The 540433-nt window shown below is 39.0% G+C and overlaps 5 protein-coding genes, 2 long non-coding RNA genes and 1 other non-coding gene across 19 annotated transcripts; 4 read left to right on the top strand and 4 right to left on the bottom strand.

The window, feature by feature from the left end:
• Window positions 1-85011: 85011 nt before the first annotated feature.
• On the top strand, window positions 85012-242139 carry WNK3 (WNK lysine deficient protein kinase 3). Its single transcript, XM_064574104.1, has 22 exons — window positions 85012-85639; window positions 110313-110485; window positions 111255-111475; window positions 112152-112309; window positions 116217-116305; window positions 119986-120205; window positions 124426-124720; window positions 125922-126115; window positions 126212-126361; window positions 177317-177378; window positions 191276-191423; window positions 202690-202806; window positions 211583-211738; window positions 211851-211902; window positions 213156-213293; window positions 213669-214612; window positions 220751-220841; window positions 221391-221521; window positions 222066-222688; window positions 225271-225482; window positions 236604-236806; window positions 241083-242139. The coding sequence occupies exons 1-22, from the start codon at window positions 85103-85105 to the stop codon at window positions 241410-241412; spliced, it is 5244 nt and encodes a 1747-aa protein (XP_064430174.1). The 5' UTR covers window positions 85012-85102; the 3' UTR covers window positions 241413-242139.
• A 7368-nt stretch (window positions 242140-249507) lies between these two features.
• Window positions 249508-254396, bottom strand: LOC123846735 (uncharacterized). The gene is made up of 3 exons (XR_010406133.1): window positions 254258-254396; window positions 253931-253985; window positions 249508-249726 (listed from the first exon to the last, which is right to left on the bottom strand). It is a non-coding gene; the product is annotated as an uncharacterized LOC123846735 (long non-coding RNA).
• Window positions 254299-360886, top strand: FAM120C (family with sequence similarity 120 member C). Of its 4 annotated transcripts, XM_045878531.3 has the most exons (16): window positions 254299-254994; window positions 276246-276492; window positions 277964-278046; window positions 282780-282908; window positions 296785-296887; window positions 297429-297505; window positions 297949-298229; window positions 299082-299355; window positions 300434-300605; window positions 316394-316643; window positions 344826-344940; window positions 346599-346808; window positions 348158-348359; window positions 351396-351534; window positions 351941-351998; window positions 355994-360886. In XM_045878531.3, the coding sequence occupies exons 1-16, from the start codon at window positions 254299-254301 to the stop codon at window positions 356246-356248; spliced, it is 3291 nt and encodes a 1096-aa protein (XP_045734487.1). In that variant the 3' UTR covers window positions 356249-360886. The 4 variants fall into 4 exon arrangements, with proteins under 4 accessions (XP_045734487.1, XP_045734496.1, XP_045734504.1 ...); XM_045878540.3 differs by lacking the exon at window positions 346599-346808; XM_045878548.3 differs by lacking the exons at window positions 346599-346808; window positions 348158-348359 and having other exon boundaries at window positions 355994-356244.
• Window positions 316654-339549, top strand: LOC123846729 (beta-galactoside alpha-2,6-sialyltransferase 1-like). The gene is given in 2 exon segments (XM_054508153.2): window positions 316654-330059; window positions 330062-339549. Coding segments are annotated over 2 exon segments (1068 nt in total). The 5' UTR covers window positions 316654-329455; the 3' UTR covers window positions 330526-339549.
• A 38429-nt stretch (window positions 360887-399315) lies between the features above and the next one.
• On the bottom strand, window positions 399316-402849 carry LOC129045885 (uncharacterized). Its single transcript, XR_008506322.2, has 3 exons — window positions 402433-402849; window positions 399706-399804; window positions 399316-399542 (listed from the first exon to the last, which is right to left on the bottom strand). It is a non-coding gene; the product is annotated as an uncharacterized LOC129045885 (long non-coding RNA).
• LOC123851471 (U6 spliceosomal RNA) lies at window positions 401071-401179 on the bottom strand. The gene has a single exon (XR_006792611.1). It is a non-coding gene; the product is annotated as a U6 spliceosomal RNA (small nuclear RNA).
• A 175-nt stretch (window positions 402850-403024) lies between the features above and the next one.
• On the top strand, window positions 403025-495035 carry PHF8 (PHD finger protein 8). Of its 9 annotated transcripts, none has more exons than XM_045878507.2 (23): window positions 403025-403623; window positions 404687-404876; window positions 423915-424000; window positions 424369-424477; window positions 428703-428863; window positions 429480-429621; window positions 430965-431151; window positions 433343-433505; window positions 437981-438068; window positions 438438-438544; window positions 440316-440407; window positions 442861-442950; window positions 444790-445092; window positions 445852-445955; window positions 450676-450854; window positions 451143-451228; window positions 451783-451916; window positions 452525-452838; window positions 477100-477195; window positions 486613-486722; window positions 489990-490013; window positions 490961-491297; window positions 492387-495035. In XM_045878507.2, the coding sequence occupies exons 2-23, from the start codon at window positions 404779-404781 to the stop codon at window positions 492473-492475; spliced, it is 3099 nt and encodes a 1032-aa protein (XP_045734463.1). In that variant the 5' UTR covers window positions 403025-403623; window positions 404687-404778; the 3' UTR covers window positions 492476-495035. The 9 variants fall into 9 exon arrangements, 8 of the variants coding, with proteins under 8 accessions (XP_045734463.1, XP_045734425.1, XP_045734417.1 ...); XM_045878469.3 differs by having other exon boundaries at window positions 403025-403656; XM_045878461.3 differs by having other exon boundaries at window positions 403025-403744.
• A 32970-nt stretch (window positions 495036-528005) lies between these two features.
• Window positions 528006-529446, bottom strand: LOC123843873 (mitochondrial genome maintenance exonuclease 1-like). The gene has a single exon (XM_045873697.3). It carries the CDS (start codon window positions 529317-529319, stop codon window positions 528294-528296), a length of 1026 nt encoding a protein of 341 aa, XP_045729653.2. The 5' UTR covers window positions 529320-529446; the 3' UTR covers window positions 528006-528293.
• Between the last annotated feature and the right edge of the window lie 10987 nt (window positions 529447-540433).

The following is a 540433-nucleotide window of genomic DNA, read 5'->3' as shown; positions in this document are numbered from 1 at the left end:
TGTGACCATGAAAGTGGGAGGCTGAGGTGGCTGGAGAGGAAGGTTGGAAAGGAGGAGGTCAGAGATAGGCCAGTATGGTGGATTGCTCATCTACATCTAGGACCTAGCCATCCAGGAGAGCCTCATAAATTGAGCCCCCCCTAAATGGAGCCCTCAAATTGAGATCCTAAGGTAGAGCCCCATAGATTTGATGCCCCCTAAATCAAGCCCCTTGATTGAATGAAGAAGCTCACATAGGCCTGAGTAAATTCCCATGGAGAGGATATGCCCCTAACTTGTCCTTTTCCATACATAATCTCCTACCCTGAGTATCTATCTGGGTATCCTGCAAGGTTTCATCTTGTTTCCCTCAGTCTCTCTCAAGCTAACAGCCTTTTATCCTATGTTGTCTCATCCTTCCCAGCCACCCCTACCCATCCCCTCCACAACCTACCCCAGGGAGATGCAGCAGGTAAGGCTGCTACTAGCCCATACAGTAATGTTCTCTGAATGTAGTGAAAGAGGCACTCCCGGGGCTGGACAAATTACAAAAATGAGCCCCTTCCACTGGATAGGCACAAGTTTATAAAGGGGTAGCTGCCTTGTTGAGTGCATCACAGGTTAGATTTCAGCCCAGTCCCCACTGAGCCTCTAGATTGGGTATTCTTGTAAATGCATAAACTACACAACCATATACAGCAGCCAAGGCAGCATGTGTAGGGGAAATAACCACTTTGAGGGAGCCTTAGCTCTGCCATCTCCTAGCTAAACAACCTAATGCCAGCTACCTCCCTTCTCTGAGCCTCAGTTTCCTCATTGGACGAATGAGACATAATCATACTTATATTACAGGGCTGTCCTGAGGATTAAAAGGACTACTTAATGCAAAGCATTTGATGGGGAGCCCTCGAGAGGGGCATGGGACCTGGGCCATGCCCTAGGAGGCACAACCTGATAGTGTATGTATGTGACCTCATGTGGGTAGGGACCACCTCTGGTCATCTAATGTCTCACAGTGTACTCTCACACTCATTTCTGCACCATATTTCCTTATCTGTGAATGGTCTGTTCATATCCCTTGCTTATTTTTATGTTGGGATGTTGGGGCTTTGTATCCAGCAATGCAAAGATGGGGAAAATGATTGGTGCTCATTCACTTCTTCCAGGAGTCGTGCCTGGGGGAACCTGTTAATAATTTTATGCTATTGTCAAGTTCCCTGATGGGCTTTTGTCTGTCCAACCTTCCTTTCAATCCTGTGAGTTTCTCTTACTTTCTGTTACTTGCAGCCAAAGAATTCTGATCAAAATCCACATTTATAAGTGGAGAGATGAAATTGGGCTGGCCTTCTGCTAACTTTATAAGAATGATTTTGAGGGGAGACCCTCAAATAGCATTCTGAATACTAATGAATGAAGTCTTACAGATTCAAGTTTTGCTCTTTATGGGTGGACTCTAATAAATTACTATGTGATATGGAGTAGTAAGCCTATTGTAAACCAAAGTTTGAGTCAACATAATACTTTATACCATTCACTGTCAGAAAATTACTGGAGCCTTGGTGACAGAGTCATTTGGGCAAAATATTGGGCAAGCTGGAACTAACAATTGTGAGAACAGTTCAGACAAGCAGAACTCACCCATATTTTTGCTTCCTCCACTATGGAATCTGCTCCATACCAAATATGGCCCTAGATGGAAATCCCATAAGAGTGTCCTGTTACCTTGCCAGGGAGAAACCAGAGCTGAACAGTTCCTGGAATTCCCAGCTGCTGGGCCTCATCCACAATAATGCCTATGTCCTTAGGCATTCATTCTATCTCTGGGTACCAGGGCTTCATTTGAAGGTTTTATTCAAAGATTAACCCTCATGGAGAAGTTAAGGCTGTTTTTATTTTTATTTATTTTTTTAAGGAAGAACTTTCTGAATTGTCCTTATCACCTGGTAGCAATATCTTGGGTACACACTGAGAAACTTGTACTTTGTCTTGTAGCTGTGTATCTGAATTGTGAGAACGGTGAGTTTGGGACACGGAGTTCAGATCACCCCTTAACCATATCTCCCTTCTGCCACATACCCTTTAATAAGCTACTGCATTTTGTAATGCCAAATCTTTTAAACATGGCCTTCCAGCAACTTAATGAACCAAAACAATTATTAATGGAGACTCTGACATCAATGCGAAGAATCTTAGTGATGTGCAGACCTTCTTTCTTTACCAAAGCAGTAAAACTAGATGAACAGTCATGCATCTATGCACATAGTTTCCCAAAGTTTTCTTCCAGCTGTTGCTGGACAAAGAAATGTTCAACCCCACCTTGAAGATGCCCAAGAGCCTTTATAGTCCCCCAAAGGGGCTCACAAAATAGAATGTCTTTGATGACATCAGCAACACATAAAGGCTGAAAACTAGGTGCTGGCTATAGGGACAGACAATGGCACTTTGACCCAGTTGCGTGTTGAAAGGAAATTGCTCCTCACTCTCCCTCCTTACTGCCCTCCCTTTCTACTTCCCTCCCTCCAGCTTTCCTTCTTCCTTCCTCTAGAAAGGAGGACCAGATCCAGAGCAGCTCTCGACTGATAATCTTTTAAGGTTTGCTGCATCTGGATGAAGGTATTCCAGCTGTTTGCCCACTCTGCTCTCTTTTTGCTCAAAGGGCGACCTGTTGGCATCATCTGGGAGTTTTTTAGAAATGCAGGATTTCAGGCCTCACTGACTCAGAACCTGCCAGACTCCCAAGTGATTCATATGCATATTAGATTTCAGAGAAGCCTGTCTCAGTCAAGATCCAGCTGGTCTAGTTTGGGCCTTCTGCCCATCCCTTGACGGAGGAGGGCATATACGATGGTTGAACTTCCTGCCAAACTATATCCAGTAGGGGAAGTGATCATTTAAATTTCCCAAGTCAAGGTGCTATTACCAAAAGAATGGGGAATAAATGCTGCGTAGCCAAGAACCAAATAAATATCCATTTCACCTTTGGTCTTCTTTGGGAGGGTGAGGTTTGGAAGGTATTTTTTCCCTCCAGGAAGGGTTAATAAAGCTTTGTGTGTTCATTAGCTCTGGTTCTTCCTTGTAAGCAACGGAAGTTACTTTGCCTATAAAAGGGAATTTCAGGGGCTTGAAAAGGAAAGCCTCACAAGGCCTGGGATAAATCCCTAGGGAATGGAAAGAAGAGGAGTCTGTGATGGGCAAATACCCAATTCATTCTGAATCCTGTGCCTCTGAGGCAGTGAGGTCTCCGAGAAGAGCTAAGTGTAAGCTCAGAAACACTGGTTATTTAGAGTTGCAGTTTGGGGAATATTTGAAGGACCATAGTGACCTATGCTGGAAGGTGGAATCAGCAAAGCTTTGCTCTAGAGTAGACCAGAAGTGCCAGATGGAAACAGACCAGTGTTCAGGAGTGTTACATTGTGGCATTGAGGCACAATGTCAGTGGAGATTTTTCTCTGCTGAGGCATAGACAACAAGTCAACCTCCTTTGTGGACTGTGGTCTAGTCCTTTGTGGACTTACCGTTCTGGATAAGCCAGAGGAAGAGAAGAGCCAAAGCGGGTGGTATTAAATTTGTTGCTAATCTGGCCCATGAAGGTTCAAGCCTGTTTTCATTTATTTTGGAGAAATACAAAAGATATGACTCTACTTGCACCTCAAGAGTTCTAAAGCTATTCATAGAGTCTACATGTGTTTGTATGTAATTGTTAGTTTGGTGTCTTTCTTCCCAACCAGAAAATACCAAGAAGGGCAGGGATTTTGCCTGTCTTATTCATGCCTGCATCCCCAGAACCTAGCACATGGTAGATGCTCAACAAACATTTACTGAATGAATGAATGAATATGATGGAGTATCAGTGTTGTGGGGCTTCAAGACAGGTAATGATACTGGCCAAATCCAAAAGTCATTTAAATGCCTTCTGCCTAGATGTACCCAAAAAGTACAGCCTGATATGGTTTCCTAGTTCTTTAACATTCTCATAAAATGGCTGAAATCCTAGCCACTTAGAAAATCCAGTATCTCCCCTGAAATCTCTGAAGATTCTTGGCAGAATCTCATTTATTCTGGCCGGATTTCCTACTTCTTCTGGGCCCATCTGCTACTTTGCACTGCCCTGCGAGGTGCCATAGCCACTCCCGTTGTTACATACACCAGGAGCAGTCCTTTTCACTGAGGCTTCCCTGAGCTGCCACCAACAGTTCTTGGCATTGTTTTTACCCTGTACCTACTTTTCTTCATAGTCCCCCTCCCATTCAATCCTTTCTTCTTAGACCTTTTAACCTCCTCTAAGGTCACTGCCACTACTCTTTCCTCCCCAGACCAGATTAAGTGACTGTCAAGTAATATCTGGCAGTAGGGGGAGAGCCCCACAAGATGGCCTCTATTTTCCTCTCTTCTCTTTCCATTCTTTATTATAATATGTTCTGCTCTAATTAAGGATTTCTCTTTTGCAGAGTCAAAGTGCATTATCTTTGCACAAAAGCCTAAGTTAAGAGCAAAACAAAACAAAAAACTGAACATTATCTACCTCTTCCTCTTTATGTTTCTTCTCTAACAATTCTAATTCCAAATTCCATTTGGGGCAATAATGTACTGCATTGAGCTGTCCTCTCTGCAAAATCATGTGCACTCAGAACCTACAAATATGACCTCATTTGAAAATACTATTTTTGCAGATATAATCAAGTTAAGATGAGGTCATACTGGATTAAGTTGGGCCTTAAATCCAGTGATTGGTGGCCTTATTAGAAGAGGGAATTTTGAACACAGAGACACAGAAGACAGACACACAGGGAGAAGGCCATGTGAAGATGGAGGCAGAGATTGGAATGATGGATCTATGAAATAAGGAACACCAAGGATTGCCAGCAACCACCAGAAACTAGGAGAGAGGCATGGATCAGATTCTTCCTCAGAGCCTCCCAAAGGAACTAACCTTGCCAATACCTTGACTTTGAACTTCTGTCCTCCTGAGCTGTGAGAGGATGAAATATCTGTTGTTTTAAGCCATTCAGTAAGTATCATTTTGTTATGGCAGCCCTAGGAAACCAATACAAACGTGGATGCTCTTGTCTCCTGGTAGAAGAGCTAGGAAAGGTAAGACAAAAAAAGAAAAGCACAAAGATTAAGATTTCAAGATTGTATCCTGAGATTTTTAATATGATCTACAACCTTGCTAATCAAAGTAGGTCCAAAGAGCAGCAGAATTACAGTTTAAGAAGGGCTGACCCAAGGAAATTCTGGCACATGCTGCAACATGGATGAACCTTGAGGACATTATGCTAAGTGAGATAAGCCAGTCATAAAAAGACAAATGCTGTATGGTTCCTCTTCTATGGGGTACCTAAAGCAGGCAAATTCATAGAGACAGAAGGTAGAATGGTGGTTGCTCAGGACTGCAGAGCGGGGGGAAATGAGAATTTATTGTTTAATGGGTACAGAGTTTCAGCTTTGCAAGAGGAAAAGAGTTCTGGAGATGGATGGTGGTGATGGGTGCACAACAATGTGAATGTTAATGCCACTAAACCATACACTTAAAAATGGCTAAGATGGTACATTTTTTTAAAAGAGTTTTTATTTTATTTTTTTTTAGTAATTTCTATGTCCAACGTGGGGCTTGAACTCACAGCCCCAAGATCAACAGCTATTTGCTCTTCCAACTGAGCCAGCCGGGTGCCCCTAAGATGGTAAATTTTATGTTATATGCATTTTACCACAATTAAAAATAAAAAAAGAAGGGCTGGCCTATAAAGTCACTTCTGGCTTCTGCCACCTCTCTAGACTCATTTGGCCCATTGTCCCCTTACTTTGTGCCCCAAACAACCTGGAGTTTCTTCTATTCCCCACATGTACCACCTGTGGACTTTGACAAGATGTGGTTCTCTCTGCCTGGTGCACTTCCCCTATCATATTGCCTAATGTCAAATGTCCCTTTCTCGGGGCAAACCTTTCCTGACACTATAGACCAACTCAACCTCCAACTGGACATTCTAAAGACACCCTGTACTTTTCCTTCCTTATGTGGATTGCATCAAATACTTATACAACCCATTGTTTAAAGTCTGTGTCTCCAACTAGAATGTCAGCTCCACAAGGACAGGGATTGTGTCTATTTTGTTTACTGCTGTATCCCTCTCCTAGAACAGTTAGATATTCAGTAAACATTTGCTGACTGAATGAATGACCTACTCATTGATGGGTTCAAGCTCCTTACCTCCTATAATCCAAGGCCTAGGAACTTCAGTTATGTGGATCCAGAAACCTGACTTTGAAGGAACACACAGAGATGATCCAACTCAGAGCTGGGTGACACAAGCAAACAGTACAATCAATTACTCCACAAAACAGATCCCATTTAATTAATTTATGGAGTGGTTGCTTGTTGAGCAGAGAACCAGTGCCAAGAGAGATCAAGAGTCTTGATGATACTTGCCTGATGAAACAAAATGAAACAGAGAGTACCTCCTAGTGATTGGTATATTTCTGTCTCTGGGCCTGCATCTCTGTTAAGGTTGTTGGTTGTGAACAATAGAAATCATGTCTGTGCTTGTAGAATCCATGCTCTCCTGGAGGACCAGGCTGAGAAGGGGGACGGGGACTACAGGAATGCTAAAGGAAATGAACAACTTCACACTCTTCCCTCCATCCTTGTATTCTTTGCTCATGATTCAAAGATAGCATCTGGTTGGCTAAGTTTAGTTTATAAGCCCACTCCCCTCAACATACTAGGGAAAAAGAGGTAATGTATTATTTCGCAAAACAAGAAGTCTTAAGGTGACTGGGGGACACCTCTGGGTTGGTTAATTCAGTACCTCAAGGACCCAGTCCTTTCTACCTCACCATTATGTGAAACTCAGTGCATTGACTTTGTTCTTAGAGGCTACCTTGCCTTGCTAGCTGCTAAGTCCCTGCATCACTTCCAGACAGGACAATATTAAAAGACAAACAAAGGAATGGTTGCTTCTTCATGTGTTTCCTTTTCAGATCAAGGAAACCTTTCTTATAATACCACCCCATAGAGGACCACCCTTTCTGTCCCATGAGTCAGGACAGTGTCACATTCTCCTTCTTTAACCAATTTCTGGGACAAGGAATGGGAACCCTATGATTGGCTTAAACCAACTGTTCTCAAAGTTCTTGGCTTCAGGACATCTGTATACCCTTAAAAATTATTGAGGACCTCAAAAAGCTTTTGTTTATATGAGCAATAGTTGACAACTTTTATAATATTAAAAATTCAGACTGAGAAATTTTAAAAATATGGTTGCAAAACAAAACAACAAAATGTACTAACTTCTTGTGTGTTTCTATGTAGATGCATGAAAAACTTTGGGATTTAAAAGTAATGATGGGTGCCTGGCTGGCTCAGTTGGAAGAGCATGTGACTCTTGATCTCAGGGTTGTAAGTTTGAGCCCCACTTGGGTGTAGAGATTACTTAAAAAAAAAAACTTTAAAAAAGAAAAAAAGTATATGCTAAAAAATTTTAAAAAATAAAAGTAGTGATGTATTGGATGATAATAAGGTTGCAGAGATTATAGCTAGTAACAGCACAGAAGTACTGATATTAAACTGAGTTAATCTGTAAAAACACATATATTTATGTTAAATCTTAAAAAATTCTAGAAAATACAAGAATACACAAAGACACATTCTATTCTCTGTCAGAGTGATGACATCATATGTCATGTAACCTCTAGAAAACTCCTTCATATACTTGTAATTAGAGTGAAAAAGGAAAAGAACATCATGAAAAGGGTTAAGTAATGGGAGTGAAAAAGGAAAAGAACATCATGAAAAATGTTTTGACCTTGCAGTATGAAAAGGTCTTGGGGATCCCCAGGAGTCTCACGTACACCTTCAGAACCAGTGGCTTAAATCAATCAGGACTTAGTCCTGAGTCACACAGGGGAAGAGTGGGCCCTGGAACCAAAGCAGGGTCCTGACAGCCTGGAAAAGGAAGGTAATTGACAGGGCCTGCTACAGTGGGTCAGAGAGAATTCCCCAAAGACAACAAAGGAAGGGGAAGAAGTGCATCTGAGCAAACATAAATCAACAAGCAGTATCCCCACTCTCTCTCCCCCGGACAGGACTACTGTCCATTGGACACACTCTTCTAATTTCTGCATCTCTCCTTTTCATGGCTGGGCATGGTTGTCCATGGAACCATTTTTCCTTCAGATGTGTTCATAGCCCTGATGAATTTGTTTAGGCACTTGGCTGCCTCCCATTATATATTGCTTTCATTAGATCGGTGTTTGCTAAACAGCAGCTGCTGGAGAAGAACCTTAGAATGTTTGCCAAGATCAAGCACCACCTTGGCTATTATTTATGTAATCTTCATCTTTAATTCAACTCAATTTATTTCAAAAAGAACATCTTATTCACTATCCACACCATTGATTGAAAGTCTCTTTAAGCCTCTCCAAGGAGTCGCAGGAAAAATGATCCACTAGACTATTGATTCTTCCTTAGAATTACATTTGTGTGGGGGTTAAATTGGTTTTAAAAGCCTTTTCTGTTTTTATTTTCTCATCAGATGATGTGGTCCAGGCAAACCTAGCATTTCAATGATGTGGTTTCTTAGAGGAGTTTTTTTTTTTTCCTAGAAAGTCAAACCAAACTCTGACCATCATTAATTGTACCGGGACAAGACAAAAGGAGAGTTTTAAATTCCTCATTCGTTTCACTTTTCCCCTCCAAAATGAATGGTAAAAAAGAAGACTACAAGTGTAATAACACCCCCTTTTTCCTGCTTCTCCTCCCCCTCCACCCCTCCTGAGGGTCAGCTTCATTCAGGCCTGGGAGGTGGGAGGCCCCAGTGGCTTTGAACAGCTGCAGAAGCTTCAGAATCTTGGAAGTTGCTCATCCTTAAACCTGGGAGGAGGGAGGAGTGTAGAGAGGGGGTGGGGTGGTCACAAGAAAGATTGCTGAGGGGTGGGTGGGGCATTAGATTGACCCAAAGGCCAACAACCCATTGAAGGGAAGGAGAAGAGAGAGACAAAGAAACAGAAAAGCAGAAATCTGAATCACAGAGAAGAGAAAGGGCAACACATAGAGGGGCCAAGAAGGAGAAAAAGTCAGAGAAAGACTAAGGGAAGGAAAGACAAAAATAGAGGAAGACAAGAAAGAGGAAAGAAAAGTAGCAGGAACTAGATCCTCTAACCTCCCTGACGGAATGATCACCATTTTCTGAGTACCACTCCACTCAACTTTCTTAGGGTAATCTAATTTCTCCCACATCCTAGTCCTTGCAGGGCTTGCGGGGCACCTAGCTGTCATCTCTCTGTTCAAATCTGGTGGACTTTAGGGATCCAATGCAAGTCTGGGAACAAGGGCAGACATACCTAGAGCTGAGATTCAGGAAAACAGGATCAGACAGCAAGGAGACCAAAGTTGAGGTAACTAGCGGGAAAGCTTTTTCAGAAGTTCTGGCAAAGGGATAAGAACTGCACTAGTGGGATAGTGAGGAGGGAAAGAAGGGCTGCAATATCATGATGTCACCAGTTACCTCAAGGCCAGCCTTCTAAGAGCTTTCTTCACATCCAGGATTTCATTTTATCTGCTCCAACAATTTTTTCTTTACAGGGAATATTATATCAATTGTACAAATGAGGAAACTGAGTCTCAGAAAGTGAAAGAGATTTGTCTAAGATCTCTTAGTGTGTCTGTGGAGGAACTAGGACTAGGGCCAAGGTCTTCCGAGTGTCTGTTAAGTACCAGGCCCAGTCTTGCTGCTTTGAACATATATTTGATCCTCACAGCAACCTTATAACATTAAGGAGGTATTAATATCCTCATTTCTCACAATTTGCACAAATGTACAGCTGCTCCTGGATTCCTTTGGGAGGGCGACCTATTGGCTATTATTCTTTCTGGGGGTCAAAGCTTCCTAGGGGCTACAGCTTCTTTCCATGAGGAGAGAAACCCCTCATAACCACCCCTACCCCTCCCTTGGGGTAGTTGTTCAGGGCTGGAATGAGTCTGAGCCTACATATTTGGTAGACCTTAGAGCTGCTCTTAGAAAAGCAATAATATTCCATTCTTCCAAGGGCTAGGGCTGGGACCCAGGGCTAGGATTTCCTCAGCATATCCCTTGTGCATTTTCCTCCCTCTACCCTGCTTCCACCCTCATCCAAACCATCACCGTCTCTCACAGGATTACTGCAACAACCTCCTACTAGTCTCTTTGATGAGGACTGTAGACAGTAGTTGTGCAGTTCATGCACTGCACAAGGGCATCTGGTTGAGGGGCCGAGTAAGGGCTGAAATCCAGCCTGTATTCTGGTGCTAAGTCGTGCATGCTGGTGTGGGACTGCATCTGCAGGAAGAAGGGGCATATTTCTCTTTAGACAAAGGCCCTCTTCCCCAAGCCAAGTGCCATAACGCTATGTCCACTTGGAGATGGCACCTTTTATAAAGTCATACATTGACAGGCAAATAACACCTAAACAGCAACCTTGTACTTGCTTTCACCCTTGCCTCCTTCAGTCTATTCTCACAACAACCAAAGGGGCCCTGTGAAAACTTAAGTGAATCCCATCTCTCCTTTGTTCACAATCCTCATGTGGCTTCTACCTTACTCTGAGTCAAAATCAAAGTCCTTACAGTGGCCTACAAGGCCCTACATGATCTCACCTCCCAATACCTCTATAATCTTAACTCTCACCTTTCTCTCCCTCATCACTCTATCCTAGCCACACTGGACTTCTCACTGTTTTCTAAACACACCAAGTCCATCTCATCTCAGGATCTCTGTACTTGCTTTTCTCTCTGCCTGGATTCCTTTTCCTCCAGATATCTGCATCACTGATTCCTCATCACAGACAACATACCCTCAGTTCTACAAGATCCAAAGTAGTAAGAGCACATGTTTCTTTGATTATTGATCCTGAGGAGTGGGAAGAAAAAAAGGTTTGTGACAGGGGTGCTTGGCTGGCTCAGTTGGAAGAGCGTGCAAGTCTTGATCTTAGGGTCATGAGTTTGAGCCCCATGTTGGATGTAGAGATTACTAAAAATAAATTAATAAATAAACTATTTAAAAAAAGGTTTGTGACATCATTGGAATTGCAGCGAATGTTCTCACTTTCAAACTTTCCTCCATCATTGCATTACTCACTCAGGATTCAGTCTTAAAAGAGAGCCAAATTTGGTATAGTGTCTATACCAGGGGGAGGTAAAAAAAGGATCTGGCCCCATTGGCTTTTGTAATGGGAGCCAGTAGTGGGGAGCAGGTGTTGGGAATTCCCCTCCTGCCAGGACTACATGCAGTGGAAAGTATGAAACTGGATAGCCCAAAAAACAACAACTGTCATGTTTTTAGGCAATGAAGTAGGAGGCTTCATTGACAATAGAAGCAAGTCTCAATAATGCAAATGTGAAAGCTATTGGGATGAAGATGGGACCACATCCCCCCACTTTAAAAAACAAACAAAAACCCTAAAAACTTTCATATATGTGCCAGAAGTGTCCTAAGCCCTTTATACAATTAAAATTAAGACCACATCCGCCACTTTAAAAAACAAACAAAAACCCTAAATACATATATATGTGCCTAGAACTGTTCTAAGTCCTTTATAAAATTAAACTCCTACTATCACAGACAGAACCATCTTGTATTCTGGCTTAGAGGACAATATATTTAATTTAGCTGTTTTGACAAGATCTCTTCATTTTTCTCTTTTTTGGTCATTTTTTATTGTGGTAAAATACACATAACATAAAATTTACCATTTTAACCATTTTAAAGTGCACAGTTCGTTGGCATTAAGTGCAGCCATCACCAGTATCTATTTCCAGAACATTTTTATTACTCCAAATAGAAACCCCATGTCCATCAATCAGTCACTCCCTATCCCCCATCCCTAATTGCTGAAACCACAAATATGTTTTCTGTCTCTATGAATTCGCCTATTCTAAGTATTTCATATAAATGGAATTGTTGTCCAAAACCAACCTCTGTGCTCTGGAGCCAAAATATAACATAAAGACAGAGTTTGGGAATAAAGAGGAACAATAGTTTTATTACTTTGTCAGGCAAAGGAGGCTGCAGGAGTCTAATGCCTTCAAAACTGCAGGCCCACCAGGGGTAAAAGGCTGAGGGGTTTTATAGGAAAATACAGGACCTAGGCAGTTGCAATAGAAATCTGTTATGTGTTGCCGGCCGCGTTTGTCATGTCCTCAGTATGGTCTCATGATTAGTGCTGGTGCCGGCAGGCCAAGGTTCGTTACTAACTATACATTGAGGTCAGCAAGATGTCAATATCGATACTGAGTTCCTGGAACAAAGGATTCTACAGAAAAAAAAAAAAAGTGAAGGGGAGGAGGAGGCTTCAAGAATGAGGAAGAGAAAAATTGGTTCAGTTTAAAGTCAAGCCTTGCTAAAGCATTAGTATGTCTATCTTAATTTCCATTCATCTTTATGTTTCTATAATGGTTTCAGAATCATATGATATGTGGCCTTTTACGTCTGGCTTCTTTCACTTAGTGTAATGTTTTCAAGGTTCATTCACGTTATGGCATGTATCAGTTGTTCAATTTTAATGGCTGAATAATATTCCATTGAATGGATATACTACATTTTGTTTATCTACTCATCAGTTCATGGACATTTGGGGTGTTACCACCTTTTGGCACTTGTGAATAGTCTTGCTCTAAATGTTCATGTACAGGGATTTATTTGAAAACAAATTTTCTTTTTTTTTTTAAAGATTTTATTTATTTGTCAGAGAGAGAGAGAGCGTTCACAAGCGGGAGAGCGGCAGGCAGAGGGAGAAGCAGGCTCCCTGCCGAGCAAGGAGCCCGATGCGGGGCTCGATCCTAGGACCCTGAGATCATGACCTGAGCCGAAGACAGACGCTTAACTGACTGAACCACCCAGGCGTCCCTGAAAACCAATTTTCAATTATTTTGGGGATGTACCGAGGAGTAGAATTTCTACTATGTGGTAATTCTATGTTTAACTTGTTGAGAAACCATCAAACAATACAGCATGGCTACACCATTTTACATTGACACCAGAAATGTTAGAGGGTTCTAATTTCTCTATATCCTTGCCAAAACTTGTTAATTTACTATTATTCTTCTTCTTCTTATTATTATTATTATTGCCATCCTGGTAGGTGTGAAGTAGAGTAGTATCTTGTGTTTTTTTAATTTTTTAAATTTAAATTCAATTTAATTAATATATACTATATTAGTTTCAGAGGTAGAATTTAGATTCAATGCAGCTGAATTTAGATGTATGCAACAGATTCATCAGTTGCATACAACATCCAGTGCTCATCACTTCAAGTGCCTTGCTTAATGCCCATCACCCAATTACCCCAGCCCCCCACCCACCTCCCCTCCAGCAACCCTCCGTTTGTTTCATATATTTAACAGTCTCTTATGATTTGCCTCCGTCTCTATTTTCATCGAATTTTATTTTTCCTTCCCTTCCCCAATGTTCATCTGATTTGTTTCTTAAATTCCACATATGAGTGAAACCATATGGTATTTGGCTTTCTCTGACGGACTTACTTTCCTTAGTGTAATACCATCTATTTCCATCTACGTCTTTGCAAATGGCAAGATTTCATTCTTTTTGATGGCTGAATAATATTCCATAGTGTGTATGTATACACACACACACACACACACACACACACCACATCTTCTTTATCCATTCATCTGTCAATGGACATCTGGGCTGTTTCCATAGTTTGGTTATTGTGGACATTGCTACTATAAACATTAGGGTGCATGTGCCCTTTCCAATCACTATGTTTGTATCCTTTGGATAAATACCTAGAAGTGCAACTTCTGGGTCATAGGGTAGCTCTATTTTTAACTTTTTGAGGAACCTCCATACTGTTTTCCAGAGTGGCTGCACCAGCTTGCATTCCCACCAAGAGTGTAGGAGGGTTCCCCTTTCTCTGCATCCTCACCAACATCTGTTGTTTCCTGACTTGTTTACTTTAGCCAATTCTGACTGGTGTGAGGTGATATCTCATTGTAGTTTTGATTTGTATTTCCCTGAGGCCCAGTGATGTGGAGCATTTTTCAATGTGTCTGTTAGCCATCTGTATGACTTCTTTATAGAAATGTCAGTTCATGTCTTTTGCCCATTTCTTGACTGTTTTTTTGTTGTTGTTGGTTGGTTTTTTGGGTGCTGAGTTTTGTAAGTTCTTTATAGGTTTTGGATACTAGCCCTCTATCTGATAAGACATTTGCAAATATCTTCTCCCATTCCATAGGCTGCCTTTTAGTTTTGTTGACTGTTTCCTTTGCTGTGAAGAAGTTTTTATCTTGATGAAGTCCCAATCATTTTGCTTTTGTTTCTCTTGCCTCGGGAGACATGTCTAGCAGTTGCTGTGACCGAGGTCAAAGAGGTTGCTGCCTGTGTTCTCCTCTAGGATTTTGATGGATTCCTGTCTTACATTTAGGTTTTTTATCCATTTTGATTTATTTTTGTGTATGGTGTGAAAAAGTGATCCAGTTTCATTCTTCTGCATCTGGCTGTCCAATTGTCCCAGCACCATTTGTTGAAGAGCCTTTTTTCCATTGGATATTCTTTCCTGCTCTGTCAAAGGTTAAATGACCATAGAGTTGAGGGTCCATTTCTAGGTTTTCTATTCTGTTCCATTGATCTGTGTGTCTGTTTTTGTACTAGTAACTTACTGTCTTGATGATTACAGCTTTGTAATAGACCTTGAAGTCCAGAATTGTGATGCCTCCAGCTTTGGTTTTCTTTTTCAACATTCCTTTGGCTATTCAGGGTCTTTTCTGGTTTCATACAAATTTTAGGATTGTTTTTCCAGCTCTGTGAAAAAAGTTGATGGTATTTTGATAGTGATTACTTTGAATGTATAAATTGATCTAGGTACTGTAGACATTTAAGCAATATTTCTTCTTCCAATCCATGAGCATGGAACGTTTTTCCATTTCTTTGTGTCTTCCTCAATTTCTTTCATGAGTGTTCTATAGTTTTCAGAGTACAGATCCTTTACCTCTTTGGTTAGGTTTATTCCTAGATATCTTATGTTTTGGGGTGCAATTGTAAATGGGAACAATTATTTGATTTCTCTTTCTTCTGCCTCATTGTTAGTATATAGAAATGCAACTGACTTCTGTGCATTGATTTTATATCCTGAGACTGCTGAATTCCTGTGTCAGTTCTAGCAATTTTTTTGCTGGAGTCTTTTGGGTTTTCTACATAGAATATCATGTTGTGTGTAAAGAGTGAAAGTTTGAATTCTTCTTTGCTGATTTGGATGCTTTTTATTTCTTTTTGTTGTGTGATAACTGAGGTTAGGACTTCCAGTACTATGTTGAACAACAGTGGTGAGAGTGGACATCCTTGTCATGTTTCTGACCTCAGAAGGGAAAAGCTCTCAGTTTTTTCCCATTGAGGATATTTTCTGTGTGTTTTTTGTATGTGGCTTTTATAATATTGAGGTATGTTCCCTTTATCCCTACAAGGTAGAGAGTTTTTATCAAGAAAGGATGCTATATTTTGTCAAATGATTTTTCTGCATCTATTGAGAGGATCATGTAGTTCTTGTCCTTTCTTTTCTTTTTTAAATTTATTTTATTTTATTTTTTTAATGATTTTTTAAAATATTTTATTCACTTGAGAGAAAGAGTGAGAGAGAGAGAGCATGCACACAAGCAGGGGGAGGGGCAAAGGGAGAAGCAGGCTCCCTGCCGAGCAAGGAGCCCAACATGGGACCCGATCCCAGGATCCCGGGATCATGACCCGAGCTGAAGGCAGATGCTCAACTGACTGAGCCACCCAGGCGTCCCTCTTTTTTTTTTTTATTATGTTAGGTTAGTCACCATACAGTACTTCATTAGTTTTTGATGTAGTGTTCCAAGATTCATTGTTTGTGTATAACACCCAGTGCTCATTGATTGATTTGCCGATGTTTAACCATCCTTGCAGTCCAGGAATAAATCCCACTTGGTCATGGTGAATAATCTTTTTTTTTTAATTTTTTATTGTTATGTTAATCACCATACATTACATCATTAGTTTTAGATAAAGTGTTCCATGATTCATTGTTTGTGCATAACACCCACTACTCCATGCAGAACGTGCCCTCCTCAATACCCACCACCAGGCTAACCCATCCTCCCACCCCCCTCCCCTCTAGAACCCTCAGTTTGTTTTTCAGAGGCCATCGTCTCTCATGGTTCGTCTACCCCTCCGATTTCCCCCCCTTCATTCTTCCCCTCCTGCTACCTTCTTCTTTTTTTTTTTCTTAACATATATTGCATTATTTGTTTCAGAGGTACAGATCTGAGATTCAACAGTCTTGCACAATTCACATCACTTACCAGAGCACATACCCTCCCCAGTGTCTATCACCCAGTCACCCCATCCCTCCCACCCCACCCCGACTCCAGCAACCCTCAGTTTGTTTACAGAGATTAAGAATTCCTCATATCAGTGAGGTCATATGATACATGTCTTTCTCTGTTTGACTTATTTCGCTCAGCATAATACCCTCCAGTTCCAACCACATAGTTGCAAAAGGCAAGATTTCATTCCTTTTGATGGCTGCATAATATACCATTGTATATATGTATATATATACCACATCTTCTTTATCCATTCATCTGTCGATGGACATCTTGGCTCTTTCCACAGTTTGGCTATGGTGGACATTGCTGCTACAAACATCAGGGTGCACGTACCCTTTCGGATCCCTACTTTTGTATCTTTGGGGTAAATACCCAGTAGTGCAATTGCTGGATCATATGGTAGCTCTATTTTCAACTTTTTGAGGAACCTCCATACTGTTTTCCAGAGTGGCTGCGCCAGCTTGCATTCCCACCAACAGTGTAGGAGGGTTCCCCTTTCTCCGCATCCCCGCCAACATCTGTCATTTCCTGACCTGTTAATTTTAGCCATTCTGACTGGTGTGAGGTGGTATCTCATTGAGGTTTTGATTTGGATTTCCCTGATGCCGAGTGATATTGAACACTTTTTCATGTGTCTGTTGGCCATTTGGATGTCTTCTTTGGAAAAATGTCTGTTCATGTCTTCTGCCCATTTCTTGATCAGATCATTTGTTCTTTGGGTGTTGAGTTTGATGAGTTCTTTATAGATTTTGGATACTAGCCCTTTATCTGATATGTCATTTGCAAATATCTTCTCCCATTCTGTTGGTTGTCTTTTGGTTTTGTTGACTGTTTCCTTTGCTTTGCAAAAGCTTTTTATCTTGTCCCAATAGTTCATTTTTGCCCTTGCTTCCCTTGCCTTTGGCAATGTTTCTAGGAAGAAGTTGCTGCAGCTGAGGTCGAAGAGGTTGCTGCCTGTGTTCTCCTTTAGGATTTTGATGGACTCCTGTCTCACACTGAGGTCTTTCAACCATTTGGAGTCTATTTTTGTGTGTGGTGTAAGGAAATGGTCCAGTTTCATTCTTCTGCATGTGGCTGTCCAATTTTCCCAACACCATTTGTTGAAGAGACTGTCTTTGTTCCATTGGACATTCTTTCCTGCTTTGTCAAAGATTAGTTGACCATAGAGTTGAGGGTCCATTTCTGGGCTCTCTATTCTGTTCCATTGATCTATGTGCCTGTTTTTGTGCCAGTACCATACTGTCTTGATGATGACAGCTTTGTAATAGAGCTGGAAGTCTGGAATTGTGATGCCACCAGCTTTGCTTTTCTTTTTCAACATTCCTCTGGCTATGCGGGGTCTTTTCTGGTTCCATACAAATTTTAGGATTATTTGTTCCATTTCTTTGAAAAAAGTGGATGGTATTTTGATGGGGATTGCATTGAATGTGTAGATTGCTCTAGGTAGCATTGACATCTTCACAATATTTGTTCTTCCAATCCATGAGCATGGAACGTTTTTCCATTTCTTTGTGTCTTCCTCAATTTCCTTCATGAGTATTTTATAGTTTTGTGAGTACAGATGCTTTGCCTCTTTGGTTAGATTTATTCCTAGGTATCTTATGGTTTTGGGTGCAATTGTAAATGGGATCGACTCCTTAATTTCTCTTTCTTCTGTCTTGTTGTTGGTGTATAGGAATGCCACTGACTTCTGTGCATTGATTTTATATCCTGCCACTTTACTGAATTCCTGTATGAGTTCTAGCAGTTTTGGGGTGGAGTCTTTGGGGTTTTCCACATAAAGTATCATATCATCTGCAAAGAGTGAGAGTTTGACTTCTTCTTTGCCGATTTGGATGCCTTTTATTTCTTTTTGTTGTCTGATTGCTGTGGCTAGGACTTCCAATACTATGTTGAATAGCAGTGGTGATAGTGGACATTTCTGCCGTGTTCCTGACCTTAGGGGGAAAGCTCTCAGGTTTTCCCCATTGAGAATGATATTCGCTGTGGGTTTTTCATAGATGGCTTTTATGATATTGAGGTATGTACCCTCTATGCCTATACTCTGAAGAGTTTTGATCAAGAAAGGATGCTGTACGTTGTCAAATGCTTTTTCTGCATCTATTGAGAGGATCATATGATTCTTGTTCTTTCTTTTGTTAATGTATTGTATCACGTTGATTGATTTGTGGATGTTGAACCAACCTTGCAGCCCAGGGATAAATCCCACTTGGTCATGGTGAATAATCCTTTTAATGTACTGTTGGATCCTATTGGCTAGTATTTTGGTGAGAATTTTTGCATCCATGTTCATCAGGGATATTGGTCTATAATTCTCCTTTTTGATGGGGTCTTTGTCTGGTTTTGGGAACAAGGTAATGCTGGCCTCATAAAATGAGTTTGGAAGTTTTCCTTCCATTTCAATTTTTTGGAACAGTTTCAGAAGAATAGGTATTAATTCTTCTTGAAATGTTTGGTAGAGTTCCCCTGGGAAGCCATCTGGCCCTGGGCTTTTTTGGGGGCGGGGGGACATTTTTGATGACTGCTTCAATTTCCTTAGTGGTTATAGGTCTGTTCAAGTTTTCTATTTCTTCCGGGTTCAGTTTTGGTAGTTGATACATCTCTAGGAATGCATCCATTTCTTCCAGGTTATCTAATTTGCTGGCACAGAGTTGCTCATAATATGTTCTTATAATTGTATTTCTTTGGTGTTGGGTGTGATCTCTCCTCTTTCATTCATGATTTTGTTGATTTGGGTCCTTTCTCTTTTCTTTTTGATAAGTCTGGGCAGGGGTTTATCAATCTTGTTAATTCTTTCAAAGAACAAGCTCCTAGTTTCCTTGATCTGATCTACTGTTCTTTTAGTTTCTATTTCATTGATTTCTGCTCTGATCTTTATTATTTCTCTTCTCTTGCTGGGTTTAGGCTTTATTTGCTGTTCTTTCTCCAGCTCCTTTAGGTGTAGGGTTAGGTTGTATACTTGAGACCTTTCTTGTTTCTTGAGAAAGGCTTGTATTGCTATATACTTTCCTCTTAGGACTGCCTTTGCTGCATCCCAAAGATTTTGAATAGTTGTGTTTTCATTTTCATTGGTTTCCGTGAATTTTTTAAATTCTTCTTTAATTTCCTGGTTGACCCATTCATTCTTCAGTAGGATGCTCTTTAGCCTCCATGTATTTGAGCTCTTTCCGACTTTTCTCTTGTGATTGAGTTCTAGTATCAAAGCATTGTGGTCTGAAAATAGGCAGGGAATGATCCCAATCTTTTGGTACGGGTTGAGACCTGATTTATGACCTAGGATGTGGTCTATTCTGGAGAATGTTCCATGGGCACTACAGAAGAATGTGTATTCCGTTGCTTTAAGATGGAATGTTCTGAATATGTCTGTGAAGTCCATTTGGTCCAGTGTGTCATTTAAAGTCTTTATTTCCGGGCGCCTGGGTGGCTCAGTTGGTTAAGCGACTGCCTTCGGCTCAGGTCATGATCCTGGAGTCCCGGGATCGAGTCCCACGTCGGGCTCCCTGCTCAGCAGGGAGTTCTGCCTCTCTCTCTGACCCTCCCCCCTCTCATGCTCTCTATCTCATTCTCTCTCTCAAATAAATAAATAAAATCTTAAAAAAAAATAAAGTCTTTATTTCCTTTGTGATCTTTTCCTTAGACAATCTGTCCATTTCAGTCAGGGGGGTGTTAAAGTGCCCCACTATCATTGTATTGTTGTCAATGTGTTTCTTTGCTTTTGTTATTAATTGCCTTATATAATTGGCTGCTCCCATGTTGGGGGCATAGATATTTACAATTGTTAGATCTTCTTATTGGATAGATCCTTTAAGTATGATATAGTGTCCTTCCTCATCTCTTATTACAGTCTTTGGTTTAAAATCTAATTTGTCTGATCTAAGGATTGCCACCCCAGCTTTCTTTTGGTGTCCATTAGCAGGGTAAATGGTTTTCCACCCCCTCACGTTCAATCTGGGGGTATCTTTGGTTCTAAAATGAGTCTCTTGCAGACAGCATATCGATGGGTCTTGTTTTTTAATCCAAACTGATAGCCTCTGTCTTTTGATTGGGGCATTTAGTCCATTTACATTCAGGGTAACTATTGAAAGATACTAATTTAGTGCCATTGTATTGCCTGTAAGGTGACTGTTACTGTATATTGTCTCTGTTCCTTTCTGGTCTATGTTACTTTTAGGCTCTCTCTTTGCTTAAAGGACCCCTTTCAAGATTTCTTGTAGGGCTGGTTTTGTGTTTGCAAATTCCTTTAGTTTTTGTTTGTCCTGGAAGCTTTTTATCTCTCCTTCAATTTTCAATGACAGCCTCGCTGGATATAGTGTTCTTGGCTGCATATTTTTCTCATTTAGTGCTCTGAATATATCCTGCCAGTCCTTTCTGGCCTGCCAGGTCTCTGTGGATAGGCCTGTTGCCAATCTAATGTTTCTACCATTGTAGGTTACATATCTCTTCTCCTGAGCTGCTTTCAGGATTTTCTCTTTGTCTCTGAGACTCGTAAGTTTTACTATTAGATGTCAGGGTGTTGACCTATTTTTATTGATTTTGAGAGGGGTTCTCTGTGCTTCCTGGATTTTCATGCCTGTTTCCTTCCCCAAATTAGGGAAGTTCTCTGCTATAATTTGCTCCATTATACATTCTGTCCCTCTCTCTCTTTCTTCTTCTGGGATCCCAATTATTCTAATGTTGTTTCGTCGTATGGTATTGCTTATCTCTCGAATTCTGCCCTCGTGATCCAGTAGTTGTTTATCTCTCTTTTTCTCAGCTTCTTTATTTTCCATCATTTCATCTTCTGTATTACTGATTCTCTCTTCTGCCTCATTTATCCTAGCAGTTAGTGCCCCCATATTTGATTGCACCTCATTAATAGCCTTTTTGATTTCAACTTGTTAGATTTTAGTTCTTTTACTTCTCCAGAAAGGGTTTCTCTAATAACATCCATGCTTTTTTCAAGCCCAGCTAGTATCTTTAAAGTGATGATTCTGAACTCTAGATCTGACATCGTACTAATGTCCGTATTGAGTAGGCCCCTAGCAGTCGGTACTACCTCTTGTTCTTTTTGTTGAGGTGATTTTTTCTGTCTTGTCATTTTGTGCAGAGGAGAATAGATTAATGAGAGAACAAAATGCTAGCAGGATAACAACGTCCCCAGAAAATATACTCTAAACAAATCAGAAAAGACCTTCCAGAAAGTGGTTGCTTTTCTGTTCAGAGAGTTGTTGCTATTCTTTTCTTCGATCTCCTGTTGAGTTTGTAGGTGTTCAGAATGGTTTGATCCCTATCCAGCTGAATTCCTGAGAGGAGATGAAATCCAGGTCTCCTACTCCTCCGCCATCTTGCCCCAACAGTCGTGAATAATCTTTTTAATGTACTGTTGAATCCTATTAGCTAGTATTTTGGTGAGAATTTTTGCATCCATGTTCATCAGGGATATTGGTCTGTAATTCTCCTTTGTAGTGGGGTATTTGTCTAGTTTTGGGATCAAGGTAATGCTGGCCTCATACATTGAGTTTGGAAGTTTTCCTTCCATTTCTATTTTTTGGAACAGTTTCAGAAGAATAGGTATTAAGTCTTCTTTAAATGTTTGGTAGAATTCCCCTGGGAAGCCATCCAGCCCTAGACTCTTGTTTGTTAGGAGATTTTTGATTACTGATTCAATTTCTTTGCTGGTTATTGGTCTGTTCAGCTTCTCTATTTCTTCCTGTTTCAATTTTGGTAGTTTATATATTTCTAGGAATGCATCCATTTCTTCCAGATTGCCTAATTTGTTGACATAGAATTACTCATAATATTCTCTTATAATTCTTTGTATTTCTTTGGTGTTGGTTGTGATCTCTCCTCTTCCATTCATGATTTTATTTATTTTGGTCCTTTCTGTTTTCTCTTTGATAAGTCTGGCTAGGGTTTTATCAATCTTATTAATTCTTTCAAAGAACCAACTCCTAATTTCATTGATCTGTTCTATTGGTTTTTTTTTTTTTTATTTCTATCATTGATTTCTGCTCTATTCTTTATTATATCTCTTCTCCTGCTGGATTTAAGTTTTATTTTGTTTATTTATTTTATTTGCTGTTCTTTTTCCAGCTCCTCTAGGTGTAAGGTTAGGTTGTGTATTTGAGACTTTTCTTGTTTCTTGAGAAAGGCCTGTATTGCTATATACTTCCCTCTTAGAACCACCTTTGCTGCATCCCAAAGGTTCTGAAATTTCGTGTTTTCATTTTCACTTGCTTCCATGTATTTTTAAATTTGTCTTTAATTTCCTGGTTGACCCATTCATTCTTTAGTAAGATGCTCTTTAACCTCCACATATTTGTGGCCTTTCTAAATTTTTTCTTGAAGTTGACTTCACGTTTTACAGGACTGTGGTCTGGGGGGGCCTGGGTGTCTCAGTCAGTTAAGCATCTGCCTTTGCCTTGGGTCATGATCCCAGGGTCCTGGAATTGAGCCCCACATTGAGCTCTCTACTTAGTGGAGAGCCTGATTCTCTCTCTCCCTCTGCTGCTCCCCCTGTTTGTGTGCTCTCTCTCTCTATCTCTTTCTGTCTAATAAATAAATAAAATCTTAAAAAAAATAAAGGATTGTTGTCTGAAAATATGCATAAAATTTTTGTACCAGTTCAGACCTAATTTGCAACCCAGTATGTGATCTATTCTGGAGAATATTCCATGTGCACATGAGAAGAATGTGTATTCTGCTGCTTTAGGATGAAATGCTCTGAATATATCTGTGAAGTTCATCTGTTCCAGTGTGTCACTCAGAGCCCTTGTTTCCTTGTTGATCTTCTGCTTAGATGATCTGTCCATTGCTGTGAGTGGGGTGTTAAAGTTGCTTATTATTATTGCATTATTATCAATGAAGTCTCTTTAACTTTTTTATTAATTGGCTTATATATTTGGCTGCTCCCAAGTTGGGAGCATAAATATTTACAATTCCCTTTTATGATGATATAGTGTCCTTCATCTCTTATTACAGTCTTTACTTTAAAATCTAGTTTGTCTGATATGAGAATTGCTACTCCAGCTTTCTTTTGATGTCCATTAGCAAGATAAATGGTTCTCCACCCCCTCACTTTCAATCTGGAGGTGTCTTTGGATCTAAAATGACTCTCATGTAAACAGCATATTGGTGGGTCTTGTTTTCTTATCCATTCTGATATCCTATGTGTTTTGATTGGAGCATTTAGTCCCCTTACATTCAGAGTAATTATTGAAAGATATGAAGTTAGTGCCTTTGTATTACCTGTAAAGTTGCTGTTCCTGTAGATCGTCTCTGTTCATTTCTGGTCTTTGTTACTTTTGGGCTCTGCCTTCACTCAAAGGATCCCTGTTAATATTTCTTGCAGTGCTTGTTTAGTGTCTACAAACTCCTTTAGCTTCTGTTTGTCCTGGAAACTCTTTATCTCTCCTTCTGTTCTGAATGACAACCTTGCTGGATAAAGTATTTTTGGCTGCATATTTTTCTCATTTAGCACATTGAATATATCATGCTAGTCCTTTCTGGTTTTCCAGGGCTCTTTGGACAGGTCTGCTGCCAGCCTTATGTTTCCACCCTTGTATGTTAGGGACCTCTTGTGCTGAGCTGCTTTCAGGATTTTCTCTTTATCTCTGAAATTTCCAAGCTTCACTATTCTGTGCCTCTTGGACTTGAAAGTCTGTTTCCTTCCCCAGATTAGGGAAGTTCTATAATTTTAATCATAGAAGAAATTGTCACTGTTTTAATTTTAAACATTCTGATAGGTATGCAGTGAAATATCATTTTGATTTTAATTTGCATTCCCCTAATGGCTACTGGAGTTGAGCATCTTTTCACATGCTTCTTTGCCACCTTTATATCCTCTTAAGTGAAATGCTTCCACATCTTTTGTCCATTTTCTAGCTGAATTTTTTTATTTTTTATTTTATTTATTTATTTGAGAGAGAGAAAGCATGTGCACAAGTGGGGGGTGGGAGAGAGGGAGAGGGAGAAGCAGACTCCCCACTGAGCAGGGAGCCCGATGTGGGGCTTGCTTGATCCCAGGACCCCAGGATCATGACCTGAACCAACTGCAGAAACCCAACAAACTGAGCCACCCAGGTGCCCCTGAATTTTTTTTTTACTATTGAGTTTTGAGAGCTCCTTATTATATTCTACATACTAGTGTATCAGTTCTAGCAGTTTTTTCATGGAGTCTTTAGTGTTTTCTATATACAGTGTCATGTCATCTGTAAATAGTGAAAAGTTTAATTTTCCTTGCTGATTTGGATACCTTTTATTTATTTTTGTTGTCTGATTGTTGAGCTAGGACTTCCAGTACTATATTAAATAAAAATGGTGAGAGTGGACATCCCTGTCTCTTTCTTGACTATAGAGGAAAAGCTCTCAGTTTTTCCCCACTGACTATGATGTTCACTGTGGATTTTTCACCTATGGCCTTTATTATGTTGAGGTATTTCCTTCTAAACCTACTTTGTTGAGGGTTTTTATCAAGAACGGATGTTGTACATTGTCAGATGCTTTCTCTGCATCTATTAAAATGATCATATAGTTCTTATCCTTTCTTTTATTAATGTGATGTATTGTGTTGATTGATTTGCAAAGATTGAACCACCCTAGCATCCCAGGAATAAATCCCATTTTATTGTGCTAAATGATTGTTTAAATATATTGTTGGATTCAGGTTGCTAGTATTTTGTGGATAATTTTTGCATCCATGTTCATCAAGGATATTGCCCTGTAGTTCTCTTTTTTAGTGGTGTCTTTATTTGGTTTTGGTATCAGGGTAATGCTGGCCTTATAGAATGAATTTTCCTTCCTTTTCTATTTTTTTGGAATAGTTTGAGAACAATAGGTATTAACTTTTCTTTAGATGTTTGGTACAATTCTGCTGTGAAGCCATTTGGCCCTGGATTTTTGTTTGTTGGGAGTTTTTTTTTTTTATTATTGATTCAATTTCTTTGCTGGTTAATAGTCTGTTCAATTTTTCTATTTCTTCCTGTTTCTGTTTTGGTAGTTTATATGTTTCTAGGAATTTATCCACTTCTAGTTTGTCCAATTTGTTGGTATATAGTTTTTCATAATATTCTCTTATAATTCTTTGTATTTCTTGGTATTGGTTGTTATTTCTCCCCTCTCATTTGTGATTTTATTTATTTGGATACTTTCTCTTTTCTTTTGGTAAGTCTGGCTGGAGTTTTGTCAATATTCTTAAGTTTTTCAATGAACCAGCTCCCTATTTCATTGATCTGTTCTATTGTTTTTTTAGTTTCTAGATCATTAATTTCTGCTCTCATCTTTATTATTTCCTTCCATATGCTGGCTTTAAGTTTTGTTTGTTCTTTTTCTACCTCCTTTAGATGTTAGGTTTGGTTGTTTATTTCAGATTTTTCTTGCTTCTTGAGGTAGGCCTGTATTGCTGTGCACTTACCTTCTTGGACCACTTTTGCTTCATCCCGGAAGTTTTGGACCATTGTGTTTTCTTTTTCATTTGTTTTGGTGTGCTTTTTAATTTTTTCTTTGATTCCCTGGTTGACCCATTCATTGTTTAATAGAATGTTGTTTCACCTCCATGTAATTGTGGTCTTTCCAGAATTTTTCTTGTGGTTGACTTCTAGTTTCAGAGCATTGTGGTCAGTAAAAGTGCATGGTATGACTTCAATGTTTTTGTGTTTGTTGAGGCCTGTTTTGTGACCCAGTATGTGATGCAGAATGTCCCTTGTGCATTTGAAAAGCATGTGTATCCTGCTATTTTAGGGTGAAATGTTCTGAACATTTAAGTCCATCTTGTCCAGCGTGTCATTCAAGGTCATTGTTTCCTTGTTCATTTTCTGTTTAGATGATCTGCCCACTGATGTAAGCAGAGTGTTAAAATCCCCTACTATTATTGTATGATTATCAATTAGTTCGTTTATTTTTGTTATTGTTTCATATATTTGGGTGCTCCCATGTTGCATGCATAAATGTTTAAAATTGTTATATCTTCTTGTTTGGTCTTCCACTTTCCTATGATATACTGCCCTTCCTTTTCTCTTGTTATGTCATTTTTTAACGATTTTATTTATTTATTTGTTTGTTTATTTATTTATTTATTTTGAGAGAGAGAGAGAGCACATGTTGGGTGAGGGGCTGAGGGGGAGGAAGAGGGAGAGAATCTCTCAAGAAGACTCCATGCTGAGCATGGACCCCAATGTGGGGCTCAATTCCACATCCCTGAGATTATGAACTAAGCTGAAACCAAGAGTTGAACACTCAACCAACTGAGTTACCAAGGTACCCCATTGTTCAGTCTTTTTGTAAAGTCTAGTTTGTCTGATATAAGTATTGCTACTCTGGCTTTCTTTTGACCTCCATTTGTGTGATAAATGTTTCCCCATCCCCTCACTTTCAATCTGCAGGTGTCTTTCGGTCTCTACTGAGTCTCTTGTAGGTAGCATATAGATAGGTCTTTTTTTTTTTTTTTGTCCATTCTGTCACTCTATGTCTTTTGATTGGAATGTTTAATCCATTTACATTCAAAGTGACTATTGATAGATATATATTTATTGCCATTTTATTACTTTTTTGTCATTGTTTCTGGAGATTTCCTGTTCTTTTCTTGTCCTTGTCGCTTTTGGTCTCTACTTGCCACTCCTCTTAATATTTTTTGCAGGGCCTGTTCAGAGGTCATGAACTCCTTTTGCTTTTTGTTTGTCTGGGAAACTCTTTATCTCTCCTTGAATTCTGAATGATAGTCTTGCTGGATAGCGTATTTTTGGCTGCAGATTTTTCCATTCAGCTCTTTGAATATATCATGGCACTGCCTTCTGGCTTGCCAAGTTTCTATTGTGAAATCTCCAGCTAGCCTTATGGGCTTTCCTTTGTAAGTTAAGGACTCTTTTTGTCTTGCTGCTTTAAAAAAATTTTTTATTGCTATATTTTGCAAAATTAACTATAATATGTCTTGTTGTTGGCCTGCTTTTATTGATTTTGATGAGAGTTCTCTTTGCTTCTTTGATCTGGATATCTTTTTCCTTCCCCAGATTAGTGAAGTTTTCAGCTGTTATTTCTTCAAATAAATTTTCTGTCCCATTTCTCTCTCTTCTTCTTCTGAGACTCCTATAATACAAATGTTATTACATTTGATGGAGTCACTGAGTTCCCTAAGTCTATTCTCATGTTGCATAATTCTTTCTCTCTTTTGTTGAGCTTCATTGCTTTCTATTACTTAGTCTTCTAGGTCATTAATTTGTTCCTCTGCTTCTTCCAGCCTGGTGTTCATTGCATCAAGCCTGTTTCTAATCTTATTTATTGCATTTTTAATCTCTGATTAAATCATTTTTAAAAAAGATTTTATTTATTTACTTGAGAGAGAGAGAGAGACAGAAACAGAGACAGAGCACGAGCAGGGGGGAGGAGGCAGAGGGAGAAGCAGACTCCCTGCGAGCAGGGAGACTGATGGGGGGCTGGATCCCAGGATCTGGAGATCATGACCTGAGCCAAAAGTAGTTGCTTAACTGACTGAGCCACCCAGGCGCCCCTCTGATTAAATCATTTTTAAGTCTTTTATCTCTGTGATGCGGGTCTCACTGATGTCTTGTATTCTTTTCTCAAGCCCAGTGTGTATCCTTATGATTGTCACTTTAAATTCTCCATTAGGCATGTTTCTTATATCTGTTTCACTTTGATTTCTGACCATGGTCTTTTTAAAAAGATTTTATTTATTTATTTATTTATTTGAGAGAGAGAGAGAGTACAAGTGGGGTGAGGGGCAGAGGGAGAAGCAGAGTCTCTGCTCAGTAGGGAGCCCAATGTGGGGCTTGATCCCGGGACTCTGGGATCATGACCTGAGCCAAAGGCAGATGCTCAACCAACTAAGCCACCCAGGCACCCCTCTGACCATGGTCTTATATTGTTCTTTCGTTTGGGATAAATTCTTCTATCTTCACATTTTGTCTGTCTCTGCCTTCTTCTCTGTGTTAGAAAAGCCAGTTATGTCTCCTGCTTCTGAAAGTAATGGCTTTATGATGAAGAGATCATGTAATGCCCAGGGCCTGGTGCTTCAGGGAATATCTCTGGTGTGTGCTGCATGTGCTGTGCTGTTGTGTTTTGGCCACTCCATCCTTCAGGCCAGTCATCTGCATAGGCTCTCCTTGCCTACTATGGGCAGTGTTTGGTCCCTGGCCTGTATGTGGCAAGTTTTAACTACCTGTTCTCTGGTCTGCTTGTGAAATAATACTGTTACCACCTCCAGCAGAACTGAGGCCCTGCAAAAGTCTCCTGTCAGGAGATGTGTGAGCAGAGTTTTGTGCTAGTCTTCTGAAGTAAGTGTGACTGAGAAGGGCAGTCCTTTAAGAGTGCATGGGGATGGGGCTTGTAAGCAAGTTAGGCAGCCAGTGTTGGTGCTGTGCTGCTTCCCCTAGGTGGCTCTGTGTTTATGCTGAGGGGCAGGGGAGGGAAATGGTGCCAGGCAGCTCCTTTGTTCCTGAAGAGTTGTCTCCTTGAACGCTGCTTCCCAGGGATGTGCTCTGAGAAGAGCAAATAATCTCCCTACTGCATGCCCCAGGTGCTCTTCAGATTGCTGTTTTCTTGCTGTCTGCCCCTGAGTTGTTTGCCTGCCTTCTCTCTAGGAGCAATTCAGTGCCCTCTGGGTTCTATCCCAGCCAAGCCCACTGACCTTTAAAACTCCACACTTTAAGCCCTGCTGGCTGCAAGAACTCGTGAAATTCAACTCCTCTCATTTTCCAAGCCAATGGCTTTGGGAAATGTTCTTTTTGTGTGTTCCCCTGTGTGCTCCAGTCTCTCTCACCCTTCTCCACAGCCAAGGCTCCCTCCTCTCCACAGCATGTGTGATCCTTTCCTCCTCTAAATTTCATCTCTGCACTCCCTACTTTCTTCGATGTGGCATCTTCTCTCCATTTAGTTGTGGAGTTTGTTCTGTCAGTCTTCAGGTTGATTTCTGGGATATTTAGGATGATTTTGTAATTATCTAGTTTTGTTCATAGGATGAGGCTCCTACTCTGCTGCCATCGTCCTCTCCCTGAATAGATTTATTGTATTTGCTATTCTCAATGCAATTAAATACATTATCAATCGGGTTGATGTGCATTTTCCTAAGATCCAGAGCTGGTGTGAAATTCTTAAATAAATCAGTGAACCAAATAAACCCATGGGTCATAGCTGTTTATGCAGATGATGCTCAATCTTTATTTCCAGCCCAGATTTCTTCCCTGAGCTCCAGACCCAGGTCTCCAATTACCTACTGGATATCTCCCTGTGAATGCCCCATAAGCACCTCAAATTCAACAAATATTACTAAACTCATCATCTTCTTTTTTAAAAATTTTATTTATCTATTTGAGAGAGAGCAAGCACGAGTGGGTGGGGGGGCAGAGGGAGAGGGAGAAGCAGATTCCCTGCTGAGTGGGGAGCCTGATGTGGGGCTCAATCCCAGGACCCTGAGACCATGACCTGAGCTGAAGGCAGATGCTTAACTGACTGAGGCACCCAGGCGGCCTAAACTCGCCATCTTCTTACCCAAACTTGTTTCTTTTCCTATGTTTCCTACCTTAATTGGTGGCATTACCATGTGCACAATGACCTAAGTCAGGAACTAAGCAACAATCTCTCCTTTCCCTGCTAAATTCCTCCAATTGACTTGACTCTACAACTAAAGGTCTATCAAATCAGTACTCTCTTTTCCATCCCCATGGCCATCTCCTTAATTCTGGCCTCAACATCACTCTTCCTGATTATTCCATTTGCCTCTTTCAGTCAAATTTTCATCCTTCAGTCTACTTGCCACAGTGGCCCCTGGCAATTGTGTCCTGGTAAATGTTTAACAACAGGTTCTCTAGGGGGAAAAAAAGCTTTAATTTGTAGCATTTGTTGACATCCATTATGTAAATATCCCCATTGTGACTGATTTCAAGCTACTAGCATGTCAGTTAGCTTGCAAAATTCCTGAAATTTTAAGAATCATCTGTCTTTGAGCTGGTTGGAGGCAGCTGCAGGAAACCACTGGTATAAATGAATCTTTGTAACATGCAAATTTTACCAAGTTACTCCCTTGATTAAAACTTCAATGACTCTCCCTTACCCAGAGGATAAAACCCAAATTCTTCAGCTCATCATTCACATTCCTTTGTGATTTAGCCACTATAGACATTACCAGCTTCATTTCTCAAACCACCCAAACTACTAGCCTAATGTCCCATCCATTTTGAATTGGATTCACCAGGCTGTTTCACACCTTTGTATCTTTTTTCTTGCTTCTCTCTGCACCTGGTGAACACCTATTTATTTTTCCAGACTCATTTGATGCCCTCAGGTAGAACTGGACATGCTCATATCAAAATCCATTCAGACTTCTGTCATAGTACCTGTAACTTTTTGTTTTATCTGTTCCTTTATGTTTCTTTCTCTGATACCAACCTGTGAAGTTACTTGAAAATGGACAGAGTATCATTCATCCTTATCTCTCTAACACCTAAAGCCATAGCCTGGTCTATAGATACAATTTAATAAATAGCTATTAAAGGGAAAGTTGATTTAGACTAAGACTTGAAGGAGTTAAGTGGTGGCTGGACAGACAAGTATGAAGAGGGAATTGCAGGTGAGAGAAAGTGTACATATATACAAGGTATAATAAGAACACTCTCTAACTCCTTAGAAGGCAAGGTGTGTGATGCTCCTGAGGAGTTTTTTTAATATTCCTCTGAACAAGTAAATAAAGAGGCTATTAGTGAGCCTATCACACTGTGGACTTCAATTATGATTAATGGCAACAGTCACTATGATTTTTACACTCCCCACCCCTGGCTCATCTGCCATGGGTACAAAAAATGTGCTGTACTCTGATTATGGAAAATACAAATGCTCCTTCTTTTCCTACTTTTCTTATGAATGATTTTTAAGACTTCTCAGTGTTGATGGTGAGAAGCAGACAGATTTAGGATACATTTTGGAGATTGGGCTTGAGAGGACTTGGTAGATTTGATGTAGAATGTGAAGGAAGGGGAGATATCAAGGATAATTCTTAGGTTATCTAGGTTAACTGGAAAGATGAAATTGTCATTAAGATGAGGAAGACTGCAGGAGGAGCAGGTTTGTTGTGGTGGGAAGATCAAGATTCTATTTTGGACATGCTAAATTAGAGAAGCCTATGAGACAGCCAAGTGGAAAGTTCAGGTAGGCAGTTGAGGACACAAGTATGGAGTTCAGGATAGGGTTGACTATTTGGGAGTAATTAGTATATAAATGGGTGGTAGTTAAAGTGCAAGGACTGGATGAGATTGTCTGGAGAAATATCTGAGGACTGAGTTCTGAATACTCTAAAGTTTGGGGGCCGGGGGAAAAACACTGGAGTCAGCATAAGACAATGTGAAGGAGCAGCCAGTGCGATAAGAGGAACACTATAAGGTTTCAGTGTTATAAAGACTAAGAGAAGAAAGTATTGTAAGAATGAAATTATTAACTCTATTGAATGTTGGTGTCATAGTCAGTTTGGGCTGCTAAAATAAAATACCATAGACTGCATGGTTTATAAACAGTAGAAATTTATTTCTCACAGTTCTGGGGGTGGAAAGCCAAGATCAGGTTGCCAGTATGGTTGGGTTCTGGTGATAACCCTCTTCCTTGTTGCACACAGCCATTTTCTCCACTTATCTTTACATGGTGGAAAGGGCAAGAGGGTTCTCAAGGACCTCTTTTATAAGGGCACCAGTCTCATTCATGAGGGCTTCACCCTCATGACCTAATCATCTCCCAAAGATCCTACCTCCTAATACCATCACATTGGGGATTAGGATTTCAACATATGAATTTTGAGGAGACACATCCAGCCCATAAAAGTTGGAAGTTGTTGAGTAAAATGAGGATGAAGAAGTACTGAATACAGTTGGCAACCTAGAGCTCACTTGTGGCCTTGCCAAGGACAATTTTACTGGAGGAGTAGGGACCAATACCTACTTACAATGAGTTAAGAAGAGAAAAGAATGTGACAATAGCTCTACAGTCTCACCTGGCACCATCTGAGGTCAGTGAATATTAACCAAGATCTTTATTTCTTCTTGGGAGACAGTGTATGATACCATACAGATTAAGACAGAGTTTAGAGTCAGACTGCCTGGTTCTAGTTCTGATTTAGCCACTTGCTGGTAGTGTGACGTTGACTTCCCTTAGTCCTCAGGGAGGCTCAGTTCTTAGATATTTCTCCAGACAATCTCATCCAGTCCTTGAACTTTAACTACCACACACTAAGGGAGCAAATGACTTCCCTCCTCTGTGCCTCAGTTTTCTCATTTGTAAAGTGAAAATAGGTTGTTGTGAGATATATAAAAATTAATCTGTGTGACATAGAATAGTGCCTGGCTCCTAATAAGTGCTAAAGAAATGGTAGATCTGATTAATATTTCATTTTTAGCCTTCAGAGAGATCTCTGGATTGGAATCCTGGAGGGCAGGCCTCCAGTCCTATTTCTGCCACAGATGAATGACCATGAGTAATTCACTTAAAAATAAAGAAGCTAAAACAAAATATTTCTAGAAATTCAAGGACCTAGAATAAGTTCTAACCTATGTGGATAGCAACTTACTCAAATTTGAAATGGGTGAAATCATGGTATTTTATACACACACATCCACACTCACAGAAACCACTGGAATTTGAAGGGCCAGATATGAGATCACATTAGTTGCTGAATTTAATGTTATATCAAGTAGGAGGCAGCAGGTTTCAATGAAAAAAGAACCGAACTGGAATGCAAAGGGAAGAAAGAAACAATCAGAACTAACATGGCTCAGGTGTCTACACGGGCTAACCAGGCATTTCACAGCAACCCACCATGGTTAAGTATGATTCTCATTTCACAGGTGAGAAAACTGAGGCTCAGAGAGGGTAGGTAACTAGACCAGAGTGGCACAACTATTGAGTAGAAGAATCAGAATTTGAACTCTGCTATTTTGACTCAAAAGTGCCTGCTTTTTCTACCACTAAGGCAGCCATAATGCTCTGTGGTCAAGAGCATAGGCTTTGGAGGGAGAACACCTAGATTTGATTCTAGCTCCTGCCAGTTATCAGCTGTGTGACCCTATGCAAGCAACCTCTCTTGTTCATTCGTAAAACAGTGATGATAATAAGACTATTTAATTTTCACCGGCCCCCTGTGAGGATTAAACAGTACTATAAGTGAAGCAGTGAGCACATAGTAAGGGATCCATAAATGGTAGCTCACAGTAATACAGTATTATACTACTCAGGGTTTAGATTCAGGTTTAGCGATTAGTGCACCCAGATAAGTTACTTTACTTCCCTGGGCTCCAGTTTTTATCTCATCTCTAAGGTCCCTTTTATGTTTGTTAAAAACAACAACAAACAATTTGTATTGAGCTATTGGCTTTAAAGGATTTTAATAGGATTTAAATTAAATCCTAATTTTTTTAAGTAAGCTCTAGGCCCAATGTGGGCTTGAACTCACTCTGAGATCAAAAGTTGCATGCTCTACCAATTGAGTCAGACAGGCACCCATCAATCCTAATTTTAAGCATCTTGTGTGAACACTGGCTACTTCCGCTGAGCTGATTGGGGTCACAAAGAGTTTCCTTATATTTGACCTATATCCATCTAAAACTATTTTTTAAAAAATATTATTATAACCCCTTCTGTGATGTTCTGTCCCTATTTAGCCCTTCATTAGTTAAAAGTACCACATAAACATCTATTATGGAACTAGATATCTAGGTGATTCAATCATTTTGTTGCTTTCATTTCCCCTTTCTAAACACATTCCAGTTGACTAACCTCAGTAGGTTCTGGTGATTATTTCTTTCAGAGATCCCCTTTGAGGTAAACACAAAGGTACATGGAGTTTTTATCAGTAGAGGTCCTCAAAGAATCAAGTAAAACATTTCCTGCTCTGAGAAACACTACATGAACCACCCCCTCTTCAAAATTTGTTTAAAGAGAAAGAAAAAAGCCAAATATATATCACACTGAATATATCTGTAACACATCATACTCTCAAGTATTATTAAAACAATCAACTCATAACATTTACTAAAAGCTCTCAAAACTGGGAGTTAAAGACCAAAGATTTGGCAACAAATGATGGTAAAACAATTGGTTATACATAAGAAAAAACTGAAATTGGAGGCTAATACTATACCATATACAAAATCCAACTCCAGCCTTAATAGACTCTTAAAAATAAAGGCAATATTTTGAGAAAGAAAAAAAAAAGAATGGCCCTTGATTTTCAGAAGCTGGCCTGGCACTCACAGCTAAGCCATGTTATTCTCATATTTAGACATAAACACAGACCATCCACCTCAGACAAGGTTATGCTGAGACCATAATAAATTGAGACAAAGCAAGGTCATTTCATAATTTTGTCTAAACACTGTGCCAACTCACAAAGTACCAAATGCCCCCTCTCTAGGCCAAAATGAGTGACTTTTACTTTACCAATTATAACTTTAGCTTTACGCTATTTTTCCCTCCCCATAGATAAGATTTATTGAGATACCTGATCATAGAATTGCCCCCTCCCACTGTCTGTTGGCATCCAATTTAGAACAAACTCCCACTTTCTTAGGCCCTCCTCCAAATCACTCAACCAAAGTTCAATTCCAGTAAAAGGTTTTTTCTAATCCAATTTTACTGAGACACCCCTGGATTCCTCATGGTGTGTTTTTTTCCTTGTTTCAATTAATAATAAATTCAACTTGTTCAATTTCAGGTGGTCTTTGACTAGAGGGCATTGACAACTTAAAAACCTTGAGCAAAAAATATTGGAGAATATATTTTTACTTTGGGGTAGTGAAGTATTTCTTAAATAATATATAACATCATTAACAATATAGAATAAAATTGATAAATTTGAGTGTGTGTTAGGCAACCTCTTATATGGTCCCAATGATCCCCTCCTTCTGGTTTTCACACTCTTGTAATCCTTATTGTTGGCAGTGGGCTGGGTGTAGTAAATTGCTTTTGATGAATACAATAAGGCAGAAGTGATAGGATTTCACTTCTGAGATTAGGTCATAAAGACTGTGGCTTCTATCTTGGGTTCTCTTTCTTATTCACTCTCCCTCTTAGATTGCTCACCCTCAGAGAAGCCATTTGCCATGTCCTGAGAAAGCTCTACGGAGAAGCATCCATGACAAGCACCAATGTTCATTAACCACCACATAAGTGAGTTTGGAAGTGGTCCTCCCTCAGTCAAGCCTTCAGATGAGACCACAGTCTCAACCAACAGCTTGACTGCAACCTCATGATACACCTTGAGCTGGAGGCTAAGCCATTTTCAAATTCCTGACCCACAGAAAATGTGGAATAAATTTTGTTGTTTTAAGTTGCTAAGTTCCAAGGTAATTTATTACATATTGATAAGTAGCTAATATAGACCACAGTAAAATTAAGGATTTGGGTTCATCGAAAGACATGCTATTAAAGTGAGAAACTACAAAGCTATAAATTGTGAGGAGAATATTTGAAATACACATGCTTGTCAAAGGACTGATAACCAGAATATAAATCAAGAACTTCCACAGATGAGAATGGGAAAAAAAATGCTCAATAGACAAATGGGCAAAAGACAAAGATAGGCATTTCACAGAGTGAGAAAGAGGAATGTCAAATAAGTATATGAAAGGACACTCAACCTCATTAATAATCAGACCAAGGCAAAATAAGATCTCATTTTACTCATTAAACTGCCAAAAGTTAAGAAGTCTGCCAATACAAAGTAATAGAAAGGGGAATGTTTATACACTACTAGTGGGAATGTAAACTGAGACAACCATTTCAGAAATATTTTGGTATTACCTAATAAAGCTGAGCATGCCCATATTCTACAATCTGGACACTTCAATCTTAGGTATATGCCCTGGTAAAAGTCTTTCATGAGTGCCCCATGAAACATGTTCACAGCAACACTATTGGTCATAGTGAAAATATGGAAAAAAATTTAAATGTTTGTTGAGAGAAAATTAAATTGTGGTAAGTGCATACAGTGTAATATTATATATTTTTGGAAATGAATTAATTACATCTACATATAACAAAATGAATCTTTTAGAAACATAATACTGAATGAAAAGAGCAAGATGCAGACGACTATGGAGAGCATATTATATTTATAGTTAGATATAAGGAAAAATTAAGCAATATATTGATTATGCATACATACATAGGCAACAGAATTTTTTAAACAAATGATAAATATAAAATTCAAAATAGTGGTTAGTTATGTGGAGAGGTAGGGGTGGAATAGAGAGAATCATATAGATAAATATAAGTTATTGGTAATTTCCAGTTTTTAGGCTGAGTGGTAGATTCATGGGTGTTTTATTATTAAGATTTATAACTTAGACCTAGTTACAAATATTCTTTTAAATGCATCAAATATTACTTCATTTAAAACATTTTAAAGAACAAATTAGGAGCATTTTTATTTTTTATTATGGAAAATTAAGAGCATTTTTTTACATCTAAAGAAAGCAACCAAGTTCATTTTTTAAATGGAAAGGAAAAATACAGAAGGGAGAAAAGTTTGGTGAGCTCCTAAGAGGATCAAGAAAAGGAATACAATTCAGGGAAAAAGAAAAAATCTTCCATTCTAAACTACGTTATTATTTTAATCCTAGATCATTCAGGAAGCTATTCTGGCTAAAACAGGAATTTATTAAGAAGATTATACATTCACCTGCAGTTCACATCAAGTAATTTCCATCCATGTTCCACGTCTACATCTTTAAATAGTTTTTAATGCTCTCCCTTCTCAAATCAATCTCAAACTTCAGAAACTGCCACATAAGGAAGTAGATAGAGCTACTTCTACTGGTGCTAGAGGGGAACCAGTCTCAGTTACATTCTTGGGGTTTTCCTAACTGGTTCTGGGGTCTTATGCAATGCCAAATCTTGAATAGGTGTTGAGGAGGATCATTTGTCTTTACAGGTTATTACTGAGGGACATTGTCCACTTGGCATCTTCAGATTGGCAGTCTCTCTGTGGCTTCTGTGCTTGCCTTAAGACACAGAAATCATTATAATATTTGTAACACCAGGCCTTACATTCCTGTCCCTCAAGTTTATTAAAGCAGACATTCCTTTCTGGGGCCTCATGGGGTGGCTATGGAAAGAAAGGCCCAGCTGCCAGCTGACTTCTCCCACCTTCCTGCCCCCCAGCCCATGGGACATTGCTTTTGAATCTGATGGAAGTCCCATTCTCCCTCAAACACAATTCTCCTATGTGCTTGTGTTTTTAGAAAAGAAAGCTCAAATATCTTGCCAGCTGCCCTGTTTTTAGCTCAACCACATGCTTTCTAGAAGGCGAAGAAGTACAGAATCTGCATCTTCCAGAAAAGGAGAAAAGGAAAAGGTGAAATACAGGAAGAAAAACCCCCGATATTTCAAAATGCTATCTGGAGATAAGCAAAAGTTTTCCAAATAGGACTCAAAAAAACACTAACTGGGGCACCTGGGTGGTTCAGTCAGTTAAGTGTCTGACTCTTGGTTTCAGCTCAGGTCATGATCTCAGGATCCTGGGATCCAGCCCCATGTCAGGCTCCCCACTCAGCAGGGAGTCTGCTTGTCTCCTTTTCTCTCTGCCCCTCTGCCCCCCACCACTAAAATAAATAAATAAATCTTTTAAAAAACTGCACTAACTGTAGAGGGGAAAAATTGGACTCCTTAAAATAAAGAACTGTTGTTTATCAAAATACACTGTTAAGAGAGTAAAAAGGCAAGGCAAAAAAAAAAGAAGAAGATATTTGAAATACATACATCAAATAAAGGGTTCATGTTAAGAATATATAACAAAGTCTTATAAATCAATAAAAAAATGCAGACAATCCAATTGAAAAATTACTTAAAACCAGCACTTCACAAGAGAAGTTATCCTAATGGCCAGTAAACATGAAAAATTGTTCAACTTCCTGTCATCATGAAAATGCAAATTAAAATCATAATGCAATTCCACTCTACATCTACCAGTATGGTTAAAGTGGGACAGACTGACAATACCAAATGTTAGCAAAGATGTGGAACATCTTGATGGAAAACATAAAATGGTACAACCACTTTGGAAAACTGGCATTAACCATTAAAGCTGAACAACTGTAGCAATTCCACTTAGCTATATACCCAAAAGAAATAAATATATATGTTTAACAATAGACATATCTAAGAATGTTTATGGAGGCACTATTTATGATAGCCCCACATGGAAACTAGCCAGATGCTCATCAGCAGTAATCAGATAAAGAGTAGTATATTCATACAAAGGAATAACATACAGCAATGAAAATGAAGAAACTATTTCTACATAAAATATGGAGGAATCTCACCAACCCAACATTAAGTGTAAAAAGACAGACATAAGAGTACATGTTGTATGATTCAATTTATATGAAGTTTTAAAAGAAGTAAAATTAATTTTTGGTGTTAGAAATCAGAATAGTGGTTTTCTTTGAGATGAATAGTGACTGGGAGTGCATATGAGGAGAGTTCTAGGGGACTGGCCATTTACTATTTTGGGATCTGGATGCTGGTTCCACAGCTGTGTTCTCTTTATGAAACTTCATTAAACTCTCCACTTAAGATTTGTTCATTTTTCCATATATATGTAATACTTCACTAAAAATTTACCTATAAAATTTTCACCTGAAATTTATCCAGCCACATTGCACCTGCAAATCTGAGGGCCAGACTCTGAAATGTGATTCACCAAAATAACCAATGACTCTTTAAAGCTTTTTAAGTACTGCCCTTCCACTTTTCCTGGTTATACCCCTATGCAGACTTTCCTGGAACACAGAGGACTCAGCAAAATTTCTTTTATAGGTCCTTTTACTGAAACTGAATAAAGTAATCTAGGCACATATGTAGGTTTTCATTAAATATGGTAGGCTGTCACAAATTGGAAAACTTGGTAGTCTATACCTACCTCAGCTGGAAATGAGGGACAGCAATTCATTTGAACCTACTTGCCCAACTTCACTTGATGCCCGAACTCATCCATCTTCTGACAAATTGCAATTATCTTTCTTCTTTTCCTTTTTTTCCTTTTCCAGATTCTCAATTCACACCTTCAACTAACAGAAGATGCCAAACTTTATTGCTCTTACAAAAAAAAGTATGCTTTTTATAGAAAAATTCAGCAATAGAAAAAAAGAACAAAGAAACAGGCAACAGATACCCCCAAATCCCACCACCCAAGTATAACCAGAGTTAGCAATTGGTGAGGTCTCTCTGTAGAATGTATTCAAACAGCAAGAAGGATATATAGAAGAAAGATGGATCATGGATGGATAGAGATGAATATGAATATTTAAGCCACAAATTGGGAGAAGACAAATTGCCATAAATATAGCAGCAAAGGATTAATATCCAGTATATGTAAAAACTCCTATAAACAAAAAAGATGCACAACTCAATTAAAAAGTGGGAAAATGATATGAAGACAATTTACACAGTATGACACACAAAAGAACTGATAAACATATGAAAAGATGGTAAATCTTACATGTAATCAACAAATTAAAAGTAGAGGGGAACCTGGGTGGCTCAGTTGGTTAAGCATCTACCTTCAGCTTGGGTCAGGATCCCGGGGTCCTGGGATTGAGCCCCATGTTAGGTTCTCTGCTCAGAAGAGAGCCTGCTTCTCCCTCTCCCTCTGCCCCTCTCTCCCCACCCCACTCATGCTCTCTCTCTCTCTCTCTCGTTTACTCTCTATATATCTCAAATCAATAAATAAAATAAAATAAGTTAAAAGTAGGGTGACACAAAGTAAAAGGAATGGGACACATTCCCACATGTATGCAATCTTATTGCTAATATTTCACAACAATCATATTGGCAAAAATTAAGTGAATTTTAAAAAGTTAATTAGGTGGTAATATGAAATATTGGTAAAAATGTGAAGAAAAAGAAAAGGAAAAAGGAAAGAAAAAGGAAAAGTTTGCAGTATAAATCAGTACAACTACACTGGACATTAATTCAGAAATACCTAGTAATATTAAATATTGATGTCCAAGAGAAAGAAAGACACATGTTCACAAAAAGACTTCTACAATAATGTTTATAGCCACTGTATTAGTTATCCATTGCTACATAACAAATTACATCAGAATTTAGTGGCTTAAAACAACAAATATTATCTAACAGTCTCTGTAGTTTCAGGCATGGTTTAGTTGAATGCCTCTGCCTCAAGGTCTCTCACAGGGCTGCAATTAATGCATCATCTGGGGCTGTGCTCTTATCTGAAAGATCAATTAAAGGGAGCAGATCACAAAAGGTCATGCATACCAGGAGACAGAGATAGTTTGGGGCCATTTTTTTTTTTATTATTAAACCTTTAAAAATTTTAATCCCAGTAGAGTTAACATACAGTGTCATATACAGGTGTACAATATAGTAATTCAAATATTCTATATATTACTCAGTGCTCATCATGATAAGCGTTCTTTTAATCTCTTTCACCTATTTACCCATCCCTCCACCCATTTCCCCGCTGGTAACTATCAGTTTGTTTTCTATAGTTAAGAGTCTGTTTTTTGGTCTCTTTTTTTCCCTTTGTTTGGTTTCTTAAATTCCACATGTGAGTGAAATGATAAGGTTTTGTTTTTCTCTGACTGACTTATTTGGCTTAGCATCGCCCTCAAGATCCATCCACGTTGTTACAAATGGCAAGATTTCATTCTTTTTTATGGCTGAATAATGTTCCATTGCGTATATATGCCACTTCCTCTTTATCCATTCCTTAATCAATGGACACATGGGCTGCTTCCATAATTTGGCTGTTGTAAATAATGCTGCAACAAACATAGGGGTGCATGTATCTTTTCCAATTAGTGTTTTCATATCGTTTGGATAAATACCCAGTAGGGAAATTACTGGATCATATGGAATTTCTATTTTTAATTTTTCTGAGGAAACTCCATACTGTTTTCCACAGTGTTTGCACCAATTTGCATTACCACCAACAGTGTATGAAGGTTCCTTTTTCTCCACATCCTTGGCAACACTTGTTTCTTGTGTTTTTGATTTTACCCATTCTGACAGGTGTGAGGTGATATCTCATTGTGGTTTTGATTTGCATTACCCTGATGATGAGTGATGTTGATCTTTTCATGTGTCTGTTCGCCATCTGGATGTCTTCTTTGGAGACATGTCTGTTCATGTCTCTTGCCCATTTTTAATTGGATTATTTTTTAGGGAGTTGAGTTGTATAAGTGTTTATATATTTTGAATATTAACCCTTTATTGGATATATCATTTGCAAATATCTTGTCCCATTCAATAGGTTGTCTTTTAGTTTTGTTGATAGCTTCCTTTGCTGTGCAGAAGACTTTTATTTGGATGTAGTGTCAATACTTTATTTTTGCTTTTGTTTCCCTTGCCTCAGGAGACACAGCTAGAAAAAAAATGTTGCTATGGCAGATGTCAGAGAAATTATTGTCTGTGCACTCTTATAGGATTTTTGTGGTTTCAGGCCTCACATTGAGGTCCTTAATCCATTTTGAGTTTATTTTTATGTATGGTGTAAGAAAGTGGTCCAGTTTCATTATTTTGCATGTAGTTGTCCAGTTTTCCCAATACCAGTTGTTGAAGAGACTTTTTCCCATTTCATATTCTTGCCTCCTTTGTTGAAGACTAATTGACCATATAATCGTGGGTTTATTTCTGGGCTCTGTGCTGTTCAATTGATCTATGTGTCTATTTTTGTACCAGTACCATACTGTTTTGATTACTACAGCTTTATAGTGTATCTTGAAATCTGGGATTCTGATACCTCCAGCTTTGCTTTTCTTTCTCAAGATTGCTTTGGCTATTGGGGGTCTTTTGTGGTTCCATACAAATTTGAGGGTTGTTTGTTCTAGTTCTGTAAAAAATGCTGTTGTTGTTTTGATAGTGATTGCATTAAATCTGTAGATTGCTTTGGGTAGTATGGACATTTTAACAATATTGGTTCTTCCAACCCATGAGCATGGAATATTTTTCCATTTCTTTGTGTCCTCTTCAATTTCTTTCATGTGTGCTTTATACTTTTCAGAGTATGGGTCTTTCACCTCTTTGGTTAGGTTTAATCCTAGCTATTTTATTATTTTTGGTGCAATTGTAAATAGGATTGTTTTCTTAATTTCTCTTTGTGCTGCTTCATTATTGGTTTATAGAAATGCAATGGATTTCCGTACATTGATTTTGTATCCTGTGACCTTACTGAATTCATGTATCAGTTCTAGTAGTTTTTTTGGTGGTCTTTAGTGTTTTCTATATATAGTATCATGTTATCTGCAAGTGAAAGTGTATTTCTTCCTACCAGTTTGGGTGCTTTTTATTTCTTTCTGTTGTTTGATTGCTGAGGCTAGGATTTCCAGCACTATGTTAAATAAAAGTGGTGAGAGTGGACATCCCTGTCTTGTTCATGACCATAGAGAAAAAGCTCTCAGTGTTTCCCCATTGAGTATGATGTTTGCTGTGGGTTTTCAGATATGGCCTTTATGATGTTGAGTTATGTTCCCTCTAAACCTACTTTGTTGAGGGTTTTGGTTTGTTTTTTTTTAATCATGATTGGATGTTGTACTTTGTCAAATTCTTTTTCTATTGAAAGGATCACATGGCTTTTATCCTTCTCTTATTGATGTGATGTATCATGTTGATTGATTTGCAAATATTGAACCAATCTTGCATCCCAGGACTAAATCCCACTTTAATGTGGTGAATAATTTTTTAAATATATTGTTGGATTTGCTTTGCTAGTATTTTGTTGAGGATTTTTTACATCTATGTTCATTAGGGATATTGGCCTGTAGTTTTCTTTTCTTGTGGTGTCTTTATCTGGCTTTGGTGTTAGGGTAATGCTGGCTTCATAGAATGAATTTAGAAGTTTTCCTTCCTCTTCTATTTTTTGGAATAATTTGAGAAGAATAGGATATTAACTCTTCTTTAAATGTTTGGTAGAATTCACCTGTGAAGCCATCTGGCCCTGAACTTTTGTTTGTTGGGAGTTTTTTGATTACTGACTCAATTTCATTGTTGCTAATAGGTCTGTTCTAATTTTCTATTTCTTCCTGATTCAGTTTTGGGAGGTTATATGTTTCTAGGAATTTATCTGTTTCTTTTAGGTTGCCCAATTTGTTGGCATATACTTTTTTTTAATATTCTCTTATGATCCTTTGTATTTCTGTGGTATTGTTTGTTATTTCTCCTATTTTGTTTATTCATTTGAGAGGGAGAGAGACAGACAGAGCATGAGCAGGGGAGAGAGGCAGAGGCAGAAGGAGAAGCGGACTTCCTACCAAGCTGGGGGCCCAATGTGGGGCTCGACGTGGGGCTTGATCCCAGTACCCTGGTATCATGACCTGAGCCGAAGGTAGACACTTAACCATCTGAGCCACCCAGGCACCCTACTCTTATTTTGTTTATTTGAATCCTCTCTCTTTCTCTTTCTTTGATGAATCTAGCTAAAAGGTTTATCAATTTTGTTGATCTTTTCAGAGAAACTGCTCCTAGTTTCATTGATGTGTTCTATTGCTTTTTTGGTCTCTATTTTGTTTATCCCTATTCTACTCTTTATTATTTCCTTCCTTCTACTAGTTTGGGATTTTGTTTTTTCTTCTTTTTCTAGCTCCTTTAAGTGTATGGTTAGGTTGTGTATTTGAGATTTTTCTTGCTTCTTGAGTTAGTCCTCTATTGTTATAAACTTCCCTCTTAGAACACTTTTGCTGCATCAATTTGGGGCCATTTAGAGGTTGCCTACCACAGCATCTTTATTCATAACAGGCCCACCCAGTTTAGACATCCATCAATAAGAGAATGGATAAACAATCTATGATGCATTCATAAAATAGAATACACTCAGTAATAAAAAGGCTGAATGAAGGAAGCTTTACACAAAAGAATACATAGTGCAGGGGCGCCTGGGTGGCTCAGTTGGTTGAGCAGCTGCCTTTGGCTCGGCTCAGGTCGTGATCCCGGAGTCCTGGGACCGAGTCCCACATTGGGCTCCCCGCTCAGCAGGGAATCTGCTTCTCCCTCTGACCCTCTCCCCTCTCATGCTCTCTTTCACTCTCTCTCTCAAATAAATAAATATTGAAAAAAGAATACATAGTGCATAATTTAATTTATATGAAGTTTTATAACAAGCAAAACTGCCAGTCTATAGTGGAAATAAGCAGAACAGTGGTTGCCTGTGTGTGGGGGGTAATAGTTCGGGAAGAAGTATGAAGGAACTTTCTGGGTTGATGCTAAAGTTCTGTGTCTTTCCTTTTTTTTTTAAGATTTTATTTATTTGTTTGACAGAGAGAGACACAGGGAGAGAGGGAACATAAGCAGGGGGAGTGGGAGAGGGAGAAGCAGGCCTCCCGCTGAGCAGGGAGTCTGATGCGGTGCTCGATCCCAGGACCCTGGGATCATGACCTGAGCCGAAGGCAGATGCCCAACGACTGAGCCACCCAGGTGCCCCTAATGTTCTGTGTCTGGATAAGGGTTTTGACAATGCAAGTATGTGCGTTTGTCAAAATTTGTTAAATTACCACTTAAAATTATATTTAATTACATGTGCATTTTATTACATGTAAGTTTTTACCTCAAAAGAAAAAAAATATAAACAAATATTCAACTGTATTTAATGGGGTGTGTGCTGAAATATTTAGGAATGAAGTGTACTGATATCTGCAACTTTGAAATGCATCAAAAAAATAAAATGGATTAGGGGTGCCTAGGTGGCTCAGTCAGTTAAGTGTCTGATTCTTGGTTTCAGCTCAGGTCATGATCTCACACATATGAGATCAGGCCCCGCATCGGGCCCTGCATTGGGCTCCCTGCTCAGTGCACAGTCTGCTTCAGATTCTTCTCCCTCTGCCTCTCCCTACTCATGTGTGCTTTCTCTTTCTCTCTAAATATTTAATTAAAATCTTTTTTAAAACATAAGATGAACTGATGAGTTATCAGAGAAATGGGTAGATGGATAGTTATATATGATAAAACAAGTGTAGTAAATGTGGGTGGGAATGCAAACTGGGTACAGCCAGTTTCCTTAAGAAGTTAAAAATAGAACTACCCTATTATCCAGCAATTGCACTACTGGGTATTTACCCCAAAGATACAAATGTAGTGATCTGAAGGAGTACCTGCACCCCAATTTTTATAGCAGCAATGTCCACAATAGCCAAACTATGGAAAGAGCCTAGATGTCCATCGACAGGTGAATGGATAAAGAAGATGGTGTGTGTGTGTGTGTGTGTGTATAAATGGAATATTTATTGGAATATTACTCAGCCATCAAAAGGATGAAATCTTACCATTTACATCAACGTGGATGGAACTGGAAGGTATTATGCTGAGCAAAATAGGTCAATCAGAGAAAGGCAATTATCATATGGTTTCACTCATATGTGGAATATAAGAAATAATGCAGAGGATCATAGGGGAAGGGAGGGAAAACTGAATGGAAGAAATCAGAGGGGGAGAAAAACCATGAGAGACTCTTAATTATAGGAAACAAACTGAGGGTTGCTGGAGGGTAGGTGGGTGGGGGGTGGGGTAACTGGGTGAAAGGCATTAAGGAGGGCACGAGATGTGATGAGCCCTGGGTGTTATATGCAACTGATGAATTACTAAGCTCTACATCTGAAACTAATGATGTACTATATGTTGGTTAATTGAATTTAAATTAGAAAAAACAAGTATAGTAAAATATTAATTATAGAATTTAGGTGGTAGGTACATGTAAATTCACTGTACAATTTTTCAACTTTTCTGTATGCTTGGAATAAACAATAATAAATAATAAATGTTGGAGAAAAATTTAAGATGCATATCCCATATTACCCAGCAATCCAATTCTAGGTATTTGCCCTACAGAGAAATCTCAAACATGAGTATAGGTAGACATGTGCAAGGATGTTCACTACAGCGCTGTACGTAATAGTAAAAAAGTGGAACCAACTCACCTGTTCCTCAGTAAAGGAATGGATAGATCAATTGTGATTTATTCATGCAATGGAATATAACATACAATGGAACTAGATCTACATCAATCAACTTGAATAAATCTGAAAAACAATGTTGAGTTTAAAATACAAGCTGCAAAATCATGCATACACCATGAGACCATTTATGTAAAAACAAGGTAAGTATGGTTTATGGCTAGTGTCATATGAAAGAAACCTATAAAAACATCCATTGGAGGGGTGCCTTGCTGGCACAATCAGTAAAGAATGTGACTCTTGATCTCAGGGTTGTGAGTTTTAGCCCCACATTGGGTGTAGAGATTACTCAAAAAAAAAAAAATCTTTAAAAATATCCATTGGAGGCGCCTGGGTGGCTCAGGTGTTAAGCGTCTGCCTTTGGCTCAGGTCATGGTCCCAGAGTCCCTGGGATCGAGCCCTGCATCGGGCTCCCTGCTCAGCGGGAAGCCTGCTTCTCCCTCTCCCGCTCCCCCTGCTTATGTTCCGTCTCTCGCTGTGTCTCTCTCTGTCAAATAAATAAATAAAATATTTAAAAAATATATCCATTGGGGCGCCTGGGTGGCTCAGATGGTTAAGCGTCTGCCTTTGGCTCAGGTCATGATCCCGGGGTCCTGGGATCGAGTCCCGCATCGGGCTCCCTGCTCAGTGCAGAGCCTGCTTCTCCTCCTCCCTCTGCCATTCCCTCTGCTTGTGCTCTTCTATCTCTCTGTCAAATAAATAAATAAAATCTTTAAAAAAAAGAAAGAAGAAAAAAATATATATATCCATTGGAATAATATATACCAACCTCAGAATGACTGCCCCTCTGAGAGTAAAGGATGTGAGATAGGGCTCTAAAAGTATCTTTAATGCATTATGTCTTTCAAAAAAATATTTGCAGCAATTATGGAAATATATTAATATGTTTAATCTTAGTGGTGGATTTATACTCCTTTAAGCAATTACCATGTGCCAGAAACTTTGCTAAATGTTTTATATATTTTCTATCTCATTTAATCCTCAAATGAAGTGGATTACCATTCATATCCATTTTCCAAATAAGGAGCCTAAGGCTTAAGGAGATTAAATAATTTAACCAACATCTGGGGCTCCTGGCTGGCTCAGCTAGTGGAGCATGCAACTCTTGATCTTGGGGTTTTAAGTTCAAGCCCCACGTTGGGTGTAGAGATTACTTCAAAAAAATAATAAAATCTTTAAGAAAATAATTTATCCAACACCATACATGCTAGCAGATCCAGGAAATCTAACTGCAGAGTGTATATTTTTGACCACTCTATATTTGTCACCTGATTAACCCTGTGGATTGGTGTCTAAACCTCATGGAGAGAGAGGTTTCAAGCAGGATATGAGGGGCTGATTTTATAAGGGATGCCATGAGACACAGGGGGACAAAAGGTGACACAAGGTGGAGAAAATGGAACTTGTCTTTACTTCTACACAGAATACAATATATCTCTACCAATTCAAAGATTGGAAGAAGCAAGAGACACAACTCTTTATGCAGATATTGGTGTTCTCATGGTGGATGTTATCCTCTGCTGTGTGTTGAATTGTGTTCCCCCAAAAGATCTAAGTCCTAACCCCCAGTACCTGTACATGTGACCTTCTTTGGAAATAGGGTCTTTGCAGTTGTAATCAAGTTAAGATGAGGTCATATTGGATACTCCTCTCTCTTGCCCTTGCATGTTTTTAGGCACTTTAGAGAACAGTCAGAGCCCTGATGGCCCAAGTCCTTGGCGTACTACCTCTGCAGATTCCTGAGTTATGCTGAAAACACATTCCAGGTAACTGCACCTTTGTTTGTTCTTTTATAACTAGGTACCTAGTAAAGTGGAATTTAAAAAAATTATGTCATAAAGACTGTGACTCACTCTGGGCAGGTTTTTTATTACTCTTAGCTAAGGAATTACAAGATCTTTTTTTCTGTGTTTTAGCATTGTTATTCAGAGTTCTGAAGAGTCTTTGGGAGGGAGTAGACCCAATTAGCATAAGAAGGCAAGGTGCTTTCAGAGAGGAAAGGAGCAGAGAATTCAATCCCTTCTTGCTTAGATTTAAAGTTTAGAAATCTGTTGGAGTGGTAAGAAAGGAGCCAGTGGTCCCAAAGGAGAAATTACCTGGACGGCTAGCAAGAATCTAGGCTTTTTATCTAGGCCCTTAATCTCAACACCAGAACCTAAGGGTTCTTGAGGGTTGGACTGGTTCTAAAGTTCAAAGCCCCAGGACTGAACCTGGCAGGCACAATGGTATGTTTTCAGGGTCAACAGCTAAGAATGAAGGATTAACTCAAAGAGCTGTAACCTTGGCACTCCAAACTCTTGCACTGTGCAGGATAAGGGGGAGATGGCAAGAGAAGTAACAGAGCTAGTGGACTGAATGGACTTTCTAGATCTCTCTCTTTCTGCCTAGAGTTTAGAAATAGGACTCATCACCTTGGAATGAATAGGTACCTAGTTTCTTTACTAAGTTAGCAGGGACAGAGGTCTCAAAAGGGAGATGGCAACTTCTTATTAACAAAAGCAGATGAGTACTTAAACGGTTGATCAGAGACAAAAGACAAGTAACCATTATTTATACTCTTAAGTGGTAAAGTGGGTCGTAACTCCATTCAATGAGTATTTACTGTCTATTATACATGAGGCACAGTACCAGACTCTAAGACTACTGTAGTGTGCAAAAGAAATGTAGTTCCTGTGCTCTTAGCTTATGCTCTTGTAGAGGAGACAGACACTAAATGGACTGGATAAAATTCAGTTTCTCTGCCAGCTCATTGGTTCATGTAGCCCAAATGTGACCTCCAAAACTACAAATTTATATCCTTATCAGTTCAGCACCTGTAGTTAACTACAGGAGGGTCTGGGTCCCCTTCCAAACTCTTAGGGAAGAGAAGCTGATTAGCTTAGCTTAGATGAGGTGTCTATCCTGGTCCAATCAGCTGCAGTCTGGGAATGAGGTGATAATGGCACATTGCCCATTCAGTGGGGCAGTGGGAAGGCTCTATAAGAAGTGAGTATAGGGAGTAAGGCAATTGAAAACAATGAACCAGCTTTACATATTGGATTTCACAATATGTATCAAGTAATTACAATAACCTATACAATGCCTAATATAATTTAATAATATCAAGTCCTGGGGCACCTGGGTGGCACAGTTCGTTAAGCATCCAGCTCTTGGTTTCAGCTCAGATCATGATCTCAGGGTCATGGGATTGAGCCCCACATTGGGCTCCACACTCAGCATAGACTCTCCTTAGAGTTTCTCTCTCCCTCTGCCCTCCCCCTCCCCACTCTCAATCTCTCAAATAAATAAATAAATCTTTAAAAAAATAATATTAAGTCCTTCCAATAAGCAAGTGATTCTTTCTTCCCAAAGAAAAATTAAAGCCCCAAATATATCCAAAGCATCTTATCTCTCTCATTTTTTTAGTCAGAGGAATCTCACATGGGTGCCTGGTGGGAGCCCAAATTCCTAATTCTGTTGTCATGTCCTTGGCTGTCTTCTGCCTCTGTTTTGTTTTGTTTGGCTTTGGAAAGAAGTCCTCAAGAAGAGGAGAGGCCTAGCTCTTGCTGAGATGAACCTTAGAGCTGCCCTGGTCTTTCCTACTCTGTGTCAGATGCCAAGATCTACAAACTGGCCAGTGAGTGATCATCAGGCCCCTTCCTATGATCTCTGCCCACCCTCCAAACCTCCATAGGATATTGAGAGGCATCCACTACCATTCCCCAGATAGTAAGCAGAGGTACTGGCATCACCACATCATGTGTGTATATATCAACCACAGGTGACTGAGCCACACTAGATGTTAATTGTGCTCCATGAGAAGAAAATTTGCAATGCAGGATCAGGAAGATCTCTAGGTTTATTTATTTATTTATTTATTTATTTATTTATTTATTTATTTTAAGATTTTATTTATTTATTTGACAGAGAGAAAGAGAGCACAAGCGGGGGAGGGGTGTGGCAGGCAGAGGGAGAAGCAGGCTCCTCACTGAGCAAGGAGCCCAATGTAGGACTCGATCCCAGGGCCCTGGGATCATGACCTGAGCCGAAGGTAGGCGTTTAACCAACTGAGCCACCCAGGTGTCCCAGGAAGATTTCTAGGTCTTATCCCAGTAAGAGGAACTAGAACGTGTACGAGCCACAAGGAATCTAAAAGGGATGAATCTTTCCAGCTTAAGGTCTAAACTACAGACTGGCCAATTAAGCTCCTTTGTCACTTTCCCTCTGGGCTCATACCCTGGGTTCTGTTCCTCTCAGTCTTACTACCCTGACTATGGGCAGTAGGAGGCAGAGAAAACTTTTTTTTTTTTTAAGTAATTTCTATACCCAATGTGGGGCTTGAACTCATGATCCCAAGATCGAGAGTCAGATGCTCCTGACAGAGCTAGCCCCTAGAAAACTTTTTCATAAGGCTCAAAGTAGTGATTCTTAACCAGGGATGACTTTGTACCCTCCCCACCACCATGCCCAGAGGACATCTGGCAATGCCTGGAGACAGTTTTGGTAGTCACAAGTGTGTTGGGAGGAGGTACCACTGACATCTACTTGGTAAAGGTCAAGGATGCTACTAAACATTCTACAATATACAGAACAGCTCTCCAAACAAAGAATATCAATAGTACTGAAGTTGAGAAGCCTTGGCCTAGAGGGCTTAGAGCAGAATATGCCTCACTCCCATCAGGCCTCCGATCTTTTGGACTCCATTCAAGTTCCCTCTTAGCCTGCTCAGTGAAGGATAATGGTCTAGGGATGAACATTTCTACCCCACTACCTGCACAGGAAAAAAGGCACAGTCCAATAGGTTAACTAGAGAGAGAAAGATGTCCAAACAAGGACAAAGTCAAGACAGAGATATGCCAAAAGAGAGATCCCCATAGCAACAGCTTTTAACTTCTCAGCTCTTACCTCATAAAACTCCACCCCTAGAAGAGTGATTCAATTCTGTGTCCTTGAATATTATTACAAGAGCTCCATTTTGGGAGTAGATGGGAATAAGGAAAACTTGAACTCTTCCCATGAACCCAAGTAAGTTGTAAACTTCCAAAATCTAAGCCTTTGTCTCCAGCTAGAATGTCGTTTCCCACCATCTTGGCCTGTCTAAATCCTACTAAACTTTTAAGGCCCACATCAATGTTTCCTTACCTGATCCCCCATAACTCCCCAGCTCTTCAAAGTTGGATATCTTTTTATAGCACATATTACTTTCTACTTTGTATTAGGGTTATTTGATTCACAAGAGATTTTCAGCTTTTGCATTTGATTTTTATAACATCTGCATAGTCATATATATTAACACACCCACACCATATTTTTTGACTGAATTTGAACTTGAATCCATCAGACAACAAACATTTCAAGCTATTGCCTGCCATTCAACCCTCCAGTTCCTACAGTGAAACCATCTTGGTAGAGCAGATTTTGCACAGTGATCAAATGTTTTATTATATTTTCTCTTATTTTATAAAAATACAAATGGAAAGCCAAAAAAGTGAAAGGGCTAATACTACAATTTAGACAAAGACTAATATCATTAAACATGTCAAAAGCAATGACTTGAGGCAAACATATTAGAGCAGCTGGTCAACAGGGGATTCAACTGTGAAGGAAAAGAACAAGGTAAAAGAATATGGGCAGATGACTGAAAATACATCATTGAAAATTGAGTCAAAAAAGGTACAGTGTAATGATGAAGGAAATGGAGAATTTTTTAAGATTTTAGTCTGAGAATCAGTATAGATTTCTAATATATATATATGGGCTTCTAGAATCAAAGAAATTCACCATTCCACAGAGCTATCGATTAGGGCACAACTACTATGTATAGTGCTATCAAATGAAAAAAGAAGACTGGTGTTCAACTTCCTTTGAACAAATTTGTCAAGAGAGTTGAAAAGAAGGGCACCTGGGTGGCTCAGTTGTTTAAGCGGCTGCCTTTGGCTCAGGTCATCTCAGGGTCCTGGGATCAAGCCCTGCGTCCAGCTCCCTGCTCAGCTGGGAGCCTGCTTCTCCCTCTCCCTTTGCTCCTCCCCACTCATGCACTCTCTCTCTCTCTCAAATAAATAAATAAAATCTTAAAAAAAGAGAGAGTTGAAAAGATACCTCAAAGTCAACATGAAAGTTCCCTGCTTAATCCTTTGAAAGTCATTATCAAGTCCTTCTTCCCAACATTAAAACCAGAAATGCTTGAAGAACTAATGGCCAAATTTTTTCAAAATTTGTTGATTATAAAACCACAGACCTTTTTTTCAGCCCTTGACTAAATTGTAAGCTCAAGTGCTAGGACTTGGCCTAAGGGTTCTAGGACTATAGGTTCTCACCATAAATTAAGCATAAAGTATTAAATTAATGAATGTAATAAATAAATGAACCTCACTATTTTCCAACAAATATTTGCTGAGGTCCACAGAAGAGATAATACAGTTCTTGAAAGTAGAATGCTTTCAAGTGTAAGGCTTACTTGTGAAAGGAACTTCTGTTCCCAAAGATTATAGTGTTTCCAACAAGAAGTCTGCTATCATCCTTAACATTGTTCTGTACGTAAATTATCTTCTTTTAAAAACAAGCTTTTTTAAGATTTTCTCTTCATCATTGGTTTTAAGAAATTTCATTATTGACATGACTTAGTGTAGTTTTCTGCCTGTTTCTTCTGCTTGGGGTTTTGTTTTTGCTTTTGTTTTTTAGTTTCTTGGATCTGTGGTTTTCTAATTTTCAACAAATTTGGAAAAATTTCAGCCAATAGTTCTTCAAATATTTTTTTCTGACACCCTCCCCCTTTCTGGGACTCCAATGACATGTGTATTAAGGCCTCTTGAAGTTGTCTCACAGCTCACTAATGCTCTGTTCATTTTTTTTCAGTCTTTTTTCTCTGTGTGTTTAACTTTAGAGAGTTTCTTTTTTAAAAAAACTTTTTTTTCTCTCTTTTTCTAAAGATTTATTTTAGAGAGAGAGTGCATGTGAGTGGGCAGGGGGGCAGAAGGAGAGGGAGAGAGAGAATCCTCAAGCAGACTCCCCATGAATGCAGAGCCTGACTCAGGGCTCTATCCCAGGACCCTGAGATCATGACCTAAGCTGAAACCAAGAGCTGGCCACTTAACCAACTGAGCCACCCAGGCACCCCATAACTAGATAGTTTCTATTGTTATATTTTCAAGTTCATTAATCTTTTCTTCTGCAATGTCCAATGTCCAAAAAAATCTTAAAGCAACTTGTTTTTAAAAAGATACTTTATAGAGGTGCCTGGGTGGCTCAGTTGGTTAAGGGGTTGACTCCTGATTTTGGCTCAGGTCATGATCTTGGGGGTCCTGGGATCCAGCCCCGCATCGGGCTCTGTGCTCAGTAGGGAGTCTGCTTGAGGATCCTCTCTCTCCAAATAAAAGATACTTCATGTACAGAACAATGATAAGGATGATAGCAGACTTCTTGTTGGAAACAATATAATCTTTTAGAACAGAAGCTTCCTTACCAGGCAAGGTCTGACATCTTAGCTTATGCACTAAAACCCTATGAATGAATGAATGAATGAATGAATGAATGAATGAATGAATGAATGAATGCCTGACTGCCTATAGCACTTATTATAAAAATATGTACATGTTAATTTGTTCTTCAGTATCCTGTAACAATTCTTGAATTATTATTTTCATTTTTACTTGTTTATGCCGTCTCTCTTCTTCTGTAGTCTCTGTCCACCATAAGCAGGGACTATAATTGTGTATTTCTCTTTTTCCCAAGTAGCAGCATTAGTATAATTATTTTGCCCAGGTTTCCTGACTCTCAGTCCAATACTCTTGTTTAACTATTCCACTAACCAGCATCCTTAACATAAATAGTTTACCAAGGTAATTATAAGTATCCCTTGGCATATGCAAGGATGTATTCTTGAAAAGGCATGTATGGTTTTTTTCTTTTTAAAGATTTTTATTTATTTATTTGTCAAAGAGAGAGAGAGAGAGCACAAGCAGGGGGAGCAGCAGAGGGAGAGGGAGAAGCAGACTCCTCACTGAGAAAGGAGCCCGATGCAGGACTTGATCCCAGGACTCTGGGTTCATGACGTGAGCCGAAGGCAGATGCTTAACGACTGAGCCACCCAAGCATCCCAAAGGCATGCATGGTTTAAAATTGTGCAAATCAAAAGCAATTTTCTCTCAAGAAATTATGGTAAAAGATATTATTATGCCATTTCCATTTCAGCTAGGTAAAAGTTTTGCTATAGAAGTAACATGTGCTAACTATCCCTAAATGCACACACTCCCAAATGAGGTAATCATTATTAAAAATATGGTGTGGACTCTTTCACAATTTTCTCCAGGTCAATAGGAATAAATGTAACGCATTATTTTTAATAGCTGCATAATATACTTTAGTGTGGATATACCATACTTTATTCAACTATTCTTCTATTGATGGGCACGCAGGTTTCTTGGTGCTTTTATTTCTGTAGGATAGACTCCAAACAGCTTGGTCAAAGGGTAAGTGTATGTAGCAGACAAAATCAGTTGGCATTTTCCCGCCTCTTTCTTGCTAACAGAATGCTAATTTTGTTCAGGTATTAGGCAGAGAACCCTAACCTCAAGGAAGGTGGTCCTGCTCCCTGGTATGTATGTGACATGTGATTCAGTTATGGCAAAGGAGATGCATGGACAAGTTTTCTGGGGGATGTCTGGAAAAAACTGCCCTTCTTTCAAAAAAGGAGAATGGCACCTCCCTTGCTTCCCTGGCCACTGCCATTCTCCTTTTCTACCTTTGAATGCAGTTGTGATATTTAGATTCAACAGCCCATCTTACACACATGAAGTAAAAAGCCTAGGGATAAAAAGACAATATGTCAAAGATGGTGGATTAGAAGGAGGGAAAAAAGCCTATATTCTTGAGACCTTGTTGAGCAGCTGATCCAATGTGTGTCCCTCCATATTTCTTGATATGTGAGAAAGAAAAACAAACCGCTGTTTGTTTAAGCCACTATTAGTCAGATATCCTGTCACTTGCAGCCCAAACCATTCTGAACTAATACTGTAGATTTTTAATTTTATTAGATTCTTCAGATTACATTCAAAAAAGGTAGTGTGAGTCCTACTTCTATCAGCAATGGATGGAAGCAGGTAAATAGACATTCATCTGGAATTTATTTTTGTATATGGCATAAGGTAGAGATTTTTGTTTTCTTCTAGTTGGATGACCAATTTTGAAAGCACCGATTATTAAATAAACTATCCTTTTTGCACAGAATTGAAACAGATACTTTATTTTTATTTTTTAAAGTTTTTATTTTAATTCATTAATGTACACTGCTATATTAGTTTCAGGTGTATAATACAGTGACTCAACACTTCTATACATCACTCAGTGCTTATCACGACTATTGCACTCTTTAATCCCCATCACCTATTTAACCCATGCCCCCACCCCCTTCCCCTCTGGTAACGATCAGTTGGTTCTCTATAATTAAGAGTCTGTTTCTTGATTTGTTTCTCTCTCTCTTTCTCTTATTTTCCCCTTCACTCGTTTGTTTGTTTCTTACATTACACATATGAGTGAAATCATATGGTATTTGTCTTTCTCTAACTGGCTTATTTTGCTTAGCATCATACTCTCTAGCTTTATCCATGTTGTTGCAAATGGCAAGATTTCATTCTTTTTAATGGCTGAATAATATCCCATTGTATATATTTATACCATGTCTTCTTTATCCATTCATCAATTAATGGACACTTAAGCTGCTTCCATATTTTGGCTATTGTAAAAAATGCTGCAGTAAACATAAGGGTGGGGGTGCCTGGGGGGTTCAGTCTGTTAGGCGTCTGCCTTCGGCTCAGGTCATGATCTCAGGGTCCTGGGATTGAGCCTCATGTCAGGTTCCCTGCTCAGGAGGGCATCTGCTTCTCCCTCTCCCTCTGCCTCCTACCCCCTGCTCATGTTCTGTCTCTGTCTCTCACTCTCTCTGTAAAATAAACAAACAAACAAACATAAGGGTGCATATATCCCTTTGAATTAGTGTTTTTGTAGTGTGATTGCTGGATTGTAGGGTAGTTCTATTTTTAATTTTTTGAGGACCTTCCATACTGTTTTCCACAGTGGCCACACCAGTTTGCATTCCCACCAAAAGTGCATGAGTATTCCTTTTTCTCCACATCCTCACCAATACTTTTTATTTCTTGTATTTTTGATTTTACCCATTCTGACAGGTGTGAGGTGATATCTCATTGTCATTTTGATTTGTATTTCCTTGATGGTAAGTGATGATGATTATCTTCTCATGTGCCTGTTGGCCACCTGTATGTCTTCTTTGGGGAAATGTCTGTTCATGTATTCTGCCCATTTTTATTGGATTATTTGGTTTTTGGGTGTTGAGGTTTTTTTGGCATTGAGTTTTATAAATTCTTTATGTATTTTGGATACTAACCCATTTACAATTGCACCAAAAAATAATAAAATAGCTAGGATTAAACCTAACCAAAGAGGTGAAAGACCCGTACTCTGAAAACTATAAAACACTGATGAAAGAAATTGAAGAGGACACAAAGAAATGGAAAAATATTCCATGCTCATGGGTTGGAAGAACCAATATTGTTAAAATGTCCATACTACCCAAAGCAATCTACAGATTTAATGCAATCACTATCAAAACAACAACAGCATTTTTTACAGAACTAGAACAAACAACCCTCAAATTTGTATGGAACCACAAAAGACCCCCAATAGCCAAAGCAATCTTGAGAAAGAAAAGCAAAGCTGGAGGTATCAGAATCCCAGATTTCAAGATACACTATAAAGCTGTAGTAATCAAAACAGTATGGTACTGGTACAAAAATAGACACATAGATCAATTGAACAGCACAGAGCCCAGAAATAAACCCACGATTATATGGTCAATTAGTCTTCAACAAAGGAGGCAAGAATATGAAATGGGAAAAAGTCTCTTCAACAACTGGTATTGGGAAAACTGGACAACTACATGCAAAATAATGAAACTGGACCACTTTCTTACACCATACATAAAAATAAACTCAAAATGGATTAAGGACCTCAATGTGAGACCTGAAACCACAAAAACCCTACAAGAGAACATAGGCAGTAATGTCTTTGACATAGGCCCTAGTAACTTCTTTCTAGCCATGTCTCCTGAGGCAAGGGAAACAAAAGCAAAAATAAACTGTTGAGACTCCATCAAAATAAAAAGCTTCTGCACACTGAAGGAAACAATCAACAAAACTAAAAGTCATCCTACAGAATGGGAGAATATATTTGCAAATAACATATCTGAAACATATTTTAATGTTTCTGTAGTTACTGCTTTCAATTTCTGTATCTTCCTCTCACACCCTTTTTCCCCATACCCAGGTTTTATTGCCTCAGGGGAAGGGAATGTGGAAGGACAAAAAGCAGATTTCACTTGCCAATCTCTTTGTTTTTGTGTTTCAAAAGCCCATGTCCTTAGGGGAGGAGATTAGGGGCAAAGACAAAGTGTCTTGGTCAGAAAATATGAAGGGCAAAGGATTTTATCCAGCTTAGAGAGAGATTCTAGCACTTCCTGTCCTTAGGGCTGGGGATAACGTAATGCTATTAGGGAGACCCATGGGTCCTGGTAGGGGGACCCATGCTTCCTGGCACCATCTCTGGATAGACAGGAACACTTGAGAAAACAGGGGCTGTTCTATGCAGCCTTAACAAAAATTCCCAAGCCACTGGCAGGATCCCAATGTAACAAGGACCTGCCAGATAGTAAAGGAACACTGTGGACAGAGGTAATGGACCTCTGACTGCTAAGCTGTGTTGCTTGATGGCCAAGCACTTGACGGACTTCTGTTCCCAGGTCTTAGCACTGTGTAATAGCCCAGAACTGTGGCATAAGCCTAGGGTGGAGAAATGTCAAGAAGAATTGAGGTTAAGTCACATGGTGAAGGAAACAATCAATAAAACGAAAAAACAACCTATTGAATGGGAGAAAATATTTGCAAATGACATATGTGATAAAGGGTTAGTATCCAAAATATATAAAGAACTGATATAACTCAACACCCAAAAAACAAATAATCCAATTTGAAATGGGCAGAAGACATGAACAGACATTTCTCCAAAGAAGACATAAAGATGCCCAAAAGACACATGAAAAGATGATCAACACCACTCATCATCAGGGAAATGCAAATCAAAACCACAATGAGATATCACCTCACACCTGTCAGAATGGGTAAAATAAAAAAACACAAGAAACAACAAGTATTGGTGAGGATGTGGAGAAAAAGGAACCCTCTTGTACTGCTGGTGGGAATACAAATTGGTGCAGCCACTGTGGAAAAAAACCAGTATGGAGGGTCCTTAAAATATTAAAAATAGAACTACCTTATGATCCAGGAATCACACTACTGGGTATTTACCCCCAAAATACAAAAACAGTAATTCAAAGATACATGCACCCCTATGTTTATTGCAGCATTTTTTACAATAGCCAAACTATGGAAGCAGCCCAAGTGTCCATTGATTGATGAATGAATAAAGAAGATGTGGTATATATATATATATAATGTAATATTACTCAGCCATAGAAAGAATGAAATCTTGCCATTTGCAACACCATGGATAAGCTAGAGAATATAATGCTAAATGAATAAGCCAATCAGAGAAAGACAAATACCATGTGATTTCACTTGTATGTGGAATTTAAGAAACAAAAGAAACAAGCAAAGGAAAAAAAGAGAGGGAGAGACAGACCAAGAAACAGACTCTTAACTATAGAGAACAAGCTGATGGTTACCAGTGGGGAGGTGGGTGGGTGGATGGGGAAATAGGGAATGGGTATTAAAGAGTACACTTATCATGACGAAAAACAAATAAAATGAATAAAAGGAACCAAAATAAAAATGAAAATAAAAAAGAATTGAGGTTATTTTACCAGCCCCATAGAAAAGGGAGCTTGGAGTCTAAAGTTAAATGTAATTTTAGAAAGATACAACAAAATGATTGAGAGCATGGACTCTGAACTAAACTAACTGGGTTCTAATCTAGCTGTGCCATTTACTTGCTGTGTTACCCTGGCAAGTTATTTAACTTCTTTGTGATTTGGATTAACAATTTGAAAAATGGTGTTAATAATGGCACTTACCCCATAGGATTCAATGGGTTTGTATAAAGCACGTAGTAAATATTATTTTGTTATTATTATTACTAGTAGTAGTAGTGGTAGTGGTGGTATTAGGGGTAGACTTTCATTTGTTCCTGCTACATGAAGGATTTGTAACAGGACTGTTTTGTTAAAGATCTTTTTTTTTTTTTTTTTATTCATGAGAGAGCGAGAGAGAAAGGCAGAGGGAGAAACAGGCTCCCAAGGAGCAGGGAGCCCGATGCGGGACTCGATCTCAGGACCCTGAGATCATGACCTGAGCCGAAGGCAGACGCTTAACCATCTGAGCCACCCAGGTGCCCTGTAACAGGACTGTTTTGAAAGACTATGACAGAATGTTGGAACAGATATAGAGGGGTCCATGGAAGGGAAGGTGAAGGGAGGGAAGGAGAGAGGAAGGAAAGGCAGGCAGGCAAATGCAGACTTGTTAGTTAGCTCAGAAAATTGAATTCTCTGATTCCCAGAAAAGTATACTATGTTAGACTATACATTTCTCTAAAAAAAAAAAAATTATTTACTTATTTTGGAGAGAGAGAATGAGCAGGAGGGGCAGAAGGAGAGGGAGAGAGAATCCCAAGCAGACTCCACGTTGAGCGTGAAGCCCAACATGGGGCTTGATCTCATGACCCTGAGATCATGACCTGAGCTGAAACCAAGAGTCAGACCCCTAACTGACTGTGCCACCCAGGTGCCCCTAGACTGCACATTTCTAAAAGAATTGATCTTCTTCTGGAGAGAGAAAGGGCTGTTTCAGCACCCCTCTGTATCCTATCCACATGGGGAGTTAGCAGAAGAATTAAGATTCCAGATACTTAGCAAATTTCAGAGAAATTATGTAGGTTTACTCTTTTTTTAGGCTAAGTGGTCAAGGCAAATGTATTTACCTTAAATTTGCCCCCCTACCTGATATCTGGCCTGGGGCACATGAGGAAAGACTGTCTAGGAAGAGGAGATCAGACTCCACAGTAAATCTCCAGAAATTATACTGTTTAATCTGAAAGGTGGAGATAGCTGCTCATTTCTGAGCTAGGTGCTGTTTGTTCGTACTCAGGGGACACTCAACTTCTGCTGGAAGGAGAGAGCATCCTGGGATGACATTAACAGACCCTAGTTGATTCAGGTAAGAAATTCCCCAGTACCAAGGCTTGCCTGGAGAAAAGATCACCCAGGCATCCAAGTCCTGGGAATTACTGTCTTGAGCAGAGGGCATCTGGATGAGAAGTAAATTTTCTTTTTTTCTTCCTTTCAAATTTTTACTTAAATTCTAGGTAGTTAACATATAGTGTAATATTGGTTTCAGGAGTAGAATTTAGTGATCCATCACTTACATATGACACCCAGTGCTTATCATAACAAGTGCCCTCCTTAATACCCGTCACCCATTTAGCCCATCCCCTGCCCACCTCCTCTTCAGCAACCCTCAGTTTGTTCTCTATCATTAAAGTGTCTCCTATGGGTTGCTTTCCTCTCTCTCTCTTTTTCTTTTTTCCCCCACTTCCCATATGTTCATCTGTTTTGTTTCCTAAATTCCACATATGAGTAAAATCATATGGTATTTGTCTTTCTCTGACTGGCTTATTTTGATTAGCATAATACACTCTAGCTCCATGCACATCATTGCAAATGGCAAGATTTCATTCTTTTTGATGGCTGAGTAATATTCCATTGTGTATATATATATATATATATATATATATACACACACACACCACATCTTCTTTATCTGTTCATCAGTAGATGGACACTTGGGCTCTTTCCATAGTTTGGCCATTGTTGATAATGCTGCTATAAACATCGGGGTGCATGTACCCCTTTGAATCTGTGTTTTTGTATCCTTTCAGTAAGAGAAGTAAATTTTCTTTGCCCTAGGTGCTAAGATTTAAAAGAGGGAGAATGTGGCTGCAATATTTTGAGACATAAATGGATTTTTTTCTTTCCTGTATTTCTCGCCATTTTCTCTAACCCCTCCCCCTGAAAAAGTAGTCAGCTTTGTGGTATATCTCAGGGGCAGGAGGTGGTGAGGCAGGAAGCCAAATACTCTGTCAGTCTCTCTAGCTTTTGTGTTCCAAAAGTGGAAGCCCTAGGGAAGGGGGATTAATGTCCAGAGGCAAAGACAAAGTATCTGGGCCAGAAAACTAGAAGGAGGAAAGATTTGTATAAGGCTAAAAAAAAGATTCTTCTCTTCCTCACTCCCCTCTCCTTGGTGCTTGGGGTGGGGGTGGGGGGCAAAGAGAGCTCTTTGGGAGGTCAACCCACACAAACTGCCAGGAGCAACATTTGGTTGGCTGGAAGACTCAAGAGAGGAAGGGCTGTGTGGAATGTCTAGGTAGATGGACCAACAGGTGACCTTGACAATGAGTTCTGTGCTCCAAGTACGGCAGAAACATTGGAGAAAACTATAGCACCTGAAAGGACCCATGTGGGCAGAGGGCTGAGCAGTAACTGACAGGCCCTAAGGACTTGGAAGTATATAACTTTACTCCACCCCCCATGCCTGGGTACTGCATAAGATCCCGAACTGTAGCATCACCTGGGATGAGAGAAAAGTACATTAAGAATGACTTATATTGTTTTCCCAATAACCTGGTAAAAGGAGGTCTCAGGGTCAGAAATTGAGTTTCAGAAACAGTCACAACTCTACATATGGTTGTAGCAGTCGGATAACTGTCAGCTTTGAGGTTTATCTCTGTTCCATCTTGTTAATTGAAGGAGTTAAATTCTGTGTGGTAGGGAGGAGATCAACATCTAGTAGGGCTATGAAAATAACCCCCAGCCCCAGCCCTGTGGGATGCTGGGGTCTAAAAATGGTTCCAGCAAAAGCTTTTGTAATTCCTTGGCACCAGAGCCTTCACATAAGATGAACTAGATTACTGGAAGAATGTTTTCCTAGAATAATGTAAAGCCAAATTACAAGTAGTTAATATAAATCAAATTTTCTATTTGAATAGAAACCTCACAAATGCAACCTGAGAGTCATGGAAACCAGTGGGTTAGAAAGGAATATTCCCTGCCATACATTGTTGACTAGCTATAATTCCAATTCCCCTTTCTGCCTATAGTGAGTGGCATTTGTTCTGAGTTATGGACAGGTTGCTTCAAACAGAAGAGCATGTGTGTCAATAAAAGGTCTAAATTGAGAAGAGCCTGTGCTTGAATGGGGAACAGACTGATTTTCTAATTTCTGAAGTTTGTAAAAGTCACACTACTTTACATTTATTTAGCAAATGTTTGACTGTCAAAGAGGGACTTCTCAGAAGGGTTCATATCTGAGCAGGTTGAAGGGCTAACATTTCCAGGTATTGCTCTGTATTGATTACATCATGGCACCGCTCAGAGACTAAGGAAGAAGAGCAGGGCCACAACTGAGGGAGGTACCTGTTGATTTTCCTAAAGGTGGATGTGTGTAGTGATGGTGGGAGTATGGTAACACTGAGAAATAAAAATTGTGGTTCAATTAAAGAAAATGGTGGGCACAAGTTTCCAGTTACCATCTCAGTGGGAGTCAGGGGATACAAAGACTTGTAATAACTTGGTAACCTTTGAAACTGCCCTTTGGTGGTTGGTTGTTTCCTGTTTTCTCCACAGTAGTCAAGAGTTCAACAGGGAAAAGGGACTATCTTAGGGGCAGTGAGGAAAGGAGTTTAGTAGGAGACTCCATTCATTCTACAGCTAATTTGGAACACAGAGACCTTTTAAGGTAGGGTAGTGGCCCTATTTGGAGAAATCACACCTTGCTCTTCCAAATTTTGCCAGGATCTCCACAGGTGAAATTGTTGGACCTCCTAGCCCCGAATTTCATTCCTTTAGAGTCTCTTTCCATTGTCAAAAGTGGAAGATGGGGATTTGAATCTATTAAGGGCATAGTCTGGTTTTCTTACATGTTCTGGCAATCCTGGGATCAATAAGTGGCTTTCAAGAGGAAAGATGTAAAGACAACAAACAGGGCTACATAGCCACTCACCGTTCCACTCCATTTGGACTCTGGAAACCTCATATTTAACTTTATTGATGTTTTTTTAAAGAGCTGAAAAGGCTGAGGTTGTGAGCGCTACGGTAGGAAAAGAAAAAAAAAAAAAGTGGAGAGAGAAGATTGATATAACTCTGTAATAGGGCCCTGAGGCTGGTCAGTTGTAAATATTAGCCTGGCGTTTTCCACACAGCCTCCTACCCTCAAAGCATCCTGCTAAAGCTTGAGGGGCATTTGAAAGAAATCCTGCCCGTTAGGAGCTTTCATTCAGTGGCTCAGATACCAAATGCAGCCTGGGGGATTGAAAAATGCATGGGCTCTAGAGTGAGCACACTTGGGTTCAAGTTCTGACTCCTCCATACTTAGTTGTGTGAACTTGAGCAAGTCATGTCTGTTTTCCCCTCCTGAGCCTCAGTTTCCTCCTCTATGGAGCCAGGATTATTCATGAGAGAATGACAGAAACGATTCTGTACAGTGCATGATACAATGCAGGAAGCAGTTCTTAAATAAAGCCGCTGCGCTGAGGTTAACGTGTAGTGAAAGCTTGAAGGAGATAGCATTCACTACCAACTAAAGGAGAAGGGAGGTGAGCGGTAGGAGATGGTGAGAGCCTGCCTAAGAGGGAGGTGGCCTTTCCGCATGCGCGCAGTCTGGGCGACAAGCAGAGCAGAGAGGGGGCGGGGCTAGGTTTCTGAAGGGGTTGCTATGGCACCGAGGGGCCAGGGGAGGTTAACTGAACCCTTAAAACATTACTCCCTCCCCCACCCGTCACTGCCTAGGCCGAAGGCCATTGTTCCCAGCAAAATGGCGTCGGTAATTTCCCTCCCGGCCAGAGGCCTAAATAAGGCTGAGGATGGGAATGGGACTGGAGAGGAGAACAAAAACTACAATTCCCAGGGTACACCGCACCCGCCTGCGAGGCGCAAGGCACGTGCCCAGGCCTAGCGGTTACATGCCGTCAAAAATCCGTTTTCATAGCTTCCCTTTCCCATCCCCACTTTCGTTGTTGCCCAGCCCCCGCGCGCGCGCACTGCGGTCCTGAGGGGTGGGGGGGACATGCCGTGGCCGTTGCCCTCGCAACGTAACCGGGAGACCGGTATTTGTAAATCTGTGCTTCGATTTCTAATCCCGAAGCCGGCAGGTATGGGTCTCGCGAGAAAAGACGGGAGTTGGAAAAAGGGAGTAAGGGGTGGTGGGTGAAAAGGTGCCCGCGGGTACCACATCTCGGCAGAGCTGCTGCATTTAGAGGCTTGCGGATAACAGAGTGGATGGTGGGTGGCTGGGAAGTAGTGTGTGCTTGGACTTCTCTTTTTTGGAGGGGAAGAAGGTAAAGCAGCCGTGGAGACAGAGCTTTTGAACACACAGGAGGTGTCACGCGTGTCTTTTTGGAAAGGAGAGAAGCCTTTCTCCTGCTCGACGCGCATCCCTCTCTCCCGCTGCGCTGAAGAGGGCGGGGGAGGAGTGCGCACGCTCTAGTTGGCTAGCCACTCGGCACCTCGCAGCGATAGGGGCTGTTCGGAGTTGGGGCTGCTCCGTCGGCTTTCTCCGCCCCTCCCCCTCTTCTTTCCTCCCCTCCCTTCCCCGCCCCCCTCCACCCCCCTCTCCTCTCCAGAATTCCCTGGCTGGAGTACGCGTGCGCCTGCTCTGCTCCCGGGCGAGCGCGAGCTTGGGCTCGCACCCCGCTCCCCTAACCCCGCCCGCTCTTTACCTACCGGCTGTAGCTGGCCCGGTGGGCTCGCGGGAGACGCTCGCGCGCGCACGCGCACACAACGCGGAGCGGAGCTCGAGACATCGAGGAGGGGAGTAAGAAGCATCCGAGGAGGCGATAGAGGAGGAGGCGGTGTGTGTATGTGTGTGTGTTCTACGGTGTGGCTCGTCGAGGGGCGAGCGGAGGCTTGAAAGAGGGCGAGGGAGAAGCGAAAAGAGTCCGAGTGTCTGTCCGTGAGAGCTTCTAATCTGGTGAGGGTCCCGGGCCGGCCGGGGCTCTGGGAGAGAGGGAGGAGGCCGGGGGGCGTGTCTGGGATCCGGCTGAGAGATGAATGGGCCGGGGATGAATGGAGGGAGGCAGCGGCGGCCAAGAGTCTGTTCGGAGTAAGCGCCCTAGTGGGGGGCGGCTTGACCGAGGTAGGGTGATTGCTGTCGCCAAGAGGTATGGGACGAGGCCGGGCTTGGGTCTTCGGGGTTGTCGGAGCTGCTGTCCGTTTGAGCGAACCGGCGGAGAGGAAAATTCTAAGGGGGGAAGTGGAGAAGGGCAGGTTTGGGTTTGAGGTGCGTTTTTTGTCTTTTCTGTTTTTGTTGGGGGTGGCAACTTTGGGAGTTGATGGAAGACTAGGGGATGAGGAAGGTGAGGAGGATACATGGGGAGGCGGGAGATGGTTGACAAAGGACTGAGTGATCATTTAAGTGAGATTGAGGCTGCTGAAAGAGAAGATCGCTTCAGGTGTGGGAAGTTGAGTTTCAGTGGGTAATGGGGTGGGGGAAAGTGGATTTAATATAGAGATTCAGTTGATGTGTGAAAGTCAAGAGGACTGGATCGGGTGAGAGAATATTGCTGTGTGGTTGTGTAAGTGGGTTGGGTTCAAGGAGATTGAGAGGTGTTATTTGGGAACGGGTGGTGTTTTCTGTGACTGACAGCTTGGGGATGGGGAGGAAATGGTATGGTTTAGGATAAAAGTGGTGAGGTGGCTTCACTGTACTGAAAGAGGTTTTGTTGGACTAGTTAAGAGTGGTGAAACATTTATGGAGTGGGCTGTGGGTAGAAATCCTGCACGTGTGTATCTCCCTTTCTTGGGAGTTGATAGACCCTGTTAAAATGAAATCTAACCCTCAAAACAGATGCGAGCGGTATGGCTATTCCTTCTTAAGAATTACCTTTGACTAAAGCAATTATATGAATAATAGGCTTTAAGTTGTGAAAATCTTATGTGTAGTAGTGATTGCATCCAATTTGGGGAGGCATTGTTACCTGTTTTTCATTTATAGTAAGTTGTAATACCAAGATAACTTTTGAAGAGATCTCAGTATATGACACAAAGCAGCAGGTGTCTTCTAGACAGTGTCTAACCTTTAGATTGATGAGTCTAAAAATTGTTTAAAGTCAGCAGCCTAAGGGAAGGATACCCTGCATTAAAGGATAGCTAAAATGCACCAAAGCTGAGTTTGAATGCTAAAGTAATTATACGTGATTTTTTTTTTTTTTTTTTTTTTGGTCATTCTGAATTTACCTTGTTTGAAAATTGGCACTTTTTTTTGGTGTGAGTTCAAATTATAGCAGATTACTAGGACATTTTGTTCTCTGAATACATTACTTATCTTCTGGTAAAGATGCCTTGTGATGGTCTCATTCTGTTCTGGGTCAAGATTAATAGTTTATGGATTTGTAACTTTTCATGGTTACTTTTTACAAACTTTACTGACATATACTTATTATCTTGGAAATGTTGCAAATTTGAGAACATTCCCATGCCCTTTTTCTTTTATTCTGCTTTGATGTTGCAAAGAGTGTAATCCTTGTTTTGGCTACCCAGAGTTTAAATACAAAAGCTAATACTATGTTCATATTCTCTTAGATTAAGATGAATACTTAGTGTATTAAGTGGTAGAGTGGAAGTATAAAAGCAACATGAGAGCCTGGGAATGTTGCACCAATTTTGGCAGGCAAGGTAGCCTCCCCATTTTGAACTAGATGTTCTTCAAGTTTTGAGGCTGGGAAGTGTAATCTTGGTATATCTGGGGAGTGGAAAGAGATAAGGCTGGAATCTTAGATTGAGGCTGGGGTGAAGGACTACCCTGCAGAATTAGGAGCCTTTGACTGTTTAAGAAGGGGAACAACACAAGCAGATTTTTGATGTTCATCTCTCTTTTGCTTCTGATGCCCCTGCCCCCCCCCCATGCTCTCTCTTCCATTCCCTTTGAATTTGAGCTCATTCTTTTTAGACTAACCTCTGTCATTAGTTATTCCCAAAAGCCTTTCCTGCTCCCCCGCCTTTTTCCCTTTTCCCAGCATCCTCCACCAAGCTACATTAGGTGCCCCTCTTCAGTGGTCCCATCATACCTTGTACATATTTTTATTACCGTACTTCTGTTGGTAGGCAGGCAGGAAAGTTATTTGCCTTTTTATACTTAAGAGAGAAAATAAAGCCCAGAAAGATAAGACCTGCCCTAGTAAGTTAAGTGGTGGACCCTGGAATTTTGACTTTTAGACCAATGTTGAGTCTCATATCACAAGTCTACATTTGTTGATGTAATTATTCTATAGTGTTTTAGGAGTTAAATTTCTGTAATTTGGACTTTAACTTTCTTCCATAAAATACAGGAATTTTTCATTAAAGTGTACATTAGTTCGCCAGTAAGTGATAAAGCCAGTGGTTGCATAGAACCAGAGTAGTCAGAAATAAAGAAATGAGAATTGTTATATTATTATAAGATTTCTAGTCAGATAATTTACTTTAAAAAATTAACAGAAGGTCTAAATTTTTGTGTATATGTTTGTTGCGGGGGGGGAGATTGTGTGTAAGAAAAAAAAAAACCTTTTCTCAGTAACCCTTCTTAGTATAAGTAGACCAGTTCTATTTGCAGATATACTTGATTATTTCTTTTGGCTAAAACCCAGAATACTTTCAGAGAGGTGGGTTTTTTCCCATTTTTTGTTTGAGATCATAAAATTTATGTCACTGTTAGGAGATATTTGATGATTGTAAAGGACATCTATAAAACCATTCATTCAGAAATCCCCAAAACTTCAAGAGTAGAATTTGATGCCATTTTAAATTGTTTTCATAGAGCTTGTCATGAGGTACTTGGTTTAGAAAATGTTGAGGTTAAGTTACTGCAGTAGTGAGCCTTTAGTTCCCCTTCAGGGAAATAGTATTTTTTTTTCATTAACAGAAATGAAATAAGATTGTTTTCTGTGTTTTAACCTGGTAACTTTATTGTGATAAAATTCATATAACATAATGTACCATTTTAGAGTGTACAATTCAGTGTCATTAAGTACCTTCATGATTTTGCACATCTAGTTCCAAAACATTTTCATTACCCCAAAAGGAAACCCTGTACCCATTAAACTGTCGCTTCCCATTCCCCTTTCCTCCCAGCCCCTGGCAACCACTAATCTGCCCTCTCTATGGACTTGCCTATTTCATATAAATGAAATCATGCATTATATTACCTTATTGTCTGGCTTTTTTCACTTCACATGTTTTTGAGGTTCACTAGTATTGTGGCATGTATCAGTATTTCCTTCCTTTTTTAAAAAGTTTATTTTATTTAGTAATCTCTACATCCAAGATGGGTCTTAAACTCACAATCCCAAGATCAAGAGTTGCATGCTCTTCCGACTGAGCCAGCCAGGTGCCCCTATATTGCATTCCTTTTTTATGATTGAATAATATTCCCTTGTATGGATATACTACATTTTGTTTATTTATTCATCAGTTCATAGACATTTGGGATCTTTCTACCTTTTGGCTTTTGTGAATAATGCTGGTATGAATATTTGTGTACACGTTTTTGTTTGAGCACCTGTTTTCAGTTCTTTCAGGTATGTACCTAGAAGTGGAATTATTGGGTCATATGGTAATTCTGTTTAACTTGTTGAGGAACCACTAAACTGTTTTCCATAGTGATTGCACCATTTCACATTCCCACCAGCAATGTACAAGGGTTCCAGTTTCTTCACATCCTCACCAACATTTGTTACTTTCTGGGTTTTTTGTTTGTGTGCTTTATGACCATCCTAAGTGGGTGTGAAATGGGATCTCATTGTGGTTTTTATTTGTCTTTCTATAATGACTAATGACGTGTAGCATCTTTTCATGTGGTTGTTGGCTATTTGAATTTCTTCTTTGGAGAACTAAGTCTTCTGCCCATTTAAAAAAAATTTTTTTTAATGCTGACTTGAAGGAGTTTTAAAGAATATATTCTAAATACTAGACCCTGGTCAGACATATGATTTGCAAATATTTTCTTCCATTCTAAGTTGTTTTGTTTTTACTTTGTAGATAGTGTCTTTTGGTGCACAAAAATTTTGAAATTTGAAGTCCAACTTATCTATTTTTTTTTTAAAGATTTTATTTATTTATTTGACAGAGACACAGCGAGAGAGGGAACACAAGCAGGGGGAGTGGGAGAGGGAGAAGCAGGCTTCCCACTAAGTAGGGAGCCCGATGCGGGGATGGATCCCAGGATCCTGAGATCATGACCTGAGCCGAAGGCAGACGCTTAACGACTGAGCCACCCAGGTGCCCCAATTTATCTATTTTTGTTGTTGTTGTTGTTGCTTGTGCTTTCTGTGTTATATTTAAGAAACCACTGCCAAATCCAATACAATGAAGATTTACCCCCATCTCTTCTTTGAAGAGTTTTATTGTTTTAGCTTTAATATTGAGGTCTTTGATCCATTTTGAGTTAATTTTTGTATATAGTATGAGGTAAGGGTCCAGCTGTATTCTTTTGCACGTGGATTATCTTGAAGTTTTATAAACTATAAAGTAGATAAGGGGATGGGAGGTATAGGCTTCCAGTTATGGAAGTAATAAGTTACAAGGATAAAAGGTACAGCCTAGGGAACATAGTTAATGGTATTGTAATAGCGTTTTATGGTGATAGATGGTAGCTGTGCTTGTGGTGAGCATAGCATAATGTATAGACTTGTGGAAACACTATGTTGTTTGCCTGAAACTAATGTAACATTTTGTGTCAACTATACTTCAATAAAAAAATACATAATACACGATACTATACATGTATTTAAATGAAAGTATTTTGTGGCAATATCTAATTATTCTTTGGGCATTTGTGGAGGAGAAGTATTTCTAAATGCATTTTTGAAGGTCATGCTTTATATTTGAAGAGTGGGGATATTCTAAAGCTCTTTATGAGGCAGTGAGACTTTCGTGATCAGGAAACTTCAATATGGCAAGCTAGATAATCCTTATGGTAAAGTTACATAAGTGTTTTGTTTTCTTTTTTTATAAAGAGTATTATTTTTGTTTTCAGATTGTTTGTATAGGGTGAAATCTTTGCTTAAAACTAGGGGGGGGAAAGCAGATTTAGTTTATAATTAACAAGAAATTGGCATTGGATTTATCCTAAAAGCAGCCATATCTACGTGTTATTTGGTTTCTGATTGTGGGCCAGCTTCTTGACCAAAACATATATCAATCAGTACCTTGTGGAGACTCTTTATTTGTAGCTTAGGCTATAATCACCTGTACATTGTCCTATTCATTTAGGAATCGTGTAAGATTATTTTAGTTCCGTTACTTGTAAAAATGAGAATTAAAATTTAGCACAGCACAATTGGTTGGTAAATCTCAGCCTCTAGTTAAGTGTAATTAAAATAGGGACGTTATTTTGAATTGTTTTAAACACTGGGGGGTGTGTTTAATGGAAGAATGGGAAATTGGCTTGATCAGCCCCAAGACCTATGGGGTGCTAGTTCAGCTCTGATGATATCCAGTGCTGCCTAGAGAATAATTTTTGTCCTGATGAGCTACTATGGCATTTCCATTCAGAGTTAGCCTTTGAAGGTTTCTAGCAAGAGGAAAAAAAAAAAAAAAAAAAAAACCTTGAAGATATGCGGTTCATTTACTAAGGAAGCTTTCAAATGTCCTGATAACTTACTCTGAAGCTGTTAGTCCAAATGAATTTTGGAGTATGACTTACCCAACATATTTGTAAGGTTCTACCATTCATTCAACAAATATTTATTGTGTTCCTCCAGTGTGCAGGGTTGATGTGTTGGGAATAGATGAAAAGGAAGCAAAGCAGGCAACGACCCTGCTCTCTTTGAGGTAACGTTATAGTTGGAGGACAACAGACAGTCAACAAATATATCAGAACATAAATGCTGAGAAGAATGTGTTTTTTAAAAGATTTTATTTATTTTTTATTTTTTTAAGATTTTATTTATTTATTTGACAGAGAAAGACACAGCGACAGAGGGAACACAAGCAGGGGCAGTGGGAGAGGGAGAAGCAGGCCACCCGCCGAGCAAGGAGCCCGATGTGGGGCTCGATCCCAGGACCCCGGGATCATGACCTAAGCCGAAGGCAGACGCTTAACGACTGAGCCACCCAGGTGCCCCTAAAAGATTTTATTTTTAAGTAATCTCTACACCCAACATGGGGCTTAAACCCACAACCCTGAGATCAAGAGTCACATGCTTCACTGACTGAGCCAGCCAGGCACCCTGAAAAGAAATTTTTTTAAAGGGTGCTGGGATGTTAGAGAGAAGCCTCTTTAGCTCAGGTGGTTAGTTTGGAAAGTTTCTTTGAGATCTGAATGTTAAGAGACCAGCAATTCTTAGTATCCTTTCTGTTAATTGTTATTATTATTATTATTATTTTTTTAAAGATTTTATTTATTTATTTGACAGAGAGAGAGACAGCGAGAGCAGGAACACAAGAAGGGGGAGTGGGAGAGGGAGAGGCAGGCTTCCCACGGAGCAGGGAGCCCGATGCGGGGCTCGATCCCAGGACCCTGGGATCATGACCTGAGCCGAAGGCAGACGCTTAACGACTGAGCCACCCAGGCGCCCCTGTTAATTGTTATTTTGTTAAATTGTTAATTTATCTCTTCTAAACACTTTAGGTTTCTTAATATTTTCAATGTGTGAGTTACGTGCTTTTGTTTCTAAGGAAAAAAAAAACCCAGGTACATTCCTTATGAGAAGAGACCATGTTCCCAATTGAAAATGTCACTGGAGTAGGAGTCAGCCTGGGTTCTAGTCTTGCCCTCAGTGTAATCTTGTGTAAGTCTGTAAGCATCGATTTCCTCATTTGTTACTAAACAAAGCAAAAGCCCTACCTGTTTTGCAGGGTTTTTTTTTTTTTTGGCTAATTAAGTGAGAAAATATACTTTGTAAATTATACAACCATGTATGAAATACAGTGTATTCTGTTAACACATTTTTGGAGTCAAAGTTTCTTGATTGAGCAGTATTTTCCTACCAATTTAAAGCTTTCATGTTTCTAACCATCTGGTAAATTTTAGCACCAAATATCTAAACTCATTGATTAATCAGGAGGGGTTGGGTTCTTAGAAAGTGGTAGTGTGGTAGAAAGTATGTTGGATTTAGAACTAGAAAACTGGGGTTCCAGAATTCTCCTCTTCACTTACTAGCTTTTTGACTTGGGCAAGACACTAAACTTTTCTGAGCCTTCCTAATTTTCTGAATTTGGGGTAATGCCACATAGCTCTCAGGGTTGTTGTTAGGAGTAATTGAGTTAAATAGATGAAGTTCTTATGGAAACTATAAAGCAAGGTTTGATAAACTTTTCTGTAAAGGACCAGATTGTAAATATTTCAGGCTTTTCAGGCCATGAAGTCTGTTGCAACAACTCAGCTCTGCTGTTGTAGCAGCCATAGGCAATATGTAAATGAATGAGTGTGGCTGTGTTCCAATAAAACTATTTATGAACATTGAAATATGAATTTTGAATAATTTTTCTGTGTCATGAAATACTATTCTTTTGATTTTTTCCCCAACCATTTAAAAATATAAAAATTTTTCTCAGGTTACCTGCTGCACAAAAACTGGCAGTGGGGTGAAGTGAGTTTGGCTTGCGGGTTGTATGTAGTTTTGCCACCACTGTTGTAAAGTGTTAGGCAGAATAAAGTGTTAATTAGGGATTTGAGGGTAGGTGATTGGTAAATATAAAGCCAGGTGCCCCAATAAATATAAATTGTTTAATTTTGATAATGAAAGAAGATGGAGATGATCTCAACCCCTTTTCTAATTTGGACCCAGAAATTTCTTCACACAAAATGAGCATCTTTAATTGAGGAAATGATCTTGCCAAAGCAAAACTGGATGATGGCAGTGAGGAAGAAGATAGTTTTAGTGTTATAAACTCCCAAGGACTGTAATGTGGTTATGCATTGTATGTATCTGTGCCATACAGGACTGTGTATAGTGTTATGCATGTGGCTCCACGTCATATGTGGCCTCGTATTATGAATAAAGAGTGGACTTGGGAGTCCAGTGCCTGAGTTGAATTCTGGCCTTGGTTTACTGGCTATGTGATTGTAGACAATTAACTTGATTTTTTGAGCCTAGTTTCCTCATTTGTAAAATGGGAATAAAAATATTATCTACCTCAAGATTTTTGTGATATTTACATGAGAAAATGCATGAAGGGGCTTATGGTGCTTGGCAGAAAGCATTCAGTAAGTGTTCATTGATATTTATTTGGATTTATATTGTACATACCTTACTGGTTTTCTTCTTCCTTCAGTTATTTTGAGAAATGATAATATCCTTAACTGGTTCTTTTATGCAGGTTGTTGATGGACAATTCTGCTTTAAAGGATTAAAATAACATAGAGGTAGATTAAAACCTTAAGGTCCAGGGGCGCCTGGGTGGCTCAGTCATTAAGTGTCTGCCTTCGGCTCAGGTCATGGTCCCAGGGTCCTGGCATTGAGCCCCACATCAGGCTCCCTGCTCAGTGGGAAGCCTGCTTCTCCCTCTCCCACTCCCCCTGCTTGTGTTCCCTCTCTCGCTGTGTCTCTGTCAAAAAAATAAATAAAATCTTGAAAAAAAAAATAAAACCTTAAGGTCCACCTTTACATAATTTCTGCCCTCCAGTAGGTAACTATTATTAAGAGTTGACTGTAGGGGCACCAGGCTGGCTCAGTTGGTAGAGCATGCAACTCTTGATCTTGGGGTTATAAGTTCAAGCCCCATGGTGGGTGTAGAGATTACTTAAAAATAATAAAAAAAAAAATCTTAAAAAAGAATTGACTGTGAACTTGTACAGTCCTTTTTCTCTGTATTTACGTGTATATGCATATGCAAATAAAAAATAAATATGTTATGACTTGCTCTTTTCCCAAAGAATATGAATGACTTAGGGCTCTTTTCATGTCCATATATGTATGTTCACATCATTCTTTTTAGTGAATACATAGTGTTTAACCTGCAGGATAAATTAAGAGCATATCTTTCCAGGTTTTTTTATATGCATTTAGACATATGTGAGTACATTTAGAAACATAAGGTTTTGTGGGTTTTTTTCCACATAAATAATATGTTGTATATGCTACACTATAATTTGTTTTTTTTCACTTAATAGTATTTATGTGTAAGAGATTTTTATACACTAGTATATATCCATCTCTCATTTTTTAAACAGATGCATATTGTTACATAGTACAGATGTACCAAGGCTTACTTTACCATTCTCTTATACATGGATATTTAAGTTCTTCTCAGTATTTTTTGCTATTCCAAACGATGCTTCAGTAAAAGTCCTAATGCATGCATATTTGTATACATACAAGAATATTTCTCAGGTAGATACTAAAAAGTGTAATTACTGGTGATAAGTATGCATTAAGATATTTGGAATTTGTCAAATGTAAAGGCTATTCCAGTTTGTGTGCCAAGAGTGCATGAAGTGCTGAATTTCTCATATGCTTCTTGAAATGTAATATTAACAGATTTTTTGGCTCATCTGATGGATAAAAAATGATATTAAATTGTTTGAATTTGCATGTCCCTGCTTACTAAAGAGTTTGAGCCATCCTCCTATCATCCACGTATTGGCCATTTGCATTTCTTACTAATTTTTTAGTTCTTTATGTATTCTAGATATTAATGCTTTGCTATACATGTTGCAAATGTTTGCTCCCAGTCTGTTGCTTAGCTTTTAACCTTGCTCATGGTCAAATGGGCAAATGTGTTAGCTTTTTATTAATGGTCTTTGCATTTTGTTTTTTTATGAAAGCCTTTCTTCAGGTTAGAAATCTATTCAGCCATATTTTCTTTTAATAGTTGTATAGTTTTGCTTTTACGTTTAGCTCTTTAACCTACCTGGAATTTATTTTTGTGACTGGTTTTAAGTAGGGCTTTAACATTCCCTCACCCACCTTATAGACAGTTATTCTGACAATGTTTATTATAATGTCTGTTCTGTGCTGAAACTACATTATTTAACTTAATATAGCTGTATTATATTACAGCTTTCTTTATATAGGTATTGCATATTTCTTCTTGAGTTTATTCCTAGATGAGTATGTTATAGCTCTGTTGCTCTTATGTACAGGATAGTGTGTGTGTATTTAAAATCTCAGTGACCTGTCTTCCTCCAGACACCCAGCCTTTCCCTCCCCTTCCTAGTGCTGCCCCCACTTACAGGTCCCTCACCTTAGAATAGCTGTTTTTTAAATTACATTTTCTAGCTGATTATTGCCAATGTATAGCAAAGCTATTGATTTCTGTTTGTTGATTTCATCTTTGGCCTTTCTGTTGAGCTCTCTTATTAGTTCCTATTACAGTTTTTAGTTGATTTGCTTGGATTTTCTAGATAGATAATCATATAGCTTGCAAGTTTTGAATTTTGTGTCCTACTTTCCAATATTCATACATCTTGTTTTATTTCCTTAAGTGGTAGCAGCGATAATAAGAATTCTTGACTTATTCATGACTTTAATTATTGTTTATGTGAAAGATGCTTAACCTCACTCATAAGATAAATGCTAATTAAAACCACACTGAGATTCCTTTTTAAAATCTATCGGAGTGTTAAAAGTCAAAATGTTTGATAACACCTTTTTTGTTGTCAAGGCTGTGGGGTAAAGGACACTTTTACACGTTGTAGGTGGGAGTTTGAATTGGTACAATGCCCATGGAAGGCAGTTTGGCAGCATTATATATAGATACACATGTATTATGTGTATTATTCTGGATATATTAGCATACTTCAATAAAAGTTGAATATGCAAATTTCTTTTGCTCCAACAATCTCATTTCAGGAAATACATATATACACATACACCCACACACATATATGCAAAATGTGCAATGCTATTTGTCATAACAAGTAACATAGCAAATAATTGAATACTATATACTATATAGGTTTTAAAAAATAAGAATGAGGAACCTCTATATAGTGACAGGGAAAAAATATCAAGTTGTTGTGACTATAAACAAAAGTTTGATATATACTATGCTACTTTTTATGTAGGGAAGGAGAAAGAGAACATATATTTGCTTATTTGCCTAAAGAAACTCCAGAGGGCTACACAATAATCTAATGAGTGGTTACCTGTTGGGGGAGTGGTGGGAACTGAATGGATGGGAAACAGCGTTGGGAGGGAACCTGTTAATTATATACCTCTTTGATTTTTGAATTTTAGGACTGTATTTTTAAAAATTAAATTAAAAATGGTTTCTTGAATTATTTCAACTCCTCCAAGAACATTTTTGTTTCTCTTGATCTTTCTTTTCTTTGTTACAGGTTTTCTCCAAATGGCCGTCTCCTGATTCTGTCCATATTTAAGAATGAGCTAGTAGAAGGGCTGACTGGGAGTTCTGTGTACGGAGACAGGGTTGTCAACTGGTAGGCTTTATTTTGGGGTGAGTGGGTGGACAGCTGGCTATTAACACTTGGAGGACCCAAATACCAGAGGGCAAATGTCTTTGCTCTGGGGTGCCCTTGTTCATCTGGATTTGCTGAATTTGGTATTCTGTGTGCAAGGATTTTTCTCTTTGGTGGAATAGGGAGGAGAGTTCATCAACTGTGTCATAATTCAGACCTTCAATTAGTCCCTTTTTTTCGGCCTTTTTTTTTTTTAAGCTCTGGCGCTTTATGGGATCACTTATCTCTGGGGTTTGGTCCTGCATGTCTTCTCCATCCTGGGTTGGAACCATTTCTATTACATATTTTAGGTTGTAGTATCCTTTGATTTGTGTTACTAGGCAGTTCTTTCCTGTCTGCTGTCTGTTAGAAATTATTGAAATCTTGTATTTCCTATGCCATTTTCCATCTGTGTCCTTGGCTTGTGACATACTTTTGTACTTTTTTTTTTTTTACCATCACTTTTCCAGGGTCTTGGAAAGTATAAGAGATATAAGCGTTCAGTTCATCTTCTTGAACCAGAAGTCAACAGTAGTATATGTTAAACTTGAGTAAACTGTAGGCTCCTTGAGGATAGGACTTTTTTCCTTTTATTCCCAGATCCTGACAGTGCTTGGCACTTGGTAAATGTTTATTGATGTGACTATAGCTATATGAGAGAGAGAGGATTATTAATGGGGAATTTACTGTGTAATTTGGACAATTTATTAAAAATTTTTATTGAATTATACTTGACATACAACATTGTACTAATTTTAGGTGTGTACTACATAGTAATTTGACAATTCTATACATTATGCAGTGCTCACCACAGTAAGTGTAGTTACCATCTGTCACCATACAAAGTTATCACAATATAATTGACTATATTCCCTATGCTGTAGTTTTCATCTCTGTGACTTACTTATTTTAGAACTGGAAGTTTGTATGTCTTAATCACTTTCCCTATTTTGCCTATCCCCTCACTCCCCTCACATCCTTGTCAACACTGGTTATTTCTTGTCTTTTTGATACTAGCCATTCTGACAGGTGTGAGATGATACTGTGGTTTTGATTTGCATTTCCCTAATAATTCGTAATATTGAACTTTTTTTAAAGTAAGCTCTGTGCCTAACGTGGGGCTCAAATTCATGACCCTGAGATCAAGAGTTGCATGTTCTACCGACTGAGCCAGCTGGGTGCCCCATGTTGAGCATCTTTTCATGTTTCTCTTGGCCATCTCTTTGTCTTCTTTGGGAAAATGTCTATTCAGGTCTTCTGCCCATTTTTAAAAAAGATTTTATTTATTTATTTATTTATTTAGTTAGTTAGTTAGTACGAGAGGGGAGAGGGGCCCAGGGAGAGGGAGAGAATCTCAAGCAGACCCTGCCATGCTGAGCTCGGAGCTGGATCTCACAACCCTGAGATCATGACCTAAGCCAAAATCAAGAGCCGGACGGTTAACCAATTGAGCCACCCAGGCACCCCTGTCCATTTTTAATTGGATTATTTGTTTTTTGGGTGTTGAATTGTATGAGTTCTTGGTATATCTTGGATATTAATTCCTTATCAGATATGTCATTTGCAAATATTTTCTCCCATTAAGTAGGTTGACTTTATATGCATTCTTTCAATTGCTGGTTCCAAAAGTTGAAATTCTTGAGCCATTGATTAACAAAATACTGATTTTTATGCTGAATTTCTCATAGATAGGACCATAATAAGCTATGGGGGAATATTATTTCAAACTTTTCACTCAAATGCTCCAGGATTATATATCAAACAGGCTAAAGGAGTAGATATAGGGTACACATTTGTGAGATTTTTCCCTATAATTTCAATCTCTATGGAAGTGCATTTGTAGTTATCTTTATACCTATTCCCAGTTTGTTACCATTTTATGAAGGAAAAAATGGTCATGCAAAGGTTACGATATATAGCTGTTGAACTTAGTAAGAGGCTTCAGTTTTGAGGCCTGATTTTTGTGGACTATTTCACTGAGGTATGTTTCTGCATTGCTGAATGTAGAAGAGATATTTCCTGGTCACTGAAGCAGTGCCAACATGGTTTATTACTGGAAAGCTTTAAAAGAATGCATTATATACTTATCAGCCTTTCTAAGTGAGTCTACTGAAAATCATTTAATGTTTTTTAGAGTATTGTTGAATAGTGCTTTAATACAGCGCTGCCCCTAGGGGTCTTTAAGATGTAGAAAATAAAAGCTATTTATTGATTATTATATTGTGCCAGGCACCATGCTAAGTAGTTTATATGTATATTTTCATATCAGTCCTGTGAGATTTCACAAATGAAATCAAGAATGAATGAGGTAAAGTAATTGGCCTCAAATCTCCTTTGAGGAATGAGAGGCAGAACCAAGATTTGATTCGCACTCCAAAGCCTGTGTTCTGAACATCTGTTTTATGGACAAGAAGCTAATGGATCATGATGGAAAGGCCTTAGATAGTCTATGCTTAGTGAAGTTCTTGGCCTGGTTTTAAAAATTTGTTTTTCATTATTTATTGATGTCCAGTCTTTTCCCTTCAGAACAGTGATTCTCAACCCTGGAGGCCAGGCTGAAGATAAAGAGAATGGACAAAATTGGGGGGAGGAGGGGGGGAAGATAGAGAATATAATTTTAAAAAGGCATATTTGATATTATGGCTTTGATTTTAGTCAAAATGTTTTAAGATTCTTAAGAGAGACATCATATTTTATTGAGATATAATTTATATACCATAAAATTCACCAATATAAATGTAAATGATTTTTAGTAAATTTATAGAATTGTGTGATCTTGATTTCAATCTCATTTTAGAACATTGCTATCACCCCCAAAAGATCCCTTGTGCCAGTTTGCAGTCAGTCCTGTTCTTATATACTTCAGCCCCAGGTGACTACTAATCTATTTTCTGTTTCTATAGATTTACATATTCTAGACATTTCATATAAATGGAACCGTATAGCATGTTGTCTTTTCCTCTGGCTTCTTTCACTTAGCAAAATGTTTTCAAGGTTTATCCTTGTTGTAGCATGTATCCGTAGCTCATTCCTTTGCATTGCCAAATAGTATTCTATTGCATGGATTTAACACATTTTGTTTATCCATCAGTTGACAGACATTTGGATTGTTTCCACCTTTTGGCCATTGTGAATAATGTTGCTGTGGATACTTGTGTACAAGTTTTGTGTGGACATATGTTGTCATTTCTCTTGGGAAGATGGTGTCATATAGTAACTCAGTGCTTAATTTGTTGAGGAACTGCTAGGCTGTGTTCTGAAGCAGCTGCACCATTCTACATTCCCACCAGCAATGTATAAGGGGTCCATTTTTCCACATCTTTACCAATACTTGTTACTGTCTGTCTTTTTTGTCATAGCCATCTTCATGGGTATGAAGTAATATTTCACTGTGGTTTTGAGTTGCATTTCTCTAAAGAGTAATATGTAACATCTTTTCATGTGTTTATTGGCTATTTGTATATCTTATTTAGAGAAATGTCTATTCAGATCTTGAGCCCATTGGATTATTTATCTTTTCATTATTGAGTTGTAAGAATTCCTTATATAGGGACGCCTGGGTGGCTCAGTCAGTTAAGCATCTGCCTTCGGCTCAGGTCATGATCCCAGTGTCCTGGGATGGAGCCCCACATCAGGCTCCCTGCTCGGCGGGGAGCCTGCTTTTCCCTCTGCCTGCTGCTCCCCCTGCTTGTGCTCGCTCACTTGCTCTCTCTTTCTCTGTCCCTCTGACAAATAAAATCTTAAAAAAAAAAAAAAAAAGAATTCCTTATATATTCTGACTACCAGTCCCTTATCAGATATATGATTTGCACATATTTTTGGTCAGTCTTTTTGCTTTTCACCTTCTCGATGGCATCCTTTGAAGCACAAAAGTTTTAAATTTTGAATAGGTCTGTCTTCTCAATTTCTCTTTTATCACTTGTATTTTTGTTATTGTATCTGGGAAATCATTGCTTAACCCAAAGTCACTAAGATTCACTTCAATGTTTTTTTCTAAGAGCTTTATAGTTTTAGCTCTTACGTTAGGTCTATGATCCCCTTTGAGTTCATTTTTTTGTATGGTGTGAGGTAGGAGTCCAACTTTACTCTTTTCTTTGTGGATATATCCAACTGTCCCAGCACCTTTTGTTGAAAGACTGTTCTTTTCCCATTCAGTGGTCTTGGCCTCTTTTTTGAAAGTCAGTTGACCATAAATGTTCATGTTTACTTCTAGACTCTCAATTCTATTCCATTGATCTACAATTGACCCTTGAACAATGTGAGGGTTAGGGGCACCAACCCCTGTGCAGTTGAAAATCTGCTTATATAACTTTTGACTCTCTAAAAACTTAGTAATAATAGTGTACCAAAGCTTTACCAATAACATAAACAATTAACACATATTGTGTATGTTATATGTATTATATACTGTATTCTTACAATAAAGTAAGCTATGGAAAAAATGTTATTAAGAAAATCAAAAGAAGAGAAAGCAAATTCACAGTACTGTACTGTAAAATATCCACGTATAAGTGGACCTGCACAGTTCAAACCCATGTTATTTAAGGGTCAATTATATATATCTATCCTTATTCTGTTGTTCATTTCTAATTTAATTCTTTTGTGGTAGGAGAGCATAGTTTGTTTGATTTCAGTTCTTTTAAATTTATTGAGATTTATTGTATATGATTTGCTCTGGAGATTTTTGCATGTATGCTTGAAAAGAATGTATATTTTGCTCTTATCAGGGGTGTTCTATAGATGGCAGTTAGGTCAAGTTGGTTGGTTGTATTGGCCAAGTTTTCCAGATTCTTTTTGTTTTTCTGTCTAGTTCTCTCCATCACTGAGAATGGGATATTAAAATATTCTACTGTTATTATTGAATTGTTTATTTCTTTCCAGTTTTCTCATACTTACCAATGTCCCTCTTTGTCTCTAGGAACATTTTTGTCTTGGGTTTTTTTTTTTTTTTTTCAGAATTTAGAAGACTGGGGGAACACTCATTTCCCCATTCCTTTCAATTGTCTCTTCTTATCCTTATAGTTTGGGAAACCAGGTGATCAAATATGTTAGAATTATTATACCAGAGCAACACTGCTATTTTTATATTAGGATTCTGAGTAAGATTTATATTTTTCTTTTTCTTTTTTTTAAGAGTTTATTTATTTATTTGTCAGAGAGAGAGAACATGAGCACAAGCAGGGGGAGGGGCAGGCAGAAGAGACGATCACTCCTGCTGAGCAAGGAGCCTGATGCGGGACTTGATGCCAGGACTCCGGGATCATGACCTGAGCTGAAGGCAGTCGCTTAACAACTGAGCCACCCAGGCATCCCAACATTTAATTTTTAAAAAGAGGTTATGCAGTTAAAAATGTTTGAAGGTTTTTCCCAACTTAAATTCTCTAATTTTACCTATTTTTGTTTGCTTAGAAGTCTTTTTATCTTACATGTGGATCTCTGCTCTTGAGGTTTCTGGATAAGTGACCTTTAGTTAAGTGAAGTGAATAATATTATTCTTACTTAAGAATATCACACCTAAAATGTTTACATTTGGGAAATGTGAGTGAAGGGTATACTGGATTCTTTGTATATTCTTGCAGGGTTTTTTTTTTTCCAAGTCTAAAATTATGTTAGAATAAGTTAAAGAAAAAATCTCTACCTCAGTGAGGCATTGTTAGATACTTTTTCTCACTTGCAGGCAATACTAGTCTTATTAGATGACTTGTAAAGTGTATTGATTTGGCAGTGTAACCTCACAGAGCACTTCTTAGCTTTGGTATTAACACAGTTATTTTCTAGTCCTGTCATCTGATAGGCAAATTTCTGGGAGTTTTTATAGACACTTCTTTTGCCTCACAACCATACTCATTTTGATGGTAAATCTTGCATTTATTATTTGCTTAACATGTCTTGAATCTGTCCCTCTTGCCACTATTTTCAGTGAAACTCAACATCTGTTTCCTGGATTGTGGCAGTAGCTCTCTAATTGGTCTCCTTGTTTTACATTGTATGGCATAGAAATCCTTGGTGACTATCTGCCTCTCTGTCCTCAACTACCTGCTTCTAATATGTGAGTAAACTATTCATGGTACCATTCATATGCACTTACTTCATACTGTTTCATGACTTTGCTTGTGATCTTCTCTTTGCTTGGATCAGCTAATTTTCTTTCTTCAAGACTCAGTTTGGTTATCTTTTCCAGGAAACCTTAGAGTATCTGACTTCAGGTTTTTACATGTAGATATCCAGTAGCCCCAGCACCATTTGTTGAAAAGACTGTTCTTTATTAAATTTTCTTGGCACCCTTTTTGAAAATTAATCAACTATGAATATGTGGGTGTTTTTCTGGACTCTTTATTTTTACTCCATTTATCTATACATCCTTATGCCAGTATCACACTGTCTTAATACTATAGCTTTGTAGTAGGTTTTAAAATTGGGAAGGGTGACTCTTCCAACTTTGCTCTTTTTCAAGATGGTTTTGGTTTTGGCTCTTCTGAGTCTCTTGAAGTTCTATATGAATTTTAGGATCAGCTGGTTAATTTCTGCAATGAAACCAGCTGGAATTTTGATAGGAATTGTGTTAAATGTGTAGAACAATTTGGGGTGTTTCTCCTTTTTGTTTAGTTCAGGATTGGTTTTCTTCAGTTTTTCAAATTTGGTATTTCTGTGTATGCTTGGTTTGACATGACAAATTGTGTCTTTTGAGGCACATAACATGATAATAGGTATATAGGCTTAACTTTGTGATGCACGTTTGTGGTGGGAAGGGAAGAATTTTCTTATTGGTAGTTTGACCATTTGTGAAAAACTTTTCCTTATAGATTCCACATATTTCCACATGTTCATTGTGGAAAGTTTTAGAAAATACAAGAAAACAGAAAGAAAAAAAGTTCATAATTCCACCATTCAGAGTTAATATAGTGTGTACATGTGTGTATGGAAGCTTGTTGTATATATTTATTTCATTTAACCATATAACATATAGGGAATGTCTTTTCATCTCACTAAAAACTGCAGTTTTTTAAAAAAATTTTTTTGTTTTTTAGGTAGGCTCCATGCCCAACATGGGGCTTGCACTCATGACCCTGAGATCAAGAGTCACACGTTCTACCAGCTGAGCCAGCCAGACGCCCCAAAACTGCAGTGTTTCTTAATGCTGTGTCACATCTCATTTTGATATTTAACTAAACCCCTATTAGGCTTATGTTTAGGATCGTTTTTCCAAATTGTAAGTGCTATAGTTAAATCTTTGCCCAGATTCTTGACTATTTTCTGAGGCAAGTTCCTATAAGTAGAATTGCTGGTTCAAGAGGATGCATATTTTTAAGTCTTTCTTGCCATTTTTTTAGTGTAGTGTGTTACTATTTGACAGCAGTTTCTTTCTGTTAATATTTGAGGGTAAGCTCACTAACAAGTATTTACATTATTTGGAACTACCATCAGATATTCATAGCAACATTATTCACAATAGTTAAAAGGTAAAAAACAAAACAAAACAAAAACCAATCCATTGACAAGATGAATGGAGAAACAAAATGTGGTCTATCCACACAATGGAATATTGTTGAGCCTTAAAAAGGAATAAAATTCTGATACATGCTACAACATGAATGAACTTTAAGCATTACATGAAGTGAACTAAGCCAGACACAAAAGGACAAATATTGTATGATTCCACTTATATGAAGTACCTAGAATAAGCAAGTTCATAGGGACAGAAAGTAGAATAGAGATTACCAGAGGCTGGGGAGATAGGGAGTTTAATGGATATAGAATTTCAGTTTGGAATGATGAAAAAGTTCTGGAAATGGATAGTGGTAGTGATTGTACAACAGTGTGAATGTACTTAATGCCACTGAATTGTACGCCGAAAAATGGTTAAATGTTAATTTGATATTAAGTATATTTTACCACAATTAAAAAATACTACAATTGGATTAATTTCAGAATTTTAGATAAAAACCACTCACTGAGAAATTATGTACTTATTTTACTTATTGTGTGTTACCTTGTAGCTAAGTTCTGGATACTTGTTTTAAATATGATGGATTGATAGATGGTGCTGAGAACTAAGTTCTTAACCAACATTCATGCAATATGAAGATTTATTGGGCTATATATGCCAAGTAGTGTGCTAGGCACTGAGGACTGTGGTGGTAAACAAGATAAGACACAGTCCCTAGAGTCTCCTGGTTGCTAAGATTGAACAGAAAAAGAACAAACTTCTTAATAAGAAAAAAGGGATTAAACAATCAGGTGACTTGTTTTCTCCTTAATGATTTCCTTTGTGGGGTGATTTTAAAATATCCTTTCCCTCCCCTTCAGGTTGCTATGGAAACATGACTAAATAAACGGAAGTCCATTCTGATAATTCTGATACCTGAGATGTAACTGGACTAAAGAGTGGAACAGAAAAAATTTTAGTGCCAACCTCAATTACAATGGCTACTGATTCAGGAGAGCCAGCTAGCACAGAAGATTCTGAGAAACCTGATGGAGTTTCACTGGAAGACAGAGCTCCTCAGCTTGCAGCAACTTTGACAGTGGAAACTAGACTGAAAGAAAAAAATAGTACCTTCTCTGCTTCTGGGGAAACTATAGAAAGGAAGAGATTCTTCCGAAAGAGTGTTGAGATGATGGAAGATGATAAAGTTGCTGCATCTTCCTCCAAAGATGAGAGAATGAAGACCACAACAAATATTCCAAGAGTAGAAAAGCTTCCTACAAATGTGCTAGGAGGTGGACAAGAAGTTAAATATGAACAGTGTTCAAAGGCAACTTCAGAGTCCTCAAAAGATTGTCTCAAGGAGAAAAATGAAAAGGAAATGGAAGAAGAAGCAGAAATGAAGGCCGTAGCTACTTCTCCTAGTGGCAGGTTCCTGAAATTCGACATAGAGCTGGGAAGAGGAGCATTTAAAACAGTATATAAAGGATTGGACACTGAAACATGGGTTGAGGTTGCTTGGTGTGAGCTGCAGGTGGGTATATAATCTTCTTGGTTTTAATAAATTCCAGTTTTAGCAGGCCTGGCCTTCTGAGTGATCCAGAATTAATATATATCATGGATTAAAATAAAATGAAAGGCTTGTCCCCCAGCTCCCTGAAATTATGCTCTTTTCCTAGATCCTCTTAGGAGCTCATGGCAGCCTTTTTTTCCTCCTGTTGTTTTCCTTCCTGTTTTAAAGGGGGAAAAATCTATCAATGCTTTCTTTAAGAAAATGCTCTTAATTTATTAACATTGGGAAATCCCCCAAACTCTTGAGGTCTCATTTTGAAAACTTTTAGTAAGTTTTAGTTAGTTGCCTTATTAGTTAATTGTTGTACTAAGTATTTGGGAATGTGATATGTCAGGGATATATTTACTGTGATACCTCCCTTTTCTCTTTTTCTTTCAACAAATTTTTGGGTTCATATGGTGTTTTTCAGAACAGAAAATGTTATGCTTGATTCTTTGAGGATTTCTATAATACAAACTTGTCCATGCTTTAAATTTACCTCAAAGAGCATCTCTGGAAGAAATAATCACCAGAACCTACTGAGGTTAGTCAACTGGAATGTGTTTAGAAAGGAGAAATGAAAACAACAGAAGACTAGTTGAATTTCCTCGATATTTGGTTTCATAATATTTGTGTGGTACTTTTAACTAATGAAGGACTAAATGGGGACAGAACATCATAGAAGGGGTTATAATAAGAATAGTTTCAGACAGATATAGTTCAAATATAAAGAAAACTTTTGTGACCTCAGTCAGCCCATGGGAAATGTCAGTGTTCACATGAGATGCTTAAAATTAAGATTGAATAGAGCAAGTCACTAAGTACAGGTTTTTGTTGTTATTCAGATTCCAATGGTCTCTGTGCATGTGGATGTGTATGTAGGTGCTGCGATTTCACCCATTCTGAATTTGCTCTAGGTTGCCTTTTAGATAGCTTGAAATTTAGTCCAGGTCCCTGCATTTCTAGGGAGCTTTTTGTTGAACAACATGGTTTTGAAACTTCACTGTCTGTAAGAGTTAGTGTTTGCTTCATATGCGGATTCCAGAGCCTATTGTCAGAGATTCAGATTCAGTAAGTCTGGGGTGGGATATAAGACTGCAATTTAGCAAGCTTTCAAAAGTGCTTTGAATGTAGGAAGTCCCTTGGCTCTCTGGAATGCAAGTTACCTAGCAGTCAAGCCATTCTAGTAGTTCTTGGAAGGTGTATGCATCTGTGGGTTTGCTTGGTTTTCTTTTCACCCCCTTCTTCCCCTTTCAGAATTTTATAAGGTCTGTGTCATAGTAGAAATATTAGGTCATGTGAACAAATAAACTTCAAAATCACCTGAAATTCCACTATTTTGAGGATGCTTTTAAACAGTATATATCTTTTTGGACTCTCTCTTTTTTTTTTTTTAAATATGTGTATGACTATTTTTTCCCCACAAAGTGGGATCGTTACTATAAGGTTTTGAAAACCTTTTCTTTTTACTTATCATGAACATCTTTTCATTACCAGTAATTGTGAATTAAATTATTATTTTTAATAGACACCTTTATAAGTTATTTAATCAGTCCTCTTTTGATGGACATCTAGAATTTTCTCCAGTATTTCACTATTATAAATATGGTTGTGATCAACATTCTTGTATATATAGTGAAAATTATGTACATTTTAATTTCCTCTCTGCATTGTGACGTTGGTAACACTCATCTTTTAGTGATACTCTGTCTGTAAATGGGGGAAATCATTTCCATTCACTCGGTAGTAGGATAAAGAGTAAAGATATGTCAAATATTTTGCAAATTGTATACCCTAGCTATGCTAAAGGATGCTTAGGTAAAACTTAAAATATTCTAGTGGTAGGGACCGCTTTGGGGAGTGCCTTCTATCATTCATCTGTGAAAAGACTGAAAGAGCCCATAAAGTCTTACTACTCAAAGTGTGGTCCCTGGACCAGCAGCATAGACATCAGCTTGTTAGAACTACAGGTTCCTACGTCTCATCCCAGACCTACGAAATCAGAATCTGCTTCTTATGACATCCGCAGGTGATTTGTATGCACAGTAATGTTTGAAAAGCCGTGAAAGAAGGGACCCACCCGTCCAAGAGCTAGCTGAATCAGAGGAGGAATTCCCTTAATACACCAACATGAGCTTTATATTATATCGTAGATACTGATTCCTGCTATCTGCTCCAGACTTTCCAAATCAGAATCTCTAAGAGATGGGCCCCAGGAACTTATTTTTTGAAAGTTCCCCAGGTGATTGGACACATAGCCAGATTTGGTAATATCTAATGTGGAGCGAACATTGTAAATATATAAAATACATTTTAACTTACATCAAGAACAGTTGCACTTTTCTATTCTGAAAGGAATGTCAGAATTAGTGGAGTTAACTGACACAAATTTTGGACATAATTTTCTGCATATTTGGAATTAGGAAAAACTAACTTATGAGTATTATGCAGTTTGTAATGTATAATTTCTCATATTTTTTCACAAAGTCTTCTTCGTTATATAAACAATTTTGTAGAAAAACATCCCAGTCAATAATTTAAATGTTGAAAGTATTCCAAATTCTTCTTCAATCTTTGTTTATGTTTGTGTGTGTCTGTGTGTATAATATATAAAATTACTATGTCCATACTTTTGTTATCAATTAGATATGTATTTTCTATTTATTAACATCATTAAAATATTTAAATTATATTTTATTGCATTCATAACGCCTCTTGCTTAAATCTGCTTCCCTGAAATTAGGCAGTTCTTTTTTTAATTTTATTTTTGCATGTTTGACTTAACAGCTTGACAAAGGCTTTTATACCTTTTTCTCTTGATGGCATTTTCCCCCACTGTGGATATTTGAGCCTTGTGTAACAGTTGTTAAAAGCTCCATATCCATTTGTTTGGAATACATTGACCTTATGGCAGTGCAAAGAACCAGGAGAGATAGATTTTACTGCAGATATTTGACTTTGAGGATGTTAAACAAACAAACCTTTCGATGATGTAGGTCAGATTTAGGATTTGGCCATAAACATCTGCATTTCAACAGTTTGTCATATTTTATGGTTTCCATAACTTGATTTATGAATTAGTGGAAGGGCTGACCGATTGTTCTTTGTTGCTAAACTACTTGGTAAATTGGTAATTTACTGTGAGTGAGGGTTTTCAGTCATAAGTGCTGTTTGGAAGACTGTTTGTTTTAGTTCATGATGTTGAAAGACCTTGGTCAGATGTTACTGAAAGGCTTGTTTAGTAACTCTTAGAAGGAGTCAATCACAAAAAATTTGCAGTATTTTCCTCTTCCACTAACAACTTGAGAATCAACAGCACTCCTTTTACACATGGAAACATAACCAGTTTTTGCTTTACTATAATTTGGAAAAAATACTTCCACTAGTGCATTTGTCATTTGTTTTCTTGATGGAATTGAGTGTTCATATAATTTTCCAAATGAAGAAACATCATAGATATCTGAAAATTTTTTTGTTATTTAACTGTTTCTAAAATGTGTTTCTAAACATTTCTAAACTGTTTATAAAAAGTGTTCTTATAATAAGCTTCACTTGTGGGGTCAGATATGTGATTGTGTGCTTCTCAGCGTAATTAAATGGGCCTCCTTTTTAATTTTAATTAAAATATTTTAAAAATTTTAATTCCAATGTAGTTAACATACAGTGTAATATTAGTTTCAATATAATGTGCAGTACAGTGATTCAACAATTCCATACATCACCCAGTGCTCATCAGGACAAGTACACTCCTTAATTCCCATTGCCTATTTAACCCAGTCCCTTACCCACCTCCCCTCTAGTAGCCATCAGTTTGTTCTCTATAGTTAGTATCTGTTTCTTGGTTTTCCCCTCTCTCTTTTTTCCCTTTGCTTGTTTGTTTTGTTTCTTAAATTCCACATATGAGTGAGATCATATGGTATTTATTTTTCTCTGATTTATTTCACTTAGCATTATACTCTGTAGTTCTTAATGGGCCTCCATCTAACAACTAGACATCTAATGAGTCTAGCTATAGTTTCTGAACTGAACCAAAAATGGCACTGAAAAGAAAGATTTTTTTAAAAAGACACAGTTGACTGTAACAGGTTGACATGTTGAGTGAGCATTCTAATGCACTTTCATTATAGTAGTGAATATATTCAGAGCAATGCAATGGAAGTAGCAGTCTAAAAATCTACACTTCCACACCCAAAGCACCTATCACAATTGTGGAGAAACTTCTTTCCATTTTATTTTTATTCATCATCTAAAAGCACTTTGGGGAAGTATATTTTTCAATACCAGCCCTACATTTAATTGTAAAATTAGAATTAGATAATAATATGAAAACAGCTGAATTTCCAAAAGAAAAATTTTAAAAATACATGCTAGAATTTCTGTTTCTGAATAAATATTGTGGTTCAAAGTAGTCACTCTGGGATACTTTTGCTCTCAAAATATTTTTGTTATGGCCTTCTTGGAAATGTTTCCAGATTCTGTTTGAGCCACACAAGAAAATGCTTCGTTACATATAGGTACACCCAAAATATTGTTACTCAGTTTAATTTCCCTGTCTCTTCATCTGACCTAGCCCTCAAAGTGGAATACTCTCATGGACAAAGAAGATTACATTGAGGGGAGGAGGGATAAAGCTTGCTTAAATATATATGTTCTAGTCTCTTTGTTTAAAAACTAGTCACATAACTTTATCAAGTATAAACCAAAGGCAGATGTTTTCATAAAATGACAAAGGGTGAGAGTGGCAGGAGACAGACTTGATCTGGGAAATAGCGTTTATTTTCTCAATTCAGAGTTAGTTTTGAACTATCTGTTTGATAGCTAAAAGAACAAATTGATACATCTAGTAGGCTGAATAATTGCACTCCAAAGATGCCCATGTCCTAATCCCTGGAATTTATGGATATGTTACCTTACATTGTAAAAAGGACTTTGTAGATGCGATTAAAGATTTTTGTGGTGGGTAGATTATCCTGGATTATCTGGGCGGGCCAAAGGTAATCACAAAGGTCCTTAGAGAGAGGAAGGATGGTCATGGTCTGAAGATCTGATGATGGAAGCAGAGGTTGGAGTGATGTGATTGTTGGAAGTGGGCAGTGAGCCAAGGAATGTGGGAAAACTTTAAAAGCTAGAAGGAAACAGATTCTTCCCTAGAGCATGCAGAAGGAATGCAGCCTTGCCAATACCTTCATTTTAGTCTAGTGAGACTCGTTTTGAACTTCTGATCTCAAGTAGAAGATAATAAATTTGTGTTGTTTTAAACCACTAAATTTGTGGCAGTTTGTTACAACAGAAATAGGAAATGAATACAATACACACAGCTGCAATTCATTCATTTGTCCATTCATTCAACAAATAAATATTCAATTCTATATGTGTTAGAACTGTGCTAAGTGCTAGGGACATAATGGGGAGGAAGAGCAGACACAGGCCCTATTTTCATAAAACTTACAGTAGAGGGAATTTATAGTCAGAAGGCTTGGAGATTGGAATTAGTGAAAAGATCAAAGGGCTGTTAAGTATAGGTTTGTTTGAAGGAAGTGGTAGGGTTGGGAGTATCGGGCAATGGGGATACCACTCCTTTACTACTTAGTTTTCTTTTTTTAACTTTTTATTTTGAGATAATTTGCTACTAACTGAAGAGTTGCAAAGATAGTATAGAAAGTTCTGGTATGTCCTTCACTCAGTTTCCCCTTATGTTGATATCTTAACCAGAGAACATTTATCAAAACTTAAGAAATTGAGGGCGCCTGGGTGGCTCAGTTGGTTAAGTGACTGCCTTCAGCTCAGGTCATGATCCCAGGGTCCTGGGATCGAGTCCCGCGTCGGGCTCCCTGCTCTGCGGGGAGCCTGCTTCTCCCTCTCCCACTCCCCCTGCTTGTGTTCCCTCTCTCGCTGTGTCTCTCTCTGTCAAATAAATAAATAAAATCTTTAAAAAAAAAAAAACTTAAGAAATTGAAATTGACTAAACTCCAGAACTTACTTGGGTTTCACCAGTTTTTCTACTGATGTCCTTTTTCAATGTTATGATCCAATTTAGGATCCCACATTGCATTTAGTTGTTACATGCTCTTAGTCTCTTCCAAATTGTGACAAGTCTTCAGTCTTTCCTTCTTTTTCTTTTTCATGATCTTGAACTTTTAAAGATACTGCTCAGTTATTTTATAGAATGTCCCTTAATTTGGGTTTGTCATGTTTTCTCATGATTAGATTTAGGCTATGGATTTTGGGAAGAATACCACAGAAGTGATACACCCTTCTCAGTGCATCATAGCTGGGGGTACATGATGTTGGTTTAGATTACTGGTGATGATAACCTTGATCACTTGTTTAGGGTGGTGGCTAATAGATTTTTTCTACTGTAAAATTAATATTTTTCCCTTTGTAGATTAATAAATATCTTAGGAGTAGATACTTTGAGACTATGCAAGTATCTGTTTCTCCTCAAACTTTGCCCAGCTGTTTTGGCAAACATTGGTGTATCTTGCCTGTAATAAGTATTACTCTTGGTGTTCTAATGGTGATTTTCTATTTCCCACATTTCTTCTACAGTTATTTATTCTTTTTTAAAGATTTTATTTATTTAATTGAAAGAGAGAGAGAGAGAGAAACACAGCAAGAGAGGGAACACAAGCAGAGGGAGTGGGAGAGGGAGAAGCAGGCTTCCTGCTGAGCAGGGAACCCGATGTGGGGCTTAATCCCAGGACCCTGGGATCATGACCCAAGCTGAAGGCAGTCGCTTAACCAACTGAGCCACCCAGGCACCCCTCTTCTACAGTTATTAATTGGAATTGCCTCTTAGTTTTATGTGGTCTCTTCCAAAGTATGACTGTTATGTTTCTGAAAGCCCAACAATTGGGGAATTTGTGGTTGAAGAACTTTAATATATTTTAAATTATTAATAATGATATCATATACTTTCCATTTATCAAAATTAATGTTAATCATACACTTGTATGAGTACCTGGATAGGTACTTAATTTGAATATTTTATTTAATCTTCGCAGTAGTTGTATGAAGTAGAGATTTTTAGTTTTCAGATGGTGGAACTGAGGTTTAGATACATTGAGTAACTTGCCCAAAGTGATAGAGCAGGGATTTGTATCCATCAACTATATATATGAAACATTTGCGTAGATGATTTAAGAATTTTCCCCTCATTAGTTATTTGAGCAGATCATTTTGTTCTTAATCAATTTAGAACAAAGTTTCATAAATGGATCCTGTTTAAAATAAAGTTCTTAACATTAAACTCCTAAGGCTCAAGGGATACTTAATAGTGTCATTTAAGGACACTCCCTGGCCTGGGGCCTCTGAGGAATAATTTAATGGCTGGGTTGCCTCTGTTCAATATCTGGCCTTCATCTTCTGTCAGTGTCCAGAGGTGGTTGGAAATGTTGGGGAGACTGACTCGTGTTCATTCAAAAGCCTAAATCTAGGACACAAATTCATTAATTTAGAATGAGGAATACATTTGGTAGGTCAAATGTTCTAGTTGGTCTGTAGGCTAGATACATGGGACACTAAATTATAAACAGAAACTGGCTTGGTAAGAATAGAGTCAGAACAAAGGAACTGGAGTTCTTGTGTGTGTTCTTCTGCCAAGACAATAGACCAAGCAAATGAACTGTATGCTCAGGTCCTGCCTAGATGAGGACATCCTCTTTGTTCAACAGTACTGGAAGACAAGTAAACCTGGTTCTGTATTTGGTTCATTACCTTTTCCATGTGCTATCTTGACTACCATTGATGAGCACTTTTTAAAAAGGTATTGATACTATTGCTGTCTAAAAGCTTTAAAATGCCAATAGTGACCAGGCTATAACTATTATATGCTGATTTCTTGATTAGTACTTTGGTATTACCACTTACAAATTATCATTACCCTAAATGTGTGTTTATTTTATATAGCTTTAGTTCTGGGATGCTATACCGTCTCTCCAAGGAAAGTGGTTTGTGAATGAGGTATCTGCAGTCACTGCTGTGAAGACTGTTTCTGAAAATAGAGCGATGAACTAGAAAGTACTCAGGATTCAGAATATGGCAGGCCTGGGTTCCAGTGTTGCCTGTGCCAGTTGGGTATCTTGAGCAAGCTAAGCAGCTTAACATTTTGGAGCCTTAGTTTTTTACTTTTTCAAAAAGAACTATTCCTGATATGCAGAATAGAATAAAGAACAACATGATGGAAATTGTGTACCTCCTGTTCAGCTTGAGAAATAAAAATGTTGAGGATCAGAGATAATGATTATAAAACGTGGCACATGGTTGAGTGTTCAATAAATGATAGTGATAAAATACTGAGCGGCCTCATATTTATCCAAAATACTCATTGATGGATTGCTTTGTAAGTTAAGCACCATTTTGAAACCTTCATTGTGGTTTTCCTTACTTGAACAAGTTATAATACAGCTTTTATAACATTGTTGATGATTTCTTCCATTCATGTTTGCAGAAACAGAGCCACATAGCCACTGACCTGGTTATGTCGTTCATTGTTGGTGTTTGCATTGAGACATAGCTGATAAGGCTATAGTTTACATTTTGGAAATGAAATGCTTCTTTTTTTGTTTTGTTTTGTTTTTGTTTCTGTTTAAATTCCAGTTAGTTAACATATAGTGTGATATTAGTTTCAGGTGTGCAATGTAGTGATTCAACACTTCATATAACACCTGGTGCTCATCACAACAAGAGCACTCCTTAATACCCATCACCTATTTAACCCATCCCCCACCCACCTCCTCTCTGATAACCATCAGTTTGTTCTCTAGTTTGGAGTCTGTTTCTTGGTTTGCCTTTCTCTTTTTTTTTTCCCCCTTTGATCATTTGTTTTGTTTCTTAAATTCCACATATGAGTGAAATCATACAGTATTATTTGTCTTTCTCTGAGTGACTTATTTCTCTTAGCATAATACTTTCTACCTGCATTCATGTCATTGCAAATGGCAAGATTTCATTCTTTTTTATGGCTGAGTTATATTCCATTGTATATATATTCCATTGGCAGGTTTACTTTCCACTCACTGAATTAGAAGTGGACCTTGAAAGATCTTGGCCATCCCTTTTTGGTGGAGTTTACCTCCAGCAGTACATCTGGGGCAGCAGTTGTAATTTTGTAAAGTTGTTTACTCCTAATGCTGACTATTGATTCCTAGGATCAAAGGATAAGATGGAGTAGTTTAGTTTGGCACATGAAAGACTTGTATTCTACTAATTTAATCAGAGGGCATCAAAATTTATTCATCATTCTTCAAAACAGATCTGCTGATCTATCACAAGTGGATGACTTCCAGCTAATTATAGGGACAGTTAGGACTTAATTAGCCATCTTAGATTAGACAGAAAAGCATAAACACTTATTTCCAGGTCTCTTCTAAGTATAGTATTCTTTGCTCTTGTTCTTTAAGTTCCTTAACTCTTTCAGCATTTAAAAAAAAGTTCAGGGCGCCTGGGTGGCTCAGGTCGTTAAGCGACTGCCTTCGGCTCAGGTCAGGGTCCCGGAGTCGTGGGATCGAGTCCCACATTGGGCTCCCGGCTCGGCAGGGAGCCTGCTTCTCCCTCTGACCCTCTCCCCTCTCATGCTGTCTCTCTCTCTCTCTATCAAATAAATAAATAAATAAAATCTTAAAAAAATAAAATGAAAAAATAAATAAATAAAAGTTCAGATACAACTGACATATAACATTGTGTAAGTTTAAGGTGTACAGTATATTGGATTGATACACTTACATATTGCAATATGATTGCTACAGTAGCATTAGCAATTTATCATGTCACATGTTTATCATTTTTTTGTGTTGAAAACAGTTAAGATTTAGTTGCTTAGCAACTTTGAAATTTGTAACAGTATTGACTAATCACTATGTTGTCTATTAAATCTTCAGAACTTACTTATTTACTAGTTGTACATTTATATCCTTAAACAACATCTCTCAAATTCCCTCCCCCACTCCCTGGTAACCACTGTTCTACTCTCTATTTTTACAAATTCATTTTTTAGATTCCACATTTATTTATTTATTTTTAAAGATTTTATTTATTTGACAGAGAGAGAGAGTACAAGCAGGGGGAGCGGCAGGGAGAGTGAGAAGCAGACTCCCGCTGAGCAGAGCGTGGGGCTCAATCCCAGGACTCTGGGATCATGACCTGAGCCGAAGTCAGATGCTTAACCAACTGAGCCACCCAGGCACCCCGAGATTCCACATTTAAATGATATCACACAGTGTTTGTATCTCAGAGAGATATCTACATACCCGTGTTCATTGCAGCATTATTCACAATAGCCAAGATATGGAAACAACCTAGGTGTCTGTAGCAGATGAATGGATAAAGATATGAAGCATATATATACACAATGGAATATTATTTAGATATACACAATGGAATATTATTTTGCCATGAGAAAGAAGGAAACCCTGCCATTTATGACAACATGGATAGACCTTGAAGGCATTATGCTAAGTGAGATAAGTCAGAGAAAGGCAAATAATGTATGAGTTCCTTAACTCTTTTTTAAAATTTTATTTATTTATTTGAGAGAAAGAGAGTGAGAGAGCGTGCACGCACAAGCAGGGGGAGGGGCAGGGGAGAGGGAAAGGGAAAGGGAAAAGCAAACTACTTGCTGAGCAAGGACCCTGACGCAGGGCTTGATCCCAGGACCCCGAGATCACGACCTAAGCCAAAGTCAGATGCTCAGCCGAGCCACCCAGGCACCCCTTTACTCTTTCTTAAAATAATTTTTGTTGTGGCAAAATGTACATAACATTAAAATTTACCATTTTAGGGGCACTTGGGTAGCTCAGTCGGTTAAGTGTCCAACTCTTGATTTTTCAGCTCAGGCCATGATCTTAGGGTCCTGAGCTTGAGCCCCAAGTCGGGGCTGCTTGTCTCTCTCCGTCCTCCTCGCCTTACTTGCTCTTTCTCTCTCAAATAAATAATAAATGAAATATTTTAAAAATTTACCATTTTAACCATTTTAAGTGAATAATTCAGTGGCATTATGTATATTCACGTTGTTGTACAGCCATTACCACCTCCCATCTCCAGAACTTTTAATTATCCCAAACTGAAACTCTATACCCATTAATCAATAATTTCCCCTTCCCCACTCTCCCAGCCCCTGGTAACCACTATTCTACTTTTGGCCTCTGTGAATTAGCCTAGCCTATTCTAGGTACCTCGTAAAAGTGGAATCACACAATATTTCTCCTTTTGTGTTTGGGTTATTTCACCTAGCATAATGTTTTCAAGTTTCATCCATGTTGTAGCATGTATTAGAATTTCATTCCTTTTTAAGGCTGAATAGTATTTCATTGTATGTATATACCACATTTGTTTTATCCATTTATCCGTTGATGTACATTTGTGTTGTTTCTTCTGGCTGTTGTGAATAATGCTGTTATGAACACTGGTGTACAAATATCTGTTTAAGTCCCTGCTTTTAATTCTTTTTGGTATATATCTAGAAGTGGAATTGATGGATCATATAGTAATTCTATGTTTGTTTGTTTGTTTGTTTATTTTTAGTAATTCTATGTTTAATCTTTCAGGAACTGCTATACTGTTTTCCACAGTGGCTGCACCATTTTACATTCCTACCAGCAATGCACAAAGGTTCCAATTTCTTTACATCCTTGCCAATTCTTATTATTTTCTGTTTTTGTTTTGTTTTGTTTGTTTTTTTAAATAGCCATCCTAATGGATGTGAAGTGCTATCTCATTCTGGTTTTGATTTGCATTTCCCTAGTGACTAGTGATGTTGAGCCTCTTTTCATGTGCTTATTGTCAATTTATATTTCATTCTTTGGAGAAATAAATATTCAAGTCCTTTACCAATTTTTAAACTGGGTTGTTTGTCTTTTTGTTGTTGAGTTGTAGGAGTTCTTTATATGATCTGAGTATTAATCCCTTATCAGATATATGAATTGCAAATATTTTCTCCCATGCTGTGGATTATCTTTTCATTTCCTTTTTTTTTTTTTTAAAGATTTTATTTATTTATTTGACAGAGAGAGACATAGTGAGAGAGGGAACACAAGCAGGGGGAGTGGGAGAAGGAGAAGCAGGCTTCCCGCAGAGGAGAGAGCCCGATATGGGACTCGATCCCAGGACCCTGGGACCATGACCTGAGCCGAAGGCAGTTGCTTAACAACTGAGCCACCCAGACGCCCTATCTTTTCATTTTCTTAATAGTGCTTTTGATGTACAAAAGTTTTAAATTTTGAGTAAGTGCAGTTTATTTTTCTTTTGTTAACTCTATGCTTCGAGATTCCACATGAATTTTAGGATGGGTTTTTTTTTTTAATTTCTGCAGAAAATGTCATTGGGATTTTTTAAAAGATTTTATTTGTTTGAGAAAGAGAGCAAGAGAGCAGAGGGAGGGGCAGAGGGAGAAGCAGACTCCTCTCTGAGCAGGGAGTCCTTCGCAGGGCTCCATCCCAGGACCCCGAGATCACGACGTGAGCTGAAGGCAGCTGTTTAACTGACTGAGCCATCCAGGCACCCCTCACTGGGAATTTGATAGGGATTGCCTTGAATTTGCAGGTCTCCTTTGGCATTAACACTTAACAATATTAAGCCTTCCAGCCATTAAATTCCATTTATTTATGTCTTCTTTAATTTTAGCAATGTTTTGTAGTTTTCAGTGTTAAAGTCTTTTACCTCCATAGTTAAATTTCTTCCTACATATTTTATTCTTTTTGATGCTATTGTAAATGGATTGTTTTCTTAATTTCCTTTTTGGGTTATTAATTTTAGTGTATAGAAACACAACTGATTTTTGAATGTGATTTTGTATCCTGCAAATTTGCTGAATTAGTTTATTGGTGTTTTATTTTGAGTGTCAGGAAAAGGAAGCTAACCACTTGTGAAAATGAAAAAATGTAATATATTTCTAAGTTAATAGAAATAAAGGAAACAAAAAGTAAAATATATAAACAACCTAAAATAAGATAGAAGGAGTAAATTTAAGTATATCATGTGCTAAATCAAATATGTTCCTATTACATTTGTTTGTTAAAAAACTGAGACTGTCAGATTGGGTTAAAAGACAAAACCCACGTGTTGTTTACTAAGAAAACATACTTAAGACAGTGGTAAAGAAAGGTAAAATAAAGGTATGAACAAGAAAGAGAAAGCAGGAGTGGCAATATTAATATCTGTCACAGAAGGAAGGAAGTGAAGTTAAAGCATTGAACAGGATTTTATGAAATTATTTATTTCACAGTTTAAGAAGATACATAAAAGAGCCATAGGCACAAAAAATATTTTGGTTAGTAATTTAAAAAGAACCTGTAATAGATTCAAGGAAAATGGATAAATATGTGGCTATAGTAGGAGATTCCAGGCCCTATTATTTCAAAATAGGACTGATCTAGTAGACAAAAAGTGAAAAAACACAGAAGAACTAGATAATATAATTCACAAACTTCATTTGATGGATATATAGTACTTTACATCCTTCAAAGAAAGAATATACATTTTTATTAAAAAGTTGGTCAGGGGCGTCTGGGTGGCTCAGTCGGCTCAGGTCATGATCCCGGAATCCTAGGATTGAGCCCACATCTGGCTCCCTGCTCGGCGGGGGCCTGCTTTGCCCTCTGACGCTTCCCTGTCTCGTGCTTTCTCTCTCATGCTCTCTCAAATAAATAAATAGAATCTAGGGGCACCTGGGTGGCTCAGAGGGTTAAGCGTCTGCCTTCGGCTCAGGTCATGATCCCAGCGTCCTGGGATCAAGCCCCACATTGGGCTCCTGGCTCAGCAGGGAGCCTGCTCCTCCCTCTCCCTCTGTCTCTCCCCCTGCTCATGCTCGCTCTCTCTCTATCTCTGTGTCTCAAATAAATAAATAAAATCTAAAAAAAAAAGTTGGTCAAATTATGTGGCCTAAAAAAACATTAAAGAGAAGAAATTTTATATTCTGTATTACTCAGTAAAATTAAAAGTAATGAACAAATAACCAAAAGATTCTTAACTGGAAATCAGAAATCATACTTCTAGACAAATTTTGGATTGAGGAGAGACTCAAAACTGTAATTATAAACTACCCAGAAAGCAATGAAAAAGAGGACATTATGACAAAATTTGTGGGTCATTGCAAAAGCGATACCCAGAAGAAAATTTACCACCTAAAATGTCTTCATTATTAATGAATACTAACTAGAAGAGATATGGTACTCTTGAGACATTAGGGAGATAACAAAATAAAGCAAAATAAAGAAAGAGGGAATTAAAGATAACTGAAATTAATAAAAAATTATAAACCTAAAAATAGGATAAATAAATTCTACTCATTTTTGCTTTCTGAAAAGTAATTAATGAACCTGATGAAGAAAAATAAAGAGGGCAAAAATACATGAGCAAAGAAATGACAAATGAAATATAGCCATGCTCTGGAAAAGAGTCAAAGAAGTAGAAGAGAACATAATGTGCAACTTTGTCAACAAAATTTTCTCAACATTTTAGTATGAAACATTTCAAATATAGAGCAAATTTGAAAGAGTTGCCTAGAACATCCATTATATCCACCATCTAGATTCTACCTATATAACACTGTTACATTTTAAATCTTAACTAATGGATTGCTCCTAAACAAAATATAATCCAAAATGTACCCAAGAAAAAGTAGAAAAGTTGAATAGGCCAGTTATTATAGAAAGGTGATTTAAATTCTTTTTTGTTGTTAATACTGGGATAAGGAGGCATCCAATGCAATGCAGCATTGTTTATAATAGAAAACTTGAATCAACTCAAATGTCCATCAGTGGGTAAATGGATAACTTGTGGTAGAACTATATAATGAGATACTATGCAAGAGTTAAAATAAATAAACTGGAACTGTTATACATATCAAAGTAGATAAATACAAAAAATGTAATATCAAACAATTTGCAAAAGGAACATAACACATGATAACCACCTCTATGAAGCTTTAACACTTGTAAAACTATATTGCTTATGGATACAAACATATAATAAAAATATTTTTAAAACGTGCATGGATTAAAAACCTAATTCAGATAGTGGTTACTTCTGTGATGGGAAGGAAGGGGATAGAATCAAGAAGGGATATCTAGGGGACTTCAACTATGTCTCTAATGTTTTGTTTAAAATGGAAGTAAATTTGGCAAAATGTTAAAATTCAACAGAGCTGGTTATTATACATTATTCTTTATGCTTTAATTTTTTTATAATTTAAAAACAAAAAAACATTAGAAGCAAGTAAGTCCAGAGCCCAATTTCTAGGTAACCTTTAGATTTATTTTATTTTATTTATTTATTTGAGAGAGAGAATGAGAGAGAGAGACCATGAGAGGGGGGAGGGTCAGGGGGAGAAGCAGACTCCCCGCTGAGCAGGGAGCCCGATGCGGGACTCGATCCCGGGACTCCAGGATCATGACCTGAGCCGAAGGCAGTCGCTTAACCAACTGAGCCACCCAGGCGCCCTCTAGGTAACCTTTAAATGACAAGTGATTCCAATGTTAAAACTATTTAACCCCACTTAATTTCATTAAGCCAATGTAATCTGAATATGAATCCTTATATTGTACAAAGAAAGAAAACTATAGCCTAATCTCCGTATTAATATAGATGTTAAAATCCTTAGCAGAATATTAGCAAATAGGATTCACCAGTGGATCAAAAGAATAATGTGCTGGAACTAGGTAGGCCTTAAAGATTTTAAGAATAATTCTATATCAGGAACCTATCAAGAAATCATATGATCACATCAGTAGGTGCTGGGAAAACATTTGATAAAATTCAGCAGCCATTCCTAATTAAAAAATAAAAGTAACGTAGGAATGTAAGGGAATTACTTCAACATGTTAAACTACTTGCAAAAACAACAAAGCAATAGATGTTGTAAGCTGTGAGAATAAAACTTTTTATTAAAGTACAATAAAAGGCAGTGATAACTGTTACACCATTATTTTTTTCAATATTGTGGATGTCTTAGCAAAATCAATAAGAAAATAAACAGGTCCATCCATGTTGTCTCAAATGGCACTATCTCACCCTTTTTGTGGCTGCATAATATTCCATTGTAAATATATATACCACATCTTCCTTATCCATTCCTCTACTGACAGACACTTAGGTTGCTTCCATATCTTGGCTGTTGTAAATAATGTTGCAGTAAACATAGGGTTGCATATATAGTTTTGAATTAGTGTTTTAATTTTGGGGGGTAAATACCCAATGGTGGAATTATTGGATCATATGGTATTTCTATTTTTAATATTTTGAGGAACCCCCATACTGTTTTCCAGAGCGGCTGCATCAATTTACATTCCTTCCAACAGTGCATGAGGGTTCCTTTTTCTCCACATTCTCACCAGCACTTGTTATTTCTTGTCGTTTTTTCTATAGCTGTTCTGACAGGTTTACGGTGGTATCTCAGTGTGATTTTGATTTGCATTTCCCTGATAATGAGTGATATTGAGCATATTTTTATGTGTCTGTTGGCCATCTGTATGTCTTCTTTGGAAAAATGTTCAGATTCTCTAGCCATTTTTTTTAAAGATTTATTTATTTTAGAGAGAAAGAGCAAGCAAGGGGGGCAGAGGAAGAGGGAGAATCCCAAGCCGACTCCCTGCTGAGTGCGGAGCTGGACATGGGGCTGATCTCATGACCCTGAGATCATAACCGTATCTGAAATCAAAAGTTGGACGCTTGGGGCACCTGGGTAGCTCAGTCAGTTAAGCGGCTGCCTTCGGCTCAGGTCATGATCCCAGGGTCCTCGGATCGAGCCCCGCATCGGGCTCCCTGCTCAGGGGGAAGCCTGCTTCTCCCTCTGCCACTCCCCCTGCTTGTGCTCCCTCTCTCGCTGTCTCTCTCTCTGTCAAATAAATAAAATCTTTAAAAAAAAAAAAAAAAAAGTTGGACACTTAACTGACTGAGCCACCCAGGCACCCCTAGCCATTTTTTAAATCTGATTTTTTTTTGGTGTTCAGTTATATGAATTCTTTATATATTTCAGATATTAGCTACTTATTAGATATATCATTGAAAATATCTTCTCCCATTTAGTGGGTTGACTTTTTTATTGATGGTTTCCTTTGCTGTGCAGAAGCTTTTTATTTTGATGTTGCCCCAATAGTTTGTTTTTGTTTCTCTTGCATTAGGAGACATATCTAGAAAAATGTTGCTATGGCCAATGTCAGAGGAATTACTGCCAGTGCTCTCTTCTAGGATTTTTATGGTTTCAGGTTTCACACTTAGGTCCTTACTCCATTTTGAGTTTGTTTTTGTGTATGGTGTAAAAAAGGAGTCCAGTTTCATTCTTTTGCATGTAGCTGTCCAGTTTTTCCAATACCATTTATTGAAGAGACTTTTTCCCATTGTATATTCTTGCTTCCTTTGTCATAGATTATTTGACCATAGAAGTGTAGATTTATTTCTGGGCTCTCTATCTTGTTCTGTTGATCTATGTGTCTGTTTTTGTGCCAGTGCCATACTGTTTTGATTACAACAGTTTTGTGGTATATCTTGAAATCTGGAATTGTGATACCCCCAGCATTATTTTTCTTTCTCAAGATTTCTTTGGCTATTTAGGGTCTTTTATAGTTCCATAAAAATTTTAGGATTTTTTTTGCTCTCGTTCTGTGAAAAATGTTGGTGGTATTTTGGTAGAGATTGCATTGAATCTGTAGATCGCTTGGGTGGTATGAGCATTTTAACAATAGTAATTCTTCCAATCTGTGAGCATGGGGTAGTTTTCCATTTGTTTGTGTCATCTTCAATTTCTTTTGCCAATGTTTTATAGTTTTCAGTGTACAAGATCTTTCACTTCCTTGATTAAGTTTATTCCTGGGTCTTTTATTCTTTTGGTGCAATTACAAATAGAATTGTTTTCTTAATTTCTCTTTCTACTACTTTATTATTAGTGTATAGAAATGCTACCATGAAATTGTTATTTTTTAATTTTTTTTATTTTTTTAAAGATTTTATTCATTTGAGAGAGAGAGAATAAGAGACGGCATGAGAGGGAGGAGGGTCAGAGGGAGAAGCAGATTCCCCGCTGAGCAGGGAGCCCTATGTGGGACTCGATCCTGGAACTCCAGGATCCTGACCTGAGCCGAAGGCAGTCGCTTAACCACCTGAGCCACCCAGGCGCCCGAAATTGTTATTTTAAAAATACCATTTACAGTAGCACCAAAAAAATAATTAAGTATATATAAAGTATGTGCAGTATCTGTGTGCTGAAAAAAAAATTGATAAAAGAAATCAAAGAAGATCCAAAAATGGATTGGTTGATTGGAAGACTTAATATTAAGATGTCAGTTTTCTCCATATGACCTAGAAATTCAAGACAAATTACATCAAAATCCCAATGGGAATTTTTGTAGTTGTTGACAAACTGATTTTAAAATTAATATGGAAGAATGAAGGGGGGGAATCAGAGGGGGAGATGAACCATGGGAGACTATGGACTCTGAGAAACAAACTGAGGGTTCTAGAGGGGAGGGGGGCTGGGGGATGGGTTAACTCGGTGATGGGTATTAAAGAAGGCACGTACTGCATGGAGCACTAGGTGTTATACGCAAACAATGAATCATGGAACACTACATCAAAAACTAATGATGTAATGTATGGTGATTAACATAACATAATAAAAATAAAATTAATATGGAAAGGCAAAGAACTGGAATAGCTAAAACAAATTTGATAAAGAAGTGTAAAGAATTCATGTTACCTGATTTTCAGACTTACTCCAAGGGTATAGTAATTAAGACATGTTTGGTATTGGCAAAAAGACACACAGGTAAGTGGGACAGAACAGAGTTTAGAAATAGACCCAAACAGATATGGTCAAGTGATTTTTATTTTATTTTTTAAAGATTTTATTTATTGAGAGAGAGAGAGAGAGAGAGAAAGTGCGCACAAGCAGGGGGAGAGAGAGAGAGAGGGAGAAACAGGCCCCCCACTGAGCAGGGAGCCAGATGCAGAGCTCGATCCCAGGACCCCCGGGATCATAACCTGAGCCACCCAGGCACACCCAGTCAAGTGATTTTTAAAAAAGATACATTGGCAATTCAGCATAGAATGGATGGTCTTTTCAACAAAAGGTGCTTGAGTAATTACACATGCATACTAAAAAAAAAATGAGCCTTCACCTAATTTTCACGTGTTATACAAAATTTAACTCAAAATAGATCATAGACCTAAAAGTGTAAAACATAAAACTAAAACTTCTATAAGAAAACCTGAGAAAATCTTTTTGACTTTTGGTTAAGCAAAGAGTTCTTGGATATAACAGTGAAAGCATGATCTATAAAAGTAGAAAATCAATAAATTGGAGTTGAACAAACTTAAAATATTTTGCGCTATTAAAGACACTGTTAAGGGAATGAGAAGATAATCCAGAGCGGCAGAGAATATTTTTAAATCACATATGTGACAAAGGACTTGTATCCAGAATCTATAAAGAACTCTCAAAACTCAACAATAAGCTAAAACAACCTAATTAAAAAATGGATTAAGGATTGGAACAGACATTTCACCAAAGAAGATAGATGTATGGCAAGTAAGCCCACAGAAAGATGCTCACCCTCATTAATCATTAGGGAAATGAAAATTAAAACCATAATCTGATACCCCAATACACCTACTAGAATGGCTAAAAACCAACCAAATTAAAGAAAATCCTGGCAGGACCAACTGCTAGTGAGGATAATGCAGAGAAACTCTAATACATTGTTGGTGAGAATACAAAATGGTAGAACCATTTTGGCACTTTGTCAGTTTCTTACATAGTTAAACATACCATATAACCCTTCAGTCCCACTTGAGACATTTATCCAAGAAAACCTATGTTCACACAGTTGTACATGAATGTTTATAGTAGTTTTATTTGTAATTGTAATTGCCCCAAACTGGAAAATACCCAAATGTTTTTCATCTGGGAATAGATAAACATATGGTGATACATACATAGGTGGAATACTATTCAACAATTTAAAGCAACAGACTATTGATACAACAATATGGATCAATCTAAAAGATATTATGCTAAGTATAAGATGCCAGACTCAAAAGGCTATGTATAATTTCTTCCCATTTATAGGACTTTCCAGAAAAGGCAAAATTATAAGAATAATAAATAGATGAGTGGTTTCCAGAGTTTAAGGGTAAGAAGAGGGTTTGACTAGAAATGGATGGTGCAAGGGAATTTGTGTGTATGGGGGGAGGGCGGGTGGAATTGATGGAATCATTCTGTATTTAAATTGTGGCAGTGATTATACAAATTTATGCATTTGTCAAAACTCATGGAACTGTACACCAGAAAGAATCAGTTTTACTAAGTGAAAATTTTTAAATAAATTAAAATTAAATATGTGGTTCAGGAAAAAATAAGCTAGAGTATCAGCTCTTTCTCCTTACTCTCCCATTCCCCCAGAGCACCTTACTGGAACTCTGGACAAATGGAAAGATATATACTATGTTCTTAGATGGCTTTTTAGATGCCAATTTTCTCCAAATTAATGTCTATATATTTAATATAATTCCAGTTAGATTCCAAGTGAGTCTTTTATTTTAATTGGAAAAATGATCTTAATGTTTTTATATGGAACATAAAAAGATGAGAAAGCCAAGAAAATAATGAATAGGGAAGTGATTTGCCTTATCAGTCATTACACATACTGAAAGCCACTATCATAGGCATGGACAGATTAGTGAAAGGAAGCAGAACCCAGTATTACTAGAAACAATATACAACAAACATGTTCCTCAAGTCAGTGAGAAAAGAGTAGTTTAAGTGGTGCTAGTACAACCGATTAACCATCTAGATGAAAAGACTGCATGTACAGGAAACTCCAGATGGATTAGAAAGTTTAATATGAAAAAGTCTTAGGAGACTAAACTTTAGATATTCACATAAAAGATACTGAGTAAAGTAAAAGATATTGCTGAGTGACTATTGAGGTGTACCATATGGTCATCATCTGAAGAAAAGACCTGCATACCAGTCTTCTCCCTTCCAGATATAACTGTAGCTACTCATTTGTGTATCTGTCTCGTCTTTTATCTATGCATTTAAATATGTACTAGAAAATGTAGCATTGTTCAGGATGGTTCTTTTTTTATGTACAAATTATCATATTGTAATTTTTTCAGAGTGCCTTTTTTTTTTTTTTAATTCAGCAGTATGTCTTAGAGATCTATCCACATTAGATCTATACACATAGATCTACCTCATTCTTTTAATTGTTATTTGGCTGTTTGGCTATAACCCATGTTTAGCCCATTTGATCCTGGGCGTGTTACCTAACTATCTTAACCTCGGCTTCTTTATTTGCAAAATGGAGATGACAGTAGTAATGCCTATCTTAAAGGATTGTTGTGGGACTAAATGTATTAATATATTAAAAAAATTAGAGCAGTACCTGGCATATAATAAACTTTATTATTGACATTTTGGTTGTTTCTAATTTTCACAGTTACAAACCATGCTGCACTGAATATCTCTTTACATATTTCTTTATACACATCAAGGAATAATGTGTATAAAGTAACCAAAAATGAAATTGCCACAGCTCTGATGTGCTGCTTTATTAGGGTTATCATGAAGTCTTTAAAAAAAAAACAACCCTCTTTTTAAAAAGTTTTCCCTTTTCTTCTTCTTTTAAAAAATATGTATTTATTTAAGTAATCTCTACACCCAACATGGGGCTCAAACTCATGACCCCAAGATCAAGAGTCACATGCTCTTCTGACTGAGCCAGCCAGGAGCCCCTTCAAGTTTTTCTTTGTATTTCAGTTAGTTAGTGTACAGTATAATATTAGTTTCAGGGACACCTGGGTGGCTCAGTCAGTTGGGCGTCTGCCTTCGGCTCAGGTCATGATCCCAGCGTCCTGGGATCGAGTCCCGCATCGGGATCCCTGCTCAGTGGGAAGCCTGCTTCTCCCTCTCCCACTCCCCCTGCTTGTGTTCCCTCTCTTGCTGTCTCTCTCTCTGGCAAATAAATAAATAAAATCTTCAAAAAAAATTTTTTTAAATATTAGTTTCAGGTGTACAGTATAGTGATTCAACACTTTCATATAACACCAGGTGCTCATCACAACCAGTGCACTCCTTAACCCCCATCACCTATTTAACCCATCCCCTCACCCACCTCCCCTCTGGTAAACCATCAGTTTGTTCTCTATAGTTAAGAGTCTGTTTCTTGGTTTGCCTCTCTCTCTCTTTTTTCCCTTTGCTCATTTGCTTTCTTAAATTCCACATATGAGTGAAATCATATGGTATTTGTCTTTCTTTGACTGACTTATTTGTCTTAGCATAATACTCTCTAGCTCCATCCATATTGTTGCAAATGGCAAGATTTCATTCTTTTTAAGGCTGAATAATATTCTGTTGTGTATGTGTATATACACAATGTGTATGTATGTGTATATATATATATACACACACACACACACACACTACATCTTCTTTATCCATTCATCAATTGATGGGACACTTGGCTGTTTCCATAATTTGGCTACTGTAGATAATGTGCTATAAACATCAGGGTGCATGTATCCCTTTGAATTAGTATTTTTGGATGCTTTGGGTAAATACCTAGTAGTGTAATTGCTGGATCATAGGGTAGTCCTAGTTTTAACTTTCTGAGGAATCTCCATACTGTTTTCCAGAGTTGCTGCACCAGTTTGCATTTGCACCAACAGTGCAAGAGGGTTCCCCTTTCTCCACATCCTCACCAACATCTCTTGTTTCCTGTGTTGTTAATTTTAGCCATTCTGACAGGTGTGATATCTCATTGTAATTTGGACTTGTATTTCCCTGATGATCTGTGATGTTGAACATCTTTTCGTGTCTCTTGGCCATCTCTATGTCTTCTTTGGAAAAATGTCTAGTCATGTTTTCTGCCCAGTTTTTAACTGGATTATTTGTTTTTTGGGTGTTGAGTTTGATAAGTTCTTATACAGTTTTGATACTAACCCTTTATCAGATATGTCATTTGCAAATATCTTCTCCCATTCTGTAGTTTGCCTTTTAGTTTTGTTGATTGTTGCCTTTGCTGTGGAGATTTTTATTTTGATGAAGTCCAATAGTTTATTTTTGGTAAAAAAAAAAAAAAAAAAACAAAAAAAAAAAACCAACCTTTAATGGAAGTCTTTTGTGTCTATCAAGTTACCATTTCTTCTACTCTCTTGAGTTTCATAAAAGTATATTCTATCAATGCATATATTTTTTTATCTTTAAAAAATCTTTTGTTTGAACCCTTCTTATATTTCCAATACTACTGTGGATTTGTTTATATATTTATTTTGTCATTTTGGTGGGATTTAGGAAGAGAAGGTAATTAATTTAATATGTTGTCAGTCATCTTGAAATGAAAATCATACCTAAATTTTTAACTAGAATACTTGATTATTTCTCTGTCAGAATCAAAACTTAAAATAGTTCTGTCATTCCTTCCTTTCCTGCTCCTGCTTTCAGAAGACAAAAATTGCTTTTATTCTTCTTTTTCTCTTAGTTTTTTAAAAAAATTAATTTTTTGTAGTTTCAAAGTTTTATTTAAATTCTAGTTATGTAACATACAGTGTAATATTAGTTTCAGGTATAGAATTTAGTGATTCATCACTTACATATAACACCCAGTGATCATCTGGAGTTTTAATTGTACACTTTCCTTTTCCATTATATATCTTCTATTTTAATTATTGTTTAGAAAATTCATTCAATTTTAATAACCACATTAACCGTGATTACTTAGCCTTGACTCTAAGTAAGCATTATTGGAAATTTCATGCTGTTTATTGTATGCCACACTCTCCTTTTCTAATGATGTTATTTGGCCACATTTGTATTGAATTTCTTTGAGTAATATTTTCAGAAAGGGTGTGTGGTATGGTGTACTTTGGGTCCTTGTTTTCATGAAAATGTGTTTATTTTTCCCTTATAAATTTGATTGGTAGCTTGTCTGGATTCAGAGTTTTAGGGTTACAGTCCTCCCTCAGAATTCTGTAAACATTGCTCCTTTGACTTCTAGCATTTAATGTAGCAGATTAGCGGTCCAATTCCTGTTTAAAGGTGTTTTACTGGATGGTAATTTTGTATTTCTGTCTGGAAATATGTTGGCAATTCAGATATTTAGCCAGAATAAATGTCTGCATGTCTAACATTTTGATTATTCCTGCCCTGATGTTATAGATCCTATAGATGTGGAAATTCAGGGATTTAGGGAAACTTCCTATTTGTTTATTACTTTTTTCATTTTGATACATTGTTTTTCTTTTCCAGCAAAGGAAATTTTATTTATTTTTCCAGTTTTATTGAGATATAATTGACATATAACAATGTATAAGTTTAAGGTACACAACATAATGATTTGATATATGTATATATTATGAAATGATTACCATAGAAAGTTTAGTTATCATATGAGGTATTGATTTTAAGGTATTGATTTATTTTGCAGGTGGGTTTATAATATAGTTATGAACTATGACAGGTGCTGAATTGTTGAATGGGAGGAGTTAAAAGTATCCACCTAATAAAATATATCAGTGATTATATAGGTCCTGAGAAAAAAATTGACAGGTGAAAATAAATACATACATAAATGAAAACAACAGAATAAAGCACACATTTGAGTGATGTTACAAGTGTGCATGAGAATTTCTAGACTCTAATTTGGAATTTCTTATTCCATTTCAGGATCGGAAATTAACCAAAGCTGAGCAGCAAAGGTTCAAGGAAGAAGCAGAAATGTTAAAGGGTCTCCAACATCCCAATATAGTTCGATTTTATGATTCCTGGGAGTCTATATTAAAAGGAAAGAAATGTATTGTATTGGTGACTGAACTTATGACATCAGGAACTTTAAAGACGTAAGTTGACTCTGATAGTGCCAATGAAGTTTTTTTGGAAATAATTTTCAAGAGTAATAAAAGTTGTTTATAAAATAACACTACTTGATTAAAGAATTGGTAGCATCTGAATCTAGTGACTGCTTCAGGGCAGGTTAAAAAATTTAGGATGTTAATGAAGTTTGTTAGAAAATACAGTATTGAGAAATGAATATTTGTGGGATAGCATAAAATTTTAGAATTAGGAGTAATGTCATTTTGTAAAAATAATGGAAGATCAAGGGTGTAGCCACATTCATATATCTACTGAGCAGTACTATATAATTATAGTTTATTGTTTTATTTCTGACTACAGTTTTTCATTTGATGGTGTAATCACTTATTTATAAGTATTAAATGTGGAATATACTTTTTCTGTTTCCTAGCATCTTTGCACTAAAATTTTACATAGTTAAACCCTCTGATGACCTTATATAAGCAGTTATTAGAAAGTGTAGAAGGACTTTCTTTTTAAAATTGTGCTACCTTTCCACAAAAGGTTACTCTGATTAGAATGATTCTTGTTTTGAATTAAAAATGCTGAAAAATGCTAAACTTGGCAGGCTGTCTTCTCTAAGAATGAAGCCTTAGATTTAAAATTGCTTTTCTATAACAGAGAATAGAAAACAACTCAGTGATGGCAAGCATAGTACTTACAATACCAGCCAGCTTACATGATTTACCCTTAATAGTGCTCATATAATAAGCTAGGTATGTTTGTTTACATGTGGTCTTTTGTTTCTTTGTGTAGGTACTTAAAACGATTTAAAGTCATGAAACCAAAGGTCTTAAGGAGCTGGTGCAGGCAAATTTTAAAGGGGTTGCAGTTCTTGCACACTAGGACTCCTCCCATTATTCACCGGGATCTGAAGTGTGACAATATTTTCATCACGGGACCCACTGGATCTGTGAAGATTGGTGATCTAGGCCTAGCCACCTTAATGCGAACATCATTTGCTAAGAGTGTCATTGGTGATTAAACTTTTATAGTTTATTGGTTGGATAAAGAGAGATTTTGTTAACTGTGTATGTCTAGAATAGGGATCAGCAAACTATGGCCCATGAGCCAAATCTGGCCCCATTGCCTATTTTTGTAAATAAAGTTTTATGGGAACACAGCTATACCCACTCATTTATGTATTGTCTGTGGCTGCTTTTGCACTACAGTAGCAGAGTTGAGTAGTTGTGTCTGAAATACTGTCTGCTTCTTTACAGAGAAGTTTGCTGACTCCTGGACTAGAATGTGAATTTGCTTTGAAATATCTATTACATATTGACTTATTTCAGAGACATCCTAGTGTATTTCTTTTGTGGGATATATTAAAGATCATTAAAAAGTTCTGAAGATTTAAAGAGGATTTACTAATTTAGTTCAGAAAAATTTATAAAGAAGATAGAAATAAAAACAGATTTTAGTAATCGTTACCTAATCTTGAGCATTACAAATTGTACTTTATCAGTATAGAAAGTTAAGGAAATTCCTTAAGTACTTTATATAGGTGTAGCAAGTATTCTGCAAATTTTATATTTATAAATTTGGTTTAGGGAGCAGAAATTAACTCAGGTAATCCTTATGGCGAAGGGAATGTGATATTGGTGGATACATTTTTCTTTTTAATAAAGATGTGGATGTGGTGTTATTTTGTAGGGACTCCTGAGTTTATGGCCCCAGAGATGTATGAAGAGCACTACGATGAATCTGTAGATGTCTATGCTTTTGGAATGTGTATGCTGGAAATGGCTACTTCAGAGTACCCTTACTCTGAGTGCCAGAATGCAGCTCAAATATACCGTAAAGTAACTAGCGTAGGTATAACTTTATTCTTTTTACTTCCTAGATTGTCACATTTCATGTTGAAGTTGGTAAAGTCAGCTTAAAACTAATTTTGGTTTAGTGCTATATAACAGTGCTAAATTTAACATAATTGTAATGAAACAAGCTTTAGATTTATGCTATATACCTATACTTTATTGGGGTCACATAAAATGTTCTGTATTATTATCTTTGGGTAAATGTACAGACATATCATCTATATCCACTTGTGTGTAAATAATTTTTAGATTTATTAGGTGGATATTATTTTTTCAAAGCTGAATAATGAAGATTGACTAAATGGTTTGGAAGGTTTCTGGTTCTAAAAGAGCATTCAAAATATTGTTCCTCAGCTACAGTATTTGATTCCCTGTTATGGGTATTTTTTTGCATTACAAATTGCAAGGAATGTAAAGATGAATAAGAAGTGTTTGCTACCCACAAAGAGCTTGCATTTTTAGTATGGATAAATTCACAAATAGCTATAAACATAAGAGGATAGGAATAGAGTAAGGGATGTAAGGGAGATAAAAACAAAGTCTTAGGATAGTTCAAAATAGGTCTGTTTCATATCCAGTTGGGTGGCTCTAGAATAGGCCAAGAAAGAGATTGTCAAAGTGTTCAAAGTAACTGATATTAATAGGTACCCTTTTTAAATGCATGCTGTATACTGCATGCTTTCATATTTAAATCCCTAAAAGATGGCACTATCTTCAGTTTATGAGTGATGAGACTGAGAACCAGAGGTTGTGACTTGCCCAAGTTCACACAGCTACATGTGGATCCACAATGGTGGATTTTGACCCTAAATCTGACTCTGGAGATATTTGTGTAGGGAGACTAGAAATAAGGCTAATATTCAGAATGTGGGCCATTCTGTAGGACAAATGACCTAGTTTCTCCAACAAATCAATTTCATGAAAGCAAAAGGGGAGGGACTGTTAAAGAATACAAGAGACTTAAAGTAGTGGTGAGCAGGTAAATGTTTAATAACTGATTCTCTGAAAAAGAAAAAGCACTGATTTCTAGCATTTGCTGATTTCCTTGATGTTAAATATTCCCACAATGACTTTTAAGTTTAAGTTTTTTTTTTAAGTCACCAGTGTGACCTCACTGAATGCAGGGTTGGAAATGGTATACATAGTGGAATTTATATGATCTATCCACCATACAGATAGAATAAACAACCTCAAGAGCATAAATAATAGTAAAATGTAGTAAAATAATTAAGGACTGGTATTTTCAGTATTTATTACCTTGGTTGTTGATATAATTTAATTTTGAGCTTATGTAATTTAATTTTTGTAAATGACTGTGTTTAACAGCCAGCTTGCAAAATTCTTGAAAATGTAATAGTTGCCTCTTGTAAGCTGGTATGAGCCAGCTTTAATGCACCATACATGTACTGTGAGGACCTTGTTTGGATCCTGATTTGAACAAACCAAGTATAAGAAGACATCATTTAGACTATTTAGGAAATTTCAGTGTGGACTGGGTTTTAGATGATGTTAAGGAATTATTAGTAATTATTTTAGGTGGGATGATGACATGATATCTGTTAGAGATATAAACTAGAGACTTTATGGGTGAAATTACATGATGCCTAGGATTTGCTTTAAAATATTTTTGGATAAAAAAGGTGTGGAGGTAGATAGCTGAGACAAGGTTGACAAAATGTTGTATGTTAAAGCTGGTGATGGTTACATGGGGCTTTTACTATTCTACTTTTGAGTATGTTTGAAGCTTTCTGTAACAAAGAACTGAGAAAAAGAGATAAAGCTAGAAGTCTTTTTAGTCTTGGTCTGTACATTGTATGGCCACAAATAGAAAAACTTTGTACTCAATTTCGTAAGTTGCAGTTCCCCAATTATTTTCACCTAGGAGCAGAGAAAGGCAATAATTACCCAGGACTGGGGAATAGGTAAGAGATCAGTGGAGAGGTCAAAGAGGACTTTTTCTATAAGTAGAATGATGTAACTCCATTTTTTGAATGGTGACTTTATTATTTTATATTAAAGTCACAATAATGTTATATCACAATTCACATTTCCATCTATATTAAAACTTCTTTTTTTTTTTTTAAAGATTTTATTTATTTATTTGACAGAGAGAGACACAGCGAGAGAGGGAACATGAGTAGTGGGAGTGGGAGAGGGAGAAGCAGGCTTCCCACTGAGCAGGGAGCCCGATGCGGGGCTCGATCCCAGGACCCTGGGATCATGACCTGAGCCGAAGGCAGACGCTTAACGACTGAGCCACCCAGGTGCCCTATATTAAAGCTTCTTGAACTTGAGATCTAGACCTGTACCTCTGAAACAAATAATACATTATATGTTAAAAAAAAAAAAAGAAAGCAGGAACGGAAAAACTAAGGAGGGGAAATCGGAGGGGGAGACGAACCATGAGAGACTATGGACTCTGAGAAACAAACTGAGGGTTCTAGAAGGGAGGGGGGTTGGGAGATGCGTAAGCCTGGTGATGGGTATTAAAGAGGGCACGTACTGAATGGAGCACTGGGTGTTATACAAAAACGATGAAGCGTGGAACACTACATCAAAAACTAATGATGTAATGTATGGTGATTAACATAACATAATAAAAAAAAAACTTGAGATCCAAGTTAACTCCTAATCTCACCAAATTTGTCTAGTGTGTGATACTGGGTTTTCTGATTCAGCATCCTGTGAAGTAGTATGTCATACCCAGAACTAGGTTTTAGATTGCCTCATTCCATGACAATGATTCTATGGTATCTTTCTCCTTTTAGATTAATTTGGAGTTTTCTGTTAGATGACTGTAATGATTTTTTAAAAATTTATTTACTTATTTTAGAGAGAGGGAAAGAGCACGAGTGGGAGGGGTGGGGGGGGAAAGAATCTCAAGCAGACTCCATGCTGAGCGCAGAATCCAACTCAGGGCTTGATCCCAGGACCCCAAGATCATGATCTGAGTCGAAACCAAGAGTCGGATGCTCAACCAACTGTGCCACCCAGGCGCCCCTAATGATTATTTTTTTAAATCTAAAATTCACTATTTAAGGGTAATAGAATATAAAATAAGCAGATGTAGGCAGCTAACAGTTACAGAAACATTTTTAATTGTATGGACCTTACTAATTTATTTTTATTTATTTTTTTAAGATTTATTTATTTGACAGAGAGATAGAGAGAAGCACAAGTAGGCAGAGAGGCAGGCAGAGGGAGAGGGAGAAGAAGGCTCCCCGCTGAGCAGGAAGCCCGATGTGGGACTCGATCCCAGGACCCTGGGATCATGACCTGAGCTGAAGGCAGCCGCTTAACTGCCTGAGCCACCCAGGCGCCCTGACCTTACTAATTTATTATTGAACTCCTAGAACCTGATAATTAGCTTGAGTTTCTCTCAATATTTTACTATTGTTTAATGGTAAAAATAATACAGATTTCTCAAAAGTTTATATATATATATTTTTTCATGCATACATATATATTGATTGTTCATTGCTTCTAGCCATTCCGGAAGACTTGTTTATTATAGTTTGTTAATTGGGGTTATACTTGCATGTATATTTTGGGATCAAATATTTATTCCCTACTTAATGTTGCAATATGAGAATTATCCATGTTATTAAATACTGAGAATATTTTTGGTTTTTGTGTAAGATTAGCATATATGTAGATCACATAATTTATATCTCCGTTGTTGGAAATTTAGATTGTTCATAATTTTTCACTGTTAGTTGTAGACTATTAGAACTGTGACAATATCTTCATCAAAAAACTGTTAAACTTACACTGTATGTATATATTTATCTCATTTAAAGCTTGAATATGGTTTAGTGGTAAAAATTACATTAATAATGTTATGTTGACTTGAGCTTTCAGTTGCTTTATTTGTGACTAGAAACAATTTTTCTTCTCCCAGGGCATAAAACCAGCCAGTTTCAATAAAGTCACTGATCCTGAAGTGAAAGAAATCATTGAAGGATGTATTCGCCAAAACAAATCAGAAAGGTGGGCACAAATGTAGTGAAATGATATAACCGATGGATACATTAAACTCTTACCTTGGACTGGGTCATTTTTTGACCTTTGAATAATACTGGGTATTACTTTTGAATGGAACACAAACCATACTGTCTAGAGTGAAGTATATCAGTGCATGTTGTTTGCCATTTTGGACTTTGATATCATGTGCTGAATTTTTCTTGAACTGAAATTTGGGTTTTATTTGTGTGTGTTGTGACAAGTTTTCATCACCTTCACCCTTCAGTTTAACAGTCACTGAGGCCCCCCAGGTTAACTTGCTTCTAACAGTTGATAGTAGAGAGCTTCTGCAGTGTCACCTTCAGGTAAGTACTTAGAAAAAAATGATAGCTTAAAAAAATTGACCATCAACTTACCAGATGTTTCATATTTGACCAATGCCCTTGTGTCATGATAATGGTAAAGCAGATAGGGCTGTTTTTGTTCAAGAAGTAGTATTCTAAGTTTATTTGTAACCCAATTTGTGTTTTTCTTATGGATACATCCCTTTAGTCTTAGCTTATATTTCCTGTTAATTTGAGCTTTGGACAGTTGCCGAGTTAAATCAGTGGGTTAGTCTTTTGATTTTTTACCTCCTTTATGATTAATAAAGGTCCTTTACAGAAATTATTTTCGCCCACATTTTATTGACTGTCCCCCATTTTTACTAGTTTTCTAAGTTTAATGTTGTATATCTGAGAATATATAAAGCCACTAAGGTAAAGCCTGTTTAATTATAGCTTTATTACCGAACATTATTGTACCAACAGGCTATATCTAGGTAGTTATATATTTTAATTATGGTAAAATATACATAACCTAAGATTGACCATTTTAATCATATGTTAAGTGTACAATTCAGTGGCATTAAGCACATTCACATTGTTAAACAACCATCACTACTATCTATTTCCAGAACCTTTTCATCACCCCAACAGAGACTCTGTACCCATTACCTCTCCATTCCTCTTCCCCTCAACCCCTGGTAACCTTTATTCTACTTTCTGTCTCTATGAATTTGCTTCCTCTAAGTACCTCATGTAAGTGGAATCAATACAATATTTGTCCTTTTGTGTCTGGTTTATTTCACTTAGCATAGCGTTTTCAAGGTTGATTTCCATGTTGTAGCATGTATCAGAATTTCCTTCCTTTTTAAGGAAGAAACACATACACACACACAGCACATTTTGTGTATCCATCCATTTGTCTGTTAATGGACACTTGGGTTATTTTTTCCTTTTGGCTATATGGTGAATAATGCTGCATGAACATTGGTGAATAAGTATTTGCTTGAATCCCTGCTTTCAATTCTTTTCATTATATACCTAGGAATGGAATTACTGGATCATATGGTAATACTATGTTTAATTCCTTGAAGAACCGCCAAATTTTTTCCACAGTGGCTGCACCATTTTGTATTCCTCCCAGCAACATATGAAGGTTCCAGTGTGTCAACATCCTCACCAACACTTGTTATTTTCCATTTTTTGATAATAGCCATCCTGATGGCTATGAAGTGGTATCTTATTGTGGTTTTGATTTGCATTTCCCTAATGACTAATGATGTTGAGTATCTTTTCATGTGGTTATTGGTCATTTGTATATCTTCTTTGGAGATATGTCTGTTCAAGTCACTTGCCCTTTTTAAAATTAGGTCGTTTATTTTTTTGTTGTTGTTGTGGCTGTTTTTGAGTTGTAAGAGTTTAGGCATACTTTTTTTTAAGTGAGTCTAAAAATGCAGTTGACGCTTGAATAACATATTGTACAATACTGTAAATGTATTTTCTCTTCCTTATGGTTTTCTTAATATTTTCTTTACCTTTATTGTAAAAATACAGTATATAATACATAACATAATACAGTATATAACACATACAAAATATGTGTTAATCAACTGTTTATGTTATTGGTAAGGTTTCTGTTCAACAGTAGGCTATTAGTAGTTAAATTTTTGGGGAGTTAGGAGTTAGACACAGATTTTCAACTGAGGTCGACACCCCAGTCCCCTCCCAATGGTGTTTGAGGGTCAGTTGTATTAAGCGGAAGTAGCCATTTTAGTTTGGATTCTGATTATTGCTTTTGCAGCATTTTAACTGTAAATTTGTTACCAAAGAACATTGGGATATTCTAAAGGATTCATGGCATATTAGTGTATTAGAAAGAGCACAGACTTCTACATCAGACTAAGATTCAAATGTGGACTCACACTTAGCCAGTGTGATCTTGAGGAAGTTACTTAGATGTTTCTCAAAGCAGGTATTTATTTTGATGATTAAAAATATAATGCATATAAAATAAGAGTAATATTTAATGGTATCTTCTGCTATTACTGTAATTATTCGATAGTAAAAATACATAGGCAACATTTTCATTGAAAGGCAGAGGGCTTAACTTGGTTGTATCTTCTTCTTTTTAAGATTTTACCTATTTATTTGAGAGAGAGAGAGAGAGCGTGTGTGAGAGGAGGGGGAGGGGTAAAAGGAGAGGGAGAAGCAAGCTCCCTGCTGAGCAGAGCACCAGACACAGGGCTGGATCCCAGGACCCTGAGACCATGACCTGAGCCAAAGGCAGACGCTTAACTGACTGAGCCACTCAGGTGCCCCTTGGTTGTGTCACATCTCACCTTAGCCTTAAAACTAATTAGTCTGAGGAAGCTTATTCTTTTTATAATAGTCTCTTAATTATTTGTCCCTTGATCACTAAAAAATGATCAGGAGGGTTGAAAATCATCAACTTACAGTATACCATGCTATCAATATACTTTATCTATTTTAGATAGTATAAGAGAGATTTTCTATGTAGACATTATGAAATACATTAGTTTTAGCTCTCTCTGGCCTATAATATAGATAGATTAGATATTATGTATCTGTTTTTAGAAATTGGTCCAAGCAAGCAAAGGAAATTAACTCCCCCCATCTTGTAAAAGAATCTTTTGAACCCCTGTCCTTTTTTTTTTCTCTTCAGAGATGGTTAATCTCTAATATTAGGTAGAGGCGTTTCCATTGCATGTATACTTTGGCCTAAAACACTAGACTTAGATACTTGAGGAAAACCATGGGACTTTGCTGAACTAAATTAGTTTCATTCATGGCATTCTCTCAAGAATGAAGTACACTGACTACATTATTGTTAATGGAGTCAAGGGCTTCTATTTATAATGTTTGTAAAGAGTTTGAATTTCTGATTTCCTTTAGAGGTTATATATCCAGAGAGTTTTTAGTTTCCTTTTTTTAAAAAATTTTTTATTGTTATGTTAATCACCATACTAGTTTCCTTTGCTGACAATCTGTTGTTTGAGTTTTAGTAACTTAAGTCAGTGGCTTAGGGAAACTAGTCACTCCACCTAACATATACTGCAGCACTTCTCCAGTTCTCTAGGCATACTTATAGGTGTGTTAAACTTCAGTATCTAGATATGCTACTGGTAATAATCTTTAATTAAGGTGACTTTCAGTGCTTGTTAGTCGGAATTTCTTTGCATCCTTGGCAAATAATAAGTTGGATATAAGATTTGGTTTTTATAACAAGGCACATTAATGGTCTAATTAATAGGAAATTTAAAATAAGATTGTTACTTTGATATAATTGATGTTTACTAATTAAGAGTTCTATATCTTGTTTATGATTGGAAAAATTGATAATGAGATACGTATTTTGTTTATTAGGTTGTCTATCAGGGACCTACTAAACCACGCATTTTTTGCTGAGGATACAGGACTGAGGGTGGAGTTAGCAGAGGAAGATGACTGCTCAAATTCATCCCTGGCTTTAAGACTCTGGGTTGAAGACCCTAAAAAATTGAAAGGCAAGCACAAAGACAATGAAGCTATTGAGTTCAGTTTCAATTTAGAAACAGATACATCTGAGGAAGTAGCATATGAAATGGTAAGTGAATCCTACCACTTTTCTCTACCCCCTGACCACTGCTGCCCTTTATAATATTAGGGTTGATTGATTCCTTTCTCCTTATTGCTTTCTTTCCTCCCTATTTTCTCCTTTTCTTTATTTAAATTCTTTTATTGTGAAATGCATCTCTACAGCAGAGTATATTAAATTTGTACGTACAGTATAAAGAATAATAAAACACTACTCTTGTTAAGAAATAGAACATAACCAGTACCTTAGAAGCCACCTGTATGCCCCTCCCAGTTGTATTCCCTTCCCTAATCACCACAGGTAATATCTACCCTGACTTTTGTGTTACTCATTTCTTTGCTTTTTGTTATAGTTTATCTAAGTAATATATTGTTTTGTTTTAAAAATGTGAGTGACCGGTGCACATCTAGCTGGTTACTGAAGTTATTATTAGGTGAAGATGCTCAAGAGTGCATAAGCTGAACAGTCTCTCAGTCAAAATCTGGCTTCAGCTTCTCTAAGTGTTTATAAGAACCACTTTTGGGGATGTCAGCAGGTGAGGTCATGAGTGAGTTCAGGGAAGTACACATGTGGCTCACCAGTCAGGTCACCGGCAGACCATTGTGTGGACCAGAAATTAGTTGTCTGATAACAATATGGTTGGATGGGGAGTGGGCCCCTCTGACTTCTCTACTTCTAATCACCCCATGATCCCCCTCCTTACAGAGCAGATGACAGCAGATAACTTCTGTGGGTTTGAATGTGTGTCCACACCTGACTCAGGCTGCTGCAGCGCTTGGAGGAAAGGTGTGTAGGAGCTTTGGCAGCACATAGTCAAATTAGCCAAGTACAGAGAGTCTGAGCCAGGCTAGCCTGGGCATTTTGTCCTCAGGTTAAAAAGAAGGATGGAACATTGACATTGGGGATCTTGGAGATGATAGCCTTTAACATGTCTATTTTTATAGTCATACTGTTCTAAGCTGGAATGATTGTCTTGGACATCTGGTGCACAACTATTATCCTGATATTTCTCTTTACTATCTTTCTAGACTTCTCTTCCTCTCTTCTGTTGGGTTTCATGTATCCTAAATCCCATGTCTTTCTCTTCCTTGGCTTACCCTCTTGTTTTAGTGACACACTTCCTCTGCCTGCTTCTTAAAGAAAGGGTATGAGAGGTAAATTCTTCGAGACTTGCATGTATGAAAATATTTTTATTCTATATTCATATTTAATTGATTGCTTGGCTGGCTAAGGCATTTTAGGTTGCAGGTTTTTTTTTTTTTTTTAATTTAGACTCATTGTTCCATGCTTTTCTAGCTTTCAGTATTGATATTGAGAAGTACAAAGTTGTTCTATTTTCTGAATCTTTTGCATGTGATCCATTTTTTGCTCTCTGGAAGCTTGTAGTAGTTTCTATTTCTTCTTTAGTATTCTAAAATTTCACAGTGATGTGTCTTGATTTGGGTCTATTTTCATCCACCGTGTTGGATTCTCAGTGGACCCTTCCAATCTGTCAACTCATATCCTTTAGTTTCTGGGAAATATCTTGAAGTATTTTATTGATGATTTCTTCCCCATTGTTTTATTTCTGGAACTGTTATCATTTGGATGTTGGACCTCTTGGACTAATTCTCCAATGTTCTTAACTTTTCTAGTTTCCATCTTTTTGTCTTTTTATTCTCCTTTCTGGCAGATATTACCAACTTTACCTTCTAACCCTTCCAGTTGAGTTTTTCATTTCTGCTATCATGTTTTTAATTTTAAGCATTCCTTTTTATTTTTTGGTCTGTTCCTTCCTTAGAGTAAACGTCTTGTTCTTTGTTTTGTGGAGGCAATATTATCGTACCTCTCTGTAACGTAAGTAAAGAGAGTGTTTTTAACATTTTTTCTCTCTGTATAGTCTCTTTTCTTCAAATTGCTGTTTTGCTTTTGTTGGTTTTGTGCTCTGTCTTCTTGTTAGAGGTTTTTCTGATATTTCTGATAATTCTTGGCTAGTTGCTCATAATTAATAGGTTATAGGAGACTATATTTTTTTCTGTTGCTGTGTAATAAATTACCACAAATTTAGTGGCTTAAAGCAACACCCATTTATTATCTCAGTTCTGGAGATAAAAAATCCTAGTGGGCTTCACTGGATTCTCTGCTTCAGATCTCACAGGCTGAAATCAAGGCCTGGGCTTTTATGTGGAAGCTCTTGGTGGGGAGGGTGAGGGGAGTGGGGGTGGGGTGGGGACTGCTTTCGAGTTGTTGGCAGAATTCAATTCCTTATGGTTGTAAGACTGAGGCCCCTGTTTCCTTGGTGGCTATTAGCTGGTGGTCACTTTCTATTCCTAGAGGCTGCTTTTCAGTCCTTTCATGTATCCCCACTCCATCTTCAAAGTCAGCAATGTCATGTTGAATCCTAGAGTTACCAGCTGGTAAAAGGCTCACCCAGATAATTTCCCTATCTTAAGGTCAGCTGTTCATAGCAAAATAATGAGAGTGATATCTCATTATATTCACAAGTTTGAGGATTAGGATGGGACATCTTTGAGGGGCCATAATTTTGCTGACCACAGGGACTTACAGCCTATTGGATGATGTGTTTGCTTGTGTCAGACTTGTTAACTTTAACCTGTACCATAGGGTATCTGGGTGGTATCTTTAATTAGGGAATCTCTGGCATCAATATTTGTAGGTCTGTCTTCTTGGATTGGTCAGATTCCCCAGAGAATCATCTTTTGAAGTCCTTCCTGAAGGGTTAGGGTCTGGTTACTGGTATTTTGGTAGTCAAGTGGGGAAAAGGGCTAAAGGTTTCTGCATATGGCATTCAGCATACATATGCTCATTTAATCTTGTTTTCCACATGGTAGCCTTACCCTCGACTGTGCCTGGTGTTCCATAGTCCAGAGATCCTCTCTTTTACCCTCTCCAGAGAACAAAACTCCAGGCTTCTTGGGTAAGGGGAGAAAGGTGTGGAATGGAAGGTGGGGCACAGGGATCTAAACATTTAACTGCTTCTCACAACCCTTTCACTTAATTTTCCTTATTTTAGTCATCTCTTTTGACTTCACCCAGTTCTGGAAGTAACTGGTATTGCCAGTTTCTGTGCCTTATGAGTATTTTTCAGTATAAGTGATAATGCTTCTCAGCTTTCCCTAGTTCACCTTTTTCAGGACTGCTAGGTCACTTATTACTTAATCTGTTTTCCACATTCTGGAGTGTCCAAAATGTTGTTGCTGTTGTCTTTCTCTTATTCTCCCTATCCTTCTGGGTTTACAGCTTAAAAATCCATTTAGTGTGGGGTTTTTTTGGAGCTTCGGGAGGGAGTGAAATTAAATATATGGATTCCATCTAACATTTTAATCATCTTTCAACTACCACGAAATTTCCCTGAGTCTGCAGACCCCCAAGACATGCTTTAAAAAACAGATTGTAGGACTGAGAATGATATGCCATGACACCTCCTCAAGTCATCTTCTCTGCTACTCAGCCCTGCTCTTCTCAGACAGCAAGCCCTTAACTTCTCTTCTCTCACTCTTCTAATGCCTGGTAAGATGTAGTACTTTGCTGTGAGCATATTTCCCTTTGCCTAGAGTGTGGATCTCTAAACTTCGTCCACACCTCCCTTAATAGCCAGCAAGTTCCTTTTTTTGTTTTAATTCAAGTCAGAGTTTACCTTTCTCTGTGACGCTGTCTCTACTTTTTCCTTTAGGGCTTTTGCAGCAGCTCATTTCTACCTTATTTTAAGTTAAATTTGTACCATCTTACCACCAGATTGTGTGCTCATACAGGACAAAGGACCGACACAGTAACTTATATGTCTCTGGAGTCCAGTACTGGGCACATTGTAGGCACTTAATGTTGTTGAATAAGGAAACCTTTTTAATCTTTCACAAACCTTAATGACAGTCACAAATGATCTGTAATAAGACTGCATGTACTGAAACATCAAGTTATTTGTTTTTGTTTAAAGCCAGAATTATTTTAACAATGTTTGGTAATGGTATTGTTTTTCTTATGCTGATTAAAGGCTCTGAATTTATGTATGTCGATTAAGAAAGAACATAGATGTACATCCAAAATATTGAATCACTATGATGTACACCTGAAACTGTCAGTTATATTGAATTGAAAAAAAAGAAGGAACATGTAAACAAATTAACTGTTATTTAATAGCATTTGGATTTTGGGGGCACAAAATAACTCTGCTAGTAAAAAGTTAAAATCGTAAATGTTAAAGATGTAGTTTGCTTATGTTTTGTTTGTAGGTCAAGTCAGGATTCTTTCATGAAAGTGATTCCAAAGCTGTTGCTAAGTCCATTAGAGACCGGGTCACCCTGATAAAGAAGACGAGGGAGAAGAAGCCAGCTGGCTGTTTGGAAGAACGCAGGGAATCCCAGTGCAAGTCTGCAGGGAATGTACTCCCTCAGCCCCAGAATACAGCTTTGCCCCCTGCTCCTGCTCAGCACACTGGGGCTGAATGTGAAGAAACTGAAGTTGATCAACATGTTCGACAACAGCTTCTACAAAGAAAACCACAGCAGCACTGCTCCTCTGTTACAGGTAACAGTTAAAATTTATAAAAGCAAACAAATGTGTAATTGTATTCCCTTATCTCAAAATAGTACTTTTGTGTTTTTCTTTTTTTTTAAGATTTTATTTATTTATTTGACAGAGAGAGACACAGTGAGAGAGGGAACACAAGCAGGGGGAGTGGGAGAGGGAGAAGCAGGCTTCCCGCTGAGCAGGGAGCCCGATGCGGGGCTCGATCCCAGGACCCCCGGGATCATGACCTGAGCCGAAGGCAGATGCTTAATGACTGAGCCACCCAGGCGCCCCTACTTTTGTGTTTTTCAAAGCATTCTGTTATCTATCATTTCATCAGTCCTTTTACAAAATCCCTGAAATAGACAAGCCGGCTAGTTTCCTTATTTTAAAATTAAGAAACTTTTGTTATGTGACCTGTCCAAGGTGCTAATTGAGTAAGGATTATAATCTTTTTACTATTCTTAAAGGTCCAATGTAAATCCTTTAATAAAGAAAATTTGGAATTAAAGGGAAAATGTGTTCTTCAAGAAGGAATTTTCTAGATTTTAAGATCCTTTGTATTTTAGGCTCAAGTATAAAATTATCATAGTTCCTCTAATTTTTCTGCTGTAATGCATTCTCTTCTCTAGAAGGACAGAGTATTTTCATAGTAATAACTAATTGTTCTATAAAGACAGTATTATTTTCTAGCCAGGTTCTAGGAGAATGAGAATATGACACTTAGATTTTACTGAAATTAGTAAATGAGATTAGTTGGGTAGGGGAGAAGCAATCACCCAAAGGTGTGGAATGGAGGGTGAGGCACAGTGATCTAAATATTTAACTGCTTCTCACAATCCTTTCACTTAGTCTTCCTTATTTTAGTCGTCATCTCTTTTGACTTTACCCAGTTCTGGAAGTAACTGGTATTGCCAGTTCCTGTGACTTATGAGTATTTTTCAGTATAAATGATAATGGCCAGCAAAAGGAGTTGATTTTTATGTGATTCTTTGTTTTTAGGTTTGCTCTACTAAGACAATTTTAGTTGTACCACAGTTTCAGCATGGGAAGTTTACATAATGTTTTTTGGTTAACTGTGTAATGTACATGTTTTATTTCAAGTTGTCTCAGGTTGTCAGAATAAAAAAAAAACATAGAAAACACTTATTTTCTATGCCATTTGGACCTTGTGTTTCAAGATTTTCCTTCTACCTGTTGCTTATTTTCTTTGTCGTAGGTGACAATTTGTCCGAGGCAGGAGTTGGATCTGCTATACACTCAGATACTTCAAGTCAGCCCAGTATAGCCTATTCCTCAGACCAGATGATGGGCTCTCAAGTGGTTTCCAACATCCCACAGGCTGAAATAAATGTTCCAGGGATGATTTATCCATCCCAGCAGCTAGTAGGACATTACCAGCAGATTTCAGGGGTGAGGTGAACTGTTACAATTTTAAATATATAATACATATATATTTACTGTAAATGGGAGAGTTTATCTTTAATATATTTTTTTCTTATTTAACAGTTGCAACAGCAGCCAAAGCTGACTCAGCCCCACATTTTGCCTTTGGTTCAAGGTCAGTCCACTGTTTTGCCCGTACATGTCCTTGGACCTCCGGTTGTCTCACAACCCCAGGTTTCCCCATTAACTGTCCAGAAACTCTCACAGATAAAGGTAAGATATATTTTAGAGGCTCTGTATTCAGTTAAACATATTGAACACTGCCTAGATTTTCTGACAGGCAAAGGCTCTCTTTCATAAATTCATTATAGTTTGTATAAAACACACTGAAAGCCAAAAGTTGTTTATGCTTTCCTTCACCAGAGATGTTCTTGAGGATGTGCCTAACATTGTGAAACTAGAATCTTGAGACACTGCTTGTATAATTGGAAAAGAAAGTGAGAACTCCATAGATGGATAAACAAATTTATTTAGGACTCAAATCTCTTGCTCTTGGTGATGATGATTTGTTCTTTGTATTAGATTTTTCTAGCCCAGTGTGAATGTGGAGGGATTTCTTTCTTTTTTTTCCCAGATTTTATTTATTTATTTGAGAGAGAGAGAGAGAGTGCACACGAGCTTGGGGGGGGGGGGTGGGCGGGGCAGAGGGAGAGGGAGAGGCAGACTTCCCCATGAGCAGGGAGCCCAATGCGGGTCTCAATCCCAGGACCCTGGGATCATGACCTGAACCGAAGGCAGACGCTTAAGTGACTGAGCCACCCAGGCACCCCTGGAGGGATTTCTTTCATAGTTAATTAGAAATAATATTTTATAGACTTACAGTTTTTAGCACTTTCATCTAAATTTATGGAGGTTCCTCAAGATGTTAAAAATAGAGCTACCCTATGACTCAGCAATTGTACTACTAGGTATTTACCCCAAAGATACAGATGTAGGGAAAAGAAGGGGCACCTGCACCCCAATGTTCATAGCAGCAATGTCCACAATAGCCAAACTGTGGAAGGAGCTGAGATGCCCTTCAACAGATGAATGGATAAAGAAGATGTGGTCCATATTACTCAGCCTTTCCATCAGAAAGGATGAATACCCGGGCGCCTGGGTGGCTCAGTTGGTTAAGCGACTGCCTTCGGCTCAGGTCATGATCCTGGAGTCCTGGGATCGAGTCCCGCATCAGGCTCCCTGCTCAGCGGGGAGTCTGCTTCTCCCTCTGACCCTCTTCCCTCTCCTGCTCTCTGTCTCTCATTCTCTCTCTCTCAAATAAATAAATAAAATCTTTAAAAAAAAAAAAAAAAAAAAAGAAAGGATGAATACCCACCATTTGCATCGACATGCATGGAACTGGAACGGATCATACTAAGTGGAATAAGTCAAGCAGAAAAAGACAATTATCATATGGTTTCACTCATATGTGGAACATAAGGATTGGCACAGAAGACCATAGGGGAAGGGAGGGAAAACTAAAGGGGGAGAAATCAGAGAGGGAGAGGAACCATGAGAGACTATGGACTCCGGGAAACAAACAGGGTTGCTGGAGGGGAGGGGGTGTGGGGGGATGGGGTAGCTTGGTGATGGGTATTGAGGAGGGCACGTGTTGTGATGAGCACTGGGTGTTATATGCAACTAATGAATCCTTGAACACAACATCAAAAACTAATGAGGTACTATACAGTGGCTAACTGAACATAATAAAAAAAGGTTAATAAAAAACCTTTTGGCTTTTTAAAAAAATTCTTGGCTTTTTGAAAAATTTAAATTCCAGTGTAGTTAACATATAGTGTTCTAATAGGTTTCAGGTGTAGTGAAGGTGTAGTGATTCAACAATACTATACATTACTCAGTGTTCATCATGATAAGTGTACTCTTAACCCCAGTCAACTATTTCACCCATCCCCCCCCCTTTCTGGTAACCATTGGTTTGTTCTCTATAGTTAAGAGTCTGGTTTTTTGTTTTGTCTCTTTTTTTCTTTGTTTTGTTTCTTAAATTCCACATATGAGTGAAATCATATGGTATATGTCTTTCTTTGACTGACTTATTTCACCTAGTATTATACCCTCTAGATCCCTCCATGTTGTTGCAAATGGCACAATTTCATTCTTTTTTATGGCCAAATAATATTCCATTATATATGTATACACAATACTATATATATATACACACACTATATATATATATATATGCACACACACACATATATATACACACACGCACACACACACACATTCCCACACCCCACATCTTTATCCATTCGTCTATCAATGGACACTTGGGTTACTTCCATAATTTGGCTGTTGTAATTAGTGTTGCTATAAACATCAGGGTGCATATATCTTTTTGAATTAGTGTTTTTGTATTCTTTGGGGGGAGTACCCAGTAATGGAAGTGGCTGCACCAGTTTGCGTCCCCACCGGGGGATTCCCAAGCGGGTTCCTTTTTCTCCATGTGCTCGCCAATACTTGTTTCTTGTGGTTTGGGTTTTAGCCATTCTGACAGGTGTGAGGTGATAGCTCATTGTGGTTTTGATTTGCTTTTCCCTAATGATGAGTGATGTTGATCATCTTTTCATGTGTCTGTTGGCCATCTGGATGTCTTCTTTGGAGAAATGTCTGTTCGTGTCTTCTGCCCATTTTTAAATAGGATTATTTGTGCGTTTTGGTGTTGAATTATATAAATTCTTTATATATTTTGGATACTGATTCTGTTGGATCTTGGCTTTTTTTGATTCATGTTTATTTCTATAGGAGAGATAAATGTTTTTGTCTTTTTGACTCTCAAGGTCAGCATTATTCATTTCTGACAAGGAAGGAATAAACAGTCTTTATGAGAGCTCATATATTAAGACTATATTCTGGTTCCCAAGGTTATGAGGCCTGGACACATGGTTCAGCTTTTCTTTGCCATCACTGCATTTTCTTTTCTCAACCTCACCCTCCCCTGTGTGTGCCTTATTTCTTTGGGAATGAGATAGGGAGAGAGAGCATGAGGTGGGGAGGGTCAGAGGGAGAAGCAGACTCCCTGCTGAGCAGGGAGCCCGATGCGGTACTCAATCCTGGGACTCCAGGATCATGACCTGAGCCGAAGGCAGTTGCTTAACCAACTGAGCCACCCAGGCGCCCCTCACATGCTGTTTTTTAGACTTTTTCAGCACATATAGAAGCCATAAGCAAGCACTTTGACCGTTGGTGTCTTCTTATGAATGTGGTAGTTCAAGTTCTAGGAATTACTGCAGCCAACCTATATTTATTCAGCCAACTCTCTGCTCTCCTCTTTAGAGAGCTTCTGTGTTCATTTTAGCTATGATATTGAAATTCTTTTGAGCTTTTTCTTGGAACTTCCAGTGTCTGGTGTGTGAAAGTGTTAGATTCAGTTACTCTGAATCTCTGCCAGGGTTTGAATGAGTTATGTGGCATGTGAAATAAATGAGAAGCCATGAGCAGTATATTACTGGGACTGGTCTCAATCCCTTAATGTATTCAATTATCATTTATTCATGGTATTAAGGATTTTTGTAGTACTAAAACTATACCCCGCACCTTTTTAATAACTTGCTAAAATTTTTAGAACATAGCATTATTTTATCTGTCATTCTGTCTGGGACAGGCCCATTAAAATTGGCATGGTATATGCATTTACAATTTGAATTTTCTTTGCACCAAGAACCAGGAACTGCAGCTGACCTTGGAGCAGATGGACAAACTTCAGCCTAATCTATGACTTTAGACTTGCCAGTTACTGGAGTTCCACAACCAGTCTTTCTGCAGTTTCTCCTCAGACATTGCCTGCCTCACAAATGACTTCCGAGCATCTAACAGTTGGTCTTCAACTTGAGCCTGGCCCTAGAAATGGAAAGCAGGCGTTGACCATATCACCAGATGCTAATCAGACTTCTAGTTTCTTACTGGTTTATTGTCCTCAAGCTTTGTCAAGTCATTCTGCCCATTACCTGAGCAGTGCACAGAATGTTGCTGGTACAGCTCAGTTCCCTTCTAATTCCACTGGGGGGCATTCGGGGGCCAATCAGCCTCCACAAAAGATACATTCAGTACCCCACCCATATCCAGTCCTGCATCAGGAATCGATAGCTCTAGGTTCTTTAGCGCCACAAAGCCAGACTGTGCATTTGAAGAAACCTTGTTTCCAAGCCTCTATGCAGCAGCAGCCATTAATTTTACAACCTTAAGATTATGGCATCACTACAAAAAGTTTCAGCAGGATTGTATTCTACGAGTGTCTGAAGCTCATGCAAGTGAGCAGCAGCCAAGGGGTGGTATTGAAAGTGTGATTCAGTCCCTGGAATAGCCATCTTATTCTGTTGAACATGCTTATCCAGGACCACCGGCAGAACTGCCATCCTTCCCACTGAAGGCTCCTGGGCAGCTGCCGTTGCCCCCAGGAACAAGCTTCTTACCCATCACAGCTAATTTACCCAATCCAGGCTCCAGCACAGCCTGTTTATTCACTGCCAGCCCCACAGTATTCTCTTTACACTGTGCAACCACCAGGATCATAGTCAACCCATTCTATGCAGACTTCTTCTCCAGTCCCACCTGTGGTACAGCCCTCTTATTTGGCCCCAGGCCAAGGGCAACCTGCTTTTCCAGTACAGCCTCGGGTTTCATCACCTTTTCCAGACCAGCCAGCATATAAGATCCAAGGAGCATACTCTGTGCAATCTATAGAACAGTCTGCTTACCAGGTACTACCTCTTGAGCATGCCCATTATTTAGCACAAACTGTTTACACCATCCAGACAACTGAACAGGCAACCTTCATGACCCAGTAAGTATATACAGTAAGCTCTCCTGATAGCAAGCACGTACATATTACAGACTCTGCGGATCAGAAGTTACACCCAGTACCACCTTTATGGCACAGACTTCTGACCAACAAGCCTATTTAACACCACCCTAAGGTAGCAATTCTTCAAAGTTGGAGCAAAAGCCATTTTTAACATCACCCTTAGAAACACAGACACATTTTATGGAGCCTTTATTTATGTCCGGCACTCAGCAGCTCCATCACAAGCAGATGTCCATTTTAGACACCAGCAGCTAGAAGCCCAGTCAATTAGCATTACATCTCAGAGGGCCGTGGAAGGGCAGCTTCAACACCCTGCGCAGATGTCCTTCATTCAGTAGGCTTCCTCACAGACCCGGATCCAGCCCCCACACTTTTCTACACAGCTTTTGCAGTCACATCTAACACCAAGCCAGGTTTCTCATTCAGCTTTCATTCAGCATCAGCAGATGGACGACTTATTCATCTTATAGACAAGCACAGAAAAGCCATCAGTTGTCTATTCAAGAAGGTCCCATAAATCAGCAGCGGTCTTTGGGTAGCCACCATGCTGCTTTCTAGCAGCGGTTACCTCCTTCATAGGCACCTAACCAGGTTCAGCCATTACCAGGTATGTCAAAGGCCATTATAAACACAGTACAGATTATACCTCCTTTGCAGGAACCGTTGCAACCAGTGGCAATGGAACAACAATATGTAACACAGCCTTTAGAGCAGCCTCAAGTGCTTCAGGCATTAGACAGCAGTCTAACTTTTCTCCTGAAGAAAACCCTAGCGCAGGACCGGCCAACATGCATTCAGCAGCAGTCTGTCCAGCCATAGTGGCAGCCATCCTGGCTCACACTTGTTTTTGGGTCAGCAGAAACAATGACAACAGCAGACCCTCTATCAAAGCTCTGAGATAGCTCTTTCAAATCAGCCGTCTTCTTCTGTTCATCTGTCGTCAACACTTAGTATTCTGGTACAGGCTTCCACTGTCTTCCAGAGCATTTCTATGTCACAGACGCAACAGCATTTGCAAAGCCAAAAAATTCCGAAGGTAAATCCTTCTGGGGAAAAATCTAGACGATTGTGATTTTTCTATAATGTTCAAGGGTCAGGGAGATAGTGAGCTAGGTAGAAATAGCATTGGACAGGGAGTCATAGTCCCTATTTCGGGGTCTTTTCCTTATTCAGGGTGTGGCCTTGACTCAGGTCTCTTTGGAGTTTCCTCATCTGTAAAGTTGGAGGGGTTAAACCAGATGATGGTTTTTGATAACAAAAAAATATTTATATCAGTGAATAAAACATGAAAGTCCCTTCTGTCATTGACTTTTGTTTCTAAATGGGGGGAGACTATCAATAACCTTAATAGAAAGTAAATTTATAGTATAGTCCCAGGAGATTGGGGGAAATGTGGAGCAGGGTAAGGAGGAAAGTGGGTTATAATTTCAAATAAGGTGGTGATCAGGGTAGGCCTCATTGAAAAGGTGACATTCAAGCAAACATTTGAAGAAGGTGAGGCAGCCCACAGTGCACATTTCAGGCAGAGGGAATAACCAGCGCAAAGTCCCCGAGGAAGGAGAGTGTCTGGCCTGTTTGAAGAACAGCAAGGAGGCCAGTATTGCTGTTAGTGGTAAAATGTTAGGAGCCTGTGATTGTCTTATTCTACATTAATAATAAAGCATTTGCCTTTATGAGATGATAATAATGAACACTACTAAGTGATTCCTAGGTGCCAAATACTGTCTTACTGGTTTTACATGTACTATCCTCATAACAACTGTATGAATAGTAGCTATCATTACCCCTATTTTACAGGTAAGGAAACTGAGGTTCAGACAGGTTACAGGAGGGTCAGGATTTGAACCCAGACTACATGGCTGCAGAGGCTGTGCCCTCAATCATTACACTATCCAGCCTCTTTGTAAGATAGCATCCTGCCTGCCAGAATTGGAGAAAAAGGGCATGATAACTTCATTGAGATTTAGTTAACTTGGGATTGATTGAATTAATTATAGGAAGGAATTGACAATCCAGTTTATTCTTTTTTTCCCTCTCTTTTATTCGCTTTAGATAACTCTAAAGACTCTGAATTGATTTGAGTTTGGCTAATAAAATGCTTTGATAAGAGGTATGCTGTACTATAAGAGTTTTCTAGTGGTGGTATATTACTTTTCCAAAAGCTATTATCTCATTACTGTGTGTTTTATAAAATTCTCTCTTCATCAAGGGCATAAATTATAATGAATTCCAGTGTGTGCAAATTGACTCCTAACAGGGATGATGAAGGATTAATAAAGATCTTTGCAGTTGAAGTTTCTTCGGACAAAGCATGCTATTCTGGGATTTATTTCTTTAGAATAAAGTTCTTTACAAAGTATTTTGGGTTGGAATATTCATTTCTGTGGGCATGTGTTGGATACTTTCCTTACCTAATTAAAAAAAAAATTTCCCCAATATTTATTAAGAAAAATTTCAGAGATATGGAAAAGTTGAAAAATTGTAAACACCCATATACCTACCAACTAGAATCTACAGTTAACTTTTGCTTTATTTGCTCAATCACATATCCATCCCTTTATTCATTTATCAATCCATCTCATTTTTCTGGCACATCTCAAAACTAAAGTTGTTAACATCAGTATATTTCATAAAATACTTCAGCATTCATATCATTGGCTAGAACTCAGTATTTTTTTTTAGTTTAAATTTATACGCAGTAAAATGCATAGATTATAGTTCAGTGAGAATTGACAGATGCTTACACTTGTGTTACCCAAGCCATTATCGAAATACAGATGAGGTGTTGGCAAACATTTTCTGTAAAGGTCTAGGTAGTAACTATTTTAGGCTTTGTAGGCTATATAGTCTCTTGCAGCCACTCAATTTTACTATTACATGAAAATGGCCATAGGCAATATGAAAAAAAATGGACACGGCTGTGTTCCAGTACAACTTTATTCACAAAAATAGATGGTGCACCAGCTTTGGCCTGTAGTCTGTAGCTTACCCACTCAGTACAGAATACTGCCATTACTGCGGAAAGTTCCCTGTGCCCTTCCCCAGTTGGTAGCTCCCACATCCCACCAGAGTCGACTGCTGTTGAATTGTTTCACCTTAACTAGTTTATCCTGTTCTAGATCTTCATATAATTGGAATCATACGATGTGGACTCTTTTTTTTTTTTTTAAGATTTTATTTATTTGACAGAGAGAGACAGCGAGAGAGAGAACACAAACAGGGGGAGTGGGAGAGGGAGAAGCAGGCTTCCCGCCGAGCGGGGAGCCTGATGTGGGGCTCGATCCCAGGACCCTGGGATCATGATCTGAGCCAAAGGCAGACGCTTAACGACTGAGCCACCCAGGCACCCCACGATGTGTACGCTTGTATAAGGCTTCTCTCAGTATGTTTTTGAGATAGATCTGTGTTGTGTGTATCAATAATTTTTTTTTTACTGCAGAGCAATATTCTGTTGTATGAATATACCAAATCTGTTTATCCATTTTATTATTCATGAATATCTGAGTGGTTTCTAGTTTTGGTTTATTAGAAATGAAACTGCGATGAATATTCTTGTATAAGTCTTTTTGTTAACATACGTTTTTATTTCTCCTGGATAATACCTAGGAGTAGAATCACTAGGCCTTGGGATAGATATTTGTTTACTTTTTAAGAAATTGCCAGTTTTCCAAATTGGTTGCACTAACTTACACTAACACCAACAATATATGAGAGTGCCACACCCTCACCAACACTAATTTTAGATATTCTGGTGGGTGTGTAGTGGTATCTTGTGGTTTTAATCTGCATTTTCCTGGGCGCCTGGGTGGCTCAGTTGGTTAAGCGACTGCCTTCAGCTCGGGTCATGATCCTGGAGTCCCGGGATCGAGTCCCGCATCGGGCTCCCTGCTCTGCGGGGAGTCTGCTTCTCCCTCTGACCCTGCTCTCTCTCATTCTCTCTCTCAAATAAATAAATAAAATCTTTTAAAAAAAAAAATTTGCATTTCCCTGATGACTGTGTTGTTGAGCATCTTTTCATGTATTTACTGGTCTTTGTGTATTTTTCTTTATGAAGCATCTATTCAAGGCATTTGCCCATTTTATTTTGCCTGTTGTAGTTTTGCCTTGTCATTTTTGACTTGTTAGGAGTTCTTTTTTCTTTTTTTTTTTTTAAAGATTTTATTTATTTATTTGAGAGAGAGAGAATGAGAGACAGAGAGCACGAGAGGGAAGAGGGCAGAGGAAGAAGCAGACCCCCTGCTGAGCAGGGAGCCCGATGTGGGACTCCATCCCGGGACTCCAGGATCATGACCTGAGCCAAAGGCATTCGCTTAACCAACTGAGCCACCCAGGCGCCCGACCTGTTAGGAGTTCTTATATATGCTGGGTAATATTAGTCCTGTAGCAAATACATGTTCTATAGATATTTCTTCCAATCTGTGGATTGCCCATTAATTTTTGTAATGACTTCATTTGATGAAACAGTATTTTATCTTGATGAAATCTAATTCATCAAAATTTTCTGTTGTGGTTATTGTTTCTGTGGCCTCAGAAACCTTTGCTTACACCCAAGTTAAAAAAAATACTCTCCTCTTTTATGCTTTTATGTTATATGTTCAGGTTTATGGTCTATCTTAAATTAATTTTTATGAGCGGTGTGAAGTAGGAGGTCAAAGTTCTTTTTTTTCCCCCATATGAATACCCATTGTTTAAGCTTCATTTGTTGAAAAGATTTCCTTTTCCCATTGGATTTATAATATATTTTGAAGTTAGGTAGTACAAGTCTTTCTTTTTTTTTTTTTAATTTTATTATGTTATGTTAGTTACCATACATCATTAGTTTTTGATGTAGTGATCCACGATCCATTGTTTTCGTATAACACCCAGTGCTCCATGCAGTACATGCCCTCCTTAATACTCATCACCAGGCTAACCAATCCCCCCTCCCCCTCCCCTCTAAAACCCTGTTTGTTTCTCAGGTCCATAGTCTCTCATGGTTCATCTCTCCCTCCAATTCCCCCCGCCCATTTTTCCCTTCCTTCTCCTTATGTCCTCCATGCTATTCCTTATGTTCCACAAATAAGTGAAACCATATGATAATTGACTTTCTCTGCTTGACTTATTTCACTTAGCATAATCTCCTCCAGTCCCATCCATGTTGATGTAAAAGTTGGGTATTCATCTCTTCTGATGGCTAAGTAATATTCCATTGTATATATGGACCACATCTTTCTCCATTCATCTGTTGAAGGGCATCTCGGCTCTTTCCACAGTTTGGCTATTGCGGACATTGCTGCTATGAACATTGGGGTGCATATGGCCCTTCTTTTCACTACATCTGTGTCTTTGGGCTAAATACCCAGGAGTGCAATTGCTGGGTCATAGGGTAGCTCTATTTTTAATTTTTTGAGGCACCTCCACACTGTTTTCCAAAGTGGCTGTACCAACTTGCATTCCCACCAACAGTGTAAGAGGGTTCCCCTTTCTCCACAACCTCTCCAACATTTGTTGTTTCTTTCCTGTCCATTTTGGCCATTCTAACTGGTGTAAGGTGGTATCTCAGTGTGGTTTTGATTTGGATTTCTCTGATGGCTAATGATGATGAACATTTTTTCATGTGTCTGTTAGCCATTTGTATGTCTTCCTCAGAGAAGTGTCTGTTCATCTCTTCTGCCCACTTTTTGACTTGATTATTTGTTTTTTGGGTGTTGAGTTTGAGAAGTTCTTTATAGATTTTGGATACCAGCCCTTTATCTGTAGTGTCATTTGCAAATATCTTCTCCCATTCTGTGGGTTGCCTCTTTGTTTTGTTGACTGTTTCCTTGGCTGTGCAGAAGCTTTTTATCTTGATGAAGTCCCAAAAGTTCATTTTTGCTTTGTTTCACTAGCTTTTGGAGATGTATCTTGAAAGAAGTTGCTGTGGCTGATGTCAAAGAGGTGACTGCCTATGTTCTCCTCTAGGATTTGGATGGATTCCTGTCTCACATTGAGGTCTTTCATCCACTTTGAGTTTATCTTTGTGAATGGTGTTAGAGAATGGTCGAGTATCATTCTTCTGCATGTGGCTGTCCAATTTTCCCAGCACCATTTATTGAAGAGACTGTCTTTTTTCCATTGCATGTTTTTTCCTGCTTTGTCAAAGATTATTTGACCATAGAGTTGAGGGTCCATATCTGGGTTCTCTATTCTCTTCCATTGGTCTGTATGTCTGTTTTTGTGCCAGTACCATGCTGTCTTGGTGATCACTGCTTTGTAATATAGCTTGAAATCGGGCAAGGTGATGCCCCCACCTTTGTTTTTCTTTTTCGACATCTCCTTGGCGATTCGGGTCTTTTCTGATTCCATACAAATTTTAGGATTGTTTGTTTCAGCACTTGCAAAATGTCATTGGAATTTTGATCGGGATGGCATTGAAGGTATAGATTGCTCTGGGTAGCATAGACATTTTTTTTTTTTTAAAGATTTTATTTATTTGAGAGAGAGAATGAGATAGAGCATGAGAGGGGGGAGGGTCAGAGGGAGAAGCAGACTCCCCACCAAGCCGGGAGCCCAATGCGGGACTCGATCCTGGGACTCCAGCATCATGACCTGAGATGAAGGCAGTCGTTTAACCAACTGAGCCACCCAGGAGCCCTAGCGTAGACATTTTAACAATGTTTATTCTTCTGATCCATGAGCATGGAATATTTTTCCCTCCTTTTGTGTCTTCTTCAATTTCTTTCATGAGTGTTTTGTAGTTCCTAGAGTATAGATCCTTTACCTTTTTGGTTAGGTTTATTCCAAGGTATCTTATGGGTTTTGGTGCTATTGTAAATGGAATCGTTTCTTTAATTTCTCTTTCTACAGTTGTGTTGTTAGTGTATAAGAAAGCAACTGATTTCTGTGCATTGATTTTGTATCCTGCCACATTACTGAATTGCTGGATGAGTTCTAGTAATTTGGGGGTGGAGTCTTTTGGGTTTTCCACATAAAGTATCATGTCGTCTGCAAAAGGAGAGAGTTTGACTTCCTCTTTGCCAATTTAAATACCTTTTATTTCTTTTTGTTGTCTCATTGCTGTTGCTAGGACTTCTAGTACAATGTTGAACAACAGTGGTGAGAGTGGGCACCCTTGACGTGTTCCTGATCTTAAGGGAAAGGCTCTCAGCTTTTCCCCATTGAGGATGATATTCGCTGTGGGTTTTTCATAGATGGATTTTATGAGCTTGAGGAATGTTCCCTCTATCCCCATACTCTGGAGAGTTTTAAACAGGAAAGGATGTTGTATTTTGTCAAATGCTTTTTCTGCATCAATTGAGAGGACCATATGGTTCTTCTCCCTCCTCTTACTAATGTGTTCTATCACATTGATTGATTTGTGAATGTTGAACCACCCTTGCATCCCGGGGATAAATCTCACTTGGTCTGGTGGATGATCCTTTTAATGTATTGTTGGATCCTATTAGCTAGGATTTTGTTGAGGATTTTGGAATCCATATTCATCAGGAATATCGGTCTGAAATTGTCCTTTTTGATGGGGTCTTTGCCTGGTTTGGGGATTAAGGTAATGCTGGCCTCATAGAATGAGTTTGGAAGTTTTCCTTCTGTTTCTATTCTTTGAAACAGCTTCAGTGTTTCTTCTTTGAATGTTTGGTAGAATTCCCTAGGGAATCCATCAGGCCCTGGACTCTTGTTTTTTGGGAGGTTTTTGATCACTGCTTCAATCTCGTTACTGGTTATTGGCCTATTCAGGTTGTCAATTTCTTCCTCTTTCATTCTTGGCAGCTTATAGGTTTCCAGTAAGGCCTCCATTTCATCCAGATTGCTCAGTTTATTGGCATAGAGTTGTTGATAATAATTTCTAATAATTGTTTCTATTTCCTTGGTGTTAGTCGTAATCTCTCCCCTTTCATTCATAATTTTATTAATTTGGGTCCTTTCTCTCTTCTTTTGGATAAGTCTGGCCAGTGGTTTATCAATCTTGTTAATTCTTTCAAAGAACCAACTTCTAGTTTCATTGATCTGATCTACTGTGTTTCTGGTTTCTAATTCATTGATTTCTGCTCTAATTTTAATTATTTCTCTTCTAATGCGTGGCATAGGTGTCGTTTGTTGCTTTTTCTCTAGTTCTTTAAGGTGTAGAGTTAGTTGGTGAATTCGGGATTTTTCTATTTTTTGATTGAGGCTTGGATGGCTATGTATTTCCCCCTTAGGACCACCTTTGCAGTATCCCATAGGTTTTGGACCGATGTGTTTTCGTTCTCATTGATTTCCATGAATTGTTTAAGTTCTTCTTTGATTTCTTGGTTGACCCCAACATTCTGGAGCAGAGTGGTCTTTAGCTTCCAAGTGTTTGAATTTCTGCCAAATTTTTTCTTGTGATTGAGTTCCAGTTTTAGAGCATTGTGGTCTGAGAATATGCAGGGAATAATCTCAATCTTTTGGTATTGGTTGAGACCTGATTTGTGACCCAGTATGTGGTCTATTCCGGAGAAAGTTCCATGTGTGCTCGAGAAGAATGAGTATTCTGTTGTTTTAGGGTGGAATGTTCTGTAAGTATCTATGAGGTCCATCTGGTCCAATGTATCATTCAAAGCTCTTGATTCCTTGTTGATTTTCTGCTTAGATGATCTGCCCATTGCTGAGAGTGGAGTATTGAGGTCTCCTACAATTAACGTATTGTTATCAATATGACTCTTTTTTTTTTTTTTTTTTAAGAGAGAATGAGAGAGAGAGCACATGAGAGGGGGGAGGGTCAGAGGGAGAAGCAGACTCCCTGCCGAGCAGGGAGCCCGATGCGGGACTCGATCCAGGGACTCCGGGATCATGACCCGAGCTGAAGGCAGTCGCTTAACCAACTGAGCCACCCAGGCGCCCTCAATATGACTCTTTATTTTGGTTAACAGTTGGCTTATGTACATGGCTGCTCCCATGTTGGGGGCATAGATATTTACAATTGTTAGATCTTCTTGTTGGATAGACCCTTTAAGAATGATATAGTGTCCTTCTGTGTCTCTTATTACAGACTTTAGTTTAAAATCTAATTTGTCTGATATAAGAATTGCTACCCCAGCTTTCTTTTGAGGTCCACTGGCATGGAATATAGATCTCCATCCCTTCCCTTTCAGTCTGGATGTAACTTTAGGTTCAAAATGAGTCTCTTGTAGGCAGCGTATGGATGGGTCCTGTCTTTTTATCCAATCTGCAACCCTGTGCCATTTTATGGGAGCGATTAGGCCATTCACATTGAGAGTGATTATTGAAAGATATGAATTAATTGTCATCATGTTGCCTGTGAAGACGTTGTTTTTATAGATTGTCTCTGTCAATTTCTGTTGTATATCACTCTTGGGGTGTTTCTCCTTTTATAGAACCCCCCTTAATATTTCTTGCAGGGCCAGCTTAGTGGTCACATATTCTTTCAACTTCTGCCGGTCGTGGAAGCTCTGCTTCTCTCCATCCATTCTAAATGAAAGCCTTGTTGGATAAAGTATTCTTGGCTGCATGTTCTTCTCATTTAGTACCCTGAATATGTCTTGCCAGGCCTTTCTGGCTTGCCAGGTCTCTGTGGATAGGTCTGACGTTATTCTGATGTTCCTCCCTCTGTACGTAAGGAATCTCTTTCCCCTAACTGCCCTTAAGATGGTTTCCTTGGTTCTAAGATTTGTAAGTTTTACTATTACATGCCAGGGTGTTGGCCTGTTTTCCTTGATCTTAGGAGGGGTCCTCTCTGCCTCTAGGACGCGAATGTTTGTTTCATTCCCCAGATTAGGGAAGTTCTCAGCTACGATTTGCTCAAATACATCTTCTAGCCCTCTCTCTCTCTCCACTCCCTCCGGGATTCCAATGATTCTGACATTGGAATGCCTCATGGTGTCACTTATTTCTCCAATTCTATTTTCATGGATTCTGAGTTGTTTTTCCCTGGCCTCCTCTTTTCCCTTTTTATCTATTATACTGTCTTCCAGATCGCTTATTCTCTCTTCTGTCTCAGTTACCCTAGTTGTTAGATTATCTAGATTGGATTGGATCTCATTGATAGCATTTTTAAGTTCTGCCAATTCACCTTTTATTTCTGCCCTTAGAGACTCTATGTTGCCATTAATTGATTTCTGCATTCTAGCCATTGTCTTCACAATTGCTAGCCTGAATTCCATCTCTGACATCTTGGTTATATCTGCAGCCATTTGTAAATCTGCAGCATAAGTCATAATCTCTGAGTCTTCTCTGTTTTGGGGGCTCCTCCTCCTAGTCATTCTGTGGATGGGTGTTTGAGGGAATGTATAGAGTCAAAATTATTGACCAGAACCCAGGCAAGATGCACCTGTTTTCTTGGGACCTTAGGGTTGCTGGCCTCTTGTTTTCCCAGCCTGTCTTCTGCGGGAGGGGCCTGCCGCGCTGTTACTCAGTCAACCCTGTTTGGGCGGAGTTGCCCTGCACCCCTGTGGTGGGGGTGGGCTCAGTGGGAATCAGTCTTTGGGGCTTTTGTTCTCTGGCGCCTTTCCCTGGCGGCTTTCTGCATCTCTTTCGCAAGTCAGAGCAGAAGAGACCTTTTCCAACCCTCTGCCTCAGAGCAGAGACCTCAGTCTGTTCTTCAGTGGGCTCTCCAGGCCACACCGTCTCCGTTTCTGTCTGTGCTGCTATAAACTGCAGCGTCCTGGGTTGTGCGCCCCTCCGCAGCGCTCCCAGTCCTACCTCCAGGTCAGGGCACGTCTCTGCCCTTTGTGCTTCTAAAACCGCCAGCCACTCCCTGTTCGCGCATGCGCGCAGGCGACTCCGCAGCTTGGGGTTCTGTCCCGGGGACTGCAGTTCACGTGCACGCGACTCCACCGCGTGGGGTTTCTACCCCCGGTGTTGCAGTTCACTGTCAGGATCCTGGCGCACCGGGTTTCCATCTCGGAGGCTGCAGTTCGCATGCGCGCGACCGTCTCTCCGGTTTCTGTCCGGGGGGCTGCGGTTCGCTTGCGCGCAACCCCACCAGTCTGGTTTTCCACCCTGGGCCTGCCCTAAAGTTCTTTCCCGATGCTACCGGTCTGCGAGTCTATGCCTGTCTGCAGCGCACGAGGCTGTCACTCACCGGAGGTGTAGGTTCCCCACGGCCAGCCACCCTCCCGCCACCGTTTATCCTCCGATATCTGCCCGCAGAATCACGGCTCTCCACTTCGTACCTCAAAACCAACCTCCTGCGATATTCTGTTTGTAGAGATCCAGATCTTCTTACATCTCAGGCTGGTTTTGTGGGTGCTCAGAGTGGTCTGGTAGATATCCAGCTCAATTCCGGGGACCAGTTGAAATAGGGTCCCCTACTCCTCCGCCATCTTTCCCCCCTCCTGTAATAGGATTTCACCTGTAGCTACGAAAAGAGTACAAGTCTTTCTACTTCATTTTGCTTTTTCAAGATTTCTGTGGATATTCTAGGTCCTTTGCAATTCCAGGCCTCGGCCTCTAGTACAATGTCAAATACGAAGGAGATACTAGACATTTTGCTTTGTTCCTGATATAAGGGAGAAAGTGCTCAGTATTTCACCATTAAGTATGCTGTTAGCTGTAGGATTTTCTAGGTGGCCTTTATCAGATGAAGGATTTCCCTTTATTCCCAATTCACTAAAAATATTTTATCTTGAGTGGATGTTGGATTTTGTCAAATGCTTTTTCTCTGTCTGGTGATATGATGACATATGACTAATATGAGTAAATTTACATATACCATTTTACTCTTTTTTTGCTTTACTCCTCTTTTTTTTTTTATTCCTCATGGCCAGCCTTCTTTGGGTAAAAAAATTTTTTTTAGAATCCAGTTTTAATTTTTCTATTGTCTTTTCAGCTAAATATTCTTTCTGTGTTTTAACAATTTCTATCAATTTTATCCAGGCATTTTTTCATTCAGATATAATTCATACACCATAAAATTCACCCTTTTAAAGTATACAATTCAATGATTTTGAGTATATTCACAAGGTTGTGTAATCATCACCACTAATTCCAGAACATTTTTATCACCCAAAAAAGAAACTCCATATCTATTAGCAGTCATTCTTTATTCTCTACCCCACCTTCCCCTGCCCCTGCCATTCACTTATCTACTTTCTATTTAGTTGCTTATTCTAGGCATTTCATTTCATTTTTTAATTAAGTTTTTGTCTTTTCGTTGTTGAGTTGTAAGTGTTCTTCACATATATTTTGGATGCTACACCCTTATCAGATTTGTGATTTGCCAGTATTTTCTCCCATTCAGTTTCCTTTGCAGCTTAAAATTTTTTAATTTGATAAAGTCCAATTTATCTGTTTTCTTTGGTTGCTTTGTGCCTTTGATGTTTTATCTAAGAAACTATTGCCTACTCCAGTAGACTTTCTCCTATGTTTGTCTTCTAAAAGTTTTAAATTTTAGCTCTTTAATTAGGTCTTTGATCCATTTTGAGTTAATTTTTGTATATAGTTTGAGGTATGGGTCCAATTTTATTTTTTTATGTGGATATTCAAATTTCCTAGCATCATTTGTTGAAAGACTATTCTTTCCCTATTGACTTGTTACACTTGCTGAAAATCGGTTGGCCATAAAAATATGATTCCTCCAACTTTGTTTTCTTTCTTCGGGACCATTTTGGCTCTTCTGGATCCCCTGCATATGATTCTAGAATCAGCTTACTAAAGCTTATAAAAATTGTGCTAACTCTGAATGTTGCCTTCAGTATTATTGTCTTTTAATAATAGTAAGTCTTCCAATCCATGAATATGGGGTGTCTTTTCATTAAATTAAACATTCTTTAATTTCTTTCAGCAACATTTTTATAGTTTTCAGCATACATGTATTACATTTCCTTAAGTTTATTCCTAAGCATTTTTTTTGTGTTGTTATAAATGGAATTTTCTTAATTTCCTTTTTGGATTATTCATTGCTAATGTATAGAAATACAACTGATTTTCGTGTGTTGCTCTTATACTCTAACTTTGCTAAATAAGTTTATTCTAAAATTTTTTCTGTGTGTGGAATCTTCAGGATTTTCTGTATATGAGATCATGTCATCTAGGAATAGAGATAGTCATAATTTTTCCTTTCTAATTTGGATGCCCTTTATTTTTTTCTTTCTAATTGCTCTTTCTAGAACTTCTGGTGCCTTGTTGAACAGAAGTAGTGAAAGAGGACATCCGTGTATGGTTCCTGATCTTAGTGGGAAAGCTTTAGAGTCTTTCACCATTAAGTATGATGTTAGCTGTGGATCCTTCCATTTTTTTCTTTAAAGATTTTATTTATTTATTTGAGAGAAAGAGAGACAGTGAGAGAGGGAACACAAGCAGGGGGAGTGGGAGAGGGAGAAGCAGGCTCCCTGCTGAGCAGGGAGTCCAATGCAGGACTTGATCCCAGGACCCTGAGATCATGACCTGAGCCGAAGGCAGACAGTTAATGACTGAGCCACCCAGGCGCCCTGATCTTTCCATTTTTAAACAACTTTATACAGGTATAATTTATGAACAATAAACTGCATATCTTTTTATAGCACACAATTCAGTGACTTGACAGATATGTGCTATAGTTAAGATATTGAACATTTCCCAAATCCCCAAAACTTTCTCATGTTCCTTTTCAGTGTTTTTTTGTTTGTTTGTTTTTGTGGTTGCTCAAGGGATTTTATTTTACATTCTTTTTTTTTATTCTTATGTTAATCCCCATACATTACATCATTAGTTTTAGATAAAGTGTTCCATGATTCATTGTGCATAACACCCACTGCTCCATGCAGAATGTGCCCTCCTCAATACCCACCACCAGGCTAACCCATCCTCCCACCCCCCTCCCCTCTAGAACCCTCAGTTTGTTTTTCAGAGTCCATCGTCTCTCATGGTTTGTCTACCCCTCCGATTTCCCCCGGTTCATTCCTCCCCTCCCGCTACCTTCTTCTTCTTCTTCTTTTTTTTTTTTTCTTAACATATATTGCATTATTTGTTTCAGAGGTACAGATCTGAGATTCAACAGTCTTGCACAATTCACAGCGCTTACCAGAGCACATATCCTCCCCAGTGTCTATCACCCAGTAACCCCATCCCTCCCACCCCACCCCCTACTCCAGCAACCCTGTTTCATTCCTGCGATTAAGAATTCCTCATATCAGTGAGATCATATGATACATGTCTTTCTCTGTTTGACTTATTTCGCTCAACATAATACCCTCCAGTTCCATCCACGTCGTTGCAAATGGCAAGATCTCATTCCTTTTGATGGCTGCATAATATTCCATTGTATATATATACCTCATCTTCTTTATCCATTCATCTGTCAATGGACATCTTGGCTCTTTCCACAGGTTGGCTATTGTGGACATTGCTGCTATAAACATCAGGGTGCACGTACCCTTTCGGATCCCTACTTTTGTATCTTTTGGGTAAATACCCAGTAGTGCAATTGCTGGATCATATGGTAGCTCTATTGTCAACTCTTTGAGGAACCTCCATACTGTTTTCCAGAGTGGCTGCACCAGCTTGCATTCCCACCAACAGTGTAGGAGGGTTCCCCTTTCTCCGCATCCCCGCCAACATCTGTCGTTTCCTGACTTGTTCATTTTAGCCATTCTGACTGGTGTGAGGTGGTATCTCATTGAGGTTTTGATTTGGATTTCCCTGATGCCGAGCGATATTGAGCACTTTCTCATGTGTCTGTTGGCCATTTGGATGTCTTCTTTGGAAAAATGTCTGTTCATGTCTTCTGCCCATTTCTTGATCGGATCCTTTGTTCTTTGGGTGTTGAGTTTGATGAGTTCTTTATAGATTTTGGATACTAGCCCTTTATCAGATATGTCATTTGCAAATATCTTCTCCCATTCTGTCGGTTGTCTTTTGGTTTTGTTGACTGTTTCCTTTGCTTTGCAAAAGCTTTTTATCTTGATGAAGTCCCAATAGTTCATTTTTGCCCTTGCTTCCCTTGCCTTTGGCAATGTTTCTAGGAAGAAGTTGCTTCGGCTGAGGTCAAAGGGGTTGCTGCCTGTGTTCTCCTTTAGGATTTTGATGGACTCCTGTCTCACATTGAGGTCTTTCAACCATTTGGAGTCTATTTTTGTGTGTGGTGTAAGGAAATGGGCCAGTTTCATTCTTCTGCATGTGGTTATCCAATTTTCCCAACACCATTTGTTGAAGAGACTGTCTTTGTTCCATTGGACATTCTTTCCTGCTTTGTCAAAGATGAGTTGACCATAGAGTTGAGGGTCCATTTCTGGGCTCTCTATTCTGTTCCATTGATCTATGTGTCTGTTTTTGTGCCAGTACCATGCTGTCTTGATGATGACAGCTTTGTAATAGAGCTGGAAGTCCGGAATTGTGATGCTGCCAGCTTTGCTTTTCTTTTTCAACATTCCTCTGGCTATGCGGGGTCTTTTCTGGTTCCATACAAATTTTAGGATTATTTGTTCCATTTCTTTGAAAAAAGTGGATGGTATTTTGATGGGGATTGCATTGAATGTGTAGATTGCTCTAGGTAGCATTGACATCTTCACAATATTTGTTCTTCCAATCCATGAGCATGGAACGTTTTTCCATTTCTTTGTGTCTTCCTCAATTTCTTTCATGAGTAATTTATAGTTTTCTGAGTACAGATCCTTTGTCTCTTTGGTTAGATTTATTCCTAGGTATCTTATGGTTTTGTGTGCAATTGTAAATGGGATCGACTCCTTAATTTCTCTTTCTTCTGTCTTGTTGTTGGTGTATAGGAATGCCACTGACTTCTGTGCATTGATTTTATATCCTGCCACTTTACTGAATTCCTGTCTGAGTTCTAGCAGTTTTGGGGTGGAGTCTTTGGGGTTTTCCACATAAAATATCATATCATCTGCAAAGAGTGAGAGTTTGACTTTTCTTTGCTGATTTGGATGCCTTGTATTTCTTTCTGTTGTCTGATTGCTGTGTCTAGGACTTCCAATACTATGTTGAATAGCAGTGGTGATAGTGGACATCCCTGCTGCGTTCCTGACCTTAGGGGGAAAGCTCTCAGTTTTTCCCCCACTGAGAATGATATTCGCTGTAGGTTTTTCATAGATGGCTTTTATGATATTGAGGTATGTACCCTCTATGCCTATACTCTGAAGAGTTTTGATCAAGAAAGGATGCTGTACTTTGTCAAAAGCTTTTTCTGCATCTATTGAGAGGATCATATGATTCTTGTTATTTCTTTTGTTAATGTATTGTATCACATGGATTGATTTGTGGATGTTGAACCAACCTTGCAGCCCAGGGATAAATCCCACTTGGTCGTGGTGAATAATCCTTTTAATGTACTGTTGGATCCTATTGGCTAGTATTTTGGTGAGAATTTTTGCATCCATGTTCATCAGGGATATTGGTCTGTAATTCTCCTTTTTGATGGGGTCTTTGTCTGGTTTTGGGAACAAGGTAATGCTGGCCTCATAAAATGAGTTTGGAAGTTTTCCTTCCATTTCAATTTTTTGGAACAGTTTCAGAAGAATAGGTATTAATTCTTCTTGAAATGTTTGGTAGAATTCCCCTGGGAAGCCATCTGGCCCTGGGCTTTTGTTTTTGGGGAGATTTTTGATGACTGCTTTAATTTCCTTAGTGGTTATAGGTCTGTTCAGGTTTTCTATTTCTTCCGGGTTCAGTTTTGGTAGTTGATACATCTCTAGGAATGCATCCATTTCTTCCAGGTTATCTAATTTGCTGGCATTGGGTTGCTCATAATATGTTCTTATAATTGTTTGTATTTCTTTGGTGTTGGGTGTGATCTCTCCTCTTTCATTCATGATTTTGTTGATTTGGGTCCTTTCTCTTTTCTTTTTGATAAGTCTGGCCAGGGGTTTATCAATCTTGTTAATTCTTTCAGAGAAAAAGCTCCTAGTTTCGTTGATCTGTTCTACTGTTCTTTTAGTTTCTATTTCATTGATTTCTGCTCTGATCCTTATTATTTCTCTTCTCCTGCCGGGTTTAGGCTTTATTTGCTGTTCTTTCTCCAGTTCCTTTAGGTGGAGGGTTAGGTTGTGTACTTGAGACCTTTCTTGTTTCTTGAGAAAGGCTTGTATTGCTATATACTTTCCTCTTAGGACTGCCTTTGCTGCATCCCAAAGATTTTGAATAGTTGTGTTTTCATTTTCATTGGTTCCCTGTATTATTTTAATTCTTCTTTAATTTCCTGGTTGACCCATTCATTCTTCAGTAGGATGCTCTTTAGCCTTCATGTATTTGAGTTCTTTCCGACTTTCCTCTTGTGATTGAGTTCTAGTTCCATAGCATTGTGGTCTGAAAATAGGCAGGGAATGATCCCAATCTTTTGGTACCAGTTGAGACCTGATTTATGACCTAGGATGTGATCTATTCTGGAGAATGTTCCATGGGCACTAGAGAAGAATGTGTATTCCATTGCTTTGGGATGGAATGTTCTGAATATATCTGTGAAGTCCATTTGGTCCAGTGTGTCATTTAAAGTCTTTATTTCGTTGTTGATCTTTTGCTTAGACGATCTGTCCATTTCAGTGAGGGGGGTGTTAAAGTCCCCCACTATTATTGTATTGTTGTCGATGTGTTTCTTTGCTTTTGTTATTAATTGCCTTATATAATTGGCTGCTCCCATGTTAGGGGCATAGATATTTACAATTGTTAGATCTTCTTGTTGGATAGACCGTTTAAGTAGGATATAATGTCCTTCCTCATCTCTTATTACAGTCTTTGGTTTAAAATCTAATTTGTCTGATCTAAGGATTGCCACCCCAGCTTTCTTTTGGTGTCCATTAGCAGGGTAAATGGTTTTCCACCCCCTCACTTTCAATCTGGGGGTGTCCTTGGTTCTAAAATGAGTCTCTTGCAGACAGCATATCGATGGGTCTTGTTTTTTAATCCAATCTGATAGCCTGTGTCTTTTGATTGGGGCATTGAGCCCATTTACATTCAGGGTAACTATTGAAAGATAGGAATTTAGTGCCATTGTATTGCCTGTAAGGTGACTGTTACCGTATATTGTCTGTGTTCCTTTCTGGTCTATGTTGCTTTTAGGCTCTCTCTTTGCTTAGAGGACCCCTTTCAAGATTTCCTGTAGGGCTGGTTTTGTGTTTGCAAATTCCTTTAATTTTTGTTTGTCCTGGAAGCTTTTTATCTCTCCTTCAATTTTCAATGACAGCCTAGGTGGATATAGTATTCTTGGCTGCATATTTTTCTCATTTAGTGCTCTGAATATATCCTGCCAGTCCTTTCTGGCCTGCCAGGTCTGTGTGGATAGGTCTGTTGCCATTCTAATGTTTCTACCATTGTAGGTTACATATCTCTTCTCCTGAGCTGCTTTCAGGATTTTCTCTTTGTCTCTGAGACTCGTAAGTTTTACTATTAGATATCGGGGTGTTGACCTATTTTTATTGATTTTGAGAGGGGTTTTCTGTGCTTCCTCGATTTTGATGCCTGTTTCCTTCCCCAAATTATGGAAGTTCTCTGCTATAATTTGCTCCATTATACCTTCTGCCCCTCTCTCTCTTTCTTCTTCTTCTGGGATCCCAATTATTCTAATGTTGTTTCGTCTTATGGTATCGCTTATCTCTCGAATTCTGCCCTCGTGATCCAGTAGTTGTTTATCTCTCTTTTTCTCAGCTTCTTTATTTTCCATCATTTGGTCTTCTATAATACTGATTCTCTCTTCTGCCTCATTTATCCTAGCAGTTAGTGTCCCCATTTTTGATTGCACCTCATTAATAGCCTTTTTGATTTCTACTTGGTTAGATTTTAGTTCTTTTACTTCTCCAGAAAGGGTTTCTCTAATAACTTCCATATTTTTTTCAAGCCCAGTAGTATCTTTAAAGTGATGATTCTGAACTCTAGATCTGACATCGTACTAATGTCCATATTGAGTAGGTCTCTGGCAGTCGGTACTACCTCTTGTTCTTTTTGTTGAGGTGATTTTTTCTGTCTTGTCATTTTGTGCAGAGGAGAATAGATTAATGAGAGAACAAAATGCTAGCAGAGTAACAACGTCCCCAGAAATATACTCTAAACAAATCAGAAAAGACCTGAAGCAGTGGAACTAGAAATGGAAAGAGAGAAAAAAGAAAAAGAAAAAAAGAAAAAGAAAAAGATAAAGATAAAAGCAAACAAAAACAAACAAAACAAAACAACAACAACAAAAAAAACCAGAATGTTCAAATATGATCAGGCTGGTATATAGATCAGTGCCACACACTAGATTTGGGGTGTATTTTGGTCTTTTAGAAGAAAGAGACTCCCAAAATTTTAAAGAAAGAAAAACTTATATATGTACAAAAATAAGGGTTGATATGATGAAGGGATGGAATATGACTGTAAAGATGGAAATTATAAAAAATTTTATAAAAGGAATTGATAAGTTGTTTGAAAAAGAAAAGAGGATTTAGGGCACCTGGGTGGCTCAGATGGTTAAGCATCTGCCTTCGGCTCAGGTCATGATCCCAGGGTCCTCGGATCGAGTCCCACATTGGGCTCTCTGCTCCTTGGGAGCCTTCTTCTCCCTCTGCCTCTCTCTCTCTCTGTCTCTCATGAATAAATAAATAAAAATCTTTAAAAAAAAAAAAAGAGCATTTAAAAAAAGAAAAAAGAAAAAAAAAGGGAGAGAATGTGATCAGGCAGGGGAGTAGAAAAGACCATATACTAGAGATTTAGGGTATATTTTAATCTGTTAGAAGAAACTATCTCAAAATTTTAAAGAGAGAACAACTTATATATATATGCCAAAAGTACGGGTAACTACTATGAAGGGATAGAATATGAGTCTAAAAATGAAAAATAAAAGTTTTTTAAAAAAAGGAATTGATAAGATGTTGGTTGAAAAAGGGAAAAAGAAAAATTCAAAAAAAAGAATTAAAAAAACGACAGTTAAAAAAATTAACTTTGAAAGAATAAAGAATCATGGTAAAAAAGCCATGAATTCTATGTGCAGTATTCCCCTAGAGCTGGAGTTCTGCCGTTCTCATTGATCGGTAAACTGGGTCTTGGCTGGCTGTTCTCACTGATCTTCTGGTGAGGGGCCTGTTGCCGTGGTTTCCAAATGTCTCTGCTGGAGGCAGAATTGCTCCGCCCTTGCCCCCTCCCGGCTAAGTAATCTGCTCGGGTTTGCTCTCGGGAGCTTTTGTTCCCTGCAAGCTTTGGAGGCGGAGAGTGAAAATGGCGGCCTCCCAATCTCTGCCCCGGACAAGCCGAGAACTCGGGGCCCCACTCCTCAGTGAGCCCTCAGAGAAAAGCCGTCAGTCACTCCCGTCTCCCTGGTCTCCAGCCACACTCCGTGCTCACCCGGCCTGTGACCGTGCGTTTCTATCTCTGGCACCCGACCCCGGGTGGAGTCTCCAAACCCAGCAGATCCCTGCGGTGCACTCCCGCGTGGCTCCTCCCGGGGGAGGAAGGTGAGTCTCCCCGGATCTGCCGCTTGTTGGGTCCCTGCTGGAGGAGCAGGGGCCCGACGGTGCCGCGGATCACGGTTTATGGCAACCCCGAGCTGAGAGCCTGCGCCTGGGCTCCGCCTCTGCAGCCGGCTTCCCTGCTCTGTTACCTGGGAGCTCTGCCACACTCAGGCACCCCCGGTCTTTCTGTGACCCCGAGGGCCCTGAGACCACACTGTCCTGGAGGGTTCCACCCCCCCCGCTTAGCCACCAGAGTGACGTCCCTCAGCGGAGCAGACTTTTAAAAGTTCCGATTTTGTGCTCCGCGGCTCTATCACTTGCCAGAAGCGGCCAACGGAGGCCCCTCCCCCACCGTCTATCCTCCCGAATATCGCCTCGGATTCACTTCTCCACACGTCCTACCTTCCAGAAAGTGGTCGCTTTTCTGTTCAGAGAGTTGTTGCTATTCTTTTCTTCGATCTCCTGTTGAGTTTGTAGGTGTTCAGAATGGTTTGATCCCTCTCCAGCTGAATTCCTGAGAAGAGACAAAATCCAGGTCTCCTACTCCTCCGCCATCTTGCTCCCCATCTTTATTTTACATTCTTAATTCTCCAGTTTCTACATGGCTTTAATATTGTATTATGTAAAATATAAGAACCATGTAACCATTTATTCTCTCTAGGCTTTAAGATATAATGTTATATATATATTATATCTATGTATGTCATAAACCACACAGTGCAAGCTTATAATTTTTGCTTTATATAAACATAAACGTTTTTCAAGAAATTAAGAACAAATTTAAATTTTGATGAGGTCCCATTTTTTAATTTCTTTGGTATTGATTGTGTCTTTGATGTGAAATCTCTTTGCCTAGCCTTAGATCCTACAGATTTTCTCTTGTTTTTCAGTTTATGGTTTTCACTTATGATCTAGGTGATCTATGTTATTTTGTTGATTTTTGTGTAAGGTGTGAGGTTAATATTCAGGGTTTTTCTTTTTCTTTCTTTTTTTCTACCTGTAGATGTTTAGTTGCTCTAGTATCATTTGTTGAAAAGACTATTCTTTTTCCATTGAGTTGCTTTTTATGCCTTTGTCAAAAAGCAGTTGGGCGTATTTGTGTGGGTCTTTTTGGTTTTTTAAAGTATTTATTTATTTGAGAGAGAGTGAATGAGAGAAGGAGCAGGGGGAGGGGCAATGTGAGGAGGGGAAGCAGACTCCCTGCTGAGCAGGGAGCCTGACATGGAACTTGATCCCAGGACCCTGGGGTCATGACCTGAGCCGAAGGCAGACCCTTAACTGACCGAGCCACCCAGGCACTCTTGTGTAGGTCTTTTTCTGGGTTCTCTATTCTGTTTAACTCGTTTATGTCTCTGTCTCAAGATGTAGATCATTTATGTCTATGTCTCAAGATGTAGATCTTGATTACTGTAGTTATATAGAAAGACTTAACATTGAGTAAAGTGTTTTCTCCCACTGTCTTCTTTTTTTAATTATTTAAATTAAATTTAGTTCTTTTTTAAAGATTATTTTACCTATTATAGGATGTCTGACTTTCCATATAAATTTTAGAATCTTGTCTATATCTACAGCAAATCTTGCCAGGATTTTGATAGTAATTGCATTAATCCTATATGTAAATGTGGGGAAAATTGACATCTTTACTATATTGAGTCTCCCAGTGCATGAATGCAATGTCTCTCCATATATTTAAGTCTTCTTTGATTGCTTTCATTAGCATTTTGTAATTTTCAGTGTACATATCCTGAACATCTTTTGTTAAATTTTAGTATTTAATTAAGTATTTAATTTTCTTTGGAGAGATTATAAATGGTATTGCTTTTATTTCAGTTCCCACATGTTCACTGTTAGTACATAGAAATGCAATTGGTGGGTGTGGTGTGTGTGTGTGTGCGTGTGTGCATGTGTGAGTGCGTGTGTCTTGTGTCCCATGACCTTGCTGAGCTTAATTAGTTCTAGGAGTTTTTTGGGTAGAATCCTTGGGATTTTTTTTTTTTTTAAGATTTTATTTATTTATTTGACAGAGACAGCGAGAGCAGGAACACAAGCAGGGGGAGTGGGAGAGGGAGAAGCAGGCTTCCCACTGAGCAGGTAGCCCGATGTGGGACTCGATCCCAGGACTCTGGGATCATGACCTGGGCTGAAGGCAGCCGCTTAACGACTGAGCCACCCAGGCGCCCAGGATTTTTTTTTTATGTAGACAATCATGTAATCTCCAAAATGGAGACAGTTTAATCTCTTCTTTTCTACTCTATATGCCATTTAGTTCTTATTTTCCTTTTATTGTCCTGGTTAGAATTTTGAATATTGTGTTGAATAATAAGAGTGGTGGGAATAATTGTCCTTACCTTGTTCCCCAAGCTTAGAGGAAAACATTAAGTCTTTCCCTATTATGAGTGATGTAAGCTATAGATTTTTCATACATGTTCTTTATCAAGGTGAGGTAGTGCCTATTGGCTATTCCTGACTTACTGAGAAAATTTGCCTTTTCTGTGTTAATTAATGTAATTTTATGATTTTTTTCAACTATTGGTATTGTGGGTTACATTGATTTCAAATGTTGAAACATCACTGCCTCCTTGGAATAAATCCATTTAGTCATAATATGTAATTCTTTGTATACATTGTTGGATTTAATTTACTAATATTTTGTTGAGGATTTTTGAATCTGAAATTCATGGGAGATATTAGTCTGACATTTTTCTATATCTTTGCTAATTTTCTGTCTAGAGATCCCATCAGATGCTGAGAATAGGATGCTGAAGTTTCTTTTTTTAAGAGATTTTATTTATTTGAGAGAATGAGAGAGAGTGAGCATGAGTTGGGAGGGACAGAGGAAGAGGGAGAAGCAGACGCCCACTGAGCAGGTAGCCCAACGTGAGGCTGGCTCAATCCCTCAATTGCAAAATATCACCTGGACCCCGGGATCAGGACCTGAGCCGAAGGCAGACGCTTACCCGACTGAGCCACCCAGGCACCCTGAATGCTGAAGTTTCTAACATAATTGTAGATTTATATATTTCTCCTTTTAGCTCAGTCATTTTTTATCCCATTTGTCTTGAAGGTTTGTTTCATGCATTCACATTTAGGATGGCTATGTCTTCTCAGTGGATTTCTCTTATTATCATTATATTATATCCCTCTTCATCCCTAGTAATTTTTTCTGTGAAGTATGCATTATCTGATAGTACATATCCACTCCTGCTTTCTTTTGATTAATGTTAGCATGGTATATCTTTTTTTCCTTCCTTCTACTTTCAACCTATTTATCTTGTTGTGTTTAAAGTAAGCTTCTAGTAGAAAGCATCCAGCTTTTTTTTTTTTTAATCCACTCTGACAGTGTCTCCCTTTTATTTGGTGTATTTAGACCATTTACATTCAAAATAATTACGGATAACTTAGGACTTAAGTTTGCCATTTTAATATTTGCTTTTTGTTTCTTTCCTGTGTTTCTCTTTCCTCTGTTTCTTTGTTCTTGCCTTCCTGTGAGTTGCTTGCAAATTTTTTTTTGGATTCCTTGTTTTATTTATACTGTATTGAGTATATTGTGCTGTATAGTTTTCTTAGTGGTTGCTCTATGTATTTCTCTCTCTATGTAAGCTACACACTCTGCTGGTATGGACATTTTACCACTTCAAGTCAAGTATTGAAACCTTCCATTTAGGTCTCCTTACCCTTCCTACTTTTAAAATATAATTGTCCCAGGCACCTGGGTGGCTTGGCTGTTAAGCGTCTGCCTTCGGCTCAGCTTGTGACCCCAGGGTCCTGGGATCGAGTCCTGCATGGGGCTCCCTGCTCAGCGGGGAGCCTGTTTCTCCCTCTGCCTCTCTCCCTCTGTCTCTCTCTCTGTCTCTCATAAATAAATAAATAAAAATCCTTAAAAAAATAAAATATAACTGTCCCAAGTATATAAGTTTAATGATCTAGTAGTGAAAAATTCTCCTAGTTTTGTTTTGTCTGAGTATATCTTTTTTCTTTTTCATTTCTGAATATATATTTTGCTGGATGTAGAATTCATAGTTAATAATTATTTTCTTTCAGCACTTGAAAAATGTTATTCCCCTCCTTTTGGCCTCTGTGTTTTTAGAAGAGAAATATGCTGTCATTCATGTTGATGTTCCCCTAACAGTAATGTGTTGTTACTTCCTAGTTGCTGTTAAAATTTAATTTTTACAAGTATGATGTATCTTGGTATGGATTTCTTTGGGTTTGACCTCTTTGAAGTTCCCTCAGCTTCACATATCTGTTTTATGTCTTTGGCCAAATTTGGGAAGTTTTCAGCCATTGTTTCTTTAAAATATTTTTTTTTCCTGCTCCATGTTCTTTTTTGTTTCCTGCTAAGGCTCAAATTACATGAATTTTCAGTCTTTTTAAAAATTATTTTTCCACAGGTTTAGAGACCCTGTTCATTTCTTTCTCTTTTCTCTCTTATTCAAACTGAGTAAATTATATTAATCCATACTCAAGTTCACTGATTCTATTTTCTGTCCTTTCCAGGTTATTAATTAGCCTATTTAGTTTTTGTATTTTTTTATTTTTTTAAAAAGATTTTATTTATTTATTTATTTGACAGAGAGAGAGAGACAGCGAGAGAGGGAACACAAGCAGGGGGAGTGCAAGAGGGAGAAGCAGGCTTCCCGTGGAGCAGGGAGCCTGATGTGGAGCTCGATCCCAGGACTCTGGGATCACGACCTGAGCCGAAGGCAGACACTTAACGACTGAGCCACCCAGGCGTCCCTACTCAGTTTTGTTTTGTTTTGTTTTTTAATTTTTTTTTTTAAGATTTTATTTATTTGCGAGAGAGAGAATGAGAGACAGAGAGCATGAGAGGGAGAATGGTCAGAGGGAGAAGCAGACTCCCTGCTGAGCAGGGAGCCTGATGTGGGACTCGATCTTGGGACTCCAGGATCATGACCTGAGCCGAAGGCAGTCGCTTAACCAACTGAGCCACCCAGGCACCCAACCATACTCAGTTTTTTTAAATTGAGGTTATTATATTTTTCAATTCTATAATTTCTATATAGTTTTTATAAGTTCTTTTTTTCCCCTGAGGTTTTCTATTTCTTCATTTGTTTCCAGAGAAATTGTAATTACTCACTGAGGTTCTTTTTCTGATCGCTATTGTACAGTCCTTATAAGATAATTCCAACATCTGATTTATCTCGGTATTGGTATGAGTTGTTTTTTCCCATTTGAGTTATGATTTTTCTCACTCTTCATATAACAAATGTTTTTTTTGTTGTATATTAGACATTTTGGGTATTATGACTGGAGACTTGGTCATATTTAAATCTTCTAGTTTAGCAGGGACTTGCACTATTAAGTTTAGCCTGTAGACTCTATTCTTCTTTTGTGGGCTGTAGTTCCAAAGATAATTTAGTTTCCTGAGCTCTTGCAATACTATTCTGGACTACTTGGTCTTCTGGCTCTGGTTGAACTCTCGCTGGGTCCCTATTGCTGCTACGTGCAGTAATGGAAGGGGCTCTTCTGGGCTGCCAAGTGTTAGGTTTCGGGAATGGTGGATGCTGGGCCAAAGGTTGGAGAACATTTCCCCTGGCCTCTTTTCTGGCCACCTGATGCTGGTACCCTTCATATTAGAAGGGTCTAGTGCCACTAGGTTATGGAGGCACTTACCTGGTCACTGTCTACTGCTGGTCAGGAGTTAAGGGGTCTATATGGCTCTCTGCCACTGGATAGAGGGTGAGGACATAATGACTTGGGTTGCCTTCTGCTATTAGGTGAAGTGTTAGGAGACATCTAGCCTGGATCTTTTCTTGCTGTGTGGTAGAGCACCAGGAACTTTTCGGGTCTGGAAGGCTCTGTACTACCAGATTCCTTCCTCTCTTTCTTCAATCTTATAAGAATGTTGGGGTTTTCTTCTGATTTTTAGCTGCAATAGGGCTTGCTTTCAGGTGAAAAGCCATAAAAATGGCAACTCATCCACTGTCCTTCCTTTTCTCCTACTGTCACCTTCCTACCTATTTCTACCTGCTTTTGCTTGCTCTCTTATAACTTCAAGTGTTTTTTGTTTTGTTTTGTTTTGTTTTTTCCTTTGTCCAGCACTTTTCATTGGTAACTGCTAGGGATGGAGGAAGGTATTAGAAGTAGAACCTCACTTTCCTAATTTTTGTCATTGCAAAATATCACTTAAGTGAGGTAACCACTATAGTCCTGTCACTAAACCCTAGAGAGTTGATGACAAAGGGATGGAGTGAATTTCTGATATTTGGGATATTTTACCGCTGAGATAGAGAAAAGAGAGATCTTCAGTCTGGTCAAATATGCTTATATTTTGTGTCTGTCTCCCCAATAAAACTGAAATTTATACACTATTTACCTCTATATTCCTAGCACCTAGCACAGTGTTTGATACAAATAGTTTCTTGTTACATGTTTGTTGAATAAATTAATAAATAAGAATATCTGTAGATATCTCTGTCAGCTTGCTCTCGGTGGCAGAAGGATTCTTTGTTGATATTTATCATCCTTGTTGCCTCATCAGGACTTCCAAATTGATAATGAACTTGTGTTTGGTGGGCAACCTAATATCTGTTCTTATTTGTCCATTTTATTTTCCCATTTAGCAATGGACTAGGGGCATATAAGAGACAGGAAGTGAATCATAAGTTCAGATGTGCCAATTGTGGTTTTGATCATTTTATCCAAATGATATGGAAAACCACTTATTCTGATATTTATCTATTGCTAAGGTCAGCATTTCTTACCTCCTCTGGTGTGATGTGTTAGTACTAGTGAATTTGTACTTCTGGTGGTTAAGATGGATTTCTTTTCATTTGACATTGTGTTCTAATCAAACATCCATTTAGAATGGTTTCATTTTCAGCTGCTGGAGAGAAATTAAACCTCAGCATTTTGTATACAGTTGCATCCCTACTGACTATAATGTTTGAATATCACTTTGATTCTTTACCACAGTATTTGCATTCTTTTTCCTTTTTAAAAAATCTTTTTCCAATTACTTTAATTACATGAGTAATATGCCACTATATACTTTTGGTAAAAATTTAAAACAATGCTGAGAAGCCTCATTTGACCCACCCATGTCCTTGTCCCTTCTGTTGTCAATTCGGTATATGTCCTTCCAGACTTTTTTCAATGTAGTTACATACATAGATATGTATGCTTAGACCAGACATAGCATTGTTTTCTGGTTTCATTTTTGTCTTTAAGCATAAAAGAGATCCTACTGTATGTGTTAATTTGTACTTTTTTTTTTACTTAATTATATGTCTTGGAAATATATCTATGTTATTACATATGGTATATTGATTTAATTGCCCCATAGTATTCATTAGTAAGACCATACTGCAGTTTATTTAGCTGTTCCTCCTACTGATGGACACTGTGGCTATTTCCAGTTTTTCACTACTAATATTACAATGAACATAGATCATGCTAGAGGAGACACTGGGGCAGAATTACTAGACCACAGTTCTATACATTTTTTTATATTAATACATATTGCCAAATTGCTTTTCCAAGGGACTAGACCAATTTAAATTCTCATCAGCCAGTGGCACAATCTGTCAATATTTGATAACATCAGATTTTTTTTGCTAGGCTGATGTGTAAAAAATAACATTGTTTTAATTTACATTTCCTTGATTACTAGAGATGATAAGCATGTCTTCATATGTTTATTTTTGACTTTTTATTTTGAAATGATTTTAGACTTACATAGAGCTTGCCAAAATAGTGCAGAGAATTTCTGTGTACCCTTCATTCAGCTTTCCCCAATATTAACATTTAATCATAGTGCAATCATCAAAACCAGGAAATAGTGTATGATACTATTAATTAAACTAAAAACCTTATTTGGATTTTATCAGTTATCACATGCACTCATTTATTTTGTGTGTATCTGTAGTTCTATAAATTTATTTCATGTATAGATTTGTCTAGCAATCACCACAATCAGGTTGCAGAACAGTTCCATCACTCAAAAAAACTCCTTTGAGCTATCCATTAATAGTCACACCCTCTTCCACCTCTAACCCCCGGCAATCACTACTCTGTTCCCCCTCATGATCATTTTGTCCTTTGGAAAATAATCTATCAATGTATAACCTTTTGAAATTGACTTGAGATCCATTCAACTTGTTACATGTATCACTAGTTGCTTATTTTTTGTTGTTGAATTACTATTCATATCCCTTGGATATGGCTATACTGTAGTCTGTTTACTTCTTCATTTGTTTATTGCATATTCATTTTTTTCTTTGCAAATGTCACTCATATTCTTTGCCCATTTATCTATTGAGAGCTTCTACTATTTCTCTTTGATTTCTTAATATGTTCTGAAACTAATTCTTTGTTAAATATATTGCAATTACTTTCTTCTAGTGTGTCCCTAATTTGCTTATAGTGTCCTTTGTCACACAGAAGCTTTTTTTTAATTATAAGATCAAATCTATTCACTTTTTTTTTGCTTTTTTATTTTGTATCTTGCTTAGGAAGGCTCATGAGCATAAAATGTTCTATATTTTCTTCTAATACTTTAAAATTTTTTCTTCATTTAGCTCTATATTCCACTGGGATTTTGATTTTTGTGTGTGTGTATGTGTGTGTACTATCTGAAGTAAAGATCTAGTTGTGTTGTTTGTTTGTTTGTTTTTTTCAAAATGAATAGACATTTGTCCCAACACACATAGTCATATCATTTCCAACTGTTCTGAAATGGTATCTTTATCATATCTGAAATTACTATACATACTTGACTCATTTCTCAACTCTCTCTTTTGTTCCTTTGATTTTTATCTATTCTTATACCACCATTCCAGTGTTTTAGTGACTTTATTTGTAAGAAGTTTTGCTTTGAGGGGCACCTGGGTGGCTCAGTCGTTAAGCGTCTGCCTTCGGCTCAGGTCATGATCCCAGGGTCCTGGGATCGAGCCCTGCATCGGGCTCCCTGCTCAGCTGGGAGTCTGCTTTTCCCTCTCCCTCTCCCCCTGCTTGTGTTCCCTCTTTCGCTGTGTCTCTCTCTGTCAAATAAATAAATAAATAAAATTTAAAAAAAGAAGTTTTGCTTTGATTTCCTCTTAGATAAAACTTGTTTTAAATGATTGTTAATTTTGAATTGGATAATTTTTATTGTTAATTTCTATATTTATGGCATTGTAGTCAGACCATGCTTTTTACTTTCTGGAATTTGATTTTTTTTTTTTTTGCTTTATCTGCTAAAGATATATATTTTCCATTCTGGGAGGAGTATTCCAAGTTTTCTCTATATTTATTACATCATGCTTCTTAATTATAATATTCAAATTCTCTATATCCTTTTTTTGTCCAGTTATTCTTTTACTTTCTGGGAAAAAATGTGTGGCAGTATCCTACTACAATTGTAGACTTCTCCATTTCTTATTATAGGTCCTAATGTCTTAATTCTATAAGTTTTTGGATACTGAGAGGATTTTCCTATATTTGTTGCCAAAATTCATTTGGTGGCAAACCTGATCTGAACTGCTGAGACTATCAAAAATAGTTTGTTTTTTCTTTTTAAAAGCAGGCACATTCTGGGGCTCCTGGGGGGCTCAGCCAGTTAAGCATCTGCCTTTGAGGGATGCCTGGGTGGCTCAGTCGGTTAAGCGTTTGCCTTTGACTCAGGTCATGATCCCAGGGTTCTGGGATCGAGTCCTGAATCAGGCTCTTTGCTCAGCAGGGAGCCTGCTTCTCTTTCTGCCTGCCGTTCCCCCTGCTTGTGCTTGCTCTTTCTCTCTCTCTCTTTCTCTTTCTCTCTGACACATAAATAATAATAAATAAAATCTTAAAAAAAAAACAAACAAAACTGCCTTCGGCTCAGGTCATGATCTCAGGGTCCTGGGATTGAGCCCTGTGTCAAGCTCCCCGCTCAGCAGGGAGTCTGCTTCTCCTTCTCCCTCTCCCCTTCCCCACCCTCACTTGTGCTCTCTCTCAAACAAATAAAATCTTTTTTTAAAAGATTTTATTTATTTATTTGACAGAGAGAGACACAGCAAGAGAGGGAACACACAAGCAGGGTGAGTGTGAGTGGGAGAAGCAGGCTTCCCACAGAACAGGGAGCAGGGAGCCCGATGCGGGGCTCGATCCCAGGACCCTGGGATCATGACCTGAGCCAAAGGCAGAGGCTTAATGACTGAGCCACTCAGGCGCCCCTCAAATAAATAAAATCTTCAAAAAAATGAATAAAAGCAGGCACATTCTTTTATATTAAGGTATGTGTATGAACCTCTTGGAGAATAGGATTGGCTGTTGCTGAAATATTTCATTAATTAACCTATCTTCTTGACTTAAAACATTTACAATGAAATCTTTGTGATATATGCAAGGATATCAAGAATAAAACAAGGAATTCCCATATACCTATTACTCAACTTAAGAAATAAAAAATTATTAGCACATTTGCTGTTCCCTGGATACCTGTATTTTTTTGCAAGATTTAAAACTTCATGTAAATAGTATACTAGCATATACATTCTTTCACATTTTTAAAAAAACAATATTGTTTATGATTCACCCATGTTCATATATGTAGCTCAAGTTCATTCATCTTTCCTTTCTCCCACTGATGTACAATTGAGTTCTTTCCATTAATTTGCTTATTTTCATGTTCCTGAGTCATTCCTTTGGGTTTGAATACATATTATTAATTTTTATGGTTGCTAAATCTCCCATGTTTAGTCATTTTTTTGGGTGTTGCTTTATATTTAAAATGAAAGTTTATTGATTAACACTGGTAGCTGATTTGGGCTTCCTCAAAGTGTGTAAACTTTGTAACTTCTAGGTTAACATTGCCTCACCTTACATCTCGTGAATGCCTGCAGTAGCAGTGAGATCTTTTGTAGCTAGCTGTACTGAGTGGGATGTTTAATGGGTGTTCCAGAATTCTTTCAGATTCTTCATCTTTAACTGTTCTCCAAAGAAGATTTCTTCTAAATATGTGACTCCTTTTCATAATAGCAAAGAAAAAAAATTCTGTTTCAGGATACAATCTAGGATAACTGTTTTCATTTTATTGTCATGCTCCTTTAATAGTTTCTTCTAATCTGGAGCAATTGTTTTAGCCTTTCTTTGTCTTTCATGACCTTGATGATTTTGATGAGTATAGGCCAGTTATTTTGTAGATTAGTATTCAAAATGTATTGGCTTGATGTTTCCACATGATTAGATTCAGGTTATGCATTTGTGGCAGGAATACTGTAAAGGTGATGTTGGGTCCTTTCAGTGCATTATATCAGGAGGCACATGCTATCCATTATCTTATTACTGGTGATATTAATATTTTTAATTAATTTTTATTTAAATCCAATGAGCATATAATGTATTATTAGTTTCAGATGTAGAGGTCAGTGATTCATCAGTCTTATATAATACCCAGTGCTCTTTACATCACATGCCCTCCTTAATGTCCATCACCCAGTTACCCCATCTCCCTACCCCTCTCCCCTCCAGCCACCCTGTGATCTATTGTTTCCTATGCTTAAGAATCTCTTATGGTTTGTGTCCTTCTCTGATTTTGTCTTGTTTTATTTTTTCCTCTCTTCCCCTATGATCCTCTGTTTTGTTTCTTAAATTCCACATATCAGTGAGATCATATAATTGTCTTTCTCTGATTGATTTATTTCTCATAGCGTAACACACTAGTTCCATCCATGTCATTGCAAAGATGAAATTAATTTTGATCACTGGTTTAAGGTGGTGTCTACCAGGGTTTTCCACTGAAAAGTTATTTTTTATTTTATAATTAAGTAATTTGTGGGGAGTTACTTTGAGACTATGTTAATCATAAACCTTTACCCACAGTTTTGGTAGCCATTGAAGATTGTTGCCTACTATTTTACAATTACTATGGTGATTGCCATATGGTGGTTTTCAAATTTTATATTTATTACTTGGATTACAGCTTTCCATTCTTCCCCATTTATTAATTGATTTATTTAAATGTATAACAGTATAGATTTTATTTTATTCTATGGGTTATAACTCATTAGTATCATTATTTTTTTTGATGTACCAGCTATCTCAGATTAGGCTGGTGGGATCCTCTTCAAGCTTGTTCCTTTACACTTTTGATGTGTCCCCATCATTCTTTGAGCTTACATTTACACAACAAGATATTATAGACCTATTCTATTCTTCCCTGCCCCAGCTTCATAATTGGTCATATCTCAATGAGCTCTGATTGTGAGGGTTTGTTTTAATGGGGATACAATCTCATAAGAGGAACGATTTCAAAGGGAGGGAAAAATTGCCAATATAGGAAAGAGAAAGAGAAAGGAAAATTACTGGAGTGATGTTCCTGAGAAGGTGAGAGGAGATGGAAGTTTAGTTTCTAAATAGAGGGGTTGGCCTTAGCATAGGAGCCCAGACAGATTGTCCATAATAATATGGGTGAAGGTAGAGAGTATGGGCACAAATGATAATAGGTGAGTAGATGTGGTAGTGGGAGCTTATGGTAATTCTCTTCTTGTTTCTTTTTTATTTTCTCAGTGAAATAGAAGCTTGGTCATCATCAGAGTATGAGTTTGGGGGAGGAAGTATGTATTAAATTTTGAGGAGAGAGGAGAAGGTATAAATTAGTTTTCTTTTAAAAAATTTTTTATTGTTATGTTAATCACCATACATTACATCATTAGTTTTTGATGAAGTGTTCCATGATTCGTTGTTTATGTATAACATCCAGTGCTCCATGCAGAACGTGCCCTCTTTAATACCCATCACCAGGCTAACCCATCCTCCCACCCCCCTCCTCTCTAGAACCCTCATTTTGTTTTTCAGAGTCCATCGTCTCTCATGGTTCATCTCCCCTCCGAATCAGTTTTCTAAGAGAATGGTAAAATGAATGGTAGTAAGACTGTCAGGCAGCATTAAGTACCTACTTCAAGTTAATTGTTCTTTTTTTTTTATCTTTTAGGATTTTATTCAGTTTTGAGTGACATAAAATTCTCACAGCATGACCCACAAATTAGCAAGGTGCTTTTTTCTCTCTTGGAAGAGTCCAGAAACAGGCAGTACAGGGATAGTGTAGCCACTTAACAATGCAAAAGGGGAACAAAGTTACTCATTTGTTTATATTGCTTTTGAACTATGTGCTCACTACAGAAATTACGCTTTTCACAATGTGGAGAAAAGGGAGTCAGAGGATTGGAGAAAGTCTGTTATCATGGTATCCTGAAACAGCAGTGAAAATAGGCAGGTTTGAAATTGTTCTAAAGACTTTGTTGAGTTTGGTGCTTCTCTTTTTCTAAGCTTTGGTGTTTCTCAGGGTTTTGGTGATTTCCTGGTTTTCTGGTCCAGCTCCTGCTTGAGTTTTTGGGCAAACTTCATTGCTGCTTACTTCTTAGCACAACAGGGGTTTGGGTGTGGATAGGCTTTTCCAGTTGTTCCCCCTTTACCTTCCCATTTAATCTCTCAGATGAATTCCCCAAGGCCACTTCATGTTTCCAGTATCCACTGTGAGTAGGTTTGGTGCTTCCCAAATCAGTCCTAACTTTGTAATAGTTTTTTCCATATGTGTTTGAAGCTTTGGTTTCCATAGATTTTGTTTCCCTGTGGATGTGATCTATTGTTTTCTGTCCCTTTGGAGATTCCCCACCATTTATGATCTGTGGATGGCACTCTTTTTTAGTTTTTCTGGGATGTTATGACTTTATTCTAGTTTAGAGTAGTAGAGTGAATATATATGTTCACTGTTACTGTATTGATTCAGTCTCTTAGATTTTTTTTTGCATGAATGTGGATTAAAATAAGGAAAGGTAATTTAGTGTTTTGCTGTTGCAGACATTTAGCACTGACAGGGTATCTTTCAGGTTTTTGTTGATATTGTTGTTAGAAGCAGTAACAGGATTGGCCAGATTTCAGACTTTGAATGCATCAGGAGTCAATAAAATGTTTTTATCTATTGTTTTCACAGATAAATCTATATATTAGCATATCTGAAATATATATTTGTAAGATTACTCTGGAAATTGTTATTCTTACTAGCATTTCCTTTTTTTATAAAGATTTTATTTATTTGACAGAGAGACACACAGCGAGAGAGGGAACACAAGCAGGGGGAGTGGGAGAGGGAGAAGCAGGCTTCCCGCTGAGCAGGGAGCCCGATGCGGGGCTTGATCCCAGGACCCTGGGATCATGACCTGAGCCGAAGGCAGACGCTTAACAACTGAGCCACCCAGGCGCCCCTCTTACTAGCATTTCCTATTTCATTACTGTCTCATAGCTGATCTCAGTGGAATCATAATTTTCAGCTCCAGTTTCATAATCAGGAAAGTAATGTCTTTACAGTTCAGTCTTGGTGATTTTAATTATAACCATAGTATGTTTAAGACCCATAAAGATAGTTACTGAAGACACCAATGCCTTTGAGATGTTTACTTTGTCTCTGGTTACATTTGTTTGTCTAATGCTTTCAAGACAGTGCAGAAACTATATGAAGAATGGACTCTCTTGATGTGTATAATGCTGTTGTTAATTGACAAAAGATTCCCTATGCTCAGTTTGTTCAGAAACATCCATGGGTCTACTGTGTGTGTATGAATATGATTAAAACAATAAGTTTATTCTGGTAAAGACAATTTTAATATATTGAGACCAGTTTCCAAGGCATTCTAAAGGAATAAATCTTAGGGAGCTGACATTGAGGACTTTACTATGTATCAAGCAGCGTCATCTCATTTATTCTTCATTGTAACTTCCTCTATAAAGTAGTTAATTCCATTAAATGAAAATGTGTAAAAATTGAGAATTAAAGTTAGTCTGATTTCTCAAGAGAGAGAGATTCTGGATTGAGGCTATTAGACCATTTATGTAAAAATGCTATTTAGCACAATATTGTGTTTATTGTGAAATTACTTTAATTGGAGGGAAATTAGTCTAAACAGTTGGTGTGCTAACTGAACATTGTCAAAAAATGTTCTCAGAAGGCACATATTGCTTAGTATGTCTTCATAATGTAGAAACTGGTAATGATAAGGACATTAGTCATTTGGATTGATTTACAGGGACAGTATTTAGCCTTCTCCCTTTTGCAATATAAATTAGTTGGAATACTGAGGATGTTGAAAGGGTGGGAACCGTTTCAGGTTGCTCTCATTTTCCAGGAAGGAGCCAACCTCTGAAATAGCAGCACAGTTGAAATCTTCAATTTGGGAGGATGGTGGAATGAGCTAAAAGACTGATTATCAGTAGATTGCTAATATAAGTTATGTAAGGCAAACTATTGTTTTGTGGGGATAGCTATTATGAAATATATTTATCATACTATACATGTTAACATTCTCAGTTTTTATCTGCATTCAGTTTTGAAACATAGTTTTAACAATTTGGACTTAATACACACACACACACACACACATTTACTGTATCTTCTTTATCCGTTCATCAGTCAATAGACACTTGGGCTGTTTCCGTAATTTGGCTATTGTAAATAGTGTTGTTATAAACATAAGGGTGTATGTACCCCTTTGAATTAGTGTTTTTGTATTTTTTGGGTAAATACCTAGTAGTGTGATTACTGGATCCTAGGGTAGTTCTAGTTTTGACTTTTTGAGGAACCTCCACACTATTTTCCACAGTGGCTACACCAGTTTGCATTCCCACCAACATGCATTCCTTTTTTTCTACCTCCTCATCAACACTTGTTTCTCGTGTTTTTGATTTTAGCCATTCTGACAGATGTGAGGTGATATGTCATTATAGTTTTGATTTGCATTTCCCTGATGATGAGTGATGTTGAGCATCTTTTTTTTTTTTTTAAGACTTTATTTATTTGACAGAGAGAAATGGAACACAAGCAGGGGGAGTGGGAGAGGGAGAAGCAGGCTTCCTGCAAAGCGGGGAGCCCGATGCGGGGCTTGATCCCAGGACCCCAGGATCATGACCTGAGCTGAAGGCAGACGCTTAACGACTGAGCCACCCAGGCGCCCCGATGTTGAGCATCTTTACATGTGCCTGTTGGCAATCTGGATGTCTTCTTTGGAAAAATGTCTGTTCATGTCTTCTGTTCATTTTTTAATTGGATTATTTGTTTTTTTTGGGTGTTGAGTTTTATGAGTTCTTTATATATTTTGGATACTGACCCTTTATTGGATATGTCATTTGCAAATATCTTCTCCCATTCAGTAGGTTGCCTTTTAGTTGTGTTGATTGTTTCCTTCATTGTGTAGAAGCTTTTTATTTTGATGAAATCATGATAGTTTGGTTTTGCTTCCCTTGCCTCATGAGACGTATCTAGAAAAGTGTTGCTATAGCCAATGTCAAAGACATTATGGCCTATGCTCTCTTTCTAGGATTTTTATGGTTTCAGGTCTCACATATAGGTCTTTAATCTATTTTTGAATTTATATTTGTGTATGGTGAAACAAAGTGGTCCAGTTTCATTCTTTTACATGTAGTTGATTAGTTTTCCCAACACCATTTGTTAAAGAGACGTTCTTTTTCCCCATTGGATATTCTTTCCTGTTTTATTGACGATTAATTGACCGTATAGTTGTGGGTTCATTTCTGGGTTTTCTGTTCTATTCTGTTGACTTATATGTCTACTTTTTGTGCCAGTACCATACTGTTTTGGTTACTACAGCTTTGTAATATAACTTGAAGTCTGAAATTGTGATGCCTCCAGCTTTGCTTTTCTTTTTCAAAATTGCTTTGGCAATTCAGGGCCTTTTGTGGTTCCATATAAATTTTGGGATTTCTTTTTTTGTTCTAATCTGTGAAAAATGCTGGTGGTATTTTGATAGGGATTGCATTAAATGTGTAGATTGCTTTGGGTAGTATAGACATTTTAACAGTATTTGTTCTTCCAGTCCATGAGCATAGGATGTCTTTCCATTTCTTTGTGTCCTCTTCATTTTCTTTCATCAATGTTTTATAGTTTTCAGAGTACAAATCTTTATGCCTTTGGTTAGCTTTATTCCTAGGTATCTTATTTTTGGAGCAATTGTAAATGGGATTGTGTTCTTGATTTCTCTTTCTGCTGCTTCATAGTGATAGAAATGCAGCAGATCTCTTGCACATTGATTTTGTATTCTTTGACTTTATTGAATTCATTTATCAGTTCTAGTAGTTTTTGGTGGTCTTTAGGGTTTTCTATATATAGTAATATGTCATTTGCCAATAGTGAAAGTTTTATTTCTGAAAATAACTTTTAAAAAAAACTTTTCTTTTTATACTTTTTAGAAATTACAGAAAAATATAAAGTTTTAAAATTACTGGTTATCTCACCTCTCAGAAATGAAACCTTTGAAGTTTTCCAGAAATTTTTCTATACATACACATATACAAGACATTTTTTAGTATTTATTTTATCAGAATTGGGTCATACAGGCTTTTAAAAAGATTTCTTCTTTTTACCGAAGTATATAAGGCATATATGCATTAAAGTACCCTAATCTTAAATATACAGTTTAATGAGTTTTTACATATATATTCCTCCATTAAATGCAAATGAAGACAGAGAACGTTTTTATCCCCCTGGAAGGTTCACTGAGATCTGCCCACGTTGTTGCACGTATAGGTAGTTTGTTTTATTTTTTTTTGCTGTGAGTTGTTCTATTCTAGAATATGCCACAGTTCAGTTATCAGTTCTCCTGTTGATGTACATTAAGATTGGTTCTGTTTTTTTACTCTTATGAATAAAGCTGCTGTTAATGTTCCTGTATGTTTTATTGATGGACACATGCACTCATTTCTCTTGTGTGTATATGTGTAGAAGTAGGATTGCTGGGTCACAGGAAAAAGGTGTATTTAACTATACTAAGTAATGTTACACAGTTTTCCAAGTAGTTGTGTCAAAATACATTCCTACCAGCAATGTTTGGGTGTTCTAGTTATTTTACATCCTTATCAACATTTAGCATTACCTGTATTTTAAATTTTAGCCATTCTGGTCGATGCAATGTGGTATATATTGTGGTTTTAAGTTACATTTCTCTGATAAGTAACAATGTTGTGCATCTTTTCAGGTAATTCTTAGAGACTCAAGTATTTTCTTTTGTGAAGTGCCCTGTCAAGGTTTTTTGGGGGTGGTGGTTTGCCTTTTTCTTTAGTCTGCTTTAATCTCAAACATTTCTTCAGCCTTTCTTTGTTTTTCTTGACAGTTTTGAAAAGCACAGGCCAGTTTTTTGTAGATTATCCCTCAGTTTGTATTTGTTTGAAGTTTTCTCATGATTTGATTCAAATCATGGATTTTTGGCAGGAACACCATGTAAGTGACATACTGTTCTGCTCAGGGCATCATATTAAGGAGGCATGCCAGTTTGTCCCAATATTGATGATACTAACTTTTATTACTTGGTTCAAGTAGGGCCTGCCAGGCTTCTGTACTATAAGTTGCCATTTTTCCCTTTATAATTTATGAGTTATTTGCAGGGAACTGTTTGACACTATGTAAATATCCCTTTCATCATCAAAACTTTCACCTACTAGTGTAAGTATCTATTGATGATATTCTAATTTCATCATGCCTCTTTATATTTATCAGTTGGCTCTTCTCCTTTATTTATTTATTTATTTATTTATTTATTTATTTATTTATTTATTTATTTAGAGTGTGTACTTATAGGGCCTTATATTATTTAATAGGTTGTGATATAATATTATCATTATTTATTTGATGGTTAAAGTACCCCAGATTTGGCTAATAGGCACAATACTCAATGGCCTGAAAGCCCTCTAGGATCTGGGCTCACCTGCCTAACTCTCTGATTTCATGTAGATTTTCTTTGACTTCTGTTGTCCTTTTGCATGATGATTAAATCCTTCCACAGGTCTACAGTTTAAGGACAAGGAGATGTACACTGTGTATTAGTAGGCATTGATCTGTTATAGATCTATACTAAGGTGTGGTTTACTTTTACCCCCATAATGTGTTCTCCAAAGCTTGTAAAAATCAAATATATTAAGACTGCCATCTTGGGTGCCTGGGTGGCTCAGTTGGTTAAGCGACTGCCTTCAGCTCAGGTCATGATCCTGGAGTCCCGGGATCGAGTCCCGCATCGGGCTCCCTGCTCGGCAGGGAGTCTGCTTCTCCCTCTGACCCTCCTCCCTCTCATGCTCTCTGTCTCTCATTCTCTCTGTCTCAAATAAATAAAAATAAAAATCTTTAAAAAAAAAAAAAAAAAAGACTGCCATCTTAAACATGTATGGCTACCAGAATTTTTCCTTTCTGCATCCTTGCCGATTAGGCTTTACTTGTAGGGACTCTACCTCCCAGAATGCCAAATGGCTCAGTTAGTCCTCTTGTTTTTATCTCCAATATGCATTCTCACTCCTTCCATTAAAAAAACAAAACAAAACAAAACAGGGTTAGTCGCTCTCTCCAAATAGCTGTGGAAACCTTGGAGGGCTCAGATTCCTGGGTGGCTCAGTCAGTTAAGCGTCTGCCTTCAGTTAAGTGTCTGCCTTTGGCTCAGGTCATGATCCCAAAGTCCTGGGATCGAGTCCCACCCACATTGAGCTCCTTGCTCAGCGGGGAGCCTGCTTCTCCCTCTGCCTCCCGCTCCCCCTGCTTGCTCAGTCTCTCTCTCTCTCTCTGACAAATAAATAAATAAAATCTTAAAACAAAAAAAAGAAGGAATACTTGGAGGGCTGCAAGAAGAGCAGTGTCTGATCAATTTGATGATTGGTACAGACCTTTGATAACTCAACTGGGGACAGATAATAGGGAGAAAGTATGAGATATAAGTTGACGTTCAGTTAGTTCCCTTTCATAAGGTACTCCCTAGGGAGGCTCTGGAGTAAAGCCCAGGTAATTTCTTTTATCTACTTCTACCTGCCTTATAATTAATGAATCTTCCTCTGAGTTTCCGTCACTCGTGTCTGTCAGTTTTTGTGCGCTGATGTGTTTTCATCTTTTTTCCTTGCCTGTTTAGTAGCTTGGGTGTTATTATGTGAGTTTATCCATGGAACTGTGTTGTGGATCAGTTATTTCTTAGGGGAAATTTCATTATTCAGAATCTTGGCCAGGAAGTGGGCTTAGATAGACAATGACTTTATAGATGAAGGGTTCTTTATAAAAATATAGTGAACATATACAGTGATAATTTTTTAAAATTAAATAAAAATTTCACTGTTAAATAGGTATATACATCGTACATATAGTCTTGAGCAGTTTGTATCTTTAGTTAGACCTGAGTTTGAACAATGTCTCTTTGAATTATTTAGTCTATGATTTGAGGAAAGTTATTTATTTTAGTTCTGGTTCTTATCATTTGTGAAATGACATTTTAAAATGCCTGTCTTGCATTTGCAACTTACTCTGAAATGTAAAAAGTAAGATGGATTGATGGATATACATGTGATATGCAATTATAGTAAAGTGCTGTAGACTGTGAGTGGTGGTTATACAGGTTTTCACTGAACAAATATTCAACTTTTCTGTATGTTGGAAATTTTCGTGTCGGAAAAAATGCCTATCTTGCAGGCTCATTAGGATTAGATGAGATATATGTAAGAAGTGCCTGGCATGTAATAAGTGCTTAATAAATAGTGGTTGTTAAAAAAAAAAAGCACGTCATAGGAGAGACATGGTTTGTAGTGTTGAGAATACAATAAGGCAGTTTATGGGATGTTCAAAGGTTTCTTTTCTTGTTTTTTTGTTTCCTTTTTCTTTCTTCCCTCCTCTTCTCCTTCTCTTGAGATTATAAACTGCATCCAGGGCTGATAATCACTGGTGGGAGGAGGGCAAGTAATGATGAAGTAAGTAAAGGAGAAAGAGGGTTAGGAACCAACAAAAACTAACAGAAAAGCCTCTGTGGTGTGCACAAGGGGTCTTTGGTCCTCAGTACTCTTTGGAGTCATTTGTCTATTCATTAATTTCCATTTACTGACTCAATTTTTGCTTCCATCACTTATAGCTTCCGCTTGCTCATTTGTAAAATGAAGATAACAATACCTACTGCTCAGAGTTGTCATAAGGGTGGAATTTAGTAAAATAATGTATATGAAGTACTTAGCACTTAATAAATGCTTAATAGTGATTGGTTTGTTGCTATAATAAAAATAAAAATAATATGAGAATATTATAATAGTGAAAGACTATTATTGAGCATCTATTCCTATTTCAGGTGTTGGTTAGGCGCTGGGAATACTGTGATAAATTTTACAGATATAGTCTCTTCCCTCGAATAGCTCACAGCATCATGGGTGAGAAAGATCTAGAAACAAATATAAGAGAGTGTTTTAAATATCAAAATGGTAGATTAGGGGATGGTATGGCCCATGGAATCCAAGCCTAGTTTTGCTTCTCATTTTGGCCTTGTCCTCATTCTGCATGTGTCGAGAGCTACTTCAGTATTTTTGAACTTTGCTAGCAAGTTATCAAGGTCTCAGACATCCAGATTATCAGGATCTCATTAGGAAAGGGGACTGGTGCCTGTCTTTCATTTGTATTTTAAGGTGGGGGTAGTTGAGAAACGAGCACAAAGTATCATTTCCTGCCTTTCCTTTCCCCCTCCAACCTAGTCAACCCATACTGAGGGTTTTTTTTCTTGGACAAATTAGATTAGCTTCTAATTGTGGGTTAGATAATTAGCTTTTAAACATAATCACAGTTTAAACACGAAAGCAAATATTTTGGCAATGAGATTTCTTTTTTTCATACACACAAGATTCAACAAAATGTATCCAGCTTAACAAATGGTTGTATTAAAGAAATTTTAAAAGAATTATATTGAGGGGCGCCTGGGTGGCTCAGCTGGTTAAGCAACTGCCTTCGGCTCAGGTCATGATCCTGGAGTCCCGGGATCGAGTCCCACATCGGGCTCCCTGCTCGGCAGGGAGTCTGCTTCTCCCTCTGGCCCTCCCCCCTCTCATGTGCTCTCTGTCTCTCTCATTCTCTCTGTCTCAAATAAATAAATAAAATCTTTAAAAAAAAAAAAAAGAATTATATTGAGTCCCAGCAAGATGGAACAGTGACATGGTGTCCTGATGCATAAATATGGAAGCAAAGCCTATGGATTAAGTAAGGAGAAACAAGACAGAGTTACTATGGCAATAATCTGGAATGATATTTTATAACCACTTGTAATTATTAACAGGATCATTAATGCTACTTTGTGTCCTTAGAATCATGGCTAATAGTTGGTTCATCTGTCTTTTTTATATGATAGCTTCTAATCAAGTTCTCTCATAATATTTTGAGGAGTTTCAAAACTAATGTTTTCAAATAAATGCTGGGCTATTTCTGTAGATGTCTTTCAAATTTAATGAACTCCCTTTTTACTTTTGTCTAAAATCACTATAATGTTATGTATTGAAATAATGGGGACCAGCCCTGTGATTACCAGATTTGAGGGTTGATAAATCTGTACAAAGTTGAATTTATTTTTTTCTTAATTACTAAAGCAAGATGAATATAGATAAGTTTATTTAACACCTTGTTGTATATTCTTCCATTTTAGATGCTTATACATACATGTAATTTTAATGTAACCATAGTATACATATTCTTTTATAATCTTTTTTTCACTTTTAGTGTTATCTTATATGTTTTAACACATTTTTAAGGGGCTACATAATATCCTTTACTATGGATATACCATTATTTATATAATGGAACAAGTAAAGGAACAAGTGTCTAATTTTTTTGCACTTTGTGATTATAGTCTATGTTGTGAGGAACATTCTTATAGCTAAATCTTTGTATATACTCTTAATTATTTCCTTTGTATACACTCTTAATTATATCCTTGGGTAAATTTCTAGAAATGTCATTGCTAGATGTTTTTAAGACTTGTATTGATTGTCAAGTTACCCTTCAGAAAGGTGTAACCAGTTTCCAATCCCACCAGTGGTTTATGAAAATACCTGTTTTCCTATACACTTAGTATTTGATATCCTTTCAGAGTTTTAAATTAGAAAATGTATGTAATAACATTGTAAAAAGTAAGAAAATGGGGAAAATCACCTAGAATGCTATTTCCTTAACATGGCAGTGATTATAATATTTGTTATAGTATTCCAGGCTTTTAACACATGTGTAAGTGGTTGTACTTATATGTACAGTTTTGTTTTCTACTTTTTTCATTCATTGGTAAGTAGTTTTCCCTGCCTTTACTTGGCCTTCACAATTCCAGTATTCAATGGCCAGATGATAGTGCAATAAATATTCATATTTACTTAACTCATCCCCTATTCCTGAACAACTAACTTGCTGCCAGTTTTTATTATGTATAATACCACAATCAAAACACAGAGATATCTACCATTTATTGACTATTTCTATGAAAGAAACTTTATATTATGTATTTTTTTTTCTCCCTTTGTATTATTTCCTTAGGTTTTATATCCAGGAATGGTAATATTGGATCACGAACATTTTTATGGCACAACCTTTCTTCTTATGTCACTGTTTTCTTTCTTATTTCTTTCTATCTTAAAACATTTATTAGAAGCCTACAGTGTGCCAGACACTGTGGTAAGAGGCACTGAGAATACAAAGATAAATCAGACAGAGTCCTTGGAGACTTTAAACATATATGATAAAGAGGGACATGATAAAAGGCATTCCCAGATGATGATGCATCGATTTCTTAGTTGGTTGGTCATTCTTTCCATCCTTCCTCCATCCATTCATCCATCCATCTATCCATCTATCCATTTATGCCCACATGATTTTCCCTCTGGAGCATGGGAGGACTAGTTGTAGACATGCCCGTTTACTCCTAAATATTTCAGTATAAGAATAAGGATTTTTTTAACCACAATACAATGACAAAATTCAAGGAATTTAATATGAATATCATACTACTGTTTAATCTGTTGTCCACATTAAAATTTAATCAATTGCCCAAATAATGTCCTTTATGGCAATTTTCCTTCTTAGATCCAGGATCTAATTGAAGATCATGCATTGCCTTTAGTTATGTTGTCTCTTTTGTCCTTTAATCAGCCTTCTTTGTCTTTCATAACATTGATATTTTTTGAAGAATAAAGGTTGGTTATTTTGTTGTTTTTTTAAAGATTTTATTTATTAGAGAGAGAGAAAAAATGAGTGGGAGGAGGGGCAGAGGGAGAAGCAGACTCCCCGTTGAGCAGGGAGCCAGATACAGGGCTCTATCCCAGGACCCTGGGATCATGACCTGAGCTGAAGGCAGACACTTAACCAACTGAGCCACCCAGGTGCCCCAAGATTGGTTATTTTGTAGACTGTCCTTCAATTTGGGGCATCTGGTTAAGTGTCTGTCGGTTAAGTAACAGTCGGTTAAGTGTCTGACTCTTGATCTCAGCTCAGGTCTTGATCTCAAGGTTGTTAGTTCAAGCCCAGCATGGACCCTACTTAAAAAAAATAAAAGAAGAAAAGAAAAAAAGAATGTCCTTCAATTTGAGTTTGTTTGAAGTTTCCTTTTGCTCAGATTCAGATCATGCATTTTTGTCAGGAATACCATGTAAGTGATGAGGTGTTCTTTGCACATCATATCATATTAGGAGGCATGTGATGTCAGTTTGTCCTGCTATTGCTGAGGTTGAATTTAATTCTTTGGTTAAGGTGGAGGCTGCTATGTGTAGTTTTCTACCATAAAGTGACCTTTTTTTGCTTTTGTAATTAGTAAGTAATCTGTGGGTAGATATTTTGAAACTATGTAAATTTTACCCACTAGTTATATCATCCATTGATGATTTTCTGATTTCATCATTCCTTATATTTATTAGTTGGCTTTGTGCTATAAAAATTTTATTTATTTGTTTGTATCAGTATGAACTCATGTATTCTAATTTTATTGAATAGGTTATATTCTGTTACTATCATTATTTATCTTGATACCCAAATTGTCCCATATTTGGGCAGTAGGAACCCCTTCAAGCTGGCTCCTGTATATTTTTGATATGTTCCCATTATTCTTTGAGCAGTTCTTTTTGGCATAACAAGATGATCCAGCCTCATCTTGTACTTTCTCTGCCCCAATGTTGGAATCAGTCATTTCTCCAGGAAACCTTCATCCCTTATAGTTTAGAAAACAAGATAAGAGCTAAATAAAGTATATGTTTTTTTAAAGAGTACCCAAAGCAGTTTTGCTGATTTGTCTGGAACCTATTGTAATAGATGCTTCTTGTAGGAGTTCTGTCCTTAGAATGGACAAGACTGAGGAGGAGTTGAAATAGTCCAGGAAGATGAAGGAACATAAGTAGAGTCACAGTATATGGAAGAGCCCAGCTCATTGAGAGGAGCTACAGTTCAGCGTGGCTTCAAGTAGAGGACTCTGAGAATGAGGCAGGGACCAGTTCATTGAGGACTTTGCCATCCCAAGGAGCTTAATCTTAGAGATGAGGAACCATCATAGAGGTTTAAACTGGGTAGGGAAGAGATCAGTTTTGGTAGATCTGCATTTTTTTTTTAAAGATTTTATTTATTTATTTATTTGAGATAGAGAATGAGACAGAGAGAGAGAGCATGAGAGGGGGGAGGATCAGAGGGAGAAGCAGACCCCCTGCTGAGCAGGGAGCCCGATGCGGGACTTGATCCCGGGACTCCAGGATCATGACCTGAGCCGAAGGCAGTCGCTTAACCAACTGAGCCACCCAGGCGCCCGGTAGATTTGCATTTTAAGGACACTGTGCTGTCACCAGTGGCAATATGTAGGATGGATTAGATAAATGTTTAAAATTGTTTTCCAACATAGTTGGCATTTACTTTCTTAGAGGGCCAGTATTGCAGCTGCTGATATTAATGCCTCAAAGGGATAGTTGTCAGTAGTTTAGTGTAAAGAGAGCAAGAAAGAGCCAGAGCACACAAGTTAAAGCCTGAGTCATTTATTTATCTGTTTGTGAAATGGCGGCAACTCTCCCTTTTAGTACCGGTTTTACAATCAGACTGGAAGCTGAATGTCAGTGTTTTCCATTGAAAAATAACACAAAAGTAATGAAAAATATTGATGAATATGAATACTGCTACATTTTATTTTTCTTTATCTTTGGTAGTAACATCAAATATTCAATAATGTAGACATTCTACCTAGTTTGTGAGGTAACCAAAATATGAAATGTAACAGCCATGTTTTTTTGAAATAATAGCAGATTGCAGTTTTAGCTTGAAGTTTGTTGTTATAACAAGTTTTATTTCTGTGCTATTTACAGCCTGTATCCCAGGCAGTTGGAATTGAACAAGCAACTCTTCTAAAACCGGATTTAGTTAGAAGGTGAGTATCTTCAAATTCATACCATCAAAACAGAGTATTTTGAAGTATTTGCACTCAATCAGTGCTTAGTGAATCTTGATTAGAGAAGCTTCTGTGTTCTTGTATTTGTGTGTATGTTCAATAAAATAGTAGGTATTATTTTTACTTTTTTATGTTAATAATGATCATATGGAATGTTAAATTATTGACTGTTTTCTTTTTCTCATTATTATAATCCTAAATAAGCAACTGAACTCTACACATTAAGGAATTAGAAAAAGAACAAACTGAGCCCAAAGTTAGCAGAAGAAATAATGATTAGAGTAGAAAGAAATGAAATAGAGAACAGAAAAACAATAGAACAGATTAACCAAACTAAGAGTTGGTTCTTTGAACAGATAAACAAAATTGACAAACCGTTAGCTAGACTAAGCAAGGACAAAAGAGTAAGGACCCAAATCAACAAAATTATAAATGAAAAGGGAGAGATTACAACTGATAACACAGATATTCAAAGGATCCTAAGAGGCTATGATGAACAATGAAATGCCAACAAACTGTACAACCTAGAAATGGATAAATGCTTAGAAACATACAATTTACCAAGACTGAATCAGGAAGAAATAGAAAATCTGAATAGACCAATTACTATTAAAGACATTGAATCAGTAATCAAAACTTTCCCAGCAAATAAAAGCCCAGGACCAGATGGCTTTGCTGGTGATTTTTACCAAATACTTAAGGAATAATTAACATTAGTCCTTCTCAAACTCATAGTAGTGAAGAGGAGGGAACCTTCCCAAACTCATTTTACTAGGCTGGCATTATCCTGATACCAAAACCAGAAAAGGATACTACTAGAAAAGAAAATGACAGGCCTATTCCCTGATGAATATAGATGCAAAAAACCTCAATAATATTACTAGCAAACTGAATTCAAAAGCACATTAAAAGGATCATACATTATAATCAAGTAGGATTTATCCCAGGGATGCAAGAATGGTTCAATATATACAAATTAATCAATGATTTGATTGAAAGAAGTGAATCATATGATCATATTAGTAGAATGAAATAAAAGAATCATATGATCATCTCAGTAGATGCAGAAAATGCATTGACATAATTAAACATTCATGGTAAAAACTCTTAAGAAATTAGACATAGAAGGAACATATCTCAATATAATAAAGGCCACGTATGATAAACCCACATCTAACATCTTACTCAATGGTGAAAGGTTGAAAGCTTTTCCTCTAATATCAGGAACACTCTCACCACTCTTATTCAACATAATATTAAAAATCCTAGGTAGAGCAATCAGGCAAGAAAAGAGATAAAAGGTATTAATCCCATTTACAGTAGTATCCCAAACAACAAAATACTTAAAGAATAAATTTAAGTAAAGAAGGGAAAGATTTCTACTCTGAAAACTACAAGACATGGGTGAAAGAAATCAAAGAAAACACAAATAAATGAATAGGTATTCTGTGTTCATGGCTCAGAAGAATTAATGTTAAAATGTCAGTACTACTGAAAGCTATCTATAGATTCAGTGCAATCCCTATCAAGATTCTGGTGCCATTTATCACAGAGCAAAAGAAGCACTCCTAAAATGTATATGGAACCACAAAAGACCCAAATCCTGAGAAAGAACAAAGCAGGAGACATCACACTTCCTGATTTCAAGCTATACTATAAAGTTATAGTCATCAAAACAGTATCATACTGGCATAAAAACAGACAAATAGACCAGTGGAGCACAATCAAGAGCCCAGAAAAAAACCCAAGCATATACAAGTCAACTAATATTCCACAAGGGAGCCAAGAATACTCAATGGAGAAAAGACAGTCTTTTCAATAAATGGGGCTGGGGTAATTGGATATTCCCATGTAAAAGAATGAAACTGGATCCATATCTACACCACTCACAAAAGTTAACTTGAAATGGATTAAAGACTTAAATGTGAGACCTGAAACCATGAAACTCCTAGAAGAAAACACGGGAATAAAGCTCCTAGACATGGGTCTTGGTAATGATTTCTTGGATATGACACCGAAAACACAAGTAACAGAATAAAAAATAAACAGGTGGGACTACATCAAACTAAAAGACTTCTGCACAACAAAAGAAACCATTAGCAAAGTGAAAAGAAAACCTATGGAATGGGAAAAATATTTGCAAACTATATATCTGATAATGGGTTAATATCCAAAATATATAATGAACTCCTATAACTCAATAGCAAGAAAACAAATAACCCAATTAACAAATGGGCAAAAGACCCAAATAGACACTTCTCCAAACAGGATGTACAAAAGGTCAACAGGTATGTAAAAAGATGTTCAACATCACTAGTCATTAGGTTAATGCACATAAAATGACAATGATATCTTACTAGTCAGAATACGTCCCCAACTTGATTCTGCAGATGAGCAAAACCACTCGTTGGGATTACTATTTGGGTACTGCAGGTATGAATTTGGTCTGCCATGATCCGTGTGTTGGCCTGCTGCAAGCCTTTCCCTCCTTCCCTGTCATACTCATATTCCCAGTGGTTGAGCCCTGCAGATTCTCCTGCTATGCCTGTGGTGTGAAATCAAAATAGGGGCCCCCACAATGCTGAGCGAGGGCTGGTTGTCCCCCCAGGTTCTCTTTTCCCACTGGAGGTACTGGAGGCTCGGGTACTATGCTGGCGTGGGGTAGGGGCAATGTGGCCGATGTATAGCCACTTCTCTTATACTTTTTTTTTTTTTTTTAGAAGGTGGGGGGAGAGAGAGAGAGAGTGAGCATGAGCAGGAGGTAGGGTCAGAGGGAGAGGGAGAGAAAATCTTAAGCAGGCTCCATGCCCAGCACGGAGCCCGACTTGGGGCTTGATCTCACAATCCTGAGATCATGACCTGAGCTGAAATCAAGAGTCAGATGCTTAACCAACTGAGCCACCCAGGTGTCCCTTCTCTTACCCTTCTAATCCAGTCTGACTTGGTCTCTGTGGTGCAGAGGGGTGCTTCAGCCATACCCCCATGTTCTAGGAATCTTTCAGTGGTGTCTTGCTCTTGAATAGTTATTAGTTGTTCTTGTGTGCAAAGTCAGAAACAACCTATGTTGCCAATCTTGGTGATGTCACTTCCTGTGATTGTGCTTTATTTTTATAATTTCCATTAATTCTCTTTTAATATCCCTATTTTTCTATGAGATTTTCTGTTTTTGCATTTGCTTCAAGAATATTTGTAATTGCTCATTGAAGCATTTTGATGATGGCTGCTTTAAAATCCTTATCAGATAGGGACACCTGGGTAGCTAGTCGATTAATGGTCTGCCTTCGGCTCAGGTCATGATCCCAGGGTCCTGGGATCGAATCCTGCATCAGGCTCCTTGCTCAGCGGGAAGCCTGCTTCTCCCTCTGCCTGCCGCTCCCCCTGCTTGTGCTCTCTTTGTCTCTCTCTCTCTGACAAATAAATAAATAAATAAAATCTTTAGACAAAATAAAATCCTTATCAGATAAATCCATTATCTGATTTATCCTGGTATTGGCATCTCTTGATTGTCTTTTTGCATTCAAATTGTGATTTTCCTGGCTTTTGGTATGATAAGGAATTTTCATTTGTCTTCTGGACATTTTAGATATTATTTTGGGAGACTCTGGATCATATTTAAATACTCTATTTTAAGGGGGCACCTGGCTGGCTCAGTCAGTAGAACATGCGACTCTTGATCTCAGGGTCATGAGTTCAAGCCCTGTGTTGGGTGTAGAGCCTACTAAAAAAAATACTCTATTTTAGCAGGCAGTTACCCTATTTAGATGCATAGGTTCTGATCTACTTTTGTGGGCTGTGGTTCTAATGATAATTTAGTTTTCAGAGCCCTTGTAGTACTAGTTCTGTCTGGTTGGTTCACCTGACACCACTGGGCCCCATTGCTGCTGCCCCAGGCCAGAACTCCAGGCCACATGCTACTGGTGGAGCTCCCTCCAATGTTACTAGGGGAGGGGAGGAAAGGGCCCACCTGAAACCTTCTGCTGGGTTGGGGGTCAGGAGACCACTGGACTTGTGCTGCTTTTGCCTTTGAGCTGAGAGTCAGGAGACACTGAGCCTAGACTGTCTTGTCATTGGGTGGGTAATTGGGACATGCCAAACTGCTTTGTTTTTCCTTGAGTCCTGGGAGTCCCTAGCTAGTCCACCTTCATATTTTCATCCTTCAGTATCCAGATTTGATTGTCTACTCTATTATTTCCACATTATTTAGTTGGACTTAAGAGGTAGGAAGAACGGAGAGAATTGGATTTCTGCCATCTTGTCCCAAACCCTGAACTGGTGTTTTAAGATTACTTTAAAATGTGAATGATATAGCCCCATTGACTAGCATTATGTCCCTTTTATCTTTTGAAGGTGTTACTTGTTACTGTTATTTCTTTGTATATTAAGAAACTAAGAGCAGTATTAATGTATCTTCTTCCACCACTTGTTTTTTTTTTAAAGATTTATTTGAGAGAGAGAGAAAAAAAGTGAGTGGGGGAAGGGGCTGAGGGAAAGGGAGAGAGAGAATCCTCAAGCAGACTGCCCACTAGTGTGGAGCCCTATGTGAGGCTTGAACCCAGGACCCTGAGATCATGACCTGAACTGAAACCAAGAGTCGGACACTTAACCGACTGAGCCACCCAGGTGCCCCCTTCCACCACATGTATTTATACAAAGTTTTTTCACATGGACATAGGAAAAATTTTAGGAGTTATTTTTATATCTTCTTTCATATCTTTATACAAATACTTAAGGAGTAGTTTCTAGGAGAAAGGACTTTACCTAAAAAATTAATTTAAAAGGTATGTGTTTGGTGCTAACAGATCTTCTCATTTAATTTTCAAATGTGTTTATTGGAAATTTTGTAAGTTTTTCAAACTTATTAAAGAAAAAGCTGAAAAATGCCCTGACACAGATAAACTGAAAGGTAGCGGCCCTTTCATAATCATATTGACGTGAACCTGCAAGATCTAACTAGTTAAAATTAATCACATTGAACCATTTTAATATCATTCATTTTTGTTTTTTTACCAGAACTGTAGTATATTTTATTTTATTATTTTATTGAGGTGTAACTGACATACAAACTTATATTAAATATACAACATATTGATTTGATATTTGTATATATTGCAAAATGATCACCACAATAAGTGTAGTGAACATCTATCACCATACATAGTTACAGAATTTTTTTCTTGTGATGAGAACTTTTAAGATCTAATCTCTTAGCAGCTTTGAAATATACAATACAATATTATTAACTATAGTCACCATGATATACATGACATCCCAGGAGTTACTTATTTTATAACAGGAAGTTTCTATCTTTGACTGCCTTCACCTATTTTGCTCAACCCATTTCCCACCTCTGGCAACCTGTGGCAATGATTAATTAATCATTAATCTGTTCTCTGTATATAGGAGTCTTTTTTTTTAATTCCACATATAAGTGAGATCATATGATATTTGTCTTTCTCTTTCTGACTTATTTCCCTTAGCATGAGAAGTATAAAGAGGAAAATAATATCTTGAGGGTCCATTCATGCTATTGAAAATAGCAAGACTCCATTCTTTTTTATGGCTGAATACTGTTCCTCTGTGTGTGTGTGTGTGTACGTGTATAGACGTGTGTATGTGTAAACATGTATAAACCACATTTCCCTTTTTCCTTTAAATATAAGTGTTTTTATTGTCTATTTTTTTAACATTCAGTGTTTTATTAGTTTCAGGTGTATAATATAGTGATTCAGCAATTCCAAACAATTCCTAGTACTCACTATGAGAAGTGCACACCTTAATCCCCATTACATTTTTTTTTAAGGATTTTATTTATTTATTAGAGAGACAAGAGAGAGATAGGGGCAGTGAGCATGAGCAGGCACGAGCCAGGAGGAGAGAGAAGCAGTCTCCCCGCTGAGCAGGGAGCCCGATGCGGGGCTCGATCCCAAGACCCCGGGATCATGACCTGAGCCGAAGGCAGATGCCTAACTGACTGAGCCACCCAGGCGCCCCTCCCCATTACACTTTTAACCCATTTCCCCCCACCCACCTCCTTCTGGTTAACACTTTGTTCTCTATAATGATAAGTCTGTTTCTTCATTTGTCTTTCTCTCATCTCTGTATTTTTGTCACTTTGCTCATTTGTTTTGTGTCTTAAATTCCACATATTAGTGAAATTATATGGTATTTGTCTTTCTCTGTCTTACTTCACTTAGCGTTATACTCTCTACCTCTATCCATGTCATTTCAAATGGAAAGATTCCATTCTTCTTTATGGCTGAATAATATTCCATTGTATATATATACCACAACTTCTTTATCCATTCATTAATGGAGAGACAGTTGGGCTACTTCCATAATTTGGCTATTGTAAATAGTGCTGTTATAAACATGGGGTGCATGTATCTTTTTGAATTAGTGTTTTGCATTCCTTGGATAAATTCCCAGTAGTGCAATTGCTGGATTATAGGGTAGTTCTACTTTTAAATTTTTGAGGAACCTCCATACTATTTTCTGTAGTGGCTATACCAGTTTGCATTCCCACCAACAGTGCAAGAGGGTACCCTTTCTCTGCATCCTTGCCAACATCTGTTGATTCTTGTGTTGTTGACTTTAGTCATTCCAACAGGTGTGAAGTGATATCTTATTGTAGATTTGATTACATTTCTCTGATGATAAGTGGTGTTGAGTATCTTTTCATGTGTCTGCTGGCCATCTGTATGTCTTTGGAGAAATGTCTGTTCATTTCTTTTACCCATTTTTTAATTGGATTATTTGTTTTTTTGGGTGTTGAGTTTTATAAGTTCTTTATATATTTTGGGTACTAACCCTTTATCGAATATGTCCTTTGCAAATGTCTTATGCCATTCAGTAGGTTGCCTCAGGAGACATATCTAGAAAGAAGTTGCTAGGGCTGAGGTCAAAGAAGTTATTTCCTGTGTTCTCTTCTAGGCTTTTTATGATTTTAGGTCTCCCATTTAGGTCTTTCATCCATTTTGAATTTATTCTTGTGTATGGTGTAAGAAAATGGTCCAGTTTCATTGTTTTGCATGTTGTTGTCCAGTTTTGCCAACATTATTTGTTGAAGAGAATTTCTTTTTCCTACTGGATATTCTTTCCTGCTTTGTCAGAGATTAATTGGCCTATAGTTGTGGGTTTATTTCTGAAATTCTATTCTGTTCTATTGATCTATGTGTCTACTTTTGTGCCAGTACTGTTTTGATCTCCACAGCTTTGTAATATAACGTGAAGTCCAGAATTGTGATGCTTTTTCAAGATTGCTTTGCCTATTCAGGGTCTTTTGTGGTTTCATACAAATTTTAGGATCATTTGTTCTAGTTCTTTGAAAAAAAATGTTGGTATTTTGATAGGGATTGCATTGAATCTGTAGATTGCTTTTTGTAGTATAGACATTTTAACAGTATTTGTTCTAATCTATCAGTATGGAATGTCTTTCCATTTCTTTTTCCTTTTCAATTTCTTTCATTGCTGTTTTACAGTTTTCAGAGTACAGATCTTTTACCTCTGGTTAGGTTTATTCCTATGTATCTTACTATTTTTCATACAACTGTAAATGGGATTGGTTTCTTAATTTCTCTTTCTGCTGCTACATTATTGGTGTATAGAAATGGAACAGATATCTGAGGCACCTGGGTGGCTCAGTCGGTTAAGTGTCTAACTCTTGATTTCAGCTCAGGTCATGATCTCAGGGACCTGGGATCAAGCCCCACACTGAGCATGCTTAAGATCCTCTCTCTTTCTCCCTCTGCCCCTCCCCCTGCTTGTGCTCTTTCTCTCTAAAATAAATAAATCTTTAAAGAAGAAAGAAATGCAACAGGTATCTGTATATAGATTTAGTATCCTGCAACTTTACTGAATTTCTTTTCAGTTCTAGCAGTTTTGTGTTAGAGTTATTTAGGATTTCTATATACAGTATCATGTCATCTGCAAATAGTGAACGTTTTACTTCTTCCTACCAATTTGGATGCCTTTTATTTTTTTGTTGTTGTCTGATTGCTGTGGCTTGACTTCCAGTAGTATCTTGAATAAAAGTGGAAGAGTGGACATCCTTGACTTGTTGCTGACCTTAGGAGAACATTCTCAGTTCTTCCTCATTTAGTATGATGTTACCTGTGGGTTTTACATAGATGGCCTTTATTATGTTGAGGTATGTTTCCTCTAAACCTATTTCATTGAGAGTTTTTATCATAAATGGATGTTGTACTATGTCAAATGCTGCTTCTGCATCTATTGAAATGATCATATGGTTTATTCTTTCTCTTATTGATGTGATGTAATGTGTTGACTGATTTGCAAATATTAAACCACCCTTACAATCCAGGAGTAAATCCCACTTGATTGTGGTGAATGATTTTTTTAATGTACTGTTAGATTCGGTTTGCTAGTGTTTTATTGAGGATTTTTGCATCTATATTCATCAAGGATAAAGGATATTGGCCTGTGGTTCTCTTTTTTAGTGGTGTGTTTATCTGGTTTTGGTATCAGGGTAATGCTGGCTTCATAGAATGAATTTGGAAGTTTTCTTTCCTTTTCAATTTTTTGGAACAGTTTGAGAAGAATAGGTATTAACTCTTCCTTAAATGTTTGGTAGAATTCGCCTGTGAAGCCATCTGGTCCTGGACTTTTGTTAGTTGGGAGTTTTTTGATTACTGACTCAATTTCTTTGCTGGTTATCCGTCTGTCCAAATTTTCTATTTCTTTCTGTTTCCATTTTGGGAGTTTATGTGATTCTGTTAATTTATTCATTTCTTCTAGGTTGTCCAATTTGTTGCATATCATTTTTCATAATATTCTCCTATAATTGTTCATATTTCTGTGGTGTTGATTATTTCTCCTCTCTTATTTGTGATTTTGTTTATTTGGGTCCATTCTCTTTTCTTTTTGCTAAGTCTGGCTAAAGGTTTATCAATTTTATTAATTGTTTCAAAGAAACAGCTCTTGGTTTCATTGATCTGTTCTATTTTTAAAAAATTTTTATATAATTTATTTCTGCTCTAATCTTTTTTTTTTTAAGATTGTATTTATTTTCTGACAGAGAGAGAGACAGCGAGAGAGGGAACACAAGCAGGGGGAGTGGGAGAGGGAGAAGCAGGCTTCCCACCGAGCAGGGAGCCTGATGCAGGGCTGGATCCCAGGACCCTGGAATCATGATCTGAGCCGAAGGCAGACACTTAACGACTGAGCTGCCCAGGCGCCCCTATTTCTGCTCTAATCTTTATTCTTTCCTTCTTCTGGTTTAAGGTTTTGTTTGTTGTTTTTTTCTAGCTCCTTTAGATGGAAGGTCAGGTTGTTTATTTGAGAGTTTTCTTGCTTTTTGAGGTACGCCTGTATTGCTATAAACTTCCGTGTTAGAATAGGTTTTGCTGCATCCCAGAGGTTCTGGACCATTGTGTTTTCATTTCATTTATTTCTATGTAATTTTTTATTTCTTCTTTTATTTCCTGGTTTAGCCATTCATTGACTAGTTGCATGTTATTTAACCTGCATATATTTAGTCTTTCCAGATTTTTTCTTGTGGTTGACTTCTAGTTTCATAGTGTTGTGGTCAGAAAAGATGCATGGTATGACTTCAATCTTCTTGAATTTGTTGTGGCTTGTTTTGAGAGCTAATACATGATCTATTTTGTCGGTTGTTCAGTGTGCACTTGAAAAGAATGTGTATTCTATTGTTTTAGGATGGAATGTTCTGAAAATATATGTTAAATCCATCTTTTCCAGTGTCATTCAAAGCCATTGTTCCCTTGTTGATGTTCTTTTTTTAAAAAAGATTTTATTGGGGCACCTGGGTGGCTCAGTCGTTACGCGTCTGCCTTCCGCTCAGGTCATGATCCCGGAGTCCCAGGATCGAGCCCTGCATCGGGCACCCTGTTGGTGGGGAGCCTGCTTCTCCCTCTCCCACTCCCTCTGCTTGTGTTCCCTCTCTCGCTGTGTCTCTCTCTGTCAAATAAATAAATTTTGGAAAAAAAAAAAGATTTTATTTATTTAAGAGAGTGAGAACGAGAGAGAGCATGAGCAGTGGGGAGGGGCAGAGGGAGAGGGAGAGGCAGACTCCCCACTGAGCAGGGAGCCCTACGTGGGGCTCTATCCCAGGACCATGAGATCATGAGCTGAGCCAAAGCCAGATGATTAACTGCCTGAGCCACCCAGGTGCCCCAGTGTTCTGTTTAGATGATCAGCGCATTGATGTAAGTTGGGTGTTAAAGTACCCAACTATTGTATGGTTATTGATTATTTATATTTGTTATTAACTCTTTCTTTTTTTGCTCATATGTTGGGTGCCTAGATATTTAAAATTGTTGTATCTTTTGGTTGGGTATCCCCTTTATGATTATATATTGTCCTCCTTTTTCTCTTGTTAGTCTTTGTTTTAAAGTCTATTTTCTCTGATATAAGTATTGCTCTTCCATCTTTCTGTTGACATACATTTTCATGATAGATGTTTCTCCACTCCTTCATTTTCAATCTGTTGGTGTCTTTAGGTCTAAAGTGAGTCTCTTGTAGGCTGCATATAGGTGGATCTTATTTTTTTATTCATTCTGTCCCCCTATGACTTTTGATTGGAGCATTTAGTCCATTTACCTTCAAAGTAATTATTGAAAATGTATTGTCATTTTATTCTTTGTTTTGTGGTTGTTTCTGAAGATTTTTTTCTGATCCTTTATTGTTTTTATCTCTTTCATCATTTGGTGATTTTCTTTATTGATATATTGGGATTTTTTTCTCTTTGTTATTTACATATTTATTAGTGGTTTTTGTTATATGGTTACCATTAGGTTTGTGTATGACATCTGCATGTAGCAGGCTATATTAATTTGATGATCGTTTAAGTTTAGACCCATTCTTTACTCTTCTCCCCACATTTTAGGAATATTTTGTCATGTTTCACATATTTACATATTTTACATGTTTTCCATTTATTTTGTGAATACCTTGATTGAATTTTTACAGAAATACTAATTTTTACTGCTTTAGTTTCCTACCTTTATACTTTCACTTTGAGTCTCCCCTTTCCACTCAGGGAGTCCCCTTAAATATTTTTTACAGAGCTGGTTTAGTGGTCATGAACTCCTTTAGTTTTTATTTGTCCAGGAAACTCTTTATCTCTTCTTGTATTCTGAATAGTAGCCTTGATGGATAGAGTATTCTTGGCTGCGGATTTTTCTCATTCAGCGCTTTGAACCTATCATGCCACTCCCCTCTGGCTTGCAAAGCTTCTGCTGAAAAATCCCCTGCTTATCCTTATGGAGTTTCTCTTTTATGTTACTATCTTCTTTTGCCTTGCTGCTTTAAAAATTTTTTTAAATATTTTATCTATTTATTTGATATATATGGGGGGGAAGGGAGCAGCAGCAGGGGGGTTGCCGAGGGAGATGGAAAAACAGGCTTCCTGCTCCAGGGAGCAGGGGCTCAATCCCAGTACACCAGGATCATGACTTGAGCTGAAGGCAGACGCTTAACCGATGAGCCACCCAGGTGCCCCTTAAATTTTTTTCTTTATCACTATTTTTTTGCCAGTTTAATTAGAATATTTCTTGGTATGGATCTCTTTTAGTTGATTTTGTTGGCATTCTCATGCCTCCTGGATCTATATATCTGTTACCTTCCCCAGATTAGGGAAGTTTTCAGCTATTATTTCTTCCAATAAATTTTCTATCCCCTTTTCTCTCTCTTCTTCTAGGACTCCTATAATATGAATGTTATTACATTTGGTGGAGTCACTGTGTTTCCTAAGTCTATTTTCATTTCTCATAATTCTTTTTTCTCTCTTGTTCAACTTGATTACTTTCCATTATTCTGTTTTCTAGGTCACTAATTTATTCCTCTACTTCTTCTGTCCTGCTCTTCATTCCATCAAGTGTCCTTCTCATTTCGTTTACTGAGCCTTTTATTGCTGCTATGTTATTCCTTATTTCTGTGTTAAGGGTCTCACTGATGTCCTCCATTCTTTTCTCAAGTCCAGTGAGTATGTTCGTGATCATTACTTTAAATTCTCTATCAGACATGTTATGTATTTCTGTTTTACTTATGTTTCTGGCTGTGGCCTTGTCCTGTTCTTTCATTTGGGATAAATTTCTCTGTCTTCTCATTTTATCTACATTTCTGTGCCTGTTTCTCTGTTTTAGGAAAGTCAACTACATCTCCTATTCATGAGGGTAGTGGCCTTATGATGAAGAGATCCTGTAGTGCCTTGCCCAGTAGTGTCCTTTGTTCCCCAGGGCCTGGTGCTTACAGGAGTGTCTCCAGTGTGTGCTGTGTATGCTCTTATTTTGTCCTAGCCACTTTATCCTTCAGGCCAGTTGTTTGCAGAGGCTCAGTTTGTGTGTTGTGGGCAGTGTTTGGTTCCTTGCTGAATGTGGCATGTTTTAACTAGGTGTGCTCTGGTCTGTTTGTGAAATGAGACCTGATCTCACTGCCACTATAACTGAGGCTCTGCAAAACTCCTGAGTCAGGAAGCATTGTGTGAGCAGGGTTTGGGGCCAATCTTCTGGGGGAGGGACCCTCCAAGGTGGGATTGAGGCAATGGAGACTGGGAATGGGGGTTCCACTAGAATGTGGGGGTTCCACTAGAATGTGGGGCTTGGTATAAGCATGTCAGGTCAGGATTGTCAGAATTGTGCTGGTTCCTGTGGTGGCCCTGTGCTTACACTTAGGTCAGGGGAAGGAAATGGTACTGCCTAGTTCTTTTCTTCCTGGAGGTTTCTCTCTGTGAACCCTGCCTATCTGGGATGTGGTCTAAAATGAACAAATAACCTTCCCACCATGTACCCCAGGTGCTCTTCATATCACTGTTGCCACACTGTATACTTATAGGTTGTTTGCCTGCCTGCTCTGCAAGAGTAGCTCAATGCCCTCTGGGCTGTATCCCAGCCAAGTCCAGTGACCTTTAAAACTACAGGCTTTATGCCCTGCTGGTGGCTGAAAGTCATGAAATTTGGTCCCTCTTGCTTTCCAAGCCAATTGTTACGGGGATTTGTTTTCCCATGCATTCCCCTGTGTGTTAGTCTATCTAACCCTTTTCTGTGACTACTGCTTCCTTCCCACCCCAGTGGCCATAATCTGATTCTCAACCAAACATGCCTTCACACTTTCTATCTTCTTAAGTGTGGCTTCTTCTCTACCTTTAGTTGTGTAGTTGTTCTTCTAGTCTTCAGGTCCATTTCTGGTGTATTTTGGATGATTTGATAGTTATCTGGTTGTATTCATGGGACAGGCGAGTATAGGGTCCTCCTACTCTGCCACCATCTTCTAACAAACCACTACCACATTTTTTTAAATCTCATTTTCATTTTTTGTTCTTTCTCCTACCCTGTTCCTATCTCCCCCACTTGGTTTGTCTATGCCCCTTTGAGTCCAACCCATAAACAGGTATATTTTGAGTGAAAATTGTTAGAAGTTTTATTTGGACACATTAATAATATACCCAAAAACAAACAAGATAAAATTGATCAAGAGCATCCTTTGATAAAAGGTTCCACAGAGGTCCATCAATGACAGTGTTTTTCTTTCATTCCTACTAATGTCAGGAATTGTATGCCAAATAAATACATATTATCTCAGTTTTTCATAACTTTGAAAAACATCTTTATTGAGATATAATTCACATACCATTAAATTAACCAATTTAAAGTGTACAATTTGCTTTTTGTATATTCTCAGACATTGTATTTCTTATTTATTTTCCTTAAACTCATTATGTATTATTTTATAATTGGAGTTTTTCTAGAAGTTTACCATCAGAATGGAATTATTCTAGACATCATAGAATTTCAGATGTTAATTCTCATTTGGGTTAAATACTGGGCTTTGAGAATCATGGAATAATGTTTTCTCTGAGAAATTGAATAGGACTTGCTTTTGTTTTTTTTCTAATAACTAGTTTGAATCCTGATGTGGCAGCTGTGAAGGAAAACATCAATACCCCTGATAATCCCTGTGGAAATGGCAAACAAGATCGGATCAAACAAAGAAGAGCTTCCTGTCCTCGACCAGAGAAGGGGACTAAATTCCAACTTACTGTCCTTCAGGTCAGTGTGTAAATATTATTTGGTTAAGAGTGTGTGTAGAGGTCTGTGTTGACAGGTCGGGGCCATGTTGCTTCAGACATGAGTATAGAGCATTGTGAAATGCTAACGTCTCTTCATTAAAATTTTTTCTGATAAAAATATTATGTACTAGGAAATATAGGCCAAATACCAGGAAGAAAATAGAAATCACTTTTTACCACCTCTCAGAGATAGTTCCTATTAATGTTTTAGTTTTCATCTTTTTTTCCCTGTATGTATTGTGTAGTATTTTACATTATTAAGGTTATAACAGTACTAGTAATAATAGCAAATTTATTGTATTCTTTTGTTAGACACGCTAAATGTTATGCATTTGTTTTATCATTTAATCTTTCAGTATCCCTGTATGATAGATGTTAGTATACTCATCTTTATAAATGAAGGTGCTGAAGATTAGAGAGGTAAAGTAATTTGCCTACGGTCATTGAATTAGCAAGTGATAGATCGGAATCCAGTTCAGACTTTAAAGCTGATATTTCTAACCAATGTGATATACCTTTTGGATGGATGCTTAAACTTACATATATAATTTCCTATTCTTCCTTTTGCTTTTGCTGAACACACACACATGTACACACACACGTACACATATATATTAATTTTATTAAGTTTTTAATTTTAATTCCAGTATGGTTAACATAGTGTTATATTAGTTTCAGGTGTACAATATGCAGTTGTGTACATTACTTAGTGCTCATCATGATAAGGGTACTCTAATCCATATCATCTATTTCACCCATTCCCCCATATACCTCCCCTGTGGTAAACATCAGTTTGTTCTCTATAGTCTGTTTCTTGCTTGTCTCTCTCTTTTTTTCAATTTTTCATTTTTTCTTAAATACCACATATAAGTAAAATGTTATGTTACTTGTCTTTCACTGACTTATTGCACTCAGCATTACACTATTGGGCGCCACCTATTTTGTTGCAAATGACAAGATTTTATTCTTTTTTATGTCTGAATGATATTCCATTGTATATATATATACCACATCTTCTTTATCCATTCATCAATCGATGGACACTTGAGTTGCTTCCATATCTTGGTTATTGTAAATAGTGCTGCTATTAACATAGGGGTGTATATATCCCTTTGAATTAGTGTTTATGTATTCATTATGTAAATATCCAGTAGTATGATGGCTGGATCATGGGGTAGTTCTATTTTGAACTTTTTGAGGAACCTCCATATTGTTTTCCACAGTGGTTACACCAGTTTGCATTCCAAGCAATAGTGCATGAAGGTTCCTTTTTTTCCACATCCTTGTCAAGAACTGTTTTTTCTTGTGTTGTTGATTTTAGCCATTCCAGCAAGCATGAGGTGATAGCTCATTGTAGTTTTGATTTGCATTTCTGTGATGATGAGCATCTTTTCCTGTGTCTGTTGGCCATCTTAATGTCTTCTTTGGAGAAATGTCTGTGTCTTCTGACAACTTTGTAATTGGATTGTTTGTTTTTGTTGTGTTGAATTTTATAAATTCTTTTTTCTTTAAGAGATTTTATTTATTTATTTGACAGAGAGACATAGTGAGAGAGGGAACACAAACAGGGGGAATGGGAGAAGCAGGCTCCCCACTGAGCAGGGAGCCCGATGCGGGGCTCGATCCCAGAATGCTGGGATCCTGACCTGAGCTGAGGGCAGACGCTTAATGACTGAGCCACACAGGCGCCTGGAGTTTTATAAATTCTTTGTATATTTTGTATACTAGCCCTTTATCAGATATGTAATTTGCAAATATCTTCTCCCATTCCATAGGTTGCCTTTTATTTTATTTTTTTAAAGATTTTATTTATTTATTTTGACAGAGAGAGAGAGAGCACAAGCAGGGGGAGGGGCAGAGGCAGAGGGAGAAGCAGGCTCCCCACTGAGCAGGGAGCCCGAAGCGGGGCTCAATCCCATGACCCCAGGATCGTGACCTGAGCTGAAGGCAGATGCTTAACCAACTGAGCCACCCAGGTGCCCCCATAGGTTGCCTTTTAATTTTGTTAATTGTTTCCTTTGCTGTGTAGAAGCTTTTTATTTTGTTGTAGTCCCAGTAGATCATTTTTGCTTTTGTTTCCCTTTCTTCAGGAGATATAACTAGAAGGAAGTTGCTAGTGCTGATGTCAAGAAGTTACTGCTTGTCTTCTCTTCTAGGATTTTTGCAGTTTTAGGTCTTACATTTAGATCTTTAATACATTTTGAATTTTTTTTGTGTATGGTGTAAGAAAGTGGTGGTATTTCATTCTGTTGCATGTTGCTGTCCAGTTTTTCCAGCATCATTTTTTGAATAGACTGTCCTTTACCATTGGATATTGTTTCCTGCTTTGTTGAAGATTAATTGATCCTAAAGTTGCAGGTTTACTTCTGGATTTTCTATTATCTTTCATTGATTTATGTGTTTGCCAGTACCATAGTGTTTTGATTAATGCAGCTTAGTCGTATAACCTGATGTCTAGATTTGTGATGCCTCCAGCTTGCTTTTCCTTTTATTTTTATTTTTTAAAGATTTATGCATTTATTTTTTTTTAGAGAGAGAGTGTGAGTGTGAGTGGAGGGAGGGGCACAGGGAGAGGGAGAGAGGAAGAGAAACAGACTACCTGCTGAGCATGGAGCCCAGTGTGAGGCTTGATCTCACAACCCTGAGACCATGACCTGAGCTGAAATCAAGAGTCGGACACTTAACCGACTGAGCCATCCAGGCACCCCTGCTTTTCCTTTTAAACATTGATTTTTGTGTGTATGTTCATCAGGGATATTGGTCTATAGTTCTCTTTCTAGTGGTGTCTTTATCTGATTTTGGTATCAGGCTAATGCTTGTGTCAGAGTAAATTTGCAAGTTTTCCTTTCTTCTCTATTTTTTGGAAAAGTTTGAGAAGAATAAGTGTAACTCTTCCTTAAACGTTTGGTAACATTCACTTGTGAAGCCATCTGGACCTGGACTTTTGTTTGTTGGGAGTTTTTTGATTACTGACTCCAATTCTTTGCTGGTTATCTGTTCAAATTTTCTATTCCCTTCTGTTTCAGTTTTGGTAGTTTATATATTTGTAGGAATTTATCCATTTCTTCTAGGTTGCCCAATTTCTGGCATATGCCAGTTTTTCATAATATTCTCTTATGGCTGTTTCTACGTGTGGTGTTGGTTGTTATTTCTCTTTGCTAATTTGTGATTTTATTATTTGAGCCCTTTTTCTTTTTTTCTTGATAAGTCTCAGGAGAGGTTTTTCAGTTTTATTAATTTTTTTCATAGAGCCAGCCCTATATTTCACTGGTCTGTTCTATTGTTGTTGTTGTTTTTTCTCATTTTCTATATCATTTATTTCTGCTCTAATCTTTATTCTTTCCTTCTGCTGGTTTAAGGTTTTGTTTGTTGTTTTTTTCTAGCTCCTTTAGATGGAAGGTTAGGTTGTTTATTTGAGAGTTTTCTTGCTTTTTGAGGTACGCCTGTATTGCTATAAACTTCCGTGTTAGAACAGCTTCTGCTGCATCCCTGAGGTTTTGGACCATTGTGTTTTCATTTTCATTTATTTCTATGTAATTTTTTATTTCTTCTTTTATTTCCTGGTTTAGCCATTCATTGACTAGTTACATGTTATTTAACCTGCATATATTTAGTCTTTCCAGATTTTTCTTGTGGTTGACTTCTAGTTTCATAGTGTTGTGGTCAGAAAAGATGCATGGTATGACTTCAATCTTGAATTTGTTGTGGCTTGTTTTGAGAGCTAATATGTGATCTATTCTGTAGGTTGTTCAGTGTGCACTTGAAAAGAATATGTATTCTGCTGTTTTGGGATGGAATCTTCTGAATATATGTGTTAAATCCATCTGTTCCAGTGTGTTATTCAAAGCCAGTGTTTCTTTGTTCTTGATTTTCTGTTTAGATGATATGTCCATTGATGTAAGTAGGGTGTTTAAGTCCCCTGCTATTATTGTATTATTATTGATAAGTTCCTTTATGTTTGTTATTAACTGTTTTATGTATTTTGGTGGTCCCATATTAGGTTCATAAATATTTACAGTTATTACAGCTTCTTGTTGGATTGTCACCTTTATTATTTGTCATGTCCTTTTTTGTGTCTCTTTACATTTTTGGTTTTAATGTCTAGTTTGTCTGATATAAGTAATGCTATTCTGGCTTTTTTTTTTCACTTTGGAAGTTCCAAGGGTTTTATTTATTATTTTTTTTATTATTATGTTATGTTAATCACTGCACATTACATCATTAGTTTTTGATGTAGTGTTCCATGATTCATTGTTTGCGTATAACACCCAGTGCTCCATGCAGTACGTACCCTCTTTAATACCCATCACCGGGCTAACTCATCCCCCCATCCTCCTCCCCTCTAGAACCCTCAGTTTGTTTCTCAGAGTCCGTAGTCTCTCATGGTACGTCTCCCCCTCCGATTCCCCCCCTTCATTCTTCCCTTCCTGCTATCTTCTTCTTTTTTTTTTAACATATAATGTATTATTTGTTTCAGAGGTACAGGTCTGTGATTCAACAGTGTTACACAATTCACAGTACTCACCATAGCACATACCCTCCCCAATGTATCACCCAGCCACCCCATCCCTCCCACCCCTCACCACTCCAGCAGCCCTCAGTTTGTGTCCTGAGATTAAGAATTCCTCATATCAGTGAGGTCGTATGATATGACCTGATTGACTTACTTCACTCAGCATAATACCCTCCAATTCCATCCACATCATTGCAAATGGCAAGATTTCATTCCTTTTGATGGCTGCATAATATTCCATTGTATATAGGCACATCTTCTTTATCCATTCATCTGTCAATGGACATCTTGGCTCTTTTCATAGTTTGGCTATTGTGGACATTGCTGCTATAAACATCAGGGTGCACATACCCCTTCAGATCACTACATTTGTCTCTTTGGGGTAAATACCCAGTAGTGCAATTGTTGGATCGTATGGTAGCTCTATTTTCAACTTTTTGAGGAACCTCCATGCTGTTTTCTAGAGTGGCTGCACCAGCTTGCATTCCCACCAACAGTGTAGGAGGGTTCCCCTTTCTCCACATCCCCGCCAACATCTGTCGTTTCCTGACTTGTTAATTTTAGCCATTCTGACTGGTATGAGGTGGTATCTCATTGAGGTTTTGATTTGGATTTCCCTGATGCCGAGCGATATTGAGCACTTTTTCATGTGTCTGTTGGCCATTTGGATGTCTTCTTTGGAAAAATGTCTGTTCATGTCTTCTGCCTCTTTTGGGCCTCTTGTTATTTGAATGTTATTACATTTAATGGATTCACTGAGTTCCCTAAGTCTATTCTTTTGTTGCATAGTTCTTTTGTCTCTCTTTTGTTCAGCTTGATTCCTTTCTACTACTCTTTCTTCCCAGTCACTAATTCATTGGCCCATTTCTTGATCTGATCATTTGTTCTTTGGGTGTTGAGTTTAATAAGTTCTTTATAGATTTTGGATACTAGTCCTTTATCTGCTATGTCATTTGTAAATATCTTCTCCCATTCTGTCGGTTGTCTTCTGGTTTTGTTGACTCTTTCTTTTGCTGTGCAAAAGCTTTTTATCTTGATGAAGTCCTAATAGTTCATTTTTGCCCTTGCTTCCCTTGCCTTTGGCAATGTTTCTAGGAAGAAGTTGCTGTGGATAAGGTCGAAGAGGTTGCTGCCTGTGTTATCCTTAAGGATTTGGATGGACTCCTGTCTCACATTTAGATCTTTCATCCATTTTGAGTCTATTTTTGTGTGTGGTTTAAGGAAATGGTCCAGTTTCATTCTTCTGCATGTGGCTGTCCAATTTTCTCAACACCATTTGTTGAAGAGACTGTCTTTGTTCCATTGGACATTCTTTCCTGCTTTGTCGAAGATTAGTTGACCATAGAGTTGAGGGTCCATTTCTGGGCTCTCTATTCTGTTCCATTGATCTGTGTGTCTGTTTTGTGTCAGTACCATACTGTCTTGATGATTACAGCTTTGTAATAGAGCTTGAAGTCCAGAATTGTGATGTCACCAGCTTTGCTTTTCTTTTTCAACATTTCCATGGCTATTCGGGGCCTTTTCTGGTTCCATACAAATTTTAGGATTATTTGCTCCATTTCTTTGAAAAAAGTGGATGGTATTTTGATAGGGATTGCATTGAATGTGTAGATTGCTCTAGGTAGCATTGACATCTTCACAATATTTGTTCTTCCAACCCATGAGCATGGAACGTTTTTCCATTTCTTTGTGTCTTCCTCAATTTCTTTCATGAGTATTTTATAGTATTTTATAGTTTTGTGAGTACAGATTCTTTGCCTCTTTGGTTAGATTTATTCCTAGGTATCTTATGGTTTTGGGTGCAATTGTAAATGGGATCGACTCCTTAATTTCTCTTTCTTCTGTCTTGTTGTTGGTGTATAGGAATGCCACTGATTTCTGGCTTTCTTTTGACATCCATTTGCATGATAGATGTTTATCCATCCTGTCACTTTTTTTTTTTAAAGATTTTATTTATTTATTTAACAGAGAGAGAGATAGCAAGAGCAGGAACACAAGCAGAGGAGTGGGAGAGGGAGAAGCAGGCTTCCGGCAGAGCAGGGAGCCCGATGTGGGGCTCGATCCCAGGACTTGGGATCATGACCTGAGCGCTTAACGACTGAGCCACCCAGGCCCCCCCATCCTGTCACTTTTGATCTTCATATGTCTTTAGATGTAAAATCTGACTTTATGAGGTGTCTGAGTGCTGCAGTGGGTTGGGCATCCAACTCTTGGTTTCGGCTCCGGTTTTGATCTCAGGGTTGTGATGTTGAGCCCCATGTCGAGCTCCACATCAGACTCCCTCATTTTAGGAAAAGTCCTCCAAGTCAGTCCAAAATCATTATGAACATATCTCCTGTTTTCCTCCAGCTTTGTGTGAACTTCCATTTTATGTTGCCTCCTCATAGGTTGCTGTCTCTTTAAGGGCAACAACTCCCAACTATCACTTGCCCTCCTGGCTTGCCCAGTGCTGAGTCAGCTGACCTCCAAAGCTCCAGGTTCTAAGCCCCACTGGTTTTACAAACTCATGGAATTCAACCTCTCTGGTTCTTAAAGCCATGTGTTATGGGATTAGTTTTCTTTGAGTACCTGTTTCTCAGCAATCTTTGTATGCACAGCTCGTCCCTCCTGCAGACAGCCTTCTTCACCTCTGACCTTCCTAACCTTTGAGGTGATGCTTCTTCCCTATATTTAGTCGTGGAGTTTGTTCTGCCAGTCTTTGGATCACTCTCCAGTTGATTGACTTGGATGTGGATGATACCTAGTTGAAGACATGGGATGGGGTGAGCTCTGGGTCCTCCTATTCCACCATCTTGCCAAGCTCTGACTCTCTCTTCTGCCCATTTTGTAACTGGTTTATTTCTTGTGTTGAGTTGTGTAATTTCTTTATATATTTTGGATAATAACCCTTTATTGGATATGTCATTTGCAAATATCTTCTCTCATTTAGTAGGTTGTTTTTCAGTTTCGTTGATTGTTTCCATTGCCTTACAGAAACTTTAATTTTTTTTAATTTTTTTATTTTTTTTAAGATTTTATTTATTTATTTGACAGAGAGAGACACAGTGAGAGAAGGAACACAAGCAGGGGGGAGTGGGAGAGGGAGAAGCAGGCTTCCTGCTGAGCAGGGAGCCTGATGTGGGACTCGATCCCAGGACCCTGGGACCATGACCTGAGCCGAAGGCAGATGCTTAACGACTGAGCCACCCAGGCACCCCGAAACTTTTATTTTGATATAGTCTCAATAGTTCATTTCTGCTTTTATTTCCCTTGCCTCAGGAGACATATCTAGAATAATGTTGGTACAGCCAATGTCACAGAAATTACTGCCTGTGTTCCCTTCTAGGATTTTTATAGTTTTAGGCCTCTCATTTAATTCTTTCACCCATTTTGAATTTACTTTTGTGTCTGGTGTGTGAAAGTAGTCCAGTTTCATTCTTTTACATATAACTCTCCAGTTTTACCAACACTATTTTTCAAAGAGACTGTCTTTTCCAATTGCATATTCTTGTCTCTTTTGTTGAAGATTAATTGACCATATAATTCTGTGTTTATTTTTGGGCTTTCTTTTTTTTTTTTTAAAGATTTTATTTATTTGACAGAGAGAGTCACAGTGAGAGAGGGAACACAAGCAGAGGGGGTGGGAGAGGGAGAAGCAGGCTCTCCACCGAGCAGGGAGCCCAACACGGGGCTCGATCCCAGGACCCCAGGATCATGACCCGAGCCGAAGGCAGACGCTTAACGACTGAGCCACGCAGGCGCCCCTTGGGCTTTCTGTCCTGTTCTGTTCATCTGTGTGTCTGTTTTTGTGCCAGTATCATACTGTTTTGATTACAATGGCTTTGTGGTATAACTTGTGGAATTGTGATACCTCTAGCTTTGCTTTTCTTTTTGAAGATTGTTTTGGCTAATCAGGGATTTTTTGTGGTCACATACAAATTTTAGAATATTTTGTTCTAGTTCTCTGAAAAATGTTGTTACTTTGATAGGGTTTGCATGAAATGTATAGATTGCTTTGCGTAGTATGGTCATTTTAACAGTATTTGTTCTTTCAATCCATGAGCATGGAATATCTTTCCATTTCTTTGTGTCATCTTCATCTTTCATCAGTATTTTATAGTTTTCAGAGTACAGGTCTTTTGCCTCTTTGGTAAGTTTATTCCAAGGTATTTTATCATTTTTGGTGCAATTGTAAATGTGATTGCTTTCTTTCTTTTTCTTTCTGGTGATTCATTATTAGCGTATTGAAATTCAGCTGATTTCTGTACATTGATTTTGTATCCTACGACCTTAGTAAATTCATTTATTGGTTCTAGTATTTTTTGGTTTTGGTTTTTTATTTTTTAGGTGTTCTATACATAGTATGTCATCTGCAAATAATGAAAGTTTTGCTTCTTCCTTACTGATTTGGATTCCTTTTATTTGTTTTTGTCATCTGATTGCTGTGGCTAGGACTTCCAGTACTGTGTTGAATAAAAGTGGTGAGAGTAGACATCCTTGAATTTTTCCTGACCTTGGGGGGAAAGGTTTCAGTTTTTCATCATTGAGCATGATGTTATCTATGGATTTTTCACATACGACCTTTATTATGTTGAGGTATGTTCCCTGTAAACCTATTTTATTGAGGGTTTTCATCATGAAAGGATGTTGTGCTTTGTCATATGCTTTCTCTGCATCTCTTGAAATAAATATATGGTTCTTATTCTTTCTTATATTGATGTGTGTATCACATTGATTGATTTGTGAATATTGAACCACCCTTGCATCCCAGGAATAAATTCCACTTGATTGTAGTGAATGATTTTTTAAATGTGTTGTTGGATTCAGTTTGGTAGTATTTTGTTGAGTATTTTTGCATCCATGTTTATCAGGGATATTGGCTTGTAGTTCTTTTTTTTTCTTTTTGTAGGTTCTTAATCTGGTTTTGTATCCAGTTAATGCTGGTGTCATAGAATAAATTTTGAAGTTTTCCTTCCTCTTCTATTTTTTGCGATAGTTTGAGAAGTCATATTCTCCCTTTTTAAAAGCTTAGTATATCGTGTACATTTTACTGTGTGAGTAATTTTTCAGTAATATAATATTTTCAATTGTTATCTTAGAATGTAGTCCCTTATATAGAGATATAACAATTTAATAATTTCTTCTGTTGTCATTTAGATTGTTGTTTTCTGTCTGTCAGTCTCTCTGTCTGCCAGTTTGTGTCTTCTTTAACTTTTTGTCTTTCTTCTTTTGTCTGTCTGTCTGTGTGTGTCTCTCTGTAGCAAACACTCTTGAACACAGATCTTTATAAACATCCCTGATTCTTTTTTTTTTTAAGATTTTATTTATTTGTTTGACAGACAGAGACGCAGTGAGAGAGGGAACACAAGCAGGGAGAGTGGGAGAGGGAGAAGCAGGCTTCCCGTAGAGCAGGGAGCCCAATGCGGGGCTCGATCCCAGGACCCTGGGATCATGACCTGAGCCGAAGGCAGACGCTTAATCGACTGAGCAACCCAGGTGCCCCATTCCTGATTCTTTTTAATGCTTCATTCCTAGAAGTAGAATTAATGGGTGAAAAAGTGACAAACAAAAAACAAACAAAAAAACCAAACTCATTAATACAGAGAATAAAAGTGGTTGGCAAAGGGGAAGTTGTTTTGTTGGGAGGGATGCACAGTAAAGGGAATATAGTCAATGACATTGTAATAACGTTGTTTGGTGACAGATGGTGAGTACATTTACCATGGTGAGCACTGAGTAATGTATGGAATTGTTAAATCAGTATGTTGGACACCTGAATTCAATATAACTGTGCATGTTAATTATAATTCAATTTAAAATAAATTAATAAAACTAATGAAAATATATGAAGACTTAAAAAATTCTAAAATACAGGGGTGCCTGGGTGGCTCTGTCTGTTAATCGTGTGCCTTTGTCTCGGGTCGTGATCCCAGGGTCCTGGGATCTAGCCCCAGGTCAGGCTCTCTGCTCAGCGGGGAGCCTGCTTCTCCCTTTCCCCTTGCTTATACTTTCTCTCTCTCTCTGTCAAATAAACAAATAAAATCTTTAAAAAAAATTTTTTTAAACACATACAGCTAGATGGGCTGTCCAAAAAGGTTGGACCAGCATACATTTCCAATAGCAGTGCCTTTTCTTTTGTTTAAAGAGCCAATTTGTGGGATTAAGAAAATTTTGGAAATGAATGACTGAACGATCTTTGCATTTGGGAAAAATAGAGTAACTCTTCTGATTTTTTGTCATTTTTTGTCTTTCTATAAAAGTTGTATTCCTTTCTCTTTCCCATGGGGATCACATTTCTAATTTATATTTTGCTAATTTTTTTTTAAAGATTTTTTTTTTATTATTTACTTATGTGACAGAGAGAGACACAGCGAGAGAGGGAACACAAGCAGGGGGAGTGGGAGAGGGAGAAGCAGGCTTCCCGCAGAACAGGGAGCCCGATGCGGGGCTTGATCCCAGGACCCTGGGACCATGACCTGAACCGAATGCAGACGCTTAACGACTGAGCCACCCAGGCGCCCCTATATTTTGCTCATTTAACTCTTATATTTGCCGTTGAATGGGTGTTAAGGCTCTATTTCAATAGGGAAAAACAATCTTTTTATATTCTCAACAGTTTAAACTATTTTTGTTTATATTATATTATTATTGAATTATATTGAATGTAAGCACATCTAGATGTTCCTTAGTTGATTTGCAAAGAGAAGATAATAAATAACTGTGACTCTTAAATTGGTGACATGTTTGTGCCCAGGTGTCAGTATCTGGAGACAATATGGTGGAATGTCAACTGGAGACACACAACAACAAGATGGTCACCTTCAAGTTTGATGTTGATGGTGATGCACCAGAGGATATTGCAGACTATATGGTAAGTATAATAAAACCAAATTATTTTCCCTTTAGCATTCTGTCTCCTTTTCCCCTTATATTCTCCCCTCATTTATTCAGAGCAATCATTTTTAGAGTACCATTAGTTTTTAAAATTTGCACAGAACTATACTACTTATGATCAAAAGTAAGTCACTGTACCATCTTTCATTTCGGTATATTTATCTCTAAAATATGAGAGGATTTTATTAAGAGGTTATCTAGGTCAATGATTCTTATCCCTGGCTGCATGTTAAAGTCACCTTAAGAGCTTTTTAGGGGGGCAGAGCAAGATGGCAGAGGAGTAGGAGACCTGGATTTCGTCTCCTCTCAGGAATTCAGCTGGATAGGGATCAAACCATTCTGAACACCTACAAACTCAACAGATCGAAGAAAAGAATAGCAACAACTCTCTCATCAGAAAAGTGACCACTTTCTGGAAGGTAGGACGTGCGGAGAAGTGAATCCGAGGCGATATTCGGGAGGATAGACGGTGGGGGAGGGACCTCCGTCGGCTGCTTCTGGCAAGTGATAGAGCCGCGGAGCACAAAATCGGAACTTTTAAAAGTCTGCTCCACTGAGGGACGTCACTCTGGTGGCTAAGCGGGGGGTGGAACCCTCACAGGACAGTGTGGTCTCAGGACCCTCGGGGTCACAGAAAGACCGGGGGTGCCTGAGTGTGGCAGAGCTCCCAGGTAATGGAGCAGGGAAGCCGGCTGCAGAGGCGGAGCCCAGGCGCGGGCTCTCAGCTCGGGGTTGCCATAAACCGTGATCCGCGGCACAGTCAGGCCCCTGCTCCTCCAGCAGGGACCCAACAAGCGGTAGATCCGGGGAGACTCACCTTCCTCCCCCGGGAGGAGCCACGTGGGAGTGCACCGCAGGGATCTGCTGGGTTTGGAGACTCCACCCGGGGTCGGGTGCCAGAGATAGAAACGCACGGTCACAGGCCGGGTGAGCACGGAGTGTGGCTGGAGACCAGGGAGACGGGAGTGACTGACGGCTTTTCTCTGAGGGCTCACTGAGGAGTGGGGCCCCGAGTTCTCGGCTTGTCCGGGGCAGAGATTGGGAGGCCGCCATTTTCACTCTCCGCCTCCAAAGCTGTACGGAAAACTCGCAGGGAACAAAAGCTCCCGAGAGCAAACCCGAGCAGATTACTTAGCCGGGAGGGGGCAAGGTCGGGCCAATTCCGCCTCCGGCAAAGACATTTGGAAACCATGGCAACAGGCCCCTCCCCAGAAGATCAGCGAGAACAGCCAGCCAAGACCAAGTTTACCGATCAATGAGATCGGCAGAACTCCAGCGCTAGGGGAATAATGCACATAGAATTCATGGCTTTTCCCCATGATTCTTTAGTCTTTCAAAGTTAATTTTTTTTTAACTGTCTTTTTTTTTTTTTGAATTTTTCTTTTTCCCTTTTTCAACCAACATCTTATCAATCCCTTTTTTAAAAAAACATTTTTATTTTTCATTTTTAGAGTCATATTCTATCCCTTCATAGTAGCTACCTGTATTTTTGGCATATATATATAAGTTGTTCTCTCTTTAAAATTTTGAGATAGTTTCTTCTAACAGATTAAAATATACCCTAAATCTCTAGTATATGGTCTTTTCTACTCGCCTGCCTGATCACATTCTCTCCCTTTTTTTTTCTTTTTTCTTTTTTTAAATCCTCTTCTTTCTTTTTTCAAACAACTTCTTATCAATTCCTTTTATAAAATTTTTTATAATTTCCATCTTTACAGTCATATTCCATCCCTTCATCATATCAACCCTTATTTTTGTATATATATAAGTTTTTCTTTCTTTAAAATTTTGGGAGGCTCTTTTTTCTAAAAGACCAAAATACACCCCAAATCTAGTGTGTGGCACTGATCTATATACCAGCCTGATCATATTTGATCACATTCTGATTTTTTTTGTTGTTGTTGTTTTGTTTTGTTTGTTTTTGTTTGTTTTTATCTTTATCTTTTTCTTTTTTCTCTCTTTCCATTTTTTTTTCCACTGCTTCAGGTCTTTTCTGATTTGTTTAGAGTATATTTTCTGGGGACATTGTTACTCTGCTAGCATTTTGTTCTCTCATTAATCTATTCTCCTCTGCACAAAATGACAAGATGGAAAAAATCACCTCAACAAAAAGAACAAGAGATAGTACTGACTGCCAGGGACCTACTCAATATGGACATTAGTACGATGTCAGATCTAGAGTTCAGAATCATCACTGTAAAGATACTAGCTGGGCTTGAAAAAATTATGGAAGTTATTAGAGAAACCCTTTCTGGAGAAGTAAAAGAACTAAAATCTAACCAAGTAGAAATCAAAAAGGCTATTAATGAGGTGCAATCAAAAATGGGGGTGCTAACTGCTAGGATAAATGAGGCAGAAGAGAGAATCAGTAATATAGAAGACCAAATGATGGAAAATAGAGAAGCTGAGAAAAAGAGAGATAAACAACTACTGGATCACGAGGGCAGAATTCGAGAGATAAGCAATACCATAAGATGAAACAACATTAGAATAATTGGGATCCCAGAAGAAGAGGAAAGAGAGGGGCAGAAGGTATAATGGAGCAAATTATAGCAGAGAACTTCCCTAATTTGGGGAAGGAAACAGGCCTCAAAATCCAGGAAGCACAGAGAACCCCTCTCAAAATCAATAAAAATAGGTCAACACCCCGATATCTAATAGTAAAACTTACGAGTCTCAGAGACAAATAGAAAATCCTGAAAGCAGCTCCGGAGAAGAGATATGTAACCTACAATGGTAGAAACTTTAGATTGGCAACAGACCTATCCACAGAGACCTGGCAGGCCAGAAAGGACTGGCAGGATATATTCAGAGCACTAAATGAGAAAAATATGCAGCCAAGAATACTCTATCCAGCTAGGCTGTCATTGAAAATAGAAGGAGAGATAAAAAGCTTCCAGGACAAACAAAAACTAAAGGAATTTGCAAACACAAAACCAGCCCTACAGGAAATCTTGAAAGGGGTCCTCTAAGCAAAGAGAGAGCCTAAAAGCAACATAGACCAGAAAGGAACACAGACAATATACGGTAACAGTCACCTTACAGGCAATACAATGGCACTAAATTCCTATCTTTCAATAGTTACCCTGAATGTAAATGGGCTCAATGCCCCAATCAAAAGACACAGACTATCAGATTGGATTAAAAAACAAGACCCATCGATATGCTGTCTGCAAGAGACTCATTTTAGAACCAAGGACACCCCCAGATTGAAAGTGAGGGGGTGGAAAACCATTTACCCTGCTAATGGACACCAAAAGAAAGCTGGGGTGGCAATCCTTAGATCAGACAAATTAGATTTTAAACCAAAGACTGTAATAAGAGATGAGGAAGGACATTATATCCTACTTAAAGGATCTATCCAACAAGAAGATCTAACAATTGTAAATATCTATGCCCCTAACATGGGAGCAGCCAATTATATAAGGCAATTAATAACAAAAGCAAAGAAACACATCGACAACAATACAATAATAGTGGGGGACTTTAACACCCCCCTCACTGAAATGGACAGATTGTCTAAGCAAAAGATCAACAAGGAAATAAAAACTTTAAATGACACACTGGACCAAATGGACTTCACAGACATATTCAGAACATTCCATCCCAAAGCAACGGAATACACATTCTTCTCTAGTGCCCATGGAACATTCTCCAGAATAGATCACATCCTAGGTCACAAATCAGGTCTCAACCGGTACCAAAAGATAGGGATCATTCCCTGCCTATTTTCAGACCACAATGCTTTGAAACTAGAACTCAATCACAAGAGGAAAGTCGGAAAGAACTCAAATACATGGAGGCTAAAGAGCATCCTACTGAAGAATGAATGGGTCAACCAGGAAATTAAAGAAGAATTAAAAAAATACATGGAAACCAATGAAAATGAAAACACAACTCTTCGGGCGCCTGGGTGGCTCAGTTGGTTAAGTGACTGCCTTCAGCTCATGTCATGATCCCGGAGTCCCTGGAAGAGTCCCACATCGGGCTCCCTGCTCGGCAGGGAGTCTGTTTCTCCATCTGACCCTCCCCCCTCTCATGTGCTCTCTCTCATTCTCTCTCACACAAATAAATAAATAAAATCTTTAAAAAAAAAAAAAAAGAAAAGAAAACACAACTATTCAAAATCTTTGGGATGCAGCAAAGGCAGTCCTAAGAGGAAAGTATATAGCAATACAAGCCTTTCTCAAGAAACAAGAAAGGTCTCAAGTACACAACCTAACCCTCCACCTAAAGGAGCTGGAGAAAGAACAGCAAATAAAACCTAAACCCAGCAGGAGAAGAGAAATAATAAAGGCCAGAGCAGAAATCAATGAAACAGAAACTAAAAGAATAGTACAACAGATCAACGAAACTAGGAGCTGGTTCTTTGAAAGAATTAACAAGATTGATAAACCCCTGGCCAGACTTATCAAAAAGAAAAGAGAAATGACCCAAATCAACAAAATCATGAATGAAAGAGGAGAGATCACACCCAACACCAAAGAAATACAAACAATTATAAGAACATATTATGAGCAACTCTGTGCCAGCAAATTAGATAACCTGGAAGAAATGGATGCATTCCTAGAGATGTATCAACTACCAAACCTGAACCAGGAAGAAATAGAAAACCTGAACAGACCTATAACCACTAAGAAAATTGAAGCAGTCATCAAAAATCTCCCAAAAAAACAAAAGCCCAGGGCCAGATGGCTTCCCAGGGGAATTCTACCAAACATTTCAAGAAGAATTAATACCTATTCTTCTGAAACTTCCAAAAAATAGAAATGGAAGGAAAACTTCCAAACTCATTTTATGAGGCCAGCATTACCTTGATCCCAAAACCAGACAAAGACCCCATCAAAAAGGAGAATTACAGACCAATATCCCTGATGAACATGGATGCAAAAATTGTCACCAAAATACTAGCCAATAGGATCCAACAGTACATTAAAAGGATTATTCACCACGACCAAGTGGGATTTATCCCCGGGCTGCAAGGTTGGTTCAACATCTGCAAATCAATCAATGTGATAGAATACATTAACAAAAGAAAGAACAAGAATCATATGATCCCCTCAATAGATGCAGAAAAAGCTTTTGACAAAGTACAGCATCCTTTCTTGATCAAAACTCTTCAGAGTATAGGCATAGAGGGTACATACCTCAATATCATAAAAGCCATCTATGAAAAACCTACAGCGAATATCATTCTCAGTGGGGAAAAACTGAGAGCTTTCCCCCTAAGGTCAGGAATGCAGCAGGTATGTCCACTATCACCACTGCTATTCAACATAGTATTGGAAGTCCTAGCCACAGCAAGCAGACAACAAAAAGAAATAAAAGGCATCCAAATCGGCAAAGAAGTCAAACTCTCACTCTTTGCAGATGATATGATACTTTATGTGGAAAACTCCAAAGATTCCACCCCAAAACTGCTAGAACTCATACAGGAATTCAGTAAAGTGGCAGGATATAAAATCAATGCACAGAAGTCAGTGGCATTCCTATACACCAACAACAAGACAGAAGAAAGAGAAATTAAGGAGTCGATCCCATTTATAATTGCACCCAAAACCATAAGATACCTAGGAATAAATCTAACCAAAGAGACAAAGGATCTGTACTCAGAAAACTATAAAATACTCATGAAAGAAATTGAGGAAGACACAAAGAAATGGAAAACCGTTCCATGCTCATGAATTGGAAGAACAAATATTGTGAAGATGTCAATGCTACCTAGAGCAATCTACACATTCAGTGCAATCCCTATCAAAATACCATCCACTTTTTTCAAAGAAATGGAACAAATAATCCTAAAATTTGTATGGAACCAGAAAAGACCCCGCATAGCCAGAGGAATGTTGAAAAAGCAAAGCAAAGCCGGCAGCATCACAATTCCAGACTTCCAGCTCTATTACAAAGCTGTCATCATCAAGACAGCATGGTACTGGCACAAAAACAGACACATAGATCAATGGAACAGAATAGAGAGCCCAGAAATGGACCCTCAACTCTATGGTCAACTCGTCTTTGACAAAGCAGGAAAGAATGTCCAATGGAAAAAAGACAGTCTCTTCAACAAATGGTGTTGGGAAAATTGGACAGCCACATGCAGAAGAATGAAACTGGACCATTTCCTTACACCACACACAAAAATAGACTCCAAATGGTTGAAAGACCTCAATGTGAGACAGGAGTCCATCAAAATCCTAAAGGAGAACACAGGCAGCAACCCCTTTGACCTCAGCCGAAGCAAGTTCTTCCTAGAAACATCGCCAAAGGCAAGGGAAGCAAGGGCAAAAATGAACTATTGGGACTTCATCAAGATAAAAAGCTTTTGCAAAGCAAAGGAAACAGTCAACAAAACCAAAAGACAACTGACAGAATGGGAGAAGATATTTGCAAATGACATATCCGATAAAGGGCTAGTATCCAAAATTTATAAAGAACTCATCAAACTCAACACCCAAAGAACAAAGAATCCGATCAAGAAATGGGCAGAAGACATGAACAGACATTTTTCCAAAGAAGACATCCAAATGGCCAACAGACACATGAGAAAGTGCTCAATATCGCTCGGCATCAGGGAAATCCAAATCAAAACCTCAATGAGATACCACCTCACGCCAGTCAGAATGGCTAAAATTAACAAGTCAGGAAACGACAGATGTTGGCGGGGATGCGGAGAAAGGGGAACCCTCCTACACTGTTGGTGGGAATGCAAGCTGGCGCAGCCACTCTGGAAAACAGTATGGAGGTTCCTCAAAAAGTTGAAAATAGAGCTACCATATGATCCAGCAATTGCACTACTGGGTATTTACCCCAAAGATACAAAAGTAGGGATCCGAAAGGGTACGTGCACCCTGATGTTTATAGCAGCAATGTCCACAATAGCCAACCTGTGGAAAGAGCCAAGATGTCCATTGACAGATGAATGGATAAAGAAGAGGTGGTATATATATATACAATGGAATATTTTGCAGCCATCAAAAGGAATGAGATCTTGCCATTTGCAATGACGTGGATGGAACTGGAGGGTATTATTATGTTGAGCGAAATAAGTCAAACAGAGAAAGACATGTATCATATGATCTCACTGATATGAGGAATTCTTAATCTCTGTAAACAAACTGAGGGTTGCTGGAGTGGGGGGTGGGGTGGGAGGGATGTAGTGACTGGGTGATAGACACTGGGGAGGGTATGTGCTCTGGTAAGCGCTGTGAATTGTGCAAGACTGTTGAATCTCAGATCTGTACCTCTGAAACGAATAATGCAATATATGTTAAGAAAAAAAGAAGAAGAAGGTAGCGGGAGGGGAAGAATGAAGCGGGGGAAATCGGAGGGGTAGACGAACTATGAGAGACGATGGACTCTGAAAAACAAACTGAGGGTTCTAGAGGGGAGGGTGGTGGGAGGATGGGTTAGCCTGGTGGTGGGTATTGAGGAGGGCACATTCTGCATGGAGCACTGGGTGTTATGCACAAACAATGAATCATGGAACACTTCATCTAAAACTAATTATGTAATGTATGGGGATTAACATAAAAATAAAAAAAATTTTTTAAAAAAGAGCTTTTTAAAAAGAAATCCATTGCCTGGGTCCCTAATTAAAACAGAATCTTTGGACATAAGGCCTAAGCATCACTAGTTTGTAAAATACCCCAGGTAATTCTAATGTGTTAGCTACTGATATATCATCTTACAAATAGGTGTTTAAGTAATCCTCATCATTTCTTTCAGTTTTCATATTTTCTTTGAATTGAGGCTTAAGTTAGTAGTTTTGCCCTGTTTTTAATGAGGGTAAGTAAGGGTGGAAGGAAGAGTACTTAATGCTTTTGTTTCTGACAGTTTTCTTTAGATATGCGTTCCTGGAGAAACAGAATTAAACATTTTAAAAGTTAATAATGTTGTTAGTTCTGCCTCTTGTTTCTGTTTTCAGTAAATATTTTATTGATCTAGTAATTGTTACACAGGAAATAAAACTAAAATTCTTTAGTAACAGTTCTTCTTTTTTTAACGTTTACATATATTATTTGTTTCAAAAATACAGGTCTGTGATTCATCCATCTTACACAATTCAGAGCGCTCACCATAGCACGTACTCTCCCCAATATCCATCACCCAGCCACCCCATCCCTCCCCTTCCCCCTCCACTCCAGTTCTGCCTCTTGTTTAACATAATATTTTCTGAACTCTCCAGTTCTTTATAACTTTTAGAGATGTTTCATTTTGTGATTTAAAAACTTGGGTTTGGACATCCTAGTGGTAATCATAAACATTGCCTCAGTTATGTTCCTCAAATGATAATTTATGGAATGTGAGATGTTTTTAAAATGCTGGCTTTTTCTATGGTAGGTAGTACCAATCTGACAAATGTCAGTGATCTCAAAATAAGAATAAGTTAATGTTTTATGTCGCATTTTAGTGTGGTCTTTTTTTTAGATTGATTTATTTTAGAGAGCACAGGAGTGCAAGCCGGGGGAGGGGCAGAGGGAGAGAATCTCAAGCAGACTCCCCGCTGAGTGTGGAGCCTGATGCTGGGCTCAGTCTCAAGACCCTGAGATCATGACCTGGGCTGAAACCAAGTGTTGGACGCTCAACTGACTAAGCCACCCAGGGGCCCCAGTGCTGGTTGTTTTTAATTCTGTTGTGGCCTTTGTATCTAAATACTTAATTTTCATTTATTTTTCTTTAAGGTAGTCACCATTGATACAATATTATAATTTTGAGAAACTAAATTTAATAGACTTACTTTTACTTTTGGACAGGTTGAAGATAACTTTGTGCTAGAAAATGAGAAAGAAAAATTCGTAGAAGAATTGAGGGCTATTGTAGGTCAAGCCCAGGAGATCCTTCATGTCCACTCTGCTGCAGATAGACCCATTGGAATTGACTCTATTATTGTGGAATCCAACAATAACCAAGTAAGAGCAGTTATTTAGCAGTTATTTAGTCTTAGCAGTTATTTAGCAGTTATTTAGTCTTCTCAGATATATATCAAGAACTTCTTTATTTATCTATTCATTTTTAATTCAGACAGGATCATCTGAACAAGTACAGATAAATTCTGCATCCACTCAAACCAGCAGTAAGTATATTTCATAAAATTTACCATGTGGCTTTTGAAGCAAGACCTTTGGAAACTTTAATTTACATACCTTCATTGGGAAAGATGTTAGCCAATAAAGGAAATTAATGAATTGTTAATGTAGGTTTTCCCACACTTGGAAAGGCCTTTTTAGCCCAGATGTAAGAAGTAAAACCATTCTCCAGATTTACTTCAAGTGTTAATTTATTTCTGAGTTGTTGCATGGTATGTTACCAGAAAAGCAATCACAGTACTGATGACCTTTAACGGCTTTACTGTTTGAAATTAATTGGTAAGTTGATTTTTTTAACCACTGATATGATTTGGACAGGACCTTTCTTAACTAATATCACTATGTTCTAAGTTTGCCTCATGTTTTAATATAGTCATTTATATCTTGATTTCCTTCCACTTAGTGTTATACTTCTACCTGCTGTGATCACTGATAAGTTTTTGTAAATCAGATACTAGCTAAACTTCCAGGGACTAAAAATGGGGTCTTCTGTTTTCTTTTCTGATGACTTTATCTCTCCATTCTTTTCAGCTCTGGTCATGGTTATATTTAGAGTATCTGGGAGGGGGCGAAGAGCCATAGACAAATGAGGACCTGTGAAGGAATTATAACAACATGAAGAAGCAACAGGTGGTGTGGGAGTCATGAAATCAGATACCATTACCCTGAAATTTACTTTGTGTTAGGATGCCAAGGTCCTCCTCTGTTCTTTCTCATTAGGAGGAATTTGAGCAGATTTCTGACTGATAAAGTATGGTAAAGTTTATAAAAAAGAATTACTTATTTGAATAAGTTTACGAAGTAGGAATAAAGATGTGGGGACTTTATTTTTAAGTTGTCATATAGTAAAATTGATTTTTTCTTCTTGGTGTATAGTTCTCTAAATTTTAATACTCACAGATTTGTGTAAGCATCATCATAATCAGGATGCAGAACAGGAGATATAGGTTTTATTGGAGAAAGTGCTTTCCATTTTTTCCCCAACATGTGTCCTGCTTCTAATTGCTATTGATACAATGTTTGTTTCATAGATTTAAAAATCCTTCCCTAACAATATCTTGTGCTTAGTTCTTTAGAGTATTTGCCAGCGTTGGGAGGTCTGGTCTTATAAATTACACATATCCTAGTGCTGTTGGAAATGGAGATACAAGACAAATTGGTATTTTAACATGGTTTCCTTAATAGGGTAAACATGTTGACAATTGCTTAGCATATTGATTTTTGCTAATTTTTTCTACAGATGAATCTGCTCCACAGTCATCCCCAGTTGGTCGGTGGCGATTCTGTATCAATCAAACAATAAGAAACCGTGAGGCTCAATCTCCTCCTTCTCTTCAGCAGTCCATGTCTACAGTTCCTGGGCTATCTCTACTTCCTGGTAAGTGTTCATTGTCTGCCAACTTTTTCCAGACTTGGAGGAGTTACAAAATATATACCATATCTTTAATTTGTGTTCACGAGTATTTTATTCTTATGAGAATTTTCATAAGCATTATTGAAGATGTTATTATTAAGGTATAACTTAAGCCATTTTAAAATGTAATATTTTTCAAATATAATATTTATGGAAAAAAATAAAGAAGTTTTTATTCCTTGACAGGTTGAATTCTGTGTATTTTGAGTCTTATTTACAAGACTTATTCACACAGGTTCTTGTTTGTCCCTTGCTCCTCTTGTCCCCTTTGAGTTTGGTTACTAGTCCATGCTTTGTATTTATTAATATGTGCCTAGCTATTCTTTGTTATTGTTCCAGGTCCAAGAACCACAAATAATAAGGAAATATCACAGGACACACTGCCCACTCTAGAAAGTAATCCATGCCAGCGTGTACTTTTTGCCTCCAAATCAGAACTCAAGGATGTAGTTGATGGTAAGATGTCTGAATATGCCAGTGTAGAAACTAAGCAGCCAGCTTTATTTTATCGAGTGGAAGATGACAGGCAGATAATGGCACCAGTTACTAGTAGTTCAAGTTACACTGCTACTTCAGTTCGTGCAGTTCCAGTTGAATGTGAGGGACTCACCAACCAAGCAGGCATATTTCTACCTGTGTATCCATGTCACCAAGCTGCCAGTCAGGCTGATGTACTTATGGTCCCTCCTGGCGAGTCAACTCAGATTGCTGGTAACTCTCTTACAACTCTGGCATTTATGTCTGATCAAAAGCCTCAATCCTTAGCAGTGCAGCAGCCAACTATGGATGCAGAGTTTATTTCCCAAGAAGGAGAAACCACAATGAACACTGAAGCAAGTTCTCCTAAGATGGTCATTCCCACTCAGACCCCTGGTCTTGAACTGACTACCCTTCTACCCACTACTATCCTGGAATCAGATGGGGAAAGACCTCCAAAAATGGAGTTTGCAGACAACCGAATTAAAACTCTGGATGAAAAATTAAGAAACTTGCTCTACCAGGAGCATAGCATATCTAGCATCTATCCTGAGAGTCAGAAGGATACCCAAAGCATAGACTCTCCATTTTCTTCCTCTGCTGAAGATACGCTCTCATGTCCAGTGCCAGAAGTCATAGGCATCAGTCACAGTGGAATTCAAGATAATCCTGCACAGTCCCCTAATTTTCAGCAGAAAGGCTCTAAGATTCTGTCCAATGTGGCTGCAAGTCAGCCTGCTAACATATCAGTATTCAAAAGGGACCTGAATGTGATAACTTCTATACCCAGCGAATTATATTTACATGTAAGTATTATTCTTTCTAATCAATTTCTTATCCTTATACTTTTAAAGAAATTCTTCTTTTCTAAAGTTATATCCTCTGAAGTGAAATTGTCTATGTCACAGGATTCTGAGGTCACGGGTATTTAAGAAGGCCATGACTTTGGCTGCAGGTGCCCGGAATTTCTAGATAGAGACGACAGAAGTATCTTTGGTGAGAGAGCCCTCTGGTGAATTAGCTAGGAACTTGCAAGGATGTCGTTTTTGTATTAGTGACAGAACAGGACTGATTTATAGATTGTTTTAGTGGATAGGAAGAACTGACATTTAGATTTCCACTTAAAAGTGCCCGTTACCAATTTCCTTTCTTAAAAGTTTATGGTTTTAGTTTAATCTTGTTTGGTGAGTTTTATTTGAAAAAAAAAAACTTATTTATTTTTTAAGTTTTTATTTAAATTCCAGTTCACATCCAGTGTAATATTCATTCAGGTGTACAATATAGTGATTCAACACTTCCACCCAACACCCTGTGCTCATCACAAGTACCCTTCTCAATCCTTATCACCTATTTAGCCCCTCCCTCCACCCACTTCCCCCCTGGGAACCATCAGTTTGTTCACTAGAGTTAAGAGTCTGATTCTTGATTTGCCTCTTCCCCTACCCCATGTTTGTTTGTTTTGTTTCTTAAATTCCACATATGCGTGAAATCATATGGTATTTTTTTTAAGTTATATAACATAGGAACTTAATTTCCCTTTTCTATTCCTTCAAATCACAGGAGTAATGACTATCTGGTGTTTATCCACTATTTGGTACTTATCCTTCTTAAGCTTACATGGATCTATTTACATACCTATAACTTTTTTAAAGATTTTATTTATTTACTTGACAGAGAGAGACACAGTGAGAGAGGGAATATAAGCAGGGGGAGTGGGAGAGGGAGAAGCAGGCTTCCCGCGGAGCAGGGAGCCCAATGCGGAGCTCGATCCCAGGACCCTGGGATCATGACCTGAGTCGAAGGCAGACGCTTAATAACTGAGCCACCCAGGCGTCCCCTACATATCTATAACTTTTTATTTACAAAGATAGGATTGTGCTATATGCATATTGGTCTGCAAATTTATCTTGTCATTTTTACAGTATATCATAGATATATTTCTAAATCTTCACCACTGTATCTCTTTATTATTATTACATAAGTAGTATATGTGTGTATATAAAATAAAATTCATCCCACTTCCAAACCTATAGACATAGCTGGTAATGAATCTTTGCAGACATAGGTTTTTTTTTTTAATTTTTTAAATTTATTTACTTGAGAGAGAGAGAGACAGAGATAGCTAGAGAGAGAAACGAGCTGGGAGGAGAGGGAGAAGCAGGCTCCCCACTGAGCAGGGAGCCCGATGCGGGGCTCCATCCCAGGACCCTGGGATCATGACCTGAGCCGAAGGCAGACGCTTAACCGACTGAGCCACCTAGGCGCCCTTTGCAGACATAGTTTTAATTAATATACAAATATGTGTATAATCATACTTCTCTCTTTTAAAGATTTTATTTATTTATTTGAGAGAGAAAGAGAGCACGAGTAGGGAGAGGGGTAGAGGGACAAGCAGACTCCCTGCTGAATGGGGAGCCCAACTTGGGGCTCGATCCCCCCCCAAGATCATGACCTGAGCTGAAGTCAGATGCTTAACCGACCAAGCTACCTAGATGCCCCAATCATACTTCTTTATTACATATTTACAAAGACATAGATATATATGTTTATATACGTCTATTTCTCTACATACATGTGCTGTTCTGCATTTTTTTCAATTATGAACATTTATCCATGGTGGTACACGTAGTTCCACCTCACTTACGTTTTTTATTTTTTAATTTTTTTAAAGATTTTACTTCTTTATTTGACAGAGACACAGTGAGAAAAGGAACACAAGCAGGGGGAGAGGGAGAGGGAGAAGCAGGCTTCCCGCTGAGCAGGGAGCCTGATGCAGGGCTTGATCCCAGTACCCTGGGATCATGACCTGAGCCGAAGACAGACACTTAACGACTGAGCTACCCAGGCGCCCCTCACTTACATTTTTTAAACAATGGCATAATATTCCCTTGAATAGATCTAACTTAAAGATTTGTATTGTTGTTGGGGCGCCTGGGTGGCTCAGATGGTTAAACGTCTGCCTTCAGCTCAGCTCATGATTCCAGGGTCCTGGGATCGAGCCCCACATCGGGCTCCTGACTTAGCGGGGAGTCTGCTTCTTCCTCTCCCTCTGCCTCTCCCACTGCTCATGCTCTCTCTCTCTCTGTATCTCTGTGTCTCAAATGAATAAATAAAATCTTTAAAAAAAAAGATCTGTATTGTTGTAAACTAGTAATTTTAAATTATGTAATTAATATATAAACAGGAAAGCAATTCAGAAGGATAGAAAATGAAAATTATATTAACAACTTCTTATATCCCCTTCTACTCCCCAAACACTGTTAAGTTCCTGGTTTTAATTCTTGAAGTCATTGCCATTAATAACTTGTAAACAATATACTTATTCATCTATTTTTTGATTTAATAATTTTTGGCAATACCTAATAATTCACTGCTATGAAGGGTGAGGAAATTATATATTTTCCCTTTCCTCTTCTTTCCCATACACCTCCCAGTTTTTATTACTTGTATTACTTTTTAATACTGGCAAGGTTTATAACATCTACATTTTTTTCCTGTAACACTGGCTGGGCTTTGTAGGTTGATTCGAAGAATTGAAGGTTAGTAAACAGCATTTATATTATGATTATATGTGTTATCTGATGATCATGTAATAATATTAGAACCATAAAAAATGAAATATAATTTTCTGTCATTTAAATTTTGTTGCTCAAAGGATAGCCTTTCAAGTGTCAAGGTCAAATGGATTCTTTTGTTTAAGTGTCCATTGGTACTTCTGGATCAAATTTACTTGCCACTCTTTCTGGTGTCCTAGAATTCCTTTTTCTCCCCTCCCTGAAATGCTTCTATGAGTAATATTTTTAAATAAGTTGCATGGGTGACTAATTTGATTTTTTTTAAGTCCAAAATTGCCTTTATTTTGCTTCACACTTGATTAAGTATACATGGTAGGATCATTTTGAGTTAATTTTTGTATATGGTGTGAAATAAGGGTTCACCTTCATTCTTTTGCATCTGACTATCCAGTTGTTCCAGCACCATTGTTATTCTCTTTGTTGTTATTATCAATGGAATTGTTTTCTTAATTTCCTTTTCAGATTTTTCTTTGCTATTGTATAGAAATACAACTAATTTTTAAGTGTTGATGTTGTATCCTTCAATTTTGCTGAGTTTGTGTATCATTTAGGATTTTCTGTATAATATATAAGATCATATCGTCTGTAAAAAGAGATAGTTTATTTCTTCATTTTCTGTTTTTCTTTATTAACTTTTCATTGCATGCTTTCCATCTCTTTGTCCTTTTGCTTTGTTCTCAATTTTTAAGCTGTTTCAGTCTCCTATTCAGCTATTTTTTTGTCAAGGATTCTATTCTTTTTTTAATTTTAATTATTTTTATTTTTATTCATTTTTTTAGAGAGGGGAAGAGAGAAGGGCAGAGGGAGAGGGAGAGAGAGAATCTTTTTTTTTTTTTTTAAGATTTTATTTATTTGACAGCGAGATATAGCGAGAGAGGGAACACAAGCAGGGGGAGTGGGAGAGGGAGAAGCAGGCTTCCCGCTGAGCAGGGAGCCTGATGTGGGGCTCGATCCCAGGATCCTGGGATCATGACCTGAGCCGAAGGCAGATGCTTAATGACTGAGCCACCCAGGTGCCCCGGAGAGAGAGAATCTTAAGCAGGCTCCACACCCAGCACAGAGCCCGATGCGGGGCTCAATCTCACAACCCTGAGATCATGATCTGAGCTGAAATCAAGAGTTGGATGCTTAATCCACTGAGCCACCCAGGTGCCCCAAGGATTATATTTTTAATTTTCAGTAACTGTAGTTCATTTTTCTTATGGTTGTATTATCTTCACACATCTTTCTGGAGATATTAAGTATTATTCTATGTTATTGATGCTAGTTCCTTGGCTATTCTTCTTCTTACTGAATTTAGTGTTTTCTTTCTTTTTTAGAATTTTTATTTATTTACTTTTTATGTAGGCGTCACACCCAGTGTGGGGCCTCAGCTCATGACCCTGAGATCAAGAGTCACACACTCTACTGACTGAGCCAGCCAGGTGCCCCTAGTGTTTGCTTATAGTGTGATTTCCCGTAAGTGGTGATTCTTAGACTCATCTTTTCTTTTTCCCCTGTAAGATTCCTTGTTTGTCTCCCTAAATGCCATATATAATTATTGTAGCCTTCCTCCAGTAATTGTGGGAAAGGCATGGGACGTGCTTCTTGGCTCTGAATATTACAGCTTTTCTCGAAATGCTGCCTAGAGGGTAGCTTAATAGTCTTCAAAGGTGGAAGGGCTTTCCCTTCCTCCTGGATGTTGTCTCCTTCCTACATTGCTGATTGGGCCACAAACATTTTCCTCTCACCACTCTTATTTGGGAGCAGATGGCTCTGCTGTCTTTTGCTTGCTGTGGAGGTAGGTGGGGAAAGAAGAACTGCCTGGTTATTCTTTCTTTGGTACCCCAACCAGTTTATTCTCCCATTCAGTGAGTAAGTCAAGATCTCTCTTTGTGAAGCTCAAATTCTAGTCAGGGAAGATAGACCCTAAATAAATAAATAAATAAAGGAAAGGGCTATGATAGAATGAGTAGGGGATTACTTTATATAAGGGGTCAGGGAGGAACTTGTGTGTGGTGGTAACATTCATAGGTGGAGACCTGCTCAAGGAACCAAAAGAAGTCCAGGAAGTCGGAGAGTGTTATGAGATGATGTTGAGGCAGATAGGAGACAGATTGGGTACAGCTTTGTAAGCATTCTAGCCAACGACTCTTCCTTTTGGTTGGCCAGGGCTCTCTCTCACTGCCTAGATCTGCCACCCAAGTTTGCAGCATTTTGAAATAGTTCCTGCATGTGTCATGGGCTGCTTTTTCCTCCTTTAATTATATATGCCTGTGTCTATGTCTCTTTTTTCTGTCATATCTATGGATTTGGATTGATAAGGTAGGCTAGAACTTGTACTTAACTTACCATCTTGATCAATTATTACTTATTAAAAATTTTCTGTAATTTCAGTGGGACCAATGCAGCATTTTCTAAATTTAATATTATTGAGAAATTTTTTCTCTTCATGAAAGTAGCATTATTACTAGTCCAGAATGAGCTTTTTTTTCCCCAAAACAGGACTTTGGAAAATAAGAACTGATTGTTCAGAATTTTAATAACTGCTGACCTGCCCTGAGTGTTAATGCTTATTCAAGACTTCGGTATACTTAATGCCACTTAGGCTGTCTTCCTGCAGACAAATGCTAAATCCCATTCTTTGAACTTTTTAATACTCATTTAATTCTAGATTAGTAGAGATGATTCTCATGTTTCCCAAAGTTGTGTATTTTTGTATTATTATAGAGGATATATTTTTAAAGTACTCATTTAGAATATAACAGTTAATTCTGACATTCTGTTGTCAGAGGGATGGGAGGACAAGAAGAGGAGAGTGATTTTATAGCCAGCTGTGGCCTGATGTTAACAAGTTTTAGAGCAAGAATTTGAAATAATTTCAAGGCCCATTGTAAATATCTGTGTGCTTACATAAAGTAAGAAATTTGATTTGGTAATATTTCTCTATAAATCTAAATGCCTAGATATCTTGTTTCTCTATGTTATCATGTGTGTTAGGCATCTTTCACTCTCAAATAATATGAGCATAAATGAAAGTTTCATTTTAAGAGCATAGGGTTTCAGTAACCTCTTTTAGTAAATGAAGTATATGAAGGAATAATTTTCATTTTCATTTTTCAAAGTTGCTATAATGAAAAATATTCTAGGATGGAAGATTAATATTCTGCTCTGTATTTATCTGAAGTCCAAATAATATTTTTAAAGAAAGAGGAAGGATTAATTCCTGTAAGTTGAATACTTCAGATTCACTCTGATATGCAGACAGACATAGCATTCTGTTTTTGATTACTGATTAGTCCATGCAAGAAACTCCAATGGTATAAACAACTGCTTCATCTTACCTAAATTATCACCATTTTGGTTTTTTTCTCTTTTTGTCTCCATTAGGAGATGTCCCCAGATGCTTCACTTCCAGGAGATCCAGAAGCCTATCCTGCTGCTGTGTCAAGCGGTGGAGCCATTCATCTGCAGACAGGAGGTGGATATTTTGGCCTAAGCTTTACTTGTCCTAGTCTCAAAAATCCTATTAGCAAGAAATCCTGGACTCGCAAATTAAAAAGCTGGGCATACAGGCTACGGCAGTCAACCAGCTTTTTCAAGAGATCAAAAGTCCGTCAAGGTAGTGTGCTTACAGTCAGGGACATAGACTAGGTAACATCACTTTTCATTTACTTCTGTTTTTTTGTTTGTTTGTTTGTTTGTTCATATACAAACCTTACCACTTTTTCCACGTAGCCCATGTATGTGACATGTCCCATTAATGTCATTGCCATTTTATTTTTCCTTTTGTAACTAATTTGGTTTTACAGTTATTCATTTCATGTAGATACTAAGTCTCGGGATAAATCTTACAATGTCTGATTTTGAGTTAGGGACTTCTACAGTGTTGCTTATTACATTAACACTTTTTAATTATCTAGCAGGGGTTAAGCTTTTTCTACTTTTCTTCATTTTTTGGTAATGTAAACAGATTTAGTCTTAACAAACAATTTTCTCTTTTCTGCTTACAATTGCACAAAACTTGCAGTGGAAGCAGAAGATATGAGATCAGCAGTTGCTCCTGATCCCATTCCTCTGACGGGAGAGTCCACCGCTGATACTAGGGCTTTGAGTAGATGTAAAGCGATGAGTGGATCATTTCAGCGGGGTCGGTTCCAGGTTTGTGTCTTTGGTTGAATCTTTATCTACAAGGGCATTGTACAGGATAATAGCATTGAAAATCTTGGTATTTATATGATACTTATTTTAAATGGAGATTATTGTCGTATTTAATTTTTTCCCCTAATACACATCCCCTCACCTTTTGTAGACTTCCAATAAAGGTGAGTCTAAAGAAATGGGGATTTTAGTAGCTGGAAAAGAGCACAGAAATGAGTCATCATTTTTTAGTGGGTGGTTGGGTCACCTTTTTTATAAATTTATTTCTTGTCCTTTAGAATCTCAGCAACTTGAATCATTGAATTTTTTTAAATTGTGGAATTTTGTTTGAGCAATTTGAAGCCAACTCTTTTTACCCAAGGGGCCTAATTGAAAGACTTTGAAATGAGAATTATAGATGGGGTTTTTAAGTTTGGATATTATCGATATGTGTACATCATAGCAGACCATCCACTTATCTGTGCCATATTTTGATATTGAATTTCTTCATGGGTTTACTCTTTGGTTAGACAGAGCCAGCCACTTTTGCCTTTTTGTATCTCAGGTGATTACGGTTCCTCAGCAGCAGTCAGTGAAAGTGACATCTTTTGGAATAGAACACACACCAGCATTCCATAAAATGACAACCCATTCTAGTGAAGAAGCTCTAGCCTTTACGGACAGAGCAAAGTCTCAATTAGTGGAAATGGAACCTGCCACGCACAATCCACCGACTTCACTTTCTTCTCAGAAGTTACGAGCTCTTCATGAAACCTTCAAAGAAGGTAAAAGAATTCCCAAACAAGGTGACAACTTCTCATCTTTCAGCACAGCTTGTGAGACTGATGTATCTTCAATGACCCCAGAAAAAGAGTTGGAAGAGAACTCAGCCACGGGAAGTAGTATGCATTCTGGACTTGAACTGTTGTTTAAAGAGAGAGAGATACTTACTGCTGGGAAACAGCCTAGCTCTGATAGTGAATTTTCAGCCACTCTTGCTGGCAGAGGGAAATCAGTGGCAAAGACTGGTCCAGAGAGTGATCAGTGCTTACCACTCCGTGAAGAAAAAGCCTGTGCTCAAACACAGAGCTCACTCTTCTATTCACCATCTTCTCCAATGAGCAGTGATGATGAGTCAGAAATAGAGGACGAGGATTTGAAGGTGGAGCTTCAAAGATTACGAGAAAAGTAAGATTGTTTCTCTTTTGTCACAAATCTGGTTGCCTGGAGTTTTATAGAACTAAGTATTTGTCTTTTGTCACAAATCTGGTTGCCTGGAGTTTTATAGAACTAAGTATTTGACTGATAGCTAATTTACAGTTGGTGACTTTTTAAAAAAAGATTTACTTATTTATTTACTTACTTGAGGGAGAGAAAGAGAGTGTGTGCGCGCACACAGGGAAGGGGCAGAGGGAGAGGGAGAGAATCTCCAGCAGACTCTGTGCTGAGCATGGAGCCCAACACGGGGCTCAATCTCATGACCCTGAGATCATGACCTGAGCCAAAACCAAAAGTCAGATGCTTAACTGACTGAGCCACCCAGGTGCCCCACAATTGGTGACATTTTAATGATTGAAAATTTTTGATGATTGAAAACTACAAAGATAGCATCAGATCTCACAGGTCAGGGGGCTCAGTCCCATATATGCCAATCATAAGTCCAAGTAGTATTACCTATGCTTCAAAGGTTCCCACAAGCCCTTCCTTGGGTTCAATTAATTTACTAGAGCAGCTTACAGAACTCAGGAAGAACAGTTTACTTGCTAGATTATCAGTTTATTATAAAAGGACACAACTGAGGAACAGTCAGACGGCAAGGTACAGGGGAAGGGGCATAGAGCTTCTATGCCCTCTTGGGAGTACCAGCACCTTCATATTTTTACCAACCTGGAAACTCTCCAAACCCTATAGTAAGGGATTTTTATGGAAATTTCATTATGGTAGGCATGATTGATTTAAATCATTGGCCATTGGTGATTAATTCAGTCTCTAACTCTGTCCCAGAGGTGGAGTGGGAGGGGCTGAAAATCCCACCCTCTAATCACTTGGTTGGTTCTCCTGGCAATCAGCCCCCAACCTTAGGGGCTATTCAAGTCAGTTCATTAATATAAACTCAGATGTGATTCCAAGGGGCTTATTATAATTAATAAGATTTCTTTCACCTTTATCACTCTAGAGCTACTTTAGGAACTGGAGCTATTTGAGGACAACAGACCAGATATTAAAATAAAAGATCCTCCAATTGCTCTTTATAGCTTAGGAAATTACTAGGGTTTTAGGAGCTGTATTCTAGGAACAGAGATAAAGACCAAATATATATATTTTAATATAAATCATAATATCACAACAGTAAAAAAGCACACAGAACAATCTCTTATTTCTCATGCCCTAATCTCATTTCTCAGAGGCAACCACTGTGAACTGTTTGGTATATATCTTGCCTGTCATTTTTCTGTGCATTACGTATATTTTTTGCCTTTTATGAAAGTGAGGTCATAATATACATGTTATTCTACAATTTTTTTACTTAACACTGTTGCTTATATACACGTTTGCACAAATAATCTTTATTCCACATATTAGAATAGCTATTTAAAGTTTATTTAATCCCTTATTAATGGACATTTCAGCTTTATTCCATGTTTTGCTTATGTAAGCAATGTTGAAGTAAACAACTTTATATTTTTACATACTTATGTGAGTATTTTTTGTAGGATAGATACCTAAAAGTAGAATTTCTGGGTTAAAAGGTATGTATACTTTAAATTGATAGATACTGCTAAAATTGTTGTTCAGGATGGCTATACCATTTTATACACCAAACAAATATATATGAAAGTAGGGTGCCTGGCTGGCTCGGTCAGTAGAGCATGTGACTCTTGATCTTGGAATCGTGAGTTCCAGCCCCATGTTGGGCATAGAGATTACTTTAAAAATATATATATACACATATATATGAAAGTGACTGTTTTCCCACTTCTTAACAACATTGGACTGGATATTATTGATCCTTTTAGTTTTATTCCAATCAGATAAATTAAAAATATTTCTTAAGAAATAACTGTATTCTCCTACTTAATAGTGAAGTTGTACATATCTCATATTGGCTACTTGTATTTCCTTTTTGGAGTCACCTTCTCATATTCTTTCCCCTTTTTCCTATAAGGTTGTTTCTTTTTTTCTTATTGATTTTTTTAAAAGATTTTATGTATTTATTTGAGAGAGAGAGAGCGAGCATAACTGGGGGTGGGGGGCAGAGGGAGAGGGAGAAGCAGACTCCCCACTGAGCAGAGAGCCCAATGAGGGCTCAATCCCAGGACCCTGAGATCATGACCTGAGCCGAAGGCAGCCACTTAACCGACTGAGCCACCCAGGCACCCTTTTCGTATTGATTTTTAGGAACTATTTATATATTCTGAATATTAACCTTTTACTATATGTTGTAAATATTTTGTTATTTATACTTGCAAAATATAATAAAAGATTAGTATTATCAATATATGTGATTTTAAATTGTATTTCATTATCTTTCACTATATTGAAGTTTTAAAATTTGTTCTTGTCAATTTGTTCACTTTTTGCTTAATGTCTGATTAGTTTAATGTTGAGTTTAGGAAGGCATAGCCCATCCTAAAATTGTGAATATTCTGTATTTTCACATTCTTAATCTAAATTCCTTGTTAAACTTTCCTTGTATTGGTGTAGAGTTTCTTGAGTCGTCTGTATGATGCCAGTGCTATTAAAATGCTTTCTGCATGATTTTCATTTAGACACATTCAGGAGGTGGTAAATCTTCAAACCCAGCAGAACAAGGAGCTGCAGGAGCTCTATGAACGCCTTCGGGCAATTAAAGATAGCAAAATCCAATCATCAGAGGTTCCTCTGCCACCTTCCTCACCACGCAGACCAAGATCTTTCAAAAGCAAACTTCGTAGCCGCCCCCAGTCCTTGACACATGTGGACAGTGGCGCAGCTGCTACAGGTAAATTGGTCTTAAAAGTGATTTTAAAAACCTGGTCAAATAACAGCAAAATAATAAATATAATGATGATATAATTTATTTCTTATTTTTTATAATTTATTTCTTATTACACTAAGATGCTTTAAAGAAGTACACATTATCCTGAGATTCTTTTCTACCTTTTTGGTATTAGATATTCTTTTATGAAATAATGGTGAGGATAGATGATAGATTTTGGAGAGCAGATGAGTGTGTTTTATGTTTTCATTTGGAAAACAAATACCTGGAAGCCCAACTTCAATCTCCCAAATAGTTTTTGAAATGTTATCAGTCATTGGGAACTAGAATTTGTTGAGGAGCTTGTAGCTAACAAAGATAATCTTAAAAATACTGTCATGTTCTATGTGATGTAAGAGATCATTGTTTATTATTTATGAGAATATTAGAAAAATGTACTACTTTGATTTGAAAAAAGAGGATCAGTCTCTTCTTAATAAAGAAGTTGTTAATCGGGTCAGACTTCTTGGTTACATGTGCATAGTCAAGTGGGTGTTGAGGGTGAACAATAAGGATATATGTGAGATCTCAACAGAATTTGTGGTAGACAGAATAATGGCCCCTAAACAAGTCTTTGTGCAAATTCTTGGAACCTCTGACTATGTTTGGTTATATGGCAAAGAGGAATGGAGGTTGTAGATGGAATTAAGGTTGCTAATTAACTGACTTTAAAATAGGGAGATTATCCTGGATTACTCAGGTGGGCCCAAAGTAATCACAAGGGTCCTTTAAAGTGGAAAAGGGAGGCAGAAGAGAGGGTCAGAGAAAAGATGTGAGGAGGGAAGCAGTGTCAGACAGATGCAACATTGCTGGCTTGGAAGGTGGAGGAAGAGGGCCACAAACCAAGGAATTTAGGCTGCCCCTAGAAGCTGGAAAAGGATGGGGAACAGATCTTCTCTAGAGCCTCCAGAAGGAATGAAGCCCTGCCAGCACATTGATTGTAGTCCAGTGAGACCCATGTTGGACTTCTAACCTACAGTACTATAAGATAATAAATCTGTGTTGTGTTGGTATGGATGTCAGCCACTAATCTGTGGTAATCAGTTATAGCAACAATAGAAAACTAATACAGAACTCAAGAATGGGAATTCTTCTTTGTGATCTTCATAAAGATAGAATTGAAGGGTAAACTTAGATTGAGGGTAACTTTGGGAGTTTAATAGCAAAAGCATGGGAACTTTCAGTCTAATACTCTACCATTAATTGCTATACTTTTTAAAAAAGATTTTATTTATTTATTAGAGAGCAAGCATGAGAGAGAGACAGAGAGAGAGCACAAGCAGGGGTGGGGGTTAGAGAGAGAAGCAGGCTCTCTGCCTAGCAGAGAGCCCAACACAGGACTCGATCCCAGGACCCTGGGATCATGACCTGAGCTGAAGGCAGATGCTTAACCAACTGAGCCCCCCAGGCACCCTAATTGCTATACTTTATTTTATTCTATTTTGTTCTTTTCTTTAAAGATTTTATTTATTTGTCAGAGAGAGAGAGCACAAGCAGGGGGAGCGGCAGGCAGAGGGAGAAGCAGGCTCCCCACTGAGCAAGGATCCTGATGCAGGAGTTGATCCCAGGACCTGGGATCATGACCTGAGCTGAAGGCAGATGCTTAATCTACTGAGCCACCCAGGTGCCCCAATTCTGATTTGTTCTTAAGTGACTTGCTCTTTTTATGTAGTTTCTGTTTCCCCAGAACTTTGACTTGCAGATGGCTTTGGTTTGTTATGATCCAAAGCATTCTTTGACTTTCCAATCCCTGCTTAACTGGCCCTTGTCACATTCCAGAGATAGAAAATTGACTGACCCTGCTCATCTTTTTCATGCCAAGAAATGGGCCAGAGGCCATTGCCTATCCTATTGTTGGGCTCTCCTCCAGTCTGGTTGTTAAGGATTTTTTCTGCGTAGGTGAGCACGGTTCTTTGTCAGGCCACTTTGAAGAATGAAGAGGTAGACCAGACAGAGTGGTGGGCAGCAAAGCAAGGTTTATTGAGTGATAGCAAAGTGATAGTCCAGAGCTCCTGAGGAGGGAGGGGACCCGAGAGGGTTGCCACCAGTTTTTAAGTCTAAGGGTTTTTATGGGCTTGTTGGCGGGCTGTTTTCATCTAATTAAGCCTCCCTGTGCCTGTCATCCAATCAGGTTTTTGTCATATGGGAAAGGGTAGAGGGCTCCTCCCAGAATGGTGTAAAATCCTTTTAAGGGTGCTTTCCTCTTAGGACGGAGGGCCCCTTGTCCCTGCCTGCCTGCCTTCCAACTATCCTTCATCAATATCTGTTGTTGAGCCACTGTAGTGAATTTTTTATTTCAGTTATTATACTTTTAAACTCCAGAATTTCTATTTTTAAGAAAAGTTTCTATCTCTTGATATTCTCTATTTAGTGTGAGACATTGTTATCATACTTTCCTTTAAATTTTTAGGCATAGTTTCCTTAAATTTGAATACAGATTTTGTCTACTAAGACCAAAATCTAGGCCCCCTTCAGGATGTTTTTGTTGACTTTTTTCCTGTATATGTGGCATTCTTTTCTGTTTCTTTGCATGTATCTTATTTTGTGATTAAAAACTGGACATTATAGATAATATATTGTAACAACTCTGGTATCAGATTCTTCCACCCTCTTCCCCACCAAGGTCTGTTTTATTTTGTTTGTTTATTATTGTTATGGTATTTTCTTGTTGCTACTTACTTGTTTACTGATTTTCCAACACTACTCTGTATTCCCTGCAGTGTATGGCCATTAAGTTCTTTGCAAATTTAAAAAAATTTTGTTTTTATTTTTAAGTCTGGCATGCTGATGGTCACACCTGAGCCAGTACATTTAGTGGTGAGCCAATGATTTGTCAGATTTCATTAAATGCTTCATCTGGATGTTTTTGTCAAGGGGATCTCTGTGAGAAGGCACACTTTCAAGCTTCACTTTATAAGACAGCCTTTGAATTTATTTCCTGCTTGCCCAGGAAGTGAAGTTCAGCCAGAATTGAGTGATTGGTACTTTCTCCTTTCTCAGGTCTTTCCTGACATGCCAGACATTTATATTCCCAGGAATATGTCAGAGGTTTTGAAAGTTTCCTATGGTCATCTAATTGTCCTGGAATTCCTTTTTAATTCTAGGCCAGGCTCTTGTTTGCCCCAACTGAATCATAGCCTTACGCATCCCAGTTGTTGCCAGAACTTTCCTATTGTTTCAGTAATGCCCTGGAGGTAGCTCCCTACCCTCCCCCACTCCACATACGCAGCCTGCCTGGGCTGACCTGAGCTCTGAGTGAAACCAAATATCCACCACACTCTAAGAATAGAGGGTCTTTCTAGGTTGTTGCAAGTTTAGACACAATACTGACTCTGGGGATGGTACTTTTTTTTTTTTAAAGATTTTAATTATTTATTTGAGAAAGAGAGAGAGCGAGAACCTGCGCGCACACAGACGAAGAGGAAGAAGCAGCCACGCTGCTAAGCTGACGTAGAACTCGATTCCTGGACCCTGGAATCCTGACCTGAACCGAAGGCAGAGGAGGCAGATGCTTAACTGACTGAGCCACCCAGGCGCCCCTGGGGATGGTGCTTTTAAGGGAACTCAAAAAGAGGTCTAATCTCTATTGTCTGCAGTGCTGCTGGCTTTTGGCCATCACAACACTGAGCTGAGGAAGAAGCTGGGATGGAACTTGCCAAAAGTTAAAATGTCACAGACCTCAGTAGTGTGTCTTGGATAAATGATTTTGACTTCATTCTGTATCTTTGGATAATTGTCAGAGTTCTGAAATGGTTGGTTTGAGTTGTTTTGCCCATATTTTTATTGTTTTAAAGAGCATGTTCACCTAGGCCCTTACTCTGCATTTTTTGAAGTCTTTCTCCTCCCTCTTCTTCTATTATGGCAAAGACCTTGTGTTGAATTAGTATTATTTCTTCTTTAACTGTCTGGAGGAATTGTCCAATGAAACCACTTGGGCTCAGAGATTTCTATTTTAGGAAGTTTTTCACTACAAATTCAAATTATTTAATAGGATTATAGGATTATTCAGGTTATGCATTTTATGTTGCATAAGTTTTGGTAGTTTATGGTTTTTGAAGCTTGGTCCATTTCATCTAAGCTGTTGAATCTCTGTGTTTAGAGTTGTTTATTATTACCTTTTTAATGTCTTGGAAACCTGTAGTGACATCTGGATGTTTTTGCCAAGGAGAATCTCTGTGAGAAGGCACACTTTCAAGCTTCACTTTATAAGACAGCCTTTGAATTTATTTCCTGCTTGCCCAGGAAGTGAAGTTCAGCCAGAATTGAGTGATTGGTACTTTCTCCTTTCTCAGGTCTTTCCTGGCATGCCAGACATTTCTGGATATTTGTAATTTGTGTTGTCTCTTTTTTTTTCCTTGTCAGTCTTGATAGCAGTTTATCAATTTTATAGATCTTTTCAAAAATATCCAGTGTTTATTTTTATTGGTTTCCTTAATTGTTTTCCTGTTTTAACTTTCATTGATTTCTACTCTTTATTATTTTCTTCCTCCTACACATGCCTTGTTTTTATTTTGCTCTTTTTCTAATTTCTTTAAATGGAAGCTAAGATTATTTTTTAAAGATTTATTTATTTATTTTAGACAGGGAGCGCACGTGAGTACAAGCATGTGCCAACAAGCGGGGGGGAGGGGCAGGAGGAGAGGGAGAGAGGACTGAAAGAGACTCCTTAAGCAGAATCCCTGCTGAGCGTGGAGCCCTACTTGGGGCTCAGTCCCAGCACTCTGAGATCATCACTAGAGCTGAAATCACTAGTCTGTTGCTTAACCAACTGAGCCACTCAGGTACCCCGGAAGCTAAGATTATTGTTGTGTGAGACCTTTCATTTTATAATACAAGCTTTTAATGCTATAAATTTTCCTAAAAGTACCATTTTGACTATATCTACTAAGATTTTTAAAAATTAAGCTTTATTTTGGGGGGACAGTTTTAGATTTATAGAGAAATTGTTAAGATAGTACAGAGAGTTTCCAATTTCCATGAGATAGTACTGAGAGTACCCCACACCCAGTTTTCCCAATTACTAGCATCCTACATTCATATGGTATATTTGTCACAACCAATAAACCAATCTTGATACATTATTATTAACTAAAGTCCACATTTCACTCTGATTTCCTTAGTTTTTACCTTTTCTTTTTTCTGTCCCAGGATCCCATCCAGGGTACCAAATTACTTCGTGTTCATGTCTCCTTAGGCTTTTCTTGGCTCTAACAGTTTCTCAGAACTTCCTTGTTTTTGATGACCCTGAAAGTTTCGAGGAGTACCAGTCAGCTATTGTGTATAATTTTTTGAACTCTTTTTTACTTACTAGCACCAGAAGATGCTCTAGGCTAATTTTGTATATTTCCTGCCCCAGTCTTAGGAGCCACCATTTCCAAAAGGAATCCTAATTAGTTTTATTGGAGAATAGACTAGCCTGCTTCTCCTTCTCCCTCTGCCCCTCCCCTCTGCTCACATGGGTGCGCACATGATCTCTCGCTCACTCGCTCTCTCAAATAAAATCTTAAAAAAAAAATCCTATCTAGAAGGTTGATTTTTTTTACTTCTTTTTTTAAATTTAATTTTATTTTATTATGTTATGTTAGTCACCATACAATACATCATTTGTTTTTGATGTAGTGATCCATGATTCATTGTTTTCATATAACACCCAGTGCTCCATGCAGTACGTGCCCTCCTTAATACCCACCACTGGGCTAACCCATCCCCCCACCCCCCTCCCCTCTAAAACCCTCAGTTTGTTTCTCAGAGTCCATAATCTCTCATGGTTCATCTCTCCCTCCAATTCCCCCCCTTCATTTTTCCCTTCCTTTGCCTAATGTCCTCTGTGCTATTCCTTATGTTCCACAAATAAGTGAAACCATATGATAATTGACTTTCTCTGCTTGGCTTATTTCACTTAGCATAATCTCCTCCAGTCCCATCCATGTTGATGTAAAAGTTGGGTATTCATCCTTTCTGATGGCTGAGTAATATTCCATTGTATATATGGACCACATCTTCTTTATCCATTCATCTGTTGAAGGGCATCTCAGCTCTTTCCACAGTTTGGCTATTGCGGACATTGCTGCTATGAACATTGGGGTGCATTTGGCCTTTCTTTTCACTACATCTGTGTCTTTGGGGCAAATACCCAATAGTGCAATTGCTGGGTCATAGGGTAGCTCTATTTTTAATTTTTTGAGGAATCTCCACACTGTTTTCCAAAGTGGCTGTACCAACTAGCATTCCCACCAACAGTGTAAGAAGGTTCCCCTTTCTCCACAACCTCTCCAAAATTTGTTGTTTCTTGCCTTGTCGATTTTTGCCATTCTAACTGGTGTAAGGTGGTATGGTGTAAGGTGGAATATTGATTTTTTTTTAATAGGAAGTAATTGACCCAGTTTTTTAAAAAGATTTATTCATTTATTTTAGAGAGAGAGAGAGTGCACGTGATCATGCACTAGTGGGGAGAGGGGCAGAGAGAGACTCTCAAGCAGACTCCCTGCTGAATGTGGAGCCCTATGTGGGCTCAGTCCCACAACCCATGAGATCATGACCTGAGTCAAAACCAATTATTGGCTGCCCAACCAAGACCAGTTATTTTTACCTTGTGAGTTCTAGCCTATCTTCTTTGGTCTGTTGTTCCAGTGTCAGTTCAGTTGCATTGCCTCTGTGGTACTCTTTGGATCTTTCCCACATGTGGGTCTCCCAGTGGTCAGTCTCAGTCTTTGGCAGTTGTCTTAGTTCATTTCTCATGTCTTTGGTGTACTGCATTTTTCGTTGCTGAGAGAAAGGAGTATGCTCAAGTGTGTCCCCCTCATGGAAGTCTGTGCATAAATTTCTCTAGATTCCTGTGTCTTTTTCCCTTGCTGATCCTATCATGCATCTTTTTGTTGTAATAAACTTAGCTGTGAATACAACTATATGTTGAGTCCTTACACCTTTGATTGAATCACTGAATCTGTGAGTGGTCTTGGGGACCCTGAAACATAATTGCATTTGATAATCTCAATCCTCAAAATAACTGTAAGGTAGGTAGAAGTTAATGTCTGTCTCTTATAGGTAAGAAGACTAAAGTTAGTGAGGTTAAACTACTTCCCTAGAACCTCAGTTCATAAGTGAGGGAATCCAAATCTGTTTAACTCCAAACAAAGCCTTGGTTCTTCACTGTTATTCTGCATTGCCTCCTAATACCAGAAATTGTGTCTGCAGTGGGTTGAGAGGAGGCAATGGAGGATTATAGAGGGTGATAGTGGTCTGAGACTGCTACATACAGCTTGTAGTATTTGAGTTGGTCTTGAAGGATAAATGGACAGGATTAAAATTGGTGAAGTGCTGTGGGAAGAGTATTGTTTATAGGTAGAATTGCATGATATAAAGGCATGCAAATGTTAAAATGCAAGTTTTATTCCCAAGAAAGAGAATATAACAGTTGGATGAAATGAAGGGTTGATATTAGAATTAGAAGGTTTTCCTTACATACTTTAAAAAAGAACTTTTGGCAACTGCCGTAGCTTGTCTATGCTACAGTCTGGTGTAAGATAATGTATCTGATCTAACACATAATTATATATTTAAGCTTAATAAATGAGATAGTATGTTTGTTTAGGGATAATAAATATCTGTTCTGCAAAGATAACCATGACTACTACCAATGACTTTGCCACCTAAACAAGTTAAAAACCTACTGTTGTTTAGAGGTTAAGAAACCTCTAAAGTCGGAGGGGGGGTTGAACAGAAGAGTGAAATGCTGAAAACAGCATTTAACTGATACTAATCTGGTGGCAATGTGAAGAATGTATTGGCTAGAGCTAGGGAGTGAGTCCATTTAGATCGTTGTAATCATAGCATTCCATGTATGAGATGATTAAGAGTTTAGAGAATTGTGGAAGTGAAAATAGGCAAGAGATGTTGTATAGGATGAATTGCCGTGATGTGGTGATGACTGAATATTTGTATATCTTTGGTGAGATCCAAATGTTCGGAGTCTGAGTAGTTTGGAGAAAATATGAAAGATATCATAGAAAGATGACATTTAGGTGAACTGTTATGCCAAGACCACGTTAGGTTTGATTCTAGGTGTATTGAATTGAATAATTTATTGACATCCAAATGGAAAAACACATTTGGGTTCTGAAATTGGATTGAAGAGGGGCGCCTGGGTGGCTCAGTTGGTTAAGCGACTGCCTTCGGCTCAGGTCATGATCCTGGAGTCCCGGGATCGAGTCCCGCATCGGGCTCCCTGCTCGGCAGGGAGCCTGCTTCTCCCTCTGACCCTCCCCCCTCTCGTGTGCTCTCTGTCTCTCTCATTCTCTCTGTCTCAAATAAATAAATAAAATCTTTAAAAAAAAAAAAAATTGGATTGAAGAGGGGTCAAGGTTTGAGATAAGAGATGGGAACATTCACAGTCGGGTGGTCACTAAAACTATCTGAATGGGGGCATCACCTTGGGGAAAAAACAGAAAAGAACAACAAGGACTATACTCTGGTTTTATTCATCAGTAAGAAATGAATATTAAAGAGTATCTTTGAAGTTTTAAGTAATAAGTAATGTTGACGTTTTTTATAACTGTTAAAACATTTGTACAGTACTTCTTTTCATGTAGATATTTTCTAGTTTGTGAACTTTAAGTGGTCTTTTATGGTATATGAGTAACTCTTAAATGAAATCAGTAAATAATTGTCCTTTTCATGTATAAAGTATAGTTAGGGACCGGATAACATTCACATAAACGTTTTTTTCTTCTCATATAGCATGTTGTTCTTGATAACTTCTGGAAGGTATGTGTGTGCATATCTTTCTGTTGCCTACTTAGGAGTCTTGCCCTCGGTTCCTGTTTCATTTCAATACCTGTTTGGTTTGTTAATCATTTCTTCACTTGCTGGCTATTGTGCCACTATCATTACCATCAATTGAGGGTTCGAGATCACTTGTTCTATCAGAGTTGTACACAAGAATCCTGACATTGGGCTTTCCCTTAGTGCAGAAATGTTCTTAAATGAATGACATTCAAACTTAGCTCTATGCAACACATTTTTTTTGGAAACTAAGGGGAATGAGCACAGAAATACTCCTTAGGAGAAGCTGGGTGAACAAAAATTTTGGCACTAATGTGTATATGGTTCTGGCTATTGTCTCCATTTTACTCCTACCTGCTGACATCTCCATTTTACTCCTACCAACTGACATTTTTTCCTGGGTAAGAAGACAATCTTAAAAGGCTTCAGCTCCAAAGTCTGCCCCAATATTGTTCTGCTATTTGTTCCATCACTGGAGTTGACAGAGAATTAGATGAATGTGCAGAGGGATAACAGGGGAAAAAATGTCTTTATTATAGGCTGACTTGTTGTCTTCGGGTTTTAAGTCTTAGAAAAGGAGGGAATTCCAGCAAAATTGGTATGTCATTTTGGTAACTCATGGTTGCCCAAAAGGTAGTATACATGATTTTTTATAAAACTTTTGTATATGTGAATGTGGTCGAATTAATTCATTAAACTCTTCTTAAGCAATTTTCGTTAATATGTTTTCATTTAATATTTAATCCCCTTGAATCTAAGCTTTCAGTAATGCAGAGTTCATTGAGAATCACAGACTTTGTATAAGCACTCATTAAGATTATCATGTTCCGGGCGCCTGGGTGGCTCAGTTGGTTGGGCGACTGCCTTCGGCTCAGGTCATGGTCCTGGAGTCCCGGGATCGAGTCCCGCATCGGGCTCCCTGCTCGGCAGGGAGTCTGCTTCTCCCTCTGACCCTCCTCCCTCTCATGCTCTCTGTCTCTCATTCTCTCTGTCTCAAATAAATAAATAAAATCTTAAAAAAAAAAAAGATTATCATGTTCCTCCTTTTGAAGCAAGTTTCCCACTCATTTCCCAGTGTATTCTATGGGTTGGTATGGTACAGTGGAAAGCACACTGACCTGTCAGGATACCTGGGTTCTAGCCCCAGCATATAACCTCAGCTTCTGGATCCCATTCTTCTCATCCAAAAAATAGAATACTTGTTGAGCCTATATCACAGGTCTGTTATAAGTTTCAAAAATGATAAAGAAAATTACTTTGAAAGTGTTAATATGGAGGCTTCTTGCATCATCTTTGGCAATTTACATATTTTTTCACAATTAAAAAAAGTACCATAACAAATGTACAAGAAATTTTCATATGCTTGTTTAATAAAATTCCTGAAAATGTTATTGTGCTTATATTTCAAAACTGTATTTCCTAAAATTCATTTTAAACCCACTCTATAAGTTCTGGCTTGTAAATCCGAGGAATTGTAACTTTATGAATTTTTTCTATGAGAATGATTTAGTAAATGTGTATAATAGTACTGAATAATTTAAAGACTTAGTGTGATGTTCAGATTAGGAAATTTTTTGCTGTCAGAGACTTCTGTAATTGATTTTTTTCATTTATTTTGGACATCTTTTGCTCTACAACTCATGAAGTTCATACACCTTCTGCATTTTGTTTCTGCCATTTGTTTATCATTAACAAACAAAAATATTGGTTAAAAAGTTAAATGAGATTCTAGTTTTCTGATGCTTGTTGAAAGTCAGTATGGTATACTGAAAAGAGAGAGCATTCTTGTCTACGTTTCAGCATTCCAGGCCTGATTCAGCTGATGACTAATTGCAAGAACTCGGGCATATCATGGTACCTTCTCTGGGGCTCATTTGTCCATTATAACACAAGTGGTTTGGATTAGACTTCTAAGGTTCTTTTCAATTTTAACATTCTATGAATGTTTTTAAAAACTCTTCTAAGTATCTATTTGAGGAAACTAATGTAAAGATTATAATTGGTACTGTTTTTAGAGATACTGTTTATTATATTTGACTAATAACTTATACCTTATTTGACTTATACCAAGGTGACCATATAATTTGTTATCCAACAAGAGAAAACTTTTGAGAGTTAAAGGCACACTGTTAATAATTACTCCAGGGCAACAGCTTTTAAACCAGGACTGTCCCAGATAAACTTGAATGTCTGGTTACCCTATCTGTAACCCGTATGTGGGGTTCTGTCAACTGCATTATTGGCCGAAGAACAGTATTTATCAGTTTTAATTCCTTTTTATGTTTTTTCTGTTTTTTCTTCTAGATCCACTGTGTGTGGAAGGTAATGTAGCATCATGCCAACAATCTCCAGCTAGTAAAAAAGGGATGTTCACAGACGACTTACATAAACTGGTTGATGACTGGACAAAGGAAACAGTAGGAAATTCTCTTATTAAGCCAAGTTTAAACCAACTCAAACAGAGTCAACACAAACTAGAGACAGACAACTGGAACAAAGTATATGAAGTAAGTTGTTTTTACATATTCCTCTTTATTTATGAGAACTAAAACCAGGGGCTCCTGGGTGGCTCAGTCGCTTAAAGGTCTGACTCTTGATCTCAGCTCAGGTCTTGATCTCATGGTTGTGAGCTCAAGCCCCACGCTGGGCTTCACGCTGGGCATGGAGCTTATTTAAAAAAAAAAAAAAAGAACTAAAACCATAAAAATTGATTCACTTAGTCACTATGAGAGAATGGTGTGATTTGACAACATAGAGACTTCTATCCTTGTCTAGATTCATTATGTCTAGGCAAATTATCTTTTAGACCAGGGGTCAGCAAACTTTTTCTGAGAAGGGGCCAGTTAGTAAATACTTTCAAGTTGTGTGGTTGCAACTAGTCAGCTCTGTTGTAGGACAAAAGCAGCCATAGACAAAACATAAATGAATGGACATGGCTTTGTTCCATTAAAACTTGACTTGCAAAAAGAAGTGGCATGCTGTAGATTGCTGTCCCTTGTTTTAGACTCTTATACCTGAAAAAAATAACCATCAAGTATCAAAAAGAAAGCATCTAGAGTGGTGGTTAATTCAGTCCTGTGGTGCAAGAAGAATTTGGGTTTTGAGGAAAAGCTATCATATGTTGTATGTCAGTATTCTTAGAACTACTAAGTGATCTTATTTGTTCAGTTTGAAAAATAATTTTAAAGCTCTTTAAGCTATAATATTGTGAAAGACATATTTATGGGATGAGATGCCTAGTTAATTGCATATGGTCTTAGATGTACATGCAGTTGAGATATAGAAAGATGTCCTCAATGCATTCTGGAGTGGGAAGAAGGCAGGCCTATAGAACAATATATACAGTATTTGTTTAAAATTATGTACATTAGATATATGTATATACACACAGAAATAGGAAAAGCCATTAACAATATGCGGGATGGTGGAATTTGGGCCTTATTTACTTTGTACTTCTCTGTGTTTGAATTTTTAAAGTATCACTTTTTCACAATGAGTAAATCTATTAAAATGTGAATCAGGGCTTAGAATCTGAACTCTCATAATTGAAAGAGATATATTTGTGTGTGTGTGTGTGTGTTGTATTTGTGTACATGTGTGTGAATATTTGTAGTCATTGCATATAGTTTGGTAAAGAGAGTCTGAAAATACAGTTAGTGTTAATGTTGAATAAAAATTTCAAAAGCCTAGATTTCCCAAACTAGGAAGCAGTATATTTCTTGGGGATTCTGTGTATTTATCTTACTCCCAGCACCAATTTATACACAGATAGTATCACCATTGTAAAAATTGGAAGACTTTAGAGGCAGATTTCAAGGCATAAATGCATTGGTGCTGCCAGTGACAGATCCTCTGAGTACTCTGTGAATGGAGACTTTTGTTGACTAGTAGGAGGGTGGTTGTTTGCAGTATAATGGGGGATTTTGGGAGGGAGAGTGAGTAGAAAATGGAGTATGAACAAAAGTGGTGAAGGTCTTTAAACAGAATTGGGTTCCAATGTCAGCTCAGTCACTTACTAGTTGTGTGACTATAGGCAAGTCATCTGTGCCTCAATTTCCATGTCTTTAAAACAGAGATAATACCACCTGCCTTACAAGATTGCTGTGAGGATTAAATGAGGTAACACCTTTAGAGTGACTAGCACAAAGTAGTTATTTTTGTATTTTGAGTTCAGTTGATTACATCTTTGTGTGAAAAACTGATCTCATAATCTAATGTTCTTGCTTGTTACTGATTTGTGGCCTTACTTAGAAAATTTTGTCACAATTATGTCAAACTTATATAAATATATAAATATAAAATTATAGCTGTAATAAGGACTTCAAAGGAAAAATTAAGATATCATATGTAAGAGATTTGATCTAGTGAAGGGAAGTCAAGCTTTCACTGAGAAAGTGATGATTGAACAGAGATCTGAAGAATGAGTAGGTGTTAACTAGGTGACAAAGGGAGGGAATATAATTCCAAGCAGAAAGAACAGCATATGCAAAAGCCATGTATGGGTAAAGAGATCATGGAGAGACTGAAAGTAAGCCAGTTTGGCTGAAGTGAAGAGAGCAGAGAGGAGTTGGTATGCAGTGAATCTAAGGAGTTTGGGAGGGTCTTAAAAGTGGTGATGATAAGGAACTTTGTTTTATTTTAAGAAAGATGGATAGAAAAAAAAGAAGAAGAAAGAAGAAGAAGAAGAAGAAGAAGGAGGAGGAGGAGGAGGAGAAGGAGGAGAGGAGGAAGAAGAAGAAGAAGAAGAAGGAGAAGGAGAAGAAGAAGAAGAAGAAGAAGAAGAAGAAGAAGAAGAAGAAGAAGAAGAAGTTGTTGGATAGCCATTGAAGCCCTAGGGTTAACATCATATTTGCCTTCTGAAAATATTACTCTGACTTGAAGCAAGAAGAAAGGATTGTGGGGGCTAAGGGAAGAAGTTGACAGACCAATTAAGAGTTAGTCACAGTAGTCTAGATAAAGAGAAGTTGAGATAAAGAGAAGTGAATAGATTCCAAGAAGTGTTTAAGAGATAAAATGGGGGTGCCTGGGTGGCTCAGCCGGTTAAGCGTCTGACTCTCGATCTCAGCTCAGGTCTTGATCTTGGGGTCATGATTTCAAGCCCTGCATTGGGCGCCACACTGGGCATGGGGCCTACTTAAAAAGAGAGAGAGAGAAAAGGGACAAGATTTAGTATGGAGTGGATGTATGGCAAGAGGGAAGGTGTCAAGACTAGGTTTCTGGCTGCCATTACTGGCTATCATTCAAGTGTACCAATCACCAAGATGTGGAATATGAGTAGGCAGTGTGTTTTGGTAGAGGAAAGACCATAGTCATTTGAATCTCAAATTCCTTTGAAATATGCAGAAGAAGGTTAAGTATAACAAGTCATCTCCATTGTCTTTTTTAAAAATAAAAATCACATTATTGTTTGTAAAATAATGTTCATTATAGAATTTAATAAATGCAGAAAAGTACAAATTTTAAAATAGCCCCTTCAAATCCCACTACCTAGAAATAATTGTCACTAACTTTAGGTAAACAACATTTCAGATATCTTTCTGTGTCTGTATATGGATACATGGAAATGACTTTATAAAAATGCAATCATACTATATGTGCCCTTTTGAATCAGAAGTATTAAATTTAATTTTACTTTAACAGAACAAAAACACTGATATGAAGAAGGGATTACTGAACTTGAAATAAATGTGTTTTTTCACATCAAGAGATATGGTCATTCATTCTTTTTTTTTTTTTTTTAAAGATTTTATTTATTTATTTGAGACAGATAGAATGAGAGACAGAGAGCATGAGAGGGAGGAGGGTCAGAGGGAGAAGCAGACTCCCCGCTGAGCAGGGAGCCCGATGCGGGACTCGATCCCGGGACTCCAGGATCATGACCTGAGCCGAAGGCAGTCGCTTAACCAACTGAGCCACCCAGGCGCCCCTGGTCATTCATTCTTGAGTCAAGCAAAAGCCTTTTAGTTTCAGTTTATTTGAAAGGCTTTTAGCTTGACTATTCAACCTAGAAGAACTAAGCATTTGAGACTGATACCAAACTCTACTTTAAGTGAGAATTATTTACTTCTGTTAGACTTACTATTACCATATGCATAAGATTTCAGTAATCTCGAGAGATATGCATACTCGCAATAGGACATGATAAGGAGAGTCAGGCAGGAATATATTTTCACAGTACTGCCAAAAACATAATGCTCTTGAGTTTAAACTTCCAAAAATGCAATAGGAATGTTAGACTTTAAGGCAATGAGTAGAAGTGGGTGGGGAGGTGACATTTGTTGAGCACCTACTATATATGCCAGGCTCTTTCCCCTGTACCACACTAAATCATGCTCCTCTGTCTCCAGAGAATTACATAGTAAACTGGTCTGTTGTCTGTGGTGCTGAATGAGAGAATTCATGGGGCTAGGAAGAGGAAATAAAAATAGAAGAGTAGTGCTAACATAAAGAAATGAGACAACACTGAACTGTGAACAGAGATTTAGCAGGGTCCTTGGAGTTAGCTGGAACTCTATTCAAATCCTCACCTCACTATCAAGTTGCTTAGTGATATTGGGTGTCAGCAATTTTGATCTTCAATTTCTTTATCTGAAAATGCCTACCTTGCAGGGCAGTAATGAAGAGGAAATGAAATAAGGTATGCAACAATGCTTGGCACACAGAAATGTAGCCTCTTATAGTAATAATAGGAAGAGTAAGCCAGAAATATTAGGAAGGAATATAGATGGGTAAAAGCATCGACCAAATGAACTGATCTTTTGTTTTTACTTTTGTTTTTGTTAGAATACTCCATCTACTATGGGCTACACACCAACATGGATTTCTTCTCTGTCCCAAATCCGTGGAGCTGTCCCAACCTCCTTGCCACAAGGACTCCCACTCCCTTCATTTCCTGGGCCATTATCATCATATGGAATGCCCCATGTTTGTCAGTATAATGCTGTGGGTGGGCCAGGGTACCCAGTACAGTGGGTAGGAATTTCAGGAACACCGCAACAGTCTGTAGTAATTCCTACTCAATCTGGGGGACCATTCCAGCCGGGAATGAATTTACAGGCGTTTCCAGCTTCATCAGTGCAGAATCCATCCGCGATCCCTCCTGGTCCCAAATGAATCAGGGTAGATGATGAAGAAAAGGGAGATTTTTTTCAGAATTATTTTCAGGACACCTAAGATACTAAACGTTCTTCTTCTTGGGTTCTGCCATATTTTCCCTCATTTGAGTTTACTTTCCACTGTATTTTTTTTGTTGTTCCATTGTGGTATTTTATATAGCTCATCATTCTGTAGAACTGTGCAGTTTGTACATAGAACACTGCACACAGAAATGTTTTTTCACTTCAAATCCTATCCTCTTTGATACTTGATTTTTTAAAAATACCGTTCAGAATGCTTTAATAAGCTCAGCTGGAGCATTACCATTTCCAGGACACTTTCCATGAATTGCTGAGAAGCCCCCATTTTTTACTGCTGCTATCTGCAGCTAGATGATACTTTAAAATGTATAAAAACTATTTAAATTGATATTCCCCAAACGTGGACTAAGTGAGACCCTCCAACAGCCGGAGTCTTATGGGATTCTTCACATGTTTATGTTAGGTTTACCTTTCACAGAAGGCAGGGTAACTTGCTGCAGGAAATGTTTTGGTATATAAAATTAGAATAACTTTGTCAACCAATATAGACCATGAGCCCTTTTTAATGTGATTTTCTTCCCGTCGTCACAGCAGGAGGAGTGAAGCCTTGTTCTAGGTGAGGCGGAGAGAAAGGAAAAAACAGAACTGTAACAGTTCCTTGATTCTGCAGATACTGTAGCTGCTTTAGGATTTCAATAGTAATTCAAAGCAGCTATCTCCTTGTTTCTCATGTGCACACTACATTGTTTTTGAGCATCTGAGAGGCATTGGTTTGGCTTGCATTCTTTTGCAAGGGATATATTGCAGCTGATACGAGTCTCATTTTGGGGGAATCTTTGTATTCCTAACAAAGAGGATTCAAGTTACACCTCTATTGACCCATTCTTCTGAAGTAAAATGTACTTGACACAGTAGGTTGTAGGTTTTGAGACTTACACATGAAACACTGGCTTTACAGGGTTCTAAGATGTGGGGTATACACTGTCCTGCAGTGAGATAGTAGACCCTCGAAGGACACTATTTAAGTTGCCCTTAGCTTTTTTTGGGGGGGGTTGCCATTTTTTTAGTTGTTATAATTTCTTGTTAGTATATATAGCATCCTAGATGATTTTAGATCTTAGATGATTTTGGCAGCCTCTTTAGAATCTGAGAGAGATCACTGTCAAGTTGCACTTTACTGGGTTTTATCCAGTTTTAGGAGGTGAGGCAATGTCAAAATATACACTTTTGATTTTCAAGAAGGCTAACTGTAGTAATCTTAAAAGGCTGGTCACAGAGTTACCTAATGCTCAGTCTGTGAAACCCAAATGGAATTCTTACATGGAATTAATCAACTACCACATATACATGTTTAAAATACTTTCCACTCTGAAAATTTCAAGGTCATTTCTAGTACACATTTACCTGATAATGAGTTCTGTCTACTGGTAAACATTCCAAATTACCACCCAACATTTCTTTTAACAGATTTTCCTCCATGTTCCTCTAAAATTTTTACCCCATGAGCTTGCCAGGTGATGAGGAAAACTTAGTAGGTGAACTTTTTTTTTTTTTTTTGCATAGTCTACTTTGTGACATTCAGTACCCTTTTTCAAAAAAATGTTTCTGGTATTGCTTACCTGAGGATCACACTAACCACCATAAAGATTCTGTCACTATTCTTTGGGGTGTTTAAAGCAGCATTTTCAGAATTGCTGTTAATAAGAGCCACAGTTTCTTTTCATAAAACATACTCTGGTTTGGGTGAGTCTTTCTAAATCTTATGTACAGATTCTTCAAATTTCTTCTACAGTATTGGTTTGCAAGTTGCAGTGATTTTAGGACATTAGTGTAATGCAAATGCTTGCATTGCAGTGTTTTCCATGTGTACAAAAACAATGCACCTAAAATCCGTAATTCTTTAAAACTGCTCGTGTTTCATTATAAGAGTTGGCTTTGTGTAATTACATTAAGACTTACAACCTATAAAGTGAAAATCCTGCAGGTTTTAAGATCCCTTCCTCTCTAGATGTAATCCTTTTAAACAGTGTACCCCAGGATGAAAAAACCTCCATGGATGACATGCACAATTACATTTATTAATGGCTGCTCTACATCAGATGTCCCACATTTGCCACCACCTCTGTTTTATGTATAATTCATCATTCATTTGCCTGCAGACTTTTGCAGTGCCTTGTAATATTTAGAATCTTTTCAGATTTTTTGCTGGAAAGAAAAGTAGTCTTCTAAAGTTTGAAGATGGTGAATAGTGTACTGCTGTCTCCATGCTGACCGCAGTCGTTGGGTTAACATATGTTATGTATACATTATGTATATGTAACATGTATAAGTTTAAAAATACAGAAAAAAGTGAGTTTGTGCAGAAATGAAGAAAACAGTGTTATTCACATCACTGTGGGTTTTTATTTTTTTTCCCCATTACTTAAATGTTTGATTCAGATTATAGTCACTTTGACTGTAAATATTGGCTAGTTTTCTATGTAGGGGTTTTACATTATTTCATAATTTTGCTAATTCATATAATAGTGCTGTTTTCATCCTTGCTGAGGTAATTTTCCTCCCCAGAAACAATTAACTCTTGAGGTGAAGCTCAGAAATTCCCTTCTTACTTAACAAAGAGCCTACTATATAACAAGGGCCTTCTACCCATTTCCAAAAAAACACACAAACCTGTCCTTTTCATTTTCCTTTTTGTAGCAGAAAGAGGTTGTACTAAACCATCCTGCTTGTAAAATTTATTTGGGGGATAGTCTGTGTGTCCAACCACCATGTTTACTTCTCAAAGTACAAGTCTGATGAATAGTACTGTATCTCCATATGTGGCAATGTGAGCATTTCATCATGAAGTACATGCTGCTATGTTTGTGAAGTTGGGTGTAACATCATAAGACTATGAAACCAGTATTGGTGTAAATCTAACGAAAATAACCCTATGTATATTTGTAGCAGTCTTGAATCTCTATTTAAGGTAATTTGCTGTAATATAACAAATACCCATTGTTTTTCATCCTTTTCTTGCCAATTTTATATCAAGCATGAATTCTCATGGTTTGGCAGCAGAATTATCTGTGAAAGTTTAAAAGGCACTTTTCCGCTGTGATTTTTGGATTGAGTGTGGAGTGTTATGTACAGTATGATGGGATGTATCATTTTAGAACCCCAGATTTAATTCCAGTCCAATTACTTTTGTTTATCTACCTCGTTTTCAGTGCTGTTTGGGGGTGCAGAAGTAAACACTGCCTGTGAAACTTGCTTTTTTGCCTAGATTCTCAGTATTCTTTCAGGTTATACATCTGGCCTGCCTCCTAGTCCCAGTGCTAACCATGAGTTCGAGATGAGAGGGACCACCACTCTGCCACCAATCTGTGTTTAAGTGATGAGAGCCATGTGCTTCTGCAGAATAAGCTTTGGGGATTTGGGGAAGGAGAGCAGAGAAATAAATCCAGCTGGTGACAATGTAGGACCTAGTTTTAGGAGTCAGTCCTAAAATAAATGGTAAGAAAGTATCTAAATTAGACAGTCCAGTGCCTGTAACTTTGCATCTTTTATTAAAGATGCATTTCTCATCTGTGTGCCTAAAGGGCTATGGGTTGAAATTGCTTTAACTACCACAGTGACATTATTTGCTCAATCCTACAGCAGTGGCCTGTCATTCAGCATATTAGCATACTGCTAGGTATTTGCAGTGGTATTTTCTTACCTTAAAATGGCTGTATGCTTTTAGTTGAATCGTAGTTGGTGGTAACTGTTTATTCAATCTCTAAAGTTTATTGGAGGCATTGACTTTCTTCTTTGCTGTCTTTTCTGAATGATGAAATGATGCATTCCTTTTCTTTTTCCAGAACACTCAGCTACTGTTTGTAAGCCACATGTTCCTTGTTTCACATGTTTACTGTATAACACTACAGCATATTTAATGTTAGCAAATACTGTATTTCAGGCTTCATGCACAAATACATTCCTGAAGTATGTTTGCCATCAGTTTAGGATTCAGTTATTTAATCTTCTGTTTGGTTTAGAGAAACTTGGGATTTGAGGTGGTGTGCAGGCCATTTTCTAGAATAGATTGTTCATTTTTTCATTCTGTAGTGTCCTTGGGACTTTTTTTAATCCCCCCTTTGTTTTGAAGATGAATCAGAGAGGGGGGTGTGTTGTGGAAAAGGCCATTGATTTGATAAATGTAATTTCTGGTGTTCATTTTTTTTAAACCAATCCAGACTGTAAAATTGTGACACTCAAACTTGGTAAAATCCTTTACAATTAGTATGAAATTTTGATGGAGCCAAATGCTTTCAGTTCACCATGGAAATAGTCTTTGTACGTGAAGGATGAACACAAACATTGGTCAGGGTCCTTCATAGCCAACATAGGCAGGGGCCTGGAATAGTGGCTAGGTGACACTGACATTATTTTCAACTGAGATAGTTGGAAGACTGTACAAACCAACAGTTTCCATTCTGGAAGGTTTTCTTTTAATTAAAAAAAAAAACCTCAAAAAGGCTAAAAGTCAAGCAAGAAGGGAAGAGAGAAACTGGGCTCTTGAGAAAAAAAAATGGGTGTAAAATAAACTCCTAAATGCGTGCTTGTCATCCTTCCAGGTTTCTGTTTTTGTTTTTAAGTTGCATTTCTTTTCCACTATAAGCTAAGATTTCAGATTGAGGTTTGTGGTCCAGAACATACCCTCAGCAGAAATAGTGACTGATCGGAAAGTGCAGTTGTTCAAGGTCTGTCATGCTCAATCACTTAAAGCTGTAATTTGTTTGATATGAATATTAAGCATGTAGACCTAGTGCAGCATGGGAGCCACTCAGGAAGTTTATGCAGTTAATAAACTTTCATGCATAATTTACTATGAAGTATGCAGAATTTCAGCCACTTCTTTACTCTTAACATTTAGTTGTATATGTGAACTCTCCTTTCTTAATTGGGGAATGTAGCATTATATAGAATGTTGTTAAACTTAATTTTAATCCTTCTTGACATTAACTTTTTTTTTTTTTTTTGTAAACCAAGTGATCTGCCTTTAAGCAGTTGTCTGATTTTGGTTCTTTGAAACTGTGATTTTTATTTCATTTGTACCCAACCATTGTAAGTATTTTGTTTTGTTTCTTGGAAATTTTGTTTTGAAACAGAAAATAAAGGCTGTGTTATAAAATGAGTATGGTATCTTATTAAAATGCTTTCATAGTCACTGCAATCACCTGGCTTAAACTGGTTCTTCATTTATCAAATGTAATTTTTAGCAGATTTAAAAGATTTAGTCCTATAGATTATGCTGACTGAACAAATTAACCAAGCCGTTGGTTACCTCTTGATATATAGCTCTAGCAAATTTTGAGTTTACCTCTTCACCACTCTTATCAATGAGCTATAATTATAACAGTCACTATGATTTTCTGAGTACCTATTGTGTTATCTAGGCTTTTACCTGTGATATTTTTAACTCATAAAACAATCCTATAAGCTGAGTCTGTTACTATCTCTACAGAGAAAATTTATGGATCAGAGAGATTAAAGAATTTGCCATGGTTAACACAGCTAGGAAATGGTGAAGCCTGGATCCAAACCCAGGTCTGTCTGACTCCCAAGCTCATAGGAAAAACCCCAGACCATACAACTATCAGATATACTGTAGGAAAAATAATCCACATACATTTACAATAAGTTTTCATCTATTATTAGGATTAGTAGGTGCTCTTTTTACATGTCTTTCATGAGGTTATATCCAGTGCTTGTTTCATAATTTCAGGAGTAGAAGTATGTGTTTATAGTACAAACAAGGATTCAAAATGTGCCCTTTGCACAAACTTATTAAGGAATTTCCTTTCATAGTGACAATGTTTATGGTACATCTTTAGGAAAAAAGTACATTTGGAAATTTCCCTCCCACATCTCTCATTTACCACACTACAATGACTTGGGAAACTGCCAAATGAGGTCCGATCATTTGTTCACTTGATAACTTAGAAGAATTGTGCATATGTTTATGCAACCAGCCCTGGAGGAAGATAACAGACCTATCAAAAATATCCAAGGTTAGCTGAGGATTTAAAAAATATTTTTTTAAAAAATCTATTACCTTTATTTATTGACCCAGTAACTCTGAGGCATTCTATCTTCGATGATTCCCTAAAGGAAGGATACAAGGTACATAGTGGAACAAGCATGGGTTTTGATTCATAGACCTCTCAAACCTCCACTGTCTCATTTGTAAAATGTGGTGGTTGTATTAAATGAGATATGCAAAAGCAGCTACCTCCATCCCTAATTTGCTAATTGTTTATTGTGAGATATCTCTGGTGACTTTCACACTAAACTTGTACTTGGGAAATCAGGCTGGTTTGGAAATGGGACCTCATTCTTATTACAGTTAATACAGATAGACTTTTTAGAGTCCAACAGACCCAGAGTTGTATTCTGGCTTTGTGAACTTGGGAAAACTGCTTAACTTTAACACCTCAATTTCCTTTTCTGTAAAATGGATAGCTGCCTCAGTTGGATTGTTTCCAGACTAAATGAAAAAGCATATAAAGGGCTCAGCACTATACCTGGTATGTAGTAGGTTTGCTCAAATAATAGTAATGACTACTTAAGGGACCTTACATTATCACTATTTTAAGAGAAGAGGAAACAGGTGACAAAACTGAACCCAACTTGTGAGTCAGTGTGAGATCTGTTGGTGGAAGAGATTAGGTATTGGCCCAAAAGGTCCTAGATGATGTAACAGAGTGAGGTCCAGAGTTGAAAGTGTTTAAGTTGGGGGATAAGACAATATAAAACCCATTTAAAATGTGCACCACTAGATAAAAGAAAGAGATGGCAGAATTGTCTGTGCCTAAAGAGTTTAGAAGGAGCTGAAGTAATAGTAGTAGTTGGGAAAAATAGAGTGGGGTCGGTCTTAAAACAGAAGCTCAACACAGAAATAAAGATGTACAGCATAGGTAATGGTCCAAATAGGAGCAGGACCTTGTGATAGATAGATGAAGAATTGGAAAGGACTAGCTCACATGTGTGTTACAAATGAGGAAATAGCCTCAGGAATTAAACCAGTATTTGTAAGGTTTCTCCATTCCAGCTCAGGTTCTCAACCCTGACTGCATATTAAAATCACCTGGGGAGCTACGTAATCTATGTAAAGCACAACAATGTGAATGTACTTAACACTATTGAATTGTACACTTAAAAATGGTTTAAGATGGTAAATTTTGTTGTATGTATTTTACCACAATTTAAAATAATAAATGTGTCTGTGCTCCACCCCTACAACCAGTATTGTTACATCCACATATTAATGTAATTAGGGTTGAGAACCACTGTCATTGTTTACTAATCAAATGACTTCCCTGCCTGCTATTAGCCAGTTGCTGGTTCAAGAAAAACAAGAAATATGGCAGCCTCATTAGACCTTCTAATGAACTATTTCCTATAACCATATGAGCTTATAGCCTCTCAAAGAGGCCCCAAGGTTCTGGGCAATAGAGAAAGCTAAGTGGGCCCCTTGCAGAAACTGAACAGCTAGTTGCTACCTAAGTGGAAGATATCAGAAGATTGAGTCCAATGTGAACTCTCCAGGCAAACTCTTTATGCTTCTCTCCACCCTTCATGATAAGAATGAAGATTAATTAGGTGCATACTGTGCCAGTTATTATGCTAAGCACTCTACATCATTTAATCTCCACAAGCTTCTGAGGTAAGAATCATTACCATCTCCCTTCTAAGCTCCTCGACTGCTGAAAACTGCTTTCTCCCAGTGTCCAGCTTTATTCCTGGCACGTAGTAGGTACCAAATCTGTTGAATGAATTAATGAGTCCCTATTTCACAGATACAGTAAGGGATCAAGAGGCTAAGTAACTTGTTAAAGTTAGATAGCTAATAAGGAGTTGAACTAGTATTGGAACCCAGATCTTGGCTCCAAAGCACGCCCCTTAACTACTATTCTGTGACATCTATCCCCTTCTGCTTTCAGGGCTTTGGCCTATGTTATCTCTACCCTCTCTGGCCTAAAGTTTCTCCTGTATTAGGTATGTTAAGACTCTTGTGTACAAGTAATAGAAATCCAATTTGAACAAGCTTAAACAAAAAGAGGAATTTATTATAAAGATGGTGGTGTCTCACAAAACCCAGGGATAATGCAGATGGACCTTAGGAACAAATAAATCAGGTGCTTGAATGCAGCCAGGATTTTTCATCTCTTCTCCAGCTCAATCCCAAATTCTCTGTGAAGGTACATAAAGGATGGCTCCTGCTGCAACCATGAGGATAAGGTAGAGAAGGTGGTAGAAAAGGGGTGCTGGGAAGACAAAACAACAGATGTTTACCTATACTCCTCCTCTTAACTGCCCATAAACACATGCCATTTTCCCCATAGCTACAATTCCAAAAATGCCCATACCTAACAGAATCCACGGATAAATGCAAGTCACATGCAACTTCTGCATCCAGAAGCAATGGCATGGCATAGACATGCCCCTTCCTCATCTACTTCAGTGACAACCTAAATGTGACTCCTCTTGATCCTGCAACCTTTAGTAAACTTAACTGCCACCAATAGATCTAACATGAGAAATACAGAAATAGATTAACCATGATCAAAATTCCCTTTTAGGAAAGGAGAGGGGCACACCATTATCAGCCACCAGGTCCAAGTATGCACCATTTCCACCTGGATAGGAATAAAGGAAATAAATTACGGGCATAGAAAAACTTATGCGAGTCAATTTACTGATGCACCCTCTCAACCAGTCTGTACTTGGACCTAGGGCATGTTCTAGAAGAGCAGTGATTCTCAAACTTGAGAGTGCATTACAGTCACCTGGAGGTGAGAGACCTGCAAAAACTTTTCTCAACACAAACACTCCCTTCAAACACCTGTGCCAAGAGACTTGACCAAACTTTAGTATGGCTTCTGGAAGCCTAAGGCTAGTCCCTGAGATGACCCATTTCCCATCTGGAAAGCTCAGGGCTGTCAGAACTTATAGTTTGCTCTAGCCAACACTTAAAGAAAGGCCCCGGACCTCCCTTTTTTAGAGCATTTACTAAAAAGGGCTTACAACTGTGAGTTCTTCCCCTGTCCCCTTGAGATGTATATGTATCTCTTACAACTCAGAAAGATACTTCTTAAAGATCTGAGAGCCATTCCTTTGAAATGTAATCATCAGAAAGGCTAGGGCCTCTATCTCAAAGTCTCTGTAGGATAGCACCCTAACTTCCGTAAGTGCCAGCTAGCAGACCTAGCTGGCCTAATTGCTTTTGCACTCTTACCCACTTTTGGTAATTTTTCACTTCTCTGACTCTCCTTGAGGCCCTGCCCCCTCCTTCTCTGTTCTCCCTCATCCTCACTTTACAACGCCCAGTCACCTCTGCACAACTGGGAACAGAGCCCAGCTTTTTCCCCTGCTGGCAGTAGTTACTGAATAAAATCCCGTTTTCACTGCTCTTTTTTTAATTTCAAGTTTTTATTTAAATTCTAGTTAACATATATGGTAAAACTGGTTTCAGGAGTAGAATTTAGTGATTCATCACTTATATATAACACTCACTGTTCATCACAAGTGCCCTCCTTAATGCCCATCACCCAGTTTTCACTGCTTTAACTAATGTCGAGTTTTGTTTATTTTGACATTACTTAAAACACAGATTGCTGGCCCCACTCACAGAGTTTCTGATTCTGGAGGCCTGAGAATTTCTAACAGTTTGTAGGTGAAGCTGATGTGCTGGTCCCGGGACCATACTTTGAAAATCACTGTTCTGACTCGTGGTCCCTACTCACTAGATATGATTTTCTAGTGATACAACTTCCTCAAAACCTCATTTGACTGCCTGTGGATTTCATTTGAGGGGACTCAGAATGCTAATAACAAGTCCAAGAATCTTGTCAAATTATGCTCTTTGAATCTTCAGATCTACTAAAGGGAATAACCTGGCTCATCCTGTTGCAGCTTCTATCTCTTAGCACTCTATCTAATGTTTTAACTTATTCCCCCTGGCATTCTGCTCAAGGTCTGCAGTTCAGAGCTTGGGTAGATAATAATAGGCTGAGTTCAAGGCTATGAGGCATCTTTCTCTTTAAAGATTTTATTTATGAGAGTGAGAGAGAGGGAGAGGGAGAAGCAGACTCCGCACCGAGCGCCGAGCCCAACGCGGGGCTTGATCCCATGACCTGAAATCACAACCTGAGCCAAAATGAAGTCTGGCGCTTAACTGACTGAGCAACCCAAGCGCCCCATCTCTCTTTTCTGATCTGCTGTGGGTATGTTACACCTACCCTCTCTTCCTTGCATTCCAGCTGAATGCATTTACAGAGGGAGGCATCATCACATTTGTGGGGGCTTGGAGAATAAGGAATCTATGGAGGCTTATACAGATAACCTCATTCCAATTACCTAGATGCCAATTTCCTAATCAGTGAAACATTTGACATAAGAGTTCTACTGCTCTAAATCAGCAAAGCCCATGAATATCCGACACTCAGCAATTGCAGATCTCTTGATACAGGCAGAGGGGCTGCTCTGTTTTGAGTGCCAAGAGCAATAAGCAACTGCTTAACTGCCAAGTAACACAGAATGCCAACTTGCTGTTAACTGCTGTGGGAGATCTCCAATCTCTGCCAGTTCCATATTTTAGGGTCTGTAAATTGCCACACTCCATTTCTCATATCAGTTCTTGAAGGTTTTTTGGTTTTTATTTTTTGGGTTTTTTTTGGTCCTAAGTAGTTTCTAACCCAATTCTGTCTGAAAAGTAGTAATAGGATATGGGATTGCCTCACAGAAACCAAGGACCAAGAATGCTTCAGGAATGATAAAGACCCTGGAACTTAAACACAAAGAAGACTCTCTCTCATCTCTGTGCTGAGAATCTGCATTTTTCTTCTCTTTCTGTAGAGCAGTATATTTTACTTCTGTCCCTCTGGTGGTAAAATTGCTGATAGCTTCCAAGTTTTATGCTTAGAGAAAAACTGATCTCTCTGATCCAATTCCAACTTTATAGGAAATGAGATTCTGACTGACCCAGCTTGGATTATTTGTCTACCTTTGACCCATTCAGCTATGGTTATAAGAACATGACAGTTTTTGCTGTAACTGTCAATGGGAGGAGGGTCAATTCTCAGAAAAGGAGGGCTGAGAGACAATCCAATAGGTGTTCACTGTACTAGAAAACCTCTGTTCTTTCCATCTTTCATCCCTTCAAGCCACTGCTCATTTTCAAAGAGTTACCTATGTGCACTGCTTCACCATCTATTTATTCCTTGCCAATCTAGCTTGTTCTATCTGTACTATTCTTTTATGATAAATTCCTTTTTGGAGCTTGAAGCATTTTCAGCCTTTGCATCCTACTAGACTGTTCTCAAACTTCATTCATCTTAACTACTCTTGGGTTCTGCACTTTTGCATTTTAACTCTGCCTGCCATTATCTCCCATCTTTCATTATTTTCCAAGCCAGATCTGGCTACTACTCGCTATTACAAAACAGATCTTGTTTTCTGCCCTCCTCCTGCTAAGAGTGGGCCTTAAAAGGCAGTCAGAAGACTGGTGCTACATCAGAATCAACTTAGAAGTGTGCTGAAAATCGATTTTTCCAAAAGATTATGATTCTGTTACGTCTGAAATTGTAGCCCTTGCAGTTATTCTGCAAGAGCTCCCTGACAGATTCACAAAGGTCCTAACTATAGGACACTGTAGCTCTATGAGTAGTGGAAAGGTACAACTTGAAGTTTAATTTGTGTTGGTGCTTATTTCCCTGACCAAAGACATTCTGAAAAAAAAAAGTGATCATTTCACTTTGTCTCTGCATTCCGTTGGGCAAATAATGTCAATTTCACCACTCATAAATTGGGGCCAAGAACTCTTGGAAGAATTACGGTGTTAAAAGTTAAGTGGGGAGACGCCTGGGTGGCTCAGTCGTTAAGCGTCTGCCTTCGGCTCAGGTCATGATCTCAGGGTCCTGGGATCGAGTCCCACATCGGGCTCCTTGCTCAGTGGGGAGCCTGCTTCTCCCTCTCCCTCTGCTGCTCTCCCTGCTTGTGCTCTCTCTCTCTGACAAATAAATAAAAATCTTGAAAAAAAAAAAAAAGTTAAGTGGGTTACTACAGAAAAGTTGGTTAGCACTTTTACGTTTCGTATGTGTCCCATCTCATTCATTAAAAGCTACGCATATTATTTTTCCCCCCGAAAAGGAAAACGCTCCCTCCTCGGGAATTTTAGCGTTGTTTAGCTGAACTCAATCCACTCTACTTCCTTTCCCATGATGCATCACTTCTCCCCCCAACTCCTTTTCCTGGTAAATAGCCTGAAGCAACTCGGCGGATGCAGGGAATTGGCGTGCAAATCCTAAACACGTTTCACGCCCCGCCACCTCGGAGCCTGGGACCGCAAGGGCAGCAAGGGGTGGTAATCTTGTTCCTCGACTGCATCCTGAGGCCATAGAGAAGACTACAACTCCCAGGATGCCCCTCCTCCCTGCCCCGCTCCCCCTCCCCCAGCTAGAAAGCGTATACCATAGAGAAGACGAAGCAACATGGCTCCCGGAGGTGGAAGGAAGAGGCTTCACCCCTTTTGAAGCGGTGAAGAGCGGCCGGAGAGGGGGGAAAAAAAAAACAGAAGTCACTAGTGCCTGTCATCGCTTTTATCCTCCCAGCCTCTCCTGAGTCCTATCGGCCTCACCCCTTCTCCCCACCCAAATCCACTCTGTGGTCTCCTCTCCACCCCGCCCTCATCCCCTCGCTCGCTCACCCCTCCCCTCGGGAATCCTTTTCCCGCCCCCTCGCCCCCCGCGGAGTGCGCACGCGCCCGCCCCCAGCTTCGCGCCCAGATCGCCGCCTAACCTGCTCGCGCAGCCGCCGTCTCGTCTGCCCACCGACGAAGCATGGGCGTCCAGGGCTTCCAAGAGTTCCTGGAGAAGCGCTGTCCCGGGGCCGTGGTGCCCGTGGACCTCCTCAAACTCGCGCGCACGGTCTCGCGCCAGCAGCAACAGCACCAGCATCGTCAGCTGCCGCCTACGGCAGCGCTAGCGCCCGGGGCTCCACGCGCCGCCAGAGGCTCCGCGCCTCTGCAACCGCCGCTCTCGCCCGCTGCCTTGGGTGCCTACTCCGGGGGCGCGGGGCCGACTCGGCACCATCACCCCGCTCACCACTTCCACCACCACGGCCAGGCGCACCCTGGGCTGCACCCGCCACCGCCGCCGCCGCCGCCCCCTCCGCTGCCCGGGGCCCGGGTGCTTGTGGACGCGGGCTCCGCGCTTCCGCGGCTTTATGGTGGCTACCAGACGGATTGGGTGTGTGGCGGCCAGTGGAACGCCATGCTGGGCTACTTGTCAGCGCTATGCCAGGCTTGTGCCTATCCCGGCGGCGACGGCCTGGAGCTGGTGGTCATGTTCCCCGGGGGCCTGGGAAAGGACCGGCTGGCCGAATGGGGCCGTCGGTGCCAGGCCGAGCGGCAGACAGCGCAACTGATCGTGGGACACGTGGGCAACAAGGGCACCCCTCCTCCACGGGCCTGGTTCCTGCCACCGGCCTGCCTGAGCCACTGCGTGAGGCTAGCACTCATCCGCTTCCGGGTCAAGGTGAGGGAGGGGCCGGATCTTAAATAATATGCCCCACACCTATTCCCTCCCAGCTAAACACCTAACCACCCACCCACTAACCTGTCCCCCATCTACTCACCGCCTAATCAGCTAATCCACTTGCCTAACTATCCTTTATCATTTTATCCATTTACCCACCCTTTCATACCACCCCCTACCGATTCGCTCTCCAACACAACCATATCTCTACCCATGTCATCCCAATAACTCCCTTTTTACCTTCACTCATCCAGTGGCCTATCTCTGGGTTTTAGCCGAATTTCTATTGTGGCCCCATCTTTCTGCTGTCTTCTGCCTCAAGGTGAAATGCCTTTTTCCAAATTTTTCTAGTTGGCAACCCTCTTCCGTATGTCTCTTCCAACCTGGCAGCAAATCAGTTAAACAGATGTTAATCGAATACCTTTCTTCTACAACTTCCTCCCCCCCCCCCCATTTTGACCGTGTGCGCTTTTTTTTTTACCCATCTGTCCATTCAGCCTTTTTCATTTCCACATGCTTCTATCTCTTCCTGCCTTAGCCTAAACAAATAATAATAATAAAAAAACCCCACTGATTCAGTCACTGTTCAACAAGTATTAGACCACTGAGAGTGAGGGGCTTAAGGGACATGTGAGACATGGTTTCCTGCCCTTGGAAAATCAAATATATAAACATGAAAGATTTATTTAATGGTATAAGTGTGTATGTGATTATGCTTTTTGGTACAGACTGTAAGTACAGTATCTGTGTGTTGGGGGGATATCTGTGGGCTAAAAGGGTCAGGGGAGGCTTCCTTGAAGAAGGTGGATCTCTAGTTCTTCAGGGATGGGTTGGATTTGAATGGATTCTGGGTTTGGGAGGGCTGCTTTTAAGTGGGAGAAAGAGAATCAGTAGAAGCAAAAAGGAATAGCAAGCATGTGAGGCCCCATGGGCAGTTAAGTCCAATCTGCATGTAGTTGGTCACTGCATATGGGGCCTGGAGAACAGCTTGGCAGCATCCCCAGTTCTTGGCACTGCTCCTATTGCTCTGTTGCTTTCCCATACTCTTAGGTTTCAAGTTCTTACGTGTGGGGAATAGCAAGGCTTGAGAAGTAAAGGAGGTGGGCAGGAAGAAGAAAAAGTAGTACAGGGTTGGGTAGGACAAAACCTCAAAACCATTTTCCAACCAAGACTCTTGGGTATGTGGTCACAATTGGAAGACAGGACAGGGAATTGTGAGAATCATAAAGAAATGGTCCTGAGTGGAGTAATGTAGAGGAAAAAAAAATCATCTGAGAGACTGAAAGACCTGCATCAAGAAGCTTGCAGTGGTCATAGAGTTTGTGGCTACAGTCCATTCATGCTAGAACTCCTTGTGCACATCATCAAATCTGTGCCTGGGCTGGATAGATTATAGCTGTTTTTAATAACAAAAAATCTAGTAAAGATCTAGTAAAGAGCTATATCAAACATACAAAGTAGCAAAAGATAATATGACATTCATTTGTTTGCCTTCCTGACTGAACATCTTCAGTAGATTCTTCATTCATGACGATTCTTTGCCTTTTGTTTTCATTGCTACCACCCAAGCTTTAAGGACTTTTTACCTCAGTGTCATTATTAACCTGGTTGCTGGTGACAGTGACTAACTGATGGAATGCTTAGTATGTGCCAGGTGCTAATCTATGTGCTTTAACAACAAAATTATTTCATTTGATCCTCACAATAACCTGTGAAGCAGTATTATCCCTGTTTTCCAAATGAGGAAACTGAGGCACAGGAGGTTTAGAAAGTTGCCCAAAGTCACCCAGCAATAAATGGCAGAGCTGAGATTCTGGGATTCATGCCCAGGCAGTCTGACTCCAGAGCTCATGATCTTAACAGTGGTGCTCTAAGATGAATCTTTCTAAAGTGCCAATGTGGTTAGATCCTTCCCGTACTCACCTAAAATCTTCCCTGGTTCCTGGGTAAAGACAGGTCGGAGTCATTTATTTATATTCATTTATTGCTTGCTATAGTCTAGGTAGTATGCCTATTGCTGAGGATTCAGAGGTAAAAAAGGGTATTCTCTGTACTTACAGAGGTCAGTGTAGTAAAAGACAAAATCAAGTTGCAGATACTGTGAGCTAATCGCGATCAATGAAAACTATGGCCCCTATAGGGGGCATGGTTAATTCTGAATGAAGATTTGAAAGTTGGGGGAGGCTTCACAGATTTGTGCTGAGCCTTGAAAGAGGGCCGGGAAGGATATAGTTCAGGTAGTGGACAAGGGTGTGGAGACCTAAAATGGCCAGCCATGAGATCTGAATGGATTATGACTGTAGGTTGGCAGGAGAGTTAAACACTGAGTGTGGATTTGTGGTTTCCAGACTTTTTTTTTGTTCATGCACCCCATCGATCAAAAGTTTTGAGAAGCAGCCTTACTATGGCCTACCAAAATTCTCTATCACACATAGTCTTATTTTTAAAATCCCAACAGAGTGAAAATGGTAGAATCTCAGTAGTAGGTATCTGCGTGCTTACTGCAAAATTTCAACTTTGCCATATGTTTGAAGTTTTTTGTAATATGATATTGGGGAAAAAATTCCCAACAGTCCTCTTCAGTCCTGAGAACTACCATTTGGGGAATATATAAATCTTATTCCCTATGCTAGATTGTAAACAAATTCTTTGATCTTTTCATATTCTCCGTAATCTTTTGTATATTTTGGGTTTAGGATATGTTTTTTTTTCCCCTGAATGAATAGGTCAGTAATTCTAAGAGAGTGGATTGTAGGATTAAAAAGTGTGTAGTGTGGCTCTTAATATAGTGGATTTAAGACTGGCTCCAAAATCATGTATGTAAAGTATCTGTAGTTGTTATCAGTGAATGAAGTTCTCTTTCCTGGTTCTGGTTGGTGATTTTTGTTGTTGGAGTGATGGAGAGCTTCCTGGTTTATAGTACAGACTTAAAAGGTATTGGTTAATAACTGATCGTGGTTTGCCTTTATAGAGGAATATACCACTCTCTTGAAGATAGCAGTTTTTCACTTGGATGATCTGCATGGTTACCATTTCTTTCAACTGAACTGCTAAGTGCTTCAGAACAAAACCCACTACTTTATTTCTCCTCCCTTTGGTTTTGTTCTTCAGCCTAGGCCACAAAATTGGTCTTTATTCCTAATATCATTTTCATTTGTAATTGAGAAAATAAAGGTGGAGGGATTAAATAAAAGATAAATTGTTGGGTTGTCCGTTTAGCTTTAGACAACATAAGACTTCCCATGAAAAGATTCAGTGTATATTATTGGCGTGAACTTTGTCTTTTGGTTTCACTGGTATGTTCTGCAAACCTTTGTAAGTGGTAGTCGGTAATGGCAGGAAAGTTAAGTAAACTGACCAGTTGCTAGCCTGATATCTTCCTAAGGGTCTCAAAAGTAGAGCAGCCAAAAGCAGTTTTAGATTGTAGTTTGGGAGATGACATGGGGTGGTTCTGGGGATGAATGCTTTGTTTAATGGTTACTGTATATTAGGAAAAAAAAGAGAACACATCAAACCCACCACTTCACAGTTACAATTCTTTAGAATGGGACCAATTAAAGAAAAATGAGTTGATTTAAAGAAAAGTGTTAAGTTGCAATGCTTGGATGTGGCAGAAATCATGTTGGTGGTACACAAACGATCAAAGTTTTGAAAAGTCTGACCAAGAGCTGATGTCATTTTATGCTTCCACAATGGCTGCTATGCTTCTCTATTATTTATTTACCCTCAGTCATAGACACATCCTGAAAAGTCAGTGACACTTTTTTTTTTTTAAGATTTTATTTATTCACTTGAGACACAGAGATACAGAGAGGGAGAGAGAGAGCATGAGCAGGGAGAGAGGGAGAGGGAGAAGCAGGCTCCCCGCTGAACCAGGAGACTGATGTGGGGCTCGATCCCAGAACCCTGGGATCATGACCTGAGCCGAAGGCAGACAACCATCTGAGCCACCCAGGCGCTCCAGTCAGTGACACTTCTAGGCGCTCTAATGGTAGGAAAAATGATTATAATAATAACTACTACTACTTCCTGAGCACCAAGTTGTACATAAAGTGCTTTTTAATATCTCATTTATTCCTCACAAGCTTGCAAGAATGCACAGTATTCTTCCCATTTAACAGTTGAATAACTGAGGTACAAAGAGGTGAAATGATTTTTCTTTGGTCTGTACACTGTTAAGTGCTGGATAAAAATTCTTGTTCCGGGTCTGTGTTGCTTAAAGCCCCTTTCCACAATTCCACCACACTATTTCCTTCTTTTTGTATATTCTTGTGTAAGATTGTGCACTTTTATCGGCCAGATAATATGCATAAATACATGAAGAAAAACAATAAGAAGTCAACTTGTTGAGCACTTAGTTTGTGCCAGCATTGCTAAATGTGCAATATTACCAATATAAAGCACATGTGTACGCTAAGTGCCAAGTGAATGAGTCATAGCAGTCTCTTTCTTTTTTGAATTTTCAGTCTCTCCCTCTCTGGTTTCTTGCACTTACAGCATAAACAAGTAACCTTTAAACAACAAAAACTTTGCCTTTACTTTGCTATTCCCTTAAGCTATTATCCTTATCCCATTCTTCCCTTTTAACCATTATTCATGAACAAAGAAGACTGTATTAATTCCCATTCCCTAACCTATTGCCACTTAATAGCTGATGGCACCATTCTCAGGCTGCCACATCCATTTCCACTCTTACCGTTTTTGGTCCTCTTTGAGATAATTGACACTATTGAGCCATCCTTTCCTTGAATTGCCTTCCTTCAATTTCATAATGCTGCTCAGTCTGGTTCTCTTTATAAGTGTCTAGTTCTTTCTCCTTTCCTAAGTTACTCCTGCTCCTTTGCCTGCTTCCTTAAGCCTTGGTGCTTTTAAGGCTTCTGTCCTAGTCCTATTCTATATTCATTTCCTGAGCAATCTTATCCATTATTATGGCTTTAAATACTAACTATATTCTGATGATTCCTATAGCTCTTTCTCTACCCCCAAGCTGTCTCATGAGCTTTTGACATACCTTTTCAGCTCTACTGCTCAATGTGTTATAGGTCACTTAACCTTAAAAATACTCAAGATGGAGTTTATTATTTTCCTCCAGAACTTGTTCTATTCCCAGTATTCTCTTTTTGTTTGAACGCTGTCTTTTTTCTATTTCCAGCCAGAGATGATGGAGTCTTTAATTCTTCACTCTCCTGTCACTTCCCATATCTACTTGGTTACCTGGTCCTGTCACTTCTACCTCAGAAATGTCTCCTGAGTCCAGCCGGTTCCATCCCATTGCCTTATTCCAAGCTGCCATCATTTCTTATCTGAACCATGAAAATAGCCTAACTTTTTCCTTTACCATTTTCTGGACTATAGTCCCTCTTAGGCCCTATAGCTCAGGGGTTAGAACACTGGTCTTGTAGTCCCTCTTAAACATTGCTGTCAGGGATACCATCCTGAAGACCAAAGCTGACTTCGTTATGTGCCCAAAGATACCCACTGGCTGCTTTTTGCCTACCCTCCCGAGTCCAGACTTCTCAGCATGGCAGGCAGGGCCTTTTACAGTATGATTCCAAATTCTCTCCAGCCTTACTTGGTACTTAGCTCTGCCCACACCTGTTCCAACCATTGGAATGTCCCAACCATCCTGAACTTTTTAGTTTTCCTAGGCTTACAGTGTGCTCACCTAGTGCTTTGCCTATTTTACTCTCACTCTTGCAGAGCAAATTCCCGCATATTGCTCAAAAGTTATCACTATGAATCTTTCCCAGTCAACATCAATAATGTGCTGCCCAAGTGCTCTTTAATTACCTCTCATTTTTTCTCTTTCATAGTATTTTCATATCACATTTAGTTCTTTTTTTTCCATGCAGTACACTACATCCCCAGAACTTACTTACTTTATAACCTGAAGTTTGTATATAATTCTCTTTTAACTGAATTCCAAGAGGGCAGAGATTTGCTTCCAGGGCTTGACACATTGTATACAACAATGGTTGTTGGGAGAGAGAGATTGGTTGATTGATTGACCATAGAGAGCTGTAAAGGTCAGATGAGGAAGAATTTAAAATTAGTGTTTTATAATGTTATATATTAATTCCATGTAAATCAACTTAATTTCCAAATGGAATTGCAAAACTCTGTTAAGTAAGTTTGGTAGCTGCTTAACAATATATTTATAGAATAAATTCCCTCTTGGTGGTAATAATAATAACTACCACATGGGCTGGATACCTTACATAGGTTCATTATGCCATTTAATCCTCATAACCACCCCTCAGGATATGTATTAATCTCCCTTTTTTATGGCTAAAATAAAAACAGACTCAGCATAGCTACTGGCCTGAGGTTGCACTGCTAGAACATGGTTGAGCCAAGATACAAACCTAAATATATTTGACACCAGAATCCTTCAACTTTTAATATATTGTAAAACAGTATAGTTGCATTTTATTTATTTTTATTTTTTTGCATTTTAAATTAAACTTTTTCCAGAACATGTTTCTTACATTTAGTTTGGAGTAGCGTAATGGCTAAGAGCACAGAACTTGGAACCAGATTGCCTGGGTTTAAATTCTTGTTCTTACGTAAACTTAGGAAAGTTAGCCTCTCTGTGCCTCAGTTTCTTTATCTGGAAGAGGAGGGTGGTTAATAATACCTGCATCACACACTTTGTTGTGAGTCTTAATGACTTAACATAAGTGCTTATAACATTACGTGGCACACAGTAAATGCTATATAAATGCCAGCAACTATTACTTTGAACAAAGTATCTTGTATGCCAAGTTGGTTGAACATGGATCATTTTACCCTCATGCTTTAAGATTAACATGACATGGCATGCAGGGTCCTTTATGATCTGCCTGCCATTCTCTGGCCTCATTTCACCCCATTTGTCTTATCAGGACAGTGAATGGTTTTCAGTTCAAGTAACATTTTTTGAGCATCTACTTTGTGCCAGACCCTATATGCTAAGTACTATGAACAATGGAATTCATTCAACAAATATTTATTGGGCTCCTACTGTATGCCAGGCACAGTTCAAGATTGTGAAGATAAAGTAGTGAACAAAATGGATTTGTGATCTTACGAACTTTACCTTCTACTGGAGAGGACAGACAATAAACAAGATAAAAAGAATGTGTAGTGTTTTAGGTGGTATAGTAAGTGCTATGGAGGAAAATGAAGCAGGGAAATGAGATAAGGGAGTGTGGATGTCAGGGGGATAGTCTCTCTCCCTCTCTCTTTCCAGGACCTTGTTGTTTGGTAGGGGAGACAAGTACGAAAATACAGCATGAGCCCTGAGGATCATTTCTCTGACCCTTGTCATAGGCCCAGGGACATGGTCAATGGAAGTGGCAGAACCAGGATATGCATACCAGACACCAGAACCCTTGCCCTTTTACCTATACCATGAAGGAAATTACAAAGGTTATGGCAAGGATGGCAGACTGGTGGCCCATAGGCGCACGCATTTTTTTTAAAAGAACTTCATTGATTTTTATTGACCAGTAGAGTTTATCAGAATCTGAAATCAAACAGCAGGTTTGGACTGAATATTAAGGCATCATCTAGTTGGATGATTTTTCACTAACCTCTGTTATTTAACTTGCATTATATGAATACACTTCTTTTTTAAAAAATAGGAATTTGTTGCCAGTATTTTAAAAATTGTGAAATGTTACAAAAAAGTCTGACTTTCCAACCACTTGTGAAATATCAGATCCTTTGGCAACATTGATTGCATCCTTTTGCTTAGCCACATGGTCTTCATTTATTGGAATCTCTGCCATTCCATGGTGTCTCCCTGACACAGTGACCAAGTGCCTCTTGCCATTCTCTTGCCATTCGTGATTGCGATCTTGTAACAATGGCTCCCAGTGATCCCCACCTCCTGGTATTCACACTCTTGTGTTATCTCCCCCCACCCTTGTGTGTGTGCCGGACGTAGTGACTTGTTTCTTTTTATTTTTTTAAAGATTTTATTTATTTATTTGAGATAGAGACAGGGCATGAGTGGGGTGGGGGGAGGGGCAGAAGGAGAAGGGGAAGCCGACTCCCGGCTGAGCAGGGAGCCCAATGTGGGGCTCAATCCCAGGACCCTGGGATCATGATCTGAATCTAAGGCAGACGGTTAACCGACTAAGCCACCCAGACGCCCCCCTAGTGACTTGTTTCTCATGAACAGACTACAACAAAGTGATCAGATGTCACTTTCAAGATTAGGTTATAAAAAACTGTGACTTCCATCTTGTTTGCACTCTCTTTTTCTCTCTCTGGCTCTTCTTGCTTGATCACTCTGATGAAGCAAGCTGCCATGTTGTGAGCTGCCCTATGGAGAGGCCCACATGACAAGAAACTGAGGGCAGCCTCCAACTAACAGCCAGTGAGGAACTGAGGCCCTCAGTCCAACAACCTGCAAGGAACTGAATCCTGCCAACAGCCAAGTGAGTGAGCTTGGAAGCGGATCCTTCCCCAGTTGAGCCTTGAGATGACTGCAGCCCCGGCTAATACCCAGATTGCAGCCTGAGCCAGAGGACCCAGTTAAGCCATGCCCATAGATACTATGAGATAATAAATGTTTTTTTAAGCCACTAAGTTTTGGGGGTAATTTGTTACATAGAAATAGATAATGAAAACACCATTGATTGTTGTACTTTTTTATAGCAGTTTTGATAAGCATGAAATATTTCTTATGCTCCACATCTGTGAAAAGTGACAAAAAAATTATACAAGAAGGTCACATATTTAAAAATCATAATTTTTTTTTAATTCAGTGACAAGGGTTTGTTGTGCTCCAGTGAAAAGAGCAAATGAGTTGAAGTCCAAAGACTTGGGTTCAGGTCACTAATTGGATCTTGGGTAATTTATTATTTAATTCTGAAGACCTTCATTTATAAAATGGATAAGGAAGTAATACCATGTTTCCCAGGACAGTCAAAAGAACTACTGGATATAATGTATGTGAAACATACTTGACATATGTGTTACTTCATATTAATTTCAGTCCCTCCTGTGTTTCCATAGTACTCTTTACGTATTTCCATTGGCTTGTACCATAATATATTGTGATTATCTGTTATATGCAGGTGACTTGATGGAAGGGACCATATTTTATTCATCTTTGCATCTCCTTACACAGTATTTGGACACATACCAAGTGTGCAAAAAACATTGGTTGACAGAATGAACGGTTGTTTTGTTAGATAACTAATGAGATTTTAAAAACACTAAAATATGCTTCAAATTCTTAACCAAGGTATCTTTCAACTTTGGGAAACTTCCTTTTGCCAATTTGCGCATAGGCAGGCATGTCTATAAAGAGGACAATTTGTACAGATAAATCTTCATATAAGGTCACTGTGTAAGGCTTAAATTTGGTCTATTGAACAATTCTTAACACAGCCAAAGCATCTGAACCAGAACTATAAGAGTAGACTAGTCCATCTTCTGGGCACTCTTATATTACAAAGAATACACTTAAGTCTACATACATCTTTGCCCGAAGGCAAGAAGCAATCATGGGGCTTGAGGCATCGTCTTTTCTCTCTCTCTCAAATCAAAAAGCTGGCAGTATCAACTGAAGAAGGTCACATATTCCTCTATATCTAAATAAATTATGTGTTGAAATACTGCAGTTTAAGACACATTTTAAAATAAACCATTGTAAGAAATATGACCAGTATAAAAATGAGGAGTGCTGAAACAAAAAGAATTTTTAAGAGGGCTTGGAATTTCAATAGGCTGTGTTTTGGAATACAGACAGAACAAGTGATACTGCTATGAAATGCATTTATATAGTAAATGAAGAATTTGCCAGGGCTTGAAAGTCTTTTGTAGGTCGTGGTTTAAGAAAAGAGTGTCTGTTGAGTACAGCAGAAATTACATCATAAGCATTTGTAAAGATAGGAAATACTGTTGCTCAGGATGTTAAAGATTGGTAGATGAACACTTTTGGGACAAATTGGGTCAAGAAGCTATTTGTGAAGTTTTAGATTGCAGCTGGTTATAAGAGATCTAAACACTACCCAAATAGCTATACACTTAACTATGTGCCTAGCCAGTAGTTCTCAAAGTATGGTCCCTGACCAACAGTACAGTTCCAGGTCACCTGGAAACCTGTTAGAAATGCAGATTCTTAGGCCCTAGTCCAGACCTACTGGATCAGAAACTGGATATGGGGCTTGTCAATCTGTTTTAACAAGCCCTCTAGCTGATTCTGATACACCCTAAAGTTTGAGAACAACTGCATCTAGATATAATTCATGTGATAAGAATTTTGGTGGAATCTAACTCTTTTGGACTTGGAGCCTGTGACAGGTACATTCAGAAATACCTGGGTTTGGGCGCCTGGGTGGCTCAGTTGGTTAAGCGACTGCCTTCGGCTCAGGTCATGATCCTGGAGTCCCTGGATCGAGTCCCGCATTGGGCTCCCTGCTCGACGGGGAGCCTGCATCTCCCTCTGACCCTCCCCCCTCTCATGTGCTCTCCGTTTCTCTCATTCTCTCTGTCTCAAATAAATAAATAAAATCTTTAAAAAAAAAAAAAAGAAAGAAAGAAATACCTGGGTTTTGTGTGTTGAGGAAACTCTTGAAATTTTTAGTATAGCTTGGTCAAAATTATGACTACAGATAGTGCTTCTGCAGTAGTGTTACTCTTGGACTCAGAATACTTCAATTTGAAACAGAAACACTTTATAAGGCCTTAAAGCTTTTCATTGTGTCACTGCTTAGGGATTCAGTTTTTGTGCAGAAATGTTCAAAATGAATCATGTCAGGATCTAGTGGTTAACGTTGTGGTTTACACCAAACACAGTTGAATACTTTGATTTATTAGATGCACGTTATAGAAATCTGACCTATTATATATAGATTGATTGGCTTAGTTGAGGCATGGTACCGAAGATACTGAAAAAAAAAAAGACTTATTTGGCATCCACAGGCATTCAGTGCATTAGCAAAGACTGAAATAAAATATTTGACCTGTTTAGTTGACACTGCAACTCATCTAGCCACTCTGAATAAAAGCAGTTTTATTCAAAAATAGCTTCACAAATGCATGGTTGTATTGGCTCATTCCTAGCAAAATTATGCCTTTGGGAAACTCATTTGGCATGTGATAAACTGGCTGACTCTACTGTGCTGAAATTGGTTTCCAAGAAATGAAAGTGATGGCCTGAACTACATCCCCCAAATTGCAGAATTTTCTGTTGCATTCCAGGAAAGGCTCTCTGGTATTATATTTTATGAAAAGGAACTAATATTGTTCAGTTAGCCTTTCTCAATTAATGTTTATGGCGTGAAAGAAGAGCTACAATGGAGATACTGAATTACTGTGTGATGGTACTGCAAATGAAGCATGATATCATTGGAATACCAGAATTCTACAAATATCTTGGGAGTTGTTACCCTAAATATAAAAAAAGCACTGTGCAAAATGTCTGTTAAGAAATGCCTACATTTCTTAACAGCTGTTTTCCATTATGAAATAGGATAAAATTAATCATTTCCAATGAAAGGACCAAAGGCTAAATTCTTTACTGCACATCCTAACACAAAAATATAAGACCTGACATTGACCTCTTGGCCACATAAGAAAGGCATCAGACCTCCTGTTCCAAGTTATAGGAGAATAAATCACACACACAAATGTAATGATGAACTTTTTCTATTTTTGTATCAGGCTTTCTGATTTTTCAATCCTGAAAATAGGCTTCATCTCTGCAAAATAAACAGACTTTAATTTATTTAATTTATTTCATAACCACTTTTTCAGATCCTGCATGCAAGGTATTTTATATAAGTAATTTCTAAGTCTTTTTTTAATTTAAAGTCAAGTAGCCAACTTATAGTACATCATTAGTTTCAGATGTAGTGTTCAGTAATTTATCAGTAGTAATTTCTAAGTCTTAAAATCAGGAATTTGCAAAATCTCGACTTCATAGATGAAGAAGCTAAGTGACTTGCCCATGACTTACCCATCACTGGGATTTAAGCATAGGTCCACTAGATGCTGAAATTCCTGCTATATCTTCTGATGATAGAAGTTATTCTCAAAGTAGAGTCTCCAGCCTCCAAATGAACCACACCAGATTTTTAAAAATCTAATAGTAATTAATAGCCTAATAGTAATTAAGGTTACTAAAATTGGGTATTTGCAAATTAAAATTAACACCTTTATAGCCTTTACTAAACACTGGATCAGTATTCTGTCTCCAACTTGATGGAGATATTTAATAGCAAAGACTCTACAATGCATGTGTATGTAGATGAGATTCCTACAGTCAGGAGAGAAGGCCACTTTGTTGATGTTGCCTTGAATTGGCTTTGGGTTTTTTTTTTATTGCTGCTATTCTTACTTTTGAGTTCTATATTTAGCTTCATGACTATCAGTTTGGTCTCTTAATAGTTGTTGGGCTACACAGTGTGTAGTGATGAAAATTTGTTTCGGTAGTAATTTTGGTCTGCATTTTTTCAGTAGTTAGACTCCAAGGCACAAAGGCCTTGCAGCTAAAATATAAACTGTCTATATTTCTATTGCTAAAGCAGACTTAAACATAATCCACCCCTCCCCTTGACTTTTCTTATAAAGTGAAATGAGATATTAAACTTTTCTTAGAGAGTTGTTTTCCCTTGAGTTTTATAAATAAGTGTTGCTTCCTCTAGAAAGCATTGCCCCATTGACTGGTTAGGTGCCTTTCCTCTATGTTTCCATGGCACCCTATGGTTATAACTTCTTAACATGTATATTGAGTGTCTTACTGTGTGCTCTCTCCATCCTGGCACTTAGAAGGCCCTCAATTCATATTTGTTGTACTGAACAGTGAGCTAGCAATTAAAAGCTATAGGCAGTTGTTCAGAATCTCAACTCTTACTTTTTTTAAAGTTCAAATGTGCTTCTTTTCTGAGTAGTTGTTTGGGTATGTTGTTTAAGCTCACCTAAATCATTTTAGTCTTCTGAAAAATTGCAAGGTTAACAAATAACTGAATCAGTTTGAGCCAGGGACTGGAAGTCATTCTGCTTACAGGTGGCAGCAGTCATCACACATGGAAATGGAGCCAGGGTACTCAGCTGTTCTGAGGGGTATTGTGGCTGGAAGACTTCTTCCTTGCCCTGGTCAGAATTTAATTGCCTTCAGTTAACTCTAGATGATATTTTGCTAAAAAATAAATTGCCATGCTGTGTGATATGTCTAGACATCACTGTTTCTTAAACTTGCCTCATTATGACAATCACCTGGGGTTCTTGAAAGTGGCCTAAGTGTCCATTGTTGGATGAATGAATAAAGAAAATGTGGTGTATACATACAGTAGAATACTATTCAGCCTTAAAAAAGGAAATCCTGCCATTTGAGACAACAGGGATGAACCTGGAGGACGTTATACTAAGTGAAATAAGCCAGACACAGAAGGACAAATACTCCAGGATAGAGCTTGTATGAGGAATCTAAAATTGTCTCTCATAGAAGCAGAGAGTAGAATGGTGGTGGCCAGGAACTGTCAGGAGGGAGTATTGGGGAAGTATTAGTCAAAGGGTACAAATTTTGATTATACAAGACAAATGAGTCCTAGAGATCTGCACAGCATAGTGCCCATGATTAACAATACTGTATTGGGTACTTAGAACTTTGCTAAGACAGTAGATCTTATTTTAAGTGCTTTTATCACAAAAAATAAGAGGGCAGGAGGAAACTTTTGGAGGTTATGGATATGTTTATGGCATAGACTGTGGTGATGATTCTTATCTCTAAACTCAAATTGTATACATTAATTATGTACAGCTTTTTGTATGTCAATCATACCTCAATAAAATGGTTTAAAAAATATATTCCCAGCCTAGCCCTAGATCTACTTAATTATACTCCTCAGAGGAGAGGCTTGGAATAAGTATTACCTTCAGCAAATGGAGGTAAAAGGACTACAGGTATACCTCATTTTATTGCTCTTTGCTTTATTGCGTTTCAGATACTGCTTTTACAAACTGGGGATTTCTGACAACCCTGCATCGAGTCTGTTGGTGCCATTTTTCCAACAGCATTTGCTCACTTCCTGTTTCTGTGTCACATTTTGGTAATTCTCATAATATTTCAGACTTTATCATTAATATATTTGCTATAGTGATCGGTAATCAGAGAGATCTTTGATGATACTATAGTCATTGTTTTGGGGCATCACAAACCTTGCCAATATAAGATGGCAAGCTTAATAAATGTTGTGTGTGTCCTGACTATTCCACTGACCACCCATTCAGCTTCCCTATTCCCTGAGACATAAGAATACTAAAATTAGGCCAATTAATAACCCTACAATGGCCTCAGATATTCAAGTGAAAGGAAGAGGCACTGCGTCTCACTTTGAATCAGAGGCTATAAATGATTGAGCTTAGTGAGGAAAACATTGAAAGCTGAGATAGGCCAAAAGCTAGGCCTCTTCTGCCCACAAGGTAGCCACATTGTGAATGCAAAGGAAAAGTTCTTGAAGGAAATTAAAAATGCTACTCTACTGAACACATGAATGATAAGTGAAACAGCCTTATTGCTGATAGGGAGAAAGTTTGAGTGATCTGGATCAAGCCAGCTCCAACATTCCCTTAAGACAAAGCCTAATCCAGAGCAAGGCCCTAACTCTCCTTAATTCTAGGAAGCTACAGAAGAAAAGTTTGAAGCTAGCAGAGGTTGGTTCGTAACATTTAAGGAAAGAATCCCATCTCCAGAACATAAAAATGCATGGTAAAGCAGCAAGTGCTGGTTTGGAAGCTGTGGCAAGTCATCCAGAAGATCTAGGTAAGGTAATTCATGAAGGAGGCTACATTAGACAGGTTTTCAATGTAGGTTAAATAGCCTTCTATTGGAAAAAGATGCCATCTAGGACTTTCATAGCTAGAGAGGAGAAGTCAATGCCTGGCTTCAAATATATAAAGGACAGGCTAACTTGTTAGGGGCCAATGCAGCTGGTAACTTTAAGGTGAAGCTAGTGCTCATTTACCATTCTGAAAATCCTAGGGCCCTTAAGAATTATGCTAAATATACTCTGCCTGTGCTCTATAAATGGAAACACAAAGCCTGGATGACACCACATCTGTTTACAACATGGTTCACTGAGTATTTTAAGTTGAGACCTACTGCTCAGAAAAAGAATCCTTTCAAAATATGACTGCTCATTGACGGTGCACCTGGTTATCCAAGAGCTCTGATGGAGATATACATAAGATAAATGTTGTTTTCATGCTTTCTAACACAGCACCCATTCTGCAGCCCATGAATCAAGGAGTAATTTCAATTTTCAAGTCTTGTTATTTAAGAAATTTTGTAAGGCTATAGCTGCCATAGATAGTGATTCCACTGATGGATCTGGGCGGAGTAAACTGAAAATCTTCTGGAAAGACTTGACTATTCTAGATGCCATTAAGAATATTCATGATTCATGGGAAGAAGTCAACATATCAACATTATCGAGAGTTCAGAAGAAGTCGATCCCAACCCTCATGGATGATTTTGAGGTGTTCAAGACCAACAGCGGAAGTACTTGTGGACATGGTAGAAATAGGAGAACTGGAATTGGAGGTGGAACCTGAAGGTGTGGCTGAATTGCCATGATCTCATGATAAAATTAACGGGTGAGGAGTTCCCTTTTATGGATGAGCAAAGAAAGTGGTTTCTTGAGATGGAATGTGCTCCTGGTGAAGATGCTGTGAAGAATGTTGCAATGGTAAACAGTTTAGAATATGACATAAACTTAGTTGATAAGCAGTGGCAGGATTTGAGGGACTGACTCCACTTTTGAAAGAGATTTTACTGTGGGTAAAATGCTTTCAAATGGCACCAGGTGCTACAGAGAAATCATTCCTGAAAGGAAGAGTTAATTGATGGGGCAAACTTTATTATTGTCTTAAGAAATTGCCACAGCCACCTCAGCCTTCAGCATCCACCACCCTGATCAGCCAGCAGCCATCAACATCGAGGCAAAACCCTTCAACACCAAAATAATTATGACTTGTAGCTCAGATGATTGTTAATATTTTTTAACAATAAAGTATTTTTATACTAAGGTATGTACTTTTAGACATAATGCTATTGCACACTTAATAGACTACAGTATAGTGTAAACATAACTTTTATATGCACTGGGAAACCAAAAAATTCATTTGACTTGCCTTATTGAGATACATGCTTTATTGCAGTGTTCTGGCACTGAACCCACAATATCTCTGAGGCATGCCTGTATTACTTTTCACCATACACCTTTCTGTATTCTTTGATTTCTTTTTTACCTGGAGTATATTCTTTTATTCAGTTGTAATTTATCTTTTGAATTAAGTATTGCAATTCATGTTATAAAAATTCAAAAGGTACGAAAGGATATATGATAAAATCTCCCCTTCACCCCATCCTTAGTCACTAGATTATTTTCTCCAGAGTTGACTAGTATTATCAGTTAGTTGTGTATTATTCCAAAGTTATTATGCCTATGAGAGCAAATACTTATAAATACTTGCTACACACACACCATAAATACACCTTTCAAAAAATGGTAGCCTACTATACATAATTTGTGCTTTGCTTTTTTATTTACTATATCATGCTGATTTTTCCATGTGAGTACATAAGAGTTTTGTCCTTATTTTTTATGGTTCCACCCTATTCCATTGTATGTATATGTTATAACTTATATAACTAGTCTCTTATTGATGGGCAGTTAATTAGATTTTTTCCAGTTTTCAGCTGTTACAATAATGCTATAATGAATACTTGTACAGTTGCAGTGCTCTTGCTTATACCTAAGTACTTGCATTGTTCCAAGTACTTTACATATCTAAAAGATAAATCCATAGAAGCAAAATTACCGGGTCAAAAGGTATGTGCATTTTTAATTATGACAAATCTTGCCAAGTTTTTCTCCATAGAGATTGTACCATTTACATACCTACCTTCAATATTTGTGTGTGCCTGTTTCCTTTACCAGTATATTTGGTAATGTTATGGTTGAAATAACCATCTTTCAGTATTGTTTTAATTTTCACTTCTTATCACAAGTGAGTTTGATCATCTTATATGCTTACAATCAGTTTGTTTTTCCTTTTTTTGTGAACTGTTTTCTTGTGTTGTTAGGTTTTTTTCTTTTCTGTTAGAGAAATTAGCCCTCTATACTATGAGTTGCAACTCTTTTTGCAGTTTGTCATTTGTCCTTTGCGTTTGCTTACATTGGCTTTTCCCAAACAAATGTTTTATTTTTAGTCAAGAGGATTGATCTTCCTCTTTACTGTTCCTGGGTTTTCTCTTATACATAAACACTCCCTACTCTGAAATTATATTTAAAAAATCCTCATGGAATCTTCTATTATTTTTATGGTTATCCTAATTAAAATGTGAGGAATGGATCTATCTTATTCTCAAATAAATGTCCAGTTATCCCAACATAATCTGTAGAATAATCCATATTACCTTTGTAATTTAAAAAGTGAGTTATGGTTTTTGCAACAAATAAATGGCATTTAATAAAGGCAACTGTTATAAATTAAGATACTTAGGAGCCATATCAACCAAATGCAGCATGTGGACCCTATTTGGATCCTGATTTGAACAAACCAACTGTCAAAAGACATTTTTAAGGTAATCTTGGAAAATAGAGTAGGGACTGGATATTAAGATATTAAGAAACTTGTTAACTTCAGTGAAATGATAGTTTTGTTTGTTATTTTTAAGCTCTTCATCTGTTACAGATAAAGAATAAAGTATTATAGGTGATTTGATATCTGGAATTTGCTTGAAAGTATGCCAGAAATGACCAACAATCATATGAAAAGATGCTCAACATCACTAATTATCAGAGAAATGCAAATGAAAACAATGAGATATCACCTCATACTCATTAGGATGGCTACTATAAAAAAAGAAAGAAAAGAAGTGTTGGTGAGGTTGTGGAGAGGTTAGAGCCTTGTGCATTGTTGGTGGGAATATAAAATGGAGTAACCTCTATGGAAAACAATATGGAAGTTCTTTTTAAAAATTAAAAATGAAACTACTATGTGATTCAGCAGTTTCACTTCTGAGTATTTACCCAAAAGAACTGAAAACAGGATTTTGAAGAGATATTTTTACATCTGTGTTTATAGCAGTGCTAGTCATAATAGCCAAGAAGTGGAAGCAACCCATAAGTCCATTGGTTAATAGAGGAAGAAATTGTGGTATGTACATAGAATGGAATATTAATTCAGCCTTAAAAGGAAGGAAATCCTGCCACATACTACAATGTGAGTGAACCGCAAGGACATCATGTTAAGCGAAATAAGTCGGTCATAAAAAGACAAATACTGTATGATTCCACTTATATGAGGTATCTAAAGTAGTCAAATTCATAGAAAGTGGAATGGTGGTTGCCAGGAGCTGGGGGAGAGGTGAAAATAGAGAGTTGTTTAATGGGTATAGAGTTTCAGATTTGTAAGATTAAAAAGTTCTGGAGATGTGTTTCATAACAATGTGATTAAACCTAACTATTGAACTATACACTTAAAAATGGTTAAGATGGTAAGTTTTATGTGGTTTTTTAGTCATGATTTAAAAAGTGCATTTAAAAATGCCAGAACAAAAGGGGTGCATAGTAGATGAAACAAGAATGACTCAACATTGATAATGGTTGAAACAGGATAATGATATCATAGGGGTTCGTTACGGTATTTCCTTTACCTTTGTATATTTAAAATTTTCCATAATAAGTTTTACAAGTGAGGTTTAGGGAGCATAGGCTTTGTAGACAGAGCTGAATTTGAATTCTAGTTCTGGTTTTTAATATATATAATTTACATAATACCGTAAAGTTTACCATTTTTAAAAAGATTTATTTAGAGAGAGAGAGCACATACATGTGAGTAGTGGGAGAGGCAGAGGGAGAGAAAGAATCCTTAAGCAAACTCCCCACTGAGTGCTCGATCCAGGACCCTGAGGTCATGACCTGGAGCTGAAATCGAGAGTCGGCCGCTCAACCGACTGAGCCACTCAGGCACCCCAAAATTTACCATTTTTAAGTGTATAATTAACTTGTATTCACAGAGTTGTGCAACTGTGATCACTGTCTAATTCCAGAACATTTTTAAAACCCCAAAAGGAAATTCAGTACCTTCTAGCAGTCATTCTTCATTTCCCTTTTCCCCCAGTCCCTGGAAACCACTAATCTATTTTTCCCTCTCAATGGATTTTCCTATTCTGGAAAATTCATTTAAAAGGAATCGTGTAATATGTGGCCTTTTTGTCTGGCTTCTTGTACTCTATAGTGTTTTTAAGTTCATTTATGTTAGCATGAATCAGTACTTTATTCCTTTTCATAGCTAAATAATATTCCCTTGTATGGTTATACCACAGTTTAGCCATTTTTTCTGTTGATGGATATTTGGAATGCTCTATGGCCCTAAGCATGGCACCTTGCTTCTCTGAGCCTCAGTTTCCTCATCTGTAAGATGGGACTTATAACACCTACATGATCTGATTGTGATGAAGAGAGGGAAAGTACCATACCTAGCACTATGCCTGGTACAGATGGATGCTCAATGAGTGACTTGTATGAGAGGTATGCTGGAACAAACTCACCAGGGGACAGCATAAAACTATACTCCTACTCTGACCCAATTGGAGTTCATCATAACTCTAGCTGTAAATATGTTGCAGTACAAAGTAAGGATTTTTGGTTCCTTTGCTTCGAAACAAACATACACATGTTGCTTTGCTGTGTGCTTATCAGTGTCCCTCCCTTTGTGGATTTAATGTGTGACATGACTATTTGCTGTGGCTAGTCTCTTTCCATAGCCTAGCAGAAGCTTAATGCATTGAAACTCCTGTCAGACTCCAGAAAACTACGATTATTTTGTAATTTAAATGAAAAAAAAATAGGTCAGTTGAGTTCCACAAAAATACTTAGGTCCATGGGTTCTAGAGCCAAAATCCAGGCCTAGTTCCTTCCGGCCATGCGACCTTAGGAATAGCAATGTAAAAATGGGGATGATAATAATAATAGTTATGGCCTTATGTGATTGAATATTAAATGAGTTAATGAATGCAGAGTACTTGGAACGCTGCTTAGCACAGAGTATGTATTCAGTATCTGTTAACCATTATTATTCATATTATTATACCCCAGGTTTTATGTTGGAGCCAGGAATAGATAAATTACGTCTCTGCAGTCAAGGAAGTTAGCGTGGTATAACCAGCATGCAGATTATTTCAGTATGCTCTAAGTGCAGGGATAGAGACATGCATAGGAAGGGCACTTAAGCGTCTGTCTCTATTACATGAAAAACAGTGCTCTCCAGGAAGAAGCCTGGTACAGTGGAAATTAGTGCATTCTGGAGTCAGAACAGCCTGGGTTTGAATCCTGTGTACACTCATTCATAATGCAGCTTTAGGGGCAGCCAACCTCTCATAGTCTTAGTTTACCCGTTTCTAAAGTGGGGTGAAGTTTCTGACCTCTACCTGCTGGAAGTGCCCTATATGGGTGCTCTGTGGTCTAAGATGTTCCTAAGAAAGCAAGCAAGGATTTTTTTTTTAAAGATTTGTTTATTTATTTTATAGAGACAGTGGTGGGTGCACGTGAGTTGGGGGAGGGAGAGACTCTTTAAGCAGCCTCCCCACTGAGCACAGAGCCCAACCTGGGGCTTGATCTCACAACCCATGAGATCATGACCTGAGCCGAAACCAAGAGCCAGAGGCTTAACCAACTGAGCCACCCAGACACCCACGAGCAAGGATTTTTTAAAAGGTGTTAGATTAAAAAAAAAAAAAAGGAGTTAGATGAACTTAGATTCTGTTATTTAACCTTTCTGGGTCTATTTCTACATATAAGTTTTTTCATCCATATCTACCTTGCTCATGGTTGTTCTGACAATGAGATAATGTATGTAAAGTATATGTGGCATATAGAAGGTGCTGAGCAATAAATAATAGCTTTATTATCTTTCTAACAAAGATATCTTCTGTTATTGTGTGAAGTGGAAACTTAAGTAATATATACCATGTTAATTTCGGTATTCTCTTGAAATGCCTCATACCACAGTTTCATGAAAGGACTGGGCATTTTAATGAATACATAGATAATACTGTCTTTATAGTAGGAATAATCAAGTTTGAAGCTGGGAGAGACTTTTTTTTTTTTTTTTGTAGAGTATTGTGTTCAGCCATGTGTGATCTTAAATTTCAACTATAAAATTTAGTTACTAACCTTCTGGATTTCTAACCAAATATAGCCAGTTTCTGTTGCATGACATGTTCCTCTCTTCTTCCCTCCTAGGTCTTTCAGAGCCTTGAAGACCACCATTTGGAAGTGGTGGCTTTTTTCAGGGAAAATGGCTTCCATGGCCTTCTTGCCCATGATTCCGAGTATGCTCTCTACAATATTCCTTCTTACTACAGTTCCCATGCTCTGAAGCTGAGCTGGAATGGGAAGAATCTCACTACCAATCAGTTCCTGATGCAGGAGGTGGCCAAGCAGCTGGGCTTGAAGCGGATGAATTTTCCCATATTTGCTGCGCTGCTAGGTAGGTATCCAAAGAACAGACTCCAGTGATTGGTAAAATTTCCTCTTCCAATGTTAAGACACGAAGACCGGAGCAATTTAGCCTATCATAATTGAATTTATCTTTTTAAAGTCCACATGCTAAACACTATGCTGGAGAAAACCCAGGAGGCTTTTGGACTTCTTACTAGAAACTCAGCATGTTTGTCTTAGGAATTTAATACAGGACATCCTTGAAAATTATTTCGATTTTTGTAAAACTTTTTTTGTTACATTCCATAACTATTTATGCAGAGTACTGTCTTAGGCCAAATGTTTTACTAGCCCTAGATAGCTTTGGTTCCCCATTCAGAGCATTAGCATTTCTTTCCTACTGTCTCAGTTTAGATGAAGAACACAAATTGTTATATGTGTTTTTTTTTTTTCTGTTGTGTGAACATTTTATTATGAAAATATCCATACACACAGCAAAATTGAAAGAATTTGGTAGTGAAAATCCTATATATCATATATCTACCACCTGTATTCTGCCATTAACATTTTCCTATACTTGCTTTATCATATATCTGTCCATTCTAGCCATTCATCAATTTATCTTTTAAAGATGAATTTAAAAGTAAATTGCAGAGAGCTGGTTATGGTTTTTTAAAGATTTATTTATTTGAGAGAGAGAGAAAACGCGAGTGGGGGGAGGGGCAGCGGGAGATTGAGAGAGAATCTTAAAGCAGACTTCTGCTAAACGCGGAGTCACTCGGGGCTCGATCCCAGGACCCTGAGATCATGACCTGAGCTGAAACCAAGAGTTGGATGCTTAACTGACTGAGCCACCCAAGCACCCTGAGAGTTTATTATGTTTTCAGTTGGCTTTCCAAGTACTGACAGCATGAAGGTTAATATGTTGTCTCAGGTGTAACCTCTGCTTATAATCCCAAAGGATTTGAGTTTGGCTCATCTAATGGAGTCAGCACAAGTTTTAGAATTAGGCCTATGACAAATTACTGAAGTTACACCTCCCTGGTTTCATCTGTGAAATGGAATAGTATATCTCATTGTGTTACTGACAAAACTAAATGAAATGAGATATATAAAATGCCCAGCACTTACTAGGCAGTCAGTAATTGTGGCTGCTATTATAAAAGGCAGAATGACTAGGTGATAGATAATAGGATGGGCTTTGGAGCCTGCTTCTTATCCTGGTGGGGGCACTTATTAACCAAGCTGCTTTGGCTAAGTCACCAAATTTGTTTGAGCCTCAGTTTCCCTATCTGTAAAATTGGGATAATAATACTACTAGGGATGGTTATTACAATAATAAAACATATAATATATGTGATACATAGTAGGTAATCAACACATAGATACTATAGATATTACATTGAGAATCTACACCTATGTGAATTATTTGATTATTTTCTTCCCCAAAAGCCCTTTCATGGCCTGGAGGTTCTATGAAAACATTTGCACAGTCAATAAATGACAAATGTACTTTATAGGTAACCACATTCTCCCAGATGAGGACCTGGCTGCTTTTCACTGGAGCCTCTTGGGACCAGAACATCCCCTTGCATCACTTAAGGTAAAGTGCCCCATTTCCTCCTATACATCCATGCCTAGGGGATATCAGGTTTTTTACATTGGAGTTTTGATAGAATAATTACCTTTCATTAGGCTTGAAATATTTCAAATACAAAAATTATAATTATGATCAATACCCTTAATATCTCTTTTAATTAAGTTTTTATTTTAATTCCAGTATAGTTAACATATAGTATTATATTACTTTGAGGTATACAGTATAGTGATTCAACAATTCCATGCATCAAGCACTCATCAAGACAAGGGCACTCCTTAATCACCATCACCTATTTAACCCATCCCCACACCCATCCCCGTCTCTGGTAACCATCAGTTCTCTACAGTTAAGAGTGTTTCTTGATTTGTCTCTCTCTCTTTTTCCGCTTTGTTCATTTTTTTCTTAAATTCCACATATGAGTGAAATCATATGGTATTTGTCTTTCTCTGAATTATTTCACTTAGCATTATATTCTCTAGATCCATCCATGTCATTGCAAATGGCAAGATTTCATTCTTTTTTATTGGTGAATAATATTCCATTGTATATATGTACTACTTCTTCTTTATCCATTCATCTATCAATGGACACTTGGGCTGCTTCCATGTCTGGGCTATTGAAAATAATGCTGCCATAAACATAGGGGTGCGTGTATCCCTTTGAATTAGTGCTTTTGTATTCTTTGTGTAAATACCCAGTAGTGCCATTACTGGATTATAAGGCAGTTCTATTTTTAACTCTTTGAGGAAACTCCAGGCTGTTTTCCACAGTGCCTACACCACTTTGTATTCCCACCAACAGTGCATGAGGGTTACTTTTTCTCCACATCCTCGCCAGCACTTGTTTTTTGTGTTTCTGATTTTAGCCATTCTGACAGGTGTGAGGTGGTGTCTCACTGTGGTTTTGATTTGCATTTCCCTGATGATGAGTGATGTTGAGCATCTTTTCATGTGTCTGTTGACCATCTGTATGTCTTCTTTGGAGAAATGTCTGTTCATATCTTCTGCCCATTTTTTAATTGGATTATTTGTTTTTTGGGTGTTGAGTTATATCAGTTCTTTGTATATTTTGGATACTAACCCTTTATTGTATGTCATTTGCAGATACCTTCTTCCATTCAGTAGGTTGCCTTTTTATTCTGTTGATTGTTTCCTTTGCTGCACAGAAGCTTTTTATTTTGTAGTCCCTACAGTTTATTTTTCCCTTTGTTTCCTTTGCTTCAGGAGTCATATCTAGAAAAATGTTGTTATAGCCATTGTCAAAGAGATTACTGCCTGTGCCCTCTTCAAGGACTTTTATGGTTTCAGGTTTCACATTTAAGTCTTCAATCCATCTTGAGTTTATTTTTGTGTATGGTGTAAGAAAGTGGACCAGTTTCATTCTTTTTCATGTAGCTGTCCAATTTTACCAGCACCATTTGTTATAAAGACAATACCCTTAACATCTTAAGGATTCATACAAACCTATGAAGTGAGATACTAATACTCCAGTAAATGAAATAATGAGCAAAAGACTGAAGCAGCTCACAAAAGAAGAAATACAGTGGCCAATAGTATGACTAGATAGATGTTAAATCTCCCTAGTGATCACACATGCAAAATTTTTTTTAAAAGATCTTTTTTTTTAAGATTTTATTCATTTATTTGACAGAGAGACACAGCAAGAGAGGGAACACAAGCAGGGGAGTGGGAGAGGGAGAAGCAGGCTTCCTGCCGAGCAGGGAGCCTGATGCGGGGCTTGATCCCGACCCGAGCCGAAGGCGGACGCTTAACGACTGAGCCACCCAGGTCCCCCCACACATGTAAATTAAATGATTTTTATTAACCTAACAGTTCGGCAAATACTGAAAAATTAGTCTGCCTACTCCTGTCGAGTCTATGTTGAGACTGATACTCTCATACGTTTCTGGTGGTAGTGTAAGTTGGTGAATATATAACTTTTCTCTAATTCTTCCACTCTGCTAGTTCATACTTTTTCTTCTCTCCTCAAGCCTCTAGTGCTCCCTCCTCCTTGCTCACTGTCAGCTCATGAGCTGGCTTCCTATTTCACTTAGTAAATGGAAGCATTTGAAACAGAACTTTACTGGCTCCTAGCCTTTCATCTTCTCACCTATGTGCATCTATGTGCCCACATTTTCTGCCTGCCTTGTGTTAACTGTGGAGTACCTGTCCATGTTCCTATCTAAGGCCAACCCTTCTACTTACATGCCAGATCACATCCCCTCTTGCTAACTGAAAGGCATCACTTTTGCAGTTCTTACTTCTTTCTCCTGCATCATCAATTTTCTCTCTTCATTGGATTTTTCCCATCAGATTTATAAGCATGCATCCATATTAAAAAATAAAGCAAATCCTGCTCTTGACCTTACTCCCTCCACCCAAGCTATTGTTCCATATTTCCTCTTCTCTTATAGCCCACATTTCTTCCTTCCCTTATAGCAAAGCCCTCTATAGAGTCTTCTGCACTTGAGCTGTTTATTATCCCTTTTCCCTATTCTCTCTGCAGTCTGTTTTGAAATTGTTTTTGACGAGGTCCAGATGTTCATAATTCTTGATGTTAATAAATCTAATGGCCAGTTCTCAGTTTTCATCTTACTTGACCAACAGCAGCATTTGACCCAGTGGCTCACTCCCTCTTTCTTAGAACATGTTCTTCACTTGGCTTTAAGGACACCACTCTCTTCTAGTTTCCTTCCTACCTTCATTGGCTGCAGCTACTGTTTCCTTTGTTGCTTCTTTGTCTTCTTTTCTACTTCTTATCTTTGGAGTGTTTCCGAATTCTGTCCTTGGTCCCTTCTGTCAGTTCTCCCTACACATTCTGCCTTAGTGATTGATATCATCCAGTCTCATGACTTTAAGTATCACCAGTCCATTGATGACTCCTAAATCTGTGTCTCTAGTTTTGACATCCCTCTTGAACTCCGGATTGTAATATCTAACAGCCTACTAAACATCTTAAGGAAGTGTATCTAAATGGAAACTCGTGATCTTTCCCCTAAATCTGTTCCTCCCAGAGCCTTCCCCATTTTTATTAAAGGCAATCCCATCCTTCTAGTTGTTCAGGCTAAAAACCATAGAGTCATCCTTGACTTCTCTCTCTCTTTCTCACACCCTACATTTCCTCTGCCAGCAAATACCATCAGTTCTCCCTCCAGTATATGTCCACTTCTCACCATTTTCATTGCTACTACCCTGGTCAAGCCACCATTATTTCTTGCTTGGATTATTATAACAGCTTATTAACTGTTGGTCTTCTGTTTGCACTCTCCTCCCCTCCCCAAAACCTATTCTCAGTACAACAGTGAGAGTGGATCTTTTAAAAACTGATTCAGATCATGTTGCTTCTCTATTCAAAACCCGCCAGTGGCTCTTCATGTCACTCACTCAATCTTGACCATGGCCTACAAAGTCCTGTACTGACTGACATCTGTTATAGTTATGATGTCATCTTTTCTTTTGTTTGTAGAACCTTTGTACTTATTATTTCCTCTACTTGGGATGCTTTTTCCTCCCACATAGCTTTGTACCTCCCTCTTAGAGGTTTTCTCAAATGTCATTTTCTCAGTGAGGCCTTTCCTGACCATCTTATTTAATATTACTTGCTTGTGCAGATGCATGCACACACTTGAATTCCCAAGGCCATCCTCTGCTTAGATTTTCTCCATAGCACTTATCTACATCTGGCACAGTATGCATTTTACTTGTTTATTTTATTTGACTCCCCTCATCCTATCCTGACACACCTACCCCACAATTTAAGCTTCCATGGGAGCAGCGATCTTTCTCTATCTTGTTCACTGCTGTATTCTTGATGCCTGTGAGAGTACCTAGTTAGTACACAGAAGGCGGTAAATACTTGTTAAAGGAATGAATGGTACAGCCTTTTGCCCAAACAATTTTATACAAAAAGTCTTTAAGAAGTTTATACCCTTTGACTGAGTAATTACAATTTTAGGAACCTTGTAATTAAATAATTGGAAAGTGAACAACAAATCATACCTACATTTTATCATGGCATGAAAAAAATACCTGTATTTAAAAAATTTTCAAGCATCATGAAAGTAGAGAAAATAATAGCATAGGCAGTCACTATTGTAACATCTTCTAGGTCCAACAGTTATCAAGATGTAGCCACACTTGCTGGGTTTTGTTATTGTTGTTTCTGTTGCTAATGTGTTTTAAAATAAATTCTGGACCTCAAGTCGTTTTACTCCCACATTCTTCGATATGCATCTCTAAAACATATAGGCATTTTCATGCATGAGCACAATGTCATTGTTACTTTTAACAAAATTAATGATAATTTCTTGGCATCATTTTAATATCTAGTCCATTTTAGGATCTTCCTGATTGTCCCCAAAAGGCTTTTTTGTGGTTAGTTCAAATTAGGATCCAAACATGGTCCACAAATTAAAACCTTACCTTTAATAGCAAAAAATTGGAAGCAGCCAAATGGTCTTATGAAAGAAAACTGATGAATTATGACAATGTCATCAACTAGTGGCTCTCTCTGTAGTAGGATTTATAAATGATATGATGTTATCTTTCTTTATACTGTTTGATCTTTTCCAAGTGTTCTAACTGAGAATTACAGGGGACAATATTTTCAAAGAAAAGATTTTACCTATCTCTCAGTGCATTTACTGAATTTGAATTCTCTTACACCTACCTCACTTTTTCTCTTAGTGATCCATCACCACCGATGTCAGTGTACCTTGCTTATCTTAAATCTCCTAGGTCCGAGCTCATCAGCTGGTCCTTCCACCCTGTGATGTGGTGATCAAGGCTGTTTCGGAGTATGTTAGTTCCATCAAAGACCCCTCAAACCTGGATGTCGTTGGAAAGGATGTTTTCAAACAGTCTCAGGTGAGCTAGCCTTCTCCTTCTCAAGAGTCGCCAGTTTTCTTACCTTCACTAGTACCACCAGCAGACCTGATTTTTTTTGTCTGTGCTACCTACCTTCTCTCCTCGTAGCTGCTTGTTCTCTCCGTGCTTACAGACCAGAGCTCCACAGTTTCCTTTGAAAACATTACTAGGCCTGGACTGAAAGGGTTCTTCAGCTTTTTCCCACTGATTATCAATGTTATATAAGCTCATTCTGGAAAATTTAGAAAACAAAGTCACTTAAAATGTCATTACTCACAAACAGCTTGCTGTAGTTATCACTCTAGAATATGTCCTTCTACTCTTTTATTTACTTCAACATATATTTTAATATAAAGAAGGTCTTGCTTAGTGGAGTTAATGGGTAATGAAAAGACTACTTAAAGTTGGTCCACATAAAACAAAAATCAATACATCATTGTTAATAGTGAAAAATGGGCTCTGCTGGGAATTTGTCTTATGAAATAAAATTAAAAGTTAGGAAAATAAGTTAGTTTTATTTCTAATAATTTAATTTATACTTGCACTATGGGTTTTTCAGTTTATTTTTAAAATTAACATAAAGTAAAACTGACTTTTGTATATGTGTGTATATAGTTCTGTGAATTTTTAGCACATGTACAGACTATGTAACCACCATCACAATCAGGATCAGAACAGCTGAACCACCCCAGAAATCTCTCATGTTATCCCTTTGTAATCACATGCAAACATCGTTGTCTCTGGCAACTACCAGTCTGTTCTCTGTCACTACAGTTATATCGTTTAGAGAATAACATATGAATGGAATCATACAGTATGTAATCTTTTAAGAATAGCATTTTTCATTCAACATAATGCCTTTGGGAATCTTCTAAGTTGTTTCATATTGCATCTATCAATAATTCATTCCTTTTTGTTGCCAAGTAGTATACATTGTGTGGATATACCACAGTATGTTTATTCTTTCACCCCTGGAAGATATTTGACCTGTTTCCAGTTTTTGGTGGTTTGAATAGAGTTGCTATAAACATTTGTGTACGGGGCTTTTTCTTATGAACATAAGTTTTCATTTCCTTGGTGTAAATACCTAGGAGTGGGATTTCTGGGTCATATGGTAAGTATATGTTTAACTTTAACTTTGTAAGACCCTGCCAAACCATTTTCCAGTGTGGCTGTTCCATTCCTCGCTAGCACTTGTTATTGTCAGTATTTTTTTATAGCCATTCTAAAAGGGGTATAGTGGTAGCTCTTCATAATTTTAATTTGCATTTCTCAAATGAGTAATGATGAACATTTTTTTCTTGTGCGTATTTGCCATTCATATACCCTCTTTGGTGAATAGTCTATTCGTGAACAGTCTTTTGTCCATTTTTACTTGAGTTGTTTATTTACTCACTGTTGATTTTTGAGAGTTCTTTGTATATTCTTGCTTAAAGTCCTTTGTCAGATATCTGGTTTGTGCAAATATTTTCTCCCAGCCTATAGTTTATCTTTACATTCTTTTAACAGTGTCTTTTGCAAAGGAAAAGTTTTAAATTTTCATCTCTTATGGATCATGCTTTTGGTGTCACGTATAAAAATCCTTTGCCTAACTGCAGGCATGCTAATATTGTCCTGTTTTCTTGTAAAAATTATATACTTTTATATTTTACATTTAGAACAAATCATCCATTTTGAGTTCATTTTGTATAAAATGTGTCAGGTATTTTGGTTTATATTTTGCATATTGATGTCCAATTTTTCAACAGTTTGTTGAAAAGACTGTCTTCTCTCCATTGAATTGCTGTTTGTGTGGGTCTATTTCTGGACACTATTCTGTTCAGTTGACCCATATGTCTATCTATGTGCAAATAGGACTCTGAATACTTTATGGTAAGTCAAAATAAGGTAGTGATCCCTACAATTTTCTTTTTCTTTTTCAAAATTATTTTGTCTGTTCTAGTTCCTTTGTCTCTCCGTATATATACATTTTAGAATAATCTTTTCTATATCTACAAAAAATAATCCTGCTGGGATTTTAATGGGAATTCCTTATATTAAATATACAGTTGACCCTTTAACAACATAGGGGTTAGGGAAACCAACCCCCCCCATGCAGTAAAAAATCCACATATAATTTTTAATTCCCCAAAAAACGTAGCTACTAATAGCCTATTATTGACTGAATGCATTACTGATAACATAAATTGTCGATTAACGCATATTTTAGATGTTACATGTATTGTATACTGTATTCTTATAATCAAGTAAGCTAGAGAAAAGAAAATGTTATTAAGAAAATTACAAGGAAGAGAAAATACATTTAAAGTACTGTATTGTATTTATGAAAAAAATTCACATATAAGTGGACCCACACAGCTCAAACCTAACACGTGTTGTTCAAGGGTCAACCGTATAGATGAATTTGAGTTTTCAAATCCAGTAATACAATATATCTCTCCATTTACTTAGTTCATCTTTGATTTTTTTCGTCAGCATTATATAGTTTTCAGCATACAACCCCATACATTTTTTCTTTTTTATTATTTTTTAAATTTGAATTCAATTAATTAACATATAATGTATTACTTGTTTCAGGGGTACAGGTCTGTGATTCATCAGTCTTATATAATACCCAGTGGTCATTACAACACATACCCTCCCAATGTCCATTACCCCGTTACCCCATCCCCCACCCCCTTCCCCTCCAGCAACCCACAGTTTGTTTCCCAAGATTAAAAGTCTCTTATGGTTTGTCTCCCTCTCTGGTTTCGTCTTGTTTCATTTTTAACTCATGATCCTCTGCCTTCTTTCTTCAATTCCACGAATCAGTAAGATCATATGATAATTGTCTTTCTCTGATTGACTTATTTCACTTAGCATAATACCCTCTAGTTCCATCCACGTCATTGCAAATGGCAAGATTTAAATTTTTTGATGGCTGCATAATATTCCATTGTATGTGTATGTGTGTGTGTGTGTATATATGTATATACACACCACATCTTCTTTATCCATTCATCTGTTGATGAACATCTGGGCTCTTTCCATAGTTTGGCTATTGTGGACATTGCTGCTATAAACATTGGGGTGCACGTGCCCCTTCGGATCACTATATTTGTATCTTTGGGGTAAATACCCAGTAGTGAAATTGCTGGGCCATAGGGGAGCTCTATTTTCAACTTTTTGAGGAACCTCCATACTGTTTTCCAGAGTGGCTGCACCAGCTTGCATTCCCACCAACAGTGTAGGAGAGTTCCCCTTTCTCTGCATCCTCCCCAACATATGTCATTTCCTGATTTGTTAATTTTAGCCATTCTGACTGGTGTGAGGTAGTATCTCATTGAGGTTTTGATTTGGATATCCCTGTTGAGCACTTTTTCATGTGTCTGTTGGCCATCTGGATGTCTTCTTTGGAAAAATGTCTGTTCATGTCTTCTGCCCATTTATTGATTGGATTATTTGTTCTTTGGGTGTTGAGTTTGATAAGTTCTTTATAGGTTTTGGATACTGGCCCTTTATCTGATATGTCATTTGCAAATATCTTCTCCCATTCTGTCGGTTGTCTTTTGGTTTTGTTTACTGTTTCCTTGCTGTGCAAAAGCTTTTTATCTTGATGAAGTCCCAATAGTTCATTTTTGCCTTTGTTTCCCTTGTCTTTGGAGATGTGTCCAGCAAGAAGTTGCTGCAGCTAAGGTCGAAGAGGTTGCTGCCTGTGTTCTCCTATAGGATTTTGATGGATTCCTTTCACATTGAGATCTTTCATCCATTTTGAATTTATTTTTGTGTATGGTATAAGCAAGTGGTCCGGTTTCATTCTTCTTTATGTTGCTGTCCAGTTTCCCCAACACCATTTGTGGAAGAGACTGTCTTTTTCCCATTGATATTCTTTCCTGCTTTGTCAAAGATGAGTTGACCATAGAGTTGAGGGTCCGTTTCTGGGTTCTCTATTCTGTTCCATTGATCTAGGGGTCTGTTTTTATGTCAGTACCATACTGTCTTGATGACTACAGCTTTGTAATAGAGCTTGAAGTCCGGAATTGTGATGCTACCAGCTTTGGTTTTCTTTTTCAGCATTCCTTTGGCTATTTGGGGTATTTTCTAATCCCATACAAATTTTAGGATTATTCCAGTTTTGTGTAAAAAGTTGTTGGTATTTTGATAGGGATTGCACTGAATGTGTAGATTGCTCTAAGTAGCATAGACATTTTAATGATGTTTATTTGTTAAATATATATATTTATATATATATAATATATTTAAACATATATATATATCTGTTAAATATATAAATATTTGCTAAATTCCAGTATGAGTTCTAGCAATTTTGGGGTGGAGTCTTTTAGGTTTTCCACATAGAGGATCATGTCATCTGCAAAGAGTGAGAGTTTAACTTCTTTGCCAAATCGGATGTCTTTTATTTCTTTGTGTTGTCTGATTGCTGAGGCTAGGACAAGTCCCATACATTTTTTAACATTTATTTAAGTATTTTATATTTGAGGCCCCTTTTTAAAGGATATTGTTTTGTTCATTTCAATTTCTAATTGTTCACTGCTACTGTATAAAAATATGATTGATTTTTGTGTGTTGACCTTGTATCCTACAACCTTTCTAAACTCACAAGGAGTTTTTTGGTAGATTTCTTGGTATTTTCTGTGTAGATGATCATACTGTCTGTGAATAAGGACAGTTTTATTTCTTTTCTAGTTCGTATGCTTTTTTTTTTTCCTTACTGCACCATCTAGGATTTTCAAACAATGGTGAATAGGAGTGATGAGAGAGGATCTTGTTCCCAATCTTTGGGAAGAGCATTCAGTCAGCATTAAGAATTACATTAGCTATCAGTTTTGTAGATGTACATTATCAGGTTGAGGAAGTTATGTTCCTAGTTTACAAAGAGTTCTTATCATTAAAGGATGGTGTATTTTGTCAAATGTATTTTTTTGCATCTGCTGATAGGATCATGTGCTTTTTCTTCTTAGTCCATTGATTTTTGAATATTGAACCATCTTTGCATTCCCAGGATGTGGTCAAGGTATATTCTTCCTTTTTTATATTATTGGATTTGAATTACTAGTATTTCATTGGACATTTTTTCATTTATTTTCTTGGGAAATATTGGTCTGTAGTTTTTTTTGTGCTGTCTTTGGTTTGGTATTAGGGTAATGCTGGACTCAAAATGAGTTGGCAAGTGTTCTGTTTTTATTTGGAAGAGATTGTGTAGAATTGGTTTTTCCTCTTTAATTGTTTGGTAGAATTTGCCAGTGATTTCTTGCAGAGATTACTTTGAATTTATGCTCTTTAGAGTTTTCTAAGCTTCTTGAATATCTAAGTATGTCTTTCACTAAATTTGAGAAGTTTTCAAGATAGTTTTTTCAAATAGTTTTTCTGTTCCATCTTTTCCTTTCCTTCCATGAGTATGATGACACCAGTGTTAGACCTTTTGGTATTATCTTGTAGATCCTTGAGGCTCTGTATTTTCCAATAAAATTATGGTTTTTGTCAATGATTTTCACACTCGATAATTTCTTTTGATTTATCATCAATTTCATTGACTCTTTCCTTGATCATCTGTATTCTGTTATAGAGCCCATCCAATGAGGTTTTTTAAAACTTTGGTTATGGTATTGTTTAGTTCTAAAATTTCCATTTGGTTCTTCTTTACATACTATCTTCTTTTGCAGAGACTTTCCATCTTTCTCTTTGTTTCTTAAGTGTTCCCCTTACTTCCAAGCACTTTTATAAAGCTGCTTTAACATCTTTGTCAGATAATTCCAGTGTGTTTGTCATCTCAGCATTGAGATTCTTGATCTTGTTTCAGTATAATAGGGAATGTTGACAGTTTTGTTTTAGGAGGCAATTGACCCATTTAGGTTCAGACCACAAGTTCTTACCATCCTTCTGTGGGCTGTGGTTTCATTGTCAGTGCAATTTTCAAAGTCTTTGCAAACTTATTTGGCTCGATCCCATGTATATGCCACCCAGTCAGTATCCAATCTGGGACTTGTTTGGTTGTATATCTCTTCAGTTCTCAGAGTCTGTGGTCTGCTATTTAGTGTCAGATCCACACATTCTTCTGCTCCCTCTCTGCCATCTCTTCAGTACTTCCTGGTTAATTGGGCCACCCTTTCTCAGTGTCTGGGTCCAAGCAGCAGAAGGATAGAAAGAGAGGAAAAGCATCAAAGGCTTACCCTACCCTACTGAGACCATTGCTTCTGTGATTGGAAAAGAAGTTTACTGTTATTCCCCTGTTGCCACTGCTGCCACCATAGGTTTGCTTCAGTCTGGCACACATGATAACAGAAAAAAGGAAAAGAAAAAAAATTGGAGTGTTTCCATATACTTTCTAGAGTTTTCAAGAACCCCTTTCCCATTCTTCAAGCCAGAACTAAACTAAGGTTTCCCGTGGCGCTCTCTGTCCACATCAATGTATGCTTCCAGATGTTAGACTGTATTCTGTCCACACCAAGGGATACTGGAAGAAAAAGAAATGCTAAACTCACCCTTGATTCTGTGGTACTTTGAATTCTGGTCTTCTTCCCCAGTCCTCCTGCTACTGTTTACTTTTCAGAGTCTTCAAATAGCTGCTCCTCAGTTTTATAACTACCTTCCAGTGGGAATAAGGTAGTGTGTTTACTCCATCAACACTTCATTTTGGGAGCATAAGTTTTCCTAACCAGTTATGTGATAGCACAGTCTAGCATCTATTACTTTACATCTAACTTTCTAGCGTAATTATAAAAAGGGTTGTTTTTCATAAAAAATGTACTTGGGGCTTTATTTTCTCAAAGGGCTTAGTTTCTTTTCGATATTCAAATCATTGTTTTTCCAAGTGCCTTTCCTAACATCATCTTTCATAATTCTTTCTTCCAGACACTTCATTTTCCATGACTTCTAGCATGATGTACACAGTCCTCCATTATTTCCCTTGACTTAAGGAAATCCTAACCTTTATGATAGATTTTGCTCATTCACTTTGTTAATTTCCATTGTACGTTCAGCTGTTTGCATCAGACAATTAGGAAAACACTCACAAAGGAAGAAATTGACATAGTGGGTAGGGAAAGATGCTAGTGTTAAGTCGGAGATACTGTTTGGATAGAGAATAAACTTTCCTTCCCTTTTTTATTGTGGTAAAATATATATAACATAAAATTTACCATCTTAATCATTTTAAATGTATAGTTCAGTGGTATTAAATACATTCATAATGTTGTGTACCCATAACCATCATCTATCTCCATAACTCTTCATCTTGTAAAACTGAAACTCTATACCCATTATATGATAACTTCCCATTTTCCCCTCCCTCCAGCCCTTGGCAAACACAATTCTCTTTTCTTTCCCTATGACTTTTTAAAAGATTTTTATTTATTTATTTGACAGAGAGAGAGAACACAAGCAGAGGGAACAGCAGAGGGAGAGGGAGAAGCAGGCTCCCTGCTGAGCAGGGAGCCCAATGTGGGGCTCAATCCCAGGACCCTGAGATCATGACCTGAGCTGAAGGCAGATGCTTAACGGACTGAGCCACCCAGGCACCCCTCTTTCCCTATGATTTTGACCACTTTAGGTGCCTCATCTAAATGGAATTATACAGTATTTGTCTTTCTGTGACTGACTTATTTAACTTAGCATAATGCCCTCAAGGTTCATCCTTGTTGTAGCACGTGCCAGAATTTCTTTCCTTTTTAAAACCAAATAATATTCCATCATATGTTGACAGAGGAAAAATTTTAAAAGTGTTCATCTGAGTGGTGAATATTTTTAATGTTACAGCTTTTGCTTGCCTTTATAGCTTTATGATCTTTGGACTCTGGATAATGACTATTCTTAATAACAAAGATCCCCCTTTTCACTAAACAATAAGAACAAAAAATTTTAAAAATAGGGTCTTTGCTATGAAATCCACCCTAAATGTTTTATAGTGTTTCCTAGGCACCTTTGTATGTTTTGATGTGGTAGTGATCTCAGTGTAAAAATTTTTAACCTGCTTTTTTCACTTAACATTACGTCTTAAACCAGTTTTCATTGTTGTTGTATAATTTTCATAAACATCATTTTTAGCAGTTGTAGAATTATGAGAGCTCTTCTAAACAAACATACAAAAACTGCTAGGTAATAACATCAAAGGACAGTGTTCTACTCTGCTACCTATGGCCTCTGGGGATCTATAAAAGAAAAGGGTAGGACATTATTAAATATGATCATATATTAAATACTGAATATACTTCCACAGACAAGGTCCCATGCTGGACACTAAAATATAAATGTGAATAAACCCTTCTCTGTTCTTGGAGAACTTTAGGTTAAATGGGAGGCAGAAGCAAATAAGCACAACAAAGAAAAACCACAATAAATGTGTCACAGAAGGGAAGGTTTCAGAGAAGTCATACCCTTCAAGGAAGAGTAAATGTTTGTCAGGGCACAGAACAGTGGTACATTGAGGGAAGTACACATAACTCAGTATTTCAGGGGATTAGGTCATAGATCTTTACTCACTGATGTTAAATAGTTTACAAGTTAAGTGCAGAAAGCAAGTTGAAAAACAGTATAATAATATGATTCCATATATATGACAAAAGCAAAACCATATTGGTATACCTACATAATGTGTATATGACAGGACATAGATCAAATTGATAACACTGGTCCCTTCTGTGGAGGGGAATAAGTACAGAGCTATAGATATTAAGGAAGACTGTGTATGCCTTATATCTTTTAGGAGATTGTTAGGTGTGTAATTAAGTATAATACGGAAATAATAGTGAATATATAACTAATGGAACCTTGATACAGTGGAATATTATTTAACCAATAAGTCAGTAATTTGCATATATTCTTGAGATTTGGAATACTTGTTCAGTCAATTATATACTCAATAGATTTTATTTCTAAGTGAGGCTGGAGGACCTTGTGATCTTGATTTCTCTGTTTGTGTGCCTGAATGTATACAAATAAAGACATCTGGAATGCTATATAGATCCCAGACAGTTAACAATTACAGGTTGTGAGAGAAAAGATTATAAATGTTTAAAATTTTACTTTTTTGGATTACATATTTTAATAATTTTTTATATATTTCTATAAGAAATGTTTCTTGTAGTTAGATGATTTTTTTGTATAAAGTACTCATCATTGGGGCTGTATGGTAAATTGGGCACTCTCATGCATTGATGATGAGAATATAACTTGAGACATGGGTTTTGGAAAGAGATTTACTGTCATGTGTCAGAAGTCTATGAATTTTAGACTTAAAGACACCTGCAGATTGAAAGCAAGGGGATGGAGAACCATCTATCATGCTAATGGACATCAAAAGAAAGCCGGAGTAGCTATATTCTATCAGACAAACTAGGTTTTAAAACAAAGACTAACAAGAGATGAAGAAGGGCATTATATCATAATTAAGGGGTCTATTCATCAAGAAGATCTACCAATTATAAATATTTATGCCCCCAACATGGGAGCACCAAATATACAAATCAATTAATAATAAACATAAACCCATTGACAATAATACAGTAATAGCAAGAGACTTTAACACCCCACTTACAGCAATGGACAGATTATCTAAGCAGAAAAATCAACAAGGAAACGATGGCTTTGAATGACACCCTGGACCAGATGGACTTAACAGATACATTCAGAACATTTCATCCTAAAGCAGCAGAATACACATTCCTTTCAAGTGCACATGGAACATTCTCCAGAAGGATTCACATACTGGGTCAAAAATCAGCCCTCAACAAGTACAAAAAGACTGAGATCATAACATGCATGTTTTTAGACCACAACATTATGAAACTTGAAGTCAACCACAAGAAAAAATTTGGAAAGACCGCAAATACAAGGAGGTTAAAGAACATCCTACTGAAGAATGAATGGGTTAACTAGGAATTAAAGAAGAAATTTAAAAATACATGGAAGCAAATTAAAACGGAAACAGGACAGTCCAAAACCTTTGGGATGCAGCAGAGGCAGTATTAAGAGGGAAGTACATTGCTATACAGTCCTACCTCAAGAAGCAAGAAAAGTCTCAAATACACAACCTAACCTTACACCTAAAAGAACTGGAGAAAGAACAGCAAATAAAGCCTGAATTCAGGAGAAAAAGGGAAATAATAAAGACTAGAGCAGAAATAACTATATAGAAACCAAACCAAACCAAAACAAAAAACCCATAGAATGGATTAACAAAACTAAGAGCTAGTTCTCTGGAAGAATTAACAAAATTGATAAACCCCTAACCAGACTTATCAAAAAGAAAAGAGAAAGGACACAAGTAAATAAAATAATGATTGAAAGAGGAGAGATCACAACCAACACCACAGAAACACAGTTATAAAACAGACACATAGATCAGTGGAACAGAATAGAAAACCCAGAAATGGACCCTCAACTCTATGGTCAGCTAATCTTTGACAAAGCAGAAAAGAATATCCAGTGGAAAAAAGACAGTCTCTTCAACAAATGGTGTTGGGAAAACTGGATAGCAACATACACGAGTATGAAACTGGATCACTTTCTTACACCATACACAAAAATAAATTCAAAATGGATGAAAGACCTCAGTGTGAGACAGGAATCCATCAAAATCCTAGAGAACACAGGCAGAAACCTCTTTGACCTCGGCAGAGGCAACTTCTTCCTAGACACATCTCCAGAAGCAAGGGAAACAAAACCAAAAATGAACTATTGGGACTTATTCAAGATAAAAACTTCTGCACAGTGAAGGAAACAACCAACAAAACTAAAAGGCAACCTATGGAATAGGAGAAGATATTTGCCAACGACATATCTGATAAAGGGTTAGTATCCAATGAGATACTAATGAGAACTTATTAAACTCAACACCCCCCAAAGAAAATAATCCAGTTAAGAAATGGGAAGAAGACATGTATAGACACTTTTCCAAAGAAGGCATCCAGATGGCCAACAGACACAAGGAAAGATGCTCAACATCACTCATCGTCAGGGAAATACAAATCAAAACCACAGTGAGATACCACCTGACACCTGTCAAAATGGCTAAGATTAACAACACAAGAAACAACAGGTGTTGGTGAGGATGTGGAGAAGGGGGAACCCTCTTGCACTATTGGTGGGAATGCAAACTGGTCCAGCTACTACTCTGGAGAACAGTTTGGAGGTTCCTCAAAAACTTAAAAATAGAACTACCCTGCCATCCAGCAATTGCACTACTAGGTATTTACCCAAAGAATACAAAAGTACAGATTCAAAGGGGTACATGCTGTTTATAGCAGCATTATCAACAGTAGCCAAACTATAGAAAGAGCCCAAATGTCTTTAGGCTGATGAATGGATAAAGAAGACGTGATGTATGTATGTATGTATGTATGTATGTATATACACACACACACACACACACACTAGAATATTACTCAGCCATCAAAAGGAATGAAATCTTGCCATTTGTGACAAAGTGGATAGAACTAGATTGTATTATGCTAAGTGAAATGTCAGTCAGAGAAAGACAATTACCATATGATCTCACTCACATGTGGAATTTAAGAAAAAAACAGGATCATTGGGGAAGGGGGAAAAGAAAACAGAGAGGAAAACAAGCCATGAGACTTTTTTAAAAAGATATAATTTATTTATTTTAGAGAGTGAGTGAGTGGGGAGAGGGCAGATGGGGAAGGAGAGGGACAAACAGACTCTCCATTGAGTGTGGAGCCCAGTGTGGGGCTTGATCTCATGACCCCGAGATTATGACCTTAGCCAAAGCCCCAGAGTCAGATGCTCAACTGACTGAGCCACCCAGGTGCTCCTAAACCATAAGGGACTCTTAACTGTAGAGAACAAACTGGGGTTGATGGAGTGAGGCATGTGGGGGATGGGCTAGATGGGTATGGGTATTAAAGAGGGCACTTTTGGGGCACCTGGGTGGCTCCATCGTTAAGCGTCTGCCTTTGGCTCAGGTCATGATACCAGGGTCCTGGGATCGAGCCCTGCATCGGGCTCCCTGCTCCATGGGAAACCTGCTCCTCCCTCCCACTCCCCCTGCTTGTGTTCTCTCTCTCTGTCTCCCTCTGTCAAATAAATAAATAAAGGCTTTTTAAAAAAATAAAGAGGGCACTTTTGATGAGCACTGGGTGTTGTATGTAACTGACGAATCACTGAATTCTCTAGAAACCAATGTTGCATGGTATGTTAACTAAAATTTAAATTTAAAAAATGTGTCTATGAAAATGACCATATCCTTTGACCTAATATTTCCACTTCTAAGAATATTCCCTATGAAATAATCCAAGAAAGTTATGTAAAATTATGCTTATCAAAGCATTTTTATAATGATAAAGTAGAAATGACTTTAATAGTTTATATTTCATTTGATGAAATATTAGGAAGTTCATAAAATTATATTTAATAGGACTTTAAAATTACATTGGAAAAGGTTTGATAAGGAAAAGCTCCTTTTCAGTCAGCCCTAACCTCTCAGAGATGACCAGTATTTTTACTTCTTTTGCCATAGATTAGTTTTGCTTCTACTTGAACTTTATATGTACTCTTTTGTGTCTCTCTTCTTTCACTCAGTATAAGGTGTTTGAGGTTTATCTATGTTGCGCTTTGTTCTTTTTATAACTGTATAGTATTCCATTGTAGGAATCGACCACAATTTACCCGTTCTTCTCTTGGTATACATTGGAGTTATTTGAGTTTGGGGCTATTATGAATAAAGTTGTTGTTAGCATTCTCATTCCTATCTTTTTGTGGACATATGTACTCGTTTCTCCTGGGTAAATACTTGGAAGTAGGATTGCTGTGCCTTACGGTAAATATATGTTTAACTTTATAAGAAACTGCCGATCTGTTTCCCAAATTATACCAATATACACTCCCACCAGCAATGCACTGCAGTTCCAGTTATTCCATATCCTTACCAGTGCCTGATGCTTATAATCTTTCATTTTAACCATTCTGGTGGATATATAGCGATGACACATTGTGGTTTTTGTATATGTTTAAGTGCTTTTTATTTTAGTGTTCATACCGTTTGAACCAATGATTCCACTTTGGGGACATCTTCCTAGGAACATAATCTGCAATCCAGAAAAAATTTATATGTACATACATGTTCTTTGCTGCATAACTTATAATAGCCGAATGTGAGAAATACCCTAAGTATCAAATATTAGGGAAGTAGTTACATTTATGCTTAAGAAATATGGTCATTCAAAATTATAATACAAGAAGGATATGAAATTATATAGTATCAACTATAGAAAATATGTATATTAAAATAGACTGTATGTCAACAAAAGTTTATTTTAAAATACTGGAAGAAGGGGCTTCTGAGTGGCTTAGTCAGTTAAGTGTCTGACTCTCGATTTCAGCTCAGGTCATGATCTCAGGGTCCTGGGCTTGAGCTCCGTGTCAGGCTCCCTGCTCAGTATGGAATCTGCTTGAGGATTCTCTCTCTCCTTCTGCCCCTCACCCTACTCACATGCTTGTGCTCTCTCTCTCTCTCTTTCCCCCGCTCTCTCTCTCAAATAAATAAATAAATAAATCTTTTTTAAAAATTTAAAAAATAAAATACTGGAAGAAAACAGACCAAAATATCTTCGGGTGATGGTAATATGTAATTTTTCCCCATCCTTATCTATTCTTTCTAATGATCATATGACCATTTTAGAATAGCACAAAATGTAAATAAACTTTATTTATTTATTATTTTTAAGTTTGTGGTTTTTTTTTTTACATTTTATAATGCTTTCTCTCTACCTAATCTTTTCTGCGACATGAAAAATTGCTCTCTTGGGTTTCTTAAAATATGTTATTTCTGCTACTGTTTTGACTCTTCAATTATAAATTGCATGCAAAATACACTCTCATGTTGTTTCTTCTCCTGAACTTCTGATGTTCCAATGTCCAGTCCAGGACAGAAGATAAAATAGAGCGATTCAAGAAAGCAGTTGAATACTATTCAGTCACAACCAAACTCTCTTCGTTGCCAGTGGGTCCCTCCTCCTTTCTAGGTAAGGATTCCATCTGATGCAGAGCTCCTCTATCCAAACGGGAAACCCAGTCCCTCATGGGAACTCCTGGGCCAGAGTGAAATGACTTGTTGTATTGCACTCTTGTAGAAGTCATTCCTGTTTGGTGGATACTCTCTTTTTGATTTTCATGTCAGAAGAGTGGTTTCAAACTTGTAGGTGGGGTCCAATGCCATTTCCTTAACTTGGGCTTCTTCTGGCACTAACCTCCATTACAGCCTGGTGTATGTAAAATAGCCCTGTCTCTGGGTTCAGGCCTGAGTTTGAATTCCACCTCTGCTGCTTAATAGCTGTGTGATCTTAACTAGTCACATATGCATGTATGTTATGTGGCTTATGATACCTATTTTATAGGATTTTTTAAAAAATAATTTCTATAAGGTTCTTGGCATGGCACATAGCTGGTGTTCAATAAATTATAACTTATCTATTAATAATTTTTCAAGCAATGTGGGGTTAGCAGAATGTAATATGGTAGAATTATTTGGATTGACTAAAGTATAGCCCTTTCTCTTGGCTTCAGGTTTTCGGAATAATCGGCTTGGAAATCCTCCCCTTCCACGAAATCAGATGGGCACTATTTCTGCTGGAAAGCCAATGGTAATATCTTTCAAGAGTCTCAAGACCATGTGTTAGCATTAGACTCAGGTTGCTTCCTGATTTTTATACTCTGAGTTAAGAAGTTAAGGTAATTCAATGTTATCAGAATATCAAGGCTGTATATACCTATGTCACATTCTCAACTCGAGGCTGGCAGACTATGTAAAGAAAACATCCACATTAGTAACCACTGGGGCATTGTGAAGGTAGATTAGCTAATGTTGGAGAGTGGTTCTAGGAGACATGGATTAGTTCATTGTCCTGCCTCTGGAGGATTCTGCCCATATATCACTGTTAGAATAATTTCTTATTATTCTCAGTAGGTTCTTTATATCCCAATAATCCCTGCTACTGGCATTACCCACTGTGTCACAACTTCTGAGGGAACCATTTTGGAGCCTATTCAAATGTTAAATAGCTTTTCTGTCTGTTTTATCCTTTAGTTTTCTAACCATGTGCCACCGAAAATGAAATATCCACCACCATTCCCAATGGGACCCAACGCCTCTCTTCTCTTCTCTCCCCATGCTTTGGGGGAACCCCATGCTTTTTCTGAGGATCCCATGCTGCAGGACAGCCCCTTTGCCAATTGGGCTGTCTCTTACGACTCCTCTGCATCCCAGTTTCCCAATTACCTGACTTCCAAAGCCTCACCTTCTTTGGGACCAGACTCTTCTCACTCCTCTTCCTCTGATGGTGAGGAACCAAATGGAACCAGCTCTGAGTAAGTATCTGAATAGGCACTCAAGGGAACAGACTTCTGGTGCATCTGTATTTTTTTTGCTGGTAACCTTGGTTGGGTGTGGGGAAGTATATGTTTCTGTCTTTTCTCTGTAGCTCTTTACTCTTAAATGAAGTAGGAAAACTCTATGCTTAACTATTTCATACTCATATGGACTCTGTACAGGTGGTAATTTTCAGATACCCAGACCCCTGAAGTAAAAGGATGCATAGCAGCTGGTTAGGGAAGCCCTAGGTATGGGTGTGCTACATTTCATGGCTGTCATTTCTCAATTTTTGAGAGGGATGGATTGAATGTAGAAAAAAATGAAAAGAATTTATAGAGTTGAAGTATTAGAACAGTTGAGTAGGCAGTTATATTGCTTAAGACAGGGTTCTGAGGATTAAAACAGTGGTATTTTATACTAGCTTATTTGTTCTTAGATTATTTCTCCAAGCAGATTCATCCTGGGAAACAGAGCTACTTTGAGGTTTCAGTTATAATTAATTTCTTAGAATGTAAGCTGACTCTAGACATGGCCTCTTATAAGGTGTAGAGGAAATATATCAGGTCCAATACTTAGTGTCTTGACTTCCAGAAGGTTTGTAAGAATCCTTAGGATCAGAACAGAAATCTTCAGTTGGAATTTCTTTTTTTTTTTCTTTGAGTATACTCATATGTTTATATCTTTGGGGTTTTTTCCAACTGAATTATTTTATTATGTTAGTCACCGTACAGTACATCATTAGTTTTTGATGTAGTGTTCAATGATTCGTTATTTGCATATAACACCCAGTGCTCATTACAACACGTGCCCTCCTTTATCCCTTCTACACGGTCTTTTGAAATTTTTAGTCACATCACAGAAACACTTCAGCAGCAGCCTGGATGGGAGGATCCAAATGGTGACAGAGGGTCCTGGGTACAGCCCATCGATGCTGGAGTTGCAGATACCACCCTGGGTGATGGAGAGCCCCACATCCCATCCCTGCTGTCTATGTCTACAAGGAACCACATGGACATCACCATTCCGCCCTTACCTCCAGTAGCTCCCGAGGTCTTGCGGGTTGCTGAGCACAGACACCGAAGGGGTCTTATGTACCCATATATCTATCATGTCCTCACTAAGGTAAGAGAGCACATCAGCACCTGCCTCCCTGCTTTTAACATTGTACTTCACACTTCCTAGAACCATAAGTTATCAGAGAAAATTCTAATTGTTATCTGAAGGGAGATAAAAGGAAACCAAGTATACTGGGGCCCCTCATTGCATTAAGGGCCTCAGGTGAAGTGAGACCAGCAGGAGATAGAACTTTATAATAAATGAGGCCCCAAGGGGCACCTGGGTGGCTCAGTCGTTAAGCGTCTGCCTTCGGCTCAGGTCATGATCCCAGAGTCCTGGGATCGAGCCCCGCATCAGGCTCCCTGGTCAGCAGGAAGCCTGCTTCTCCCTCTCCCACTCCCCCTGCTTGTGTTCCCTCTCTCGCTGTGTCTCTCTCTGTCAAATAAATAAAATCTTTAAAAAAAAAAAAATGAGGCCCCAAGAAGAGAACTATAATTGTGAGATTTCTTTTTTTTTTTTTTTAAGATTTTATTTATTTATTTGACAGAGAGAGAGAGACAGCGAGAGAGGGAACACAAGCAGGTGGAGTGGGACAGGGAGAAGCAGGCTTCCCCACTGAGCAGGGAGCCTGATACGGGGCTCGATCCCAGGATCCTGGTATTATAACCTGTGCCGAAGGCAGACGCTTAAGGACTGAGCCACCCAGCCGCCCCTAATTGTGAGATTTCAAAGAAGATCATGCACCATGTTGGTAGACTGTGGTCTAGGGCTGGACACAGTCTAAGAAGAGGCTTTATGCCCTTGTTCTTTACCTCTTCCTGTACTTCTCCAGAGCTGTTTCCTTCCTCCAGTCTTACCATACAAATCTATCCCCCAGCAAAATGTCTAAGATGTGACTTTCCCCATTTAGTCAGCTACAGTCAGTCATAGCAGAGACTCTATAGATGGAGCATAGCTTTTAAGCTGGCTATGGTCATTTGGGCTTATTACAGCTTCTTTTTATTCTGAAACTGTTAAATACAAGTAGAAAATTTGTATTTTCTGGCTACAGAGGCTAAAGTTCATTACTGATTCTTCTCAGCTCAATTCCAAACCTTGAGGTAACTCATTTTGTTCTTTGTCCTGGACCATTTTTTTTTGTTAGGGTGAGATTAAGATCCCCGTATGTATTGAGGATGAGTGTAACATGGAGCTGCCTCCAGCTGCTCTCCTGTTCCGGTCAGCACGTCAGTATGTTTATGGGGTCCTTTTCAGTCTGGCAGAAACACAGCGGAAAATGGAACGCCTGGCCATACGGCGGCGACTACCTGTGGAAGGTGAGTTTAGTTCTAGCTTCAGCAGCTCTCTCAAAGCTTGGTATGGAACAAAAATGTCTGTGCAAGCACCTCATACTTTTGGCTGTGGAGCAGTCTTTGAGAAAATACATAATTTGCCAGAATACATATTGGTATGGGTAATGCATGAACTTAAGCCTCAATTCTTTAATCATTAAGCATTCAGAGTAACTACTACTTGTAAGAACCATGCTGGACTTTGAGAATGTAGAGGTATATCTGACAAAGTTTTTCCTCCTCAGTAAGGTTTTGTTTTGGATTTGATCCCTTAGAGAGTTGGAGCCATTGAGATGTTTTAAGCTGCAGAGTGACATGGTCAAATTAGTGTGTTCAAAAGAACCCTCTAGATTTCTGCTTCTGGGAAGATGGAGTATATACTTTTCCTTATTCTTCCTGCTAAATACAACTAAAAGCCCAGGACATTATATATATAACAAGCACAAGACATTCTAAAAGGTGAAGAGAAGAAGGCAGACTGGCTAAGGACTTTGGGATCCAAGGAATAATGCAGTGGTGAGTTCCCTGGGTTTTCTTATTGCTGCATATATCCTAAACTAGGTGTGGGACAAGCCAGCAGCCCAGAAACACCCAACAGGTACAGACCAGTAAAAGCCCCAAGAAATGCCTTCTCACACTAGTCAAAGGCCCCAAAAGAAACAACCTAGCAACACAGAAAATTTTTAGATAATAACCACTCTACTCTAGCCAAATACCACAAAAAAACTGTGGCCCACCCTCACCCCTACTAGCAAAGGCCAGATAAATAACCTAGATTTCTATCCTTGCCAGACTGTAACAAGGGAGAGAGAGGAGCTGAGTGGGGAGCCAGGACTTTCAGTCCCACTGGGCAGTGATGAGACAGCATCTCCCTTCACTCACCGGAGTGGTGTCAGAAAATACCTGCTAAAACACAAGATTAAAATAAGATCCTTTTAAAATATTAAAGATCCTTTTAAAAGATTGAAAGAAGAGTCTTTTAAAATAACATCCCAAATGTCCAGGTTTCAACTGAAAATCCTTCATCATACTAAGAACCAAAAAGATTTCAAACTGAGCTCTCAAACCAAGGAAGAAAGTCAATAGGTGCCATCGTTGAGATGACACAGATGTTTGAATTACCTGACAAGGATTTCAAAGCAGCCATCATAAAAATGCTTTGACAAAGAATTCTGAACATGCATGATACAAATTAAAAATAGAAAGTCTTAGCAAAAAAACAGAAGATAGAAGAAATGGAAATTAAGAACTAAAAAATTCAAAAACAAATAAAATACTCAATAGGTGGGTTAAACAGCAAATTGGAGACAACAGAAGAAATAATCAGTGAATGTGGAGACAGGACAATAGAAATTACCCAATCTGAATAATAGAAAATAGGCTGAAAAAATGGACAGGGATCAGTGAAACCAGAACAAAAGATCTAATATTTGTGTCATCACAGTTCCAGAAGGAGAGGAGGAAGAGGGTGGGACAGCAGATGTATTCAAATAAATAATGGCTCGAATATTACCAAATTTGGGAAAAAACAAGCCTACAGATTCAGGAAGCTGAGTGAATTATAAACAGTATAAACCCAAAGAAATCCATGTGAAGATATATTGTGGCGAAACTTTTGAAAGCTCAAGGCAGAAAAATTATTGAAAGCAGCCAGAGAAAAGCAATGCTTTACCTATTGTGGCAAAATAATATGAATAACAGCTGATCCCTCATCAGAAGCCAGAGTCCAGAAGGAAGTTGCACAACATTTTCAAGAGCTGAAAGGGAAGAAACAAGTTAGAATTCTGTATCAAACAAAAACATCCTCCAGGAATGAAGGAGAAATCAACATATTTTCAGATGATGGAAAACTAGGATAATTTTTCACCAGAGCTACAGTAAAAGAAGGGCTAAAGGTATTCCTGTACACAAAAAGGAAATGATAAAAGGAGGAATCTTGGGAGGAGCTTGGGAATATGACAGAGTAGGAGGACCCTGAGCTCACCCAGTCCCATGTTTCCAACTAGATATCATCCGCATCCAAGTCAATAAACTAGAGAGCGATCTGAAGACTGGTAGAACAAACTCCACAAACAGTAGACAGATCTGTTCATACTTACTTCCGAGTATGTTGGGAGACTTCCACAACACGGAGCTGGCAGGTGCCATTTTCCATCCCCACCTGTCAGCATAAGTACAGAGACACCTGCTGGAGGTGGGGCTGCACAGACACTTGGCACCTAACTCACTAGCAGTGCTCCATACTCACGAGTTCTCCTGAGGACTTATCCACTCCAAGCTTGCTGGCCTTGGCCCTGGGCTCAGGGCAGTTTTTTTTTTTTTTTTTTTAAGATTTTATTTATTTATTTGAGAGAGAGAGAATGAGAGCACATGAGAGGGGGGAGGGCCAGAGGGAGAAGCAGACTCCCTGCCGAGCAGGGAGCCTGATGCGGGACTCGATCCAGGGACTCCAGGATCATGACCTGAGCCGAAGGCAGTCGCTTAACCAACTGAGCCACCCAGGCGCCCTCAGGGCAGTTTTTTTTAAAAGATTTATTTATTTTAGAGAGAGACACACAGAGAGAGAAAGCACAAGAAAGAGGGGCAGAGGGAGAGGGAAAGAGAATCCCAAGCAGACTACATGTTGAGCACAGAGCCTGATTCGGGGCTTGATCCCACCACCTGAGCTGAAACCAAGAGTTGGGCACTTGCGGGGTGCCTGGGTGGCTCAGTCGGTTAAGCATCTGCTATCAGCTGAAGTCATAATCCCAGGGTCCTGGAATCGAGCCCCGCATCAGGCTATCTGCTCGGCAGGGAGCCTGCTTCTCCCTCTCTCTGCCTGCTACTCCACTTGCTTGTGCTCTCTCTCTGTCAAATGAATAAATACAATCTTTAAAAAAAAAAAAAAGGGGGCGCCTGGATGGCTCAGTCTGTTAAGCGTCTGCCTTTGGCTCAGATCATGACCGAGCCCCTCATCAGGCTCCCTGCTCAGTGGGGCACCTGCTTCTCCCTCTCCCCCTTCCCCTGCTTGTGCTCTCTCTCTCTCTCTCTGTCAAATAAATAAAATCTTTAAACATAAAAAAAATAAAATAAAGAGTAAAAAAGTAATAAAATATTAAAAAATAAAAAGAGGGGCGCCTGGGTGGCTCAGTCGTTAAGCGTCTGCCTTCGGCTCGGGTTTACGATCCCAGGGTCCTGGGATCAAGCCCCGCATCGGGCCCCGCTCAGCGGGAAGCCTGCTTCTCCCTCTCCCACTCCGCCTGCTTGTGTTCTTGCTCTCGCTATCTCTCTGTCAAATAAATAAATAAAATCTTAAAAAATAAATAAATAAATAAATAAAAATAAAAAGAGTTGGGCATTTAACCGACTATACCACCTAAGCATCCCAGGGCAAGTTTTGTTAAAGCCAAGCAGGTACCCCACCTAGCTACCAGATGCACAGCATGCATGTCTGTCATACTGTGCTTAGCTGTGCACCCCTAGCCACCCTTGTGTACACATGTCCCCAGCCACCAGCATGTACCACACTGAGCAGCAGTCCTCCGGGCACCTTTGTGCATGTACCCAGCCGAGCACCCACAGGCACCATCTCCCACCATGCCCAGCTGTGCACCCCCAGCTGCTCTTGTGTGCCTGGCCACCCAGTGTGCAGCCTCCAGCCACTGCAGCACTAAAGGAGATCTGGCATAGGACTAGTGGCCCAGTGCACATTTTGCTAATACAACTGCCCTGTTTGCATTCCCTGGTAGGCATGCCCCACTCCCCCAGAGCTAGCCTGCCTGGGTCCCACTACCACCATAGAGAGCAAGCACAACCCACAACAGGCAGAGAGTCAGTGCTGATGACTACATAGAAAGGTAAAAGGACTCATAAACAATAGGAAGGCAAAAGCAACATGCCTAGGATACTCTCCTGAAGTGCCAGGTTCTGGTGAACAGGGGGTTAACACTCCAGGACCTCTTCTTCATAAAGTCAATACTTTCAAGAGCAGAAGATGCAACTGACTTTCTTAACACAGAGAAATTGACAAAGAGAGGCAGACAAAATGAGAAAACAGAGAAATTTATCCCAAATGAAAGAAAGGATAAGGCCACAGCCAGAGATCTAAGCAAAACAGATATAAGTAACATGCTGGATAAAGACATTAAAGCAATGATCATAAAAATACTCACTGAACTTGAGAAAAGAGCAAAAGACATGAGTGAGATATTTAACACAGAGATAGGGAATAACATAGCAAAGATAAAGGGCACAATCAATGACATGAGAAACACACTTGATGGAATGAACAGCAGGATAGAAGAAGCAGAGGAACATGTACATGGAAACAAATGAAAATGAATTAGTGACCTAGGAGACAGAGTAATGGAAAGTGATCAAGCTGAATAAAGGAGAGAGAAAAGAATTATGCAAAATGAGAATAGACTTAGGGAAGTCATTGACTCCATTAAATGTAATAACATTTATATTACAGGAGTCTCAGAAGAGAGAGAGGTGGTCAGAAAATTTATTTGAAGAAGTAACAGCTGAAAACTTCCCTAATCTGGGGAAGGAAACAGATACTCAGGTACAGGAGGCACAGAGAACCCCCAACAGAATCAACAAAAGCTGACCAACAGCAAGACATATTGTAATTAAATTTATAAAATATGGTGATAAAGAAAAAATTCTAAAAGTAGCAAGATAAAACAAGTCATTAACTTACAAGGGAAGAGTCATAAGGCTAGCAGGAGATTTTGCAACAGAAACTTTGCAAGCCAGGAGGGAATGGCGTGATATATTCAAAGAGCTGAATGGGAGAAATCAGCAGCCAAGAATACTCTATCCAGCAAGGCTATCATTCAGAATAGAAGGAGACATAAAGAGTTCCCCAGACAAACAAACCTAAAGGAGTTCATGACCACTAAACCAGCCCTACAAGAAATATTAAAAGGGGCACTTTGAGTGGAAAGGAGAGACCAAAAGTGACAATATAGAGGTAGGAAACACAAAAACAGTAAAAATGAATATTTCTGTAAAAAATCAATCAAGGAACTCAAAAAAAGGGACATACAATATAATAACATATACCTAAAATGTGGGAAGGAGAGGAGAAAACAATGGTTCAAACATAAACGACCATCAACTTAATATAGACTGCTTTATGCAGAAGAGGTTATGTACAAACCTAATAGCAATCATATGTCAAAAACCACTAATAAATATGCAAAAAATTAAGAGAAAGAAATCAAATATAGCACTAAAGAAAATCAGCAAAACATGAAAGACAGAAAGACAGGAAAGAATCAGAAAATCTTTAGAAACATGCAGAAAACATAATAAAATGGCAATAAATACATATTTATTAATAATTACTTTGAATGTAAATGGAATAAATGTTCCAATCAAAAGACATAGGGTGGCAGAATGGATTAAAAAAAAAACAAGACCCATCTGTATGCTACCTACAAGAGACACATTTTAGACCTAAAGACACCTGCACATTTAAAGTGAGAAGATGGAGATATGTCTATCATGCAAATGGATGTAAAAACAAAGCCAGAGTACCAATACGTATATCAGGCAAAATAGACATTAAAAGAAAGACTGCAACAAGGGACAAAGGAGGGCACTATATAATAATAAAGGGGACAGTACAACAAAAAGATGTAACAATTGTGAATATTTAGGCACCTAAGAGCACCTAAATACATAAAACAGTTAATAACAAACATAAAGCAACTAATTGATAATAATACAATAATAGTAGTGGAGTTTAACACCCCAATTATGTCAGTGGATAGATCATCTAAACAGAACATCAACAAGGAAACAATGGCGTTGAATGACACACTGGAACAGATGAATTTATTATTTATTTTTTTATTTTTTTTAAAGATTTTATTTATTTATTTGACAGAGAGAGAGACAGCGAGAGAGGGAACACAAGCAGGGGGAGGGGGAGAGGGAGAAGCAGGCTTCCCCGCGGTGCAGGGAGCCCGATGCGGGGCTCAATCCCAGGACCCTGGGATCACGACCTGAGCCGAAGGCAGACGCTTAATGACTGAGCCACCCAGGCGCCCACTGGAACAGATGAATTTAAAAGATGTATTCAGAACATTCCATCCTGAAACAACAGAATAGACATTCTTTTTAAGTGCAAAAAGAACATTCTCCAGAATAGATCACATATTAGGCCACAGTACAAGTCTCAAAAAGTTGAAGAAGATAAAAATCATACCTTGCGTGTTTTCTGACCACAACAGAAAGCTATGAAAACTATGAAACTAGAAGTCAACCATAAAAAAAAGAAAATCTGGAAAGACCACAAATACATGGAGGTTAAATAACATGCTACTAAACAATGACTGGCTCAACCAGGAAATCAAAGAAGAAGCAAAATGTACACAGAAACAAATAAAAATGAAAACACAATGGTCCAAAACCTCTGGTATTCAGCAAAAGCAGTACTAAGAGGCAAGTTTATAGCAATACAGGTCTACCTCAAAATACAAGAAAAACCTCAAATAACCTAACCTTACACCTAAAGGAGCTAGAAGAAGAAGAGAAAACAAAACCTAAAACTAGCAGAAGGAAAGAAATAATAAACATTAGAGCAGAAATAAATGATATACAAAGTAAAAAACATTAGAACCAATCAATGAAACCAGGAGGTGGTTCCTTGCAAAAATCAGTAAAATTGATAAATCTCTAGCTAGACTTTCAAGAAAAAAAGAGAAGGGACTCAAATAAATAAGATCACAAATGGGAGAGGAGAAATAACAACCAATACCACAGATATACATACAAACAATCGTAAGAGAATATTATGAAAAACTATACGCAACAAATTGGACAGCCTAGAAGAAATGGGTAAATTCTTAGAAACATATAAACCACCAAAACAGAAACAGGAAGAAATAGGAAATTTGAACAAACCAATAACCAGCAAAGAAATTGATTCAGTAATGGAAAAACTCCCAACAAACAGAAGTCCAGGACCAGGTGGCTTCATAGGCGAATTCTACCAAACACTTAAAGAAGAGTTAATACCTATTCTTCTCAAACTACTCCAGAAAATAGAAAAGGAAAGAAAATTTCCAAATTCATTCTATGACTCCAACATTACCCTTATACCAAAACTAGTTAAAGACACCACTAGAAAAGAGAACTACAGACCAATATCTCTCATGAATATAGATATAAAAATCCTCAACAAAATACTAGCACACCAAGTCCAACAACATTAAAAAAATCATTCAACATGATACAGCACATCAGTAGGAGAAAGGACAAGAACCACATGATCATTTCAATAGATGCTGAAAAAGCATTTAACAAAGTACAACATCCATTTATGATAAAAACCCTCAACAAAATAGGTTTAGAGGAAATGTACCTCAATATAATAAAGGCCATCTATGAAAAACCCACAGGAAACATCATCCTTAATAGGGATGAACTGAGAGCTTTTCCCCTAAGGTCAGTAACAAGACAAGGATGTCCACTCTCACCACTTTTATTTAACATAGTACTGGAATTTCTAGCCGCAGCAATCAGACAACAAAAAGAAATAAAAGGAATCCAGATTGGTAAGGAAGAAGTAAAACTCTATTTGTAGATGACATGATACTGTATGTAGGAAAACCTAAAGACCACCAAAAAACAGCTAGAACTGATAAATTCAGTAAAGTCGCAGGAATCAAAATCAATGTACAGAAATCTGTTGCATTTTATACACCAATAATGAAGCAGCAGAAAGAGAAATTTTAAAAATTCCATTTGTAATTGCACCCAAAATAATGATACATAGGAATAAAGTTAACCAAAGAGGTGAAAGATCTTTGCTGTCAAAACTATAAAACACTGATTAACTAAATTGAAGATGTCATACAGAGATAGAAAGACATTCCAGGCTCCTGGATTGAAAAAACAAATATTGTTAAAATGTTCTGTACTACCCAAAGCAGTCTACATATTTAATGCAATCCCTATCCAAATACAACAGCATTTTTCACAGAGCTAGAACAAACAATCCTAAAATGTGTATGTAACCACCAAAGAACCCAAATAGCCAAAGCAACCTTGAAAAAAGAAAAGCAAAGCTGGAGGCATCACAATTCCAGACTTCAAGTTATATTACAAAGCTGTAGTAAATCAAAATAGTATGGTACTGGCACAAAAATAGACACATAGATCAATGGAACAGAATAGAAAATGCAGAAATAAACCCACAATTATGTGGTCAATTAGTCTTCGACAGAGCAGGAAAGAATATCCAGTAGGAAAAAGACAGTCTCTTCAAACAAGTGCTGCTGGGAAAACTGGACAGCGACATTGAAAAGAATGGTCCACTTACAGCATATACAAAATAAATTCAAAATGGATTAAAGACCTAAATGTGAGATGTGAAGTCATGAAAATCCTAGAAGAGAACACAGGCAGTAACTTCTTTGACATTAGCTATAGTAACTTTTTTCTAGATAGGTTTCCCAAGGCAAGGGAAACAAAAGCAAAAAGAAACTATTGGGACTGCATCAACATAAAAAGCTTCTGTACCGCAAAGGAAACAATCAAGAAAACTAAAAGGCAACCTCCAGAATGGGAGAAGATATTTGCAAATTACATATCCACTAAAAGGCTAGTATCCAAAATATATAAAGGACTTATAAAACTCAAAGCAATAACCCAATAAAAAAATGGGCAGAAGACATGAACAGACATTTCTCCAAAGAAGACATCTAGGTAGCCAACAGGTACATGGAAAGATGCTCAACATCACTCATCATCAGAGAAATGCATATCAAAACTACAATGAGATAATACCTCACACCTGTCAGAACGGCTAAAATCAAAAACACAAGAAACAACAGGTGTTGGTGAGGATGTAGAGAAAGGGGAACCCTCTTGCAGTGTTGGTGAGAATGCAAAGTTGTACAGCCACAGTGCAAAACAGTGGGGAGGTTCCTCAAAAATTTAAGCCTGGAACTACTTTATGATCCAGTAATTGCACTACTGGGTATTTACCCAAACAGAGACACTAATTCAAAGGGATACATGCACCCCTGTGTTTATAGCAGTATTATTTATAATAGCCACGATATGGAAGCAGCCCAAGTGTCCATCAATTGATGGATGGATAAAGATGTGGTATGTGTATGGAATATAATGGAATATTGTATTAGAATATATAATGGAATGTTATTAAGCCCTAATAATAATGAAATCTTGCCATTTGCAATAATATTGGTGGAGGTAGAGGGTATAATGCTCAGCAAAATAAGTCAGAGAAAGACAAATACCATATGATTTCACTCAAGTGTGGAATTTAAGAAACAAAACAAACAAGCAAAGGAAAAAAAATGAGAGATAATCAAAGCAAGAAACAGACTTTTAATCATAGGGAACAAACTCATGGTTACCGGATGGTAGAGAGTAGGGGGATGGGGAAGGAAATTAAGGAGTACACATGTCATAATGAGCACAGGGTGGTGTCTGAAAGTGTTGAATCACTGTATTATACACCTGAAACTAATAACACTGTATGTTAGCTAACTAGAATTAAAGCAAAAACTTAAAGAAGGAATCTTGCAACATCAGGAAGGAAGGAAAGACAATGGAGAGAACAAATATGTAGGTAAAAACAATAGACTTTGCTTTTCTTGAGTTTTCTAAATTATGTTTCACAGTTGAAGCAAAAGTGTCACTGCTTATTTGGTCTTGGTGTCTATAGGGAAAATATGTAAGACAATTCTAAGTGGGGAAGATTAAAGGGATGTAACCGGTGAGGTGTCTATACTTGAACCGGTAAAATGTCAACACCAGTAGACTGTGGTAACTTATGTGTACATAATGCAATGCCTAGAAAATGCACTAGAAAAGGTGTACACAGAAATACTCAAAAACACTATAGATAAATCAACATGAAATTCTAAAATAAGTTCATGTAACCTATAGGAAGGGAAGAGGAAGAAAGCAGAGATATGAAAAACAGAGAGAACAAACCAAAAAAAATGATAGACTTAAGCCCTAACATATCAATAATTACATTAAATGTAGTGGTCTAATTACACCAATTAAAATAGTCATTGACAGACTAGATAAAAATCATGACCCAATTATATGTTGTCTCCAAAAATTCACTTTAAAGATAAATGATATGTATGTTGAAAGTAGAATGATGGAAAATTATATACCATGAAAACATTAATCAAAAGAAATTAGGAATGGCTGTATTAATACCACATAAAGTAGACTTAAGAGTAAAGCAAATTGCCAGGGAGAGAGAGGGATATTATATACTGGTAAAAGGGTCAATATACCAAGAAGACTAGCAATCCTAAATGTGTATCACCAAACCATGGAGCCACAAAATATGTGATGGAAGAACTGAGAAACTGGGTGCCTGGGTGGCTCAGTCATTAAGCGTCTGCCTTCCGCTCAGGTCATGATCCCAGGGTCCTGTGATTGAGCCCCACATTGGGCTCCCTGCTTGGCGGGAAGCCTGCTTCTCCCTCTCCCACTCCCCCTGCTTGCGTTCCCTCTCTCGCTCTATCAAATAAATAAAATATTTAAAAAACCAAACAAACAAACGAAAAAGAACTGAGAAACTTAGAAAGAGACAAATCCACAATTATAATCAGAGACTTCAACTCCCCTTTCAATAATGAGTAGAACAACTAGACAGAAAATCATCAGGAATATAGAACTCAACAATACCATCAATGGATAGGATCTAATTGACTCTTAATAGAACATGCAACAGGGGCACCTGGGTGGCTCAGTCGTTAAGTGTCTACCTTCGGCTCAGGTCATGATCCCAGGATCCTGGGATCATGCCCTGCATCGGGCTCCCTGCTTGGCGGGAAGCCTGCTTCTCCCTCTCCCACTCCCCCTGCTTGTGTTCCCTCTCTCGCTGTGACTCTCTCTGTCAAATAAATAAAAAATCTTTAAAAAAAAAATAGTACATGCAACAAGAGCAAAGTATATGTTCTTTTCATATGCCCACAGAACATATACATGATAGATCATATCCTGGGCCATAAAACAAACTCAATAAATTTAAGAGAATTAAAATTATACAGAGTATATTCTCAGACCACTATGGAATCAAACTAGAAATCAACAACAGAAAGATAATAGGAAAATCAATAAATACTTGGAAAATAACAAAGCACTGCACTTTTATACAATCCATGGGTCAAAGAGCAAGTCTCAAGAGAAAGAAAGAAATACATGGAACTAAATGAAAATAAAAATAGAGTATATTAGAGTCTGAAATGGAGCTAAATTGCTGAGAAGGAAATTTATAGTACTAAATGCTCAAATTAGAAAAGGGGAAACATTTCTAATCTGTCGTCTGAATTTTCACCTCAAGAAACAAGAAGAGGTGAAAGCTAAACCTGCAGCAAACCAAAGTGAAGAATTAATAATAAAGAGCAAAAATCAGTGAAATTGAAAACAGAAAAATAACAGAGTAATTAGTGAAACAAAAACCTGGTTCTTTGCAAAGAACAATAAAATTGACAAACTTCTAGAAAGTCTGCAAAGAAGAAAATAGGGAATACACAGATTACTAATATCAACAATGAGGCAGGGAATAACACCATAGTACCTACAGATATCCAAAGGATTATATGGGAATACTGTAAACAACTCCACACATAAATTTGACAACTTAAACAAAATGGGTCAATTTCTCAAAATTACAAACTACCACAACACACCTAATATGAAATAGATAACTTGAATAGCCCTGTAAATTAAATTTTCCCAAAAAAGAAATCTGACTGAATTGGTTTCACTGGAGAATTCTACCAGATTTTTAACAAATTATTTTCAAACCCATATGTTGTACAACTGAAACTAATATAACATTGTATGTCAATTATATTTCAATAATAAATTTTTAAAAAATTTTAATGTAATCTCTACACCCAACATGGGGCTCAAACTCATGACCCTTCAGTCAAGAGTTGGATGCTCTACTGACTGAGCCAACCAGGCACCCCTCAATAATAATTTTTTTAAAAACAAATACATAGAGTCTGTCTCAAATCTTTTAATTTCCAACAGTGCTTTACACGGGCACTTATTGTGGACAATAGATCTTTAAATTAAAAAAAAAGAATTGCCGGGGCGCCTGGGTGGCTCAGTTGGTTAAGCGACTGCCTTCGGCTCAGGTCATGATCCCAGAGTCCCGGGATCAAGTCCCACATCGGGCTCCCTGCTCAGCGGGGAGTCTGCTTCTCCCTCTGACCCTACCCCCTCTTGGGCTCTCTCTCTCACTCTCTCTCAAATAAATAAATTCTTTAAAAAAAAAAAAAGAATTGCCATCAATTCTACACAAATCTTTTTCAGAAAATAGGAGAGAACACTTCCCACTTCACTCTATGAAGCCAGTATTACCCCAATACTAAAACCAGATAAAGAGAGTATATAAAAACAGTACTTCAGACCAGTATCCTTCATCAATATCAATGTGAAAGTTCTTAACAAGATATTCATCAGTAGAATTCAACAATATATAAAAAGAATTACACACCATTGCCCAGTAGGGTTTATTCCATCTTGCAAGACTGGTTCAATATTTGAAAAATCAGTCTATGTAATCTATCATATAAACAGGATAAAAAAGAAAATTAATATGGTCATCTCAATGGATGTGGAAAAATATTTAACAAAATTCAACAATTCATGATAAACTCTCAGAAAACTAGGAATAGAGAATTCCTTCAGCTATATAAAGATATAGTTCCTTCAACTATATGAAGATATAAAGATGTTCTTTATCAATGAGATAAAGAACATCTACAAAAACCTTACAGCTAACATTACAGTTCATGGTGAAAGACTGAATGTTTTTCTCCTAAAATCAGGAGCAAGGCTAGTTATGCCCTCACTGCTGCTCTTCAGCATAGTGTTGAACTTCTAGCCAGCATAGAACGGCAAGAAAATGATATAGAAGACATACAGATTGGAAAGGAAGAAATAAAACTGTCTGTCCCTAGTTGTAGATGACATAGTCTATGTAGAAAATCACAATCTACAACAAAATTCCTAGAACTAATAAGTGAGTTCATCTAGGTTGTAGGATACACAATAAATATACAGAAATTAATTGTATTATATTTCTGTATACTATGAATATGAGGAACCAAAATTAAAAAAATACCATTTATAATTCCTCCAAAGAAAATGAAATACTTAGGCATAAATATAACAAATGATGTTCAAGATCTGTATGCTGAAAATTATAAAATGCTGATGAAAGAAATCAGTGAACAACTACATAAATGGAAAGACATAGATCTCCATGCATTGGAAGACTCAACATAGTAAAATGTCAATTCTCTCCAAATTGATATGCAGGTTTAACACAATTCCTATCCAAATCCCAGCAGGATTCTTTGTAGATATATACAAGATTATTCTGATATTTATATGAAAAGACAAAGGAACTAGAACAGTTAAAACAGTTTTGAAAAGGAATAAGTTGGGAGCAATCACTCTGCCTTGATTTACAAGACTTACTGCGTAGCTACAAAAATTAAGACTGTGTGGTATAGGTAGTGGTATAGACACATAGAGCAGTGGAACAGAATAGGGAACCCATAAATAGCCCCATGCAAGTAGAACCAACTGATTTTTGACAAAGCTGCAGAAGTACTTCATTAGAGGAAGGGTAGTCCTTTTAACAAATGGTACTAGATGAATTGGACATCCATAGGTGAACAAGTACCACACATCTAGATTACTGTCTAAAATATATAAAGAACTCTGAAAACTAAGCATTATGAAAACAGTCCAATTAGAAGATCAGCAAAAGAATACAGACATTTCACTGAAGAAATTATACATGTGGCAAATAAAGACATGTAGACATGTAAAGATATTTAACATCATTAACCATTAAAGAATTACAAATTAAAACCACAACAAGATATAACTACATACCTATCAGAATGGCTAAAATGAATAATGGTGTTAATACAGCATGCTGGATTGGATGTGGAGGAACTAGATCACCCATAAATTGCTGGTAGGAATGTAAAATGGTACCACTGCTCTAGAAAATAATTTGGCATTTCCTTTCAAAACTCAAAATAGACTTACCGTGCAACCCAGCACCTTCACCTTGGGGCATTTATCCCAGAGAAATGAAGACTTATTTTCATGCAGGAACTAATAAACAAATATTCATAGAAGATTTTATTCATAATGGCCCCAAACTGGAAACAACCCAGATGTCCTTCAAAACATGAATGGTTAAATTGTGGTACATCCATACCATGGAATACTACTTGGCAAAAAAAGTATTGATATGTGCAACAACATGGAAGGATCCTAAGGGCATTATGCCAAGTGCAAATGCCAATCTCAGAAGGTTGTATACTATATAGTTGATTCCATTTATATAACATTCTCAAATTGACAAAATTGTAGGGATGGAGAACAGATTAGTGGTTGCCAGGGATTAGGGATGGTGCTGTGGGGCATTGGGTGTGACCATAAAAGGGGTAGCATAAAGTAGATCTTTGTGGTAATTGAATAGTTCTGTATCTTGATTGCAGTAGTGGTTCTGCAAATCTACCAGCGACATAGAACTATACACAAAATTATACCAATGCCAACTTCCTAGCTTTGATATATTTTTTAAAGATTTTATTTATTTATTTGACAGAGACACAGCGAGAGAGGGAACACAAGCAGGGGGAGTGGAAGAGGGAGAAGCAGGCTTCCTGCCAAGCAGGGAGCCTGATGCAGGGCTCAATCCCAGGACCCTGGGATCACGACCTGAGCTGAAGGCAGACACTTAACGACTGAGCCACCCAGGCGCCCCCCTAGCTTTGATATTACAGTTGTTTTAGATACAACCTTTGGGGGAACCTGGGTAAAGGGTACAAAGGACCTCTCTCAACTATCTTTGCAACTCCTTGTAAATCAATTATTTCAAATTAAAAATTTTGTTAAAAAGAGCACTGTCAAAATTGTGGAGCATGCATATGAAGTAGACCAGACAGGATGAAGTCAGGGACAGCAGTCTGGAAGCTCTTGTCAGGTGATGAGATCTGAACCTCTGCAATATTTGTTGTGATGAAGAAAAGGGAACAGATATAAAGGATAATAAAGTAATAGAATCAGCAGGACCTTGGAAATAACCAGATGTGTAGGAGGTGAACGAGAATGCAGACTGTGGGATGACTTCCAGGTTTCTAGCTTGGGTAATTGAGTAGATGCTTGACGTCTTAAGTAAAAGAGGCCATAGCTTAAGAGCCTGAGGTATACCAGAAGTAGACAGAAGCCATGTTTTCCTCATCTGTTAAACCTTCAAAAATCTAAAAGATGTTGGTTTTTGGAGAATGTTGTGAAATTTTTAGAAATCTTTTGGAGTGTCCCATAGTCTGTTATGAAGCCAGATATTTATGTAATTCTTCCTTGGACTTCTTTCCTTACTAGCCTGGTACATTTACTTAAATGAGTTTCTGTGTAATTAACTGTGTGACTTTGAGCCTTTATTTCTTCATCTGAAAAATGAACACTATATTTTATGATAAAATAGATATACTTCTCTCTCAGGATTAGAGTTCTGAGTTCTGAGAAGTAAATGAGATTTACATTTATATGTAAAGTTCTTAACATATCAAGCATCTGATAAGTGTTTACTACTCCTTCTGTTACTACTGCTAACAATAAAAATTACAACAAAAAATAAAAAAGTTGTTGAAATGTGACAGATCCTGTCAACTGTGGCCAGTTGCAGAAATGCTCAGACATTCTCTAGAGCCTGTTTTTCCTCAATTTCTGCTTTCCAGTTCCTTCAGTGATCCTCAAAGAGTGGTCTGCCTATAAAGGGAAGTCACCTCAAACCCCTGAGCTGGTGTCTGCACTGACATTTCGGGAATGGACTTGCCCAAACCTCAAGAAGCTCTGGCTAGGCAAAGCAGTCGAGGACAAGAACAGAAGGATGCGGGCCTTCCTGGCCTGTATGAAGTCAGATACACCCAGTATGCTCAATCCAGCTAATGTCCCAACCCATCTGCTGCTCATGTGCTGTGTACTCCGGTAAGACATGTGACAGGGAGGTGGCCAGTTCATTTCTCTTTTACTTTTTTCACATTTCCTTTAAGCATGTGTTTTAATGGTGTTTTGGGATGGGGAGGTTTTTGTTTTATGTTTAGCTTAGAATTCAGAAACACTGAAATTGATTGCTACAACAGTCTCCTCACTTCATGATCCTCTGTCAACATCAGTTCACGCATGATCTTCGTGAACTTTTATATTTGGTTTTATATTTGGTTTTTGTCCCCTTCAGTCTTTATTTGTGATCTAATTCCCTTCTCTTCCTGTAGTTATCCACTCTTGGGTATTTGGTGTGTGTCCTTCCAAGCCATTTTCCATGTATTTATTTAGACATAAGTGTATCCTTGCAGAGTCTATAGTGTTATTTGTATGTGTAGATTTTTTTCTCTTTCTTAACATGGAAGGTGCTCTACATCTCATTCTATTTCTTATTTTTTTCACTCTGTTATTTTTGAGATCTATCCATATTCATACATGGTTCATTCCTCATGACTGCTGGATTATGTTCCATCAGATAGTAATGTCACACAATATTTATTGTTTTCCAGTTCTTGAGTGTTACAAACAGTGCTGCAGGAAATACCTTCATAGATGTCTTTGTTTCTTTGTGTTCCTGTGTCAGTTTATCTGAAGTATATGCTCAGGAGTAGAATTCCTGGATCCTGTAAGATATGCATATAGGGGGGCGCCTGGGTGTCTCAGTTGGTTAGGTGTCTGCCTTCGGCTCGGGTCGTGATCATGGGGTCCTGGAATCGAGCCCCACATGGGGCTCCCTGTTCAGTGGAGAACCTGCTTCTCCCTCTCCCTCTGCCTCTCTCCCCCAACCCCTGCTCATGTGCTCACTCGCTCTCTCTCTCAAATAAATAATAAAATCTAAAATAAAAAAAGATATGTATATATATTTTTTTGCCACATATTGCCAAGTTGCTCTAGATCATTTCTGTACTAATATATAGTCCTGTGAACAACACGTAAGGGTTTCTCTTTCTTCATAGTATTGCCAGTACTGATACCACATAACTTCTTAATTTTTGCCAGCCCAGTGAACTTCAAGTAGTATCTTTTTTTAAAGATTTTATTTACTTATTTGTTTGTTTGTTTAAGAGAGGGGTGGGGGAAGGACAGAGGGAGAATCTGAAGCAGACTCTGCACTAAGCGCAGAGCCCACCAGGGGGCTGGACGGGGGCTAGATCTCACAACCATGAGATTGTGACCTGAGCCAAAACCAAGAGTCAGACGCTTAACCCACTGAACCACCCAGGCACCCCTCAAGTTGTACCTTTTATTTTACTTTACATTTCTTTGACTATAGATGAGGTGAGCTTCTGCTTTATACATATTAACCATTTGTTTTCTCATTCTCTGCAGTGCCTGTTTATTTTACCTTGCAAGTTTTCTCTTAGGTTACTTGTCTTTCTTGCCGATCACAGAAGTTTCTTGTCAAATGTGTGTATATGCATACGTATATAGCAAATATCATTTCTGTATCTGTGTGTGTATATCAAATATATTTTCCAGTCACAGTTTAAAAACTATGTACAATATTTTATTGAACACAGAAGTGTTTCATTTTCACCAGCTTTTTTATTGTTGTAACTTCATACACACAGAAAAGTTGGAAGAACAGTATGGTGAATACCCATATGACCACCACTTAGATTCTATAATTAATATTTTGCTACACTTGCTTTATCCTATATAACTGTCCATCTGTCCACCTCTAGCCAGCCATTTATCCATCCTTTTGGATGCATTTCCAAATAAGTTGCAGACATCAGTATACTTCACCCCAACCAAGAAATATTTAAGTTTGGTTTTGTCACACCCTTCAACTTGTATCCTTGTGGTGTGTGCTTTTGAGCTCTTATTTAATAAATTCTTCTCTACCCTTGTGTCATAAAGATACTTTTCTACATTTTTTAATAGTTTTATAATGTTGCCTTCCATGTCAGGTCTTTAATATAGTGCGTATTTATTCTGTATATTCTGTAAGAAAGGTGATTTCATTTTCTTTACATAATAAGCTAGTTTTCCCGACTGCATTTATTAAATGATCTCTTCTTTCTCCATTGATGTATATTACCACCTTTCTTATGTACCAAATTCCTATATATTCATGAGTACATTGCTGGATTCATTTTTTTTCCATTGCCTATTTGATCTCTGGCCAGGATCACATTGTTTCAATTATTATAGGTTTTTAATTTGCCTTAATATCAGGTAGGGCAAATCTCCACTCTGTACTTTTCTTGTGTCAGACGTGTACTAACTGTTTCTGAACCATGTGATCTTTATTCTTCCACATATAATTTAGAATTAGTCCAGTTTCCACAAAATCTTGTTGGGATTTTTTGGTCAATGAATTGAATTAATAGATTAATTTGGGGAGAGTTGACATCTTTATCATGTTAAGTGCTCCCATCCAGAGATCATAGTTTACCTCTTCCTTTATTTAGGTCTCTTCCTTTATGTCTTAGTAGAGTTAGTTTCTTTTCCATAGAGGTCTTCTGCGTTTTAAAGTCCTAGGTACTTAATGTATATTGTAGTGATTATGGATGACATTCTGTTTTCTATTACACTTTCTCATTGTTTATTTGCTGATGTAGAGGAAGTAAATTTTTGTGCAGAGAAGAAGTCAGTCTCAACAAGTCATCAAAGGGTTACAGAGCACTGACCTTTGAAATTGGATGGACCTTAGTTTGAACTCTGGCTTTGGGACTTTACAGCTTGGATAAATCATTTTAACCTTTTAGAACATCCATTCCCTTACCATAAATGGGTATAATAATTCTTATTTCTCAGGGCTGTTTGAGGATTGAGGTAATGCATATAGGGGCCCGATAATATAATAGATGCTTAATATTTGTTAATTTTCTAACTGCCTTGAGATTAAAATTGGTGACTTAAGAAGTCTTCCCAATTAGAATAATGACAGGATTCATTCCTCCAAGCTTCTAACATGTTTCTGGGCCACAGCCCTGCATTGTCACATATTAACTCTGGAATTACCTGTTTTATTTACCTTTATTCTCAAAAGTACAGTAATAGCTCATTTTTCCATATGTTTGATTCTCTGGATTTTTTGAAACACTTCCAGGAACATGAAAATAAGAATGGCTTATGAATAGCCCTGATAGCTATCACAAAGACTATGCTCTAATATTCTAATAGGTTCCATATGCTTTCCCTGAAGAAAACCCTATAGCCTCCTGCTCAACCTATTTATTCTTAATTTAGACACATTTCTGACAATTTGGTTATCTGATTTTACAGTGTACAACAGATCAGAAGCAGCAAATTGTAAGGGAGGTGAGACGAGGAGTAGGACCTATTCTTAGAACCAGCCCCAGTGACAGCAGTGATAAGTGGCAGCTTAAAAGTTGCCTTTTTTAGGGAAAAAGGTACAAATATTACTCTTAAAAAGACCTAAGAACCCATGTAGTATAGGGGAAACTGCCCTGTATAAACCAGTAACTCATATAAGTTCATTAATAAAGCACAAGGCAATAATCAGTGTTCAGAAAATCATCAAGAACAGGTTCTATAATATTACATGTTATGTACCTGACAATGTGCTAAGTCAGCCTTTTGTGTACAATGCTACTAATCCTCATAATAGTGCTAAAATGTAAATATTATTTATCTCCATTTATAGATGAGGGAACAAAGGCTCAAAGAGAAGTGACTTGCAAAGGTTACATAGCTAGTAATGGGTAGTGTTAAGAGTTTGAACCCAAGTCTCTCCAACTCCCATTTCCTATGCTCTTTAAAAGACAAAATGGTGGAAAAATACAGTCTTAAAAATTAACGTAAAATCTGGTTCAAATTTAAAATTCAACTTTAAATGAAGATTAACTTATCCTAAACACTGCATTGCTCAGCAATGTCAGGTGAAGACTGGGTAGCAGTGTTGAACTGTGGCCTAATTGGGTACTAGGAGTCTAAACTCATTTGCTTCTGCTAACTATAGGTATAAGATACCTCTCATGGAAGTAAAGTAATGCAGGGGAAGTTGTGACTAAAAGTTAATGTTGATGCAGCTCTTGGACAGTTGGCCTAGAGAAATGAGAGTCTATAAGAAAGGTTGGTACAGTTTGAGGAAGGCATAACCTTTACACATATAATAGACACCACTGAGGAGGAAAGGATAATGAACTCTGTCAGGCTTCCAGGAGTGGGGTGCAGCCCTGTTGAATGTGGAGAGGCATGTAACAAGGCCCTGTCATTTGTAGCAAGGTTTCATTCAAATCGCAACAGTTTTCCAGAAACAGAACATGAAATTGGACAAGGTCATACCTCTAGATTCATGGGTAAAGTTGAATCTTTTCTGACGAATAATTCTGTTAAGAAGCAGTGGATTTGTTATCAGCTGTAATAGGGCATTTGAGTTAACCAAGTGCCATCGTGATATGTAAAAAGTAAAGATAAATAAGAACTAGTTCTTGTTCACTTGACAGAATAATTCTAAAGTTTATTGGGAGAAACAAATGAATAAGAATAGCTTGGGATTACAAAAAAGAGCAGTCTTGGCTCAAACAAAAAAAATACCCAAATGTATTCTAAATTTATACTAAAATGATGTGATACTGGCATAAAAATTGACAGGTCATTGTTTTAGAGCAGATAATACTGAGTAAGATCCTAGACATATGATAACTTAAAACAAGCCAAAGGAAGCTTCACAAATCAGTGAGGAATAGAGGAATTTTTAAATAATTGTTGAGAAAGCTATATTGGTATTTGGGGAGAAAACATCAAGTTCGGGCCTTGCCTCGCATAAATTCCAGATGGATTTACTATAGAGATAAAGGTAAAAGAAAAAAGATAAAAGATAGAATAAAAACTAAGTAGTGATTTAACTGATCTTGAGATAAGAAAGGAATTTTTAAATGAAAAGCCTCAAGTCCAGGGCAGTATCAAAAACAATAACAGTATCAGGGAAGGCAAACACCTCTGTTGCCAGTGGCTGCTGTACATTGTGCTAAAAATTTAACTGGTAGACTGGGTAATAAGACAATCATAAAGCGCTTTGATAAGCTGCCTTATATTCCTGGGGCTCTGAAAGGTTGTGTACATCGTAGGGCTACATACATACTCAAGAGAAGCTGGAGAGAGTCCCAATTACATAGACCTGCACAAGATAAAAATAAAAGCCTGACGTCTAACTGCCTAAAATTTTAATGCATGCCCTAACCTACACTTAGATCCCCTTGGCAAAAATTGAAGCTTTATTGGCTCAAGATGTTTCTGCACAACCTTTGACTAATCATTGGCTGACCAGTAAGCTATGCTGATCCAAGGCAGCTGCCTAGGAAGCTAGGCTTAAAAATGAAAAGAAGAGTTAAGAATAAAAATAAAAATCTGGGCAGGGCTATCAGGCAACACTCTGCAGGAGGGACAGGCTCTACAAAATTAGTCTAGACATGTCACTAAACAAACAAAACAACAGCAACAACAGTGCTTCAGGAGGGTTGCTGCAATATATGATTGAAACTGTCCAGTGCCCACAAAAAATTATAAAACTTCCAAAGAAATAATAATATGTGGTTCATACACAGAAAAAAAAAGCACTCAATAGCAACTGTCTCTGAGGGAGTATGCATGTAGGTCATAGTAAATAAGGATTTTTAATACCTACAATAGATATATTCAGAGAGTTAAAGGAAACCATATTTTAAAAATTGAAGTATGATAACAGTGACCCATCAAACTGAGAATAGCAATAGAGAGATAGAAATTACAAAAAGAAACCAAATAGATATTCTGGAATTGAAAAATACAATTATTGAAATGAAAAATTAACTTGAAGGAAGAGGCTCAATAGTAGATTTGAGCTGAGAGAAGAAAAAGATCAAGGAACTTGATGGTAGATCAATAGAGATTATCCAATCTGAAGAACAGAATGTAAAAAAGAATAAAAATGAAAAGAGACTAAGAGACCTATCAGGACATCAGACATACCAACATATGCACAATAGGTGACCCAAGAGAGAGGGGGATGGTTAGAAAAACTATGTGAAGAACTAAGAATTGAAAACTTCCCAAATTTGGTGAAAAACATAAATTTACACATCCAAGATCAAAAACTCCAATCCTCCAACTCGAAGATCCACACTTATTGTTATAAAAGACAAAGACCGTCTTGAAAGAAGCAAGAGAAAAACAATTTATCACATACAAGGAATCAAAAGAAGATTAATAATAATCAAAAGGTAGAAGCACCTGTTTCCACTGATGGATGCATTGATAAACAAAATGTTGTATATACATAAAATGGAATACTATTCAGCCTTAAAAAGGAAGGAAATTCTGACACAGGCTACAACACGGCTGAACCTTGAAGACATTATACTTAAGTGAACTAGCCAGTCACAAAACAATATGGTGTGATTTAATTTATATGAGGTACCTAGAGTAGTCAGATTCAGAGATAGAAAGTAAAATGGTGATTTCCAGGGTGCTGGGGTTGGGGGAATAGGGAGTATTTAGTGGGCATGAGTTTCAAGTTGGGAAGAATAAAAAGTTCTGCACATGGATGGTGGTGATGGTGTAAATGTACTTAATGTACTTAATCCCACTGTAAATGTACAGTGAAAAATTATTAATGTAAATATATATATTTTACCACAAAAGGAAAAAAAGTACATAAGGGATACCTTTTTCCTCTTCCCCTTCCAAAAGGACAGAGTAAGGACGTGGACAAACCCACTCCCCAGCAAAATTGCACCTTATCTGGTGAAAATCATTTTTTTTGATCATTTAACCCTTAGGTATATATAGCCAAGAAGATGAGGTTTCCTTCTCCCAGCTCTCATTCTTGGGTCATGGTTTCACCCGGGGAGGAAAACATTGCCATTTCTCATCAACTCCTGCCCTGTGTCCAGGTAGGCATGGTAAAGAGGATCACCCACCAACCCCCCCACTCAGGGCAGAAGCTCTAATCTAGGGGCAGCATGCCAAGAATACTTGGGGCCCTAATCATTCCCACCCCAGCGCATGTGTAGGAAGGAGTTTCCACACTGGGAGGATCAAACCAAAAAGACTAGGGGCTGCCAACCACCCCACCCTTTTTCAGTGCACACTTACAGAGCAGGGGTGTCACTTGTCACTCTGGGAAAAGCAGCCTCAGTATGGTGCAATGAGCAGTTCTTTTCAGGGAGAAAGTAGGCCATAAGAACGAGGAGCTCTACACCTGCCTGAAGGGACTGTCTCTATTTGGAGCAGAGTATGGAGAATTCCATGCCTAAGAGCATGTCAAGAACAACAGGTATCTTGATGATGGGCAATTAAGAGGAGGCTGGTAGCTCCATGATACATGCAGAACACCAGGGCATCCAGAAGTTTTATAGAGAAAACCAGGGAAAGAAACAGCCAAGAAAAACCCTCCTAGGATCACAGTCAACTCTGGAGATCGGGAAGGGTGTATGCATGCACTAGATGGCACCCACTCCAGAGCAACCGGAACAGGACACAGGACAGACTTCAAAGCATTCCCCAAACCACCCAGAGACCATCAATACAGGGCAGATGCCTCACTGACACAAGGAATTGAAATAACCACCTCTGATCAAGCATCAACTGAACAATAAGCTTCTCTGACCCAGAGGCAACTCCTAGGAAGCCATGTTTAGCACAAAAATAAAACTCATCATTGCCAGACCAGAAGATTGTGAATACCCAAAGTTAGCCTTCTTAGCAATGATCAGAGAAGGAGCCTCCAAACTAATATTCCCTCATTGAATATAGGGCAAAAATGTGTCAACTTCCTGAATTATGATAGCAGCCTTACTCTACATTTATATTCACTGGTAAAAGGTAAAAATCTAACTGGGTAAGAAGGTTTAAGCATAATCTTTGACCAATTAGTGGCTTATGCAGACCTGGGAGGGAACATCTAGGTTGCCAAGCTAAAAGAAAAACAAGTAGAGACATCAGAGGCTGCATCCTACATATTTTAGAAATAGAACTCACATAATTAGTGCAGCCAAGTCACTAAATAAACAAGAGAACAACCAAGTAAACATCAACCAGCCCTGGGCTGGGGGGTGGGGTCAGTATCCAGTGTTGTTACAGTATATTATCTAAAATATCCAGTTTTCAACAAAAACTTCCAAGACACTCTAAAAAATATGCAAGTGTGACCCACTCAAAGTAAATAAAACAGGCTTTTAATGAAGCCTAGATAGTAGACTTAGCAGACAAAGACTTAAAAGCAGTTATTTTTAAAATGTTCAGAGCCAAATGAAACCATGCATAAAGAATTAAAAGAAAACATGATGACAGGGTCTCCTCAAATAGAGAATATAAATAAAGAATAAGTCTTAAAAAAACCCAAGTGGACTATGCTGGAGTTGAAAAGTACAGTAAACCAAAATGAAACGTTGACTAGAGATCAACAGTAGACTTGAACTGGCAGAAGAAAGAAGCAACAAACTTGAAGACAGATTAATACAGACTACGTGGCCTGAAGAGCAAAAAGATAAAAGAATAAAGAAAACTGAACAGAGCCTCAGAAAAGTGCGTGACACCATTAAGTGCACCAACATTCATGTAATGGGAGTACCAGCAGGAAGTGGGGAATTAAAAAATTTGAAAAAAATGGCTGAAAACTTCCCAAATTTGACAAAAAACACATTATTTCATAATCTAAGATGAGATGAGCTCAGAAAACCACACTAGACATATCATAGTCAAAATGGTGAAAGACAAAGACAAAAAGAGGATCTTGAATACTATAAGGAAAAAATGACTAATCACATGCAAGGGAACCACAAAGATTAGATTCTCATCAGAAACAATGGAGACCAGAAAGCAGTGGGACAACATAATTCAACGTGCTTAAATATAAAATTCTCAGCTGCCAACTTTATATCCAATAATACTATGTTTCAAACACGAAAGCCAAATAAAGACATTCAAAGGTAAACTGAGAGAATGTGTTGCTAGCAGACTTCCCTTATGGGAAATACTAAAGGAAGTTTTACAGGCTGAAAGCAAGTAATAACAGACAGTAATTCAAATTCATATGGAAAAACACTACCGGTAAAGGTAATTAATGTAGGTAAATACAAAAACCAGAATAATTGCATAGTTCTTATTTAAAATATAATTGCATCAAACAATATGTATATAATTGTATTGTTGAGCCTATATCATATAGAAATATATTTGACAAATCAGCAAAAAGAAAGTGTATGGGAACAAAGATGTATTAGAGTAAGAAAATGACACCAGATGGTAAATCCACAGGTAGAGAACCAGAAATAATTAGGTTAATACAACAAAAACTATAAATATGTACTTGTTCTCCTCTCTAATCTTTTAAAAGAAGTAAGATTATATAAGGTAATGATTGTGACAATGTATTCTTGGGTTTGTGCAGATGTAACATGTATAGCAATAATACCACAAAAATGAGGGGAGGGAATAGAGCTACATAAGAATAAAGTTTTGATATTACACTGGAATGAAGTTAGTATATATCTGAAGCAGATACTGTTAAGATGTATATTATAAGCCCTAGAGAAAATAACTCAAAAATGTAATTTAAGGGGCATCTGGGTGGCTCAGTCGGTTAAGCATCTGCCTTTGGCTTAGGTCATGATCCCAGGATCCTGGGAGCGAGCCCCACATGGGGCTCCCTGCTCAGGAAGGGAGTCTGCTTCTCCCTCTTCCTCTGCCCCTCCCCCTGTTCAGGCTCACTCTTTCACACACTCTCTCTCTCTCAAATAAATAAATAAAATCTTTAAAAATATGTAATTTAAAAATTATTAAAGGAATTAAAATGTTATACTAGAAAATATCCACTTAAAAGAAAGAAGACAATAAGGAAAGAATAGTGGATCAAATAACACATGAGATACATAGAAAGGAAAATGGCAGGTGCAAATCAATAATAACATTAAACTTGAGTGAATTAAAAATCGAATCAAAAGGCAGAGATTGTCAGATTAGGTAAGAAAACAAAATCCAGCAATATGCTATCCGCAGGAAACAAAGGTTAGAATCAAAGATACAAATAGATGGAAAGTAAAAAGATGGGAAAATACATACATACAAACAACAACCATAAGATTGCTGGAGTGACTGTAATAATACCAGACAAAATAAATATTAAGACAATAAAATGTTATTCGACTATAAAAAGGAATTAACTACTAATTCATGCTACAGCATGGATGAACCACCCAAAAACATTAGGCTAAGTGAAAGGCACCAGTCACAAAAGGACATATATCATGCAGTTCTATTTATATGAAATGTTCAGAATAGGCAAATACAAAGATTTGTGTTTGCCAGGGTCTTAAGAGAGGGGCAAATATAGAGTGAATGGATACAAGGTTTCTTTTGGGAGTGAGTTAAATGTCCTAGAATTAGATAGTGGTGATGGTTATACAACCCTGAGAATATACTAAAAAAAACTGAATTGTACCCATTTAATACACGAAATGTATAGTATGTTAATTTTATCTCAACCTATAAAATAGAAAGGAAAGTAAAATAAATAGATTGCCAGATAACCAAAGATTAAGAGAATTTATTGCTACCACTTGCATTATAGGAAGTATTAAATGATGTCCTTCAATGTGAGACCTGAAACCATAAAAATCCTAGAAGAGAGCACAGGCATCAGACATAACAACTTTTTTCTAGATATGTCTCCTGAGGCAAGAGAAACAAAAGCAAAAATAAACTATTGGGACTACATCAAAATAAAAAGCTGCTGTAGAGCAAAGGAAGCTATCAACAAAACTAAAAGGAAGTCTGCCAAATGGGAGATGATATTTACAAATGACATAACTGATTAAGGGTTAGTATCCCAAGTATATAAAGAACTTATACAACTCAACACCCAAAAAACAAATAATCTAGTTAAGAATGGGCAGAAGAAATGTATAGACATTCTCCAAAGAAGACATCCAGATGGCCAACAGATACATGAAAAGATGCTCAACATCACTCATCATCAGGGAAATGCAAACCAAAACTACAATAAACTACAATGAGATATCACCTCACACCTGTCAGAATGGCTAAAATCAAAAATGCAAGAAACAACAGGTGTTGGTGAGGATGTGGAGAAAAAGGAATACTTATGCACTGTTGGTGGGAATGCAAACTGTTGTGGCCACTATGGAAGACCGTATGGACGGTCTTCAAAAAATTAAAAATAGAACTACCATATGATCCAATAATCATACTACTAGGTATTTACCTGAAGAATACAAAACACTAATTCAAAGTGATATATGCACCACAATGATTATTGCAGCATTATTTATGATAGCCAGATTATGGAAGTAGCCCAAGTGTCCATCAATAGATGAATGGATAAAGGCGTGGTATTTATATACAATAGAATATTATTTAATCAGAAAAAATAAAGAAATATTGCCATTTGCAACGTCCTGGATGGAGCTAGAGAGTATAATGCTAAATAAGTCAGTCAGAGAAAGACCAATACCATATGATTTCACTCATATATGGAATTTAAGAAACAAAACAAAAAGAAATAAACCCCAAACAGGCTCTTAACTATAGGGAACAGATGGTTACCAGAAGGGGGAGGTTGGTGAGGGGATGGGTGAAAGAGGATTAATAGTACACTTATCTTGATGAGCAGTAAGTAGTAAATAGAATTGTTAAATCACTATATTGTACACCTGAAACTAATTTAACACTATATTAGCTATGCTGGAATTAGAATTAAAAAAACAGTACATAAACATGTAAAACAGAAAAAAAATGTCCTTTGGACTGAAAGGCAATGACACCAAATGGATAAGTAATGACCACCTGTAAAGGTAATTTCATAGGCAAATATAAAAAGTTGTATAAATATACTTTTTCTCACTATTCACTTAACTGATCTTTTAAAGATTTTATGTTCTTAGACTTGTAACCAAAAGCACAATTCATAAAAGGAAAAATTAATAAATTGGACCTCCTTAGAACTAAAAACTTTTGCCAGTTGAGCTCTTTTCTTCCCTCCTTCACCGTCCCATCCCCCGCTCAGCCCAGGTTCCCCACTCCTCCCCAGAAGACCCTCCTGCCGGGACTTGGTGCCTGGCACCAGGCGCCCTTGTGGCTGCAGGGCATAGAGTTGGCTGGTACCTGGGGGAGGGGAGTGGGGTAACAGGGCCAGGCCTGGGAAGCCACGTGGCGCTTACAAAGGGAGCGGCTGCAGCCCAGGTGGTCAAGCGTGCAGCAAGCAGGGTAAAGCCAATTGTGCAGAGCTCTGCAGCGAGCAGCCCAGAGAGAAGCAGTGAAGTCCTGGAGCCCAGCCGAAAATGAACTGGTCTCCTTGAGTGGGCCCAAGCCCTGGCGCCAAGCCTCTGTCCCAGCACTGAGGTCTTCCTCATCCACGAATGCTTTGATCCCAGGCTGGATGTGTGCCCCTACTCCTGGGCTAAGGAGAACCTTCTTTGCAGGAAGAAGACGTTTGCTTATTTGGCACATGAGCTGAGCTACAGGCACTGACCTTGGCCCTGGAAACATCAAGATGAATTTTGATCATCCTGAGATAAATGAACATTGGCCTCCAGGCCCAATAAAGTAAACATTCCTCCCATGGAGAATAGTGCTGGTTCCTGAGGACTTGAAGGGCCTGCAGCCCCAGGGGGCTTAGCCAAAAACCAGTTTTGTTTTCCTGCTCTGGAACAGAGTGGCTGCCTTGAATGCCTCTTTCATTATGATTCACACCAACTTGAAGAGAAAGTTCAGTTGCTGTGTGCTGGCCTTTCTCCTATTTGCAGTCATCTGTGTGTAGCAGGAGAAGAAGAAATGGAGTTACTATGATTCCCTTTAAATTGCAAACCAAAGAATTCCAGATGTTGAGAAGTTTGGAGAAATGGTCTATGACTTCAAGCAGCACCCAGAATCCCCACAGGGGCAGCCAGGCCAACAGGCCCCGGGGCCCAGCAAAGACCAAGCCACAGGCCTCCTTCCAAGTGTGGAACAAGAACAGCTCTTCCAAAAACTTTATCACCAGGCTGCAGAAAATCTGGAGGAATTATCTGAACATGAAGAAATATAAAGTGTCTTACAAGGGGCTAGGGCCGGGGGTCAAGTTCAGTGCAGAGGCCCTGCACTGCCACCTCTGGGACCCTGTGAACATATCCATAGTAGAGGCTGTAGATTTTCCCTTCAACATTTCCAAATGGGAGGGTTTCCTGCCCAAGGAGAACATTAGGACCAAGGCTGGGCCATGGGGCAGGTGTGCTATTATCTCATCAGCAGAATCTCTGAAGTCCTCCCAGATGGGCCAGGAAATAGATGATCATGACGCAGTCCCGAGGTTTAATGGGGCACCCACAACCAATTTCCAGCAAAATGTGGGCACAAAAACTACCCTTCGCCTGATGGACTCTCAGTTGGTCACCTCGTCAGGGCACTTCCTCAAGACAGCTTGTACAGTGAGGGATTCCTAATTGTGTGGGACCCATCTGTTTGCCACTCAGATATCCCAAAGTGGAACCGGAGCCCCGACTACAGCTTCTTTGAGAACTATAAGAGCTATTGCAAGCTGCATCCTGATCAGCCCTTTTATATCCTCAAGCCTAAGATGCCTTGGGAGCTGTGGAACATCATTCAAGAAGTCTCCACAGAAGAGATTCAGCCAAATCCCCCATCCTCTGGGATGCTGTGTGACCAGGTGGACATTTACCAGTTCCTCCCATCCAAGTGCAAGACCAATGTGTGCTACTACTACCAGAAGTTCTTTGGCAGTGCCTGCACGGTGAGTGCCTACTACCCACTCCTCTTTGAGAAGAATCTGGTGAAGCACCTCAACCAGGGCACAGACAAGGACATTTACCTGCTTGGCAAAATTACACTGCCTGGCTTCCAGAGAATTCGCTGCTGAGCATGGGCTCCCTGGTCAGGTCCCCTTGCCCTTCTCCACCAAGCCTGGGCAGACCACATTCCTGAATAATCACAGCTTGCACTGTGGGCTTTCTGTCAGCAAGAGTCCCAGGCTCGAGGAGCCCAAAAGCAAGCAGCCAGGTCCAGCCTGCCCTGTAGCTGCAGAGATATGCGAGCCCAAATCCTCCGGCCACACACGTACACACACACCTAGCTTTCTTTCCACAGGTAAATGCAAGCTCCACCTTTCCCACCAGGGCTGCCAAAGCTGGGCTGTTTTCCCCCACTGGAATGTTATTCCCACAAACCAGCACTCTCTATTGTTTGAAATCTGCACCTAGACACTGATTTCATGTGTTGAATTCTCCCAAATTATGATTGTGCCCTGGTATAGGGTGGCTCTGGGGGGCCAGTAAGTGGTACAGGACATAGGAAACATGCTCAATTCTTCCAGAACAAAGTTGCCCCCAAGGACCATGCCCCTGGGAGAGGTGGTGTTCTGTCTGGCTGGCTGGTTTGGTGGATCCTTAGCCTGGGTGCTTATGAGCAAAGGGTCTTGATGAACCCATAGCCATCTCCATATGGAGATGAGAGGCACAGAAGGGTACCATCCTCCAGTTCCTCATAGTTCAGTGGAAGAGAGACAGGGAGGATACAGTGTGTTCATTACACAGGGTTGGAGGAGGGAGGTGTTGTGGAGAGGCCAGCACACTTGGAGGGGCCATACACTTGCTGTGTCTGTGGCTGGAGAGGGCTTCACAGAGCTGGGGCTGTGGAGGAAATTTTAGAGGAAGAGAAGAAACATGTCAAGCAGATATTTGAGTCATTTGAATTGTGTTTTCCTTTCTGCTGTTGTTGCCCGTATTTACTCTCTAAGGTCTGCCTGAACTTAAAGGCTCAAATTATTTTTTGAGGAAACCCTTAGCCCTGTCTGAGGTAGCAAGTACAGCCCCATGGCACACACTAGGCAAGCCAGATGCCAAAAACCGGATTTGTCCAGGCTCACCCTGGCCAGACCCTACCCTATAGCTGGGTTTGCCCACCGTGTCCACTGCTTCCCTGTTGATGCCCACCCTACCCCCTCCTGACTGCCAATCTTGCTTTTCCCTTTGAAAGTAGTAGTTTTCCCCTCTCTCAAATTGCTTTTAAGCATTTTCTACTTTGAGTATCCTGACCTGACAATTTCTTTTGACCTTCATGGGCGTTTTGTAGAACATCTCTCAGGGAGTGGGGCTGTGGTTCCCTAGAATTTAGTCGTTCTCAGAAGTCAGAGCCTTAGAGATCATGACTGATTCTCACAATGTTTATCAGACTGCCGTGCCCTCCACCCCTCCAGCAAGGGAGCAACGTCAGAGTCTCCAGACAGGTCTTGCCACCACGGTCTGCAAACATGCTTCCAGGTAGTTTTGCTACCCCCTCCCCTAGTGGAGAAGCACATTGGAGTAGTCCGGCCCCCAGTGTGGAGAAAGTAAAGGACTCACATAGGGTCAGAAAGTAATGCTGTAGAGCCAGGGCTCCTAGACCCAGGATTCTGGACTCCATGTGTTCAAGGGCCTCTTAAGTGTGAGCTCCAGACCAGCCATCTGGGAGCTGCAGTGCTCACTTGCTGCCCTAAACCCTTGGCTTATATAAGCAGTAGAAGGAGCCCTGAAGGGAGAAGCCCTGGGTTTTCAAATTGATGATCCCCTACTTACTAGCTATTCCACCATGGGCGAATTCTCCTGAGACTGTTTCCTCATCTGTAAAATGGGGGTGATGAGCCTACATCAGGACTGTTGTGAGGGTCACATGAAATATCTGTCCTGGTTCTGTACTTGGCACATAGCAGGTGCTCAGTACATTGTGGTTTTCTTCCTTCCTTCCTTCATTAAGGACCTGCTCTGTGCTCACACCTGAGGAGGACCTTGCTTTGAGGGAGGCCAGAGAGGGGGTCCTGTCCTCAGAGAATTAACTATCCTATCGGGAGACAATAACTACCCTGCCTGGAACACCCAGGAAACCATCCAAGGCAGTGGAGGATGCAGAACACGCCCTTCCTCCTCCTCCCTCCTTGCAACTCAGGCCTGATTCTGCTTGGGAATGGGTGGAGCACTTGGGCCACTTACTGCTGTGTGGAGTGAGTCTTTTCCACCTCTTTGGGCCCATGAATTCCCGGCTTATTTTTTTTTAAATAATCTCTACACCCAATGTAGGGCTTGAACACACAACCCCAAGATCAAGAGTCATATGCTCTACTGACTGAGCTAGCCAGGCAACCATCTGGGTTGGTTCATGTTCTGATGGAGGCACTCATTGCAATCTTTGAATCATAAACACTGAGTGAGTGGAAGGTGGCATTCCATCAACAGGAGATAGATGTTGGTGTAGACACTGAGACTACACTGGGTAGATGCTAACTCTTAATTGTTATTATTAATATAAGGGATCAGATTAATTTAAGTGTGATTCTTGGTCTACAGAATTTTTAATTCTGTGTTTTTTCTACATGGAAACAAGTAAAATGCAAATGAGATAGGGGTATTGTTGGTTTGGTGACATATTTAATATTTGTGACAGATAACTTAAAAATGATAACTAAGTGCTACAGGAAAGTCCCTATCCATAAGGGGTTCTGCCTTCATCAGTAGCCATCTATTCATCCTGTGTCATGAGGTCCCACAATCCTTCCACCAATCACATAAGCTATTCACATTGGTTTGGAGACCTCAATCTCAGAAGCTTCTGAAACATGCCTAATCTAATTCTGAATTACCCAAAGATTATGTAAAATTTTAAAATAAATGTGTTTTTTTTTTAAAAAAAAAACTTTGACCAACTGGAAGAAAGCCCATGTGAATAGGATGAAAAGACAAACTACAGGCTGGAAGAGAATGTTTGCAAACCACATATTCAGTAAAGGACTAGTATCTACAGTATATAAAGAGTTCTCAAAACTCAACAGTAAAAAAAAACCACACACACAAAAACAAACAATCCAATTAAAAAATAGGCAAAATACATGAATAAACATTTCCCTAAAGAGGATATACAATAGCAAATAAATACATGAAAAGATGTTCAATATTATTAGCCATTAGGGAAATGCAAATTAAAACCACAATGAGATGTTACACAGCTATCAGAATGGCTAATATAAGAAATAGTGATGGGGTGCCTGGGTGGCTCAGTCAGTTAAGCATCTGACTCTTGATTTCAGCTCAGGTCATGATCTCAGGGTCGTGAGATCAAGCCCCGAGATGGGCTCTGTGCTGAGGGTGGAGCCTGCTTAAGATTCCCTCTCCCTCTCCCTCTGCCCCTCCCCTCCCCTGCATGCATACACATGCTCTCTCTCTCAAAAAATAAAAAGAAATAGTGATAATACCACATGCTGGGGGGATGTGGAGAAACTGGATCATTCATACAGTAGTGTTGGAAATGTAAAATGGTACAGCCACTTTGGAAAATAATTTGTCAGTTTCTTAAAAAATAACTATACAACCCAGAAATTACACTCTTGGGCATTTACCCCAGAGAAATGAAATTTTATATCCCTGCAGAAACCTGAACACTAATGTTTATAGCATCTTTATTCTTAATACTCCAAAATTAGAAACAACCCTGATTTCTTTTTTTAATTTTTTAAATAGATGAATTGTTCATCTATTGTATACACATACCATGGAATTCTACTGACCAGTAAAAAGCAACAAACTCTTGATAACACACAATAACTTGGATGAATCTTAAGGACATTATGCTAAATTTAAAAAGTCAATCCCAAAAGATTACATACTGTGTGATTCCATTTATATGACATTGTTAAAATGACAAAATTATGGAAATGGAGAACAGATTAGTGATTTCCAGAGGTTAGGAACATAGAGTGGAGGAAGAAGGTGGGTATGGTTATAAAAGGCAATATGAGGGATCCTTGTGGTGATGGAACTGTTATTTCTTGATTGGGTCAGTGTTAGTATCCTGGCTGTGATGTTGTATTACATTTTGCAAGATGGTACCTTTGGGAGAACTAGGTAAAGTGTTCAAGGTATCCTTCTGTTTTATTCCTTAAAATTGCATGTGAATCTACAACAATATCAAACTTAAAAGTTGAATTAAAAACTATGCTAAGGAGGGGCGCCTGGGTGGCTCAATCGGTTACGTGTCTGCCTTCGGCTCAGGTCATGATCTCAAGGTCCTAGGATCAAGCTGGGCATCAGGTTCCCTGCTCAGCAAGGAGTGTGCTTCTCCCTCTCCCTCTGCCTGTCTCCCCAGCTTGTGCTTTCTCTCTCTCTCTTTGGGGGGAAAAAAAAAAAAAAAACTATGCTAGGGAAAGAAGCCAGTCACAAAAGACCACAAAATTCCATTTGTATGTAATGTTCAGCAAGGCAAATCCATGGAGATAGAAAGTAGATTAGTAGTTGCCTTTGGGGTGGAAATGAGGAGTGACTGCACATGAGCATGGGGTATATTTCGGGAGCAATGAAAATACTCTAAAACTCAATTGTCATGATATTGCACAACTCTGTAAATTTACTAAACATCATTAAATTCTACACTTACAGTGGATGGATTTTATGGTATGTAAATTATACCTCAACCGAACTTTTTAAAGGTAAGTTTCTGTATATGTAAAATTTTTGCAAAATAAAAATTTATTTTAAAAAATGATTAGTGTTAAAGAAAAAAGATTAAGACTTGAGGCACTCCCCGACCAAAAAAGGGAAGATATAAAAAGGAGATCAATAATTGTAAGAGCTTGTGTATCCCAAAATACATAAAATTGAAAGACAAATGACAAACTTGGGAAATATTTGCAAGTCAGGACAGTTAGTTTGTCAGTAGTCTCAAACTAATATGGCTTTCTGTTTACAAGTATACCTCGGAGATGTTGTGTGTTCAGTTCCAGACCACTGTGATAAAGTGACTATCACAGTGAAGCAAGTCAAATGAAGTTTTTTGTTTCCTAGTGCATATAAAAGTTGTTTACACTGTATTGTAGCCTGTTAAGTATACAGTAACATTATGTCTAAAAAAACAATATATATACCTTAATTAAAAAATACTTTAGTGCTACAAAATGCATACCATCATCTGAGCTTTCAGCAAATCGGTCTTTTTGCTGGTGAAGGGTCTTGCCTCAGTGTTGATGGCTGCTGACTGATAGGGGTGGTGGTTGCTGAAGGCTGAGATGGCTGTAGCAATTTCTTAAAATAAGACAGCAGTGAAGTTTGCCATTGACTTACTTTCACAAAGAGCAGGTGATTCCCTTGCTACATCCAGCTTCTACATCAGCGCTTGCTGCTTCACCTTACACCTTTGTGTTATGGAGACTACTTTCCTTAAACCTCATGAACCAGCCTCTGCTAGCTTCAGACTTTTCTTCTGAAGTTTCCTCACCTCTCTGGGCCTTCACACAATTGAAGAGAGTTAGGGCCTTGCTCTGGATTAGGCTTTGGCTTAAGGGAATGTTGTGGTTGGTTTGATCCTCTATCCAGACCATAAAACTTCCTCCACATCAGTAATAAGGCTGCTTCTCTTTCTTACCATTCATATGTTCACTGGAATAGTGAATAATTCCTTTAAGAACCTTTTCTTTGCATTTACAACTTGGTTAACTGGCAGAAGAGGCCTAGTTTTCAGCCTGTCTTGGCTTTTGACATGTCTTTCTCACTAAGCTTAATCATTTTTAGTTTTTGATTTAAAGTGAGAGATATGTGACTCTCCCTTTCACTTGAACATTTTCAGGCTATTGTAGGGTTAAATGGCCTAATTTCAATACTGTTGTGTTTCAGGGAATAAGGAGGCCTGGGGAGAGGGAGAGAGACTAGGGAACAGCCAGTCGATGGAGCAGTCAGAACACATACGCACATTTATCAATTAAGTTCATAGTCATATATGGATGTGGTTTGTCATGCCCCCAAAACAATGACAATAGCAATATCAAAGATCATTAATCACAGATCACCATAACAAATATAATAAAGATGAAAACATTGGAAATATTGTAAGAAATACCAAAATGTGATACAGAGACACTAAGTGAGCAAATGCTGTTGGGAAAATGGTGCTGATAGACTTGCTTGATGCAGGGTTGTCACAAACCTTCAATTTGTAAAAAGTGCAATATCTGGAAAGCACGATAAAACAAAATATGCCTGTACTAGCACCCCAAAACAAAAATGGGTAAATGACATTCTCTTCAGATTCATTTGTTTATAACAAGCAAAAGCCATCTCTACCTACCAGGTAGGCCATTGTCATGAAAGGTACACACAGGGAATAGTGCTGGAAAGGCAGAAATGGAGACTGCCCCTACTCTTTCATGGGCCTGTGTCACTCTTTCTGTTTCATCACTCTCGGGATCTTTTAGCTCAAGTTTTTGAGACTCTGGCAAGCCATGGATTGATTTGACTTAGATTCGCTGTCTACTCTGTGTCCAAATAGCCGTCACTATCATAAAGATAAAGCTCTAGATTATCTGAGAAGGAGCTATAAGTAGGACAAGAAAATTAATTGATACGTTTATGATAGACATAGACCAGTCATAGAAGTATATAAGTGTTTGTAAAAAATATGCAACCTTCGGGTGCCTGGGTGGTTCAGTCGGTTAAGCGTCTGCCTTCAGCTCAGGTCATGATCCCAGGGTCCTGGGATTAAGCCCCGAGTTGGGCTCCCTGCTCAGTGGAGAGCCTGTTTCTCTCTCTCCCACTGCTGCTCCCCCTGCTTGTGCTCTCTCTCTCTCTCTCAAATAAATAAATAAAATCTTTTAAAAATATGCAACCTCATCAGTAGCAACAAAAAGATATTTAAATAGCAAGAGACTTTTTTTGCCCTTCAAATCATCAAACATTAATGATAACAATACATGCTTATACACTGCTAGAAGATAGGACAAACTGGTATGGAAAACAGTTTTGCAAAATGTACTGAGGACCTTTAAAATGGACATAACTTTGGCACAATAATTCCAAATCTAAGAATCTATCCTAAGAGAATGAATAATCAGAGATACAGATGAGATATATGTATGTGATCTTTGTAGTATTATTTATACTATTATATATAATATATATTTATAATAAAAGAAAAACTGTTAACAGTATAAGTTTCCACTGTTACGGGAATGTTTAAGTAAACTGGTATACTCACATCATGAATATGCAGTCATTAAAAATCATGTTTTTGATTAAAAATGTCCATACTACCCAAAGCAATCTACACATTCAATGTAATCCCTATCAAAATACCAACATTTGCCACAAAACTAGAAGAAATAATACTAAAATGTAATAATGTATGGGGATTAACATAAGAATAAAAAAAAAATAGCAAAAAAAAAAAAAAAGAAATAATACTAAAATTTGTGTGGAACCACAAAGGACCCTGAATAACCAAAGCAATCTTGTGAAAAAGCTGGAGGTGTGATAATTCCAGATTTCAGGATATACTACAAAGCTGTAGTAATCAAAACAGTATGGTACTGGCACAAAAATAAACACAAAGATCAGAGGAATGGAATAGAGACCCCAGAGATAAACCCACACTTACATGGTCAATTCATCTGTAACAAAGGAGGCAAGAGTATACAATGGGGAAAAGATAGTCTCTTCAATAAATGGTGTTGGGAAAACTGGACCACTTTCTAACACCATACACAAAAATAAATTCAAAATGGATTAAAGACCTAAATGTGAGATGTGGAACCATAAAAATCCTAGAAGAGAGCATAGGCACTAATTTCCTTGACATCAGCCTGGCAACATTTTTCTAGATTTGTCTCCTAAGGCAAGAGAAACAAAACCAAAAATAAACTGTTGGGACTATACCAAAACAAAAAGATTTTGCTCAGTGAAAAAAAAATCAACAAAACAAAAAGACAACCTACTGAATGGGAGAAGATATTTGCAAATGATGTATCTGATAAGGGGTTAATATCCAAAATATATAAAGAACTTCTGCAACTCAACACCAAAAAGCAATCCGATTGAAAAATGGACAGAGGGCCTAAATAGACATTTTTCCAAAGACATCCAGATGGCTAACAGACACATGAAAAGATGCTCAACATGACTCATCATCAGGGATATATATGAATCAAAACCATAGTGAGATATCACCTGTCAGAATAGCCAAAATCAAAAGTACAGGAAATAACAGGTGTTGGCGAGGATGTAAAGAAAAAGGAACCCTGGTGCCCTGTAGATGGGAACTAAATTGGTACAGCCACTGTGGAAAACAGTATGGAGGTTCCTCAAAAAGTTAAAAATAGAAATACCATATGATCCAATAATTCCACTACTGGGTATGTACCCGAACAAAACAAAAATACTAATTCAAAAAGATATATGCACCCCTGTGTTTATTACAGCATTATTTACAATAGCCAAGATATGGAAGGAACCTAACTGTTCATCAATAGAGGAATGGATAAGAATGGGGTGTGTGTGTGTGTGTGTGTGTGTGTGTGTGTGTGTGTGTGTATGAAATGGAATTTTACACAGCCATACAAAAAGATGAGATAGTGTCATTTGAGACAACATGAATGGACCTAGAGGGTATTATGCTAAGTGAAACAAGTCAGACTGAAAGATGAATACCATATGATTTCACTTGTATGTGGAATCTAAAAAATCAAATGAATAAGCAAACAAAAAGCAGAATCAGACCTATAAATACAGAGAACAATGTGATGGTTGCCAGAGGAGAGGGGGTGGGGGCTGGGCAAAATGGGTGAAGGGGAGTGGCAGATACAGGCTTCCAGTTATGGAATGAATAAGCCATGGGAATAAAAGGCACAGCATAGGGGATATAGTCAATGATATTTTAATAGCTTTGTATGGTGATAGATGGTAGCTACACTTGTGAGCAGAGCATAATATATAAACTTGGGGCACCTGAGTGGCTCAGTCAGTTAAGCATCTGCCTTCCGCTCAGGTCACAATCTCCAGGTCCTGGGATGGAGCCCCGCATCAGGCTTCCTGTTCAGGCGGGAGTCTGCTCCTCTCTCCCTCTCTCTCTCTCTCTCTCTCTCCCCCCCCGCCCCTCCCCACTGCTTGTTCTCTCTCTCTCAAATAAAATCTTAATATATATATATAAACTTGTTAAATCACTAAGTGGTACACCTGAAACTAATGTAACATCATGTGTCAGCTATACTCAAATGAAAAAAAGATTTTATTTATTTGACAGAAAGAGAGAGAAAGCGTGCGCATGCGCGTGCACAAGCAGAGGGAGGGGCAGAGGGAGAGGGAGAAGCAGGCTCCTGGCTGAGCAGAGAGCCCGATGCGGACCCTGGGATCATGACCTGAGCCGAAGGCAGACGCTTAACCGACTGAGCCACCCAGGCGTCCCATCAAATGAAAAAAAAAAAAATTTAAAGAAAATGAAAGATAAATGTTTTTGAAAAGTAATTAATGAGTGAAGAGTTCTCATAATGTTGAGTGAAAAAAGCAAGATACAGTATTCTATATATTGAAATAGAGAAAATTGAGGTGCTAGGAAGAAGGAAGCCAAAATCATAATCTTAACAGTGGTAATATCTGAATGGTAAAAGTACAAATTATTTCAGTTTTTATCTTTCATTTTCTTTATACTTTTTTGTTGCTTTTTTCATATTTTCTGAATGATAATGAACTTCTGAAAGCAGAATAAAATCATAAGTATTATTTAAAATTAAAAGAAGCGGAGTAAAAGGGGAGACTACCGTACATTAAGACATATTTAAAACTTAAGTCAGTATGGTATTGGCATGAGAAATAAAAATAGAATAAGTAGGGTAGAACAGATCCTTGTATATATGAGAATTTAATATATGATATGGGGGCTTCACCAAATAGTGAAGGAAGCATTAGACCATAATTGGCTCAGTTACAAATGTTAACCAGTAGTGCTGCTATGGTAGGCACTATCTGTGCTAAGTGCTTTTATGTGCATTTTCTCCTTTACTTATTACAACCTTTTGAGATGTACGTAGTATTATCCCCATTTTAGAGATGAGAGAGGGAACTAAAGCCCCTAGAAGCTGAAGCATTTGCCCAAATCACACAGAAAAGAAGTAGTAGAACCTAGATTGAAACCAAGTATGTCAGACTTCAAGTCTATAGTATTCTTTGCTACTGTGTTCTATGTGTATAAAGTTTATGGCAGGGAGTCCAGAATACAGGAGGCATTTAGTAAATGTTATTCCTATGAGTAACTTACAGTTTGCTGCATATATTGTAATATATAATGTTTGGACATAGTATATATAATAACGTAAATACTACTAATAGTAATCAAGCTGTCTTGTCATTGAGATTGAGGAACTTCTGCGGGGAATTAGTAATCCTGTAGTTTTTCCAGAATAAATCCCCAGTGGAATCATATAATTTAACAAATAACACATGATGAACATCACCAAATATTGGTTGGTTTAATAATTACTATTTCCTGCTGTCTCATTCACTGTCTTTGGACACTGTCCTCTCTTTCTTATAATTCATTCAAGGCTGGCTGATTAGCAGTGTTGGCCAAAAGATGGAGCTAGCGTTTCCTTTTGAATATCCTGCTATAGACTCATTTGTTTAGCAAACATTGAGCATCCATTCTGCCATGCATCATACAAGGGTTAGAGAAATGTGAAAAATTGCAAATTAATATTAACAAGTATAAATCAAACTAACCAAAAATCTCACATCCCTAGGAAATGAAATACTCTTTCCTCTGTGAGGCCTTCTCTGATTCTGCCAGGTGAATTTAGTCACTCTTTCCTAAGAGCACCCAAAACAACCTGTTCAACTTATAAAGTCACATCCCTCTCAATGTATTAGTCTTTCGGTGAGCCTGCCTGTCTCCCACACTTGACTTCTTTCGGAGCTCCTTTAGGTCAGTTTTTCTTTCACAGTACTCAGGATGTGACTGGTACAATTTGGCTTTGGAGGATTTTTGTTGAGGTTTTTTGGTTTGGGTTTTGTTTTTTTTTTTTTTCCATGACCTGGTTGATGCATTCAGTCAGTCCCCTAATAAATATTTACTGATACCCACTCTATGCCATGTACTATGCTAGATAGTTTATAATAAATATGAATAAGAAACAAGACAATAGACAGGGCCAAACAGACAAGGTCCTAGATGTCACGGGAACTCACGTGGCCACTTGAAAGGAATATGTTTTCTTTGTACAAAATCAGTCAAGCATTTGAACCTTATTTGTTGTATTGTTCAAATCTTCTGTGATTTTAAATGTATTTTAGGCATATTTTACATGTCAAAGCTCAATGGTAGTATGCTTGAAAGTCTCCCACTGTAATTGCATTTCTGTTCATTTTCTTCTATTTTTGCCTCATATTTTGCCAACAAAATAAGATGGAAAGATTAAAAATAAAAGAATGGGCAAAATTAAATCAAGGAAGTAAAAATCAAAGAAAGAAACAATAAATAAAATAGTCCCCAAGGCAAAAAAACATTGAGGACAAAGGAGAATATTTTATATTGATAGAGGATAATAAGCTCTGAATTGTGCACTATATAATATAGCATCAAAAAGTGTAAAATAGGGGTGCCTGGGTGGCTCAGTTGGTTAAGCATCTGCCTCCGGCTTAGGTCATGATCCCAGGGTCCTGGGATCGAGCCCTGCGTTGGGCTCCTGCTCATCAGGGAGCCTGCTTCTCCCTCTCCCTCTGCTCCTCCTCCACCTTGTGCTCTCTCTCTCATAAATGAATAAAATCTTTTTTAAAAAGTATAAAATAGATTATAAGGTATGAATAAATTTTCCAAGGGGAGAATGTGTGGACAGGGAAGAGGGTGGAAATTGTTCTTTCTATGTGGCCCAGGAAGATACCTCCTGGAAAGCCCAGTCATTTGGAACTTAGTTTGTAAAGAAGCAACAGGGCTTGTCGGCATGTCCTGCAGTCCCAAAAACACCCTGGAGTTCAGGGAAATGACAGTCGGGCTTGAAAAAAGAGTAATGGCAGTAGGGCTGTCTGTGCCTCTGTGATCGTTCTGGGTGAGGAAAAAGCAGGTTAGAGATTCAAAGCCAGGCTGCCTGGCTGCAGAGCCCAGGCTCTTTCCAGGGCACCATACTGCCTCCTAGTAGTAGTGATGGGATCGGAGTCCCCAGGAATTCATTCCACGTGCCACTCAGAAGAGACCAGCCCTTGCTTTAAATGCCAGCTTTCTGAAGTCTCACACAGCTCCAATAAATATGAATCATCATTGTCTTGTGGGTCTTCAGGAAGCCATGGACAAAGACATAGATGTATATTTTCATCTTTCTCTTCCTCTTTCTGCATTCTTGGTGCCTAGAATATTAAAACATACTCAGTTCATGAAATTCAGGTCAAATACTCATCAGTGAGCACTGGGTGTTATACGCAACTAATGAATCGCTGAACACTACATCAGAAACTAATGATGTACTATATACTGGCCAACTGAATATAATAATAATTTTAAAAAAGAGTACTTATTTTAGTTAGTGAATTTCCTGTCTTGGAGAATGGCCCCATCATCTGGCCATCTGCTCAAGCCAGAATTCTAGGAATCTTAGACTCTTCTTTTTGCTTTACCCCCTTCTCATAACATGCATGACCAAATCCTATGGATTTATCTCCTCTCCTCAGTAGCTCTTGTCTTTGTCCCCTGGTCCTCTCCATCCCCTGAGCCAGTGCCTTTGTTCATACCTCTTCAGCCACAGGTTGCTACAGTTGCCTCCCAACTGTTATCCATGCCTCTTGTCTCTTATCCTATGAGCCAGTCACTATCACTGTCCTGCTGATAATCCTTAAGTGTCTTCTTATATTTTCAGAACCAAGGTTCAAATTCCTTAATACTGTTTTTTGAGACACTTCATGATCTGGCCTTTTTTTTTCCAGTTTTATTGAGAAAAAAAATGATACACATCACAGTATAAGTTCTAGGAGTACAGCATGGTGGTTTCATTTACATATATTGTGAAATAATTACCACAGTAGGATTAGTTACCATCCATCATCTCATATAGATACAAAGAAAAAGAAAAAAAATTTCTCCTGGTGATGAGAGTTCTTAGTAGGAGCTACTCTCTTAACAACTTTTCTGTATACCACACAGCAGTGTTAGCTATAGTCATCATGTACATTATCTCTAGTACTCATTTATCTTATAACTGGAAGTTTATACCTTCTGACCACCTTCCCCCAACCTCCCCTTCCCCCAGTGCCCCCCCCACCTTTGGTAACCACAACTCTGATCTCTTTTTCTATGAGTTCATTTCTTTTTTTTTTTTTTAAGATTTTACTTACTTATTTGACAGAGAGAGACACAGCGAGAGAGGGAACACAAGCAGGGGGAGCAGGAGAGGATGAAGCAGGCTTCCTGCTGAGCAGGGAGCCCGATGTGGGGCTTGATCCCAGGACCCTGGAATCATGACCTGAGCTGAAGGCAGACGCTTAACTACTGAGCCACCCAGGCACCCCTATGAGTTCAGTTTTTTTAAGATTCCACATAGAAGTGAAATCATGCAATATTTGTCTTTCTCTGTCTGACTTACTTCATTTAGCATAATGCCTTCAAGTGTCCTCCGTATTGGTGCTAATGGTAGGATTTCCTCATTTTTTATGGTTGAATAATATTCTGTTGTATTTGCGTATATTACCACAACTGCTTTATCCACTCATCCATCAGTGGTCACTTAGGTAGTTTCCATGTCTTGGCTATTGTAAATAATGCTGCAGTGAACATGGGGTTGCAGATATCTTTTTGTGTTAGTGTTTTCATTTCCTCTGGATATATTCCCAGAAACAGGATTGCTCGATCATATGGTAGTTCTATTCTTAATTTTTTGAGGAACCTCCATACTGGTTTCCATAGTCTGGCCTACTTTCTAATCCTGCCTTCTGTCACTGCAAACCTGCTTAGCTCCAGCATTATGGAACCTGCTATATCATACTGGACTCCACAACCCTGTGCCTTCATGCGTACTGTTCTCTCAACCTAGGACATCCTTTCCCCACCTTTTGTTTCACTATTTTCTACAGGCCCTTTGAAACCCAGCTCCTACTGACTTTTTTCAGCATGACCTCTCTCACTTTTCCAGCCTCGCCCTCTTTTGTGCTCATGTAGCACCCTGGGCATTCTTCTATCTTGGTATTTACCACACTGTCCCGTCATTGTTGATACACTTGCCTATCTCCTCTACCACCCAGATTGTAAGCAACCAAAGGCAGAGACTCTTTTACTTTATTCTGTTGGAATTGCCAAAACCTCACCTAGAGTCTGGTCCATGATAGGTTCTTAGCTTAGTAAATGTTTGTGAAATGAATAAATGAGCTTTTGTGGCTCAATAACGATGCTTTTATTTTCTAGGTACATGGTTCAGTGGCCTGGTGGCCGAATCCTGCACCGCCATGAGCTTGACACTTTCCTTGCCCAGGCAGTATCTACCCAGCTTTATGAACCAGATCAACTTCAAGAACTCAAGGTGATTTGATCTTCCCTCACTTAAATTCTTTCTTTTATGAGTTCATGGCTTTCCTTTTGGTCTTTTCCCCCGCCCCGCACCCCCACCCCCCCGGAGCTGGGAAGAAGAGTAAGTTCTGCAGGTAAGTGTTTGATTCACTTTAGCCAAACATGTATGTTTGTTAATAAAACCAAGAGGTGCCTCTACCACTGCTCCCATATGATTGGGTGAGAATGGACAGAAAAAATGGATATTATACAGCACAAGTAAGTCGTGGCCACAAACCATGGTCAGGGTTTCTGACTCTTGCAAGATACACTACAGGGGATTTTCCCTGGTGTCCTCTGTTTGTTTCTGAGTAAATGTCCACCCTCCCTTTATAACAATATGTATTGGGCGTTAGAGGGAAGTCTAGAAGAACATAAGGCAGAAAGTAAATCCACCATATAACCGAAAGCATTAGAACATACTAGGTTAGAGGGCAGGCTCTGAAGCCAGGCTGCCTTGGGTTTGAATCTTGGCTTCCTTACTTCCTAGCTGTGTGATTTGGGGCAGGTTGCTTAACCTCTCCAGCTTCAGTTTCCTTACTTGTAGGGTTATGAGGATATTAAATAAAATAATCCATGCAAAACACTTATTAGAACAGTGTCTCGCATATTTTTAGTATCCAATAATACTAGTTATTAGACTAGCTATTAGTGCAGGCCACCCCTCTCCTGACTTCAGTAGCCGTGGTCTTTTGAGAACCTAGGATGAACCTGGAAAAGCAGCAGTCCAGTAGGACTTAGAAAATTTTAATTTGAATGAGGTTAACTAAGGGAAAGACAAAAACAGTCTAAGGAAAACAATGTTGGTTCCTTTTTACGGTAAGCGTAATATTGCTTGGCACTAAAGCAGTTACTGAGGCCAGATCACATGTAGGAGGGGACCTACAAGTACTTCCCCTTTTCCCATTGAAGCCATCTAACATGCTCACTTGAGATAACAAGTATAAACATTTTGATGTTTTCTTTATCTTTTGCCATGCATTTTCTACATAGTTGAGGTATTGTTGATGTAATCACCTATTGTATTTTTAAACTTAACATAGCACATATTTTCTGTGTCTTAAAAAAGTATAATAAATTTATTACATGTATGTATCATTTAATTATTATCACATTAGCCATTTGGTTTCCAGTTTTCCCCAATTATATGTAATGTTATCATTAAGATCTTTATGCATAGAGCTTTATTCTCAGTTCTACTTCCTTAGAATAGATTCCTAAAAATAGAATTTCTGAGTCAACAAATGTGAACATTTTCAGGGTTACTGACATACTGCTTAAGTGTAACATACATTCCTCATCAGCTTTGGGTGTTCTTTTTTGTCTTTAATTTTTAAATTTTTTTCTAATTTGACAGGCCAAAAAAAAAAAAAACTGGTATCGCAAGGTGGTGTCTTTTTAAAGTTTTAAAGCTGATGTCTTTTTTTTTGGTGGGGGGGGTGGTAATGAGTATCTTTCAAAAACTGTCTCCTGGAACGACATGGATAGAAGCTACTTGTGCACTCAAATGTCTGTAATTAAAAGGCAGCATGTTCAGATTTAACTAGAATAATCAACACAACGGGGATAAGAGTAAATGTACCCAATAACAGTAAGTTTTTAATAGTAGTTTTTCTTCTGTGGTGGTTTCAGATTGAGAAACTGGATGCCCGAGGGATCCAGCTTGCTGCCCTCTTCATGAGTGGGGTTGACACAGCTCTGTTTGCTAATGATGCCTGTGGCCAGCCAGTCCCGTGGGAGCACTGCTGCCCCTGGATTTACTTCGATGGCAAGCTGTTCCAGAGCAAGTTAATTAAAGCAGGCCGAGAGCGAGTATCCCTGCTTGAGCTCTGCGATGGCCAGGTACCAGCAAGTTGGGTGGCTGCTGAGGGCCATCTCTGATCTGCTGTGGGGATGAATGGGCAGAGGGTGGAAAGGAGCAGAGACATTGGAGAGGGAGGGAGGAGAAGTGGGAGAACATGTCTGCCATTAACCTAACTTGGTCAAGGATCAGCCCAGAGGCCCAGAGTCTGATATGTACATGCTATAAAATCATATGTTGGAAAGTGTTTTTTTATGAATTTCAAATTTTCATATTGTTTTTCTTACTCTGAGTATTTCTTTCCCGTGGAATACTCAGATATACTGCCTTTCCTGCAATTCTTAGAATTTCATTTCCCTTATTTGTAAAAAAAAAAAAACTGCAAGTTACTTTTGCAAGTGATGATATCTTTCATAAAGGAACTATGTTTGGAACTAGAAGAGGGTGGTAAAGTAGATGACAGAGTAGAAGCAGGGGATTTTTTACAATGAAGCCTTAGGAAAGATGAGGAAAGGCACCCTTACTTACTCCTTTATCCATTTGGGGGGAATGTGCTGAGGGACTAGAACAGGGATTGGCAAACTACCTCAAAATTCAAAACTTAGAATTTTTATTCCAGTAAGGTTTTATTGGAACACAGCCACATTCATTCATTTATATATTGTCTATAACTGCTTTCCCCCCGCAACAGCAGAGTTGTATAGTTGCGACAGAGACAATATGACCCTTTTCAGAACTGGTTTGTTGACCTCTGGCCTAGAGGCCTGGACTTATCCTGGACAGAGGTCATGGTCTCTGATCCTGGGTATGGAGGAAAAGGTTAAAAAGGTTGGCGTATGTCAGGTTTTATTCTTTCATCTAATTCTGTTCTTTCCCCCTTAAAAAATAACCTAGCCTTTTTCTTTCTGGTCATGTGATAGACCATCGGTAAATACTTATAGTTATATTTGTCTTCCTGGACCTAGTCAGTGTGCCTCACAAGCCCTCTGTCAGAGCTAATATGATAGTTTGGTGTCATGCAAACAGTGCCAGGCAGGTTTTCCTGGGTATGGCTCCTTGCGCCATTTAACTCCAGACCTCAGTTCTCTTAATGGCAATAGATTTGTGAAACTGTACCTAGAGTGCCCAATACTGTGCCTGAAACATAGAAGTTAAAAAATGGCAGCTGTTGGGGCACCTGGGTGATGTAGTCAGTTAAGCGTCCAACTCTTGGTTTTGGTTCAGGATTGTGACATCGAGCCCCACGCCGGGCTCCGCACTCAGTGTGGAATCGGCTTGGGTTTCTCTCTCCATCTCCCTCTGCCCCTCTCCCCATCTCTCTCTAAAATAAATAAATAAATCTTTTTAAAAAATGGCAGTTGCTATTATTAATTCTGTTCTTCCTTTGAAGGCTGACCTGGCAACCAAAGTGGAAAAGATGAGACAGAGTATCCTTGAAGGAGTCAACATGAACCATCCACCACCTTCGGCTCTACTTCCATCACCTACTTTTGTGCCTCCCATGGTGCCCTCTCTCTACCCTGTTTCACTTTATTCCCGAGCCATGGGCTCAGTGCCACCTCCCCCTCAAGGACGGAGCCGGGGATTTGCCGGTCAGTACCTAAGAATGAGGTATTTGTCATCCTCAGTCTGTTTTGCAATAACCCATCCAGTAATTATTGCCAGATACAGAATCAGTAGTTTCATATATATATTATCTAATTTACTTGAAGAGAAGTTTATTGACAGGAAGGGGTATAGCCTAGGAAAGAAAGTCCACTGACTTCCCAGACCATGCTCCATAGAGGTGGTTGGTCCCTGAGGATTTGACTCTCACCAACCAAACTCACAAAGTAATTGATGTAGAAACCTGGAGCTACTTTATTACTTTTGAGAACTATATCTCAAGTGAACTGGATCATCATAGTTGTCGGTTAGCTCACTCATTCCCCATAGGCAGATGTACATAGGAGCTTCCAGAAAGACCAAATGGGAGGTAAGAGCAAATGACCAGTGTCCACAGACAACCATACCTGATGTACCCATTTTTGCTCTGGAGGTAGGCCTGACACATTTCCAGAAGCATGGAGAGAAATAAGTCACAGTCTGTGCCCATGAGGGGATTGCAGTTTAGTGGGGAAAACAAATACACACACATACACACAGACATATATAAGTATAAATCATGGTGACACCTGAGCTGTGGCTTAATGACGAATAGACAGTCATGCTTAGGTAGCTCAGATACTGATCCTAATAATTCAAACAACCCTGGCAAAACAGGATATTTTAATAGGGACATTTTGACATGAAATCAAGGTTCTTTGATCAGGTGGGAGTGTCGTTGCTATGGTTGAAGATGTTTGTTGTCTATTTTTTTTTAAGATTTTATTTATTTATTTGACAGAGAGAGAGACAGTGAGAGAGGGAACACAAGCAGGGGGAGTGGGAGAGGGAGAAGCAGGCTTCCCGCCAAGCAGAGAGCCTGATGCGGGGCTCGATCCCAGGACCCTGGGATCATGACCTGAGCTGAAGGCAGACGCTTAACAACTGAGCCACCCAGGGGCTCCTGTTTGTTGTCTATTGCTCATCATTTTAAAAAACTAAAGCTGGAAGTTGAAGTTTGTCTTAAATTTAGGATCAAGGCTCTCCTTAGATGAGCAGTGTGAATATCTGCTCTGTTCAGTCAGGTAATGATCAAGCCTTATAAACCAGGGAGCCAGCCATTCATTCATTCCATTCCTTGAAGCTGACTTTAGAGATCCTTGCTCTCATTCTTTGCATGTTGATTTTATTGTGTCTCAGAAGCCAGCCTTAATTAAGGCTAAGTTCTCAGGAGGTCCTTGCCATTGTCCTAGCTCCCAGTGATGCCTGGTCTCCAGTTACTGGTGGTTCATGAGGAACCTCTTGCCTCCTGAAAGGCCACAATAAGATCCCCAAATGCAAGTCTTTCTAGCCTTCTTAGGACTAGCTCTAGTACCCTAGTTCCTTAGACTCCCACTGTCCTATGATTGAAGGGCTCTTTACTGGCGACCTGCTTAGTGAGCGAAGGGTTATTAACATTCGTTTTTTTTTTCCATAAACTAAAATTAAAGGTTTACCTGAACTCTGTATTCTATGAAGGCTTCCCTTTGTGCCAGATTACAAAGCTCTGCTGTGCTGGTGAGCTCATACATATATACGGAGTTGGAATTTCCTGTTTTAAGGAGATATGCTATCTTGTCTTAAATTGGTTCTGGTTTTCAACTGTTGCTGTTCTTGCTTATTAATTATAAATTACTTTCAGTTTAGTTTCATTATTTTCCATTTAGTTTGGTAGTTTGGCTGAGCCTCCACTGTGTAGTGGTACGTATTTGAATCAAAAGTGGTTTGGGCCCAGTTTATATTAAGTAACCAGAATTTAAATAAACACTTAAAAGGAAAAGAAAAGTGGTAACAATGCATCATGGAACACTACATCAAAAACTAATGATGTACTCTATGGTGACTAATATAACATAATCAAAAATAAAGAAAGAAAAAAAAAAAAAGATAAGTGTTTTTGGCCCAAATGAATAAACAAACAGAAAGCAGAATCAGACCCATAAATAGAGAACAAACTGATGGTTGCCACAGGGGAGGGAGGTGGGGGGCTGGGCAAAATGGGTGCAGGGGAGTGGGAGGTACAGGCTTCTGCTTATGGAATGGGTAAGTCACAGGGATGAAAGGTACAGCATAGGGAATCTGGTCAGTGAATTGTGTAATAGCGCTTCATGCTGACAGATGGTAGCTGCGCTTGTGAGCAGAGTGTAACTCTGCAATTCTTGAATACCTATGTTGTACACCTGAAACTAATGTAACATTGTGTGCCCACTAAACTTTAATAAAAAGAAAAAAGAAAGGAAAATAAAAGTGGTTTTGGCATATAATTTTCTAATAACTAGATTTTAGGACATTCATTCTTTCAGCAGATATTGAATGCCTACTATGTGCCAGGCTCTGTAGCTGAAAAATGAGTCGTCCACACCCAGCTTGCCAAAGTGGATGTGCTACAGATCTTCGACCCCCGTCCCTAAATATGCTTCCACTATGAACCTTTGTTGTTATCAGAGCTGTTTTTTAAAGATTTTATTTATTTATTTGACAGAGAGAGAACACAAGCGGGGGGAGTGGGAGAGGGAGAAGCAGGCTTCCTGCTGAGCAGGGAGCCCGACTGGGGGCTCGATCCCGGGACGCTGGGATCATGACCTGAGCCGAAGGCAGACGCTTAACGACTGAGCCACCCAGGCACCGCAGAGGTTTTGTTTTTTGTTTTTTGTTTTTTTAAGATTTTATTTATTTGACAGAGAAAGAGACAGTGAGAGAGGGAACACAAGCAGGGGGAGTGGCAGGCAGAGGAAGAAGCAGGCTCCCCACTGAGCCAGGAGCCCAATGCGGGGCTTGATCCGAGGACCCTGAGATCATGACCCCAGGACCCTGGGATCATGACCTGAGCCGAGGGCAGATGCTTAAGGACTGAGCCACCCAGGCACCCCCCACCCCGAGTCTTTATTTCTCTTTATCATAGAGAAATGGAAATAAGCAGAGTAGGGGGCGCTGTAGGATCTTTTTTTCCACCTCTTCTCCTACCTTGCACTTAGCATTCACTGCCCTTCTTCCTGTCTTTCCAGGTCTCCATCCAATCCCGCCCCAAGGAGGAAAACTGGAGATTGCCGGGATGGTTGTGGGCCACTGGGCTGGCAGCAGGTCCTCCAGGGGCCGAGGCTCTTTTGGCATGCAAGTTGTTTCTGTCGGTGGGCCAGGAAAAGGGTATGTATTCCAGTAGGTTGGTATGAGCTAATGTCAGTCAAGGTGCCATTGGGAAAATGCCCAACTATTGAATACTTCTGTTAAGGTAAGAGGCATTAACTAACTTTCCATTTTTAAAGCCAGTTTTCAGTTTAGTTCAGCAAACATACACTCAATTCCCTGCCTCAGTGAAAAAGTTTTTGCCCTAGAGGAGGATATGGGACACAGAACAATTTAGTATGATACAGAAATGAGAGAGAGAAAGGTGGTTTACAATGGTAACACAGAGGAGGGGCATCTAACTTAAGAGGGTCATCTAACTTAAGAGGGTCAAACTTCCTAGAGGAGGTGAGTAGTTAACTAAGTGAAAATGTGGGTGTGGGCTCTATATGTTCCTCAGGATCACTTTTTCCCTCACTTTCTACAGGCATGGAAAAGAACAGACTGGTAGAGGATCCAAAGGACATAAAAAAGGAAACAAACAAGTAAGCCCTGTTTTGAGATCCTCTGGCTTCTGTTTAATACCTCTTGTCTTTTCAGCTAACTTGCAAAAGATCAGATCAGGCATGGAAGACTGTTTTCCTAGCTTCTCCCAGCATTTGATTCCATTCTCTTGCTCTCTAGCTGTCTAGTGAGGGTTAGCCTGCCCAGGATGTCCCCATAATGCTGCAGAGTGTCATCCTTTTCCCTGAGTGAGACCACAGGATAGAAACCAGGCACTGTGTCCTGAACACCCATACCTAGCATAGTATGTGCTACGTGTAGCCGTAAAGGGGCCAGAGTGAAGTTAACAGTGGGATTGCCTCCAGCTCAGGCTTTCTGAGGGACTACCAGAGATGCTCAGAAAATTGGCCTTTACCCTTTGCTGAATATGAGAGGGAAGGAAGTGTTGCCATTTTGTTTATTCTTAATGGCTCAAAATGGTCTTTAACTTTCCTCTAATGTACACCTTGAATTATAATACAGTTTCTGCTGGTCTTCATTAGACATGCCCCTCTCCCCAGATATGAAGAACCTAATCTTATAGTGAATCAGAATCTTGTATGGACTCAGCCTGCTGGGCTCCTCATAGTATAGCAGCTGCCATTTCTTTCTTTCTTTCTTTCTTCCTCTCTTTCTCCCTTCCTTCCTTCCTTCCTTCCTATTTATTTAGAGAGTACACATGAGCAGGGGTGGGGGAGGGGCCGAGGGAGAGGAGAGGGAGAGAGAGAATCTTTTTTTAATCTTTGATTTTTTATTATGTTATGTTAATCACCATACATTACATCATCAATTTTTGATGTAGTGTTCCATGATTCATTGTTTGCCCATAACACCCAGTGCTCCATGCAGAACGCTCCCTCTCCAATACCCACCACCAGGCCAACCCATCCTCTCACCCCTCTCCCCTCTAGAACCCTCAGTTTGCTTTTCAGAGGGGAGAGAGAGAATCTTAAGCAGGCTCCATGCCCAGCACAGAGCCCATCGCAGGGCTGGATCTCACAACCCTGAGATCATGACCTGAGCTGAAATCAAGAGTGGACGCTTAACTGACGGAGCCACCCAGGTGCCCCAGCAGCTGTTTCTTGAGTGCCCCCTTTCTACCAAGCCCTCTATTAGACATTTTACATGCAGTTTCTAATCCTCCCAAGGGTCACTGATGAGACCATACTGCAAAGCAACTTTGACATAGGTTCTCGGTCCCAAATTAGCTCTCCTGTATACAGCCAGCCCTCGTTGCATCCAGTTAATCCCCATTGTCTAATGTTTTCTCAAAGATACATATTTGCTTTAATGTTATTTTGAGGTAAAAATGGAACTAGAATGGTAAGTCCTCCACACCAGTCAGAGAGCAAGGAGAGCAAGGACTTTGGGATTTTTCCAAAGCTTCTCAACTTTTTCCAGAAGCTGTTCAGTAAGATACAAGGGATTATACCTAGAAGGAAAACTGGTCGCTCAGATAGGTTCCCATAAGGTAATACAGCCTTGATTAACTCACCATGATTCAGGGTCTGATCATTAGGTATATGGTCTGAAAAACTGGATTTTTTTTTTTTTTTTTTGGTACAATAAGAGTAGCTCTATCTCTCAGGGGTTGACTCACATTAAAATCACAGAAATAGCTATGTGGATATGGCTGAAAGAGTGGCCTTGGGAAGAAGAGAGGGAGGGAAAGATACTGAAAGATCTGTGAAAGATGTAGTGAAAGGTACGAATTCACAGTACTTTATCTCAATCAAGTACTTTCCACAGTAATTATTGTGATATATTGTACACTTACTCTTTTCTGGTCACTCTTATAAATACTTGTGAGATGCTTATTATTCTCCATTTTAAATAGGAGGAAACTGAAGCTCAGAGGGATGAAACATCTTGCCCCAAATTATCCATCAAGTCAATATCTGTGTTGCCATTCCGTCCTGAGCTGATTCCAAAGCCCTGTACTGTCCTGATTCCACTGCAGTATAACAACTCTAATTGGCAGAGACAAGATTCAGACTTAGGTCTGGCTGACCCTAGTGCATACACTCTTAACCATTTCTACCAGAGCTTGCTTTCTTTAAGTGTAAGCTGCAAGGGAAACCATGGTAATGGAAGTTTGCTTGGGGACTTGGAATCAAAATAATATTAGCTAGCATTTATTGAGTTCTTACAGTGTGCCAGGCACAACGTGTTCTAAGTGCTTTACATGGAGTATCTCATTGAATCCTTATAGGAATTTAAAAAACAGATAGTAGTATTATATTTTACAGATGAAGAAACTAAGGGAAAAAAAGGGATGATAGATGATCTTAAGTTTCTCTTTGCTAAGATTGCTGAGGATACTGTTATCTACTCCAGAGGTAGCCTGGCCAAGGAAATTCTCATGTTGACTTTGTTTTTAACTAAGGCATCGTTTCTGGGCAGAGCTGCTGCTGATTGCCTTGATGACTCTACTTTTTCTGTTCAGTCACCCTTTCTTCAGAGTATGAGATCATTGTTCCAGCTTATTAAATCTGCTTACGTTATAGTCCTGCGTTCTTTATTTTTCTAAAGTCTGTTTATTTTTTTTTTTAGTAATCTCTGCACCCAACATGGGGCTCAGACTCACAAGCCCGAAATCAGGAGTTACATGCTCTTCCGACTGAGCCAGCCGGGTGCCCCTATTGTCCTGTCCTCTTGAGATTATTCCTAGGCCACTGGATTTTTGTGTATTTTCAGATTCTTAAGTCACTTATTGGTAATGTTTTGATTTCTTTGTTGACTCCCTCAGGTAGCTAATTCCATCCATTGTGCGGATTTTGACTAGCTGCATCTTTTTTTCCAGGTTCTTGAGCAACACTTTATAGTAGTGCCCATAGTACTACTATATAGTAGTACAGGTTTTGGAGCCAAGTGATCTAGCTTTGAATCTGGCTCTGCCATTTACTAGCTCTGTGACCTTACACAAGTTACTTAACTTCCCTGTGTCCTAGTATCCTTGTCTGTAAAATGGAGAAATTGGCATCTACCTCACAGAGTTATTATGAGTATTAAATGATATAAAGTGTTTATCACAGAGGCTGTAACATGGGAAGTACTCAATAAAAATTAAGTTATTATTTATAATTGACCACAGATTCAACAGGTATTAGATTTCTGTTACACTGAATTGAATTTAAAATAAATAAATAAATAGATAGATAAATAAGATTTCCATTATGTATTGTATCTTAGTGGAAAGAATAAGGTCTTTGGAGTCAAATAGACTTGGATGTAAGTCTAGGCATGCCAGTGACCTTGGGCAAATCATTTTACTTTTTTCTGAGCCTCATTTGTCTTATCCATAAAATAGACAACAGAGTACCTGGCACACCCAACCACTTAGCAATCGGAAGCTGCTATTTTCCTAATAACATTCATGGAGAGACAGCCCTGCACTGCAAGGTAATGCAGTTCATGTCATTAGCATTTCAATAGCAGTCACATCCCTGGAATTAACAGAAAAACAGGTGACTGTTTTTAGTTATGAAAGATTCTGTGGAATAGTGCATAGAGATCTTCTGATTTTCCTTTCCTTTCATTTACATGTCCAGTTGTCAGCATTGGACAGTATTGTGCAGCGGTTAAAGAGAATAGACTTTAGAGGCTGACCTACCTGGCATGGATTCCTGACCCCACTACTTTCTATCTGAGTGTCCTTGAGCGAGTTACTTTAACCTTTCTGAGCCTCAGCTTCCACATCTGTAAATGGGGCACCATGTCTACATTCAGGGTTCCTACTACTATTAGAAAAATACATTGTAAAGCTTTATAAATGATAGCTATGTCATTATTATGTGGTTGTCATGGCCATTGAGTTTTGGTCAAATCCGTCTGTTGTCACCCTAAGTTCTCAGGACAGTCATCAGAGTGTACTACTAGGTGGTAACAAGCTTTGGGCTTTCTGCTGTGTTTGAAGAACTGAAGCAGCTTCTGGAGGCTAGCTTAAGAACATGTTTGGGTAATTACCATTTCCACTGACTCTCTCCATCTTTGACAGGGCACTTCCGATGGAGTTTCTAAATCCCTGGAGCCTCATCAGGGTCGGTCCCACTCCCAGGTAAATGGAAACAATGGCACATTGATCAAAGAAGAGAAGAGTGATCATCATCTTCCAGCTCCATCCCAGTGTGCCTTACCCAGAGACAGCAACATGTGTAATAATGGTAACCGCTACTTCCCTGCGAAGAATGGGGAGAAGAGCCGCTTACGAGAGCAAAAGCTAGGAACTGTGGTACAGCAGAAGGAGGGGTAACGAGCAGAAGATGGCTTCAGCAGATCAGGAAGAGAGGAAAACCTATACTTTTCTGATTGTAGGCCCAAGTTAGAGGAGGACACCTAAATGCTTTCCCTAGATTTATCCAGCATTTTATTGGGATGTCCTGTTGTATTCATCTTTTCCCGTTCCCTGTGTTTCTCTGGACCTCCAGACTTAGTGGTGTGCTTCTGGGGAAGCTCTGGCAGAGACGAATGGCAGCAGGACTAGCTCCTATTCTCAAATTGAATATGAAGTGCCAATATTCTCTTTGCCTCCCCTGGGAGCGTAGTAAGGCAGTGTCTGTCAGAAATCTGGTGTCATCATGTAAGGCCCTATAGAAAAGTTCCAGCTTTGGTTTTCTGAGTCTTCATCACGTTACTCATTTACAAAACCCATGGATGGTAGGGGTAGGGACTGCCGTCTATGGCCTCCTAACTTGCTTTTTCCTCTATGAAGTAGTGGGACCTTGGTATATAATCCGTACCTTCCTCTCACTCTTTCTCCCCATTCACCTCATCCAGGATTTTGTACCACCACCTCTAACTCTGGCCTGACAATCAGATAGGTAAATGTTTTCAGGGAAGTGAAATAGTACTGGTTATTTTATTTTATTTTTATTTTTTATTTTATTTTATACACTTTAGAAAAAAAACAAAAACAAAAACTACCAATGGCCTTTGTACTGGGGGATTCTAGTGAGTCAGAAAAGTACTGGGCAGATTTTTCCTGCCTCTGAACTAATGCATTGTTTGTAAAATAGAAGATGTGGTGCAGTTCACCCACTCCCTGCTGCCCACACCCTGAAAGGGTGGGAATCGATGTATTAAAACTGAGTTCGAAAGGGAACTGAAAAGACAGTGCGTGCGTGTGTGTGTGTGTGTGTGTGTGTGTGGGTGTGTGGGTGTGTGGGTGGATGTATATATGAATGTGTGTATCTATATGCATACACATACCCTTTATATAAAGAGACAGATCTATTTATCTATACGTATTTTATATATATAAATATATGTGTGTGTGCGTGTGTGCGTACATGCACACATACATACATACATGGTGATGTCCCAGAGGATTTACTGAATTTCCCAGAAATGCTTCCACTGCTATGGAGTGGTGGGTTTCAAAAGACCACACTTTAAAATCCTTACTGAGTCACAGCCCATCAGTTATGTGAAGATGGGCTTCTCTAAAGCAGACAAAAAGTACTTTCCAGAGATTGCCTGTTCAGAACAACAAACAGTTGGGTTGTCACAAGTTTAATCTTGAACAGAGCCCTCACATCCCATAGAGTGAACACAGGGAGGTTGGAATGGCGTGGGGAAGATTCGGGCATTTCCTTCGGGGGGAACAGCCTCGTTCAGAGAGAGAAAGGGGATGGGAGGTGATTACCAGGGCTTGCAGCCAATTTGGAGGAAATCTCATCTGGAACTCCTGGGTCAAACTGGCCTCAGGCTAGAATTGATTGCCATGAATCCCTGAAGGAGAGAGGACTAGCATTGGAAAGATGGGGTAGGGAAGTGTGAGGAAATCAACAATTTGATTTTACATGCCTAGATTGTTTTATTTGTTCATTGACATTTTGACTACTGGATCTTTTCATTTGCTTTGCAAGGAGGACTTCAGAGGACTCTGGCCCAGGCCTTTAGGGGCTTTCTGGAAAGGCTCCCAGCCCCTGAGGAGGCCAGAATCTGTCCAGGACAAAAAAAGCTGTTCTTCCTTGCCGGAGATACTCTTGAGACAACCTTGCATTTCCAGTTTCCCTCCTCAGCAACTTCAGTATGAGGGATGGGAACATGGCTTACAACAGATTAGCATTGTGTCTTCATTCAGGAACTGAGGCTTCCAGCCTTACACATCTCCTTTTGGGCTCTGTGATGATATTCTTGCCCAAGAAGTACCATTTCTACAGGAATTCAACCGACTAGACTTCTAGCAGGGTTTCTCTCTTTTTGAAAAACCCCATGCACCTTAACCCACAGTAGGTCCTTGGTGATTTTTTTTCCAGACAACCAGAAGGCTGTTTGCTCACTGCCCACTTACAATGAGTGCATCATGAGAGATTGGAAACAGTCTCAGACTGTTTAATCCTAGTCTGGCCCAGTTTAAAAGAACCCACAACTTGTAGGGGGAGGGAGCCCTAGAATGCCTCTCTCCCTGCCCAGACACTTCTTACATAAACCAAAGCAAGATGACGAGAGTGCACACCTAGCAAGATATAACCAGGAACAAAGTGTACAGAAACCTCCTCTTTGGATTTGCTCCCTTAATTTGGTCCCCCCTCTTCTAGTGGACCTGCCCAGCCTTTCACCAAAATCTTGAAGGTTAGGATTTCTATGTCCAGCAAGAGAGGGATTTGGTAATGCACTTAGGTGGCTTGGAAATTTCTTTCTGGAGCCACAGAGGGAGGAATCCTTCGAAGCTCTAAAAATGACCACACAATTACTGAGCTGAGTTAAATTAAGTATGTAGACACCATTTTCTATGGAAAGGTATTTTCTTCAGTTAACTGTTTCTGTGCATCTTGAATCTATTTGACACAATCAAATGACAGTATTGTTAACTCTCACAGCCTTAAGAAAATTTGTTTTATAGGCATTCACTGTGAGAAGTAAAATTGCTGCTTTGACAGGGATGATTCCAGTTTGCCGAAAGGCTTGCTTTTCTCCCTTCCACACACCTCTGCTTTCTCCTAGCCTGGCCCAGGGTGAAATAAGTGGCTCACTTCCAACCTTGATTTTTATTTGGATTCAGCATTTTGGGTTTGGAAGGTTTTAAGAAAGAACCATAAAGGGCCACATTCCTGCATTTTAATTTATCTGCCAAAATATACAGTTTAGAAGCCAGAAAGGCTCAGGTTCATTACTGAAAGATGAACTTTTTCTTATCTGAGGACAAATTGGGGAAGGTGGGTCTGATCTTTGCTGCAAGTACCACTTGAAGAGACTGTCATCCTTTACTCGAGGTTCCATTTCTTACTATGATATGTGTGGCCTCTCTTGAACAAAGTCATATAGGTACCCCCAGAAATGACCCTTTGACCTTGTAGGGCCACAGGCAAAAGCACCCTGGTTGTATATAGCCACTGATTCCCAAAGACTTGCAGTTCTTCTTGATTTCTGCTGGTATGTCTTGGGGTCAGCCTGTAACTCGCACCCTTATTCAGTGGCAGTCTGGTCTGAACCAGGCCTGACAAACTTTTGCTCACTTGCATCATTTTCATTCTGAGCCAGGAGGACTTTGGGTAGACTTTAAAGCCCAAGAAATGGCACTTGCTTTGACCAGTGACATTTGATTTTGGTCTCCATCTTGATTTTCTGGCATTATTGATTGGCCAAGTCACATTAGCTTCTTTTGATCACTGAGAAAAACAGCCAGACAAGGCATTAGGGAGGGTGGTTAAGGCGGGGGAGGGGGTGGGGGGGGAGGAATGCTTACATAGGGTAGGAAGAATGTGGAAGTAACTGTTCGGTTATAGTGATCCAGTCCGTTGGAACCTTAGAAGGCTCGTGTGGGCATGTCAGTGCTACCCTTTCAGTCTCTTAAGACCCCCCCCCCTTTGAAATGACAATACAAGTAGACCACAGTTTAAAGTAGCTAGTAGAATTCTACTAAGGTTTAATCATTATACTTGTTCATTTCCTGATGCATATTTCCTAAATATGCTTGGGGTTTTGGGGCAGGGGGTAAGTTTTCACTGTTCCATTGTATGTCACTCTATATTTTTCTCCCTCTCGTGACTTTGGCATCTTTAATTTGACCCTCCATTCTCTTTCCCTTGGCTTTATTGCAGTAGTCTGCTGGGGCAGGTAGAGCTCAGTGCACTTATTCCCTTATTACTACTAATTACCTTCAATATTGTCAGAGGTTGTTTTGATGTTCTAAGAAGATAACTTCATTTTTTTTTTTTTTTTTTTTTTTACAAAATCATCTTTTCCAAGTTAAAAGCAAAATAAAATACCCCCTGTGCTAGGGTGCCCATTTCAGCTTTTGACATTGCCCTTGTACTTTCATAGATGCTCTTTTTGTCCGTGTTGGTAGTAACTAATGACTAGTGAATTTTCATGTAAATGAAGCAAATTAAATATTTCAGATTTTATTAATCTCTCATAACCCTGGCCAAATCTGATGACTTCATTTTAGTTACTTCCCCGAAGACACTTCCCCTCCTTTTCTTTTATTCTATTCTCTTCTATTTTTAGAATAACATACTAGGTTAAAGAAACTTTAACTGCAAGGAGTCAATGATTTGTAGTGCTCCCTGATAAATGATGTTATTGACAAAAGTAAATTCTTTCATTGTTTTTTCCTGTGTTAATATCTCTTCTCCTGTGCTCTTGACAGTGTGTTTAGTGGATGGATAATATGTATTTCTCTTTCCCACTCCCAGATTCCAAATTCCCTGCCTTTTTGGCCCACCTCACCACAAAAGCTCCATAGTTTATTAATGTAAGTTTGAATGGATGCTTCTTAGGGGAAACTGCAGGAGTTTCTGGAAGTGTTTCAGAAAGGAATGAAAATGTCTCAGGAGTTGTTCTGTGATGGAAATTGGTCTGTTGTTCTGTTAATGCTGATGGAAAGAAACTTACAGTGCTTAATAAAAGTCTATTCTTTTAGTAAAAAAAAAATGTGAAATAATTTTGGGTGTGTGAAGTTTGATTTCTTCTCCCATTTCTGGATCCCTTTCTGCAAGTGGGGGATATGCTTCTCTCAATTCAGAAATGTTGCACACAGAGATTTAGGAGCCTATATGTAGTTGAATATCAGGGCAAGAGAAATAGTACAAGAATCATCAAAAGGAAGGGCATATTTAGCTTCCTGCTGAACTTTTTTATTTGGATGTTCTAAAGGCACTTTTGACTTGACATTTCCCAGACTGAACACATCCTCTCTTCTGAAGCCTCCCCCTCTCTGTGAGCGACACTACCTTCTACTCAATGGTCAAAATCACAAACCAACCGGGGAGTTATCCTAGACTCATGCCTTTCCCTCACTTCTGAAACCCAACTCCTGACAAGATCTGTTGATAATACTCAACCAGCTTTTTGTTTCTCACATCTGTCCCTTTTTTGTCCCAGCTGCTGTGGTTTAGTTCAGGCCCCTTCATGTCTCACCTGAATTATTGTAGTTGCTCCCCTGTCTTACGCCTAACCAGGAAATTTTAAGCAACATTTCGTGTTTAAGTGTATGGACCTTTTCCCAGTGAAAGGGCCTGTAGCTTTTTTTGGGTTCTTAAAGAAGGCTATGACTCAAGAAACATTAAGAACCACTGCTTTAATCCACCATGTATATCAGCTTCCAGAGTAATCTGTCCTAACATGCTGTACCCCTGCTTCTATGGTCCCTTCATGATCTGGCCCCTGACCACTTTCCTAGCCCCATTTCCTACAACCCTAACCCACTTCAGCAACACTAAAGTGCATCCCATACAGCTGTTAATATCCGTTTCTTTGCATTTGCTTGTACCGTTGCCTAGAATGCCTCTCTCCCCTTGTCTCTGGTGCATTCTCAACTTTACCCCCCAAGATTCAGCTCATATCTTTGTGATTCTTTTCTTGATCCCTGACTAGGGATCCCTGTATAGACTCATCACACCCAGTCCCTATAGCACTTTGCTGCATGTCTGCCCCTCAGTTAAACTCAATCATCTCTGTCTTCGTGGCACCTACCACCCAGCATGCACCTAGGAAATCAAGGACAGCTAAAACACCTTTGAAAATATTCCCTGGTATAAAGCAGATTGTAGACTTCTGAGGCAGGATGTGTTGATGGCAAAAACACACGATTGAGTATGAAGGTTCAGCACTGGATGGTATTCATTTAAATGTGTTATGGGGCTATGAAAAAAACAACCCTGAGCTCTGAGTCACCTTTGAGCCATAGAGGGGTGCTTGGAGCAGAGTCTGAAGCCAAGACTCTAGGGCATTTTTCTTACCTTACTGCTTCTGCTGAGTGACACCAGCTGGGCTTGGCCTCCCTAACTGCTCTGTGCCTTGTGTGTACAGCGTACCAAAGGAAACAGCTGAGTCTAAAGGGGAGCATTAGAGGCTTACTGAAGCTTATAAACACCTTACCCTTAAATTAAAATTCTTATTTGTAACATACTTTGTTTTATATTGGGTTTATCATGGCTGTAGATGCCTTTTCCTAGCCTTTGATCTTTGGGGGTTGGGACTCAGAAATTAATAGTAGGAAATCTTTAGCATTTGGCTTTTGAAAGTTACCATTTATTGAGCACCTATTGGGTACCAGGCATAGTACTAGGCTCTTCTAATCCTCAAACCACTCTGCAAAGTAAGTACTATAAGTACTATCCCCACTTTGTGTATGAGCAAATGCATTCAGTGGCGCCCAAGTCTGTACACGCTAGTGAGCAATAAAACCAGTGTTCTAAATCTACGTTTGTTTTGACTAAGTAGATAACTTTGTTTCTGCCTGCCCAGCATTCCTTCTTTCTAGCAGTTAAATTCAGTTTTTCCCTTTGGGGTAGTGCTCCTCCCTATCTTGGGGTAGAGGTGGGTTGGTGGTCAGTCACATGGCTTCACCTTCCCAGTGGGATGGGTATATGATCCGAGCAGGGCCAATTGTGCTTTTTCATGGATTTGAGGGAGAAAGTAACAAAGGATTAAAATGTATCTTCTAAACTCACAAGCATTAGGAATAATGTGAGCCTAGAACATTGCCTTCTATTTATATCTTCTACAACTGGTCTTTGTGTGTGAGAAATACGAAAATTCTGTGGTCATTGTTTAGGAACAGATTACAGAAAGTGATCTATTGAGGTCTTGCCAGAGAGAGGTCTGGGCACTTTATTTTACACGGTTGTATACGTTCACATTTCACGATTCAGTCCTTATACATCAATAATCTCTAACTGTTGAAAAGGGGAGTGTATCAGTCGGGATAAGCTAGGTTTTGCTGCAATAACCCCCAAATCTCAATAACATAACAGAGGTATACTTCTTGTTCATATATGTCCAGCATGCATTGGCAGGAGCGCTTCATCTACAGTCGCTTGGGAACTCAGACTAACAAGCCCCATTACTGGGTCAAGGGAAGGCAAGTGGCCAAAATGCATACGGACTCTTAAAGCTTAAAATGACACACATCACTTCTCTCTTTTCATCGCCCAAAGCAAGTCACATGTTTGCACCTAACTTCACAGAAGTGGAAAAGTACAATTCTATACTATGTGCCTGGAACAAGGGAGAGGTAAGTTTGGTGAGTTGCAGTAAAAGCATCACAAGGAGAAATGACCCATTTCTGGGTAGAACTGATTTGTCACATTTTGTCTGGTTGCCATTATCTAACCACTTGAGTCATTATACCTAAAATTTGGAATGAAATAGTGAAGGATTCATTCCCATTCCCGTGTCATAAGGGATTCTCTGCATGTGGCTGAAGGTAACACAAGCATTTGAGCTTAGCTCCCCTAACCCACCTTGTGGGGGTGGTTGTGAGGATTAAGTGACATAGTATATGTAAAGTGCCTGGCATATCATCCAGCCTTGATAAATGTGAGCTATTGTTGTGGTTTTGCGGGGAGGTGGTAATAGATGAAAGACTTTACGCTCCCAGTCCTGACTTCCTGATAACAGATTCCTTCCTAGTCTATAATTGGGTGCCAGTCCTTCCATTTGAATGTGGCTGCTTCCAAAGGTGACCAGTGTGCCCCCAGTCACCAAGTCCTGGGTGTTCATACAGGCCTCATCTCACCGAGGACTTCCACAGTAACTGACACTGAAACAGAACCTATTTCCTGAAACTGGCTTCCCTCACATTTCTCTCCTGTTTTCTCTTTCCTTTTTGACTACTTTGAAAAAATCATGTAATGTTTGAAAACCAAAAGGCAATATGTAACATACGTTATGAGATTAGATAATAAAATGAACACTCATGAGCCCACTGCTCAACCTAAGACCTATTCCATCTCCCTATCTTCCCCAGAGGTAACTGGTACCTTGGGTTTTATTTTTCATTCCCTTGTTTTCTTTTTAAATATTTTCATCACATACTTACCTCTGAATATATTGTTGGGTTTTTAATTTTATAAAAATGTAATTTTTAGGGGCGCCTGGGTGGCTCAGTTGGTTAAGCGACTGCCTTCGGCTCAGGTCATGATCCTGGAGTCCTGGGATCGAGTCCCGCATCGGGCTCCCTGCTCGGCAGGGAGTCTGCTTCTCCCTCTGACCCTCCTCCCTCTCATGCTCTCTCTGTCTCTCATTCTCTCTGTCTCAAATAAATAAATAAAATCTTAAAAAAAAAAAAGTAATTTTTATGTAGTCTCCTACAACTTCCTTTGCTCACTCAATTTGATTTCTCTGACTCAAATGTGTTGTTGCTATAATTGTAGTTAATTTGTTTTCACGTCTATATAGTATTCCGTTGTATGAATATACCACAATTTACCCATTCTCTGTCCAGTGGTAATATGGGTTTCCATTGATGTTGCTGTGAATACTTTTGCACGTGGCTCCTGCTGGGACCTAAGGCATGCAAATGTTCACCTTTATAAGATAGTGAAAAAAAATCTTTGTGTATGAAAAAAAATTATTTTAAAAAGTAGCATTAAGTGGGAATAATAACACCTGCTGCCTTGCCTCCCTTACAGATAGTTGTGAGAATAAAAGAAGCTAATGGATGTGAAAACACATTCAGTACATTAAGAAGACATGGTTGGCATATTGGTTTTGAGTCCAAGTTCAAACTCCTAAAGTTGACCCATGTGCATGCTAGTTTCTAGGACCAGAAAGACCAAAACTTTTCATTGTCAATTTAAAGTATTTCTAGAATTTTCTGATAAAAAAGGCTAGACTCTTAGATTCTGAGGCAGCTGTCTGTCTGTTTTCCTACCTGACCAGCAACCTTTCTTGTTCTATCCAGTAATAACACCTCAGTTTTCCAAAGATATACCTCTATTCTATATTTGGAAGTTTCTTTAAGTGCTCTGCTCTCCCCAGCCAGCTCACTGTTGTTTGTTAACTGTCATTGTCATAGATTTGTTTGGTTTTTTTTTTTTTTTTTTGCTTATCCTCTAAAGACTCCTTTTACTTCTGGTAAATCCAGCATGATTAATTGATTACAAAAATGGCCACAGTTGTTCACATCTTCCTTTATCTATACCTTCTACAGCTCCTCCCATTAAGAGATGGCATCTGTTTCTCCACCCTTCGAATCTGGACTAGTGTTTTGTTTTCGCCAATAGACTGTTGCAGAAGGGATAATTATGCCAGTTCCATGCCTAGGCTGGATGCTTCTGCTCAATCTCTTGAACCGCTGGAACTCCCATGAGAACAAGCCTGGGCTAGCCTTCTGGAGGGTGAGACCCAGTTGTCCAGCTATACCAGACAAGACCATCCTAGACCTGTCAACCCCCAGCCAACCCACCAGCAGACCACAGGTACATGAGCCCAGCCAAGATCAGCCAAGCCTGGTCCAGAACAGCAGAGCTATGCAGCCAACACGTAGATTCATAAGCAATAATAAATGGTTTGGTTTCAAGCCACTGAGTTTGAGGATGGTTTATGATGCAGCAGTTGCTAACTCACATATCCAGCAATACAGTACAAATTAAGTTTTATGCAGGATCAAGTTTTGGTAGTAGGAGGGCCCTTCAGGATATCTAGTCTTCAGTGCTACCTCTTGACTACTTCTTCATTTCCTTCCTTAGCCTGTTTCTTAGGATTAGCGTTTCTCAGAGTTTCTGTTGTCAGCCATATTCTCACTATTCTTTCTCCTTGGTGAGATTCATCCCATCCCATGGACTCAACTCTTATCTTTATATAGATGACTTCCAAATCTACCTCCAGCTGAACTCTACTGAAGAGATGCAGAGTTCAAATGGTCTGCTGGGCAAGTCCATATAATACTTTCCCAGAAAAAGCATAACTCAGTATGTTTAAATGTGAAGTCTTGCTACCATTCCTCCACTGTTTCCTATTTCTCCCCCTATCTCCAGCTTGATTCCTCTGTCTCTGGCTAATGTCAGCACTATCCTCACATCACCCAGGCCAGAAACCTCATCATCCCAGATTCTCCTCATCCACCATGTCTAATCATTCTGCTGCAGTGTCTTATATCTCTCCGTTCCTCTCCATCTTCCCAGCCCACTCCCACTCTTCCTTTTTCTTCTTCCTCTTCACCTCCTTTTTTCTTGCTATAGAGTTTGATCAGTGGTCCAGCAATAGTAACATCACTTGGGGGCCTATTAGAACTGCAGAATATTGAGCCCCACCTCAGATCTACTCAATCAGAATCTGCATTTTAACAAGATCCCTAGGTGATTCATATGCATACTAGGGTACGATAAACAACTCCATAGTTGAGTCTCAATCTGGGTAGGTATAGGTCCTCACCAGTTTATAACCTATGCACTGTGTTTGTGGCACTCGAGCCTTGTTGAGTACCTGGGAAGTCTTCAATTTTCCATTTATCTTTTCATGATTTAATCTTTTAAAAAAGAATATAACATTTATTGTTTTTTCAATACAGAAATACAAAGAGACTAAAATTGGCCTATGCCTTGCCCAAATAACTCTAAATACATTTCCTTTTTTTAAAAAAAGGAAAATTTACCTAAAGTTAGACAATTAAAACAATAAAAATGTACAAAGTGATGGCTAGAAAACCTCTAGCACTACCCCAATCCCAACCCCTCTCCTCAAATGTAGCCATTCTTAATCAGAATTAACCTTCCAGGAAGTAATTAACCTTCCAGGAAATAATTAAGCATATACCTGCATATATTTATGTTTGTTCTTTTGTTTAAAAAGTATAAATTACTCCCTCTTAGTCATCATGATTTTTTTTACTTAATATATCTTAGATATTTCTTTATGAGCTTATACAGACTTTCATAATTTTTTTTAAAGATTTTATTTATTTATTTGACAGAGAGAGACACAGCAAGAGAGGGAACACAAGCACGGGGAGTGGGAGAGGGAGAAGCAGGCTTCCCGCCGAACAGGAAGCCCGATGCGGGGCTCAATCCCAGGACCCTGGGATCATGACCTGAGCCGAAGGCAGGTGCTTAAAGACTGAGCCACCCAGGTGCCCCAAGACTTTCATCATTTTTAACACTACATGGTGTTCCATTAGATGGATGATTCCATCAGATCATTTCCCTATTGAGAAGTGCCTTGATTGCTTCCAGTTTTAGCTATTACAAACAAAGTTGCAGTGATCATCCATGGACATATATTTTGGTGAACTTCTGCAAGGATATCCATAGGGTAAATTTTTAGTGGCAAGATTATTAAGTATAATGATTAAGATGCTTTTGTTTACAAGTAAAACACAACTCCAGCAGTAGGGTGAGCTAGAGTTACCCAGTTTCTTTCAGTCTCTATGTTCTGCAATCCCTACTTTATCCAAGGGGATTTTTTTTTTTTAAGATTTTTTATTTACCTATTTGACAGAGAGAGACACAGTGAGAGAGGGAACACAAGCAGGGGGAGTGGGAGAGGGAGAAGCAGGCTTCCCGCAGAGAAGGGAGCCCGATGCGGGGCCAGATCCCAGGACCCTGGGATCATGACCCGAGCCGAAGGCAGACGCCCAACGACTGAGCCACCCAGGCACCCCTCCAAGGGGATTTTTAAGTGCAGTCCCTGGACCAGCAGCCTCAGCAGCACCTGGGAACTTCTTACAAAAGGAAATTCTTGGTCCCTACCTCAGAGCTACAGAATTTGAAAATCTGGAGATGGAGATCAGCAATTTGTGTTTTAACAAACTAGGTGATTCTGTTGCACACTAAAGGCCAAGAACCATTGCTATAGGCAAGGTAACCATGAGATGGCTGCCAGTGGCAATGGACACTGAGTCTCTTCCTTTAAGTTCACAAAAACTTCTGATCCAGCCTTTCAAGTGAGCAGGACTCCCCAGGTGCACCCTAATTGGCTTGCTGATGTTACAAATCTTCCCTGAAGTAATAATGTCTGTGGCCAGAAGAACTAGGAGTAGAATCAGTTTACCCCAAAATACATGGGCTATGAGTGGGAAGAATAAATACACAAATAAAACCTATGAATTGGTAGAAAGGAAAAAGTGGGGAATAATTGCTGTGAATGTTCTAGCAAAGTCCACCACATTCAGTCAAAGAATATGTGCATGTTCTATTTTGATAAATATTGCCAATTCGTATCTGCAAAAAGTTGCACCAACTTATGGTCCCACCAGCAGCATATATCTATTTCTTGCTCTGCATATAATCAAACTTTAAACACTTCCCAATATGATAGGTGAAAATGGTATTTTATTGTTTTGATTTCTATTTCTTATATAACACATAAGAAATATATTTCTTATATATCTCATGGATGAGATTGAACATCTTTTCAAATCTTTATTGATGTGTATATGTCTTTCTTTGTAAATTACTTGCTTATTCTTTAGCTCATTTTACTAATGGGTTTTGCCTTTTTCATGTTGATTTTTTTTCTGAACTCATTGTAAATTAAAGAAACTAGCCCTTTGTCATATATGTTGCAAATATATTTTCCCAGCTCTGTTGATCTTTTGAATTTGTTTATGGTATTTTTTGTCTCACAAAGCTTTTAACTTTTATGCACACAAATTCAGCAATAGTTTCCTTTATTGGTATCTGGGTTTGGGATTCTGCTTTAAAAGGGCATTCCCTATTCTTAAGTACACATAAGTACATTCATCTTTTCTTCTAGAATTATGTTTTCATTTTTTTCCTTTTCCACATCTGATCCATCTAGAATTATATTTTGGTACAAGGAGTAAGGTAAGGATAGGCCCTGCCCCACCCCAACACCAAATAGCCAGCTCTCTGAGCACTATTTATGGAATAAGCCTCTTTTTTTCCCCACTAATTTCAATTGCCACATTTATCATAAACTGAATTCCTTTAGTATTGAGGTCTACTTAAGGAATATATTTGTTCCATTGATCTAATTCATTTCTTGTTCTAAACTGTATTAATCATTTTACTTCTGTAGTATTTTTAATATCTGATGAAACTAGTTTTCTGTCACTTCCTTTTTTAATTTCTTTTTTAGAAATGTTCTAGTTATTCTTCCATATTTACCTTTTTAGGTAAACTCAAGTCAGTGAAGCTTTTAAAAATTAAGGATACTGGGGTATCCAGACCTAGTGAAGCAGATTTTTTAAATGTGACACTCTGTAATGGGATGAATAGTATGCCCCCAAGAGTCACATCCACCCAGAACCTGTGATTGTAAACTTATTTGGAAATATGGTCTTTGCGGGTGTAATCATGTTAAAATGAGGTCATACTACAGTAGGGTGGCTCTTAACCCAATGATTGGGGTCCTTATAAGAAAAGGCAAATTCAGGCACACAGGGAGAACACCATGTGATGGTGGAGGCAGAGTGATACATCTACAAGCCAAGGAATGTCAAGAATTGCAACCACCAAAAGCTGGAAAGAAAGGAAAGATGCTCTGCTAGGGCTTTCAGAGACAACATGGCCTGCCAACACCTTGATTCTGGACTTCTCACCTCCAGAACTGTGAGACAATAAATTTCTATTGTTTTAAGCTCCAGTCTGTGGTATTTTGTTATGGTATCCCTAGAAAACTAATACACACTCTATATCTAAATTTTTAAAAAATCTTTAAGTATGATTCTAATAAACCACCAGGGTTGGGAACCACTGGACTGAATAATAATAACCATTCTTGACTCACTCAGTATTTAGTAGGAGTAGAAAAACAGGATGACTGAAATAATTCTCCTTTTAAAAAGGGAGTCTTGGTGTTGAAACAAACAGCTATCCATTTGGGAAGAAATTAGTTTATCCCTGTATCATATCAAATTCACTAGAATAAACTCTGAAAGTATTCTAGTAGATGGGAATAAGACAAAATCCCTACTCTCATGGAGTATTGTGTCTCTCAAGGAGACACAACAAATAAATCCGATAACTTCAGAGAGGTGATCTATGAAGAAAATAAATCAAGGTAATGAACTAGGGCACATCTTTTTTTTAAGATTTTATTTATTTGACAGAGAGTGAGTGAGAGAGCACAAGCAGGGGGAGGGGCAGAGGGAGAGGGAGAAGCAGGCTCCCCGCTGAGCAGGGAGCCTGATGCAGGGCTTGATCCCAGGGCCCTGAGATCATGACCAGAGCCAAAGGCAGATGCTCCACCAACTGAGCTACCCAGGCGCCACAAACTAGGGCACATCTTAATGGAGAATGGGTGGTCAATTTAATTAGGGTAGACAGGGAAGGCCTTTTGGAAGAACCAATATTTGAACCAAGTGCTGAAGGTGTTATCCACAGGAAGATCTAGGGGAAGAGAGTATCTAGATAGGAAAAGATTTGAGAAGGAAATGAGTTTACAGTAGATTAAAGACCTAAATGGAAAGCACTATAACAGAATGAGAAAAAGAGAAAATGGTTGTTGCATTAGATAAGAAAGGCCTTCTAACAAAACAGAAAAAGCAATAGAAGAAAAAGGTTGATATAAATATAGTAAATCACCATATAAACATTTAAAACTTCTGTATGATAACATAAACCATAAACATGTTACATATTATGGAAGAATATCAGCAACATGCATAATAGAAGAAGGGTTAATATCCAGAACTAGAAATGACTCCTACAACTCAATATGGAAAAGACAACCCTGAAAGAAAAACTAGACAGAGTTTACAAACAGTTCATAAAGGATGGGCCAATAAACATAGGAAATGATATTCAACTTCACCAATGATGAGAGAATGAAAATTTAAAGCAAATAAACATGTTACCATTTTTTTCATCCATCAGATTAGTAAACAATTTAAAGGTCAGAGTCTGAGGAAACATGAAGATATACTGATGATGAGAGTGAAAATTGGCATAATGCTTTTGAAAGGCAATTTGGCAGTATTTATTAAAATTTCAAATGTCCATACCCCATGTTCCAGCAACCCACTTTTGAAGTGTCCATCTAGAGAAACTTGACTGAGCTCAGGAGGCCCCTCCTAGTATGTTTGCTCCCACTCTGTATTAGAGAAAAATGAAACCACTTTAAATATCCATCAGAGGCTAGGGGTATATCAATCTTGTTAATTCTTTCAAAGAAGCAGCTCCTAGTTTCATTGATCTGTTCTACTGTTTTTTAATTTCTATATCATTGATTTCTGCTCTAATCTTTATTATTTCTCTTCTGCTGGATTTAGGCTTTATTTGCTGTAAGGTTAGGTTCTGTATTTGAGACGTTTCTTATTTCTTAAGGAAGGCCTGTACTGCTATATACTTCCCTCTTAGGACTGCTTTTGCTGCATCCCAAAGGTTTTGAACTGTCATGTTTTCATTTTCATTTCCTTCCATGTATTTTTTTTTAATTCTTCTATAATTTCCTGGTTGACCCATTCATTCTTCAGTAGGATGCTCTTTAATCTCCACGTATTTGTGGTCCTTCCAAATTTTTCTTGTGGTTGATTTCAAGTTTCATAGCATGTGGTCTGAAAATATGCATGGTATGATCTCAACCTTTTTGTACCAGTTGAGTCCTGATTTGTGGCTCAATATGTGATCTATTCTGTCAAAAAAAAAAAAAGAGAGAGAAAGAACCCACATAAATAAAATCATGAATGATAGAGGAGAGATCACAACCAACACTGCAGAAATACAAACAATCTTAAGAGAATATTATGAGCAATTATATGCCAACATATTAGGCAATCTGGAAGAAATGGATAAATTCCTAGAAACCTACAAATTATCAAAACAGAAACAGGAAGAAATAGAACCTGAACAGACACATAACCAGCAAAAAAATTGAATCAGTAATCAAAAATCTCCCCACAAACAAGAGTCCAGGGCTGGATGGCTTCCCAGGAGAATTCTACCCAACACTTAAAGAAGAATTAATACCTATTCTTCTGAAACTGTTCCAAAAAATGGAAATGAAAGGAAAACTTCCAAACTCATTCTATGATGCCCAGCATTACCTTGATCCCAAAACCAGACAAAGACCCCACCAAAAAAGAGAATTACAGACCAATATCCCTGATGAACATGGATACAAAAATTCTCAACAAGATACCAGCTAATAGGATCCAACAGTACATTAAAAGGATTATTCACCATGACCAAGTGGAATTTATTCCCGAGCTGCAGGGGTGGTTCAACATCTGCAAATAAAGCAACACGATACACCACAATATAATGAAAGAAAGGACAAGAACCATATGACCCTCTCAATAGATGCAGAAAACGCATTTGACAAAATACAGCATCCTTTCTGGATGAAAAAACCCTCCACAATGTAGGGATAGAGGGAATATACTTCAGCATCATAGGGACCATACACAAAAGACCCATAGCAAATATCATCCTCAATGGGGAAAAACTGAGAGCTTTTCCCTTCTGAGGTCAGGAACATGACAGGGATGTCCACTCTCACCACTGTTGTTCAACATAGTACTGGAAGTCCTAGGCTCAGCAATCAGATAACAAAAAGAAATAAAAGGCATCCAAATTGGCAAAGAAGCATCAAATTTTCACTCTTTGTAGATGACATGATACTCTATGTAGAAAGACTCCACCAAAAAATTGCTAGAAGTGATAGAGGAATTCTGCAAAGTTGCAGGATATAAAATCAACACACAGAAGTCTGTTGCATTTCTATACACTAACAATGAAGCAGCAGAAAGAGAAATCAAGGAATCGATCTGTTTACAAGTACACCAAAAACCATAAGATACATACGACTAAAGCTAACCAAAGAGGTCTGTACTCTGAAAACTATAGAAAACTTACAAAAGAGATTGAGGAAGACACAAAGAAATGGAAAAACACTCCATGCTCATGGATTGGAAGAACAAATATTGTTAATATGTCTATGCTACTGAAAGCAACCTACACATTCAATGCAATCCCTATCAAAATACCACCAGCATTATTCACAGAGGTGGAAAAAACAATTCTAAAATGTGTATGAAACCAGAAAAGACCCCAAATAGCCAAAGTAATGTTGAAAAAGAAAACCAAAGCTGTAGGCATCACAATTCTGGACTTCAAGCTCCATTACAAAGCTGTCATCATCAAGACAGTATGGTACTGGCACAAAAACAGACACATAGATCAATGGAACAGAATAGAGAGCCCAGAAATGGACCCTCAACTCTATGGTCAATTAATCTTCAACAAAGCAGGAAAGAATATCCAATGGAAAAAGTCTCTTCAACAAATGGTGTTGGGAAAATTGGACAGCCATATGCAGAAGAATGAAACTGGACCATTTCCTTACACCACACACAAAAATAAATTCAAAATGGATTAAAGACCTAAATGTGAGACAGGAATCCATCAAAATCCTGGAGGAGAACACAGGCAGCAACCTCTTCGACCTCAGCCTCAGCAACTTCTTGCTAGATACGTCCCCAAAGGCAAGGGAAACAAAGGCAAAAATGAACTATTGGGATTTCATCAAGATAAAAAGCTTTTGCACAGGAAAGGAAACAATCAACAAAACTAAAAGGAATGTATGGAGTGGGAGAAGATATTCACAAATGATATATCAGATAAAGGGCTAGTATCCGAATCTATAAAGAACTTACCAAACTCAATACCCCAAAAAACAAAAAGTCCAGTCAAGTAATGGGCAGAAGACATGAACAGACACTTCTCTAAAGAAGACACAGAAATGGCTAACAGACACATGAAAAGATGCCCACCACTCACTCAGCATCAGGGAAATAAAAATCAAAACCATAATGAGACACCACCTCACACCAGTCAGAATGGCTAAAAATAACTCAGGAAACAACAGATGTTGACAAGGATGCAGAGAAAGGGGAAGCGTCGTACACTGTTGGTGGGAATGCAAACTGGTACAGCCACTCTGGAAAACAGAATGGATTTTCCTCAAAAAGTTAAAAATAGAGCTACCCTACCCTATGACCCAGCAATTGCACTTCTAGGTATTTATCCAATGGATACAAACAGTGATTCAAAAGGGCACATGTACCTCAATGTTTATAGCAGCAATGTCCACAATAGCCAAACTTTTATGGAAAGAGCCCAAGTGTCCATCAACTGATGAGTGGATAAAGAAGAAGTGGTATATACATCCATGGAATATTATTCAGCCATGAAAAATAATGCCATTTACAATGATGTGGATGGAACTATAGTATATTATGCTAAACAAAATATGTCAGTCAGAGGGGCACCTGGGTGGCTCAGCTGGTTAAGCATCTAACTCCAGCTCAGGTCATGATCCCAGAGTCCTGGGATCGAGCCCTGCATCGGGCTCCGTGCTCAGCGGGAAGCCTGCTTCTTCCTCTCCCACTCCCCCTGCTTGTGCTCCCTCTCTCACTGTCTCTCTCTCTCTCTCTCTCTCTCTCTGTGTCAAATAAATAAATAAAATCTTAAAAAAATATATGTCAGTCAGAGAAAGACCATATGATTTCACTCATATGTGGAATTTAAGAAACAAAACAAATAAAACAAGGGGAAAGGAAGGAAAAATAAAATAAGATAAAAACAGTGAGGGAGGCAAACCACAAGAGACTCTTAACTATAGGAAACAAACTAAGGGTTACTGGAGGGAACGTGGCGGGGGAGGGGTAATTGGGTGATGGGAATTAAGGAGGGCATTTGATGTAACAAGCACTGGGTGTTATATGCAACTGATGAATTGCTAAATTCTACTCCTGAAACTAATAATACACTATAGGATAACTAAATTGAATTTAAATAAAATATTTAAAAAATATATTCATCAGAGGAGTAAGGAAATAAATCAGGACTTGTCTGAGTTATGGAATTCCCTGAACAAGAATTCCAAAAAGAAAACAAGGTTGATTTTGGTTTTGGTAGAAAGATTTCCAAGACATATTGCCAAGTGAAGAAAGCAATTAACCAAATAATATGGAGAGTATGATCCTATTCATGTGAAAATGATAAATATCCATACTAACCTCCATATATCTGTGTTATTATTCTGTCTCTACCCACTGCCAACACAACTCCCAGTGGAGAGGAGCTTGGTTAGGGCAGTGAGACTGTTTGAGTGGCTACAATCCTCTAAAATCACCTACCTCATAATTACCATCCAACAGTAGTTGGAGGCTGCTACATAATTTGTGGGGCTCAATGCAAAATGAAAATGGAGGGCTCCTTGTTTAAAAACCAGGGGAGAGGTGGAAAGTGTAGTTAAGGTACTAAAATATAAAGATTTTTCCTTTAAAAATATTTTACTTATAAAATATAATGGGGGTGAGGTTGGAAGATGGCAGCATAGTAGGAGGACCCTAGGTTCACCTCCTCCTACATAATTATCGAGTCATCCTAAATACCCCAGAAATTGAGCTGAAGACTGACAGAACAAACTTCACAACTAAAGGGAAAGAAGGGGCCACATCGAAGAAGGTAGGAAGTGTTCAGACTCAGTTTGGGAAGAAACAGATTGTGGCTGCTGGAGTGGGGAGGGAGCTGTGTTCACAGAGAAGGCAAGAGACAGATAAGCAAGCAGGGAAAACAAATCCCCATGGCAACTGGCTTGGAATGTGAGAGGGGCCAAATTTCGTGACTTTTGGCAACCAGTGGGACTTAAAGACTGGAGATTTAAAGGGCTTGGCTAGGATAGAGTCTGGATGACATTGCCCTCCCTGCTCTTGGACAGAAGGCAAGCAAACAATCTGCAGACATACAGTGTAGAAAGGGTGATCTGAAGAGCACCTGGGGCACAGTGGGGAGGTTATTTGCTCATCTGAGAGCATGTTCCATATGGACATCATTTAGGGAGAGACCCCTCCAAGAACAAAGGAAATGGCCACCACCATTTCCCTCTCCCACCACTCAGTATAAGCACAGAGCCTCCTGTGGGAACCAGTGCAGTGCCAACACTCACTACCTAACTCGCTTATGCTAAGCCCTGCCACCCCAAGCTCCAGTGGAACTGCCCTTCTCAGGCACTCTTGCCTCAGTCCCAACACAGTGGGGTCTTTCCATGAGAAGACAGGTCCAACCCCTGCTCACACCATGTCTTCCAACACGGGAGTCTACTGTAGCCTCAGTTCCTGCAGGGGTGGTGACAAGTCTCATTTCACAAATAGAACAGAGCACACCTAGTTGAAAGGCACAACATTCAGGCCAGGGACCAAACACTGCCCACAACAGGCAAACAGAACTTCTGCCTCAAGGAAAAAGTGGCCAGGACACAACAGCAGAGCACATGCAGCACACACTGGAGACACTCCTGGAAGCTCCAGGCCCTGGGGAACAAGGTACAGCACAGGAAAGGGCACTACAGGACCTCCTATTGATAGGGCCATTACCCTCATGTACAAGAGACATTGTTGACTTTTCTATCAAACAGAAACAGGCACAGAGACTTGGACAAAATGAGAAGACAGAGAAATTTATCCCAAATGAAAGAACAGGACAAGGCCACAGCCAGAGATCTAAGTGAAACAGATATAAGTAACATGCCTGATAGAGAATTTAAAGTAATGATCATGAGGACTCTCACTGCACATGACAAAAGAGTGGAAGACATGAGTGAGACCCTTAACACTGAGATAAGGAATAATATAGCGAAATAAAGGGCTCAATATACAAATGAGAAGCAAGCTGGGTGGAATGAACAGCAGGATGGAAGAAGCAGAGGAATGAATTGGTGACCTAGAAGACAGAATAATGGAAAGTCATCAAGTTGAACAAAAGAAAAAAAATAATTATGCAACACGAGAATAGACTGAATAGACGTAGGGAACTCAGTGACTCCATCAAAAGTAATAACATTTGTATAGGAGTCCCTGAAGAAGAGAGACAAAGAGGGGCAGAAAATTTATTTAAGGAAATAATAGCTGAAACCTTCCCTATTCCGGGGAAGGAAACAGACATCCAGGTCCAGGAGGCACAGAGAACTCCCATCAAAATCAACAAAAGCAGAGGGGGAGGAGCTAGACGGCGGAGGAGTAGGAGACCTAAATTTTGTCTGGTCCCAGGAATTCAGCTGGATAAGGATCAAACCATTCTGAACACCTACGAACTCAACAGGAGATCGAAGAAAGGAATAGCAGCAACTCTCTGAACAGAAAAGCGACCACTTTCTGGAAGGTAGGATGTGCAGAGAAGTGAATCTGAGGTGAAATTTGGGAGGATAGACGGCGGGGGAGGGGGACTCTGTCAGCCGCTACCGGCAAGTGATAGAGCCGCGGAGCACAAAATCGGAACTTTTAGAAGTCTGCTCCGCTGAGGGATGTCGCTCCAGTGGCTAAGTGGGGGGTGGAACTCTCGCTGGGACAGTGTGGTCTCAGGACCCTCAGGGTCACAGAAAGACCGGGGGTGCCTGAGTGTGGCAGAGCTCCCAGGTAACGGAGCAGGGAAGCTGGCTGCAGAGATGGAGCTGAGGCACAGGCTCTCAGCTCGGAGTTGCCATAAACCGTGATCCACGGCACAGTCGGGCCACTGCTCCTCCAGCAGGGACACAACAAGCAGCAGATCCGGGGAGATTCCACTCCCTCCCCCAGGAGGAGCGGCGCGGGAGCGCACCACAGGGATCTGCTGGGTTTGGAGACTCCACACCGAGTCGGGTGCCAGAGATAGAAACGTTCGGTCACAGGCCGGGTGAGCACAGAGATGGGAGTGACTGACTGCTTTTCTCTGGGGGCTCACTGAGGAGCGGGGCCCCGAGTTCTCGGCTCCTCCGGGGTGGAGATTGGGAGGCCACCATTTTCACTCTCGGCCTCCAAAGCTGTACGGAAAGCTTGCAGGGAACAAAAGCTCCCGAGAGCAAACCCGAGCAGATTACTTAGCCCGGACCAGCAAGGGCGGGGCAATTCTGCCTCCAGCAAAGACATCTGGGAACTACGGCAACAGGCCCCTCCCCCAGAAGATCAGCAACAACAGCCAACCAAGACCAAGTTTACTGATCAATGAGAATGGCAGAACACCAGCGATAGGGGAATACCGCACATAGAATCCATGGCTTTTTTCCCATGATTCTTTAGTCTTTCAAAGTTAATTTTTTTAACTTTTTTTTTTTTGAATTTTTCTTTTTCCCTTTTTCAACCAACATCTTATCAATCCCTTTTTTAAAAAATCTTTTTTATTTTTCATTTTTAGAGTCATATTCTATCCCTTCATAGTAGTTAACCTTAATTTTGGTGTATATATATAAGTTGTTCTCTCTTGAAAATTTTGGGATACAGTTTCTTATACTGTATACCCTAAATCTCTAGTGTATGGCTTTGACCAAAATATACCCTAAATCTCTAGTGTATGGCTTTGTTCTAGTCTCCTGCCTGATCACATACTCTCCCTTTTTTTTTTTTAATACTCTTCTTTCTTTTTTCAACCAACTTCTTATCAATTCCTTTTATAAAATCTTTTATAATTTTCATCTTTACAGTCATATGCCATCCCTTCATCATATTTACCCTTATTTTTGTACATATATAAGTTTTTCTTTCTTTAAAATTTTGGGAGGCACTTTCTTCTAACAGACCAAAATATGCCCAAAATCTAGTGTGTGGCACGGATCTATGCACCAGCCTGATCATACTTGATCATATTCTGTTTTTTTGTTTGTTTTTATCTTTTACTTTTTCTTTTTTTTTTTTCTTTTTCCTTTCTTTCCCTTTCTTTTCCCCTGGTTTCAGGTCTCTTCTGATTTGTTTAGTGTATATTTTTCTGGGGTCGTTGTTACCCTGTTAGCATTTTGTTCTCTCATTCATCTGTTCTCCACTGGACAAAATGATAAGATGGAAAAAATCATGTCAAAAAAAAAAAAAAGAACAAGAGGCAGTACCGACTGCCAGGTACCTAATCAATATGGACATTAGTAAGATGTCTGAACGAGAGTTCAGAAACATACTAGCTGGGCTTGAAAAAAGCATGGAAGATATTAGAGAAACCCTTTCTGGAGAAATAAAAGAACTAAAATCTAACCAAGTCAAAATCAAAAAGGCTATTAATGAGGTGCAATCAAAACTGGAGGCTCTAACTGCTAGGATAAATGAGGCAGAAGAGAGAATTAGTGATATAGAAGACCAAATGATGAAGAATAAAGAAGCTGAGAAAAAGAGAGATAAACAATGACTGGATCACAAGGGCAGAATTGGAGAGATAAGTGATACCATAAGACAAAACAATATTAGAATAATTGGGATCCCAGACGAAGAAGAAAGAGAGAGGCGGGCAGAAGGTATATTGGAGCAAATTATAGCAGAGAACGTCCCTAATTTGGGGAAGGAAACAGGCATCAAAATCCAGGAAGCACAGAGAACCCTCCTCAGAATCAATAAAAATAGGTCAACACCCCGACATCTAATAGTAAAACTTACGAGTCTCAGAGACAAAGAGAAAATCCTGAAAGCAGCTCAGGAGAAGAGATCTGTAACCTACAATGGTAGAAACATTAGATTGGCAACAGACCTATCCACAGAGACCTGGCAGGTCAGAAAGGACTGGCATGACATATTCAGAGCACTAAATGAGTAAAATATGCAGCCAAGAATACTATATCCAGCGAGGCTGTCATTGAAAATAGAAGGAGAGATAAAAAGTTTCCAGGACAAACAAAAACTAAAGGAATTTGGAAACATGAACCCAGCCCTACAAGAAATATTGAAAGGGGTGCTTTAAGCAAAGAGAGAGCCTAAAAGTAACATAGACCAGAAAGGAACACAGACAATATACAGTAACAGTCACCTTACAGGCAATACAATGGCACTAAATTCCTATCTTTCAGTAGTTACCCTGAATGTAAATGGGCTAAATGCCCCAATCAAAAGACACAGGGTATCAGATTGGATAAAAAAAAACAAGACCCATCAATATGCTATCTGCAAGAGACTCATTTTAGACCCAAAGACACCCCCAGATTGGAAGTGAGGGAGTGTAAAACCATTTACCATGCTAATGGACACCAAAAGAAAGCTGAAGTGACAATCCTTATATCAGAGAAATTAGATTTTAAACCAAAGACTATAATAAGAGATGAGGAAGGACACTATATCATATTTAAAGGGTCTATCCAACAAGAAGATTTAACAATTGTAAATATCTAAGCCCCTAACATGGGAGCAGCCAATCATATAAGCCAATTAATACCAGAAGCCAAGAAACACATTGACAACAATACAATAATAGTGGGGGAATTTAACACCCCCCTCACTGAAATGGGCAGATCATCTAAACAAAAGATCAACAAGGAAATAGAGACTTTAAATGACACACTGGACCAAATGGACTTCACAGATCTATTCAGAACATTCCATCCCAACAACAGAATACACATTCTTCTCTAGTGCCCATGGAACATTCTCCAGAATAGATCACATCCTAGGTCACAATTCAGGTCTCAACTGGTACCAAAAGATTGGAATCATTCCCTGCCTATTTTCAGACCACAATGCTTTGTAACTAGAACTCAATCACAAGAGGAAAGTTGGAAAGAACTCAAATACATGGAGGCTAAAGAGCATCGTACTGAAGAATGAATGGGTCAACCAGGAAATTAAAGAAGAATTTAAAAAATTCATGAAACAAATGAAAATGAAAACACAACTGTTCAAAATCTTTGGGATGCAGCAAAGGCAGTCCTAAGAGGAAAGCATATAGCAATACAAGCCTTTCTCAAGAAATAAGAAAGGTCTCAAATACACAACCTAAACCTACACCTAAAGGAGCTGGAGAAAGAAGAGCAAATAAAGCCTAAACCCAGCAGGAGAAGAGAAATAATAAAAATCAGAGCAGAAATCAATGAAATAGAAACCAAAAAAACAGTAGAACAGATCAATGAAAGTAGGAGCTGGTCCTTTGAAAGAATTAACAAGATTGATAAACCCCTGGCCAGACTTATCAAAAAGAAAAGAGAAATGACCCAAATAAATAAAATCGTGAATGAAAGAGGAGAGATCACACCCAACACCAAAGAAATACAAACAATTATAAGAACATATTATGAGCAACTCTATGCCAGCAAATCAGGTAATCTGGAAGAAATGGATGCATTCCTAGAGATGTATAAACTACCAAAACTGAACCAGGAGGAAATAGAAAACCTGAACAGACCTATAACCACTAAGGAAATTGAAGCAGTAATCAAAAATTTCCCAAAAAACAAAAGCCCAGGGCCAGATGGCTTCCCAGGGGAATTCTACCAAACTTTTAAAGAAGCATTAATACCTATTCTTCTGAAACTGTTCCAAAAAATAGAAATGGAAGGAAAACTTCCAAACTCGTTTTATGAGGCCAGCATTACCTTGATCCCAAAACCAGACAAAGGCCCCATCAAAAAGGAGAATTACAGACCAATATCCTTGATGAACGTGGATGCAAAAATTCTCACCAAAATACTAGCCAATAGGATCCAACAGTACATTAAAAGGATTATTCACCACGACCAAGTGGGATTTATCCCTGGGCTACAAAGCTGGTTCAACATCCGCAAATCAATCAACGTGATACAATACATTAATAAAAGAAAGAACAAGAACCATATGATCTTCTCAATGGATGCAGAAAAAGCATTTGACAAAGTACAGCATCCTTTCTTGATCAAAACTCTTCAGAGTATAGGCATAGAGGGTACATACCTCAATATCATAAAAGCCATCTATGAAAAACCCACAGTGAATAGCATTCTCAATGGGAAAAAACTGAGAGCTTTCCCCTTAAGGTCAGGAACACGGCAGGGATGTCCACTATCACCACTGCTATTCAACATAGTATTGGAAGTCCTAGCCACAGCAAACAGACAACAAAAACAAATAAAAGGCATCCGAATCAGCAAAGAAGAAGTCAAACTTTCACTGTTTGCAGATGATATGATACTTTATGTGGAAAACCCAAAAGACTCCACAACAAAACTGCTAGAACTCATACAGGAATTCAGTAAAGTGGCAGGATATAAAATCGATGCACAGAAATCAGTGGCATTCCTATACACCAACAACATGACAGAAGAAAGAGAAATTAAGGAGTCGATCCCATTTACAATTGCACCCAAAACCATAAGATACCTAGGAATAAATCTAACCAAAGAGGCAAAGGATCTGTACTCAGAAAACTATAAAATACTCATGAAAGAAATTGAGGAAGACACAAAGAAATGAAAAAACGTTCCATGCTCATGGATTGGAAGAACAAATATTGTGAAGATGTCAATGCTACCTAGAGCAATCTACACATTTAATGCAATCCCCATCAAAATACCACCCACTTTTTTAAAGAAATGGAACAAATAATCCTAAAATTTGTATGGAACCAGAAAAGACCCCAAATAGCCAGAGGAATGTTGGGGAAAAAAAAAGCAAAGCTGGTGGTATCACAATTTTGGACTTCCAGCTCTATTACAAAGCTGTCATCATCAAGACAGTATGGTACTGGCACAAAAACAGACACAAAGATCAATGGAACAGAATAGAGAACCCAGATATGGACCCTCAACTCTATGGTCAACTCATCTTTGACAAAGCAGGAAAGAATGTCCAGTGGAAAAAAGATAGTCTCTTCCACAAATGGTGTTGGGAAAATTGGATAGCCACATGCAGAAGAATGAAACTGGACCATTTCCTTACACCGCACACAAAAACAGACTCAAAATGGTTGAAAGACCTAAATGTGAGACAAGAGTCCATCAAAATCCTAAAGGAGAACTCAGGCAGCAACCTCTTTGACCTTAGCTGCAGCAACTTCTTCCTAGAAACATTGCCAAAGGCAAGGGAAGCAAGGGTAAAAATGAACTACTAGGACTTCATCAAGATAAAACGCTTTTGCACAGCAAAAGAAACAGTCAACAAAACCAAAAGACAACCGACAGAATGGGAGAAGATATTTGCAAATGACATATCCGATAAAGGGCTAGTATCCAAAATCTATGAAGAATTTATCAAACTCAACACCCAAAGAACAAATGATCCAATCAATAAATGGGCAGAAGACATGAACAGACATTTTTCCAAAGAAGACATCCAAACTGCCAAAGACACATGAAAAAGTGCTCAACATCGCTCAGCATCAGGGAAATCCAAATCAAAACCTCAATGAGATACCACCTCACACCAGTCAGAATGGCTCAAATTAACAAGTCAGGAAACGACAGATGTTGGCAGGGATGTGGAGAAAGGAGAACCCTCCTACACTGTTGGTGGGAATGCAAGCTGGTGCAGCCACTCTGGAAAATAGAAAGGAGGTTCCTCAAAGTGTTGAAAATAGAGCTACCCTATGACCCAGCATTTGCACTACTGGGTATTTACCCCAAAGATACAAATGTAGGGATCCGAAGGGGTACATGCACCCCGATGTTTATAGCAGCAATGTCCACAATAGCCAAACTTTGGAAGGAGCCAAGATGTCCATCGACAGATGAAAGGATAAAGAAGATGTGGTATAGGGGCGCCTGGGTGGCTCAGTTGGTTAAGCAACTGCCTTCAGCTCAGGTCATGATCCTGGAGTCCCGGGATCGAGTCCCACATCGGGTTCCCTGCTCGGCAGGGAGTCTGCTTCTCCCTCTGACCCTCCTCCCTCTCATGCTCTCTGTCTCTCATTCTCTCTCTCTCAAATAAATAAATAAAATATTTTTTAAAAAAATTGGTTAAGAAGATGTGGTATATATATACAATGGAATTTTATGCAGCCATCAAAAGGAATAAAATCTTGCCATTTGCAACGACGTGGATGGAACTGGACGGTATTATGCCGAGCGAAATAAGTCAATCAGAGAAAGACTTGTATCATATGACCTCACTGCTATGAGGAATTCTTTTTTTTTTTTTTAAGTTTTTTTTATTTATTTGAGACAGAGAGAATGAGAGAGAGAGAGAGCACATGAGAGGGGGGAGGGTCAGAGGGAGAAGCAGGCTCCCCGCCGAGCAGGGAGCCCGATGCGGGACTCGATCCAGGGACTCCAGGATCATGACCTGAGCCGAAGGCAGTCGCCCAACCAACTGAGCCACCCAGGCACCCGATATGAGGAATTCTTAATCTCAGGAAACAAACTGAGGGTTGCTGGAGTGGTGGGGAGTAGGAGTGATGGGGTGGCTGGGTGATAGACATTGGGGAGGGTATGTGCTATGGTGAGCACTGTGAATTGTGTAAGACTGTTGAATCACAGACCTGTACCTCTAAACAAATAATACATTATATGTTAAAAAAAAAAAAAAAGTAGAACATAGCAGGAAGGGAAAAATGAAGGGGGGGAATCGGAGGGGGAGACAATGCATGAGAGACTATGGACTCAGAAACAAACTGAGGGTTCTAGAGGGAAGGGGTTGGGGGATGGTTAGCCCAGTGATGGGTATTAAGGAGGGCACGTATTGCATGGAGCACTGGGTGTTATATGCAAACAATGAATCATGGAACACTACATCAAAACCTAATGATGTAATGTATGGTGAATAACATAACATAATAAAAAAAAAGAAATGATTAAAAAAAAATCAACAAAAGCAGATCCACCCCAAAACATATTGTAATTACATTTGCAAAATATAGTGATAAAGAAAGTATTATAAAAGCAAGCCAAAAGAAGACAGTTACATACAAGTGGAAACTCTGTAAGACTAACAGGGGATTTTTCAGCAGAAACTTTACAAGCCAGAAGGGAGTGGCATGGTAAGTTCAAAGTGCTGAATGGGTAAAATCTGTAGCCAAGAATACTCTATCCAGTAAGGCTATCATTCAGAATAGAAGGAAAGATAAAAGAGTTTCCCAGACAAATAAAAGCTAAAGATGTTCATGATCATTAAATCAGTCCTGTAAGAAATATTAAAGGGGATTCTTTGAGTGGAAAGGAGAGACCATAAGTGAAGCATAAAGGTAGGAATAAAGGCAGTAAAAATTAATATTTCCATAAAAAAATCAATCCAGGGCCTCATAAAATAAAAGGATGCACAATATAAAAACCTATACCTAAAAAGTGGGGAGGAGAGGAGTAACAATGGGTTCAAACCTAAATGATCATCAACTTAATATAGACTGCTATATGCAGAAGAGTTTTTATACAAACCTAATGGCAACCATGTGTCAAAACCCACTAATAAATATGCAAAGAATAAAGAGAAAGAAATCCAAATATATAAAGAAAATCAGCAAGCCATGAAAGAGAGAAAGACAAGAAAGGATCAGAGAAAATATTTAGAAACAATTACAAAACAAATAATAATATGAAAATAAATACATATCTATCAATAATTACTTTGAATGTAAATGGACTAAATGCTCTTATCAAAAGACATAGGTACAACCACTCTGGAAAACAGTATAGAGGTTCCTCAAAAAGTTAAAAATAATAAAAAAAATTTTTTTTTATTTTTTAAAAGTTAAAAATAGGGCATCTGGGTGGCTCAGTTGGTTAAGCTACTGCCTTCGGCTCAGGTCATGATCCTGGAGCCCCAGGATCGAGTCCCGCTTCGGGCTCCCTGCTCGGCAGGGAGTCTGCTTCTCCCTCTGACCCTCCCCCCTCTCATGTGCTCTCGCTCTCTCTCGCTCTCTCTCTCTCTCAAATAAATAAATAAATAAAATCTTTTAAAAAAAAAGTTAACAATAGAGCTACCCTACGACCTGGCAATTGCACTACCAGGTATTCATCCAATGGATAAAAACATAGTGATTTGAAAGGGCACACACACCTCAATGTTCAGAGCAGCAATGTCCACAGTAGCCAAAATATGGAAAGAGCCCAGATGTCCATCAACAGATGAATGGATAAAGAAATGGTATATGCATACAATAGAATATTACTCAGCCATCAAAAAGATTGAAATTTTGCCATTTGCAATGACATGAATGGAAATGGAGGGTATTATGCTAAGCAAAATAAATCAGTCAGAGAAAGACAAATATCATATGATTTCACTCATGTGGAATTTAAGAAACAAAACAGATGAACATAGGGGAAGGGAAGGAAAAAACAAAATAAGATAAAAACAGAGAGGGAGGCAAACCATAAGAGACACTGAACTCTGTTTTTTTTTTTTAATATTTCATATATTTATTTGACAGAGAGAGTAAGAGAGCACAAGCAGGGGGAGCAGCAGAGGGAGAGGGAGAAACAGGCTCCCCACTGAGCAGGGAGCCTGATGCAGGGCTCGATCCCAGGACCCTGGGATCATGACCTGAGCCAAAGGCAGATGCTTAACTGACTGAGCCATCCAGGCACCCTGAGACACTGAACTCTAGGAAACAAACTAAGGGTTGCTGGGAGGAAGTTGGGTGGGGGAAAGGGATAATTGGTAATGGGCATTAAGGAGGGCACTTGATGAGCACTGGGTGTTATATGCAACTCATGAATCACTAAATTCTACCTCTGAAAATAATTTTTAAAAGTCATTGCAAAAAAGAAAAGACATAGAGGGACAGAATGAATAAAAAAACAAGACCTATCTATATGCTGCCTAAAAGAGACTCATTTTAGACCTAAAGACACCTACAAACTGAAAGTGAAGGGATAGAGAAATATCTATCATGCAAATGGATGTCAAAAGAAATCTGGGGTAGCAATACTTATATTGGACAAAATAGACTTTGTAATACAAAGATTGTAGGGGCACCTGGGTGGCTCAGTCAGTTTTGCCTCTGACTCTTGGTTTCAGCTGGGTTCATGATCCCAGGGTCCTGGGATCAAGCCCCACGTCAGGCTCTGTGCTCAGCATGGAGTCCACTTGAGGTTTAATTTCCCTCTCCCTCTCCCTTTGCCCCTTCCACTGGTGCTCTCTCCCTCTTTCTCTCTCTAAAATAAATGAATGAATGAATGAATGAATGAATGAATGAATAAATAAATAAATAGATAAAACAAAGACTGTAATAAGAGACAAAGAAATACACACATAAAAATAAATGGGTCAATCCAACAAGATGTAACAATTATAAATATTTATGCAGCCAACATAGGAGCACCCAAATACATAAGACAGTTAATAACAAACATAAAAGAACTAATCAATAATAATACTGGGGACTTAACATTCCCACTTTCATCAATGAACAGATCATCTAAGCAGAAAATCAACAAGGAAACAATGGCTTTGAATGACACACTAGAACAGATGGATTTAACAGATGTATTCAGAACATTCCATCCTAAAACAGCAGAATACACATTCTTTTCAAGTGCACATGGACATTCAACAGATCACATATTAGCCCACAAGATAAGCCTCAACAAATTCAATAAGGTCAAAGTCATATCATGCATCTTTTCTGACCACAATGCTATGAAACTAAAAGCCAACCACAAGAAAAATTTCTGAAAAGACCACAAATACATGGAGGTTAAAGAACATGCTACTAGAGAATGAATGGGTCAATCAGGGAGTCAAGGCAGAAATTACAAATGAAAAAGAAAACCCACAGTCCCAAACCTTTGGGATGCAGCAAAAGTGGTTCTTAAACAGAAGTTTAAAGCGATACAGGCCTCCCTCAAGAAGCAAGAAAAATCTCAAATAAACAAACTGACCTTACACCTAAAGGAGCTAGAAAAGTACAACAAACAAACCCTCAAACCAGCAGAAGGAAGGAAATAATAAAGATTAGTGCAGAAATAAGTGATATACAAAATAAAAAACAGTAGAACCGGTCAATGAAACCAGAGCTGGTTCTTTGAAAAAAAATCAATAAAATTGATAAACCTCTAGCCAGACTTATCAAGAAAAAAAGAGAAGGGATTCAAATAAATAAAATCACAGTTGAGAGAGAAGAAATAAAAACCAACACCACAGATACACAAACAAACATAAGAGAATATGATGAAAAACTATATACCAACATATTGGACAACCTAGAAGAAATGGATAAATTCCTAAAACCATATAAATTACCAAAACTGAAAACAGGAAAATATAGAAAACTTGAACAGACTGATAACCAGCCAAGAAATTGAATCAGTAATAACAAAAACTCCCAACAAACCAACGTCCAGGACCATATGGCTTCACAGGCAAATTCTACCAAACGTTTAAAGAAGAGCTAATACCTATTCTCAAACTATTCCAAAAAAGAGAAAAAACTTCCAAATTCGTTCTTTGAGGCCAGCATTATCCTGATGTCAGAACGAGATAAAGATACCAGCAGAAAAGAAAACTACAGGCCAATATCCCTGATGAACATAGATGCAAAAATCCTCAACAAAAAAACTAGCAAACTGAATCCAACAATGCATTTTAAAAAATCATTTACCATGACCAAGTGGGATTTATTCCTGGGATGCAAGTGTGGTTCCATATTTGCAAATCAATCCACCTGATACATCACATTAGTATGAGAAAGGATAAGAATCATATGATCATTTCAATAGATGTAGAAAAAACATTTGACAAAATACATCATCCATTCATGATAAAAACCCTCAACAATGTAGGTTTAGAGGGAACATACCTCATCATACTAAAGGCCATCTATGAAAACCCCATAGCGAACATCATCCTTTTTTAAAAAAAATTTATTACAAGTTTTTATATAAGTTCTAGTTAGTTAACAGATATGGTAAAATTGGTTTCAGGTATAGAATTTAGTGATTCATCACTTACGTGTAACACCAGTGTGAGCATCATCCTTAATGGGTTGAAACTGAGAGCTTTTCCCCTAAGGTCAGCAACAAGACAAGGATGTCCACTCTCACCACTTTTATTCAACATAGTACTGGAAGTCCTAGCCACAGAATCAGGCAACAAAAAGAAATAAAATGCATCCAAATTAGCAAGGAAGAAGTCAAACTTTCACTATTCACAGATGACATACCATATGTAGAAAACCTGAAAGACTCCACCAAAAAACTGCTAGAACTGAGAAACAAACTCAGTAAAGTCGCAGGATACAAAATCAATGTACATAAACCTGTTGGATTTCTACACACCAATAATAGAGAAGCAGAAGGAGAAATTAAGAAAATCCCATTTACAACTGCACCAAAAATAACTAGATAATAATAATAAGGAATAAACCTAACCAAAGAGTTGAAAGACCTGTACTCTGAACAGTATAAAACACTTACGAAAGAAATTGAGGATGACAGAAAGAAATGGAAAGATATTCCATGATCATAGATTAGAAGAAAAGATATTGTTAAACTGTCTATACTACCCAAAGCAATCTACACCTATGATGCAATCAAAATACCAACAGCATTTTTCACAGAACAAGAGTAAACAATCCTAAAGTTTATATGGAGCCACAAAAGACCCTGAATAGCCAAAGCAATCTTGAAAAAGAAAAGCAACGCTGGAGGCATCATAATTCTGGACTTCAAGTTCTATTGAAAGCTGTAGTAATAAAAAAAAAACTATGGTACTGGCACAGAAATAGACACATAGATCAATAGAACAGAATAGAAAACCTAGCAATGAACCCACAACTCTATGGTCAATTAATCTTCAACAGAGTAGAAAAGAATATCCAATTAGAAAAAGACAGTCTCAGCACCATTTATTGAAGAGACTTTTTTTTTTTTCCATTGCATGTGTTTTCCTGCTTTGTCGAAGATTATTTGATCATAGAGTTGAGGGTCCATATCTGGGTTCTCTATTCTGTTCCATTGGTCTATATGTCTGTTTTTGTGCCAGTACCATGCTGTCTTGGTGATCACTGCTTTGTAATATAGCTTGAAATCGGGCAACCTGATGCCCCCAGCTTTGTTTTTCTTTTTCAACATCTCCTTGGCAATTCGGGGTCTTTTCTGATTCCATACAAATTTTAGGATTGTTTGTTCCAGCACTTTGAAAAATGTCATTGGAATTTTGATTGGGATGGCATTGAAGCTATAGATTGCTCTGGGTAGCATAGACATTTTAACAATGCTTATTCTTCCAATCCATGTGCATGGAATATTTTTCCACCTTTTTGTGTCTTCTTCAATTTCTTTCATGAGTGTTCTGTAGTTCCTAGAGTATAGATCTTTTACCTCTTTGGTTAGGTTTATTCCGAGGTATCTTATGGTTTTTGGTGCTATTGTAAATGGAATCGTTTCTCTAATTTCTCTTTCTACAGTTACGTTGTTAGTGTATAAGAAAGCAACTGATTTCTGTGCGTTGATTTTGTATCCTGCCATATTACTGAATTGCTGTATGAGTTCTAGTAATTTGGGGGTGGAGTCTTGGGTTTTCCACGTAAAGTATCATGTCATCTGTGAAAAGAGAGAGTTTGACTTCTTCTTTGCCCGTTTGAATACCTTTTATTTCTTTTTGTTGTCTGATTGCTGTTGCTAGGATTTCTAGTACTATGTTGAACAATAGTGGTGAGACTGGGCATCCTTGACGTGTTCCTGATCTTAAGGGGAAGGCTCTCAGCTTTTCCCCATTGAGGATGATATTCGCTGTGGGTTTTTCATAGATGGATTTTATGAACTTGAGGAATGTTCCAGCCACATGCAGAAGAATGAAACTCGACCATTCTCATTAGAGATAAACTCAAAATGGTTGAAAGACCTCAGTGTGAGACAGGAATCCATCAAAATCCTAGAGGAGAACATAGGCAGTAACCTCTTTGACATCAGCCACAGCAACTTCTTTCAAGATACATCTCCAAAAGCTAGTGAAACAAAAGCAAAAATGAACTTTTGGGACTTCATCAAGATCAAAAGCTTCTGCACAGCCAAGGAAACAGTCAACAAAACAAAGAGGCAACCCACAGAATGGGAGGAGATATTTGTAAATGACACTACAGATAAAGGGCTGGTATCCAAGATCTATAAAGAACTTCTCAAACTCAACACCCAAAAAACAAATAAGTCAAAAAATGGGCAGAAGATATGAAAAGACACTTCTCTGAAGAAGACATACAAATGGCTAACAGGCACATGAAAAAATGTTCATCATCTTTAGCCATCAGGGAAATTCAAATCAAAACCACATTGAGATACCACCTTACACCAGTTAGAATGGCAAAATGGATAGGGAAAGAAACAACAAATGTTGGAGAGGTTGTGGAGAAAGGGGAACCCTCTTACACTGTTGGTGGGAATGCAAGTTGGTACAGCCACTTTGGAAAACAGTGTGGAGGTGCCTCAAAAATTTAAAAATAGAGCTACCCTATGACCCAGCAATTGCATTCCTGGGTATTTACCCCAAAGACACAGATGTAGTGAAAAGAAGGGCCATATGCACCCCAATGTTCATAGCAGCAATGTCCGCAATAGCCAAACTGTGGAAAGAACTGAGATGCCCTTCAACAGATGAATGGATAAAGAAGATGTGGTCCATATATACAATGGAATATTACTTAGCCATCAGAAAGGATGAATACCCAACTTTTACATCAACATGGATGGGACTGGAGGAGATTATGCTAAGTGAAATAAGTCAAGCAGAGAAAGTCAATTATCATATGGTTTCACTTATTTGTGGAACATAAGGAATAGCATGGAGGACATTAGGAGAAGGAAGGGAGAAATGAAGGTGGGGAAATTGGAGGGAGAGATGAACCATGAGAGACTATGGACTCTGAGAAACAAACAGGGTTTTGGAGGGGAGGGAGGAGGGCGGATTGGTTAGCCTGGTGATGGGTATTAAGGAGGGCACGTACTGCATGGAGCCCTGGGTGTTATATGAAAACAATGGATCGTGGATCACCATATCAAAAACTAATGATGTATTGTATGGTGACTAACATAACATAATAAAATTTAAAAAAAGAAAAAGAAAAAGACAGTCTCTTCAACAAATGGTGTTGGGAAAAGTGGACCACGTTCTTATACCATACACAGAAATAAATTCAACAAGGATTAACCACCTATATATGAGACCTGAAACCATAAAAATCCTAGAAGTGAACACAGGTAGTAAGTTCTTTAACATCAGCTATAGCAACTTCTTTCTAGATATGTCTCCTTAGGAGGGAAATAGAAGCAAAATAAATTGTTGAGACTACATCACAGCGAAGGAAACAATCAACAAAACTGAAAAGCAACCTACAGAATGGGAGAACATATTTGCCAATGACATATCCAATGAAGGGTTAGTATCCAAAATATATAAGAACTCATATAAAATGCAACACCCCAAAAATGAATAACCCAATTAAGAAATAGGCAGGAGGCATGAATAGATATTTTTCCAAAGAAGATATACAGATGGCCAACAGGCACATGAAAAGATGATCAACATCACAGTGGACTATTACTATTACTCAGCCATAAAAATGAACAAAATCCTGCCATTTGCAACGACATGGGTGGAGCTAGAGAGTGTTATGCTAAGCCAAATAAGTCAGTTACAGAAAGACAAATACCATATGATTTCACTCATGTGGGTAATTTAAGAAACAAGAAATGAGCAAGAGAAAAAAAGAGAGAGAGAGCAAACGAAGAAACAGAGTCTTAACTACAGAAAATAAACTGATGGTTACCAGGAGGGAGGTGTTTGGGGGGATGGGTTAAATAGGTTTTGGGAACTAAGGAGTGCACTTGTGATGAGCACCCCGTGATGTATGTAAGTGTTGAATCACTATATTGTACACCTGAAATTAATATTACACTGTATGTTAACTAGCCGCAATTTAAAGAAAAACTTTAAAAGAAAGAATTTTAAAAATGTTTTTCTGGCTCCCTTTTTGGCAAATTCAATTAGTCATCAAAATTTATATTTTTAGGAACCTCATTTTCTTTAAAAAAAAATTTTTATTTGCGTAGTTTGCACACAATGTTACATTAGTTCCAGGTGTACAACATAGTGATTCAACTCCTCCATACATTATGCTGTGCTCACCACAAGTGTAGCTCCCATCTGTCACCATACAGCACTATTACATTATCATTGACAATATTCCCCATGCCATACTTTTACTACCATGACTTATTCATTCTATAATTGGAAGCCTGTATCTTTCATTCCTCTACACCCATTTTGCCTATCCCCCCAAACCTCTCCCCTCTAGCAAACATCAGTTTGTTCCCTGTAGTTACAGGTTTGATCCTTTTTTTGTTTATTCATTCATTTTGTTTCTTAGATTTAGCAACTTTATTTCCAATCAATATAATGGAAAGCACCATCAGTCACAATGTTGCAAATAATATCTGATAACTTTTCATTTTGAAAGGGACTCTCTGTTGGTGCAACTGTTACTGGGACTGTTTTTTGTAGGCTGTGGCAACATTATGATGAATTTCTGATAAGTTGTTTCAAAAGAAATATTTTACTGCATCTAGAGCTGATGATTCTTGTGGAAGAATTTTTCTAACAAAAATTAACTCTTGGGCGCCTGGGTGGCTCAGTCGGTTAAGCATCTGCCTTCAGCTCAGGTCATGATCCTGGGGTCCTGGGATCAAGCCCCACATCGGGCTCCCCCTGCTCAGCGGGGAGTCTGCTTCTTCCTCTCCCTCTGACTGCCACTCCCCCTGCTTGTGCTCTCTCTCTCTCTGTGTCAAATAAACAAATAAAATCTTTTTTAAAAAATTAACTCTTCGGGGCGCCTGGGTGGCTCCGTCGTTAAGCGTCTGCCTTCGGCTCAGGTCATGATCTCGGGGTCCTGGGATTGAGCCCTGCCTCATGCTCCCTGCTAGGTGGGAAGCCTGCTTCTCCCTCTCCCACTCCCCCTGCTTGTGTTCCCTCTCTTGCTGTCTTTCTCTGTCAAATAAATAAATAAAATCTTTTTAAAAAAATTAACTCTTCATACAAATCACTTTTGTGAAAGTCTGAATTGAATTTTAGATATAAATTTATACAATGGCATTTGGCGTTTCCTCTGACATTTCCTGTAACTTGTGGAGGTCTGCTATAGACTGAATGCTTGTGTCCCCGTCCCCAGCTTTATGTGTTAAAATCCTAACCCCCAATGTGATAGTATTAGGAAGTGGTGCCTTTAGCAAATGATTAGGCCTTGAGGGCAAAGCCCTCATGAATGGGATTAGTGCCCTTATAAAAGAGACCGCAAAGAGCTCCTTCACCCCTTCCACCACACAGCAAGAAGATGGCCATAGATATGAATCAGAACGTGGGCTCTCACCCGACACTGAATCTGCCAAGCCCTTGTTCTTGGACTTCCTCGCCTCCAGAAATAAAAGTTTGCTATAGCAGCCTAAACAGACTAAGACAGGGTCATACAAGACATGGAAAATGGCTCCACAATTTATTTATAACTCAAAATGCCTGTTTATGTATTCTAGCACTGTATCTTCAGTTACAAGGAAAACACTTTTAAACTGTCTTCCTCATTAATAATCAGCTCATCAGAAGCTTTCATCAAATGTGCCTAATGTGATGATCTTTAAATTTCATTTCCATTTTTATGCCTGTGGTTATTCGCTGCAGCGTTGCAGCAGTTTTCAAAACCAGAGATTCTAAACTCTTCAGAGAATTGTAACTCCCGATGTACTGTACTGCACCGTCCTTGCATACACTTTTATTTTGTAACAATTTCCTGACAAAGTTTACTGCCCTGGCACCAGCAGTCCCAGTGCTCAAGCCAGAGTTCATATTTGTGCAGACGCTGCCAGGACACACTCAGCTGACAGAAGGGCAAGATTGCCTCTCACCCCGGGCCCCATCACCGCCTCTAGGCAGAAGCCATCCTCTCTCTTGGGGCTATAGCCGCCCCACCACCACAGCTGCTTCTGCTACCGCTGCCACCATTGTCGCTGGCCCACTGTCTCCCCTCTGGGCTGCATGGTGCCCCGGACTGCCCCAGATGTGCTCGTGCACACCAGGCAGCCTGACCAACCGCTCAGCACGCACATAACCTACTGTGCCCCTGTGCTGTGCACATTGCCATCCAGTGTATCTCCACCGTTCATGTGTATACTCCATAGTCACGTTGGACTACAATTACAAGACTCAAGTTCAAAGACAAAATTATTAAGAATGTCAAGACAGCAACCCCACAGGTGGCACATTCTTAAGGCAAGCCCTGGAGGAGTGGGTTGGTGTCCTTAACCTACCTAGTTTGGCACCTGAGGGACCATCCTGCTAGTTTTTATCCCAAGTGAGTGTAAACCCTATTTTGCTTTCTGTGATTCAAATTATGCGAAGAATGGTTGATTACCTTCCCCCCCACTACATCGATCTTAGAAACACCAGTTGTTTTTAAATCCAACTAGTGGAATAATGGAGTGGTGAGGGGCATAGACTCTGGACCTGTATCACCAGGAACTCCATCTTGGATACGGACTAGCTATATGACCTCGAGCAAGTGGTAAAGTCTCTAGGGAGGCATACCTCATTTTATTGCACTTTGCTTTATTGTGTTTTGCATATAGTAGGGTGTTGTTTTTGTGTTTTTGTTCTTGATTTTTTTTTTAAAGATTTTATTTATTTATTTGAGAGAGAGAGAATGAGAGAGAGCACACGAGAGGGGGGAGGGTCAGAGGGAGAAGCAGACTCGCTGCCGAGCAGGGAGCCCGATGCGGGACTCGATCCAGGGACTCCAGGATCATGACCTGAGCCGAAGGCAGTCGCTTAACCAACTGAGCCACCCAGGCGCCCTTGATTTTTTTTTTTAAATTGAAGGTTTGTGGCAACCCTATATCCACCAAATCTATTTGCGCCCTTTTATCCAACATCATTTCCTCACTTTGTGTCTCTGTGTCACATTTTGGTAATTCTTACAATACTTCAAACTTTTTCATTATTATTATTATATTTGTTATGGTGCTCTCTTATTAGCAATCTTTGAGGTTACTATTGTCATTGTTTTGGGGCACCATGAACTGTGCCCATATAAGGCAGGAAATTTAATTGATAAATATTGTGTGTTCTGTTTGCTCCACCCTCCAGCCGTTCCCCACCTCTCTCATTCCCCTCAGGCCTCCCCATTCCCAGCAATATTGAAATTAGGTAAGTTAATAACCCTACAATGTCCTCTAAGTGTTCAAATGAAGGGAAGAGTTACAGGTCTTCAAATCAAAAGCTAAAAATGATTAAGTTTAGTGGGGAAGACATGTTGAAAGCCGAGACAGGCTGAAAGCTAGGCCTCTTGCACCAAACAGTCAAATTGTGAATGCAAAAGAAAAGTTTTGGAAGGAAATTAAAATTGCTACTCTAGTGGACACATAAATGATCAGAAACAGCCTTGGGGCGCCTGGACATCTCAGTCCATTAAGCGTCTGCCTTCAGCTCGGGTCATGATCCCAGAGTCCTGGAATTGAGCCCCACGTCAGGCTCTCTGCTCAGCGGGGAGTCTGCTTCTCCCTCTGCCTTCCACTCCCCCTGCTTGTGCTCTCTCTCTCTCTCTCTCTGTGTCAAATAAATAAGTAAAATCTTTATTAAAAAGAAAAGAAAGTGAAACAGCCTTATTGCTGATATGGAGAAAGTTTAGTGGTCTGGATAGAAGATCAAACCAGCTACAACATTCCCTTATGGCAAAGCCTAATCCAGAGCAAGGCCCTAACTCTTCAGTTGTGTGAAAGCCCAGAGAGGTGAGGAAACTTCAGAAGAAAAGTCTGAAGCTAGCAGAGGCTGGTTCATGAGGTTTAAGGAAAGAAGTAGTCTCCAGAACACAAAGGTGTAAGGTGAAGCAGCAAGTGCTGATGTAGAAGCTGCAGCAAGTTCTCCAGAAGATCTAGTTAAGGTAATGCATGAAGGTGGCTACGGTAAATGTGCAGACAAAATGGCTTTTGATTGGAAGACGATGCCATCTAGGACTTTCATAGCTAGAGAAGAGAAGCCAATCTCTGGCTTCAGGCCGACTCTTGTTAGGTGCAAATGCAGCTGGTGACTTTTAGCTGAAGCCAAGGCTCATTTACCATTCTGAAAATCCTAGGGCCCTTAATGGGGTGCCTGGCTGGCTCACTTGGTAGAGCATGCAACTCTTGATCTCAGGGTCATGAGTTTGAGCCCCACATTGGGCATAGTTTACTTAAAAAAAAAAAAAAAAAAAAGAATGATGCTAAATCTACTCTGCCTGTGCTCTATAAGTGGAACAAAGCCTGGATGACAACACATCTGTTTACGTGGTTTACTGAATATTTTAAGCACACTATGGAAACCTATTGCTCAGAAAAAAAGATTCCTTTCCAAAAGACAATGTACCCAGTCACCCAACATTTCTGATAGAGATGTACAATGAAGTTAATGTTGTTTACATGCTTGCTACACAACATCCATTCTCTAGCCCATGAATCAAGGAGTAATTTCAAGTTTCAAGTCATTATTTAAGAAGTACCTTTCCTAACAATATAGCTGCCACAGTGATTTCTTTGATGAATCTAGGCAATGTAAATTGAAAACCTTCCAGAAAGAACTCGCCATTCTAGATGCCATTAAGAACATTCATGATTCATGGGAAGAAGTCAACATATCAACATTTGTAACAAGAGTTTAGAAGAAGTTGATTCCAAGCAGAGAGTTTTCCCTATCAGAATCTTGATCCCCCTTCAGCCAAAGAAAAGGTGACTGCTTCATAGGCTTGTGCCTATATCTCGGAACCTGCAATGGCCGTCAGATCCCCTGGGGGGATTTCAGAGATACTGAAGGAGAAAGGGGGACTAATCCTGTCTGCACAGCTCCAGATGGTTCTTCACCCCTCTCCCTCCACTCACTGCCACTAAGGAGTTGCTGATCAGGATCCACCCAGGTGGCAGAGCAGACAACCAGAGCTGCAGGGCCCCTTCCCTTCACAGCTTGGAGAGGGGCAGAGTGCCTGCCACCTGAGCCCTTTCTACCAGGGGTCTCATTCTTCCTCTGAGGCTCTGGTGGAGGTGGGTGTCTTCTGCTGGGCCCAGCACATGATGTGAAGAATGAATTCCATGCCAAGTTCTTACTGTTAAGGTTTGATGTGCAATCACAGCTGCCGTGATAGATAATTTTATCAGTGCTTGGTTGGTTTTAAATAAAATGCAAGCTATTTTTTTTTTTTTTTAAGTCATGGATGACGTTTGACTTTGAGGTGTTCAAGAATTCAGTGGGGGAAGTACTTGCAGATGTGGTGGAAGCCACAAGAGAACTAGAATTAGAAGTGGAACCTGAAGATGTGACTGAACTGCCATGATCTCATGATAAAATTAATGGGTGAGTTGCCTCTTATGGATGAGCAAAGAAAGTGGTTTCTTGAGACGGAATCTACTCCCGGTGAAGATGCTGTGAAGACTGTTGGAATAACAAAGGCTTTAGAATATGACATAAACCTAGTTGATAAGCAGTGGCAAGGCTTGAGGGATTGACTTCACTTTTGAAAGAAATTTTACTGTGGGTAAAATGCTATCAAATGGCACCACATGCTACAGAGAAATCATTTCTGAAAGGAAGAGTCAATCGATGTGGCCAACTTCATTGTGGTCTTATTTTAAGAGATTGCCACAGCCACCCCAGCCTTCAGCATCTACCACCCTGATCAGCCAACAGCCATCAACATTGAGGCAAAACCCTGCACCGCCAAAAAGATTACAACTCGCTGAAAGGTCAGATGATTGTTACCATTTTTTAGCAATAAAGTATTTTTTTAAGTAAGCTCTATGCTCAACATGGAGCTTGAACTCATGACCCCAAGATCAAGAGTCACACGCTCTACTGACTGAGCCAGCCAGGAGCCCCAACAATAAAGTATTTTTAAATTGAGGTATCTATGTTGGTTTTTTAGACATACTGTTATTGCGCACTGAATAGACTAATATAGTGTAAACATAACTTTTATATGCACTGAAAAACCAAAAAGTTCATTTGACTCACTTTATCATGATATTCACTTTATTGCAGTGTTTAGGAACTGAACCCATCATATTTTCAAGATATGCCTGTAATTCCTTATCCTTAAAATGGGGATAGTACCCGTCCTTAACTCATAGGGTTGCTTTAAGGACTGAGTGAGTTAACACATGCATGTAAGGAGCCTAGAACAGTGCTTAGCACATAGTAAGTCCTCAGATAATGTTATTATCTTTATTTTTCTTTTGTCATTATTTTTCTTTTGTTTTCACTGTCCTTGTACTTCTCAGTCTGTTTTGGAGCAAGCCTGTTCTTCCTCATGTTATTTTTTCCATTTTCCCTTCTTTCTCCTGTACTTTATAGTCCACTTTAGCCCTTCTCATTTTGCATCTCAACAGTTAAATGTACATAACATATGCAGAGAGATGAATTGGAAAAGAGGCCACTGAGGTTCCCCCTAAGGAAGTAAACAGGGATTGAGTGGTGGGCAGGGGTATCTTCAGCCTGTCTGAATGTTTACATTGGGAAGGCATTTAGTATTGCTTCTACAGTTAAAAGGAAATTTTTATTTTTTAAAAAGATTTTATTTATTGATTTGACACAGAGAGAGGGACAGCGAGAGAGGGAACACAAGCAGGGGGAGTGGGAGAGGGAGAAGCAGGCTTCTCGCTGAGCAGGGAGCCCCGATGCAGGGCTCGATGCGGGGCTCGCGCGCAGGGCTTGATCCCAGGACCCTGGGATCATGACCCGAGCCGAAGGCAGACAGACACCTAAGGACTGAGCCACCCAGGCACCCCTAAAAGGAAATTTTTATAACTGTTAAGTGGAGGTGGGGTAGGGGAGGAAAGACTCCAGGGCAGCCTCCCTGTCAGCTTTGCCTTTCCCATTATCCTTTAGCACCCCCACCCCACCTCCCGAGAACACTGGGGAGGAAGTTTCAGGGATGAGTACTACTATACCTGGGTCAGACGTCAGCTCCTGTGAAGGCTTTCCCGACATACCAACGGAACACGTTTGAATCAACTGTGGCTCTTTGTTCCCACACATGTTGCTGATACCTGTATAGGCAGAACTTAGGGTTTGACTTTTTTTGGCCTTGTATTGTTCAATGAACCTAGACTCCCTCATTAGACTGTCTACTCCTTAAGGGTAAATACAGGGTCTCTTATTCATGGCTGGAGACCCCACCCCAGTCACCCCCTGTATCTGGGCCAGTCCATCATAAATGCTCAGGAAGTGTTATTGAAAGGGTGCCCTGAACTGCCCTCCCCCCACCACCACATTAAGACTTTTGCACTTTTGGGCGCCTGGGTGGCTCAGTTGGTTAAGCAACTGCCTTCGGCTCAGGTCATGATCCTGGAGACCCGGGATCGAGTCCCGCATCGGGCTCCCTGCTCGGCGGGGAGCCTGCTTCTCTCTTTGACCCTCCCCTCTCTCATGTACTCTCTCTCATTCTCGCTCTCTCAAATGAATAAATAAATCTTAAAAAAAAAAAAAAAAGACTTTTGCACTTTTTATTCCTTCTGCCCTGTCCCTGGTCACTTCGTATTGTTCAGATCTCAGATCACATGTCACCTTCTCCAAGAGGCCTTCCTTGAGTACCCTATCTAAAACAAACTAACTTCTACCTGAATCTTTCTCTATCTCATTACTTGCTTTATTTTCCTCATAGCACTCACTGCAATCTGAGATTCTCGTGTTTGACTCACCTTATTGTCTATTTCCCTAGCTGGAATGTGAATCACAGGAGGGCAGGGACCTGGTCTTTTTGTGTTTGCCTTGAGTCCCCGGTGCTTAGAACAGTGATTGGTATATAGCAGGTGCTCAATAAATATATGAATGAAACTGTATTTGTTTGGTTATTGACTGATCCCCAAGTAGAATGTCAGGTCCATGGAGGCCAGGATCTTATCTGGGTTACCACTACATCCTCAGCACCTAGCATGGTGCCTGGTGCATAGTAGATGCTCAAGAATTTCTGGGTCAGTGAATTAATGTCCCCCACACACTTAAACTCAACGTGCTCCAAACTGAATTTAGTTTCTTCTTCCCCACCATACCTGCTTTTCCTTCTGTGCACTCTAGTTCAGTCAATGGCACCATTATCCACTCCTGACACCCAACCCAGAAATGAACTTACACTCCTTTCACTCCTTCACCTACTATTTTCAATTAGTACCCAAGCCCTGCCTATTAAATCTCCAAAATACACCACTTATCTAATCCTTTTCTACCTGTGTGGCAGCTGTCCTGATTCAGGCCTCATCTTTTTTTCATTACTAATGCAACAGCCTCCTCCCTCCTGTCTCCCTTCATTTTTCCTTTTTATTATGGAAGACTTCATAACATTGCATGTCATCCTTGTGCAGGGGCCATGTTAATCTTCTTTGTGTCTTTCCAATTTTATTATGGCCAAAGTGAGCCCCCTTCTGCCTCCTTGTGAAGCTAAGAAAGCTTTAGCTGCAGGACCTATCACTTGTCATATGGTCACATGGTCATAGGTTTTTATAAAGTTTGCAAACTCTACTTAAGGCATAATTGGTTAAAACTGCTTTCCCCTTCCACTGGTTTCCTCCTAGTCACTCACACTTTCTCTTGTATTAGGTGGTGTTGGAGCTGCCTGACATTTTTGAGACTCAGCTAAGTGGAAGTTGATTTAGGGGTTACATTTAGTTTGGGTTTAGTGAGCCATTGTATCTCTTCTATTTATAGTTATTACTCAGGTGTAGGAATAGCTTCTAGAAATACTCTGTCTACCTTTGAGCCTAATTTTGTACTCACAAGTCTATATTCTTTTCTTAAAGTCCTACCTCACAAACTGTACAAGCTTCAGGTCCCACTGAACCTTGATTTTCCCCTGGCTAAGACAAAAATGTAACTCAGTTGCTCTCGCTCAAACACTTTCAGTGGTTTGTTATCGCTTACAGGATAAAATCTAATATTTAACGTCTCTTTGTAAATGTTTTCCCATGTGCCTCCATGCATTTGCACATGTTGATCCTTTTATCTACAATGCTCTTGCTTGTTAATTTAGAGAACCTTCAGGTCTCCCTGAAACCTACTTTGACAGGAGTAAGCAGCTTCTGATGCACTTTCCTGACTTTATTTTTGCACTTTGCAAGAGGTACCTGTGTGCTTACTGGACCTAGTAATCCAATTGTTGACTCGCAAGCTTGTCTCCTGCCCTGGCTGGCAATTTCCCCATTGCAGAGTCCCTCTTCAACATTGTATCCCCAGGGCCGAAGCCACCACCACTTAGGAAATTGGTGTGCACACACATATTTTGTTTAAAGTGGTGGGACCCTTTAAGAAAATGAAATAATGAGGATTCCTAGAGAATATTCTAGAATGTTAGGAAACACCAGCGCCATCTTGAAGCATGTGTGTGGAGTTCCATTCATTTAACCTCTTCTCCCACCCCACCCGCAGGCTGTAGTCAGAAAATCCTGGGACTTGGGCACGAAAATTCTTGCACTGTATCTGAAGCAAACTGAACTGAAACAGTGGAGTCAAAGAAAAGAGAGTTCAGAGGAGTTGGGAAGTCGACAGCAGCTTTATGGAGGAACTAGGATTGAGGGACCGACTGAGGGACCAAAGACAGAACGCGGGGCAGGTAGAGGGTGCAAAGTTCAACTTCCCGGCTCTGAAATTCAAGCCATTTGTCTTCCCTAAGTCCGTGTCCTCACCTGGGGATAATAACAGAGCTCTCCTTACAGGGCGAAGAATAAACGTTTCGGAGACCGTGCAGAACAGCCTAGCCCGCTGAACGTGCTCAAAGAACAGGAGCTGCTGTGAGTACTCCACCCCTTCCCTGGCCGAAGCCCGCCCCCGCCGCCACCCATTAGTTTTGCAGTTTGCAGTCACTGAGTTCACCTCCTCTCATAGGACAAGAAGGCGCGGAGGGAGAGGAGGGGGTGGAGGAGGAGGAGGAGGGAGGGTGTGTGGGTGTGGGTGTGTGTGTGTGTGTGGAGGAGGAGGAGGGAGGGTGTGTGGGGGTGTGTGTGTGTTGGTGCCGGGGTGGGAGTGGGGGTGCTTAACTCCTCATTTACCCGGAGGAGGAGGAAGGCTGGGAGGGTTCTGGCCCCACTCAAAATGGAGCCAAGCGACTGCCTCGCCTAAGATGGTGGCTTAAGGTCCTCAGCGTCGATTGGCTACCTAGAGGAAAAGAGCAGGTCCAGAGGTAGCCGAATCCCGTCCCCTTTTCTCAAGGTGGTGCCCCGCCTCTGCTGGCGTCACGCGGGAGCCGCTAGCCTCCCTTCCCCGCCTCTGCCGCGGTTACCTCGTGTGCCCAGCCCTCATAAGATGGCGGTCGGATAGCCTCCCCGCGGCGGCGCCGCCACTCTCAATATGGTAGCTGTTTACCCCGTATTTCTCCTCCCCTCTCCGCTTCAACTTCCTCCTTGTTTTGAATAAACTTTATTGACTACTTCGAATCGCCTACTACCGCCACCGGTCTTCTCCCGGCGGCTTTCCGGGCAGTTTTCCCTCCGACCTGGCCGCCGGCGCATCTCATTCCTGGTTGGTTTGCTCGCGGCGATCTCCTGCTGGCCCAGCGACGACGCTGTTTGCTTGTTCACCGGGCGGCCACCGGACTAGGCCCGAACCGCGGGCTCCAGTAGGCCCTAACGCCGGGCCCGGGGCAAAACCGTGGGGAAAGCTGCCCTGAAGCACCGCCCGGCGCCCAGGGCCGCACGACCCAGCGGGTGGTTCTGGGGGAAGGCGAGCAAGGTTCGCAGCGTTGCCGTGACGATCCCAGAATTCGGCGCGCGCTGCCGGTGGGGCCGGAACTGCTGGCCGATCGTCCGCTGAGCTGGGCGCCCAGGCGCTCCAGAGCGAGCCCAGCAGCCGGCGCGTCGCTGGAACTGAACTCCGCGAGAGTGAGCAATCCCTGCAGCTTTGCAGATGAGGAGGTCTCTGTAGGGCTTGGGACGAAAGACATTCTTGTCAGGTTTGGGGCGTGAGGAGGTTCCTGTCATTTGGGAGGCGTGAGGAGATCTCGTAAGTTTCGGGGGCTGCAAGAATATTCCTGTCAGTCTTGGGATCTGTGATGAGATCTCTGTCAGTTTTGGGGGACAAGGGAGTCCTCCTCACTTTGAGGGGGCTGTGAGGAAATGCCTGCCGGCTTCTGATCGGTGAGGCAAAAAAATCCTTGCTTAGTTGCAGGAGTGTGAAGAAATTCTAGTCAGTTTCAGGGGTTTGGAGGAGATCCTTTTTAGTTTTGGGGGTGCAACGGGAGCCCTGTCGTCTTTGAAGTAGAGGACGATCGGATCAGTTCTGAAATTAAGATTTATTTCATTTGTTGGGGTGATGATACTCCTTCGGGAATGGAATGATTTTGAGAGTGAAGGAGAAGACCATTTAAACTCTCAGCACGACCCCAGAACTGTGATTTGAGTTGGGCGCCTAGTCTTGTTTGCCTTGTTCCTGAAGGCATCGAGGTAATTCTCGAGTAATCTGAGCCAACTTCCAGGGATCCCTCATCTCTCTCTAGTTGCCCCTAGAGAGATTTTGGGGATGAGAGAAGGGGCTTTTTCTGAGGTACCCCGGCCCATTCAGGCTCTAGTTTGCGTCATAATAGAGCCCTAGAAGAAAGGTGTGAGCAAGGAGAGGGTACCGTGAGGGATTAAAGAAGCTTCCTGAAAAGGCGTCAGATATTTCCCTGAAACCCGGAAAGAAGTTATCACTGACTCTGGGGGCCCGAAGGAGGTAGGGAGGGGAAAAACACACACACACACACACACACACAAAACCCTCGACGGTCGAACGCCGTCCTTTATTTGTTAAGGAAATTCTGGAGGCGGGTGGACTTTTCTCCGATTGCCCCCTACAGCCACACCAGCTGTGTTGCATCCCGGCAGCGCTAACTGCCCATTCGTGAACTGCGGGTTGGCACCCCCGGGGGAGCTGTTTCACTAGGTAAAAAGTGTTGTTTGTGCCCAGCCATCGTCCAGAAAGGACGCGTGCTGCTGCCTCCTGCTTCTCTTGACGCTACGAACCTGGCCCGCCGCCGAGCGCTCCAAGGCCGGGCGAAGATGGCCTCAGTGCCAGTGTACTGCCTCTGCCGGCTGCCTTATGATGTGACCCGCTTCATGATCGAGTGTGACATGTGCCAGGACTGGTTTCATGGCAGGTAAGGGGGGCAGGCCAGGCTGGACAGGTGCTCACTTGCTCCTTTCTCGGCCCTGTTTCAGGTTCCCGCTCTCAAACACCCTCCCCCCCGCCCCCCCCCCCCCCCCCCGCCCCTGCACAACTCCGGGGCGAAGAATTACCTCCAACCCACCTCCCAGACCCAGGTTCTCTCATCCCTCCTTGCAGACCAGGGCCTAGCTGACGTTGGCTTCTGGTGTCTCTCTCCCCTTTTTCTCTTTTCCCATATATGTTTCTTCTTTGCTCCCTTTTGAGTTTAATTTACAAAATATTTTTTCAGCCTCACAGAATGTATCATTTTTGTATCCTGGCAATTTTGTTTTGCCTTAGACTCCGACTTTGTAGGATACAGTACCCTATTCTTGAGATAACTGAGTCCGATAAATATGGCTTTCCCTTGTGGCTTTGCAACTTAATATCAGAGTGTCCTTGGGTAAGTTGCTTTGCCTCTCTGAGTCCCATTGTCTTCGCCTATAAAATATATCTAATACATCTGTGCTGATTACTTAAAGCATTTTGCATGCACTCAGTGAGTGGAGGCAGAAATGCAATAGTATTTATATTTCTTCAGTATTTATCTGCAGAACCATTCAACTTATTGAGTTAAGCAGAAGAGATATTGGGTAAAACAGCAGGAGTAAAACCACTAATGAACTTCCTCCAGTTAACCATGTGTGCGCATAAGCACCTGTCACCCAGGATCCCAGAGAGGTAGGTTAGTGTGTGGGGAAAAAAACCGATGTTATCCCATTATTGGGACTTAAATCCCAGCTATGGAAAGAAAGCCATGAGAGGAATTTCTGCACTGGAGTACAACAGAACAGTATATGGTGCCCTTCTCCTGTTGCATGTTAGATTCTACAATTTTCAGTTGTCGCTAGTCCCTTCCAAATGAGTTTCTATTGTTTGACCCAAGACCAAACTGAAGGTGCTGGTACTGCTAAAATTGTGCTCTCAGCAGGGATTGCCCCTTGCAGCACATTCACATTCATGTTCAGCTGATCTTTATTGAGTATTTACTGTGTGCCAGGTGTGGAGTTCTGTTTGCTGCTTCATGTTATTTCATTTAAGAGAGGACAGACCTAGAGGATGGGGCCGCCTTCTTTCCTCTGGAAATCAGCAGGATTAAGATGATTCTCAGGATTCCTGGTATCTTTGCTAGTGCTGATCAAGTCACTCCTCTGTTTAAAATTCTTTTGGTGGTTCCCCTACAGAATAAAATTCAGTCTCCTTTGTGTAACAGACAAGACCTTTTGTGATCTACTTGTTCAGTCTTATTTCCCGCCACTCCTCCTCCCGGTTCTTTCTTTATGTCCCAGCAAGACTGAACTACTTATAGTTCTGGGAAAATTTTATACTCCTTTATGCCTCTTTCTTTGTGCGTGCTATTCCCACTAATGTCCTCCCTTTTACAACTTACAGCGTATACCTCCTCTGTAAAAGGCCTCCTTCCTCCTGGTCCCCATTGCCCTTTGTGTACATCTTTATTGAAAGTAATTATTTCATCATATCATAGTCATAAATACACCTGTGTCCCTCATTAGCCAGAGCTACTTGAGGGCAGAGATATCATCTTTTCAGTTTTGGTATCCCCAGAACCTAGTTCAGTGCTAAATATGTCATAGATACTGAGTGCATTTTTGAATGAATGAATGAATGTGTGAGTGAGTGAGTGAATGAATGAATGAATGTGTCTTCTTAAAAAAGGCTATTGCCTGTGGCCTTTGCTTTGGATTATGTGAGAAGTGTGTAGGTTCAAACCTGGAAAGTGAATTCCATCCTGCGTAACTGCACAATCTAGGAACAGAAAACTGGAACAAATGCTTTCTCATGTGCCAGGCCCTATGACAGAGACTTTGCATAAATTATTTCAATCCACACCCAACCCTGAAAGTTAGATATTTCCTTTTTTAAATAATATTTTAAGTTCTTTCCTGATTATATATGTGAGATATGCTCATTGTAGAAAAGACAAAAATAATAAAAGAAGGAAATAAAAATAATCTATGGAATCTGCTATCCTGCGTAATCCGCTGTTAAATGTTTCATTGCATTAACGCCTGTCTTTTGACTTACAATATGAAACTGTATTTTAATAACACAAGATTGTATTATAAATACCATTTTGTAGCCTGATTTTTATTCCTACTTAACATTATAATGTATTTTACCAGGTCGTCAAATATTCTTCTAAACCTCATTTCTGATATCCCACCATATGTATGTATCATCAATTACTTGGTCATTTCCTCTGTGGTTGGATACTTAACATTATTTCTACTTTTTTATAATAAAATATTGTGATATGAGGGAGACTTGGGGAATTCTGGAAATGTTTTTCATTTTGATATGGGGTGCTGGTTAAAACAAAAAGAAAAACATTATGGTGAACATTGTTGCCCAGTAGAGACTTGACACTTACAATGAACACCACAGAGGCCTTTAAGAATTCCAAATTTACAAATATGGAAATGGGTTTATGGGCCAGTCTCCTCCTTAATCACATTTCTGTGGTGAGTCCTGTGTTTCTGTGAACACCCTGACACAGGTTAATTGCCTTAATTTTTTTTTTCTATGCAAGAGACAAGTTTTTATCTCTTTTCATGCTTCTCTCTATGGGCCAGCAGAAAACAAGGAAGCCACCTGAGAATCAGGTCCTTCCTTGGTGGGTTGCTCTTGCTTACTCAGTGCATTGTGTGCATGCACATGCACACACACACGCCAGGCTCACAGTGCTCCATATAAGATTGTACTTAAGCACAATTGAAAAGTGACTCAATATTGTGGACTTTTCATGGTTGCTAACAATAGTTAAGCCCACAAATGCCTGTAGGTGATACAAACCTGTCCACGTTTCTGATGACTTCCATAGGCTAGATTTCTTAAAGTCTGGTTAGGGAATAGTAATGCCAGGTTACTTCCTGGAAAAGTTATAACAAGGAAGGTGACTATTTCATTTTGCTGGTGAGAATCTACAATTCATGGAATTACTTTCTAACTCTGGATTTGAACTTAGAATTGGCTGGCTCCAGAGCCCAGATTCTCAAAAGTGGAAAAAAGTTGGTATTAGCTTTATTTCTCCTACTATAAAGGGCTGGGTTTTTGCAAATCACTTTGATTTGTAGAACAGTGGTTCTCAAACTTTAGCATGCATCAGAATCACGTGGGAGACCTATTAAAAGACAAGATAGGTAGGCCCCACTTGCAGGGTTTCTGATTTAGTAGATGAGTGGGGGCTACCCTCAGAACCACTGATTTAGAGCATTATTCTGTCTCAATTCCTTCCCTTTCTGTGGAGTGTGACAGCTTCTGATGTTGGGGGATGGGCAGGCTAACATATCATTATTGTACACCATTCTCAAAGTGTGGTTCATTAACGGAATTTGTTAAAAATGTGAATTCCTGGGCTGGGATCCAGCAATCTCTAATGAAAAGGAAGATTCTGATGCACGCTAACTTTTGAGAATCATTGTTGTACACTGGTGGAGAGTTAGTTGGTGAGCATTTATTGACGTCTGGGGCTTTGGCAAAACTTCACCCCTTTGCACTTTTCCTATCTATAAAGGAAGTATTGGTTGGCATATCCCCTGGGGGTGATTCTAAACTCTAGAGAAAATGGCACTGCTTTCAGAACTGGGTTCGAATCTCGACTCTTTTTTAGCAAAGGATTTCATCTCTGTGAAGCCTCAGTTTCCCCAAGAGTGGTTGTGATGATTTAAATAAAATGATAATGAAAAAAAATAATGGCCTTTGTTTATCAAGTACTAGCTAATGTGGCAGCCACTATGCTAAATACTTTGCCTAATTAACTTTGTTTAATCTTTTGTAATCATTTTAAAATTATGGATTATATTTATTTAATAGTTTTAGGACTATTAAAGTTATATATTTAATATCGGGTACGGGTACGTTATGGTAGTTTGTGTTTGCCAAGGAATTGATACATTTCATCTTAGGTGTTAAATTAAGTGTGTAGAATTGTTCACAGTGTTCCCACAGGCTGGCTGTGTGGTGATATTTCATTCCTGATAGTGAAAATTTGTTATCTTTTTTTTTCTTTCTCAGTGTTGGTAGACATTTGTCAGTTTTGTTATCTTTTCAAAGAACAAGTTTTTTGTTTCATTGGCATTCTCTGTTGTCTTTCTGTTTTCAATCTCATTGATTTCTGCCTTTATTATTTCCTTCTGCTTACTTTGGGTTTATTTTGTTCCTCTTTACCTAATTTCTTGAGGTGGGAGCTTCAGTTATTGATATGAGACTTTTCCTGTTTTCTAATGTAAGCATTTAGTGTTACTAATTTCCCTCTTAGTACTGATAAAGCTGTGTTCCACAAATTTTGATATGTTTTCCTTTTTGTGTAGTTCAGTGTAATTTTTTTTTAAGATTTATTTATTTGAGAGAGAGGGTGAGGGGCAGAGGGAGAGGAAGAGAATCTCAAGTAGACTCCACGCGGAGCCCGATGTTGGGTTCGAACGCATGACCCTGAGATCATGACCTGAGCTAAAACCAAGAGTCAGATGCTTAACCGACTGAGCCACCCATGTGCTCCTAGTTCAATGTAATTTTTAGTTTCCTTAGAGACTTCATGTTTGACCTTTGAATTGCATAGCAGAGTGTTGTTTAGTTTCCGAGTGTTTGTAGATTTTCCTGTTATTCTGTTACTGATTTCTGGTTTGGTTCCATAGTGGTCAGAGAATATACTCTGTATGATTTCAGTTTCTTTAAATTTATTGAGGTTTGTTTTATGGCCTGGCATATGCTCTGTCTTGGTAAATGTTCCATGGTCACATGAAAAGAATCCTGCTGTTGTTGGGTTGAGTTTTCTATAAATGTCGATTTACTCCTGTTGGTTGATGGTATTGCTGAATTGTTCTCTGTCCTTGCTGATTTTCTATCTAGTTCAGTCAGGTGTTGAGAAGGAGGTATTGAAGTGTCCAGCTACAAGTGTCAATTTGTCTATTTCCTTTCAGTTCTATCATTTATTGCTTCATATTTTGCAGCTTTGTTGTTTGATGCATATGCATTTAAGATTGCTATGTCTTGGTGGATTGACCTTTTGTTATTATTATGATGTCCTTCTCTGTCTCTGGTAATTTTTTTACATGGAAGTCTACTTTATATGATATTAAGATAGCCACTCCTTTCTTTGGATTAAAGGTTGCATGGCATATCCTTTTTCATCTCTTTAATTTCAGTTTACATCATTGTATATAAAGTGAGTTTCTTGTAGGTAGCATATAGTTGAGTATTATTTTTTACCCACTCTGCCTGTCTCTTTTAATTGGTATATTTAGACCATTTCTACTTAATGCAGTTATTGATATGTTAGGGCTTAAGTCTGTCATTTTGTTTTGTTTTATTTTCTGTTTGTTTCCTCTGTTCTTTTCTCTGATTTCTTTATCCTACCCTCCTGTGGAATTTTCTAGAATTCCACTTTGACTTACCTGTTATGTTTTTGAATATATCTCTTTGTATAGCTTTTTCAGTGCTTGCTCTAGGTACTAACATAATACATACATAACATACCACAATCAACTGGTATTGACATCTTACCAGTTAGAGTGAAGAGTAGAAACCTTACTTCCCTTTACACTACTTTATGCTTCCCTGTTTATAATATAATTATCTTGAATATTTTCTCTACATACATTGAGAAGCACATCAGATAGTGTTACAATATTTGTTTCAACTGTCAAACTTGATTTAGAAAACTCAAGAGGGTCAGGAAAGTATACTGTACACATGTTTTTACTCCTTCCCTTGTTCTGTCTTACTTCCTGATCTTCCCAAAGATTCCTTCCTTTATCATTATCTTTCTTTTTAGAGAGCCTCATTTAGCCATTCTTTCAGGATAGGTCTGCTGGCAACAAATACTCTTATTTTTCCTTCATATGAGAATGTCTTGCTTTCCCTTGGATTCCTGAAGGTCTTTTTTTTTTTTTTTTTTTTTAATATTTATTTATTTGAGAGAGAGTGAGAGCAAGAGAGATCACAGAGGGAGAGGGAAAAACAGACTGGCTGCTGAGCAGGGAGCCCGTTGCGGGGCTTGATCCCAGGACCCTGGGATCATGACCTGAGCCGAAGGCAGACACGTAACCAACTGAGCCACCCAGGCACCCCTGAAGGTCTTTTCACTTGATATTAGATTCTGGGTTTTTAGTTCTTTTCCTTTAGCACTTGAAAACTATTGTGCTACTTCCTTTTGGCCTCTAGTTTCTGATGAGAGATCCTCAGTCACTTGAATTGGCGTTCTCCTTTAGGTAATGTGTCATTTCTTTATCACTGCTTTAAAAATTTTTCCTTTGGAGGTGCCTGGGTGGCTCAGTCAGTTAAGCATCCGACTCTTGATTTTCACTCAGGTCATGAACTTAGGGCTGTGGGATTGAGCCCCACGTCAGGCTCCATGCATGGAGCCTGCTTAAGATTCTCTTCCCCTCAGGGGCCTGGGTGGCTCAGTCATTAAGCGTCTGCCTTCAGCTCAGGTCATGATCCCAGGGTCCTGGGATCGAGTCCCACATCGGGCTCCCTGCTCGGCGGGAAGCCTGCTTCTCCCTCTCCCACTCCCCCTGCTTGTGTTCCTGCTCTCGCTATCTGTCTCTCTCTGTCAAATAAATAAATAAAATCTTTAAAAAAAAAAAAAAAAGATTCTCTTCCCCTCTTCCCCTGCTGCCCCATGCCCTCTCCCCCCACTCTGCTCTCATGTGCTTGCTCACTCTCTCTGAAAAAAAAATTTTTTTCCTTTGTCTTTTGTGTTCAGGAGTTTGATTACGCTATTTTTCATTGTAGAAATATTTCAGATTGTCTTTGGTTTTAGTTTTATAGGTTGCTGAAGCTCTGTATTTTTTAATCTATTTTTTCTTTAAATTTTGTTAAGATATAATTGACATATAGTACTGTGTAAGTTTAAGGTGTAGAGTATAATTACTTGACTTATATATTATGAAATGATTACCACAGTAAGTTTGGTTACTATCTATCACTTCATATAGATACCCCCCAAAATAAAAGAAAACAAAACTCTTTTTTTTTTTTTTTGCTTGTGATGAGAACTTTTAGGATTTACTCTCTTAGTAACTTTCAGATATACCATATAGCAGTGTTAACCAGAGTCCTCATATCATACATTACATCCTTTGTAACTGGAAATTTGTACTTTTTGGCAACCTTCCTCTAATTCCCCCATCCCCAATCTCCCCACCTCTGGTAACCACAGGTCTTAGCTCTTTTTCTATGAGTTTGTGTTTTCTTGTTTTGTTTTTTGTTTAGATTCCACGTATAAGTGAGATCCTATATTATTTATCTTTTTCTGACTGACTTATTTAGCAAAATGCTCTCAAGGTCCATCCATGTTGTTGAAAACAGTAGGATTTCTTTTTTTATGGCTTAATAAAATAGTATTCCATTTTGTGGGTGTGGGTGTGTGTCACATTTTCTTTGTCCATTCATCTTTTGAGAGATACTTAGGTTGTTTCCATTCTGCAGTGAACATGGAGGTACAGATATTTCTTCAACATAGCGATTTTGTTTCCTTTGGATGTTTACCTAGAAGTGGAATCACTACATCATGTAGTTTTATTTTTACTTTTTTTGAGGAACCTCCATACTTTTTTTCATAGTGGCTGTACCAATTTAAAATCCAACCAACAGTGTACAAGCGTTCCTTGTATGGACATTTTAATGATATTCTTTCAATCCATGAACACAGGTTATCTTCCCATTTATTTGTATCTTCAATTTCTTTTATTGATGTCTTATAGTTCTCAGTGTAGAGATTTTTCACCTTCTTGGTTATTTTTATTCCTAAGTACTTTACAATTTTTGATGCTGTTGTAAATGGGCTGATTTTCTTTATTTCTTTTTTAGATGATTTATTGTTAATGTAGAGAACTGTTACTGATTTTTGTATATTAATTTTGTGACCTGTAACTTTAGTGAATTCATTAATTAGATCTAAGTTTCTTGGTGGAGAATCTTACAATTTTCTATATATAAAATCATGTCATCTGCAAATAGTGACAATTTTACTTCTTCCTTTCTAATTTTGATGCCTTTTATTTATTTTTCTTGCCTGATTGTTCTGGTGGGGATTTCTAGTACTGTGTTGAATAGGAGTGGTGAGAATGAGCACCCTTGTCTTGTTCCTGATCTCACAGGAAAAGCTTTTAACCTTTCACCACTGAGTATGATGTCAGCTGTGGGCTTGTTGTATATGGTCTTTATTATGTTGAGGCACATTTCTTCTATAGCCTGTTTTTTGAGAGTTTTTTTTTTTTTAATATGAACAGATGTTGAATTTTGTCAGATACTTTTTCTGTGCTTTCTGAGATGATTACATGATTTTTTTTTCATTCTATTAATGTGATGTATCACCTTTCTTGATTTGCTTATATTGAAACATCCTTTCATCCTAAGGATAAATCCCACTTGATCATGGTAAATGCTTATTTTAATCTGCTGAATTCAGTTTGCTAGTATTCTATTGAGAATTTTTGCATCTATATTCATCAGGGATATTAGTGTGTAGTTTTCTTGTAGTGTTTTTTAGTGTCTTTATTTGGCTTTGGTATCAGGATAATGCTGGCCTACTAAAATAAGTTTGAGACTCTTCCCCCTCTTTGATTATTTTTGAAGAGTTTGAGAAGAATTGAAATTAATTCTTCTTTAAATATTTGGGTAAAATTCCCTGGTGAAGCCATCTGGTCCTGGGCTATTCTTAACTGGAAGTGTTTTGTTGTTGTTGTTGCTGATTCAGTCTCCATACTAGTAATTGGTCTGTTCAGATTTTCTATTTTTTCCTGATTCAGTCTTGGTAGATTGTATGTTTCTAAGAATTTATCCATTTCTTGTAGGTTGTCCAATTTTTTGGTGCAGAGTTGTTCATAGTTCAATCTGTTTTCTTTCTGTTGTTCAAGTCGGGTAATCTCTGTTTTATCTTCAGGTTTACTGTTTTTTCCTCTGTTGTCTCCATTTCGCTGTTGAGCCCATCCAATGAATTCCCATTAAAATTATTGTAGCGTTCAGTTCTAAAAGTGCCATTGGTTCTTTTCTGTCTCTTCTACTTTTCAGAAATTCTCTATTTTTGCTGACATTTTCTATCCATTTGTTTCTGGCATGTTTGTAATTGTTCGTTGAAGCATTTTTATGATACACCTTTAAAATCCTTGTCAGATAATTCCAACATCTGTGTCATCTCAGCACTGAGATTATTGATTTCCTTTGCTCATTCAAGTTGTGATTTACCTTGTTCTTGGTATAACGAGTGCTTATTTTCATGATCTCCTGGATATTTGGAGTATTATGTTATGAGATTCTGGGTATTATTATATCTTCTGGTTTTGCAGGCCTCTTTAGACACTGCACTTTAGTGGCAGGGGAAGGGGGTGCTACTTAGTTACTGACAGGTGGGAATAGAAGTCCAGGTCTCCTGGTCTCGGTTGACCCCCACTACTTCAGGTCCTGCTGTCCCTAGTCAGGTTGCCTTCTTCTCTCCATCTAAGTTCGTGTATCCAGTAAGTGGCAGAGGTGATTCAAACCCAGGCAGTTTGGCTCCCAATGCTTTATTTTTAACCTCTGTGCTATAGTGCCTCTGAATACTGTATGAATGCCCCAATTGTGGAGATTAAATGTGATGATATATGTATCATTCATAGCTCAGTTTTCTATTCAGTTCCTTCTATGCAGGCTTCACATTCACTCGTTTTCCCCTCATCCCCTTAGCCTGCTTTTACTTTTTGCCACTTGTGAAACTTTTGGCACCGCTTGCCCATCTCCCCCTCTAGATTGTCCACTTCATGAGGACAGTGGCTGTTCTCAGTCAGTATTTATTGAATTTGTGCATTCACTCCTTTAACAAATCCTGCTGAATGCCTACCATGTACCAGGATCTGTGGCACACGTTGGGGATAACTCATCTTAATCTTGAGACTTGATGCTGTGATAATTGGCCTCTTCACTAAGGAAGCAAATTAACATTTAGGACCCTGGGTCCCAGGTGATAATTTTTTTTTAAAGATTTTATTTATTTATTTGAGAGGGGGAGCGGCAGGCAGAGGCAGAGGGAGAAGCAGGCTCTCCGCAGAGCAGGGGGAGCCCGGTGTGGGACTCGATCCCAGGACCCCAGGATCATGACCTGAGCCGAAGGCAGCCACTTAACCAACTGAGGCAACCACTAAACCAACTGAGCCAACCAGGTGCCCCCCAGGTGATAATTATTGAGACAGTGCAGCCAGAAGTCTGGTTTTCATTCATCTGTCTTCCTGATGTGAGGAATTCTCTAGCCCAATGAATATTGAATTGAGTTGAAGAATAAATAAAACAGGACTTGGGAGGGGGCACCTGGGTGGCTCAGTCGTTAAGCGTCTGCCTTCAGCTCAGGTCATGATCTCAGGGTCCTGGGATCGAGCCCCACATCGGGCTCCCTGCTCCGTGGGAAGCCTGCTTCTCCCTCTCCCACTCCCCCTGCTTGTGTTCCCTCTCTCGCTGTCTCTCTCTGTCAAATACATAAATAAAATCTTAAAAAAAAAAACCAAAAAAAAAAAACAGGACTTGGGAGATGGATAAGGTGAAGACTTCTGGTGAACAAGATCAGTGCTGTCTGCCAAATGTAGTGGGGGCAGATAGCAAGTAAATGAGCAGTTGCAAGTCCACATGGTGAGTGTTGAAATAGGGATAGTGTGTGGGGGGTGCCATGGTGGCAGGGAAGAGGAAGAGTAGGAATGTTCTAGGCACAGGGAGCCATGTGTGATGAGATCCAGAGACCAGAAAAAGCATGGCACTGAGAGACCAGCTGACTTTTTAGAGCAGGTCTGACATCATGGGTGTGTGACCAGTCACACAGAGCCTCATTCGAAAGGGGACCCATGCTTGAGTTTTAATGCTTTGTGGTTGTTGTCTTGAAATTCTTAATAACTTTACCTTTGAATTTGTGTATTGTATGTGAAATCCAGTGGGACAGTGGAGTGTGTCCTAGAGACTTAGAGCTTTCGCTCACATGTGGTCCTCCCTCCTGCAGCCTCCCTACTCCCTAAACAGGTTCTCGGTTGGCTGCCTGGGGCGCCAGGCCCAGATGCAAGTGCAAGAGAGTCAGGGTTAGGTGCATACATCCTATGCACTGAGTCACAGGCCGTGGCCTGTACTTGCCCCTTGAGTATTCTCATGCCAAGGGAACATGACAATAAATAACAAAAAGCCCTATGACAAGTTGAGAGAGAGACTGCAGAAGAAAGGAAAAAGCTTTTTTTCCCCCCTGTTTTATGAACAAGGGGCCCCTGATTTTGATTTGCACCGGGCCTCACCAATTATGTAGCTGACACTGCGTGTCAGAGGCCAGAGGTGAGGCCAGAGAGGCAAGGCCTTTTAGACTGTGGTAAGTTTAGACTATACCTTAAGAAAAATAGGAAGCCTGTGAGGGGTTTTGAGCAAGGGTTGACAGGATCAATTTGTGTTTTTAAAACGATCACTCTGGCTGTAGTGTGGAGGGGCCAGTTGGGTGAGGACAGAGTAGAGGCCAGGAGCCCAGTTAGGAAGACAGGACAATAAATCCCAGTTAGAGGTAACAGGGGCCTGGATTAGGGCAGGGGCAGGAAGGATGACAGCAGGGCACAGCTGATAGCTAATCAGGAGACAGAGCGATGGGACATGATGATAACTTGAATGGTAATAGCAACACGTACAGACACTTAACTGTGTACCAGGCACTGCTGTAAACACCTTGTATGGATTAACTCATTTACTTTTGATAACCTTATGATGTACATACAGTTTTTATCCCCACCTTAGGGATGAGGAAACTGAGGCATGGAGAGGTAACATGCCCAAGATCCCACAGCTAATAATGGCAGGCACAGCCAGGATATAAACTCAGTCTGAAGTTACGGTGCCAGTTGCCAAGAGAGGGAGCAGGTTTAGGGTGCAGGCAGAGGGAGAGTTTGAATTTGGGCATGTGAAATTTGAAATATGTAAGGAGGCTATCCAGTAAAGTACAGGGAGGCATTTTGAGGGAGGGGTCTGAAACTCAGCAGAGGGATCTGGCTTGCTGTTAGAGGTGTGTAAGATCAACAAGGGAAAGTGAGGGGAGAAGAATGCCTAGGCAAGAAGGCCTCAGAAACATCAACCTTTAAGGAGTGGGCAGAAGAAAAAGAGTGTAGTGGGAAACAGAAGTAGCAGCCAGAGACATAATTAAGGTCACATCATGTCCCTATTCATAATTGTCCCATGGATTTCACCCAGTTTTTCACTCAGGAAAAGCCAGCATCCTTTATGATGGCCTACAAGTCCCTAATACATGAGCCCATTGCCTGACCCACTGTCCCCTCTACTCTCTCCATTCCAGAACACTGTCCTCCTCTCCATTGCTTCAATAAGAAGCACACTTCTGCCGCAGGGCTTTTGTACTTGCTATTCTCTGTAATTGTGATGCTCTTCCCTCATATCCATATGGCTTGCTCCCTTACTCCCTTCAGGTCTTTATTCAAAAGTCATTTTGTGAGGCATCTGGGTGGCTCAGTGGGTTAAGCGTCTGCCTTCGGCTCAGGTCATGATCCCAGGGTCCTGGGATCAAGCCCAGCATCGGGCTTCTTGCTTGGTGGGGAGCCTGCTTCTCCCTCTCCCTCTGCCTGCCGCTCCCCATGCTTGTGCTCTCTTTCTGTCAAATAAATAAAATCTTTAAAAAAAAAAAAGTCATTTTGTCATTGAGTTCCTACATAAAATTTCAGTGCCTTTTGGCTTCCCTACCTAAAATTTCAGCACTGTTGTCATCCCCAACCCGTGTGTGTGTGTGTGTGTGTGTGTGTGTGTGAATATATATACACATGCATATATATTCCCCTTCCTGCTGGATTTCTCCGCTTGGCTTTTCTCACTATGATCAATATATTTTACTAATTACATTGATTTATTTTGTTTCTTGTTTGCTTCCCCCACTAGAATGTCAGCTCCATGAAGGCAGGTATTTTTATATGCTTTGTTCTGTCTTTACCTCCCTGGCACTTGGACCAGGGCCTGGCAGATGCTCATCAACTCTTGTTAACTGAAGAATTGGACATCAGACAGACGGGGTGTTCTGGAAGTCAAGGGTAGAGAGCTTGTCAAGTGGAGAGAGCAGAGGGTCAGCACCCTCTGTGATAATGCCGCTAAGAGATCAAGTGAGATAAAGGAGAGAGGTGCTTATTGCGTGTATCCCTAAGGAGGTCAGAATATCGATGAGCTCTGTTTTAAAGGTTTTGGCTCTGGTAAAACGTCTCTGGACAATACCAGGTGGCAAGAAGTAGGTGGACTTTTCACTGTATACAGTTTTATACCTTTTGAGTTTTGTACTATATATAAGTGACGACTGTCCAGATAAGTCATTATGAACCTGCACAGGTTTAAGCAAAGAAGCTATTTGGCTGTGAAGCGGCAGAGAGGGGCAGACCGGAGGGAGCGTCTTCTCCTTTTTATCTGTAAAGATCCAGGTGAGCTTGTGTAAATGCTATTGTGAAGGAGAAGGAAGAAAGGAGGGCGGGAGAGGTTGAAGATACTGAAGAAAGAAGGGTTAATTGATTGAGAAGATAAAAAAGATGTGACCCAAGTGGAAAAGCTGACTTTAGTAAGGAGGAAGGATGTTCCTTTCTTTGTAACAGGAGGAAAGGATGGGTGCAGAAGGAGGTGGCTTCAGTGTGGGAAGCCGAGATAGTTCCCCTCTAATTACTTCATTTTGCCTAAGAATCAGGCAGGGTCATTTTCTGAGAGAGGAGAGGGAGGTAGTAGAATCAAGGATTTGAAATAGCCACTGTGGATAATGGGAGAGAGACCGGAGCAGGGAAATACAGGAGGATTGTGAGGAAGCATGACCCAGATATTTTTTCAGTAGACTTTATATTTTAGAGTAGTTTAAAGTTCCCAGTCAACTTCAGAGGAAGGTAGAGAGATTTCCCATATTCCTCCTGTCCCCACATTCATAGCCTCTCCCACTGTCAACATTCCTCACCAGAGTGGTACATTTACCATCGACAGACCTACATTGATGCATGATTATCACCCAAAGACCATAGTTTACATCAGTGTCTGCTCTTGGTGGGTGTACATTCTATGGGTTTGGACAAATGTATAATGACATACATCCACCATTATAGCATTTTCGTATCATTCAATGCCCTAAAAAGATTCTCTGTGCTCTGCCTATTCATCTCTCTCTCCCCTCCTAACCTCTGGCAATCGCTGACGTTTTTACTGTCCCTGTGGTTTTGCCTTTTCCAGAATATCCTGTAGGGTTGGAATCATATAATGTGTAGCCTTTTCAGATTGGCTTCTTTTACTTAGTAATATGCATTTGAGTTTCCTCCATGCCTTTTCATGGCTTGATAGCTCATTTCTTTTTAGCGCTGAATAAACATTTCATTGTTTGGATGTACCACAGTTTATTTATTCATTCACCTACCTCTTAGTTGCTTCCAGATTTTGGCAGTTATGAATAAAGCTGCTATAAACATCCATGTGTAGGTTTTTGTGTGGACATAGTTTTCAGTTCCTTTGAGTAAATGCCAAGGAGTGTGATTGATGGATTGTATGTTAAGAGTATGTTCAGTTTTGTAAGAAACTGCCAGACTTTCTTCCAAAATGGCTGTACATTTTTGCATTCCTACCAGCAGTGAATGAGAGTTCCTTTTACTCTGCCTCCTCATCAGCATTTGGTGTTTTCAGTGTTCTGAATTTTGGCTATTCTGATAGATGTGTAGTGATATCTTGTTTTAATTTGCATTTTCCTAATGACATGTGATGTGGACCACCTTTTCACATGTTTATTTTCTATCTGCATATCTTCTTTGGTGAGGTGTCTATAGAGATCTTTATGCCCATTTTTTAATCGGGTTTGTTTTATTGTTAATTTTTAAGAGTTCTTTGTATATTTTGGATAACATCCTTTATCAGATATGTCTTATGCAACTATTTACTCCCAGTCTTTGGCTCCTCTTTTCCTTCTCTTGACAGTGTCTTTCGAAGATCAGGTTTTTAATTTTAATGAAGTCTATTTTATCAATTCCTTCTTTCATGGATCATGCCTTCAGTGTTACATCTAAAACGTCATTATTGCCATACCCAAGCTCATCTAGATTTTTATCCTATGTTATCCTCTAGGAGTGCTGTAGTTTTGCATTTTACATTTAGATCTGTGATCCATTTTCAGTTCATTTTTGTGAAGTGTACAAGGTCTGTGTCTAGATTCATTCACTTGCATGTGGATGTCCAGTTGTTCTAGTACCATTTGTTGAAAAGACTGTCTTTTTGTCCCATTTGCTCTATTGTCAAAGGTTAACTATATTTACGTGGATCTACTTCTGGGGTCTCTATTCTGCTCTATTGATCTGTTTGTCTATCTTTCATCAGTACCACACTGTCTTGATTACTGTAGCTTTATTTTTTTTTCAAATCTTTTTTGTTTTTTATTTTTATTTTTTAAAAGATTTTATTTATTTATTTGAGAGAGAACGAGAGAGAGAGCACATGAGAGGGGGGAGGGTCAGAGGGCAAAGCAGACTCCCTGCCGAGCAGGGAGCCCGATGCAGGACTCGATCCAGGGACTCCAGGATCATGACCTGAGCTGAAGGCAGTTGCCCAACCAACTGAGCTACCCAGGCACCCTCTTTTTTGTTTTTTAAAGATTTTATTTATTTGAGAGAGAAAGAGAGAGTGCATGCATGAGCAGGGGGAGGGGCAGAGGGAGAGCGAGAAACAGACTCCCCGCTGAGTAGGAAGCCCGACATGGGGCTCAACCCTAGGACCCTGGGAGCTGAAGGCAGTCGCTTAACCAGCTGAGCCGCCCAGGCGCCCCTGATTACCATAGCTTTACAGTAAGTCTTGAAGTTAGGTAGCGTCAGTCTTCCAGCTTTGTTGTTTTCATTCGATATTGTGTTGGCTATTCTGTGACTCAGATATTTTGGACAGTGTGAATTTTTTGTGGCACCAATCCAATGGGTGATTTTTCTCCAGCCATGTCCAATGGTCCAGTGTTACGTGGTTGGATTGAGCCAGGGTTGGGATTTGCACATGGGGGTGATGGAAAGGCAGCGGGACAAGGGAGATATCTGTAGGAGAATGGCTGAAGTGAGGAATGCTAGAATATAAGCCGGATTGGGGAAAAGGGGTGAAGTTAAGAATAGGTGAAAAGTAGGATCAAGGGATTTTGAGGGCAAAGAACATGTATAATGAATGAGAGCTGGATGATTACATTTGTGGTCACATTGTGTGATGTATGAGTTTCATATTCCAGATGTGGAGCAATTGCAAGTGTTGACAAGGTCTGGTTGATGACCATGAGAATTGATAGCTGAAAGGGGAGTGGGCAGAGCAGCCTCTGAAGATGAGAAAGTCAAAGAGCTAAGAGGCCAGGATGTTGGGCCTCTGCATCAATACTGATGTCATGTGGGATGTTGGCAGGACGTGGGATGGAGAGAAATCTGTGAGCCGGTTCTTTAATGAGTGAAAGGGTTATGCTGAGGAGTTGAGTAGCTGACAGTGAAGAGGAGTGGGAAGAGGCATGGCTAGATGATACGAAGCTCAAGGGAGTAAGAGATCTTACACAGGGGTAGAGGAGAGATGATCTCAAAGTCTCACTGGAGAGTGAGGGGAATGTCTACCCCCAGCGCAGCCCTGAGTTACAAGGGGCTGGTAGAATGCACAACTTCTGCCTGACAGGGCTCTAGCACAGTGCTTCTTAGACTTTCTGTGGCTAAGAACCAGATTGGTTGGTTTAACTTTCCAATCCGTAATGGACCAATCATTTGGCAAAATCAAAAATGAATTGCTAGAAAAATGGTTGAACAAAAAAAGCTATACAAAGTACAAGCCCCAATTTTTTTTATTGTTAGATTCAACAATAGACATAAAATTACTCAGCCAAATTGCCATACAAGTTTTTGGATGCTTACTCTGACTTTTTGTACTTAACATTAGTCTGTGGACCACAGTGAGTGGCACTCGTACAGGGAAATGGCTTTCTCCTAGGAGAAGCTGCCATCAGTTAAGCCAGGAAGGTGAAGAAGGAGTTTGTTGAAGGGGATGTGAATTAGAGAGGTTTTTTTACCAAGGAATGGGGTTGCTGGGGGTACAAGAGAAAAGTTAAGAATGTCGATGACCAGTGGATGTTTGGGGGTAGAAAACACACATAGCTATATGGGATGAAAGTTCAGGAGAGAGGAACAACTGGAGGGGTTCCTTCTTGAGCGGTGTCCAAGGCTAACGAGTGTAAGACAGAAAGTATATAGTCCAAGGAAGTGAGTTAATGCTACAAGGTCTGGGGAATATATTTACAGAAAGTTTAGGGGTGCCTGGGTGGCTCAGTCGGTTAAGCAGCTGCCTTCTACTCAGGTCATGATCCCAGGGTCCTGGGATCGAGTCCTGCATCTGGCTCCCTGCTCAGCGGGGAGCTTGCTTCTTCCTCTCCCTCTGCCTCTCGCCCCCTGCTCATGCTCGCTCGCTCTCTCTCTCTCTCGTGCTGTCTCTCAAATGAATAAATAAAATCTTAAAAAAAAAGTTTAGGCAGGTGAAGGGTGAGGTGTGCTTCTCTGTGCTCACTGTGCTAAGCACTTTATATACATTCTCTGAGCCCTTAAAAAAAAAAACCTACCAAGTTGATGGTGATATCCCCAATTTATATTGATATGCAGCAGGTTTTACAGGCATAGGGTTAGCGGTTGGGACGGTGGTGGGGTCCTGATCCCAGGAAGTCACTTTGTGAACATGATCTCAGACAAAACAGTTAATAGAGTTCTGCCCTATTTTTATGCTCCCTGCTGTGTGTGGCTGAACAAGTAATTTAGGAGTTTGATCTTAGCCAGAAGTTATTAGGAGGGCTGCTGATGACTTCTTTGGTGAGGAAGGGTTTAATTTTGTAAGATTGCCACCTCACATACATGCAAACTCAAATTTTCAAAATGAAATCTTTTTTAGACATTACAGTATGAAATAACACATGTTCATTGTAGAGAATTAGAAAATGCAAATAAGGAAGAGAAAAATGATTACTTGTGATCCTTTGCTCAGAACCACTGTTGATTATAAAATACTCTTTTCAGTCCTTTTCATTTAGTCAAGTAAAATAGCTCAATAAAGTTTAAATTTTTTTTTTAAGGATTTTATTTATTTATTTGAGAGAGAGAATGAGATAGACAGAGCATAAGATGGGGGAGGGTCAGAGGGAGAAGCAGACTCCCTGCTGAACAGGGAGCCCGATGCGGGACTCGATCCCGGGACTCCAGGATCATGACCTGAGTCGAAGGCAGTCGCTTAACCAACTGAGCCACCCAGGCGCCCCAATAAAGTTTAAATTTTTGATTATATGTTGAAGTAAGAATATTTTGCACATATTGGTTAAAATAAATATTAAAATTAATTTCACCTGTTTCTTTTTACCTTTTTAATATGACTATTAGAACATTTAAATTTACATATTTGGCTCACATTATATTTCTGTTGGACAGCACTGTTCTAGAATCTCTTCTAGCTTTGACCATTCTGTGTCTTTTTTAAAAAAAAATAAATATTTATTTATTTTAGAGAGAGAGTGTGTGTGAGCAAGGGGAGGGGCAGAGGGAGAGGAAGAGAATCTCAAGCAGACTTCCTGCTGAGCATGGAGCCCGATACAGGGCTCGATCTCAGGACCCTGAGATCATGACCTGAGCTGAAATTAAGAGTCAGATGCTTAACCGACTGAGCCACCCAGGCTCCCCTTGACCATTCTGAGTCTTAATGAAGCTTTGCTGTCTACATTTTAAGCTCTGTTATAATTGTTTTAGACCAGTGTGGTTCAGTATAAACTTTTTGTATTAATGAATATGTTTGATGATATGCCCAATACAGTAACTTTTAGCCACATGTGGCTCCTGAGCTTTTGAAATATAGCTAGTATGATGCAGGGAATGCATTTAAATTTTATTTAACTTGAATTAATTTAAATGTAAATAGCGATGTCTACTGAACAGCACAGTTCTAGACCTTATGAAAAATAAAATTTCTATAAACCTTGACTGATTTTTCTCTTTTCTAGTTGTGTTGGTGTTGAAGAGGAAAAGGCCGCTGACATCGACCTCTACCACTGCCCCAACTGTGAAGTCTTACATGGGCCCTCCATTAGTAAGTAGATCTTGGGGTTTCCAAGAGGAGATGGTCCAGAGGTGAGACAAAGCAAAGGAAGCTTGGAAGGGAGATTGCCTTTGCCTGAATGCTTGGGAAGTAGCAAAAGCCTGTGTAGGCCCTGCAGGCTATAGCAGCTGTCCCACTGAGAGGGCAGAAGTGCAGAGCTTTATCTCCCTCAGGACGTCCCCAGAGGAAGCACCAGCCTCACCAGGAACTTGCCCTGAGTTTGTCAGGGCCTCGTTGACTCCAGGTGCTCCAAGAGGTTGTTAGATTGGAAGAGAAGCAGGATCTGCTGAAGCCTTTGCTCTTGGAACCATAGCTCATGGCCATTTGGACTCACAGTCTCATGTCTTTTTCTGGCTTAGTGAAAAAACGCCGTGTATCTTCAAAAGGGCATGACACACACAAGGGGAAGCCAGTGAAGACTGGAAGCTCTACATTCATTCGAGAGCTCCGGAGTAGGACCTTTGACAGGTAAGGGTTGGTGAATGCCAGGGCTCTGGGAGGCTAGGATCCATCTCTTCCCAACTTTCCCACTAGCTGTCCTATTAGGTGCCTCCCCCATTTGGGAATATCTGTAGGGTTCTGTGTGTTCCCTTTGGGGAGGGATCTTCTGTTTTAGTCATTTTCTTTTTTAAGATTTTATTTATTTATTTGAGAGAGATCAGAGAGAGCACAAGCAGGGGGAATGGCAGAGGGAGAGGGAGAAGGTGACTCCCTGCTGAGCAGGCAGCCCAATGTGGGGCTTGATCCCAGGACCCTGGGATCATGACCTGAGCCGAAGGCAGACACTTAACTGACTGAGCCACCCACGCGCCCGTTTTAGTCATTTTCTAAGAAACATTGTTAGAGTTTCATTTAACATGCAGAGTATGTTAACGTCTGCTTGTAAAAACTTTTGGTAGATTGGGAATCAGTTTTCGCCTGTCAGGAGAGGGTAGTTACATGCGCCTAAGGAATGCTTCAATTAGGAGTCTAAAAATCAGAAAGTTTAATTCTCTCATTGTAGAGAAAAGGAAACTTTAAAAATAAAAAAAATGTTTGGGTGGTCAAGTATTTCTTTTAAATCAAAAAATATTTCCCCCTTTTAATCTGTGTTTTTTTTTTTTTTAATTTTTATTTCAAAATTAAACTCTGCCCAACATGAGGCTCGAACTCATGACCCGGAGATCAAGAGTCTCATGCTCTACTGACTGAGCCAGCCAGGTGGCTTTTTTTTCCCTTTTAAAAATATCAAAATGGGCTTATTAAAAATAAAGTACTTGAATAAAAATGAGTTAGAAAAAGTAATGAATAAAGTACTCTCTTTTGCTTAGCTTTTAATTCATGCAACCATTTTCAGTTTTCCTGTAATTGAAATGTTATTTAGAAAATATGTGTTTCTTCAACTTAATATTCTTTGATGTGTTTATTCAAAGGCAGTGAGTCTCCTTTCTCCTCCCTCAGATCTCTTCAGCCAACCAATGTCTTGTGCATTCTTTAAGAAATAGTTTTGTTTATATAAATGTGTGTGTGTGTATGTGTGTGTGTATCCTGCTTTTTCTAAAAAAGCATAAATACACTCTGTATTCTGCATCTTGCTTTTTTTTTTTTTTAACTTAAATTATATATCTTGGAGATTAATCCATAATAGCATATACAAATGTTTTTCATTCTTTTTCATGGACATTTAGTATTCCATTGTATGCGTATATAACTTATTTAACCAATCCCATATTGAACATTTAAATTGATTCTAGTATTTTGCTGTTAGAAAAAAGTGCTGCAGTGAATGTCTTTGTACTTAAGTTTTTGCATATGTGGATAAGTATATGTGCAGATTTACTACCTAAAGGTGAAATTGCTAGACCAAAGAATATGTGCTTTAAAAATGTTTATAAATGTTGCTAAATTGTTTGCAAAGTGACGATCCATTTCATACTACCACTAGACACTGAATGAGGGTGGCTCTTTCCCTGTATCCTGGCCAAAGCACTCTTTACTATCAAACTTTTTTTTTGCCTTTCTGATAAGATAAAAGTGAAATGTTTTCCCTTGCATTTAATTATGAAGAAGGCACATATATTTTTGTGCCTTTATAAGTCGTCTTTATTTCTTTTTCTGTTTGCTGCCTGCTTATGTCATTTGACAATTTTTCTATTGGGTTACTGCCTGTTTTTTAACTGATTTATAATAGCTTTTCTGGAAGAAAATTTTATTTAAGCATGTATTATTGTTGAAGTATAATTAACATACAGTGTTATGTTAGTTTCAACTATACAGTATAATTGAGCAATTCTATGCATTACTCAGTGATCATCGTGATCCACATGAGTGAAATCCTATAGTATTTGTCTTTCTCTGACTTACTTCACTTAGTTATATCCTCTAGGACCATCCATGTTGCAAATGGCAAGAGCTCATTCTTTTTTATGGCTGAGTAATATTCTGTTGTGTGTGTGTGTGTGTGTGTGTGTGTGTACACCCACATCTTCTTTATACATTCATCTATGAATGGACATTTGGGTTGCTTCTATATATTAGCTATTGTAAATAATGCTACAGTAAACAATGAGGTTATCACCTTACACCTGTCAGAATGGCTAGAATAAAAAAGATAAGAAATAACAAGTGTTGGAGGGGATGTGGAGAAAAAGGAACCCTTGTGCACTGTTGGTGGGAATAAAACTGGTGCAGCCACTGTGGAAACAGTATGGAGGGTCCTCAAAAAATTAAAGATAAAAATATCATATGAACTGGTAATTCTACTACTGGGTATTTACCCAAAGAAGATGAAAACACTAATTCAAAAAGATATATCACCCCTAAGTTTCTTTGTAGGAAATTTTAATTTTTATATAGTTAAATTTATTTATTGCTATTTTTAATTACTACTGGGCCTTTGTCTCTCCCATGTTTTTTCTACTACTCTATGACTTCATGTTTTTCAATTTAATCTTAGATCCATCTAGAATTATGTAAAAGAGTGAGATAAACATTGAGCTTAATATTTTTCCAGATGTTTGTTCCAACACAACTTGGCCAAATAGTCTATTTCTAGCATGATTTAAAAAAAAAAAACTGTTTTCTAGTTAACTAAGTATATGTGTTGAGAAAGTGGTTGTAAAAATTGTTTTTTTAATCAGTCTTGTCTTTTTCTTCTTTTTTAAATTTATTTTAATTCTAGTATAATTAACATACAGTGTTATATTAGTTTCAGGTGTACAATCTAGTGATTCAACAATTCTATACATTACTCAGTGCTCATCATAATAAGTGTGCTCTTTAATTCTCGTCACCTATTTCGCCCATCCCCTCCACCCACCTCCCCTCTGGTAACCATCAATTCGTTCTCTATAGTTAAGAGTCTGTTTTTTTGGTTTGTCTCTTTATTTTTCCTTTGTTTGTTTTGTTTCTTAAATGCTACATTTGAGTGAAATCATATGGTATTTGTCTTTCTCTGACTGATTCATTTAGCTTAGCAATATACTCTGTAGCTCCATCCATGTCATTGCAAATGGCAAGATTTCATTCCTTCTTATGGCTGAATAATATCCATTGTGTGTGTATATATATATACACATATATACCACATCTTCTTTATCCATTTATCTATTGATGGACACTTCGGCTGCTTCCATAATTTGGCTATTGTAAATAATACTGCAATAAACATAGGGGTGCAGATATCCTTTCGAATTAGTGTTTTCATATTTTTGGGGTAAATACCCAGTAGTGTGATTATCGGATCATATGGCAGTTCTGTTTTTATTTTTATTTATTTTTAAATATTTTATTTGAGAGAGAGAATGAGAGAGAGAGAGAGCACATGAGAGGGGGGAGGGTCAGAGGGAGAAGCAGGCTCCCCGCTGAGCAGGGAGCCCGATGCGGTACTCAATCCAGGGACTCCAGGATCATGACCTGAGCTGAAGGCAGTCGCCCAACCAACTGAGCCACCCAGGCGCCCTTTATTTTTATTTTTTTGAGGCATTTCCATACTGTTTTCCATAGTGGCTGCACCAGTTTGCATTCACACCAACACTGCATGAGGGTTCTTGTTTGTCTACATCCTCGCCAACACTTTTTTCTTGTTTTTGATTTTAGCCCTTCTGACAGGTGATATCTCAGTGTAGTTTGGATTTGTATTTTCCTGATGATCAGTGATGTTGAACATCTTTTCGTGTGTCTGTTGGGCATCTGTATGTCTTCTTTGAAGAAATATATGTTTGTGTCTTCTGCCATTTTTTAATTGGATTACTTGTGGTTTTTTGTGTTGAGTTGTGTAAGTTCTTTATATATTTTGGATACTAACCCTTTATTGGATATGTCATTCAAAAATCAGTCTTTTCTCTTTATTTGCCAATGTTTTAAATGGGTGATGCTGCTCTGGGTTAGAGGAAATTAGCTAAATTTGCAGATACATCTTTTCTTTCTGAGCAGGCTATTGGCTGATTTCTTCTTTTGCCATGCAGCGAAGAGTACCCTATTGACAAGATATCCTAGGTTTAGCTCCCCACCTCTGCCAGTGACCAGGCTTCTTGCCTCAGACAGGTCATTTCTTTCCTGGCACATGAGGTGTGTGCCATTAGTTGCCGGCCCACATTAAGGTCCACTAAGGAAGGCCCCACCCCTTGGTGTGAATGACGTGAATGACGGCATCAAGTGAGGCCTTCAGTGGCAGAGCCTCTGGGGCTCAGGCTTTCTCTCACGTGGCCCACAGCTCAGATGAAGTGATTCTGAAGCCCACTGGAAGTCAGCTGACTGTGGAATTCCTGGAAGAGAATAGCTTCAGTGTGCCCATCCTAGTCTTGAAGAAGGATGGACTGGGGATGACGCTGCCCTCACCATCATTCACTGTGCGGGACGTGGAACACTATGTTGGTAAGCACCATGTACCCTCTTAACTGTGACATTGTTTACTCCCATCAAGTCTCGTGACCCTTCCCCTCCAGTCTACCTTTGCATTTCTTTTCTAGCCATCTTGGGAATCTGAGGTAAAGTGATTTACCCAGAGTCATTCTTTGGCAAAACTAGAACCTAAATCCTGCTTTTCTTTTCCTTTTTCTCCTAGTAGGCCACAACCCCCCAGGCTGAGCCCCATTTTTTCTTTTACTTGGGGAATTCCAGGGATCATGGTGGTCTCTCTTCTATTGAGATGAGAAAGCCTTTGACTTTTGCCCTCATGTGCCAGTTGTCTCCTGGGCATGAGTGTTTGGGGATAGCAAGAGAAGTGAGGAAACGGCCCAGGCACATAGATTGTACTGTGAGTGAGGCTGTATGTCAGGCTGTTCTGTTGCTCTAGCAGGCCTGGATCCAACACATAGATCTAAGGAGAGTGTGAGGGATTTCTACCCCTACCTCCTAAACATGTGCACACAAATACAGTGTCTGAGGTGAGAAGTTTTGAGCGTCAGTCCATTCTAGGGACAGGTGAGGAGGGGAGGGAGGCTTCCCTGTTCCAAGACCACTTGGTGCAGAACCCATCTTTCTATTCCAGGTTCTGACAAAGAGATTGATGTGATTGATGTGACCCGCCAGGCCGACTGCAAGATGAAGCTCGGTGATTTTGTGAAATATTATTACAGTGGGAAGAGGGAGAAAGTCCTCAATGTCATTAGTTTGGAATTCTCTGATACCAGGTAGGAAGGGCAGGGGTAAGTAAAAAGCTAACAAAGTCCCTGGAACTTGTGATATACTGAGTATAAGTCTTTCTTTCCCTTCCTCTTGGTAGTTTCTTCCTTTGGGATGATGAGTTGGTTTATACTTTCTAGGGTAGATACCAAATTGTGTTTCTCTTCTACAGTTTCTAGCATTGGATAGAGTATATAGTAGCTATTTTAATTAATTTTTGTCTCCTTCAAGAGCTAGGGCAGCTTTCTTAGACCTTTTTTTTTTGGTATTTAGACTGTGATATGGTCATTGTTTAACTCCCAGGATAGGTCCCTGGAAATAGATTTACTGAATTAACCCCAAGTAGTTTCTCTAGGGATAAAGTTTCTTAGATTTAAAAGAAAAAAAAAGCTGATAACCTTTAAATTATTCTCTGTGGACTCATGGACTCAATAGATATATGTAGTCTTCTCTGTGCTCAGAACTGTGGGAGATCCCCCCAAATTATAACATATCTGTACTTAGAAAGCTTACTGTCTGATTACTTATTTAACTTTTAATTTTGACATAATTATAGATTTACAGGAAGTTGCAAAAAATACACAGGGAGGTCCTGTGTATTTTTCAGCCAGTTTCCATCAATGGCAGCATCTTACATAACTATAGTGCAATATTAAAACCCTTGCTGTTGGTTTTAACATACAAAGTTAACAACCTGAGGATTTAAAAAAAACTGTTTGTACCTCACTTCATCTTGAAAGACTATTTGAAGTAGCTTACAGAGATACAGAGGGAAAAAATAGACAAAATTAGAACAAAAGGAAAATAAAGGTGGGGAAATAGGATGCATCTGGTGGGTGATCTGCACACAAAATGCATATATGAGTGTCTGGATAGTTGGTAGAGAAGGACTGTAGAGTTTTCATTGAATTTCCTGAAGGTCAGGACAAGGAAGGGAGTGCAATATTATAAGGTTTGTGGTTTTACATAAGATAAAAACAACCAGATATTTGGGAGAAGTACTCCTTTACCTGAAACTGAGCCCTTGAGAGGTTTCTCTAATGATTCCTCATAAAGACAGTATGGGATGGGGACAGTACAGTAACTGTTATTGACCAAGTACCAAGTGAGTGGATCTGGGTTGGGAGAGTTATGAGCATTTAGTGGAGGAAATGATCTCCTTTAACTGGGGAATTCTGTGGAGCTGGGACTTGAGACTTCTAGAGCTGAGTGGAATGAGGATGCTGGCCAGACTTACTGAAATAAGTGTTTTGTCTTATTTGACTCTCACTGGGATGGGGAACATTTTATTCAGGCTTTAACCTTTAATTCCCAGTCAGCTGACATCTGCTTTCCACCCCTTCCTTGCTAGGCTTTCTAACCTTGTGGAGACTCCCAAGATTGTTCGGAAGCTCTCATGGGTGGAGAACTTGTGGCCAGAGGAGTGTATATTTGAGAGGCCCAATGTGCAGAAGTATTGCCTCATGAGCGTGCGGGATAGCTATACAGACTTCCACATTGACTTTGGTGGCACCTCGGTCTGGTATCATGTGCTCAAGGTAGGAATGAATGTGACTTCTAGAGGCAGCCTGGCCTTGGGCCTCCCTCTGTTTCAGGTGGCAGCAAAAAATAGGCTGCTGAGGTCTACCAACCTCCCAGATTCTGTTTGGGTGACATTTCCATATAACTACTCTTTTGTGGTTGGGCACTTAGTGGATATGCCATATAACTGTCTCTACAGTTTTGATGCTTAACATTTTTTTTTTTAATAACCTAAGGTTTTCTCTGACTTTTTATCTTAATTGAACCAATCTATACTCCTATGACTATGTATGGAAATGTCCATATTTACTGTAGAAATTCTTGGTAACATGAGGAACTTCGCCTCCCCCTTACCATCTTTATTGAGGTATAATTTATACACCATAAAATTAGTCTATTCCAAGTGTATAGTTTGATGACTTTTGACAGTTATATGTAGTCACATAACTGCCACTACCATCATAATAGAGCATAGGGGCACCTGGGTGGCTTAGTGTGTTGAGCGGCTGCCTTCGGCTTGGGGTATGGTCCTGGCGTCTTGGGATCGAGTCCCACATCGGGCTGCTGCTCGGTGGGAGTCTGCTTCTGCCTCCTACTCTCCCTCTGTTCTGTCTGTCTCTCAAATAAATAAGTAAAGTCTTATTTAAAAAAAAGATAACAGCATATATGACAAGTTTTTTTTTTTAATGTCAACCTTCCTATGGGTAGTTTCCCTTTTAGTGGTTGTTAAAATTTTGTAATTAGCATATTAATTATCAATGACTATGAAGGACTTTTGAGGTCTGGAAAACAAATTTCTTAAGTATTTTTGATTCTTGTCCACCATCACACTATTTAATTTTCTTATCAGAAATGCCAAGGAAAGAGCAGAAAACTTGGATATGGCTCTTGTCCAAATGATCACGAATCTTAAACTAGTTGTTTCCATTGGTTTAACATGAAATTGGAGAATGTAAATCACTATTATGCAAATGTTAGACTTAACTTTTTTATTTTATTTTACTTATTAGAGAGAGAGCACAAGCGGGAGGGGCAGAGGGAGAGAGAATCTCAAGCAGACTTCTGCACTGAGCACGGAACCCGATGTGGGGCTCGATCTCATGACCATGAGATCACCACCTGAGCCAAAACCAAGAGTCAGATGCTTAATTGACTGTGCCACCCAGATGCCCCTAACTTTTTTATTTTAAGATAATTCCTTTTTTGTAGAAAAATTTCAAAATGGTAGGAAGAATTCCTGTGTGCCCTTTACTTAGATTGCCCAATGTTACCATTTTATTATATTCTTTCTCTAAAGCAAACATAATACAGTAGTTGCCTCTATATATTTTTTTCTGAAACATTTGAGAGTAGTTGCAGACATGGTATCTCTATCTTATAATAATTCAGTGTGTATTTCTTGAAAATAAGAGCATTCTCATAACCACAGTATAGTTATCAAAATCAGGAAATTAATATTGATATAATACTATTATCTAATCTGATCTGATTCAAATTTCTCCAGTTTTACAGTAGGTAATTTCTAATGTTGCTTTTCTACATTGAAACTTATTATCATGAAATATTGGTTAAACTAATCAAGCTGTAGGTTGGGGATATTTTTGTACTAGTGGGCTTTTGTTTCTTTTCTGCCAAATAATCTATCTGGTGATTGCCCAAGCAAAACATAATTGGGAAATAAAATGTTTTTCCAACAGATAATCACCTAACATATAATCTTCTAGAAGTCCTTGGGCAATTACTGAACTTTTAAAGTTTTATTAGCTTTGATTGCAGGTGTGAGAAGGAACACTCTCTGTAAATGGCATTTAAAGGCAAATTCAATTTTCTTTTCATCAGTAATGTGGCCTTAAATTCTCTTAGGGCTAGTAGTATTGATCTACTCATCTATAGAGGCCATTTCTCATTTGGCATTGCATCTAAAATAGGAGCTTTTGGTGTACATTTGTCCTAAGTTGAAAATTTTGTTTGAAATGCCCTTTCCAAATTTTTTTGTCAATCTTATAGAAGCTTAAAAGCACAAAGTGCAAAAGGACCTTTTAAAGTTTTCAAATCTACATGAAAATGATTCTTGGATGGGGTTGGGAAAGAATTCTGGCATATTACATGGTCTTGGAGCATGAGAGAGAGAATATCCTTTTGGAGATCCTCTGGAGGATTTTTCTGGAAACTTGATATTTTTGGCACCTCAACCTCTTTTTGTTTCAGGGTGAGAAGATCTTCTACCTGATCCGCCCAACAAATGCCAACCTGACTCTCTTTGAGTGCTGGAGCAGCTCCTCTAACCAGAACGAGATGTTCTTTGGGGACCAGGTGGACAAGTGCTATAAGTGTTCCGTGAAGCAAGGACAGACACTTTTCATTCCTACAGGTCTTCCCTGGGTCCCTCTGGGAGGGTTTCAGGAGGGCGGGAAGCAGATGGGAGGTTGTGGCACCAGAGCCAGCGCCTTCCCATGATGTATTGATTTGATTATGTGGGATATCCCTCTCATATCAGCTGATAACTCAGAACTGGACCACAGGAAAATTCACATGATGGCCAGTGGGCAGCATGGTCACTTCATGAGGTTGCAAGTGGGGAGTTCCAGGAAGAGGTTGATGGACTCCCTTGCACTGGGCTGATGTCAGCTTGGTGAACGGATAGGGAATAGGTCTCTCAGCCCCATGACTCTAGGGATAGTGACTGGGAGGCTGGCATTGCAGGCTATAAATCAGAGTGACTTGGGGTGGGGTGGGGCTTTTCCCCCCCTAAACAATACATTCCAAGGCTTCACCCCTAGAATTATGAATTTGTAGGTCTGGGGTGGGATCTCAGTTTGTGTTTTGAATAGGTTCCCCCAGTTGTCTCAATTTGGGGAAGTTGACCTCTTTACCATGTTGAGTCTTCCATGAACGCAGTATGTCTTTCCATTTATTTAGATTTTCCTAATCTAAATAGGGAGGCGGGGAGAGAGAGAATCTTAAGCAGGCCCCCAGCACAGAGCCTGAGATGGGGCTTAATCTCACAACCCTGAGATCACGATCTGAGCTGAAATCAAGAGTCAGATGCTTAATCGACTGAGCCACTCAGGTGTCCCTGTTTAGAGTTTTAGGGTAGGTCTGCTGGCAATAGATTTTCTTAGTTCTCCTTCATCTGTAAATGTCTTGATTTCCGTTTTATTCCTAAAGGATATTTTTGCTGGATATAGAATTCTGGGTTGATAGTTCTTTCCTTTAAGCACTTGGAAGAATGTTGTGCTGCTTCGTTCTGACCTCCATAGTTTCTGATGAGATTTTGGCTGTCATTCAAATTGTCTTTTCCCTTATATGTGTCATTTCTTGCTATTTGTAATTTTTTTTCTTTAGTTCCTAATAGTTAGACTATAATGTGTCTTGGCATGTATTTCTTTGGGTTTATATTACATGTGTTCATTGAGCTTCCTGAATGTGTAGGTTTATATTTTTTGTCATATTAGTGAAGAAATTTTTAGCTATTATTTCTCTGGATGCTTTTTCAGTCCCACACTCTAACTTCTTTTCTTTTGGATCTCTGATTATATGAATGCTATATATATTTTGTTGTAGTCCCACAGGTCCCTGAGTTTATGTTTTTCAGTCTATTTCCTCTCTCTTGTTCATATTGAGTACTTTTTCTTGTTCTGTCTTGAAGTGTTTTGATTCTTTTCTCCATTGTCTTTATTCTTCTGTTGAGTCCGTTTCATTATTTATTTCAGATATAGTATTTTCCAGTTCTAAAATTTCCATTTGTTTCTTATTTATATCTTCTCTTTTTTTGTTTCAAACATGTTTATAATTGTTCATTGAAGCATTCTTATGATAGCTCCTTTAAAATTGTCATATGGGGTGCCTGGCTGGCTCAGTCAGTTAAGTGACTGCCTTCGGCTCAGGTCATGATCTCAGGGTCCTGGGATCGAGCCCCACATCGGGCTCCCTGCTCAGTGGGGAGTCTGCTTGTCCTTCTTCCTCTGCTCCTCCCCCACTCGTGTGCTTGCTTACTCTCAAATAAATAAATAAAATCTTTTAAAAAATAAAATAAAATTATCATATAGTTCTAGCATCTTTGTCCAATATGATATTGTATAATTCTGGATTTTCTTTTCTGTTGCACATATCTGTCTATTCATATATCAATATCATGTTGATTTGATTACATTGGTTTTATATAGCATGTTTAATATATGGTGAGGCATGTTACCTCCCCCCATACCCATCCACTTTTCTCTTTTATAGTTTTCTGTGCCCAGGCATTTATTAATTCATTTATTCATCTTTGAATCCTTTGCCTAATAGGGTGTCACATAATACCTTTTCTACTCTGGGCATTTAATAACTGTTTGATGAATTGAATTTGCCTACCAGAGATTTCAGTTGGATTGATTCGCTTATTGGTATGAAGTCCCATGAACTGGGTATAATCTACTTAGTTTCACAAGTATTGCGTATCTACTGAATACCCCCACATGGGGCTAGGTGCTAGAGACAAAAGATTGATAGGCCATTTCAGTATCATGTTCTAATAGCCACAATAGAGACATTTACCGCAAGTTTTGGGAGTGTGGAGAAGAGCACTTAGTCTAGCTGGAAGTTTGTGAAAATCTTCTCAGAAGAGTGACACCTGACAGGTAAGTATGGACTGACCAAGGAAAGAAAGGCAGAAAAGTCCTCTCAGACATAGAGAAAGGCATAAGCAAAGCAAGGCTGTGTGAAGTAGTTCATGGATACTGGAGCCTAAAGATCAAGGAGAAAGTGAAGCTGAAAAGTAGGCAGACTGAACTTATCCCAGAGGTGACTGGGGGACCATTGAAGGTTTATTTGTTTATGTAGCAAAAGAGACAAAGAATAATATAATAGACATTTATGTGTTTGTAACCCAACTAAAAATATAAAATATTACACATATATTTGAAGACTCCCATATACCTCTTCTCAATTCCATTCCCATTTTTCCCTCTCTGAGCTAGCCATTATTCTGAAGTTGGCAATATCCTCATGCATTTCTGTTCCTTTATTATACAGGTAATGGCTCATCAAGCCAATACCTAGGATTGTTTTACATGTTTTTGAATGTTATATAAATGGAATCATATTAGGTAATTCTTCCCAACTTGCTTTTTTCTCTGAACACTATGATTATGAGATTCATGTTGATAAATGTTCACTCATTTTACTTACTTTCCAGTATTCTGTGTATGAGTAAATGGCAATTTATCCATTCTCCTGTGGATGTACATTTCATTGAAGAATTTTGTGCGGGGATGACATGGGCAGATGTGTATTTTAGATATATTGCTTAGGGTTGAGATGTGGAGGATAGACCTCAGAGATTGAGATTGGTATAGAGCAGTGGTTTGCAAACACTTTGGACTCAGGACCCCTTTATACTTTTTAATATCACTGAGGACCCCAAGACTTTTATTTATGTGGTTTGTATTCAATATTTACCACATTATAAATTAAAACTGAGAAAAATTTTAAATATTAATTCATTGGGAAATAATAAACTCATTACATGTTAGCATGACTAATAATTTTTATGAAAAATAACTATTTTCAAATCAAAAAAATGTAGTGAGAAGAGTGACATTTACATTTTTGCAAACCTTTTTAATATCTGGATTAATAGAAAATGACTGGACCCTCAGGGCGCCTGGGTGGCTCATTTGGTTAAGCGTCTGCCTTCAGCTCAGGTCATGATCCGGGGTCCTGGGATCGAGTCCTGCATCGGGCTCCTTGCTCAGCAAGGAGCCTGCTCCCTCTGCTTGTGCTTTCTCTCTCTCTCTCTAATAAATAAATAAAATCTAAAAAAAAAAAAAAAAAAGAAAATGACTGGACTCTCAAGTCTGCTTCTGCATGTTGTGATATCATGTCATTTACCCTCTGGAAAACTCCACTGTATACCTGTGAATGAGGGTGAAAAAGACAAATAACTTCTTAGTATCATCATGAGCATAGTTTTGACCTTGCCTGTGCTCTCAAGGAGTCTCAGGGAGCCCTAGGATTCCCTGGACCATACCTTGAGAACTGCTGGTGTAGAGGAGCCAGTTTGAAGACTGTTGCAAGTAGCCTAGGTGACAGGTAATGAGGGATCTGAACATTGGTAGGATGGATGGATGGGGAAAGGGAGATGAATATGAGAGAGGTTTAAGAAGAAAAATTAGAAGGTCTCAGAAGGCAGTGTAGAGTCAAGGGGAAGGAAAATAATTGAGTTCCAACTAGGTGCATACTTCACAACCAACATATGAAGTAGATGTTTAGCTGGAAAATGGCAGACTTTGAACTCAGGTTTATTCAACACAAAAGCTCTTTGTGTTTTGTTTTTTTTTTCCAATATTTTATTTATTTACCTGACAGAGAGAGACAGAGAGGGAACACAAGTAGGGGGAGTGGGAGAGGGAAAAGCAGACTTCCCGCGGAGCAGGGAGCCCGATGCGGGGCTCGATCCCAGGACCCTGGGATCATGACCTGAGCCAAAGGCAGACGCTTAATGACTGAGCCAACCAGGAGCCCCCAAAAGCTCTTTGTTTTACCTAGAGTAAAGTTAGAAAGGGGAGACTTGGCGAGGAGGTAATGCCCTTCTAAGAGATGAGAGAGAAGATGGGCGAGGCAGCAGAGAGACTCGAAGTCAAGAGGAGGGAAGTAGAAGGAGTTTAATAACCCCATAAGTTGGTGCAGTTCAGGGTTATAATGGTGGCAGAATGGGTATTGGGAGAGTGGAGGAACTAGAACTTTCTAGAGTCACTGCCAGGTTGGCTGCTCTAAGAAGTTGTGTTTGAGCTGATTTGAGACAGTGATGTCCAGAGGAAGTAAGGCCCTCTGCCAGCTGTGATTTTGCCATGTTACCTACAGGATGGATTCATGCTGTGCTGACCCCGGTGGACTGCCTTGCCTTTGGAGGGAACTTTTTACACAGCCTTAACATCGAAATGCAGCTCAAGTGAGTGCTGAAGCTATTGTTATCCCAAGCTGGCCATTCGCATCTGCTAGAGTCCTTGGGTTCTCCCCTATAGTGAGGAGTGCAGCATAGGAGGAGGCAAGATGATCAGAAAGGAATAGATACTGGTTCCTGATAATGATCAGTGTGAGGATGAATACCCCTTCTTCACTTAGTCATTTATGTGACTTTGGGCAAGTCACATAACCTTTGAGCTCAAGTTTCCTAACCCACAAAGTTGGATTTTGCAGGGTAGTTGTGAGGATTAGAGATAATGGATACAAAGCATTCTAGAACATACCCCATGCATAGTAGGTGCTCAGTAAACAGGATCCTTGTTATCATCGTTGTTGTTGTGCCTACTTCTTCTAGAGCCTATGAGATTGAGAAGCGGCTGAGCACAGCAGACCTCTTCAAGTTTCCTAACTTTGAGACCATCTGTTGGTATGTGGGAAAGCACATCCTGGACATCTTTCGAGGTATGGATCCCTTTGCCAGCTGCCCCTTTTGCCCTGCTTCCCTGAGCGTGTGCATGCACGTGTGTGTGTACGTGCAGATAACCATCACCTCAATGAAGATACAGTACTATTCCATTGCCTCAGAGATCTCCCTAGTGCTACCCCTTTATAGTCTCACCCATTCTTTCCCTTTGCATTATCCATAACTTCTGGAAACCGCTGATCTGTTTTCCATCTCCGTAATTTTGTCATTTCAAGAATACTATAAAATGGAATCATATATTGGGGCGCCTGAGTGGCTTAGTCGGTTAAGCGTCTGCCTTCGGTTTAGGTCGTGATCCTGGGTTCCTGGGATCGAGCCCCGCATCGGGCTCCCTGCTCAGCGGGGAGCCTGTTTCTCCCTCTCCCACTCTGCCTGCTTGTGTTCCCTCTCTCGCAGTCTCTCTCTCTCAAATAAATAAATAAAATCTTAAAAAAAATAAAAAATAAATTTAAAACATGGAATCATATAGTGTGTGAACTTTTGAGATTGGCTCTTTTACTAAGTATAATGTAAGGTAGAGCATGGATTTTAACTTTTTAGCAAAGGTGGCTGAAAAAATTGAATTACAGTGAAATTATCCCTATTTGCTGCTAATTAAAGTAAAACTCAATCTGGACAATCTCAGAGTTTCCTGAGCGTGCTTCCTATGGGGTGGGGACAAGGCCCAGTCCTGACCAGCCTGGCATCATTGTGTTGGTTCCCAGGTATCAGCCCAGGTAGAAGCCAGCCTGCTTTGATTCCTCTTTGCTGGTCTGTTTTGAAATAGAGAAGCTCCCTTGCTCAGACCTGAGATTCTTCAAGGTAACTTGGACATGAGGAATCCGTATTTTAGTTACAAAGAACCTCAGAAGCAGGGGTGCCTGGGTGGCTCGGTCAGGTTAAGCATCTGACTCTTGGTTTCAGCTCTGGTCATGATGTTAGGGTGATGAGATCGAGCCCTGCATTGGGCTCTGTGCTCATTGTGGAGTCTGCTTGACATTCTTTCCCTGCCCTCCCTCCCTTCTCTGCTCCTTCCCCTGCTTGCATGTGTGCACGTTCTCTCTCTCTCAAATAAATAAATAAATAAAATCTAAAAAAAGAACCTCAGAGTCCAGTGAGTACAGTCTCCTACCCACTACTTCAAGCCCTTACTCTGCTACCTAGACTGGCTATCACATAAGTGTTCTATCAGAGGCTAGATGACTAACCAGTTATTGCCTGTTCAGAACAGCTCGGTTCAGTAGAAAATTCTGTATTGAGCCAAAATATGGCTATTTTTCATAACCTCCTCCTGGAGTAATTCAGAATAAGGGCATTTATTAATGGCCCTTCAGATCTGTGTAGGTGGCAGTCAGGGTCCTCCTGAGTATGGTTGCATTTTGAAACCCAAGAGGCAGAGCACTTCCAGTGTGGTAGAAGGAACACAGGCCTCAGATTCAGATAGACATAGCTTCAGTCTTGGCTTTGGCTCTTACTGGGTATATGCCCTTGGTTAAGTCTCTTTGCCTCTCTGAGCCTCAGTTTCCTGAACTGTAAAGTGAAGATAATGATACTTGCCTTAGAGGGCGGGCATAAGGATTACTGAGATAGTAGATATTAAATGCCTGGCATGTAGTAGGTACTCCTTAAATGAACGCTCTTATAAGAACTGAGATCTGGAGTTATGCTTAGAACTTTGAGTATTTTCTCTGGTTGCCTGAAAAAAAGTAACAATTCCTTCACTTCCCTGCATGGCTTCATGACCTTCTGCCTTCCTCTTTCCCCCTTTAGGTTTGCGAGAGAACAGGAGGCACCCAGCATCCTACCTGGTCCATGGTGGCAAAGCTCTGAACTTGGCCTTTAGAGCCTGGACAAGGAAAGAAGTAAATACACATTTTTCTCTACGTCCTCTAGAGTTCTGCCCTCAATAGGGGCTTGCTTTGAGTAGATGCTTTGGGGAGGTGGAAGAGACTGGGGAGGCTTGTGGGCTCCTGGGGTTAGAATGGAGGACTGGCCTAGGACTTCTTGGATTACATTTTTAAACCTTTCTCTCTGATTATAAAAAGTAATACATGCTTACTCTAGAGAATTAGAAAAAATGCAGAAGAGTATAGGAAGGAAAAACATCACCTGTAATTTTAACACTCAGAGGGAATTAACATTAACATTTGGGTATATTTTCTTCTGGTCTTTTTTATATGCATTTAAGAAACATGATTGCTATCACTCTGTACAGTTTCGTATCTGAGTTTGTTGGCTTATGTTCATTTTCCTGTGTCCTCAAAGCTCTCCAGAAACATTTAATAGTTAAATGATATTGTTTTGCAGGGTTGTACCATCCTTACCTAAGCACTTGTTCATTGTTGCTTTATTTATTTGGGGGGTAGTTATAGAAAATCATGCAGTGACTGTCTGCACCAAGCTTTGTCCCTCATCTCTTGATCATTTCTTCAGGATAGATTCCTAGAAGAGCAATAATTGGCTCAAAGTATATGAAAAAATGTAAGGCCCTTGATGCATACTGCCAAAATGGCTTTTTAGAAATAACACCTATATCCATCTATCCAATTGAATATGAAACAGCTGTAAAAGAGATTAAGGATGTTTTCTCTGTACTGACTTGGAAAGATCTCCAGAATTTGTCAAGTGAAAGTGTACAACCATGTGCATAATGTGCCACCTTATGTGTTAAAAGGTGTGTGTGTGGGGGGGAACAAGAATTATATTTGTATGTGCTTGTATTTGCCTGAAGACACAATCTGGAGGGATGTAGAAGACAGTAATAAAGGTGGTTACCTGTGGGTGTGGGTTAATGGGACTGATGGCAGGGACAAATATATATTGAGGCTTTTCAATATGTATCTTATTATATTGTTCGATTTTTGAGCTATGTAAACGGATTACCTACTCAAAATGTTGACTTTAAAAAAAAATTTTAAGAAATGGAAAAAAACAGAAGAAGAAATATTGATATGTTCTCTTATGCTTTTGATATTCTTTGTAGACTTTTCCCCCTGTATACAGTGGCTTAAGGAGACGTTCCAGCCATTATACGCTTAACTTGTACAATCTCTCCATTCTCGTTGCCAACCTTCCCCTCAGATATCCTTGGAATTCATGTTTTGGGCCTTCTCTTCTCCTTGGACATATCTACACCTGGGCCTTAGCCTAGTCTTCTGTTTCTCCATATCCCTCAAGTGTGGCTACCTTGGGTTTCATTTCTGATGCCCCCCCCACCATGAAGTGAACTTTAGAGGGACTCTGTCCCAGGAACAACAAAAGGGAAGGGGGATGAGTCCTAATTACTCATGCCCTGAGCCAGGATGGCCCCAAATAGCGTGGCCAAAGGGAGCTGGAGAAGAGTAGAACACAGATCCGAGGAGCCCATTCTCATGGACATAGTCTTTTGTGAAATGAAGATGACTTCCATGGGAGGTATTTGCTCCCTCACCTTTCCAGTGCCCCTGGGCCAGGAGGAGGGAGCTATTAAATTTATCCAGCTGGATCACATGGGTTCTCAGACCGCACCCCTGTCCAGCCACCAAAATAGATTCCAGATGGCTTAAAAGAATTAAAGAAAAAGAATCAAACCATGGGAAATAAGAAGGTAATGCTGAGGAAGTTTTATCAGTCCTCTGGATACAGAAGTGAAGTGAAAACTGGTAGAAAAAAATCACAAGGGAAAAGCTTGAGAGATCGGTCTACATAAAGATGTAAATCTTGAGGACTCAAAAAGATTGCAAACAAATTAAAAGAGAGACACCCAAGAGAGGTCTCAGCCTGGGTTGCTGTTCCACTTCATTACAAGTGGAGAGACTGGGTTGTCCCCAGGGATCTCCTCCAGGTCTTGACTTTTTGAGGGGTATGGCCCAAGCCCACCACTGAGTTCCTCACACCCCTGGTGTGTGAGGTTTTGCAAATATTTCCTCATAGTCTGTGGTTTGTCTTAACAGCGTTTTTCAAAGAGAAGTTTTAGTTTTTTATTAAGCCCAATTTATCAGTTGTTTTTCTTTTAAGGTTCATGCTTTTCGTATCCTCAGAAATCTTGGTCTAACCCAAGGTCACAAAGATTTTCTCCTCTGTTTTCTTCTAAAGGGGTTATAGTTTTAGATTTTACATTTCAGCCTTTGATCCATTTTGAGTTTGTGTGTGTGTTGGGGGTGGGCGCGGTACAAGATATGGATTGAGGTTCTTTTTTTGCATATGGATATCCAGTTGGTCCAGTACCAGTTGTTAAAGAGACTACCCTTTCTCCATTGAATTACTTTGGTACCTTTGTCAAAAATCAGTTGTCCGTTTATGTGTGGGTCTATTCCTCATGCCTTTTGTTTGACAGGCTCTGCCAGACCACGAGGATGAGATTCCAGAGACAGTGCGGACCGTACAGCTCATTAAAGATCTGGCTAGGGAGATCCGCCTGGTGGAAGTAAGAAGCAGGGGAGCAGGGGAGGCGTTTGGGAAGGGCTCAAGGCTCAAGTGGCAGGTCAGCCTTCTTCAGTTGGCTTGAGAGCTCAGGGGAAGGGTTGGGAAAACCCCACCAAGGACTCTGTTTATTCATTTAAATAATTATTGTGCGCCTCGAGTGTGCCTCACATTGGGCTAGGTGTTTATAATACATAAATAATTCATTGCCCACAAAGAACTCAGAATCTTGTAGAGGACCCTGGGCAAAGTCCACTGCCTGAGCCCCAGTTTCCTTGTTTCTAAAGTGGGGATAATTATACCTACTCAGGGGTTGTTAAAAGGGTTAAATAAGGTCATACAGGCCGAGCACTAAGGATAGTCCTTGGCACATAGTAGGTGTTCAATAAATTCTAATGGTGGGTCATGGTAGTTGTGGGTGGAGGTCATAGTAGTAGTCGTTGGTATTACTATTTTGACTCAGTCTCTGCATTCTACAAAATGACAGTTCTCCCAGGTTAAACATGATTACAAAGCCATCTTTCAACAGGTGGCTTATACCACGAGGCAGTAAGGTGTAGATGGTAAGAGACTCAGAGAAACTTGGATTCCGGTTCCTGCTCCGTCACTTGCAAGCCTTTCAGAGCCTTAGTATCCTTATCTGTAAAGGGGGAATAACACCACCTTTTCAGAGTTTTAGGCTCAAGAGCTAACGTATGTAGAGCCCCTCGCACAGTGCCTGGCAGAGTAAGTACTCAATAAATGCGAGCCATTGTTATTAATAGACTTTGCAGCAAAGAGAGAACTCGGTGTGGGCTGGTGAAGTAGCAGAGGCACCAGAGGAGAATTGGACTTATGGAAGTTTAAACTCTCCTTTAGCTCAGGAGCTGTCAGTTTCCGTTTAGCACTCAGGCTCAAGGCACTAAGTCTATGCTGAAGGGTGGTCAGAGTGAGCTACTGGGAGGTTGGGCTTCTAGCCTCACCGCCTGCAGCATGTTTCACTGCCTACACCATAGCTTACATTGTCCACCTCCTACCTCCTTTTCCTCCATTCCCATCTGTCAGAATCCTTCAGAGTTTAGTTACAAGGCCTACCTTTTCTCTGGCTCTTTCCACTTAAACCAATTTTGTATATACAAAGCTCTGGGCTCATTAGAAAAGGACTTAGAGATGGATCATATCTGGTCCACTGGCTTTCAAATGTTTTAAAGTGATGGAACTTTTTTTTTTTTTGTCAAATGAGATCTTACCTGGAAGGTCAGTATGCAACCAATCAAAGCATAGCCGCTGTGAATAAGGTGAAGGCAAGAGGCTTCGACTTCCACATGTTCCTCTTGTTTGCCTTCCACCTACCTCCAGTCTTCAGGGCTCCTCCCAAGAAGTTCAGAGGAGCCACAAGGCATCTCTGAAAACCACCTTTCCAGTCTGCTCCTTTAATGTTGTAGCCGAGCAAACAAGGCCTCAGAGTAGTCCAATCACTTACCTGAGGTCACAGCAGACTTCGGACTAGAACCTGTCTCACATCCCGCAGTCCTTAGCGTTGGCCCCACACCATTTAGTACTCAAGTATTTTCTGTCTCATGCCAGCTGCATTTGGAGTCTTGTCTCCAATTTTGACAGTAGTGCTGGGCTTTTTCTCTGCTCGTCTTCTCCTTACTTGTCAATGGCCGGGTGAAGGAATGCCACCCAGTAAATTCTTGATGACGGACTCGTTGTGAAAAAACTAGGGTGTGCATCTGGATGTGGAGCATCTGGAAGCCACTTCCACGGCAGTACTTCCAGTGCCATGAACAGACCTCTGCTCTTAGCATAGAGAGAACCCTGGAGTAAGCGCTAACCCCGTCGTGTACTGATACTCTTGTAGGATATCTTCCAACAGAACGTTGGGAAGACGAGCAATATCTTTGGGCTGCAGAGGATCTTCCCAGCTGGCTCCATTCCCTTAACCAGGCCAGTCCATTCCACTTCAGTATCCATGTCCAGGCTGTCACTGCCCTCCAAAAGTGGTTCAAAGAAGAAAGGCCTGAAGCCCAAGGAACTCTTCAAGAAGGCAGAGCGAAAGGGCAAGGAGAGCTCAGCCTTGGGGCCTGCTGGCCAATTGAGCTATAATCTCATGGACCCATACAATCATCAGGCACTGAAGACAGGCTCTTCCCAGAAAGCAAAGGTGGGTGCTGGCCCATGGGTTCAGCCCAGCCCTTTTGGGTCCCTTGGAAGAGCAGGGGATCGAAAGGATTGTCCTGTCTTCCCACCTCCCTTAGGGCCCCTGGTGTTTAGCTACCAGTCCCACTCATTTAACAGGCATTTATTGAGACCTTGTCTGTGCTGGGCACTGTGATAGGTGCTGTGACCATAACCCTCAAGAGGCTGACAGGCTAGTGAGAAAGACAGGCATAAAAACAAATGAGTGCAATGAGGTATTGAGGATGCCATAATCAAGGGTGTGTGGGGGACCTTCAGACACAGAGGGGGGATGAGTTTATCCGGGTAGGAGTGATGGTCAGGAGCTCTTCTCAGAAAACATGACACTTGAGCTGAATCTTGAAATGCTGGATGGGAATGACATTTAAGAACATGGCATATGAGTGTCAGGTTGGAGTCTTGAACAGGTCCTTAAGAAAAGCCCTTCTCCAGGGCTCCACCTTGCTTCAAGATTGTGGTGCTCTCCATGGGCACGTGAAGATGCACTCCCTTCTTTTTAGGGAACACGTTTTGCAAGATTGATAGGTTTCCCCTGAGGTAGCCATACGTTCTCAACCTCCTGTTCTTGTGATCATTGGGGGTGGGGGTGGGGGACAGTGTAGCAGGAGGCCTTGGTTCAGGTGGTTTTAACAGTGAACTCAGCCAGTGAAACCGGAAGGAACTGGTCATCGTGATTCACATGGGAGTCCCAGACAGGTGACAACTGAGCCTCCTCCTTCTGCAGTTCAACATCACTGGTACCTGCCTGAATGACTCAGAGGATGACTCGCCAGACTTGGACCTTGATGGGAATGAGGGCCCGCTGGCCCTGTTGATGTCTAATGGCAGGTGAGGTGGGAAGAAGGAACACAGAGATACTGGGACTGTCAGTGGCAACATGTCACTGAGACCGGGCATGGAGTTGGGACCTGGGGCTGGGACATGGGTGGGGGAGGGACTGTACTTGGGGAAATACATTATCGGGTATCATTGCTTAGTTCAGAGAACCATGGTAGTGTTGTGGGAGAGGCCTGGAATCTAACTGGCAGTCTGAGAAAAATCTTGTATGAGTTTTAGAAATTTCAGATAGTCAGTGGGTCAGAACCACTGGCAGAAATAAGAGGGGATATAGCATGCTGATTAAGAGCATTAGTTTTTGTTTTTGTTTTTGTTTTTTAAAGATTTTATTTATTTATTTGAGAGAGAGAATGAGAGAGAGCACATGAGAGTGGGGAGGGCCAGAGGGAGAAGCAGACTCCCTGCTGAGCAGGGAGCCCGATGCGGGACTCGATCCAGGGACTCCAGGATCATGACCTGAGCCGAAGGCAGTCGCTTAACCAACTGAGCCACCCAGGCGCCCAAGAGCATTAGTTTTTTATATGCCTTTTGCTATTAGATTTTTAGGAATTTTGCAGAAATATTTACACAGGTATGTTAAGAGAAACGTTCAGTGTTTACAGCATCGTTGTTTGTAAATAGTAATTGGAAACGTGTTCATCAATAAGGGTTGGTTAAATGAATCATGGTACCTCTGTAGAATAGAATACCATGTAGCTGTTAGAGAGAATGAGTTTAATATCTGTTGGCATGGAAAGGTGTCCAGGATATATTCTTAAGTGAAAAAAATCAGGTTACAAAATAATACATAATAATAGTCCTATTTTAATTTTTAAAAGAAAGGTGTGTGTGTGTGTGTGTGTATGCTTGTGTAGAAAAGTGGCATAGAAGACTTCTTTATTTTTAATTTAACTTTTTTGAAGAGGTTTAAAATTTAATATATGCAGCTTAAAATTGAAAAAGTATGCAACAATATAGAGTGAAAAATTTTATTCCCGCTCCTCCCTGTTCCCCAGCTCCCCTCCCCACAGACAACCAGTGTCAATGATTTTCTTCTAGAGATAATCATACATATTCATGCAAATATATTTGTTATATATTTTATACTTGTCATATTAAACTTATAAGAGTAGTTGTCTCTGGAAAGTAGGATAAGGGAGCCAGGAGAGGAAATTTTCACTTCAGTAGCATTTGAATTTTGTACAATGAGCATGTATTACTTTTCTTAAAATAATTTCTAACAGAACATTTTCTAAAAGAATAAAATAAAAGCATTCACAACAAAAAGCATGGGCTTGGGAATCAGACAGTCCTGAGTTTGAGTCCCAGCTCTGAACATGAATTCACTGTGTGACCTTGGCAAGTTAATTAACCCTGCACCTCAGTGTCCTCATTATAGCTCTTCTATAGATAAAACTTCTACCCTAGGGTTGTTGGAGGACTAAATGAGATAATGTATGTTGAGTGCTTATCACAGGGCCTGGCACATAGTAAATGCTTAATCAATGGTAGCTCTTACAATTAAAATGTTAAAGATGAAAGATGATGGTGGTAGTGGTGGTGGTGATGGTATGGGTATAGCCAGAAGCTAAGTAGATCATCACAAGCCCTGAAACATGTAGGGAGGCAGAGGAAGACCGTAAGAGGGATCATCTGGACACTCAGAACACCAGACAGGAGCAGTCAAGAGCCAAGTAAAGTGTGAACAGTATAGGAACACAAATGCCAAGGATACCTTCATAGCCTTTTTGTGGGAAAAGGTCTTCGGATCCCAAGGGCAAGTATAGTAGGTCCACCTGGCCGGGAAATAAGGGACAAGGGAGTGTGAGAGTAGGGCAGATTCTGAAAGCAATAAGGCTATTCTTGGGGTTTGAGACCTAGTAACTAAACAGTAATAGAGAGACCATTGAGCATTGCCTTGGTCTGTGGTAGGTCTCCTGGGGAGGAGAAAATTGAGAGTCCTAAGGGTCCAGCTTGTAACAGCTCTTGAGGACACGAGACATTTTCCCCTTTCCCACTAGTCTTCTTTATGCTGCTTCTATTACCTCCTGCAGCTGCCAGAGACTGCAGTTAAATGAACCTAGAGAGACAAGATACAGAAATATTTACAGACAATATGATATTACATCTGGGCTTCTCTCCAGAATCATCCAGGGTTTTGCAAGGACTGAGGTGTAGATGAAACAAGATTGGCTGTGTGTTGATAATTGCTGAAACATAGCTGGGTGAAAGGCACATGAGAGTTAGTTATACTTTCATATTTTTGTTTATGTTTGACAGTTTTCATATTTAAAAGTTAATAAAAGATCAGGGTATAGGGGCACCTGAGTGGCTCAGTCATTAAGCGTCTGCCTTCGGCTCAGGTCATGATCCCAGGGTCCTGGGATCAAGTCCCGCATCGGGCTCCCTGCTCGGCGGGAAGCCTGCTTCTCCCTCTCCCACTCCCCCTGCTTGTGTTCCTGATCTCGCTATGTCAAATAAATAAATAAAATCTTTAAAAAAAAAGATCAGGGTATAAATAGCTACCATTTATTGAGCTCCTGCTCTGCATCAGACTTTAATTTAGCTGTTTAGTACATTATTTTATTTAGTCCTCACAACAACCCTGAACGGTAAGTGTTGTTATCTCCATTTTATTAATGTGGAAACAGGCCCAGAGAACTTAATTATAAGGTTAGCTACCGTTGGGCACTTGCCATGTGTTGGTCTCTGCATTAGCTCATTTAATCTTCCTAAAACCCTGCGAGGTAGAAGACAGGTCAATTTAATGGCAGCCAGTTTACTGAAAGCCAGTTCACCAAATGACTGCTGAATGTACGTATCAAGTATACTGATTTACCAAAAGCTTGTTTCTTTTTTAACTATAAGGTTTATTTCAGCAGTTTGTACTGGTTAATACTGTTTACCGTATGTAATGGGATTACTTAAGCCATTTTTTCGTTTTTCCCATTTCCTTTATATATTTTTAACAGCTTTTTTGAGGTATACTTTACATACCATACAATTAACCTGCTTTAAGTATACAATTAAATGACTTTTAGTAAGTTTAAAGAACACGCAACTATGGGGCGCCTGGGTGGCTCAGCCGGTTAAGCGTCTGCCTTCGGCTCAGGTCATGATCCCAGGGTCCTGGGATCGAGCCCCGCATTGGGCTCCCTGCTCTGCAGGAAGCCTGCTTCTCCCTCTCCCACTCCCCCTGCTCGTGTTCCCTCTCTCACTGTGTCTCTCTCTGTCAAATAAATAAATAAAATCTTTAAAAAAAAAAAAAGAACACGCAACTATCACCACAATCCAATTTTAGAACATTTTAGAACATTTCTATCACCCACTTATACCTTTGGTTCTCTTCCCCAGGCCCAAGCAACCACTAATCTACTTTCTGTCTATAGATTTGCCTTTTCTAGACATATCATATAAATGGAATAATATAATGTGGTCTTCTATGTCTGGCTTCTTTCACTTAGCATAATGTTTTTAGGTTCATCCATGATGTAGTGTGTATCATTAATTGGTTCCTTTTTATTTCTGAATAGTACACCATTGTATGGATATACCACAGTTTGTTTATTCATTAACTAGGTGACGGTTATTTGGATTGATTCCACTCTTTGGCTGTTGTGGATAATGGTGCTATGAGCATTTGCGTACAAGTTTTTGTATGGATGTACGTTTCCGTTTCTCATTTAGGAGTAAAACTTTGGGTCACATGGTAACTTTATGCTTAACTCTTTGAGAAACTGCAAAACTTTATTCTGAAGTGTCTGTACCACTTTACATTCCCACCAGCAGTATCCTGGCTAACAATTGTTATTGTCTGTCTTTTTTATTATAGCCATTCTAATGGATATTAAGTGGTATCTCATTGTGGTTTGGATTTGCATTTCCCTAATAACTAATGATATTGAGCATCTTTTTGTGTGATTATTGGCCATTTGTATATCATCTTTAGAGAAATGTCTATTCAGATCTTTTGCTCATTTTTAAATTGGCTTGTTTATCTTATTGAGTTCTAACAGTTACTTAAATGTTCTGGATACAAATCCTTTCCCAAGTAAATGATTTGCAAATATTTCCTCTCAGTCTTTGGCTTGTCTTTTCATTTTCTTGGTGGTATCTTTTGAAGCACAAATGTTTTGAATTTTACCTAATCCCAGGTCATAAAGATAGTTTCCTATATTTTTTTTCTAGAAGTTTTATAGTTTTAGCTTTTACATTTAGATCTAGGATCCATTTTGAGTTAATTTTTGTGTATGATGTGAGGTAAGAATCCACATTCATTTCTTTGCATGTGGTATCCAGTTATCCAGTTATCTCAGCACCATTTGTTGAAAAGACCATCCTTTCCCCACTGAATTGCCTTATTAGCATCTTTGGCAGAAATCAGTTGACTGTAAATTAAAGGGTTGGTTCTGGACTCACAGCTGTGTTCCATTGATGTATATGTGTATCTTTTTGCTAATGTCACACTACCTTGACTACTGTTGCTTTTTAGTAAATTTTGAAATTGAGCAGATAAGTCCTCCAGCTTTGTTCTTTTTCAAAATTCTTTTGGCCATATTAAGTCCTTTGTATGCTTCTATACATTTTAGTATCAGCTTATTAATTCCTATAAAAGAAATTAGCTGGATTTTGATAGGGATTGCATTGAATCTATAGACCAATTTGGGGGGAATTGCCATCTTAACAGTATTGAATGTTACTGTCTTTATGCTCTCCTTCTCTTTCTTTTTAGTACCAAGAGGGTAAAGAACTTATCCAAGTCTCGGCGAGCCAAGCTCACAAAGAAGGCAGACAAGGCTAGGCTGGTGGCAGAACAGGTGATGGAGGATGAATTTGACTTGGATTCAGATGATGAACTGCAGATTGACGAGAGATTGGGAAAGGAGAAGGCGACCCTGATAATAAGACCAAGTGTGTACCTGTTCTTTCTTGTTCCTTTCTTGCCCATTTCACATGTTTTGTGTCCTCTTGATAGACCAAAGGCCTTAGGCCTGAGCTTGTTGACATTCTGACTTACCAGCTCTTTAGGCTTCCATGTATTCTTTGCTCTAGAGAGTTATTTATAAACCAGTTCCTAACCTCCCTAAATTAGTTGTCTGTGGTCATTACTTTTAGGAAAATTATATTCTTTTTTCCCCTGGATGTTTGGCTCAGATGCTAATCTTAGCTTCACAATACGTGCATTTCATTATTTTCTAGAATTTCCCCGAAAGTTGCCCCGTGCGAAGCCTTGCTCTGACCCCAACCGAGTTCGTGAACCAGGAGAAGTTGAATTTGACATTGAGGTAGGAGCCTGCCCTGTTGTCTGGTCTTCTGACATTTTGGTTATAGAGATAGAAGACAGATTGTCATTCTAGTTGGGGCGGGGGTCGGGAAAGATACCCTGTGCATTCAATTCCTAAAATATTTATTAAGTGAAAGATGGTGTGCTAAGTACAGGGCAGCTGAGCATATAACAGGAAGACCATAATTGAGATGAAATATTTTAAAAATCCTTTAATGCAGGGTAGAATAAAAGGCATTGTGATGTAGCAGAAAGAGTATCTGATTTGAAATATCTGGTTAAGACCTTACACAACTTATTACTTTCCTGAGCCTTAGTTTCCTTACGTGTAAAACAAGTTAAAATACCCACCTCACACACACACACAAAATAATAATACCTACTTCACAAAGATGCTATGGAGATTAAAATGAAAGAGTGAATATTCTGCTTAGGACTTGGTCTGTATTTGGTGCTCAGAAGATACTAGCATCCCGAGTGAAAATGTCAACACTGTACTGGGGCCTTACCAGACCAACCCTCAGCAGCTGAGATGATATCCTCTTTCCCCAACAGGAGGACTATACAACAGATGAGGACATGGTAGAAGGGGTTGAAGGCAAGCTTGGGAATGGGAGTAGCGCTGGTGGAATTCTTGATCTGCTTAAGGCCAGCAGGCAGGTGGGGGGACCTGACTATGCTGCCCTCACGTGAGTACTGGCTTTGATCTCCCCTTTCCAGGTGATCAGACAGCACACTCTCCCACCCCCACCCAAAAGGCTAGATCAGCCAATCAGCAGATATTTATTGAGACATTTAAAGGGACAAAGAATTAGCAAGGGCATTCGGGCTGAAAGAATAAAGTAGACATGAAATCCGTCCTGAGGAACTTAAGATCTGGCGGAGAGTAGATGTATAAACTTCAAGAGGGATTAGTTTTGAGTTCTTTGGGAGCTGGAAGAGGGGCTAGAAGAGTCATGGAAGGAAAACTGGGCCTTTTCTGGGCCCTGTTTTTTTAAAAAATGAAAGAATTCAGCATAGGTGAACAGGAAGGGAGGTGCACCCCTCTTTTTGCCACCTTCCTTGCTCTCTGTGGAAAGACTTGGGGCAAGAAGGACTGGCCTTTACATGAAAACAGTCTTTGGTATACTATCTTGATCTGTTGGTTTAATTTCTGGTTTCTCATCTAGAATGGTCCTCTCCTTCCTCCTACCCTAACCCCTGTAGCTATTGTCCCTCCTCCCTGACTATTCTGATGACTGGTTTCCTCCAACAACTAGAGAAACTCCCTCAAGCATTTCTCCTCTGTCCCTTGCAGCGAGGCCCCTGCCTCTCCCAGCACTCAGGAGGCCATCCAGGGCATGCTGTGCATGGCCAACCTGCAGTCTTCATCATCCTCACCAGCTACCTCCAGCCTTCAGGCCTGGTGGACTGGGGGCCAGGACCGAAGCAGTGGGAGCTCCAGCAGTGGGCTGGGCACTGTGTCTAGCAGTCCTGCTTCCCAGCGCACCCCAGGGAAGCGGCCCATCAAGCGGCCAGCATACTGGAGAACCGAGAGCGAGGAGGAGGAAGAGAATGCCAGTCTGGATGAACAGGACAGCTTGGGAGCATGCTTCAAGGATGCAGAGTATAGTAAGGGCAGCCGAGCACTTGGGTCCAGGCCAGAAGTGCTCCCCCTAGCCCCAGTCTCAGACCCAGTCCCAATCCAGGACAGCCTGTGACAATAATGAGCAAAGACCTTGCCTTAAGCTTGATGCTCACTTTCTCTGAGTCATGTTTTCTTAATCTGTAAAATGGAAATATCTACAGGTTGATGTAAGAATTAGAGATGATTCTTCTACAGAGCACCTGGCACATTGTCTTGCTCATGGAAGACCCTCAGAAAATAATTAGCTATCATTCATTTTTTTAAAGATTTATTTATTTATTAGAGAGAATGTGGGGGGGAGGGGTAGAGGGAGAGGGAGAGAGAGAATCTCAAGCAGACTCTGTGCTGAACGTGGAGCCCAACACGGGGCTCGATCTCACAACCCTGAGATCATGACCTGAGCTGAAATCAAAAGTCAGGTGCTTAACTGACTGAGCCACCCAGGTGCCGCAGCTATCATCCATTTTTTTTATTATGTTCAGTTAGCCACTGTATAGTACATAATTAGTTTTTGATGTAGTGTTCAGTGATTCATTAGTTAAGTGTAACACCCAGTGCTCATCACATCCACTTTTAAAACTGTCTAACCTTCTTTGCTGGAAACTCTTTTTTTCAAACTCTCTTGCCTGTTTTATTTCCATCACTTCCACTTCCTTCTCTGTTGTTTGGTTCATCCCTTGCAAAGGTATATAATGACCTTTCGGCGGGCTTTTTACATTTAAGAGATGACCTTTTTTTAAGCTAAGATTTATTAAGTACTACATTATATAATGCACAGTTTTGTGTAGTGCAGCAGACTTTAATGTGGATTTTAATATTATTTATTTAAATTCAATTAGCCAACTTATAGTACATCATTAGTTTTTGATATAATGTTCAATGATTCATTAGTTGTGTATAGCACCTTTAAATCTAATTGCCTAAAATTTGAACAAGACAGAGAAAGCAAAAGTTACCTTTGACTAATACTCTTCTTTCTCTGAGGAAGGTTACCCAAAGGTAAACTGTTATCAGTTGATACATACCTTTCATTTTCTTATACTTAAACCACATGTAGACACAAATACAGTTTTGTGTAGTATTCATGGTTCTACAACTTGCTTGGACATCTTTCAACATCAGTACATAGAGATCTATCTACTTCATCAGTACATTGAAATCTACCTGTTGTGTAGTAGTCTATAGCATAGATGTGCCATCATATTTTTAACCATTCCCTACTGATTAACATTTAGGTTGTTTCTCATTTTATAGTTTGACTAACAATGCTGCAGTGAAAATTCTTGTAAATAACTCTTTGTGCCCATGTGCCCGCTAACATTTCTGTAGGGTGCTAGACCTGCTAGGTTGAACGGTATGTACAAAATAAATGTTAACAGTGCCAAATTCTCCTCTGAAAGGGCCAGTGTATGAGCAGTGTATGAGCCTTAACCAGCAGTGGATATTACCAGTCCTCTTGATTTTTGGAAATCTGATAGCAAAAAATGGTGTTTCAGTTTGTTTTATATGTTTATTGGCTCTTCTTTATTTTTTTTTTAATTATTTTTTTAAAAAGATTTTATTTATTTATTTATTTGACAGAGAGAGAGACACAGCAAGAGAGGGAACACAAGCAGGGGGAGTGGGAGGGGGAGAAGCAGGCTTCCCGCCGAGCAGGGAGCCCGATGCGGGGCTTGATCTCAGGACCCTGGGATCATGACCTGAGCTGAAGGCAGACGTTTAACCATCTGAGCCACCCAGGTGCCCCTTTTTTTAATTTTATTATGTTATGTTAGTCACCATACAATACATCATTAGTTTTTGATGTGGTGATCCACGATCCATTGTTTTCGTATAACACCCCATGCTCCATGCTGTATGTGCCCTCCTTAATACCCATCACCGGGCTAACCAATCCCCTCTCCCCCCTCCCCTCTAAAACCCTGTTTGTTTCTCAGAGTCCATAGTCTTTCATGGTTCATCTCTCCCTCCAATTCCGCCCCCCCCGTCATTTTTCCCTTCCTTCTCCTATTGTCCTCCATGCTGTTCCTTATGTTCCACAAATAAGTGAAACCATATGATAATTGACTTTCTCTGCTTGACTTATTTCACTTAGCATAATCTCCTCTAGTCCCATCCATGTTGATGTAAAAGTTGGGTATTCATCCTTTCTGATGGCTGAGTAATATTCCATTGTATATATGGACCACATCTTCTTTATCCATTCATCTGTTGAAGGGCATCTCAGCTCTTTCCACAGTTTGGTTATTGCGGACATTGCTGCTGTGAACATTGGGGTGCATATGGGCCTTCTTTTTTTTTTTTTTAAAGATTTATTTATTTTAGAGAGCAAGCGAGCACAGGGCGGGGGAGGGGCAGAGGGAGAGGGAGTCTCAAGCAGACTCTGCACTGACCGTGGAGTATGACGCAGGGCTCGATCCCACAACCTTGAGATCACAACCCAAGCCTAAATCAAGAGTCGGCCACTTAACAGACTGTACCACCCGGGTGCCCCTTCTTTATTTCTTTTCTGTGAATTAATTCACTCAGTTTCACCCATTTTTCTATTAGGATGGTGGTTTTTTTTAATTGATTTGTAGTTCTCTATGTAGTCTAGATTTCTTAGAGTGTTTTTTTTAATATATTCTGGAAATGTTGCAAAATGTTTTCTTTTAGTCTGCTGCTTGTATTTTAATTTTAGTTATGGTATCTTTTAGCATGTAGATTTCAGTTTTTGCATAGTTACCTTTATAAATTTTTTAAATATTTTGTTTTGTGAAAGAAGATTCATATATTTTTACCAAAAACCTGTATAGATGTTAAAATTTTATCTCTTTCTCTGGAATTAAGTTTTATGAATTATGGGAGGTAAGAATCTAACTTAATTTTTTTCCATATGGTTAGTCATTTGCCCCAACACCATTTATTCACTAGTTCATCATTATCCCCCTGGTTTGAAATTCTTCTTTTGTCATAAACTAAATTCCCATCTGTATGTGGATTTGTTTTTCTACTCTGTTCCCAGCTCTCTCACTTAATAGCTGTGTGACATTGGACAAGCTCTCTGTGCTTCTCTGTTAGAATAGTACCTACTTCACAGGTTGTTGTGAGGATTAAATGAATTAATATACATAAAGCACTTAGGACATTGCCTAGCACGTGGTAAGTGCTGTGTGTTAGATATTATAAATATTTTTCTGTTCTCTAAAATTTGTCCATTTCTGTTAGGTTACCACATAGGTTAGTTACTATAGGCCTTGTATCTCGTAGGGCAAATCCCCTCTGCAGAACTTGCATTAGACCTAGGGAGGGCACAGATTTCCAGCAAGCCCATCATCTCTGAATGGAGCTGTGATTGGTCTTAGGGGCATGCCACGTTCTCCTGGCCACTCACCTTAACCTTCAGCAGTCACATCAGCCTACAGCTAAAACATCTGCCCCTGGTCTAACTACTCCCCTCTGCTTCCTGCTTTGCCCAGCGACATGAGAAAGGCAGTTTAATAAGGAGATGCCAACCTACTTGTTCTTATTCTTCCAGACTTTCTAGGCCATTATTGTGTTTTTTCTATTCCAGATGGATTTTAGAATCAGCTTGTCAAATTCTATGGAAAATCCTTTTGGGATTTTTTTTTAATTATTATTAGGATTGCATGGCATTGGTAGATTTATGGAAACCATCATCTTTCATCAGAGGCCTTTCTGCTATAATAAGATGTATGTATTCTTGAAAAACTTTGTGTCCTGAAAACTTGTACACTAAAAATAATAGGACTTACAAGAAAAAGAGGGCTAGGGGCACCTGCCTCAAAATTTCTGTGGCTTTGAAGCCAAAACAGGATTATTATTAGGACTGCCATTATTTGGGTGTTTTGGGATTTGCTAACTGGCATTTGCCCTTAGCATCAGAGTCAGTGGGTTCTTGGTAGCCTTAACCCCTGGGCTGAGGCTTCTTCTTTGCAGATGGATGTAGGTTTTTGAGGGCATTTGCTTAAGATAGATATCCGCATCATCAAATTAAATCTGATCCAGGGCCTAAGCTTCAGCAATCTTTTTGTCTTTTTCAACACAGGGCAAGTGTCTCCATAGTTTCCTGATGTGCTTTCTTAGCCATCCTCTTCTCCCATCAGAGCTTAATTTTGTAGAAAACAAAGGCACCATTTGCTCTTCCTCTAATGGGAGGCACTATTGTGGGATTTTTGGCTTTTGTCTATAGGTATTCATGTATTGCTAAGGCTTTCTTGGTAATTGTGAGAAAATTCAGTGCAACTTCTGGATGGCTTTGATATCATTCTGCTATTTACCTTTTGGGCATGACCAGTCACAAAACAGGCCACCTTGTCCTTCTGTCTTCAGTCATGGTCGGTCTCTCTATTCGGGTTTTCTTATATATGTCTTCTTCAGTTTACTAGGTGTTTTTTAGTTTGGTTCCTATTGAAAGTGGCATCTTTTTATCTATTACATTTTCCATTTGGCTGTTGCAAGTATGCAGGAAAAGAATTGATCTTTCCATTTTGATCCTGTATCAGACCGCCTTACTATACTCTTACTAGTTTTATTAATTTTTCAGTTAATTGTCTTGGGCTCTTGAGGGAGGTGATCTTTGTCCCCTCTCTTAGTCTGCTAGGGCTGCCATAATAAAATACCACAGACTGGATGGCTTAAACAACAGAAATTTATTTTCTCACAGTTTTGGAGGCTGGAAGTCCAAGATCAAAGTGCTGGCGGTGTTGGGTTCCCCTGAGGCCTCTCCTTGGCTTGCAAATGACCACCCTCTTGCTGCTTCCTCATCTGATCTTCCCTTTGTGAACACGGGCCCCTGATGTCCTTGTGTATATCCTAATCTCTTCTTAAAGGACACAGTCAAGTTGTATTAGGGCCCACCCTATTGGCCTCATTTTAACTTAATTATCTCTCTGAAAGCCTTATCTCCGAGTACAGTCACATTCTGAAGTACTGGGGGTTAGGAACTCAACATTTGAATTTTGGAGGGGGTTGGGGAGACACAGTTTAGCTCATAATATCCCTTTTCTTTCACGTATTCATACATCTAGATTTTTCTAGTTTTATTACAGTGTTGAGTAGTCACAGTGATAAGGGGGCATCCTTGTCTTATTTCTGACCTTAGAGGTAATGCTGCCAGTGGTTTTCCACTTAATACATAGGGCTCTGTAGGTCTCTGGTAGGCTATGTTTATGAAATTCAGGGGAGTATCTATCTCTAGTTTTAGAGGTTTTTGGTTTTTTTTTAAGATCAGAAATGGAATTAGGTTTTAGCAAATGGTTTTTGGCATCTTTTGATTATAAATACATCGTTTTTCTCTGTTAATTTGTTAGTGCTGGTTTACAGTAAGAAATAGAATTACTGCTTTTGAGCTGACATTTTCTTCTTGGGATTGGCTGTACTTGATCATGGTATTTAACAATTTTGTTTAGTTCATTTGATTACTAATCGTCTTGTTTGTTTACTCAAGTTCTGGTTTTATTTTACTCCTTTCTCTTAATGTTCTTTGTACAACATCTCAGGTTGAAAGCTCTTTTCCTTTATTTTCAGTCTGTTTTCCCTTTTGATAAAGGTTTTTTTTTAATTTTATTTTTTAAATTAGCACGAAGTAAAATTGGCTTTGTTGGTATACACATGTTTAGATTCTTGTAACCACCACCAAAATGAGCATATAGAACCTCCTCAAACTCCCTTATGTTGTCCCTTAGTAGTCATGCCCTCCCTCTACCCCTAACACCTGGCAACCACTGAGCTCCTCTCCATCCCTGTGGTTTTTGCCTTTGCCAGGATGTCACATAAATGGAGTTGTACAGTGTGTAATATTTTCAGATTAGCCTCTGTTACTCAGCATAATGCTCTTAAGATTCATCCATGTTGTTGTGTTTCAATAGATTGTTCCTTTTTATTGCTGTAGTCCATTGTATACCACAATTTCTTTATCCGTTCACTCACTGAAGGACATTTGGGTTGTTTCCAACGTTGGGTGATTATGAATTGAGCTGCTATGAACATGCACGTGCAGGCTTTAGGTAAATGCCTTAGAATGGGATTCCTGGACTGTATGGGCAGTGTATAAGAAATGGCCAAGGTGTTTCCCAGAGTGGTTGTGCCATTTTACGTTCCTTCCAGTAATGTGTGAGAGTTTCAGTTATTCCACAAGCTTGTCAGCACTTGGTGTTGTCATTGTATTTATTTTAGCCATCCTAATATGCATATAATGAATAGCTCATTTAGTGGCTTGTCTAATGGCTACTGATATATCTATTGGCCATTCATGCATACATCCTCTTTTTTGAGATGTCTTTAAATAGACACTTTGAATGACTTTTGCCTATTTTTTATTGAGGTATAATTAACATAGAGTATTATATTAGTTTCGGGTACACAATATAATGCTTCAGCAGTTCTGTACATTACTCAGTGCTCATCAAGATAAGTGTACTTTTGGCCCCTGGGTGGCTCAGTCTGTTAAGTGTCTGCCTTTGGCTCAGGTCATGATCCCAGGGTCCTGGGATCGAGTCCTGCGTCAGGCTCCCTGCTCAGCTGGGAGCCTGCTTCTCCCTTTCCCTCTGCTGCTTCCCCTGCTTCTGCACTCTCTCCTTCTCTCTCTTTCTGTCAAATAAATAAAATCTTTTTAAAAAAGATAGGTGTACTCTTAATCCCCTTTATCTATTTCACCCATTCCCCCTAATCACCTCCCTTGGCAACCAGCAGTTTGTTCTCTGTATTTAATATTCTGGTTTTTTGTTTGCTTGTTCCTTTGTTTTGTTTCTTAAATGAGTAAAATCATATGGTATTTGTCTTTCTCTTACTGACTTATTTCACTTAGCATTATACTCTATAGGTCCCTTTACATTGTTGTAAATGGCAGGATCTCATTCTTTTCTGTGGCTGAGTAGTAGTCCATTGTGTGTGTGTGTATAGATATGATATATATATATATATATATATATATATATATATATATATATCTTTTCTTTATTCATTCATCTGTGGATGGACTTATCTATGGATGAGTTGCTTCCATATCATGGCTATTATAAATAATGCTGCAGTAAACATAGGAGTGCATATATCTTTTCAAATTGGTGTTTCATTTTCTTTGGGCAAATACCCAGTAGTGGAATTACTGGATCATGTGGTAATTCTTTTTAATTTTGAGGAACTTCCATACCGTTTTCCACAGTGGCCATCTTACCACTTGCATTACCACATACAGTACACCACAGTTCCCTTTTCTCTGCATCCTCGCCAACAGTTGTTATTTCTTGTCTTTGATTTCAGCCATTCTGACAGATGTAAGGCGATACCTCACTATAGTTTTGTTTTGCATTTCCATGATGATTAGTGATGTTGAGCATCTTTCGTGTGTCTGTTGGCCATTTATATGTCTTCTTTGGGAAAATGTCCTTTCAGGTCCTCTGTCCATTTTTAAATCAGATTATTTGGGGTTTTTTGGTGTTGAATTATATAAATTTTTAATATTTTTTGGATATTAACCCCTTATTGAATACATCATTTGTAGATATCTTCTCCCATTCCGTGGGTTGCCTTTTTGTTTTGTTGATGTCTGCAAAAGCTTTGTATTTTGGTGTAATCCAAATAGTTTAATTTTGCTTTGGTTCCCCTTGCCTGAAGAGACTTATCTAGAAAAATGTTTCTACTTCCAATGTCAAGGAGATTACTGCCTACATTTACTTCTAGGAGTTTTATGGTTTCAGGTCTCACATTTAGGTCCTTAATCTATTTATAGTATATTTTTTGTATGGTCCAGTGAAGATGGTCCAGTTTCATTCTTTTGCATGTAGCTGTCCTGTTTTCCCATCACCATTTATTGAAGAGACTTTCTCCCCGTTGTATATTCTTGCCTCCTTTGTTGTGGATTAATGGACTGTATGAGTGTGGGCTTATTCCCAGGTTCTCTATTCTTTTTGATTGATCGATGTGTCTGTTTTTGTGCCCGCACCATACTGTTTTGATTACTGCAGCTTTGTAATATATTTTGAAATTCAGGATTGTGATACTTCCAGCTTTGCAGCTTTGTTCTTCTTTCTTAAGATTGCTTTGGCTATTCAGGGTCTTCTTTGGTTCCATGCAAATTTTAGGATTGTTCTAGTTTTGTGAGAAAATGTTGTTGGTATTTTGAAAGGGATTGAATTAAATCTGTAGATTGCTTTGGGTAGTATGGACACTTTAACATTATTTGTTCTCCCAATCCATGAGCATGGAATATCTTTCCATTTGTTTGTGTCATCTTCAATTTCTTTCATCATCGTTTTATAGTTTTTTAAAATACAGGTCTTTCACTTTATTAAGTTCATGCCTAGGTATTTTATTATTTTTGGTACAGTTGTAACTGGATTTGTTTTCTTAATTTCTCTTTTTGCTACTTAATTTTTAATATATAGAAATGCAGCAGGTTTCTGTGTGTGCAATTTTGTTTCCTGCAACTTTACTGAATTCATTTATCAGTTCTCCTAGATTTTTGGTGGTGTCTTTAGGGTTTTCTATTTGTAGTATTATGTCATCTTCAAATAATGAAACTTTTACTTTTTCCTTACCAATCTAGATACGCTTTTTTTTTTTTTTTTTTTTTTTTTAGATACCCTTTATTTCTTTTTCTTGTGTGACTGCTATGGCTAGGACTTACAGTTCAGTGTTGAATAAAAGTGGTGAAAGTGGACATCCTTGTCTTGTTCCTGATCTTAGGGGGAAAGCTCGCAGTTTTTCCTCATTGAGTATGATGTTTGCCGTGGGTTTTTCATAGATGGCCTTTATTGTGTTGAGGTATATGTTCCTTCTAAACCTACTTTGTTGAGAATTTATATCATGAATGGATGTTGTACTTTGTCAAATGCTTTTTCTACATCTATTAAAATGATCGTATGGTTTTATCTTATTGATGTGATGTATCATGTTGATTGATTTGTGAATATTGAACCACTCTTGCATCCTGGGAATAAATTCCACTGGAGTGTGGTGAATGATTTTTTTAATATATTGTTGGATTCAGTTTGCTACTATTTTGTTGAGGATTTTTGCATCTGTGTTCATCAGAGATACTGGCCTGGAGTTTTCTTTTTTTGGTGTCTTTATCTGGTTTTGGTATCAGGGTTATGGTGGCCTTGCAGAATGAATTTGGAAGCTTCCCTTCCTCTTCAATTTTTTTTTGAAATAATTCAAGAATAGGTGGGTATTAACACTTCTTTTTTTTTTTAAGATTTTATTTATTTACTTGACAGAGAGAGACACAGCGAGAGAGGGAACATAAGCAGGGGGAGTGAGAGAGGGAGAAGCAGGCTTCCCGCCAAGCAGGGAGTCCAATGCAGGGCTCATTCCCAGGACCCTGGGATCATGACCTGAGCCGAAGGCAGACGCTTAACGACTGAGCCACCCAGGTGCCCCAACACTTCTTTAAATGTTTGGTAGAATTCACTTGTGAAGCCATCTGGTCCTAGACTTGTTTGTTGGGAGTTTTTTGATTATTGATTCAATTTCATTGCTGGTAATCAGTCAGTTCAGATTTTCTATTTTTTCTTGTTTCAGTTATGGAAGGTTATATGTTTTTAGGGATTTATCCATTTTTTCCTGGGCTGTCCACTTTGTTGGCATATAATTTTTCGTAGTATTCTCTTATAATCCATTGTATTCCTCTGGTGAGGATTGTTATTTCTCCTCCATTCTGATTTTGTTTGAGTTCTCTCTTTTTTCCTTGATGAATCTGGCTAAAGGTTTATCCATTTTGTTTATATTTTCCAAGAACCAGCTCTTTTTTAATTGATCTGTTCTATTGTTTCTTTATTTCTGTTCTACTCTTTATTATGTCCTTCCTTCTATTTAGCTTGGCTTTGTTTGTTCTTCTTTTTCTAGCTCCTTTAGGTGTCAGGTTAGGGTGTTTATTGAGATTTTTCTTGTTTCTTTAAGTAGGCCTGTATTGCTGTAATCTTCCCTCTTAGAACAGCTTTTGCTGCATCCCAGTGATTTTGGACCATTATGTTTTCATCCTCATTTGTTTCCATGTATTTTTTAAATTCCTTTTTGATTTCTTGGTTGACCCAATCATTGTTTAGTAGCATGTTATTTAGCCTCCAATTATTTGTGCTCTTTCCAGAGTTATCCTTGTGGTTGATTTCTAGTTTCATACTGTTGTAGTCGGAAAAGATACATGGTATAGTTTCACACTTTTTGAATTTATTGAGACTTGTTTCATGGCCTAACATGTGATCTGTTCTGGAGAAGGTTCCACGTGCACATAAAAAGGATGTGTATTCTGTTGTTTTTAGGTGGAATAGTCTGAATATATCTGTTAGGGCCATCTGGTCCAATGTGTCATTCAAAGCTGTTGTTTCCTTGTTGATTTTTTTGTCTGGATGATCCTTTCACTGAGGTAAGTGGGGTGTTAAAGTCCCTGACTATTATATTACTGTCTCTTCCTTTGTCTGTTAATGGTTACTTTATGTATTTAGGTGCTCCCATGTTGGGTGCCTAAATATTTACAGTTGTTCTATCCTCTTGTTGTATTGTTCCCTTTATCATTAGGTGGTGTCCTCCTTTGTCTCTTGTTGCAGTCTTAGTTTTAAAGTCTATTTTGTTTGATATCAGTATTGTTACCAGCTTTCTTTTTGCTTCTGTTTGCGTGGTAAATGTTTTTCCATCCTTTCACTTTCAGTCTGCATATGTCTGATGCAAGTCTCCTGTAGACAGCATATAGATAGGTCTTACTCTTTTATCCATTCCACCACCCTGTGTCATTTGATTGGAGCGTTTAGTCTCTTTACATTTAAAGTAATTATTGCTAGGTATGTACTTACTGCTATTTTGTTATTTTTCCATTGTTTTTATACTTCTTTGCTCTCTTCCCTTGTAGTTTAATTGCATTCTTTCATGATATGCTTGGATTCCTTTCCCTTTATTTTTTGTGTATGTATTACAGATTTTTGATTTGTGGTTACCATTAGGTTCATAATAACATCTTATGCGTATAGCAGTCTATATTAAGTTGATGGTCACTTAAGTTTGAACCCATTTTAAAGCATTACATTTTTACCACTCCCCATGTTTTATGTATACAATGTCATACTTTACATCATTTTATTTTGTGAATCCCTTGACTGATTTTTTTAGATATAATTGATTTTACTGTTTTTGTTTTTGTGCTTTAATCTCCATACTGGTTTGATAAGTGATTCATGTACTACTTTTATTATGTGTTCGCATTTTACCTGTGAAAATTTTCCCCATCATTTGCTTACTCATGATTATGGCCTTCTCTTTCCACTCGAAGAATTCCCTTTAACATTTCTTGCAGAGCTTGTTTATTGGTGATGAACTCCTTTAACCTTTGTTTGGCTGGGAAACTTTTTTTTAAAAGAGAGGGAGTAAAGGGAGGGACAGAGGGAGAGAAAGAGGAGAATCTTAAGCAGGCTCCATGCGCAGTATGGAGCCTGATGCAGGGCTCAGTCTCACAACCCTGAGATCATGACCTGAGCTGAAATCAAGAGTCAGACGCTTAACTGACTGAACCACCCAGACACCCCTGGCTGGGAAACTCTTTATCTGTCTTTCTATTGTGAATGATATCCTTGGTGTGTAGAGTATTCTTGGTTGCAAGTTTTTTCCTTTCAGCACTTTGCATGTATCATGCCACTCTCTTCTGGCCTGACAAGTTTCTGCTGAAAAAAATCAGCTGATAACCTTATGGGGTTTCTCTTATATGTAACTGTTTTATTTTCTCTTGTTGCTTTTAAAATTCTCTTTATCACCACTTTTTGCCATTTTAATTACTACGTGTCTTGGAATGGACCTCCTTGGGTTAATTTTTTTTTCCCCTTGAGTTAATTTTGTTGGGTGCTCTCTGTGCCTATGGGATCAGGATATCTGTTTCCTACCCCAGATTAGGGAAGTTTTCAGCTATTATTTCTTCAAATAAATTCTCTGCCCCCTTCTCTCTCTTTTCTTCTTCTGCAATCCCTGTAATGTGAATGTTACCACACTTGATTGATGTCACAGAGTTCCTTAGTCTATTCTCATTTTTTTCTTTTTGCTGTTCAGCTTGGTTGCTTTCCATTATCTTGTCTTCCAGATTGCTGATCCATTCTCCTGCCTCCTCTAATCTACAATTGATTCCTTCTAGTATATTTTTATTTCATTTATTGAGTTCTTCATGTCTCACTGGTTCTTTTTTATATTTTCTGTCATGTTTGTTGAAGGTCTCACTGAGATCCTCCACTCTTTTCTCAAGTCCAGTGAGTATTTTTATGACCATTACTTTGAATTTTCTATCAGGCATATTACTTATCTTCATTTCGTTTAGCTCTGTTGCTGTGGTTTTGTCCTGTTCTTTCATCTGATACAGATTCCTCTGTCTCCTCATTTTATCTGACTGTCTTTGTTTCTGTGTATTAGGAAATTAGGCTACATCTCCTGATCTTGAAAGTAGTGACCTTATGAAGAAGAGGTGTTGTAGTGCCCTGTAGCACAATGCCCCCTGTTCACCAGAACCAGGCAATTTAGGGGTGTCTCCTATGTGGGTGCATGTGCCCTACTGTTGTAGCTGCTCTGTGTTTGCCTTCAGTCCAGTTGGTTGCAGTGGCCCTCTCTGCCTACTTTGGGCACACAGGGCAGGGTTTGGTCCCTGTGCTGTTAAAGGGCCTGTCTGGGGTTGCCAGTAGCTACATGAACTACTGAGGTATCAGTAGTTAGACACTTGCCTGCCCTCAGCCCATCTGCTGGGGCTGCAGTCACATTGACCTGCAGGGCAATCTCCCTATGTAGTACTCTGGAAGGCTTTCATTGGTTGGTGGGGCTGACAGACCAGATGCCTGCTCCCAGTTCCCAGTCCAGGACTGATGGGCAGAGCACTATCTCTGTGCTGCCAGTTATAAGGTTTGGGTGCTGGAACTGAGGGCATTCTGGTGTGTGTGGTTATCTTCCCTTCTCCCCAGGGCAGTAGTCACTTTGGAGTGGCACTCTTCCCTGCTGGGGTTGCTTGCAAGGTGTGTTGGGACAGGAGGAGTAGCTTTGGAGGGAGCCCTGCCTCCTGAGTTGGATGGGCTGATTGGCAGGAGAGCATGGGGGTAAGGCACATGATGCTAGCAAGATAGGTGGACAATGTTTGCACTGGTTCCCACCAAGTGGCCTATCTAGGCTGGGGATGGGGGAAGAGAAATGGTGCCCACCAACGGTTTTGTTCTTAGAGAGGTCTCCTAAAAATCCCCGCCCCTCCAGCACAAGTTCTGAGATTAGTAAATAAATCTTCAGTATAAAAGCACCCCAGGTGCTTTTCAGACTGCTGCTTCTATGCTTTATATTGGCTGGGTTGTTACACGGGCCCCTAAGGGGCTGGGACCCAGTTCCCTGTTGCCCCCCAGCTCTCCAGGATCTAAGCCCTCTCTAGGATCTAAGCCTGTTGATTTTTAAAGCACCCAGAGGTAAACCCTGCTGACTGTAAAAACTCTCAAAGTGAAGCCCCACTTGTTTTCAAAACCAAATGTTATGGAAAATTTGTCTTCCACAGTCTTCCTCTGTGCCTGGGGTGCCTGGAGTGGGGTCTCATCCTCTCACTTCTTTGTGCTTGTAGTGTCCCTTCTGTTTATGGTTAGTCTTGTTTCCATCCCTCCTACCGTTTTTGATGTGGTCTTCTGTCTATAATTAACTGTGTAATATCTGTTCTGCCAGTCTTTGTGTCATTTTCAGGGTCAGTTGCACGGATGTGGCTGTTTATCTTGGTGTGTCTCTGGAACAAAGTAAGCTCAGGATCCTCCTATTCCTCCATCTTCCAACTTTGCCTGTTTTTTAATTGGGTTTTTTTTTCTTAAATGTTGAGCTTTGAAAGTTCTTTATATAGTCTGAGTTCAAGTCTCTTGTCAGATACAGGATATTTTCTCCTAGTCTGAGCTTCTCTCATTCTTAACACCTCCTTTCTTAAAACAAGCACTTTCATTTTCTAGAAAGTCCAGTGTATCAGTTTTATCTTTTAATGATTATGCTTTTTGTGTCTCATTTAACAATTCTTTATGTAAACTCAGGTCATAACAGTTTTTGCCTCTCATCTAAAAATTTTACGGTTTTAGGTTTTACATTTCTAACCATGATCTATTTTGACTAAAGTTTTACATAAAGTATGTTTAGGTTGAGGTTCACCCTTTTTTTGGTGTATGGATGTCCAGTTGTTCCAAGACCATTTGTTGAAAAGACTTTTTTTTTCCCCATTGACTTACATTTGCATCTTTGTAAAAAATCAAATGGCCATATTTGTGTGGCTTTGTTTCTGGATTATTTTTTTTTAATTGATGTATAGATCTATCTCTTTGCCAATACCTCACTGTCTTGATTACTGTAGCTTTACAGCAATTCTTAAGATCAAGTGGTATGAATTCTTCAATTTTGCCTTTCCATGTAAATTTTAGAATTAGTTTGTCTGAATCCACAAAAATTTCTACTGGGATTTTGATTGGAAATGTGTTTAAATGTATACATCAATCTGGGGAGAATTGGCATCTTTTTTTTTTATTGAGGTAAAATTCACAAAACATGTAGTTTAACTATTTTAAAGTGTACAACTCAGTGGCATTTAGTGCATTTTCCAAGACATTTTTTTCACCCCAGGAAAAACTCCCCATATCCATTAAGTGATTGTTACCCTTGCTGCCCCCTCTTCTTGTCCTCTGGTAACCACTAATCTGCTCTCTGTCTGTATGGGTTTGCCCATTATAGAGATTTCATATAAAAGTAATCATGTAATATGTGACCTTTTGTGTCTGCCTTCTTTTCTTTAGCATAATGTTTTCAAGGTTCATCTAAGTTGTAGCATATATAAGTATGTTGATCCTTTTTATGGATGAATAGTTATTTCATTGTATGGATATGCCACAATTTATTTATCTGTTCATCTGCTGATGGGCATTTGGGTTATTTCCATCTTTTGGTCATTATGAATAATGCTGCTACAGACATTTGCGTCTGTTTCTGTGTGGACATATGTTTTCATTTGTCCTGGGCATACACCTAGGAGTCGAATTGCTGGGTTGTATGGTAATTCTATGTTTAACTCTTTGAGAAGTCATCAGACTGTTTCTACAATGACTGCAAGACAATTGGCATCTTAGATATCAAGTCTTCTATGTATATGGTATTCCCTCTGTATTTAGTCTTTTTAAAATATCTTTCATCAGTGTTTTATAGATTTTAATACAGATCCTGCACATGTTTTGTTAGATTTATCCCAAAGTTCTGTATTTTTTGGAGATGTAAATGGTACCTTTTTTAACTTTTGGTTTCTAATTGTTTAATGATAGGATACATAAATGTGGTTGATTTTGTGTTTTGACCTTGTATCCTGCAACCTTGGTATATTCACTTACTCTAGGAGTTTTTAAAAATATATTCTTGGGATTTTTTGTATAGATAATCATGCCATGTGCAAATATGGACAGTTTTATTCATTTCATTCTAATCTGTAAGTCTTTTATTTCTTCTTGCCTTTTTGTTCTGGCTAGGACTTCCAGCACACGTGGTGACAGTGAGCACCCTTACCTGTTTCCAATCTAAGGAGGAAAGCATTCAGTTTTTTCACTATTACAATGTTAGCTGTAGGTTATCAGGTTAAGGAAGTTCACTTTTTTTTTTTTAAAGGGTTACTTTATTGTTTATATTTTCCCCATGCCTTTAGTGTTTTTTTGTTTTTTTTTTTAATTTCGGGGCTCGATCCCAGAACCCTGGGATCATGACCCCAGCCAAAGGCAGACACCTAATGATTTAGCCACCCAGGCACTTCTATTCCTGTTTTGCTGAGAGTTTGTTTACGAGTGGGTGTTGAATTTTGCCCAGTATTTTTGTTCCATCAATGGATATGATCACATGGTTTTTCTTCTTTTGTCTGTTAATATGGTAGGTTACGTTGATTGATTTTCAAATATTGAACCAGACTTAAAATTACAGTATAGACCTTACTTGATCATGGTATATTATTCTCTTTATATATAACTGGATTTGATTTGCTAGAATTTCACTGAGGATTTTTGTGTCTATGTTTATGATGGATATTGGTCCGTAATTTTCTTTTCTTTTACTCTCTGACTTTAATTTTGGTATCAGGGCAGTACTGGCCTCAAAGAATAAGCTGGGAAATATTCCCTCCTCTTCTATTTTGTAGAAGCAGTTGGGTAGAATTAGCGATTCTTTTCATTTTCGAATGTTTAGTAGAATATGTGAGTGAAACCACCTGGGCCTAGAGATTTCTTTTTCAGATTTTAACTATGGTTTTTATTTTCCTTAGTAGGTTTGGGTTATTCAGGTTATCTGTTTCTCCTTGGGTGAGTTTTGATAGTTTGTGTCGTTCGGAGAATTGATCCATTTCAGCTAAGTTGTAGAATTTATGGGTGCAGAGTTGTTTGTAGTATCCTCCTATTATCCTTCTAATGTCTGTGAGGTCTTTAGCATCTCTCTCTTTTTATTCTTGATATTAGTAATCTGTGTCTTGTCTTTTTTTCTTGGTCCTTCTTGCTGGCATTTTATCAATTTAATGGATCTTCTCAAAGGACCTGCTTTTGGTTTTATTTAATATTTACTACCATTTGTTTTATTACTCAGGGTTTAGTCTATGTTGATAATTTTGCATTATGAACTTGAGAAGAATGTGTATTCTACTAATGTTGGGTTGAGTGTTCTATAAATTTCAATTAGATCAAGTGGATTGATGGGTATGTCTTCTTGTCATTATGTTATTATTTCATATCAGGTAATTTTCCTTGGTGTAAAGTTACTTTGTCTGATGATACAGTCAATCAGCTTTCTTTAATTAATGTTGGTATGGTGTATCTTTTTCTATCCTCATTTATTTATTTGTTCATTTATTCGTTCATTCATTCGTTTATATTTACCATGACCCAGAACGCCATCTGTATCATTTATCTTTGTTTCCCAAGTGATATTCAATTCACAGTCACACAGAATTAAGAGAAAAAAAGCTTGAATCTGTTCTCTCTGCTCTTCACTGAAATAATTTAGAATAAGATGAGGCCTCATTTCTCTCAACTAATCCAAGAGGAAACTGGTATTCACTGTTTGAAAAAAAAGAAAGGAAAATAAACTTCTAAGACTGAACTGACCCATTCATTGTAGGTCAGGAAACATCTATACACCTCACTTATCAGCAGGAAAATGCAAATGGATACAACCACATAATTACTTAATATAATTTAGAATTCTTACTTCAGTGCTTGCAGGGATGTGGCGGGACCAAACTGGTGCAGTCTGGTGACAGGAACATTAATCGTGAAATCTCACTGTGGAACATGTAGCCCAGACAGTGTCTCCCACAAATCCATCAGGAGACCAGTTTGCCAATATTCCTGTAGGGGGCCTTGATGCCCATCCCTTGGGGAAAGGAGAAGTCAAGGGTGATAAATGTTAGCACAGTCAGAAATAATGAGCTAGATTTGCACACAGCACTAGATATTTTTCAGGAGAAATTTAAGTGACTGTTATTCTTTTATTTTTAACCTATCTGTATGATTCATTTAATGTGAGTTTTTTGTAGCCAGCATTTAGTTGAATTTTGTGGTTTAAAAAAAAATCCTTATTGATAATCTATTTTAGACCATTTACATTTAATGTAACTAATGATATGTTCAGGTAAAGGCTTACCATTTTATTATGTCATTTATATTTGTTTTCTCTGCTTTTTGTTTCTCTTTCTCATTTCCCCACCTCATTTGGATTGTTTGGATAAATTTTAGTATTTGATTTACATTTATCAATTGAGTTAAAATTTTACTATTTTTCTTGTATAACACCAGTTTTTTTTTTTTAGGGGGGAGGGGCAGAGGGAGAGGCAGACTCCCTGCTGAGCAGGGAGCCTGATGCAGGACTCGATCCCAGGACCCTGAGATCCCAGGACCTGAGCCGAAGGCAGATGTGTAACCGACTGAGCCACACATGCGCCCCTGTATAACACCAGTTTTTAAAGAGACTGTCCTGGGGCGCCTGCGTGGCTCAGTCGTTAAGCGTCTGCCTTCAGCTCAGATCATGATCCCAGAGTTCTGGGATCAAGCCCCGCATCAGGCTCCCTGCTCTGTGGAAAGCCTGCTTCTCCCTCTCCCACTCCCCCTACTTGTGTTCCCTCTCTCGCTGTCTCTCTCTCTGTCAAATAAATAAATAAAATCTTTAAAAAAAAAAAAAATAAAGAGACTGTCCTGTCCCCATAGGATGATCTTGGCACCCTTGTCAAAAATCAGTTGACTTTGGGTGCCTGGGTAGCTCATTTGGTTAAGCATCCTATTCTTGATTTCAGCTCAGGTCATGATGTCAGGGTCGTGAGATCAAGCCCTGCATTGGGCTCCATCTGGGCTTGGAGCCTGCTTAAGATTCTCACTCTCTCTCTCTCCCTCTGCCCTTCTCCCCCCTCCCATGTTCACACATGCTCTCTTTCTCTAAAAAAAAAATATCAATTGCCTATAGATGTAGGGTTTTTTTTTTCTGGACTCTCAATTCTGTTCCATTGATCTATATGTTTATCCTTATGCCAGTACTAAAAATGTACATATCACTGTAGTTTTGTAGTAAGTTTTAAAATTGGGAAATGAAATCCTCCAACTTTGTTTTTTTTCAAGATGGTTTTTACTATTCTGGGTCCCATTTTGGGATGAGCTTTTCCATTTCCGCAAAAAAATGCCATTGGTATTTTGATAGGAATTGCATTGAATTTGTAGAATGCTTTGGGTATTATTGCCATCTTAACAATATTAAGACATCCAATCAATGAACATAGACTGGTTTTCCATTTATTTAGGGCTTCAATTTCAGTAATGTTTTGTGGTTTTCAGTATTTAAGTCTCATATCGTCTTGGTTAAAATTTATTCTTAATTGCTTTATTCTTCTTGATGCTATTGTGAATGGAGTTGTTTTCTTAATATTCTTTACAGATTGTTATTTGCTAGTGTATAGAAATACAACTGATGTATTTTTAAAGATTTTATTTATTTGTCAGAGAGAGAGCACAAGTGGGGGGAGCGGCAGGCAGAGGGAGAAGCAGACTCCCTGCTGAGCCAGGAGCCCGATGTGGGACTTGATCCCAGGACCCTGGGATCATGACCTGAGCCGAAGGCAGATGCTTAACCAACTGAGCCACCCAGGCGCCCCTAGTCTTTCACTTTTAAGTGTGATGTTAGCTGTGGGTTTTCATAAATGCCTGTTACTGTATTGAAGAAGTGCCCTTTTCTAGTTTTCTGAATGTTTTTATCTTGAATGGGTGATGGGTTTTGTCATTCTTTACCTGCATCAACTGAGATGATCATGTGTTTTCCTTCATTTTATTAGTGTGTGTAGTATATTGACTTTCCTTTATTAGGAAAAGGAAATACATTTTTGTCATTAAACCTCAAATGAATTTAATTTTTTCTTTCACATAATTTTGAAAAATATTCCTTTTTTCTTTACTTTTCTTTCAGTTTTATTGAGAAATAATTGACATAAAGCATTGTATAAGTTTAAAGTATATGGAATAATGATGTGACTTACATATATTGTGAAATAGTTACCACAGTATGTTTAGTTAACATCCATGGTCTCATATAGTTACAAAAAAAGAAAAAGAAAGGTTTTTTTTCCCTGTGATGAGAACTTTTAGGATCTATTCTCTTAGCAACTTTCAAATAAACCAGACAGTTGTATTAACTATAGTTGTCATGTTGTACACTGATCCTTATACCTGGAAGTTTGTACCTTTTGACCACCTTCATTTAATTCCCCCCACTGTCCAATCTCTGCCTCTGGTAACTACAAATCTGATCTCTTTTTCTATGAATTTGGATTTTTTTCTTTTAGATTCCACATGTAAGCAAGATCATACAGTATTTGCCTGTCTCTGACTTATTTCACTTTGCATAATACCCTCAAGGTCTGTCCAGGTTGTTTCAAATGGTAGGATTTCCTTCTTTTTGTGGCTGACTAGTATTCCATTACACATATACCACACTTTCTTTATCCATCATGCATTGATAGATTGATTTTGTTGATTAATTTTCTTACTTTGAACCACTCTTGCATTCCTGGGATAAATTCCTCTTGGTCATGGTGTATAATCCTTTTAATAGGCTGCTGAATTTTCTAGCATTTGATTGAGGATTTTTGCATCAATACTCATAAAGCATATTGTTTGTAGTTTTCTTTTCCTGTAGTATCTTTTTCTGGCCTCATAGTATGAGTTTAGAATGTGTTCCCTCCTCTTCTATTTCTTGGATGAATTTGATAAGGATTCTTTAAATTTTTCTTTAAATGCTTGGTAGAAATCACCAGTGAAGCCATTTAGTCCTGCACTTTTCTTTGTTGGAAGCTTTTTGACTACTGATTGAATCTCTGTACTTGTAGGTTAGTTGAAATTTTCCATTTCTTTTTAAGTTAGTTTAAGTGATTTGTGTGCTTCTAGGAATTTGTCCATTTCATATAGTTTATCTAATTTGTTGGCATACAATTGTTCATAATACTCGCTTACAGTTCTTTTTATTTCTGGAAGGTCTGCAGTTACGTCTTTCATTTCTCATTTTAGGTGTTTGTGTCTTTTTTTTTTTTTTTTTGGTCACTCTATAGTTAAATACTTGCATATGTTGTTGATCTTTTTGGTGTCACTGATTCTCTTTATTGTTTTTTATTCTCTATTTAATTTACCTGTGCTCAAATTTTTATTATTTCCTTCCTTCTGTTAGCTTTGGATTTAGTTTAGTTAATCCATTTACATTTAAAGTGATTACCAGTAGGGAATGACTTATTTCTATTTTGCTATTTGTTTTCCATGTATTGTATCATTTTGTTCCTCATTTCCTTGTAACTGCTTTCTTTTGTGTTTAATTGATTTTTTTGTAGTGTACCGATTTGATTCACTCCTCATTTTTTAAATGTTTTTTAGTTTTTTTTCCCATAAGGTAAGCCCTGGAGATTATAATTAATATCCTAACTATATAACTTTATAAGTTTAGTTTGAATCAGTACCATTTCACTTCCATAGCATACAAAGACTTCGTTCGTATACAGTTGTCTTACTTCATCTGTTATTTTTGTCACAACTTAAACCTTTATATATTGTGTTTCTGTTGACACAGATTTATAGTTATTATTGTATGCATTGGAATTCTAAATCATATAGCAAACAAAAAGAGGAGTCAGAAACCACAAATACAACAATATGGGCTTTTATATATACCTCTGTACTTACTTCTACTGGTGGTTTTGTTTCTTCATGTAACTTTGAGTTACTCTCTAACATCCTTTCATTTCAGCCTGACAGACTCTATTCAGTATTTCTTAAAGGGCAGGTTTACTAATGACAAGCTCTCTTAGATTTTGTCTACTTGAGAATGTCTTAATTTGCCTTCATTTTTGAAGGATAATTTTACCCAATATATTATTCTTGGTTGACAGTTTTTTATTTCAGTGTTTTAAATAGATCACCTAACTGCCCGCTGGTCTCCATTGTTTTTGATTAGAAATTGATTGTTAATCTTATTGTGGATCCTCTTGAGATGACAAATTGCTTGTGTCTTGGTACTTTCAAAATTCTCTCCTTGTTTTTATCTATTGACTGTTTGAATATAATGTAGCTCATTGTGGATCTCTGAGTTTATCCTACTTGGAATTCATTGAGTTTCATAGATGTTTATCTTCATATATTTCGTAAAGTTTGGGAAGTTTTTGTCTGTTATACCTTCATATGGTCTTTCTGCCTCTTTTTTCTCTGTCCTCTCCTTCTGGGACGCCCATATGAATACGTTGGTAAGCCTGATAGCATCCCACAGGCCCCTTTGCCTCTGTTCATTTTTTCTTCTTTCTTTGTGCTCATCAGACTGGGTAATTTTAATTGTGCTTTCTTCACATTCACTGATTATTTCTTCTGTCTGCTCAAAATCTTAACTATTGAATCCCTGTAGTGAATTTTTCACCACCACATTGTACTTTTCAGCTCCAGAATTTTTTTTTTTTTTTTTTTTTTTTGACAGAGAGCTAGACAGAAGAGCACAAGCAGAGGGGGAGTGGCAGAGGGGGAGTGGCAGAGGGAGAGGGAGAAGCAGGCTCTGCACCGAGCAGGGAACCCGATGCGGGACTCGATCCCAGGACCCTGAGACCATGACCCAAGCCGAAGGCAGATGCTCAACCATTTGAGCCACCCAGGCGCCCCCAGCTCCAGAATTTCTATTTGGTTCCTTTTTATATTTTCTATCTCCTTGTTGATATTCTATTTTTTGTTGAAACAGGGTTCTCTTTGATCATATAGGGCAGTTGATTTAAAGTCCTTTGTATAGTAAGTACAATGTCAGCTTCCTCATGGACGGTTTATATCAATTTCTTTTTTTCTGTAAATAGGACATACTTTCTTGTTTCTTTGCATGCCTCATAAGTTTTTCTGAAGCTGAGACATTTTGAATATTATATAATGTGGTAACTCTGGAAGTCCTATTTTCCTCCCTCCCCAGAGTTTGCTGTTGTTGCTTACTGTGAGCTACAAGTTATCTGTTTATTTAGTGACTTTTCAAAGGATTTTTGTAGACTGTCCTTTTGTGTGTGGTCACTGAAGTATCCATTCTGTAGCCTCAGTGGTCAACTGAGATTTCTTGACAGAAATTTACTTAAATACCAAATTGAGCAGATTTTGTTGTTGTTGTTGTTAAGCCTTCCCCTTGTTGCAAGTTTTTGATTGTATTCCAGAGTCCCCAAAATGTTTATTCTTACAGTTTTTGCTAGCTCAACAGTTGCTACAGTGGAGGGACAAATACTTGGAGCTCCTAATTCCATTTGGGGGGCATCACTCCTTCTACCTTTATATTTTTAATATGCATATTTTAACTTGTATTTTCTTTAAATGTCTAGACTTACTTATTATCTACATCTTAACCTCTCTTGAATAAGACATGAACCTTAGAATGGAATTTCTTTTTGCATGTTACTTTATGCTTATTATCTCTCAATCCTCACAACTTTTCAAAGCAGGTGGTATTATTTCAATTTTACGGGTGAAGATAGTGAGACCTAGAGAAGTTTTCCTAAGTTACAAAGATAGTGAGTCAGTCCAGGATTTCAAAGTCATATCTGATCCCTAGACTCAAGGTTTTTCTGCCATACCATACTTCTTTCCTTGAGATGGAAAACCCTTTCAGACCCAACAAAATAACATTGACAGCCACTGGGGCTATTAGGGATGGGATCTTTCTCAAACAACTGTTACCAGCAGTCATTTCTTTTGAGGGACAATCGGTGACCCCTCTTTTTTTTTTTTTTTTTTTTAAAGATTCTTTAATAAAGGCAGGGGTTTTACCTCTTTGCCCAAGAAAAGAAGGCCTGAGAAATGAACTCATTTTCCTATTACTAGAAGGAAGTATGAGACTGGATTCCTCTGATGAAGCAGAATTCTAGAGAAATTTGAGGCTGGTCATTAGGAGGAGTAGGATCACTAGGAAGAAGTTTCACTCTCACTTTGCTTCTCTTTTAGGTTTAGAAGCAGTAACAACAGAGTTTGACTTCATCAGTAGGATCTATCTACATCATTGTCCCATTAAATTCTACACGTGTTGCCTGTGGATTGTGAGGAAAGTGATAAAACTGGATGTTTGTGTGTATGTGTATAGAATGAGATACTTGTGTATGTGTGTTTTGCCGTTCAGATCATTCAGTTTCAGTAATCTTGTTGCCAGTTCAGCCCAAGTGGTCTTTTTGTTCCCTTTGTGTGAATAATGTGTATAGCATTTCTTTTTCCATTTCAGCCAACATTTATTGAGTACCTACTCTGCATTGTGTTAGGCTCCCTTATTTTGAAATCAAATAATACTTATCCCTGCCCTCACAGTAAGTTGGGGGTAACATATTTGCTTTTCAACTCTCAAATACTATATAACAAATAACTCCAGTAGAGGTACACCCAGGATACTCTGCAGAGTTGAGACATCTGAATCAGATTAGAACAAAAAAGGCTTCTTAGGAAGTGAATCTAGAGCTGAATTTTGCAGGGTCAGTAAAGTAACTCATGAGGTTACTCACTAAATGGATGTTGAATGAGTGAATCAGAATTAGGTGATGCTTGGAGAAGGATATTTGCAGCAAAGGTACAAAAGTAGAAAGACATGAAGAGTATGTGGCACATTCAGGGATTCCTGCATTTGAGTCTGGATTAAGTAAAGGGTCTACTGGTAGGGGAGTGGGAGGAGCTGAGGTGTAAGTATCATTCTGTCTTCACCCTTCTGGATGAAATCTCAGTTTACCCTGCTTTTCCCTCTCACTGCAGTTTACCCTTCCCTGGAGTCTGATGATGATGACCCTGCTTTGAAATCTCGACCCAAGAAAAAGAAGAATTCAGATGATGCTCCATGGAGTCCTAAAGGTGATCCAGTATTCTGTCCTTAAACTCTGTAGGTATGGTTTGGGGAAAATAGGCTGGGGGTAGTTGGGATATTTAACATAAGAAGACATGATTCAGTCACTCATCTGTTTACTCAGCAAACATTTGTTGAGTACCACCTGTGTGCTAGGGTACCGTGTTAGGTGCTGGAGTGAAAATGATCGTGATAAGACACATTTCATGCACTCAGCTCAGCAAAGTCAGAGGTAATGGAGCATGTTGCTTCTGAATTTATATGGCTTGAGATGAAAAGAAGACCTTGAGCGGATTCCAGCCAGCAGTCTGAGGCTTCTGAGAACATTCTGCTACCATCATCCCAGACCTTTAGTAATATGTTGTCAAATGAAGGAAATTCTGCTGACTGTTGAACTCTACAAGGCCCAAGACTGCTTAGATTGTCACCTGTACTGGCTGAGAGGCCAGCTCTGAGGAAGGAAGAAAGAATGATCATTGAGTTGAACATGGAATTTAGAGGGTATAAAAGAATTTTATTCATCTCACTGGTTGGGTAGTTTCAAGTTGGAGGGTGTGTCAGTTAGCTTTTGCTGCTTATCAAATGACCCCAAACTTAGTGGCTTAGAACAATGACAGCCGATCATTTCTCATGATTCTGTAGGTTGGCTAAGCTATTGTTCTAGTCTTGACTGGCTTGGCCCCAGGCTGGGTGGTCTAAAAAGATCTTCTTCAGGAGTCTAGACCTAATTTGGGGTGGCTAGTGCCTCTCTTCATGTGGACTCTCCTGGTCCACCAGGAAGCCAGCGCAAGCACTTTTTCACAATAAAGCAAAAGCATGTCCATTAGCAAGAGAGGGAAAGCCCCAGTTTGCAAGCACTTTTCAAGCCTCTGCCTGTGTCTTGTTTTCCGTTGTCCCACTGGCCAAAGCAAGTTACATGGTCAAGCCTCAATTCCAGGGGTGGAGATATAGATTACATCTCTTGAGACAGGGAGCTGCAGAATCCTCGTCTGCATGCAGGGAGATGTGGGCAAGTTGAAAGCCAGTACTGCAACAGTCTGCCACAGACGGTGCTCGCACCTCAGTACCCATGGTTCCCTAGGAAATCCCCTGCTGGCTCCACCCATCCTTATCTGGCCTTTCTGCTATTTGCTTGGGGTTGGGGGAATGGGGTGGTAGGGTAATCCTAGAAGTGCTGTCTTAGTGAGTCAGTCAGCAAATGTTACTATTTTCTGATTGTATTTTTTCCCTATAGTTTCTGGCTGATTAGCACAGTAGGAAAGTTGGAAAATACAGAAAATAAAAGAACGTGTAAGGAAGAAACCACCCATGATTCTGCTACCCAGAGGCAGCCCCTGTATTAATGTTTTGACGTGTTACCTTCAAATCTGTTTTTCCTATGTGTTTCTTTTTATGGTTGAAATTACAGTGTGTATACAATCCTGTATCTTGCTTTAAATTTTTTTGACTTTTAAATTAATGTGTATATGATAGCAAATCATATAGCACAGAGGAGTTTAGGATGAAATACAGTGGTCTTCACCTCTGCTTTCCTCACCTCCAGTCCCATGCCTGAAAGACAACCTTCTAGTTTTCTTTTTTTCTGGTCATTACCTCCAAAACTCAAGCTAATAGGGTTTATACCACTATTTCTTGATGTATAAACTTAGCCTCTGTTTCTCTTCCTCTCAGCTTCTGTCAGTCTCTCTTGATTACCCACTTTATAAGATACAGACATTAGTACACTGTTCTTTCTTCTTCTGACCTTCTGTGAATCGTACATTTTCCTTTACATTGTCAAGGTTGTTAGCATTTACATTGCCTTGTGATTAATACTCTATATTAACTAGGGGTTGACTGTAAAAGTTGAAAACCAATTCATAAACCTGGCCTTTTAAATATTACTTCATAAGAATGTCCTTATGCCATTGTTTATAAATATTTTAATAGCCACAAAATATTCTACCCCATGGATATGCCTTTTTTACCTAACTTCTTTAATGTGAGGCATTTAGCCTATTGCCTAGTTCACATTTGGGATGAACATATTTATATGTGTTGGTGTCTCTGATTATTTACTCAGGATGGATCCCTATTAAACTCCAAAAGGACAAAACTTACATGTGGGTATATAGTAAAATCTTTCCCTCTCACCCCTGTTCCACAGCCTTCACTTCCCAACTAGAATCCTCCACTGGAGGGTTGCTATAAGCCTTTAGTTAATTTCCAGAGTTCTGAAAAAGTTTATTCTGACATTTTTTACCAGTTTTTTCATTGTTTTAATTCAGGAGTGTTTGGAGGTCCTTAACTTTGCCATTTTTGCTGTTGTCATCCATCGTAACATACTAAATAGTTCAGTATGCACGTCTATGAAAAAGACATTTTCTTCTATAACCATAGTACCATTTTATGACACCTAAGTAAAGTAACATTTACTTTCTCATATCATTTAGTACCAAATCCTTATTCAAATTTCCCCCCAATTGTACCAAAAAAATCTTATGATTTGCTTATTCAAACCAGGTTCTTTTTTTTTTTTTAAGTAATTCTTTTTTTAAGATTTTTTATTTATTTATTTGACAGAGAGAGACACAGCTAGAGAGGGAACACAAACAGGGGGAGTGGGAGAGGGAGAAGCACGCTTCCCACTGAGCAGGGAGCCTGATGCGGGGCTAGATCCCAGGACCCTGGGATCATGACCTGAGCCGAAGGCAGACGCTTAACGACTGAGCCACCCAGGCGCCCCTCAAACCAGGTTCTATTCAAGGACTAAATTGAATTTAAATTTAAAAAATTTTTTTAAAAAGACATTTTGTGGGGCACATTTTGTGGGGTTTTGATTTGTATTTCCCTGATGATGAGTGATGTTGAGCATCTTTTCATGTGTTTGTTAGCCATCTGGATGTCTTCCTTGGAAAAGTGTCTATACATGTCTTCTGACCACTTCTTAACTGGATTATTTGTTTTTGGGGTATTGAGTTGGTAAGGTCTTTGTAGATTTTGGATACTAACCTTTTATCCGATATGTCATTTGCAAAGATCTTCTCGCATTTTGTCAGTTGCCTTTTAGTTTTGTCAGTTGTTTCCTTCATTGTCCAGAAGCTTTTTATCTTGATGAAGTCTCAATACATCATTTTTGCTTTTGTTTCCCTTGCCTCTGGAGACGTGTCTACTAAGAAGTTGTTGCAGCTGAGGTCAAAGAGGTTGTTGCCTGCGTTCTCCTCTAAGATTCAGATGGTTTCCTGTCTCACATTTAGGTCTTTCATCCATTTTGAATTTATTTTTGTGTATGGTGTAAGAAAGGGGTCCAGTTTCATTCTTCACATTCTTTTTTCCACTGGATATTCTTTCCTGCTTTGTCAAAAATTACTTGGCCATACAGTTGTGGGTCCATTTCTGGGTTCTTTATTCTGTTCCATTCATCTATGTGTCTGTTTTTGTGCCAGTACCATGCTGTATTGATGATTACAGCTTTGTAATACAGCTTGAAGTCTGGAATTGTGATGCTTCCCACTTTGCTTTTCAATATTCCTTTGGCTTTTCAGGGTCTTTTCTGGTTCCATACAAATTTTAGAATTGTTTGTTCCAGCTCTGTGAAAAATGCTGGTGTGTTATTATGATAGGGATTGCATTGAATGTGTAAATTGCTTTGGGTAGTATAGACATTTTAACAATATTTGTTCTTCCAATCCAAGAATATGGAATGTTTTTCCATTTCTTTGTATCTTCTTCAGTTTCTTTCATAAGTGTGCTATAGTTTTCAGCATACAGATCTTTTACCTCTTCGGTTAGGTTTAGTCCTAGGTACATTATGATTTTTGGTGCGATTGTAAATGGGATCAATTCCTTGATTTCTCTTTCTCCTGTTTCATTATTAATGTATAGAAATGCAACAGATTTCTGTATGTTGATTTTATATCCTGTGACTTTGCTGAATTCCTGTATCAGTTCATAATTTTTTGGTGGAGTCTTTCAGGTTTTCTACAAAGAGTATCATGTCATCTGTGAAGAGTGAAAGTTTTACTTCTTCCTTGCTAATTTGGATGTGTTTTATTTCTTTTTGTTGTCTGATTGCTGAGGCTAGGGCTTCTAGTACTATGTTGAACAACAATGGTAAGAGTGGACATCCCTGTCATGTTCCTGACCTTAGGGGAAAAGCTCTCAGTTTTTCCCCATTGAGGATGATATTAGCTGTGGCCCTTTCGTATATGGACTTTACAGTGTTGAGGTGTGTTCCTTCTATCCCTACTTTGTTGAGGGTTTTTATCAAGAAAGGATGCTGTGTTTTGTCAAATGCTTTTTCTGCATCTATGGAGAGGATCATATGGTTTTTATCCTTTTTTTTATTAATGTGGTATATCACATTGATTTGTGAATATTGAACCACCCCTATGCAGCCCAGGAATAAATCCCACTTGATCATGGTGAATACACCTTTTAACAGACTGTTGGATTCCATTAGCTAGTATTTTGTTGAGAATTTTTGCATCCATGTTCATCAGGGATATTAGTCTGTAATTCTCTTCTTTAGTGGGGTCTTTGTCTGGTCTTCGAATCAAGGTAATGCTGGCTTTTTAGAATGAGTTTGGAAGTTTTCCTTTCATTTCTATTTTTTGGAACAGTTTTAGAAGAATAGGTATTAAGTCTTCTTTAAATGTTTGGTAGAATTCCCCTGGGAAGCCATCCGGCCCTGGACTCTTGTTTTTTGGGAGATTTTTGATTACGGATTCAATTTCTTTGCTGATTATGGGTCTGTTCAGCTTCTGTATTTCTTCCTGTTTCTCTTTTGGTAGTTTATATGTTTCTAGGAATGTATCCATTTCTTCCAGATTGCCCTATTTGTTGGCATATAACATTCTCTTATAATTGTTTATATTTATTTGGTGTTAGTTGTGATCTCTCCTCTTTCATGTGTGATTTTATGTATTTGGGACCTTTCTCTTTTTGATAAGTCTGGCTAGGGGGTTATCAGTTTTGTTAATTTTTTCAAAGAACCAGATCCTAGTTTTGTTGATCTGTTCTACTGTTTTTTTTTTTTTTATTTCTATATCACTTATTTCTGCTCTGATTTTAATTATTTCCCCTCTCCTGGCTTTAGGCTTTATTTGCTGTTCTTTTTCCAGTTCTTTAGGTGTAAGTTTAGGTTGTGTATTTGAGACTTTTCTTGCTTCTTGAGGTAGGACTGTATAGCCATGTACTTCACTCTTAATACTGCCTTTGCTGCATCCCAAAGGTTTTGGACTGTCATGATTTCATTTCCATTTGCTCCCATGTATTTTTTAATTTCTTCTTTAATTTCCTGGTTAACCCATTCATACTTCAGTATGATGTTCTTTAACTTCCATGTGTTTGTGTTCTTTCCAAATTTTTTCTTGTGGTTGTCTTCAAGTTTCGCAGTATTGTGGTCTGAAATATGCATGGTATTATCTCAGTCTTTTTGTACTGGTTGAGGGGTGATTTGTGAGCCAGCGTGTGATCTGTTCTGGAGAATGTTCAATGTGCACTCGAGAAGAATGTGTATTCTGCTGCTTTAAGATGAAATGCTCTGAATGTATCTGTTAAGTCCATCTGGTCCAGCCTGTCTCTCAAAGCCATTGTTTCCTTGTTGATCTTCTGCTTAGATGATCTGTCCATTGCTGTGAGTGGGGTGTTAAAGTCCCCTAATATTATATTATTATCAGTGAGTTTCTTTAATTTTGTTATTAATTCACTCATATATTTGGCTGTCCCAAGTTAGGGGCATAAATATTTACAATTGTTAGATCTTGTTTGATAGACACCTTTATTGTGATATAGTGCCCTTCTTCATCTCTTATTATAGTCTTTGGTCTAAAATCTAGGTTGTCTGGGAGTGCCTGGTGGCTCAATTGGTGGCTCAGTCGGTTGGGCATCTGACTCTTGATTTTTGGCTTGGGTCGTGGTCCCAGGGTCGTGAGATCAAGCCCCACACTGGGCTCTGCACTGGCTGTGGAGCCTGCTTGGGATTCTCTCTCTCCCTCTGCCCATCTCTCTCCTCCAAAAAAAATCTAGTGTGTCTGATGTAAGTATGGCTACTCCAGCTTTCTTTTGATGTCCGTTAGCATGATGGAGCCCCTCACATTCAATCTGGAGGTGTCTTTGGTTCTAAAATGAGTCTCTTGTAAGCAGCATATTGATGGGTCTTGTTTTTTTGTTTTTTTTTTTTATCCATTCTGATACCCTGTGTCTTTTATTTGGAGCATTTAGTCTATTTACATTCAGAGTAATTATTGATAGATACGAATTTAGTGCTATTCTATTACCTGTAAAGTTGCTGTTCCTGTAGATTATCTCTGTGCCTTTTTAGTCTTTGTTGCTTTTGGTCTCTCTTTCCTGCTCAAAGTGTCCCCTTTAATATTTCTTGCAGGACTGGTTTAGTGTTCATGAACTCCTTTAGTTTTTGCTTGTCCTGGAAACTCTTTATGTCTCCTTCAATTCTGAATGACAGCCTTGCTGGACCAAGTATTCTTGGCTGCATATTTTTCCCATTTAGCAGATTGAATGTATCATGCCACTTCTTTCTGGTCTGCCATGTTTCTGTGGCCAGGTCAGCTGCTAACCTTATGTGTTAACCTAACCCTTGTAGGTTAAAGACCTTTTGTCCCTAGCTCCTTTCAGAATTCTCTCTCTTTTTTTTTTTTTAAGATTTTATTTATTTATTTAATTGACAGAGACAGCGAGAGAGGGAATACAAGCAGGGGGAGTGGGAGAGGGAGAAGCAGGCTTCCCACCGAGCAGGGAGCCCAATGCGAGGCTCGATCCCAGAACCCTGGGATCATGACCTGAGGTGAAGGCAGTCGCTTAACCAACTGAGCCACCCAGGCACCCCCAGAATTCTCTCTTTATCTTCGTATTTTGCAAGTTTCACTCTCATGTCTTGGTGTTGGCCTGTTTTTGTTGATTTTGAGGGGAATTCTCTGTGTCTCTTGGACTTGAATGCCTGTTTCCTTCCTCAGATTAGGGAAGTTCTCAGCTATAATTTGTTCCAATAAACCTTCTGCCCCTTTTTCCCTTTGTTCTTCTTGCTTCAGATCATTTTTAAACAAATAAAATATCACCTTTAAAGAAAGGACTTCAGCCTCCTGAATTGCTTATTCTAGAATCTGCATACTACTTATACAGAAAAGTTTTATAATAATAATAATAATAATAATAATAATAATAATAATAATAATAATAGCTAATCGACCAAGGAATCTTCAAATCTAGATTGATAGCACTACCACCTCTTTTTTTCCTGTGACATTCACTTTTTTCATTAATTAAAAATAGAATAGTACAATAAATTTCCATACACCCACCACTAAGAATCACAGTTATCAAAATTTTGCCATGTTTGATTCATCTATTATTTTCTTTTTTTTTTCCAAAATTGTGCTTTAAAGCAAATCCTAGATATTGTGTCATTCCCCACTTCCAATGTACTTTAATATACATCTCTAAAAAATACGTTTTCTCAGATAACCACAATCCTGTTATCATACATAACAAAATTAGTAATAATTTGATAATTCCTGTACATTATCTAATACTAAGTCCATAATAAAATATCCTCAATTGTCTAACCAAAAAAAGGTATTTTTATAGTGGGTTTGTTTAAATCAGGATTGAGCAGAGTTTTACATTGCATTTGGCTGTTGTGCCTTTTGAGTCTCAATCTAGAGCATTCCCCCCTCTTTTTTTTTTTGCTATTTATTTGTTGTAAAAACTAGTATATTTGTCCTATGACCCATCCCACCTTCTATATTTGTGTTTGCTTTCTTGTGTCATTTTCTTTTTAATGAAACCAGGCCAGTTATCTAGTAGAATGTCTGATTGTTTTCTCATGGTGTCATTTAACTTGTTCTTTTATTTCTGTTTCCTAAAAACTGGAAGTAACAGGAACCACTTACTTGATTTTAGATCTTTGGCAAAACTACTTCCAAGGTGATGCTGTGAATTTCGTATTGCATTGCATCAGGAGGCACATGAGGTCAGCTGTCTTACTATTAGTAACAATCAGGTTAATACTTAGTTAAGGAGGTGATATGATCTCACCATTGTAAAGTTAGTTTTTTCCTTGTTGAGGCTAGCAAGTAATATGTGAGGTAATAGTTTGGTACTCTAGAATCAATTGTTTTATTAGGGCTTGCAAACCTGTGATTTTCCAATTTTGTCATTCCTTCTACATTTATTAGCTGGCGTTCTTCTGTATAAGTACCGCACGCTAACCGATTGTGCCACTGGAGCTCCGGGCGTTCTTCTGTAAACGGGAGCTTTCCTTCATCATCTGGGACTGTTTGATAAAATACACTTGCTGTGTAAAATGTGTGATAAATAGCTATTTTTTTCTTTTCTTTTTTTTAAAGATTTTATTTTTTTGACAGAGAGAGACATAGCGAGAGCAGGAACACAAGCAGGGGGGGTGGGAGAGGGAGAAGCAGGCTTCCCGCAGAGCAGGGAGCCCGATGTGGGACTCGATCCCAGGACCCTGGGATCATGACCTGTGCTGACTGTGACGACTGAGCCACCCAGGCGCCCAATAGCTATTTTTTTCAATAACTGTTTTTTGATTCAAGGTTGTTAAGGCACTATAAAAGGGTTATACAAGAAGACAGTCTTCTTCAGGAGCTCACAGCCTGTTGGGTTGGCAAAATAACATGCACAACAGCACATCAAAGTTAGGGAATGAGACAGGATGGTATGGTGCTATAAATTAAGTGACTGATGCACATCATAAATTCAGGAGAGGGAGAGGTCAATATGAGCAAGAGAGGACCGAGAGGTTTTTTTGTTTTTGTTTTAAGATTTTTATTTATTTAGTTGACAGAGAGCACAAGTAGGCAGAGCAGCAGGCAGAGGGAGAGGGAGAAGCAGGCTCTCCGCCAAACAAGGAGCCCGATGTGGGACTCGATCCCAGGATGCTGGGATCATGACCTGAGCCGAAGGCAGACACTTAACTGACTGAGCCACCCAGGCTCCCGAGGTTTTGTATAGAAGGTTGATTTCAGCTTACCTTTGAAGGACGGTCAGGTTTTGAATAGGTGGACAAAGGAAAGAGGGTACTCTAGGTAGTGTGGATGGTGAGGAGGAAGGCAGGGGGAGAGAGGGTGAGCTGTACATATTCTGGAGGTATAATAAGGAATCCATTCTGTCTAGAGAAGCTGAGAATATGGGTGTGGAAATAAGGCTGAGAAGGTAGGTAGGCCAGGCGCAGAACATGGACAACCTTAAATGCCAGTTCAGGAAAGTTAACTTTTATCCTATAATCATTGTGTGCTTTGTGTACTTTGAGCATTTGTAAATTAGCTTCTTACCTGATGGGAGACAAAATCGGACTTTGTAAAAAGCTAGAATCTGGGAGACCAATGAGACCACCTTTGAGAGGCTCAGAGGTAGGGAATATGCTTGACATTGAGATAAATGTTTTCATCCTGTTTCCTCTGCAGCCCGTGTGACCCCAACTCTACCAAAGCAGGACCGTCCTGTGCGTGAGGGGACCCGGGTAGCTTCCATTGAGACAGGCTTGGCTGCAGCAGCTGCGAAGCTAGCCCAGCAGGTAGGTGCTGACACCCAGGCAGTGGCCCTGCTACTGATCCCAGTTTGCCTTTAGGACAAAAACTAGAAATGTCTCAGAGGCTGTTGTTGGGAGCCAGTGGAGACTAAGCAGGCCAACTTCTCTCTGTCCTTGAATGAGAGCATTTGCCTTCAGATGAAGCCCCGAGGAGGTTACCAGCTGAGTATATTTGAGTTCACAGCCACCCAACCAGTATCAGAATTTGTTTTTTGGGGAGAAGCTTTCCTTGTCCTCTATACCAAATAGTATTATTATTTTTAATTTAAATTCAGTTAGCCAACATATAGTACATCATTAGTTTCAGATGTAGTGTGTTCAGTAATTTATCAGTTGCGTATAACACCCAGTGTTCATCACATCATGTTCCCTCCTTTAATGCCCATCACCCAATTACCCCATCCCCCCACCCACCTCCCTTCCAGCAGCCCTCAGTTTATTTCCTGTAGTTAAGAGTCTCTCATAGTTTTTCTCCCTTTCTGATGACTTCCCATTCAGTTTTCCCTCCCTTCCCCTATGATCCTCTATGCTATTTCTTATATTCCACATATGAGTATTTAGCTTGGGTCATGGTTGATATTTTTGATTTTGTCCTCGTGTTCATCCATTCTTCTCTGGGCAAAATGACCTGAAAGAGGAATTCACAACAAAAGAAAGAACCAGAGGTATACCAAATATTATTGCCTTAATATTTACTCCCTACTTCCCAAGAAAACTTCAGCCACTAGTTTTTATCCTACAGGGTCACTTCACTAGAACCAACTTGACCTCCTAGCAGGTTACAGTTTGCAAAGTTCTTTAATGTGTATACTGTGCTCAGCAACCCTGGGAGCAGTTGGAGTTGAATTTTCTGATTCTCTCCTTATCAACATCCCCTTGGCTCCTTATGCTTAGAGCATTTGTTGAGCATCTACTTTACGTTAGGTGCTTCCATGTACAATGTTTCATATAATCTGCCCAGTAGCCCGGTTCAGTAGGTGATATTTTCATCATTTTGCAGGTGAAGAAAAGGAGGCTCTCTTTAAGTGACTAGTCCAGAATAATACAGCCAGTAAATGGAGGAGACAAGATTCAAACTCATGTCCTCTAGCTTCAGACTTCCTTTTACTTGCTATTTCAATAAAAACAGTTAAATGTTTACATAATTTAATAATTATATCCTATTTAAGTAGAATTTAATAGAATGATGTTTTTAATATGCTGTTATATGGAGCTCTAGAGTTGCTTAGAAATGTCTCAGTAGCTGTTGTTGGGAGCCAACGGAGACCAAGCAGGCCAGGCAAGCCTTCTTTGACCAGAACTTCTGTTATGTATATCCTAGTGCCATCTAAGATGTAATTTGGAAAAAAAGGGAGGGGGGTTTTACTGTTTTAAATAAACAGATAAATTAATTAAAGGTGTGAAAACTACTACTAGTGCCTTCTTAAGGAGCTCACTTCTGTTCGGTTTGGTCAGGGATGACCTCAAAGAAGAGGATTTGAAATTTGGGAGGGGTTTTGCAGGCTAAGCTTTTAGAAGGAACAGGGAGGCATTCCAGGAGCAGGGAAATGCTTGGCAAGGCACCCAAGGTCCTCTTAATTGGGTCTCTAGTCACCTCTCCTCCCTAACCTCCTACCAGCCCCGCTTTGCACCAGCCATACTATTGCACCCCGGTGCTTGTAATTCGCTTAGTGTACATCACATTGTCTCATGCCTCTGTGCCTTTGCACAGGTTGTTTTCTCTGCCCATTGGGGATTGTCCCTTTCAGATGCCCTTACCTAACACTCTTTCATACCACCTACCACCAGTTTATTTCAGTGGCCTTCTGTGCTTCTGTCGTATTCTCTCATGGTACTTATAATCATAAGGATGCTTTTCTGTGTCCCTTATTAAACTGTGAGTGCCTCAAGGGTGGGGATATATCTAATTTAACTTGATATCCCCCCTATACTAAACATGTGTTTAGTCCGTGTTGGGCAAGTGAGTGAATGGATGCATGAATGAATGAGCAGATCTTTCTGCATTGGAGGCTTCATGTTGGGGAATGGGGTAAGATAAATTCAGATTAAAAAAGGAATTGTAGAGCCAGCCTGCCTGAGTTCGAATCCTCACTCTACCACTTTAGCACATTACTTGATTTCTCTGTGCCTCAGTTTCCTCCTAAACTTTGAGGACTAGATGAGGTAATGTGTGGGAAAGCTCTGAGAATGGCACTTGCCACAGAGCAAGTACTATAGACATGTTAGTTTTTCAGTGTTATCATTATGGATTGGGTAAGTATGAATGACCAGACAATGGAAGACCATGAAAGTCACACCTGCTAACAGGTTTTTGAGCAAGGAAATTTGCAAGGTGTAAGTGGTCCTGTCCTAAGACGGTCTAGTGTTGAGTGAGGGAATCTGGATGAATTATACAAGGAGACTGGCAACGAAGATAGAAAAATTTAGGATGTGTGATCTAGATGTGGATAGATAATTTCTGGGTTCAGGTGAGAGAAATGGGGGCAGAAATGTAGTTTCTGGCACGGGTGGAATAGCAGTATGGTTGAGAAAAGAGATTCTGAAGCCGGATGGCTTAGGTCTGAATCCTAGCTTGGCCACATATTGGTCCTATAACCTTGGAAAAATGGCTTAATCTCTCTGTGCCACAGTTTCTTCTCCTAAAAATGGGATTTTCATTCTTTCTTCTCATACTTCTTCTGAGTATTAAATGAGTTAAATTATAGAACAGTACCTGGCATGTATTACTAATATTATTATTCTTATCTCCCAGAAATTCCTATGATAGCCACAGCCTGTCAGATCTTCCGAAGGCAGGAGTAGGCCTGTGTTGCCAAGGCAAAGAAATGTAATCCCTGAGTTGGTGTGGCTGTGTAGCATTTCAGAAGGTGAAGTCGTTCACATGCTCTCAGCACCACCTTTCCAGGTTCTCAGGGCTCCAGATGCCAATTGTACAGGTACCCGCTACACAGTGGATAGTAGATCCATAGAGCAATGGATGGATGAAATCCAAGATATTGGGAGAATTGACACAACTCCTTATTTATCCCTCCCATCCAGAATTGAGGTTTTTAAGACCCAGTGAGCTGGAGGATTGCCAAGTCCTCTATTAAAAGAAAAGACGAGCAAGAGGAGGAGAAACCATTGTAAGAGATGAACATAGAATAATAGTTTACCACTTGTTGAGTACCTACTGTGTGCTATATGTTGTTACATCATTATTTAATCTTTCTGACAACCCTAAAAAACAGATTTATTTTGCCCATTTTACAGATAAGGCGATTGAGAGTCACAAAGGTTAGTAACTTGACGGAGGTCATCCCACTTAGGGAGCACAAACCTAGATTTAAACCCAAGTTTTTTTTTCATTCCAAAGCTACTACTCTTTCACTCCCAGAGGCCCCTTTTTGAAAAGTGTGCAGGGTGGGTATTCAGATAAACCTGGCTGAATCCTGGACCCAACAACTTCGCCTGTGAGGCTTTGGGCTCAACTTATTTAATATCCCTGCGCCTCAGTTTTCTCATCTATAAACTGAGGGATTCTCCTTCTCATGGCTACTCTGAGGAATAAATGAAGTAAAGTATACAGTTGGCCCTTGTACAACACGGGTTTGAACTGCACAGGTCCACTTATACATAAATATTTTTTTTATTACAATAGTACTCTAAGTGTATTTTCTCTTCCTTATGATTTTCTTAGTATTTTCTTTTCTCTGCCTTACCTTATTGTAAGGATACATATAAAAAAATATATGTTAATCAGCCATTTATGTTCTTAGTAAGGCTTCCAATCAACAGTAGGCTATTAGTAGCTAAGTTTGGGGATGTAAAAAGTTAAATGTGGATTTTTGCCCACATGGGGGGTCAGTATCCCTAACCCCTACGTTTTTCAAGGGTCAACTGTATAAAGGGCCTTAGCTGCTGTCATAAATTTAGCTATTCTTATAAGTGTCCATGGTCCACCTCATAAATGGCAATGCTAGGACCAAAACCCAACTCTGAATTCATTTACCCTTCCGTTACCACTGTACTGTTTCGTGGCAGTGGTAACTTAAGGATGGATGGTACCAAAGAGATGATCGCTGATGTTACAAGGCCTGGGCCTTGTGTGTACATACATCCAGGCTAGACTTGGGGTGGGGGCGGGCTGCAGGACCACATTGACCAGTGTCTAGTTTCCTTTCTGGGCAATTACCTTTTTTTCCGCTTCTGAATTTTCCCCTCCCACTTGGCTTGTATTTCAGGAGCTGCAGAAGGCCCAAAAGAAGAAATATATCAAGAAGAAGCCTTTGTTGAAGGAGGTAGAACAGCCTCGCCCTCAAGAGTCTAATCTCAGTGTGGCAGCACCAGCCCCAACTCTGGCCACTACACCCCAGCTTCTCACCTCCTCCTCACCCCCGCCTCCTCCTGAACCTAAACAAGAGGCCCTCTCAGGGAGTCTCGCTGACCACGAATATACTGCTCGTCCCAATGCCTTTGGTATGGCCCAGGCAAACCGCAGCACCACACCCATGGCCCCTGGCGTCTTCTTGACCCAGCGGCGCCCTTCAGTTGGCTCCCAGAGCAACCAAGCAGGACAAGGTACGACGGCCATAGGGTTGCAGAACTGAGAAAGATCTTAGGGTCACCAACTCCAAACCCTAAGCACTCTGGTAGATGAGAATACCTGGGAGGGAGGGACACTGATGGCCAACCTAAGGTGCTTGGATTTGATCTCTTAGGCCGTGAAGAGACATTAACTGGTGTTAAACAGAGGCATTTCAGGTGTGGGTTTAGAAGGAGCCTTCTGGTGACCAGAGTAGAGGGTGGGCTCCAGGTGGGACGCCTAGGGAGGAGGCACATACATAGGTTCAGGCTGCCGTGAAGAGAGGCTGAGGCTATAGCAGAGGGACTGGAGAGGGAGGGGATAAATCGATCAAATATGGAGGAGGTTCCATGGGACGTGAGAGGTGATTTGATGTGAGGAGAGAGAGGAAGAGGTGATGCGAGGGGTGCTCAGGCCCTCCTTTTCCTCACTTTGGCCCTCAAAGCCCAGTCCCTAGATATGCCGCTCAAGGGTGGTGAGGTCAGTGTGGCAGTGGGTGATGAGGATGGGGGTTTCTTTTCTTTCTTCTTTCCTTTCTTTCTTCCCTTCTTTTTCTTCTTTTCTTTCCCTTCCCCTCCCCCTCCCCTCCCCCTTCCCTTCCCCTTTTCTTTTCCTTCCCTTTTTCTTTTCCTTTTCTTTTCTTTTCTTTTAAGATGGTGGTTTCTAATGAAACAAAGCCCCGGGGATGGCACCTTCAGGGACTCTGAGCTCTAATCACTAACCAGGTGCTTATATAATCCCAGTGGTTAGGATAAGAGGACAGAGAGGCATAACCACAACCCCCACAGAATTTAGGAAGGAAAATGATTGGGACCAAAGAAATCTGAGGAAAAGGAACCAGACAGACTAAGCAGGGAGTCGATAGCTGCTGCAGGAGGTCATAGGAGGCAGAGCCAAGGCATCTGGTATTGGATGGAAGTGGGTAAGGCAGGCTTCTTGCCCAAGATGTGCCTGGAGCCAGCATAAGGATGGGGAGACTCTGTGGGCAGAGGAACAGAGGAGGGGGGTAGACTGAAGATAGTTGGTGCTGGAGTTGCTGCTGAAGCCCGTGCCATAGCCTTTACTTACCTCTCTTTTCCCCACAGGAAAGCGTCCTAAAAAGGGTCTGGCCACAGCAAAACAGAGACTTGGCCGTATCCTGAAAATCCACAGAAATGGCAAACTACTTCTGTGAACCCCCTAGTGTCCTGCCCCTCACCCCTTCACCCCCATTGCCTTCTCCATTGTCAACTCTCGGGGCACTCCTGGATCCTTTCTGCCCCGGACAAGGTGCTGAGGCGCACTGTCCTGCTTTCTTGGAACTGACCAAAGGCATGGACTCCCCAACGGGCCCCTTCACCAACTCCCCTAACTCCCTTCCCTACTTCCACTAGAGCATCCTGCCTTCCTTCTCCATACCTCTGAGTAGCAGGTGAATGGGAGAGGTTTCTGGCTGACTAGAATCCTCTTTGCTGCTGCTCCAACCCATTTCCTTTGTACCAGCCTTGTCTGCCCTTTACTCTCATCCCCACTTAAAGCTGGAAGGCAGGATGAGGAGAGGCATAAAGTGAGCCTGGGCCCCTTGCTGTTTGCCTGGTCATGAAGTGGGAGGCCCAGTGCTCAACACTTCCTGCAGCTCCAGCCCTGTCTCCAGAAGCCTGTCCACCTCTGCCCATATTTCCTTCCCCTTCCTCCCCCCAACCCAGTGGACATGTCCCATTCCAGACTCGTTCCTGGGAGAAGGGTCTAGCCTCTGCCCCCTCTTGCCAAATGCTTCATGAAAATAAAGAGGAGATTCCAGAGTCTCCGTACTGCCCCACCATGGGCCATTTTCAGAGGTGGACTAGAAAGGTTATGGGCTGACTTCACTCATCTTTGGGAAGAAGAGAGATTTCTGTCACTTCTCAAGGTGGGGAGAGGCCCGACACCCAAGCCTTTGACCATGACTTTGTAGCCCGCTGGAGGAAGCTACTTTCGGGTGGCTACGGATGAGGTCCCCTGTCCCAGGGTGAGCTTCAGGGTTTTGCCTGGATTTTGAGGTCCTGCAGAACATTATCCACATGGCTGTAGCTGGGCCCCAGCAGGTGAAAAACCATCTTCCAAAAGTCTGAAAGTTCCTACCGCTGAAACAGCTAACCCTGGCTGTGTGTACAGCCTGCTCTCTTCACCTGTACCACAGAGCACAGCCTGGACCTTCTGGAGAGGATGTGACAGGACAGCTCACCCCTGGGTTCCATCAGGAGCCTCCCTGCTTCTTTCCCCACCTAAGGTCTTGGTCTGAAGAAGACCTCAGAACTCGCATCTTCACTTCGGGGCCTTTGTGCTCCCAGACATCTGGTCAACGCTCAAGCAGAGTGCAGATGGGTTACTCGGGAGCCTGAGCCTGGGAGAGCAGATGCCCATCTGTAAAGGAGCAGATCACCTGATCCTCCACTCCCTGTCTTCCCCTTGTGGATGTCTCTATTGTCCAGACAGTGCCCAACCCCTCTCCCTCCTCCTCCTCCCCCCAGCTCCCTCCACCTTCGCCTGTCTTGCCTCCCTGGCACCCTAGACTGGATGGAGAATGCCCCACTCCCTCCATTTTGGTACTGCCCAAGTGGAGTGCATCCTTGCCCTCTACTCCCCACTTCAACCTCACCCCAGTTTGCCCAGTGCTTCTGGGGAACTTAACAGCTACCATGCAGGCCACAAGAGGATGTGAGGCTTCCCTTGTCGCCTTTGTGTCTCCGGTTTGTCTTTCTTTTCTCTACAGCCCACATCTACTCTCCTTATTTGGAATCAGGGGTCCCTTAAACCCATCCGCTTTTTTTTTTTTTTATTTTGGGGACCCCAGGGGCCATGAAGTCCTCCATCTAGTCACACCAAAGGCAAAAAGCCTGGCTACCTCCCCCCTAGCACGTGAGGTCCCCACTCCCCTCTCCTCGGTTTCCACCCAGCTTTGCTTTCTTGGGGATTTCAAGGCAGCAGAGGGTAGTGAGGGGAGGGAAGGGGGGCAGCCTGTGTCCCTGTGTAGGCAACTGCCTGACTAGGCCCTGACTGCTGTAACCAAGACCAGGACCCCAGCCCTTCTGCCCATTAACACCCACCCCCTTGATCTTTAAAAGGCAGCTAATTGCTAGCAAATCCCCCTGGTTCCGGGCCTCTTTCCCCTCTGTTTCTTTTTTAGAAGTTTCTGTGGAGCTGAAACCCAACCTCCATTTGACTGGGTTTCCGTTTAGTTTAGTTGGGCTCTCAGCCTCCTGTTTGTTGTTTTGTGTTTTAAATGAAAAGCAAGTTTACCCTCAGAGTTATGCTTTTCCAAAGAGGCTAGTGTGCTTTTTTTTTTTTTTTTTTTTTTTTAAATGTTTCAGGTTCTAAGTGAAGTGAGTTGGGGAGGGGTTGGGAGTGGTAGTAACTAAGGTGTAGAACATGGTGAGAGTTACCTCTGGTCTCCAATCCCCGGCACAGAGCTGGGGGCTGGATAGGGGGCAGGGAGAGAGGATTTCTATTCACCTTTAATATATTTTTACAAAAAAAGCAAACAATTTAAAAACAAGCCCACCGCTTCTGTACATGTCTAAATATATTTTTAGAAGTGGGTAGGATTGTGAATTTCTGATGCAGGGCCTTTTTATAAACAGGTTAGAATAGCATCATACAGGCTTCTCTGTTGTTTTTTTCCCCTGTTTTTTTTCTTATGTTGTGTTACTAATGTAATTTATATTTTTTTTAGATCCTCCCTTTCCTATAGAGATAAAAGTGATTTATCTTGGCAATTGCTTTGCTTGGAATTCTTTTTTTGGTGGTGGTGGGTGGTGGGATGGTGGGATGGGTCCAGGAGTGCCGCCTTCTCTTTACATTCTCTCTGTCCCTCCCTTTCATGAACTCAGCACAACCTTACACCTGAGCTGGGGAAGGGACAGAATCCCAGCCTTCATGAGAGACACAGTTGACACACCAGAAACAAATAATCAGAAGTACAGTGAGCAGAAAAGAAAGGGGGCAACAATTCAAAGTCGCCTGACAAGTTTGTTGGGAAGCCTTTCCATATCTCCCATGGGCTATTTTTAGTAGCTATACCTGTGTCCTCTTTGAATGTGGAGTTTGGGGGTTTTGTTTTTCTTCCCTCTCTCTTTTTCTGACATGCTCCTCCGGGCTGAACTTGATTACCGTGCTTAAGTCCCGTTCAAGGGATAGAATATAATTATTAGAGCTAACACGGCACGCTCATTTCCTTGCGCTAGACACTGCTCTTAGTGTTCTATGTATAGTGATTCATTTCATCCTCACTGACATCCTCATCCTGCTGATAAGAAAACAGAGGCAAAGAAACCTTGCAGCATCAAACATCTTAAGTTGTGGGGCCAGCCTGGTTCCAGAGTCTGTGTTCTTATCACTGTTCCACCGCTTACTGATAACCACTACTATTTATAAAGTGCCTTTTCTGTGCCAGGCATGGGCTAGGGATTTTACTAGGTTATCCCATTTAATTCTCACTGACAACCTTTGAGATAGTAAAGGAGACTGAAGTTTGCCAGTGGTCTTCCACAGCAGGATCTACCGGAGTCCAAAACTCATGTTCTTTCCCCTCACTGTCTTAGAAAATCTTTTGCAGATCAATGACCCAACAGATGTTTATTGAGCACCTGTTGTGTGCAAAATGTAGCATTGAGAATTATGTCCTGAGGAGAGCCCGCTGGGATAATGTCAGGAGCCTCAGTTCCAAATCCACTACCACCCTGAATCTGTGTGACTCAGGATGGACTGCTTACTGTCTGAGAGTCACTGTAAAAGGAGTTTGGACCCAATGAGAATTTCTTCATCCTAGAGATTCTACTACTGTGGGTCTGGGACCTGTTGGCTGAATGGCCTCCTCCAGCTCTTTCAATCTGAATCTTGGTATTAGGATCTAAGAGAAAAAGTTCTTGTCTGGGGCATGGGGAACTGTGTCTTCTGGTAGGAATGCTACAGGAAAGAGGAGGGATTTCAGAGCCTTTGCAGGAATGATGGGCTGGGTTCTCTTTGTCATCAACTCCCAACCCACCCTCCCCAGGGAGGGGCCCAAAGCACGGTCACCAGCCTCAGGTTAAAGGATAAGCTAGAGTCTTGGTCACCTTGCTTCTCATCCAGGCAGGAGGTGCCAGCAGATCAGAGGCTCCTGTCTAAAAATTAGGAAAACAAGAGCACCCAACTCCAGTCTTTCCTCTTTCCAATATGGAGTGGAAAAGTACACAGGACTTGTCACTAAGAGCCTGCCTTTTCAATGACAAAGTAATTTGGGGGATATTGCTCATCATCTGGATCTCAGTTTCTACACTGCCCAGATGGAATTATTTCAACTATGAAGCCTTCTAGAAGAATGGTCACCCCCAAACTTTATGGATACTGTTGATTCCCAAACCGAATGTTCCTAGACCTGACCTGTCCTGAGTACAGATCCCCAATTCTGCTTGTTCATATTGGGTTCCCTGCCTCAAGTACACAGGCCCTTCCCTTTCCAACAGGACCCTGTTCATACGAAGTTGACTGAAATGGCACTTGCCCTCCACTAAACTGAGTGAAGGAGAAGAGCACCATATGGTACAGTGTGGTGATAGAGATGAGCACAGGGTGGTAGTCAGGGAATTTGTCCTGAGGAAAAGCAGGGAATTCAGGAAGCAGGTAGGTCTTCCTGTCAGGGGTGATGCCTGAGCTGAAACATTTAAAGTAATTAGCCAGTCTGGTGGAGAACAGTGGGAAGAGTAGTCCAAGCCAAGGCAATAGCATGAATAAAAACAAGTGGGAGGGGGGCACCCATGTGTGTATAGAGGACAAGCAATTTAGTATAACTGCAGCTGTGACTTTCACCTGGAGGATCATCATGCAGGATCTCCAAGGGGGAATGTGTAGTTGGAGAAGACATGATCAGAGCTGATTAGTTTTTAGGCATGATATTTATTTTTAATATCAGATATGTAATTGGGGGAGATGTAATTTTGATGTTAGTCAAAAAACTGTATCCCATGAATGACAACCATTAAAGGGTTTTAAACAGAAAATGACATGATCCAACTTGCTTTTTAAAAATATCCCTTTGTCAGCAAAGTCAGGAGTGGATTAGAAGGAAGCAAGATGAAGTCTGGGAGACCAGTGAGGAAGTTAGTGAAGAAGGGGTGGAGAGGGCACCATCTCATCTTCTAATGCCCCATCAAATGCCACTTCCCTAAGGTAGCCTTCACCCAACTGTCAAGTCAATTCTGACCTTTTCCTGGACTTCTACATCTCATAAAGGGCAGAAATCCTGGGCTATTTCCAGGAGGCAGACCCATGGAGTTGTCCACTCATACAACCCACAAGACAGAAGTTGCACTCCTTTATCCCCCTTTTGGCTTTTTAGCTCTCAAAATAGCTCACCTTTTGAGGCCCTGTCCTTCCCCATGGGACCACAACATAATGCCAGCACTCACCAATGAATGTGGTAAGAGATATACAATACCCATTTTATATTTTTCTTGTCAGGAGCCTCGCAAGCCTCCCTCACATTCCATTCTATCATACACAACTTTTCAGTGTTATCCCCTGAAAGTCCTCTTTTCATCATCCCCTCCTGCACAAGAACATTCCTGGCTTCCTGGTGCCTATTATACCTTCTGGGTTTTAAGGCTTTTCAGAACCTGGCCCAACCTGAAGACAATGGGCTGTGGTAGAAAGAGGATGTGCCTGGAAGTTGAAAAGACCCAAGATTGAATTCCAGCTCTACCACCTATGTGATCTTGAGCTGGCTACCTTCTATTTCCTTGAGTCAGTTTCATCATCTGTAAAATGAAGATACAATCTTTACCTCATAGGGTTGTTGGGAGGAATTAAAGTAGCTAGTTTCTTTAAAGAACTTAATTCGGTATCTGACACTCAGGTGATCAGTGAGTTTTCCCCACTTAAAATTTTCCCAATAAATCCTATAATCTTATAAAGATTACAGAAATATCAAGCCTTCAAAGGAATTGGAGAGAATATTCCAAACTGGCAGGAAATTGACTTGGCTCCATGATGAAAGTGCTTAAAAGACATAGAGAAATGACTGAGTCAATAGGTGTGGTGAGCCTTACTCTCCTGTAAGGGAGATACAACTAAGTTCATGACACAAAGTTGGTGAAAGGTGCCAGAGTATCATCCATGCTAATTCAATATCACTGGTTCAGTTTTACAGTGGTTTATCAAAGCCTCTTGTGTCAGGCCCTGTGCATGCCATTGCAGGGCTTGATCCTCAAGGAGCATAAAGTTTAGTACCCAGACTTGGAAACCCAAGTACAGCATACTGGGATAAATATTGTTACAAATAAACATGGGGTGCTATGGAAGCATGAAAAAAGGAGACTGAACCCTGTCTGAGGAGCAGAAAAGATTTTAGCAAGTCTGAGTTGAATATTGAAGGGCATTCACTAGGCAAGGGAAGGCAGAAGAGTGTATTGGAATAAAGCATTCCAAGCAAAAGGAATAGCATAAGCAAAAGTGGAAAGTTGAAGCCTGTGTGGGTGGAACTACCAGCCCTTGAGTTGGCTGGTGTAAAGGCTAGAGTAAGATGGCAAGTGTTGGGGAATGAAGCTAAAGAGGTTGGCAGGGATGTGATCATGGATGTTTTCTCTGGTGATACCTTGGGGTGGGAGAGACAGAAGCGGGTTAGTGTGGAGGCCAGTGTGAAAAGGGGTTGCAAGATTCCAGTTAAGATGCAATGAGGTCTAAACCAGGGCAGTGGCTGTGAAGATACCAGAGATGTTAAACCACACTCCTTTTTTTTCCCCTGACATTTTACTATGAACATTTTCGAACATTCAGAAAGTTAAAGTAGGGGCACCTGGGTGGCTCAGTCAGTTAAGCATCTGCCTTCAGCTAGGTCATGATCTCAGGGTCCTGGGATTGAGCCTACATCGGGCTCTCTGCTCAGCAGGGAGTCTGTTTCTCCCTCTCACTCTCCCTCTGTACTCTCCCTCTCTCTCAAATAAATAAATAAAATAAAATCTTAAAAAGGTTAAAGTAATTGTTCCATGAACACCCATATATATCCACCATCTAGATTTTACAATTAGCATGTTACTACCCTTGCTTTGTCACACATACCTATTCATCCCTCTATCTATCCATCAACCCATCTTATTTTTATGTACCTCAAATTAGACATTTGTATATGTCCCCTGAACACTTCTGCATGCATGCCATTAACCAGAGTTTAATATATGTTTGTGATTTTTTTAGCTAAAATTTCCATATAATGAAATTCACATATCTTAAAAGTATAGTTTCATATGTTTTGATAAATGTATATACCTGTGTAACCCACACCCCTATCAAGATACAGAACATTATCCTTGACCCAGGGAATTCCCACGTGTCCCTTCCCAGGAAATCACAGCCCTTCGCCTTCCAGAATAGGCCTTGAGTTTGAAAGTGTAGAATTTGAAATGTGTGAAAATAGATGATCCAGGTGGAGAGAGCCTGAGTGGCTTCCTCTCCAGTGAAGTCATGAAGGCAGGTAACCAAAGGGGATACACAAGCATTAGTAAACAAGCTTGAATGGATGCCTTTCAGCCTCTCCAATACCCCCACAGAGCCTCATCTTTATAGGTCAGTACATGAAACAGTGAAGCAGAGAAGAGTGGAGTCAAGGGACTGCCAGGCCCTCAGGAGTTTACAATCTTGCAGGGGGAGACAAACACTGATGGTCACAATTCAGTGTGACAAATGTTGAATGTTGCATTGCACCAGGTTCAGTGCTATAACAGTCCCGCATTGGGCTCCCCACTCTGCAGGGAGTCTGCTTCTCCCTCTGCCCCTCCTCCCACTTGTTCTCTCAATCTCTTTCTCTCTCTCTCTCTTTCTCTCTCAAATAAATAAATAAAATCTTTAAAACAAAAGAAGAGCTTCACTGTCTTCTGTTCCATCTCAATTAGATAAGAAATCCTAAATTTCCCAGGGGGTCATTGCCTGAATCCTACCTCCTGATATCATTTCCATTGTCAGCCAGGATTTTGGACTACAACCAACATAAACTGATTCTGGTCAACTTAAGCATAAAAGAATTTCTTGGAAGTACATGTTGGGGTGAAGATTGGGGGGCATCTCACGGAATCAATGAGAAAAGAGTGGACCAGGATTGGGAATGGGAAGAAATTAAAGAAAATGAGGAGAGCAGGCAGCAGGAATCACAGTGACCTTGTAAAATCAGAAAGAGTCCAGTAAACACACTGCTTTGGTGTTGACAAATCTCCAATCTTTCCTTCTCTCCTTACTTTACTTGCTGAAGATCCATAGACCGAGCTTGAGCATATGATTTGAACAGCAGGAAGTGGATGAGAGCAGCATAACAGCTCCACTTAGGGGTGGTTCCGAAAGATAACTGAGAAAAGAATTCTTCTCAAGGGGCAAAACTTTGACTGTTACATATGATTGTTCATTTTGCCTCGAAGGTGAGATGGCAACAGCTAGGATCTGTACTAAGTAATGGTTAGCCACAAAAGGTTTGGTCAGTTGTTCAGGCATTAAAGGAATAAGATTACAAAATTAAGACAAGGAGACCATGGCAAGAAGTATGTGAAAGTGCTTCTAGAAAATGGCACCAAGTACCTATGTTCCTCAGCTTCTGTCACAGCAAACTATATATGTGACTAAGTTCTGGCCTGTGAGATGAAGAAAGATGTAGTACTTCTAGGAGGTGATTATAAAAGGGGGATGATCTCAGCTGAGGAAATAGCATGTATGGAGTTACACAGATGGGGGAAGAGATTAAAAGAATTTAAAGAATGACTGTGTCTAAAATACCTAAGACTAGATATCCTGATTTACCACCCTCTGTTTTCTTCTAGTTAATTTAATGATAGTCACAACCCACTACATTAATTTCACAACACATTCACTAAAATGCTGTAGCCAGCAATTTGAAAAAGTATTGCTCTATGATATACACCTAAAAGTAGAATTTGCTGGATCATAGATCATGGGCATCTTTGACTTTCCTAGGTTATTCTAAATACCTATAGTTGTATAATACATATCATATTTAAAATTAGTATAAATATGTTGCATATAATATATATATAGTATATATGTTCCTGACATGAAAAAGAGTTTAAAGTGGTTAAGAAAGTAAAAGAAAGCCAGTAATGCCAATCTGGAGATTGAGGAGGACCAAGGTTGAGATGAAGCTAGAGAGGTAGGCAAGGTTCACATCACATAAGGTCTTGTAGGCCCTGTAAGGAGTTTGGACATAACTCTAAGTTAAGTAGGAAACCACTAGAGAGTATTAAGCAAAGGGATGGCCTTGATCAGATAAATTTCTTTAAACACATTACTATTGCTGGTTTTGGAAAATGTACTGGAGATGGGCCAGAGGAGATGTGTTAAGAATGATTTTCAGTGGTCCGGGAGATAGATGCTGCTAAATTAGACTGGAGAGGTAGCAGCAGATATGGAAAGATTGGAGAGATATTTAAGAGGTAGAATTGATAACATTTGGTGATAGGATGTTGAGGTGTGTGTGGGTGCAGAAGATTCAAAGGAAACTCATGTGTTCCTGACTTAGACAACTGAGTGGGTGGTGTAAAAAGTTACTAAAATGGAGGAGACAAAGGATTTAGTGAAGAGAGGGGCGCCTGGATGGCTCAGTCAGTTAAGCGGCTGCCCTCGGCTCAGGTCATGATCCCAGGGTCCTGGGATTGATCCCCACGTCGGGCTCCCTGCTCAGCCAGGAGCCTGCTTCTCCCTCTCCCTCTGCCATTCTCCCTGCTTGTGCTCTCCTGCACTCTCTCTGTCAAATAAATAAATAATCTTCAAAAAAAGAGTTTAGTGAAGAGGATCATGAGTTCACTTATGTTCATTTTGAGGTGTGTGCATCACAGTTAGTAATTCTTTTGGCTGCTATTACCAATGCAGATGCCAACGGAATGCCCAATTAGGGGTAGTTTAAACAAACGGGGCCTAAACTTTCGCAAAACAAAAGGTGTCGATGTGAACGTGGTTGTTGGAGTTGGTTCAGTGATTCAAAATATCATTGCCGACATCACTGTAATTCTCTTGGTTTTTTCCCTCATGGTCACAAATGCCATTCAATGCATCCAAGTCCAAGGCAGGAAGAAGAGAAAAGCAGGAAAAGGTTTTCTTCCTTTGATGCTTTGTCATTTTGTTCAGAAAGGGAAGTTTCTCCCTGGTAGAATTCCTCTTGTATCACATTAACCTCCCTTGCATGCCCACCCTTAGGCCAATCAACAACTAAGAGGATTCTGAACACTATCACTCATTTAGATCAGTTCTCATTTCCTCCTTGAAATCAAGGGATTTCTGTGAAATATCTGCATGGGAAAGGTGAGGCAGGAAATTGTTGTGGGTAGGCCAAGGACAGTGATTGCCACAACATAGAAGGGGGGGTGTCGATGACTCCATTGGTTATATGAATCCAGAGAACAAAGCTAAGTCCAGACTGGAAATATAAATTATGCCATCAGCTGCCAGGAAAAAGCATGGTGGCATAAAGTCAAATAATAGAATTTCCCTCCTCCTATGCCTACTAAAATGAACCCCAAAGAAAAATAGTAAAATCCAGCAAAAAGCACACAAGGCACAACAAAACAAAGAAGGAAGCTAACCCCATGCCATAAATCTGAAAAGCGTTAGAGCCCAGACCCTCCAAGTGACTACTCACCACCACCACTATTACCACCATTCTGTGAACCCTTAAACTACAGTGAGATGGACAATTAGACACACATCTTACAGTGTAGTCCTGAGAAGGGGGACAAAATTTTCCAGATAAGGTAAATAAGAGTGTGGGAAAATTCATCTACCCCATATCAGAGAAAATAGCAGACTGAACATGGCTTTCGATTTAAGTATAAGCAACATGAAAAGAAACAGACTATTACGCAAATGTAGTAAAGCAAAAAAAAGTAACATAATATGCAAAGACAGGTTTAAAACCTTGTTTGAAGGAAAACACAACCCAAGGGACAAAAGAAAATTGCCCACTAATACATCATCTTATAGAAGAACTTAATGACAACATTTTCTCATGCATTGGGAGATGTCTGAAATGGTGTTCACCTAATGTTAATAATAGCTGATTTGGAGTGTGGCATTTTAAGGTGATTTTTTTGCTTTCTTCTTTGTACTTTTCTATATTGCTTGAATTTATTATAATAAGCACTTTTTATCAGCACACAGGTGGTACTTAGATCCATAGGTGTGTGTGAGATTTTTTAGGGAGATAGCATAAAATACAGAAGAGCTTTAGGAGATATCTCTGAGGAATTTTTGTATTTAATGGTTACATATAGTAAAAGTTTATAGCAAACTGGTAGGTATGTGTTACCAAGAAAGTTAAGGCTGAATATTCAAAATAAGAGGGAATAATCAACTCTGTGTTAAATGATATTGAGAAGTCAATGAGTTGAGGACTTAAAAGTGGTCATTGAGTTCAGCAATTTGTTGGTCATTAATGATCTTAGCAAGAGCATGTTTAAGAGTTGTTGGACCCAAACCAGACTAAAGGAGGTTGGAAAGTGCATGAATAATGACAAAGTGAGGACAGTGCTTTCAATACAGTTAAGCTGGAAATACAACAACACAAGGGGATATCAATACTTAAAGATACTGAGAATGCCAGAAGGACAAAGAAAGTACAGGTGGTGGTTGAGGTTTAAAAAAGAGGAGGGAACATGTGAGGTTTGGTGCAAATAGAGATAGTTTTATAGATTTAGTGGTGGAAAGGTGAGGTTGTTTCTAGGTGAGAGTTTCTTTTCTGTCTAAATGAGAAGACAAGGTCATTTGCTAAGTGTAAGGGGATAGGAGATTGAATGAGAGTTTTGATGATAATGGAAGAGTAAATTCACAACAGAAATATGATAGGACTCCTGGGCAGTTTGAAGGGTTCATTTATCACCATTTATCTAGAGTGGTAGCAATGTGCCACATTATATGACTTTCTGTAGCTGTGCTTGACAGCCAAGTGCAAGCTGGGAGGGGACATAGTATCCACGGTTGGGATTTGTCTAATGATTGCAAAGAAAAGTCAATGGGGAAAAGGAATGAAGGTATTTGCAAAACAGTCATTGAAAATATGAGCCGTGGATTCTAATTTGGATAAGGGGAAAATGACACAGTAGAGGGGGGAAAAAGAAAGGAAAGAAGTAGATAGGTCAGTTCTATCAATCCTGATGAAGTCTACAAAGAGGTGGAGTGAAAGCAGTGGAGTATCAAACTGTAAGGAGAGAAGGCTTTGGTCGGAGTAGATATTTAAATAAGTTTCTGAGGTGGAGAAATTTTACTTTATGATAAATCTAGGATGTAATTGTAGGCATAAAGGAATGGAGATGAGTGGAGGAAAAAGACATTAGAGACGAGAACATGGAAAGGAGACCAGGTGTTTTGATAGGATGAATATTTGAATTTATTCAGGATGATGGCAGGAGTTGAGGTGAAGAGGACTATGAACCAAGTGCCAAGGTTATAAATGTGTGAGGTGATGTGTCTAATGCGTTTGTAGGTGACAGTAATGAAGAGTGGTAGAGCCAAATGGCAGAAGCCTCAAAGGAGCATGGTTTTTTTTTTCATAATAAAGAGGAAGTACTGTTTGAGGTGGCACTGTGAAGTAATGATGACACCATCTTTATGTCTCCACCCTGCTTTATGTGGGGAGTATGAGAATGAGCAGCCGCACTGCAGAGAGTTGCTATACAAGTTGGGTGACGGGATAGCTATGGTTGAGTTAAGGCAGGAAAAGAAAAGAATATTCAGAGAATTTGAGAACGTAGAAGAGTCTGTATTACAAAGCAGAAATTCCAGAGAGTACATTGTAAGGATATGAGAGACGAAGGAGAAGGGATAGAGTGCAGTACATGAAGGGTGATGAAGCCAGAGCATTAGAGAGAGAGAAAAATGAGAAAATGTATTGATCCAGGCAGTGACCAGGGAAACAGGGACTGGAGGCAGGATGGAATTAGCTAGGTCACTAGATTGTCAAGATAGTAATCTTTATCATAGATTAATGGACACTAACACTATCAGAATTCTATAGCAGACTGGTGGAGTAGCTTTAAAGCCAGCCCAATGGACCATGTGTTTCTGGCTTAGGAAACTTCAAGGACCCTCAAACTGTAAGGATTAGATGCAGTGATGTTGCCTAGTGCACTGGGCCTGGGGTAGTGGAGATGATGCTGTATGGTCAGGGACAGTTTTTAACTGATGGAGTGATTCTGGGGATGGGGATCAGTGTCAGCAAGTGCATGGTCCTGGGAGTTGGGTGTGGAGTTAAGTGCCGTGGTAGAAATGTTACAAAGAGTTAATTTAGGTTCAGAGAGTTTAAATAACTTGCTAAGGACACAGTTGGCAAGTGGCAGAGCTGAGACTCAAAATAAGATCTGTGCCTTTGAATCTATAATTATTTCAAAATAAAAAGTTTTTTAAAAGGTCAAAAATATCAGATGTATGTAATTCTGAAACATTGTACTGACTTTTCAGACAGAAAGGGATACCTACAAAAGAAAGAGTGTCAAACTAACTTCAGTGATTTCATTCCCAAATCTGAATGCTATAAGATATTGGAGCAATTTCTGGCATTGTCCTATGGACAACAGAGTCTTGAAAAATCAAAATTTACAGATCACCAGGAGGAGTCATGTCACCAGAATAATCTCAAGCCTTGAGAACACAGGCTGTATACAACTTAACCAGCATGGCCGGGAGTCCTAGCTCCTCTGGAAGTCCCCAGACTCCAGGAGAAAGATGCCAGCCCCAGCCAGTGATGGGCTGATGTACCCATACAACTCCCTGGGGTCAACCTCCCCAGTAATCTTTCCAGGACTGTCCCTGAGACAAGGACAAGAGAAATCTGCCAGGAGCAGAACCTAGGGAAGCCAGATTTGCTGACAAGAGACTTTTTTCTCTTTCAAGGACATAAACCCAACAACAGATGATCATGAGATTCACTGTCCTGTCATGTATGTGTCTTGATGGATGCAATATATGCACTAAACAGATGATGCTGAATGAAAGGTTTCTTCTTTCTTTCTCTTTTGAATTAGTTTTGTTGTGATTGCAATGTTTTTCTTCCACCATTTTGATGAGTCAAACTTCTGAGTCTCTTTCCTAGTAATTGGTTATTTTGGTATTTTTAAATGGCATTAAGAGCACATGATTGTCAGAGGACCCAGGGTTAATGGAATCTTTCCCCAGGCCACTGTCAACATTCCCTATAAAGTTCTAAATGGAGATATATATTCAGAAAACAACAAATGAAATATAAGATGCAACTTCAAATGCCTGCTAGCTTGATAGCACCTACTCCTGTAATGGTAGGATCCAAGCTCTACCTCAAAGTATTCCCCAGTTATTTCTCTGTTTAAGTCTCCCCCTCATGCTCCCTCCTGGTCACTAAGTTTCTCCAAATAATAGGTAATAATCTATCTGTTAACAATTTAGATGAGTTTTGCTTGTTTTTGAACTTTATATAAATGGAATTATATAGTAAGATAGTCTTCTGTCTCTGGCTTCTTTTCCTAAACATTGTGAGATTTGACCCCGTTGTGTCTAACAGTGGTTTATTTATTGTGATTATTATAGAGTTTTCCATCTTATAATATAGTTTTTTTTGTTGAAAGAGAAATTTTTCAAAGTAAGGGTGCTTTTAAAAGTCATTGACATGGAAAGGGAAGAAAGTGCTAGTGATTGGCTTCTGATTTGATTGAGCAACCTTACAAATAATTATTTAAATCCATTAGTAACACAGAGATGTCAACTGCAACATTATTACCAGGGCAAAGATTTTATCAAATAAGACAACAAATAAGAATTACAGGCTTCTTTTAGAGGTGATTTTAACAGGACATTGCAACAATTTCTCAAGCTTTTGGAATCTTACAATATCTTGTACAAATGATATTTCCAAGGCTATATTTATATAAAGAGAGAATATAACAATTTATAACAGCTATTCAATACACAGAAGCCTCTATTGTGCACAGAGAAACAAAACTGATATTGTTGTGACTATTTTCAACCTTACAACACTTTATCAAGTCAGATTCTTTTAAATAGTTTGGGATGAAGAATGGTAACCCTATCTACAGAGGAAAGGGGACAACTTCTACATGGGTTTCTGATACTCTCTTTTTAAAAATAATCTTTATGTTGTAAAATAAAACAAACATAGAAAACCACATGGAATAAATGTGTGGCTTAATGAATTTGTTATAAGGTGAAAACCACTCAGGTATGAAATAGAATTTTGCCAGTCACCTAAGAAGCCCCTTCCATGTACCACATTCCAATCACAGACCCTCTTGCTGCCAATAGGAAACCATTATCTTGAATTTTATAGCAATCATTTGCTTGTAATTTTTGTAGTTTTATTAACCAAATGTGAATCCCTAGACTGCAGTTGAATATTGTCATCCTCATCTTCTTCACTTACTTACCATTTATATTTATACCAATAATACTATCAATATAATTACTGGAGATAGTAAAGCGTTTTTGGTACATGTTATCCCCAGTTTTATCTGCCACCAATTTTTTTTTCTGCCACCAATTTGTAAAAATAGTCATATATATTTACAGTATCAGAGCAGATAGCTTACATAATACTCTTTCCCACTTAACCTATGTTAATTCTTAGTTCTACCATAATTATATATTTAATGCTCACAATCAGTCCTCATGTTTGATTATAAACATATATTTGGTTATCTGAAGCTAAGTCTTCTCAGTAGATTCTTCTTCAGGAAGGGCTCAGGGAAATGATATTCTTTGAGTCTTGCATATTGATAACAGTTTTTCTGTGTCATTTATACTTGAAAGTCAGTTTTGCTGGATATAAAATCCTTAGCTCACACCACTTTTCTATTAAATATGTGACCCCATTTTCTTTTGGTATAAAATGTTTCTGTTGAAAAGTCTGATGATAATCTAAATTTCTTAACATTGTAAGTCACAAGTTCTATTTTTTCCCATGCCCTAAATATTTTCCCTTAAAAAAAAGGCCCAGTAATTTTGCTAAAATGTGTCTTAATATTGATCTCTTTAGGTCACTATTCTCTAGTACATGGTGTGCTCTTTTAGCGTGTAAGGAGAGGCCACATGGTTCTACCCTTCCTCTTTCCTGTTAGTTGAATATTGATGAGATATTTGACCTGGACTGCTTCTCCCCTAGCTCTTGGCATTTAGGTTTTCTTTGATTTCTTTCATCAGCAATGCATAATTTTCATCATACAGATTTTGTACACTTTTGTTAGATTTATACATATGTATCATTTCCTCTGGAGCAATTGTAAATAGTATTGCATTTTTGTGTTTTGTTTTCCATAGCATATAGAAATGTAAATGACTTTTGTGTATTGATCTTGTATTGTGTGACCTTGCTGAACTCACTTCTTAGTCTAGGTGGGTTTGTTTGTTTGTTTGTTTTTGGTAGTTTCCCTTCATTTTCTACATAGGCAATCATATCATCTGTGAAGAGAGTTTAATTTCTTCCTTTCCAATTTGTATTACTTTTTTTTTTAATTGCCTTAGTTCAGTGGCTAGATCTTTCAGTACTCAGTCTTAGAGAGAGAACATTTAGCTCACATCATTATGATATTACCTGTGGGTTTTTTTTTTTTAAGAAACCTGAAAAATAAGTTTTATTCATTCTGAAACATTCATTTAGAATTAACCATCTGTCAAAATCATATTATTATAAGTATATACATAGACATTTAGTATATTCTTGACTATGAGAGGATAAGGGTATGTTTGCAAGGATGTGGAATATAGTGGCTTGGAATTTATTTTTTTATAATTTTTTTATTATGTTATGTTAATCACCATACAGTACATCATTAGGTTTTTTTTTTTTTAATTTTTTTTAAAGGTTTTATTTATTTGACAGAGAGAGAGACAGCGAGAGAGGGAACACAGGCAGGGGGAGTGGGAGAGAGAGAAGCAGGCTTCCCGCGGAGCAGGGAGCCTGATGCGGGGCACATCATTAGGTTTTGATGTAGTGTTCCATGATTCATTGTTTGCGTATAACACCCAGTGCTCCGTGCAATTTGTGCCCTCCTTAATACCGGTCACCAGGCTAACCCATCTTCCCACCGCCTTCCCCTTCTAAAACCCTCAGTTTGATTCCCGGAGTCCATAGTCTCTCATGGTTTGTCTCCCCCTCTGATTCCCCCTTTTCATTTTTCCCTTCCTTCTTCTAATGTCCTCCATGCTATTCCTTATGTTCCACAAATAAGTGAAACCATATGATAATTGTCTTTCTCTGTTTGACTTATTTCACTTAGCATAATCTTTTTTTTAAGATGCTCTTTTCAAGTTGAGGAAGTTCTGCTCTATTCCTTGGGTAGTAAGATTTTTCTTCTTGCAATCATGAATGGATGTTGGATTTTTATCAAATCCTTTTTCTGTGCAAATTATGTGCCAATCCTGAAGATCAACAGTATCTGAAAAAATCATATGGTTTTTCTTCTATATCTTCATATATACGATCATTTTATTTTTCTTCTTTATCCTATTGATCAGCTGGATTGCACTGACTGACTTTTGAATATTGAACTAGACTTGTATACCTGTAGTAAATCCTACTTGGTTGTGACATACTATACTTTTTATACATTACTAGATTCCGTTTGTTAAATTTTGGGGAGGGAATTCTTGAATTTATATTCAGGAGGGATATTGGTCTCTAGTTTTCTTTTTCGTATGCAATCTTTTTCTTCTTTGGTATCTGGGTAATTCTGCCTTCATAAAATGAGTTGAGAAGTGTTCCCTCTTTTTTTTTTTAAGATTTTATTTATTTATTTGATAGAGAGAGACACAGCAAAAGAGGGAACACAAGCAGGGGGAGTGGGAGAGGGGGAAGCAGGCTTCCCGCTGAACAGGGAGCCTGATGCAGGGCTTGATCCCAGGACCCTGGGATCATGACCTGAGCTGAAGGCAGACGCTTAACGACTGAACCACCCAGGCGCCCCTGAGAAGTGTTCCCTCTTCTGCCATGTGTATATAAAATTGGTGTTATTTTTTTGAATGTTTGGTAAAATTATCCAGTGAAACCATTTGGTCTTGGAGTTTTCTTTTTGGGGAGACTTTAATATATATTTGTTTAGTGTAATGGTTATATGTATATTCAGTTTGTCTATATTTTCTTGGCTGCATTTTGGTAGTTTGTGGTTTTTGAGGATTGGTCCATTTTTACCCAGCTGTTAAATTAAATAAACATAAATTTATTTTTAGTAACCCTTGTTTTTTGAATTTTTTATAATTGTGTTTAAAATATACATAACATTTACTATCTTAACCATTCTTTTTTTTTTACTATGTTATGTTAGTCACCATACAGTACATCATTAGTTTTTGATGTAGTGTTCTATGATTCATTGTTTGCTTATAACACCTAGTCCTCCAACCATTCTTAAGTGTACAGTTCAGTAGTGTTAAGTACATTCACAAATTTTTCATCTTGCACACCTGAAACTCTATACCCATTAAACAACAACTCTCCATTGCCTCCATGTTTCCTCCCAGGACCTGGCAGCCACCATTAAACTTTATGTTTTTATGAATTTGACTGCTGTAATACACCCCATATAAGTGGAATCATACAGTATTTGTCTTTTTGTGACTGACATATTTCACTTAGCATAATGTCCTCAAGGTTCACCCACTTTGTAGTATACGTCAGAATTTCCTTCACTTTTAAGTCTGAATAATATTTCATCGGATGAATATAATACATTTGTTTATCCATTCATCCACTGATGGACACTTGAGTTGCTTCCACATTTTGGCTATTGTGGAAAATGCTGCTATGAACATGTGTGTACAAATATCTCTTCGAGACCTTGATTTCAATTGTTTTGGATATATACCCAGGAGTGGAGTTGCTGAATCATACGATAATTCTATGTTTAATTTTTTGAGGAACCACCATACTGTTTTCCAGAGTGATTACACCATTTTACATTGTCACCACAGTGCACAGGGTTCCAATTTCTCCACATCCTCACCAACACTTGTTACTTTCTGTTTTGTTTGTTTTGTTTTTAGAGAATCAGCAAAACTATAAAGGACATTTAATTTGCAATTCAAATGACAATTCTGGTGCTACATATATGAGTTACTAATAAATACCAAGTGCAGCTAGGTTCTTGCCTTGATTCCTCTAGTTTTCAGCTTCAGGTGGGCCAAAATTCAAAGCCAGATCATCTTCATTAGAATGTAAAATGGTTTAAATGGTTTAAATCATTTCCTTTCCTCTATATGCTCAGTTTTTGAAAGCCCCAGTTTTAAGCCATACTTTTTTTAAGCCATACTTTTCTTTTGAAGTGATTCTTTTTTTATTGAAATAAAATTGACACACAATGTTACATTAGTTTCAGGCATACAACATAGTGATTCTACACATTATACTATGTTCAGAACAAGTGTAGCTACCACTGTCACCAGCCAGTGCTATCACAATACCATTGACTATATTCCTTATGTTGTACCTTTCATCCCTGTGACTTATTCATCTTATAACTGGAAGCCTGTATCTCCCATCTCCTTTACCCATTTTGCCCATGCCCTCACCTCATTTCCCTCTAGCAACCACTAGTTTCTTCTCTGTATTTATGGGTCTGTTTCTGGTTTTTCTTTGCTTGCTTGTTTGTTTTGTTTTTTAGATTTCACATATAAGTGAAATCATATGGTATGTGTCTTTTTCTGTCTCACTTATTTCACTTAGCATAATATCCTCTATGTCCATACATGTTGTCAAAAATGGCAAGATACCATTCTTTTTATGGCTAAGTAATATTCTTTGTTATCCATTCATCTATCAATGGACACAAAACTTGCTTCCATATCTTGGCTATTGTAAATAATGCCACAATAAACATAGGGGTGCTTAATATTCTTTCAAATTAGTGTTTACATTTTTCTTGGGTAAACACCCACTACTGGAATTACTGGATCATATGGTATTTCTATTTTTAATCTTTTGAGGGACTTCCATACTTTATTCCACAGTGGCTACACCAATTTACATTCACACCAACAGTGTCTAGGGTTCCCTTTTCTCCACATCCTCACCAACACTTATTATTTCTTGACTTTTTGATACTAGCCATTCTTACAGGGCTTCTTCTAATGATTTTTTCATGACATATCCTTTTCAATTTTTTTACCTTTAACCTACCTATATTCTTATGTGGAAGTGAAATTCATGTAGACGGCATACAGTTGAGATGTGTTTTTATCCTGTCTTTGAATCTGTCTTTAAATTGGTGTGTTTAGACCATCTACAATTAAATTAATTATTGATGTGTTAGGGGTTTAAGTTCACTATTTGTTTCTGTTAGTTTCTTCTATTACTCATTCTACTGTTTTTTGGTTTTTGGGGTTTTTTTGTTTTTTTGTTTTTTTGTTTTTGCCTTCCTGTGGGTTATTTCAATATTTTTAGGGCTCCATCTTGAATTATTTTAGTGTTTTTGAATATATAATTTTGAATAGTTCTCTTTGTGGTTACCTTGGTATTACCATATACATACATAATCTATAACTGCCTACTGTTATTTCTGTTACCACCTTGAGTAAAATGTAGAAACATTAATTCTATTTGTCACATTAGCTTCCCAATTTTTTTGTAGCCAAATACACATAATGTTAAATTGATGATTCTAACCATTTTTTAAATTTTAACCATTTTAAATGCACAATTCATTTGTGGTAAGTACATTCACAATGTTATACAACCATCACCACCATCTATTTCCAAAACTTTTTTATCACTCCAAGCAGAAACACTGTTAACCATTAAATAACTTGCCATTAGTGTGTGGGGGGGTGCAAGATGGTGACAGAGTAGGGGATCTCATTTCATCTGGTCCCTCAAATTTAGCTGGATATCAAACCATTCCGAACACACACAGATTCAATCTGAGATGTAAGATTTATCTGGATCTCCACAAGCAGAAAAATGACTACTTTTTGCAAGGTAGGAGGTGTGGAACCTTGAATCTTTGGGAGAAATATCAGAAGATGAACGGAGTGGGGAGGGAGCCTCCATAAGCCCTCCACCAGAAAGTGATATAACACTAGAGCAAAAAATCGGGACCCTTAGAAATCTGCTCTAGTGAGAGGCACCCCCTTCTGAAAAGGGCACAGGGGATGAATAGGGCAGAATTCTAGGTGGATCAGTGTGGTCTCAGGATTCCAGGAGACTGAGAAAGAACGGGGGAGCCCAAAAAGATAGAGTGCTCAAGCAGTGGAGTGGGGAGCCTGGTTATGGTCAGCGAGCCCAAAAGGGACTCTCAGCTCCAGTCACCTTAAACCACGAGCCTGGCCAGTAGGGAGTCAGCCCTCTGCCTGACCACCCTGAAAAGGACTAGACAGTGTGGGCTGTTTAACATCCTAGGGGAGATATAAAACGGCTTGTGCCCATGACAGGGCAACAGCTCTCAGGGCGGTGTGGCCTATGAAAGGACACTGGGGCAGCACCCAGCATGACCTGGAGGTGTGAAGAGGGTACATGCATGAGCCCATGGCAGCTGGCAGTTGTGGAGTAACAAAGTGCAGAGACGTTCACGGCTCCCCATAATTCCCCCTGGGAGAGGTGTGATGGGCACTAATTGCACAAGTCTGTGGAGTTTGGTACAAGCAGAGGTGGAGATGGATTGACCTGGAGAATTTTTTTGGGGGGGGGATCCTCAACGTTGCAGCTCTGGGCTGGAAATTCCCTAAAGGCCATATTTGCTCTAACCCTCTAAAGAGAAGTGGAAAGAAGCCAGGGAACAAAAGCCGTCCAGCCAACCAGCTGACAAGGGGTGGGGCAACTCCACCCAGGCGAAGATGCCTGAGAAGCCGAGCAGTAAGCCCCTCCCCCAGAAGACTGGAAGAACAGGTGAATGATAAGCTTATTTCCCACAGGACTGTAAAACTCCAGCGCCAGGGGAAAATAATATAGGGAACTCCAGGTGTTCCCTCACGACTCGTTTATACATCAGGATAAAATTGTACATTTCTTTTCTAGTTTCTTTTCTTATTCTTCTATTTTTTTTACCCTGTTTCCATTTCAAGTAGATTCTTTTTTTTTTTTTAAAGATTTTATTTATTTATTTGAGAGAGAATGAGAGAGAGAGCACATGAGAGGGGGGAGGGTCAGAGGGAGGAGCAGACTCCCTGCAGAGCAGGGAGCCCGATGCGGGACTCGACCCCAGGACTCCAGGATCATGACCTGAGCCGAAGGCAGTCGCTCAACCAACTGAGCCACCCAGGTGCCCTCAAGTAGATTCTTATTTCCCAACCTATGCTTTTAAGTCTCCTCTTAACTTTTATTTTCTTCACATCTATGTTTTATAGATTTATGCCCCATACTAGCCTGTTTTTCAATCTACTCAATTTTATCTTGATATATATATAGGTACTGATTGCTTTGCAATTTGGGGTAGCGTGTCTTCTAACACACAGACCAAAACTCAATCAGGAACAGGCAGATCACCTTGCTGTGTCCACCCTGAGAGATTATAATCTCTCTCCCCTCTCCCTTTCTTTCTTTCTTTTTTTTTTTTTTTATTGTTTTGGATCACCTTGGCTTTGGTTGCATATCTGTGGTAGCTTTTGGCCACTTTGGATTTTTTCTAACGTGCATTTAGCTTGGGTCGTGGTTGATATTTTGGACTCTGTTCATTCACTCAACCATCCCTCCACAGAATGACTAAGAGGAGGGACTCCCAACAAAGAACCAGAGACAATGTCCTCTGCCACAGAACTAATGGATCTGGATATAAGCAAGATGTCAGAGATAGACTTCAGGATAGCAATCATGAAGTCAATAGCTAGGCTTGAAAAAAGCATTAATGACAATATAGAATCTCTAAGGGCAGAAATGAGATCTAACCAGGCCGAACTTAAAACTGCTATGAATGAGATCTAGTCTAAACTGCATACTCTAACAACCAGGGTAAATGAGGCAGAAGAATGAATCAGTGACCTAGAAGATAAGCTGATAGAAAGGAAGGAAGCTTAGGAAGATAGGGATAGGCGGCTAGTAGCCCATGAAAATAGACTTAGAGAAATAAATGACACCATCAAATGTTCCAATGTCAGAATTATTGGGATCCCCGAGGGGGTGGAGAGAGAGAAGACTAGAAGGTATATTTGAGCAAATCATAGCTGAGAACTTTCCTAATCTGGGGAAGGAAATAAGCATTCATGTCCAAGAGGCAGAGAGGACCCCTCCCCAAATCAATAAAAATAGATCAACACCGACATATAATAGTGAAGCTTGCAAATCTTAAAGCCAAGGAAGCTATCCTGAGAGCAGCTAGGGGGAAGAGATTTCGTATGTACAGAGGGAGAAACATCAGAAAATATCAGACCTATCCACAGAGACTTGGCAAGCCAGAAAGGGCTGACAAGACATATTCAGGGTACTAACTGAGAAGAACATGCAGCCAAGAATACTTTATTCAGCAAAGCTGTCCTTCAGAATGGACAGAGAGACAAAGAGCTTCCAGGACAGGCAGAAACTGAAAGAATATGTGACCACCAAGCCAGCCTTGCAAGAAATATTAAGGGGGATTCTATAAAAGAAGACCCCAGAAATCAACAGAGACAATCTATAGAAATAGGGACTTTACAGGCAATACAGTGGCACTAAATTCATTTCTGTCAATAGTTACTCTAAATGTGAACAAGCTGAATACTCCCATCAAAAGACACAGGGTTTTGGACTGGATAAAAAAGCAGGACCCATCCATATGCTATCTACAAGAAACTCATTTTGAACTTAAAGACACCTCCAGAATGAAAGTGAGGGGATGGAGAACCATTTATCATGCCAACAGACCTCAAAAGTAAAATGGGGTAGCAATTCTCATATAAGACAAATTAGATTTTATTTTATTTTTTATTTTTTTTAAATTTTATTTTATTATGTTATGTTAGTCACCATACAATACATCATTAGTTTTTGATGTGGTGATCCACGATCCATTGTTTTTGTATAACACTCAGTGCTCCATACAGTACATACCCTCCTTAATACCCTTCACCGGGCTAACCCATCCCCCCACCTCCCTCCCCTCTAAAACTCTCAGTTTGTTACTCAGACTCCATAGTCTCTCATGGTTCATCTCTCCCTCCTATGTCCCCACCTTCATTTTTCACTTCCTTCTCCTAATGTCCTCCATGCTATTCCTTATGTTCCACAAATAAGTGAAACCATGTGATAATTGACTTTCTCTGCTTGATTTATTTCACTTAGCATAAACTCTGAGCAATCTGGATGAAATGAATGCTTTCCTGGAAGCTGCCAAGACTGAAACAGGAAGAAATTGACAACCTGAATAGGCCAATAACCCATAACGAGATTGAAGCAGTGATCAAAAACCTCCCCAAAAACAAGAGTCCAGGGCCTGATGGATTCCCTGGGGAATTCTACCAAACATTCAAAGAAGAAATAATACCTATTCTATTGAAGCTGTTTCAAAAAATAGAAACAGAAAGAAAGCTTCCAGACTCATTCTATGAGGCCAGCATTACCTTAATCCCCAAACCAGGCAAAGACCCCATCAAAAAGGAGAATTTCAGACTGATATCCCTGATGAACATGGATTCCAAAATCCTCAACAAAATCCTAGCTAATAGGATCCAACAATACATTAAAAGGATCATCCACCATGACCAAGTGGCATTTATCCCCGGGATGCAAGGGTGGTTCAACATTCGCAAATCAATCAATGTGATAGAACACATTAATAAGAGGAGAGAGAAGAACCACATGGTCCTCTCAATTGATGCAGAAAAAGCATTTGACAAAATACAACATCCTTTCCTGATTAAAACTCTCCAGAGTATAAGGACAGAGGGAACATTCCTCAAGTTCATAAAATCCATCTATGAAAAACCCACAGGGAATATCATCCTCAGTGGGGAAAAGCTGAGAGCCTTCCCCATAAGGTCAGGAACACGACAAGGATGCCCACTCTCGCCACTATTATTCAACATAGTACTAGAAGTCCTAGCAACAGCAATCAGACAACAAAAAGAAATAAAAGGTATTCAAATGGGCAAAGAAGAAGTCAAACTCTCTCTTTTCGCAGATGACATGATACTTTATGTGGAAAACCCAAAAGACTCCACCCCCAAATTACTAGAACTCCTACAGCCATTCAGTAATGTGGCAGGATACAAAATCAATGCACAGAAATGAGTTGCTTTCTTATACACTAACAATGCAACTGTAGAAAGAGAAATTAGAGAAACGATTCCATTTACAATAGCACCAAAACCCATAAGAGACCTCGGAATAAACCTAACCAAAGAGGTAAAAGATCTGTACTCTAGGAGCTACAGAACACTCATGAAAGAAATTGAAGAAGACACAAAAAGATGGAAAAACATTCCATGCTCATGAATCAGAAGAATAAACATTGTTATTTTATTTTTTAAAAGATTTTATTTATTTATTTGACAGAGAGAAACAGCGAGAGAGGGAACACAAGCAGGGGGAGTGAGAGAGGGAGAAGCAGGCTTCCCTCGGAGCAGGGATCCTGATGCAGGGTTTGATGCCAGGACCCCAGGATCACGACCCACGCTGAAGGCAGATGCCCAAAGACTGAGCCACCCAGGCGCCCCATAAATTAGATTTTAAACCAAAGACTGTAGGAAGAGATGTAGAGGGACACTATATCATACTTAAAAGGTATAACCAACAAGAAAACCTAACAATTGTAAATATCTATGTCCCCAACATAGGAGTAGTCAACTACATAAACCAAATAATAACCAAAATGAAGAATCATACTGATAATAATACATTATTACTAGGAGACTTCAACACTCCACTCACAGCAAAAGACAGGTCAGCTAAACAGAAGACCAACAAAGAAACAAGAGCTTTGAAGGACACACTGGACCAGATGGACTTCGTAGATATATACAGAACATTCCATCCTAAAACAACAGAATACTCATTCTTCTTGAATGCACATGGAACTTTCTCCAGAATAGACCACATACTGGGTCATGAATCAGGTCTCAACTGATACCAAAATATTGAGATTATTCCCTGCATATTTTCATACCACAATGCTTTGAAACTGGAACTCAACCACAAGGAAAAATTTGGAAGTAACACAGACACTTGGAGGTTAAAAATCATCCTGCTAAAGAATGAATGGGTCAACCAGGAAATTAAAGAGGAACTTAAACAATTCATGCAAACCAATGAGAATGAAAACACATCAGAGTCCAAAACCTATGGGATACTGCAAAGGCGGTCCTTTGAGGGAAGTACATAGTCATCCAAGCCTCTCTCAAAAAATTAGAAAAATCCCAAATGCATGAACTAACCTTACACCTAAAGGACCTGGAGAAAGAAGAGCAAATAAAGCCTAAATCAAGCAGAAGAGAAACAACAAAGATTAGAGCAGAAATCAATGAAATAGAAACTAGAAGAACAGTAAAACAGGTCAACGAAACTAGAAGCTGGTTCTTTGAAAGAATTAATAAGAGTAATAAACCTCTGGACAGACTTATCCAAAAGAAAAGAGAAAGGACCCAAATTAATAAAGTCATGAATGAAAGGGGAGAAATCACGACCAATACCAAGGAAATAGAGATAATTGTTAGAATTTATTACCAGCAGCTATATGCCAAAAAACTAGGCAACCTGGAAGAAATAGATGCATTCCTGGATACTTATAAACTACCAAGACTGAAACAGGAAGAAATAGACAATCTGAATAAACATGTAACCAGCAAGGAAAATGGAACAGTAATCAGAAACCTCCCAAAAAACAAGAGTCCAGGGCCAGATGGCTTCCCAAGGGAATTCTACCAAACATTTAAAGAAGAAATCATACCTATTCTCCTGACGCTTTTCCAAAAAATAGAAATGGAAGGAAAACTTCCAAACTCATTCTATGAGGCCAGCATTACCTTGATCCCAAAATCCAGGCAAAGACTCCATCAAAAAGGAGGATTACAGACCAATATCCCTGATGAACATGGATGTCAAAACACTCAACAAGTTTCTAGCCAATAGGATCCAACCATACATTAAAAAGATTATTCACCATGACCAGGGGGGATTTATTCCTGAGATGCAAGGGTGGTTCAACATTTGCAAATCAATCAACGTGATAGGGCACATTAATAAAAGACAAGAACCATATGATCCTCTCAATCAATGCAGAGAAAGGATTTGACAAAATACAGCATCCATTCCTGATTAAAACTCTTCAGAGTATAGGGATAGAGGGAAAATACCTCAATATCATAAAAGCCATATATGAAAGGCCCATAGCGAATATTATCCTCAACGGGGAAAAACTGAGAGTTTTTCCCTTAAGGTCAGGAACATGGCAGGGATGCCCACTCTCACCACTTTTGTTCAACGTAGTACTGGAAGTCCTAGCCTCAGCAATCAGACAACACAAAGAAATAAAAGACATTCAAATTGGCAAAGAAGTCAAACTCTCTCTCTCTTCATGGAAAACCCAAAAGACCTCAATCCCAAATTACTAGAACCCATACAGCAATTCAGCAACGTGGCAGGATACAAAATCAATGCACAGAAATCAGTTGCATTTCTATACACTAACAACATGACTGAAGAAAGTGAAATTAAAGAATCAATTCCATTTACAGTAGCACCAAAAACCATACGATACCTAGGAATAAACCTAACCAAAGAGATAAAGGATCTATATTCTAGAAACTACAGAACACATGGAAGAAATTGAGGAAGACAGAGATGGAAAAACATTCCATGCTCATGGATTGGAAGAATAAGCATTGTTAAAATGTCTATGGTACCCAGAGCAATCTACACTTTCAATGCAATCCTTATCAAAACACAATCGACATTTTTCAGAGCTGGAACAATCATAAAATTTGTATGGAACAAGAAAAGACCCTGAATTGTCAGGGGATTGTTGAAAAAGAAAACCAAAGCTCGGGACATCAGACACTGCCTGACTTCAAGCTATATTACAAAGGGAGTCCCTCCTCCTATATTACAAAGCAGTGATCACCAAGACAGCATGGTATTGGCACAAAAATAGACACATAGATCAATGGAACAGAATGCAGACCCCAGAAATGGACCTTCAACTCTATGGTCAACTAATCTTCGACAAACCAGAAAAGAATATCCAATGGAAAAAAGACAGTCTCTACAAAAAATGGTGCTGGGAAAATTGGACAGCCACATGCAGAAGAATGAAACTCGACCATTCTCTTACAGCATACACAAAGATAAACTCAAAATGGATGAAAGACCTAAATGTGAGACAGGAATCCATCAAAATCCTAGATGAGAACATAGGGAGTAACGTCTTCGACATTGGCCACAGTGACTTCTTTCAAGACATGCCTCTAAAGGCAAGGGAAACCAAAGGGAAAATGAACTTTTGGTACTTCATCAAGATAAAAAGCTTTTGCACAGCAAAGGAAACAGTCAAAAAAACTAAGAAGCGACCCATGGAATGGGAGAAGATATTTGCAAATGACATTATGGATAAAAGGCTGGTATCCAAGATCTATAAAGAACTTCTCAAACTCAACATGCAAAAACCAAATAATCCAATCAATAAATGGGCAGAAGACATGAACAGATACTTGTCCAAAGAGGACATACAAATGGCTAACAGACACATGAAAAAATGTTCAACATCAATAGCCATCAGGGAAATACAAATCAAAACCACAAGGAGATATCACCTTACACCAGTTAGAATGGTGTAAGTTAGAATGGCAAAAGACAGGAAACAACAAATGTTGGCGAGGATGTGGAGAAAGGGGAACCCTCTTACACTGTTGGTGGGAATGCAAGCTGGTATAGCCACTCTGGAAAACTGTATGGAGGTTCCTCAAGATGTTAAAAATAGAGTTACCCTACTACCCAGCAATTGTACTACTAGGTATTTACCCCAAAGATACAGATGTTGTGAAAAGAAGGGGCACATGCACCCCAATGTTCATAGCAGCAATGGCCACAATAGCCAAACTGTGGAAGGAGCCAAGATGCCCTTCAACAGATGAATGGATAAAGAAGATGTGGTCCATGTATACAATGGAATATTACTCAGTCATCAGAAAGGATGAATACCCACCATTTGCATCGACATGGATGGAACTGGAGGGGATTATGCTACGTGAAATGACTCAAACAGAGAAAGACAATTATCATATAGTTTCACTCATATGTCGAACATAAGGAATAGCGCAGAGGACCACAGGGGAAGGGAGGGAAAACTGAGTGGGAAGAAATCAGAGAGGGAGACAAACCATGAGAAACTCTGGACTCTGGGAACCAAACTGAGGGTTACAGAAGGGAGGAGTGTGGGGGGGATGGTGTAACCGGGTGATGGGTATTAAGGAGGGCAAGGGTGGTGATGAGCACAAGGTGTTATATGCAACTAATGAATCACTGAACTATATAAAAAACTAATTATGTACCATATGTTGTCTAATTGAACATAATTAAAAAAAAAAAAAGAAAGAACTTGCCATTCCCACTTTTCCTATCCCAAAAATCACTATTGTCTTCACTCTATGAATATGACCATTTTAGGTATATCATCTATGTGGAATCATACAATAGTTATCATTTTGTATGTCTGGCTTATTTCACTTAGCATAATGTCTTCAAGATTCGTCCATGAGGTACCATATATCAGAAATCCATTCCTTATTATTCATGAATATTTTCCCACTGTATATATAACACATTTTCTTTATCTGTTGATGATCATGAGGGTTATTTCCCCACCATTTGGCTATTGTGAATAATGCTGCAGTAAACACTGGCATACACTACTGGGTATTTACCCCAAAGATACAGATGTAGTGAAAAGAAGGGCCATATACACCCCAAAGTTCAAAGCAGCAATGTCCACAATAGCCGAACTGTGGAAAGAGCCGAGATGCCCTTCAACAGATGAATGGATAAAGAAGATGTGGTCCATATATACAATGGAATATTACTCAGCCATCCGAAGGGATGAATACCCAACTTTTGCATCAACATGGATGGGACTGGAGGAGATTATGCTAAGTGAAATAAGTCAAGCAGAGAAAGTCAATTATCATATGGTTTCACTTATTTGTGGAACATAAGGAATAGCATGGAGGACAATAGGAGAAGGAAGGGAAAAATGAAGAGGGGAAATTGGAGGGGGAGATGAGCCATGAGAGACTAAGGACTCTGAGAAACAAACTGAGGGTTTTAGAGGGGAGGGGGGTGACTAACATAACATAATAATAAAATAAAATTAAATTAATTAAATTAAATTAAAAAAGCAAACACTGCCATACAACTATCTGTTTAAGTCCTTGCTTTTGATTCCTTTGGGTAGAACTCAAGGAGTGGAATTGCTAGATCATGTGGTAGTTCAATGTTTAGCTTTTTGAGGAACTGTCAGCTGTTTTCTATAGCATCTGCACTATTTTACATTCCCACAAACAATGCACAAGGGTTCAAATTTCTGTAATCCTTTTTTTAAATTTTTTTTTAAATTTTATTATGTTATGTCAGTCACCATACAATACATCGTTGGTTTTTGATGTGGTGATCCACAATCCATTGTTTTCGTATAACACCCAGTGCTCCATGCAGTACATGCCATCCTTAATACCCATCACCGGGCTAACCAATCCCCCCTCCCCCCTCCCCTCTAAAACCCTGTTTGTTTCTCAGAGTCCAAAGTCTCTCATGGTTCATGTCTCCCTCTGATTTCCCCACCTTCCTTTTTCCCTTCCTTCTCCTAATGTCCTCCATGCTATTCCTTATGTTCCACAAATAAGTGAAACCATATGATAATTGACTTTCTCTGCTTGACTTATTTCACTTAGCATAATCTCCTCCAGTACCATCCATATTGATGTAAAAGTTGGGTATTCATCTTTTCTGATGGCTGAGTAATATTCCATTGTATATATGGACCACATCTTCTTTATCCATTCATCTGTTGAAGGGCATCTTGGTTCTTTCCACAGTTTGGCTATTGCGGACATGGCTGCTATGAACATTGGGGTCCATATGGCCCTTCTTTTCACTACATCTGTGTCTTTGGGGTAAATACCCAGAAGTGTAATTGCTGGGTCATAGGGTATCTCTATTTTTAAATTTTTGAGACACCTCCACACTGTTTTCCAAAGTGGCTGTACCAACTTGCATTCCCACCAACAGCGTAAGAGGGTTCCCCTGTCTCCACAACCTCTCCAACATTTGTTGTTTCTTTCCCTGTCCATTTTTGCCATTCTAACTGGTGTAAGGTGGTATCTTAGTGTGGTTTTTTTTTCTTTTTTTTTTTATTCTTATGTTAATCCCCATACATTACATCATTAGTTTTAGATGAAGTGTTCCATGATTCATTGTTTGTGCATAACACCCAGTGCTCCATGCAGAATGTGCCCTCCTCAATACCCAACACCAGGCTAACCCATCCTCCCACCCCCCTCCCCTCTAGAACCCTCAGTTTGTTTTTCAGTGTCCATCGTCTCTCATGGTTCGTTTACCCCTCCGATTTCCCCCGCTTCATTCTTCCCCTCCCGCTACCTTCTTCTTCTTCTTCTTCTTTTTTTTTCTTAACATATATTGCATTATTTGTTTCAGAGGTACAGATCTGAGATTCAACAGTCTTGCACAATTCACAGCACTTACCAGAGCACATACCCTCCCCAGTATCTATCACCCACTCACCCCATCCCTCCCACCCCACCCCCCACTCCAGCAACCCTGTTTGTTTCCTGCAATTAAGAATTCCTCATATCAGTGAGATCATATGATACATGTCTTTCTCTGTTTGACTTATTTCACTCAACATAATACCCTCCAGTTCCATCCACGTCGTTGTAAATGGCAAGATCTCATTCCTTTTGATGGCTGCATAATATTCCATTGTATATATATACCACCTCTTCTTTATCCATTCATCTGTCAATGGACATCTTGGCTCTTTCCACAGTTTGGCTATTGTGGACATTGCTGCTATAAATATCGGGGTGCACGTACCCCTTCGGATCCCTACTTTTGTATCTTTGGGGTAAACACCCAGTAGTGCAATTGCTGGGTCATAGGGTAGCTCTATTTTCAACTTTTTGAGGAACCTCCATACAGTTTTCCAGAGTGGCTGCACCAGCTTGCATTCCCACCAACAGTGTAGGAGGGTTCCCCTTTCTCCGCATCCCCGCCAACATCTGTCGTTTTCTGACTTGTTAATTTTAGCCATTCTGACTGGTGTGAGGTGGTATCTCATTGAGGTTTTGATTTGGATTTCCCTGATGGCTAATGATGATGAATATTTTTTCATCTGTCTGTTAGCCATTTGTATGTCTTCTTCAGAGAAGTGTCTTTTCATATCTTCTGCCCACTTTTTGACTTGATTATTTGTTTTTTGGATGTTGAGTTTGAGAAGTTCTTTATAGATCTTGGATACCAGCCCTTTATCTGTAGTGTCATTTGCAAATATCTTCTCCCATTCTGTGGGTTGCCTCTTTGTTTTGTTGACTGTTTCCTTGGCTGTGCAGAAGCTTTTGATCTTGATGAAGTCCCAAAAGTTCATTTTTGCTTTTGTTTCACTAGCTTTTGGAGATGTATCTTGAAAGAAGTTGCTGTGGGCGATGTCAAAGAGGTTACTGCCTATGTTCTCCTCTAGGATTTGGATGGATTCCTGTCTCACATTGAGGTCTTTCATCCATTTTGAGTTTATATTTGTGTATGGTGTTAGAGAATGGTCGAGTTTCATTCTTCTGCGTGTGGCTGTCCAATTTTCCCAGCACCATTTATTGAAGAGACTGTCTTTTTTCCATTGCATGTTTTTTCCTGCTTTGTCAAAGATTATTTGACCATAGAGTTGAGGGTCCATATCTGGGTCCTCTATTCTGTTCCATTGGTCTGTATGTCTGTTTTTGTGCCAGTACCATGCTGTCTTGGTGATCATTGCTTTGTAATATAGCTTGAAATCGGGCAACGTGATGCCCCAGCTTTCTTTTTCTTTTTCAACATTTCCTTGGCGATTTGGGGTCTTTTCTGATTCCATACAAATTTTAGGATTGTTTGTTCCAGCACTTTGAAAAATGTCATTGGAATTTTGATCGGGATGGCATTGAAGGTATAGATTGCTCTGGGTAGCATAGACATTTTAACAATGTTTATTCTTTTGATCCATGAGCATGGAATATTTTTCCACCTTTTTGTGTCTTCTTCAATTTCTTTCATGAGTGTTCTGTAGTTCCTAGAGTACAGATCCTTTATCTCTTTGGTTAGGTTTATTCCGAAGTATCTTATGGTTTTTGGTGCTATTGTAAATGGAATCGTTTCTCTCATTTCTCTTTCTACAGTTGCATTGTTAGTGTATAAGAAAGCGACTGATTTCTGTGCATTGATTTTGTATCCTGCCACATTACTGAATGGCTGTATGAGTTCTAGTAATTTGGGGGTGGAGTCTTTTGGGTTTTCCACATAAAGTATCATGTCATCTGCGAAAAGAGAGAGTTTGACTTCTTCTTTGCCCATTTGAATACCTTTTATTTCTTTTTGTTGTCTGATTGCTGTTGCTAGGACTTCTAGTACTATGTTGAATAATAGTGGCGAGAGTGGGCATCCTTGTCGTGTTCCTGACCTTATGGGGAAGGCTCTCAGCTTTTCCCCACTGAGGATGATATTCCCTGTGGGTTTTTCATAGATGGATTTTATGAACTTGAGGAATGTTCCCTCTGTCCTTATACTCTGGAGAGTTTTAATCAGGAAAGGATGTTGTATTTTGTCAAATGCTTTTTCTGCATCAATTGAGAGGACCATGTGGTTCTTCTCTCTCCTCTTATTAATGTGTTCTATCACATTGATTGATTTGCGAATGTTGAACCACCCTTGCATCCCGGGGATAAATGCCACTTGGTCATGGTGGATGATCCTTTTAATGTATTGTTGGATCCTATTAGCTAGGATTTTGTTGAGGATTTTGGAATCCATGTTCATCAGGGATATCAGTCTGAAATTCTCCTTTTTGATGGGGTCTTTGCCTGGTTTGGGGATTAAGGTAATGCTGGCCTCATAGAATGAGTCTGGAAGCTTTCTTTCTGTTCCTATTTTTTGAAACAGCTTCAGTAGAATAGGTATTATTTCTTCTTTGAATGTTTGGTAGAATTCCCCAGGGAATCCATCAGGCCCTGGACTCTTGTTTTTGGGGAGGTTTTTGATCACTGCTTCAATCTTGTTATGGGTTATTGGCCTATTCAGGTTGTCAATTTCTTCCTGTTTCAGTCTTGGCAGCTTATAGGTGTCCAGGAAGGCCTCTATTTCATCCAGATTGCTCAGTTTCTTGGCATACAGTTGTTGATAATAATTTCTAATAATTGTTTCTATTTCCTTGGTGTTAAACGTGATCTCTCCCCTTTTATTCATAATTTTATTAATTTGGGTCCTTTCTCTTTTCTTTTGGATAAGTCTGGCCCATGGTTTATCGATCTTATTAATTCTTTCAAAGAACCAACTTCCAGTTTCGTTGATCTGATCTACTGTGTTTCTGGTTTCTAATTCATTGATCTCTGCTCTAATTTTATTTATTTTTTTTAAAGATTTTATTTATTTATCTGAGAGAGAGAATGGGAGACAGAGAGCATGAGAGGGAGGAGGATCAGAGGGAGAAGCAGACCCCCCGCTGAGCAGGAAGCCCGATGTGGGACTCGATCCCGGGACTCCAGAATCATGACCTGAGCCGAAGGCAGTTGCTTAACCAACTGAGCCACCCAGGCGCCCCTCTGCTCTAATTTTAATTATTTCTCTTCTAATGCGTGGCTTAGGCATTGTTTGTTGCTTTTTCTCTAGTTCTTTAAGGTGTAGAGTTAGTTAGTGAATTCGGGATTTTTCTATTTTTTTGAGTGAGACTTGGATGGCTATGTATTTCCCCCTTAGGACTGCCTTTGCAGTATCCCATAGGTTTTGGACCAATGTGTTTTCATTCTCATTGATTTCCATGAATTGTTTAAGTTCTTCTTTGATTTCTTGGTTGAACCAAACATTCTTTTTTTTTTTTTTACTTTACTCACATATTATATTTTATTTCTTATAATTAATGGCTAAGTAAAGAAAAAAACTAATTGTAGCACCTTACTATTTTAAGACCACAATTGTAATTTAATGCTATCCCATTCCATAAAATAAGGAGCCTTCCCCCAAAGCTATAGCGTGCATTTAAGTTTCCCGATCCCATTGAAAGCTAGTACTTTTTATTACTTATCAAACACACAAAAATTACTGTTCCCCCTAGCTGAAGAATCTCACAAATGATACTTTTTCTTTATGTGCATGGTTCATTGACTCAAACCAGAACAGAGCTACTAAAATATCCATGATTTTGAATCTCAGACTGGGGTCTGGCTACTCCTGGGGGTTATTTACTGGTATGCTAAGGGGGATTATCAACCATGTGAAAATGCTCCATCTTTCCAGAGAGCAATGTTTACTTGAGGCTAAGGAATCACATTAAATATGAAAAAAAAAATTTTTTTTCAGAAATGTTAAATGGAAGTTTTTTCCCTCAAGTGAAATATATAGAAAACCTCAACTTATATATAAAACCAGTTTTAGGAAACCATGTTGGCAGTAGGAGTTGGCCGATGCGATTTCTCCCACCACACACACCGTGGGGGCATGTGACCCCTTCCCTCCTGGGGTACCCTGGGGAACTTCCCGCACACCAAGCACCACGCCCACCAATCTTAATTCAAGGACTGGGCATCCTGCTCGGGATACAGAAAGTTCTACAGGGGACCCCAAGAGCCACCAATGCTGTGTGAATCCTGCTTCCCTTTTTCAGGTAATTGATAGACCATGCTTACTTGTGCTTCTTTTATGTGCTCAAGTCCAACCCTTAAAATCTAAACTTTTCTGGCTTTTTGATCTTTTTAGTTGTAATACATTTCAACAAATACTTCCACTTGGGTTATGTAGCTCAGATCCTGTGGCATCTCTACCGTAAACAGCAATAGATCTTCCCAAACTGTGAGGAACTAGTGAGTGTTCCCAGACATCATTCTGTCCCCTAGTCTGGTTTCTGAATATTCTGGTTCTTTTCCTTCTTTGTATATTCTTCTAGTCGAAGAAGCCACTTGGCCCAGTACTGGGAACAGAGCTCAGTGTCCATGAAATGCGGATGGGCAGGGGATCCATCTTTGTAGGCCACCACAATTAAGCCACACTGAACCTGAAAGCTATAGTTGACATCATTATTTATGGCACCAACATAGGCCACAACCTGCAGCGGGTTGTCAAATGTATTTCGAATATAAGGTTTCGGTTTCTCCGATGTCTTCCAATCAATCACACACAGCTTGCCCTGATATTCAGCCACACAGTCCAGTAGACCTACATACTTTAAGGTATCATGCTGAACAGTGCTTTCAAGAGCTTGCACTCCACTGACATCTTTCAGGATATGCTGGACACTTTCGATATATCCAGATTCGAGATTCTCATTACTCTCTTTCAAGTCTCTTTGGGGTGCAAGTATCCTTTCCAAGGCTTTATGGAACCGTTTCCCTTGTAAAAATATATTTGAAGAATATTCGGCAAAGCCATCCTCTCCCAGTTCCAGAATCATCCGCTGTTTCCACCTCTCCAAGTAGAAAATCTGTTCTGATGTCATGGTCTGCTGAAGGATCTTGGTCACACTTGGTATGGTATTTCTTTGCAAAGGGATTCTCAAAGGAACTGTAGGAGTACTTGCTGCATTTGGTTTTACACTTCTCTCTGGGATTAAGAGAAGACACCAGTTTCGTGGAGCTTTTGCTTCCTCATCTTGCTTTGGGGGCTTACACTTACTCACAGGTCCATAGAGTAAATTATCTTCCTCAAACAATGATTCTGGAATCTGAGCAAGGCCTCTGGATGACAAGACAGACTGTACTAAATCAGAGTACTTTTCTTGGTCTACTTCTTTATAAGGGTTCACTTTTTTCTTCCGGCTACAAGAATAAGAGGAAGTGGAAAAATCCACGTGGGCGGTTGGTTCTAGAGAAAACCCCTTTGAACTTCTGAGCTGTCTGCAGATGGTCTGAAATGCCTTCATCTTTAGATCCTTTCTCACTTCCCTCTAGGCTACTTGCAATGTTGAGGGCCTTTTATTTTTGCACTCCTCAGGAGCCACCAGACTTCACTTAACTTCCAGAGCGCCAACAACCTCTCGGGACCCGTACTTTCCTCGGTCCCGCCGACCCAAACATTCTTGAACAGAGTGGTCTTTAGCTTCCAAGTGTTTGAATTTCTGCCAGAGTTTTTCTGGTGATTGAGTTCCAGTTTTAGAGCATTGTGGTCTGAGAATATGCAGGGAATAATCTCAATCTTTTGGTATTGGTTGAGACCTGATTTGTGACCCAGTATGTAGTTTATTCTGGAGAAAGTTCCATGTGCGCTCAAGAAAAATGAGTATTCTTTTGTTTTAGGGTGGAATGTTCTGTAAATTATCTATGAGGTCCATCTGGTCCAGTGTGTCATTCAAAGCTCTTGTTTCCTTGTTGATTTTCTGCTTAGATGATCTGTCCATTGTTGAGTGTAGTGAGGTCTCCTACAATTAATGTATTGTTATCAATATGACTCTTTATTTTGGTTAACAGTTGGCTTATGTAGATGGCTGCTCCCATGTTGGGGGCATAGATATTTACAATTGTTATATCTTCTTGTTGGATAGACTCTTTAAGAATGATATAGTGTCCTTCTGTGTCTCTAACTAGAGACTTCAGTTTAAAATCTAATTTGTCTAATATAAGATTTGCTACCCCAGCTTTCTTTTGAGGTCTGCAGGCATGGAAGATGATGGATTTCCATCCCTTCCCTTTCAGTCTGGATGTATCTTTAGGTTCAAAATGAGTCTCTTGTAGACAGCATATGGATGGGTCCTGTCTTTTTATCCTATCTGCAACCCTGTGCTGTTTTATGGGAGCGTTTAGGCCATTCACATTGAGAGTGATTATTGAAAGATATGAATTAATTGTCATCAAGTTGCTTGTGAAGACGTTGTTTTTACAGATTGTCCCTGTAAATTTCTGTTGTATATCACTCTTGGGGTCTTTCTCGTTTTATAGAACCCCCCCTTAATATTTCTTGCAGGGCCAGCTTAGTGGTCACATATTCTTTCAGTTTCTGCCGGTCTTGCAAGCTCTACATCTCTCCATCCATTCTAAATGACAGCCTTGCTGGATAAAGTATTCTTGGCTGCATGTTCTTCTCGTTTAGTACCCTGAATATGTCTTGCCAGGCCTTTCTGGCTTGCCAGTCTCTGTGGATAGGTCTGATGTTATTCTGATAGTCCTCCTTCTGTACGTAAGGAATCTCTTCCCCCTAACTGCCCTTAAGATGGTTTCCTTGGTTCTAAGATTTGTGAGTTTTACTATTTACATGCCGGGGTGTTGGCCTGTTTTCCTTGATCTTGGGAGGGGTCCTCTCTGCCTCTAGGACATGAATGTTTGTTTCATTCCCCAGATTAGGGAAGTTCTCAGCTATGATTTGCTCAAATACATCTTCTAGTCCTCTCTCTCTCTCTCCACTCCCTCCAGGCTTCCAATTAGTCTGATATTGGAATTCTTCATGGTGTCACTTATTTCTCTGATTCTATTTTCATGGATTCTGAGTTGTTTTTCCCTGGCCTCTTCTTTTCCCTTTTTATCCATTATATTGTCTTCCAGGTCGCCTATTAGTTCCTCTGCCTCACTTACCCTAGCTGTTAGATTATCTAGATTAGATTGGATCTCATTGATAGCATTTTTAAGTTCTGCCAATTCAGCTTTCATTGCTGCCCTTAGAGACTCTATGTTGCCATTAATTGATTTCTCCATTCAAGCCATTGTCTTCACAATTGCTAGCCTGAATTCCATCTCCAACATCTTGGTTATATCTGCATCCATTTGTAAATCTGCAGCATAAGTCATAATCTCTGAGTCTTTTCTGTTTTGGGGGCTCCTCCTCCTAGTCATTCTGTTGATGGGTGTTTGAGGGAATGTATAGAGTCCAAATTATTGACCAGAACTCAAGCAAAATGCACCTGTTTTCTTGAGAACTTAGGGTTGCTGGCCTCTTGTTTTCCCAGCCTGTCTTCTGCAGGAGGGGCCTGCTGCGCTGTTATTCAGGCAACCCTGTTTGGGCAGAGTTGCCCTGCCCCCTTGTGGCAGGGGATGGGCTCAGTGGTAATCAGTTTTGGGGGGCTTTTGTTCTCTGGCGGCTTTCTCAGCTGGCTTTCCGCGACTCTTCCGCGAGTCAGAGCAGAAGAGACCGTTTCCAACCCTCTGCCTCAGAGCAGAGAGACCACAGTCTGTTCTTCAGTGAGCTCTCCAGGCCACACTGTCTCCGTTTCTGTCCGTGCTGCTATAAACTGCAGCATCCTGGGTTGTGTGCCCCTCTGCAGTGCTCTCAGTCCTGCCTCCAGGTCGGGGCATGTCTCTGCCCTTTGTGCTTCTAAAACCACCAGCCACTCCCAGTTCTTATGCATGACCCCACCGCTCCGGGTTTCCATGCAAGAGGGCTGCCCTAAAGTCCTTTCCCCATCACTACTGGTCTGCGAGTCTGTGCCACATCCCCAGCATGCGAGGCTGTTGCTCACTGGTGGTGTAGGATCCCCACGGCCAGGCTCCCTCCCGCTGCCGTTTATCCTCCAATATCTGCCCACGGAATCACGGCTCTCCGCTTCAAACCTCGAAACCAGCCGCCCACGATATTCTGTTTGTAGAGATCCAGATCTTCTTATGTCTCAGGCTGATTTCGTGGGTGCTCAGAGTGGTCTGGTAGATATCCAGCTCAATTCTGGGGACCAGTTGAAATAGGGTCCCCTACTCCTCCGCCATCTTTTCTTCAATCTATCTTTAATTTTTTATTTAAATTCAATTATCCAACATAGAGTACACATTAGTTTCAGATGTACAGTTCAGTAATTCATCAGTTGCATATAACACCCAGTGCTCATCATATGTGCCCTCCTTAATGCCAGTCACAAAGTTACCCCATCCCCCCACCCACCTTCCCTCCAGCAACCCTGTTTGTTTCCTATAGTTAAGAGTCTTTCATGGTTTGTTTCCCTCTCTGATTTCTTCCCATTCAGTTTTCCCTCCCTTCCCCTATGATCCTCTGCACTATTTCTTATATTCCATGTATGAATGAAACCCAATGATGATTGTCTTTCTCTGATTAACTTATGTCATTCAACATAATACCCTTCAGTTCCATCCACATTGATGTAAACGGTAAGATTTCATCCTTTTTAATGGCTGAGTAATATCCTATATATATATATATATATATATATATATATATATATATATATAACCCCATCAATATGCTGTCTACAAGAGACTCATTTTAGACCCAAAGACACCTCCAGATTGAACGTGAGGGGTTGGAGAACCATGTATCATGTTAATGGAAATCAAAAGAAAGCTGGGATAGCAATTCATATATCTGAAAAATTAGATTTTATTTATTTCTTTTCTTTTCTTTATTTTTTATTATTATTAACATAAAATGTATTATTTATTTCAGGGGTACAGGTCTGTGATTCATCAGTATTACACAATAAGCAGTGCTCAACACAACATATACCCTCCCAATGTTCATCACACAACCACCCCATCCTTCTCACCCCTTCCACTCCAAAAACCCTCCGTTTGTTTCCTGAGATTAAGAGTCTCTTATGGTTTGTCTCCCTCTCTGGTTTCCTCTTGTTTCACTTTTTCCTCTCTTCCCCTATGATCTTCTGTTTTGTTTCTTAAATTCCACTTATGAGTGAGATCGTATGATAATTGTCTTTCTCTGACTTATTTCGCTTAGCATAACACCCTCTAGTTCCATCCACATCATTGCAAATGGCAAGATTTCATTTTTTTGATGGCTGCATAATATTCCATTGTGTGTGTGTGTATCTTTATCCATTCATCTGTCAATGGACACCTGGGCTCTTTCCATAGTTTAGCTATTGTGGACATTGCTAATATAAACATTGGGGTGCATGTGCTCCTTCAGATCACTACATTTGTATCTTTGGGGTAAATACCTATACTGCAATTGCTGAGTCCTGGGGCAGTTCTATATTTTATGTCTTGAGGAACCTCCATACTGTTTTCCAGAGTGGCTGCACCAGCTTGCATTCCCACCAACAGTGTAAGAAAGTCCCCTTTCTCTGCATCCTTGCGATCATCTGTCATTTCCCAACTTGTTAATTTTAGCCATTCTGACTGGTGTGAGGTGGTACCTCATTGTGGTTTTGATTTGTATTTCCTGAAGCCGAGTGATGTTGAGCACTTTTTCATGTGTCTATTGGCCATTTGGATGTCTTCTTTGGAGAAATGTCTGTTCATTTATTCTGCCCATTTTTTGATTGGATTATTTGTCCCTTGGGTGTTGAGTTTGATAAGTTCTTTATACATTTTGGATACTAGCCTTTTATCTGACATGTCATTTGCAAGTATCTTCTCCCATTCTATAGGCTGTCTTTTGGTTTTGTTGACTGTTTCTCTTGCTGTGCTCAGAAATGGACTCTCAACTCTGGTCAACTAATCTTCAACAAAGAAGGAAAGAATATCCAATGGAAAAAAGACAGTCTCTTCAACAAATGGTGTGGGGGAAATTGGACAGCCAGATGCAGAAGAATGAAACTGGACCATTTCCTTACACTATACACAAAAATAGACTCAAAATTGATGAAAGGCCTAAATGTGAGACAGGAATCCATCAAAATCCTTGAGGAGAACACAGCAACCTCTTCAACCTCAGCCGCAGCAAGTTCTTCCTAGACACATCGCCAAAGGCAAGGGAAGCAAGGGCAAAAATGAACTATTGGGACTTCATCAAGATAAAAAGCTTTTGCATGGAAAAATTAGATTTTAAACCAAAGACTATATCAAGAGGTGAAGAAAGACACTATATCATACTTAAAGGGTCTATCCAACAAGAAGATCTAAAAATTGTAAATATTTATGCTCCTAACTTGGGAGCAGCCAATTATATAAACCTATTAATAAAAAAATTAAAGATACCAGCCCTTTATCTGTAGTGTCATTTGCAAATATCTTCTCCCGTTATATGAAAACAATGGATCGTGGATCACTACATCAAAAACTAATGATGTATTGTATGGTGACTAACATAACATAATAAAATTTAAAAAAAATTAAAGAAACTCATTGATAATAATATTATAATGGTAGGGGACATTAACACCCCACTCACAGCAATGGACAGATCATCTAAGCAGAAGATCAACAAGGACACAAGGACTTTGAATGACACACCGGACCAGATGCACTTCACAGATATATTCAAAGCATTCCATCCTAAACCAACAGAATACACATTCTTCTTGAGGGCACGTGGAGTATTCTCCAGAATAGATCACATACTGGGTCACAAATCAGGTCTTAACCAGTACCAGGATATTGGGATCATTCCTTGCATATTTTCAAACCACAGTGCTTTGAAACTGGAACTCAATCACAAGAGGAAATTTGGAAAGAACTCAAATACATGGAGGTTAAAGAACATCCTACCAAAGAATGAATGGACAACCAGGATATTAAAGAATTTTAAAAAATTCATGGAAACAAATGAAAATGAAAACACAAGTATTCAAAACCTCTGGGATGCAGCAAAGGCAGTCCTAAGAGGGAAGTATATAGCCATGCAAGCCTTTCTCAAGAAACAAGAAAGATCTCAAATACACAACCTAACCTTACACCTAAAGGAGCTGGAGATAGAACAGCAAATAAAACCTAAACCCAGCAAGAGAAGAGAAATAATAACGATTAGAGCAGAAATCAATGAAATAGAAAGCAAAAGAACAGTAGAATGGATCAATGAAACTAGGAGCTGGTTCTTTGAAAGAATTAATAAGATTGATAAACCCCTGGCCAGAGTTACCAAAAAGAAAAAAGAAAGGATCCAAATTAATAAAATCACGAATGAAAGGGGAGAGATCACAATCAACACCAATGAAATACAAACAATTAAAAGAACATATTATGAGCAACTATATGTCAACAAATTAGGCAATCTGGAAGAAATGGATGCATTCCTAGATACATATAAACTACCAAAACTGAAACAGGAAGAAATAGAAAACCTGAACAGATCCATAACCACTGAGGAAATTGAAGCAGTAATAAAAAAATTCCCAACAAACAGGACTCCAGGGACGGATGGCTTCCCAGGGGAATTCTACCAAACATTTAAAGAAGATTAATACCTATTCTTCTGAAACTGTTCCAAAAAATAGAAATGTAAGGAAAACTTCCAAACTTGTTCTATGAAGCCAGCATTACCTTGATCCCAAAACCAGACAAAGGCCCCACCAAAAAGGAGAATTGCAGGCCAGTATCCCTGATGAACATGGATGCAAAAATTCTCACCAAGATACTAACCAATAGGATCCAGCAGTAGTTAAATGGATTATTCAACACGACCAGGTGGGATTTATTCTTGGGCTGCAAATCAATCAATGTGATACGTCACATTAATAAAAGAAAGGACAAGGACCATATGATCCTCTCCATAGATGCAGAAAAAGCATTTGACAAAGTAAAGCATCCTTTCTTGATTAAAACTCTTCACAGTGTAGGGATAGAGGGAAAACATCTCAATATCATGAAAGCCATATATGAAAATCCCACAGCGAATATCATTCTCAATGGGGAAAAACTGAGAGCTTTTCCCCTAAGGTCAAGAAAACTGCAGGGGTCTCCACTCTCAGCAGTGCTGTTCAACATAGTACTAGAAGTTCTAGCCTCAGCAATCAGACAACAAAAAGAAATAAAAGGCATCAAAACTTAACAAAGAAGTCAAATTCTCACTCTTTGCAGATGACATGATACTTTATGTGGAAAACCCAAAAGACCACACCAAAATTGCTAGATCTCCTACAAGAATTCAGCAGTGTGGCAGGATATAAAATAAATGCAGAAAAATCAGTTGCATTTCTATACACCATTGAGACAGAAGAAAGAGAAATTAAGGACTAGATCCCATTTACAATAGCACCAAAACCCATAAGATACCTAGGAATAAACCTAACCAAAGAGGTAAAGGATCTGTACTCAGAAAACTATAGAACACTCATGAAAAAAATTGAGGAAGACACAAAGAAATGGGAAAACCTACCATTGTCATAGATTGGAAGAACAAATATTGTTAAAATGTCTATGGTACCCAAAGAAATCTACACATTCAATGTAACCCTACCAAAATACCATTGACATTTTTCACAGGGCCTTTACATTTTTTTTAATTTAAATTTTAGTTAGTTGGGGCACCTGGGTGGCTCAGTTGGTTAAGTGGCCGACTATTAATTTTGGCTCGGGACATGATCTCACCATCCTGGGATCAAGCCCCACCTTGGGCTCCATGCTCACTGTGGAGTTTGCTTGAGATTATCTCTCTCTCTCTCTCTCTCTACTTCTGCCCCTCCCCCCTTTCTCTCAAAATAAAGAAATCTTTTTTAAAATAAACAAATTTTGGTTAGTTAACACACAGTTCAATATTGGTTTCTGGAGTAAAATAGAGTGACTCATCAGTTACATATAACACACAGTGCTCATCACAAGTGTCCTCCTCAATACCCATTACCCATATTAAAAATAAAGAAAGTTTAGCTATTTCAAAACTTTTATGTATACTGTTGAATCATAAATCATTTTGCCATCCTTTTTTTTATGTAACGTATTTTTCCATTTTTAATTTTTAGGTAATTGTAGATGAATTTTGCATTAAGAAATAATAAAGAGATATCCTGAACAGGAAGAAATAGAAAACTTAAACAGACCGATAGTCAGCAAAGAAATTGAAACAGTAATCAAAAATCTCTCAACAATCAAAAGTCCATGGCCAGTTGGATTTCCAGGGAAAGTCTACCAACTTTTAAAGAAGAGTTAATACCTATTCTTCTGAAATTATTCCAAAAAAAAAAAAAAAAGAGAACGAAATGGAAGGAAAATGTTCAAGCTTATTCTATGAGGCCAGCATTACCCTGATTCCAAAGCCAAAGACTCCAGCAAAAAAGAGAACTACAGGCCAATATCCCTAATGAACATGGATTCAAAAATTCTCAACCAAATACTAGCAAATCATATCCAACAGTACATTAAAATGATCATCCACCATGACCAAGTAGGATCTATTCCTGGGCTGCAAGGGTGGTTCAATATTCACAAATCAATCAACATGATACACCACACAAATAAAAGAAAAGGTAAGAACCATATGATCCTCTCCAGATGCAGACAAAACATTGACAAAGTACAACATCCATTGTGATAAAAGCCCTCAACAAAGTAGGGCTAGGAGGAAAATATTTCAACGTGATAAAGGTCATATATGGAAGTACTACAGCTAATGTAATCCTCAATGTGGAAAATCAGAGAGCTTTATCTCTATGGTTAGGAACAACAAAGGGATGTCCTCTCTCAACACTGTTATTTAACATAGTATTAGAAGTCCTCGCCACAGCACACAACATAAAGAAACAAAAAGCATCCAAATTGGCAAGGAAGAAGATAAAATTTCACTATTTGCAGATGACATGATAATCTATATAGAAAACCCAAAAGAGGGGCACCTGGGTGGCTCAGTTGGTTAAGCATCTGCCTTCAGCTCAGGTCATGATCTCAGGGTCATAGGATCGAGCCCTGTGTTGGGCTCCATGCTCAGGGGGAGTCTGCTTCTCCCTCTCCCTCTGCCCCTCCCCTCCACTTGAGCGCACACACTCTCGCTCTCTCTCTCAAATAAATAAATAAAATGTTAAAAAAAGAAAACCCTATTTCCAAGAACGATGTTCAGCTACTGCCTGTGTTTACTGCCTATGTTTTCTTCTTTGGGGTTTTATGGTTTCAGGTCTTACATTTAGGTGTTAATTCATTTTGAATTTATTTTTGTATATGTTGTAAGAAAGTGATCCCGCTTCAGTCTTTTACATGCAGCTGTCCAAGTTTCCTAGCACCATTTATTGAAAAGACTGCTTTTTCCTCATTGTATATTCTCGGTTCTTTTGCAATAAATTAATTGACCATATAAGTATGAAAAAAATAAACATTATTATATTTCTATCTTAAAAAAAAAGAAAGAAAACCCAAAAAACTCCACCAAAACCTTGTTAGAACTGAAAAACAAATTCCCTAAAGTCACAGCATACAAAATCAATGTACAGAAATCCATTGCATGTTGATACATGAATAATGAAACAGCAGAAAGAGAAATCAAGGAACTGATCCCATTTACAATTGCACCAAAAACCAAAAGATACCTAGGACTAAACCTAACCACAGAGGTAAAAGATCTGTACTCTGAAAACTATAAAATACTGATGAAAGAAATTGAAGATGACACAAAGAAATGGAAAAACATTCCATGTTCATGGATTGGAAGAACAAATATTGTTAATACTAGTCTATACTACCTAAAGCAATGTACACATTTAATACAATCCCTATCAAAATACCAACAGCATTTTTTCACAGAGCTAGAACAAACAATCCTAAAATTTGTATCGAACCACAAAAGACCCTGAATAGCCCGAGCAATCTTGAAAAAGAAAAGCAGAGCTAGAAGCATCACAATTTCAGACTTCAAGTTATATTACAAAGCTACAGTGATCAAGACACTATGGTACTGGCACAAAAACAGACACATATATCAATAGAACAGAATAGAGGGCGCCTGGGTGGCTCAGTTGGTTAAGCGACTGCCTTCGGCTCAGGTCATGATCCTGGAGTCCCTGGATCGAGTCCCGCATCGGGCTCCCTGCTCGGCAGGGAGCCTGCTTCTCCCTCTGACCCTCCCCCCTCTCATGTGCTCTCTGTCTCTCTCATTCTCTCTGTCTCAAATAAAATAAATAAAATCTTTAAAAAAAAAATAGAACAGAATAGAAAACCCAGAAATAAACCCACAACTATATGGCCAGCTAATATTTGATGAAACAGGAAAGAATATCCAATGGGGGGGAAAAACAGTCTCTTCAACAAATGGCATTGGTAAAACCGGGCAGCAACATGTAAATGAATGAAACTCAACCACTTTCTTACACTATACACAAAAATAAGTTCAAAATGGATGAAAGACCTAAATGTGAGACAGGAAACCATTAAAATCCTAGAGGAGAACATAGGCAATAATGTCTTAGACATTGGCCATAGTAAATTCTTATTAGATATGTCTCCTGAGGCAAGGTAAACAAAAGCAAAAATAAACTATTGAGACTTCATCAAAATAAAATCTTCTTCACAGCAAAGGAAACAATCCACAAAACTAAAAGGCAATCTATGGAATGGGAGAAGATATTTGCAAATTGTGACATATTGGTAAAGGGTTCGTATCCAAAATACATAAAGAACTTATGAAATTCAACACCCAGGAAACAAATAATTCAGTTAAGAAATGGACAGAAGAATAGACATTTTTCCAAAGAAGAATACAAATAGCCAACAGACACATGAAAAGATGCTCAACATCACTCATCATCAGGGAAATACAAATCAAAACTACAATGAGATATCACCTCACACTTGTCAGAATGGCCAAAATTAACAACACATGAAACAACAGGTGTTGGTGAGGATTTGAAGAAAGGGGAACCCTCTTACACTGTTGGTGGGAATGCAAACTTGTGCAGAGACTCTGGAAAACAGAATGGAGGTTCCTGAAAAAGTTAAAAATACCTTACCCTATGATCCAGCAATTGCACTACTATTTACAAAAGGATAAAAAAAAAATAGCAATTCAAAGGGATATATTCACTCTGATGTTTATAGAAGCATTATCAACAATAACCAAATTATGGAGAGGGTCCAAATGTCCATTGACTGATGAATGGATAAAGAAGACACGGTGTATATATACACAATGGAATATTATTCAGCCATAAAAAAGAATGAAATCTTACCATTTGCAACAACATGGATGGAACTAGAGAGTATTACGCTAAGCAAAATAAGTCAATCAGAGAAAGACAAATACCATATAATTTCACTCATATTTGGAGTTTAAGAAATGAAACATGAACATATGAAAAAAAGAGAGGCAAACCAGGAAACAGACTCTTAACTATGGAGAAGAAACTGATGGTTACTGGAGGGGAGGTGAGCAGGAGAATGGATTAAATGGGTGATGAGTTAAAGAGGGCACTACTAGGGATGAGCACTGGGTGTTGTATGTAATTGA

Source organism: Mirounga angustirostris, unplaced genomic scaffold, assembly GCF_029215605.1.
Source record: "Mirounga angustirostris isolate CCGP_5_RB_7025 unplaced genomic scaffold, mMirAng1.0.hap1 SCAF_11, whole genome shotgun sequence".
Taxonomy (NCBI): Eukaryota; Metazoa; Chordata; class Mammalia; order Carnivora; family Phocidae; genus Mirounga; species Mirounga angustirostris.
The sequence above is the reverse complement of the archived record's forward strand: the minus strand, read 5'-3'. Positions and strand labels throughout refer to the sequence as shown.

Excerpts from the sequence above, each read along its gene's own strand:
- FAM120C (XM_045878531.3), top strand. The coding sequence starts at position 254,299 with ATGGGCGTCCAGGGCTTCCAAGAGTTCCTGGAGAAGCGCTGTCCCGGG. Across the intron at positions 298,230-299,081 it reads CCAAATGGAACCAGCTCTGA|TCACATCACAGAAACACTTC; the intron begins GTAAGTATCTGA and ends TGAAATTTTTAG. Across the intron at positions 299,356-300,433 it reads TCTATCATGTCCTCACTAAG|GGTGAGATTAAGATCCCCGT; the intron begins GTAAGAGAGCAC and ends TTTTTTTGTTAG.
- LOC123843873 (XM_045873697.3), bottom strand. The coding sequence starts at position 529,319 with ATGAAGGCATTTCAGACCATCTGCAGACAGCTCAGAAGTTCAAAGGGG.
- WNK3 (XM_064574104.1), top strand. The coding sequence starts at position 85,103 with ATGGCTACTGATTCAGGAGAGCCAGCTAGCACAGAAGATTCTGAGAAA. Across the intron at positions 120,206-124,425 it reads AGGAAGTAGCATATGAAATG|GTCAAGTCAGGATTCTTTCA; the intron begins GTAAGTGAATCC and ends TTTTGTTTGTAG. Across the intron at positions 225,483-236,603 it reads CAGTGGCGCAGCTGCTACAG|ATCCACTGTGTGTGGAAGGT; the intron begins GTAAATTGGTCT and ends TTTTTCTTCTAG.
- PHF8 (XM_045878507.2), top strand. The coding sequence starts at position 404,779 with ATGGCCTCAGTGCCAGTGTACTGCCTCTGCCGGCTGCCTTATGATGTG. Across the intron at positions 431,152-433,342 it reads TCTGGTATCATGTGCTCAAG|GGTGAGAAGATCTTCTACCT; the intron begins GTAGGAATGAAT and ends TTTTTGTTTCAG. Across the intron at positions 452,839-477,099 it reads CTTCAAGGATGCAGAGTATA|TTTACCCTTCCCTGGAGTCT; the intron begins GTAAGGGCAGCC and ends CTCTCACTGCAG.